This window comes from Balaenoptera musculus, chromosome 10 (genome assembly GCF_009873245.2).
Source record: "Balaenoptera musculus isolate JJ_BM4_2016_0621 chromosome 10, mBalMus1.pri.v3, whole genome shotgun sequence".
Taxonomy (NCBI): domain Eukaryota; kingdom Metazoa; phylum Chordata; class Mammalia; order Artiodactyla; family Balaenopteridae; genus Balaenoptera; species Balaenoptera musculus.
In genome coordinates, this window is record NC_045794.1 from 29152047 (window position 1) to 29728762 (window position 576716).

The 576716-nt window shown below is 35.9% G+C and overlaps 1 protein-coding gene across 3 annotated transcripts; it reads right to left on the minus strand.

Annotated features, from left to right (window-relative positions):
* Positions 1-52867: 52867 nt before the first annotated feature.
* CPNE8 (copine 8) lies at positions 52868-371829 on the minus strand. Of its 3 annotated transcripts, XM_036867580.1 has the most exons (21): positions 371367-371829; positions 308251-308291; positions 306938-306984; positions 269426-269529; positions 262401-262440; positions 248910-248986; positions 201189-201252; positions 192947-193050; positions 185507-185611; positions 184116-184157; positions 140833-140908; positions 129743-129796; positions 128662-128723; positions 113804-113850; positions 100138-100319; positions 95099-95167; positions 93910-94037; positions 67116-67218; positions 65524-65581; positions 60791-60864; positions 52868-53952 (listed from the first exon to the last, which is right to left on the minus strand). In XM_036867580.1, exons 1-21 carry the CDS (start codon positions 371501-371503, stop codon positions 53764-53766), a joined length of 1803 nt encoding a protein of 600 aa, XP_036723475.1. In that variant the 5' UTR covers positions 371504-371829; the 3' UTR covers positions 52868-53763. The 3 variants fall into 3 exon arrangements, with proteins under 3 accessions (XP_036723475.1, XP_036723476.1, XP_036723477.1); XM_036867581.1 differs by lacking the exon at positions 95099-95167; XM_036867582.1 differs by lacking the exons at positions 248910-248986; positions 308251-308291; positions 371367-371829 and having other exon boundaries at positions 306938-306966.
* Between the last annotated feature and the right edge of the window lie 204887 nt (positions 371830-576716).

Here is a 576716-nt window from a genome sequence, read left to right on the forward strand (position 1 = left end):
AAAACCATTTTAGGTTGATGTATCCCATTTGTTTAGTTTTGCTTTTGATTCTCTTTCCTGAAGAGCTATATCCAAATATATATATATATATATATATATCACAAGGACTGATGTAAAAGCATATACTGCCTATGTTTTCTTCTATAGGTTTTATGGTCTCAGGTCCTACATTTAGATCTTTTATCAATTTTGAATTTGTTTTTGTTCATAGTGTGAAAGAGTAGTCCAGTTTGATTCTTTTGCATGTAGCTGTCCAGTTTTCCCAACACCATTTATTGAAGAGGCTGTCTTTTCCCCATTGCATTCTTGTCTCCTGTGTCATAGATTAATTGCCCACATAAGTGTGGGTTCATACCTGGGATCTCTATTCTGTACCATTGAAATATATGTCTTTTTTTGTGCCAGTACCATACTGTTTTGATTACTATAGCTTTGTAGTCTAGTTTGAAATCGGGAAGTGTGATACCTCCAGTAGTGTTCTTCTTTCCCAAGATTACTTTGGTTATTTGGAGTCTTTTGTGATTCTATATAAATTATAAAATAATTTATTCTATTTCTGTGACATACACCATTGGTATTTTTTTGATGGAGATTGCATTGAATCTATAGATTGTTTTGAGTTGTATGGCCATTTTAACATATTAATCTTTCCAATCCATGAGCACATTATATTTTTCCATCTGTCTGTGTCATCTTCAATTTCTTTCATCAGTGTCATACTTTTCCAAGTGAGATATTTTACCTCCTTAGAGAGACTTATTCCTGATATTTTACTCTTTTTGATGTAATTGTAAATGGGATCTTTTACTTAATTTCTTTTTGTGATAGATCATGTTAGTGTATAGACATGCAACAGATTTCTGTATATTAAGTTGGTACCCTACAATGTTACCAAATTCATTGATGAGTTCTAGTAGTCTTTTGGTAGCATCGCTAAGATTTTCTATTTACAAAATCATGTCATCTGCAAACAATGACAGTTTTAATTCTTCTTTTCCAGTTTAGATTCCTTTTATGTCTTTTTCTTGTCTTATTGTTGTGGTTAGAACTTCAAATACTATGTTGAATGAAAATGACATCCTTGTCCTATTCCTGAACTTAGAGGAAATTCTTTCAGCTTTTCACCATTGAGTATATTAGCTGTGTGCTTGTCATATATAGTTGTTATTATGCTGAGATATGTTCCCTATATAAACATTTTGTGGAAATATTTTATCATAAATGGAGGTTGAAATTTGTCAAAAGCATTTTCTGCATCTATTGAGATGATCATATGATTTTTATTCTTCAATTTGTTAATGCAGTGTATCACATTGATTGATTTGCAGATATTGAAAAAACCTTGCATCCCTGGGATAAATCCCACTTCATCATGGTGTATGGTTATTTCAAAGTATTGTTGAGTTCAGTTTGCTAATATTTTGTTGAGGATTTTGGCATCTATGTTCATTAGTGATAATTGTCTGTAATTTTATTTTTTTGTGTGTGATATATTTGTCTTGTTTTGCTATCATGATGATGCTTGCCTTATACATTGATTTTAGAAGCATTCTTTACTCTGCAACCTTTTGGGATTGTTTAAGAAGGATAGGTGATAACTTCTCTAAATGTTTGATAGAACTCACCTGTGAAGTCCTCTGGTCTTGGACTTCTGTGTGTTGGGAGTTTTTAAATTACTGATTCAATTTCATTATTGGTAATTTGTCTGTTCATATTTTCTATTTCTTCCTGGCTCAGTATTGGGAGGTTGTCCAACTCTAGGAATTTGTGCATTTCTTCTAGGATGTACATTTTATTGGCATATAATTTTTCATAATAATCTTTTGTGATCCTTTATATTTCTGTGGTGTTGGTTGTAACTTCTCCATTTTCATTTCTGATTTTATTGATTTCAGTGCTCTCTCTCTTTTTCTTGCTAAAGATTTATCAATTTTGTTTATCTTTTCAAAGAACCCACTCAGTTTTAATGATCTTTTATACATTTTTTAGTCTCTATTTCATTTATTTCTACTCTAATCTTTATGATTTCTTTCCTTCTGCTAACTTTCGGTTTTGTTTGTTCTTCTTTTTCCTTTTGGTGTAAGGTTAGCTTGTTTATTTGAGATTTCTCTTGTTTCCCAAGGTGGGCTTGTATTGCTATAACTTCCCTCCTAGAACTGCTTTTGTTGTGTCCCATAGATTTTCAATCATACTGAGTTCATTTTCAATTGTCTCCAGGTAATTTTTTATTTCTTCAAGGATTCATTGGTTGTTTAGTAGCACATTGTTTAGCCTCCATGTGTTTGTGATTTTCACAGTTTTTTTTTTCTTCTAGTTGATTTCTAGTCTCAGCATTGTGGTCAGAAAAGATGCTTCATATTATTTCAATTTTCTTAAACTTACTGAAACTTGTGACCTAGCATGTAATCTATCTGAGAGAATGTACATGTTCACTTGAAAAGAATGTGTATTCTGCTGATTATAAATGGACTCTTCTATATGTACCTATTAAGTTCATGTGGTCTAATGTGTCATTTTAGGTCAGTGATTCTTTATTGATTTTCTCTCTTGATGACCTGTTCATTGACACATGTGTGATGTTAAAGTCCCCTACTATTATTGTGTTAGTGTCAATTTTCCCCTTTTATGTTTGTTAATATTTGCTTTTTGTATTTAGGGACTCCTGTGTTGGGTGCATGGATAGTTACAGTTATTATATATTCTTCTTGGACGGATCTGTTGATCATTATGTAATGTCCTTCTTTGTGTCTTGCTACAGTCTTTGTTTTAAAGTCTATTTTGTTTGATATAAGTATTTCTACATTAGCTTTCTTTTCATTTACATTTGCATGGAATACCTTTTTCCATCACTCCACTTTGAGTCTATGTGTCTTTAGAGCTGAAGTGAATGTATTGTAGGCAGCATACATATGGGTCTGGTTTTGTATCAATTCAGCCACTCTGGTTGGCAGGGCTTGGCCCCAGTGTGTCCTGGGGTATTTCCAGTTCACTGGTTTCTCTGGCTGTAGGGTCCTCCATGTCTCAGAGCTGGTGTGGGTGGTGCCATTTCCTGACATGGCTGGCTGCAGGATCTAGGGTGTCCCAAAGATGGTGTGAGCCTACTAGTGGTTGTGGTCAGGGTCGAGGCGGTTTATCTGGCTAGTACCAGCTCACTCATAGGAAGAGCCTGGTCCCTGAGTCTTGATTACAGTGTCTGTGTGTCCCAAAGCTGGTGTCATCCTGCTGGTGGGTGGGGGTCAGATCCAGGGATGGATGGCTGAGGGACCCAAGGTGTCCTACAGCTGGTGCTGGCTTGCTGGTGTGTGGGCTGGATCCTGACACAGTAGGCTTTGGGTGGCTATAGAGGTTCTGGGGTTGGTGTTTTTTTGCTAGTGGGTGGGGACGGGGCCATAGCTGCAGGACCCTGGAGGTCCTGGAGTTGGTGTTTGTCTGATGGTGGGTGGACACGGCCCATGAGATCTTGGGGCTGGTTACTGCCCACTGGTGGATAAGGCTGGTCCCAGGGCTAGTGCTGGCTCACTGGGAGGTGAAGCCAGTTCCTGAAGTCTCTGGCTGCAGGGTCCTGGGTGTCCTGGATTTTTGTCTGCCCAGTGGTGAGCAGGGCCAAGTCTCAAGGTCTGGTTCTGGGGCTCTGGGGTCCCAGGGCTAGTGCCAATGTCTACCTATTGCCAAGACCTAAATGTCTATTTAGGTCTTCTGCCCATTTTTGGATTGGGTTGTTTGTTTATTGGTGGGGGGGTTGGGTCCTGGGCCCTCTTGTGGATGGGGTCCATCCTCGGGCAACTGGGGGCTCAGGATGACTTAGGAAAACCATCCTGCTGGTGGGTGGGGCTGTATCCCCACCTGTCTAGTTGCTTGGCCTGAGGCGCCCCAGTACTGGTGTCTATAGGCTGATGGGCAAGGCTATGTGCCAGTACTAATAAGCTAAAAGGAAGATTCCAAAATTGCGTTTGCCAGCACCAGTGTCCTTGTGGTATAAGGAGTTCCCCAAAATGGCTGCTGCCAGTGTCTATGTCCCCAGAGTGAGCTCCAGTTACCTCCTGCCTCTCCAGAGGCTCTCTAAGATCAGCAGGTGGGTCTGACCCAAGCTTCTTTCAAATCACTGCTTCTGCCCTGCATTCTGGAGTGTGTGAGCACCATTTAAGAGGGAGTCTCTGTTTCTCACAGCCCTCTTACTCTCCCAAAACTAAGCCCCACTGGCCTTCAAAACGAAATGATCTTTCCTTTGCAAGACTACTGTGCTGGGGCGCCTGACATGGGGACCAGTCAGTTCTGGGGAAGAACCTCTGCAATTGCAATTACACCCACGTTTGTGGGTCACCCACTCAGGGGTGTGAGTTTTGAATATACTGTGTCTCTGTCCCTCCTACCTGTCTCATTATGATTCCTTCTTTATATCATTATTGTAGATCTTTTCTGCTAGTTTTTAAGTCTTTCCCTTTTATAGCTGCTCTATAAATAGTTGTAATATTGGTGTGCCCATGGGAAGAGGTGAGCTCAAAGTCTTCCTACTCTGCCATCTTGGCCACTCCATCTGTGTTCTGTCCTCTATAATCATTATTAGGTGGCTGTTGAACATCATGAATTAAACCTCCAGTCTCTTAACATTTTCTTATATTTTCTATTTATTTTTCTTATTTCTCTGTATTTTGGGAGACTTCCTTATCTTTATCTTTCTAACAGTATTAAATCTGAACAATGATAATTCTATAGGTTAGACATTTTTAATATAGGAAACCATATATTTAATAAATCTTGTAGGTCATCTGTTTGTTCACTTCATCTTGGTATTTCAAGTTTTTTCCTTCCCCTCAAGTCAGTTATGCTTGGTGTATGTTTACATTAACAAGTAGAAGACCAGTGGATGACCCTACATAGCTTGGAAAAGTTACTTATGTATTTATATAGCTCTATTTCCCAAACAAAGCTCTCTTTTAAAGGAAAACTTACTGGGACTCCATATACAAAATGAATTATGTCAAAAGGTAGGTCTCCCTCTTGTAAACATAGGAGTAAAGTGAACAAGCAAGTTGAGACATCCTCTATCTACCTCACAAGGAAAGCTTTATCATGCTAATTTCATTTTGAAAAAACTATGTTTGTATTATCATTTTTTGTATGTTTGTCCACAGGAAATCTTTATGTACCTTTTCTGAAATTATGGAAATTTTGAAATTCGTTTGGTTAATATATCTACTTTTTTTTTCTTTTTAACATTTTATTGGTGTATAATTCCTTTACAATGTTGTATTAGTTTTCCCTGTATAACAGAGTGAATCAGCTATATGTATAAATATATCCCCATATCCCCTCTCTCTTACGTCTTCCTCCCATCCTGCTTATCCCACCTCTCTAGGCGGTCACAAAGCACTGAGCTGATTGCCCTGTGCTATAGAGCTGCTTCCCACTAGCTATCTATGTTACATTTGGTAGTGTATATATGTCAATGCTACTATTTCAATTCGTTCCAGCTTACACTTCTCCCTCCCTGGGTCCTCTAGTCCATTCTCTAAGTCTGTGTCTATATTCCTGTCCTGCCCCTAAGTTCTTCAGAACCATTTTTTTTCTTTTTTTTTTTTTAGATTCCATATATAAGTGTTAGCATACGGTATTTGTTTTGCTCTTTCAGACTTACTTCACTCTGTATGACACACTCTAAGCCCATCCAATTCACTACAAATAGTTCAATTTCGTTTCCTTTTATGGCTGAGTAAAATTCCATTGTATATATGTGCCACATCTTCTTTATCCATTCATCTGTCAATGGACATTTAGGTTGCTTCCATGGCCTGGCTGCTGTAAATAATGCTGCAATGAACATTGTGGTACATGATTATTTTTGAATTATGGTTTTCTCAGGGTATAAGCCCAGCACTGGGATTGCTGGGTCGTATGGTAGTTCTATTTTTAGTTTTTTAAGGAACCTCCATACTATTCTCCACAGTGGTTGTATCAATTTACATTCCCACCAACAGTGCAAGAGAGTGCCCTTTTCTCCACACCCCCTCCAGCATTTGTTGTTTGTAGATTTTTTGATGATGGCCATTCTGACCAGTGTGAGGTGATACCTCATTGTAGCTTTCATTTGCATTTCTCTAATGATTAGTGATGTTTAGCATTCTTCCATGTGTTTGTTGGAAATCTGTATGTCTTCTTTGGAGAAATGTCTATTTAGGTCTTCTGCCCATTTTTGGATTAGGTTGTTTGTTTTTTGATATTGAGCTGCATGAGCTGCATGTAAATTTGAAAGATTAATCCTTTCTCAGTTGCTTCATTTGCAAATATTTTCTCCCATTCTGAGGGTTGTCTTTTTGCCTTGTTCATGGTTTCCTTTGCTGTGCAAAAGCTTTTAAGTTTCATTAGGTCCATTTGTTTATTTTTGGGTTTTTTTCCAATTCTCTAGGAGGTGGGTCAAAAAGGATCTTGCTGTGATTTATGTCATAGAGTATTCTGCCTATGCTTTCCTCTAAGAGTTTTATAGTACCTGGCTGTATTTTAGGTCTTTAATCCATTTTGAGTTTATTTTTGTATATGGTGTTAGGGAGTGTTCTAAATTAATTCTTTCACCTGTAGCTGTCCAGTTTTCCCAGCACCACTTATTGAAGAGGCTGTCTTTTCTCCATTGTATACTCTTGCCTCCTTTATCAAAAATAAGGTGACCATATGTGTGTGGGTTTATCTCTGGGTTTTCTATCCTGGTCTATTGATCTATATTTCTCTCTTTGTGCCAGTACCATACTGTCTTGATTACTGTAGCTTTGTAGTATAGTCTGAAGTCCAGGAGCCTGATTCCTCCAGCTCCATTTTTTTTTCTCAAGATCGCTTTGGATATTCATGGTCTTTTGTGTTTCCATACATATTGTGAATTTTTTTTTTCTAGTTCTGTGAAAAATGCCATTGGTAGTTTGATTGGGATTGCTTTGACTCTGTAGGTTGCTTTGGGTAGTTTAGTCATTTTCACAATGTTGATTCTTCCAAACCAAGAGCATGGTATATCTCTCCATCTGTCTGTATCATCCTTAATTTCTTTTATCTATATCTTATAGTTTTCTGCATACTTGTCTTTTTTCTCCTTATATAGGTTTATTCCTAGGTATTTTATTCTTTTTGTTGCAGTGGTGAATGGGAGTGTTTCCTTAATTTCTCTGATTTTTCACCATTAGTGTATAGGAATGCAAGAGATTTCTGTGCATTAATTTTGCATCCAGCTACTTTACCAAATTCATTGATTAGCTCTAGTAGTTTTCTGGTAGCATCTTTAGGATTCTCTATGTACAGTATCATGTCATCTGCAAACAGTGACAGTTTTACTTCTTTTCTGATTTGGATTCATTTTATTTCTTTTTCTTCGCTGATTGCCATGGCTAAAACTTCCAGAACTAGGTTGAATAATAGGGGTGCGAGTGAGCAACCTTCTCTTTTTCCTGATCTTAGAGGCAATGGTTTCAGATTTTCAACATTGACAATGATGGTGACTGTGGTTTTGTCATGTATGGCCGTCAGTATGTTGAGGTATGTTCCCTCTATGCCTACTTTCTGGAGAGTTTTTATTCTAAATGGATGTTGGATTTTGTCAAAAGCTTTTTCTGCATCTATTGAGATAATCATATGGTTTTTATTCCTCCATTTGTTTATATGGTGTATCACACTGATTGATTTGCATATATTGAAGAATCCTTGCATTCCTGGGATAAACCCCACTTGATCATGGTGTATGATCCGTTTAATGTGCTGTTGGATTCTGTTTTCTAGTATTTTGTTGGGGATTTTTGCATCTATGTTCATCAGTGATATTGGCCTGTAGTTTTCTTTTTTTGTGACAATTTTTTTCTGGTTTTGGTATCAGCATGATGGTGGCTTCATAGAATGAATTTGGGAACCTTCCTCCCTCTGCTATATTTTGGAAAAGTTTGAGAAGGATAGCTGTTAGCTCTTCTCTAAATGTTTGATAGAATTCGTCTGTTAAGCCATCTGTTCCTGGGTTTCTGTTTGTTGGAAGAATTTTAATCACAGCTTCAATTTCAGTTCTTGTGATTGGTCTGTTTATATTTTGTATTTCTTCCTGGTCCAGTCCTGGAAGGCTGTGTTTTTCTAAGAATTTGTCCATATCTTCCAGGTTGTCCATTTTATTGGCATAGAGTTGCTTGTAGTAATCTCTCATGATCCTTTGTATTTCTGCAGTTTCAGTTGTTACTTCTCCTTTCTCATTTCTAATTCTGTTGATTTCAGTCTTCTCCCTTTTTTTCTTGATGAGTCTGGCTAATGGTTTATCAATTTTGTTTCTCTTCTCAAAGAACCAGCCTTTAGTTTTATTTATCTTTGCTACTGTTTCCTTCATTTCTTTTTCATTTATTTCTGATCTGATTTTTATGATTTCTTTCCTTCTGCTAACTTTGGGTTTTTTTTTGTTTTTCTTTCTCAAATTGTTTTATGTGTAAGGGTAGGTTGTTTATTTGATATTTTTCTTGTTTCTTGAAATAAGGTTTTATTGCTATAAACTTCCCTCTTAGAACTTCTTTTGCTGCATCCAATAGGTTTTGCGTCATTGTGTTTTCAGTATCATTTGTTTCTAGGTATTTTTTAAATTTTTCTTTGATTTCTCCAGTGATTTCTTGGTTAGTTAGTAGTATATTTTTTATTCTCCATGTGTTTTCATTTTTTACTTTTCTTTTTCCTGTAATTGATATCTAGTCTCATAGCATTGTAGTCAGAAAAGATACTTGATATGATTTCTATTTTCTTAAATATACAAAAGCTTGATTTGTGACCCAAGATATGATCTATCCTGGAGAATGTTCCATGAGCACTTGAGAAGAAAATGTATTCTGTTGTTTTGGATGGAATGTCCTATAAATATCAATTAAGTCCATCTTGTTTAATGTGTCATTTAAAGCTTGTGTTTCCTTTTTCATTCTCATTTTGAATGATCTCTCCATTGGTGATAGTGGGGTGTTAAATTCCCCTACTATTATTGTCTTACTATCAATTTCCCCTTTCATGGCTGCTAGCATTTGTCTTATGTATTGAGGTGCTCCTATGTTGGGTGCATAAATATTTACAATCGTTATATCTTCTTCTTGGATTGATCCCTTGATCATTATGTAGTGTCTCTTGTAGTAGTCTTTATTTCAAAGTCTGTTTTGTCTGATATGAGGATTGCTACTCCAGTTTTCTTTTCTTTTTAATTAATTAATTAATTAATTAATTAATTAATTAATGGCTGTGTTGGGTCTTCGTTTCTGTGCGAGGGCTTTCTCTAGTTGTGGCAAGTGGGGGCCACTCTTCATCGCGGTGCGCGGGCCTCTCATTATCGTGGCCTCTCTTGTTGCGGAGCACAGGCTCCAGACGCGCAGGCTCAGCAATTGTGGCTCACGGGCCTAGTTGCTCCACGGCATGTGGGATCCTCCCAGACCAGGGCTCGAACCCGTGTCCCCTGCATTGGCAGGCAGATTCTCAACCACTGCGCCACCAGGGAAGCCCTCCAGTTTTCTTTTGATTTCCATTTGCATGGAATATCTTTTTCCATCCTCTCACTTTCAGTCTGTATGTGTCCCTAGATCTGAAGTGGGTTTCTTGTAGACAGTATATATACAGGTCTTGTTTTTGTATCTGTTCAGCCAATCTATATCTTTTGGTTGGAGCATTTAATCCATTTACATTTAAGGTAATTATCGATATGTATGTTCCTATTACCATTTTCTTAATTGTTTTGGGGGTTTTTTTGTAGGTCTTTTCCTTCCCTTGTGATTCCTGCCTAGAGAAGTTCCTTTAGCTTTTGTTGTAAAGCTGGTTTGGTGGTGCTAAACTCTCTTACATTTTGCTTGTCTGTAAAGGTTTTAACTTCTCCATCGAATCTGAATGTGATATTAGCTGGGTACAGTAATCTCAGTTGTAGGTTTTTCCCTTTCATCACTTTAAATATGTGCTGCCACTCCCTTCTGGCTTGCAGAGTTTGTGCTGAAAGATCAGCTGTTAACCTTATGGGGATTCCCTTGTATGTTATTTGTTGCTTTTCCCTTGCTGTTTTTAATATTTTTTATTTGTATTTAATTTTTGACAGTTTTATTAATGTGTGTCTTCTTGTGTTTCTTCTTGGATTTATCCTGTATGGGACTCTCTACAGTTCCTGTGCTTGAACGACTATTTCCTTTCCCATGTTAAGGAAGTTTTCAACTACAATCTCTTCAAATATTTTCTCAGACCCTTTCTTTTTCTCTTGGTCTTCTGGGACCCCTATAATTTGAATGTTGTTGCCTTTAGTGTTGTCCCAGTGGTCTCTGAAACTGTCCTCAATTCTTTTCATTATTTTTTCTTTATTCTGCTCTGCAGTAGTTATTTCCTCTATTTTATCTTCCAGGTCACTTATCCATTCTTCTGCCTCAGTTATTCTGCTATTGTTTCCTTCTAGAGTACTTTTTATTCTCATTTATTGTGTTGTTCATCATCCTTCGTTTGCTCTTTAGTTCTTCTAAGTACTTGTTAAACGTTCCTTGCATTTTCTCCATTTTATTTCCAAGATTTTAGATCATCTTTACTATCATTACTCTGAAATCTTTTTCAGGTAGACTGCATATTTCCCCTTCATTTGTTTGGTCTGGTGGGTTTTTACCTTGTTCCTTCATCTGTTACATATTTCTCTGTCTTCTCATTTTGTTTATCTTACTGTGTTTGGGGTCTCCTTTTCGCAGGCTGCAGGTTCATAGTTCCCGTTGCTTTTGGTGTCTACCCCCAGTGGGTGAGGTTGGTTCAGTGGCTTTTGTAGGCTTCCTGGTTGAAGAGGCTGGTGTCTGTGTTCTGGTGGGTAGGGCTGGATCTTGTCTTGCTGGCAGGCAGGGCCACGTCCAATGGTGTGTTTTTGGGTGTCTGTGAACTTAGTATGATTTTAGGTAGCCTCTCTGCTAATGGGTGGGGTTGTGTTCCTGTCTTGATAGTTGACTGTCATGGGTAACCAGCTCTGGATCTTGCTGGTCATTGGGTGGAGCTGGGTCTTAGTTTTGAGACAGAGATCTCTGGGAGAGCTCTCGTTGGTTGATATTATGTGGGACCAGAGGTCTCTGGTGGTCCAATATCCTGAACTCAGCTCTCCCGCTCATAGGCTCAGGCCTTGCCCCAGACTGGAGCACCAAGACTCTGTCATCCCCATGGCTAGGGATGCTGCTCATCCCATGAGAAAGAGAAGATACATGTTACAGACTTGAACCCAATGCTTGAGGTGAGCCGTTGAGACCTGACTCTACCTCAACAAAGCCTATTTGTATCCTTCTCAGGGATGGATAAGACTGCTGAAGAAGAGATGTTTTTCTCTCTTTCTGTGAGATCATATTATTTGAGGACCAGCTAATTCTGAAGCTTCCAGGAGCCACTGACTCCACATGGAGACAGTCATTTTTTTCCGTTTGTGTTTACTCTAGTTTCACTTGCTCACAGGATGCTGCATGCAGAGACCTCAAACCCAGCACTTCAGACCAGAGTTCCTCATGCAAATCAGGACACTACAACACCTCAACTCAAGATGGTGGCAGCCTATATCTATTTTTTATAAGAACCAATGTTTTAAATTATTTAACTTGTCCCTATAGTAACACTCTCAAAATACCTACCTTCTTGAAAGAATACATTATTACATGAACTTCAGGATATGGATAATCCAGCTTGAAAGGACAAGTAGGAAGAGAGGAGAGAGAACTACTCTAGGTTTGCAAAATCTATATTCCAACACTGACTTTGCTTTTTCTAGTATAACCAGGATAAGGTGTAAGTTATTTGAGCCTCAGTTAGCCTGAATAAAAAGGAAAGAATAAGATTTGTCCTACCCATGGCATGTGGTGTTTCTCTAGGTATCAAAAATAGAGATTTGTGTAATATCACTTTGTAAAGTGTTGTACATGTTTATTCTTTTATTCAGGAAATATTTATTGAGTGCCTTTTAATTGACAAGTGCTCTTTTGGAACAATGTCATTAGTTTCTAAAGAGTGAGAGAACACTGAGGGACTAGAGAGATATGTTTTAGGGCTAACTGGAAATGTTTATTGAAAATCAGAAAACTAGAGAAATTTGAATGAGAAGATTAATAAAGCTAGGGATTCCAGGTCAGGAAAATGGAGAGGTAATTTCCTTAGGGATTTGGGTGAAGCAAGAGTTTATTCAGTGTTCTCTTATTTTGACAAAACCCAACACCTATCTGTTTATGCAGTCATTTGTCTGATCATGTGGAAAGGTTGACAAATCCAGACCCAGATAATAGAACTGAAAATCCTTTTTATATTCTAATACATCTTGGAAATCAACAATATGAGCCTGCCAAAATAATAAAATGGTTAGCATATTTATTTTTTGAGTCAGATATTTAAAGGACAGGTTTAAAATCAAAACATTCTATATAAGTAAAAGATCAGCTTTAGCTTCTTTTGAATTATGAAAATTACCTGAAAAGAGAGAGGCAGATTGCAAGGGTTGATAGTGCATAAATATACATAAAAAGTTAAGAAAATACCTTGGCTTTGAAAACCTGTCTACATGGTAGAAACATCCCTCTGGCCCTCTGGCTACACACTCAAAATTTCACTAGTGTGAACTTTTTTTGATTCTATATCCTTATTCTGTAATCACAATCTTTTATGTACTGGGAGTTGGCAAAGCAGTTTCCTCTCTGTCCCACTCTAACTTTCTCCGTTTGTCTTAGTAATATCAGTGGCGAATATTGGAAAAAGGGGGACTAAGGTATGTAAAATGAGGAATGGTTAGTCAAACTCAAATGGAAACTGGGAAAAGTTTTAAAATATGACCATCTTTGAAAATACCTAAAATTTTCGCTTAGTAGTGGGGAGTTGAGAGAATTTTTCTCTGGATTAGTAAAGGGCTATTAGTTGTTGAGTAAGAAAGATCATTTAACTTCTTTGGTCACCTTATTGCCTATTTACAGAAGAAAATTTATTTATTCAAAATATTGGCTGTGATGAGCTTTACAACTACAAAGCCTGAAATTACAATGAACCAAAATCTATATCTGTGTTTGTCAATCCATGGGAGGTATTAATGTTGCAATTTGATTACCTGCTCTGTTTTATTATGTATATTTCTATAAGCAAGAGTCATTAGAGTTTACAAAATCTGCTATCTTTGCAGCAAAATATTTAGGTAATATACATGTTTCATTGAGCAGCTAGATCTGCAAATACTCAATTCAAGTATCCATTTTCTACCTTTTTGTTTCAGTTTCTTACATCTTCATTTCTTTCAAATAGTTTATATCCATATTTCAACAAACAGGCATCTTAAATTATAGTAATGGTAGCAATTTCCAGTGTTATAATGCATTTACTAAATAGTGAGCTGTCATTGTTTATTTTATATTTCATGTGCTTCATTTACTTTTGTATTGAACATTTTCTTTTCAAATAAAGGAAAAAACTTATTTCCAATAATCCCAGATATCAGCAGCAGTTGCTTTAAGAAATTGTACTTTAAATATTTTGAAAATAAATGACTTTTTAGTAATGTTAATAAATATGAAAGTAATGATATCTATTTGAACTCATGTGCTTGGTATGTGGGATGATCAAGTTATATGTTTTGTGTGACTTTTTAATAGATTTGTTCTGAGCAGTTATCTCCATGACTAATAATCCATTACTCATTCTCTCACCTTCTTGGCTGCTATAGCCAGTTAGTTAATCAACACATATTTATTAGCCCAGGGAAATCTTTAGCACAAATTGAGGTGCTCAGTAGCCTGCCCTATTAACTCTATTCTTCTTTAAGGTACATCTTTATGGTTGTTTTTGTGAAAAATCTGACTGTGCTTATGACTTCAATAATTAGTTTAATTTACTTATTAGTTAATTTCCCAGGAATTTGTAGTACAAGTATAGGGAAAAAGTTTGAAATCAACTCATTTTTCTAAATCTTTCTAGTCTAATCTCCCTTGCTCTTACTCATTAAGGAAATAGCAAAATAGGGAAAAAATGCACAATAATTTTTAAAACTGAAGCTAGTTTTCTAAACCTCTAAAATGTCTTAGCTATATTCAGTTAAATCAATTTGAACAAATCTTTTGTATTCTTTTAAATTTGGAATGAATTAATAATAGTTTCACTTGTCCTTCTTACAGCAGAGTACTCACTCTGTCAGGTAGAATTCACTGTGGTGAAATGCTCTGGGGTTGGTGTATCCTTTAGAATCATGTCTGGCCTGAATTGTGCTCTTTGTTCCCTTAGTTTCAGGGTAAAGTGCACTTTGGCTTCAACTATACCACTTACACATTATAATTTATTCTTTCTTTTATTCAGGATTACAAGCACTTATAACCTATGAAAGGTTTGGAAAATGGTGCATTCCATTCTTTAAAAGTTATCAGTATAGAAACACTCTATACTCCTTCTTTAATATAAATAGAAAGAAGTCTCCCCACCATCCCCGCAAAAAGACTATTTGGCTAAATTTATAAGGAAAGCATCAAAAATTAAAATAAATATATTCAAAAATTATATTGTGAAAAATGTTGTTGTAAATGAAATAATTTCTGATAGATAGCTAGATATAAGCATGTATTTTCAGAAATTTTATTTACCTCTAACTTCAAATTACCAATTTGAATTGTTGACTAGAACTAGACAGAATGTTGACTTCTTGAGAGTTAATTAGAAAGCTTTTGATAGAAAAATACCTGCAAAAGTATTTTAAAATATAAATTGAATGGAACTAGCTATAGTTTTTCCATGTTTAGAGGTATTACAGGCAGAAAGTTCAGAAACGGACTTTCTAACTCCAAGTCTTACATCTGTCATCTAGTAGTAGTGAGTAAATCACACTTAGCATATGTCTTATACATAGCAAGTATTTGATCATGCTAATATGCCTTAGGTTGTATTCCAATTAAAACATGTTTGGCATTTATAGCCATACTTATTTGAGAAAGGAGAAGGCTAATATCTTTGTAGACTGAGTAAAAGTGACCTCTTAGATTTGAGGAGTGTTGGGAAAGGATGTCTTTTTTTTTTTTTTTAAACATATTTATTGAAGTATAATTGCCTTACAATGGTGTGTTAGCTTCTGCTTTATAACAAAGTGAATCAGTTATACATATACAATATGTTCCCATTTCTCTTCCCTCATGCATCTCCCTCCCTCCCACCCTCCCCATCCCACCCCTCTAGGTGGTCACAAAGCACCAAGCTGATCTCCCTGTGCTATGCGGCTGCTTCCCACTAGTTATCTATTTTACATTTGGTAGTGTATATATGTCCATGACACTCTCTTACCCTGTCACATCTCACCCCACCCCCTCCCCATATCCTCAAGTCCATTCTCTAGTAGGTCTGTGTCTTTATTCCCGTCTTGCCACTAGGTTCTTCATGGCCTTTTTTTTTTTTTTCCCTTAGATTCCGTATATATGTGTTAGCATACTGTATTTGTTTTTCTCTTTCTGACTTACTTCACTCTGTATGACAGACTCTAACTCCATCCATCTCATTACAAATACCTCCATTTCATTTCTTTTTTATGGCTGAGTAATATTCCATTGTATATATGTGCCACATCTTCTTTATCCATTCATCTGTCAATGGACATTTAGGATGTCTTTTGAATAATAACATTCCAGCTTATTTGTCACAGAACTTGAGATCTCCATTTATAGCATTAATTATTTTACATTGACATGTCATCTATGGAAGTTTTTCATTAAAATTTAAGTATTCCTTTGAGATGAAATACATTAAGGCAAATTAATTTTTTATTAGAGAGAGCTGGCTGACAGCTATCGAAACCCTGTAGGAGTGAGAAATAAAATAGGTAAATTAGTTAAAGAAAGAGTTAGCAACTGAACTGCCAAAACTCTTCCCAGAGGAAGAAGGAGAAGCAGAGGAGAAGAAAATATTGGAAGGAAAAAGATGAAGATTAAATAAAACACAGAAACCATAACCAAGATTCATAGAAATGTATAAACAAAAGTATTTTTCTGTCATTATTCTCTTTCGGAGTCATGTGAGAGTAGCTAGATAGATTTTCAATACATTTAGAAAGCATGCGTGGCATGGTCCACCTTAAAATATAGACTACATGATGTACAGGAGAATCACTTTGGGGAGACTTGTGTGGTATGTCAAAAAGATAAGACAATCATTCATGTTCTAGAGTAGCAGAACCAAGGCTCGTGTGTGTCTATGGGCAGGAAAACAAAACACACAAACAAAACCAGTGTTGTTTCAAACATGACCCCAAATCAAAAAGCACAAGGGTGGATGAAATTACAGACATTGTTTACAGCTGAGTTGCTTCTCACACAGACAAATCTTTGAATCATTTATTTAATGATGGTTAACGATCATATAATCTCTCTAATAATCAAGAAAAAAACTAGATCAGGAATTATGTCAATAGACTATAATAGATATATAGTTTAATTATATATGTCCAATATATATCACTAAGATAATTAATACATTGCTTATTTACTTCCAACCCCATTGCAAAACTATTTAAAGTAGTTTAAAGAAATATCTAAAATGTAACAAACTGAGAATTATTAAGGCTGCATTAATATTGCATATAAGAATGTTTAATATAAAGTAAAAAAAAGAGAATGTATTTACAATTTATTAAAACAGAGATCTATGTTGAAATATTAGGCTATAATTTATAAAACTCCAAGAGATATAAGAACAGCAAATTCCCATGAAAATGAAAAATATCAAATGTAAGATTTTTATTAACCCACTTTTGGAATAAGGTTCTATGGGAAAAGAATGTGTCCCAGTCTACCTCTAAGCAAAACCTCTCTGACCTTAAAATGTCTACAAAGAAGAAAGAAATCTCTTTTGTCTGTCTCACTGAGCATGGGAATAGGGACACCCCAATTCTAAGCCATTGCAGAGTTTATACATAGAGCAAAAGACCAGGCAAAGTAGGATCTTGGGGAGGGAAAGGACTTTAGTGACAGCTGGGAGAGTCTTAATGGCAGGGTAAGGTGGGGAAGGGTGAACTTTTATAAGTGGGAGCCATGCCAGAAATAACTGACTCCCTCAGAATGATTGGTGAGAGCTGAATGAATAGACTAGTTTCAAAAGTGTGAGTGGAGTCAAGGGAAACTAATGAGAGATGATGAAATACACCAGGACTACCCACAGTGAGAGGTTGTAGCATCCCAGGATTCCTTGTGCCCCTTCCCAGTGAATAGTTATCCAAAGTAATCACTATTCTAACTTCTAATGTCATAAATTAATTTTACCTATTTTGAACTTCATTTAAGTGGAGTCACTCAGTATTTACTCTTGTATCTGGATTCCTTCATCTATGCTGTGTGTAGCAATAGTGTTTTAAATTTTTCATCAATATGTAATATTTCATTGACATAACAATACTTCATTTCTCAACTATAGGCATATTATGAATAATGCTGCTATAAATATTCTTGGGTATGATTTTGGTAAACATAAGTTTTTTTTCTGTTGACTATATGCCCATTCATGTACAGTATATCAGAGTTCCAATTTTTTTTTGAAATGTTGTTTTTGTCAATTATTTTAATTTTATCCATTCTGGTGGAATGTAGTGGTATCCCAATATGGTTGAAATATGCATTTTGCTAATGACTAATGATATAAAATTGTTTTCACATATTTTTTGGCCATTTGGATATCTTCTTTTGTGAAGTGCCAATTCAAGTGCTTTGTCTATTTTTTTTTAAATTGAGGTATAGTTGCTTTACAATGATGTGTTAGTTTCTGCTGTACAATGAAGTGAATCAGCTATATGTATACATATATCCCTTCCCTCTCGGACCTCCCTCTTGGCCACCCCATACCACCCATCTAGGTCACCACAGAGCACGGAGCTGAGCTCCCTGCATTATACTGTGTTGTTTCTCTTTTTCTTACTGATTTGAAGGAGCTCTTTATATATTCTTTATACAAATCTTTTTGTTGTATACATTAATTGTATGCATCAAGGCCATGAAGATATTCATTTTTCTGTTTCTAGAAGTCTTATGATTTACATTCATATTTATGTCTATGATCCATTTCAAATTAATTTTTTGATTTGGTGTGAGGAAAAGGTTGAGGTTTATTTTTTCCCATATGAATATTCAACAGCACCATTTTAAAATGAGACCCTCTTTGCACATTGAAGTAGAAAGTTTGTCATAATACAGGTCATCATATATGTGTAGGTTTGTTTCTAATTTCGGCATCCCAGTGCAACACCATAGCACCTTAGTTACTACAGCTTTATAATAAGTTTTGATAAAGCATCAGCTTTGTTCTTCTATGTTGTTTTACATTTCTATAAACATTTTAGAATTAGCTTGCAAATTTCCACACACAAAAAAGTTCTTTTAGGATTTTGATTGTGGTTGCATGAATCTGTAGGTCAGTTTAGATAGAAATGACATCTTAACAATATTTAAAATTCCAATCCATGAACATATTAGTGTTTCTTATTCATTTAGGTGTTCTCTAATTTCTCTCAATAATACTTTGCTTCACATCTTTTGTTAAATTTATTACTAAATATTTGATATGTTTGGTGCTGCTGTAAATGGTATTGGTTTTATAATTAAACTTCCAATTTCTGGTTACTAGAATGTAAGAATATAATTGATTTTTGTATACTGACTTTGTATGCCTTGCTAAATTAACTTAAATTATTAATTCTAATAAATTATAAACTATTTTGAATTTTCTATGTAAACAAACATGGCGTTTGAAAATGGAGTTTTATATTTTTTGGATACTCCATGATTTTATTTATTTATTTTTAACCTATAAAATTTATAGTGATGCCTACTTCATCATTTCTAATATTTGTAAATTGTGTTTTCCGCTTTTCTGTTTAATTAGCTTATTTTTTCTTGATTAGTTCTACCATAGGTTCATATATACAATGGAATGTTACTCCATCATAAAAAAAAATGAATGAAATAATGCCATTTGAAACAACATGGATGGACTTAGAGATTGTCATACTGAGTGAAGTCAGACAGAGAAAGACAAATATCATATGATATCAGTTATGTTATATGGAATATAAAAAATGGTACAAATAAACTTATTTACAAAACAGAAATAGAGTCACAGATGCAAAAAAACAAACTTATGTTTACCAAGGGGGAAAAAGCAGAGAGATAAATTGGGAGTTAAGATTGACATATACACACTGCTATATATAAAATAGATAACTAATAAGGACCTACTGTATAACACAGGGAACTCTATTCAATACTCTGTAATGATCTATATGGAAAAAGAATCTAAAAATGAATGGAGATTTTATATATAAATATATGTATATAAAACTGATTCATTTTGCTGTACAGCAGCAGAAACTAACACAACATTGTAAATCAATTATGCACCAGAAAAAAATTTTTAAATACCAACAATTTAGACTGATGATTTTAAAATAATATAAGTAACAAAAATAGGAGAGGAAGAGGGAAAGAAGGAATATGCTTGTTTATCACCTCTTGTTTAATATAGGAATCAAAAGAAATGATGTGTGCAAAATAAGTACTAGACATTGAAGCATACTTAATAGTTCAAAAATAAACATGAAGAAATGAAATACTATTAAACTAAAGTTGGGTTGTGGAGAAGAGAGATGGCAGCAGATTTTATTGTTGCTCATAGTAAAGCAACAATTACCTAAAGTATAAAAGTTATTATAGAAAAGTACATATATAAAGTTGTTATTAGAATGATTTTTTTTCTTAAATATTTTAAATATAATAAATAATGGAATATTAAAAATATCACATACCTCATGTATTATTGCTTTATTCATTCAACAAATATATGTTAAATGACTTTTGTGTGTGTCAGGCAATTTCCAGGCTCTAGGATATATCATATAAAGTTGTATACCCTCCAGCAGAGAAAGAAAGAAAATAAAGAGTAAACATAATAAGTAAGCTGCTATTTTATGTAAAAGAAAATGAGAGGTATCGTAAATAAAAGAAAAAGTGAAAAAGAACAGGTGGATAGAGTTTTCAGGGGATGGAAATTATTATAATTTAAAAGGGTATATATACCTCATTGAGTAGGGGACATATCAGTAAAGACTTAAAGAAAGTGACAGAGTTAGCCATGTGCAGACCCTGGTCCATGCAGAGGAAACCTACGTTAGGCTAGAATCAATGAAAAAGTGAGCAGTGAGGCTAGGACTGAGTGGGTGTTGGAGAGAATAGAAAGTGATGAGATAACAGAGGTTAGATCATGAAGGTTTTATAGGCCAGTTGTGGTAGACTGAAAGCTCTCATCAATAAATGAAGCCTATTTCTGCAAACCTTGAATCTAAATTGGAGTTTTGGACTTGTTTTTACAATTTATTGAAGCAAAGTGAAATCATCTGAGTTCTAAAGCCTAACCTCAAAAGGCTTTGTCACTTCCACATTGGCACTCCTAAAAGCCTTAAAGTGACCAGACCATGAAAAGAAGTCTGTTTTATCCTATTGGAGAGTCCATGTGAAAAAAGCTTAGGCAGCCTAGTCAACAATCCCAGAGAAATGCCAGATGAGTGACTCCAGGTAGCCACATGAGTGACCTCAGGCAAGTCCAGCAGAAAAACTTCCCATCTGAACCAAGCCCAAATCAGAGAATCATGAACAAATATATGGTTGTTATTTTAAACTACTAAATTTTGGGTGTAGCTTGTTAGCACAGCAACAGACAACAGGCGAACAGTATAATTACTTTAGATTTTACTCAGAGTTAAATGAGGGAACATTTTAGTTAGGTTCAGGGGCAGAGTGACATGATCTGACTTCGAATTTAAAATAATTCTTCTGATGGCTGTGAGAATTGATGATGGACAGTCAGGCACAGAAGCATGGAGACCAATGAGGAGATTATTGCGTTTAATTCAGGATAGAAATGGTGGTGGTTTGGGCCAGGGCGAAGGAGGTGACAAATGGTCATAATATTTTCATCTTGAAGTTATATTATTAAGGGAGTAGATGTTTAAAGGGTTGGATGTTGGGAGTTAGGGAGGAGTCAAGGTTGACATTAAAATGTTAGGCTTAGGCAACTGAAAGACATAATGATATTTTAAGAGAACATTTTATGCTATATTTTACGAAAAACGGTGGGAAATATATGTATGATTGTGTGTGTGCACATATATGTGCTTATATTTGCATAAGGATAAACAAGAAGTAGAAAAATGTTATGTACAGGTAATGAAGGGGGATGGGATGAATGGGAACAGAGGATACCAAGACTTCTTAGAGCATATATTTTTCATTATGATTTCTGAAACTTTTAAATGTAAAACCATTATAAAAATAGAATTAAAACAGGAAGGCAACACAAGCCTTTTTTTTTTTTTTTTTTGAGTACTTATTTTGTGCTGGGCATTATGCCTAAGTCCTTTACATGTGTAAGACATAGCCTCTTTGGCTTCTTCATTTTTTAATGGTGATGATATACCTACCTTGAAAGTCTGGTATATCTAGTTGACAGGTATTAGAAGTTAACATATCTTAGCAAATGCCTAGCACATAGCAGGTACTCAGTAATTTTTTGCTGCCATTACTATTTTTCAAGGTCATGGAACTAATAAGTGTTGGTATAGAATTCAAATTAGACTTTTCTGACAGTAAGGTCCCTGGTAAAAAGCAACATACAGCTGATGTCTCCAATTTTAATATGACAGGTGTGTGGGAGTGATGGAATGCAAATATGTGGAAAGTCAGTCTCAGAAAGACCAGGAAAAAAATTGTAACAAATGTTTGGAGCAAACATGGAAATGGTCCTGACGTGAGAAATTACAGGGGATTGGCAATACAGGTGAGGCAGTGAGTTAGAACTCAGCCAAGTGTTCATGTACCATGTACACACAAATAATGAAGTTCAAGTTCATGTAGTGAATACATAGTCTGCTACCAAGCAAGCCAGCAGAAGTTGGAGTCAATGAAATTAAACGCTCCTTTGGTCCCCACTATAAGAAAAATCTTTGCCTTCTGCTGAAGCTGGAATCAATCCCAGGATATAGTAAGTCCAGTGTCTGTTCATGTGTAACTTTATGAAGAAGATACATTGATTTCGCCAGAGTACAGCCTAGGTATAAAATGAACAGAATTCCCAAGTACTTGCCAAAAATTGGGCTTTACTAGGGTGGGGTAGGGCGTATCTGAGAAAGTCTCTTTTACACTTGGATTTTGTACAAGTTGAGGAATAAGACAAATGGCAAATGGAAAATTGAAGCATAGCCTTTGTAAAGACCAAGTCAGAGGACATAGAATTACTGTAACATCCAAATGAGCTTCCTATTATTGAACCTCAGAATTTGACAGACTTTCCCAACCAAGCCAACTCCCAAACTACCACCTCAAAGACAGAGCCTGACTCCATAAAAAGCAGAGTTCCTATTCCCTGTGAGCATTTTGCTGCTTGTGAAAAATTTACACTCAAAAGGGAAACAATTGAGGCTGAACCAAACATGCTGATAATTCTCTTGGTACTCTGCACCAGAGACCTTGGTATTTGTTGCCTCCTCTGCTTGGTAGTTCTCTATCCTTCCTTAACAACTGCTTGTTCTTTAAAAGCTCCCCAGAAGTAGTTTTATTACATCCCCAAGATTAGATAAGGTGGTCCCCCTTCTTGCTTTCACAGCACTCTACACTTATCTTTCTCATAATACTTATACTACTTCACTGTAATTGCCTCATTAATTGTTCTTATCTCTCATAAGACTATAAGCTCTCAGATGACAAGTATAGTGTCTTGTTAATCAAAACATTGTTTCTGGCACGTAAGTGTTCGTTATGACTTCAACTACTTTTACGCCTGTTGAATGCCATGCTGCACATCCAACTTGGTCTCATTTATATCATTGGTAGCTGCCTGCTTGCATACGTTGGAGAGATGAAGTCCATAGCTTTGTTTACCTTACATGATAATGAATGTAGTTTTAATTATTTTTTTTTTTAAAGTGGAATCCAGTCCCACTGCAATAAATTATCCCAGACACCTGTTTGTTTCAGAGAACTTTTCTTTGTCAGAAATTTGACCATATCGTGAATATACAGCTGTGAAATATAATAGATGTCTTTTTTCAGTGAAGGTAACTGGAAGTCCTTCTTCAAGTGTGCGTCTCTTTAAAAGACCTACTAAATAAATATGTTAGGAGAGAAAGTCCCTTACTCTCTTCTGAAGATTGCTTCTTTTAGAATACTTCTTGCCTCTCTTTGTGCCTTTACTCATGCCACTCCAGAAGACCTGGGTTAAATGAATATAGGGTATATGTAAGTGTGTGTGTGTGTGTGTGTGTGTGTGTAAATGTGGGGAAGAAATCATGAAGGATGAATCTTGATATTTATATACTTGATTATATTATATATACATATATATATAATGGACCAAGTCATGCAGACAGTTATAAGCCATGTTTGAAACTAATTTTTAGAGCAAAGGGAAAGGTGGGTATTAAGATGTGTTAAGCAGATAGATGATAGCATTATGAAACCTGTGCTTTTAAAAAGGCAGTGGCTACAATTTGGAACATGTATAAGAGAGGGATCATCTTAAAGTCAAGAGCCCTGGTAATACAGGTGGAGAGAACGATTGCACAAAACAATTATTTAGAAGTAAATTAAACCAGAATTTGAGATCATTAGAAGGAAATTAAAAAGTTTTTACAGTGTATTCATTTATAAAAATGAATCTATAGCTGTAGTTTATAGCAGAAGGTAAGTGCAACAATTAAGTGTGCAATTTATTTTCAAACATATATACTCTATTGATACTATGTATAAAATAGATAACTAATGAGAACCTATTGTATAGCACAGGGATCTCTACTCAATGCTCTGTGGTTACCTAAATGGTAAGGCAATCCAAATAAGAGGGGATATATGTATATGTATAGTTGATTCACTTTGCTGTACAGTAGAAACTAACACAACATTGTAAAGCAACTATACTTCAATAAAATTTTTTTTTAAAATACTTTGTAAGCTTACCAAAAAAAAAAAAAAAAAACAGGAATGGTTTCTTAGAAAAAATGCAAGGGGTTATCTATCCCTGGTGTTAATAACATATACTTCCAAATGTTGTATTGCTGGTATTCCAAGAATTTACATACCATTTGGTTCAATTGGCAAAGAATATCTGCTCTTTTATTGATGAAATAAAGAACATCACAAGCTACCATCATGTTTGTGTGAAGACAAAATATAGTTGTTTTATTAAGGCCATGTCTAAACTAAGCAAAGCATGCAACATGGTACTTTAGAAAGCAAAAATTCTTTTCAAGTTCCTACCATCAAATAATTTACTATCCATAAGAAAATATGGACTTAACACATTTTTGTTTAAAGCATTCAATTAACATTGACGACTGTTTTGTGATAGGTGCAAGAAATTCACCGATGAAGAGGATGCAATTTCTGGGTGATGGGGATCACTCACGCAGTTACATATCAGTCACTTCATGGTTTCGGTCCAAATCTTGAGATTATTTTATAAATTCCACCAGAGCAAATATCAAGGGCCTTTTTACAAAGTAAGAAAATAAAAATCCTTTTTAAAAAACTTCTCCATTCTCATTGCCATGCCTGAAAGACAAAAGTAACCTTAAAAATTGCCATGTTCAGAAGAAACATTTAACACAGTGTAAGTACTCTGATACAGCTGTAGAATACAATTATTGTATTGTTAGAGAAGATTTCAAAAGATTCAGAATGTGAATATGTATGTTAAAGATATTTTTCACTTCAAAAGTGCCATTGAAGCCACATCAATTAGACATATTTATTATGAACTACCAGGAAAATATAATAATTATCTAGACATATAGAACTGGTCACTATAGTGACATTCATTAAAATGGGATTTTACCTGTAATCTAGGCCTTCTTTAAATGATATAACTGAAGTATATTATATTCTATGTTGCAGGGCTAATACAAAATTTCAGATGAAGTCCACAACACTTGGGTAAGCATTCTGTTTGTGCCAATGACTTTGTTATTTTTCTCATAAATCCCTTTTGCCCTATGGCTTTCCAATATAGAATATTCATTAATATGATACTTCTGATAACGTCTGAAATAATAAGAGCCCAATTAGAGCATGACAGATTTAATGCATTGCTTCATGGACACTCTCTACTTACTAAAACATCTCAAGCATTTAGACAAAGCATCTTGTTGAATGTGTTTTGCTTATCACTGCAGGGCCACATTTATGAGAACAGCAAAATCTACAAGGTATAGAAAAGAGCCAGCCACATACTGGGGTCTGGTAAGGAGAGTAGTAGAAAAGTGTTATTTCACAATATTTATGGACTAAATACTCCAAAATATAGAACCTCACGGTAGCAAATAAAGAGTAATTCTCTGTTATTTCATTTAGCCCATCTGTCTATACTCTTAACTCCTATAAAAAAAACAATGGGCAAGTTCCAGGAGAGGTTTTTAGGAGAGAGAATGTGATACAAACTGAAACCCAAATTCTACAGGTAATAAGGGAAACCTGTGTGCTTAAGTTTTGCCAACAAAGTTACTGTAAGCATCAAAATGCATGATTTTGGCCACACCATCCATTCCTATTTTCCACATTGGAGTTTTACATTGTCTCAAGTTTCTCCCAGCTTTTTCTGGGAGTTACCATGACATTCCACTTGTGATCACCACATTACTTTCTAGTCTATTTGCCTGTATTTGTTTGACTTGCTGCTGTGTTAATCATATGCTTCTGTCTGCTTACAAAAGATGTGTCCCTCTGCCTACTATTAACTACATAGAGTCTATGGATATTTTAAAAAATAGCTCTGTGTTCCTTAACTACAAAAGCCACTGCAATAATTTCTCTTCAACATGGAAGCCATAAACATTGGCTTTTCTAGAGTAGAGGCTCCAGCGTTTCTAGATTTTAGTGGCAGCCCTTATCCCCAAACACTCTCTTTTTTTGACACTGCACTTTGTCTCAGATATCAGTAGAAACAAGTTAATCCAGGAGATGACCCATGTGAAAGACATCATGTTACCCTCAAAAACACTCTCCAGGGATACCTTCAGGATGGCGGAGGACTAAGATGTGGAGATCACCTTCCTCCCCACAAATACATCAGAAATACATCTACATGTGGAACAACTCCTACAGAACACCCACTGAAAGCTGGCAGAAGACTTCAGACTTCCCAACAAGCAAGAAACTCCCCCACGTACCTGGGTAGGGCAAAAGAAAAAAGAAAAAACAGAGAAAAAAGATTAGGAATGGGACCTGAACCTCAGGGAGGGAGCTGTGAAGGAGGAAAAGCTTCCAAACACTAGGAAGCCCGTACACTGGTGGAGAAGGGAGAGTGGGTGGGGGGAGGGGAAGCTTTGGAGCCACAGAGGAGAGCACAACAACAGGGGTACAGAGGGCAAAGTGGAGAGATTCCCGCACAGAGGATTGGTGCTGATCAGCAATCACCAGCCTGAGAGGTTTGCCTGCTCACCCATCGGGGTGGGTGGGGGCTGGGAGCTGAGGCTCAGGCTTCGGAGTTCAGATCCCAGGGAGAGGACTGGGGTTGGCTGTGTGAATACAGCCTGAAGGGGGTTAGTGCGCCACAGCCAGCTGGAAGGGAGTCCGGGAAAATGTCTGGAACTGCCTAAGGGTCAAGAGACCTTTGTTTCGGCCTGCGTAAGGAGAAGGAATTCAGAGCACCACCTAAATGAGCTCCAGAAACAGGCACGAGCTGCGGCTATCAGCACAGACACGAGAGACAGGCATGAAATGCTGGGGCTGCTGCTGCAGCCACCAAGAAGCCTGTGTGGAAGCACAGGTCACTATCCACACCTCCCTTCCCAGGAGCTTGTGCAGCCCGCCACTACCAGGGTCCCTTGATCCAGGGACAACTTCTGCAGGGGAACACACAGCACGCCTCAGGCTGCTGCAAAATCACACCAGCCTCTGCCACTGCAGGCTCACCCAGCATTCCGCATTCCATAACCTTCCCTCCCCCTGGCCTGAGTGAGTCAGAGCTCCCTAATCAGCTGCTACTTTAACCCCGTCCTATCTGAGTGAAGAACAGATGCCCTCAGGAGACCTAAATGCACAGATGGGGCCAAAACAAAAGTTGATCCCCAGGAGCTGTGCGAACAAAGAGGAGAAAGGGAAATTTCTCCCAGCAGCCTCAGGAGCAGCGGATTAAATCTCCACAATCAACTTGATGTAACCTGCATCTCTGGAATACCTGAATAGACAATGAATCATCCCAAAATTGAGGCAGTGGACTTGGGAGCAAATGTAGACTTGGGGTTTGCTTTCTGCATCTAATTTGTTTCTTGTTTTATGTTTATCTTAGTTTAGTATTTAGAGTTTACTATTAGTGGTAGATTTGTTCATTGATTTGGTTGCTCTCTTCCTTTTTCATATATATATATTTCCTTTTTCTCTTTTTGTGAGTGTGTATGTGTATGCTTCTTTGTGTGATTCTGTCTGTATAGCTTTGCTTTTACCATTTGTCCTAGGGTTCTGTCTGTCCTTTTTTTTTTTTTTTTTACTATAGTTATTAACGCTTGTTATCATTGGTGGATTTGGTTTTTGGTTTGGTTGCTCTCTTCTTTCTTTCTTTCTTTTTTTTACTACTTTTAAATTCTTTTTATTTTTAATAATTATTTTTTTTACTTTTTATTTTAATAACTTTATTTTGTTACTTTTTTCTTTCTTTCATTCTTTATGTCTCCCTTTTCTTCTGAACCGTATGGCTGACAGGGTCTTGGTGCTCTGGTCATGTGTCAGCCCTGAGCTTCGGATGTGGAAGAACCGAGTTCAGGATATTGGACCACAAGAGATATCCCTGCCACATGTAATATCAATTGGTGAGAGTTTCCCCAGAGATCTCCATCGCAATGCTAACTCCCAGCTCCACTCAATGGCCAGCAAGCTACAATGCCTGACGCCTTAGGCCAACCAACTAGCAAGACAGGAACACAACCCCACCCATTAGAACAGAGGATGCCTAAAATCATAATAAGGTCACAGAAACCCCAAAACACATGAGAGGATGCAGTCCTACCCAACAGAAAGACAAGATCCAGACTCATACACCAGAACACAGGCATCAGTCCCCTCTACCAGGAAGCCTAGATAACCCACTGGACCAAACTTACCCAATGTGGGCAGACACCAAAAACAATGGGAACTATAAACTGCAGCCTGTGAAAAGGAGACCCAAAACACAGTAAGTTAAGCAAAATGAGAAGACAGAGAAACACAGAGAAGATGAAGGAATAAGGCAAACACCCACCAGACCAAAGAAATGAAGAAGAAATAGGCAGTCTACCTGAACAAGAATTCAGAGTAATGAGAGTAAACATGATCCAAAATCTTGGAAATAGAATGGAGGAAATGCAAGAAACATTTAACAGGAACCTAGAGGAACTAAAGGGTAAACAATGATGAACAACACAACAAATTAAATTGAAAATTATCTAGAAGGAATCAATAGCAGAATAACTGAGGCAGAAGAACAGATAACTGACCTGGAAGATAAAATAGTGGAAATAGCTACCACAGAGCGGAATAAAGAAAGAAAAATGAAAAGAATTGAGAACAGTATCAGAGAGCTCTGGTGCAACATTAAATATACCAACATTCGAATTATAGGGGTCCCAGAAGAAGAAGAGAAAAAGAAACGGACTGAGAAAATATGTGAAGACATTACAGTTGAAAACTTCCCAAATATGGGAAGGGAAATAGTCAAACAAGTCCAGGAAGTGCAGAGAGACTGATACAGGATAAATCCATGGAGAAACATGTCAAGACACATATTAATCAAACTATCAAAAATTAAATACAAAGAAAAAATATTAAAAGCAGCAAGGGAACAGCAACAAATAACATACAAGGGAATCCCCAAAAGGTTAACAACTGATCTTTCAGCAGAAATTCTGCAAGCCAGAAGGGAGTGGCAGGACATATTTAAAGTGATGAAAGGGAAAAATCTACAACCAAGATTACTGTACCCAACAAGATCTCATTCAGACTCGACAGAGAAATTAAAACCTTTACAGATAAGCAAAGGCTGAGAGAATTCAGCATGACCAAACCAGCTTTACAGCAAATGCCAAAGGAACTTATCTAGGCAGGAAACACAAGAGAAGGAAAAGACCTACAATAACAATCTCAAAACAATTAAGAAAATGGTAATCAGAACACACATATTGATAACTACCTTAAATGTAAATGGATTAAATGCTCCAACCAAAAAATATAGACTGGTTGAACGGATACAAAAACAAGACCCATACATATACTGTCTACAAGGGACCCACTTCGGACCTGGCACACATACAGACTGAAAGTAAGGGGATGGAAAAAGATATTCCATGCAAATGGAAATCAAAAGAAAGCTGGAGTAGCAATTCTCATATCAGACAAAATAGACTTTAAAATAAAGACTCTTACAAGAAACAAAGAAGGACACTACATAATGATCAAGGGATCCATCCAAGAACAAGATATAAAAATTGTAAATATTTCTGCACACAACATAGGTGCACCTCAAAACATAAGGCAAATGTTAACAACCATAAAAGGAGAAATTGGCAATAACACAATCAAAGTAGGGGACTTTAACAACTCACTTGAACTAATGGAGAGATCATCCAAAATGAAAATAAATAGGGAAACACAAGCTTTAAATGATACATTAAACAAGATGGAGGTAATTGATATTTATAGGGCATTACAATCAAAAACAACAGAATACACTTTCTTCTCAAGTGCTCATGGAACATTCTCCAGGATAGACCATATTTTGGGTCACAAATCAAGCCTCGGTAAATTTAAGAAAATTGAAATCATATCAAGTATCTTTTCTGACCACAATGCTATGTGACTAGGTATCAATTATAGGAAAAAATCTGTAAAAAATACAAACACATGAGGGCTGAACAATACAGTACTAAATAACTAAGGGATCACTGAAGAAATCAAAGAGGAAATCAAAAAATACCTAGAAACAAATGACAATGAAAACATGATGACCCAACACCTATGGGATGCCACAAAAGCAGTTATAAGTGGGAAGATTATAGCAATACAATCCTACCTCAAGAAACAAAAAACATCTCAAGTAAACAACCTAACCTTACACTTAAAGCAATTAGAGAAAGAAGGACCAAAAACAACCCCCAAAGTTAGCAGAAGGAAAGAAATCATAAAGGTCCGATCAGAAATAAATGAAAAAGAAATGAAGGAAACAATAGCAAAGATCAATAAAACTAAAAGCTGGTTCTTTGAGAAGATAAACAAAATTGATAAACCATTAGCCAGACTCATCAAGAAAAAAAGGGAGAAGACTCAAATCAACAGAATTAGAAATGAAAAAGGAGAAGTAACAACTAACACTGCAGAAACACAAAGGATTGAGAGAGTACTACAAGCAACAATATGCCAATAAAATGGACAACCTGGAAGAAATGGACTAATTCTTAGAAAACCACAAACTTCCGACACTGAACCAGGAACAAATATAAAATACAAATAGACCAATCACAAGCACTGGAATTGAAACTGTGATTAAAAATCTTCCAACAAACAAAAGTTGAGGACCAATTGGCTTCACAGGAGAATTCTATCAAACATTTAGAAAAGAGCTAACTGCTATCCTTCTCAAACTCTTCTAAAATATAGCACAGCGAGGGACACACCTAAACTCATTCTATAAGGTCACCATCACCCTGATACCAAAACCAGAAAAAGGTGTCACAAAGAAAGAAAACTACAGGACAATATCACTGATGAACATAGATGAAAAAATCCTCAACAAAATCTAGCAAACAGAATCCAACAGCACATTAAAAGTATCATACACCATGATCAAGTGGGGTTTATCACAGGAATGCAAGGATTCTTCAACATACGCAAATCAACCAATGTGATTAACCATAGTGAAACATTGAAGGAGAACAATCATATGAGGATCTCAATAGATGCAGAAAAAGCTTTCAACAAAATTCAACACCCATTTGTGATAAAACCCTCCAGAATGTAAGCATAGAGGGAACTTACCTCAGCATAATAAAGGCCATATATGACAAACCTACAGCCAACATTGTTCTCAATGGTGAAAAACTGAAACCATTTCCCCTAACATCAAGAACAAGACAAGGTTGTCAACTCTTACCCTTATTATTCAACACAGTTTTGGAAGTTTTAGCCATGGCAATCAGCAAATAAAAAGAAATAAAAGGAATCCAAATCAGAAAAGAAATAAAATTCTCACTGTTTGCTGATGACATGATACTATACATAGAGAATCCTAAAGATGCTACCAGAAAACTACTAGAGCCAATCAATGAATTTGGTAAAATAGCAGGATACAAAATTAATGCACAGAAATCTCTTACATTCCTATACACTAATGATAAATACCTGAAAGGGAAATTAAAGAAACATTCCCATTTACCAAAGCAACAAAAAGAATAAAATAAGTAGGAATAAACCTACCTAAGGAGACAAAAGACCTGTATGCAGAAAACTATAAGACACTGATGAAAGAAATTAAAGATGATACAAATCAATGGAGAGATATACCATGTTCTTGGATTGGAAGGACCAACTTTGTGAAAATGACTCTACTACCCAAAGCAATCTCCAAATTCAATGCAATCCCTATCAAACCACCAAAGGCATTTTTCACCGAATTAGAACAAAAGTGTTCACAATTTGTATGGAAGCACAAAAGACCCCAAATAGCCAAAGCATTCTTGAGAAGAAAAACGGAGCTGGATGAGTCAGGCTCCCAGACTTCAGACTATACTACAAAGCTACAGTAATCAAGACAATATGATACTGGCACAAAAACAGAAATATAGATCAATGGAACAGGATAGAAAGCCCAGAGATAAACCCATGCACATATGGTCACCTTATCTTTGATAAAGGAGGCAAGAATATACAATGGAGAAAAGACAGCATCTTCAATAAGTGGTGCTGGGAAAACTGGAAAGCTATATGTAAAAGAATGAAATTAGAACACTCCCTAACACGATACACAAAAATAAACTCCAAATGGATTAAAGACCTAAATATAAGGCCAGACACTGTAAAACTCTTAGAGGAGAAAAGAGGCAGAACACTCTATGACATAAATCACAGCAAGATCCTTTTGACCCACCTCCTAGACAAATGGAAATAAAAAAAAAATAAACAAATGGGACCTAATGAAACTTAAAGTCTTTTGCACAGCAAAGGAAACCATAAACAAGATGAAAAGACAACCCTCAGAATGGGAGAAAATATTTGCAAACGAAGCAACTGACAAATGAATAATCTCCAAAATTTACAAGTAGCTCATGCAGCTCAATATCAAAAAAACGAAAAACCCAATCCAAAATGGGCAGAAGACCTAAAGAGAAATTTCTCCAAAGATATACAGATTGTCAACAAACACATGAAAGGATGCTCAACATCACTAATCATTAGAGAAATGCAAATGAAAACTACAATGAGGTATCACTTCATTTCAGTCAGAATGGCCACTATCAAAATTTCTACAAACAATAAATGCTGGGGAGGGTGTGGAGAAAAGGGAACTCTCTTGCACTGTTGGTGGAAATGTAAATTGATACAGCCACTATAGAGAATAGTATGGAGGTTCCTTAAAAAACTAAAAATAGAACTACCATATGACCCAGCAATACCACTACTGGGCATATACCCTGAGAAAACCATAATTCCAAAAAGGTCATGTATCACAATATTCATTGCAGCTCTATTTACAATAGCCAGGACATGGAAGCAACCTAAGTGTCCACCAACAGATGAATGGATAAAGAATTTGTGGCACATATATACAATGGAATATTACTCAGCCATCAAAAGAAATGAAATTGAGTTATTTGTAGTGATATGGATGAACAGAGAGTCTGTCATACCGAGTGAAGTCAGAAAGAGAAAAACAAATACTGTATGCTAACACATATATGGAACCTAAAAAAAAAAGCCAAAAAACAAAAAAACAGGTTCTGAAGAACCTAGGGGCAGGACAGGAATAAAGACGCAGACGTAGTGAATGGACTTGAGGACATGGGGATGGGGAAGGGCAAGTTGAGACGAAGTGCGAGAGTGGCATGGACTTATAAATACTACCAAATGTAAAATAGGTAGCTAGTGGGAAGCAGCCGCATAGCACAGGGAGATCAGCTCGGTGCTTTGTGACCACCTAGTGGGGTGGGATAAGAAGGGTGGTAGGGAGATGCAAGAGGGAAGAGTTATGGTGATGCATGTATATGTATAGCTGATTCACTTTGTTGTAAAGTACAAACTAACACACCAGTGTAAAGCAATTATACTCCAAAAAAAAAAAAAAAAAATAGAACCTAAGTGCAGGACAGGAATAAAGACGCAGATGTAGAGAATGGACCTGAGGACACATGGAGGGGGAACTGTAAGCTGAGACAAAGAGAGAGAGTGGCATGGACATATATACACTACCAAATGTAAAATAGATAGCTAGTAGGAAACAGCCACATAGCATAGGGAGATCAGCTCGGTGCTTTGTGACCACCTAGAGGGGTGGGATAGGGAGGGTGGGAGGGAGATGCAAGAGGGAGGAGATATGGGGATATATGTATACATATAGCTGATTCACTTTGCTATACAGCAGAAACTAACACAACATTGTAAAGCAATTATAATCCAATAAAAATGTTTTAAAAAAAGAAGTAAATGAAAAAGAAATGAAGGAAACAATAGCAAAGATCAAAAAAAAAAAAAAACCCTCCACTCTTACCTATGGCCTATTATTCATTCTTTGATCCACACTGATGCAACTCAACTCCCTCTTCAGGTTTTAGCATAAATAATATTTCTCTAGAGATGTATTCTCTCACCTACCCACCCTAAACTAAGTTACGTTACCTGGTAATGTGCTTCTACAATATTCTATAAGTCTTTGAAAGGCTTACTTCACTTGCTCATTGTCTGTCTCTTCTGGGGGCAGATATCATGGCTTTCTGTGCCTAGCACAAGCCTGGCATATTGCCACATAACACTCAATAAATACTTGTTGAATGACTGAACTCTATGACCAGAGGAACTTGCTTCCACATGTAACTAGATCCTTCCTTGCAACATTTCTCCGACAGACCTCCTTATACACCCAAACCTGCCTGAAATTCAGGGTGGACACATAAACTCAATACCTTTGCTATGTGAGTTTTGGTAAGTAGATGGTAGGTCTACATTCCATGTTTCACAGGAGACTTCCTTTCTAAAAGATCATGTCATAACCAGGAAAAGTAGGCAAAAAACCTACAAAGACATAATCTCAATAAAGCTGGAATTTTTGTTTGATTGCTTTGAATGGGGTACATGGAGAAACTTTCAGGTAAACATGGAAAACCTAGACAAAGAAGAAAGAGACAAGAAAGGAAAATCATAATAAATGACCCAATCAACTTGGGTAATTGTCAAGGGCCCAGCTGGGTGCTAGCCACTGAGAACACATGACTCATACCCTTCAGGGCAGTTTGTAATCTGTAGATCCATCATCCTATTCTAAGAAAATGCATGCTGCATGTACATCTTCTGCTGCTGCTGCTGCCAGGACACAAGCTGAAGTGAGAGGAGGATGTTTCTTTTTATCAAGTCAACAGAAATGCAGTATCACTTGTCCAATTGCTTCCATGTTGTTATTTTTCTTATTAACTCCCTAAACAAACTTCTGTTAAACATTCACTGCAGGTCACTCTCTGGGCTAAGTGAAATGCAATAACAAGATGACTTCTATTGTGTTTCTTTTCCTTAGTCTTTTTCTGTGGATGTAATGTTAATGTAAATTCATATTAGAATAATATTAAGTGTCCTGTGAATTGCATATTTTCTATTCATAGTTATCAACCAAGAAGAACTTATTGTTGAATGCCTACTCTGTCAGGTCTATCCCAGGACCAGCAGAAGAACAGAGAAGGATATTTGTGATCAGTCTCCTCCAGGAATTTCTTCACACAGTTGAAGAAACAAGATACAATCATTTAAAAAGAGAACTTTATTCCTTTTTCTACTATACATTTCTGCAAATCTAATTTTTTTTAAATCCATTTGTTTTCTAAGAAGCTGAGCAGGCAGTAAAATCTAAAATACTACCTTGCTTTAGCATTATTTTGTTCTTTCTTGGTGGCAATTTTTATTTCATTGGGAATTCTAGCAGTGTCAGGTTTTTACTCCCTACCAACATGAACAAATTGAACCTTTCACTCATCATCTCTGCATCCTTCAATTCTCTTCTTTCATTGATTGCTGGTTTTGCAAGCTTAAAGAACAATTTTTTGAGCAAGCTAACAACACTGAATCATACCAGTTCTGATCTTTAAAGAGTAACTGGGTCTTCATAAAAGTTTATGAATAATGATTTCAGTTGAAAGGGAAGGACTGCTGCCTTTTATTTCTTTTCAGTCTCAGGTTTTCTCCTTCTCATTTGGCCATAGTCAATTGAATAAACAAGGCTATTTATATTTACTACTTTTCTAAGATTAGCAGGAAGTTCAGTCATGGGGGCTGCCAGAATCCTACAGAATTACACTTTTCACTTTAAGGAACATAGCTTTGTGATGGATGGTTCCCAAGGCTCTTTCGACTCTGCTTTCTGCTGTTTCTCGTTCTCCAGCCCATTGCATACTTCTGTTCATTTTGCAAAATATCTTACATTTTGAAGCTGAGACAAAATACTTAAAGAGAGTTGGAGCTGGGGAAAGAGAAATAGTTCAAGTGGATTGCCATGTTCCTGGAGATGTGATGATTTAGTTACTGATTCGGGTGTCATTTAGTCCTCATAGTAGCTCTATGAAACAGATGTATTTTACACACGAGGAACTGAGGATTAAGGAAGTTAAATATCCTAGTCAAAAAGTCACACAATTCCTGGGTAATAGAGCCTGGATTCGATTCCAAGCGAGCTTGGAATTGTCAGTCGTCCATGTTCGTACAAGTTGCTGCACACCCAATGGAGCCCTTGTCACAGTGCACCATTGTTAATGTCTTTCCTTTTCTTTCTCTCAGCTGATCTCTGAACTACTCCAGAATGCAGATTTTTTCTATCCCAAGAACCTACAATGTTTCTGGTACATTGTGAGTGCTTAATAATACGTATGGAGAGAATAAATAAATGAATACATCTGTTTGCCTTGATTACTCCAGAGATTGTAACAATCAAATTGAATAACATCAGTTAAATAATAATATAATATAAAGGCAATTTTAATAATGAACAAAATGTAAAGGTTGATGTTGACACTGGTAGCTGTTTTAGCTTGATTAGTACATTGTATCTTTTGAAAGAAAATACTGTATTCTAAGAATTTTTACAGCTTCTATATTGTCTAGTTGGATCTTAAAAATACATATTTTTATGTATTTCATGAATTATTTCATGAATATTAGTTGATTGACTGATTTTCTAATGATTTGTAATAGTAAGACATGAAAAGGCCTATGACAAGCTTTTTATTTTTAAAAGATCACTCTGGTAAAAGGGAAATATATTTGGGAGGAGGTGGATATAAACAAAATTGGAAGACCAGAATCCATAGCAGATAAATTATGAAGTCTTGACCACAGAAGATGTCAAAAGATGGTGAATCAACAATCTTTTTATACATCTGCCTAATCCCCCAAGGTATACAACAAAAATGTATAGGAGTCAAAACAATAGCCATTAACATGTCTGGAGGCATTGAACACTTTTCACTTGATCATAAGTGAATTCAATAATATTTTTAAAATAAAATATCCTAAAAAAGACACAAGTTAAAAAAATAGGTATTTTTGTTTCAAAGCTTTTGCAAAAATAGTCTATCCTATTTAGTGTTCAATTTTGCAACAGTAAGTGGAAATGGCAGGTTGTACCTTTCCCTTTAGGGTAAAGCTCCTCTGGGGCCTTCCCATCTGCTTCTGCTTTGGTTTGAGGCAGTTTCTCCATTTCAATCTGTATATGGTTCTACTTTCATGTTTCACTTGCCTTGTGTACTAAGAAAATACTAAATCTTATAACTGAGAACTGAGATGCCATAATGATAGTTCTGCTTCTTGTTTTGTCATAGTGTTATAAATATTGAAGAAGAGGATCCAACCCAAAATCATCTTCCAGGTATTGATGTTAATATTGCAATTAAAGAAAGCACCAAAGTGCTTAAATAGCATTCCAAAGTAGGCAAATAAATCCACTATATGGCTTCAGAATATCTTCTTGACTATCAAACAACGAATACAGAAGTCTTTTTAAACACTTAAGGCCCTTAATATTTAGAACAATTTTTAAAATGGACCAGTAAAAGTGAAAAATATGCCCAAATGCTCCAATTATTGCTTATAGAAATTTTCCTTAAAGAAAAAAGTACCAGCATGATGAAAACCTTTAGGATAAATGTTAAAAAAGATTCAAATAATAAAGGTGGTGGAAAAAGAGGGGGAGGAATGATATTTGACTGTGTTCAATATATGTATACTTACATACTTTAATATAAAAATAGTCATCTGTCAGGAAAAAAACTGGCAAACGTGTGTTTGATATGAGTTGATAATTATTTTATTTCATTTTGTTTTGCTCTTGGTGTCTTGCTAGTCATCCACTAGGAAAAAAAGAGGGATCTCTAATTAGAAATCTCAATAACAAGAGTCTCAAAGTTCTAGTCCATATTGATTGGGTAAATATTCTCATTTTATTGAAAGAAAGTTGACTCCTGGAGTATTTGAGACCAAAAGTCACACACGACCAGAGCTGGCCATTAATGCACATTTTGTACCATTCTATACTTGGCTCTTTACCCAATGTATTTTGCCTTTTCAGGGAGGCAGAGTAGCATAGTAGAAAAATAACTAATATAGAAGATTTTTTAAAGTCTAGACTAGGAGATTAAAAAACACAAAAAACTTGTACCAAGGCTTGGTTCTCTCCCTGACTAAATGGAAAACCTTGAGAAAGTCTATTGAATTTTCAGGACCGCAGCTTCCTCAAATAAGTAGAATGCCTACTGTGACAAAGTACCAGATGAAATATGAGATAATTTTTAAATGGTGATTTAAATTTAAACAGAACTTTAGATTTTCAAAACTGAAAGCTGACATGACATCCTGTAATCCTCAGTGCATCACTATAATACAGATGTAGAGAATTCTACGCTGAGTGATAAAGTTCATGAGACTCCACAGGAATGAAAATCACTTTTTTTCTGTCTCATTTACACCCATTCACTCTTATTCTGAATAAAAGCCTCATTCATTTTAGTTGAAACTCCTTAATCAAAATATACTGAATATATGAGGGAGAAATCACTGGAAAATCCACAGCACCTCAAACTTAACATCTTACAAAGTAAACTTATCTTCATGCCTGTTTAAGCCTTCTCTTCCTACTATAATCTCCTAAATGTTTTTCCAATGTTCTAAGTTAGAAACCTCAGTAATCTTTTAATTCTCCCCTCTCCACTTCCCAAGTTAAACCATACTACTTCTATTTTATGAATTTAGTTTAAAATACTCTTTCTCATATAATAAGTGCATACTTCTCTTTAACCATGTCCTCAGTCATGCCTTTCCCTCCACAGCCATCGAAACTCTATTTCATCAGTGAACTTTTCAAGTGGTTCCAACCCGTCTTCTTGCCCTGAGCCAGTCTCATCATCCTATACATCCTGTTGTGCTCTATGCCTGACAAATTAAAATCCAAACTCTTTCTCATGATCTAAGATGGATTTCTCAGACATATCCTAAATATTTTTCAGACCTTTACTCTGAAACTCTAACTTCTTCTGCTCACCATTCCTTTCCATCATACACAAACAGTGAACAACTCTTGCTACTATTCTCATTATTCCTGAAAGTCATATTTTTCCATGACTCCATGCCTTTGTACATGTTACTTCTATATGCAGTGCTCTTCTTCCTTCCAATGTCCTAGGAAATTTTCCTTTTACTTTCCTGACATATCATTCCATTTTTTTAAAAACATGGGCTATCATTGTTCTTTACCTCTTCTTTTTGTATTCTACTTATTTTTTTTTTGAGATATAATTCACATACAACAAAATTCACCATTTTAATGTGTACACTTCAGTGAACTTTAGTATATTGTTAGCTTGTACAGCCATCACCACTATTTCCTTCCAGAACATTTTCATCATCCCCAAAAGAAAGTCCATATCCATTAACAGTCACCCTCTATTTCCCCCTCTACTCAACCCCTGGCAAACACTAATCTATTTCCAGCTCTCTGAATTTGCCTATTCTAAACATTTCATATAAATGTGATCATACAATATATGGCCTATTGCATCTAGCTTCTTTCACTTAGCATATTTTCAAGATTCATCCATGTTCTGGTGTGTATTGGTACTGCACTCCCTTTATGGCTGAATAACATCCATGGATATACCACATTTTATTTATACATTTGTTGATGGGCAGGGAGTTGTTTCTACTTTTGCATTATTATGAGTAATGTTTATTATACTTCCTTTGAAATAAAATTAATTTGTTTTATTAATATTGCTACAAAGCTTCTATTCTATTCTCTATTCCTGAGTCCCACTCTCCAGAGGAAACCATTTTAAATTCTTAGTTTTTTCTCTTGATAGTTGCATTAGATTTACAAAATTAGCTATTCCTTTCCATTTCAATTTTAGACACAATTTATTGATAGTCTATCATAGAAGAATTCAGCAGTGTTCCATCCTATGCATACTTTCTTTCTCTTCCCCATCTTCCAAATTGTTACTTCACAGCTTTTATTTTCAATATCCAGTGTACAAATCACTATGTCATGTAAATATTTTCCACGGCTGACCCAACTGGGTTGACACATTATTTATGACCATACAATGTTTATCTATAAAACAGATAACTATCACCTATTATAGTATATGACTGTGTGTGTGTCTTATTCACAGCTGACACAGTAGGTTTGCAATATGGTCTATTGAAAAGTCTCAGGTCATTCTAATTCTTGTTTTGTTACATATTATTTGTTTTTGTTTTTGTTTTTGTTTTGTTTTGTTTTGTTATTCTCTCAGGAGCCTTTTCAGGAGTTTCTCTATACCCACCAGAATTCTGAGTAGAAATTGTATGTGTATATTTTGTTTATTATGTTGGCCACTCTGTGATCTAGAAACTCATGGCCTTTAGTTACAGAAATTTTTCTTTGAAAAATTTTCTTGCCTTTGTTATTCTGATTTTGGATTACTTGGAATTACTCCCTAATTATCTTTTTTAAACATCTTTATTGGAGTATAATTGTTTTACAATGGTGTGTTAGTTTCTGCTTTATAACAAAGTGAATCAGTTATACATATACATATGTTCCCATATCTCTTTCCTCTTGCATCTCCCTCCCTCCCACCCTCCCTTTCCCACCCCTCTAGGTGGTCACAAAGCACCGAGCTGATCTCCCTGTGCTATGCAGTTGCTTCCCACTAGCTATCTATTTTACATTTGGTAGTGTATATATGTCTATGCCACTCTCTCACCCTGTCACATCTTACCCCTCCTCCTCCCCATGTCCTCAAGTCCATTCTCTACTAGGTCTGTGTCTTTATTCCCATCCTGCCACTAGGTTCTTCATGACCTTTATTTTCCTTTAGATTCCATATATATGTGTTAGCATACTGTATTTGTTTTTCTCTTTCTGACTTACTTCACTCGGTATGACAGACTCTAACTCCATCCACCTCACTACAAATACCTCCATTTCATTTCTTTTTATGGCTGAGTAATATTCCATTGTGTATATGTGCCACATCTTCTTTATCCATTCATCCGATGATGGACACTTAGGTTACTTCCATGTCCTGGTTATTGTAAATAGAGCTAAAACGAACAATTTGGTACATGACTCTTTCTGAAATATGGTTTTCTCAGGATATATGCCCAGTAGTGGGATTGCTGGGTCGTATGGTAGTTCTATTTTTAGTTTTTTAAGGAACCTCCATACTCTTCTCCATAGTGGCTGTATCAATTTACATTCCCACCAACAGTGCAAGAGGGTTCGCTTTTCTCCACACCCTCTCCAGCATTTATTGTTTCTAGATTTTTTGATGATGGCCATTCTGACCGGTGTGAGATGATACCTCATTGTAGTTTTGATTTGCATTTCTCTAATGATTAGTGATGTTGAGCATCCTTTCATGTGTTTGTTGACAATCTGTATATCTTCTTTGGAGAAATGTCTCTTCAGGTCTTCTGCCCATTTTTGGATTGGGTTGTTTGTTTTTTTGTTATTGAGCTGCATGAGCTACTTATAAATATTGGAGATTAATCCTTTGTCAGTTGCTTCATTTGCAAATATTTTCTCCCATTCTGAGGGTTGTCTTTTGGTCTTGTTTATGGTTTCCTTTGCTGTGCAAAAGCTTTTAAGTTTCATTAGGTCCCATTTGTTTATTTGTGTTTTTATTTCCATTTCTCTAGGAGCTGGGTCAAAAAGGATCTTGCTGTGACTTATGTCATAGAGTGTTCTGTCTATGTTTTCCTCTAAGAGTTTGATAGTGTCTGGCCTTACATTTACGTCTTTAATCCATTTTGAGTTTATTTTTGCGTATGGTGTTAGGGAGTGTTCTAATTTCATACTTTTACATGTATCTGTCCAATTTTCCCAGCACAACTTATTGAAGAGGCTGTCTTTTCTCCACTGTATATGCTTGCCTCCTTTATCAAAGATAAGGTGACCATATGTGCATGGGTTTATCTCTGGGCTTTCTATCCTGTTCCATTGATCTAGATTTCTGTTTTTGTGCCAGTACCAAACTCTCTTGATTACTGTAGCTTTGTAATATAGTCTGAAGTCAGGGAGCCTGATTCCTCCAGCTCCATTTTTCGTTCTCAAGATTGCTTTGGCTATTCGGGGTCTTTTGTGTTTCCATACAAATTCTGAAATTTGTTGTTCTACTTCTGTGAAAAATGCCAGTGGTAGTTTGATAGGGATTGCACTGAATCTGTAGATTGCATTGGGTAGTAGAGTCATTTTCACAATGTTGATTCTTCCAATCCAAGAACATGGTATACCTCTCTATCTATTTGTATCATCTGTAATTTCTTTCATCAGTGTCTTATAATTTTCTGTGTACAGGTCTTTTGTCTCCTTAGGTAGGTTTATTCCTAGATATTTTATTCTTTTTGTTGAAATGGTAAATGGGAGTGTTTTCTTAATTTCACTTTCAGATTTTTCATCATTAGTGTATAGAAATGCAAGAGATTTCTGTGCATTAATTTTGTATCCTGCTACTTCACCAAATTTATTGATTGGCTCTAGTAGTTTTCTGGTAGCATATTTAGGATTTTCTATGTATAGTATCATGTCATCTGCAAGCAGTGACAGCTTTACTTCTTCTTTTCCGATTTGGATGCCTTTTATTTCTTTTTCTTCTCTGATTACTGTGGCTAACACTTCCAAAATTATGTTGAATAATAGTGGTGAGAGTGGGCAACCTTGTCTTGTTCCTAATCTAAGTGGAAATGGTTTCAGTTTTTCACCATTGAGGACAATGTTGGCTGTGGGTTTGTCATATATGGCCTTTATTATGTTGAGGAAAGTTCCCTCTATGCTTACTTTCTGCAGGGCTTTTATCCTAAATGGGTGTTGCATTTTTTTGAAACCTTTCTCTGCATCTATTGAGATGATCATATGGTTTTTCTCCTTCAGTTTGTTAATATGGTGTATCACGTTGATTGATTTGCGTATATTGAAGAATCCTTGCATTCCTGGAATAAACCCCACTTGATCATGGTGTATTATCCTTTTAATGTGCTGTTGGACTCTGTTTGCTAGTATTTTGTTGAGGATTTTTGCATCTGTGTTCATCAGGGATAGTGGCCTGTAGTTTTCTTTCTTTGTTATATCTTTTTCTGGTTTTGGTATCAGGGTGATGGTGGCCTCGTAGAATGAGTTGGGGAGTGTTCCTCCCTCTGCAATATTTTGGAAGAGTTTGAGAAGGATAGGTGTTAGCTCTTCTCTAAATGTTTGATAGAATTTGCCTGTGAAATCATCTGGTCCTGGGTATTTGTTTGTTGGAAGATTTTTAATCACAGTTTCAATTTCAGCACTTGTGATTGGTCTGTTTATATTTTCTATTTCTTCCTGGTTCAGTCTCGGCAGGTTGTGCATTTCTAAGATTTGTCCATTTCTTCCCAGTTGTCCATTTTATTAGCATATAGTTGCTTGTAGTAATCGCTCATGATCATTTGTATTTCTGCAGTGTCAGTGGTTACTTCTCCGTTTTCATTTCTAATTCTATTGATTTGAGTCTTCTCCCTTTTTCTCTTGATGGGTCTGGCTAATGGTTTATCAATTTTGTTTATCTTCTCAAAGAACCAGCTTTTAGTTTTATTGATCTTCACTATTGTCTCCTTCATTTCTTTTTCATTTATTTCTGATCTGATCTTTATGATTTCTTTCCTTCTGCTAACTTTGGGGTTTTTTTGTTCTTCTTTGTCTAATTGCTTTAGATGAAATGTTAGGTTGTTTATTCGAGATGTTTCCTGTTTCTTGAGGTAGGCTTGTATTGCTATAAACTTCCCTCTTAGAACTGCTTTTGCTGCATCCCATAGGTTTAGGGTCATCGTGACTCCATTGTCATTTGTTTCTAGGTATTTTTTGATTTCCCCTTTGATTTCTTCAGTGATCACTTCGTTATTAAGTAGTGTATTGTGTAGCCTCCATGTGTCTGTATTTTCTACAGATCTTTTCCTGTAATTGATATCTAGTGTCATAGCGTTGTGGTCAGAAAAGATACTTGATACGATTTCAATTTTCTTAAATTTACCAAGGCTTGATTTGTGACCCAAGATATGATCTATCCTGGAGAATGTTCCATGAGCACTTGAGAAAAATATGTATTCTGTTGTTTTTGGGTGGAATGTCCTATAAATATCAATTAAGTCCATCTTGTTTAATGTATCATTTAAAGCTTGTGTTTCCTTATTTATTTTCATTTTGGAGGATCTGTCCATTGGTGAAAGGGGGGTTTTAAAGCCCCCTACTATGATTGTGTTGCTGTCGCTTTCCCCTTTTATGGCTGTTAGTATTTGCCTTATGTATTGTGGTGCTCCTAGGTTGGGTGCATACATATTTACAATTGTTATATCTTCTTCTTGGATTGATCCCTTGATCATTATGTAGTGTCTTTCTTTGTCTCTTGTAATAGTTTTTATTTTAAGGTCTACTTTGTCTAATATGAGAATTGCTACTCCAGCTTTCTTTTGATTTCCGTTTGTATGGAATATCTTTTTCCATCTCCTCACTTTCAGTCTGTATGTGCCCCTAGGTCTGAAGTGGGTCTCTTGTAGACAGCATATATACGGGTCTTGTTTTTGTATCCTTTCAGCCACTCTGTGTCTTTTGGTGGGAGCACTTAATACATTTACATTTAAGGTAATTATCGATATGTATGTTCTTATTCCCATTTTCTTAAATGTTTTGGGTTTGTTATTGTAGGTGTTTTCCTTCTCTTGTGTTTCTTGCCTAGAGAAGTTCCTTTAGCATTTGTTGTAAAGCTGGTTTGGTGGTGCTGAACTCTCTCAGCTTTTGCTTGTCTCTAAATGTTTTAATTTCTTCATCAAATCTGAATGAGATCCTTGCTGAGTAGACTAATCTTGGTTGTAGGTTTTTCTCCTTCATCACTTTAAATATGTCCTGCGACTCCCTTCTGCCTTACAGAGTTTCTGCTGATAGATCAGCTGTTAACCTTATGGAGATTCCCTTGTGTGGTATTTGTTGTTTTTCCCTTGTTGCTTTTAATATGTTTTCTTTATATTTAATTTTTGATAGTTTGACTAATATGTGTCTTGGCATGTTTCTCCTTGGATTTATCCTGTATGGGACTCTCTGTGCTTCCAGGACTTGATTAACTATTTCCTTTCCCATATTAGGGAAGTTTTCAACTATAATCTCTTCAAATATTTTCTCAGTCCCTTTCTTTTTCTCTTCTTCTTCTGGGACCCCTATAATTCGAATGTTGGTGCATTTAATGTTGTCCCAGAGGTCTCTGAGACTGTCCTCAGTTCTTTTCATTCTTTTTTCTTTATTCTTCCCTGCAGTAGTTATTTCCACTATTTTATCTTCCAGGTCACTTATCCATTCTTCTGCCTCAGTTACTCTGCTATTGATCCCTTCTAGAGTATTTTTAATTTCATTTATTGTGTTTTTCATCATTGCTTGGTTCCTCTTTAGTTCTTCTAAGTCCTTGTTAAATGTTTCTTTCATTTTGTCTATTCTATTTCCAAGATTTTGGATCATCTTTACTATCATTATTCTGAATTCTTTTTCAGGTAGACTACCTATTTCCTCTTCATTTGTTAGGTCTGGTGTGTTTTGACCCTGCTCCTTCACCTGCTGTGTGTTTTTCTGTCTTCTCATTTTGCTTATCTTACTGTGTTTGGGGTCTCCTTTTCACAGACTGCAGGTTCGTAATTCCTGTTTTTTTTGGTATCTGTCCCCAGTGGCTAAGTTTGGTTCAGTGGGTTGTGTAGGCTTCCTGGTGGAGGGGACTAGTGCCTGTGTTCTGGTGGATGAGGCTGGATCTTGTCTTTCTGGTGGGCAGGTCCACGACTGGTAGTGTGTTTTGGGGTGTCCGTGACCTTATTATGATTTTAAGCAGCCTCTCTGCTAATGGATGGGGCTGTGTTCCTGTCTTGCTAGTTGTTTGGCATAGGGTGTCCAGCAGTATAGCTTGCTGGTCGTTGAGTGAAGCTGGGTCTTGGTGTTGAGATGGTGATCTCTGGGAGATTTTCTTCGTTTGGTATTACGTGGAGCTGTGAGGTCTCTTGTGGACCAGTGTCCTGAAGTTGGCTCTCCCACCTGAGAGACACAGCCCTGATGCCTGGCTGGAGCACCAAGAGCCTTTCATCCACATGGCTCAGAATAAAAGGGAGAAATAATAGAAAAAAAAAAGAAAGAGGATAAAATAAAATAAAGATAAAATAAAATAAAGTTATTAAAATAAAAAAAAATTAAACGAATTATTAAGAAATAAAAAAAAAAAATTTAAAGTTAAAGAAAAAAAAAAAAGGACGGGCAGATCCCTAGGACAAATGGTGAAAGCAAAGCTATACAGACCAAATCTCACACAGAAGCATACACATAAACACTCACAAAAAGAGGAAAAGGGGAAAAAATAATATATCTTGCTCCCAAAGTCCACCTCCTCAATTTCGGATGATTCGTTGTCTATTCAGGTATTCCACAGATGCAGGTATATCAAGTTGTTTTTGGAGCTTTAATCTGCTGCTTCTGAGGCCGCTGGGAGAAATTTCCCTTTCTCTTCTTTGTTCGCACAGCTCCCATGGTTCAGCTTTGGATTTGGCCCCACCTCTGCATGTAGGTCGCCTGAGGGCGTCTGTTCTTCACTCAGGCAGGCCAGGGCTAAAGGAGCAGCTGCTTCGGGGGCTCTGGGTCACTCAGGCCGGGGGGAGGGAGGGGTACATTGTGCAGGGTGAGCTTGCGGCTGCAGAGGACAGCATGACGTTGCAACAGCCTGAGCAGCGCCGTGCGTTCTCCCGGGGATGTTGTCCGTGGATCACGGGACCCTGGCAGTGGCGGGCTGCACAGGCTCCCAGGAGGGGCGGTGTGGAGAGTGACCTGTGCCTGCACACAGGCTTCTTGGTGGCGGCAGCAGCAGCCTTAGCGTCTCATGCCCATCTCTGGGGTCCGCGCTGATAGCCGCGGCTCACGCCCATCTCTGGAGCTCGTTTAGGTGGCGCTCTGAATCCCCTCTCCTCATGCACCAGGAAACGAAGAGGCAAGAAAACATCTCTTGCCTGTTCGGCAGCTCCAGACCTTTTCCCGGACTCCCTCCCGGCTAGCTATGGTGCACTAGCCCCTTCAGGCTGTGTTCATGCAGCCAACCCCAGTCCTCTCCCTGGGGTCCGACCAAAGCCCGAGCCTCAGCTCCCAGCCCTCACCCGTCCCGGCACGTGAGCAGACAAGCCTCTCGGGCTGGTGAGTGCTGGTTGGCACCGACCCTCTGTACGGGAATCTCTCCACTTTGCCCTACACACCGCTGTCGCTGCACTCTCCTCTGTGGCTCTGAAGTTCCCCCCCTCTGCCACCAGCTGTCTCCGCCCATGAAGGGGCTTCCTAGTGTGTGGAAACCTTTCCTCCTTCACAGCTCCCTCCCACTGGTGCAGGTCCCATCCCTATTCTTTTGTCTCTGTTGTTTCTTTTTTCTTTTGCCCTACCCAGGTACGTGGGGAGTTTCTTGCCTTTTGGGAAGTCTGAGGTCTTCTGCCAGCGTTCAGTAGGTGTTCTATAGGAGCAGTTCCACATGTAGATGTATTTCTGATGTGTTTGTGGGGAGGAAGGTGATCTCCACGTCTTACTCTTCCGCCATCTTGAAGCTCCTCAAGTGTAACTTTTTACAAGTAGATTTCCATTCTTTTGATCTTTATTAAATGACACCATGTGCACTCAAAGGAAACTTATTTGATCCTCAGCTGTGTTTCTTTATTAGGAAGTGTATCCTACTTGTGCTAATGACATAAATTAATCTTTAGTTAATTTTTATTAAGTATCTTTTCATTTTTGTGTCAATTACATATATAAGTAACACAATGGCATAAAATAGTTAAACTAAACACAAGCTGAAAGGACAAGGCATGTTCTTCAGTAAAATCTTTGGCAGTTGCTGGTCCTCTACGAAACAACCATGTTGGCGAATTCTATCAAATATTTACAGAAGAGCTAACACCGATCCTTCTCAAACTCATCAAAAACAAATAATTGCACTCCAATTTTGGAGGAACACTCCAAAATTCATTCTACAAAGCCACCATCACCCTGATACCAAAACCAGAAAAAGATATCACAAAAAGAGAAAATTATAGACGAATATCACTGATGAACATAGATGCAAAAATCCTGAACAAAATACTAGCAAACAGAATCCAACAACATATTAAAAGTATCATACGCCATGATCAAGTGGAATTTATCCCAGGGATGCAAGGATTCTTCAATATACGCAAATCAATCAATGAGATACACCATATTAACAAATTAAGGAACTAAAGCCATATGATCATCTTAATAGATGCAGAAAATCTTTTGAGAAAATTCAACACCCATTTATGATAAAAACTCTCCAGAAAATGAGCATAGAGGGAACCTACCTCAACATAATAAAGGCCATATATGACAAACTCACAGCAAGCATCATACTCAATGGTGAAAAACTGAAAGCATTTCCACTAAGATCAGGAACAAGACAAGGATGTCTACTCTTGCCACTCTTATTCAACATAGTTTTGGAAGTCCTAGCCATGGTAATCAGAGAAGAAAAAGAAATAAAAGGAATACAAATTGGAAAAGAAGAACTAAAACTGTCACTGCAGATGACATGATACTAAACATAGAAAATCCTGAAGATGCCACCAGAAAACTACTAGAACTCATCAATGAATTTGGTAAGGTTGCAGAACACAAAATTAATTCACAGAAATCTCTTGCATTCCTATACACTAAGAATGAAAAATCAGAAAGAGAAATTAATGAAACAATCCCATTTACCATCACAACAAAAGAATAAAATACCTAGGAATAAACCTACCTAAGGAGGCGAAAGACTTGTACTCAGAAAAGTATAAAACACTGATGAAAGAAATCAAAGATGACATAAACAGGGAGAGAAATATACTATGTTCGTTGATTGGAAGAATCAATATTGTGAAAATGACTATACCACCCAAAGCAATCTACAGATTCAGTGCAATCCTTATCAAACTACCAATGGCATTCTTCACAGAATCAGAACAAAAAATTTCACAATTCGTATAGAAACACAAAAGACCCCAAACAGCCAAAGCAATCTTGAGAAAGAAAAATGGAGCTGGAGGAATTCAGGCTCCCTGACTTCAAACTAAGCTACAGTAATCAAGACAGTATGGTACTGGCACAAAAACAGAAATATAGATCAATGGAACAGGATAGAAAGCCCAGAGGTAAACCCACGCACATATAGTCACCTAACTTATGACAAAGGAGATAAGAACGTACAATGGAGAAAAGACAGCCTCTTCAATAAGTGGTGCTGGGAAAACTGGACAGCTACATGTAAAAGAATGAAATTAGAACACTACCTAACACCATACACAAAAATAAACTCCAAATGGATTAAAGACCTAAATGTAAGACCAGACACTATCAAACTCTTAGAGGAAAACATAGGAAAAACACTCATTGACATAAACCACAGCAAGATCTTTTTTGACCCACCTCCTAGAGTAATGAAGATAAAAACAAAAATAAACAAATGGGACCTAATTAAACTTAAAAGCTTTTGCCCAGCAAAGGAAACTACAAACAAGACAAAAAGACAACCATCAGAATAGGAGAAAATATTTGCAAATGAAACAACGGACAAAGGATTAATCTCCAAAATATACAAACAGCTCATGGAGCTCAATATCAAACAAACAACCCAATTAAAAAGTGGGCGGAAGACCTAAATAGACATTTCTCCAAAGAAGACATACAGGTGGCCAAGAGGCACATGCAAAGATGTTCAACATCACTAATTATTAGAGAAATTCAAATCAAAACTACAATGAGGTATCACTTTACATGGTCAGAATGGCCATTATTAAAAAATCTAGAAACAATAAATGCTGGAAAGGGTTGGTGAGAAGGGAGCCCTCCTGCATGTTGGTGGGAACGTAAATTGATATAATCACTATGGAGGACAGTATGGAGGTTCCTTAAAAAAAACTAAAACTACCATACGACCCAGCAATCCCACTACTGGGCATATACCCTGAGAAAACCATAATTCAAAAAGAGTCAGGTACCACAATGTTCTTTGCAGCACTATTTTCAATAGCCAGGACATGGAACCAACCTAAATGTCCATCGACAGATGAATGGATAAAGAAGATGTGGCACATATATACAATGGAATATTACTCAGCCATAAAAAGAAACGAAATTGAGTTATTTGTAGTGAGATGGATGGACCTAGAGCCTGTTATACAGAGTGAAGTAAGTCAGAAATAGGAAAACAAATACCATATACTAACACATATATATGGAATCTAAAAAAAAAAAAAAATTGGTTCTGATGAACCTAGGGGTAGGACAGGAATAAAGACGCAGACGTAGAGAATGGACTTGAGGACATGGGGAGGGGGAAGGGCAAGCTGGGACGAAGTGAGAGAGTGGCATGGACCCTACCAAATATAAAATAGATAGCTAGTGGGAAGCAGCAGCATAGCACAGGGAGATCAACTCGGTGCTTTGCGACAACCTAGAGGGGTGGAATAGGGAGCGTGGGAGGGAGGCTCAAGAGGGAGGGGATATGAGGATATATGTATACATATGGCTGATTCACTTTGTTGTACAAGAGAAACTAACACAGTATTGTGAAGTAATTTTACTCCAATAAAGATGTATTGAAAAAAAAAAAAAACAACACAACCACATCGATCTCATCCTTTTGAGAGAAACCTCTTTATGTTCTAAGCTGATGATAAGCCACAGTTAAAAAAAAAAAAAAAAGTACATGAGTCCCCCTCATTATCTTCACTAAGTCTAAAGAACAAAATAGCCTATGCTACATACCTACTGTCACTGCTGTCCCCCCAACACTATTCAGAGTTTTATCTACCTTTTCTTTCCTCTCCGTTTTACATGCTGGGAGAGAGAATTTTAAAAGTAGTGGTTGAATCATCTGATGTTCTTTAATTGCAACTGTTATACTCCCTAGTTACACATTACAGTAACCTGGGAAGCTTTGAAAATTTACCTATTCTAGATGCCATTAAATCATATTTTCTGGTGTTGGGGAGGCAGAATGCCCCAAACAAAGTAAAATAGTTTATATATAATATGAGGTGATTAATATGTTAAAATGCAAAGCAAAAGTGAGTTCATAGAAGGTAGTGATTATTGTTAGCTGAAGTTTTAAAATAACATAGGTGGAGTTGGGGCTTGAGTTAGAACATTCAAATAATATCCTAGGTGGAGGCCTAAGGAGAGAGCTTGATGGAAGGAAAATTTATGAACTATGCCTGAGACTCCAAATGAACTCAAATTGGTTGGGGAAGAGTGATGAGACAAGCCTGGATAGTTTTAATATTCATTTGGGAAGCAATGGAAATTGATATTATATAACCAGGTAAAACCAGATGATGTAGATGATTGAATAGAAGGCTGAGGGTTCATCCTGTAGTTAAAATGGTTTTCATCAGAGAGGAAGGGAAAGGGATTAGAGAGAGAGAACAGCATCCAAAACTCTCGGGGGTCTTGAGGGTGCCCAGTCATAGTCCTGTTGCTTTCTGCAGCAGGTTTGATGATTTGGAGCTATCACTCTTCTCTCGATACATATCTTTCTCATTGCTCATTACCTAATGCTCATATCCCTGATACCTAGATTGTATGTGCAACTATTGGAATGTGTTTGCATTTATGGAATATGTCTGTGGTATTATTCATTGTACATCTCCTAACAGCAACTCACAAAATTTAAGTAGTTTCACAATGGTAATGAGCTCTACTCTAGTTACATAATCTTGGATAAATCACCTAACCCCTTCAGTCTTGGTCTTTTCATTTATGCAACAAAGAGACAAGTCTAGGTATTTTCTAATCTTATGTATAGAACTAACATCACATACATTTCTTATGATTATTCTCAGCCATACAAAGGATAAGGTTTGTAACTGGGACTGTTTCTTAACCATTTGCCCCCACTAGGTTGGGGCACACTATTATTTAAATAAAGAAGTGTACATCTTTCATTTTTTTCTGATCAATTCAAATAAAAATAACATGTTTGACAAGAAGGAAAGAATATTGATCTTATTTATTTTCGTTCTTTAGAACTGATGAATGAAGGCAAATAATACAATTGTAGGCTCATAAACTATACTGACATAAATATTTAAGACAAGTAAAGGAAATCATCAGATTCCATGTCATTTATACATAAAGTTTACAGAGCAAATAGTTAACCTTTAAAAGATTTTAATATATACTCCAAAATGGACAATTTAGGAATACATAATTATATAACATCGATTCTGTTAGATATGTGAATGTATATATTTTTGTTTCCCGTAAAATAGTTTCATGCTTATAAAAGTCACCCTAAGTCAACATGGGACAAAGAGAACAACATACAGTAGAAATAAACCAAGTATTAAATAGGATATAAGTGAGGAAAATATTATAAAGCAGTTACATTGTTGACACAAAAGAAAAAAATAAATTCACTTTTCTATTACTTAAAGGTAATTCACAATCATTTCCAGGAATTCTGTGAGAATTTAAGGCCATTTTTTCTAAAGATATGTTTTAATTTAGACACATCTGTCATTCTTGTCATAAAACTGCAATTCTTATAAAAACTGTACATGCAAAAATTCTTTACAATTAATTGTGGATAGGCAGATCAGTCAGTATATAGGAGTGGGTTATTTCACAAATGTGTTGTGCACTAAGTCACATGGTTGTGTATATTTAACTGGGAATTTCGTGAAAAACTTCCAGCCTGTGCACCCTGCATGGCAACTTGGAAAGGAATTCAAATCAAGAGAGCCAGTATCCTTTTGACTTAAAATATCTAGACAAGGTACAATGAAATAGAAAGTTTAAAACATCTGTTACATGGTTCACAATCAAATATTCTGGATTTTAGTCTTTCTACATAGTATTGTAATATAAAGATGCTACTTTTTTTAAAATTAATAGCTACTTTATTTATTTATTTTATTTTTGGCTGTGTTGGGTCTTCATTTCGTGCGAGGGCTTTCTCTAGTTGCGGCAAGCGCGGGCCACTCTTCATCGCGGTGTGCGGGCCTTTCACTATCACGGTCCCTCCCGTTGCGGGGCACAGGCTCCAGACGCGCAGGCTCAGCAGCTGTGGCTCATGGGCCCAGTTGCTCCGCGGCATGTGGGATCTTCCCAGACCAGGGCTCAAACCCGTGTCCCCTGCATTAGCAGGCAGATTCTCAACCACTGCGCCACCAGGGAAGCCCAAAGATGCTACTTTTTACACAAAGTATTCTCTGTGCATTTACAGTTCACGATGTTTGACTTTTTTATTATTTCTACTTAGCATTACAAAACATAAACAAATTGCAGTCTAAATTTAGAACTCAAACTTCATGAAAAATGCATGTTCTTTCAGAATACACATCTGCTAAGTGTAAACTCCCATACTTGGCAAATGGCACAGAGGAACTGATTACTAAGCAGATGCAGCTTCATAAGACAATTCACTTACTGAGAAATATGAAAGTATCTTTACCTTCCCTTGCTTGCAATTGCATTTGTCCAGACAGTCATTCAAAGAGATATTGCTCTTGTGATTATAGCTATTGCAATTTAGAAGACAAAGGATTCAATATTCAAAACTTGTATTCTTAAGAACAGTTATAAAAGTATTAGAATTTAAAAAGTAGTAACATGTAAACATTGATATAGAGAGACTGCTTTCCTATATACATAGCAGTCAAGGACAATATTTGAGTTAAAAACACAGGTTGCGCTTTTCCCCAACAGTACATTGGAAATTAGCTGTTTTTGTCCAAAAAACATTTAAAGATTCAGAGAAGACATCCATATTTTGCTTCAAGCATTTAAACAATTTTTCTGTTGCTCATGCAACAACCGTATTTACAGTTTTGGTTTAGGAAGATAATAAATTTTGGATCCAAGAAAGCATACAAACCAATACTGCTGAAACCAAACTGAGAAAAGTATCTCATTCCCTGGTTCCTTATAGAGCACCAGGAGAGAAGCATAGACTCAGCAGTTCTAACTGAAGTATAGTTACATTAGCATTTCAGAGCACAGTCATATTTGAGTATGTAACACATGTGTAGGTGGGGTGTACGGGGGAGGTGCAGGTGATGGCTTGATCCCTCTGGTCCTCATGTAGGAAAGAAACTGCTCTGGGATCTCCGCTAGGACATCTTTAGCTAATCTAGCCATGCTGAGTATGTGGTTTCCGCTTCTGTCAATATAATCCCTGAATGGCACAAACTAAATCAGAGGTGAAAGAAAGTTATTTAACAGACCTTAGCATGCTATTTAAATAAATTTAAAAAATAGAAACAAAAACCAACATATGTAAACATTTGGTTGTAGGAGAATCAGAGAAGCCTGGAATAATGGTGAAATGCATGATAATAACTATGCATTTTAAAGATATTTGATTTATTACAAATAGCTCTAACAGTGACCACAACTTTCTAATATATACTTTATCTAAAAAGGGATGTAATCCTTATCTATGTTTTTCCTGGCAATAACTCTTGTCTCCGGGTCCTGATACACCCATCATGTTGCTACATGTATTCTGCAGTTTTGAGTTCGACACCTAATTGGATGGAGCATTATCCTCTTCAGGGCTCAGTTTCTTGTCAAATGGAATTAATGCGTGCTTAATTCAGCTTTCAATGTAGAAGTATTACTCAAATCAGGGTTAAAAATAATAAATATTGTTAAAGAGTCCTAAACACATGTAAAGTGTTTTTAATTATATTACTAGACCATCAAATCACATGGACAATGAATATAAAATTTACACAGTTCACATTAGTAGGTACCCGAAATATTCAGTACATTGAATCTTGCCCCAAATGTTTGTTTTTTATATCTGTTATTTGGAAAGGCAAAAAATAAACAACCAAAAACCCTCAGCATAAGATTTTGGTATACTTCTTATTGAAATATCATCAAATATCAATATTCTTATTTTTACATTACATAAAAATTATTGTTCTATCTTTATATAAACAATCATGTGAGAATCCTTATCACTGAATACTCTGGCAATAGATTGCCTGATTCCATTCTCATTTATAATGGTTACTTAATAAACACTGTGCTGTTTGAGGGCATTAGTTCAATTTCCTCTTACAGACATCAGGATTCTTGAAAGCAACTGGGAATGATTGTAACTGTTAATGTTGTGATAGTTTGGGGACACAGTAATTTTAGGTCTTGGAGAAAAGGCACAGTGAAGACATTTCAGGAGGTTGTACAATTTTCAAATATAATATTTTAAAGTTTATATTAAATCATTTTTTCCTCCAGAGAAACAGTGTTCACACTCTCATCTCATACTGTAACGTAACTGTTTTAAATTTATTTTGAAAAATTTACTTTTGATTTAAGCAGTTACTCAAGGTGTGCCTTCAGAAAATTAACTTTTATTAGGAAGCAGACTTTAAACCACTCAGGTTGCGATAAAGCAGGTTAAAATGTTAAGAAATCAAATAGCAAATGTAATACCATTTATGCAGTGAAAGCAGTCTCTTTTAAGGAAGAGCAGAAAAGTACTCCTTTCTTTTTAAAATAAGGCACCCTATAGACAGAAGAATAACCATATGACCATAATTTTACCCTGTCTTGATACCAGGTGGAAAACTCAGCACAACTTTTAGAAAAATGTGTTAGAGAGGTGACAAATCTTTCTCTTACCTTAAAGGTAGCTAAGTAAGGGTAAGAAAAAACTAACAGACTGAATATAATCTTCAGCTGAGAAGAGAAATAGGAGGGATATGAACATTTGTGAAGTCATATTATCTGACTTGGACAAGACCTGACAAAGAGGTGCAAACAAAGTTAGGTTTATTTTTCTCTCTGAAACTATAATTAGAAAGGTGAGAAAATAAGAATCAACATAGTGAAGGATTAATAGAAAAAGATCTCTAATTTCAGCTATAGCTTATTTCATTCTTATTTTAAAAGGCATAGTATTTTAAAAAAAAATTAGTAATGATATGGTTAGTATATACATAATTACTTTTGAAATTTTAATTATTTTTTAACACCTTTATTGGAGTATAATTGCCTTACAATGGTGTGTTAGTTTCTGCTTTATAACAAAGTGAATCAGCTATACATATACATAATTATCTTTTAAACTATTTGTTAGGAGATCAGTTTTTGAAGAATCTATAGCTAATACCTACATTTCAGGGAAATGGCGACACTCTAGCAGATAGCTGATACTTCTTTAGGGAAGGGGGATATTATACCTGCTGTGTTTTTCCTTTACCTCAACTTTGCTCTTATATTTACTTTTATTTTGGTCTTTTCTCTTAGACCATGGTAATTAAATTCAATTATGTTTTTACTCCCTATTCTCACAAACTCTGGAATTAGACTTCCCAGGTTCAGACGCTGGTTCTGCTGCTTATTAGCTGTGTGGTCTTGGACAATTTACTACTCTGACTCATTTTCCTCTTCTATAAAATGAGGATAATAATAATAATGCCTACTTCATTAGGTTGTTGTATTAAATAAGTCAACACATAAGTGCATAAAATAGTGTTCAACTCATAATATGTATAGTATGATAGTTATTATTATTATTCTTCATTAATTTATAGATTTATATATACAATATAAATATGAAACTTTTCTTTCTAGTCTTTTGTTTACATTCATATCAAACTTTAAATATTTTTATCAATTTTTTTATCTCTTTCAAACTTAGGTACCAGTATTATAATCTAAAACTGTAATTCCTGACCTTTTTGTTATTTTAAAACACCTGTTTTTTCACCTTTCCAGCAAATGCTATAGGATGTGCTAAATTTTTTATTGAAGTAAATATAAATTCATTTTTAAGAATGTTATGATACTCCGGAATGTCAAAACTAAGATTCATAATCACTGTTCTCATAATACATACAGTTCTACTCATCTTTAAAACATGTTCATAAACAATGGGTAAGAAAGAAATCTTAGTTTTCAGCCAAGGAAGGAAGTATATATCCCATTTAACTTACATTTGCTAAATGCAGGCACAGATTCTGATACGTCCCTTGAGTATTAAGGGACCTTGCCCCTGGGTTAAGAGTAACTGTTATAGCAAGTGATATTATCAACAGGAGCATCTCTTATCCCACATGTGTGTTGGAAGCAGAGAAAAAGATGTTGAGAATCTTCTACTCACTAACCTAAATTATCTAATCCTTTTCCAAAGAAATATTCATCTCTTCAGTAAAGTCATGAGGTACTTCCCTAAGTGAGAGATGAAATTGACAAGTGACTCTGTTTCCTTTACCTCTTATTAATGTTAAATCTTACACTTTTGAGGACAAAAATATATTCTCTTTCTTTTTGGACTCTTGCTGATATCCTTCTATAGTAACAATTTTCCACTCAACTTCTCAGACCCCTCTGTTTATTGTCCCTTTTAATCACTCATTTCTGATCACTGCACCTGGGGACCTCCTGTTCAAAATAACACTCACACATTTGTGAATGTATGTTGATCACTGACTATTACCACAAATTAACTTGGACCCTTAAACTGTTCAGGTTAGAGGAACAAATCAATTTTTACTTTGCACTAATTTATCCCATTCGTATGAAGAATACAAATAAATGCATTCTGTTCAGTTGAAATATACCATTTCCTTGGCACGCTACATCTTTCTTTTAGCATCTATCCTGTACAAGGAAAATGTTCTATGTGGTTGCTCTAACAGCTAGCTTTGCCTATTTGTGAAAAAAGTTTGAATCAGTTTGGGCAAATGAGCTTTTAGTTGTGGTTCTGCTCAATTTTATTTGATTGTTCCTATTTTGCAGAGCTCCATTAGTGATTTTCAAGTCTAAACCTTGAAGGTAATTATTCTCCTTTTAATGAAAGATATGATTTAAATATAATTTTTAAGGGAATGATAGGCTGGACAGCAGCTGAATGCAGCCAGGAGAAATGATATTGCATTATATACAATGTCCAATCCACAGCACAAGCAAGCAAACAAACAAATGGAAAGCCTTTACATATATTGATTTAAGAAAATAATTCATTTAAGTTTTAGAATAACAACCATAGAATCTCTTCCTGCATACTGTTTATATTATAGTCATATGAGAGTGAATCTTGAGGCAATGAACATAATCACACATAAGACTGACTACAGTGTCATATGTCAAGGTACAGCTACTATGAAACAGTGACATAAAAATGCCTTCCCACTGGACTATGCCAACATACTAACTAATAATAATAACTGAAACTGATATTAATGCATTTATTGAGCAACTGGTATGTGAGAGGCCTTCTGCTAAATGATTTAGTACAACATCTCATTCAGTTTCTTACAAAGTGAAAAGGTAAGAGAGCCTAAATAGACCCTATTTTCTGATATTATTTTAGCCAGCAGTGTTTATAGCATTGATTATGATGGCTTAGATATTTCCTGGTGATAGGAAGATTGACAATATTATTCTTGGTGTGTCCTTGCAACCCCAATATTATAAATATTCAAGAATATTTCTATTCTTAAAAATAACTCATTTAAAAAATGTTTTAGTGAATGGTAGGACCAGGAAACCTGTAATGGTGGAATGTTTTAAAATTTTATTCAAGGTGAGAGAAAAAATGCTAATTCTTCTTGAACACAATGTGATATATAAATGTTTACCCTGGGAACTCTTTTTAAAAGATCAATCACCATTTAGGAACTTTTCCATGAAATTAGAAAAGGGTGCATCAAATATCCTTAACTAAATATAGACATGTAAGTCAAGGTGTCACTGTCATTCAGGAGGCTACTAATTCTCTGGGAAGATTTTAGTTTCCTGTTAGTATCTGTGAGATCTCATGACTCTCTCAGTTCAACTTTACATGGTAGAATCCCTTGAGTGTTTAGCTATATCCTCAGGTGTCTTCAAAATCTTTGGTGATCTCAGTGTCACTTTATGGTGATAGACTAGTCTCAAGATTCTGACTTTCAATGAGAGGAAATATATAATATATATATATATATATATATATATATATATATGTATATATGTGTGTGTTTTTATGTATCTTATACTGATAAGTAACAAAGTATTTTCATGTCTGTTACTTCCTCTGTGACTCACAACATCATGGAAAGAGCAAAGATAAAAGAATGGAGAGTCTGGAGGTAATGAAAGAAAGGCTCAAGGGAGATTTACTGACTTGTTCAAGATCATAGATCTGAGTCCTATCTCACTATTCTTTCCAATGTAGCATATCCAATTAGAGATGAAATACTTTCATGATCAAGGGAATTTTTGTTTTATAAATAAAATAACCAACAACTGTTGGTTGTCACTAACATAACATGTTAATCCTCTTAAAGTGAATCTTAATGATGTGAGCAATCTTAACTACCTTCTAAGAGAGAGAGTAATACCAGTTTCCCTTAAGCATCATTTAAATGATACTATGAGATATGAAGCTGTCTCTTTTAACTTGGTAAAAATGTATTACAACAGCAACATAATACATTTTAAAGGACTTCAAATTCATACTTCCATGCAGTAATTTGATTTTTTGGTTACTGTGAACTAGACATTATGGAGAGATTTTTAGAAAAAGTGCAATTACTTGGACTTATAATTATGCTAATCAGCGTAAGGTGAATAATCGTGTGTCTAATTATAAAAAACAAAACATCGTGGGATTCTTAAATAGATGACCACATCACCACGTTCCCTTTCTCAGCTGCTTTTAAACGAATTATTCATGTGTGTGTGCTTTTTACGTTACCAAGAACATTAGGTTAAAATGTTAACATTTTAATGTTAATATTTAAACATTAGGTTTAAATAATATTTAATTACCTTCTTAAAAAACTGTTATACAGATGTTTCTATTTTAAAACTTAATTTTGCTGACTGATGAAGAAGAATGCTTTTTTATCTTTGTCAAGATTAATCTTTATAATATATTTACAGATTATTTTATATTATTCTCCCTCTCTAATTTTTAAAATTATTTTTGTTGTATTTTACTGAGTTCTATTTCAGTCATGTATTTTATATATATTATCTGATAAAATCTTTAAACAATGCCAGAACACTGAAATTTAGAAAGCTTATCCAAGTTAGCACAGTGGACAATCCAGGATTTGAACCAAATTCTCTTGCATTCCAAATTAGATTATCTTAATGACTGTATTATGGGTGAATATATAGATTATTATTTAGGAGATAATATTGAATTCCATTGTTTGCTCCTTTAAGTGCTCAAATTGTACTGAGAACTTTCCTTTCCTATTTAGTCTTCCCTTCACAGTCTTTTTTTGCTTCTGACATCCTAAAATATATGAAGACTCTAAAGTATGCAGAAATTTAGTTGATTTAACTCCTTTGTTTCACTTATACATATTAATTGCATTTTTTTCTTTCTATTCACTCCCAGAATAGTGGGCTTTAGTTAAGTATTTTTCTTGATTCTAATAGAATTATGAATCATATATATGTCTATATATCTATATAGAGAGATATATAATCTCTTATTATGTTATATTTTATTATAGTATTATACATATTATTATATGTTACCTTGTATTATATTAATATTATTATTTATATATTTTATATAATTTTTGTATTTATATATAATTATAAGATCTATTTTTCCACTTTTCTAACCATAAGCTATGGGGGAAATAGAAAAAAATCTACATTTTTGGTTTGTTTCTACTAAGTTTACTTACACTGAATATGCATCACCTGTCTTAAAATATATTTAATCTTTATTGAGGGCTAAGTAATAATAGATAAACATCATTAAAAGCCTGTTATGTTTCTAGCTTTTAATTTTAGTAAAGATCTCAGTGATATTTTCTGGTAATAATAAAGTAGGAAAAGACACTTATTAACAATTCTACTTCATATATGGTGAACATGAAGTATGGGGGAAAGTAATTTGGTGCTTATTCTAGGCCATTAATTAACATGCATTTTATAGAGAATCAACTGCCTCAATCAAACAGAACCTGAGACTCTTGATTTCAATTTAAGCTCTTCATTTACAAATCAGAGATGACATGGGCTCTTCACAATGAACAAAATAAATAATTTTCATTAAATTGCTTACCTGCACAATGTCCCTTTCAGCATATTTTCCTCTGGAGGAAACTCTTACATCATCTCCATCCAATTCAACCATTGCTTGAAAATAAAATAGGATCATTTATTCAGTGCATTTTAGCTAAATACTATAACAAATGTAGGCAATAATGAAATCAAGATGTATGAAGTAACAATATGTCCTATGTTAGAGGCGGAAAGCTTGTTGATCCTTTCATCTCCTCGGTGATTTCTTCCACAAAACTTAACTGAGTGCAAATTTTACAAGTGGAGAAAGCAAGCTCAGACCTCATGTGACACTTTGAAAGATGAGGAGAGCCTATGCAGTGTAGAAGTCTTTAGGTACATCTCCCCATTCTATAGATCCTTAACTCTGGATTACATGCTTACATGACTGATTCGGCAAGTGATGCTACTTCATTCAATTTTAATTTTTTCTTTCTAATTTAAGAAACTAGGCACTAATCATTATAGAACTTCCAATAACAATTTGAACTTTATTCTCTTTGAAACTACACAAAGCTATATAATCATATTGTCTGTAATCTTTTTATGAATAGATTTAAAAACAAAAAGGCATTTGCTCTGCTCTTATGGTGATTGGATAAAGCATGAAATTTCTGAAGTATGATTTTTTTGTTGATTAAAAATAATTTCAACATTACATAGATCAACTGGTATTTGGGAATACTGTGATATAACGGGACAGCTGGTATACAATAATGTTACGCTGCAATTAAGAACATTTTCCAGAGTTTAATGTTTCAGTGAGAATTCTCTAAATAACTAATTACATGAGGAATGCTAATTTATACTTAAAGTATATTCTTCTACTAATAATCCATTTTGTATGCACATGATATTCACCAGACTCCGGAGAGCCACTTGCAATTATGTTTGCTTTGTCATCTTCTAAAAAATATTAGAATACAATCCTCACCTTTTCACTATTTTCTTCAGTGCTTGGATAATGTATTTGGGTTAAAGACATTTTACTTTTTTTCCTATTTTATTTTTTTTGATTGAGGTATAATTGACAAATAACATTATATTATTTTTAGCTATATAACATAATGATTCGCTACTTGTATATATTGTGAAATGATCACCACAATGAGTCTAGTTGACCATACATAATTACAATTTTTTTTCTTCTGATGAGAACTTTTAAGATCTATTCTCTTAGCAACCTTCATATATGCAATACAGTATTAACTATACTAACCACACTGTACATTACATTCGTGTGACATACTTATTTTAAAACTGGAAGTTTGTACCTTTTGACTGCCTTCACCCATTTCACCCACCTCCAATGCTGGCAAGCCTCTGGCAACCACCAATCTGTTTTCTATATCTATAAGCTTGTTTTTTTTTTTAAAACAGGTTTTAAGTTTTACTTTTCTACACATGTTCAGGAATCAATGTCTGGGCTGAAACATTGCCAGTACACATAATTGTTAGTGAGCCATCATCCAATAATCTCCTTAGATATATAATATATGTCATAATTTAGTAACATGTAAATTACCAATAATAAGGTAATTAACTTATTCAAAATACAAAAGAACTATTTTTTTCTCTCCTAGTTATTAGGGATTTAAATAGGAAAATTCATTATACTCAAATATTTTCAATAGTTAATTCCTTTTTTTGGTCTAAGTTTGTTTTCAAAATTTTCATATTACTTTGAGACATAAATGTACATTGATAGTGACATGCCAGCAATTGGAGAATCTTCTCCTTTATTATCTATATTTGCTAATAACTCCTAACAATTACCCTATACTCACTCTAAAATGGGAAACAAAAATTAGATGATAATCTGGGCCTCACCTTCCACAATCCTCTACAATCTCCATTGGCCTTTGTAAGTGTTTTATTTCAATTAAAGACAGTGACAGTTATTCAGGCAATAGTGTATTAGAATGAGATCCTATAAAATATCTCCCACTTTTCAGTATGTCCTTTGAGTTAAAAGGCTATGGGTAGCAGAATTGGAGGCTACACTTTTGAGAGCAAGAAGAAAAGAAATAGCATATAAGTGGTGGAAGGGAAATGTTCACTCTTCAGTTTTTCAGATCATCTAGTCCTCAAGGAGCCTGAAATTGTAAGCACAGGTTCCCCATCAGTACCCGTCTCTGGAAAAAAGATATATAAGGTACAGACCTGTATTTCTTTCTAGCCTTGGGAGACAAAATCATATTAGAATCCCTTATAGTTATCTCCCTTTCCTAACTTGTATCAAAGCAGTTAACCATATGCTACTTTAATTTGACTTTTTGCCTTTTAAGGATAAAGAAGTCCTGCTTTGAGAAATTATACAGAAAGTTTTAAATTGTTCTCATTGAAATAAAGAAACAAGACATTTAAATACTCATGAATCTAGTAGTTTATTTATATTTCCTCTACCTTCAAAGAATGAATGGCAAAATGCTGCATTTCTTGCCTATGCAAACCTCCTGGTTATGTTATGTGTAGATGTTGGATTTATGTGGTTAACTGATAAAATATGCAAGTTTTATTTCAGTCTTTATGTGAATTTATGTGTGCTATTTAAACTTACTTATCGTAGATTTGGAAGTGCCTAGAAAAAGGCTCTTCTGATAGGATAGCAGCAACTTGAATATAAGTCAGAAATTTTCTTCCAGCAGGGTGAAAGCAGAAATCAGGTGTTTCAGGACCCTAATTCCCTGTTCACAGGTTTGCCAGAGGAAAATTTCACTTTAATTCCCAGGAGGGAATTCTATGGGAAGGCAACTTCCCTCTTTGTCTATAATCTTTGCTCACTTTTCCTCATGAAAAGAGGAGGGATTCACAAGATAACTAAGATTGAGAGATGGAACGACCTTGAATCTCTCTCTTCTGGAGCAGCCTATCCTCAAGTTGAAGACAATTTCTCCCTGTGGCATGCTCAATAGGCAAGGATCTGCCCCTGTACAGAGAAGGCCTGGAGATAAAGTTGAGGTCATTTAATCTTTGGGGAAAAAAGTAGCAAGAAGTCTGATTCTGTGCACAAGGCAACCCAAATTCTCCAATTCTACACTACTATTAATAAAACATATTCTGATCTCTGAGTGATTCCTGCATTTTTTTTTTTTTTTTTTTTTTTAGTTAATTCAAGAAGTCAGAGAGGGAAATGATGAATTTTCATACCTCAAAACCCTGATAAATAATTCACTGGGAACAAAAAAAATTGAAGAAAATAAATAGGTATGGCAGTTGTAAGAAGTTAGTACCCAAATAGCTGTGCCTGCTGCTTTGAATAGAAATATATGACCAGAAATATACATAGGAAGGGTCAGTGGCTCTCTATTTACACATTATGTGTGGGAGCTCTTGGGGAACAAGTGACAGGGCTTACACCTAACAACGGCCTTCCATAGGATTCTGGGAGACCTGGAATATACCCAACGAGAAGTGCATACTTGAGAGGCAAAAGCAAATTAGTAACTGAAGAAGAAATCATGAGTTATTTTAACCTAGCAATCAGTGAAGTTTGTGAACCACAGTCTATCACTGCTCAATGCAGATGATCAAGTACACAAAGTGTTAACAAGAAAGATGTGTCTTAGTTTTCCTGACTCCAGAGTGGTATCTCAGATTCATGCCTGATGGACAATGTAAACAGATGTAAATATTCAGAGACAGAGAAAATATTAGCAGGAGCTAAAATGACTTCTGCTGGAAGATTATAATGATGCAAAGTGTGACCAGCCAAGCATGGAATTAAAGGAAAGAATTTCCAGGATCAGCAATATAACTGCTTGTGTTGTTTTACCTGAGACTGAGAGATCTATACTATCCTTATGGAGGAGGCACTGGTGGTTAAACAAGAATCATCCTAGTGATGATCATACAATAATTAGCCAACTATGTGCCTAAATTAACCTGTAGCATACCAAAAGTTGTTCCAAATATTCTAAAATTATTCTCATTTCTAAAGTTCCAAGCTAAATACTGTCATCATTAATGTAAAAACACCTGAACCAGGTGAATGTTATGTGGTTATGCAGTTGATGTCTAGCAGAGTTCTCTTAAAGGAATTCATCAGGTGACGAGGAATAGACTATCCTTAGAGAAGTTTACCCAGATCACTAGTCACACAAACACCCGTCACACTAATTGACATTTGAAGATGGCTTGAGCCCAAACAGAAAACTACCCAGTAAGTGAATTTAGCATAATTATATAAAGTCTCATTAAATTTCAGATGGTCAATTCCATTTTCATTTTACTTTACTCTTTCATATGACAGAACTTAAATATATATAAAAATAATGTCTATCAACTAGCCAAGGTCTGAAAATCCATTATTAGGCTTGTGTTAATATTTCTATTTCACAACCTAGTGGTTTATTAATTTAGTGCTCATCCTTAAAAGTTTTTAGGGAATCCAAAGTGTATTTCGCCTTGGGAACAAAAACTCAATTTATCACTTGGTCTTAAGAAATATTTTGAGGTACAAACCATCTCTAATAAAACAGAAAGCTACATGTTGAATTAACCTATACTAGAGAGATAATGTCCTACTCAGAAGACATCCTTTTAATTTGCTCACCTTAATAGACTCCATCATGTAATATCTATATTTATGTCTATATGTACATGGACACTGTATACAAATCCATACGCACACTCACATCCTTATATGCAAAAAAAGAGTGATAGAAACCTAAGTGCATAATGAGTCAGATTAAATAAATTCCCAAGGAATACTACTGAAATTTTATTACTCACCATCAAATTCTGCTGGCCCAACACCTACTATAATTATTGACATTGGAAGTTTTGAAGCCTTCAAAGAGAACACACAGTTAGTTCACAATTAAGAAACTGAATTGAGGAAACAACTAAGAATTAAGAAGAAAAAAATATCCTGAGTTTTGATATTTTTCACAGATGTTCTTTAAAATAGTTTTGAACATATTTAAAATTAACACAGAATAATATACTTGATTCCACTCTCATCCTTTCTGAACTCTGTACATACGCTAATTCAGTGGGATGTTCTTCAGGAATGACCAGTCTTGGATAATATTTTTTTTAAAAAAGTACTGAGCATCTGCTTTCACTCGCTATTCTCAGACAAAATATTCCTAAGCTGATTCTGGGTACCTTTGGTCTCTTTTTCCATGTTCTCTCTCCATTCAAAAATCTTTCAGTTGCTAAAAGGGAAAAAAAGGTACCATATTTGTGAAAAAGTAGTACTCTATTTCATTTATAGCTATGGTTAGGAAAAGCAATTTTCATAGTAAATGAGTGAATACAAATAATTATAGAAAGTTATTATTAGTATGATAAAATAATTTTATGGTAAGAATATAAGATCCACCAGCAGATAGGTGGAACAGTATAGCAACCACATCTTCAGCTGTGAAGGTCACTGAATTATGAATAACTGTTCCTCAGTGCATGTCCTGTTAGTTTAAACCTAGATTACTAAGTCCATATTTTAAAGAGCATGATAATGCCACTGATCAGAACATAAAGGAAATCAAGACAAATCCAACCCAGTGTATCTAGTCAAAACCATATAAACAAATAAGTAAATGTACAAGATTCTGCCTCTCTTCCTTTTTGTGTTTGGTTTTGCTAAGTGTATGTCTATAAACATTTGATTTTTTCCCACATGTAACTAGTTTTTTCTCACACAAACAGCTAATTATATTTTCCCTATGCTATTAATAATTATGAAGTATGATAAACAATTTTTTCACACAGCCCATTTTTACTAATGTCTATTTTGTGTCAAACATTGCTAAACCTGAGTATAGAAAGGTAAGTAAAAACAGATATAATTTTAGAGGTTGCAGTCTAGTAAATATAGATATTATAAATTATAGTCTAATAAAGAAGACAATGAATCATAAATATAACACATAATTAGGAATAATGAGAAAAATGGATTTTGAATCAATGCTAGTCCTTATCCAGTTCTATAAATATAGAAATTAGCACAGTTCTCCTGTAACTATTACTGTAAATGTAAATGTTAAAGAAATATTCTGTACAAATTGTACAAACTGTATACAAGCACATCAAACTAATCAAGATAAACACAGTCATGCACATGAAGGTGATGCTATTATTTATTTTTATTTTAATTTTTTGGAAATAATTTTGTTACAACCCAATTATTCACACCTCTTAGTTTGGTCCTTATGGATGAATGCTACTAATGTGTGTGAGTTTTCTGGATAATGCAATTGGCTGCAAAGGCATGGGCATTTTGTTTCACTCTTAAGTCAGCTAAGTAGACTCTAGTTAGTCAACCTAAGTAGCACCAGGCATTCAGTTAGCCAGCCCAAGACTGAATGACTCTTACTTACATTAACTATGGACTCCTTAGTTTGAGCCATATCTGAGATAACACCGTCTGTCACAATCAGTAGCACAAAATACTGGGAGCCATCCTTTACAGAAGAAGCATATCTGAAAGGCAAAGAAAAGGTAAAGAATACCACAAAATAAAACATTTCCTCTCGACATGATAGTTGCTAAATATAATTTGGAAGAGCCAACAAACATTTTAATCTCAAGAAAATATTTAAACATATCTTAGGAGCCTATATATGAAAACTCTCAAATATGCATTTTTTTCTGAAATAGCACACTAGAATAACAGCAACATTACTGCATGCTGGCACAAAGAAATGCCTGGCTGCCTTAGAAATTCATTCACTAATAAAAGGTGAGCTGGATGGTATGTTAACACACAGGAATGGCTACAGCTTTTGGAAATAGACATCCTGGCTAAGCAACATATTATGTGTATATCTTCAGTATAACATCACATAAGCTATCTGAACTTTATTTTCTCATCTGTAAAATCAAGATAATGCAACTTTGTATTGTTAATAAAGAAATTTCACATATGGTAGTAAATATTTATACAGTTATATAACTGGTAGATTTTATATATGGTAAATTATATAAGTGATTATGATTTTTGTTTTGGAACTAGATAGCAGTGATGATTGCCCAACATTGTGAATATGCTGAATGTCACTGAACTGTAAACTTTAAAATGGTTGGTTTTATGTCATGTGAATTTCACCTTAATAAAAAAATGCAACAGAAGAAACACTTCTTGACATAGCTATAGTTCCAATTCTTAATACGTGTTAAATTGGTGAAAGATGGGAAGGAGAATTATAGCAAACAAAGACAAAAATTAGGTATGTAATAAGAACATATTCTAGTATTTGTTTTTTGTATTCCAGTGCAGAATTCTCACCAAATAATACTCAGCCATTTAGAGGAGAATTTTATGACAATATTTTATCTTTTTTTTTTCCCGTTGTGTTCTACCATTATGGGTATCTAGAGTATATTCTCAATAGAATGACTTTTATGATTTTTAGTACATAACTAGTATGCCGGTCATATCTAGTAATGAGCAAGCACTGTGGTGCTTGTAGGAGATAAATAGTTAACAAGAAGACTTTGGTCTACTTTCGTAAAAAATCATCAAGTAAATCACAGAAAAATTGGTTTCAAGAAACTTCTATTGATTACCAATGAAAATCTTTCACTACCTGATGGAGTCTAAATAATAAATTTTGAATAGTTTGGGGAAAAACCAATAGCATAATATGACAGGGAAAAACTTATATCTTGTAAAGCAGAATTTATAACTATATGAACAAGAAAATATTTACAACTTTGCCATAGACAAGAGAAACTAATAATTGTTCATGATGTTAATAAAATGACTGGTAATTTTATAGATTGATGAAGAGAATACAGCAAGTGATATGTTCATACACTGAGGAGCCAGCTAAAAATAGCATTGAACTTGTTCTACAACATATAGTCAAAAATGCTCTCACCATGTTGAACAATTGATCTTCGACACTAAGGAATTTGTATTAATTTGATGGTAACACAGCAATGAAAAAATCCAAAACAGGTATGAACCTACTCTCCTATTTTATGCTTAAATTTTTTTTCTTAAGAAAAGAAGTAGGATAATCTCCCTCAGGAATTCATTTTTTAATTTTTAAATACCCATTATTTTTAAAAAGCATTTTTTACTGACTATGCTTCAAAAACGTAAGGATTATATTTCATGTGATTAACAGGAGGTTATAAATAGTGAGAAAAACTTCTATGAGTACAACTCTATGGCTTTTATGTTTTCCATACCAAATGATGTGTTGAAAATGGTGAGAAGATGGAAAATTGAGTGTTATGCAATCTTATGAATATCACTTCAAGTGGCTTAACTGATCCTTTTTCGGGGGGAGGTGTTTACTTTTTTTAAATTAATTTTTATTGGAGTAGAGTTGATTTACAATGCTTTGTTAGTTTCTGCTGTACAGCAAAGTGAATCAATTATACATATACATATATCCATTCTTTTTTAGATTCTTTTCCCATGTAGGCCATTACACAGTATTGTGTCGAGTTCCCTGTGCTAAACAGTAGGTTCTTTTTATTATTTTTTTTAATTAATTAATTTTTATTTTTGGCTGCCTTGGGTCTCTGTTGCTGCGCTTGGGCTTTTCTCTAGTTGCGGCGAGCGGGGGCTACTCTTCATTGCGGTGCACGGGCTTCTCATTGGGTGGCTTCTCTTGTTGCACAGCACGGGCTCTAGGTGTGCAGGCTTCAGTAGTTGTGGCACATGGGCTTAGCTGCTCCACGGCATGTGGGATCTTCCCGGACCAGGGATCGAACCTGTGTCCCCTGCACTGACAGGTGGATTCTTAACCACTGTGCCACCAGGGAAGTCCCTACAGTAGCTTCTTATTAGTTATATATTTCATATATAGTAGTGTGTATGTGTCAATCCCAATCTCACAATTTTATCTCTCCCTCACCTTTCCCCCTTGGTAACCATAAGTTTATTTTCTACATCTGTGACTGTATTTCTGTTTTGTAAATAAGTCCATTTGTACTATGTTTTTTTAGATGCAACATATAAGAAATATCATATGATATTTGTCTTTCTCTGCCTGACTTACTTCACTCAGAATGACAATCTCTAGGTCCATCCATGTTGCTGCCAATGGCATTATTTCATTCTTTTTTATGGCTGAGTAATATTCCATTGTATATATGTGCCACATCTTCTTTCTCCATTCTTCCATCAATGGACATTGAGGTTGCTTCCACGTCCTGGTTATTGTAAATAGCGCTGCAATATACATTGGGTTGCATGTATCTTTTTGAATTATGGTTTTCTTGGGATATATGCCCAGGAGTGGGATTGCCGGATCATATGGTAACTCTATTTTTTGTTTTTTAAGGAATCTCTATAGTGTTCTCCATAGTGGCTGTACCAATTTACATTCTCATCAACAATGTAGGAGGGTTCCCTTTTCTCCACACCTTCTCCAGCATTTATTGTTTGTAGATTTTTTCGATGACGGCCATTCTGAATGGTGTCAGGTGATACCTCATTGCAGTCTGATTTGCATTTCTCTAATAATTAGTGATGTTGAGCATCTTTACATGTGCTTTTTGGTCATCTGTATGTCTTCTTTACAGAAATGTCTTTTTAGATCTTGTGCCCATTTTTTGATTGGGTTGTTTGTTTTTTTGATATTGAGGTGTATGAGCTGTTTATATATTTTGGAGATTAATCCCTGGTTGGTCGCTTCATTTGCAAATGTTGTGCTGGCCAAAAAGTTCATTTGGGTTTTTCCATAAGATATTTTCTCCCTATCTGTGGGTTGTCTTTTCATTTTGGTTATGGTTTCCTTTGCTGTGCAAAAGCTTTTAAGTTTAATTAGGTCCCATTTGTTTATTTTTGTTTTTCTTTTCATTACTCTAGGAGGTGGGTCAAAAAAGATCTTGCTGCGATTTATTTCAAAGTGTGTTCTACCTATGTTTTCCTCTAAGAATTATAATATCTGGTCTTACATTCAGGTCTTTAATCCATCTTGAGTTTCTTTTTCTGTATAGTGTTTGAGAATATTCTAATTTCATTGGTTTACATGTAGCTGTCCTGTTTTCCCAGCACCACTTACTGAAGAGACTGTCTTTCTCCATTGTATATTCTTGCCTCCTTTGTCACAGATTAGGTGACCATAGGTACGTGGGTTTATCTCTGGACTTTCTATCCTGTTCCATTGATCTATATTTCTGTTTTGTGGCAGAACCACACTGTTTTGATTACTGTAGCTTTTAGTATAGTCTGAAGTCAGGGAGCCTGATTCTTCCAGCTCCGTTTTTCTTTCTCAAGATTGCTTTGGCTATTTGGGGTCTTTTGTGTTTCCATACAAATTGTAAAATTTTTGGTTCTATTTCTGTGAAAAATGCTATTGGTAATTTGGTAGGGATTGCAATGAATCTGTAGACTGCCTTGGATAGTATAGTCTTGTTGACAATATTGATTCTTCCCATCCAAGAACATGGTATATCTCTCCATCTGTTTGTGTGATCTTTGATTTCTTTCATCAGTATCTTATAGTTTTCTGAGTACAGGTCTTTTGCCTCCTTAGGTAGGTTTATTCCCAAGTGTTTTATTCTTTTTGATGCAATGATAAATGGGAGTGTTTCCTTAATTTCTCTTTCTAATCATTCATTGTTAGTGTATAGGAATGCAAGAGATTTCTATGTATTAATTTTGTATCCTGTAACTTTACCAAACTCATTGATAAGCTCTAGTAGTGTTCTGGTAGCATCTTTAGGATTTTCTATGTATAGTATCATGTCAGCTGCAAACAGTGACGGTTTTACTTCTTCTCCTCCAATTTGGATTTCTTTTATTTCTTTTTCTTCTCTGGTTGCCTTGGCTAGGACCTCCTAAACTAAGTTGAATAAAAGTGGCAAGATGGACATCCTTATCTTGTTCCTTATCTTAGAGGAAATGCTTTCAGTTTTTTACCATTGAGAATAATGTTTGCTGTGGGTTTGTCATATATGGACTAAATTATCTTGAGTTAGGTTCCCTCTATGCCCACTTTCTGGAGTGTTTTCATCATAAATGGGAGTTAAATTTTGTTGAAAGCTTTTTCTACATCTACTGAGATGATCATATGAATTTTATTCTTCAGTTTGTTAATGTGGTGTATCACATTATTTGTGTTTATTGCAGAATCTTTGCATCTCTGGATAAATCCCACCTGATCATAGTGCATGACTCTTTTACTGTGTTGTTCGATTTGGCTTGCTAGTATTTTGTTGAGGATTTTTATGTCTATGTTCATCAGTGATATTTGGGCCTGTAATTTTCTTTTTTGTGATACCTTTGGTTTTGTATCAGGTTGATGGTGGCCGTGTATAATGAGCTTGTGAGTGTTCCTTCCTCTGCAATTTTTTAGAATAGTTTCAGAAGGATAGGTGTTAACTCTTTTCTACATGTGTGACAGAATTCGCCTGTGAAGCCATCTGGTCCTAGACTTTTGTTTGTTGGAAGTTTTTAAAGCACAATTTCAATTTCAATATTTGTGATTGGTGTGTTTATATTTTCTATTTCTTCCAGGTTCAGTCTTAGAAGGTTGTACCTTTCTAAGAATTCATCCATTTCTCCTAGGTTGTCCATTTTATTGGCATAGAGTTACTTGTAGCAGTTTCTTACGATCCTTTGTATTTCTGTGGTGTCCATTGCAACTTCTCCTTTTTCATTTCTAATTTTATTGATTTGAGTCCTTTCCCTTTTTCTTGATGCGTATGGCTAAAGTTTTATCAATTTTGTTTATCTTCTCAAAGAACCAGCTTTTAGTTTCATTTATCTTTGCTATTGTTTTCTCCATCTCTACTTATTTCTGTTCTTTATAATTTCTTTTCTTCTACTAACTTTAGGTTTTGTTCGTTCCTGTTTCTCTAGTTGCTTTATGTGTAAGGATAGGTTGTTAATTTGAGATTTTTCTTGTTTCCTGAGGTAAGATTGTATTGCTATAAACTTCCAAGAACTGCTTTTGCCACGTCCCATACATTTTGTATCGTCATGTTTTCATCGTCAATTTTCCCTAGGTATTTTATGATTTCCTCTTTGATTTTTTCAGTGATCCATTGGTTGTTTAGTAACATATTGTTTAGCCTCCATGTGTTTGTGTTTTTTTACCTTTTTTTCCCTGTAGTTGATTTCTACTCTCATAGCATTGTGGTCAGAAAAATGTTTTATGATTCCGATTTTTTAAATATGCCAAGGCTTGATTTGTGGCCCAAGATGTAATCTTTCTTGGAGAATGTTCCATGTGCACTTGAGAAGAAAGTATATTCTGCTGCTTTTGGATGGAATGTCATATAGATATCAATTAAGTCTATCTGGTCTAATGTGTCATTTAAGGCTTAGGTTTCCTTATTAATTTTCTGTGTGGATAATCTGTCAATTGGTGTAAGTGGGGTGTTAAAGTCCCCCACTATTATTGTGTTACTGTTGATTTCCCTGTTTATGGATGTTAGCATTTGCCCTATATATTGAGGTGCTCCTATGTTGGGTGCGTATATATTTACAATTGCTATATCTTCCTCTTGGATTGATCCCTTGATCATTATGTAGTGTCCTTCCTTGTCTCTTTTAACAGTATTTTAAAGTCTATTTTGTCTGATATGAGTTTTGCTACTCCAGCTTTGATTTCCATTTTCATGGAAAATCTTTTTCCATCCTCTCACTTTCAGTCTTTATGTGTCCCTAGGTCTGAAGTGGGTCTCTTGTAGACAGCATAATATGGGTCTTTTTTGTATATCTATTCATCCAACCTATGTCTTTTGGTTAGAGCATTTAATCCATTTACATGTAAGGTATTTATTGATATGTATGTTCCTATTGCCATTTTCTTACTTGTTTCGGATTTGTTTTTGTAGGTCTTTTTTCTTCCCTTCCTCTTTTGTTCTCTTCTCTTGTGGTTTTATGACCATCTTTAGTGTTGTGTTTGGGATGCTTTTTCTTTTTTGTGTGTGTATCTCTTGTAGTTTTTTGGTTTACTGTTCTCATGAAGTCTGGATATAGCAATCTGTATAGGTACAAGGTTGTTTTAAGATGCTGGTGTCTTTCCCACCTAGAGAAGTTCATTTAGCATTTGTTGTAAGGCTGGTTTGGTGGTTCTGAATTCTCTTAGCTTTTGCTTGTCTGTAAAGCTTTTGATTTCTCCATCAAATCTAAATGAGAGACTTTTTGTGTAGAGCATTCTTGGTTGTAGGTTTTTCCTTTTCATCACTTGAAGTATATTGTGCCACTCCTTTCTGGCCTGCAGAATTTCTGCTGAAAAATCTGTTGATAACCTCATGGGGATTCCCTTGTATGTTATTTGTTGCTTTTCCCTTGTTGTTTTTAATATTTTTTCTTTGTCTTTAATTTTTGTTAGTTTGATTAATATGTGTCTCAGCATGTTCTTCCTTGGGTTCATCCTCTATGGGACTCTCTATGCTTCCTGGACTTGAGTGAGTGTTTCTCATGTTAGGGAATTTTTCGGCCATAATATCTTCAAATATTTTCTCAGGCCCTTTCTCTTTCTTTTCTCCATCTGGAACCCCTATAATGTGAATGTTGGCATGTTTAATATTGTCCCAGAAGTGTCTGAGACTGTCCTCATTTCATTCTTTGTTTCTTTAAAAAAATTTTTTTTAGATTGAAGTATATTTGATTTACAATTTGTGCCAATCTCTGCTGTATAGCAAAGTGACTCAGTTATACACATATATACATTCCTTTTTTATATTCTTTTCCATTATGGTTTATCACAGGATATTGAATATAGTTGCCTGTGCTATACATTAGGACCTTGTTGTTTATACGTTCTTTTTTCTTTATTCTGTTCTGTGGCAGTGATTTCCATCACTCTGTCTTCCAGCTCACTTATTCGTTGTTCTCCTACATTTATTCTTATATTGATTCCTTCTAGTGTATTTCAGTTATTGTATTGTTCATCTCTTTTTGTCCTTTAAATCGCACTGCTTCTTAAACATTTCTTGCATTATCTCGATCTGTGCCTCCATTCTTTTTCTGAGATCTTGGATCATCTTTACTATCATTACTATTAATTCTTTTTCAGGTAGATTGCCTATCTCCTCTTCATTTAGTTGTTCTTGTGGGTTTCTATCTTTTTCTTTCATTTGCACCAATTTCTCTGTCATCTCATTTCATCTAACTTACTGTGTTTGTGGTCTCCTTTCCACAGGCTGCAGGATAATAGTTCCTCTTGCTTCTGGTGTCTGCCCCCTGGTGGGTGAAGTTGGTCCAGGGCCTTTTGCAGGCTTCTTGGTGGGATGGGCTGGTGCCTGCCCTCTGGTGGGTGGAGCTGGGGCCATGTCAAAGGGTGTGTTTTGGGAGATTAACCAAGATGGCGGAGTAGAAGGACGTGCTCTCACTCCCTCTTGCGAGAGCACCAGAATCACCACTGGCTGCTGGACAATCATTGACAGGAAGACCCTGGACTTCACCAAGGAGGATACCCCGCGTCCAAGGACAGAGGAGAAGCCACAGTGAGACGGTAGGAGGGGCGCAATCAGAGTAAAATCAAATCCCATAACTGCTGGGTGGGTGACTCACAGACTGGCGAACACTTATACCACAGAATTCCACCCACTGGAGTGAAGGTTCTGAGCCCCTCGTCAGGCTTCCCAACCTGGGGGTCCGGCAACGGGAGGAGGAATTCCTAGAGAATCAGACTTTGAAGCCTAGAGGGAATTGATTGCAGGACTTTGACAGGACTGGGGGAAACAGAGACCCCACTCTTGGAGGGCACACACAAAGTAATGTGTGCATCGGGACCCAGGGGAAGGAGCAGTGACCCTGGGGGAGACTGAACCGGACCTACCTGCTGGTGTTGGGGGGTCTCCTGCAGAGGCGACTGGTGTCTCTGTTTCACCGTGGGGATAAGGACACTGGCAGCAGAGGCTCTGGGAAGTTCTCCTTGGCGTGAGCCCTCCCAGAGTCTGCCATTGACCCCACCAAAGAGCACCGGTAGGCTCCAGTGTTGGGTTGCCTCAGGCAAAACAACCAACAGGGAGGGAACCCAGCCCCACCCATCAACAGTCAAGTGGATTAAGGTTTTACTGAGCTCTGACCGCCACAGCAACAGGGAGGGAACCCAGCCCCACCCATCAACAGTCAAGTGGATTAAGGTTTTACTGAGCTCTGACCTCCACAGCAACAGTCAGCTCTACCCACCACCAGAGCCTCCCATCAAGCCTCTTAGATAGCCTCAACCACCAGAGGGCAGACAACAGAAGCAAGAAAAACTACGATCCTGCAGCCTGTGGACCAAAAACCACAGTTACAGAAAGATAGAGAAGATGAAAAGGCAGAGGGCTATGCACCAGATGAAGGAACAAGAAAAAACCCCAGAAAAACAACTAAATGAAGTGGAGATAGGCAACCTTCCAGAAAAAGAATTCAGAATAATGATAGTGAAGATGATCCAGGACCTCGGAATAAGAATGGAGGCAAAGATTGAGAAGATGCAAGAAATGATTAACAAAGACCTAGAAGAATTAAAGAACAAACAAACAGAGATCACCAATACAATAACTGAAATGAAAACTACACTAGAAGGAATCAATAGCAGAATAATTGAGGCAGAAGAACGGATAAGTGACCTGGAAGACAGAATGGTGGAATTCACTGCTGCAGAACAGACTAAAGAAAAAAGAATGAAAAGAAATGAAGACAGCCTAAGAGACCTCTGGGACAACATTAAACGCAACAACATTCACATTATAGGGGTCCCAGAAGGAGAAGAGAGAGAGAAAGGACCAGAGAAAATATTTGAAGAGATTATAGTCGAAAACTTCCCTAACATGGGAAAGGAAATAGCCACCCAAGTCCAGGAAGCGCAGAGAGTCCCATACAGAATAAACCCAAGGAGAAACACGCCGAGACACATAGTAATCAAAGTGGCAAAAATTAAAGACAAAGAAAAATTATTGAAAGCAGCAAGGGAAAAACGACAAATAACATACAAAGGAACTCCCATAAGGTTAACAGCTGATTTCTCAGCAGAAACTCTGCAAGCCAGAAGGGAGTGGCATGATATACTTAAAGTGATGAAAGGGAAGAACCTACAACCAAGATTACTCTACCCGGCAAGGATCTCATTTAGATTTGATGGAGAAATCAAAAGCTTTGCAGACAAGCAAAAGCTAAGAGAATTCAGCACCACCAAACCAGCTCTACAACAAATGCTAAAGGAACTTCTCTAAGTGGGAAACACAAGAGAAGAAAAGGACCTACAAAGACAAACCCAAAACAATTAAGAAAATGGTCATAGGAACATACATATCGATAATTACCTTAAACGTGAATGGATTAAATGCCCCAACCAAAAGACATAGACTGGCTGAATGGATACAAAAACAAGACCCATATATATGCTGTCTACAAGAGACCCACTTTAGACCTAGGGACACATACAGACTGAAAGTGAGGGGATGGAAAAAGATATTCCATGCAAATGGAAATCAAAAGAAAGCTGGAGTAGCTATACTCATATCAGATAAAATAGACTTTAAAATAAAGAATGTTACAAGAGACAAGGAAGGACACTACATAATGATCCAGGGATCAATCCAAGAAGAAGATATAACAATTATAAATATATATGCACCCAACATAGGAGCACCTCAATACATAAGGCAACTGCTAACAGCTATAAAAGAGGAAATCGACAGTAACACAATAATAGTGGGGGACTTTAACACCTCACTTACACCAATGGACAGATCATCCAAAATGAAAATAAATAAGGAAACAGAAGCTTTAAATGACACAATAGACCAGATAGATTTAATTGATATATATAGGACATTCCATCCAAAAACAGCAGATTACACGTTCTTCTCAAGTGCGCACGGAACATTCTCCAGGATAGATCACATCTTGGGTCACAAATCAAGCCTCAGTAAATTTAAGAAAATTGAAATCATATCAAGCATCTTTTCTGACCACAACGCTATGAGATTAGAAATGAATTACAGGGAAAAAAACGTAAAAAGGACAAACACATGGAGGCTAAACAATACGTTACTAAATAACCAAGAGATCACTGAAGAAATCAAAGAGGAAATCAAAAAATACCTAGAGACAAATGACAATGAAAACACGACGACCCAAAACCTATGGGATGCAGCAAAAGCGGTTCTAAGAGGGAAGTTTATAGCTATACAAGCCTACCTAAAGAAACAAGAAAAATCTCAAGTAAACAATCTAACCTTACACCTAAAGAAACTAGAGAAAGAAGAACAAACAAAACCCAAAGTTAGCAGAAGGAAAGAAATCATAAAGATCAGAGCAGAAATAAATGAAATAGAAACAAAGAAAACAATAGCAAAGATCAATAAAACTAAAAGTTGGTTCTTTGAGAAGATAAACAAAATTGATAAGCCATTAGCCAGACTCATCAAGAAAAAGAGGGAGAGGACTCAAATCAATAAAATCAGAAATGAAAAAGGAGAAGTTACAACAGACACCACAGAAATACAAAGCATCCTAAGAGACTACTACAAGCAACTTTATGCCAATAAAATGGACAACCTGGAAGAAATGGACAAATTCTTAGAAAGGTATAACCTTCCCAGACTGAATCAGGAAGAAACAGAAAATATGAACAGACCAATCACAAGTAATGAAATTGAAACTGTGATTAAAAATCTTCCAACAAACAAAAGTCCAGGACCAGATGGCTTCACAGGTGAATTCTATCAAACATTTAGAGAAGAGCTAACACCCATCCTTCTCAAACTCTTCCAAAAAATTGCAGAGGAAGGAACACTCCCAAACTCATTCTATGAGGCCACCATCACCCTGATACCAAAACCAGACAAAGACACTACAAAAAAAGAAAATTACAGACCAATATCACTGATGAATATAGATGCAAAAATCCTCAACAAAATACTAGCAAACAGAATCCAGCAACACATTAAAAGGATCATACACCACGATCAAGTGGGATTTATCCCAGGGATGCAAGGATTCTTCAATATACGCAAATCAATCAATGTGATACACCATATTAACAAATTGAAGAATAAAAACCATATGATCATCTCAATAGATGCAGAAAAAGCTTTTGACAAAATTCAACACCCATTTATGATAAAAACTCTCCAGAAAGTGGGCATAGAGGGAACCTACCTCAACATAATAAAGGCCATATATGACAAACCCACAGCAAACATCATTCTCAATGGTGAAAAACTGAAAGCATTTCCTCTAAGATCAGGAACGAGACAAGGATGTCCACTCTCACCACTATTATTCAACATAGTTCTGGAAGTCCTAGCCACGGCAATCAGAGAAGAAAAAGAAATAAAAGGAATACAAATTGGAAAAGAAGAAGTAAAACTGTCACTGTTTGCGGATGACATGATACTATACATAGAGAATCCTAAAACTGCCACCAGAAAACTGCTAGAGCTGATTAATGAATATGGTAAAGTTGCAGGATACAAAATTAATGCACAGAAATCTCTTGCATTCCTATACACTAATGATGAAAAATCTGAAAGAGAAATTATGGAAACACTCCCATTTACCATTGCAACAAAAAGAATAAAATACCTAGGAATAAACCTACCTAGGGAGACGAAAGACCTGTATGCAGAAAACTATAAGACACTGATGAAAGAAATTAAAGATGATACCAACAGATGGAGAGATATACCATGTTCTTGGATTGGAAGAATCAACATTGTGAAAATGAGTATACTACCCAAAGCAATCTACAGATTCAATGCAATCCCTATCAAATTACCAATGGCATTTTTTACGGAGCTAGAACAAATCATCTTAAAATTTGTATGGAGACACAAAAGACCCCGAATAGCCAAAGCAGTCTTGAGGGAAAAAAATGGAGCTGGAGGAATCAGACTCCCTGACTTCAGACTATACTACAAAGCTACAGTAATCAAGACAGTATGGTACTGGCACAAAGGGTGTGTTTTGAGATGGCTGTGAGATCAGTACAACTTTAGGTAGCCTGTGTTCTGTTGGATGAGGCTGGTTTCCTATCTTGTTGGTTGTTTGGCCTGAGGCTTTCCAGCGTTGGAGCTTGCAGGTTGTTGGGAGGGGTTGTGTCTTGGTGCTGAAATGTTGGCCTCCGGGAGAGCTCACTCTGATCAGTATTCCCTGGGGCTTCTGCTACCAGTGTCCTTGCCCTCATAGTGAGCTATAGTCAATGCTTTGCACCCCAGGATACCCTCCAAGACCCCTAAGTAGGTGTAGCCCAGGTTCCTATGGAGGTACTTTGTGCTGGGTCCCAGTGCACGTGAGACCTTTGTACACCCTCAAGATTGGAGTCTGTTTCCCCCATCCCTGTAGAGCTCTTGCACTCAAGCCCCACTGGCCTTCAAGGCTGTATGCTCTGGGGGTTCTTCCTCTCGATTCAAGACCCTCAGACTGTCTTGGGAGGGTTATTTTTATGTGGGAACATCCCTGTGTAGCCTGTGTGGGTTTAATATTTTTTGGTGCAAGCATTGTTTTTAGTATAGACGACTGCCACCTTTTCCCTCAGTGTATGCTGGCCATTATCCCCTTGATAGGAGATGTGACTGATGTTGTGGTGACCAGAGCCTGCACTGGATATTAAGTGGGGCCTCCCCTTTGCTCTGTGGTTGTCACTGCCCTGTTAGAGGTGGGGTTTGCTCCATAGTTGTTGGAGTAGAGGCCCCAAGATCTGTTTCTTAGCTGTGTTTCTGATCTGCAGTGTGAGCTAGGCAGGATTGGATCACTCCCACTGGGAGGAAAGCCAATGAGTATTCCTCCTCTGGAGTTATTCACCTGTGGGTGTGCTCTGTCGTGTCACTTTTCACCCATTGTGCAAGTTTTCAGATTACACTGTTGTTGGCACTGCTCTCGGCCTTACCTTAACTGTGGGTATGCCTGCTATTGGCCCTGGTGTCTTTCAGATGTTTTCACCAGGCCACCAGCGTAGGTCCACTGAAGTCAGGTCCCCAGACTGCAGTAATCATGAGTCTGGACCCCCTGTGGTCAGCTCAGACTCTAGCTTGGCACAACCCTGGCATGTATGTTCCCACAAAGCCTACAGCTGCTAAAGCTAGAACCGTCTTTTCTGTGGGAGCCTTGTGGTCCATTCAGATGTTCTGTAGGCACTGAGTTTACAAAGCCAGTTGCAGGGGTGTCAATTCACAGTTTGCACAGCTGCGAGGAGAGAGTGCAGCTTTTCTTCCATAGTTGCATGGCCCCTGGGGCTTAGCTGTGTTTTCAGTCCCACCTATTTGTGTGGGCCACCCACAGGCGTCTGCTCCTGAGGCTGCCCGGAGCACATGAGTCCACCCGGTGAGGAGGGGGTGCAGAGGAGGAGGCAGCAGATGGGGTTGTGGGAGCCCATGTGGGAATGGGTCATGCAGGGGAGCTGGCAGCCATGGGAGTGAGAGAGCTAGCTGGTGGCCTCGGGTATGAGAGAGCTGGCCCTGGTGGGGACAGGGTATGCTGGAGAGCCGGTGGCCAACGGTGCAAGAGAGTCAACCCTGGCAGGAGCCCTTCCTAGTGCCTGGGGAGGCAGGGGCCGGCATGTGGGGAGAGAGGCTGCAATGGTAGCCCCACCCCTTTTGTGTCACTCAACAATGGCACTTCATTTATATGGTCTGGGTTTCCTCTACAAGCATTCCCAGTTGTGGATTTCCTCACTCCCATCCCCTCAGGCTGTCTCCTTGCAGCCAACAGCACTCTTCTCCCCAGGTTTGCTCTCCAAATCCCAAGTTCCAGTACCCAGCCCCATTCTGCACTGGTGGATGCACGTCTCAGGCTGGGGCATGCAGGGCTGTGGCACAGACTATCTGTGTAGGTCTCACTGTGTCCTGCTTGTCACAGACTGGTTGCTGCACTTTCCTCCGATAGCCCCCAAAGCTTCCCTTCTGTCCCAACTTATCTTCCCACCAGTGAGGGGGCTTCCCTGGATGCAGGAACCTCTCCTCTCCTTCAGCTCCCTGCCCAGGGGCGCAGGTCCCTTTCCACTTCCTCTCCTCTTACTTTTCTCTTCTTTTGTTCTACCCAGTTACATGGGGATCTTTCTTGTCCTTTTAGGTGTCTGAGGTCCACTGCTAGTGTTCATGTGGTGCTCTGTGAGAACTGTTCCATTTTTAGATGTATTCTTGATGCATTTGTGAGGAGAGATGAACTCCATGTCCTCCTACTTCTCCACCATCTTGGCAGAGTCAGATTGGGGTCCCAGGTTCAGCTCCAGAAGCCCACTTTGATGCAAGTAAGGCTTCAGCCTCTTGGCTGGCCTCTGGGGCAAGGCACTGTTCCACTGTGCGAGCGGGGAGAGAAGTGAGTCTTCCATCTGGGGGCATTTACTTTTTTTTTTTTTTTTTAAATATAGTGTCTGGACTGGGTCCTATCTGTAGACATTCAGATTTAATTGCTGTGGGGTGCGGCTCAGTCATTGGTACGGTTTCTTTTTTTTTTTTTAATTAATTAATTTATTTATTTATTTTTGGCTGCGTTGGGTCTTCGTTTCTGTGCCAGGGCTTTCTCTAGTTGCGGCGAGCGGGGGCCACTCTTCATCGCGGTGCATGGGCCTCTCACTATCGTGGCCTCTTTTGTTGCGGGGCACAGGCTCCAGATGCGCAGGCTCAGTAGTTGTGGCTCACGGGCCCAGTTGCTCTGCGGCATGTGGGATCTTCCCAGACCAGGGCTCGAACCTGTGTCCCCTGCATTGGTAGGTGGATTCTCAACCACTGCACCACCAGGTAAGTCCGGCATTTACTTTTTATTTCTCTTTCAACACTTCTTGTTACCTCTGGAGAAAGTCTCAGTTGTTATTACTATGTCTTTTTCCTGCAGCTTTATTGAGGTATAATTGGTATATAAAAAACTGCACATAATTAATATAAGCAATTTGCTGTGTTTCAACATATGTATATACTCATTTTACCATCAAAACAATCAAGGTAATAAACATATCCATTAGCCCCATTTCCCTGTGTCCCTTTCTCTCTCTCTCTGTGTGTGAGTGTGTGTGTGTGTGTATGTCTGTGTGTGTGTGTGTGTATGATTCAATCACCTTATTTGTTATTGTTCTGTGCAGGCTTTCTATTTCTTCTTGATTCATTCTTGGTAGGTTGTAACTTTCTAGGAGTTTATTCATTTATTCTAAGTTGTCCAATTTGTTGGAGTCCAATTGTTTATAATAGTCCCTTATAATATTTTTTTATTTCTGTGACTTCAGTTGTAATATCTGCTCTTTCATTTCTGATTTTACTTACTTGAGTCATTTTTCTGCTTAGTCTAGCTAAAGGTTTGTAGATTTTATTTATCTTTAAAAAAAAATCAACTCTTAGTTTAGCCAGTTTCTTTCTATTGTTTTCCTAGTCTCTAGTCCATTTAATTCTGCTCTAATTTTTATTTAATTTTAATTATTATTTCCTTCCTTCCATTAACTTGTGCTGAGCTTGTTGTTCTTTTCCTAGTTCCTTGAGGTATAAACCTAGGTCGTTTGAGATTTTTCTTCTTTTTAAAAATGTTGTCTTATCATTATAAATTTCCCTCTTAGTACTGATCACACCCAAAAAAATAGTACAGTATTTTACAGTATCCCATAACTTTGGGTATATTGTGTTTTCATTTTTCTCAAGATATTTTCTAATTTCCTTTTTGATTTCTTTGACCCAATGATCATTCAAGAGTGTGTTAATTTCCATTTATTTGTGAGTTTTGTGATTTGTTTTTGTTATTGATTTCTGTTTTTTTTTTTCCATTGTGTTCAGAAAAGATACTTAGAATGATGTCAATCTTCTTACATTTAATGAGACTTGTTTTGTGACTCAGCAGGTGATCTATCCTAGAGAATGTTCCATGTATGCTTGAAAAGAATATGTATTCTGTTGCTGTTGAATGGAATGTTCTGTATATGTCAGTTAGGTTCCATTTGGTCTAGAGCATTACTCAAATTTGCTGTTTCCTTATTTATTTTCAGCCTGGGTGATCTATTCATTATTGAAAGTGGGTAGTGAAGCCTTCTAATACTATTGTATTGATGTCTATATCTCCCTTCAGATATGTCAATTTAAAAAATACGCTTAGATTCTTTGATGTTTGGTCTATACATATTTATAATTATTATGTCATCCTGTTGTATTGACCCTTTAAAATTTTTGTTCTTTTTAATAAAAATTGTACTTAAGGTGTACAACATGATGATTTGATATACATATACACAGTGAAATAATTACTACAGTCAAGCATGATAACATATCATGATGTCACATAGTTACCATATTTTTGGGGGTGTGATCAGTGCACTTGAAATTTACCCTTTTAGCAAACTTCCAGCATTCAGTGCAGTATTTACTATAGTCATCATACAATATATGAGATCTCTAGACATATTCATCCTATGTAATGCAACTTTGTACCCTGTGACTAATATCTCCCCATTTCCTTTACCTCTCCAACTCTGTTAACCACTGTTCTAACACTCTGCTTCTATGTATTCAGCATTAAAAATTCTACATATAAGTGAGACGATGTAGTTTTTTTTTTTCTTTCTGTGTCTGGCTTATTTCACCTAGCATAACATCCTTCAGGTTCATCAATGTTGTTGCAAATGGCAAGCTAAAAAATATATATATAATTATATAAAATGATATATATCACATAAATTGATGCTTTTATTATGTAATGACCTTTGTCTGTTTGGATATTTTTGACTTAAAGTTTGTTTTTTCTAGGTATAGCTGCCCTTGCCTGCTCTCTTTTGGTTACCATTTGCATGGAGTATCTTTCTATCCATTCCTTCATTTTCATCCTATGTATGTTCTTAATTCGAAGTTGAGCCTCTCATAGGATACAATTGGGTCTTTTTTTTCTTTTTTAATCTATTCACCTACTTTATGTCTTTTGATTGATTAATTTTATCCACTTATATTTTGGTTTTCTTTTGATTCACCATAAAATATACCTAAGAGAAGGGGAGATATATTCAACCATCAAGAGAGTTACAGATAGAGCTTGAAGCAGATACAGTAAACTTGGAATTTCTTTGAAGTTTGTTGTTTTATCTTAAAAATTCATAGAAATTTTGCATTTTACTTTATAATAAATTTGTGCTTGTATTAATGCTTTATGTCTTAACTTTGAGGAAAATTAATGGTGTAGAAAAAATCATAAGTGTATTGTGTGGTTCTCACTCCTGCTAGATACACTAATTTGAAAATACAATGTACTTTATATAAGAACTATTCAATCCATTTTAGTCTTGTCACCATCAGTAGCATAGAATAATCCTTTAAAACTATTATCTCAGAGACCTTCAAGATGGCGGAGGATTAAGACGTGGAGATCACCTTCCCCCCCACAAATACATCAGAAATACATCTACATGTGGAACAACTCCTACACAGCACCTACTGAACGCTGGCAGAAGACCTAAGACTTCCCAAAAGGCAAGAAACTCCCCACGTACCTGGGTAGGGCAAAAGAAAAGGAAAAGACAGAGACAAAAGAATAGGGAGAGGACCAGCACCTCTGCGAGGGAGCTGTGAAGGAGGAAAAGTTTCCACACATTAAGAAGCCCCTTAACTGGTGGAGATGGGGGTGGCAGGGGGGAAGCTTTGGAGCCACAGAGGAGAGCACAGCAACAGGGGTGCAGAGGGCAAAGCAGAGAGATTCCCACACAGAGGATCAGTGCCGGCCAGCACTCAACAGCCTGAGAGGCTCGTCTGCTCACCTGCCAGTGCGGGTGAGGGCTGACAGCTGAGGTTCGGGCTTCGGAGGTCAGACCTCAGGGAGATGACAGGGGTTGGCTGTGTGAACAGTGCCTGAAGGGGGCTACTGCACCACAGCTAGCTGGGAGGGAGTCTGAGAAAAAGTCTGGAACTGCCTAAGAGGCAAGAGACCATTGTTTTGGGGTGTGTGAAGAGGGGATTTGGAGCACTGCCTAAATGAGCTCCAGAGACGGGCGCGAGCCGTGGCTATCAGCGTGGACACCAGAGACTGGCATGAAATGCTAAGGCTGCTGCTGCAGCCACCAAGAAGCCTGTGCTCAAGCACAGGTCACTATCCACACCTCCCCTCCTAGTAGCCTCTGCAGCCCACCACTGCCAGGGCCCCATGATCCAGGGACAACTTCCCTGGGAGAACACACAGCGTGCCTTAGGCTGTTGCAATGTTATGTTGACCCCTGCAGCCTCAGACTTGCCCCGCATTCTGTACCCCTCCCTCCCCCCGGCATGAGTGAGCCAGAGTTCCCTAATCAGCTGCTACTTTAACCCTGTCCTGTCTGAGCAAAGAACAGGTGCACTCAGGGGACCTACATGCAGAGGCAGGGTCAAATCCAAAGCTGAACCCCAGGAGATGTGTGAACAAAGCAGCAAAAAGGAAATTTCTCCCAGCAGCCTCAGGAGCAGGGAATAAAAACTCCACAATCAACTTGATGTACCCTGCATCTCTGGAATAACAGAATAGACAACAAATCATCCCAAAATTGAAGCAGTGGACTTTGGGAGGAACTGTAGACTTGGGGTTTACTTTCTGCATCTAATTTGTTTCTGGTTTTATGTTTATCTTAGTTTAGTACTCAGAATTTATTATCATTGGTAGATTTGCTTATTGCTTTGGTTGCACTCTTCCTTTTTCTTTATATATATAGACATACATATTTTTTCCTTATCATCTTTTTTGAGTGTCTATGTGTATGCCTCTTTGTGTGATTTTGTCTGTATAGCTTTGCTTTTACCATTTGAACTAGGGTTTTGTCTATCAATTTTTTTTTCTTTTATTACTTTATAAATTTTTTTTAATAATTAAATTTTTTTTTGTTTTAACAATATTTTATGTTTTATTCTATTCTATTCTATTCTATTCTATTTTTTCTTTCTTTCTTTCTCCCTTTTCATCTAAGCCATGTGACTGACAGGGTCTTGGTGCTCCAGCTGGTAGTCAGGCCTGTGCCTCTAAGGTGGGAAAGCCGAGTTCAGGACATTGGTCCACCAGAGACCTACCGGCTCCACATAATATCAAATGGTGAAAGCTCTCCCAGAGATCTCCATCTCAATGCTAAGACCCAGCTCCACTCAACGAACAGCAAGCTACAGTGCTAAATACCCTATGCCAAAAAACTATCAAGACAGGAACACAACCCCACCCATTAGCAGAGAGGCCACCCATTAGCAGATAGGCTGCCTAAAATCATAATAAGGTCACAGACACACCAAAACACACCACCAGACGTGGACATTCCCACCAGAAAGACAAGATCCAGCCTCATCCACTAGAACACAGGCACTAGGCCCCTCCACCAGGAAGCCTACACAACCCCCTGAACCAACCTTAGCCACTGGGGGCAGACACCAAAAACAACAGGAACTACAAACTTGCAGCCAGCGAAAAGGAGACCCCAAACGTAGTAAGTTAAGCATAATGAGAAGACAAAGAAACACACAGCAGATGTAGGAGCAAGGTAAAATCCCACCAGGCCAAACAAGTGAAGAGGAAAGAGGCAGTCTACCTGAAAAAGAATTCAGAGTAATGATAGAAAAGATGATCCAAAATCTTGGAAATAGAAGGGAGAAAATACAAGAAACGTTTAACAGGACCTAGAAGAACTAAAAAGGAAACAATGATGAACAACACAATAAATGAAATTTAAAATTCTCTAGAAGGAAACAATAGCAGAATAACTGAGGCAGAAGAACGGATAAGTGACCTGGAAGATAAAATAGTGGAAATAACTTTTACAGAGCAGATAACGAAAAAGAATGAAAAGAATTGAGGAGAGTCTTAGAGACCTCTGGGACAACATTAAACACACCAACATTCAAATTATAGGGGTCCCAGAAGCAGAAGAGAAAAAGAAAGGGACTGAGAACATATTTGAAGAGATTATAGTTGAAAACTTCCTTAATATGGGAAACAAAAGAGTCAATCAAGTACAGGAAGCACAGAGAACCACATACAGGATAAATCCAAGGAGAAACAAACCAAGACACATGCTAACCAAACTATCAAAAACTAAATACAAAGAAAAAATATTAAAAGTGGCAAGGAGAAAGCAACAAATAACATATAAGGGAATCCCCATAAGGTTAACAGCTGATCTTTCAGCAGGAACTCTGCAAGCCAGAAGGGAGTGACAGGACATATTTAAAGTGATGAAAGGGAAAAACCTATAAAAAAGATTACTCTACCCAGCAAGGATCTCATTCAGATTTGACGGAGAAATATAAATTTTACAGACAAGCAAAAGCTAAGAGAATTCAGCACCACCAAACCAGCTTTACAGGCAAATGCTAAAGGAACTTCTCTAGGCAGGAAGCACAAGAGAGGGAAAAGACCTACATAACAAACCTAAACAATTAAGAAAAGTGTAATAGGAACACACATATCAATAAGAACCTTAATGTAAATGGATTAAATGCCCCAAGTAAAAGATATAGACTGGTTGAATGGATAAAAAAAAAAAAAACAAGATCCGTATATATGCTGTCTACAAGAGTCCCATTTCAGACCTAGGGACTCAGACAGACTAAAAGTGAGGGAATGGAAAACGATATTCCATGCAAATGGAAATCAAAAGAAAGCTGGAGTAGCAATTCTCATATCAGACAAAATAGACTTTAAAACAAAGTCTATTACAAGAGACAAAGAAGGACACTAGATAATGATCAAGGGATCAATCCAAGAAGAAGATATCACAATTGTAAATATTTAGGCACCCAAACATAGGAGCACCTCAATAAATAAGGCAAATGCTAACAGCCATAAAAGGGGAAATCAACAGTAACACAATCAGAGTAGGGGATTTTAACACCCCACTTTCACAAATAGTCAGATCATCCAAAATGAAAATAAATAAGGAAACACAAGCTTTAAATGATACATTAAACAACATGGACTTAATTGATATTTATAGGACACTCCATCCAAAAACAACAGAGTGCACTTTCTTCTCAAGGGCTCATGGAACATTTTCCTGGATAGATCATATCTTGGGTCACAAATCAAGACTTGGTAAATTTAAGAAAATTGAATATGTATCAAGTATTTTTTTTGGGCCACAATGCTATGACACTAGATATCAATTACAGAAAAAAATCTGTGACAAATACAAACACATGGAGGCTAAACTAAATAACCAAGAGATCGCTGAAGAAATCAAAGAGGAAATCACAAAATACCTAGAAAGAAATGACAATGAAAACACGACAACCCAAAACCTATGGGATGCAGCAAAAGCAGTTCGAAGAAGGAAGTTTATAGCAATACAATCCTACCTCAAGAAACAAGAAACATCTCAAATAAACAACCTAACCTTACACCTAAAGCAATTAGTAAAAGAAGAAGAACAACAACAACAAAAACCAAAGTTAGAAGAAGGAAAGAAATAATAAAGATCAGATCAGAAATAAATGAAAAAGAAGTGAAGGAAACAATAGCAAAGATCAATAAAGCTAAAAGCTGGTTCTTTGAGAAGATAAACAAAATTGATAAATCATTAGCCAAACTCATCAAGAAAAAAGGGAGAAGTCTCAAATCAATAGAATTAGAAATGACAATGGAGAAGTAACAACTGACACTGCAGCAATACAAAGGTTCATGAGAGATTACTACAAGCAACTATATGCCCAAAAAATGGACAACATGGAAGAAATGGACAAATTCTTAGAAAAGCACAACCTTCCAAGACTGAAGCAGGAAGAAATAGAAAATATAAACAGACCAATCACAAGCACTGAAATTGAGACTGTGATTAAAAATCTTCCAGCAAACAAAAGCCCATGACCAGATGGCTTCACATGCGAATTCTATCAAACATTCAGAGAAGAGCTAACACCTATCCTTCTCAAACTCTTCCAAATAGAGCAGAGGGAGGAACACTCCCAGACTCATTCCACAAGGCCACCACCACCCTTATATCAAAACCAGACAAAGATGTCACGAAGAAAGAAAACTTCAGGCCAATATCACTGATTAGCATAGATGCAAAAATCCTCAAGAAAATACTAGCAAACAGAATCCAACAGCACATTAAAAGGTTCAGACACCATGATCAAGTGGGGCTTATCCCAGGAATGCAAGGATTCTTCCATATACACAAATCAATCAATGTGATAAACCATATGAACAAATTGAAGGAGAAAAAGCATATGAGCATCTCAATAGATGCAGAAAGAGCTTTTGACAAAACTCTGCACCCCTATATGATAAAAACCTTCCAGAAAGTAGGCATAGAGGGAACTTACCTCAACATAATAAAGGCCATATATGACAAACCCACAGCCAACATCATTCTCAATGGTGAAAAACTGAAACCATTTCCTGTAAGATCAGGAACAAGACAAGGTTGCCCACTCTCACCACTATTATTCAACATAGTTTTGGGAGTTTTGGCCACAGCAATCAGAGGAGAAAAAGAAATAAAAAGAAATCCAAATTGGAAAAGAAGAAGTAAAGCTGTCACTGTTTGCAGATTACATGATACTATACATAGAGAATCCTAAAGATGCTACCAGAAGACTGCTAGAGTTAATCAATGAATTTGGTAAAGTAGCAGGGTAAAAAACTAATGCACAGTAATCTCTCGCATTCCTATACACTAATGATGAAAAATCTGAAAAAGAAATTAAGGAAACACTCCCATTTACCATTGCAACAAAAAGAATAAAATGCTTACGAATAAACCTACCTAAGGAGACAAAAGACCTGTATGCTGAAAACTATAAGACACTGATGCAAGAAATTAAAGATGATACAAACAGATGGAGAGATATATCATGTTCTTGGATTGGAAGACTCAACATTGTGAAAATGATTATACTACACAAAGCAATCTATAGATTCAATGTAATCCCTGTCAAACTACCACTGGCATTTTTCACAGAACTAGAACAAGAAATTTCACAATTTGTATGGAAACACAAAAGAACCTGAATAGCCAAAGCAATCTTGAGAAAGAAAAATGGAGCTGGAGGAGTCAGGCTCCTGGACTTCAGACTATACTATAAAGCTACAGTAATCAGGACAGTTTGGTACTGGCACAAAAACAGAAATATAGATCAACGGAACAGGACAGAAAGTCCAGAGATAATCCCACGCACATATGGTCAACTTATTTTTGATAAAGGAGGCAAGAATATACAGTGGATAAAAGACAGTCTCTTCAATAAGTGGTGCTGGGAAAATTGGACAGGTACATGTAAAAGTATGAAATTAGAACACTCCCTGGCACCATACACAAAAATAAACTCAAAATGGATTAAAGACCTAAGTGTAAAGCCAGACACTATCAAACTCTTAGAGGAAAACATAGGCAGAACACTCTATGACATAAATCACAGCAAGATCCTTTTTGACCCACCTCCTAGAAAAATGGAAATAAAAACACAAATAAACAAATGGGACCTAATGAAACTTAAAAGCTTTTGCACAGCAAAGGAAACCATAAACAAGACCAAAAGACAACCCTCAGAATGGGAAAAAATATTTGCAAAGGAAGCAACTGACAAAGGATTAATCTCTAAAATGTACAAGAGCTCATGCAGCTCAACAACAAAAAAACAAACAATCCAATCCAGAAATGGGCAGAAGACCTAAATAGACATTTCTCCAAAGAAGATATGCAGATTGCGAACAAACACGTGAAAGGATGCTCAACATCACTAATCATTAGAGAAATGCAAATCAAAACTACAATGAGGTATCACCTTACAGCATTCAGAATGGTCATCATTTAAAAATCTACAAAAAATAAATTCTGGAGAGGGTGTGGAGAAAAGGGAACCTTCTTGCACTGTGGTGGGAATGTAAATTGATACAGTCACTACGGAGAACAGTATAGAGGTTTCTTAAAAAACTAAAAATAGAACTACCATACTACCCAGCAAACCCACTACTGGGCATATACCCTGAGAAAATCATAATTCAAAAAGATTCATGTACCACAACGTTCATTGTAGCACTATTTACAATAGCCAGGACATGGAAGCAACCTTAATGCCCATTGACAGGTGAATGGATAAAGAAGATGTGGCTCATATATACAATGGAATATTACTCAGCTATAAAAAGAAACAAAATTGGGTTATTTGTAGTGAGGTGGATGGACCTAGAGTCTGTCATACAGAGTGAAGTAAGTCAGAAAGAGAAAAACAAATACCATATGCTAACACATATATATGGAATCTAAGGAAAAAAAAAAAAAAAAGGTCATGAAGAACCTAGTGGCAAGATGGGAATAAAGACATAGACCTACTAGGGAATGGACTTGAGGATATGGGGAGGGGGAAGGATAAGATGTGACAAAGTGAGAGAGTGGCATGGGCATATATACACTACAAAACGTAAAATAGATAGCTAGTGGGAAGCAACTGCATAGCACAGGGACATCAGCTCTGTGCTTTGTGACCACCTAGAGGGGTGGGATAGGGAGGATGGGAGGGAGGGAGATGCAAGAGGGAAGAGATATGGGAACATATGTATATGTATAACTGATTCACTTTGTTATAAAGCAGAAACTAACACACCATTGTAAAGCAATTATACTCCAATAAAGATGTTTAAAAAAATAAAGAATTATTAGATCACAGATTTTCAAGTAGTCTGAAAGTGTTAACTGGCAACTACCCCTATATTTGAGAATTTTTAAAGTGCTGGACAAAACATAAAAAACTGCAATATAACAGTGTGGAGCCTGTAGTTTTAGGTGGTATATAGAAATGCACCTAGGGATTTTATATCTAAAAGTTTAACTTTTATAGTAGAGATATATCAGTACAAAATCTACAAAATTAATTGGTAAACACCGATAAGAACATTTATAATAACTATCATGAGTTAACACAAAATAAGTTCTATCATTTTTTCTTCTCTTTTTATAAAAAACAGTGGTGGGTATGATACTGTGTAAGAGAGAGTAAGAGTCGACTATAATTTATTTTGCATTAATATAATTTTTGATTCTGCTTTATTTGAGAGCCATCAAAAACTAGGAAAAGAAAGTATAGTTAACACTACTTATATAGGCTAACACAATGAGCTAGGATCTGATTTTCAAATTACAGATAATGACCCACTAGTGAATTCTGAAATCAATTTTGTGGGTCAAGACCTGCATTTAAAAAAAAGTAATAGAGAAGAATAGGATACCATAGTAATAAAGAGAAAATATGAGATAAGGATAAGTATTATTTCATAATCTTTTATTTTAGTTGTGTGTGTCCAGAGATGAGATATAAAATTCATAACTTAGTACAGATTGTGGATGAAAATGCTTGAAAAACCTGAGCTAAAGGGTCACACTCAGAAAATGGTCATCAATGTATCTGTCAACCTGAGGTGGAGTTCCACAGGAGAGTCCACTGGGGTCAGCCCTGAGTGCAGGGGTATTTTAGCATCTTGTCTATGTCTCAGATAATGAAAAGTAGAACACATTTTGCTAACAATGTCTAGTAGGGAGATGGTAAAGTACCAGAACCTTCGAATAGAGAACTGAGGTTTCATACTGACTTTGAACATTGATAAACTGATCTAAGTGCAGTTCTTTTTCAAGTTTTGGCTACATATTGGGAAATATATGAGAGCTATACTTTTCTGATTATCTAAAAATAAGGCAGGGTTTCATAGGATTTGCAACTGAGTCAAGACAAACTTTTTAGTGATTTTAAAAGTGATGTCTAATTTACTTATGCATTAGTAAAAAATGATAAGCAAGTTTACATTAAACATTTTTTTCTAGAACATGCATTTAGAATCATCAGCAATTATATTCTACTCTCAATACCATGTATTATATACAGGTAGAACTCTGGGAATTTATAAAATTAGCTAATATATTAATTTCAGAGAGGTTAAAATAATGTGCCCTATATATCACTGAAAGGCTTCAGTTGTCTTCATAGAATTCAGTCTCTTATTACTTCCCAGCTACTATAGAATATACATTAGATATGAATGATTTACACAATTGAGATTATGATTGATATTGCTCTCATGGATGCCTTTTCAATGAAAAAAAAGTTTTCCTCAGTCGAACAAATATAGGTCCTAACATAAACCAGTGTATGTTTCTTCATTTGAGACTTTGATGTAAAGTTCTTATTGAAATATCATGATAGCTCAATGGAGATTCTTTTTACTGTATATCTTTTCCCTCACTTTCTTGGAGGTAAATTAGAAGAAAACAACTTTCATTTGTGGAGTCAGGACAACAATAATGTTATGATTTCACTCTGGTCCAGTACACTAGAATAAATAACTTATCTACTCCCACTTACCTTGCTACATGATTAATTACAGGAGCAAAGTTGGTTGGCCCATACAGTTGTACAGATTTCAGACTCCTATAATAAGCTTCCATGACACCCTCAATGCCATCACAGTAAGGGTTTTGAGGGTTCCCATTCTGTAGAAAGTTACAGGCAAAAAAAGAGTAAAGAATGTATAGTGTCTGTAAAGCTCAATTAAAAAAGAGAATGATACAGGTTCATACTCATAAAGATTTTTTGGATGAAAACTCAGTTATAGATTTATAATAGCAAAAAAATAATAAATTAAGTGATCAACATAGATTACATTTACATAGATTGTGATATGAGATAATGTGCAATCATTAAAAATGGATACTTTTCAATTAAAGGGCAGGAGAAAATTCTAAATAATCTTGAGAAGCTGAATATCATGACATTTTACAATTAATAGTGTCTTATTTATACACAGGTCTGTGTACATACAGAGATAAACATATAAAAATCTAAAAAGAAGGAAACAAAATGTTAATATTTGCTACCTCTGAGTAGTTATAAATTGTTGATTTTTATTTCATTGTTTAGACTATTCTATATTTTCCAAGTTTTCTGCAGTGACATGTATTCAAATCAGAAAAAAAAATTCTATCAATTTAAACAGTTTTACTTTATAGAAGCAAAAATGTAAAATATCTGCCATATGCATATTTTCAGGCCACAATTAATAACCCCAACTAAAGAAACGATCAGAGGGACTCTAATTTGGTGTGAGTAGCATCAAGACAAGGGAAAGGGAAAATAATCAAAGAAACATATCCATATTGTTCAAGGGAATTGGAGCTTACCACCGGAGTTCTTATTCTGCAGATAGTAACCCAGAAGGACAACTTTAAACCTGGAGATCTAGTCTAGCTTTCTCATACTTTGAATGCTCTGTTATTAGGTTTAATTCTCGTAGTCCAGCTTCCACAAATAACACAAATAAGGCAGTGTTATCTATTGCTATGTAGCAAATTATCCCAAAAGTCAGTGTCTTAAAACAGTAGGCATTTATAATCCCATACATTCTTTTTAGGTGTCAGGAATCCAGAGGCAGCTTAGCCAGGTGATTCTTGCTCTGGATCTCTTAAGAGCTTGCAATCAAGAAGCCAACCTGTGTTGCAGTCATCTGAAAGCCTGACCAGAGTTGGAGGATCTGCTTCTAAGAAGGCTCACTTACATGGTTTGCTGGCAGTAGGTCAACACGAGCTCTGCATAGGGCTGCTTTAGTGTTCCAACAACATGGCAGCTAACTTCCCCAAAATGAGTGATCCGAGAGAGAGAGAGAGAGAGCAAGGAGGAAGCTCCAATAAGCTCCTAGTCTTATAAGTTGCATAGCATTACTTCTACTTTCATCTATTTGTTAGAAATGAGTCACTAAATGTAGCCCATACTCAAGGGAAGAGGAATTAGGCTCCACCTCTGGAAGGGGGTAATATAAAAAAATTTGTAGCTCTATTTTAAAACACTAGGGACAGTAACCATGCTTAAACAGAGTAGGCCGTAATTTTAGCATGTATGTTTTTACCTGAACAATCAAAAGTGATTAGTAATTTATAACTTAAATTTGTTGAATTCTATATACTAAGCTTTATATTAAAATATTTACATACATTATATAATTTTTATAGTATAACAACCTAAAAAAGTAGATAAAATGCTATTATTATTCTCACTTTACAGATGAGGCATTGAGAGCTTAGATATTGTGCCCAAAGTCACACAACACCAGTAACAGAGCCAACATTTCCAGAGCCCCATCTCTTAACCACCACTATACCACCATATTACAAAATCCTAAGCATTTTGAAAGACTGAGGATCTTAGGGAACTAAGTCAGATGTTACCAATCATTACAATTTTGTCATTTGTGAAAGAAGGACTTATAACCATTGTCCTTTTAATTTTGTCTGTTTATTCAAACTTTTTATTTTTACCTCATGTAAATTTTTTTAAAACATAAAAATAATAAAAGAACTCTTTATATTATAAAATTGCCTACAGGAATTGATTGAAATTAAAACGTGAAAGTTTAATATTTAGCACAAAGCAGTGACTGGTTTGTTTTGATGTTAATCTGCGCTGACCTGTAATTAACCTTCCTTTAAATAAAATTTTATGGTGTTCTATCTCTTGATAAGGTATAAAGCTAATTAAAATTGAAACTCATTACTGATTTTGTGCATATAAAAATGTATTATATATCTGCCTTAAGGGAACAATTACGAACCAGGATAGTTCTGAGTTACTTTTTGATCAGCATTTTAACATTTTGACTGGAGGGATTTATATTTCTATAAAATTATGAATTTCCTTTATTCCTTTGGAAATAATAAAGTCACCATTTTCCCCACCATTTCATTTATCTTGATTAGAAAGATTTTATAAATCTTTAAAAAAATATTTCTTAAAATAATTATGTGGAGAATTAGTTTTTGCTTGTTATGACAAATAAAAATAAGCTTATGTGTGGCTCTAACACAGAAGTAAAACAGAATGTTTTTGAAAATAAGTACATTCAATTTTGTTGTTTATTAATGAAGAGGGCAGTGGATGCCCTATTTTTTATTTCCTTTTTAATTAACAAACTTTTCCACTTCTGAAATAATGAATGTTAATTTGTAGAACACATAGAAAGTATAAAGAACAAACTTCAAAATGAGCAATAATCCCACACACAGACTTAAGTGAGGAGTGTCCAGCTCTCACCAGTTTTTTCCCTTCATTTGGCTCCCTGAGGGATTGTACTGGAGATTTAGGTTCAGTTCTGGAAGTGAGGCTCATAGTCTCTGTTGCTACCTATAGCCTGTAACAATTTTCAGTGGGGCTAACATGCTGCAAAATGCTGAAGAGAGCTGTTAGGAGCTGTTGTTTTACTCTTTGAAATGTATCTGTAGCTGCCCAGAGACTGACTGCTTACTACAGGGGAAAGTTGAGAGAATTCTCCCTTTTATTCAGTAAACAAATATCTATTGAGCTTCTATTTTCTGCATGCAGTGTTAAAGACCTTTGGTGATTATACTGTTGAGTTTAGTTGGAAGAAAATGTGTACACATAAATATTAAATTGCTAGATTTCTATAAATGCCAAAATAAGTGAAAAGTATGCCAGTGATTTTAGATATTTGGTAGGAGAAATCACTTGGACAGATATAGCATTTCTCTCTATTGATCAACACAGAAGACCTTCTTTTAAGGGTCACTGGCTACATGCCCATTAGAAATACTTCCTCTAAAGCCTTACTCTATAAGGAGTCACCAAGAATCATCATGAGACATGACATTCTTTCCACAACCAAAAGTGCTAATGTGGTGATATTAGTATATTTTTCCTTTCTTTTTCCATTCCCTTTTCTTTTTCCACTATATCTATTCTTACACATATTTCAAATGAAAAGCTGGGGTTTACCGTAAATCCTTTTGATTGAGTAAAGCTCAATTTCAACATCTGTGCTAGCCTCAAACTCACAATTAGGGATTTAAAAATTGTTTTAAAGGCCTCCCTTGCTATCTGAAAGATTATTTGAATTTGGTGTGATAAACAGATTAATGATTGTGAATACATATCACAAATACTTACCATGGAAATATGAGGGTTTGGTAATATTAGGTAGTACACTAATTGCCAGATTGACATGGACTGAAGTTTTTCTATTTGCCATTTTCAGCACCTACAGATATACACTGCAGTTATTTAGGCTGAAGTTAACACAAAAATCAAATGGAGCACTATCTCTCTGAAGACCTACTTAACCTTTGCCTTTCTTACTTATTCAAGAAAACAAAAGTGCTTTGAAAAAAATTAAAGTCATAGAATTATTAGGTAACATTAAAGGTGAGGCATTATCATCATCATCGACATCATCATTGTTGCTTCATCAATTTTAGAAACTATTTTTCATGAATTTAAAGGGGTATGATCTCTATCCTATAAATATTTGAGTTGGGTTCAAAGAATCATTTAAGATGCAAATAATAAAAAAGTCCCTCCTTTGCATAGGTTTGGTTACAAGGAATGAATGTGGAGGTAGGAAAAGCAGAAAATTGGAGGGAGAGAAAAAGGAAAAAGAAAAATCATACACAAAGGTGAGAAGAAACTTATGGAAGGAAAATTAATCAATATCATTTAGTTTAACATAATTATTCCTTTTCTTAAGCCTTAAAATAGTTCATGACCTTTTTCCTGAGGCACTTAAGACTCAGGATCACATGGGTGATTTTCATGGTCTTATAAGTTTCTGGGAGAATTTAATCCTCTAAGACACAACAAAATCCCAACAGATATTCATTTTTATATGATATTGGTGGTTGTGGCAAGTGGGCTATTTCACAGAGGAAAAATTAAAACCTCCAGCAACCTTCCCCGAAATTGTGTGGGCTCTGGAATAGAAAAAGCAAGAATAAGTATAGGAGAAAAAGTTAAAATATAGCTCTTAAAATATATTTAAGGAAGATGAAGTCTAATCATATGAAAGCTTCTGGGGGGGTATGTGTGTGTATGTATATATACATATATATATGTATATATATAAATACATAATGGTGTTCATAAAGGACATATCTGAGACATGGGATTATTACAGATGCTTTTATAAAAAGTGGTATAGTAGTGGTTAAGAATGTGGATTCTAAAATAAGATGGACCTGGGTTCAAGTCCTGTCCTCTGTAAACCTGATTAACTTCTGTGACTCTGAGATAAATTATACAACTCCTGGGGGTGCTCTTTTCACTTTATTTAATATGAGTGGCTCTTGATAGACTAGTGTGATGTGACAGTTGTTATATACCTATCCGATAAGAATTTTATGAAGATTATATAAGAAATGAGTATAAAGTACCTGGCTTGATACTCAGTAATTACTTAATAAATGATTGCATTATTGTTTATTTCTATTTTTCTTGTAGAACTTAAATATATATATATATATTACTTTTGTAACAAGAATAAAAACAACAAAAAAAGACCTACAAAAATATTGGGCATGGAAGAGTTTACTTTTACAATATATAGGGTAAGGTAGGGAGGCATTTCTATTAGGAAAATCTAATTTTTTTCCAAAATGATATCTAACCATTCCTCCAATGAGTTTCCCATTATTTCATTAGAAAGTGCAAGTAAGAATAAGACTGATTAGGCATATAAGCACCATCTGTGTGAAATTTATTTTAAAGGTAGAATGCAGTACATTGCTTATTTGTAATCATATAGCAGGAGTAGATTTATGTAAATTAAACATTAAATAGAAAAATATTTATTCCAGTCATATTTACTCCATTATATTGAAACCATAATTAATTATAGCTATAATTATTGCTTCACACTTGAAAAGAAAATTCCAGCCATAACTAATCCTTTATATTTGAAAAGAAATGACATTTTAGAAGATGGAAGATTAAGGATAGCTACACATTCTTTGATACCCCTCCCATTGAGATGTGTTTCCCCTATCTTGAAACTGGGCTGAACTTAGTGACTTGCTTGACCAAGAGAATGTAGGAGAAATAACTTTCTGGGACTTCCAAGGCCCTGCAGTTTCTGCCCCAGCCTTTTAGAATACTCACTCTGGGAAAGCTGGTTGCTGTGTAAGAAATATGACTACCTTGAGACCACTACACTATGATGAAGTCTGTGATAACCATATGGACAAGTTGTATGTAGAATGAAGGAAAGATGCCTAGACAACCCAGCTATTTCAGCCATCCTAGCTTAGGCATCAGACATAAGCTAATGAGCCATCTTAGGGGACATACTAACTCCAGGAGATATGACATGGAGAACTGAGGAATCTAACCAACAGCCAGAATAAAACCCAGATATATGTCTCTAGTAGAATAATTCCAGCCATCTCTAGCCAATCAAGGTATCCCAGGTGAGGCCCCAGACATCCTGAAGAATATACCATCCCCCATTGTATTCTGCTCAAATTCCTGACCCACAAATCACGAATATAACAGAACGTGTTATGCAGCAATAGTTAACCAGAATAGAACTCCTATTTATAGATCAGATGCACTTTAGGTAGATTTACTGCTAATCTACTTAACTGTCTTTTTTCCCATTAATAGCACACTCCTAAATCAATCATTCACCAAAATTAAGCTGAGTGTATAGTCATAAGAAGTTGCTACATGAGTAATTAAAGCATAAGCAGCAAGCCAATGAAAAGATCCAACACATTATTTTTTTTCAAAATATCAATTCTTTCAATGTATTCTTACCAAAGCAAACTCATGAGATATCCTTCCATCTGGAGGCAGTTTTGCACCAAAACCTAAAGCTGGGAACATTTTATCACTGTCATAATCTTGAACGATTTCTCCCACTGCTTTCAGTGCCATACCATAGGCATTCAGTTGATAAGGATTCATGTAGTGGAGAGAAGTCGGCTGGGTAGGGTTGCCTGATGACAGAAAAAAATATTTCAAACATGAGTGATCAGGCTAAAGATATAATTTTTGGGACATTTTTCTTGATATCTATTTCAGATTCAAATATTAAAAATCATGTTTTCTGCCTACATTCATAGTATGTTAAATATCTTCTTTTGGATAAATATTGACAGAGATATTTATTAAATTAGATCAGATATGTAGAAAGTTTCCCAAAGGTATGCTAAAGCATATGCAGATTTTTTCAAAAATTATTTCTCATTGTCAATGTCATAGGCTATTCTTTTTTTTTTTTAAATAAATTTATTTATTTATTTATTTATTTATTTATTTATTTATTTATTTATTTATGGCTGTGTTGGGTCTTCGTTTCTGTGCAAGGGCTTTCTCTAGTCGTGGCAAGCGGGGGCCACTCTTCATCGCGGTCCGTGGGCCTCTCATTATGGTGGCCTCTCTTGTTGCAGAGCACAGTCTCCAGACGCGCAGGCTCAGTAGTTGTGGCTCACGGGCCTAGCCGCTCTGCGGCATGTGGGATCCTCCCGGACCGGGACACGAACTCGTGTCCCCTGCATTGGCAGGTGGATTCCCAACCACTGCACCACCAGGGAAGCCCCTCATAGGCTATTTTTGACAGAAGAAGCATAAAAGTATTTTTGTTAATCATATTTTATTGTAATCTTTATTTTTAAAAATTGTGTGCCTTTAGTTTGAATCCTTATGCTATAATCAGAGGACCCAACTGATGTAATAGGCTTCAATAATTATGAGGCCTTCCTAAAGTTGTATCACAAACATAAACTGAATATTTGAGACATATCTCAATTTAATCACTTGAAAAGAGAAGAGTATAGAGATTTTCAAAATCATGCAAATTAAATCTCTAGAGCTGAAAAATTATTCAGAGTTTCTAACTAGACATTTAGCTAGGAGTCAAAAGGCTCAAAGTCAGGTCTTGCCATTTGCAGGACAACTATATAATTTCTATTATAAATCCTACCACAGTATTTACTGGGAAGACAAAATAAGATTACATGTGTGGAAGTGATTAAAAATTATAAAGTACCATAGAAATGTAAAGTTTAACTACTACTGTTATTATTGTCTGGGTCATCCACAAATGTAGGATGTTTCATTTGAATAAGATGAATATGAGAGAGAAAGTAATATATGCGCTACCACTCAAACACATATAGATTCACATTCAGTTGCCCTAATTATCAGCACAAAGGCAGCCTGAAAGTCCCTTTAGTTTCTTTTTTTTTTTTTAACATCTTTATTGAAGTATAATTGCTTTACAATGGTGTGTTAGTTTCTGCTTTAAAACACAGTGAATCAGTTATACATATACATATGTTCCCATATCTCTTCCCTCTTGAATCTCCCTCCCTCCCACCCTCCCTATCCCACCCCTATAGGTGGTCACAAAGCAGAGAGCTGATGTCCCTGTGCTATGCGGCTGCTTCCCACTAGCTATCTATTTTACATTTGGTAGTGTATATATGTCCATGACACTCTCTCACACTGTCACATCTCACCCCTACCCCTCCCCATATCCTCAAGTCCATTCTTTAGTAGGTCTGTGTCTTTATTCCCATCTTGCCACTAGGATCTTCATGACCTTTTTTTTTTCTTTCCTTAGATTCCATATATATGTGTTAGCATACTGTATTTGTTTTTCTCTTTCTGACTTACTTCACTCTGTATGACAGACTCTAACTCCATCCACCTCATTACAAATACCTCCATTTCATTTCTTTTTATGGCTGAGTAATATTCCATTGTATATATGTGCCACTTCTTCTTTATCCATTCATCCGATGATGGACACTTTGGTTGCTTCCATGTCCTGGCTATTGTAAATAGAGCTGCAATGAACATTTTGGTACATGACTCTTTTTGAATTATGGTTTTCTCAGGGTATATGCCCAGTAGTGGAATTGCTGGGTTGTATGGTAGTTCTACTTTTAGTTTTTTAAGGAACCTCCATACTGTTCTCCATAGTGGCTGTATCAATTTACATTCCCACCAACAGTGCAAGAGTGTTCCCTTTTCTCCACACCCTCTCCAGCATTTATTGTTTCTAGATTTTTTGATGATGGCCATTCTGACTGGTATGAGATGATACCTCATTGTAGTTTTGATTTGCATTTCTCTAATGATTAAGGATGTTGAGCATTCTTTCATGTGTCTGTTGGCCATCTTCTTTGGAGAAATGTCTATTTAGGTCTTCTGCCCATTTTTGGATTGGGTTGTTTGTTTTTTTGTTATTGAGCTGCATGAGCTGCTTGTAAATCTTGGAGATTAATCCTTTGTCAGTTGCTTCATTTGCAAATATTTTCTACCATTCTGAGGGTTGTCTTTTGGTCTTGTTTATGGTTTCCTTTGCTGTGCAAAAGCTTTTAACTTTCATTAGGTCCCATTGGTTTATTTGTGTTTTTATTCCCATTTCTCTAGGACTGGGTCAAAAAGGATCTTGCTGCGATTTATGTCATAGAGTGCTCTGCCTATGTTTTTCTCTAAGAGTTTGATAGTGTCTGGCTTTATACTTAGGTCTTTAATCCATTTTGAGTTTATTTTTGTGTATGGTGCCAGGGAGTGTTCTAATTTCATACTTTTACATGTACCTGTCCAATTTTCCCAGCACCACTTATTGAAGAGACTGTCTTTTCTCCACTGTATATGCTTGCCTCCTTTATCAAAGATAAGGTGACCATATGTGCGTGGGTTTATCTCTGGGCTTTCTATCCTGTTCCATTGATCTATATTTCTGTTTTTGTGCCAGTACCAAACTGCCTTGATTACTGTAGCTTTGTAATATAGTCTGAAGTCAGGGAGCCTGATTCCTCCAGCTCCATTTTTCGTTCTCAAGATGGCTTTGGCTATTCGGGGTCTTTTGTGTCTCCATACAAATTGTGAAATTTTTTGTTCTAGTTCTGTGAAAAATGCCAGTGGTAGTTTGATAGGGATTGCATTGAATATGTAGATTGCTTTGGGTAGTATAATCATTTTCACAATGTTGATTCTTCCAATCCAAGAACATGGTATATCTCTCCATCTATTTGTATCATCTTTAATCTCTTTCATCAGTGTCCTATAATTTTCTGCATACAGGTCTTTTGTCTCCTTAGGTAGGTTTATTCCTAGATATTTTATTCTTTTTGTTTCAATGGTAAACGGGAGTGTTTTCTTAATTTCACTTTTAGATTTTTCATCATTAGTATATAGGAATGCAAGAGATTTCTGTGCATTAATTTTGTATCCTGCTACTTTACCAAATTCATTGATTAGCTCTAGGAGTTTTCTGGTAGCATCTTTAGGATTCTCTATGTATAGTATAATGTCATCTGCAAACAGTGACAGCTTTACTTCTTCTTTTCCTATTTGGATTCCTTTTATTTCTTTGTCTTCTCTGATTGCTGTGGCTAACACTTCCAAAACTATGTTGAATAATAGAGGTGAGAGTGGGCAACCTTGTCTTGTTCCTGATCTTAGTGGAAATGGTTTCAGTTTTTCACCATTGAGGACAATGTTGGCTGTGGGTTTGTCATATATGGCCTTTATTATGTTGAGGAAACTTCCCTCTATGCCTACTTTCTGCAGGGCTTTTATCATAAATGGGTGTTGAATTTTGTCGAAAGCTTTCTCTGCATCTATTGAGATGATCATATGGTTTTTCTCCTTCAATTTGTTAATATGATATATCACGTTGATTGATTTGTGTATATTGGAGAATCATTGCATTCCTGGAATAAACCCCACTTGATCATGGTGTATGATCCTTTTAATGTGCTGTTGGATTCTGTTTGCTCATATTTTGTTGAGGATTTTTGCATCTATGTTCATCAGTGATATTGGCCTGTAGTTTACTTTCTTTGTGACGTCTTTGTTTGGTTTTGGTATCAGGGTGATGGTGGCCTCGTAGAATGAGTTTGGGAGTGTTCTTCCCTCTGCAATATTTTGGAAGAGTTTGAGAAGGATAGGTGTTAGCTCTTCTCTAAATGTTTGATAGAATTCACCGGCGAAGCCATCTGGTCCTGGGCTTTTGTTTGTTGGAAGATTTTTAATCACAGTTTCAATTTCAGTGCTTCTGATTGGTCTGTTCATATTTTCTATTTCTTCCTGGTTCAGTCTCGGCAGGTTGTGCATTTCTAAGAATTTGTCCATTTCTTCCAGTTTGTCCATTTTATTGGCATAGATTTGCTTGTAGTAATCTCTCATGATCTTTTGTATTTCTGCAGTGTCAGTGGTTACTTCTCCTTTTTCATTTCTAATTCTATTGATTTGAGTCTTCTCCCTTTTTCTCTTGATAAGTCTGGCTAATGGTTCATCAATTTTGTTTATCTTCTCGAAGAACCAGCTTTTAGTTTCATTGATTTTTGCTATTGTTTCCTTCATTTCTTTTTCATTTATTTCTGATCTGATCTTTATGATTTCTTTCTTTCTGCTAGCTTTGGGATTTTTTTGCTCTTCTTTCTCTAATTGCTTTAGGTGCAAGGTTAGGTTGTTTATTCGAGATGTTTCCTGTTTCTTGATGTAGGCTTATATTGCTATAAACTTCCCTCTTAGAACTGCTTTTGCTGCATCCCATAGGTTTTGGGTTGCCGTGTCTCCATTGTCATTTATTTCTAGGTATTTTTTGATTTCCCCTTTGATTTCTTCAGTGATCACTTCGTTATTAAGTAGTGTATTGTGTAGCCTCCATGTGTTTGTATTTTTTACAGATCTTTTCCTGTAATTGATATCTAGTCTCATAGCGTTGTGGTCGGAAAAGATACTTGATACGATTTCAATTTTCTTAAATTTACCAAGGCTTGATTTGTGACCCAAGATATGATCTATCCTGGAGAATGTTCCATGAGCACTTGAGAAAAATGCGTATTCTGTTGTTTTTGGGTCAAATGTCCTATAAATATCAATTAAGTCCATCTTGTTTAATGTATCATTTAAAGCTTGTGTTTCCTTATTTATTTTCATTTTGGAGGATCTGTCCATTGGTGAAAGTGGGGTGTTAAAGTCCCCTACTATGATTGTGTTGCTGCCAATTTCCCCTTTTATGGCTGTTAGTATTTGCCTTATGTATTGAGGTGCTCCTATATTGGGTGTATAAATATTTACAATTGTTATACCTTCCTCTAGGATCAGTCCCTTGATCATTATATAGTGTCCTTCTTTGTCTCTTGTAATATTCTTTATTTTAAAGTCCATTTTTTCTGATATGAGAATTGCTACTCCAGCTTTCTTTTGATTTCCATTTGCATGGAATATCTTTTTACATCCCCTCACTTTCAGTCTGTATGTGTCTCTAGGTCTAAAGTGGGTCTCTTGTAGACCACATATATATGGGTCTTGTTTTTGTATCCATTCAGCCAGTCTGTGTCTTTTGGTGGGAGTATTTCGTCCATTTACATTTAATGTAATTAACGATATGTATGTTCCTATTCCCATTTTCTTAAATGTTTTGGGTTTGTTATTGTAGGTGTTTTCCTTCTCTTGTGTTTCTTGCCTAGAGAAGTTCCTTTAGCATTTGTTGTAAAGCTGGTTTGGTGGTGTTGAACTCTCTCAGCTTTTGCTTGTCTCTAAATGTTTTAATTTCTCCATCAAATCTGAATGAGATCTTTGCTGGGTAGAGTAACCTTGGATGTAGGTATTTCTCCTTCATGACTTTAAGTATATCCTGCCACTCCTTTCTGGCTTGCAGAGTTTCTGCTGAAAGATCAGCTGTTAACCTTATGGGGATTCCCTTGTGCGTTATTTGTTGTTTTTCTCTTGCTGCTTTTAATATGTTTTCTTTATATTTAATTTTTGATAGTTTGATTAATATGTGTCTTGGCGTGTTTCTCCTTGGATTTTTCCTGTATGGGACTCTCTGTGCTTCCAGGACTTGATTAACTATTTTCTTTCCCATATTAGGGAAGTTTTCAACTATAATCTCTTCAAATATTTTCTCAGTCCCTTTCTTTTTCTCTTCTTCTTCTGGGACCCCTATAATTCGAATGTTGGTGTGTTTAATGTTGTCCCAGAGGTCTCTGAGACTGTCCTCAGTTCTTTTCATTCTTTTTTCTTTATTCTGCTCTGCAGTAGTTATTTCCACTATTTTATCTTCCAGGTCACTTATCCGTTCTTCTGCCTCAGTTATTCTGCTATTGATCCCGTCTAGAGTATTTTTAATTTCATTTATTGTGTTTTTCATCATTGCTTGGTTCCTCTTTAGTTCTTCTACGTCCTTGTTAAATGTTTCTTGCATTTTGTCTATTCTATTTCCAAGATTTTGGATCATCTTTACTATCATTATTCTGAATTCTTTTTCAGGTAGACTGCCTATTTCCTCTTCATTTGTTAGGTCTGGTGTGTTTTGACCCTGCTTTTTCACCTGCTGTGTGGTTTTTTTTCTTCTCATTTTGCTCATCTTACTGTGTTTGGGGTCTCCTTTTCACAGGCTGCAGGTTCGTAGTTCCCGTTGTTTTTTGTATCTGTCCCCAGTGGCTAAGGTTGGTTCATTGGGTTGTGTAGGCTTGCTGGTGGAGGGGACTAGTGCCTGTGTTCTGGTGGATGAGGTTGGATCTTGTCTTTCTGGTGGGCAGGTTCACGTCTGGTGGTGTGTTTTGGGGTGTCTGTGGCCTTATTATGATTTTAGGCAGCCTCTCTGCTAATGAATGGGGCTGTGTTCCTGTCTTGCTAGTTGTTTGGCATAGGGTGTCCAGCACTGTAGCTTGCTGGTCGTTGAGTGAAGTTGGGTCTTGATGTTGAGATGGAGATCTCTGAGAGATTTTCGCCATTTGGTATTACGTGGAGCTGGGAGGTCTCTTGTGGACCAGTGTCCTGAAGTTGGCTCTCCCACCTCAGAGGCACAGCCCTGATGCCTGGCTGGAGCACCAAGAGCCTTTCATCCACACAGACTGGAGGCTTGTCTCTGGCGGCCGCAAAACGAGCAATCTCCGCACCCGACCGCCAGAATCTTAAAAGTTTATACAGAGGCTTTAACTGGGTTCGGTCACGTTTTCAGTCCAGATGGTTTCAACACCACATTGCTTTCTCAAAGCTGCATCCTGGAAAACAGCTCCTTGTGTGTGTCCCTTTAGTTTCTTAAGTGAAAATGGAAATTAAATGCGACTTGTAACAGCTCATAAAGCTCAATTCTACATTAAAACATTGTCCAAAGAAGAAATGCTTCAACGCATAGTTCTTTTTTGATAGGGAAAAAATAATAATAAACACTTGAGATCCAGAGAGAAACAAAATAAAGGAAAGATCTCCCTTTGGTTTATAATGCATATAATAATACCCAGACCAATTTTGGTTTCAAGATAATTCATTGTGTAAATGCATTTATATTTCCAAAGTGTTATCAGCATTCAAGAGCCAAATGACAAAATTTCTAAAAAAGTGTCTTCTGACCAAGATGGGCCCTAATGTTCCCCTCAGCTTGCCTAAACTTAAGAAAGGTTTCTCCTGACTAAGTCCCTGACCTCCTGTTTCTTAGAACATTTACTTTAGAAAACTTGGAATTGTGAATTCCTTCTCTGTTCCTTTGAGATATAAATCTTCTACAATCCAGGAATGTCTTCCTCAGGGACCTGGGAGCCATCCCTTTGAAATGTAATCATCAAGAAAAAATCACCTCTGTTGCCTAGTCTCTATGGGAGAGCGGGAGCCTACCTTCAGTAAGTGCTAATTAGTAAACACAGATGGCCTAATCACACAGACCAATTTCCCCTCCAATCTCTCAGTACTTTTCCACTAGTTCACCACAGCACTTAAAAACCCTCTCACCTTTTGCTTTGGAGGAATTGAGTTCAATTTCTTTCATTGCAATAGCTTCGATTTCTATTGCAAAAATCCTGAAAAAATTCTTCCTTGCCTGTCTAACTTATCTGGTGCAATTTTTCTGTGACAGTTCTTTCTAAAGCAGGGATTTTGCCTCTTGTTCAAAAGCGTACAGGAGCCACAGATAAACGATACCACTACTAAGTTGTTATTTAACGCAACTCTCAAATGTAAGAAGAATTGTTACCCATCGGTTGCAATATGCAACTAATTCTATTTCTCTAAGAAAACCACAACTTAAAGCTAAAATAAAAAAGCTACTAATACCGCAGCATATCTAAACATCTTAGCCTGTCATGCACAGCAGAGCCCAATCCTACCCATTCAAAGATGTTCCCTCTATCTCTTTGTAGCATCTTCATCCAGACCAATCTCTTCACTATACCACTAATGATGTTTTCTTTTCCATCCCTACCTCTCACTTTGCCACTTTCTCCTCCTCCAGCTTATGTCTCACATACATCAGACAACCTTCATTATTTATTCCAGCCCTTATTGTCTTTCCTCTCCTACTCTTATGCTCTTGTGTTCTGTACCACAAAATTTGGCAATTCCTTGAATCTGGGACCATATTTGTACCACCTCTATAACAGCAGCAATGCATATGGAAAAGTGAACTTGTAGTAGGTTGGTAACATTGAGTTATCAGCTAATAACAATAATAATTATAATAGCATGGAATGTAACATGAACTTACTTCATATCTCACTTAATCCCTTTTCAACAAACCTATGACATGGGTACTTTTATTACACTTATTTTTCAGATCAAATAACTTTCAGATTAAATAACTTGACCAAATCACACAGTAATAATTGGTCAAACTAGAATATGAATCTAGGCAGATTCCATTGCCCTTACTCTTAGTTATAACTCTTTGCCTAAGGATTTTGAAATATTTTAAACCCTGAATATTTTCAAACATATCTGATTTTGTTTTAAAGGTACACTAAGTCTTTGTAAAAAAAAAAAAAAATAACACTTGAATAGGCTCTTTTAAAAAGCTTCATTGAGATATAATTCATATAACTTATATTTAACCCATTTAAAATGTACAATTCAATTATTTTAGGTATATTTACAAATAAGCAGAACCATCAATACAGTCAATTTTAGAACATTTTCATCACCTCAAAAAATGTACTTATTTACAATCATTCTCTTATTACTCCATCCAGCCCAGCACTAAACAATGACTAATCTACTTTCTGTCTCTTTAATTTGCCTATTCTGGACATTTCATGTAAATAGAATTACATAGTATGTGGTCATTTATGACTAGGTTTCACTTGGTGAAGTGATTTCAAGGTCCTTCTGTGTTGTAGCATGTTTTGGTACTTCATATTTCATTCCTGTTTATTGCTGAATAATATTCCATTGTATGAACATACCACATTTTAAAATCAGTTTGTCAGTTGATGGACATTTGGGTTGTTTCTACATTTTGGCTATTATGCTGCTATAAACATTCATGTACAAATTTCTGTGTGGATATAGGTTTCCATGTCTCTTGCATATATATCAAGGGTGGAACTGCTGGGTCATATGGTAACTCTATGTTTAACAACTTGAAGAACTGCCAAAGAGTCTTCCAAAGTGGCTGCACCATTTTACATTCTCATCAGCAGTATATGAGGGTTCCAACTTCTTCACATGCTCCAAACACGTATTGTTTTCTGACTTTTGGATTATAGTCAACCTAGTGGGTGTGAAATAGTATCTCAATATGATTTTGATTTGCGTTTCCTGATACGTAAGTATGTCAAGTACCTTTTCATGTGCTTACTGGTCATTTGTATAGCTTTTCTGAATAACTGGAATACCACTTTTAATTGGGTTGTCTTTTTTCGAATTATAAGAGTTCTTTATACATTCTAGATACAAGTCCTCTATGAGGTATTTGATTTGCTAATATTTTATCCCATTCTGGGGTTTGTCTTTTCACTTTGTTAATTATGTTCTATGGAGCATAAAGAAGTTTTAATTTTGATGGAGTTCAATTTATTTATTTTTTACTCTTGTTGCTCATGTGTTTGGTGTCATATCTAAGAACCAATTGTCAAATCCAAGGTCATGAAGATATATCCCTATGTTTTCTTCTAATAGCTTTATAATTTTAACCCTTACATTTAGATTTTTGATCTATTAAGAGTCCAACCTCATTCTTTGGCCTGTGGCTATCCAGTTGTCCCAGTACCATTTGTTGAAGAGACTATTCTTCCCCCATTGAATTATCTTGGTACCCTTCTCAAAATCAGTTAACCTTAGATGCATGGGTTTATTTCTGGAATCTCAATTCTATTTCATTGATCAATATATCTATCTTTATGCCAGACCTACACTGCCTTGATTACTGTTGCTTTGTACTAAGTTTCAAAAAAGAGTATGAATCCTCCTACTTTGTTCTATTTTTTTCAAATCTGCTTTGGTTCTTCTGGGCCCCTTTAAATTCCAAATGAATTTTTGGGTCAGTTATCCATTTCTTCAAAAAAGACCTTTCAGATTTTGATAGAGATTACAGTGAACCTGTCAATCTCTTTGGAAAATATTGCCATCTTAACAATGTTGAATTTCCTAATCAATGAATGTGGCATATTTTTCAACTTATTTAGATCTTTAATTTCTTTCAAAATTTTTTCAGAATATAATTTTAGGATATAAGTTTTGCACTCACTTTGTTAAATTTATTCCTAAGTACTGTATGCCTTTTGATACTATTGTAAATGGAACTGTTTTCTTAATTTCATTTTCATATTATTCATTGGAAGTGTATAGAGAAAGAATTGATTTTTTAATATGGCTCTTCAATCCTTCAATCTTGCTGAACTCATTTAATAGTTCTAATAGATTTTTAGTGGATTCCTTAGGGTTGTCTACATAAAAGATTATGTCATCTGCAAATAAAAATAGTTTTACCTCTTCCTTTCCAATCTGGATGTCTTTTATTTTTTTTTCTTGCCTAATTGCCCTGGCCTCCAGTACAATGTAAAATAGAAGTAGCAAGAGCAGACATCCTTGTCTTTTTCCTCATCTTAAGGTGAAAGCATTCAGCTTTTCACCCTTAAGTATGATGTTGGCTATAGGTTTTTATATTTTCCCTTCATAAGGTTAGTAAGTCATTTTCTATTCCTAGTTTACGTGGTTTTATTATAAAAGTATGTTGGACTTTGTCAAATTCTTTTTCTATATCAATTGAGGTGACCATGTGGTTTTTACATTTTCTTCTATTGGTACAGTGTATGACATTATTTGATTTTTGAATATTAAGTCAAGCTTGCATTCCTGGGATAAATTTTAATTGGTCAGGGTATATAATTCTCTACATATGCTGCTGGATTCAGTTTGCTAGTATTTTGTTAAGGGTTTTTATATCCATAAAATATATTGTTCTTTAGTTTTTCTTACGATGCTTTTGTCTGGTTTTGGTATCAAGGTAATACCTCTTAAAATGAGTTGGAAAGTGTTCCTTCCTCTTCCACTTTTGGAAAGTGTTCCTTCCTCTTCCTCTTCCAATTTGTGAAAACTTGGCATTAATTCCTCTTTAAATAGAGTTCATCAGTGAAGCTATCTATACCTGGACCCATATAAACTTTGTGGATAGTTTTTAAGTTACTAATTCAATCTCTATTATGGGTCTATTCAGATTGTCTATTTTCTTAAGTCAGTTTCAGTAGTTTGTATCATTGTATTGAATAAATTCTCGCCCTTATAGTGGTGCTAATGTTTATCAATAAATGAAAGCTAGCATTTTAATCCAGTTGGATTTTGGTGTATATGTTTCCTATATTACTGAATAAAACACATGTGTAAAAATCATTAACTTGAAGCCACAATATTGGAGAATAAATTTATCATGTAGTCAAAGAAAAGCTAAATTAGAATTTGGTCCCCTCATCTCTATTTGTAACTCTACTGCTAACAAGTCAAAATGTGTTGATTAGTAAAAGGATTTTTCTAGATCTGAGTTTTCTTGTTTGTATAAGAGGATGATGGTTGGAGTAAGTGATCTCTTACCTAAAATTCTATTATTTTGTGAAAAGTGAGTGAATGTGAGAGAAATGTGAAGTGAATTTAATGTGAGAGTTACAGCACAATAAATAATTTGAAAAGAAAACTAGATAAATATATAAAGTAATGGCAACTTCTGGTAAAAGTTAAAAAATGAGAATCAAGGTTGTGGCGAAAAGGGAACTCTCCTGCACTGTTGGCGGGAATGTAAATGGAAACAGCCACTATGGAAAACACTATGGAGGTTCCTTAAAAATCTAAAAATAGAACTACCATATGACACAGCAATCCCACTACTGGGTATATACCCTGAGAAAACCATAATTCAAAGAGACATGTACCACAATGTTCACTGCAGCACTATTTACAATAGTCGGGACATAGAACCAACTTAAATGTCCATAGACAGATGAATGGATAAAGAAGATGTGGCACATATATACAATGGAATATTACTCAGCCATAAAAAGAAATGAAATTGAGTTATTTGTAGTGAAGTGGATGGACCTAGAGTCTGTCATACAGAGTTAGGTAAGTCAGAAAGAGAAAAACAAATACCATATGCTAACACATATATATGGAATCTAAAAAAAAAAAAAAATGGTACTGATGAACCTAGTTACTGATGAACCTAGTTGCAGGGCAGGAATAAAGATGTAGACATAGAGAATGGACTGGTGGACACGGGGTGGGAGGGGGAAGCTGGGGCGAAGTGAGAGTAGCATCGACATATATACACTACCAAATGTAAAATAGTTAGCTAGTGGGAAGCAGCAGCATAGCACAGGGAGATCAGCTCGGTGTTTTGCAATGACCTAGAGGGGTGGGATAGGGAGGATGGGAGGGAGGCTCAAGAGGGAGGGGATATGGGGACATATGTATGCATATGGCTGATTCACTTTTGTGTACAACAGAAACGAACATAGTATTGTGAAGCAATTATACGCCACTAGAGATCTAGTAAAAAAAAAAAAAAATAATGAGACTCATGTTCTTATGACACATAATAACTGATTTTAAATGATTATTCTGTTTGAAACAAAGTCACTTCAAAATAAAGTTAAAAGTCCACTCTCTTTCCTTTCTTAAAATGTTTGATATACAAATTAGGAATATCCATACATGGGGTGTTATATGATGGTCCATCTGAATTAATTAAATATAAATGTGTTAACATAACTAATTCTTAAAAATAATTGAATAAAAGTAAAGTAAGCTGCTACTGTACATGTACTTGAATTCATTTATATAAATTAATACACAGAAAAGTACTATAAAAATGAGGATTATAGTTAGACACACTTCAGAATTGTAGTTATGCATGGAGAAGAAGGGAGCATAGAAAAAATGGAGCAGGGTACACAATGAGCTTAACTAGATCTAAAATTTTCCTTTTAAAAATATGTAAAACAAAAAAGGCAATATTTCAATATTTAATAAATTTGAATGGGACTATTATGCACTTTTGTTGTATTTCTTATAGTCTTTTGTATACCTGAACTATTTCATAATACTGAAAAAAGAAAAGTTATCCGAATTTTATAGGAAACACTTCAGAAGTATGTATTCGTGGAAAGAAAACATCTAAACCTCATGAAAATAAATATTTATTTTTTAATGTAATTGCTGATAATTTTTATTATGGGATAGTTGTAATACTCACCATTTGATGCAGTAAAATCAATAGCCACTGTGAAATTGATTTGTGTTCTAAAATATAAGTAAAATAGAATCATTAATAACTGAATAACCTCATAAAAAGAAGTTTGATTTCCATTTTTGTTACATTTTTTTTGTTACATTTTTAACATCACTAATTTTCTTAAATGTTATTACTAGCAACTATGTTACAGCACACACTGAATAGTATCAGTTAGGCAGTTTTACAAGCTAAGAACCTGGCAAAATACCTTTACGATCATGCAACTGTAAAATACAAAACAAAGCATCAGGAATAAAAATAGCTTCTAGCTGAAAGCACAATAACAAAGTGAGGAGCTCATAATGAAGTCAAACTGTAAATAATTATTTTCCAGTCTCCAATGTCAACATTTATTATTAATTTGTTTTCAAAACTATTTTGTAGTCGATGTGAAATTATTATGCCCTTAAAAGTATGGCATTGCTAAAATAATGTCTAATAATATCGTTCCTTAATCTAATTCTTTCCAACAATCCTGAAAACACAGGATTTTCTTTTGCTTTCTTCAGAACTCAAGTATTTCAAATACTGATCAGTGCTCAGTGCTCAGTGCTCACAGCACTCCTGTGTACTTGCATGTATTTATAGATATGGATAAATATTTATATAGATGAAATTGTTATATATACTTTAAAATTTCAGCACATGGTAGTTACCCAAAATTATCTTACTGTATTAGTGTTTTGTGGTTTTTTTTTCTGGTAGAAACCAAGGAGGTGGCATTCGTATTAAAAATTCACTCTTTTGGATAAACCCCTAAGTCTTTCTATATGTAATTCCACTTTCTCACTAAAGAAGGCATAAAAACACAAATAAGTGACAATGATATAATTACTGGGATAACCTGTTGTCACATCTAATTTACAAAATAATTTTTAATTTAAAAAGTAAATAATTTGAAAACATGGTTACTTAGACTATTTTAAATAACAAATTAATTTTGATACACTGTACAATTGATATAACACTTCAAAGTTTGATCTGTTATTTAAATGGTGGTGTGATGATGATGAGGATGGCGATGATGATGGGTATGGCACTATAGGGTCCCTTGTAGTTCTCTTAGTATAAAGTATAGTAACATTTCCTTTTTTCTATAAAAATTCAGCTGAAAACCCTTAATACTACTCAGGTGTTGAAACAAATTCACGTTTTTTCCCTAAGGAATAAACAACCTTTTGTGCTTTACATTAATAAAAACTAATATAGATTCTCTTTATAGCCATATGGTAACTTTTTTCTCAGAGTAGAAATTAGGTTTAGAGGCTAAGAATATAGGCTAATTTGGAGCATAACACTTTTAACACATAAAACTTTTAAAAAAAGAATCAGTGAAACATTTGGGAGAATATTTTGAGATAATAAATCCCTTTGAGGAATTGAAAAGAACAGTCACCATCAGCACATTGCATTGTCATTCTGCTGCTAGAGAGAAAGTGACTATAATATAGGGTATAGTATGGTATATTAGAAAGGGTTTATTAGCTTTTGAGTCTGAAAGGACTGGGTTTGAATTTCAGCAACCCAGTTGCTGACATTTACCACGTTTTAGAACTCTCAGAAGGCAGGTACCTGGCACATAACAATTAAGCATGGACGGACAGAAAAACTACATGAAACATTATCTTTGTGTGTGTGTGTGTGTGTGTGTGTGTGTGTGTGTGTGTATCTACATATACATATAGAATGTGTTTTTATATAGCTTTTATCAATTAACCTCATAATAACTTTTAAAGGAAGGTACTAGTATTCTCCTTTTATAGATGAGGAAATCTATGCTCATAAAACTTAACTTTCCACATAAGTAATAAATGTCAGTACTGGAATTCAAATTCACAGGTAACCTCCAAGACCATATTTATAAAATCTATGCTACTTTAATTGTACAATTAAATATTTGTGAACTGTCTGGTTATAATAAAAACACAATAAAAGATAGTGATATTATATTACAAACTGAAAAATGATACTATACATATATCCTTAATGATAAAGATGCCAGGACATAGTCTCATGCTTGGGAAAGTCTGTCCTTCTTCTATCACTTATGTTACATACATAAATCACAAGATAATTGGTATAAATGCCTTTTTATGTTCTTTTACTCAAATGACACTTCCTTAGGAATGAAAAATAACTCTAAGCTTCAAGAACATGGGTTTTAGCACATTATAAAAGTCAATATAGCAGTTGTGTCTTTGGTTCAATCTTCCTTAGGTTTTAGGGATAGACACCTTGTTTTGGCTCAACTCTCTCATATAGCAGTGTCTGCTTTCTACATATTGGAACATCACTGTGTTTATTGGATGAATGAATGCGTTCACTTTATGACTGTTTCTAATATATTTTCCAAGGTAGCCCAGGATGAGTAGCATAAATACCAACTCCTTAGAAGTATTAGTTGTAGATTAAAAAAACTTCAATAATCAGAGATACAAAGGTCATTTCAAAGCCAGTTTTACCTAGCAAAGCTGCAAAAAAAAGATATGGCTACTAACTGAAGAAGTATACTGTATATAAGAATAAAAAATGAGAGAAAAGTATTTATTTACTGAAACCTTTAGCTAGCTAAAGAAACCAAATTATAAAACCAAGTAGATTAGGTACAACAAAAAGTGTAAAAAAAAAAGAAGAAGAAGAAGAAGAGAAAATTTAAAAAGAAATGAAAGGAAGAGGAAGGAAAAAGGAGGGAAAAAAGGAAAGAAGGGACAGAGGAGTGAGGGAGGAAGGGAGGGAGAAAGGGAGGGAGGAAGGAAGGAAGGCAGGAAGGGAGGAAGGAAGGAAGGGAGGAAGGAAGGAAGGGAGGGAGAAGGAAAGAAGGAAAAAAGAAATAAAGAAAGAAAGGAGGGAAGAAGGTGGGGAGCCAGGCTGTACCAAGAGTACCTATGAAGCTTGAAGCTTGGGACATTCCAAGACAATATAAAAGACAGATGCATTTAGCACTAAATGATAACTAAGACCATTTGATAATCATGGTGCAACAGAAAATCTCGACAAGTAAAACAATCATTGATGCATATTTGGTGGTTAATTGATGTCAAGATTTGATCACTTCCTTGCTTCATTCTGCATATCAGAAAGAATCTCACTCCTTTACTGTTTTGAATCAACAGTATTCTAATCAGAAGGGAAATATGATGGCTCACAGATCATTTCATGGTTGTGATAGTCCCTTAACCTTAACACCATTTGGATTTTTGCAACTAAAAAACTACAATTCAACAATTATTTATTGAGCATCTTCTGATTGTCAAGTACTGTGTTAAGTGATCAACAGAAAATGGGAGCAAAGCAAACACTATCCTTGAACTCATAGAGCTCAATTTCAACTTTCCACAATTAAAAACAATGACAAAACAGCACAGAAGTTTATCATGTAATTAATGATCAATAGCCTAACTTAAAACACAACTGTGCATTTACTGTGGATAACAGCTTGTTCATTCCCACAATTCTTAAATGTTCTCATTCATATAATAATGTATACTTATTATGGCAAGGGCCACATTTTTTGTATCTTGAAAATATTAGCTAATAAAAGTTTTAAAGAAAGTTGCTAGCAATACTACAACCTTAGGCTAAAACAGATTTCTTGAAGATTTTGATAAATGGTTTGTCATAAAAGTAAAATAAATCTTTATCAGTAATTGTTACCTTTTTATTTTTTTTAATTTATTTACTTTACCTTTAATATTTTTTGAAGCCTAATGTTAGAGAAAAAAGAAGCAACCATAAGTCAAAGTTAAAAAACAACAACAACAACAACAACACAACTGAATTCACATGAAATTTCTCTTGACAGAGTATTCCTAAAGCTATCACATATAAATCCTTGAAACATTTTGCTTAGGAAGTGTTAGTGTAGCTCTCATTTTATGTTTTAGAAGTAGACAAAAAAGAACAGGATTTCAAGAAACCCAGATAGTATAAAAAAGGCACGGCTGCAAATTTTCATGAGTTAGTAGTAACATCTCATGACACTTCCCAATGCATATGTCCTAGTACTATTGAAATATACTATTGGAAACTGTCCTTATTTCATTCTGCCACCTTTCTGAAAGTTGTGAATGACAGATAAATCAGATGTTAATGTGGAAAATTTAACTAGCACATCAAAGATACATAGAAAACATATATGTGCATGTCAAAGAAAGCTACACATACACACATGTATGCACACACACAGAGTGATACCATCTTAGATAACTTTTCTACAGCTGTTATGTATTAATAATCAAGAACTAACTGTGATGGGGATGTGCAGAAGGATTGTTTCACTTTCTTCCCAAATTCAAATTCTGTTCAGTTAAACAAACTGAACGTTATCCAACATGAAAGATGAACTTTCTCCACCTTTCTTTAAATTAATCTTGACAAAGGCAGATTCAGACCAACTAGCTATTGGAATCTAGAACCCTAAATGAAGTTGAGATGCCCACCCAACTCTAATATTCTTTTCATTCTTGCCTTGCCAATACCAAGACTATGCTTCTGCCTTGATTTACTGAGATGCACTCTAGTTCACCCTTGGGTTCTGGAACCTGCCCTGAACTCAGGTTCACTTCCTCAAGCACTATTATCCAGCCTAATCCTTCTTTTTTTTTAAACACACAATTCTTTTTTTTTTTTTTTAAGATTTTATTGATTGATTGATTGATTGCTATGTTGGGTCTTCTTTCTGTGCTAGGGCTTTCTCTAGTTGTGGCAAGCGGGGGCCACTCTTCATCGCGGTGCGCTGGCCTCTCACTATCGTGGCCTCTCTTGCTGTGGAGCACAGGCTCCAGACGCGCAGGCTCAGTAGTTGTGGCTCACGGGCCTAGTTGCTCCGCGGCATGTGGGATCTTCCCAGACCAGGGCTCAAACCCGTGTCCCCTGCATTAGCAGGCAGATTCTCAACCACAGCACCACCAGGGAAGCCGCAGCCTAATCCTTCTTGACCCTAGCTCACCATGGACTAAACCTTGAACTTTTCTGCCTTACCTTTCCCCTCTTTCTTAAAAGCAGTTCAACTACCTGAATGACAACACAGACAGCTGCCTGACTCTAAATTTTGCTACATCTTCAAAATTCCGGATTCCTGTGCCCATAAACTACTGACAGGATTATTTGCCCTTGACAAGTGAGGTCTGCTAGAACGAGGGCAGGCTTTGAGATACACAAATACAAATTAAAATATAAATACTTCCACCTACTTGCAATATGATCTTTGAAAGGCTATTTAACCTCTCTGCACCTCATTTGTATTAAGCTAGGGTTAACAAAATCTTTCTTGGATTGTTGCTGTAAGGACAAGAAAAGCACCTGTCCTTTATAGCAGGCACTCAAGAAGTAGTTGTTATGATTATTATCACCATATTGAAGCTAGTTTTTTAGCATATTTCTTTGAAAACTGGAGTGTGTAATATTTATCAAATTTCTAGATCTATCAGAGTTTCAGGTTTTTTCTACAACCTGATCCTCCCATGTCAGATTTCCTTTCCTTCACACTGGCTTCTAAGGTCCCAGTCTACCCAAACCAAAACACCACCATAAATGATCTAATTTTGTTAGAAGGTGTCATCTGGGTACTTCCTCAAACAAAATCCCCCTGCAGGAAGTAATTATAAGCTCTGACCCTAGCTTTATTTTCCTTCCTATCCTTCCTCAAATTTTGGATTTCTGTGAGATCAATGAAATGTCAAAAGTAAGAATAAAAAGAAACTGGAGACAAGTGATATGATTCCTAAACTTTTTATGCTAATAGTTTTGGTCCTTATTAAATCTAGTTTTCATAAATTAACAAACCTTTGTACATTCTCCAGGTTTTGAAGATTAATTTCAGTATTTTTTTAAACACAATTAAAGTGTTCCAAAATACAACTTTGCAAGTAGGTAAGCTGATCATCCTGTAGTTCAAGGACTCCTTATCAAGGTAGGTATGCAAGATGGCCAACATTTTTACAAATCATTAGTTTAGAAAATATCACATAAGTGACATAAAGAAAACAAAATAAAACATATCAACCTCTAACCAAAAAGAGAAGCACTATCCAATAGAATCCCCCCCCTTTTTTTTTTTGGCCACGCTGCAGCTTGCGGAATCTTAGTTCCCCAATGAGGGATTGAACCTGGGCCTACAGCAATGAAAGCATTGAGTCTTAAGCACTGGGCCACCAGGGGATTCCCTAGAATCCCATTTTAAATGAGGTAGTTGCTGAAGAGGCATGATACCTAGCAGGAAAGCTATGAACTTTTAAATTATAGATTGGAGTTTGAATTTCAGAATTACAACTAGCTAGCTAGTTGTGACTCATTTGCAAAATTAACATGTCCCAGAATCTCAATTTTCTCATATGATAAAAAGGTACCAGCTAATTTGAAGAAGCCCTCTACTTATCAGAAATAAAATCCTGAAGTACCTGCATATAATAAATATTCTGCATGCTGGAGGACCAATCTCTTGAGCAACCATGTCATCCTTTCCTTATTCATATTAATCCTTTCCTCTGTTGAGTCAGATGAAACACTTCTCTCTTTACATTAACATATATGTATATTTCTTTTTTCATTAATTCTTCCCATAGTGAAGGTAAGTGGTGTATCATGGCTGGGGTAATGAACCTCCAAGGGTGTAGGCAGTAGGAGGTACATTGTCTGCAGATAACTTAAAAACAATAATGTAATCTACTAATACACAGTCTACATTTTAATATCACCATACACTACCAGTTCTAAGCAATGTCAGTGATAAATTTTCCCACCCTTCCACAACCTGCCCTTGGTAAACCACCCTTATTTGCTTAACTCTGTTTCCCTTTCCCCTGGCTGCCAAGCTTTCAGTTCCCACCAGAAAGAAACTATTTTAGACATAGTGTGGCTAAAAGTACACACTCTGATAATGAAATATAACTAAGAAACTGCCTGGTACAAAATAGATTGTCAATATTTTGGCTAAATTAACACTGGTTCTGATGATGAAACGTACATGCAATTTCCTTTGACTTTGAAATATATAGTTCTGAAAAAATCATTTGAAAAATAACATAAGCTGGCAATTAAATCACAATCTTAAAGGCTATAACTGGACATCTTTAGAATTCTCAAGCATGCATTTTGTATATATAAAAATTAGAATCAAGCATTAACCAAAACAGTGTTTATGAGTCTTCTTAATACTTCCAAAAGTTTCTTTTCTAAATCACATTTTAGATGAGTTTAGTTTAGATATAATAATGTTTTAGGTGAATGTATTTCTAGAAGGCAGAATGGCTTTACTTTTATTATATTTATCCCCATTCAGCACTGCAGGGTTTAGCTCTCGACTTATTTGATGAATGCAAAACACTTGCATGTCACAACAAGAAGCACTATAAAAAAATCCTAGTTATGTATATTCAGTTTTCAAAAAGAAACTGGACTAGAAAATAAACTTGTGTTGCATGTTCTGGCAAGATGTGCTCCCTGAGACGACATATCTAATATAATGCCACCAACTGTATAAAACTAAGGCAAATATTTTATAGCATCATTGCACTTGCTTCAATTAAAAATCCTTATGGAGCTCGTTAATAATGGCACTTACTTATATTCAACTCACCTTTAAAATAAGCATATTAAAAAGTCCACTTTTAGCCTCTACAATGAGCCAATAATAGGTAGATAGCTTTAATTTTTCTCCTAAGACTTTTTACTTGGAGTGGAATATAAACCTTTTGCATATAATTTCAGACAAGTTTTAGATTCAGTGTCAAGAGTTTGGGTTGTGATTGACTACAATGGAAGGAATAACCTTGCATGATCCTCCAAAGAGAATTGAACTAAAGAAAAAGAAAAAAATAAGACTTATTGACTTTATAAAGTTGAATATGTCTTTTTCTCTCCATGTCTCTGTTAATTAGGACATTTAACACCAACAATGAGAAAAGACATATTAGAACTTTAAACAAATTCAGATTATTCAGAAAAATGATAGCTAGCATTTATCGAGGGTATATGCCATTTAATCCACAGTCACTCTGTGAGATAGGTATTATTATTTTTATTTCTATTTCATAGAAACGGAAACAGGTTATGCTAGCAAAAGACAAATCTAGGATTTGAACCAGGCAGTTAGTGCCAGAACCCAAATTCTTGGCCACTATTATGCATTGCCTTCAGCAACCACTTATTTAACCGACTTGATTTTTTGCCAAATATTTACCCCTTATTTTGATTCTTTCCCAGAACTTGCCCACTTAGGGGCTCCCCTATTACCTTCTCTCATGCTCCCTTTCAGTTAATATGTGAGGAAAATAAGCAGTTCATGCTTCTCATCTTGATCTTGCCTTCTTCCAAGTCACTAAAACCCAGATACAGAGTTGAGATGATTTCTGGCAGAGGCAACACAAAAGCATTTTTTCTAATCCCGGAAAGCCTGGTCCATCTGTTTTGTTTGGTGATTATGATATGAGGCATGGAAAGAGGAAGGTCACAAGATAATAAAAAATAAGCTAGACAGATATAGGGGTTTGTAATCCAGTTAACTAAATTGTCACACTCTTCGCTTAAAATTCCTATTTGTTTTTAATGTTTCATTATGCTAAGAGATTTGGGAAAAAAGAGTGGAAAGTCAGGCTTAAAGAGGCTTTCTAATTAATCTATATTTATTCAGTGGCTACTCTATGTTCAGCTCTATAAAAATATTTTGAGAACGAACAATTAAAATGGTAACCAGGGAAACTAGCAACCACTGTATATAAGTGGTTGTGAAGCTCATTTGGGATGAGGTGGATGACATTTTGGGCTTTCTTCACAGGAAGTAAATGACAGTCTGTAGGTCTGCAAGTTTCTAATACCTTCAATTTTCTGATAAAAGTGTAGATTAGGGTTTCAGGTTGACATGACATTCTGGTTGCTTAGGGGTACTCAGTGTGCATGAGAATTTGAGATCTGTTTTCCCCATTCATCTGCCAGTCAAAGAAATGTGAAAAACTTTATATATATTTGTTCCTTGGTCATGTTAGTGGTGGAGTTTCATGAAGACCTGAGAGAAACAGAGGACTGAAAGGCAGACAAAACCAAATTGAAACTTATGATTTTGTCCTCAGATACTCATAATGTGAGCTGTTGTCTGTAGAGGTCAATAAACCCATTTCACAAATTATAATTATTATAAAAGTGATGATGTTACCTTAAAGGAGTATTTAGATTTCAGAACTGTCTCTGATTTTCAATGAATTTGGCATTGTCCTTATCAATGATAATTGGGATATTCAATGTCATACATTAAGGATTACTGAGTAAACATATTTGGTTGCCAATTATATCAGAATTTTAGTATTAAAATCATTTTTAGTAAGTAAAGAGAAATAAAATAACCACAGGAAAAACATACAGAGTATGATTAAAAATAATAACCCCAATGTCAACAGCCCAGAAGAGGCAATCCATTTTTTTTTACTCTACAGTAAGACCTCCTTTGTGGATATTATTGTATTTAGAAAATAAAACTCTTTACTACCTCAAGTCATAAATTGTATCTTATGCTCCAGGGAAAGCATGGTTCTGCTTAGCAAAAAAAAAAAAAAAAAAAAAGGAAAAAAAGAAGGTCTAAAAATTAAATTTTTATTTCACAGAATATTTCCATAAAAATTGGACCTTGTCTGATTGAGAATGCATCTGTCTCATCTGCTCACTGTGTACCTCAATCCATAAACCTGTCTACTGCAGCTAAACACAGTGTGTTAGGAACTGAGACAATGAATGAAAAGTAACACACTAACAACATGGTTTCACAAACAATCAATCAGGTAAATATCTACATCAATAATGATGTAGATATTTAGAGGTCAGTAACCATTTTAATTGTTCATTCTCAAAATATTTTTATAGAGCTGAACATAGAGTAGCCACTGAATAAATATAGATTAATTAGAAAGCCACTTTAAGCCTGATTTTCCACTCTTTTTTCCCAAATCTCTTAGCATAATGAAACATTAAAAACAAATAGGAAATTTAAGCGAAGAGTGTGACAATTTAGTTAACTGGATTACAAATCCCCATGTCTGTCTCTACAGTAATGGAAGCCTAGAATATCCAATACTAAGAATTAGACATATAAAGAAGTTTCTTTGAAGGGGAAGATATTAAAGGACTATGGAGAACAATTTTATTTAATACTTAAATGTGTTCATTCTTAACTATACATAATTTCTACTTGGATTCATGAGAAAACAATATTTTCAAAATTTTCTATTCAATCATTTTTTGTGAGATGAAACAAGAAGAGAGATTACATTTTAAAGTGTGATTCAAGAATTTCCTTCTAAGAGTTTAATCACAATCTGTTAGTCCTACATGTTCCACACCAGTCACCTGTTTTGCCCTCTTTGTCTATTCTCATGCTCCCACAATGTTGTCCAGTATAAGGAAAATAGTTTATACAATTAATGTAGAGAACAAAATGAATACAGGAAAACCTAAACTAATGTTATTTTGGATAACCCACAGCTAGCCAGAGTACCAATGTAATTGCTGTTACTCATGTTTTATATGATGATCTTCCACCTTGTTTGAAAACATCTAGTTTTACTTGTCAATTAAGATTCAGCATAAGCAAAACTCAACAATAGTTTCTGCTAGACTAGAATATGGTGAGTAGGTTCCTGAATTGATGCCACCCAAATTAGCAATAATGATACTCACCCAAGTTAACAACAAAACAATACACAAATACCAGTAACAAATGCTGATATCTTGGTATTTTAAGTTAAAAGTGAGTAGTTACTATAACTTTTATAAAAACAAAACTGAATTCAACACTTGGTTCCAATCACTTCTGAAATATCGTACTTATTCAGAAATATGGTGGGACATCTCTTCAAAAGAACTAACCTTGATAACTCCACAAATCTGCAAATAGTTATGACCTCCAAAATACTATTTTGGATTGCTTCATTGATTGCAGCCCAAAGTGTTAGTTAATTTTATTGTTTTTCTTCAATGTAATCACAGGGCAAAAGGCAAGGCTAGATTAAAAAGAGTCTCCTTAGATGTGTGCAGAAGAGAAGTGGTGTTAAAGACCAAGATGTGAATATTGGGGAAGTTTATCTGAAGTGTTTACTGTACTGAAGGATGTAGCTCCCTGCTACCTTTGGTCTGGTGTTCTCAGTTGAAAATACTCAATCTTTTTTGGTGGGACTAGGGAAGAGGGAGCAGGGGAAAAGCAAAAATAAAAGGTTCTGAAACCTGTGTTTCCAAAGATACGGCTGGTTAAATATGGACTTTCACAAAGGACATCACAATGGCTAATAAATAGGTTTCACAGATAAAAACTGACAATGAGTTATAATATTTATCTATTAAATTAGCAAAGTTGAAAAAGTAGTGATGCTATTCAGTAAGGGTAAGTATATGGTAAACTTGCATACGCAGATGTTAGAAGTATAACTTATTATTATTACCCTTTTGTCAACACAATAAATTAGAAATACCTGACAAATTGTAAAATATGCATACCATTTAAACCAACAATACTATTTCTAGGATGTGACCTTGCAGATATGCTTAATGAAGTGTACAAAAAAGCTATGTTACAGGGTTTACATTGCAGCCTTGTTTATAATAGGAAAATAAAATGGATACAACTAAAGTGTGTATCAACAGGAGATTTTTAAACTAAATTATGTACATCCATATGATGGAAAACTATTAAAATATGGTAGATCTATAAGTACTGACACAGAAACATATATATACAATATATTTAATGAAGAAAATATACATTAGAATATTGTGCACAGTGCTATCCCACTCATTAAAAATAATGATGTGTGTTTGGGAATAAATAAATTTCTAACAGTGATTATCTCTAGAGAGTATGACTACCGGGAATTCTAGTTTCATAATAAATTATTTTCATTTTACATTACTTTCTTTGTACCATTTCACATTTCATGTTTACAATGTGGAACACAAATATAGATATTTATGTTTAAAATTTGGGAGATATAATACTTCTTTTCCTCAAAACTGAAAATAAAACACTAAAAAAAAAAAGTTTCTGTAGTTTCAGAAAAAAGTTACTCTGAAGAGTACCAAATATTACTGAGTTGTTTAACAGTTTACAGAATTTTTTTAGTTGCAAGAGACTAGAAATTCTGACTGATATTATTCACAAGAGAGTCAATAGCCATTATTGAAACTATAATAATTAACTGTCAATTATTATAATTAGTTCTAATTTGAAATGAATGTAGTTCATTATATTCTATTTTGCTATTATTCAGAAAGTTTGTGTAATTATGTGTCTGCTCAACATAATTTTCCATCATGGCGGTGCATTTATCTACTTGGAGGTTGAGATTTCTTAATAGCAAGGGAAGAAAGCTTACACTGTCTATCTTTTTTTTTTTTTTTCTTTTTTTGGCCACACTGCACAGCAGGTGGGATCTTAGTTCCCCGACCAGGAATCGAACCCGTGCTCCCTGCAGGAAGCACAGAGTCTTGACTGCTGGACTGTCAGGGAAGTCCCTTACAATGTCTAAAAAAAATCAGTAGGAAATCTGTTAAGAAAAATAAAAGTAATTTGCTGCAATATTTGGAATAGATGTAGCTACATTTCCACACTGGCTTTCATGATCTTCATTTCAAATTGCTACAATTTGTTATTTTCATACCAAAAGAGATTTTTAAGAAAGATGAGAACATAAAACTCTATTCCTCATTTCCTATAATTAGAGTCAGGAATTCTATGAAGTAGCCATCATAATAAATACCCATAACTCACAGTTAAATAAGTTTAAATCTTCACAAATATCTGATGGGAAAATTCTTAGATATCCTGCATGCCAAAGCATCATTTTCCCTTAGGCTATGTAAATTAAACTGTATTTTTGACTAGCAGCAATGAGATAGAAAATATTAGTTATACAAAGACTGAAAGTTAACAGTACATCAAGTAAATAAACTTCTTTATTTTTTTTAGAAAAACAGAGAATTGTCAATGTGAATATTACTCATGAGAGAAAGAGGGAGAAGGAAAAAGGAGGTGAGCAGAAAAGGAAAGGGACCAACAGAGAGATAGGTAGAGTTAATAACCTTGAGGCACTTAGCTGTCAGCAGATGTTAGCTATTATTATACGCAAATTACACTGTATAGTAAGTTGATAGGTGAGAGTAAGTTTTTTGTAGGAATATAAGCAATAACTTCAGAGTGAAGGAATATAAATATCATTAAGGTCATGAAAGAAACTAAGGCGGCTCATGTAAACTACAGGAAATTGAAGTGATAAGGAGTGTCATGATAAAGCCAGATCTCCTCACCATATTATTAATAAAAGTCAGAATTTAAATTTTGTGGTCAATTGCTTATAACAAGTCCTTAAGAGCAAAGACACATAAAGACACAGAATACAATAATTATATTGCTTCTCAATTCAGATTCCATTATCAGAGGGACAATATCTGTATAAGTATTAGAAATAGTGATGAATAATAGGTAAACATGTAATTGTAGTATATTTTAAAAATATATAAATTTGTTATATACATCTTCATATAGAAATGATTTATATGCAGATATTCCTCATGTCCTTTTTAGATAATATTATATAAAAATTAATATAAGTCCAGTTAGATTAACTATGCAGTAAATTTCAAACTCTATTTCTCCATATCCCATTTGTAAATTAAAAGATGGGTTCTTATAAAACCCTTGGGAAGCCAGGATTGGAACAAAGTGTACTTCATAGGTTGGGGCTCCATTTATACACTGATTTCTGTCAGAAAAAGGTCACTACCATTTCTTCCAGCACAGGCAGTGTTATATAAGTAGGATGTGTGTAAACCAAAAATCTTGGAGGTGATAAGAAGCATAAAAATGACAGTTGTCAATACTGTTATTGCTTAAGTATTGTAGAAACCCATTTGCTCTAATTAGCCCTAAGAATCCTCAAAAGGAGAATGTGAACAACCAATAAAAGTGATTTATTGGTAATAGATTCTGAAAATTTCTTTTACTGATAGATTCACATCAAAATATTACTTGATTTGTCCTGCTGACAATACTTATTGGGTATTTCTTTCACACACACATACACTACCCACTTCACATGATCACAAAGCAAAGCCAAAAGACAAACAAAACAAAAACTAAAAGGAATTTTTAGTATTTTAAAACTTCAAATCATCATTTCAACATGCAAATTATAGCCAGATCTATCAAGCACTTTTTTTAAGTTTATAAAGAGCATGCTAAGAGATGTCCATCTTTTTAATCAACTATTATCTACAACTACCAAGGAGTTTATTTATACAGGAATCTATTTTTTATGACAAATTCAACTTTCTATTTTCTCATCTTCTAAAGACAAAAATATGCACAAACATCAGAATACTAAGGAGAGTTGGCAAACATTTTTTCCTAATTAGTACGTTTTCTTTTAACTTTATTGAAACAATCACCCTGTAGCTTCTTAGTCTTATGTATCCAGGTGGCAGGTTTCAAGATGCCCATATATAGCAGAGATTCCCCATTTGGGCAAGTATAGCTTTTGTTTGTTTTGTTTTCTTAACAAAGAGCAAAAGGGGGTAAGCTCTCTGTTTTGTGGGAAACTGCCTTTGTTCCTTTGGCCCTCCTCATCCTCTCAATCCTTCTTTGGCTTGACAACACTCTAGCAATAAATCAGTATTGGCAAAACAAAACAAAACAAAAAACCCAAAAAAACCCTGCTTAATTATAATTAGGAAGAGGCTTACATAAGTGATATTTCTGACTGCTGTTGTCATGAAGTTTCTAAACACATTCAAACTTGCCTCTCACCATTGCCTAAGCAATGAAACAATTTCAGAGAATGACTTACCCTCCCTTAATATAGTCAAGGAATGAAACTTCTGTTTTTACCGAGAAAGAAAGTAACGTGACCTGAAAAAAGAAAAAAACAAGGCAGAATTACCTGCTGGTACTAATTGCATCCCTAAATGGACTTTTTTTCTGTTAGAGAGAAAATCATGTTTCCTAGCATTTTGAACATCAATAAAGATATTATTCTTTATTAAAATTTACTAGGACTGATTTTTCTTACATTTAAAATTATCAGAAGAAAAGGGGCCAAAAAATTAAATGACTCCTTTCTATGACCAGTTTACTTCCTTTGAAGAACAACGTGCAAATTATCTACAAGGACACTGTGTTACTTCTCATTTTAGATATAAAGGAAAGATGAAAGGAAGCTAGAAAATGGTTAAAACTAAAAAATCAAAATCAGTGAGCTAAACCACATAAAAAGAAAGGGGTGTTTTTGTCAGAGACCTGTAATGAGGCCATCTAATATCTTAAATGTCTTGCTTTATAAAAATCTTTTAAAAGAAAACTTGGAGGGAACTTATATTTGCTTCTCCCAAGGACAGTTAATCATAGGATAAAATTTTCAGTATATTTTTTATCAAAATAGGATGCTTTTGATTTTTCACAATTTTAACTTACTTTCATCTTTGCACCTTCCTGTACTGATTTAGTCCAGCATTTCCACAGAGTTGTCAATTTTAATGAACTATAAACAAATACTTTCACATCTTATAAAACAAGTCTTAAGTATAGCCTATAAAGAGTATAATATTTCTTATTACAACTTACACTTTTTCAGGTCTACTTGATTTTCTCTAGTGTGATTTCATTGAATGAAGAATTCATAATAAAATTTCACCTTCTCTCAGAGGCCATTCAACCCCTAGGACAACTTGCAGGAAGCTGGGTCGCTACCTCCTATAAGGTGTTCTCCATTACAATTCCCATAGGAAGTTAATTTTTTATTATATACATTCACATTAAAACCCTAAGTGAAACAGTGCAGTGTTTAGTAGCTTTTATTCAATACAAAATGTTATATGTATTTTTTATTCATTTATTTGAATCCTTAATGAATAACATAAAATTTGACTTACTGTTCCTGAGTTAGTATATTTCTTCTTTTTTCCTTTCTTTTTGGGATTTATCACCTTAAAGAGCAGATTAAACAATTACAATGTCAGGTTTTATACTGAAATATTTTTAAAAATGTGTAGTCCAACCTGGGCCTTTCACTTCTTATGTATTTATTCACTTACAAATGCCTTTAGTATGACTCCTAGATAGTCTATCAGCCAAAACTTCTCTGCAAAAGTTACTAGTGATCATCTTCTTTAAAAAATATATTTTCAGTAATATCCTTCTCAGTAACTTATGCATTGATTACCCTACCCATTTACATCTTCTTGATGTGAGAGAGATTTTTAATATTCAAGGTCCCAAATAATAGTGATTGCTTTGTAGAAAAACTATGGGTTTCTCTAATAAATAAAATATATCCAAGAGACATAATACTTTTTATTTGATTAAATGCACTAACATGACAAGTCACCCAAATATGTGAATATTTATGGGCTCTACTTATTGCTTTATAATGGTAATAATTTCCATCAGACACATAATAATGTGTAAAAGTTTGGAGTCCTTGTGGGAGTCCTGGTGAGAGTCACACCAGTTCACAAACCTAGAAATAGGCTGACTGACTGAGGACCCAACTGTACACCCTGAAAAGGAACCATGGCCCAGGACCACCCTACTGAACAAAAGTACTGGAGCCAGTCTCATCCACCCAGCACTGGACATAATCCACACTCACCTGAGCCCCTAGTAACAAGCACACTGACTACAGATCCCACTGTAGACCTAGCAACAGCCTTAAAACTAGCTCCAAACCAGCACAACTGCAATTCTGAAGGTAGTCCCATAAGCCTGGGGAACCACCAGGAGAAGGTCTTTACCTGCCAAAATGAATCTGTAAAGCAGTATGAGGCGTTTATTTATTTACTTATTTGTTTTCATTTTAGGATTTTATTTAATTTTAAGTTGGGTCTTAAATGTTATTATCCATGGGTTTTTCATCATCCCATTTAATTCTGCCTGGCTGAGAATCATACCCTACAAGGTAATGAAGCTAAGAAACCATCCATAGGGACCACCTCCTCTTTGTCTCATCTTCTTATCGGTAGTTATAAAGACTCTTTAGAAGAATATAAAAGTAACTTGTGTGTTTTCTTTTTTGCACACAGCCTTTAAAAGAATAAATGTAGAAAAAGATTTTAGCCATTATTGGAGTCAAAAACAGCAAGAACCCAAGCCTGATTACATCCCAGCTCCCAGTTGCTAACTGTTTCCGTTTCTTAGATGCTCCTGCTGCTTGGGTTGTTTCTGGTTTTGTTTTTAACATTTCGTTTTGTTTTATTTTATAATTTTTTTCAATTTTGTCTTTTTTATTTTTTAAATTTATTTTTTATTGAAGTATAGTTGATTTACAATGTTATGCTGATCTCTGCTGAACAGCAAAGTGACTCAGTTTTACATATATATACATTCTTTGTTTAATATTCTTCTCCATTATGGTTTATCTCAGGAGATTGGATATAGTTCCCTGTGCTATATGTACTCTAAATGTAATAGTTTGCATCTACGAACCCCAAATTCCCAGTCCATCCCTCTCCCCCCCCCCCTTGGCAACCACAAGTCTGATCTCTATGTCTGTGAGTCTGTTTCTGTTTTGTAGAAATGTTCATTTGTGACATATTTTAGATTCTACATATAAGTGATATCATATAGTATTTGTCTTTCTCTTTCTAGTATGATAATCTCTAAGTTGCATCCATGTTGCTGCAAATGGCATTATTTTGTTCTTTTTTATGACTGAGTAGTATTCCATTGTATATATGTACCACATCTTCTTTATCCATTCATCTGTCAATGGACATTTAGGTTGTTTCCATGTTTTGGCTATTGTGAATAGTGCTGCTATGAATATAGGGTTGCATGTATCTTTTTGAATTATAGTTTTGTCTGGGTATACACCCAGGAGTGGGATTGCTGGATCATATGGTAATTCTATTTTTAGTTTTCTGAGGAACCTCCGTACTGTTTTCCATAGTGGCTGCACCAACTTACATTGCCACCAACAGTGTAGGAGGGTTCCCTTTTCTCCACACCCTCTCCAACATTTGTTCTTTGTAGATTTTTTTAATGATAGCCATTTTGACTGGTGTGAGGTGATGCCTCATTGTAGTTTTGATTTGCATTTCTCTAATAATTAGTGATTTTGAGCATCTTTTCATGTGCTTTTTGGCCATCTGTATGTCTTCTTTGGATAAATGTCTATTAAGGTCTTCTGCCCATTTTTTGATTCGGTTGTTTGTTTTTTGTTGTTGTTGAGTTGTGTGAGCTGTTTGTATATTTTGGAGATTAAGCCCTTGTTGGTTGCATCATTTGCAAATATTTTTCTCCCCTTCCATAGGTTGTCTTTTTGCTTATTTTATGGCTTCCTTTGCTATGCAAAAGCTTGTAAATTTGATTAGGTACCATTTGTTTATTTTTGTTTTTATTTCTATTGCCTTGGGAGACCAACCTAAGAAAACATTGGTATGATTTATGTCAGAGAATGTTTTGCCTGTGCTCTCATCTAGGAGTTTTATGGTGTCATATCTTATGTTTAAGTCATTAAGCCATTTTGAGTTTATTTTTGTGCATGGTGTGAGGGTGTGGTCTAACTTCATTGATTTACATGCAGCTGTCCAACTTTCACAGCACCACTTGCTGAAGAGACTGTCTGTTTCCTATTTTATATTCTTGCCTCCTTTGTCAAAGATTAATTTACCATAGGCGTGTAGATTTATTTCTGGGCTCTCTATTCTGTTCCATTGATCTGTATGTCTGTTTTTGTACCAATACCACTTTATTTATTGTAGCTTCGTAGTACTGTCTGAAGTCTGGAAGAGTTATACCTCCTGCTTTGTTTTTTTTTCCTCAGGGTTGGCAATTCTGGGTCTTTTATGGTTCCATATAAATTTGTGGATTATTTGTTCTAGTTCTGTGAAAATGTCATGGGCGATTTGATAGGGATTGCATTAAATCTGTAGATTGCTTTGGGTAGTATTGCCATTTTAACAATACCAATTCTTCCAATCCAAGAGCATGTGATATATTTCCATGTCTTTGAATCCTCTTTAATTACCTTTATTAATGTTTTAGAGTGTTTTATAGTTCTCAGCATGTAAGTCTTTCACCTCCTTGGTCAGGTTTATTCCTAGGCATTTTATTTTTTTTGGTGCAATTTTGAAAGGTATTGTTTTGTTTTACATTCCCTTTCTGATATTTCATTGTTAGTGTAAAGAAATGAAACCAATTTCTGACTGTTAATCTTGTATCCTGCTACTTTGCTATATTCATTTATTAGATCTAGTAGTTTTTGCGTGGAGTCCTTAGGGTTTTCTATATATAGCATCATGCCATCTGCATATAGTGACAATTTTACCTCTTCCCTTCCAATTTGGATACGTTTCTTTTTCTTGTCTGATTCCTGTGGCTGGACTTCCAATTCTACGTTGAATACACATGGTGAGAGTGGGAATCCTTGTCTTGTTCCAGATTTTAGTGGGAAGGCTTTTACCATTGAGTATTTCACCATTTAGTACTCACTGTTGAGTATTATATTGGCTGTGGGTCCGTCATAAGTGGCTTTTATTATGTTGAGATATATTCCTTCTATTCCCACTTTGGTAAGAGTATTTTTTATCATGAATGGATGTTGAATTTTGTCAAATGCTTTTTCTGCATCTGTTGAGATGATCATGTAGTTTTTGACTTTCTTTGTTAATGTGGTGTATTGCATTGATTGATTTGTGTATGTTGAGCCATCCTTGTGAGCTTGGAATGAATACCACTTGGTCATGGTGTATGATATTTTTATGTGCTGTTGGATTCAGTTTGCTAATATTTTATTGAGAATTTTTGCATCTATATTCACCAAAGATATTGGCCTGTAATTTTCTTTGTTGGTGGTATCTTTGTCTGGTTTTGGTACAGGGTGATGGTGGCTTCATAGATGTCTTTGGGAGTGTTCCCTCCTCTTCAGTCTTTTGGAAGAGTTTGAGAAAAATAGGTATAAGTTCTTCTTTGTATGTTTGGTAGAATTCACCTGTGAAGCCATCTGGTCCTTTTGTTTGTAGGGAGATTTTTTTTTTTTTTAACTACAGATTTTATTTCACTTCTAGTGATCAGTCTGTTCAATTATCTCTTTCTTCTTGATTCAATTTTGGTGGGCTGTATGTTTCTAGAAAGTTGTCCATTTCTTCTAGGTTGTCAAATTTGTTGGTATATAATTGTTCATGGTACGTTTTCATGTTGTTTCTGTATTTCTGTGGTATAAGTTGAGATTTCTCCTTTTTCATTTCTTATTTTGTTTTTTTGGGTTCTCTTTCTTTTCTTTTTGGTGAGCCTGGCCAGAGGTATGTCAACTTTGTTTATCCTTTCAAAGAACCAGCTCTTGGTTTTATTAATTTTTTTTTTACTGTTTTTATAATCTCTATTTTATTTATTTTCTCCCTGATCTTTATTATTTCCTTCCTTCTACTGACTTTAGGTTTTGTTGGTTCTTCTCTTTATAATTATTTTAAGTGGTAGGTTAGGTTGTTTATTTGAGATTTTTCTTGCTTTTTGAGGAAGGCCTGTATTGCTATGAACTTCCCTCTAAGAACTGCTTTTGCTGCATCTCACAGATATTGTATGGTTGTGTTTTTATTGTCATTTGTCTCAAGGTATTTGTTAATTTCCTTTTTGATTTCCTCTTTGACCCATTGGTTTTTTAGTAGCATGTTGTTTAGTCTCCATGTAATCATTTTTTCTCAATTCTTTTCCTGTGGCTGATTTCTAGTTTCATGCTGTTGTAGTCAGAGAAGATGTTTGAAATAATCTCTGTACTCTTAAATTTGTTGAGGTTAGTTTTGTGCCCTAGTATGTGGTCAATCCTAGAAAATGTTTGATATGCACTTGAAAATAATGTGTATTCTGTTTTGTTTTTTTTTTTTTTGATGTAATATCCTGAAAATATCATTTAAGTCTAACTGGTCTATTGTATAATTTAGGATCTCTATTGCCTTATTGATTTTCTGTCTAGAAGATCTGTCCATTGATGTGAGTGGGGTGTTAAAGTCTCCTACTGTTAATGTATTCCCATCAATTTCTCCCTTTATGTCTGTTAGTATTTATTTTATGTATTTGGGTGCTTTTATATTAGGTGCATATATGTTGATGAGTGTGAAATCCTCTCTTGTATTTATCTTTTTTTCATTATATCGTGTCCTTCTTTATCACCTTTGCTTTAAAGTCTATTTTGTCTGATATGAGTATTGCAACACCCTCTTTCTTTTCATTTCCCTTTGCATGAAATATCTTTTCCTTCCCTTTGCTTTCAATCTATGTGTGTCCTTTGCCCTAAGGGGGGGTTTCTTTCTCTTGTAGGCAGCATATTGTAAGCTCTTGTTTTTTATCCAGGCTACCACTCTATGCTTTTTTTTTTTTTTTTTAGTGATTTTTTTTGTTGTTAAATTTTTATTTATTTATTTATTTTTGGCTGTGTTGGGTCTTCATTTCTGTGCGAGGGCTTTCTCCAGTTGCGGCGAGCGGGGGCCACTCTTCATCGCCGTGCGCAGGCCTTTCACTGTCACAGCCTCTCTTGTTGCAGAGCACAGGCTCCAGACGCGCAGGCTCAGTAATTGTGGCTCACGGGCCTAGTTGCTCCGTGGCATGTGGGATCTTCCCAGACCAGGGCTCGAACCCGTGTCCCCTGCGTTGGCAGGCAGATTCTCAACCACTGCGCCACCAGGGAAGCCCTATGCTTTTTGATTGGAGCATTCTGTCCCTTGACATTTAAGGTAATTATTGATACATATGTATTTATTGCCATATTAGACCTTGTTTTCCAGTTGATTATTTGTTTCTTCTTTGTTCCTTTCTTTTTGTTTTTCTTTTGTGGTTTGATCATTTCCTTTTATTTTATGCTTGCATTCTCATCTTTTTGGTTTTTGTGAATCTCGTATGTTTTTGATTTGTGGTTGACCTGTTTTTCAAGTACGTTAACCTCTTCCTATATCTGCTTGCTTTAGACTGATAGTCATATCGATGGAAACACATTCTAAAAAAAAAAAAAAGAATCTGCATTTTCTTACTCTCCTTCCCCACATTTTATGATTTTGATGTCCTTTTTTACATCTTCATGTTTATCCTTTTGCTGTTCCTTGTGTTTATCATCACTTTCACAAATAGGTTTTTTTTTTTATATTTTTGATCTGCGTACTGGCTAATTTAAGTGATTTACTTTCAAATTATGATTTCCTCCTTCCTATATCTTCTTGCTCTTTTTCTGTTCAGAAAAGATATTTCAATATTTCTTTTAGGATAGGTTTAGTATTGTTGTATTCTTTTAGTTTTTCCTTGTCTGAGAAATTCTTTATTTCTCCTCTTATTATAAATGATAATCTTGCTGGGTAGAATATTCTAGGTTGCAGATTTTTCCCTTTCAAGACTTTGAATATATTTTGCCACTCCCTTCTAGCCTGCAGTGTTTCTGTAGAGAAGTCAGCTGACAGCCTTATGGTGGTTCCCTTGTAAAGAACTCTTTTTCTTTTGATCCTTTAGAATCCTCTCTTTATCTTTAATTTTTGTCATTTTTATTACAATATGTCTTGATGTAGGTCTGTTTGGATTCATCTTGTTTGGGACCCTCTGTGCTTCCTGTAACTGGATATCTGTTTCCTTCTTTAGGTTTGGGAAGTTTTCAGCCATGATTTCTTCAAATACATTTTCAATCCCCTTTTCTCTATCTTCTTCTTCTGGAATCCCTATTATGCATAGATTGGTACACTTTATATTATCCCATTGGTCTCTTATATTGCTTTCATTTTTTTTTTTTTTGCATTTGACATTCTATCTGCTGTTCTGATTGGTTAATTTCCATTATTCTGTCTTCCAGATCACTTATTCTTTCTTCTGCATTATTCATTCTGCTACTCACTGTCTTTAGCTCAGCTTTCATCACAGCAACTTAATTTTCTAAATTTTCTTGGCTCCTCCTTATAGTTTCTAGTCCTTTTTACAGTAATCTGCATTTTTGTCCATAGCCTTTCTTAATTCCTTCAGTATTTTCATTACCTCCTTTTTGAACTTGGTGTCTATTAGACTGAAGAGATCTGTTTCATTGTTTGTTCCTTCAGGGGAATTCTCTTGGGCTTTTAATGGGAGTGGTTCCTCTGCTTCTTCATTTTTCTTATATTTCTCTTCCTCTGTGAGTTTAAGGGAAACAGCTATCTACTGTAGTATTGGAGGGCTATTTATATACAGGAGCCTCCCTGCATAGCTTGTATGGGTTTAATATTTTTTTGTTATGAGGGCTGTTTTTGGTTTGGATGCTTGCCATCTCTTTCCTCAGTGTGCGCTGGCCATTTTCCCCTTGATAAGGGGTGTGCAGGCACGTGGCTCATGTAGGCTCCCAGGAAGGTGGAGGCAGAGGTTGGCTCTGGGTTGTGGGACCCTTGGCAGCCATGGTGGGTCATGCACCTTCCCAGGGAATCTGGGGCAGCAGTTGGTGCCCAGTCACAGGACCCTCTGTGGCAGTGGTGGGCTGTGCATGCTCCCAGGAAAGCAGAAGCAGTGGTTGGCTCCCTGTTACAGGACCCTTGGCAGTGGTCTGCACCTGCCTCTGGAGTCCGAGATGGCAGTGGAGGCTTGTACCTACCCCTGCAGCTCATGTACGTGGTGCCCTGCCACCTGAGAGTGTGTGTGGAGAAAGAAGCTCCTATGGTGGGCCCACCCCTCTCCTTGCATGACCCCCAACAATAGCACCCTCCCTCTCTGGTGGGCCCAGGCCTCCTCTCACACCACACTCTACCCCCCTCAGGCTGTCTCCATGCAGCCAACCCCAGTCTTCTCCCCCGGGTCTGACCACCAAAGCCCAAGCCTCAGCACACAGCCCCCACCTTCCCCAGCGATGAGTGTTTCAGGCTGGGGAGTGCTGGGTGGGTGGCACTGACCATGTGTGCAGGTCTCTTTGCACTTTGCCCTCTGTAAACCGGTTGCTGTGCTCTCCTCTGAGGCTCCAAGGCTCTCCCTCTGTCCCTGCTGATCTCCTGGCCAGTAAGGGGACTTCCCAGTGTGTGGAAAACTTTACCCTTTCACAGATCCTTCCCAGGAGCACAGGTTCTGTCCTGATTCCTTTCTCTCTCTCTTTTTTTTTTTTTTTTCTCTTTTTTCTTTTGCCTTATCCAGAGATTTTCTTGCCTTTTTGGAAGTCTGAGGTCTTCTGCCAGAATTCAGTAGATGTTCTATGAGAATTGCTCCACATGTAGATGTATTTTTGATGTAATTTGTGAGAGAATGTAAGCTCCATGTCCTACTCCTCCACCTTCTTGATCTGATCTCAAGTAGGAAGTTTTTTAAAGCTCCGGCATATTGCTGGGGATCTAGAAGACCAAATGCTTATGCAGGACTGTATGCATGGCCAGGGAAGACCTTGAGGAAGCCCTAATCTTTCAACTCTGGCTGACTTTGAGTATCTGTTTAAACAGCAAGTAAAAGCCAAGGCAGAATTTTATACTTGGAGCATATAAGAAGTGCACCAACATACACAAATCTCTGTCAAATCATGTGTTGACCACTAGCTAACCAGGCACAGACTGAAATGACCCACACAGCAAAGAAGAAAGACTTTACAGAATTACTCCAGGAAAGTAACTAAACAAACAAACAGCAACAACAACAAATCCCGGAAAAGCAGGGGATCTGATCTCCAGTGTTACTATATTATATTTTTTAAAACTTTCCAACATTCAACAACAACCAAAAATACAGGACATGCATAGAAACAAGAAAGTATGACCCATATATAGGAAAAAAGCAATCAATAGAAACTGCCCCTGGGAACTTGTAGATATGGGATTTATTTAATAAATTCTTTAAATCAGCTACTATAAATATGTTTAAAAAACTAAAGAAGCTATATATAAAGAAATAAAGTATGAAACAATGTCTCACCAAATAGAAAAATCAATAAGTAGGTCAAAATTATTAAAAAGAACCAAATAGAAATTCTCAACTTAAAAAGCACAGTAACAAATGAAAAATTTGCTAGAGGAGCTAAATAGAACATTTGAGCTGGCAGAAGAAATAATGAGTGATCTTGAAGATGGGTCAGTTGAGATTTTCTAGTTTAATAAAGAAAAAGAAAAAATATGAATCTGTGAGATATGATCAAGCATAACAACATATATATATATATATATATATATATATATATATATATATATATACTGGGAGTATCAAAAGGAGAAGGGAGAGTGAAAGGGGAAGAAAGAATATTTGAAGGAATAATGGTTGAAAATTTCCATGGTTGCCTCAACAAAACTGAATCCCTTACATGTGTGCAGAAAATGAAGTTTCAATGTATTGGACCAAGAGCTAGCTGTTCATCGAAATTCTAAATCTACTTAGACATAACACAGAATGTTCCTCCAGATTTTCTTCAGACTGATCTCTTCTACTGATAATATGAATAATAAGAACACATTTTTATTTGAAGTTGTGGCACAAATATCCATGCAGGTATTTAATAAGGAATAATTGTTACTAAGCTTCTTTGTCATAACATCAGATGCAACACCAATCTCGTTAAGCAAGCTTTGTCAGATAAGAGAGATCCAAAGAGAAGGAGACATTTTAAAGCTAAGGAAACTCAAAATAATTGATCTCTGGAGCATTATGTGACTGTCAGTAAATGAGTTCTAAGTACAAGGAGGACTAGTATGCATGTGTTGTTTCTCCTCAGCCTTGAGGGTTTGGAGAAAAAACAGGCATCCATATAAGTCAACCTGTCTTATGTTACTTCTACTGTCTATTTAGAGCATTAATATTCTGTCCCCGAAAGACCCAGACAGAAAAATTGATCCATTACTCCAACTTTGTCTTTGCCTGGGTAGCTTTCTTGGGATAAGTTTGCTGCACCCCTCTCTAGATATCTCGTAGTCAACTAGGTATATATAGCACCTATCAAGATAATCTAAATGCATTTTGCGTGTTTGTCTCTCCCATTAGACAGTGAAATTTTCATTCATTGCTGCATCCTTGGGGCCTAATATAGAGTGTGGAATATAGAAGTCATGTCATAAATATTTTATTCATAAACTAATAAATGCATGGAATACAACTGCTTTAGCCTAGTAAAAAGGTGATAGGAGAAGGAGATTCCTCCACTCTTAACTTAAAGGAGGTCAATTTTAGTGTCAAATAGTGTCAGTCTGGCAGGAAACAGTTATCATTATTGACTAAGTACTGAGATATTCTCCTTTGCTAATGATGTATATTAAATTTAAAAAATCACAGAGGGAACTTCCTGGCGGTCCAGTGGTTAAGAGTTCACCTTCCAATGCAAGGGGTGCGGGTTTGATCCCTGGTTGGGGAGATAAGATCTTACATGCCTCAGGGTCAAAAATCCAAAACATAAAACGGAAGCAATATTGTAACAAATTCAGTAAAGATTTTAAAAATGGTCCACATCAAAAAAGTCTTAAAAAAAAATCACAGAGAATGTACAGATAACAAAGCTCAAGGATTAACAGTGCTAGAACATACCTTATGCTCAACACGTATCTGGCAGTTAACTGGCAAGATAGGTTTAAGGCAGAAATAACTAGTGTGTTTGCTTTAATAACTTGGATTTCTTTAATGACTGAATCATACTTTCTCATTTCCTTCAGTCTTCATCTAAATAACAGTTAAGATGCTCAAACATACTAAGCAAAAAAATGACTTGTTATATAACACCATGCCGACACAGCAAATTTTTCTATTTTTATTAAAAAAGGATTGAGGAAGAGCTTAGGAAGGCAAAATATAAAGGCTGAAGCTCAAGGAAGAATAAACTTGTATCTATATTGAATGTTTTTAAAATAAGAAAACGTTTCATAAGCAAGAATTTTTAAATCACTCAAAGTAGATTCGAAAGACCACATGATTTGAAGAGAAATACTATTATTTAATCTCAAAAACCAATCTGCTCAATAAGTTTAAAGATTCTTACACATATTGGTAACCTTTGGCAATTATCTTTTGTAAAAACCTATTCCTTAAAAGAATAAATATACTTATTCCAGAGAAAATAATAAAATAAAACTCCTCTTACCTCATATATATTGAACTGTGATTGCCCTCTAGAAAGTTCCCTATAGCTTGTTGTAAATTCTCCAATGAAATCATGACTAAAATTAAGGGGAAAAATATACATAGTATTAGTTTTCATATAATTGTTAATTATGTTTTAAAGCTTTAAAAAATATAGTTTAATCATGAAAAATGTTTGATATTATTATGAACATAACTTAACATGATAATTTAAAACACACTGATACATAATTTCATTGTTCTTTAATTGTTATGTATACCCAAGATTACATTTTGTTAGTATTCAAAAAATATTTAATTTATCCCACCAATGCTAATATTTCAAATAGGTATATTAGGTTTAATAACTCATATCTCAAAAGCATTTCATCATCTATGCTATCCAAATGATTAACTATTAATTAGGATGAAAGTTTAAGACACTCAAAAATTTATTATATTATTATATATATAATATATATATTGTATATTATGTATACATATATATGTATATTATGTATAATATACATTATGTATAAATCTTCAAACTTTTCTATGACCAGGATGTAATAGGACACTCTTTTTAAAAGGGACACTATTTTTAAACATTAACATAGAGAATATTCACCAAGCCTTATACTAATAATTTTAAAGTACATTGTTAATACCAAACATGGTTATTCTAAACTTCTTTACATTAAAGCAATCATCACTGCCTTCTCAGAAAGCAGAACTTCTACAGGTGCCTTCTTAGTTTAGGTGTGGAAGGGTAAGGATTGAGAAAGCATATGTTAATTCTCACTATAAAATCCTTACCAATGTGATTACTGAGGCTGGCTTATGCAACTGTAAAACAGATGTTATGCATTCACCAGTTTAGAAGGGATTTGTATTCTACTACTCTGCACTAATTTAATGGTCAGCACTAGGTTGAACACACACTGCTGAGAAATAAACATAAAATGCTGGTATTTGGTGCAGTGATGAAATGTAATGCATCAGAGGAAAAAGATAAAGACTGTGGGAGCTGAAGTAATAAAACAAACATAGGGGGTGTTGTCACTGCTATTTGTATCATAAGAGTTTAAGCTTGGCCCACTTGCTTGCAAATGTGAGGTGTTTATTACCATAAAAATGGATATTTTCCCCAAACTCCAGGCAGGTTTATGCTTAACTGTGATTCACTAAAATCCATAAACCTTCCATAGACCTGATGACCAGTAACAAGCTACAAGCAAATTGTGGCTAGCCAATAAATACTGATTGCTAAAGCTGGAATTTCAAAGAAAAACTTGCTGCTATTAATTTAAGCGTTTTTGCAATAAAAAAAATATATTTTTAAAATTAAGACAAAACTCAGATATCCAGCCTTCCAGTTCTCCCTTATTTTAAGATCTTGTACATTTATGACAATAATCTATACAGGGCATTCCTCTTTACCCCAGTATCACCTTGACCTCTTTTATATTTAACTTTCAAAAGCAGATCTACACACATGAAAATGATAAAAGGAAAGAGCATTGAAGACTGTAACCAAATATATTTGCATTTTTGCATTTGTGAATCCAAACCCCAGTATTCACTCTTTCAATTTACACAGGGAAAATTACAAAACAGTACTTTTGTGCTACACATTTCTTATAAATAAAATAATTCTCTTTGACTTTTAGAAGTGCAAGCTTATAACTGTGATATCTTTCACAGAAATCTTAAAAATTCTGAGTTATGGAAATTCTGCTTAGAACCTATCCTCTTCCATTGTTATGCGTGTTTTATATAACTTAAGTAATAGTCACCGAGAAAATGTTCTATTAAAGCACTTCAAACACAACACTTTGATATTGGTAAGTGTGGACAAGGCTTGTATAACCAGAGCTCACCACACTTGTGGTAGGAACCTAATATTGAAGGCTTAGAAAATGGCTGGATCATTTACGCCCTCATGGTAGTTTTCTGACTGTGTAAATTCTGTTTGGTTTCATTGTTTAAATTCAATGTTTAGGCCTCCTGCCACTCAATACTAATCAAGAACTTGGTTGAGAGAAGCAATAGTTACTGGTTTCCATTACTCAATTGAGATTAATTATGCAATTACTCAACCACATCTCAAGAACATGTAATACATCCATCTGGATAAAGTCTGTCCAACACAGTGGCAAATCTGGACCCAAGTGCAATGGTCAGGTTTCCTCAACTGCACACTGACATGCCATGCTGAAGTCATGGTGAAACTTTCTAAGAAGCAGTTTTTGAACATTTAGTTCTGTTTTGTTCTTGTTAAATTTGTTACTCTGCAGAGTTGAGTGATTAACAAAGGGGTACAATTCTCTTTGGTCTCAGTGCTAGGAATCTGTGCTGCTCATGTTTCCTATTCTGAAAAGACCCTGTTTATCATGAAACGGATATTTTTGTCTCTGAAGTTGGTTGTTAAAAGAGCTTAAGCCAAATTTGTGGCACATCTCTAGCAGGATATGTTCTCATCATGTGCTAGGAATCCTAAGCAACCTTTTCGGATATCTTACTCTTATTTTCCCTTTGCTTCAATTTCCTCACACAGTTTAGTTCACTATGTCTAATTATAAGCTTCCTTGGATCTTTTCAGAATAAGACAGAACATAAATAAATGAAAGAATGAATAAAATACTTGTTCCCCCTTCTGAATCTTGTTCAAGATGATTATTTTGCATAAAACACTTAATTTGCATGTCATACAAATGCAATGCCATCCTTGTGCTGTAGAGGAGAAAATGTACTGAGTCACAAATTACATTTCATGCTCCAAGATTTCTGTGACATACAGAAAACACATCATTGCATTTATTCAGATACAGATAAATGGATGATCAAGAAGTGATGATTTGTCATAAGGTCATAAACATAAGTGGCAATAGCAATGAAATAGCCAAGCCTAGACATAAGGTGCTTTGTCTCAAGAATACATCTGAAGAACCTGGGTGGATAAGTGAATAATTCTCAGGTCAATTTTGTCATAGATCTCTTGAAATGCATGGGAATTTTTAGTTTCCCTTGTCAACTGCCGTTCTTCAAATATTATATATTAAATCATAGGTAAGTACTTTAAAGTAAGTATTGAAGGTGGTTTTCACTGATTTATTCTTATAATTATTTTTTTCCCTATCATCAACCATTAGTAGATTCTACTGAGATTAAAAGAAAGAATAGTAATTTAATATTTTTATCTGTTCACAACTGTCAATACTGTAATGTTGAAACAATTCTCACTATACAGAGAAATATGATGAATAGCACTTTGATAATAAATTACAACCAACAATTTCCTTGAGATTCAATAATACTGCTTTGCTATTTCCTGTTAATTTAATTGTAACTAAAATAATTATTCTATGTTATAAGTCTCAAGCTCTCTGACTGCATTTACAAAATAAAGTTTACTGCAGGGTGGTTGATCTGATTTGTGTCCATTTACATCTCTAATTTTTTTCCAAAAATTTTTTATAATTGATATATGTTATTTAAAATCTGAGGAAATAAACCAATATTGAGAGCAAATTGATTAATATTATAGGTAGTAACTTGGCTCTAAAATGCCTTGTTTGAGTAAAGTGATTAAATTTTTGAATAAAATCTGAATATTATAATCATTTCTATGCTCTATTAATAGTGGAAAATGGGTATTATGTATATTCATATTTATACCTGAAACATGTAGGACAGTCCCTACTTAACAAAGTGTCCATCTTCCCCTACTTTTGGCATCTTGTTTCACTTATCTTTTACTCTACTGCTTAGCTATTATCTCCTCTAAGAAATCTTTCCTGCTTTATGCTCTTCCTCTTTGTTTAAAAAAAACCCAATTCTCTCTATCATCATATTTCCTATATTGTATAACAGCTGTTTATATATCTCCCCTCTTAGTTTTTATAACATACTTGAAGGTAAGAAAGATGGTAATTTCATCTCAGTATTCTCAGCATCTACTTCAGTGCCTGGTAACCAATGGGAATTTTTGAATGTTGCAAATATACTCAAGTTAATATCATAGTCATGCTGTAATCTTACCTTGCCAGTAATATTAACAATTTTGCCTCTCATGAATTTTATTTAGCCCTAAAGAATGGCACAAGTGCAAAACATATTAGCCATTGGTACTCTATTTCTTTGAAACAACTCTGAGGGTAATGCTGATAACTGTTATTTTCTCATAGAAATGCACTCACATAATCACACCAAAGACATAGAAAAAAGAGACGAGAATATTGCCTTTGCTTGGCGTTTCCAATGATCTTCCTAAAGATCAACCTGCTTTGGGCAGAATAGATGATGCTTATTTTCCTCTCAGTCATTAAACTAATTTTTGCACGTAGGTACAAATGACAAATACATACTGAATCCATCTCATCCCTCTCTCTATCATCATGTTGTCTTGAGTAAATCAGTCACTTTGAGGTCTTTACATCTTCACCTAAAAATTGGAGGCAATGTCTATTTACTGTTTTGAAAATAATCCTAGATAATTCATTTGAATTCTTTCTGTGAAAGGTGTTTAATTCCTTATAAAAGACATTACTAAAATACATTTTTCTGATTAGTAAGGAATATGACTCTAGATACTTATATGTATAGTTTTAAAGAAGTTTTAATCAAAATAACCCTTTGAAGATGTAACAGGCTTATGAATTGACATTTGGGAGTTACACATATACCTGTGGCTTGTACTGGTCTGATGTAAGAATGCTTAATTCATTAAGCATACCTCTTTTTTGGAGTGTGACATGTTTCAGGTGTGCATTAAAGAATGTCTCAAATGAGGATTTGTAAACAAACTGTATATTAAAGATAATTTCTCTAATTGGAATACTGAAAAGATTTCAGCACAAAAACTGGCAGGATCTTTCCTATTTGAAACCAAGTTATTAATTCCATAATTACAAGTAAAATGTACCATGGGATTTGTGATTTCCCATGATCACCACAAAAAGTCTTTATAAGTCCAGATAACAATAGCATATCAGCTGTCCCTGATTTTGCTTTTTTTTTTTGCTTTCCTTCTAGTCAAAGCTTTTGACTTTGACCCAACTTTTCAGCATTTAGGAATGTTTTTATTAATGAGATGACACTGGCCCTCACTGATTCTTAAAATTTCAACAAAATCAAGTCTTTTTTTTCTTGTAACTTCCTCAAATCCTGACAGAGAATTTAGTTTACTTTAAAAAGTCAGAAATATTTATTTAACTATTCCTCAGTTATGAGTTGGTCTATATTTAAATCTACAGAACTATCATGATTCTTAATTAATTGCCCCAGTAAACACAGATTATCAGCACATTCTGACAAAAGTAATATTTTTCTTTGTAATGTCCTGGTTTATTTTTACTGGTAGAAATTATTATATATAAGATATATATGAATGTATTCAATGTAGAAGTTTTCATTTATCTCCAGTTTTGTTGAAATTTTAAGTAATTTCAAAAGGTTTACATTTTCTTTGCTCCGTCTGTAGATTACAACAACACTTCTGAGCCTCCAAGAAGGAAATAGATATCACCCTCAAATATTAACAATTCCCAGGAGGAATAGGCTAATTTTATCAGTCTTATTAACACCTGCTCCTTGATCCATTTCTAATACAGGCAGAAATTTTAAAAGATATAAATACCATGTATATATAAAATAAGTCTTCATTTCCTTTTGGGTGTAAATATATATAAAATTTTATATAATCATATATAATGTTACATCTACATAATCATACATTTTAGTAAGTTTATATTTCACTTATTATTACTTAATATTTTGCTTATTAACTTTATTTTCACTTATTTTTTATCTACACAAAGAGTTAGACAAACCACATTTTCTAAGATAAAGACAATATTTTTAATGTGGTTTAGATATAGCAAATGATATATGCCATAATAAAGGAACTGTTCTTTATGATGATTTATCAGATTGAAACCAAAATTGTATGCTTAAGTACTCCAATTTTTAAAAAAATATATGCTATATACATATTTTTAAAGTGTATTTTATATTATATACACTATTTACAATGTTAGATTATCTAAACTGCATGTGTATCTGTAAATTTTAACTACACATAAAGTCTAACTTCTGAAAGATAATTACCTTCAATTTTTTTCTATTGCCTTTAATAAGTTTAATGCACCAAAATATTGTCAAGCAAAAACTCCTCATTCAAATTCAAATTTGCCTAATCAAATAAAAGTGTGTCATATCTAAAGCCAAAAATTCTTAATGTAAAATAACTTTTACCTAGCAACAGTTTCACAAATGCAATTTAATTCATTATAAGGCAGGATGGAGTTTCTTTAGCTCTACAGCACCTTTGGATATTTTTCTACAATTATATGAATTAGGAAGTTAACTGAGATAACATCTGAAGTAAAAATCTTCTCCAATTTTATGGATTTTTATTTTTAATTTAATTAATTTATTTATTTTAAAAATATATTTTTTATTTATTTAGTTTTGGTTGGGTTGGGTCTGTTGCTGCGTGCAGGCTTTCTCTAGTTGCAGCGAATGGAGGTTACTCTTTGTTGCAGTGCGTGGGCTTCTCATTGCGGTGGCTTCTCTTTTTGCGGAGCACGGGCTCTAGGCACGTGGGCTTCAGTAGTTGCACCACTCAGGCTCAGTAGTTGTGGTGCACAGGCTTAGTTGCTCCGCAGCATGTGAGATCTTCCCAGACCAGGGCTCGAACCCTTGTCCCTTGCATTAGCAGGCGGATTCTTTACCACTGTGCCACCAGGGAAGTCCCCAATTTTGTGGATTTTTAAATACTTATGTTATGCATCTCACATACTTTTCTCTGTAATTTCAAAGTGATTGAATTCTAATCTTTAGCTTGAGCGTTAATCTCTGGAAAGAAATGTCTGTGTGATTCAGTATCCCGTTTCTAAAATATACACTATCAGTCAGTGAATGTTATTTTTTTCAGACTAATGAGAATTAATAAAAATAATCAGTATTACTATAATAAGCAAAGCAAAACCAAACCAAACAAATGGAACAGAAGCAGTATTAACATAAAATAATAATAAATTTGATGTTGGCCAAAGGATCAAAGTTTTAAAAAAAATGAGATTCCATGCTTTTGTAGCTTCTTAGTCTTTCTTTGTCATTGGTTTATGCCCAAATAAATGCAATTCAAAGTAATCACTTCCTCTCCAGCATATTAATACAGTAAGTCCCCTACATATGAACCTTCAAGTTGCAAACTTTCAAAGATGCAAACGTGAATGAAATTGAAGCTTGCCCTCCATCTCCTATTGCTGAAGATCCCTCAGCTCTATCATCTCCCAACTCTTCTCCCTCCTCCCCTCAGTAACTCTTCTTGCCTGTTCACTTGATGCCAGCCCCTGTATGCCAGCTGTTGTATTGTATTACTGTATTTTTCAAGTTACTGTACTGTAAGATTAAAAATGTTTTCTTTATTTCTTTGTGTTTGTTTGTTCTTTATGTATTATTTGTGTGAAAAGTATTATAAACCTATTACAATACAGTACTATATAGCCGATTGTGTTAGTTGGGTACCTAGGCTAAATTTGTTGGACTTATTAACAAATTGGACTTACGAACGTGGTCTTGGAATGGAACTCATTTGTACTTAGGAAACTTACTGTAACCTTTATTCAAGACTAAAAAAAAAAAAGCATACAAACATTAGTCATAAGAAGATAGGCTCAATTCATAGTTTAAAAAATGTTATTTTAGCTATGTAGCATATGCTTTTATAAATTGTTTGCTAACACACTGGTATATTTCTGGGTTAGTGCTCATAGATTAGTACTTAATTTATGTATTACTTTTTTCACTCAAACTTGCCTGAGTTCATAGATAAATCTATTTGCTCATCTATCTAGATTTGCTATAATATTGCTAGCTTTGTTTATTCTCTGTAAGCATTGACTACTACTGTAATGTCTTTAAGAGATAATTATATCATCTTAACTTGTCTTGCTTTCCCACAATGTTTAAGACTGGAACACAGGGATTCTATCATTTCTCTAACCAAGGCTCGTACTGATAGGAAAGTGCAAGCGAAAAAACCTGACAGGAGTAATAAACACACACAACACACAAATCCCAGCCTGAAGTAGCAAAAGCTGGCAAGTTGCACACTACAATCCACTGCTACCTATGGTTAAGGTCTTTGCAGTGGCGAACAATCCCTTCTTCGCCTCTGGCATATCTTCTCTATTCTATGTGTAGGGACACTTTTTCCTACAGTGGTGCCAGAGTTGCCAACAAACATCATAAGTGTTCTAGCTCCCTTGCCATCCTTACTTGTGGAAGGATGCTCTCTCTGGCCACCAGTCTCCATACTGTCCATTACCTTCCTGACAGGCTGAGGTACTCCAAAAGAGACAAGAGAGATCAACTGCAAATGGTAAGTCACAAAGATGAGGAAATTAAAGTAAATTTGCTATTGAAGTTCTTTCAAACCTATGGGGAAAATGCATTTTGGAGAGCTTTCTTTGATCAGTGTCAAGGTTTTAGATTTAACAGGCTTACAAACTAAAAAAAAAGTGTGTTTATGCAGTAGAAAAGTATGAATTATTGCTGTTGTAGTTTCTAATTAACATGTATAAATAATTCAGATAATTCAAGCCTGAAAGCAGTCATCCAAATTGCCTAGAATATTTATCTCAAATAAAACGAAGTAATTCTCAAATATTTATCTCAAATAAATAAAATATTTATCTCAAATAAAACCAAGTAATTAACAAAATTTACTTTTATTTTGTGCTGTGTAGATCAGGCATTGGTAGTAAAAAATGTACATGTTATAAATTTAAAAAATGATTATCTCACTTTGGTGAAATTTCACATTTAAAGCTGACAGAGTTTACTGTAATCCTTGGCATAGATCTCACGTGGCAGCTCAGAACTTGCAGACTTGAAAGAGTTTCAGCTACAGGAAGTTGTGTGCTTATTTTTATATTAATATACTTCACATTAATACAAAAATAATAACTACTTATCACCATTCAAGATTTATAAGGTCTTTTTGAATACCTATATAACTATTCTTTCCACTTCTCTAAATGAATATTATTTTTTTATACTACTTATGGAGAAACAAACTTTTTAGGTATTTTGGGTGGCTCTGATAATTCTTTATATGTTTTTGAGCAGTGTAATTTTTATGATAATGGTTTTAACAGTGTAAATATCTTCAAAGTATTAGAATATGGAAATAAGATAATATACCTCATAAAAGTTTTTTTTTTGGTTAGAAGCTTGAATAAATTAATATATTTTAAACTATATGAGGCTCCAGAAGGCTATGAAGCAAAATTTCAGAATACTTGAGTTTCCGAGAGATACAGATCTAAGACATTAATCCACATTAAAAGTACTGAGTGAGTATTTTTAGATGGATAATCCGTATTTGTAGAAGCTCTTCTTCTTTAATACTAAGCATAGTAGGAACCTTGTGCTTAAAACCCAACCTAAAAACCTGTGAATTTTCTAGTGGAAATCAAAGAACTATCCATGCAACTCAATAAAAATAATGTTTTCCTATTGGTTCTACCTTTGGGTTCTACTGACTCTGGTTAAGTCATTAGGCTTCTTAGTAAAATTTTTCACCCCTCAAAATCATAAAATATACTTTCTCATACACTTCAGAAAAAAAGTTTAATTGATTAACTTGAGTTGTTCTGAACAAAATACCAGAAAAACGTTTTGGGTTCTTGGAAGAAAGGTACTATACTAGAAAATGGCCATAAGTGCATAATCTCAATATATGTTAAAATTAATTTGAGAGGTTAAAGTATAAATTTACAATACATACATTCCATTGGCTTGCTTGTTTAAACTATGCTCTATATATACAAATATATTAGCATGTAATATAAAGTGCATATATGCTCAACTCTTTTTACATATTAAATATCTTATTCTATACAGTTAGTAAAATAACAATCAAGAACTATTTAGAGAGCAATGGCTTCAAATGGGCATTGTGAATGTGTGAAGATTTAAATATAAGAATATTTTTATATAGATCTAAATAAATATTCCAATTTTGAATTCACTTTAAATATAAACCATAGGGAAAACTGCACATCAAAAAATTCTTCTCTAGTTTGTATGTTTATTCTGTTCTACAGATAAAACCACAAATTAAGGCCAAAAAATATGAGTTAACAAGTATTGTATCTCTATTCCAGAGCCATAATCATAGAATGATTCTAGTAAATCAAGCAACTTAAGTAGCATGATCATTAAATATACATATATTTTCATATGTTTATAAAATTTTATTTCAAGTATGTATCAATCTCAAGATTTAGAAGACTTGCTTCTGAAAAAGTTTGCAAATAATTCTGCAACACCCCTTAGTGTTGCATATATGATTGTAATTAATACATGCCATATATATAATTAATCTGAAATTCGAAAGTTAATAATCCAGATTATTTTCACTTCCTTAGAAACATTACATAATACATATTATACATAGGAGAAATTGTGATACCAAATTTAGTTCTTTTTAAGGACCTTATTTACTACTCACAATATAGTTACTGAGTATTCCCTCTAACTGAATCTTAATGCCAAACAATTACATTTAATCTGTTTAAATATACACACGGAATAAAAAAGAAAAATGCAAGAGAATGGCTTATTTTCAGATATTCTTTGATCGTGTCAAATTGAGTGAAATGCCAAAGATGGAAATTTTATGTGGTGCTAGCATAATATTAAAATGTCGCTAATTTTTAGTAACATAAATCTTAATGTGGACTATAATACATGGCTTAAACTATAACGCAGAAATGATTCAAAACATTATAAAATGTGCATACAAAAGAAAGTTGTGTCTTCCATTTCTAATGAAGTGGATAACTGAAGCAATTACTTAGATAATATAAATACACAATTATCTGTATACTTTAAATAAAACCTATTTTGCCGTTTTTGTTTTCCCATTTTCAACTTGCATGTATAGGCACAAATTAGAAATTATGAGTACCAAAACTATGCACCCAAGCAGGTTGGAACTAAGAATATCATAACTGAACATCAGAGTTTAAATATCAAAAACAGAGTAGAAATGCTTGATGTAGGAGAGCAGTGAATCAAACTCCAGGACATTAAGTATCTTTTAGGAAGCTCAGCTCAGTCATTTGGTTAAAAACTTTTAAAAATAAATAAATAACACCAAGTTCTCAAATATATCTGAACATTTACCAAAGCTAAGTTTTCACTGGTAGTGACAATATTCTGTGTCTTAGTTTTCCTTCAGATCAATACAATTTGCCTTTTAAGTGTGATTTGACTGTAACATGAATAAATGGCTAAAATATTATTTTTGTCTTGTTTTAATTCTTTCAGGTTATGCCTGTTATAGTTACCATCAAATGCTAAAAGGAAGAACCTGTGCTTCAAGGGAAAGATTCTGGACTTCTGAATATCATGTTCCATTTTTTCTACACTAAGATGATGGGAGATAAAAGCAGCACTTAGAAAGGCAGTTATGTCAGAGGAATAAACAGTAATTTGCTTTGAAAGCTATGACTACCTAATAGTCATATAAAATAGACAAGTCATTTCCACATTCTGAGCCTTAATTTTCATATCTAAAAAAGAAAAAGAACAATAATAATGTTCCTTTTGGGGATTTCTTTTTATAATTGAGAGGGAATATGTACAATTGCTTAGACTATTAAATTAAAATTAAAACTCTTATAAATAATAATCATGAAATTGAATTATCAAAGTATTCTATAAGAGAAATTTATAGAACAAAAAGACCACACCACAATATTCTTTCTTTCCCATTCATATTCTCTCTTGTCTATCTCTTTTATCTCTCTCTTTCTGACTAGCCAATTTCAATGGAATATTAAAATTATTACAAAATAAATGTATTTGGCAAGTTCATGTCTGTAGTGAACTTCTCCGTTGTCAAATTTTAATAAATTGTTTTTTACAGGATTTACTTATTGCTAAATTTAGTTTCATGTGTATTTGGAACACTAATAGGTGATTGAGAAACATAGAGCTACACAACACATGTTAACACAAAATCTCAAATTGTCTTCGTGCTTAGAATCAGAGAAAACAGTGGGTGAACATTACATACCAATAATCATTCTATTGTATAAAGGACAAGCATCATTACTAACAAAAAGTCTTCATACTCACAACCAGAAATTTCGTTTAACTGTAAGACCTTTATGGCCAGCTCTGCAGAATTTTCTCTCAAAACTCTCATGAAGCAATCACATATACTTAAATTGTTCCAAATAAATTTTTAAAGTAGAGGGTTCTCCAATTTGTACCTTTAATTTATATTCAAACATCTCTCCAATTCCCTAGTCTCATAGTTCTAATAGCCTGATACACATCTCCACTGTGATATATAATTTTGAAAACAGGAATTGAGGGTGGGAAAGAGAAAAGGAAATACTGTAAATGGCAAAATCTTTATCAGCACATTCTTGGGAGCGATAAAGAGAAACTGGATAAAACCTAGTCAGGACTTGGAAATATCTGAATCTGTTAGGAAGAGAGAGCTGAGCCATGTGTAAGAAAGCACAACAGAAATAGGTTGATGTCATCTGAAATGTTTTCATTCCTCTGGCATGAGATCATCAGGAGAGTTTTAGTATTATCTGATTGAGACTATAAAATAGGTTTACATTTGGAGTATCATCAAGACTAAGCAAAAGCTAATATTAGAATTTTAAATTCACCAAGTCCAAAACCAAGTCCATTATATCCATAAACATGGTTTAATTGTATTGATCTTCTGTTCCAAATCTCAGAAAAAAATAACAGTTTCACCATCTGAGGTTTTTTATTATCCTATTCCAGAATGATTTTCTAAAATCGTTCTCAACCCAAATGTGCATCAGCATGACCTGGGGAGTTTTTTCAAAAAACAAACCTTTAGACTGCACCCCAAGCCTTCTGAAGTAGAATCTGCAAAGATCCTATTTTGAGAAAAGCTCTCCAGGGGATTCTCATGCAAGCCTTCAGTTGAGACCACTGCTGTAAATGGTCCACAATGTTTCTGGCAATAAGAAAATTTCAATATATTTTGATCCTGATTACAGAAAAAGATCAAGGTTTTCTAGAGAATGGTGATGTCACTTAAGGTCATCACAGAGATGTGGAAAATATTCTTCAGTGTAAGCAAAGGTAAAACCTTTTGAATATGGATCAAAAATCTTTGTGGATGTAGATGGTAAAGTTACCTGAAGCCACGAATATATAAATCAATGCAATATTTTATCCAGTAAATTGGAGGTCAAAAATGATTGCCATGACTTAGGAAAAGAGATAATGCTTTTTTTGCCTTTTCTTCCTTGGAAACCTCAACACATTTCTCATGCATACTATAATATAAATAAGCTGTATTTTTTCACACTAATTTTTTACAAAATTGCAAACTGGAAGATAGGTCAAAGTATACTATGAAATAACAAAAATGATGAAAATAATGCTGAGCTGCTTCAGAGTTGAATGATTGAATATCTTATGTACACAAATGTCAGTCTCTCAAAATGCTTTTGAAAACTCTGCTTTCTTTCATCAGGAGACTGTTCCTTGGCCAAAAGCCTCATTAAAGAAATTATTCTTCAATGTTTTGAATATAACAGAAACATAAAATTTTTCATTTTAAGGACAAACACTGAGGATCCACAGAGATCCTAAGATTCAGAGGAACTTAAAATGATCAGCAGTAAAACAGCTGTTACCTTATGTTTTAAGGGGAATAAAGTGCTATTAAAAGTTTCCTCTTTGTTATTGCTCAACTTTAAAATAAGATCTAGAATCCTATGTAGGGAAAATACAGATTGACTTTAAATATGCTTTTGATGTTTTTGTCACTAGAACTAGTAAAATGAGCGTACAATATATACTAATTAAACGAGTAAGAAAAAAACTTAATATATATTTTCTATAAAGATGAATTTGAAATTTGGAACAAATGAGTGATCTAGGAGCCAGTTTAACTTCTGCCAGCTCACTCACACTTAATTAAGCATCTATACTTGGAATATAGAATTCCACTCATCCGCTCTTCCCAAGCTCATCTGAAGCAACCAGATTTTTCTGGATTTAATTGAAAGAAAATAATAGATACTAACTCAATAAAAAGACACCACATTTTCTATTAACAGCTAATCAAACTATTATTACCAATATTTGTATTTATTGCCAAAGATTTTCTAGATAGAATCCTTTGTTACATATCCTCCATTGCGTATCTGTCCCAGAGGTAAAATCTCTGCTTGTTGACTTAATCATCTATCTCTCAACCCCAGAGATAAAAAGGTATGAATTGGATTAGGAATATCTAGTCACACTGTAGAAGTGGCAAGTTGGTATGTCAAATTGATTTATTTATAATGTTGGTATTTCTATACGTTTGGTTGACATCTTTTCTTAAGAGCTCATGGTAAAATTCTTGAGGATAAGGTAACGCATAAAAAAGTAAATAAAAGGGTATTTAATCACACTATCCATAGATAACCTTGCTAATGGTTAGTATATGTTTTCTATTTACATATTTTAAGAATATATTCCAGATACAGTGTATAAAGCTGCACTGTCCAATAAGGGAGACATTAGTGAAATGTAGCCATTGATTACTTGAAAACGTGGCTACCAATATGCTGGAGTAGCCTACTAGTAGACTGGCACCAGCTTTGGGCTCCCTGGGCCTTGCAGGCAGCTGCCTCAAATTCAGCCCTGCCCCCTAGTGGGCAGACAGGAGCCCTCCACTGCAACGACCCCTCCCCCTGCCAGTGTCCTGCAATTAGACACTCTGGGACTTGCCTCTCCAATAAGTGAGCCCAAACCTGCCTGGATTTGAACTGAGCCTTCCCAGGTCCATCAGCCAGTGGACCAGGACATCCACCCACCACCAGCAGCTAGCACCAACCCTGAGAACTCCCAGGCCACACAGTCACCAGCATTGGAACCCAACTGCACCCACCAGCAGGCCACCAGTCATGACATAAGGCAGGATCTGGCAGCCAACCATGGCAAGAGTCAGCCACGTTTACCAGCATCCCACAGTAGCTGACACTGACACAAGAGAAGGGCCTACACTGCCCATATAGGGGGCTCCATTAGAGTGATATGTCTGGTGACCAGAGGGAAGTATGCTGCTGGGCTCAATAGGATGTCTCCAACATAAAGCCACTTCTCCAAGACTGAGAAACATAAGCAACCTACCTAAACATAGAAATTCACATAGAGAATTAGACAAAATGAAGAGATAGAAGAATATATTCCAAATGAAGGAATAAAATAAAACCTCAGAAAAAGAAATAAATGAACTGGAAATAAGGAATATTACCAAGGAGAGTTCAAGGTAATGATCGTAAAGATGCTCAACAAATTTGGGAGAAGAATGTATGAACACAGTGAGAAGGTTATAAAGAATTGGAAAATATAAAGAACCAAACAAAGCTGAAGAATATAACTGAAATTAAAAAATCACTAGAAGGATTCAATGGTAGATTAGATGGTAAAGAGGAAAAAATCAGGAAACTAGAAGAAATAGTGAAAATCATCCAAGCTGAAAAGAAAAAAAGAAAAAAAAAAGATTTAAAAAAAAATGAGGACAATTTAAGAGATTTCTGGGACAGCACCAAGTGTACTAACATTTACACTAGAGGGGTTCTAGAAGAAAAGGAGAGAGATAAACAGGCAGATAAATTCATTGAAGAAATAATAGCCTCAAACTTCCCTAACGTGGAAAGGAAACAGACATCCAGGACCTAAAAGCACAGAGAGTCTGAAACAAGATGAACCCAAAGGGGTCCACAACAAGACACACTGTAATTAAAATGGCAAAAAATAGCTCAATATGGTGGTGTAGAAGGACGTGAGCTCACCTCTTCTTACAAAAACACCAAAATCAAAACTAATTGCTGAACAATCACTGACAAAAAATTCTGGAACCTACCAAACAGGATACATTACATCCAAAGAATAAGAAGAAGCCACAATGAGACAGTAGGAGGGGCACAATTGCGATAAAATCAAATCCCACACCCGCCGGGTGGGCGACCCACAAACTGGAAAATAATTATACCACAGAAGTTCTCCCACAGCAGTGAACGTCCTGAGCCCCACATCAGGCTTCCCAGCCTGGGGGTCTGGCAATGGGAGGAGGAACCCCCAGAGAATCTGGCTTTGAAGAACAGAAGGGTTTAATTGCAGGAATTCCACAGGACTGGGGGAAACAGAAACTCCACTCTTGGAGGACACACACAAGGTCTTGTGCACAACAGGGTCCAGAAAAAAAGCAGTGACCTCATAAGAGATTAGGCCAAACTAACCTTCTAGGATTGGAGGGTCTCCTGCAGAGGTGGGGGGTGGCTGCAGCTCACTCCAGGGCCACTAACAGGGGTACTTCTGGGGAGTACTCATTGGCATGAGCCCTCCTGGAGGCTGCCATTTCTTCCCCAAGACCTAGTCACACCCAACAATCTGTAGGATCCAGTGCTGGGATACCTCAGGCCAAACAACAAACAGGGAGGGAGCACAGCTGCACTCATCAGCAGACAGGCTTCTTAAATTTTTCCTGAGCTCAGCCATGACCATCAGAGGGACAAGACTCAGCTCCATACATCAGTGGGCAGGAACCAGTCCCTCCCACCAGGAAGCCTGCACAAGCCTCTTGGAAAGCCTCATCCACCAGGAGGCAGACAGCAGAAGCAAGAAGAACTACAATCCTGCAGACTGTGGAAGTGAGATAGCAGAGGAATATGTCTCAGATGAAGGAACAACATAAGTAATGATAGTGAAGATAATCCAAGATCTCAGAAAAGGAATGGAGACACAAAATTGAGAAGACAGAAGAAATGTTTAACAAATACCCAGAAGAAGTAAAAAACAAACAGAGATGAACAATACAATAACTGAAATGAAAAATACACTAGAAGGAATCAATAGCAGAATGACTGAGGCAGAGGAATGGATAAGTGAGCTGGATGACAGAATAGTGGAAAACATGGTTGTGGAACATAATAAAGAAAAAAGAATGAAAAGAAATGAAGACAGTATATGACTCCCCTGAAACGACATTAAATGCACCAACATTCACATTATATGGGTCCCAGAATGAGAAGAGACAGAGAAAGGACTTGAGAAAATAATTTGAAGACATAATAGCTGAAAACGTCCCTAACAAGGGAAAGGAAACAGTCACCCAAGTCCAGGAAGTGCAGAGAGTCTCAGGCAGGATAAACCCAAGGAATAACGTGCTGAGACATGGAGTAATCAAGTTGACAAAAATTAAAGGAAAGAAAAAATATTAAAAGCAACAAGGAAAAAGCAACAAATAACGTACAAGGGAACTCCAATAAGGTTATCAGCTGATTTCTCAGCAGATACTCTGCAGACCAGAAAAGAGTGGCATGATATATTTAAAGTGATGAAAGGGAAGAACCTACAACCAAAAATACTCTACCCAGCCAGGCTCTCATTCAGATTCAACAGAGAAATGAAAAGCTTTACAGACAAGCAAAAGCTAATAGAATTCAACACCAAGGGACCAGCTTTGCAATAAATGCTAAAGGAACTTCTCTAAGTGGAAAAGAAAAGTCCACTAATACAAAAAAGTAAATTACAAACGGAAAAGCTCACTGGTAAAGGCAAATATACAGTAAAGGTAGGAAATCATCTACACACAAATATGATACCAAAAGCAGCAACTGGGGGAGAGCACAAATGGACAATCTTGGGAATGCATTTGAAATTAAAAGCAGCAACATAAAACAATCTTGTTTGTATATAGACTGCTATATCAAAACCTTATGGTAAGCACAAACTGAAAATCAGCAATAGAAACACACACAAAGAAGAAGAAGGAATCCAAACACAATGCTGAAGTTAGTCAACAAATCACAAGAGAACAGAACAAAAGAGGAAGGTAAGAAAAAAAGACCTATAAAAAATCTGAAACAATTAACAAAATGGCAATAAGAACACACATACAATAATTACCTTAAACATAAACTGATTAAATGCTCCAACCAAAAGATACAAACTGGCTGAATGGATAAAAAAACAAAACCTGCATATATATTGTCCACAAGAGACCCACTTTAGATATAGGGACACATACAGACTGAAAGTGAGGGGATGGAAAAAGATTTTCATGCAAATGGAAATCAAAAGAAAGCTGGATTAGCAATACACATATCAGAGAAAATAGACTTTAAAATAAAGACTCTTAGAAGAGACAAGAAAGGACACTACATAATGATCAAGGAATCAATCCAAAAAGATATAACAATTATAAATATATATGCATCCAACACAGGAGCACCTCAATATAAAGGCAAATACTAACAGCCAAAAAGGGAGAAATTGACAGTAACACAATAGTGTGGGACATTAACATGCCACTTTCATCAATGGATAGATCATCCAGACAGAAAATCGATAAGGAAACACAAGCTTTAAATGACACATTAGACCAGATGGCCTTGATTGATATTTATAGAGCATTCCATCCAAAAGCAGCAGCATACACATTCTTCTCAAGTGGATATGGAACATTCTCCAGGATTGATCACATGCTGGACCACAAACTGAGCCTCAGTAAATTTAAGAAAATTGAAAACACATCAAGCATTTTTTTCCCACCACAACGGTATGAGATTAGAAATCAACTACAAGAAAAAAACTGTAAGAAACACAAACACATGGAAGCTAAATATTATGCTAAAGATACAATGTATTGCTGAAGAAATCAAAGAGGAAATCTAACAATACCTATAGAGAAATGAAAATAAAAGCATTACAATCCAAAACCTATGGGACAGAGCAAAAGCAGTTCTAAGACGGAAGTTCATATCAATACAATCTTACATCAGGAAACAAGAAAAATCACAAATTACTTAACCTTACACCTAAAGCAACTAGAGAAAGAAAAACAAACAAAACCCAAAGTTAGTAGATGGAAAGAAATCATAAAGATCAGAGCAGAAATAAGTGAAATAGACATGAAGACAACAATAGCAGAGAACAATGAAACTAAAAGTTGGTTCTTTGAAAAAGATAAACAAAATTGATAAACCTTTAGCCAGATTCGTCAAGAAAAAAAGGGAAGGAGCTTAAATCAATAAAATTACAAATGAATAAGGAGAAGTTACAACAAGCACCACAGAAATGCAAAGGTCAAAGAGACTACCACAGACAACTATATGCCAATAAAATGGACAACATGGAAGAAATGTACAAATTCTTAGAAAGGTATTGTACAATCTCCCAAGACTGAACCATGAAGAAATAGAAAATGCGAACAGGCCAAGAACAAGTATTGCTGTTGAAACTGTGATTAAAAAACGCCCAACAAAGAAAAAATCCAGGACCGGATGGCTTCACAGGTGAATTCTATCAAACATTTAGAGAAGAGTTAACACCTATCCTTCTGAAACTACTCCAAAAAAAATGCAGAGGAAGAAACAGTCCCATACTCATTCTATGAGACCACCATCACCCTGATACCAAAACCAGACAGATACCACACACAAAAAAAATTACAGGCCAATATCACTGATGAACATAGGTGCAAAAATCCTCAACAAAATACTAGCAATCTGAATCCAACAATACAATTAAAAGGATCATTCACCATGATTTAGTTGGATTGATCCCAGGAATGCAAGGACTTTTCATTTTCCACAAATCTATCAGTGTGATACACCACATTAATAAATTAAAGAATAAAAACCAAATAATCATCTAAATAAATGCAGAAAAACCTTCTGACAAAATTCAACACCCAATTATGATAAAAAATCTCCAGAAAGTGTGCAGAGAGGGAACAGACCTCAACATAATAAAGGCCATACATGACAAACCTACAACTAACATCACACTCAATGGTGAAAGGCTGAACGCATTTCCTCTAAGATCAAGAACCAGACAGGATGTCCAGTTTCGCCACTTTTATTCAACATAGTTTTGGAAGTGCTAGCCATGGCATTCAGACAAGAAAAACAAATAAAATGGATCCAAATTGGAAAGGAAGATGTAAAACTGTAATTGTTTACAGATGACATGATATTATACATAGAAAACCATAAAGATTCTTCCAGAAATATACTAGAGCTCATAAATGAATTTGGTAAAGATGCAGGATACAAAATTAATATACAGAAATATCTTGTCTTAGAGGGCAGACAGCAGAAGCAAAAACAACTACAATCCTGCAGCCTGTGGAACAAAAACCACATTCACAGAAAGATAGGCAAGATGAAAAGGCAGAGGGCTATGTACCAGATGAAGGAACAAGATAAAACCCCAGAAAAACAACTAAATGAAGTGGAGATAGGCAACCTTCCAGAAAATGAATTCAGAATAATGATAGTGTAGATGATCCAGGACCTCGGAAAAAGAATGGAGCCAAAGATCGAGAAGATGTAAGGAATGTTTAACAAAGACCTAGAAGAATTAAAGAACAAACAAACAGAGATGAACAATACAATAACTGAAATGAAAAATACACTAGAAGGAATCAATAGCAGAATAACTGAGGCAGAAGAACAGATAAGTGACCTGAAAGACAGGATGGTGGAATTCACTGCAGTGGAACAGAATAAAGGAAAAAGAATGAAAAGAAATGAAGACAGCCTAAGAGGCCTCTGGGACAACATTAAATGCAACAACATTCGCATTATAGGGGTACAAGAAGGAGAAGAGAGAGAGAAACGACCCGAGAAAATGTTTGAAGAGATTATAGTCGAAAACTCCCCTAACATGGGAAAGGAAATAGCCATCTAAGTCCAGGAAGTGCAAAGAATCCCAGGCAGGAGAAACCCAAGGAGAAACATGCCAAAACACATAGTCATCAAATTGACAAAAATTAAAGACAAAGAAAAATTATTAAAAGCAAAAAGGGAAAAACAACAAATAACATACAAGGGAACTCCCATAAGGTTAACAGCTGATCTCTCAGCAGAAATTCTAGAAGCCAGAAGGGAGTGGCATGACATATTTAAAGTGATGAAAAGGAAGAACCTACAACCAAGATTACACTACCTGGCAAGGATCTTACTCAGATTCTATGGAGAAATCAAAAGCTTTACAGACAAGCAAAAGCTAAGAGAATTCAGCACCACCAAACCAGCTGTAGAACAAATGCTAAAGGAACTTCTCTAAGTGGGAAACACAAGAGAAGAAAAGGACCTACAAAAACAAACCCAAAACAATTGAGAAATGGTCATAGGAACATACATATCGATAATTACCTTAAACGTGAATGGATTAAATGCTCCAACCAAAAGACATAGGTTCGTTGAATGGATACAAAAACAAGACCCATATATATGCTGTCTACAAGACACCCACTTTAGACCTAGGGACACATACAGACTGAAAGTGAGGGATGGAAAAAGATATTCCATGCAAATGGAAATCAAAAGAAAGCCAGAGTAGCAATACTCATATCAGATAAAATAGACTTTAAAATAAACCATGTTGCAAGAGACAAGGAAGGACACTAAATAATGATCAAGGGATGAATCCAAGAATAAGATATAACAATTATAAATATATATGCACCCAATATAGGAGGACCTCAATACATAAGGCAACTGCTAACAGCTATAAAAGAGGAAATCGACAGTAACACAATAATAGTGGGGGACTTTAACACCTCACTTACACCAATGGACAGATCATCCAAAATGAAAATTAATAAGGAAACACAAGCTTTAAATGACACAATAGACCACATAGATTTAATTGACATTTATAGGGCATTCCATCCAAAAACAGCAGATTACACTTCTCAAGTGCGTACGGAACATTCTACAGGATAGATCACAACTTGGGTCACAAATCAAGCTTCAGTAAATTTAAGAAAATTGAAATCATATCAAGCATCTTTTCTGATCACAACACTATGAGATTAGAAATCAATTACAGGGAAAAAACCGTAAAAAACACAAAAACATGGAGGCTAAACAATACATTACTAAATATCCAAGAGATCCCTGAAGAAATCAAAGAGGAAATCAGAAAATACCTAGGGACAAATTACAACGATAACATGACAATCCAAAACCTGTGGGATGCAGTAAAAGCAGTTCTAAGAGGGAAGTTTATAGCAATACAAGCCTACCTAGAGAAACAAAAAAAAATCTCAAATAAACAATCTAACCTTTCACCTAAAGGAATTAGAAAAAGAAGAACAAACAAAACCCAAAGTTAGCAGAAGGAAAGAAATCATAAAGATCAGAGCAGAAATAAATGAAACAGAAACACAGAAAACAATAGCAAAGATCAATAAAACTAAAAGCTGGTTCTTTGAGAAGATAAACAAAACTGATAAACCATTAGCCAGACTCATCAAGAAAAAGAGGGAGAGGACTCAAATCAATAAAGTTAGAAATGAAAAAGGAGAAGTTACAACAGACACCACAGAAATACAAAGTATCCTAAGAGACTACAACAAGCAACTCTATGCCAATAAAATGGACAACCTGGAAGAAATGGACAGATTCTTAGAAAGGTATAATCTTCCAAGACTGAACCAGGAAGAAATAGAAAATATGAACAGACAAATCACAAGCACTGAAATTGAAACTGTGATTAAAAATCTTCCAACAAACAAAAGTCCAGGGCCGGATGGCTTCACAGGTGAATTCTATCAAACATTTAGAGAAGAGCTAACACCCATCCTTCTCAAACTCTTCCAAAAAATTGCAGAGGAAGAAACACTCCCAAACTCATTCTATGAGGCCACCATCAACCTGATACCAAAACCAGACAAAGATACTACAAAAAAAGAAAATTACACACCAATATCACTGATAAATATAGATGCAAAAATCCTCAACACAATACTAGCAAACAGAATCCAACAACACATTAAAAGGATCATACACCATGATCAAGTGGGATTTATCCCAGGGATGCAAGGATTCTTCAGTATACTCAAATCAATAAATGTCATACACCATATTAACAAATTGAAGAATAAAAACCATATGATCATCTCAATAGATGCAGAAAAATCTTTCAACAAAATTCAACATCCACTTATGATAAAAACTCTCCAGGGCCTCCCTGGTGGCGCAGTGGTTGAGAATCTGCCTGCCAATGCAGGGGACACAGGTTCGAGCCCTGGTCTGGGAAGATCCCACATGCCACTGAGCAACTGGGCCCGTGAGCCACAATTACTGAGCCTGCGCGTCTGGAGCCTGTGCTCCGCAACAAGAGAGGCCGCGATGGTAAGAGGCCCGCGCACCGCGATGAAGAGTGGTCCCCACTTGCCGCAACTAGAGAAAGCCCTCGCACAGAAACGAAGACTCAACACAGTCATAAATAAATAAATAAATAAATAAATAAATAAATAAATAAAAGAACGTGAAAAAAAAAAAAAAAACTCTCCAGAAAGTGGGCATAGAGGGAACCTACCTCTACATAGTAAAGGCCATAAAAAAAAAAAAAAAAGAAATCTCTTGCCTTTCTATACAGTAACAATGAACCAACAGAAAGAGGAATTAGAGAAACAGTACCATTTACCATCACATCAAAAATAATAAAATACCTAGGCATAAACCTACCTAAGGAGACAAAAGACCTGTACACCAAAAACTATAAGATGCTGATGAAAGAAATCGAAGATGACACAAACAGATGGAAATACAATACATACTATGTTCTTGTATTGGAAGAAACAACATTGTTAAAAGGACTATATTACCCAAGTCAATCTACAGATTCAATGCAATCCCTATCAAATTACCAATGGCATTTTTCACAGAACTAGAACAAAAAATCTTAAAATTTTTATGGAGACACAAAAGACACTGAATAGCCAAAGCAATCTTGAGAAAGAAAAACAGAACTGAAGGAATCAAGCTCCCTGACTTCAGTCTATACTATAAAGCTATGTTCATCAAAACACTATGGTAATGGCACAAAAACAGAAATATAGATCAATGGAACAGGATAGAAAGCCCAGAAATACACTCACACATCTATGGTCTATTAATCTACAACAAAGTAGGTAAGACTATACAACAGAGGAAAGACTGTCTCTTCAATAAGTGGTGCTGGGAAAACTGGACAGCTACATGTAAAAAAATGAAAATAGAACTCTTTTAACACCATACTCAAAAATAACCCAAAATGGGTTAAAGACCTAAATGTAAGACTGGACACTATAAAACTCTTAGAGGAAAACATAGGTAGAACACTCTTTGACATAAATCACAGCAATATCTTTTTTGATCCATCTCCTAGAGTAATGAAAATAAAAACAAAAATAAACAAATGGGACCTAATTAAACTCAAAACCTTTTGCACAGCAAAGGAAACCATAAACAAAATGAAAAGACAACCACAGAATGGGAAAAAATATTTGCAAACAAAGTGACCGACAAGGGATTAGTCTCCAAAGTTTACAAACAGCTCATGCAGCTCAATATCAAAAAAACAAACAAGGCAATAAAAAATGAGCAGAAGACCTAAATAGACATTTTTCCAAAAAAGACATACAGATGTCCAAGAGGCACATGAAAGAATGCTCAAAATCACTAATTATTAGAGAAATGCAAATCAAACCTACAATAAGATATCACCTCACATGAGTCAGAATGGCCATCATCAAAAAATTCTACAAAAATAAATGCTGGAGAGGGTATGGAGAAAAGGGAACCCTCTGGGTTCCCTGGTGGGAATGTAAATTGGTACAGCCACTATGGAGAACAGTATGGAGGTTCCTCAAAAAAATAACAACAGACCTACCATATGCTTCAGCAATCCCACTCTTGGGCATATATCTGGAGAAAAACATGGTTTGAAAGGTACATGCACCCCAATGTTCATCACAGCACCGTTTACGATAGCCACGACATGGAAGCAACCCAAATGTCCATCGACAGAAGAATGAATAAAGAAGATGTGGTACATATATACAATGAAATATTACTCAGCCATTCAAAAGAATGAAATAATGCCATTTGCAACAACATAAATGGACCTTGAGATTATCATACTAAGTGAAGTAAGTCCAATTGAGAAAGACAAATATTATATGATATCACTTATATGTGGGATCTAAAAAAATGATAAAATTGAACTTATTTACAAAACAGAAATACAGACTTAGAGAAAGAAGGTATGGTTCCTGGGGGGAAGGGTATAAGGGAGAGATAGATTGGGAGTTTGGAATTGACATGTATACACTGCTATATATAAAATAGTTAACCAACAGGGACCTACTGTATAGCACAGGGAAATCTGTGGGATATTCTGTAATAACCTAAAAGGGAAACGAGTTTGAAAAAGAATACATACATGTATATGTATAATAATAGATACATGCAGTGTATATAAATCACTTTGCTGTACATCTGAAACTAACACAACATTGTTAATCTATGCTACTCCAATATAAAATAAAAATGGCAAAAATGGCAAAAATTAAAGATAAGGAGAGAATCTTAAAAGCAGCAAGAGGAAAGCAACTAGTTGCATACCAGGGAACTCCAGAAGACCATCAACTGACTTTTCAGCAGAAACTTGGCAGACCAGGAGGGAGTTGAATGATGTATATAAAGTGATGAAAGGAAGAAAATTATAACCAAGTATACTCTATCTGGCAAGGTTATCATTCAGATTTCAAGGAGAGATAAAGAGCTTTACAGGCAAGCAAAGATAAAAAAGAGTTCAGCACAACTAAAACGTTTTTACAAAAAATGTTAAAGGAAACTTGCTAAGTGGAAAAGAAAAGACCACAACTAGAAATATGAAAATTATGAAAGGAAAATTCTCATTGGTAAAGGCATACATATGGTAAAGGTAGTTAGATAAAGCACTTATAAAATTAGTAGGAAGTTTAAAGGACAAAAGTAGTGAAATCAACTATACCCACAACAAGCACTTAAGAGACACACAAAACAAAAAGATGTAAAGTATGATGTCAAAAATATTAAACGTGGGCTTATAACGTGGCAGGGGGAGGAGTAAAATGAATGTGGTTGTTAGAAAGCATTTGAACTTGAGACTATCAATTTAAAATAATCATATATATATATATACACACACACACACACACATATATATATAAAATCACGAACAAAAAACATAATAAATCTGCACACAAAAAAGAGAAAGGAATCCAAATACAACGCTAAAGACAGTCATGAAATCACAAGAAAAGAGAGTTAAAGAAAAAGGAGCAAAAAAGAAAAACAAAAACAACCAGAAAACAATTAACAAAACGGCAATAAGTACATACCTACAAATAATTACTTTAAATGTAAATGAACTAAATGCTCCCATCAAAAGATATAGAGTATGTTGCCTCTATGCCTACTTTGTGGAGAGCTTGTATCATAAATGGAGGTTGAAGTAATCAAAAGCTTTTTACTGCATCTATTGAGATGAGCATATGGCTTTTATTCTTCAATTTGTTAATGTGGTGTATCACATTGATTGCTTTGCTGATATTGAAAAATCCTTGCATCCCTGGGATAAATTCCATTGATCATGGTGTATGATCCTTTTTATGTACTGTTGGATTTTGTTTGCTAATATTTTGTTGAGGATTTGTGCATCTATGTTCATCCCTGATATTGGTGTATAGCTTTCTTTTATTGTGATATCTTTCTTTGTCTAGTTTTGGTATCAGGGTGAAATTGGTCTCATAGATGAGTTTGGAAGCATTCCTTCCTCTGAAGTATTTTGAAATAGTTTGAGAAGGATAGGTGTTAACTTTTCTCTAAATGTTTTGTAGACTTCAGCTGTAAAGCCTTCTGGTCCTGGACTTTTGTTTGTTGGGATTTTTTTGATTACTGATCCAATTTCATACTGATCAGTGGTCTGTTCATATTTTTTACTTCTTCCTGGTTTAATGATGGGAGAAAGTAATTTCTAAGAAGTTTTCAATTTGTTCTAGGTTGTCCATTTTATTGGCATACAGTTGTTCGCAGTAAATGCCATATATTGCAAACCCACAGCTAACATCATACTCAACAGTGAAAAGCTGAAAGCATTTTCTCTAAGATCAGAAGAGCAGGATGCCCACTCTCACAACTTTTATTCAATATAGTTTTGGAAGTCCTGGCCACAGCAATCAGATAAGAAAAGGTAAATAAAGGAATCCAAATTGCAAAGTAAAAAGTAAATGTGACACTGTTTGCAGATAATATAAATACATAGAAATACACATAGATAATATAATACATAGAAAAATACTAAATACACCACCAGAAAACTGTTAAGAGCTCAGCAATGAATCTGGTAAAGTTGAAGGATACAAAATTAATATACAGAAATTTGTTGTATTTCTATACACTAACAATGAACTATCAGAAAGAGAAATTAAGGAACCATCTCATTTCCCATGGCATCAAAAAAGAATAAAATACCTAGGAATAGATTTACCTAAGGAGGCAAGAGACCTGTACTTGGAAAACTATCAGGCACTGATGAAAGTAACTGAAGATGACACCAACAGGTGGAAAGTTTTATCACATTCATGAATTGGAAGAATTTAATATTGTTTAAATGACAATACTGCCCATGGCAATCTATAGATTCAATGCAACCCCTATCAAAATACCAGTGGTACTTTTACAGAACGAGAACAAATAATTTTAAAATTTGTGTGGAGACAGAAAAGACCCTGAATAACAAAAACAATATTGTGAAAGAAGAAGAGAGCTGGAGGAATCACACTCCCTGACTTCAGACTATACTACGAAGCTACAGTAATCAAAGTAGTATGGTGTTGTCACAAAAACAGACACATAGATCAATAGAACAGAATAGAGAGCCCAGAAGTAAACCCACACACTTATGATCAATTAATCTACAACAAAGGATGCAAGAATATACAGTGGAGAAAAGACAGTATCTTCAATAAGTGATGCTGGTAAAACTGGAAAGTTACATGTAAAACAATGAGACTAGAACATTTCCTCACTCCATATACAAAATAAACCCCAAATGAAATAAAGACCTAAATGTAAGACCAGAAACCATAAATATTCTAGAAGAAAACATGGGCAGAATACTCTTTGACAAAAATCATAGCAATTTTTTTTTTTTGGATTTGTCTCCTAAAGCAAAGGAAATAAAAGCAAAAATAAACAAATAAGACCTAGTTAGACTTAAAAAACTTCTTCACAGCAAAGAAATCATTGACAAAATGAAAAGACAACCTACCAAATGGGAGAAAATATTTGTTAATAGTATGACTGATTAGGGCTTAATATCCAAAATATATAAACAGCTCATACAACTCAATATCAAAAAAACCCCAAACAATCCAATTAAAAAATGGACAGAAGAACTGAATAGACCTCTTTTCCAAAGAAGACAGACAGATGGCCAACAGGCACATGAAAAATGCTCAACATTGCTACTCTTCAGAGAAATACAAATTAAAACCACAGTGAGATACCACCTCACACCTGTCAGAATTGGGTATCATCAAAAAAGAACACAAATAACAAATGTTGGCAAGGATGTGGAGAAAAAAGAACCCTTGTATACTGTTGGTGAGAATGTAAATTGGTGCAGCCATGGTGGAAAACAGTATGGAGTTTTCTCAAAAAACTAAAAATAGAATTACTATATGTTCCAGCAATTCCACTCCTGGGTATATACCCTAAGGAAAAACAAAATCACTAATTTGAAAAGATACATGTGCCCCAATGTTCACAGCAGCATTATTTACAATTGTGAAGATATAGAAGCAACATAAGTGTTCATCAACAGATGAATGGATAAAGAAAATGTGGTTCTGTCTATAATGGAATACTACCCAGCCATAAAAAGCAGTGAAAATTTGCCATTTGCAACAACATGGATGGAGTTGGAGTATATTATGCTAAGTGAAATAAGTCAGACAGAGAAAGACAAATACTGTATGATATCACATACATAAGGAATCCTAAAAAACAAAATAAGTAGGGAATTCAACAAAAAGGAAACAGACTCACAGACATAGAGAACAAATTAGTAGGGGGGGCAGTATAGGGGTAGGAAATTATGAGGTACAACAATCATGTATAAAATAAATAAGCTAAAAGGATATATTGTGCAATACATGTAGTATAGCCAATATTTTATAATAACTATAAATGGAGTATAACCTTTAAAACTTGTGAATCACTATGTTGTACAACTGTAACTTATATTGTACATCAACTATATCTCAAAAAAAAGATGTAAGCTGATACCACCCCCCAATAAAAAGATATAGAATAGATTAAGAGATTAAATAACAAGACCTATACATATGTTGCCTGCAAGAGACTCACTTCAGATCTAAAGACACACATAGACTGAAAGTTGATGGGACAGAAAATGGTACTCCATGTGAATGGAAACAAAAAAATAGCTAGGGTGTCAATCAGACAAAAGAGACTTTAAAACAAAATTATAACAAGAGACAAAGAAGAACACTACATAATTATAGGGATTGATCCAACAAGAATATATAACAATTGTAAATACATATGCACCCAATCTAGGAGCACATAATAGATAAAGCACATATTAACAAAAATAATGGGAGAAATTGACAGTAACACAATAATAGTAGGAGACTTTATACTCCATTTACATCAATGGGCAGATTATCCAGGGAGAAAATCAATGAGAAAACACCGGCCATAGGACACACTAGAGCAGATGGATTAATAGATACATATAGAACGTTCCATCCAAAAGCAGTAGAATGCATACTCTTTTCAAGTGTTTGTGGAACATCCTTTAGGATAGATCACATGGTACACCATAAAACAAGTCTCAAAAAATTGAAGACAATAGTAATCATATCAAGCATCTTTTCCAGCCACAAAACTGAGATTAGAAATCAACTGTGAAAGAGAGAAAGAAAAAAAGAAAGAAAGAAGGAGGGACAGAGGGAGGGAGGGAAGGAGAGGGGGAGGGAAGGGTGGAGGGGGGAAGGAAGGGAGGGAGGGAGGGAGGCAGATGGAAAAAATGCAAACACCTGGCATCTAAAAAACGTGCTAGAAACACTGTGGACCATTACAGCAGTGGTCTCAACTGGAGGCATGTGTGTACAAATCTCACAAATAATGCTGAAGAAGGCCAGACACAAAACCACTATGTGATTTTGTTTATATAAAATTCAAAACTAGGCAACACTAAACTATGGTAATAGATGTCAGAAAAGTGATTACTTTGCAGGAGGGTGAATAGTGAATGGGAAAGGGAAGAGAATGGCTTCTGCAGTGCTGGTAAACCTGTTTCTTGATGCAGGAGCTTGTTATAGAGTATATTCAATTTGTGAAAATCAATTGCACTGTATATATAAGATCTGTACACTTTGACTTACAAAGTTTATTTTTAAAATGGACTCTTTAGTTCCATCTCTTATGTTTAGAAAGCCCTTCCAAACTGAGAGATTATTTCATAGTCATCTATTTTCTTTTCTTTATGTTTTTTTTCTTTCTACTTATGTGGAAATTATTTTGGTCAATGGTATGAATTTTAAGTTAGTTTGAATCTCATATATAAATTATTTCAAGTCATATGAAAGTATCTGTTATATTTCAATTTATCATTCTTCTTATTCTCATTCAAAAGTAGAAACTTGGCTGTTCTTGAATAAACAGCTACCACTTTAGTGGGTGCCAACCTGAGTTAATGTATAATGTTGGGTTTGGGAGATAGATTTTAATATTAAATATTGTCTACAAACCAAATTAAAAAGTAACATTTGCAGATAACTTGAGTTTTTTCCTATGACAAGAAGTTAATCCTAATTCAGCAATGGTGACACTAGAGATATAAAATTTTGGAAAGGTGGACTTATAACCCACATCTTTTCTAACACACATTTATAAAACCTCAGCTCCATTCCTTTGCCCTCATTCCTGAGCTTACTAGAATGTTTTGTCCTATTCTCAACAGTTCTTCCCCATAAATTCCCTTTCTTCTGTTTCTATAAATATATAAATTCTATGACTCTATAAATTCTCTTTCTTCCATTTCTATGATTCAGGCTTTCTTTAGTTCTGATTTCTTTTCTCTTTTCCTAAGCTACATTGTATAAAATATTTTCTACTGCTCTGTTGCTCTCTTTACTATTCTTTCAGTATCAGTTTACTTTTAAAAAACGTATTCCCACTACATTATTGTACAAATTATGATACTGTTGTAAAAAAACACCAATTTCAGCCTAGTGACAAATATTTATAAATTTTTACATAAATACCCATATTTGTTCCATCTTTTAACCTAGTGAAAACTGCAAATAATTACAGAATTAACTTTAGAAAATTCATTCTAATGACAATAATGGCATCCATTCATTGTTTATTGCTTACAGATGCAGGAGTTGGCAATTAAAGTGGTGGATGAGAGCAAGGGAGGCATCAATATGATTATGTTATTTCAAGTGTGCAAGCCTGGGATTATTATAATGCCTAGAGATGATATTCAAGGGGTGTAAATCAATAGAGTCAAAGTAAATATAAGAATACAAAAACATTTGTCTACTCACCTATTAATAATTAGCCATTGTTCAGAGTCTCTTGTGTCCCTTCCTAATAACCCCAGCTTCTGGGAAACTTCCCCTAGGCTCTCAAGGCCACCTCACAATCCAGCAATTAAAAGATTGACCTTGGAAAAGAAAAGAACTTCCAGGACCCTACTCCCATTGCTCTCATCTATTTTGACAGGTGACAAACCTTTGGAATCTTACCCCTGGTAATCTTACAATGGAATAAAACTCATGAGAGGAATGGCAGATTTAAGGGTAAAATTGATGATTAATTCAAACTTGAACATAAGCAAATATTAGGGCTCAGTCTCCTATTTGTAAAATAGAGTTAACTCTAAAGGTCCCTTCAGCTCTAAGGACTCTAATATTACTTTATTACAAAAATTAGAAATTAACTTATTTTCCAAACTTGATTGATGACACTGTAATGTAAGCAAATGAATAGTAAGGTGATCAAAAATAAAAATTTACACTATAAATATATTTTTTAATTTGAATTTGATAATTCTACATTAAGTTGGTAAAACTCATCAGAATTTGAACATGGAATAAAGCATAAAGTTAATTAAGCTGTATGACAAGAAGATCATAGATATGTGAATATAAAATCTAAGATGTCTATAAATTAAAAAAATGAGTAAGGGGCTTCCCTGGTGGCGCAGCGGTTGAGAATCTGCCTGCCAATGCAGGGAACACGGGTTCGAGCCCTGGTCCAGGAAGATCCCACATGCCACGGAGCAACTAGGCCCGTGAGCCACAATTACTGAGCCTCGGCGTCTGGAGCCTGTGCTCTGCAACACGAGAGGCCGCGACGGTGAGAGGCCCACGCACCGTGATGAAGAGTGGTCTCCGCTTGCCGCAACTGAAGAAAGCCCTCGCACAGAAACGAAGACCCAACACAACCATAAGTAAATAAATAAATAAATAAAATTAAAAAAAAAAAAAGAGTAAGCAAATGACAGCTGAATTAATTACTAAATGCCCGAAGTTTCACTAGAGAAATAAAAGCTCTAATAGTATTCAAGATAATTTAACAATTTCAAGTAAAGGGTGGAAATGAGGAGATAAATAACAAACACTGATGGAGAACTGAGAGTCCATTACATAGACAACATGGTTATTTTAAATACTATCTTCTATAACAATGAAATAACACAGCAAGAATCTACTATTGGGTTGGCCAAAAAGTTAGTTCGGGTTTTTTCCATAACATCAAATGAACTTTTTGGCCAACCCAATACATTAAAGGCATTATAATCTGTAGTGTGAGGAATAATAAGACAAAACACAGTACTTAACCTCAAGAAGTTTACAATTTAATATGAGAGATAAAGCAGAAAGAAATAATTTCAATATAAGACATACTATGTTAGATATGCTAAATAAATATTCCTAAATGGCAAGTGCAACACACAAGAGAGAAGGATTAAATGAATTTAGACATATAAAGAAATCTTTCAGACAATTCACAGCACTTAAATTGATCTGGAATAGAAAACCAACAGGCAAAAATAAACACAGAAGAAGTTTTCCATGTGTTGAGGCTATCTAAGCAAATATATGGTGATAGAAGAGAGCAGGGCAAACTCTGAAACTGCATAGTTGATAGTGGCTTAGAATAGCACTTCCCAAAATCTATCCTGCATATATCTTTTAGTTACACACCAGTTTGAAATGTTTATATAATTCAAAATCTTATTGAAAATAAGAAAAATCTTTTTTCCTTGAAATACAGATCTGAGAGAATCCAAAATCATTCAAAGTGAGTAAAAGAATATAAAAATATTAAGAAAAATTAAAATATTGTTGTATAAAGATTGGAGTTTTTCATTAAGTCATATCACCTGGCAAGCTGTCTGGCACATAGTACATGTTCAATAACAATTTCTTCCAAAATTAATTAACAGAATTTCTATTGGATGATAAATAAATAAAAACATACAGAAGTAAAAAATTGATTGCCACTTCAGTTTTCAAATATATACTAATTAAATCATTCTTTCATGAGAGCAAGAGTAATAGATTGAAGGGGAAAAGAGGACAACACAAGCTAAATGTGAGAAAAAATCATTACTTAAACTTTTAGTAGGTGGAAGAAAAAATAGTATGTAAGTAAAATGTAGATTATGAAATTCTGTTTATTAACATTTTTTTTAAAGTTTCAAAGAAGTAATAGGTAATGGAATAAGGAAAGATGCTGACTCTTATCTATTGAATGCGTGTTTAAGACATTGAAGGTTAATTGCAAGTAAACAGAGGGCTATTGTTAGAGAAAGATTAATTAGAATAAGTGAGGAAATTAAAATAATCAGAAAAATATAAAGGTTTATATAAAAGCCTCCTTGTAAATAAGTTATAATGTCTCAGACAATGTTAAGTTCTTGAGCGAAGCACTGAACCAGGAATCAGTTATTTCATACCATGATGACACATAATCATGCAAATAAAACATCAAATGCATTTATCAAATATTATTTTCAAAGGTGACATACTAGAAAATGATAGCATTTGTACAGCATTTCACAGATACATTTATTTACTTATAATGAGTATCACTATTTTAAATGACTACATTTGAAAAATTCAGAGTGATGAAATGAAATTTCATCAAAATTTCAAAATGAAAGTTTTACTCTATGTTCAGAGGACACCACAAGCCAGAATTTTATGACTGGCAGTTCACTAGCTCAGCCATTTCATCAAATCATCATTTTCTGGGAGGCACAAATTTACTCAGTGGCCCTTTTACAATCAGTCCCACATTAGAACCACTTGGTTTTAATGCAGAGCTGTTCCATTAATGCTCCTTTAATTTTAAATTAAGCTACTAAGTCAGCTGAAGGAACCTGAAGAATTTGAAGCTTTTCAAGGTTACTACCACTGATTGTTTTGTAACCCAGACAAGTCAGTTTCTTAGCACTTCAGCTTTTCAATTGTTAAAATGAGGTTTAAATATTCTTCCTTCACATCACTTGATGAAATGGTAGGAATTATGGGAATGATTTTAGAAAAGTGGTGTAACTTGTTGAAATTAAGTACATAAGTACATTTAAACCAATTATTCATACCAAGGTGAAGTGATGTCTCTGCACTCTCAAATCACTCTTAATGTGTTAAAATTTTTAAAAAGTACATATGACTATATTTCTTTTATTTTAAAGTAGCTCAGGATACCCATTTTAATGTCAGCTGGTTGCTTGCTCAACAACATTACCACATTTTTTTATACCTCACTGATGCACAAGATGTTTGCTAGAGAATTAATTTCAAGTTGATGAATTGAGTCAGACATACCATCAGATTTCTAACCTAAGATCACACCAATTCCTGAAGTTCCTAATCTGTAAATACCATTATCAGCTCAATTATCTGATGTACCCTAGCAAGTAAAACACAATATAAGCATGTAACACTGTCAACCATTTTTCATTTGAATTTTTGACTGAAATACTCTCTAGATTGAAACATCAGATTACTCTATTGGTTTCCTATGGTTAAATTTATAGACTAAATAATATAGATGACTGACCAGCTTTTCTCCACTTTATAAGGGGACAACTCTAAACTTGTATTGAATGCAGACAAATAAAACTGATCTAAAAATAAAACAATTGATATAAAGTTACTTATATGCATATTATATGGTCTTTGTTAAAAACATAATAAACAGAAACCTCAATTAAATACAGCCAGGAGATCATCAGAGGAAGCTCTCTCACCCTGCAACAATAGCAGAGTCCAAAGGAGAAGAAAGACTCATCTTCCTGGCAAGGACTCAGACAATGAAAAGCCACAGAGTCTTTCTTTCTCTCTCTCTTTCTTTCTCTCTTTCTCTTTCTTTCTTTCTTTCTCTTTCTTTCTCTCTTTCTCTTTCTTTCTTTCTCTTTCTTTCTTTCTTTCTTTCTTTTTCTTTCTTTCTTTCTTTCTTTCTTTTGTTCTTCCTTCCTTTCTTCCTTCCTTCCTTCCTTTTTCTTTCTTCCTTCTTTCCTTTCTTTCTTTTTCTTCCTTTCCTTCTTTCTTTCTTTCTTCCTTCCTTTCTTTCTTTATTCCTTCCTTTCCTTCTTTCTTTCTTTCTTCCTTTCTTTCTTCCTTCCTTCCTTCCTTCTTTCTTTCTTTCTTTCTTTCTTTCTTTCTTTCTTTCTTTCTTTCTGTCATCTTTATTGCAGTATAATTGCTTTGCAATGGTGTGTTAGTTTCTGCTTTATAACAAAGTGAATCAGCTATACATATACATATACATATAACCCCATTTCTCTTCCCTCTTGCATCTCCCTCCCACCCTCCCTATACCACCCCTCTAGGTGGTCACAAAGCACCAAGCTGACCTCCCTGTGCTATGCGGCTGCTTCCCACTAGCTATCGGTTTTACATTTGGTAGTGTATATATGTCCATGCCAGTCTCTTACTTTGTCCCAGCTTACCTTTCCCCCTCCCTGTGTCCTCAAGTCCATTCTCTAGTAAGTCTGTGTCTTTATTCCCATCCTGCCCCTAGGTTCTGTAAATTGATACAGCCACTATGGAGAACAGTATGGAGGTTCCTTAAAAAACTAAAAATAGAACTACCATATGACCCAGCAATTCCACTACTGGGCATATACCCTGAGGAAACCATAATTCAAAAAGAATCATGTACCACGATGTTCATTGCAGCTCTATTTACAATAGCCAGGACATGGAAGCAACCTAAGTGTCCATCAACAGATGAATGTATAAAGAAGATGTGGCACATATATACAATGGAATATTACTCAGCCATAAAAAAGAAGTGAAATTGAGTTATTTGTAGTGAAGTGGATGGACCTAGAGTCTGTCATACAGAGTGAAGTAAATCAGAAAGAGAAAAACAAATACAGATTCTTTCTTTACTGTAGCTCTCCCAACTTCTTTTTCTTCTTTATAAAAGCAGCCCCTTCCCTTGCCCTGCAGGGACTTGCATGTGTCTTCCCCTGGTTACAGACTCTGAACTGAGATTCTCCACTGATCCCAAATAAAGCCATCTTTGCTGGAGAAATATCTGGCAGTTTATTTGTTTCAGGTCAACAATTTCATTAAACTTTACACAGTGCTGTCCAATATGATAACTGCCAACCAGATGTTGCTACAGGGTACTTGAATTGTAGCCAGTCTCAATTGAGATGTGCCGTAAGCATGAAATACATACCAGACTTCAAAGACATAGTATAAAAAATTTAAAATTTTCTCCTTAATAATTTTATATTGATTCCATAATAAAATAACATTTTGCATGCATAAGATTAAATTTAAAAAAATATTATTACATCAATTTCACTGGCTTAGTTTTACTTGTTAATGTTGCCACTAGAAAATTTGAAATACACATATGACTCACATTATATTTCTACTGAACAAAGCTAGTCTAGCTGTCAAAAAGGAAAAAAAGGATGGAAGCCACCAAGCAGATACTCTTTTCTAAAAAGAAGAATCAAAAGCATTAAGATATACATTTAGATATACAATTTAAATAATGATACACATATAGAATTTATGACAAATATTAAAGATGGCAGGAAGACAAAGAACAGAAAACAGTCTCTGTTGATAATTACATTGTATCATAAAACACGAGTATCATGTCATGTTCACTCTGATTTAAGAAAAGAACATCTACATTGAAAAATTATGCCAAATATATAAAAATGAATGCAAAAATGTAATAGCAATATGTTAATATGCCACATGTAACCATAAGGTGGAATATCAACTTGTATCAAAGTCTACACAGTGACTATTTTATTGTATTATAAAACTTATATCTGCATTATTTTATAACTTTTAAGCATCATTTTTATCGGAGACTAAATTGCCTTTCAAATTTCATATATTATTTAGTTGAAAGGATTATCAAACTCATTTAATGATGATTTTAATTTTGCTTTTTATAAGTCATTCACAAAATGATAATTTTGCTTACATTAAAAAAAAAAACCTGCTTTAGTGTACACGGATTATACAGAATTCCACATTAAAATATTTTATATTCAAATATAGAGATATATTTCACATTAAAGAAAGCATTTTTATCCCAACATTAAAAAGTTATTAGGCCACTTATATAATTAAAATGCCTTCCTCTCATTATTCTACTAATTGTAAAATTCATTTTGAAGAAATATTTAAAGTTTCCCTAACAATCTTTTCCCTCCCAACTTCACCCTTTTATTGTCAGAGAGTCTTGAACTCCTCAGGCTTCCTTTGAATGTGCTGTTCATGATGGCATATCTACCACCTGCCAATCTTTCTCCCAAATAATTGATGATCCAATCACAACACAAACTTATAAAATCATGTATCCAAATATTTTCTTTGCTGCTAAATTCATGTCTCCAAGAATCATTTTTCATTGAAAAAAGTTCCTAAAGCTAATGAATCAAATGCTTCACTTCTTTGAACTACATTTCATAAATGATGTCTTTCTCTAACTCTACTTTTCAATCTATCCCTACTGTCTTTCACTTGCCTTTGCTCTCACTCTAATTCACATAATATGAGACAGCTCTTTTATACATTTCACTAGCCTGTTTGATGTCTCTTAGGATTCTTTCAAAATATACACTCATTCATCTCTACCAAATTACCAAAATTGTTGTTACATAAGACTTTTACCTAAGAATGATTCATCCATTTTTTACATCATATTGAAAGCAAGGTACAGGAATACCTTGGAGGTATTGTTAGTTTGGTGCCAGACCACCACAGGAAAGTAAATATCACAATAAAGTGAGTCACATGAATTTTGGGGGTTTGCAGTGCATATAAAAGTTATGTTCATTCTCCAAATAGATCACATGCTGGCCGCAAAACAAGTATCTATAAATTTAAGAAGATTGCAATCATATCAAGCATCTTCTATGACCACAACAGTATGAAACTAGAAATAAACACGGAAATCACTGCAAAATCACAAAATGTTAAGGCTAAACAATATGCTAAAAATCAATCAATGGGTCACTGAGAAAACCAAAGAGGACATTAGAAAAGACCTGAAGACAAATAAAAATGGAAACACAGTGATCCAAAAGTTATGGGATGCAGTAAAAGCAGTTCTAAGAGGGCAGTTTATAGTGATACAAGCCTACCTCAGGAAACAAGAAACTCTCAAATAAAGAATCAAACCTTACACATAAAGGAACTAAAAAAAGAAGAACAAATAAAACCCAAAGATAGTAGAAGGAGAAAAATAATAAGTATCAGAGCAGAAATATATGAAAGAGAGCAAAAACAGAAAAGACTAATGAATCAGAAGCTAGTTCTCTGAAATAATAAACATATTGATAAACATTTAGCCATGCTCATCAATAAAAAAAGAGGGCCCAAATAAATAAAATCAGAAATGAAAGGGACAAGTTACAACTGATACCACAGAAATACAAAAGATCATAAGGGAATACTAAAACAATTACACACCAATACAATGAACAACCTAACATAAAATAGACAACTAAGAAGAAATAGATAAATTCCTAGAAATGTACACTCTCCCAAGACTAAATCAAGAGGACATTTTAAATAAAGACCAATTCCAGTAATGACATTGAATTGGTAATCAAAAAACTCCCAACAAACAAAAGTTCAGTACCAGATGGATTCACAGGTCAATTCTACCATCATTTAAATCACTTAAGCATTTAACCATAATTTAATCATTTAACATTTAACACAATCATTTAACACCTATCCTTCTCAAACCTATTCCAAAAAGTTGAAGAGGAAGGTATGTCAGAATCACTATGATATCAAAACCAGACAAGATGCCACAAAAAAGAAAATTACAGGCAAATATCACTGATGAGCAGACATGCAAAAATCCTCAACAAAATATTAGCAGACGGAATTCAAAATACATTTAAAGGATCATAGACCATGATCACGTAGTATTTATGCCAAGGATGCAAAAATGGTTCAATATCTGCAAATCAATAAATGTAGTACACCACATTAACAAACCAAAGGATAAAAAGTATGTGATCATCTCAATAGATGCAGAAAAATCTACTGACAAATTCAATATCCATTTATGATAAAAACTCTCAACAAAGTGGATATATAGGAAACATACCTCAACATAATAAAGGCTATACATGACAAGCCCACAGCCAACATCATACTCAATGCAGAAAGGCTCAAAGCATTTCCTCTAAGATCAGGAACAAGAAGAAGATGCCCACTCCTGCCACTTTCATTCAACAAAGTATTAAAGGTCCCAACCACAGAAATCAGATGAGAAAAAAAATTAAAATATATATATATATATATATATATATATATATATATATATATATATGAAATTCTAAAAATGCTATCAGAAAACTATTAGAACTAACAAATACATTCAGTGTCAGGATACAAAATTAACATACAGAAATCTGTTGCATTCCTATACACTAACAACAAACTATCAGAAGGAGAAATTAAGAAAACAATCCAAGTTACAACTGCATCAAAAAAATAAAATGCCTAGGAATAAATTTAACCAAGGAGGTAAAAGATTTATACTCAGAATACTCTAATACATTGTTGAAAGAAATTGAAGATGAATCAAAAAAAAAATGGAATGACATACTACGCTCATGTATTGGAAGGATTTATATTGTTAAAGTGACCACACTACCGAAGGCAATCTACAGATTCAAAATCATCCCTATCAAAATACCAATGGCATTTTTCACAGAACTAGGATCAATAACTCCCAAATTTGTATGGAAATCTCTGATAGACAAAGCAATCTTGAGAGAGAAGAAGAAAGCTTCAGGTATCACTCTGCCTGATTTCAAAGTGTACTACAAAGCTACTGTAATCAAAATATTATGGTACTAGAACAAAAACAGAACCATGTATCAGTGGAACAGAATAGAGAACCCAGAAATAAACCCACAATTACACGGTCAATTAATCTACAACAAAGGAGGGAAGAATATAAAATGGAGAAAAGAGAGATTGTTCAATAAATAATGTTGGGAAAACTGGACAGCTATATTCACAAGAATCAACCTGGGCTACTTATTCACACCATATACAAAAAGAAACTCAAAATGGATTAAGACTTAAGTGTAAGAACTGAAACTATAAAATGCCTAAAAGAAAAAGTAGGCAGTATACTCTCTTACATTCATCTTAGCAATAATTTTTTGGATCTGTCTCCACAGGCATAGGAAACAAAAGAAAAAGTGAACAAACGGGACTATATCAAACCAAAAAGCTTTTGTACATCAGAAGAAACTATCAAGAAATAAAAACACAGCTTACTGAATGAAAGAAGATATTAGCAAACAATATATCTGAAAAGGGGTTAATATCAAAAATATGGAAGGAACTCATACAACTCAACAACAATAAAAACAAACAAACAGAATAAGAAATGGGAGAGGACCTAAATAGACACTTTTCCAAAGAAGACATACAGATGGCACATACACCAGGCACATGAAAAGATGCTCAGTATCACTAATCATCAGGCAAATTTCAAATCAAAACCTCAATGAGCTATCACTTTACACATGTTCAGAATGACTATCATCAAAAAGACAACAAATAACAAGTGTTGGTGAGAATATGGAGCAAAGGGAATCCTCATGTATTGTTGGTGGGATTGTAAATTGGTGAAGCTACTATGGAACACAGTAAGACAAATTCTCAGAAAATTAAAGAACCACCACATGATCCAGCAATTTCACTTCTGGGTATTTTCCCAAAGAAAACAAAAATACTAATTTGAAAAGATATATGCACACCAATGTTCATTGCAGCATTATTTACAATAGCCAATATATGGAAGCAACCCAAGTTTCATTTGATAGATGAGGAAGATGATACACACACACACACACAATGGAATATTACTTAGAAATTTAAAAAAATTGAAATCTTACCATTTGCGACATGGATGAATCTAGAAGGTATTATAATAAGTGAAGTAAGTCAGACAGAAAAAGACAAACACCTCATGATCTCACTTATATGCATAATGTAAAACAAACAAACAAACAAAACTAACAAACAAAATGAAAACAGACTCGTAGATACAGAGAACAATTGGGTGGGTGCCAGAATGTAGGCAGGTAGTGGGTATGTGAAATAGGTGTAGGTGGTTAAGAGGTACAAACCTGCAATTATGTAATAACTAAGTCATGGCGTACTACACAACATAAGCAATATGTTCAATAACATTGTAATAACTTTCTATGATGATAGATGGTTATAAGACTTATCCTGGTGATAATTTCATAATCTATGCAAATGTTAAAATACTTTGTGGGCTTCCCTGGTGACGCAGTGGTTAAGAATCTGCCTGCCAATGCAGGGGACACGGGTTCGAGCCCTGGTCTGGGAAAATCCCACATGCTGCGGAGCAACTGGGCCCGTGAGCCACAACTGCTGAGCCTGCACGTCTGGAGCCTGTGCTCCGCAACGGGAGAGGCCACGACAGTGAGAGGCCCGCGCACCACGATGAAGAGTGGCCCCCACTCGCCGCAACTGGAGAAAGCCCTCACACATAAACGAAGACCCAACACACCCCAAAATAAATAAATAAATAAATTTATTAAAAAAAAAAAATACTTTGTAGTACACCTGAAACTAACAATATTGTATGCCAACTCTATTTCATTTTAAAATGTTATGTTCACACTGTACTGTTGTCTATGAAGTTTGCAATAGCATTATGTCTAAAAGAAGCAATGTGCATACCTTAATTAGAAAATACTTAATCACTAAAAATGCTAATCATCATCTGAGCCTTTGGCGAGTCACAATCTTTCTGCTGGTGGAGGGCCTTGCCTTGATGAATTTTTCTACCCATGTAAGCAGAAGAAATAAGGGGAGGTGCTTCCTCAGGACAGGCCACTTTTTCAATCAAATTTGTTCCTGTATTAACAGTAGTGCTTGGGTATCTAGACATTCTCATCTTTAGGGGCTTGGCTGCTGGCTTATATAAAACACAGAGAGAATGACCTTGCTTAGATCTTGAGCTTTAACCTAATGCTTCAGCTCCGTTTACCAGTGAGCTCTAGGCTGGAATGGACAACACTAGCCAAGTAAAATTAAGTGCCTTTGATTTCCCACTTATTCTCCTTTGGTATCTGTATATTCAGTCCCTTCAGGAACCACCTAAAGAAACAGTTATCTAGAGCAAGGTGAGATTTGAGCATGTCTGGGTCCCTTGGCTTAACATCATTTAAAAACACCTCAATATCAATCCTACTTAAAACAGTAGAAACAGTGGAAAAATACTTATAAAAGAAAGAGAAAAAGTAGTGTGTTCCATTCTTTTACTCATTAACATGCTGTGGTATGCAGAGGGAGACCATGATTTTGGAGTTCTGCTTAACTATTTTTATTGGCAATCACCAGACATAATTTCAGAGTTTTGTTTTGCTGTTTGTTTGTGAGGTGTGTGTCTTTTTTTTTCTTTTTGGAGGGGGAGCTCAGGTGTGTTCCCATGGATGATAGGTGTGGAAAGGTTATAGGAATCTTCAGAGAGATTATGAGATACAGAAATTTGAGAATCACTACTCTAGATATAAAACTAGAAATCTGTAAATGTGCATAATGAGAACTCATCAAGTCCAAGTTGAAAATCTTTACTATATTAATAGAAAGAAGGACGACCTCTATTTTATTTCACAAGTTTAATACAATCATTCTTAAAATCTCATGTGAACACCTCAGTAATGCTTAGAAAAACAAGACAAAAAATATTCAATCTAAAATTAAAATTTGAAAATGTGGTCATTTCAGTATATTTGCTTCTTAAAGCATTATAAGTTTTAAGAGCAAAAACAAAAGAAAAGACAATGCCTTACCTTCCATCTCGATCCCAGTCATACACCTCTACTTTGACTGTTCTGTCCATGGGGAAAACATACACACAGAGTGAAGTTACTTAGTAAGATCAAATTAACATATGATTGAATGTTAAAAAATAAGTTATAGATTTTCTTAGATAAAATAGTGTATGCTTTCAATTTTTACAAAATAGTTTAAAGTTGATTTTGCTAATTTTAATACTATTCTTCAATTTATATCTTAAAATAGGTTTCTAAAATCATACAGATTTTTAATTCTTTAAACAGAGTAGGAAAGTATATGGGAAAAGCATTTATAGTTTGACATAGCTTCTCGATGGAGAGGAATAGAGCTACTCCTCCACTCTTCAAAACCATTATCTTAGAGAAGTATTTCTCAATCTCAGCATGGATCAGAATCACATGGAGGGCTTGTCAAAACGTGAATTGTTGGACCTCATGCCCAGTGTTCCCAGTTCAGTAGCCTTGGGTTCGGCCCAAGAATTTAATTTATACAAGTTTCATCAGGTGCTGCTGATGCTCTAACTAGGAACCATATTATAAGAATCACTTTCTTAGAATGAGTCCAATTAAATAAAGTTATGATACTACTAAATGAATAAAGTGACAGTCAAGCAGCATAATAAATTTTAAAGTAAATTTAATGACATATACCAATATACCAATCAATAGTTCTTTCTATGATATTTGTTAATATAATAAATCTTCATTTTTCTAATATACGAGTAATAAGATAAACAAAATATCTTTTGGGGTGAATAGGGGTTTTTGTATTATAATCTTACAATCAACTTTCATAAGAAAAAGAAAAGTTCTTTGATACTAAGAAATCTTCAGGAATATTGTGGGAAGATCTTCAGGGCCACTTCACCCACCTATTTGTAAAACACCAGAATCTCCCTGTTCTACATCTCTAGAACTTTTATAATTCAGCCACCATGGGAGCAATGATGTCAAATAGGATTCTCAGGAGGAAATCAGGGTTTATAACATATGTAGTCATAATCTTATGTATCTTGTATATTTACTTATTCCTCTCTAGAAAGATAATAAATACCAAATGAAAATCTTGAGGCAATGAAAATTCTGGGATGACTTTTGAATATGTTAAACAAATATTCAATATATTTTTAGCACTTTGCACATTTTTTTCTTGAAAAATTAGTTAAACCAAATTTTAATTTCTCATATTATCCCTCCTCCCCAAATCACTGTGGATTAAAAAAAAAGTTATTTAAAAAATTCTGAATAAATCAACTATGCTTTTGTAAATACACACTTACATTGGTAAAGAAGCCAACTTAATTTTTAAAATTCAACTTAGATTATTGGATACAAAATCTATAGTGAATATTCAAAACTCTCAGAAAAGTTGTCATTTATTTTACCTGTCATAATCGCCATTACATAAAGCTCTGACTGAGATCTTGAATGCTTGCCATATAGGATTTAGAGTGTTTTTGACAACTTCTGTTTTATGACAAATTGTAAAACTGTAAAAAAAAGTTTTCAGTTATTTTCATGATTCAGTTATAATATATTGTTTTAGTAGTCATTCTTCTGTTTCTTTTTGTGCAGAATACATGTTACCAGTCCCTCTATTGCTGCTATATCAGTCAATAAAAAGAGATTTGCAGTTTTAAAACTTTAAAGATTAGCTCAACATAACATAAAGCAATGAGATTTTGCAATGAGTTTACTAAAAATGATCTGCAAATTCAATAAATCCTAAAGCTGCTTTGTAAATACTCTCTATAAAAATTGTGGTGACATACTGATACAGTGAAAAGTATCCATGGGTCACTAAGAATATGAAGGTCATCAGTAACCCTGAGAAGGGCAGTTTTGTTGGAGTGCTGGAGACAAAAATCTGGTTGGAATGGGTTTAAGAAAGAGAAGAGAAACTGAGGCAGAGTGTATAAACAACACTTTTGAGTAGTTTAGCTGTAAAGAGAAAAAGAGAAATTGGGGATAGCTTAAAGGGGAAAGATTAGTCAAGAGAAACGTTTGTTTTTTGTTACTTTTTAATTTTTTTCAAGATGAAAGAAATAACAGCAAGGTTGCATGCTTAAGGAAAAAGTACATTAGAGAGAAAACAATTTGTGATTCATGAAAGAAAGGGGATAAAAGATAGAGCAATGTCCTTAAGTAGATGGAAATGGATGGGATAGAGGGAATCAATGGAGGGGTTGGCCTTGGGAGCACAGATAGTCATTTTGCAGAGCATTCAGGAAGGTCGAGCACAGGGGTAGATGCTGTGATGGGATCTTGCAGAAGTTCTCCTCTTGCTTCTGGTTTCTTATTAAATAGAAAGCAAGATAACCAGCAGAGAAGGAAGAAGGCAAAAGTGCTAAACTGTCTGGGAGGGAGGGAACACTGATGGATTAAGGAAAGGGAGTAAGATTCCTAGGGAGGGCTAAGGGCCTATTTAAGATTAATGTAATAAATTTATATTCAGACCACTCAGTATGTGGTTCTTTCTTTCTTTAAACTGTTGACTCTATGTACCTAAAGAATCCCTAAAGGGAAGAAAGATAGCAATTCAAGAATATATAATAAGGGGTAGAATCCAGGGAGCCTTAAACTAGGTTTTCTGATTCAAATTCCAGTATTGTTTCCACCGAATCATTCAATCTCCAGACATCAATCAGGTCCTGGAAAAGTTCTTGCCTAAATGCAAATTTATGCAGCAGTTACTGAGCTATAAAATGTTTTAAATAAGCTTGGTTAGAACAATACCTAAACTCAACCTTCACTAAAACCTTAGTCATGAAGTGTTCTAAATTCAAGGGATCCCTCTAATAGGCATGAACATGAGAATATTACATAACTACCATAGTGAACATTCTGTAATTAAGCCCCACAAGGAAATAATCTCATTTTGAAAGGGCCTTGAGTCCATTTTCCTCTTCTCAGGCAAGAAAGGGTCTCTCTGCATTAAGAGATCAAATAGAAACATAATATAAATGGATCATGTATTCAATTTAATATTTATGGCATTAGTGCCATACTCTTCCTGGTAGTATCCTCACCTATCTAAAGAAAATCATGTTACTAAATTGACAGAGCTCAAGAGAATATGTGTATATAATGTGGCCAAAGGCTCTCTAAGTTGAATCACCCAAAGCAATGTAGGAGTCACTGGGGGCAAAAGACATTAAAGAAAGAGAGAGGATAGAGAAGACTCTAAAAGGTTAATCAACAGCCAACATCGTCCTCAATGGTGAAAAACCGAAACCATTTCCACTAAGATCAGTAACAAGACAAGGTTGCCCACTCTCACCACTATTATTCAACATAGTTTTGGAAGTTTTAGCCACAGCAGTCAGAGAAGAAAAAGAAATAAAAGGAATCCAAATCGGAAAAGAAGAAGTAAAGCTGTCACTGTCTGCAGATGACATGATACTATACATAGAGAATCCTAAAGATGCTACCAGAAAACTACAAGAGCTAATCAATGAATTTGGTAAAGTAGCAGGATACAAAATTAATGCACAGAATACTCTGGCATTCCTATAAATTAATTATGAAAAATCTGAAAGTGAAATTAAGAAAACACTCCCATTTACCACTGCAAAAAAAGAATAAAATATCTAGGAATAAACCTACCTAAGGAGACAAAAGATCTGTACACAGAAAATTATAAGACACTGATGAAAGAAATTAAAGATGATACAAATAGATGGAGAGATATGCCATGTTCTTGGATTGGAAGAATCAACATTGTGAAAATGACTCTACTACCCAAAGCAATCTACAGATTCAATGCAATCCCTATCAAACTACCACTGGCATTTTTCACAGAACTAGAACAAAAAATTTCACAATTTGTATGGAAACACAAAAGACCCCGAATAGCCAAAGCCATCTTGAGAACGAAAAATGGAGCTGGAGGAATCAGGCTCCCTGACTTCAGATTATACTACAAAGCTACAGTAATCAAGACAGTATGGTACTGGCACAAAAACAGAAATATAGATCAATGGAACAGGATAGAAAGCCCAGAGATAAACCCACGCACATATGGTCACCTTATCTTTGATAAAGGAGGCAAGTATATACAGTGGAGAAAAGACAGCCTCTTCAATAAGTGGTGCTGGGAAAACTGGACAGATATATGTAAAAGTATGAAATTAGAAGACTCCCTAACACCATACACAAAAATAAACTCAAAATGGATTAAAGATCTAAATGTAAGGCCAGACACTATCAAACTCTTAGAGGAAAACATAGGCAGAACACTCTATGACATAAATCACAGCAAGATCCTTTTTGACCCACCTCCTAGAGAAATGGAAATACAAACAAAAATAAACAAATGCGACCTAATGAAACTTAAAGTCTTTTGCACAGCAAAGGAAACCATAAAAAAGACAACCCTAGAATGGGAGAAAATATTTGCAAATGAAGCAACTGACAAAGGATTAATCTCCAAAATTTACAAGCAGCACATGCAGTTCAATATCAGAAAAACAAACAACCCAATCCAAAAATGGGCAGAAGACCTAAATAGACATTTCTCCAAAGAAGATATACAGATTGCCAACAAACACATGAAAGAATGCTCAACATCATTAATCATTAGAGAAATGCAAATCAAAACTACAATGTGATATCATCTCATAGCAGTCAGAATGGCCATCATCAAAAAATCTAGAAACAATAAATGCCGGAGAGGGTGTGGAGAAAAGGGAACCCTCTTGCACTGTTGGTGGGAATGTAAATTGATATAGTCACTATGGAGAAGAGTATGGAGGTTCCTTAAAAAACTAAAAATAGAACTACCATATGATCCAGCAATCCCACTACTGGGTATATGCCCTGAGAAAACCATAATTCAAACAGAGTCATGTACCAAAATGTTCATTGCAGTTCTATTTACAATAGCCAGGACATGGAAGCAACCTAAGTGTCCATCAACAGATGAATGGATAAAGAAGATCTGGCACATATATACAATGGAATATTACTCAGCCATAAAAATAAACGAAATTGAGTTATTTGTAGTGAGTTGGATGGACCTAGAGTCTGTCATACAGAGTGAAGTAAGTCAGAAAGAGAAAAACAAATACCGTATGCTAACACATATATATGGAATCTAAGAAAAAAAAAAAAAAGGTCATGAAGAACCTAGTGGCAAGACGGGAATAAAGACACAGACCTACTAGAGAATGGACTTGAGGATATGGGCAGGGGGAAGGGTAAGCTGTGACAAAGTGAGAGAGTGGCATGGACATATATACACTACCAAATGTAAAATAGATAGCTAGTGGGAAGCAGCCGCATAGCACAGGGAGATCAGCTCGGTGGTTTGTGACCACCTAGAGGGGTGGGATAGGGAGGGTGGGAGGGAGGGAGACGCAAGAGGGAAGAGATATGGGAACATATGTATATGTATAACTGATTCACTTTGTTATAAAGCAGAAACTAACACACCATTGTAAAGCAATTATACCCCAATAAAGATGTTAAAAAAATAAATAAATAAAAGGTTAATCAAAATATCTAAAGCAGAGGGAAGAAAATTAAAGGAGATAAGGGAGAAGTAGGCAGGAGAAAAACAGAGGGAATCAAATGAGAAAAAGCAAAAGTACACAAAAATAGTTAAGAAAAATTCATAGGGACAAAAGTATGTATATTGTTTTCATAAACAGGCATCTGCCTATCTTCATAACACTACATATTCTTAAAGATTTACAAAGGGACTTTCTCTTCTTCTCTTATATCATATTCTAATATATACCAATCTTTGGTATGGTGATAGATACAGATACCTAGCTATATAGGTATCTAGATAGGTAGGTAGAAAATAGATAGATGAAAGATGGATCATAGATAGATAATAGATTAAATGGATAGATAGAGAGCTAGATAGAGATAGAGCAACCAATGAACCATCTTCAAACGAACATGCTCAACAATCTACTGACTTCTAGGCCTTTTTGCTTACAGTTAAATCAAAATTTCTGTCATATTCCTAGTATTATCAGCCATAGTAATTAAATACTTTGAAACTTCTTCTCTTAATAAAGTGACTCACTTTCTTAGTGAGCTACTTTAAGGGAGGTAGTCATCTGTCTTCTATTCATCATTCTCATTTGTAAAGTATTAGATGTTATATAGACAGCAAAATCTCTCCAGTAATTCCAGCACTAGTGTAATTAGTGAAAATTCTAACAGGAGTCTGAGGTAGCTCTTTCTACTATTCAGGAGTATTGCTATATAAATATAAATGTGTATGTATATATGTATTACCCATAGCATTATTAAGAAAAATATTTTTATTAAATAACCTGTGTTAAAATACTTTAAATGAAGCCAATTACCAAAAAACAGTTATTCCAAAGGAAAATTATTACCTAATTATGAATACAGGTCAAATTACTAAATAATGTGAAAGCAAGAAAATAAGAATTTATAATCATATATTATTATGGATTTTCATTAATGCTTACAGTTGAAATTAAGTTTTACTCTTTCTTATAATATGAGCCTCAAACACTAGGCAACAATCAATTTGTGAAGTAGCTCCATGTTCAAATACATGTTAAAAATGAAGATAAAGTCTTTGCAGTTACAAAGACACACATAAAAAGTGAGGAGTAAAAGCATTTTTATTCATTCAAAACTCATCAGAACAAAACATATGTATATTAATACATTAATACATATGCCCTAATATATATATTTGGATCTAGCTGGCGAACTATTTTTTGTGTGTAATGCAAGTGGAAAGTTTTCTGAATTGAGATTCATAAAATTTTAGCAATAGTTATTTTTAAATGATTTGAGATTTTTGGATTAGTTGCACTCAATATTTATATTTTATTTAATCAAGTTAATACCATCTTTATAAGCATAATAAATTTTGTAATATATCTCTTACCAGTAGCATTAAATGTATGATAGACTGAAATTCTATAATTGTACAACAAATATTTCTAAGAAAACTAATAAGAATAAAATAGAAAATTCAGGAAATAAGTCATTCAAACAGGAGGAAACATAAGAACTTTTTAATTCAAGAAAATTTGAACAATTCTCTAGTTTTTTTCCTAACTGTGAAATGACTGGAAAGTATGCTTATTTTCTCCACTGTCCAATATTTTTCACATGGGTAAATTAGTGTTCAGATACAAATGCTACTCTAACATTTTTACCACCAAAATAGAAAAGAAGCATGCAAAATCCAACGATATGATACCATAACAAAAATAACCAACAGTTGCCCAGTAGCTGCATCAGCAAAAATCGTACACTATGTAAAGCTTCATTTTATATTGCTCAGTATAATCACTTTAAATAGCAAACTTTCTATTTTTATGTACCATTTTATACTTATTACATAACATTAACATGTTGTATAATTTCATTTATAAGTGTAGCAGGTTACATTTTTTTTTTACATTCTATTCCCCTCATTTTAATCTCCAAATGACATTTTCTCTTTAGCTAATATTTTATTATGCACAGTTGAGGAAAACAGAGGAGGAAACATTATACCATAAGATAAAAATAATAATAATAACAGCTAACATAATTCTTATGTTAGGGAAGCTTCTAAATGATTTTTGTGTAGTAACTCATTTAATACTCTCAACAGCCCTGGGAGATAACTATGATCATAGCCCATTTTACAGATGAGGAAACTGAGTGTCATATGAGTTTAAAAACTTGCCTATGGTCCCATAGCTATTAAGTAGTGGGATCACGGTTTACACCTATGCAGCAGGACCTTATTTAGCTCATAAATTTAACCACTAAACTTTTTCATTACTACTGACAATACAATAAGAATCATAGAAGATAACAATAAAATGTATTTCATGGTAGAGTCATATGTATTAAATTATACTCTGTACAATGGAATACTACTCAGCCATAAAAAAATAATGAAAACTTTGTCATTTGCAGTAACATGGATGGACTTAGAGGATACTATGCTAAGTGAAATAAGTCAGACAGAGAAAGACATATACTGTATGATATTACTTATATGTGGAATCTAAAAAATACAACAAGCTAGTGAATATAACAAAAAAGAAGCAGACTCATGGATATAGAGAACAAACTAGTGGTTACCAGTGATGAAAGGGGAGAGAGGAGGAGCAATGTTGGGGTAGGGGAATAAGAGGTACAAACTATTTTGTATAAAATAAGCTACAAGGATATAGTACAATGCAGGGAATATAGCCAATATTGTAAAATAATTATAAATGAAATGCAATCTTTAAAAATTGTGAATCACTATATTGTACACCTGTAACTCATATAATATTGTATATCAACTATACTTCAATAAAAAATTAAAATAAACTATAACTCTATAATACATTTTCAAATCACATAGAAACCAGTCTAATCGTAACTAGTAAAATATTCAAATTACTAGAGGGTAATGAAAAATTTTCCTGAATGTTAGATATCATTGAAAAAACCCTGTAGTATAAAAAGCAGCCCCTAAACTCCATATCCTTCTCCAAGAAATTGGCTTAAGGGTTCAATTCTATAACAAAATACTTTAGTTTCATAATTTTAGATTTCCACAAACATATAAATCTTCCATTCTATTAAGGCAATAATATAATTTTAGGAAAAGTAAAGAGGAAATGTTTCTATGAAGCTGAAAATCATTCATTATAAATATCAAACAAAACATATAAAATGCCTATAAAGTTACACATTATTATTGAGAATAAAAAACCAAATCAATTTTTTGAATACCAAAATATTTTACTGTTTATCTATTTAATATGAATATCTGAGAAAAAGTGATAATTTGAAGTCATACTTATAATAGCCTTAAAATTCATAAAAGATAAATCTACCTGCCATCTTCATTACTTCGATAAAATACAAGAAAAGGATCTGATTTTCCAAATAAGTCCTTCTTGTCCAGTTTGTTCGCACAAAATTGCATCAGAACAGCATCCTACAAACAAAATTAATAAAACAGCTCAAAACCTGGGTTAAAAATAACTAGAAACTGCAGATCACAAGCAAGACTTGACAAGAAAACAAATTTTTCCATTTTAATACAAATGGCCAAATGTGGGAGAATTCCAAACAACATAAAATTGTTTTTAAAGGACTATAAGACTAAAAAATTGACTCCTGGAAGTTTTTGTTCTAGTCACAGAACTATTACTTATTAAAACACTTCAACATTTCCTGCCCCAGAAAAGTGATATTAAACTGGATAATTCTATGTACCCAATATTATAATACAAGATCTCTATTTGTATCTTCAGTTATTCAGGTGTACATTTTTAGAAATTTTTTTTTAATTTCCTAAGGAAATATTTACTAAGCATCTACTACGTATCTACAATGTATTAGATGTTGAGATTCATTAGATGATTAGATGAAGCAAAAGACAGATCCAGACTGACAACACAGTTTGCTATCTAAAGGGGAAAAAAGGTTCCTTCTTAATTATATAAAAGTGGACCACAATTTCTAAATAGCTACATTTCAAAATAACATATTATATAGGGCTTGAAGTAAAGTAAAGCACTTTCATTTTCACCTGTAACTTAAATCACTTATTTGTATATTAATTATTTTGTCAAACCAATCATTTTTATCAATTTATAGACTCAAGCACTCATAACTTACATGATTTAGCTTAAAGGTAAACAAGATGAGGTATCATAAATCAAGGAAGTTAAACATTATTCAATGATGATAAGCAATATTTAAAGGGTATAAATTATATAGTAATTTAAAAATTAAAATCAGTATTTTAGATTTGTTTGGTTTTTTAACTGAAAGGAGATGCTAACAATTTTTGAAGCGGGTGGAGGGTCAAAGTAATTCACATTAAATCAAGAAGTCACAGTTTTAAATACTACTTGGTGAAAACGTTAATTCACCACTGCATTTTGCAGAGATACTTATTAAGTATCTTCACATATATTAAAATACCCTTAGGAGAAAGTGGTTTTCCAAGAACATGGGACAAAGACATTGTTCTTTTTTTTTTTTTTAAGTACAAATTTTTTTTTATTGTTCTTGCCACAGAAATAAATCACTCCTTTAAGACATTTTTCCAAAGCACCTAAAACAAAACACAAATTACCAAAAAACATTCTGATGTACTTAAAATACTTAGTAGAATCCTGAAATGTGTATATTTCAAATAAATGCTGACTAAAACTTCAAAGAGACTAAATATTATTAAAACATGATTTTTCATATGATCACTGGTAAATGTAATACCAAATTGTAGTTTTTCAAATTATATTTCATAAGGCTTGCAAAATGAATAACTGACTCAACAGAAAAAATTTCTTTCAATGCACCAAATGATATAAACTTGGGGAAAATATTTTTTGTAATTACTCAAGTTAATAACTTAGGAGAGATTCCACCCATATCAAGCACAAAACAAGTCTAATTTCTGGCGAAAAAACAAGCATTTACTACTTCTAGAAATATACAAGCATCATTACAGTCTTTTTTTTTAACTCTTATGCTTAATGCCACCCTGAGAGAATTTTAAGACCTTTCTTTAATACTCCACACCAGAGTAACAAACTTCCTATTGAAGAAATCCACTTAAATGTTCAAAGGCATTTCTAACAAGTTCAAATCAAACTTGCTTCTCCAGTAATTTTTCCCAACTCATGAGTGACTCATCATCCACCCAAAGTGCTCAAGGAAGTTGTCCTTGACTCTTCCCTTTCCTGACCTTTTATTCAATCCATCATCAAGTTGCATAATTCTATCTCTAAAAAAATTTTCAAATCTTCAATCCAGCTACACAGGCACCACCTTAGTCCAAGCCAACCTCTTCTCTCACCTGGACATGCACATTGGCATTTATTCCTTTCTCCCTCTTCCACTTATCCAATCCATAGATCCACCTTCATGGACCTATCCAATTGATTCTCCATTCAGCAGAGAGAGTAATGGACTTAAAACATCAAAGAAATTAATTTTGTTCATAACTTAAAATTATTCAAGGCTTTCCCTTGCATTTAGAATAAACACAGAATCTTTAACATTGTCTACAAAAGCCCAACAGCAAACAAACTCTGAGCAGCCTTTTCCACCTTTATCTGGCAAAGTTTTATCTCAATCATTCCCCAACTCCCATCCCCTTGCTAACTAACACACACCAGACACACTCTTTCCCTCTTTGGGCCCTATACAAGCTGTGTACTCCAAATCTTACCCTTTGGCTGACAAACCATTACCTGGGTCTAAGCTAAAATGTAATTTTCTCAAAGAGTCCCGAAGTTACCTCCACCCAGTATAAATTATGATTCTCCATGGTACTCTCTCATATTTATCACTTAGAACACATCATGAAATATTTACCTATACAGTCATCTGATTAATGTCCATCGTTTCCACAAACTACATGTTTATTAGGGAAAAGGACAAGGGTTGCTTGTTGTTGTATTTTCTTGCCATTGTATTCCAAGCTTCCTTTCCAGGGACTAGCACGTTATACATTTTGTGAATATTTTTGAATCAATCAATCAGAATGAAAAATATTATTTGTGGACAATTTCAAGCTACCTTAAAAATACTGAGTGAAGAAACATTTCCAATATGACTTCAAAATTACTTTAATTCTTACTCTAGAATTTGACAAGATATATCACAAAAGTTGCATTTGAAATAAACTATGGTTGAGATAATTAGGATTACCACACTGAAAATAAACATTTGTGTAAATTTATAATTTACACATTTCTCAAATATGGCCCATTTTTAATTCTGCAAAGTAACCATCTGGAGGAGGTAATACTGTTGTCTATGAAGTGTGCAATAGCATTATGTCTAAGAAAGCAATGTACATACCTTAATTTAAGAATGCTCAATTGCTAAAAATGCTATCATTTGAGCCTTCAGTGAGTCACAATCTTTTTATTGGTGGAGAGTCTTGCCTCGATGTTGATGACTGCTGACTGATCAGGGTGGTGGTTGTTGAAGTTTGGGGTGGCTGTAGCGATTTCTTAAAATAAGACAACAATGAAACTTGGCCCATCAATTGACTTGTCCTTTCAGGATTGATTTCTCTGTAGCATGCAATGCTGTTTGATAGGATTTTACCCGTAGTTAGAACTTCTTTCAAAATCAGAGTCGACCCACTCAAACCCTGTTGTGGCTTTGTCAACTAAGCTTATGTAATACTCTAAATCCTTTGTTGTCCTTTCAACAATCTTCACAACATCTTCACCAGTAGATTCCATCTCAAGAAACCACTTTCATTGCTCATCCATAAGATGCAACCTGTCATCCGTTTAAGTCTTATCATGAGATTGCAGCAATTCAGTCAAATCTTCAGGCTCCACTTCCTATTCTAATTCTCTTGCCATTTCCACAACATCAGCAGTTACTTCCTCCACTGGAGTCTTAAACCCCTCAAAGTCATTCATCTGTGAGGGTTGGAATCAACTTCTTCCAAACTCCTGTTAATGTCGATATTTGGGCTTCTCCCCACGAATGTTTTTAATGTCATCTAGAATGATGAATCCTTTCCAGAAGGTTTTCAATTCATTGCCCAGATCCATCAGAGGAATCACTATCTGTGGCAGCTGTGGCTTTAGGAAATGTATTCTTTCTTAAGTAACAAGACTTGAAAGTCGAATTTACTCCTTGAGCCTCGGGTTGCAGAATGAGTGTTGTGTTAGCAAGCATGAAAGCAACATCAATCTCGTACATCTCCATCAGAGCTCTTGTGTGACCAGGTGCATTGTCAATGAGCAATAATATTTTGGTTTTTGTTTTGTTTTGTTTTTTTAACTTATTTTTGTATTGGAGTATAATTGCTTTGCAATGTGGTGTTAGTTTCTGCTGTACAATAAAGTGAATCAACTATATGTATACCTATATCCCGTCCCTCTTGGACCTCCCTCCCACCCCCCACCCCCATCCCACCCATCTAGGTCGTCACAGAACACCGAGCTGAGCTTCCTGTGCTTTACAGCATGTTCTCACTAGCTATCTATTTTACACATGGTAGTCCATGTATGTCAATCCTAGTCTCCCAATTCGTCCCATCCTCCCCTTCCCCCCATGTCCACATGTCTGTTTTCTACATCTATGTCTCTGTTCCTGCCCTGCAAATAGGTTCATCTGTACCATTTTTCTAGTTTCCACATATATGTATTAATATACGATATTTGGGTTTTTTTCTGGCTTACTTCACTCTGTATGACAGACTCTAGTTCCATCTATGTCTCTACAAATGACCTGATTTCGTTCTTTTTTATGGCTGAGTAATATTCCATTGTATATATGTGCCACATCTTCTTTACCCATTCATCTGTTGTTGGACATTTAGGTTGTTTCCATGACCTGGCTATTGTAAATAGTGTTGCAGTGAACACTGGGGTAGATGTCTCTATTTGAATTATGGTTTTCTCAGAGTATATGCCCAGTAGTGGGATTGCTGGGTCATATGGTAGTTCTATTTTTAGTTTTTTTAAGGAACCTCCATACTGTTCTCCATAGTGGCTGTATCAATTTACATTCTCACCAACAGTGTAAGAGGGTTCGCTTTTCTCCACACCCTCTCCAGCATTTATTGCTTCTAGATTTTTTGATGATGGCCATTCTGACCGGTGTGAGGTAATACCTCATTGTAGTTTTGATTTGCATTTCTCTAATAATTAGTGATGAGCATCTTTTCATGTTCCTCTTGGCCATCTGTATGTCTTCTTTGGTGAAATGTCTATTTAGGTCTTCCACCTAATTTTTAATTGGGTTGTTTGTTTTTTTTGATATTGAGCTCCACAATCTGTTTGTATATTTTGGAGATTAATCCTTTGTCTGTTGCTTTGTTTGCAAATATTTTCTCCCACTCTGAGGGTTGCCTTTTCGTCTAGTTTATGGTTTACTTTTCTGTGCAAAAGCTTTTAAGTTTAATTAGGTCCCCTTTGTTTTTTATTTTTATTTTCATTACTCTAGGAGGTGGGTCAAAAAAGATCTCGCTGTGGTTTATGTCAAAGAGTGATTTTCCTCTAAGTGTTTTATAGTGTCCGGTCCTACATTTAGGTCTTTAATCCATTTCGAGTTTATTTTTGTGTATACTGTTAGGTAGTGTTCTAATTTCATTCTTTTACATGTAGCTGTCCACTTTTCCCAGCACTGCTTATTAAAGAGGCTGTCTTTTCTCCATTGTATGTTCTTGCCTCCTTTGTCATAAATTAGGTGACCATATGTGCGTGGGTTTATCTCTGGGTTTTCTATCCTGTACCATTGATCTATATTTCTGTTATTGTGCCAGTACCATACAGTCTTGATTACTGTAGATTTGTAGTAATATTTTGAAAGGAATCATTTTTTTCTGAGCAGTAGGTCTCACCAGTGGGCTTAAAATATTCAGCAAACCATGTTGTAAACATGTGATGTCATCCAGGCTTTGTCGTTCCATTTATACAGCACAGGCAGAGCAAATTTAGCATAATTCTTAGCGGCCCAAGGATCTTCTAAATGGTAAATCAACATTGGCTTCACCTTAAAGTCACTAGGTGCAAGACAAGAGAGTCTGCCTGCCCTTTGAAACTTTGAAGCAAGGCTCTGATTTCTCCTCTCTAGCTATGAAAGTCCTAGATTGCATCTCCTTCCAATATAAGGCTATTTCATCTACATTGAAAACCTGTTATTTAGTGCAGTGACCTTCACTAATTATCTTAGTTAGCACATCTGTATAACTTGCTGCAACTTCTCTCTATATAAGCACGTGCTGATTCACTTGTACTACTTTTATGTTATGGACAGAGTTTCTTTCCTTAAACCTCATGAACCAACCTCTGCTAGCTTTGAACTTTTCTTCTGCAGCTTCCTCACCTCTCTTAGCCTTCATAGGATTTAAGAGAGCTAGGGCCCTCCTCTGGATTAGGCTTTGGCTTAAGGGAATGTTGTGGCTGGTTTGTTCTTCTATCCAGACCACTACATCTTTCTTCATATCAGCAATAAGGATGTTTTGCTTTCTTATCATATGTGTGCCCACTGGAGTAGAATGTGAAATTTTCTTCAAGAACTTTTCTTTTGCCTTCACAACCTTGACTAACTGTTTGGCCCAAGAGGCCTAGCTTTCAGCCTATCTCAGCTTGGCTTTCAACATGCCTTTCTCAGTAAGTTTAATCGTTTCTAGCTTTTGATTTAAAGTGAGAGATGTGTGAATCTTCCTTTCACTTAAATGCTTAGAGGGCATTATAGAGATATTAATTGGCCTAATTTCTATATTGTTGCGTTTCAGAGAATAAGGAAGCCTGAGCAGAGGGAAAGAGACAGGGGAATGGCCAGTTGGTGGAACAGTCAGCACACACATATTTATTAATTTTGTGGTGCCCAAAAACAACTGCAATAGTAACATCAGAGATCACTGATCACAGATCACCATAACAAATGTAATAATAATGAAAAAATTTGATAGTGTACAAAAATTAGCAAAATGTGACACAGAGACTAGAAGTGAGCAATGCTGTTGGAAAAATGGTGCTGATAGGCTTGTTCACCAGAGGGCTGCCACAGGCCTTCAATTTGTAAAAAATGCAATATATGTGAAGCACAATAAAATGAGGTATGTCTGTATAAAGACTTTTAGCTGTTGACAAATGTAGAAATTAAAGCTCCAAAAAATTTCACTCAGCTGAATAGTGGAAGAGATAATACTGAAATTTAGGCGTCCTGATTCCAAAGTTTATGCTCAAGCTAACAAATGGTAATGTGTTTTCAAGAAAATAAGTGTCAATTTGTATAATGTCAAATTGAAATAAAATTACTTCATTCCAAATTCTAAGTGATAATGCCTGATATTTTTAAAGTACCATAAAATGCACATTTAAAAGGCATTGTATGAAGTTAACTATGGTCATTGCTTTGAACACACTTGTTTCTTCTACTATACTAGCATAATAATATTATTTCAATGATTATTTTAATGATGCTGATTATCAGTGTCCGTAGCTAAGAATCAGAACGTAGGATACATAAGAGAAGTTAGATCAAGATTCTAAACAATTTAAAAATATTAGATCTATAATTTCTAAGTGTGGGAAATATGTAAATAATATTAATATTATTAATAAGTAATATTAAAAGATAATTCCAGATGTTTTTAAAGCTTTATTAGTATAAAGAATGGTGAAAATGCCTCTGAATCACTAAGTAACATATTCTACTTCATTTGCATGGAGGCTTTATAATTTTCTTGTTCCTCCAGGCAAAACAACAGAATTGAAAGCAGAAGATGTTTAAGATGCAGCCTGGCAATACTCAATCTATGACCTTGATATCTTGGTTCTATTTTGAATTAGAACTCATAATAATTTCTTCATTAGCATATTCATACAAAATATTCTTAATATCAAGACTTTGACAAAATAGCATGTTAATGTCACAATAAAGAACATGCATCTTATTGACCTTGAATTTCTTTTTCTCTTTCCTCCCTCATTATACAAACACAGATTACCATATACATATACAAATTCAGAGACGAGAAGTATGAAAGAAGACTAGATCAGCAAATCACAACTAAAAATAGCAGTTTTCTAAGATTAATGAATATGCACTCTATGTCATTATACTCTTAGTTGGAGTGGTAGCTGGTTATTTCTACAAATGTGGGCTTCCCAAGCTAAGAAAACATGAGACCATATATGAATATTGAATTAATTCAATTATAAATACAGAAAAACAAGTATGTTATGCAAAATGGTTACAGTCAAATGACTAGACATATTCCTTCAGTATCACACATAAAATCTTCAAATTTTTGCAAGAACTGAATTGGTTGATACAATTGACAATTCCTTATATTAATGCCCCCCCAAATGATATTACCATTAGGTTTTATTTTAATAATTTCTATTCATTAAAAAGACTTAAAATAACTGATTATCCTATTTGGACTATAGAATGTAGTCTCTCTGGTTAAAGTACTAAGTATCTAAAATGATATTTTATGAATTTAGAATTATATAATGTAGTTTTAATTATTTTTTGCTAAAACTACTCAAGAAAAATCATTTAAGTATAGTTTGAGAAATATCATTTCAAGGAAGTATTGGAAATACTTTTTCATCCAAAGAAATATTTACTTACTCTGCAACAGTTTAATTCCTCTGCTGTAAGGATGATTGTACCACATTTCTTCCCTGGAATTCCTCTAAAACAACAAAAAGCATACTTAAATACAATGATATTTTATATTAATAGTATATAATATAAATGAATATTAAATATATATTTTATTTTTATATAACCAAACAAAAAGCATACTACTAATAGGTGGGCTCTAACAAAATATATTCCTAGTTTCAAATTTGAGTTTATCCTATAGATCCACATTTATTGATAAAGCTAAACTTTGAGCACTTTCAACATGTCAGTCCTTTGCCCAAGAATCTTCAATAGCTTCACACTATCATATATAATTAATATAATATAATGTAGTATCTATAATATGAAATAGTCTCCCATGACTTCTAAGATTTCTATTATGTGATTAAAACGTATTCCTAATCTTGGTTTTCAATATTTCTTTCTTCTTTCATCAACATGGTTATTTATTTGCCCTTATTTTTGCTCTGTGCCAATTCCCACACCCTGGCATACCATAGTGTGTTAAACTTTTCCCTATTCTGCCTCAAAATTTCTACATCCCCAGAGGAAGTTTTACTTGTTCCAGGAAACCTTATCCCAGTCAACCTCACACAAAACTTGGCCTTCTCTGTGCTCCTATTGCACTTAAAGTCAGTACCACAGGTTTAGCATTTAATTATTGCTAAATTGTTACAAGCACATATTTTTTACCCTTCTTTCCCCAAGTCGATTATAAACTCTATAAGAGAAAAATTCATATTATAAACCTCTTGTAAACCGACAGATTTAAATATCTATACATAACAGGCACTCAATATATCAGGAAAACATATAATACATAAGCAAAATTAAGCAAAGCAAAACTTCCACCCAATTTTCTTTCTAAACGTCTATGGAATATTTATGCTCATATAGCTTCCAGCTGACACCAAGAGCAAAGTGCACTAGGATAATGCAAGGTACGTGCATGGTTTCCTGCTTTACCTGAGGGAATACAGAGACAAGTCCAGGAGAATCTTCCAAAGAGTAATCCTAATGCTCTAAAGGTATACTTCATGCTTCTTTTGTCCTATCACTAATCATAACTCAGACTCTTCTGTTTTTCCTAGGAACTACAAATTGTGGAATTAGAGCCAAACAAGTGTTTTGATCCTCAAGAATATGATTCAACTCCAATAATCTATGCCAGTTTGTATGTGACATTTTCTCCAGGTCTTTATGACTAAGAGATCAATTAATTTATCTTTGCATGTCTTTTCATAGAATATTAAACACATCTTTTTTTTTTTATGCAAGACAAAATTTAATAAGTGGATAAGCATTTAGTAGACTGGTCACAATAAAAATGAAGATTCTTACTGAAATAACAGTGGGGTGCAATTTTACATGTATTAAGTTATCAGTCATTGAAAGAGATGATGCTCTCCAGTACTGGTTGTGTTGGGAGAACTTGCACATGCATCAACTGCAGGTGGCAATGCAGATAATAACTGTCATTTGAAGAAAATACACACATCATTTTTAGCACCCCTCCATTGTCAGTAATCAGTTAATTTTTCTAATCCAGCTGTACTTTTTTCTTCTTTTTTCCTATTTGTGAATCACAAGATTTCCACTCTCAGCATTATGGCAATCTAAAACACCCTGACTGAGCATCCAACTGAAAATAATTTAAAATGCTGAAAATTTGCAAAAAGTATTTATAAATGCTCTGATAACCTGGAAAGAAAAGTAAGGACCAATTAGAAACTGAAGATGGAAAGCCAGAAAGACAGAGGTAAACCCTGGAGAGTTTAATCTTGGGCTTTTTTTTTTTTAAGAGGTCTTTATTGGAGTATAATTGCTTCACAATACTGTGTTAGTTTCTGTTGTACAACAAAGTGAATCAGCCATATGGATACATATATCCTCATAACCCCTTCCTCTTAAGCCTCTCCCTCCCACCATCCTTATCCCACATCTCTAGGTCATTGCAAAGCACCAAGCTGATCTCCCTGTGCTATGCTGCTGCTTCCCACTAGCTAACCATTTTACATTCAGTAGTGTATATATGTCAATGCTACTCTCGGTAGTGTATATATGTCGATGCTACTCTCACTTCACTGCAGCTTCCCCCTCCACCTACCATGTTCCCAAGTTCTTTCTCTATGTCTACGTCTTTATTCCTGCCCTGCCACTAGGTTCATCAGTACTATGTTTTTGTTTTTGTTTTTGTTTTTTTTAGAATCTATACATATATGTGTTAGCATACGGTACTTGTTTTTCTCTTTCTGACTTCACTCTGTATGACAGACTCTAGGTCCATCCACCTCACTACAAATAACTCAATTTCATTTCTTTTTATGGCTGAGTAATATTCCATTGTATATATGTGCCACTTCTTCCTTATCCATTCATCCGATGATGGACACTTTGGTTGCTTCCATGTCCTGGCTATTGTAAATAGAGCTGCAGTGAACATTGTGTTACATGTCCCTCTTTGAATTATGGTTTTCTCATGGTATAGGCCAAGTAGTGGGATTGCTGGATCATATGGTAGTTCTATTTTTAGTTTTTTAAGGAACTTCCATACTGTTCTCCATAATGGTTGCATTAATTTATGGATCCTTAGAGCATAAAGATGAGAGACCAAAAAGAAAGGTGAGGGAGTACTCACAAGGTGGAGAATTCAATAAATAAACAACTCATAGCATAAAGCTTAGATCACAATGACTATATTGCCTGACTGTAGCATAAATTAGATAAAAACATTTACTTTGGAGGGACCTACAAAATAAATCCATGCCTTAAAATGTGGTGATTAATGAAAGAGAAAAAATGTCTCCTAATAATTCAGACCTTAACCAGGCTTGCTGCCTTAATTTTAACTACCTGGGTAATTACAAACTTCAAACCAAGAATTCAGCTTAATTCAAGTGATCACAGTTAGTTGGTAAGTATAAAATCTGTCTGGAAGAATTTGCCTTCAAACTACATCTCAAAATACTATCACATTAAAAGTTTTAAAATATGTATGAGCTCATTCTAAAATATCTCAAAACCCTAAAGAAAAAATGTACCATGTTTTAAACTCTCCAGGAAAAACAGGCTGCAGAATCTAACACAGACTTAGAACCCTAAAAATATTATGTATAATATACACAATGTAAGTATGTATAATATACATAATATATAGAGAAGAATGGAAATATGAGGAACTAGCAAAGAACTATAAAATAATCAAGAATATATGGAGAAAAAATAGGACTTCTAGAAATAATATAGAGACTGTAGATGGATTTAACAGCAGATTATACACAGCAGAAGAATTAGTGAACTGAAAGATGTATATAAAGAATTTATCACTAATGCAGCATGGAGGGGCTGATATGGGAAAAATTGCAAAGAGGTTTAGTGACATGGAGGGAAAAGGTAAGTTTTAATGTACATCTAAGCAGAGGTCCAGAAGGAGAAGAAAAAATGAATAGAGGAGATGCAATATTTGAAGAGAGAATGGCCAGGAAACTGCTAGAACTGTTGAGAAACATCAATTTCCAGATTCAAAAAGTCCAATGAATTTCAAGCAACATAAATAAAAGTACATTTATACCTATACACATATTAAGGACATGTCAAAACACCAGAGCTAAAATGTCATATCTTCAAACGAGCCAAAGAGAAAAGACAGATGACCTACAAAGATAAGAATGTTAAATTAAGAGCTGACTACTCAGAAGAAACATTGGAAGCTACAATACAATTGAAAAAATATCTTGAATGGTTTTGAAAGAAAATAGCTATCACTCTAGGATTTTATACAGTATATCTCTTTTAAGAACAAGTATGAACTACAGGTATTTTTAAACAAAATAGAATTGAGTGAATTTACAGCCAAGCACATTGTCTTGAGGAATTTCTAAAGGATGGACTTCAAGCTGAAGGAGAATGATCAACCATGAGATGAATGAAGAAACAATAAGGGAAGTGGTAAATATGAAAAACCTTAATAAATATTGACTTAAAATCTTAATGAATATTATTGATAAGAAAATCAATAATAGTAATGTTAAAAACTAAAATAACAAATACAAATGATAATGATAGCATTTATCAGGAGGGTGAGAATTTAAGTTAAAATCTTCTGATATTCTTGTATTATTCAGGAAGAAAGTAAACAATTCTTTAAAGTAAATAGAATTTGATAAATTAAGTAAATATATTGGAAATTCCTAGGAAACTACAATTTTTAAGGACTTTGTAATCTAAAGGTTAGAAAAGAAAGATTGTGAAATGGTGTTTTAAAAATATAACCAATTCAAAAGAAACTAAAGAAAAAAAAGTGTGAAGCACATGAGAAACACTAAATAAGTGATCGAAATAAATCCAGAGCAACAGTTACAAAAGTACATGTTAATGAACTGAATGCTACAGATTAGAAACCAAGACTGACATTCTGTATAAAAAATAAAATCCATACATAGCTATTTATAACAGACATTAGAATTTAAGAATTTAGAAAATTCAAAAGAAAAGAATGGAAAGATACACTAAAGGAAAAACAAAAACAAAAACAAAAAACTAACCCTAATGAAAACCAGTGTACCTACATTAATAGCAAATATGTAAATTTTAAATTTAAAAAAGATTGCTGGAAATTGTTACTGTGTAATAATAAAAGGTTCAATTAATTAAGAAGATGAAATAATCTCAATACTGTATGCATCTAACATTATAGTTCCAAAATATATAAAGAACTGACCATACAACAAAAGGACAGATATATCATTATGTTGAGCATTTTTAACCTGGTAAGTACCACATTGGTCAGTGATCAATGTTAACAATCACCAGTGATAAGTCAGGTTGATATCATGTACCACTGATATGATGTAATAAGAAGGGCATTTCACCACTGTAACCCACCCCTCCAAACCTGTAACACCAATATAAGCATGAGAAAAATATCAAACAACCCCAATTTGGAGAACATTCTACAAAATATCTGACTAGTACTTCTCAAAACTGCCAAAGTCATCCAAATCATGGAAGGACTTAAAAATTGTCACATAACAGAGAATACTAGGAGACAGGATGACTGAATGCAAAGAGGTATCCTGAAGTGAATTCTGATATAGAAAAATGACATTAGTGGAAAAACAAGTGAAATTCAAGTAAAGTCTGTAGTTTAGTAGTTGTATTAACATTGTTATAGTAGTTGTTTCAAATATACCATGTTAACGTAATACATTAATGTTCGAGGAAACTGGGTGAGGGATATACAAAATTCTCTGTAGTATTTTCACAATTTTTCTGTAAATCTAAAGTTCTTATTAAAAACAAGGCAAGGCAAAAAAAGACAAAGACAAGCTGAGTAACTATTCTAGGTTAAAAGAGACTAAAAATTAGGACAACTAAATTCAATGTACAATTTTTGATTAAGTTTTAGACTGGGCATATAGAGCTATAAAAATTGGGACAACTGTTGAAATTTGAATATGGAGTGTGGATTAGATAAATTCATTGTTTCATTGTAAAGTTTCCTGATTTTGATTATCATATTGTGATTCTGTAAGAGAACATCCTTATTAAGAAATACACACTCATTTTGTTTATGGTTTCCGTTGCTGTTCAAAAGCTTTAAAGTTTAATTAGGTCCCATTTGTTTACTTTTATTTTCATTACTCTAGGACAGGGGTCTCCAACCCCCAGGCTGCGGGCTGGTACAGGTCCATGGCCTGTTAGGAACCAGGCTCCACAGCAAGGGGTGAGCAGTGGGCGAGAGAGTGAAGCTTCATCTGCCCTACCCATCGCTCCCCATTGCTTGCATTAGAACCTGAACCATCCCCCCCACCGTCCATGGAAAAACTGTCTTCCAGGAAACCGGCACCTGGTGCCAAAAAGGTTGGGGACGGCTGCTCTAAGAGGTGGATCAAAGAAAGAAAACGAAGTGACTGACAAGAGATTAATCTCCAAATACACAAACAGTTCATGCAGCTCAATATCAAATAAACAAACAGCCCAATCAAAATTGGGTGGAAGATCTAGACATTTCTCCAAAGAAGACATACAGATGGCCAAAAAGCACATGAAAAGATGCTCTACATCACTAATTATTAGAGAAATGCAAATCAAAATTACAGTGAGGTATCACCTCACACCAGTTAGAATGGCCACCACCAAAAAATCTATAAACAATAAATGCTAGAGAGGGTGTGGAGAAAAAGGAACCCTCTTACACTGTTGGTAGGGATGCAAATTGGTAGAGTCACTATGGAGAACAGTATGGAGGTTCCTTAAAAAAGTAAAAATAGAGCTACCATATTATCCAACAATCCCAGTCCTTGGGCATATATCTGGAGAAGACCATAATTTGAAAAGATACATGCACCCCAATGTTCATTGCAGCACTATTTACAATAGCCAAGACATGGAAGCAACCTAAATGTCCATCAATGGATGAGTGGATAAAGAAGATGTGGTACATATATACAGTGGAATATTAGCCATAAAAAAGAATGAAATAATGCCATTTGCAGCACCATGGATGGACCTAGAGGTTGTCATACTGAGTGAAGTAGGTCAGACAAAGACAAATATCATAATATCACTTATATGTGGAATATAAAAAAATAGTACAAATGGACTTATTTATAAAACAGAAATAGAGTCACAGATGTAGAAAAAAGCATATGGTTACCAAGGGGGAAAAAAAAGGGAGGGATAAATTGGTAGATTGGGATTGACATATACACACTACTGTATATATAACACAACAATTAAGAACCTACTGTATAGCACAGGGAACTCTACTCAATACTCTGTAATGGAAATGTATATGGGAAAAGAATCTAAAAAAGAGTGGACATATATATATATATATATATATATATAACTGATTCACTTTGCTGTACAGCAGAAACTAACACAACATTGTAAATCAACTATACTCCAATAAAAATTAATGTTAAAAAAAGAAATACACACTCAAGTATTTAGAGGAAATGGAGCACAATGTCTCTGACAACGTTTCCAAATTACTCTCAGATGGTTCTGAAAAAATATATAAAATTGGAATATGAGAGTGGTGGATGAGAGAGAGGGAAGTGGGAAAGAAAATGATAAAGCAATATGACAAAGTTAACGTCTGTCGAAAGTAAACATTCTGGGTAAAGGGCATACAAGAGTTTCTGGTAATAATCTAGTAAGTTTTCTGTACAGTTGAAATTATATCAAAATAGAAATTTACCCCCCAAACCAATTTTGAAAATAGTTTCCTATACTTGTATTCTCCTATTTTTGTGGCACAGAGAAAGAATAATAGAACTCATCCCCCAAACAAAGATATTATTCGAGTATTATTAGAAATGAGTAATCCTTTCCAGAACTGAGCACATGAAGAATAAATGGCCTCTGAGAGACTTAGTGGTTTGTTTTGGTTTGATCTGGTTTGTTTTGTCTTTTTTTGATTGTTACAGTTGAGTTTTTTTCCTAACTGTAATATTTTTACATATCTCTTACTACTTCTCCATTACCACTTCTCCACTGCCTTTAGTAACTTCATATTTTTACACTGTTGCTTGGCTTACTGCAGTTTTCTTGTTCCTAACTGATCTCAGGCTGCTATGTCCTTAATTTATCCTCTCCATTAATAGAAATTGATCTGATTATGAATTCCAATCATGAAGCCTTCCATTTTCTAGTGGTTCTATATAGGTCCTACAATAATTTCAAACATTAATTATGACACAATAATCGTCATAAAATGCAGCCACTGTAAAGTCTCTAATTTCATCGTTCCTGCCACTTTTCAATAGAGCCACCCTTTTAGATCCTGAATCCATAACAGATGTTTTATTTCACTCAGACTTCACCTGTAAAACTCACTCTACCAACAAGTCAAGGACCATCTTTCGTCTCAGTGATTTCTACTTATTATATTTTTTGCAGGGGTGGGGGGAGTGCCACACAGCTTGTGGGATCTTACTTCCCTCACCACAGATTAAACCCACACCCTCAGCAGTGAAAGAGTATAGTCTTAACCACTAGACCACCATGGAATTTCCTCAAAATTTGTTTTAACTTAGGGAACATTTACTAAGATTGACCACATACTATGTCATAGAACATTTAGTAAAATACATCACATTTATCAACAAAAATATTTGAGTCTGAGATTAATGACAAAAGGCAATTTTTACAACATTTCTGAAACCTCAATTATCAAAAAAAAAAAAAAGAAAGAATAGGAAAAAGAGGATATTTAGAATTGCACAATAATAAAGACAACACCTTTACTATTTGGATTCTAGTAGTTTAGTATTTTGTATGAAAAAATATGAACAAAATGGTATTAAACAAAAATCCAGCAGTGTATTAAAAAAGATAATATATCAATACAATAATGGTAGGAAACGTCAATACTCTACTTTCACAATATGGAACTGAACAGAAGATCAATAAGGAAATAGAGGACTTGAACAATACTACAGACCAACTGCACCTAACAGACATATACAGCACACTCCACCCAACAATCACAGAACATACATTCTTCTCAAATGTACACAGAACATTCTCCAGGAGAGGCCACATGTTAAACCACAAAACAAATCTTAACAAATTTAAGAAGCTTGAAATTCTATAAAGTATATTTTCCAATAACACTGGAAAAACTTAGAAATAACTAGTGGAAAGAAAATTAGAAAATACACAAATATGTAGAAATTAAACAGCACACTCTTAAACAACCAATGGGTCAAAGAAAAAGTCACAAGGGAAATTAGAAAATACCTTGAAACAAATGAAAATGAAAACACAACATACCAAAACATATGGGATGCAGTGAAAGCAGTGCTAAGAGGGAAGTTTATAGTTGCAAATGCATGTATAAAAAAAAGAAAAAAAGACTATAAATCAACAACCTAACTTTATACCTCAAAGAACTAAAAACACAAAAACAAAAAAACCCAAAAAAGCACAAGAACAATGTAAACTCAAAGCTAGCAGAAGGAAATAAATAATAAAGATTGGAGCAGAAATAAAGGGAACAGAGAATATAAAAATACCAAAAATTCAATAAAAGAGTTGACTTTTTAAAAAGATCAACAAAATTGAAAAACCCTTCATGAGACTAAGAAAAAACGAGAAAACTCAAATAAATAAAATCAGAAACAAAAGAAGGGCCATTACAATGAATGCCACAGATATAAAAAAAAGATTTTAAGAGAATACTATGAATAATTTTAGGCCAACAAACTGGATAGCCTAGAATAAATGTATAAATTCCTAGAAACACATGATTTGCCAAGACTGAATCATGAAGAAATGTAAAACCTGAATAGACCAATAACTAGTAAGGAGACTAAATCAATAACCTGTCAGCAAAAAAAGGTCTAGGACCAAATGGCTTCACTGAAGAATTCTGTCAAACATTTAAAGATGAATTAACATTAATTTTCCTAAAACTCTTCCAATAAATTGAAAAGGGTGGGGGAGGACATTTCAAAGTTTATTCTATAAAGCCAGCATTATCCTGGTACCAAAATCAGACAAAGACAACACAAGAAAACTACAGACCAATATCCCTGATGAATATTAATGCAAAAATCCTAAGCAAAACACAAGCAAACTGAATTCAACAGCACATCAATAGGATTATACACCATTACCAAGTGCGATTTATTCCTGGAATGCCAGGATGGCTCAGGCATTAAAATAAATTTAATATACCACAGTAACAGAATAAAAACAAAATCATGTGATTATCTCAATTGATGTGGAAAAAGCATTTGACAAGATTCAACACCGTTTCAAGATAAAAACACTCAGCAAACTAGGAATAAAAGGTAATTACATCAACATAATAATAACCATTTATGAAAAGCACACAAGTATCTCCATACTCAATGATAAAAGATTGAAGGTTTTTCCTCTAAGATCATGAAAAGGAAAGATACCCACCCTGGCTACCTCTATTCAACACCATAATGGAAGTTCTAGCCAGAGCAATTAGGGGAAAAAAAAAAAAAAAAGAAGTAAAAGGTATCCAAATTGAAAAGGAAGAAGTAAAACTACTTCTGTTTGCAAATGACATAATCTTATATGCACAAAGCCCTAAAGAGTACACATTAAAAAAAATCTGTTAGAACTAATAAACAACTACAGCAAAGTTGCAGGATAAAAAATCAACATAAAAATATGTTGTGTTTAAAAAAACAAAAGAAAAAATAAGTTGTGTTTCTATATACTAATAATGAACAAACCAAAAAACAAATTAAGAAAAATTCAATTTACAATAGCATTAAAATAATTTAAAAATTAAGAATAAAAGTTACCAAGGAGGTGAAAGACTTTTACACTGAAAACTATAAAACATTGCTGGAAGAAATTAAGGAAGACATACATAAGCAGAAATATATTCTGTGTTCATGGCTTGCAAGAGACATATTGTTAAGATTTTCATACAACCAAAGCAATCTACAGATTCAACATAATCTCTATCAAAATCTCACTGGAAATTTTTTAAAGAAATAAACTGTAAAATGCATCCAAAAATTCATGAAATCTCAAGGGACCTCAAATAGCCAAAACAATTTTGAAAAAGAACTAAGTTAGAGGACTCACATTTCCTGATTCCAAAACATATTACAAAACTATAGTAATCAAAACAATATGGTACTGGTATAACAACAGACAAATAGGCATATAAAATACAACAGAAATCTGAGAAGTAAACCCTAACATATATGGTCAAGTGATCTTCAACAAGTATCCCAACCAACGACATTCAATGAGGGAAGTACACTTTCTACAACAAATAGTGTGGGGAAAACTGTATATCCTCATAGAAAAGAATGAAGTTGGACCTTTATTTTACACCATGCATAAAAGTCAATTCAAAATAGATTAAAGATTTAAACAAAAGGCCTAAAATTATAAAACATATAGAAAAACATAGGGGAAAAACTTCATGACATTGGTCTTGACTGATTTCTTGGACATGACACAAAAGTACACCAAAAATAGACAAATGGGGTTACATCAAACCTAAGAAGCTTTGTAACTCATAGAACATAATAAATAGAGTGAAAATGGCAACCTATGGGATGGAATGATGTATTTGCAGATCATACATCTAATAAAGGATTACTATCCAGGGTATGTGATAAAGGTTAATATAAACAATTCTACAACCCAATGGAAAAAATTAACATACCCTGATTCAAAAGGGGGGAAATGGAGAAGTGTGGCCAAGATGGCAGAGTAGGAAGACCCTGAGCTCACCTCCTCCCATGGGCACACCAAAATTACAACTATTTACAAAGCAACTATCTATGAGAATAACCTGGTACTAGCAAAAATGATTTTCCACAACTAAAGATATAAAGAAAGAACCACAATAAGATGGATATGAAGGGCAAAGACACAGCATAGTCAAGACACATACCACTGTGCATGTGACCCACAAATGGGAAAATAATCACAATTGCAGAGGTTCTTCCCAAGGAGTGAGTGGTCTAACCCCTACATAAGGCTCCCAACCCAGGGGTCGTAAACTGGGAAGACAAGCTCCCAGGATGTCTGGCTTTGAAGGTCAACAGGGCTAGAATATGGGAGAGTCAGAGGGCTGTAAGAAACAGAGAATCTTAAAGGGTAAGTGCAAAATCTCACAAGGTCCAAGTCCCAGCACAAAGGCAATAATCTGAAAGGAACCTAGGTCAGATCCATTTGCTGATCTTGGAGACCTTCCCAGAGAGGCAGCAGGCAAATACAACTCACCCTGGGGACACAGACACTAGTAAGGAGATCAAGCATTTATAAAGTTAGTAGGAAGGTTAAAAAACAAAAGAAGTATAATCATCTATATCCACAGGAAGTAGTTAAAGGATACACAAAACAAAGTGATGTAAAATATGACTCCAAAAACATTAAACATGGGGGTGTGTATGAAGGAGTAAATATGCAGGGTTATTAGGACATGTTCAAACTTAAGAGGTTATCAACTTAAAATATCATATAGAGAGAGGGAGAAGGAGAGAGAGAGAGTTATACATGAACTTCATGGTAACTAAAAACCGAAAGCTTATGATAAATACATACACAAGAAACAGAAATGAATCCAAATATAGCCTTAAGCATAGTCATCAAATCAGAAGAGAAGTGAGCAAAAGAAGAAGGAAGGAACAAAAAAAGTACAGAAACAACCAGAAAGCAATAAACAAAATGGCAAGAGTTTCATACCTATCAGTAAATAACTTATTTATTTTAAATAAATAATTATTTAAAGTAATTATTTAAATAATTACTTTAAATGTGGGAGTGGCCAAGATGGCTAAGTATAAAGATGCTGAGCTCAAATCTTCCCACGGGTACACCAAGGTTGCAACAATTTGCAGAGTGGCTATTGATGAGAATGGCCAGAAGACTGGCAGAGGAGACCTTCTAAAACTAGAGATGTTGGGAGGGTACCACAGAGAAATGGGTGGGATGGTAAAGATGTGGTATTGTCAGGATCCATAGCCTCAGGTTGGCAAACCACAAAAGGGAGGATAACTGTAATCACAGAGTTTCTCCCCAAGGAGCTAGTGAACCCCACGTTGGGCTCTAGAGCCCAGGGTCCTGCATGGAAAGATGAGTCCCCAAAATGCTTTGATTTGAAGGCCAGTGGGGCTTGCTTTCAGGAGAGCTGGAGGGCTGGGGGAAACAGAGAATCCACTCTTGAGGGACACATATAAGATCTCACATGCTCTGGGACCCTAGGCAGAAGCAGTAATTTCAAAGAAGTGTGGGTCAGACCCACCTGCTGATGTTGGAGAGCCTCCCAGAGAGGCAGGAGGCAGTTGGAGATCAACTTGAGGATATGAACACTAGTGACAGCCATTTTGGGGAGCTCTTTCTACCGTGTAGACACTAGTGCTGGCAAGGACCATTTTCGAATCCTCCCTCAAGCTTCTTAGTGCTGGCACCTGGCTGGGCTACCAGCCTTTAGGCACCAGTACTGGGATGCCTCGGGGCAAGTAACTGCCCAGGCAGACACTCAGCCCCACCCAGCAGCAGGCAGGCTGCATTAAGACCCTCCTGAGTCCACAGTCACCTTGGGATATGGCTCTGTCCATCAGAGGGTCTAAGGCCCAGCCACAAACATCAGTGCACTGACCCTAGCCCTGGGAACCCTAGGGCCCTGTAAGCCAGAGACACTGGGAGCCAACTCTGCCCACCAGCAGGCCAGCACTAGTCCTGGGACCAGCCTCACCCACCAGTGAGTAGGCACCAGACTCAGGATGCCCTGTGCCTCAGCCCCACCAACCAGTGTACTGAAATAACAATACTAGATCTCTCCAGGGCCCTGCAGCCAAAGATCCTGTGACTCAGTTCTGCCCACCAGTGGAGTAGCACTAGCTGCAGGACCTGACCTCACCCACCAGTGGGCAGGCACCAGCCCTGGGATTCTTGGCTCTCAGACCCCACCAGGAGCAGGAAGAAACCAGACCTAGGACTACCAGAGCCATGTAATCTCCAGTACCAGGACACAGCCTACACACCAACGGGTGGGCACCAGCCCCGGGACACTGTGGGCTCCAGCCTTGTTCACCAGCAGGACAACACCAGCTCTGAGACCCCCAGACACCTGCAGTGAGAGAACAGAGAACCCGGCCCCACACACCTGTGAGTTGGAACTAGTCCTGGGAACCCCTGGGCCCCAGCACCACCCAAAACCAGATCCAGCAGGCCAAAACCAGCTCTGAGACACCTTGGACCCCTCAGCCAGTTGTCCCAGGATCAAGCCCCACTCACCAGCAGGACAACACCAGCTTGAGGGACCCCGGGCCCCACATGCAGCCATATCAGGAAATGGCCACACCCACCAGTGGGCCAACAATAGCCCAGGGACCCTCCAGGGCCCAGCCACCTGCAGTCTTGTGACCCAGCAATACCAACCAGTGGCTGGCAGCCTCCACACAAGGCAGGGCCTGGCAATCAACCAGACCAGGGACCACCAACACCTACCAGACCACCCACAGTAATCAGCCTTCTACACCAGAAGGACTCACACAGACCAAATAATGGGCATCCCTAAAGCATATAGCTCTGGTAACCAGAGGGGAGAGAGTGATGCTGGGACACAAAGGACATCTTCTATAAAAGGCCACATCTCCAAGGTTGGGAAAGGTAACCAACTTACTAGATACAAAAAAATAAAACCACCAAATTAGACAAAACGAGGAATAGAGGAATATCTTCCAAATGAAGGAACAAGATAAAAACTCCAAAAGAAGAACTTAGTGAAGTACAGATAGGCAATCTACCTTATAGAGTATTCAAGGTAATAATTGTAAAGATATTCAAAGAACTAGGGAGATGATTTGATGAACAGAGTGAGAATTTAGAAGTTTTAAACAAAGAGAAAATATAAAGAAGAGTCAAACAGAGATGAAGAAAACAATAACTGAAATAAAAAATACACTAGAAGTAATCAACAGTAGATTACATGATACAGAGGAATGGATCAGCAAACTGGAAGATGGAGTAGTGTGAATAACAGATTAAAATAAAAAAGAATTTAAAAATGAGAAAATGAGGATAGTTTAAGATACCTCTGAGACAACACTAAGCATACTAACATTCACATTATAGGAGTCCCAGAAGGAGAAGAGAGAAAGAAAGGGGCAGAGAACATATTTGAAGACATACTAGCTGAAAACTTCTCTAACCTGGAAAAGGAAACAGGTGTCCAGGAATAGGAAGTACAGAGTCTCAAACAGGATTAACACAAAAAGGACCACACCAAGACACACTGTAAATAAAATGGCAAAAATTAAAGATAAAGAGAGAATCTTAGGAGAAGCAAGGGAAAAGCAACAAGTTACTTACAAGGGAACTCCCATAAGGCTATCAGCTAACTTTTTAGCAGAAACTCTGCAGGCCACAAGGGAGTGGCACACTACATTTAAAGTGATGAAAGGGGAAAACCTACAACCAAGAATACTCTACCTGGTAAGGCTTTCATTCAGATTTGATGGAGAGATCAAAAGTCTTACGGAGAAGCAAAAGCTAAAAGATTTCAGCACCACCACACCAGATTTACAAGAAACGTTCAGGGACTTCTCTAAGCAAAAAAGAAAAGGCCACAACTGGAAACATGAAAATTATGAAAGGAAAAAATCTCATTGGCAAAGGGAAACATATAATAAAGGTTGTAATTCAGCTACGTACAAAGCTAGTAGAAAGGTTTAAAGACAAACGTAGTAAAATCATCTTAACTGCAGTAAGTAGTTAAGAGATAAAACAAAAAGATGTAAACTATGATGTCCAAAACAGTAAACTTTTGGCAGGGAGTAAAAATGCAGCCTTGTTAAAATGTGTTTGAACTTAAGAGATCAGCAACTTAAAATTATCACATAAATATATAAATTACTGTGTACAGTGTAGTGAATATAGTAAATAGCTATGTAATATCCTTGTATAGTGATATAACTAGACTTTTCAAGGGGATCATTTTGAAATGTATAGAAATACCAAAAAACTATGTTGTATAACAGGAACTAACATAATGTTGTAAGTCAGTTATACTTCAAAAACAAACAAATAAACTCATAGAAAAAGAGATCAGAATTGTGGTTACCAGAGGTGAGTAATGAGGGAATGGGGACTTGAATGAAAGCAATCAAAACTTCCAGGTACAGGATAAATAACTACTAGTGATTTAATGTACAATGTGATGAATATAATTAACATTGCTCTATGTTATATATGAAACTTGTTAAGAGAGAAACTCCTAAGAGTTCTTATTACAATAAAAACATTATTTTTCCATTTCTTTAATTTTATATCTATAATGATGTTGGATATTCATGAAACTTATTGTGATAAGCATTTCATGATGTATATAAGTCAAATCATTATGCTGTACACCTTAAACTTATATAGTGCTGTATGTCAATTATATCTCAATAAAACTGGAAGAAAAAAATAATTAAATTAAATTAAATGGACTGAATGCTCCCATCAAAAGACAGAGTGGCTGAATGGATTAAAAAAAAAAAAACCCTATATATATATATGCTACCTACAAGAGACTCACTTCAGATCTAAACACATAGAGACTGAAAGTGATGGAATGGAAATAGGTATTCCATGTGAATGGACATGAAAAAAAGGCTAGAGTTAAATACTTATATCAGATAAAATAGAATTTAAAACAAAACAGTAACAAGAGACAAAGAAAGATATTACATAATGATAAATAAATAAATCCATCAAGAAGATATAATAATTGGAAATATATATGCACCAAACATAGGAGCACCTACATACAATAAACAAATATTAACAGACATAAAGGGAAAAACTGCAAGTAACACAATAATGGTAGGGGACTTTAACACCCCACTTACAATAATGGAAAGAAAATCCAGATAGAAAATCAAAAAGGAAATAAAGGAAATATTATCCTTAAATGACACACTAGACCCAATTGACTAAATAGATATATATATAGATCATTACATCCAAAGTAACAGAATATATGTTCTTTTTAGGTGCACATTAACCAGGATGGAACTCAAATTTAAGAAGACTGAAATTATATCAAGCATCTTCTCCAATCACCAGGTCATGAAACTATAAATCAACTACAAAAAAAAAAAACAAACACAAAATAATGGAAAAAACATAAAAACGTGGAGTCTAAACATCATGCTACTAAACAACCAATGGTTCACTGAAGACACAAAAGAGTTAATCAAAAAGCACCTGGAGATAAATAAAAATGGGAACACAACATTCCAAAATCTATGGGACCCAGTAAAAGCAGTTGTAAGAAGGAAGCTTACAGTGATACAAGCCTACCTCATAAAACAAGAAAAATCTCAAATAAACAATCTAACTTTACATGTAAGCAACTATAAAACAAAGAGCAAACAAAACCCAGAGTTCATAGAAGGAAAAAAATAATAAAGATCAGAGAAAAACTACATGAAATAGAGATTAAGAAAAATAATGGAAAGGTCAATGAAGCTAAAGGCTGGATCTATGAAAAGATAAAATTGATAAACTTTTTTTTTTTAAATTTTATCTATTTATTTATTTATTTTTTTAGCTGTGTTGGGTCTTCGTTTCTGTGCTAGGGCTTTCTCTAGTTGTGGCAAGTGGGGGCCACTCTTCATCGCAGTGCACGGGCCTCTCACTATCGCGGCCTCTCTCTCTCGTTGCGGAGCACAGGCTCCAGACGCGCAGGCTCAGTAGTTGTGGCTCATGGGCCTAGTTGCTCCGCGGCATGTGGGATCTTCCCAGACCAGGGCTCGAACCCGTGTCCCCTGCATTGGCAGGCAGATTCTCAACCACTGAGCCACCAGGGAAGCCCAAAATTGATAAACTTTTAACCACACTCATCAAGAAAAAAAAGAGAGACAGCTTAAATACATAAGTTGAGAAATGAAAGAAGACAAGTTACAACCAACAGCACAGAAATACAAAGGATCATAAGGGAATATTACCAAAAAAACTTATATACCAATAACATGGCCAACCTAGAAGAGATAGATAAATTTCTAGAAATGTAAAATCTCCCAAGACTAAATCAGGAAAAATAGAAAAAATGCACAGACTGATTACCAGTAATGAAATTGAATCAGTAATCAAAAAAATTCCCAACAAACAAATGTCTAAGATGAGATGGTTTCACAGGTGAATTCTACCAAACATTTAGAGAAGTTAACACCTATCCTTCTCAATCTACTCCAAAAATTGAACAGGAAAGCATACTTCAAAATCCGTCTTTGAGGCTGGCATCACCCTGATTCCAAAGCCAGACAAAGACACTACAAAAAAAGAAAATCACATGCCAATATCACTGATGAACAAAAATCCTCAACAAAGTATTAGGAAAGCAAATTCGAAAATACATTAAAAGGATCATACCCCTTGATCAGGATTTACCCCAAGGATGCAAGGATGGTTCAATATCTGCAAATCAACCAATGTGGTACACCACATTAACAAATTGAAGAATAAAAATCATGTGATCATCTCAATAGATAAAGAAAAAGCATCTGACCAGAGAAAACCATCCGTTTATGATAAAAACTCTCAACAAGTGTGTATAGAGGCAATATAACTCAAAATAATAAAGGCCATATATGACAAACACACAGCCAACATAATACTTAGTGGTAAAAGCTAAAGCAATTTCTTCAATATTAGGAACAAGACGAGGATGCTCACTTTGCCACTTTTATTCAACACAGTATTGGAAGTTCTTAGCCACAGCAACCAGACAAGAAAACAAATAAAGTAATCCAAACTGGAAAGGAAGATGTAAAACTATCTCTGTTTGTAGATGACATGATACTGTATATAGAAAATCCTAAAGATGCCATCAGAAATCTGCTAGAATAATAATAATGAATAAATAATTCAGAATAAATAAATAAATAAATAATTCATGAATAAATAATAATGAATAAATGAATTCAGTAAAACTGCAAGATATAAAATTAATATGCAGAACAATCTATCAGAAAAGGAAATTAAGAAAACAATCATACTGACAATTGCATCAAAAACAAAAATATGAGGAATTTGGAGAAGATGGCGGAAGAGTAAGATGTGGAGATCACCTTCCCTCCCACAGATACAGTAGAAATACATCTACACGTGGAACTGCTGCTACAGAACACCCACTGAATGCTGGCAGAAAACGTCCGACCTCCAAAAAGGCAAGAAACTCCCCCCGTACTTGGGTAGGGCAAAAGAAAAAAGAAATAACAGAGACAAAAGAATAGGGACGGGACCTGCACCAGTTGGAGGGAGCCGTGAAGGAGGAAAGATTTCCACGCACTAGGAAGCCCCTTCGCGGGCAGAGACTGAGGGTAGCAGAGGGGGGAAGCTTCGGAGCCACGGAGGAGAGCGCAGCCACAGGGGTGCGGAGGGAAAAGCAGAGAGATTCCCGCATGGAGGCTCGGCGCCGAGCAGCACCCACCAGCCCGAGAGGCTTGTCTGCTCACCCGCCAGGGCGGGCGGGGCTGGGAGCTGAGGCTCGGGCTTCGGGCTTCGGTTGGCAGCGTGAACACAGCCTGAAGGGGTTAGTGCACCACAGCTAGCCGGGAGGGAGTCCGGGGAAAAAGTCTGCAGCTGCTGAAGAGACAAGAGACTTTTTCTTCCCTCTTTGTTTCCTGGTGCGCAAGGAGAGGGGATTCAGAACGCCGCCTAAACGAACTCCAGAGACGGGCGCGAGCCACGGCTATTAGCGAGGACCCCAGAGACGGGCGTGAGACGCTGAGGCTGCTGCTGCCGCCTCCAAAAATCCTGTGTGCGAGCACAGGTCACTCTCCACACCGCCCCTCCCGGGAGCCTGTGCAGCCTGCCACTGCCAGGGTCCCGTGATCTGGGGACAACTTCCCCAGGAGAACGCACTGCATGCCTCAGGCTGGTGCAACGTCATGCCAGCCTCTGCTGCCGCAGGCTCGCCCCGCCTCCTCTGTACCCCTCCCTCTCCCCGACCTGGGTGAGCCAGAGCCCCCGAAGCAGCTGCTCCTTTAACCCCGTCCTGTCTGGGCGGGGAATAGACGCCCTCAGGCGACCTACACGCAGAGGCAGGTCCAAATCCAAAGCTGAACCCCAGGAGCTGTGCGAACAGAGAAGAGAAGGGGAGATCTCTCCCAGCAGCCTCAGAAGCAGCGGATTAAAACTCCACAAACAACTTGATGTGCTTGCATCTGTTGAATACCTGAATAGACAACGAATCATCCCAAATTCAGAAGGTGGACTTTTGGAGCAGGATATATTAATTTTTCCTCTTTTCCTTTTTTTTGTGAGTGTATATGTATATGCTTCTGGGTGAGATTTTGTCTGTATAGCTTTGGTTTATAATAGCTTTACTTCACTATATTATAGCCTCTTTCTTTCTTTCTTTCTTTCTATTTTTTCTCCCTTTTACTCTGAGCCGGGTGGACGAAAGGCTCTTGGTGCTCCAGCCAGGCATCAGGGCCATGCCTCTGAGGTGGGAGAGCCAAATTCAGGACACTGGTCCACAAGAGACCTCCCAGCTCCACGTAATACCAAATGGCAAACACCTCTCAGAGATCTCCATTTCAACATCAAGACCCAGCTTCACTCAACGACCAGCAAGCTACAGTGCTGGACACCCTATGCCAAACAACTAGCAAGACAGAAACACAGCCCCATCCATTAGCAGAGAGGCTGCTTAAAATCATAATAAGGCCACAGACACCCCAAAATACACCACCAGACGTGGACGTGCCCACCAGAAAGACAAGATCCAGCCTCATCCACCAGAGCTCAGGCACTAGTTCCCTCCACCAGGAAGCCTACACAACCCACTGAACCAACCTGAGCCACTGGGGACAGATACCAAAAACAACGGGAACTACGAACCTGCAGCCTGTGAAAAGGAGACCCCAAACACAGTAAGATAAGCAAAATGAGACGACAGAAAAACACACAGCAGATGAAGGAGCAGGGTCAAAACACACCAGACCTAACAAATGAAGAGGAAATAGGTAGTCTACCTGAAAAAGAATTCAGAATAGTGATAGTAAGGATGATAAAAAATCTTGGAAATAGAATAGACAAAATGCAAGAAACATTTAACAAGGACGTAGAAGAACTAAAGAGGAACCAAGAAACGATGAAAAACACAATTAATGAAATTAAAAATACTCTAGATGGGATCAATAGCAGAATAACTGAGGCAGAAGAAAGGATAAGTGACCTGGAAGATAAAATGGTGGAAATAACTACTGCAGAGCAGGATAAAGAAAAAAGAATGAAAAGAACTGAGGACAGTCTCAGAGACCTCTGGGACAACATTAAACGCACCAACATTCGAATTATAGGGGTCCCAGAAGAAGAAGGGAAAAAGAAAGGGACTGAGAAAATATTTGAAGAGATTATAGTTGAAAACTTCCCTAATATGAGAAAGGAAATAGTTAATCAAGTCATGGAAGCACAGAGAGTCCCATACAGGATAAACCCAAGGAGAAACACGCCAAGACACATATTAATCAAACTGTCAAAAATTAAATATAAGGAAAACATATTAAAGGCAGCAAGGGAAAAACAACAAATAACACACAAGGGAATCCCCATAAGGTTAACATCTGATCTTTCAGCAGAAACTCTGCAAGCCAGAAGGGAGTGGCAGGATATACTTAAAGTGATGAAGGAGAAAAACCTACAACCAACATTACTCTACCCAGCAAGGATCTCATTCAGATGTGATGGAGAAATTAAAACCTTTACAGACAAGCAAAAGCTGAGAGAGTTCAGCACCACCAAACCAGCTTTACAACGAATGTTGAAGGAACTTCTCTAGGCAAGAAACACAAGAGAAGGAAAACACCTACAATAACAGTCCCAAAAGATTTAAGAAAATGGGAATAGGAACATACATATCGACAATTACCTTGAATGTAAATGGATTAAATGCTCCCAACAAAAGACACAGGCTGGCTGAATGGATAAAAAAAAGACCCATATATATGCTGTCTACAAGAGACCCACTTCAGACCTAGAGACACATACAGACGGAAAGTGAGGGGATGGAAAAAGATATTCCATGCAAATGGAAATCAAAAGAAAGCTGGAGTAGCAATTCTCATATCAGACAAAATAGACTTTAAAATAAAGACTATTAAAAGAGACAAAGAAGGACACTATATAATGATCAAGGGATCGATCCAAGAGGAAGGTATAACAATTGTAAATATTTATGCACCCAACATAGGAGCACCTCAATACATAAGGCAAATACTAACAGCCATAAAAGGGGAAATCGACAGCAACACAATCATAGTAGGGGGCTTTAACACCCCACTTTCACCAATGGACAGATCCTCCAAAATGAAAATAAATAAGGAAACACAAGCTTTAAATGATACATTAAACAGGATGGACTTAATTGATATTTATAGGACATTCCACCTAAAAACAACAGAATACACATTTTTCTCAAGTGCTCATGGAACATTCTCCAGGATAGATCATATCTTGGGTCACAAATCAAGCCTTGGTAAATTTAAGAAAATTGAAATCATATCAAGTATCTTTTCCGACCACAACGCTATGAGACTAGATATCAATTACAGGAAAAGATTTGTAAACATACAAACACATGGAGGCTACACAATACACTACTTAATAACGAAGTGATCACTGAAGAAATCAAAGGGGAAATCAAAAAATACCTAGAAACAAATGACAATGGAGTCACGATGACCCAAAACCTATGGGATGCAGCAAAAGCAGTTCTAAGAGGGAAGTTTATACCAATACAAGCCTACCTCAAGAAACAGGAAACATCTCGAATAAACAACCTAACATTTCATCTAAAGCAATTAGACAAAGAAGAACAAAAAAACCCCAAAGTTAGCAGAAGGAAAGAAATCATAAAGATCAGATCAGAAATAAATGAAAAAGAAAAGAAGGAGACAATAGCGAAGATCAATAAAACTAAAAGCTGGTTCTTTGAGAAGATAAACAAAATTGATAAACCATTAGCCAGACTCATCAAGAGAAAAAGGGGAGAAGACTCAAATCAATAGAATTAGAAATGAAAACGGAGAAGTAACCACTGACACTGCAGAAATACAAACGATCATGAGAGATTACTACAAGCAACTCTATGCCAATAAAATGGACAACCGGGAAGAAATGGACAAATCTTATAAATGCACAAACTGCCGAGACTGAACCAGGAAGAAATAGAAAATATAAACAGACCAATCACAAGTGCTGAAATTGAAACTGTGATTAAAAATCTTCCAACAAACAAATACCCAGGACCAGATGATTTCACAGGCGAATTCTATCAAACATTTAGAGAAGAGCTAACACCTATCCTTCTCAAACTCTTCCAAAATATTGCAGAGGGAGGAACACTCCCAAACTCATTCTACGAGGCCACCATCACCCTGATACCAAAACCAGACAAAGATGTCACAAAGAAAGAAAACTACAGGCCAATATCACTGATGAACATAGATGCAAAAATCCTCAACAAAATACTAGCAAACAGAATCCAACAGCACATTAAAAGGATCATACACCATAATCAAGTGGGGTTTATCCCAGGAATGCAAGGATTCTTCAATATACGCAAATCAATCAATGTGATACACCATATTAACAAATTGAAGGAGAAAACCATATGATCATCTCAATAGATGCAGTGAAAGCTTTTGACAAAATTCAACACCCATTTATGATAAAAGCCCTGCAGAAAGTAGGCATAGAGGGAACTTTCCTCAACATAATAAAGGCCATATATGACAAACCCACAGCCAACATTGTCCTCAATGGTGAAAAACTGAAACCATTTCCACTAAGATCAGGAACAAGACAAGGTTGCCCACTCTCATCTCTATTATTCAACATAGTTTTGGAAGTGTTAGCCACAGCAATCAGAGAAGACAAAGAAATAAAAGGAATCCAAATCAGAAAAGAAGAAATAAAGCCGTCACTATTTGCAGATGACATGATACTATACATAGAGAATCCTAAAGATGCTATCAGAAAACTACGAGAGCTAATCAATGAATTTGGTAAAGTAGCAGGATACAAAATTAATGCACAGAAATCTCTTGCGTTTCTATACACTAATGACGAAAAATCTGAAAGTGAAATTAAGAAAACACTCCCGTTTACCATTGCAACAAAAAGAATAAAATATCTAGGAATAAACCTACCTAAGGAGACAAAAGACCTGTATGCAGAAAATTATAAGACACTGATGAAAGAAATTAAAGATGATACAAATAGATGGAGAGATATACCATGTTCCTGGATTGGAAGAATCAACATTGTGAAGATGACTCTACTACCTAAAGCAATCTACAGATTCAATGCAATCCCTATCAAACTACCACTGGCATTTTTCACAGAAGTAGAACAAAAAATTTCACAATTTGTATGCAAACACAAAAGACCCCGAATAGCCAAAGCAATCTTGAGAACGAAAAATGGAGCTGGGGGAATCAGGCTCCCTGACTTCAGACTATATTACAAAGCTACAGTAATCAAGACAGTTTGGTACTGGCACAAAAACAGAAATATAGGTCAATGGAACAGGATAGAAAGCCCAGAGATAAACCCACACACATATGGTCACCTTATCTTTGATAAAGGAGGCAAGCATATACAGTGGAGAAAAGACAGCCTCTTCAATAAGTGGTGCTGGGAAAATTGGACAGATACATGTAAAAGTATGAAATTAGAAGACTCCTTGACACCATGCACAAAAATAAACTCAAAATGGATTAAAGACCTAAGTGTTAGGCCAGACACTATCAAACTCTTAGAGGAAAACATAGGCAGAACACTCTATGACATACATCACAGCAAGATTCTTTTTGACCCAGCTCCCAGAGAAATGGAAATAAGAACACAGATAAACAAATGGGACCTAATGAAACTTAAAAGCTTTTGCACAGCAAAGGAAACCATAAACAAGACCAAAAGACAACCCTCAGAATGGGAGAAAATATTTGCAAATGAAGCAACTGACAAAAGATTAATCTCCAAGATTTACAAGCAGCTCATGCAGCTCAATAACAAAAAAACAAACAACCCAATCCAAAAATGGGCAGTAGACCTAAATAGACATTTCTCCAAAGAAGATATATAGATTGCCATCAGACACATGAAAGCATGCTCAACATCATTAATCATTAGAGAAATGCAAATCAAAACTACAATGAGATATCATCTCACACCGATCAGAATGGCCATCATCAAAAAATCTAGAAACAATAAATGCTGGAGAGGGTGTGGAGGAAAGGGAACACTCTTGCACTGTTGGTGCGAATGTAAATTGATACAGCCACTATGGAGAACAGTATGGAGGTTCCTTAAAAAACTACAAATAGAACTACCATACGACCCAGCAATCCCACTACTGGGCATATACCCTGAGAAAACCATAGTTCAAAAAGAGTCATGTACCAAAATGTTCATTGCAGCTCTATTTACAATAGCCAGGACATGGAAGCAACCTAAATGTCCACCGACAGATGAATGGATAAAGAAGATGTGGCACATTTATACAATGGAATATTACTCAGCCATAAAAAGAAATGAAATGGAGGTATTTGTAATGAGGTGGATGGAGTTAGAGTCTGTCATACAGAGTGAAGTTAAGTCAGAAAGAGAAAAACAAATACAGTATGCTAACACATATATACGGAATCTAAGGAAAAAAAAAAAAGGCAATGAAGAACCTAGTGGCAAGACGGGAATAAAGACACAGACCTACTAGAGAATGGACTTGAGGATATGGGGAGGGGGTGGGGTGAGATGTGACAGGGTAAGAGAGTGTCATGGACATATATACACTACCAAATGTAAAATAGCTAGTGGGAAGCAGCCACATAGCACAGGGAGATCAGCTCGGTGCTATGTGACCACCTAGAGGGGTGGGATGGGGAGGGTGGGAGGGAGGGAGATGCAAGAGGGAAGAGATATGGGAACATATTGTATGTGTATAACTGATTCACTTTGTTATAAAGCAGAAGCTAACACACCATTGTAAGGCAATTATACTTCAATAAAGATGTTTAAAAATAACAAAAAACAAAAAACAAAAACAAAACCAAAAATACCTAGGGATAAAACTAACCAAGGAGGTAAAAGACTTGTACTCTGAAAACTATAAGACACTGAGGAAAGAAATCAAAGATGATGCAAACAAATGGAAAGATATACTGTGCTCATGGTTTGGAAGAATTTATATTGCTAAAGTGACTGACCATACTTCCCAAGGCAATCTACAGATTCATTGCAATCCCTATCAAAATACCAATGGCATTTTTCAGAGAACTAAAATAAATAATGCCAAAATTTATATGGGAAAACAAAAGATCCCAAATCGCCAAAACAACCTTGAGAAGTAAGAACAAAGTGGAGGTATCATGCTCCCTGATTTCAAATACACTACAAAGCTACAGTAAATAAAACAGTAGTGCTGGCACAAAAACAGATCAATGGAACAGAACATACATCAATGGAACTAAATAGCAAGCCCAGAAATAAACCCATATTTATATGCTCAATTAAACTATGACAAAAGAGGCAAGAATACACAATGGGGAAAATACAGATTCTTTAATAAAGGTGTTGAGAAAACTAGACAGCAAAAGAATAAATCTGGACTACTTAGTCACACCATTAACAAAAATACATTCAAATGGAATAAAGACTGAAATTTAAAACCTGAAACCATAAACCTTATAAGAAAACATAGGCAGTACAATCTTTGACATCCATCTTAACAATATTTTTTTTTTTGGATCTGTCTCCTCAGGCAAGGGAGACAAAAGCAAAAATAAACAGGTGGGACTACATGAAACTGAAAAGCTTTTGCATAGCAACATAAACTGTCATCAAATAAAAAGACAGACTACTGAATGGGAGAAAATATTAGCACACAATGTATCTCATAAGAGCTTAATATACAAAATATATAAAGAAGTCATACAACTCAACATCAATAAAAGCAAACAGCCTGGTCAAAAAATGGGTGGAGGACATGAACAGACATTTTTCTAAAGAAGACATACAGATGGCCAATAAGCACATGAAAACATGCTCAACATCATTAATCATTAGGGAAATGTAAATCTAAAACTCAATGAGATACCACCTCACACCTGTCAGAATGGCTATCTTTAAAAAGACAACAAATAAGAATTGTTGATGGGGATGTGAGAAAAGGGAACTCTCCTGCACTGTTGCTGGGATTGTAATTTGGTGAAGCCACTATGCAAACTGTGCAGAGGTTCCTTAAAAATTAAAAATAGAATTACCAAATGATCCAGAAATTTCACTTGTGGTTTTATCTAAAGAATACAAAATCACTAATTTGAAAAGATATATGCACAAATTGTAGAATTATTTACAAAATCCAAGATATGGAAGCAACCTAACTGTCCTGTAGATAGACATGTGGATAAAGAAGATGTGGTATATATAGAATACTTATAAGCTCAGCTTTTATAACATACTTGAAGGTAAGAAAGATGATAAATTCATCTAAGTACTCTCAGCATCTACTTCAGTGCCTAGTAACCAATGTATTATATTTAAGTATATCTAAATCTTATCAACTCCAAAGTTCCAATTCTCATCACCTAAATCAGGTGTGATTAAGGCTCAGGATGTAATCTACCATGGATCACAGTTCTTCCTATCAGGGACGTCTGTAAAAAAAACCAAATTATCTGTCCTAGCCATACAACACTGGGTCAGACATAGTTATAGACATTCTGGATCAAAAAGGGGGAAAATGTAAGGTAAAATGGAGTCACCAGGCCAAAGAAATTTTGTAGTCCATCTGTGTAAACTTTATTAGTTTTCCATGATTTGCAGCTCTAACCTCTGGATCATTTCCCTCCTTTTATGAAATGTAGCAAGAGACTGTAGTTGGGTATTTTATCAGCCTGTTTCCTGCCAGTAGAATTGAGGAGGTGGTCCAACAGCCTTCTTTTAGTTCATTCACACTCTCTCTTTCAGTCTAAGTTAGCAGCGTTTCTGCTGGCATAAAATGCTCAAGAGCTTTGTGGGTCTCCTGTGTATGTCATGGGGATTCACTTCATGAGACAAGAAGCTCCTCTGCAGATCATTGTTAGAGCACCCTATCTCTATTTCTGACTTCTGCTAAGATAACTGAGGCGACCTAGGGGCCACACACTTAATATCTTCAAAGAGCCTTTCCTACAACTGAATATTTTGATTTTTACATCACTCTGAAGCTTTAGCACAAATTGCAGAGTCACATCCTCAATCTTTTCTCTAGAGTACACTGACCTTCTTCATTTGAGAGTATTTTGCCATTTGAGTAAGTGAATGGTTTTCAGCTCATCAAGATTGTATAAAGCAATCTAAGTTCTTCCTATATGTTCTTCAAAATTCTCCCATCTCTACCCATTCCATGATTTTAAAGCCACCCTACACTTTTAGGAGTTTATTATGACTGCACCCCACTTCTAGCTACCAAAATAAGTACAGATGACCTTGAACAACACAGATTTGAACTGTGCAGGTCCACGTCTACGAGGATATTTTTTTCAATAAATACATACTACAGTACTACATGATCCATGGTTGGTTGAATCCGAGGATGCAGAAACTTGGAAATGAAGGAGTGACTGCAAAGTTACATGTGGATTTTCAACTCTTCAGAGGGTTGGTGCCCCTAATACCTGTATTATTTAAGGGTCAATTGTATTAGTTAACTATTCCTTCCATAGCAAATTACCATAAACTCAGTGGCTTAAAACAACACCCATTCACTGTCTGACAGTTCTGTAAGTCAAAATCGCAACAGGCTCAGCTGGTTACTGTGCTTAGGGTTGCACAAGGCTGACATAAAAGTGTCAACTAGCCTGGGTCCTACTTTCTACAGGATCTGGGAGAAAATTAACTTCCAATCTCCTTCAGGTTGTTGGCAGAATTCATTTCCATTCATGATTTCCATGTGGTCCCCTACATCTTCAAGCCAGTAAAGGTGAGTCAGGTCCTTCTCATGCTTTAAAGCTCTGTGACTTCCCCGTATGTTGCATCTTCCTCACTTTCTATTCTGCCTTTCTCTTCTGTTTTTAAGGGCTCATGTGATTATACTGAAACCTCCTAAATAATTCATGATAACCTCCCTATCATTAAAAAAAAAATTTATTGGAGTATAGCTGATTTACAATGTTGTGTTAGTTTCAGGTGTACAGCAAAGTGAACCAGTTATGCATGTACATATATCAACTCTTTTTTTAGTCTCTTTTCCCATATAGGCCATTACAGAGTATTGAGCACGTGCTTATTAGTTATCTATTTTCTGTATAGGAGTATTTATGTCAATCCTAATCTCCCAATTTATCCTTCTCCACAACCCTCTGGTAACCATAAGGTTGGTTTCTACATCTGTAAGCTTATTTCAGTTTTGTAGATAAGTTCATTGGACCCTTTCTTAGATTCCAAGTATAAGCGATATCATGTGATATTTGTCTTTCTCTGTCTGACTTACTTCAGTCAGTATGACAACATCTACGTCCATCTATGTAGCTGCAAGTAGCATTATTTCATTTTTTTTATGGCTGAGTGATATTCCATTGTGTATATTTACCCAGTCTTCTTTATCCATTCCTCTGTCAATGGACATTTAGGTTGATTCCATGTCCTGGATACTGTAAATAGTGCTGCAATGAACACTGGGGTGCATGTATCTTTTAAAATTATGGTTTTCTCTGGATACATGCCCAGGATTGGGATTCTTGGATCACATGTTAGCTCTATTTTCAGTTTTTTTAAGGAACATCCATAATGTTCTCCATAGTGATTTTACCGATTTACATTCCCACCAACAGTCTAGGAGGGTACCCTTTTCTCCACACCCTCTCCAGCATTTATTGTTTGCAGATTGTTAGATGATGGCCATTCTGACCAGTGTGAGTTGATACTTCATTGTAGTTTTGATTTGCATTTTTTTAATAATTAGTGATGTTGAGCAACTTTTAATGTGCTTTCTGGCCATCTGTATGTCTTCTTTGGAGAAATGTCTATTTAGGTCTTCTGCCCATTTTTGGAATGGGTTGTTTGTTTTTTTAGATACTGAGTGGCATGAACTGTTTGTATATTTTGGAGATTATCCCTTGTCAGTTGCTTTATTTACAAATATTTTCTCCCATTCTGAGGGGTGTCTTTTCATTTTGTTTATGGTTTCCTTTGCTCTGCAAAAGGTTTTAAGTTTAATTAGGTCCCATTTGTTTATATTTGTTTTTATTTTCAGTACTCTAGGACGTGGATCAAAAAAGACCTTGCTGTGATTTATCGAAAAGAGTATTCTGCCTATGTTTTCCCCTAAGAGTTTTATAGTATCCAGTCTTACAATTAGGTCTTCAATCCATTTCAAGTTTACTATGTATATGGTGTTAGGGAGTAATATAATTTCATTTGTTTACAGGTAGCTGTCTAGTTTTCCCAGCACTATGTATTGAAGACTGTCTTTTCTCCATTGTATATTCTTGCCTCCTTTGTCATAGGTTAGGTGACCATAGGAGCATGGTTTTACCTCTGGATTTTCTATCCTATTCCATTGAACTATATTTCTGTTTTTGTGCCAGTACCATACTATCTTGATTGTTGTAGCTTTGTAGTATAGTCTGATCCAACAACCTGGAGGAAACAGGGAGCCTGATTCCTCCAGCTCTGTTTTTCTTTCTCAAGATTGCTTTGGATATTCAGGGTCTTTTGTGTTTCCATACAAACTGTAAAAATTTTTTTTTCTAATTCTGTGAAAAATGCCATTGGTACTTGGATAGGGATTGCATTGAATCTGTAGATTGCTTTGGGTAGTAGAATCATTTTCAAAATATTAATTCTTCCAATCCAGGAATATGCTATATCTCTCCATCTGATTGTGTCATATTTAGACTACTATAAGCAACTATATGCCAATAAAATGGGCAACCTGGAAGAAATGGACAAATTCTTAGAAAAGTACAACCTTCCAAGACTGAACCAGGAAGAAACAGAAAATATGAACAGACCAATGACAACTAATGAAATTTAAACTGTGATTAAAAATCGTGCACAAAAAAAAGCCCAGGATCAGATGGCTTCAGAGGAGAATTCTATGACACATTTACAGAAGAGCTAACACCTATCCTTCTCAAACTCTTCCAAAATATAGAAGAGGGAGGGCCACTCCCAAACTCATTCTATGAGGCCACCATCACCCTGATACCAAAACCAGTAAAAGATGTAACAAAAAAGAAAATCACAGGTCAATATCACTGAGGAACATATTTTAATATAAAAATCCTCAACCAAACACTAGCAAACAGAATCCAACAGCACATTAAAAGGATCATACACCATGATCAAGTGGGGTTTAGCCCAAGAATGCAAAGATTCTTCAATATACACAAATCAATACCATATTAACAAATTGAAGGAAAAAACAACATATGATAATCACAATAGATGCAGAAAAAGCTTGTGACAAAATTCAACACCCATTTATGATAAAAACTCTCCAGAAAGTGGGCATAGAGGGAACCTACCTCAACATAATAAAGGCCATATATGACAAACTCACAGCCAACGTCATTCTCAAAAGTGAAAAGCTGAAAGCATTTCCTCTAAGATCAGGAACAAGACAAGGTTGCCCAATCTCACCACTATTATTCAACATAGTTTTGGAAGTGTTAGCCACAGCAATCAGAGAAGAAAAAGAAATAAAAGGAATCCAAATTGGAAAAGAAGAACTAAACCTGTCACTGTTTGCAGATGACATGATACTATACATAGAGAATCGTAAAGATTCTACCAGAAAACTAATACAACTAATCAATGAATTTGGTAAAGTAGCAGGATACAAAATTAATGTACAGAAATCTCTTGCATTCCCACACACTAACAACAAAAAATCTGAAAGAGTAACTAAGGAAATCCTCCTATTCACCATTACAACAAAAAGAATAAAATACCTAAGAATAAAGTTACCTAAGGAGACAAAAGACCTGTATGCAGAAAACTATAAGACACTGATGAAAAAAATCAAAGACAATACAAACAGATGGAGAAATATACCATGTTCTTGGACTGGAAGAATCAACATTGTGTAAATAACTATACTACGCAAAGCAATCTACAGATTCAATGCAATCCCTATAAAGCTACCAATGGCATTTTTCACAGAACTAGAATAAAAAATTTTACGATTTCTATGGAAACACAAAAGACACTGAATAGGCAAAGCAATTGTGAGAAAGAAAAACAGAGCTGGAGGAATCAGCCTCCTGGACTTCAGACTATATTACAAAGCTATGGTAATCAAGAAGGTATGGTACTGGCACAAAAATAGAAATATAGATCAATGGAACAGGGTAGGAAGCCCAGAGATAAACCCAGGCACATATGGTCCCTTATCTTTGATAAAGCAGGCAAGACTATACAATGGAGAAAAGACAGCCTCTTCATTAAGTGGTGCTGGGAAAACTGGACAGCTACATGTAAAAGAACGAATTAGAATACTTCCTAACACCATACACAAAAATAAACTGAAAATGGATTAAAGACCTAAATGTAAGGCCAGACACTACAAAACACTTAGAGGAAAACGTAGGCAGAACACTCTATGACATAAATCACAGCAAGATCCTTTTTGACCCAGCTCCTAAAATAATGGAAAAAAAAACAAAAATAAACAAATGGGAGACTAATGAAACTTAAAAGCTTTTGCACAGCAAAGGAAACCATAAACAAGATGAAAAGACAGCCCTCTGAACGGGAGAAAATATTTGCAAATGAAGCAACTGACAAAGGATTAATCTCCAAAACATACAAGCAGCTCATGCAACTAAATATCAAAAACACAAACATCCCAATCCAAAAGTGGGTAGAAGACCTAAACAGACATTTCTGCAAAGAAGATATACAGATTGCCAACAAACACATGAAAGGATGCTCAACATCCCTAATCATTAGAGAAATTCAAATCAAAACCACAATGAGGTATCACCTCACACCAGTTAGAATGGCCATCATCAAAAAATCTACAAACAATAAATGCTGGAGAGGGTGTAGAGAAAAGGGAACCCTCTTGCACTGTTGGTGGGAATGTAAATGGAAACAGCCACTATGGAGAACAGTATGGAGGTTCCTTAAAAAACTAAAAATAGAACTACCATAGGTCCCAGCATTCCCACTACTGGGCATATACCTTGAGAAAACCATAATTCAAAAACAGACATGTGGGCTTCCCTAGTGGCACAGTGGTTGAGAATCTGCCTGCCAATGCAGGGGACATGGGTTCGAGTCCTGGTCTGGGAATATCCCACATGCCATGGAGCAACTGGGCCCGTGAGCCACAATTACTGAGCCTGCGCATCTGGAGCCTGTGCTCTGCAACAAGAGAGGCTGTGATAGTGAGAGGCCTGCGCACCGTGATGAAGAGTGGCCCCCACTTGCCGCAACTGGAGAGAGCCCTCGCACAGAAACGAAGACCCAACACAGCCATAAGTAAATAAACAAATAAATAAAAACAAAAATTAAAAAAAAATCAATTGACCATAATTAAAAAAAAAAAACAAAAAAAACAGACATGTACCACAATGTTCACTGCAGCACTATTTACAATAGCCAGGACATGGAAGCAACCTAAATGTCCATTGACAGATGAATGGATAAAGAAAATGTGGCACATATATACAATGGAATATTACTCAGCCATAAAAAGAAACAAAATTGAGTTATTTGTAGTGAGGTGGATGGACCTAGAGTCTGTCATACAGAGTGAAGTAAGTCAGAAAGAGAAAAACAAATACCATATGCTAACACATATATATGGATTCTAAAAAAAAATAATAATAATGGTTCTGATGAACTTAGTTGCAGGACAGGAATAAAGATGCAGACATAGAGAATGGACTTGAGGATATGGCGACCAGGAGAGGGTGAAGCTGGGACGAAGTGAGAGAGTAGCATTGACATATATACACTATCAAATGTAAAATAGACAGCTAGTGGGAAGCAGCTGCATAGCACAGGGAGGTCAGCTCAGTGCTTCGTGACAACCTAGAGGGGTGGGATAGAGATGCTGGGAGGGAGGCTCAAGAAGGAGGGGATATGGGGATATATGAATACATATAGCTGATTCACTTTGTTATACAGCAGAAACTAAACAACATTGTAAAGCAATTATACGCCAATAAAGATGTAAAAAAATTTAAAAAAATATGTAAGCAATAATATATTAGGTTATTATACTAGTCCTCCAAAAGTTTTCACCACCAAAGTAAAATTTTAATATTTGTTATTTCTTTCATATCATTTTGTTATGCTGTTTCATTAAGATTTCATTTTCAATACGAGCTAGGCAAATGTTTTCTTGACTTTAGCAATCCTCTTCATTTCAGTACATTTCTGAAAAATTAATACTTTCTTCATCCCTAACAATTCTACTGTTAGGAGTTTATCATAAAGATAAGTTCACCCACATCTACAAACATGACAAGGATACACAAAGATAGGTATAGAGTGTTCATTGTAATCATGTTTCTAAGAGCCAACAAAAATCAAACAGATAACAACAGAAAAATAAAACAAATTAAACTGAATACATAACTCCATCAAAGGCAAATTATTTAAAATTATGGAAAATGATAGTTTCTATGTAGCTATATTAAAAGGAATTATTTCTACATATATCTATAGTATGGAAAAATGGAAAACAAATTTAAGTGACAAAAGCAGCTTATAAACTGGTATATCTTATGTGTTTTAAATAATATTATGTATACATCTTTTATATTAAAACTATATGATACAAAACTTTTAAAAAATCAACCTTCAAAATATTTTTTTAATCTGTTCACTTCTCCTCATCTTTTTAGTCTGAACTACTTGTGTTCTCCAAACTAGAATATCTCATCAATAATTAAACTGCTGATAATTCTGTTAACAACCCACAACCATTTTCCCCACAGCAGTGAATGAATTTTGTCTTTGAACAAATATCATGAATTTTCCCACTGCATTTATGATAAAATTCAAATTACAAAAATGGCCTATTTCCTAGTCTAAGTCTGTACTCTAATTTTCATAGCTTATATCAGTATGTAAGTATATTTATTTGTGATTATTCATTAAATGAATAGATGGTAAACATTCATTATTCATTTAATTAATAGATGGTAAACTCCATGAGGGAATGGGGGAGGGAGATATTGGATGATTTGATTTAAGAGGTCTTTCCTAAAAGATATTGACTATATTTAATAACAACAAAAATATTAATAATAACCACCACTGAATGTTTATTAAATTCCAGTGTTCTCTATGACAAATGTATTATATTAAGTACTGCTACTTCTTACAACAATCCTTTTGAAAGTGTATTATTCATATGTTTCAGATGAGGAAACTGGAGCTCAGGAATTTTAAGTAATTTGCTCAAATTATACACCTAACAAATTATGAAACCCAGGTCTGACTGCCCCCAAAGTCCATGTATTATCAACTTCATTACGGTGGCTATTTACTTATCTGCAGACTAAATTCTTCATATTAAAAATGTGACATATATATATATATATATATATATATATATATAAAATATAGATGTACAAATTTTTAATATTACATAGCAAGTTACTAGCAAAGTTGGGACTTTAAACATCATCTGATTCCCTGCCCAATATTCTTTCTAACAAAATAAACCAGACAAAATAACTGTATCAGTCTAATTTTCAGGGAATTTAAAGAAGTAAAAATTTCCTCCAAAGTTGACTATATTTTCACACGCAAAAGTTGCACAATAAAGACATGCACTGCTTTATTGTAAATTTGTATGTTCCTCACCTTTAAGACTAACCATTCTCCTATCCTTCTTTCTGCTTCTCTTCATCCTCATGCTGACTTTTTATCTTCACATGCGCTCACAGCCACAGCATAGATTTCAAGACAAGGCCACATTTGAGTCAGAACTCTAAGCCAACCCCTTAAGGTTCTGCCTCAGGTCTCTCTTAAGCCCTATTCTTCTACTTGGTTCTTCTGCCTTATTCCCAAGCTCCCTTTCTACTTTATTCCTCCCCCCACATTTCTCGTGTTGAACTTCAGCATCCATTGGGCTCTACCCTTGGGCCCTATGTCAGAGATGAGATTCCCATATCCATCAGACAACTACAAGCTGCTCTTCCAATTATCACCTGCCTCCAAGTTCCTGTCCTTGTACTCTTCACACCTGTCAGGACACTCACTAATCCCTCTTGAATCCCTCCCTTTATTTTCTACCCATTTTTTATTGCCTAGATCACAAGCTGCTATACTCAGCCTACAAAGAACATAACCTTTTCCCCTAGCTAAAACAGCTTTTGGGTCAATTACCCTTGGAGTTTCCAGTACTCCCCAGAGTAAGAATCTTCTTTCTAATCACAACCAATCCCTACCTCCTTGCCCAATCCTCTTATTTGGAATCAGTCAAGCCTGGATGAGACTAACAGGAACAAAGAGGTATGTTACATTATGAATATAATAAATGCATTCCTCCCAGAGGAGAGAATGGCAATCTTTATTAAACTGGTGTTGATTCTAGCATTTTGGAAGGCTTTGCTGAATCCATCACTGAGATCTCTAAAGATAGAAGATTCTCTGAGAGCATCATGAAGAAAATTGGATATAAGCTTACAGCATGAGAATACACACTGCTGAGAGGGTATAATGCTAAATAATAATGAGATGACCTAAAGAGAGAAGCTGATGAGTCATAGGAAGACACAGTAAGTGTTGCAGACAAATTAAGTAGCACAAGACTCACTTTAGGAGTTCAGGGAAAAGATCAAAATGTAGGATGGCATTAAATATGACAGATGTGTTTCCTCAAAACTTGAATCCAACAGAAAACACTGTTGGAAACTGAAAATCTTGAGCTGCTATTAAAAAGTAAATTAAAAATTCTTGAACAACAGTTTCAAAAAATTCCACATAAAATTTCCTACAAAATGTTAAAAAATAATTTTATTCTCATAAAAATGAGACAATCTATTTTTTAAAGTGACAGCAATAACTAAAGTCCAGAAAATAAAAAGATGAGTTGAAATTCAAATTCTGATTATTTAATAGGGTATGAGGCTATGTACAAGAAACCACTTTACCTTTGTAAAAAATATAACTTAATTTTCAAAGGCTTGATTAATAATAAATAATTTAAAGCTCTAGTATATCTGCTTTAAATCTCCAGGTTTTATATTTAACATCATTTTAACAAGACCACCTCTGAGAATATATTATAATACAATTGCAACTAAGAAGCTAGCAGACATTCTTCTAAATACCTTAACCAAAAATAATTCAAACTAGGCCATTTAAAGAGAAGAAAACAAGGGAATATTTTGAATAACTTAGAATATAAATAGGACACTAATTGGAAAACAAATCTCTAATCTAAAACACTAAATCATTTGGATAATGTTATTTAAGATAAATAATATTTGGGACACAGGAAGACAAAATTCACAACGAGTTAATTTTGTTAATTACGTGTGGATTATCTGCCTCCGGAGGTGGTGTCCTGTGCTACAATTCTTAAACCTATACCTACCCAGATAGAAAAAAAACCCCTAACTCTTTAACAAAATTGCCAAAGGTAATGGCTTCAGGAGAGTGTACAAATTCTATTTCTATCTCCAGCCATGAGGAACATACCATGAAAAACATGTTTAGTGACCATCCTACAATATTATCTTTGCCCTAGATAGCTAAGCCCTGGCCAGGGCAGGTTTACAAGGGAGGAGATGGGTGGGAGAAAGCAAAAGGGACTATGAGAAATAGATGTGAGATCTGCATGTTTAAATATATACTATTTGCCCAGTATGAACATCTTCATTTCTGCCAGGCTTTCATATATTCCACTATTTTTATATATTATGTGATAAAACAAGAAATCTTTAGAAGTTGTGTTTGTCATCAAGCTTCCTGTCAGAGAGGAAAACATTTCCCTGACCTTGCATCACCTCCAGTACCCAACGTGGCTCCATCCTTCCTTCCAAACCCATTCCCTCCTCCACTGAAATATCATATCTTCCAAACTTCCCATCTCTCTCCACCATCTCTCCATCAGATTGGTTCAAAATAATCAAGTTCACAGAAAAAGATACCACTGAGCAGGGGTTAGCAGGAATAAGTATGGAATCTGAAAGCATCCATGGAGTGGGCCAGCTATGAAGGGCTACTTCGACACTATGGGCACACACAGCTTCCATGCAAGCAATATTTCACTCTCTTCCTCAACCAAACCATGCTTTTTCAAACAAAACAGTATGAACAGTTTAGATTGCTTTTCATTTGAAGTTGAGGTAACGAGGTGAAATGCCATTTGAATAGAAGCTGCATCTTCTATTAAAGCACTTGAACTTCCAAGAGCCCAAGAGAGAATGCTTAGCCCAGTGGACCCAGTTTTTTAATTCACATGTTCCCCTTTCTCTAGACACATGCCTGTCTCATAGCTAGAGTTTTTTTGTTTTTGTTTTTGTTTTTAAACATCTTTATTGGAGTACATTTCCTTTACAATGGTGTGTTAGTTTCTGCTTTATAACAAAGTGAATCAGTTATACATATACATAGATTCCCATATCTCTTCCCCCTTGCATCTCCTGCCCTCCCACCTTCCTTATTCCACCCCTCTAGGTGGTCACAAAGCACCGAGCTGATCTCCCTGTACTATGCGGTTGCTTCCCAACTAGCTATCTATTTTACGTTTGGTAGTGTATATATGTCCATGCCACTCTCTCACTTTGTCCCAGCTTATGTTTCCCCCTCCCCGTATCCTCAAATATATTCTCTAGTAGGTCTGTGTCTTTATTCCCGTCTTCCCCTAGGTTCTTCATGACCATTATTATTATTTTTTTTAGATTCCATATATATGTGTTAGCATATGGTATTTGTTTTTCTCTTTCTGATTTACTTCACTCTGTATGACAGACTCTAGGTCCATCCACCTCACTACAAATAACTCAATTTTGTTTCTTTTTATGGCTGAGTAATATTCCATTGTATATATGTGCCAGATCTTCTTTATCCATTCATCTGTTGATGGAAACTTAAGTTGCTTCCATGTCCTGGCTATTGTAAATACAACTACAATGAACATTTTGGTACATGACTCTTTTTGAATTATGGTTTCTCAGGGTATATGCCCAGGAGTGGAATTGTTGGGTTCTATGGTAGTTCTATTTTTAGTTTTTTAAGGAACCTCCATACTGTTCTCCATAGTGGCTGTATCAACTTACATTCCCACCAACAGTGCAAGATGGTTCCCTATTCTCCACACCCTCTCCAGCAATTACTGCTTATAGATTTTTTGATGATGGCCATTCTGACCAATGAGAGATGATACCTCATTGTAATTTCGATTTGCATTTCTCTAATGATTAATGATGTTGAGCATTCTTTCATGTGTTTGCTGGCAATCTGTATATCTTCTTTGGAGAAATGTCTATTTAGGTCTTCTGCCCATTTTTGGATTGGGTTGTTTGTTTTTTTGATATTGAGCTGCATGAGCTGCTTGTAAATTTTGGAGATTAATCCTTTGTCAGTTGCTTCATTTGCAAATATTTTCTCCCATTCGGAGGGTTGTCTTTTCCTCTGGTTTACGGTTTCCTTTGCTGTGCAAAAGCTTTTAAGTTTCATTAGGTCCCATTTGTTTATTTTTGTTTTTATTTCCATTTCCCTAGGAGGTAGGTCAAAAAGGATCTTGCTGTGATTTATGTCATAGGGTGTTCTGCCTATGTTTTCTGCTAAGAGTTTGATAGTGTCTGCCCTTACATTTAGGTCTTTAATCCATTTTGAGTTTACTTTTGTGTATGGTATTAGGGAGTGTTCTAATTCCATTCTTTTACATGTAGTTGTCCAGTTTTCCCAGTACAACTTACTGAAGAGGCTGTCTTCTCTCCACTGTATATTCTTGCCTCCTTTATCAAAGATAAGGTGACCATATGTGCATGGATTTATCTCTGGGATTTCTATCCTGTTCCATTGATCTATGTTTCTGTTTTTGTGCCAGTACCATACTGTCTTGATTACTGTAGCTTTGTAGTATAGTCTTAAGTCAGGGAGCCTGATTCCTGCAGCTCTTTTTTACTTTCCCAAGATTGCTTTGGCTATTGGGGTCTTTTGTGTTTCCATACAAACTGTGAAATTTGTTGTTCTAGTTCTGTGAAAATTGCCATTGGTAGTATGATAGGGATTGCACTGAATCTGTAGATTGCTTTGGGTAGTATAGTCATTTTCACAATGTTGATTCTTCCAGTCCAAGAACATTATATATCTCTCCATCTCTTTGTATCATCTTTAATTTCTTTCATCAGTGTCTTATAGTTTTCTGCATACAGGTCTTTGGTCTCTTTAGGTAGGTTTACTCCTAGGTATTTTATTCTTTTTTGTTGTGATGGTAAATGGGATTATTTCCTTAATTTCTCTTTCAGATTTTTCATCATTAGTGTATAGGAATGCAAGAGATTTCTGTACATTAATTTTGTATCTTGATACTTTAGCAAATCCACTGATTGGCTCTAGTAGTTTTCTGGGAGCATCTTTAGAATGCTCTCTGTTTAATATCATGTCATCTGCCAACAGTGACAGTTTTACTTCTTCTTTTCCAATTCGATTTTTTTTCTCTTTGACTGCTATGGCTAAAACTTCCAAACTATGTTGAATAATAGTGGAGACAGTGGGCAACCTCGTTTTGTTCCTGATCTTGGAGGAAATGGTTTCAGTTTTTCATCATTGATAATGAGGTTGGCTGCGGGTTAGTCATATATGGCCTTTATTATGTTGGGGAAAGTTCCCTCTATAATTACTTTCTGGAGGGTTTTTATCATAAATGGGTGTTGAATTTTGTTGAAAGCTTTTTCTGCATCTATTTACATGATCATATGGTTTTTCTCCTTCAATTTGTTCATCTGGTGTATCACATTGATTGATTAGCATATATTGAAGAATCCTTGTATTCCTGGGATAAACCCCACTTGATCATGGTGTATGATCCTTTTAATGTGCTGTTGGATTCTGTTTGCTAGTATTTTGTTGAGGATTTTTGCATCTTTGTTCATCAGTGATATTGGCCTGTTGTTTTCTTTCTTTGTGAAATCTTTGTCTGGTTTTGGTAACAGGGTGATGGTAGCCTCATAGAATGAGTTTGGGAGTGTTCCTCTCCCTGCTATATTTTGGAAGAGTTTGAGAAGGATAGGTGTTAGCTCTTCTCTAAATGTTTGACAGAATTCGCCTGTGAAGCCATCTGGTCCTGGACTTTTGTTTGTTGGACGATTTTTAATCACAGTTTCAATGTCAATGCTTGTGATTGGTCTGTTCATATTTTCTATTTCTTCCTGGTTCAGTCTCGGAAGGTTGTGCATTTCTAAGAATTTGTCCATTTCTTCCAGGTTGTCCATCTTATTGGCACATAGTTCCTTGTAGCAATCTCTCATGATCCTTTGTATTTCTGCCATGTGAGTTGTCACTTCTCCGTTTTCATTTCTAATTCTATTGATTTGCGTCTTCTCCCTTTTTTTCTTGATGAGTCTGGCGAATGTTTTATCAGTTTTGTTATCTTCTCAAAGAACTAGATTTTAGTTTTATTGATCTTTGTTATTGTTTCCTTCATTTTTTTTTCATTTATTTCTGATCTGATCTTTATGATTTCTTTCCTTCTGCTAGCTTTGGGGTTTTTTGTTCTTCTTTCTCTAATTGCTTTAGCTGTAAGGTTAGGTTGTTTATTTGAGATGTTTCTTGTTTCTTAAGATGAGATTGTATTGCTATAAACTTCCCTCTTAGAAATGCTTTTACTTCATCCCATAGGTTTTGAGTCATCATGTTTTCATTGTCATTTGTTTCTTGGTATTTTTGATTTCCTCTTTCTTCAGTGATCTCTTGGTTATTAAGTAGTGTATAATGTAGTCTCCATATGTTTGTATTTTTTTACAGATTTTTTCCTGTAATTGATATCTAGTCTCATAGCATTGTAGTCAGAAAAGATACTTGATATGATTTCAATTTTTAAAAATTTACCAAGCCTTGATTTGTGACCCAAGATATGATCTATCCTGGAGAATGTTCCATGAGCACTTAAGAAGAAAGTGTATTCTGTTGTGTTTGGATGCAATGTCCTATAAATATCAATTAAGTCCATCTTCTTTTATGTATCATTTAAAACTTGTGTTTCCTTATTTATTTTCATTTTGGATGATCTGTCTGTTGGTGAAAGTGGGGTGTTAAAGCCCCTACTATGATTGTGTTACTGTTGATGTCCCCTTTTATGGCTGTTAGTATTTGCCTTATGTATTGAGGTGCTCCTATGTTAGGTACATAAACATTCACAATTGTTGTATCTTCTTGGATTGATCCCTTGATCATTATGCAGTGTCCTTCTTTGTCTCTTGTAATAGTCTTTATTTTAAAGTCTATTTTGTCTGATATGAGAATTGCTACTCCAGCTTTCTTTTGATTTCCATTTGCATGGAATATCTTTTTCCATCCCCTCACTTTCAGTCTGTATGTGTCTCTAGGTCTGAAGTGGGTCTCTTGTAGACAGCATATATACAGGTCTTGCTTTTGTATCCATTCAGGCAGTCTATGTCTTTTGGTTGGAGCATTTAATCCATTTACATTTAAAGTAATTATCAATATGTATGTTCCTATTACCATTTTCATAATTGTTTTGGGTTTGTTATTGTAGGTCTTTTCCTTCTCTTGTGTTTCCTGTGTAGAGACGTTCCTTTAGCATTTGTTGTAAAGCTGGTTTGGTGGTGCTGTACTCTCTCAGCTTTTGCTTGTCTGTAAAGGTTTTAATTTCTCCATCAAATGTGAAAGAGATCCTTGCTGGGTAGAGTAATCTTGTTTGTAGGTTTTTCTCCTTCATCACTTTAAATATGTCCTGCCACTCCCTTCTGGCTTGCAGAGTTTCTGCTGAAAGATCAGCTGTTAACCTTATGGGGATACCCTTGTGTGTTATTTGTTGTTTTTCCCTTGCTGCTTTTAATATTTTTTCTTTGTATTTAATTTTTGATAGTTTGATTAATATGTGTCTTACCGTGTTTCTGCTTGGATTTATCGTGTATGGGACTCTTTGTGCTTCCTGGACTTGATTAACTATTTCCTTTCCCATATTAGGGAAGTTTTCAACTATAATCTCTTATTTCCTTTCACATATTAGGGAAGTTTTCAACTATAATCTCTTCAAATATTTTCTCAGTCCCTTTCTTTTTCTCTTCTTCTTCTTCTGGGACCTCTATAATTCGAATGTTGGTGTGTTTACAGTTGTCCCAGAGGTCTCTGAGATCATCCTCAATTCTTTTCATTCTTTTTCCTTTATTCTGCTCTGCAGTAGTTATTTCCACTATTTTATCTTCCAGGTCACTTATCTGTTCTTCTGCCTCTGTTATTCTGCTATTGATCCGTTCTAGAGAATTTTTAATTTCATTTATTGTGTTGTTCATCACTCTTTGCTTGCTCTCTATTTCTTCTAGGTCCTTGTTAAACGTTTCTTGTATTTTCGCCATTCTATTTCCAAGATTTTGGATCATCTTTACTATCATTATTCTGAACTCCTTTTCAGGTAGACTGCCTATTTCCTCTTCATTTGTTAGATCTGGTGGGTTTTTGCCTTGCTCCTTCATCTGCTGTGTGTTTTTCTGTCTTCTCATTTTGCTTAACTTACTGTGTTTGGGGTCTCCTTTTTGCAGGCTGCAGGTTTGTAGTTCCCGTTGTTTTTGGTGCCAGTCCCCAGTGGCTTAGATTGATCAGTGGGTTGTGTAGGCTTCCTGGTGGAGGGGACTAGTGCCTGTGTTCTGGTGGGTGAGGCTGGATCTTGTCTTTCTGGTGGGCAGGTCCACATCTGGTGGTGTGTTTTTGGGTGTCTGTGGCCTTATTATGATTTTAGGCAGCCTCTCTGCTAATGGATGGGGTTGTGTTCCTGTCTTGCTAGTTGTTTGGCATAGGGTGTCCAGCACTGTAGCTTGCTGATCGTTGAGTGGAGCTGGGTCTTGGCATTGAGATGGAGATCTCTGGGAGATTTTTGCCATTTGATATTACATGGAGTTTGGAGGTCTCTTGTGGACCAGTGTCCTGAACTTGGCTCTTCCACCTCAGAGGCACAGCCCTGATGCCTGACTGGAGCACCAAGAGCATGTCCTCCACACGGCCCAGAATAAAAGGGAGAAATAAGAGAAAGAAAGAAAGAAGGAAGAAGATAATAAAATAAAATAAAAAGTTATTAAAATAAAAATAATTATTAAAAAAATTTTTTTAAGTAATAAAAAAAAGAAAGAAAGAAAGAAGAGAGCAACCAAAGCAAAAAACATATCCACCAATGGTAACAAGTGCTAAAAACTATACATTAAAAAAAAAAAAAAAAGGACAGACAGAACCCTAGGACCAATGGTAAAAGCAAAGCTATACAGACAGAATCACGCACAGAAGCATACAGATACACACTCACAAAAAGAGAAAAAGGGGGGAAAATTTTATATCATTGCTCTGAAAGTCCACCTCCTCAATTTGGGATGATTTGTTGTCTATTCAGGTATTCCTCAGATGAAGGGCAAATCAAGTTGACTGTGGAGATTTAATCCACTGCTCTTGAGGCTGCTGGGAGAAATTTCCCTTTCTCTTCTTTGTCTGCACAGCTCCTGGGGTTCAGCTTTGGATTTGGACCCGCCTCTGTGTGTAGGTCTCCTGAGGGGGTCTGCTCTTCGCTCAGACAGGATGGGTTTAAAGGAACAGCTTATTCGGGGACTCTGGCTCCCTCAGGCCATGAGGACGGAGGGGGACAGAGTGCGGGGCGAGCCTGCAGTGGCAGAGCCCTGCATGACCTTGCAACAGCCTGAGGTGCACCTTGTGTTCTCCCGGGGAAGTTTTCCCTGGATCACAGGACCCTGGCAGTGGCGGGCTGCACAGGCTCCCGGGAAGGGAGGTGTGGATAGTGACCTGTGCTTGCACACAGGCTTCTTGGTTGCTGCAGCAGCAGCGTTACAGTTTCATGCCCGTGTCTGGTGTCTGCGCTGATAGCCACGGCTCGTGCCCATTTCTGGAGCTCCTTTAAGCAGCGCTCTTAATCCCCTCTCCTCACGCACCAGGAAGCAAAGAGGCAAGAAAAAGTCTCTTGCCTCTTCACCAGTTCCAGACTTTTTCCCGGACTCCCTCCCTGCTAGCTGTGGTGCACTAACCCCTTCAAGCTGTGTTCACACAGCCAACCTCAGTCATCTCCCTGGGGTCTGACCTCCGAAGCCCAAGCCTCAGCTCCCAGCCCCCACCCATCCCGGCGCGTGAGCAGACAAGCCTCTCGGGCTGGTGAGTGCTTGTCGGCACCGCTCCTCTGTGCGGGAATCTCTCCACTTTGCCCTCCGCACCCCTATTGCTGCGCTCTCCTCCGTGGCTCTGAAGCTTCCCCCCTCCGCCACCCGCAGTCTCCAATGAAGAAGGGGCTTCCTAGTGTGTGGAAACCTTTCTTCCTTCACATCTCCTCCCCCTGGTGCAGGTCCCTTCCCTATTCTTTTGTCTCTGTTTTTTCTTTTTTCTTTTGCCCTACCCAGGTACGTGGGGAGTTTCTTGCCTTTTGGGAGGTCTGAGGTCTTCTGCCAGCGTTCAGTAGGTGTTCTGTAGGAGTTGTTCCACATGTAGATGTATTTCTGATGTATTTGTGGGGAGGAAGATGATCTCCACGTCTTACTCTTCTGCCATCTTGAAGGCCCCCCCCTCATAGCTAGAGTTTTAACAAAAGCCAATATTTTCTCAAACAAGAGGGTGGGTGAGTACAAAATATTTGTGTATTTGTTTGATCGAATCCAGTGTCCACCTGGGTTGTAGTAACTGCTCAGGTGAGAGAATATTATTATTATCACCTGATTCTTTGATTAATAAATCCAAAATATCCTTCCACTAGCAAGCTAAATCTATTCAATTTTACTGTCCTATTTTTGATTAATCTCCTAAGAACCCTCTCAACTCTTTCCTCTGTTCTCTTTATCTCAAGTATCTAATTTAATTCCCTCATGTAATAGGCCACCATTCTGCAATTCTTAGTTTCTTTGCTTCTTTCTTTTGTAGCCAATCTCTTTGCTACACTCAAACTGTACACTTCATTACCCATTTAGTACTAACACTTGCCTAGCTAAACTTACTTTGAAAATCAAAAATTTCCCACTGCTCAAATAATAAGCCCACCTTTAAGCCCTTTTCTTAATGTTTATTTACCTGGTAAGGTTGCCCAATAAAGTCAGAGAGAGACTTTGAATATAAGATTAGTTACATATACCTTAAAAAATTGAATAAATTATATCTTTTTCAATAAGATAGATATAATATCAACTCTTATAATAAACTTGCCTAAATTACAAAATACCCTATAGATGAAGTAAAGCATGTAGTTATAATAGTTCCATGTTGTCTGAAAAGGTTTCCAAGGTTTTGCCTCATTTGTGCTACCCTAACCTCAGCAGAAGCTTAGAAAAATCTATAGAGCATTTCACCCTTTCTGATTATGTAAAATGATTATTACTCAACTGCTGGCAGATACCCCCTACATTGGCGTATTCTGCCAATCATTACTGTAGGAATCTTCACCCTGTAGCTTGAATTTGCTTCTGTTGGTCTTGTCCAGCAGGACTTGTTGAATTAACTGAACAAGGACTACATCTTACACTACATTCTATTTACCACATAACCGAGCCAATATAATATCAACTTTTTAACGTGTTTCAAGACTAATATAATGCTGATTTTCCACTGAGAAAAATTCTATGGAATTTAAGAGCTTTCTGAAATGAGTTATGATTTCCTTTTATGGAGAAAATAACATCAGGTAAAATTGTTTAATAAAATTATCAATTTAAAACTGAGTGCAAGTTCTATAAAAATCTCTATTCTATTGCTCTAAAATAAAAATTCTACATTTTAACTGCTTTTTTCTCTCGAAGAATATTAAAAGCATATTTATGGTAGCATTGTATAGATAATATTGATTATTTTTTCAGCAAAAGAAAGGGTGTTTTAGTAATCTAAGAATGCTTATGGGCCTGCGTCACTAGACTAGACAATGCAATAAGAATTATGTATACTTAATAAGAATATCTATATTTGCTTTATAGATTACTTATCATTGACTTATTAAAGTGAGCATAAATATAGTTGAACCATAATCTTCCAAATCCTACAATGATGTAAAAACAAATTACATGTCAAAAGAATGTTAAAAAGATCATTGGTATGTAAAAGTTTTCAGACTGACATTCAGCAATGATTTTCTAAGATAATCAAAGTTAAATAAAAGAAGTTAGAATTCATAGACTTCTTATTAGCCTAAGAAGAAGATACTAAGTATAAAGTTCCATTTTATACAGGGAAGGTGAAAATGATGCTTTAACCATTTCAAGTGTTTGATGTCAAAGGTGAATAGATTTGTAAAGTTTTGACATAATTATTTTGTGAGTTTGAGATTCTTAAAAAATTGGTGAAGATAGAGACTTCAGAACTCCCCAAATCTTTAGACATTGTGGTTTGCTCTGCAATAGCCTTAGACCTTCCTAGACCTTTTGATTTAAAAACAGTTAAGTGAATCCAAAAAATCAAAATTAGGGATGGGGGAAGAAGGAGGACAAGGAGAGGAAAGGATTAGAGAAAATGTCTAGAGTTTGTTTTCTGCCTTGTTTGGAACTAGAGAAAATAGGATCATCTCATGCAATTGATCTGAAAATTAAGCATGATAGCCATAACTGAAGGTGAATATGGAAAATATAATTCTTAGTGACCACCTTCTATTAACATTTTCATACTTATTGCCTTCTTTTCAGACCAATTTTTTAGTAAAAAATATTATTAAATCTCAATCACTAAAAATGCATTATTAAACATAAAAGGTGGTACTACATATAGTCCCTGGTCCAAAGAAGTAAAATCTCTTCTTCAAAAAGTACTACATCTAAGAATTAATAGTACAACCAAAAGGAAAACAACAAATTTTCTGGCTTAAATCTGCTCATTTCATTTTGTGAAGATTTTGTAGCATGGCATATGACAGCTGAAATATATATTATCCTTTACAAAAATGTCAAAATGATTTCTTGGAAGAAAAAAACTCAAGATTTTAAAACACACTTTTGGTCTACAACCACATATTCATCAATTCAAACCTGCCAAAACAGAAAATAAAGAGTTAACATTTCATTGTCTAAATTTAAAAATACTTACATTATGGACTTTTCCAGGTGACTTCCCTGTGAACCAACAATCTCCCCCAATGTACAAAACACTTGTCCCAGAAAGTCCTAAAATAGATAAAAGGATTAAAGCTCTTAAGTTCCCAAACTGTCTTTACACTATGTATTTTGTACATCATATCTGCACTGTTTTCATTGTTAAAATATTGAATTCTCTAACTTCCAAGAATAAACAAAATAAGCTGAAAATGCACTAATTTTAGCATGTGATTGTCCCCTAAGTTTGCACAGCCTTTCGTCCTTTAATCACTAAGCTGGTTTGTTATTAAGAGTGTTTAGACATTGTGTTTATTTTCTTTCTCTTTTTTAAATTAAAATGAAAATGGAAAAAAGTTCCATGATTTGAATCCACAATTGGGTTGACTTGAGATGTCTCTGAAACTTCTAAACTTTTGGCTGAGAAGGCAAATCATGAAAGAACAGAGCAGTGGTGGCCAGCACTAACGGTGATACTTACAGAGAAGCAGTGTGACATCATGGCTACAACTAGGATCCAGAGCCACACTGCCAGATGTCTGTTCCAGTACCACCACTGACCATTTGTGACTGTGGCAGTTATTAAACTCTCCAGTTTCCTCTAACATGTAGTCGTCCCCTTACAGAGCTATTTTGAGGTTTCAATGAGTTATTGCATGAAATAATATTAGCATATATTAAGTGCCTAAAAATGGGTTAAGTATAATACATTATAAAGTTATTAATGTACCACTAGATGATTCTTATTTTCAAGACTCAGAATAACCTTGCAAAATGAGAGGTCTTTTACTAATACTAAATTTCATGTATAAAGAAACTAATCATCTAGGAGGTTATTTCTTTCATGTTTTAAGCAGTCAGTAAATAGCAGAGTCAGAACTAACCCAGATATTCTGATTCAAGATTGAAATACTGCCTAAGGATTTACATATCATAAATACAATGCAACTTCCCATGTCAATAAAATAAGGGCTCCAACACCATCTGGATATGTGGGTCAAGAAAATATAGAGGTGGTTCAGGGTGAGGCACTCTCTCTAGCATAACCTGTGTAAGAATCCAAGCTGTCCTAAAGGAGAAAGTGGGAGATCTCCCTAAATTGTACTGTGAACTGGCCCAGGAAAAGCCCTAAGAAGGATGGGCAGAGGAATGACAGCAAACAAAATGTTCTTTTAAGTTTCACTAAATAAAAATTTTAAATGCATAACAAGTCATAAAAGTAAAAACTGTGTTATTCAGGGTAAGTTGCTATAAGTCTCATGAGAGGAAAAAAAACACTGTAGACTAGGATGGTCAAGGGAATATTTTCCCAAAGTAAGTAAGCCTTGAGAACCAGGTAGGAATCAGATCATGGATAGAAGACAGTTGGAACATTTGGGTCCTAGAGAACAAATCAGAGTATCAGGCAAGAATGTAATGAGAAAAGAGCAGACCTCAAATAAAGGGCAGAAACAGAGATAAAGAATCAAGACTGTGGAGGGCCCTCTTGGCCAAGCAACAACAAAAACAAAGTTGCCTTAGATTAATGAGAAGAAACTGGCAACGTTTCAGCAATTCAGGGACACCATTAGAACGGTGCATTTAGAAGATTACTCAGATACCAATTTGCAGAATGGACAGAGGAGTGAAGAAAAATCTGGAAGCCAGATCAATCAGAAGGCCACAGTAGTTAATAAGAAGCAAAGTGTTAAGGCCCAAGCTAAAGTTGTAGCAAATGCTTGGGAACAGTGCACAGAAAAATGGCAGGATTTGGTGTAAGCTGTACCTACACATGGTGGGGGGTACGGCAATGGAGAGAGGGAGAGAGAAACAGAAAATAAATCTGGATTTGGAACTTGATGGCTGACAGAATGGCAATAACTTCATAAAATTGCAAATCATTTAAAAGTTTGCTTTCGAGTAAGCAAAAAGTACTTAAGGTAAAGCCTTGACATATTTAAATTAAATATCCTTAAAAATAACATGTCTTTCCCAATTTCATAAAAGACTTTACAAACATGTTTATGGGTTTTTTAAAACAAACGTAAATTTTTCTAAGTCTCATGGCACATGGAGCTTAATACTAAAGATTTGGAATATGTCATTGGTCTTGTAAGTCAGCAGCAAAAAATACATGGGGATTCTGGAACTCTTTCCTAAGGATACTGATATTGATGGACAGATGCTCATACTACATATTAAATGGATTTGGCCAATGGAGTAACAAGTCTCAGTAAAAACTCTTCATTGCTGTAATGACTCAAGAAAACAGAACAGATATATTGAGCAGTCCATATTAGAGTAGACACATATTAGCAAATAGAGAACACACACATATCATCATTGCTGAACAAAAGAGGAAATAAAAATTATAAAGTCAATAAAATGTGCTCCAAAAAGATATAGTATGCATCTGCACACATTATAGTTATTGCACTCTTTGCCCCTAAATATTTATGGTATTTATGTAATTATTTTACATCTGCCTATGTTTGTGTATTCCCAATTAAGCAACACATTTACTACTCACAATGCAAAAATTAGCACATAATATTTAATATTTGTCTACTTCTCCTTGTGTTGGAAAACTCTAGTGAATCCATTTTTTCTCGTCTTAATGGTCCACATTTCCTATGCATTTTACACAATACTAGTAATATAATTAGTGCCCCTTAATGGATATTTTTAGATATGTGTTCTGTAGTTAGATAAAGATAGAAATAAAAACTAGCTATAATAGAAACTGCTTTACTATTTCTTATTATAGTGTTGTATTCCAGTTGATTAGCCACCATAGTTAGGTCAAAATAGAATTTCCAGTATAAATCCAAGCACTTTTCTACAATTCTAATACACACATAGACCAAATCCACTTTACAGTGGCTGGCAATTGAGAAATGTTTCAATTTATTCAATCATATTAACTACTGGGCTTTCCAAAAACTGACCATGATACTTGTTAAATGTATTCACTATTATTTTATAATCTAAGTAATACACAGATAGAACTTAGTTTTGAAATCTGTTTAAATGACTATAAACCATATTGTTAGCATATAACAATATAACAATATAAGATGCATCCTGTCACTCTTTAAAAGTATCCAAATATTACCCTAAATCCAATATGCTAGTAATAAAACTGGACGGTTTATCACTGAGCAGTAGAGGAGACAAGAAAAAACCAAAAACAAAAAACAAAAAACAAAAAAACAGAGTATAGTAATACAAAGCATCATAATAATAATATGTTTCACATTGCATAGGTAGTTTTTAAAAAACGTAGCAAATCAGAGGAAGTGTTTGGATTATTTCCATAACAATCTAAATCTAGTTTTATTACTAGCATAACACAACTCAAAATCCAAGCGAACATCGCTGTACTATCAGATTCCAGCTGATTACTCTACATTTATGTTTCTCTTCTCTTTCTTGTAAATATTCAGAGGAATGTCTACTTTAATTGTATGCATGAGCATAATATCCTAATTTCTTCAGAATTTTTTTTTTATTATACCCACATTTACATTCATTACAGGGAAAGGATACATTAAAGTTAGCCATGGAAAGACACATAGGGAAGAATCCAGGAGGGTTCCAAATGGAAGTTTTCATTGTCCTCAAGATGCATTACTCTCCTGGCATTATTACTTTATTATTTCATTTGTACCAATCTTTACTAATGATTTCCATCCATCTATATTTTATATTATATTATAGCAAGAAATTTATCTATACTCATGAAAATTACACTGATGCTATGTGCTCTAATAATTCCACACAAATAAAAAGGTAATTTACTTTGCATTAAATTAACTGGTTTTGTGTTGGTTTGTATGCTTGCTTGCTAGGTATTACTATTAATGATTACTATATATTCTTTATAAAAGATTTTTTACATACATACATTTATTTATTTATTTAGGAAAGCAGAATGACATACTCCTCAGGAGTGAGAATTATAAGAGGTTAGACTGCCTGTGTTTGTATTTTGGCTGAAACATTTACTAATGCCTCTACACCTCAGTATCCTAATCTATAAAATACACTTTGTAAATAATACTTGCCAATTAAATTGTTGGGAGGTCTAAGTAAGATAACGTATGCAAAACACTTAAAATAAATGCTTGGAACATAGTAAGTGTCTAATAAATATATGCCTCCTCTCTCCTCCCTACTTTCCTGGGTTAAAGAATATTACTACATACACAAAACTTTCCACTTGACACTAGATTCCAGTACTGGAGATACTATAATTATCTGAATAAAATAATACATTTTCTTTTCCAAAACCACTTTACACTCATGGTCAATAAATATGCTCATTTTGAGTGTCATTATAAAACCCAAAAGTGTCTTATCTTAAATGTTAACAAGTATACATACAAATATATCTATGTAAAGAATGACATTTTTAAAACAATAGTATAATGAACCAGGAGGTGTGGTTTCATATTAACTGGTAAATAAAATTTCTCATTCCTATACTATTACAAAGCTAATCAATGAATATAGATTATCATCAGCATCATCATAAACAATTTTATAAGCATTCGATAGTGTGGCATCTTTTTCCTAAAAGAACTACAAAGATAATCTTTAAACGGCTTTCCTGTTTTATAAAATGACCAATGAGCATAGAAAATATTTCTAATTAATAGATAATTCAAATTAAAAGACAAATGGGTTATTGATAGCTAAGTTTTAACACAGCACAGTAATTGAGTACAGTCAACTGTTCAGGAGTTAATCATTCATTCTTGATAAGATAGAGTCATGATTTGCCTCCACTTATTGCTTTTACCCATTTTGTGATCATTTAGCTTTTTTAAGCACATGCACACTAAGCCAGTAAAAGCAAGAGAAAATAAATGATACAAAATTTCTCGCTTTTATAAAATTTTAACCATTGTGGAAAAAAATTGGTGAGGAAAGTTTGTATAACTTGTGAAATTTTATTGTCGGCATTATTTACTAATATTTTACTGTTGGTACTCCCTGCTAATATTGCTGACTTCCTCTATATTTAATTAATTCATACTAATCACAGCAACTATAGAGATTGAGGAGTGACTTAGTTATATTATGTACTGTATACTAATATGACAATCATTTATAATAATCAAGAATGGTGCTTCTTTGTTCAGTAATCTTTCCTACTTTCTTTTTTTTTTTAAATAAATTTATTTATTTATTTATTTTTGGTTGTGTTGGGTCTTTGTTGCTGTGAGTGGGCTTTCTCTAGTTGTGGCGGGGGGGCCACTCTTTGTCGCAATGTGCAGGCCTCTCATTGCTGTGGCCTCTCCTGTTGCAGAGCACGGGCTCTAGGCACGTGGGCTTCAGTAGTTGTGGCACTTGGGCTCAGTAGTTGTGGTTTGTGGGCTCTAGAGCTCAGGCTCAGTAGTTATACCACACGGGCTTAGTTGCTCTGCGGCACGTGGAATTTTCCCAGACCAGGGCTCGAACCCGTGTACCCTGCATTGGCAGGCGGATTCCCAACCACTGTGCCACCAGGGAAGCCCCTACTTTCTTAATGGTTGTGCTGTTTGGGGTATAAAGCAAACTCAACATGAAGCAATTCGATTTAATATTTTAATAAAAATAATTGGTCCCATTTTAACATTATAATAATACACCTTTTTTTCAATCAAGCATTTGTCTTTTTAATGAATGGATCCATCTACAAAGCAAAAATGCTAATCCTACCTCCAAGAAATCAACACAAAGTTCTTTTTTTCCCCACCCACTCCTGAAATTTATTTTTAAAATGCACAGAAATAATATAAACAGTAAAAAGTATATACAAAGAAAAATAATTCCTCCACCTATTTCAGGACTAATTCTTACTACACACATATTACCAGTATCATCAAAGTATCATACAAAGTTCCATATAATTTTCAAGAATATGCATACATATATATGTGTGTGTGTGTCCATGTGCAGTGTGTTTCTTCATATAATGTTTTCCACAAATGAGAGAATTTCTCACACATTATTATTAATAGTTCTAAACTTAGACATAAGTAGCTAAATTGCAAATATAATTTCAAAATTATACTCTAAAGTTGAATTTATTTTCCCTCAGCACAGTTGTTGATTTTCAAAATATTTCTTGCTTGATAAGAGTCCAAATGAAGGCAGTTAAATAAGACACTGAATGAAAATTAATCTTTCAATGAATGAGTAGTTATTGATCAAAATTAACCAATTTTCTAAAATTATCAACAACATACATATTTAAATTGTGAACCATACTATTTATAGATTAAGAATAAAGCTACTCTATTCACAAATACTATAACAAATCTATGGAAAATATTTACCTTCTAGAGGCACATCACTTTTTGTCTAGACGTTAGTTCTCATAAGTAAAGATGTGAGAAATGTAATATGCTAACAAAAAATGTTAAGTAAATATTCTCACTGCTGTTAAACATGATGATACAGTCAACAGGCTAAATAACTAGAAAGCTTACTATATAGTACTATTAAATAATATGATATATATTATAGCATTATTAAATAATAAATATAATACTATCACACAATGTCATTAAATACTAAGCCCTGAGTAAGTGCCAGTCTTACATGCAAACAATCTCACCTAATATAACGTAATGAGTGCCAAAGATACTGTCATCAAACCTACCTCAAGCACTGCCCCTAATTCTGTCTCAAAGTCTAAGATTCTACAAAACCATGTTGAAAATGCAAATAGAAACATAATCCATTTATTGAGCATCAGTCATAAATTCTTTAATTTGAATATGCTTATAAGGCTAGCTCTCATTAGCTGATAAAGACAAGAAAGCTTGCTACATAAAAAAAAGAAGGTTATTATTGAAAAGGCATCAGAGGATAGCATGGAGAGCTCTTTTACACAGGACAGTCAGGCAAGGCCTCTAAGTAGACTAACTAATTTCCAACTAAGTGGAAATTTCAATAATAAAACAGAAAGAACCCTGTGAACATTTGAGACAATAGGTAGGTAGGAGAAAAAGCAAGAACAATGTCCCTGAGACAAGAAGGTACTTGGGGTGTTTAAGGAAAAGCAAGAGGGCCAGTGGAGTTAGAGTAGAATGAGCAAGGAAGAGAATGGAAGGAGAGGACGTAGCCAAGGGTCCATGATGGATTGTGAATTCTGTCTTAAGTGTGGAGGGAAGCCACTGAAAAATTAATTTGAGCTAGAAAGTGATATGTCCTGACTAGCCTTTTTAAATGATAATTCTGGCTAATCATTTCCCACCAAATTTGTAAATGCTAAAGTTCCTCCAAAGTTCTATCCTATTCTCTTCTCCATTTATACTTTTTTATATAATTTTATTGAGCTGACAGTTCTCAAGTCTCCAGAAATGGCCTAGTCAATATCTCCAGTTGGATGTTTACTGGGGTCTCAAACAACATAAACCTGCCCTGACCACTGATTTCTCTATTCTCATCCCCACCACCTCAGTCTCTTCCTCCCCAATGTACCCCATGGCAATAAACTGTACCTTCATTTATCCAGTTTCCAATAACCTAGGAATCATTCTATCTTCATCTCTTATTTTCATACCTGATATCCACGTCATCAGCAACCATATCATCAAAATATATTCCAAATCTGCCACTTCTTACCACTTCAAGGTTTATACTTACCAAATATTGTTTACCTAGCTAAATTAACAGCAGTTTTATAACTGGTCTCTGTTGGTTCACAATAGCAGGAGTTCCCTGGGTAAAACCCTGAAACTGGCTCCTGTACACTGGGGCTTCCCAACCCCATTATCCACTTCAGCTGCCAGTTGTTATTTAAACGTATAAATCAGATCACATCATCTTCCAGTGAAATCCATAAAAAAAAAAACTAAATTCTTTAAACTTCGGCCTACAAATCTCCACATCATCTGAATTCTATCTACCTTTCCAAATTATTCCATTCTTCTTTCCTCACCATTCAGTCTATATAGGGTAGCTATCTTTCAGTCACACTAACATACTAAATTACTTCCTGACTCAAGGTCTTTGCACTACTGTTCCTTTTGCCTGAAATGCTCTTCCCCTAGATTTTCAATAGTTCCCTCCTTCTCTTTAATAAGTATACCCAGGATAAGAACTGGTACAGAATCATGCTGCCTGGCTGAGGGAAATATAAGCTTCTAGCTAACTAGCTTCATGAGTCACTCTCTCTCAGTATCAAAATCTTATTAATATAAATGTTATAAAGAAGTAAGCTATCTTAGCCATTTATTTCCATTTGTTTTTATTGAATAAATCTATATAATCCACTTCCCCAACTCTAAACTGTAAGCTGTTTTAGGACAAGGATCTTATTCATTGCTATATTTCTCTGCATTAGAAGAGTGCCTGGAATATATTTATTGCTTACCTGGTTGTGTGAATATACATTAGAATTCAGTTCAGTTATATATGGGTTAAACTGACATATTCTAATGAAAAACTCTTTCCCCACTTATAAATATATTCCTATGAAAAATGCATTTCATGATCTGAACAATTAATTAACTTTCAAATAAAATTTTCAAATACAACTGATCTATATGTGGAAGTTTATATATATAATATTTAGAAAATATATCGAAGAACACACACATCTTCACTGAAGTTTGGTATTTTGTGGCTGAAATAATCCAGTGAGCAATTAACTATCTAAAACAAAAACTGTAGTGGGTACCTTCCAAGACCAACCAAATGGATAAATGCATTTTGGATTGCCTGGTAGTTATGAAAACTTAGTACACAAAGTACAGTTTCGATGTTATCTGCTCCAGAACGCCAAACAGAATCCTAGATACACCAATTATGGGCCTGTTAATAATCTTTTCATTAATGATGCAATTAAATTATGCAAATGGAAATATGTAAAGCAATTTCCTTAGAGAATCATAAAATGGATAAATCATCTAAAGGAATACATCCCTGGATTCCATAAGTCAGCTGTGAACATAATGTTTCTTCACTAAAATCTTGTCCACCACCAATAAAATCAATTAAAGTTATACTGATTCTTCATCTATTCACCTTGTATTCATTTGCAATGTTAGAAATCTAAGGTACAGTTCTATATTATATCTCCATTTTCCTTATTAGTACCAAAAATTTAAGACTGGTACTTAAGACCCCTAAGTACTAGAAACCAATAAAATCATACTGAAAGTGGGATCTTTCAAAATTATCAGAAATGAGAAAGAGAAGAAATTTATTATTGTTAACTCAAGGAGTCTCTCTTGCTACCAAATCCCTTTTGTAAAAGATAGGTGCCTGTACTCCACATGCAAACACAGACACTTAGCAGTATTTCCTAAAAGGTTTCAGTTTTTATTTCGCTTTGCAAAATTGGCAGGTAGACAACCACACTTTTAAAGAACTGCATCTTCAGGGAATAAACCTAGTTTGTTTATTGGTTTCTCTGGTCTTTCAAATGCCTCTTGAATTCCTTTTGGGTTGAATGAGTTATATGCTCTTTTACCTAAAATCTGTACTTGGATGCTTTCAAATAAAGAAGGGCTTTTGTTGTTGTTAATATCTAGCAGAAATTCAAAGCAGTTATCTCTAACAATTCTTGTAACAATTCAAAAACACATTTCCTCCTTTTGACACGCTTCATCCACTCATAGCTCAGGCACTTATTAAGTAATTTGTGTTGCTTACTATATACATTTGAGAAATATAACAAAGAATAATGTGAAAATACATTAAAATGTGAGATAATATAAACTACAGGAACTATGAAAAGCTATGCAATACTCCAGGAGAAAAGTGATGAAAATGTGAACTAAGGCAGTAGCGGTAAGGAAAGAAGACAGAAGAGAAACAATTCTTTGTTAGAATGAGCAGGATTTGTTGACTCACTAGATGTGAGACAGGAAGAGGTTAAGGAAGACTGACCCTGAAATATAAGGGGAAGGAGATGTTAAGCAATTCTACTTGGGAGAGTTAGCGCTCAGTTTCCATTCAGGAAAGGAAATGGGGTAAGATTCATAAAGAAGTGAAAACTGAAAAAGAAACATTAGTTCTAAAGGGGTGACTTTCTGTGATTGACTCGGGGCTGTCAGACCTTTCTAAGACCTCCTCTGGGTAGGGGTTATCACTGCTCTCTAAAGGTATCACTAGAGTTTTGAGTGCAATAGGCCAGGTGGAATATCTCAGAGGCCCTGGCTTTGATGGAAGTAGATTTAATGTGTTTAAAGTTAAACACAATTTGTTTCTTAGTTCCTTTTAAAAGAGTCTCTAAAGCACTGTGTTATGGTATTAAATGAGCCAGTATTATGTGTGCTGTTAATTATTTATTTTTATTCTCAGTCATTCAAGAACTAAGTGTATCTTTTTTTAAAGAATCATTTCAGAAACTTGAAATGTTTTTGTCATAACAAGGACCAGGAAAATTATATGAAAGTTTTCTAAGTAAGTACACTCTGTTGATAATTATTCTCATGAAGATAATACAGGCAGAAGAGCAAAATTGGGATGGAAAAGGTCATCAAAAATACATTTTTGATATATTTCAATTTTAGGCTTCTGCAGAATATCTACCACGGAATATCTGACAAGCATTTGGAAACTTAGATTTTCTGGGGGTGTACAGAGGGTACATGAATCATCAAGATAAGACAGGTAAATGATTGAACTCTCCCAAAGAGAGTTTATACAGTGAGATGAGATGAAAATTGAAAATAAAGCCATAAGAAGCACTAATATTAAGGAATAGGAGGAGAAAGAGAAACTAAAAAATAATAGGTACTGAATAAACAGAGAGGTAGGAAAAGAAGCAAGGGAGAAATTTCCATGGAAGTCAAGGGAGGTAAGTATTTCGAGAATACAGTAGTCAATCGTGTCCAAAATAATGGGGAGATCAAGTAAAGTAAAGAATGAAGAGAGGCCACTACATTTTAATCTAACCGATGTCAGAATAGTTTAAGCAGAAATGAAAATGAGAATACAGTAAAGAAATTGAAGGGAGAATGAAAAGAAAGTTATGATAGAAACCCAGGCTGCTTGGTAAAGAAGTATGGTGATGAGAAGATAGTAAAAGAGATATCATGACGGTAAAACAGAGTCAGGATAAGGATTTTTTACCATGAGAGAGTCATGAAACTTTACTTATGAAAAAAAAGCTATTCTATAAAAGAAAAATATTTGAAAAGATATGTACATTGATGGCTTCTATAAGACATATCTCTTACATAAAAATATTTAGTCATTACTGATTATTGAAGGAAGACATAGTTAATCATGTTTGAGGTACCTTCCTATCCCATATTCCATATACGATGCCCTGAATATCGACGGTAAGGACCACATGTTACCATCCTCACACTCACCCTCAATATATACAACCCCATGAAAATGTCCTTAGCTTCTCAGTTATTATGCCCTCTGAAGACTAGTCTAAACTGAGAAACACTGAGAAATTATATTCAGAGGGAGTGGGCACTTGAAAGTTTATGCCCAGTCAGTGTTAAGGAGGTCATTTTCCCTATGTACACAGGATGAATAAACAGAGAAACTTGTCTTCAGAGAGAAACAGAAGCTCAGAGAAAAGCCATAGTGAAAAGAATATGTGGCTTTATTGAGTGAGAGACAGAGAGAAATAGAGAAAATAGCTGTCTCAGTCCAACCTACCATGCCTGTTTCTAGCTGCAATTCCCATACAGCAAGTTACATGTCACATTTATGAGATGCTCCTAAATCCCTTCAATAAACCCCCTCCATGTGAGATAAGTGAATGCATTTTTGTTCCCTGAAACTAGATAATTTTGACTAGAAAATGTGGTTCCTTTTCTGATTCTTCCAAGGAAATTTCGAAAACTTCCAATACAAAGATATGCAAATAAGTTTTAAATGTTTAACTACATGCTATAAATCTTATCTTAAGGAGTAGAAGGGTATCATGGCAACTGCAATGAACTTTACTTATGGGAAGTAATGAGCTTGTTACAGCATTTTTTTCAAATTGTACAAAGACTAACCTTTGAATCTTTCTTCAAATGATTCTGCTCTATGCTTCATAACAGATATAAATATCATACCTCCTTTAATGAAGGAAAAGATCAGTAAATTGTGATTTTTTTACCACCATGACCAGGCTTCCAGTTTTCCCAAATCACCTTGGGATCACCCTCTACATCCCCTCTCTCTTCTCTGAACTATGACATTCCCTGTTTACATATACATATCTAGATAGATAGATAGATAGATAGATAGATAGATAGATAGATAGATAGATAGATAGATAGATAGATAGATTGATATATCTCCACCTATTCTAGCTAATAGCCTACAAAAATGGAAAAATCTCACCTTCTGAGCCTCTGGGCATGAACATTAGTCTGGCTGACCTCGCAACCCTGGCACAGCTACCATTTTACATTTGTATACTCAGATTTCACTTAAAACCTAGTTAAACCCCTTTCAGAATACTCTTTTCACCCCCATCCAGCCCTTCCTATTAGATATGGCCTAATTCCAAACTGGTCAATATTCCATTGATAAAACCACCGGTGCTTAGCCAAAGAATATCACTCTCATCCCTCACTTCCCACCACCTCCTCTTTTTCTGCCTAGCTCTGACACTCTTGCTGCTCCTGAACCTGGAAACTCCCCAGGTAATGGTTGTTGCCTGGTGAGTAAATCTCTTAAGGAAAAGGAATGGGAAGATCAGAGCCCAGAAAGGAAAGAAAGATAGTAAGTGACTTGTGGATGGACTCCATGTCTGTGTTACTCATCTTGTACACTCAGAAACTGCCATGGTACCTGGCATGAGGAGGTACTTAGAAAATACTGTTGAACAAATGAACTACAGGGACAGCAGAATAGCAAATCACTCTGCCTACACCTTAGTACTTTCCATTCTCTCAAAAGTGAAGACTCCCAAAAAGACGTAATCTCACTATTTCATCTTCTTAACCTGATCCAACTTTGAACATTATAGGGAACTGACATTATTTCTTTAAAAAAAAATATATATATATAACAAATAAGTAAGATTAATCCATTTCACATACTGAAGATATCTTTCTTTCAATAAGCTTCTCCAAATGTTATTCTAGGGTTCTTTAAAAATGCTATTTATGGGCTTCCCTGGTGGCGCAGTGGTTGAGAATCTGCCTGCTAATGCAGGAGACATGGGTTCGAGCCCTGGTCTGGGAAGATCCCACATGCCACGGAGCAACTAGGCCCGTGAGCCACAACTACTGAGCCTGCGCGTCTGGAGCCTGTGCTCCACAACAAGAGAGGCTACAACAGTGAAAGGCCTGCGCACCGCAATGAGGAGTGGCCCCCACTTGCCACAACTAGAGAAAGCCCTCGCACAGAAATGAAGACCCAACACAGCCATAAATAAATAAATTAAAAATAAAAAATGCTATTTATTTTCAATGCATTTATTACATAAGTTGTGGACATATAACCTTAATATTAATCAATCAACATAAATATCAATCAAATCATGATATTATAATTTATATTTGTAATCATCATAAAGAACATAAAAATATGAACTTACATGTTTTGACAAGTTGGGACTCTTCGAATCAACATCATACCTAAAAGATTAAAATATAAAATTTAAATTATTTGCACAAAATAAAGTTAGAGAAAAATGTCAGTATTTCCCCCAAAACATAAATAAAAAATGAATCAAAATTATATGAATTGGGAGAAAAACTTAGCAAATTTAGAAATTTCTCATAATCTGTGGCCTACATACCAAAGGTAGAATTCACAATCCCTGGGTCCTTTTATTTCTACAACTTAAGTAGAAGTCCTAATATTTTCACAGTCATGAATTCTTCCGCTCGATAAGACAAGTTTAAAATTTCCCTTTTCTGTGAATCAATAGATTCCTAATACTCCGTAAAAACTGAAATTCTCCTTGTGAAACAAGTGCGGATAACAGGGTATCATTTGTTATAATTATAATTGCATTATATAATTATATATAAATACAAGTATAATTATATTATAATTCTTATTTAATATCATAAATGTTCTTATTAATTTCGAAATTTGGCCAAAGTAATGACATATTATTTTTCCCCAATCACAGAACTTGGGGAAACCATGTATTTTATGGAGAAAGAAATGTATTTATATAGGATTATTATATGTCCTATTTTTGATCACTTAGTACTGGAAATAAATGATTTCTTAAGGAGATCCTGGGAAAACATCACCTACTGTCACTTTAGCCCCTTGTTTTAAAATTTTTTTAGAAACAGAAAGGCTGCTAATAACCAAAACAATCTCAATTTACTGAATTCTTAAATAGGAAAATATTTGTACTGGTTCCAGTCTTTCTCCCAAATCATATTCCTTTCACATTCTTTGTGCATAGCTTCCTACCAAAAAGTAACTGCCTTTTTTTTAAGGTTTAAGTCTTCCCTCTCACATAACAAGAATGTTTCACAGAGAAATGAAGCATCTAGTCAAAAAAAAGGCAAAGAAAAAGAGTTCACTGGGTGTACTGATTCTGGGCAGAGGTGCACTTACTCCATAGCAAAGAATGTTTACCACAAACTGGTTTTAAAATTGTGTGATGCAAATACCTGCCTCAGAAGAATTACAAATTACTCTTCTTCACATCAGGGCATTTTGATCACTCTCAACAGCTGTAAACTAGAATTTTGAATCAACAAATTGCCAACATCTACTGAAGACCTACAAGTATTGGTTAAAAAAATATATTTCTTATTCAAGAAATTTTTCTTGTTCAAAACAATTTCTAAGGGTAAAATTAAAATTAGCAACTGTAGCAATATCAAAGGTAAAACATAACTCTGCTGGCTCCTTCTCAAGTATCATCCCTGGAAACCATTTTCTATAAAGGGTTTAGTGTGGACTAGGGAGAAATAACATGGTATATTCAGCTCAGTTAAAAAAGCAGAAAGAAAAGTATTTATGTTTTCATCACAAAGAGTTTAAGTATCCTCACATACAATCCTCCTTCATTGTCTTTAACAAAGCTTTTAATGCTATTACCTCAAAAATAGGTAATTTACAGCATACCTCTGAAGGCTTTAGATAATATGCTGGATTACAGTGCACTCGAAATTACCATGATTTTTCTTCTAAGGGAATTTTCCTTCTAATTTTTCTAAAAGTATCACTGGTTTTAATCCTCACAAGTCAGAACATAAACATGACATCCTAAATAGTTAAAAATATATCTGTGTGCATGGGGGTGGGGCTTTGTGAATGTGGGTGTCTGCCTATGTTTATAAGTGCCATAATCTCCTTAAGTAAAAGAGAATACACTGCAAAGCAGAAGTTCAGTAGTTTACTCCCAGGATGGTACACTTGTGCCTAAATGTACTAACAGCAATTTTGTAAAATATTTCATCCTGTTGTTGAAATCTTATTAGTAGAGTACTGAATTGGCAGTAACTGATTTGAATGGCTCCGAAGGATTATGTTTTCTAATGGAGGGTAACACATGTTGACTGGAATTTTTCCTGTATTTCTGAAATTCCAACTAAGGCCCAAAGCTGTAAACAAAAGATGCTGAGTTTCTCCTCACGCTTAGCTCAGAGATCCCGTTGAGTCACTCTCATTAGGGTCAGACCCTTCTCCACAAGGCTTACTCATGAAGTGACAGGCTATTCCTTACTTCTGGGGGGATATCAGGAGGTTCTTTCCACTCCCTAAAGCAAGGTGAAGGGGAGCTCCAAAACCTAGGGTGATTGTGTGAAGAGGAGGACAGCATCTGGTTTCCCTGCCACTTAAAGAACCTGCCTATGGGTCCATCCTAGGATGCCAATGGAAGAGAATGTTAGCTGACAGTGTTAGGAAGTGCCTTCTAAGAGCTGAAGAACAAGGAACAATGTCCTTTTGAAAGCAAGAAGGACCCTCTGGGGCTCCTGGGTACGGAAGCCTTTCCATGTCCCCTGTTTCTCATTTGTAGGGAACAGACTCCAGCCTCCATAAGCGTCCCTGAGTTCCAAAGGGCAGTTTACAACAGTTGCTAATCAAGGAAGGGAGGTGATGCAGAGACAAGGGAGGAGCAGCAGAGAAACAATAGTGCAGCCTTGGGGCAGGGTCCTGGTTCGCCCTCAAGGAGTACATACACATAACAATATCTTTAAGCTCTTTATAGAACTAAAACCTCCAACAAATGGAAGATGTTGGCATTATTCATTCCAGAGAAGACCACCTGAGGCCAGATTAAAGGAACCAGAGAAGCACATCAAGAGATTACCTGAGACCAGATTAGAGGAATGCAGGCCCTGAACACACCCTAATCTTATCAGGAACCCCACCCTTGAATCCTTGCTATAAAACTCATCAACAAATCTTCCCAGGTTGGGACACAAGTTTTCAAGGGCAGCAGCATGCTGTGTCTCCCTTTGTCTGGTAAAGCAATAAAGCTATTCTTTTCTACTTCACCCAAAACTCTGTCTCCGAGATTTGATTCAGCACAACTGCACAGCTTTTTAGTCCCCTTGATATGTGTCCCTTGTGGCCAGTATCCTCTAAGGTCTAGATTTTGCAGAACCCACATATCTGCCTCCCAACTCCCCTAGCTTTCTGCTCTTCCACTCCCCTTCTCTCCTGCAAGCAGCTATGATAGTAGCTCCAAATGAGGGGAGAGAAAGTGAAGAGTTTTGGATTAAGTTTGAGATTAAAGTTTTAAAATGAATAGTACATAACTATTAACAAAATGAGATGGTTCTAATAAACAAAAGTGATTGAAAAGTCATGCAATTAGACCTTGGCATTGTTAAGGTAGCCCTTAACCAATGGGAAAAACTGGAATTGGCAGTGTTGGGACAATTATTGGAAAAAATAAAGCAACATATTTTCCCCCAAAGTGTTGAGAATCTTCAAAAATAGATTATAATAACATAATACATTCCATAATTATCACCATCTGATTTATCAAGGAGGAAAATCATCTACTAGGTAAGTCAAACCTACACTTGTAACTCCCTTGTTGGTGTTCTAGGCTAAATGGAAAAACAAGAGCAAAAAGAATTATATCTGATTTCTCATATTCTCCTCACATACTACATAGTGATACAGCTACCCACCCTTCTTGCTCAAAGACATTTTTGTACAGCTGTTCTGCCAATAATAAATTTTTCAACTATGACAACAAAGTAATTTATAAAGTACCTATACTATTATAGGTGTAACAATTATATAACAAAATAAATAAATGAAAAGCTTATGACTTTATCTGTGATATATACATAGCATGATGACAGAAACCATGTCTCTTTAATGAGTAAGTACATATCAAATCAAAAAGGCAGGAGAATTTTATGACTCATAGCTGATAAACTAATCTTAAAAATATCTCAGGGGCTTCCCTGGTGGCACAGTGGTTGAGAATCTGCCTGCCAATGCAGGGGACACGGGTTCGAGCCCTGGTCTGGGAAGATCCCACATGTCGCAGAGCAACTAGGCCTGTGAGCCACAACTACTGAGCCTGCGCATCTGGAGCCTGTGCTCCCAACAAGAGAGGCCGCGACAGAGAGAGGCCCGCGCACCGCGATGAAGAGTGGCCCCCACTTGCCGCAACTAGAGAAAGCCCTCGCACAGAAATGAAGACCCGACACAGCCAAAAATAAATGAATTAATTAATTAATTAAAAAAATAAAAATAAAAAAATATCTCAGGCAAATCACCATAACAATAATTGTGGATTAATCAGAACTTACAGGAATTCGGGCCACTGCTGCCAGGAATCAGGAATACATATTCATTCATTTTCTTTCTCTCTCTCTCTGATTACAATTTTCTATCAGCATTGAAAGTTAACTAAAAATACCTCCCAAAAGCCATTTCTCAAACCTTCCATAATATGCAATTGTTTAGATGTTGTACTTCCAAAGCTTCTTTTTTATTGTTTTTTAGAATTTTGTAAAGTCAATACACAGGTTAACTAAATACAACACAATTCTGAAAACCATTTACACCTATCTGTTGGCCAATGTAGACTACCGCACTATTCAGCACTGCTGTTTCTTCAAAGGGACATGTTACTGTAAACATGTTGGAGTATTTGTGGTAGTGCTCTGAGTGATGTACACTGGGATTACAGGTGATTTTATTGACTACTTTATCCTTTTCTCATTTCCTAAATTTTCTACAATGAATATTTTCTCCTAGGACTAATACATTGCTAAGACAAAATTTAAAAACTAATCATAGTTAGGTACAATGGATAAATAGGTACTCATAACTAGAGAACAATTACACTGTTCTTCACATTTATTTAGATAGATATGGTGGAAAAATCATAATGTTTAAAAAGGAAAAAAGAAAGCCTGCTCTCCCAAGTTATATGAGATACTTGCAAAAGTGGGAAATCAGAAGAAATTATTTAAAGTGATATCAAAAATAGTACATAAACTAAGAGAATATACTTGTTACTTTTCTTGATAATCTTCTCCAGGTATCCCTTTCTCTGGTCCTAACTGTCTGAATTTTTTAGAGATCATATAAAATTGAAATAATATTATTTGACTCAAATTTCTGAAATTAACCAAATACATTCAAAAGTTTAAATGATACTTATTTAACGCAATTTTGCAATATGCTTTCATATTTCAAACATTATACAATTTCTATGAGAAATTCTGTAATTTTTAGAAAAAAAGAAAAAACTGAAGAAGTTAAAATATATCCTTTACCTACACTAATTTGGTACTTTATTTATTCTTGTTACACTATGATAAAATAATACAACATGCTCCCATTCTAATCAAACATACTAATTTCCTACATATTCTTACTTTTGCTTGCTTAGATTAAATATATTCCATTACTACATTCACTGTGCAGTAGAACACTTCAAACATATACTTTCATCAGTATTAGATAACCAAGACAAAAATAAAAATTCCTCAGTCCAGGCATTATTTATTCTCTTCATAAAATTTTAGACATTCAGGTTTTGTACCATTAAATTATAAACTATTTTATGCAAAATTTGATTCTATATTGGAAAGGACAGATCCCATGAACATGTTAATTAAACTATCCAGGCCTCGGTTTTCTCATTTATAAAAATGAGATAACTCTGCCTCAGAAACTTACTGGTTGGTTAAATCTGTTTACATATAGCAATGATTCTATTACAAACTGTGAATAATAACAGTAGTATTACTATCACAAACCACATCTTTTTGTCTGTACTTACAAAACTTACTCTCAAACGGTATGAGCTTCTATAGTTATTTTACTTAGTTTATAAATAACTGGAAGATATTAGTAACAAACATATTAAACCATCTAATCATTCTTTTCCATATTTCCACCAGTAAGCGTGCTAAAGCTTTGTTTTCTTTTTTTTAATTCCCTGAATCACATACAGTACAATATTACTGATTTATCACAAAATATTAGAGAAATATGTTAAGTTCTATCAATGCCCTAACTTCCTTCCTACCTTTAAGTCTTCCTTGTCCATGCTAAGCATACCTGGTGAGCTTGACAAACACAGTATAAGTATCAGGTGTTTCCCTAACCTAATATATTCTCATTTGAGTCATTAGTTTGTCAAAGTAACTCTTGAAATGGCATTTGGTAAAATAGACATAATATTTAAATGACTAACCAACACCAAGTTCAGTGGAATTATATTTTCTTACCTGGACACTCCTTAAAATCCATTAGCTTCCTTAGTCTCATGTTCAGTAGAGATGAGCACGTGACCACCACTGTGTGTACAGGTAAATCATTCTTTACCTACTTCTCTCCAGAATGACCTGACCAGCTCTTAATTTTTGCTCTCTGGTCTACTGACTAACATTTGATGGCTATCATCCTTTTTAGAGTACCATTTTCCTTCCTTTCATTCTACTAATGCAATTCTATAATAGCCACAGTTATGAATGTGAAATGACGTGGACTTAAGAAACCAATACAAGGAGGGCTAAAATTAGACAACAGTGGGTGAGTACCACAGTTCACCTCTGTGGAACAAATACTCAATAAACTAATAATAACTAATAATATCTAGTAAACTGACTGACTCCAGATTCTCTGTGGATAGGGAGTTGAACTTAAAGATAATATTTTAATATGCCTGATTCAGCATCAAAATAAAAAGAATATTAAAAATTCTAGCTTTATCATCCTGAGTCTTGGAAATATGAGTCCACAAAGGGATAAAGGGAGCCATAGTTAGGCAGAGATCCATGTACTATACAAAGAAGCAGCTGAGAGAAACCAAGATCTGGGGAATGTCAGCCATGGGAATATATGAGGATCACCTTGGGGTATAAGTAGAACCTGTAAGAAACCTACTGAGGCATAGGATGGTTTGAAAGAATGTCCATATATACCACCCAGCATTTCTACATGGTTAAATTAATCACTTATATTTTCAATAAACAGGTAGCAGAAAATCTATAAAATGCAAAGCAAGGCTGGGGACGGTGCTCAGGCCACACTCTAAATAGAATTAATCTGATTTTCTGCTAATATAATCTAGTATTTAGAACATCCATAGGACCCAACCTTATGTTATGGCTGTAGTCTTTAAAAATCATTTTTTAAAATGCAAGTTTTACTGGAACTTACAAGTCAAAACGAAGATTCTCTCTTTCTTCAAAAAAGTAGTCCAGAATAAACTTTCTTACAAAATCAGGATTTAAAGTATTATCAATTACTTCAGTCCTTCCAAACTGTTGAGGAAAAGAGAGAGAGGTTAAAATCAAGCCTTGCATGGTTACTTACTGCAGTATAGTGCTTATTATTAATATATTTCCTTGAAAACATAATCAATGAATATCCAAATGACTTGATAAAATAAAAGCTTTTAGAGATCAAATCATCCCTCTTATTCACTCAGGGAATTCAGAAAATGAGCCCTGAGTTCATTCACATTTACTGGAAAAGCAGCTTCTGAAAATTAATGTAACAACAATAACACTTCCTCCACTTTTCTCCCCACTTGAAAGCCAAATCCCTTTCCAATCAAAAGAAGTTATTTCCACCTTAAATTTAAATCTATCACAAATATTCTTCCTAACCTAGTGTATAACTAGGCCAACCAATACATATTCTTACAACTGGAGGGCTTGGTTATGAGAATATGTGTTCATATTCAGCTCATAATCAAGCAGTCCTCTACACAGAATAGTTTATTAGCCATGTTCAGGGAAACACTTTCTTATAATCTATTATACAATTCAATCATTTTTTTGTTTGTTTTGTTCTGCTTTAATTCTTATAGTATCTAGATAGCCAAAATGAGACCTACGATTCTTGCATGCTTTTAAGCTACTGTATTACACTTTTGCTTAGAAAAAATGTTTCTCCATCTTAGGGGAAGTGGAAACCAATAAACAGAACTCCTTCCTCTCAATGTGAAGGAAGGCCATCAGGCACTGCTTCCAAAGGTAGAGCAAAAATATAAACTTTATATCTCTTTTTTTGTATTCGGCTTACATTCTTCCCCTCCTACTAACATGGTATTCTAAAGAGGGAATTTTAACCTTTAGGTCTGAACAGCATTATGCATGCTGTCTTACCAGAGAACTCTTATTAAAGTTCAAGGCAAAACTATCTTTTTATTAGGAATAAGAAAACTACTAATCCACCATAAAGTAAAGGTCATGAGCTTATCACATAAATTGTGATAATAAAGCTATGATACAAAATCTTGATGACAGGGACTTCCCTGGTGGTGCAGTAGTTAAGAATCCGCCTGCCAATGCAGGGGAAATGGGTTCAAGCCCTGGTCCAGGAAGATCCCATATATTGTGGAGCAACTAAACCCGTGAGCCACAACGACTGAGCCTGCACTCTAGAGCCCACGAGCCACAACTACGGAGCCTGCGCTCTAGAGCCCACGAGGCACAACTACTGAGCATGTGTGCCACAACTACTGAAGGCCACGTGCCTAGAGCCCGCACTCCGCAACAAGAGAAGCCACCACAATGAGAAGCCCACGCACCACAACGAAAAGTAGCCCCGACTCGCCACAACTAGAGAAAGCTCATGCGCAGTAACGAAGGACCCAATGCAGCGAAAAATAAATACATACATACATAAATTTTTTTAACATCTTTATTGGAGTATAATTGCTTTACAATGGTGTGTTAGTTTCTGCTGTATAACGAAGTGAATCAGCTATACATATACATATATCCCCACATCCCCTCCCTTTTGCATCTCCCTCCCACCCTCCCTATCCCACCACTCTAGGTGGTCACAAAGCACCGAGCTGATCTCCCTGTGCTATGCAGCTGCTTCTCACTAGCTACCTATTTTACATTTGGTGGTGTATATATGTCCGTGCCACTCTCACTTTGTCCCAGCTTACCCTTCCCCTTCCCCGTGTCCTCAAGTCCATTCTCTATATCTGCGTCTTTATTACATAAATTTATAAAAAAAAATATTGATGACAAAAGATTGATTATGGCTATTACTAACTATCTGAAAAAGAACTAGTTTGCAGAGGCTTATGCATTAGGCAATGTTTCATATCTTGGACCAAAATCATAAAGGCAAATCATAACTCAGGTAACTAATTCAACATTTCAAAAATATTGAACATTTATTTGAACAATAATAATAATTACAACCACCATTGAGTACTTTACTTTGTTCTAAGCACTTTTCACACATTACTTTAAATCTTTACCATAACCCCACAAGGTAGGTGTTAGTAGTTCTACTTTAAGATGCGAAAATTGAGGTAGAGGGTCCCAACCTAAGTCACTTTGGATACAAAATCTACATTCATTCTTTCTAGGACTCTCCCTTATTTCAGCATAGAATATATTAGGCCTTGGGAAGATTCAACAATGAGCCTATCCACGGTTTCTAATTTTAAGGGAATGGGAATAAGAGCATGTACCAAAAAACACAGGCTGACAGTACACATGCACCCCAAAAAAGCAATGTAGAGGTCAAGGAGTACAAATCTGAACCAGAGACAGCCTGGGTCCTCCCAGCCTTTCTACTGCCTGGGGGCAAAATGGTTTCCAGACCAGAGCAGAGAATATCAAACTAACAAACGTACAACACTCTCAAAGAAAAACTCAGGCAGCACCCATATTCCCCAGCACCCCAATCCCTCTTGTGGATTTTAACCCAAACCCTCACTCAGAGGGAAGAAGTTAGAGTGGAATTCTCAGGGTAAGGTTCACGGAGTTTCAAAGCCAGCAACTTGGGCCTAGAAGCCATTAAAACAAGCTTGTTTTAGGGAACAATGGCTTGTCAGCAATATGGGTGGCTGAGTATACTCTGCCATCTCAAGTGAAGATTAATATGTAGCCATTAAAATTTCAGCTAATCACCTATAAATTATGAACATCTACTATAATATGCCTTCTGACACATAGCCCTGAAATTGCTTTCGATGAGGTCACCAGTGACCTTCATATTGCTAAATCAAGTGGTCACTTCTTGGCTGTCATCACATCAGACTACTCAGCAGCATTTGACAAAACTGCCCATTCCTTCCATTCTGAAGCAGGCTTTTCTGGTTTTTTGACACCACATTGCCCTGTTTTTCTCTTCTTCTTAGATTCTCAGACATGCAATCTCTCACTGTCAGAGCACAATTCCAGGTCCTCTTCATCTGTCAATCTTCACTTTTCTATTAGGTTATTTAATCTATTCTTTGGCTTTAAATCCCATTTACATGATGATAACTTTCAAATGTACATCATCAGCCCAGATTTGCCTCTAAGTAAAGACTCATGCATACAATTATCTTCTAGACTTATACGTGTGGTTGTCTTATGGGACCCCGAGAATTAACATTTAAATTTTAAATATTTATTTTATACAACAAGCACCACCCCAATCCTGGTCCTTACCTAGTCTACCCCTTGTCAATAAATGATATCACCATCTACTTGATTCCTTAGGCCATAAATGAGAGTCATCCTTTTCAACTCCTTTTTAACCAACCAACCCTACTCATCACCACCTCATAAATTGTCAATTTCAACTCCAAAACATATCTCACAGCTGTCCACTTCTCTCCCTATCTCCTGTCATCAGTTTAATTCAAGATTTTCTTCCTTCTCATGGACCACCTCAAGAGCATCCTATCTCTCTTGTTCCCCCTCCAATTCATCCTCCATATAACATCCAGAGTAAACATTTGAAAAATGTAAACATAGTCATGCAATTTCACTACCCTAAAAATCTTTAATAGCTTCCCACAGTATTTCAAATAAAACCTCTTTTCTTTGGTCTATAAGACTTGCCCTTGTCTACCTCTTAAACTTCATTATGGGCCAGTATCCCCTCTTTCTCTTTGCTCCAGACAGCTGGCCTTCTTTTACATCATTTTACACGCCAAAACCTTCCCATCCGATGGCCCTTGTACTTGCTATTTCTTCTTCCTGGAATGTTCTTAACACCACGCTTGCATGGCTGACTTTTTTTATCCTTTCAGCCTCTGGCTTTAAACACCCAGTCTGAAGTAGGTCCCCCAGCCCTACTATCATTCTCCTTCATAGTACCTGTTTGTTTTCCCTCATAAAACTTATACTTTGGAATTATATTAATACTTTTATTTGTTTTATATTTCCCTTACTAGACAATAAGCTCCATTTAGGCACAGAATATACATATCTGTTTGGTTCATATAATTACAAAATTAAACAAATGGTTAACTAAGGTGATCTTCAATATATTGTTCAGAGAAAAAATATCAAGGAAAATTTATAGTATAATACCAATTTTGATTAAAATATGTTTGTGTGTGTGTGTGTGTGTGTATATATATATATATATATATATATATATATATAAATACAAAGAAAAATAGAAGAAAGTATACCAGAATGTATCAACTATATTCTAATTGCTTTTTTTCACTATGTATTTGTGGGTTTTCCTAATTTCTTGCAGTATATTTTACTTTTAAAATAAGAAGCATAAAACTTTTAAGCAGTGTTCCAGTTTTTTAAGTCATTCTATTATGAAAAGTGAAAACTGGCAATAATAAGAAATCCACAGATAAATTATGATTAGTTCAGCTCATGGGAAATATGCTGGTTCTTTCCCAGAGGATGGAATATACTAGCTATCAACCAAGTGATTAATCTTCTTGACTTGAAATAAAATTTAAGTCTTAGCTAATGCTACCACTAAATAAAGATTTTCTAATTCTTTGGAAAATGTACAGCTGCATATAATTCTGTTCAGATCAGAGAGGGTTAAAATTTTGAGGCAAGACAATTATTAATAATATTTGTTAACCATATACACCAGAAACAGCTACTTTTGAAAGAATTGTAATTTGTATCCTAAAACATCTTTTTCTGAATATCAACAATACTGGGTTGTCAGAAGTACCTACAAACCTGATTACAATAACATCTGGCACAATGAACATATCTAAATATGTGGACAGCAGAGCAGTTTAACATAATTATACAGTATTGTTTCCTCATTTCATAAATTGAAAACTGTTAGAAAAAAAAATTTTTACTAACCAAGTGTGAAAGTTCCCAGTCATTTGAAAAAGTATGTAAACTGTTAATTTTGTTAGAAAACAAAACACCATTTCTTGTAAAGCTTTAAGCAAAAAATAAAAAACAATTCACAATCGAGTCATTGAAAAATTTCCTTTGTTTTATGCTTGAGCTAATCGGATAAATACCTGCTTTTCCAATTTAGGAACAAATCTTACAGAAAATAACAGAATGGAAATACTTCTGATTTTTAAATCAACTAACTGTTAAACCCCTTTAGAAGAACAGTACTGGAAAGAACATTCAACTGTTTATTGCACCACGCAAATGAACTCTGTTATGAGAAAAATGTTCAAGAAGGTTTAATATATGGTGAAGGCCCAGAACAATCACCCAATCTCACATTAATTTGTCAACTAAAATGAAAGTGATGAAGAAAAAAGTTCATGTGAACTAGTGCACATCTTTATTTCAGTTATTAAATTAGAATTAAATCTTAGTAGCAGTGATATATAGAGGACAGTCTCCAGAGATTAGACAAGAAGACTAGATAAACTGAATAGTGCAGAGAGAATATTAAGACAAAGTAAAAAAAAAAAAACACTCAGTTTAGGGCTATACAAATCTAACCTGCATAAAGGATGCCAAGTGTAAGCATGCACAAGTGCACACGCATGCACGTACATACACACACGCTCACATACACGTACACACACAACCAAAATTGAAGATTTACATTATTAAACAGTTCCTCCTGGGAGTTAAACACTGGGATTACCAGAGAATCCATGGACCTTTTCCTCTGAGGGAAAAAGATACGAGTTTTGTCATGTAACTCATTATCCAAGACGTTATTTTTTCTTATTTTTTTACACAAATCAGTGATGTGAAATTCACTTAATTAAAAGAAGACAAGTAGAAAATCTGAAGGTTTTGTCTAGATCTTACATTATTATAGATGAATGAGATGTAGTTATAGATGTACACACACACACAGAGAAAGAGAAGTAAATTGACTTACTTCTAATATTCTTGGTTAAGACAATATTTTATATAAGGAAATTTCATTCACTTTTTGGGATGTTTTATTTTTAGGAATGAACCTAAATCAATTACCATCAAAAAAAGAACACCTTGATTATATCTCTGTAATTGTCACACATAAAATATAGACAAAACTCCATCAATTAAAAAAATTAGATTATAGTATTTTCAAACTTAAAACATTTAATATTAAATCATGTTTTAAAAAATAACAATAATGTAAGGAACTGCTTTTACTATGTCATTCATGGCTATTAATTCTGTGATTAGTGACATGTTTTACCATGTGAAGAGACAAAAAATGGACTCAATTTATCCAGGAGGTCCTTACTGGGGAATATGGGTTAATTTTGTCACATACCAGTGAGATTTTCATTTATGTGAGACAAATATTTTTAAACAAATTGGACAGAGTATTATTTTAATCTGCTCAATTATTTTAAATTAGATTATTTTATTTAGATGATTACCTAAATTTAATTGAAATAAACTTGAAAAATGTATTCACACCAACTCTGAAATTTTTGAATATTTAAAAGCAGTTCTATAGACACGTGCAATAAATGTTGTTGACTGGCATTCACTAAAAAGTAGGCAATAATTAATTTCATATACTCAAAACTAATCTTTATTCAATTATCTTAAAATTCCTCCAAATCAATAATTCCTAGATTTTTTTTTGAATTATTAAATTCTCTTACTGCCTTTCTTTATGATGCAACACTCTTCCTCCCCTTCCTGAAATTACTGTATATAAGACAGATCTTTAGGATAGTTTCAACATGGAGATTCTTAAATTCTCAATGCTTATTTTTGTGAGTTTTATTCATTTTAATTTTTTGTTCAGAACTTTATAGTAAAATAGAAACACTGCAAAGCTAAGTCTACAAATTATTTTCATTCAAAAGCAATCAGAATAAACTTTTAATTCTGCCTATGGCAAATTAGGTTGTTTCAGACCAACTTTTCCCCTGAGAACAACTAGAAAAGTTGAATGAAATATTAAAACAATTTTTTTGCATGCACAAGAGAGCTAACAAAAATTTATAAATTGTGGAAACAAAAATCTGGAAAAAAGAGGAGCAAAAAGAGGAGCCTGGTAGGATCCTGTATTTGAAAAAGAGAAGCCAAGTTGAGCAGAAATTTCCACAGCCTCATCCACCTAGGAGAGACAATGGAGTTTAAAAAAATACATGCATGTTCATTCTATATTTCCTTCCACATTTCTATATGTTTTTAACTTTTTAAAATAGGGATTAAAAATAAAGTAACAAATATTCAGGGTTAGGATCTCAAAAGGCTACACCAAGGAGTAAAGATGAATCACAAAATTAATCCTCAGGAGGAATAAAGCTCAACTTAGAGTCAGTCAAATCTTTAACTGAATTACAGTGTATTTTTCTAGCCTAGCTGTCTCCCAGAAGCAAAAGTAAACCCACTCTGAAGAAATATAAATTCATTCAAAGCCTCAAGTTATCCCTAACTGTTCCTATACAATATCCAGCAATTATTATCAGGCATGAGAACTGCTTCCAGCTCAAATGGAGTCACTTATAACAGGCAAACACTTCTGAGAACCAGAAAGGGTAAATAAAATACAAAAATGTATTGTTTGATATTATTGTAGAGATGCAAAGACAGCCAAGTGCTGAAAAGCCTAATGCTGAGAGAAGGGAAATTAATGTGAGCCCAACTTTTGCTTGGAACAAACAGTGACAAAGAAAAGAGAAAGTCCAGATAAAAATGGAGAGAGAAGCAAAGCCAGAAGTCTCAGCAACAATTTGCCATACTTTTGAGGACTGTATAACTAAACAGAGGTAGGAGTTTTGTGAAGCTAGAAAAGCTATCTGAAACCAAATTCCTTTCAAATTTCAGGAAAACTAAAGGTATCAAGGTCCAATTACATACAAAGTTGCCATTAAAAAAGGAGATTAGAGGGCAGAATAATACCCCTACTGGAAATGAAAGCATGACAAAATATAGACTAAAAACCAGATCAAAACTGTAATGTAGTATTTCAAATGGAGATAAACACATAAAGAAAATTATAGAAAACATGAATGAACAGCATAAATCAGAATAAGAAACACTGAGAAATGAGGTGATAGAAATCAAGGAAGAAATATACGTAAAATAAAACATTTTAGAAATGAAAGAAACTAGTAAGGACACAAGAATAAATAAGTGCAATACATAATGCCTTAATACAAGTTGGAAGGAAATTTCTGTTTTTAAGAATCAAAAAAGATGAAGAGTTGAGAGAAGGTAGAAAATTACATGAATAAAATCAAAGCAAAGAAAAAATATTAAAAACAAAATTCATTAGCGCATGACTTAGAGAAAAATAAAATTAGATTTTCACCAGACTTTTTGACGGAAATGCTTTATGACAAAAGAAAATGGAATCCATACTTAATATACCTAAGGAAAGTGTGATCAAAAGATTTTCTATTCTTCATATTTAAAGGACACAGATTGTTATCAACATAGAAGAACCAGGGGAATATTGTTCCCATGAACTTTTCTTAAGAATCTACACTAGAGATCATGCTTTCAATAACCACAATGACTAGAGAGATATAGATTTTCCTTGACTTACGATGGGGTTACATCCTGATGAACCCATCATAAATTGAAAATGTCCTAAGTCAAAAATGCATTTAATATACCTAACCTACTGAACATCCCAGCTTAGCCTTAGCCTACCTTAAAAGTGCTTACTTTTAAGAACACTTTTAAGAACATTTAACACTAGTCTACAGTTGGGCAAAATAATCTAACACAAAACCTATTTTATAATAAATATATTATAAACATTTTATACTAAAGTGTTAAATATCTCATGTAATTTATTAAATACTGTACTGAAAGTGAAAACCAGAATGGTCCTGTAGGTACAGAATGGTTGTAAGTGTACCAGTTGTTTACCCTCATGATCGTGTGGCTGACTGGGAGCTGTGGCTTGCTGCTGCTGCCCAGAATCAATAGAGAGTATTTCTAGCTCTGGAAGAGATCAAAATTCAAAGTTCAAAGTACGGTTTCTACTGAATGCTGATTCACACTATCGTAAAGTCACAAAATCATAAGTCGAACACATGGAGTAGCGGTGAGAATTACTCATAGAACTAAGACTAAATTAGAGCTAAATGAGAGTATTTAGTGGCAATATGATTTGATAATGTTGATACAGGGTAATATTATTCCAACTAACAAGTGAAAATTCCCAGTGATCTAGGCACTAAACATCAATGGATACTAACACCAAAAAAGAGTGCCTCCTAATGAAAGTTCACACCACCAACAATAGCTTTGTTAAAATAACTAAACCTGTGTCTGATCACACTTTTGAGTCAGCGTGTCAAATTGAAGATATACAAAGAACAGAAAAACATGATGAACTGAACCATAAGCATATAGTCAGTAAGATCCTGACTATGGAACTATAGATCAAATGGTCCAGATTCTTTAAGAGACAAGTTGAAAGAAAACCAGAGGGATGGAGGGAAAGCTGTAGGTGAAAACAGAAAGAAAATGTATGCCAGTTCTTTTTTTTTTTTTAAGTGTTTAAGACTAAACTATAATGTCGAGAGGTATACACTTGGATGAAAAAACCATAAATGCACAGGCACACACACACACACACTCACACAAATGCACACAAACACATCATTACTCCATGAAAACAGAGAGCTCTGATTAAGAGGGGCATGTGGCAGGAAACTTTGGGTGGCTGGCAAAGTTCTATTTCTTGACCTTGCTAATGGTTACAAAGATGTTTGCCTTATAATAATTCACTATGTTTTCCACTTTTTGTATTGTTTTCTCTATATTTACAATACAAAAGAGAAAAACTTCAAAATAAAGATTTCCCCATTAAAAACAATTAAGATAATTCACTCTGGCAGTATAAATGCAAAATTGCACAAACAGAAATTTTAAAGGGATTTATTCATTCGGAATAAAAATGATCCTTGAAGGAAACATACAAATGCAACAAGAAATAAAGAGGACGTGATAGGAAATATACGAAAATATATGGAAAATAAAAAAGACTATTGACAATATAAAACATAATAAAATGTCTTGTGTGTTTAAATTATATGCAAAATTAACACTCATAATAATGACACCAAAGACAGGAGTGGAGGTAATGAGTTACAAATTTTTTTAACGTCTTTATTAGAGTATAATTGCTTTACAGTGTTGTGTTAGTTTCTGTTATATAACAAAGTGGATCAGCTATATGTATACATATAACACCATATCCCCTCATGCTTGCATCTCCTTCTCACACTCCCTATCCCACGAGTCTAGGTTGTCACAAAGCACTGAGCTGATCTCCCTGTGCAATGAAGCTGCTTCCCACTAGCTTTCTATTTTACATTTGGTAGTGTATATATGTCAATGCTGCTCTCGAACTTCGTCAGAGCTTACCCTTCCCCCGCCCCCTCCCCGTGTCCTCAAGTTCATTTGCTATATCTGCATCTTTATTCCTGTCTTGCCCCGAGGTTCATCAGAACTAATTTCTTCTTTTTCTTTAGATTCCATATATATGTGTTAGCATACGGTATTTGTTTTTCTTTTTCTGATTTACTTCACTCTGTATGACAGACTCTAGGTCCATCCACCTCTCTACAGATAACTCAATTTCATTTCTTTTTATGGCTGAGTAATATTCCATTGTAATTATGTGCCACATCTTCTTTATCCATGTATCTGTCGATGGACACTTAGGTTGCTTCCATGTCCTGGCTATTGTAAATAGTGCTACAGTGAACATTTTGATACATGACTCTTAGAATTATGGTTTTCTCAGGGTATATACCCAGTAGTGGGATTGCTGGGTCATATGGTAGCTCTATTTTTAGTTTTTTTAAGGAACCTCCATACTGTTCTCCATAGCGGCTGTATCGATATACATTCCCACCAACAGTGCAAGAGGGTTCCCTGTTCTCCACACCCTCTCCAGCATTAATTGTTTCCAGATTTTTTGATGATGGCCATTCTGACCGGTCTGAGGTGATACCTCATTGTAGTTTTGATTTGCATTTCTCTAATGATTAGTGATGTTGAGCATCCTTTCATGTGTTTCTTGGCAATCTGTGTATCTTCTTTGGAGAAATGTCTATTTAGGTCTTCTGCCCATTTTTGGATTGGGTAGTTTGTTTTTTTGATATTGAGCTACATGAGCTACTTGTGTATTTTGGAGATTAATCCTTTGTCTGTTGCTTCATTTGCAAATTCTTTCTCCCATTCGGAAGACTGTCTTCTTGTCTCCTTTATGGTTTCCTTTGTTATGCAAAAGCTTTTAAGTTTCATTAGGTCCCATTTGTTTATTTTTCTTTTTATTTCCATTTCTCTAGGAGGTGGGTCAAAAAGGACCTTGCTGTGATTTATGTCATAGACTGTTCTCTCTATGTTTTCCTCTAAGAGTTTTACAGTGTCTGGCCTTACATTTAGATCTTTAATCCATTTTGAGTTTACTTTTGTATATGGTGTTAGGGAGTGTTATAATTTCATTCTTTTACATGTAGCTGTCCAGTTTTCCCAGCATCACTTATTGAAGAGGCTTTCTCTTCCCCACTGTATATTCTTGCTTCATTTATCAAAGATATGGTAACCATATGTGCATGGCATGGGTTTATCACTGGGATTTCTACCCTGCTCCATTGATCTATATTTCTATTTTTGTCCCCATACCATACTGTCTTGATTATTGTAGCTTTGTAGTATAGTTTGAGGTCAGAGAGCCTGATTCCTCCAGCTCTGGTTTTCTTTCTCTAGACTGCTTTGGCTATTCCGGGTCTTTCATGTTTCCATACAAATAGTGACTTTTTTTGTTCTAGGTCTTTTAAAAATGCCATTGGTAGTATGATAGGGATTGCACTGAAACTGTAGATTGCTTTGGGTAGTATAGTCATTTTTACAATGTTGATTCTTCCAGTCCAAGAACATGATATATCTCTCCATCAGTTTATATAATCTTTAATTTCTTTCATCGGAATCTTATAGTTTTCTGCATACAGGTCTTTGGTCTCCTTAGGTAGGTTTATTCCTAAGTATTTTATTCTCTTTTGTTGTGATGGTAAATGGGATTATTTCCTTAATTTCTCTTTCAGATTTTTCATCATTAGTGTACAGGAATGCAAGAGATTTCTGTACATTAATTTTGTATCCTGCTACTTTACCAAATCCACTGATTGGCTCTAGTAGTTTTCTGGGAGCATTTTTAGAATGCTCTCTGTATAGTATCATGTCATCTGCCAACAGTGACAGTTTTACTTTTTCTTTTCCAATTTGGATTCCTTTTATTTCTTTTTCCTCTTTGATTGCTGTGGCTAAAACTTCCAAACTATGCTGAATAATAGCGGAGAGAGTGAGAAACCTCGTCTTCTTCTGGATCTTAGAGGAATGGTTTCAGTTTTTCATCATTGATAATGATGTTGGCTGTGGGTTAGTCACATATGGCCTTTATTATGTTGATGCAGGTTCCCTCTATGCCTACTTTCTGGAGAGTTTTTCTCATAAATGGGTGCTAAATTGTGTAAAAAGCTTTTTCTGCATCATTGTGAGTATAATATGCATTTTATCCTTCTATTTGTTAATATGATGTATCACATTGATTGATTTGTGCATATTGAAGAATCCTTGCACTCCTGGGATAAACCTCACTTGATCATGGTGTATGATCCTTTTAATGTGCTGTTGGATTCTGTTTGCTAGTATTTTGTTGAGGATTTTTGCATCTATGTTCATCAGTGATATTGGCCTGTAGTTATCTTTCTTTGTGCCATCTTTATCTGGTTTGGTATCAGGGTGATGGTGGCATCGTACAATGAGTTTGGGAGTGTTCCTCCCTCTGCTATATTCTGAGAGTTTGAGAAGGAAAGGTGTTAGCACTTCTGTAAATGTTGGATAGAAGTCGCCTATGAAGCCATCTGGTACTGGGTTTTTGTTTTTTGGAAGATTTTTCATCTCAGTTTCAATTTCACTGCTTGTGATTGGTCTGTATATATTTTCTATTTCTTCCTGGTAGAGTCATGGAAGGCTGTGCTTTTCTAAGAATTTGTCCATTTCTTCCAGGTTGTCCATTTCATTGGCATGCAGTTGCTTGTAGTAACCTCTCAAGATCCTTTGTATTTCTACAGTGTCAGTTGTTACTTCTCTTTTTTCTTTTCTAATTCTGTTGATTTGAGTCATCTCCCTTTTTTTCTTGATGAGTCTGGTTAATGATTTATCAATTTTGTTTATCTTCTCAAAGAACCAGCTTTTAGTTTTATTGATCTTAGCTATTGTGTCTTTCACTTCTTTTTCATTTATTTCTGATCTAATATTTATGATTCCTTTCCTTCTGCTAACTTTGGGGTTTTTTGTTCTTTCTCTAATTGCTTTAGGCGTATGGTTAGGTTGTTTATTTGAGATGTTTCTGTTTCTTGAGATAGGATTGTATTGCTATAAACTTACCTCCTAGAACTGCTTTTACTGCATCCCATAGGTTTTGGGTAGTCGTGTTTTCATTGTCAGTTGTTTCTAGGTATTTTTTGATTTCCCCTTTGATTTCTTCAGTGATCTCTTAGTTATTAGGTAGCATATTGTTTAGCCTCCATGAGTTTGTATTTTTTACAGGTTTTTCCCTGTATTCGATATCTATCTCATAGCACTGTGCTCGGAAAAGATACTTGATACAGTTTCAAATTTCTCAAATTTACAAAGGCTTGATTTGTGACCCAAGATATGATCTATCCCGGAGAATGTTCCATGAGTACTTGAGAAGAAAGTGTATTCTGCTGTTTTTGGATGGAATGTCCTAAAAATATCAATTAAGACCATCTTGTTTAATGTATCATTTAAAGCTTGTGTTTCCTTACTTATTTTCATTTTGGATGATCTGTCCATTGGTGAAAGTGGGTTTTGAACATCCTCTACTATTATTCTGCACTGTCGATTTCCCCTTTTATGGCTGTTAGCATTTGCTTTATGTATTGGGGTGCTCCTATGTTGGGTGCATAAAAATTAACAATTGTTATAGCCTCTTCTTGGACTGATCCCTTGATCATTATTCAGTGTCCTTTTTTGTTACTTGTAATCGTCTTTATTTTAAAGTCTATTTTGTCTGATATGAGAATTGCTATTCCAGCTTTCTTTTGATTTCCATTTGCATAGAATATGTTTTTTCATCCCCTCACTTTTAGTCTGTATGTGTCCCTAGATCTGAAGTGGGTGACTTGTAGAGAGCATATATACGGGTCTTGTTTTTGTATCCACTCAGCCAGTCTATGTCTTTTGGTTGGAGCATTTAATCCATTTACATTTAAGGTATTTATTGAGAAACATGTTCCCATTACCATTTTCTTAATTGTTTTGGGGTTTTTATTAACATCTTTATTGGAGTATAATTGCTTTACAACGCTGTGTTAGTTTCTGCTTTATAAAAAAGTGAATCAGTTATACATATACATATGTTCCCATATCTCTTCCCTCATGCATCTCCCTCCTGACCAACCTCCCTATCCCACCCCTCTAGGTGGTCACAAAGCAGAGAGCTGATGTCCCTGTGCTATGCGGTTGCTTCCCACTAGCTATCAATTTTACGCTTGGCAGTGTATATATGTCCATGCCACTCTCTCACTTTGTCACATCTTACCCTTCCCCCTCCCCATATCCTCAAGTCCATTCTCTAGTAGGTCTGTGTCTTTATTCCCATCCTGCCACTAGGTTCTTCATGATCTTTTTTTTTTTTCCCTTAGATTCCATATATATGTGTTAGCATACTGTATTTGTTTTTTTCTTTCTGACTTACTTCACTCTGTATGACACACTCTAACTCCATCCACCTCACTACAAATAACTCCAATTCGTTTCTTTTTCTGGCTGAGTAATATTCCATTGTATATATGTGCCACATCTTCTTTATCCTTTCATCCGATGATGGACATTTAGGTTGCTTCCATGTCCTGGCTATTGTAAATAGTGCTACAGTGAACATTTTGGTGCATGACGCTTTTTGAATTATGGTTTTCTCAGGGTATATGCCCATTAGTGGGATTGCTGGGTCATATGGTAGTTCTATTTTTAGTTTTTTAAGGAACCTCCATACTGTTCTCCATAGTGGCTGTATCAATTTACATTCCTATCAAAAGTTCACGAGTGTTCCCTTTTCTCCACACCCTCTCCAGCATTTATTCTTTCTAGATTTTTTAATGATGGCCATTCTGACCGGTGTGAGATGATATCTCATTATAGTTTTGATTTGTATTTCTCTAATGATTAATGATGTTGAGCATTCTTTTATGTGTGTTTGTTGGCAATCTGTATATCATCTTTGGAGAAATGTCTATTTAGGTCTTCTGCCCATTTTTGGATTGGGTTGTTTGTTTTTTTGTTATTGAGCTGCAGGAGCTGCTTGTAAATTTTGGAGATTAATCCTTTGTCAGTTGCTTCATTTGCAAATATTTTCTCCCATTCTGAGGGTTGTCTTTTGGTCTTGTTTATGGTTTCCTTTGCTGTGCAAAACTTTCAAGTTTCATAAGGTCCCATTTTTTTATTTTTGTTTTATTTCCATTTCTCTAGCAGCTGGGTCAAAAAGGATCTTGCTGTGATTTATGTCATAGAGTGTTCTGCCTATGTTTTCCTCTAAGAGTTTAATAGTGTCCAGCCTTACACTTAGGTCTTTAATCCATTTTGAGTTTATTTTTGTGTATGGTGTTAGGGAGTGTTCTAATTTCATACTGTTACACGTACCTGTCCAGTTTTCCCAGCACCACTTATTGAAGAGGCTGTCTTTTCTCCACTGTATATGCTTGCCTCCCTTATCAAAGATAAGGTGACCATATGTGCATGGGTTTATCTCTCTGCTTTCTATCCTGTTCCATTGATCTATGTTTCTGTTTTTGTGCCAGTACCATACTGTCTTGATTACTGTAGCTTTGTAGTATAGTCTGAAGTCAGGAGCCTGATTCCTCCAGCTCCATTTATCGTTCTCAAGATTGCTTTGGCTATTCGGGGTCTTTTGTGTTTCCATATAAATTGTGAAATATTTTTGTTCTAGTTCTGTGAAAAATGCCAGTGGTAGTTTGATAGGGATTGCATTGAATCTATAGATTGCTTTGGATAGTAGAGTCATTTTCACAATGTTGATTCTTCCAATCCAAGAACATGGTATATCTCTCCAACTATTTGTATCATCTTTAATTTCTTTCATCAGTGTCTTATAATTTTCTGCATACAGGTCTTTTGTCTCCTTAGGTAGGTTTATTCCTAGATATTTTATTATTTTTGTTGCAATGGTAAATGGGAGTGTTTTCTTAATTTTACTTTCAGATTTTTCATCATTAGTGTATGGGAATGTAAGAGATTTCTGTGCATTAATTTTGTATCCTGCTACTTTACCAAATTCATTCATTAGCTCTCGTAGTTTTCTGGTAGCATCTTTAGGATTCTCTATGTATAGTATCATGTTATCTGCAAACAATGACAGCTTTACTTCTTCTTGTCCGATTTGGATTCCTTTTATTTCTTTTTCTTCTCTGATCGCTGTGGCTAACACTTCCAAAACTATGTTGAATAACAGTGGTGAGAGTGGGCACCTTTGTTTTGTTCCTGATCTTAGTGGAAATGGTTTCAGTTTTTCACCGTTGAGAATGATGTTGGCTATGGGTTTGTCATATATGGCCTTTATTATGTTGAGGAAAGTTCCCTCTATGCCTACTTTCTGCAGGGCTTTTATCATAAATCGGTGTTGAATTTTGTCAAAAGCTTTCTCTGCATCTATTGAGATGATCATATGGTTTTTCTCCTTCAGTTTATTAATACGGTGTATCACGTTGATTGATTTGCATATATTGAAGAATTCTTGCATTCCTGGAATAAACTCCACTTGATCATGGTGTAAGATCCTTTTAATGTGCTGTTGGATTCTGTTTGCTAGTATTTTGTTGAGGAATTTTGCATCTATGTTCATCAGTGATATTGGCCTGTAGTTTTCTTTCTTTGTGACATCTTTGTCTGGTTTTGGTATCAGAGTGATGGTGGCCTCGTAGAATGAGTTTGGGAGTGTTCCTCCCTCTGCAATATTTTGGAAAAGTTAGAGAAGGATAGGTGTTAGCTCTTCTCTAAATGTTTGATAGAATTCACCTGTGAAGCCATCTGGTCCTGGGCTTTTGTTTGTTGGAAGATTTTTAATCACAGTTTCAATTTCAGTGCTTCTGATTGGTCTGTTCATATTTTCTATTTCTTCCTGGTTCAGTCTCGGCAGGCTGTGCATTTCTCAGTATTTGTCCATTTCTTCCCGGTTGTCCATTTTATTGGCATAGAGTTGCTTGTAGTAATCTCTCATGATCTTTTGTATTTCTGTAGTGTCAGTTGTTACTTCTCCTTTTTCATTTCTAATTCTATTGATTTGAGTCTTCTCCCTTTTTTTCTTTTTGAGTCTGGCTAATGGTTTATCAATTTTGTTTATCTTCTCAAAGAACCAGCTTTTAGTTTTATTGATCTTTGCTATTGTTTCCTTCATTTCTTTTTCATTTACTTCTGATCTGATCTTTATGATTTCTTTCCTTCTGCTAACTTTGGGGTTTTTTTGTTCTTCTTTCTCTAATTGCTTTAGGTACAAGGTTAGGTGGTTTATTTGAGATGTTTCCTGTTTCTTGAGGTAGGTTTGTATTGCTATAAACTTCCCTCTTAGAACTGCTTTTTCTGCGTCCCATAGGTTTTGGGTCATTGTGTCTCCATTGTCATTTGTTTCTAGGTATTTTTTGATTTCCCCTTTGATTTCTTCAGTGATCACTTCGTTTTTAAGTAGTGTATTGTGTAGCCTCCATGTGTTTGTATTTTTTACAGATCTTTTCCTGTAATTGATATCTAGTTTCATAGCGTTGTGGTCGGAAAAGATACTTGATATGATTTCAATTTTCTTAAATTTACTAAGGCTTGATTTGTGACCCAAGATATGATCTATCCTGGAGAATGTTCCATGAGCACTTGAGAAAAATGTGTATTCTGTTGTTTTTGGGTGGAATGTCCTATAAATATCAATTAAGTCCATCCTGTTTAATGTATCATTTAAAGCTTGTGTTTCCTTATTTATTTTCATTTTGGATGATCTGTCCATTGGTGAAAGTGGGGTGTTAAAGTCCCCTACTATGATTGTGTTACTGTCGATTTCCCCTTTTATGGCTGTTGGTATTTGCCTTATGTATTGAGGTGCTCCTATGTTGGGTGCATAAATATTTACAATTTTTATACCTTCTTCTTGAATCGATCCCTTGATCATTATATGGTGTCCTTCTTTGTCTCTTGTAATAGTCTTTATTTTAAAGTCTGTTTTTTATGATATGAGAATTTCTACTCCAGCTTTCTTTTGATTTCCATTTGCATGGAATATCTTTTTCCATCCCCTCACTTTCAGTCTGTATGTGCCCCAAGGTCTGAAGTGGGTCTCTTGTAGACAACATATATATGGGTCTTGTTTTTGTATCCATTCAGCCATTCTGTGTCTTTTGGTGGGAGCATTTAATCCATTTACATTTAAGGTAATTTTCAATAAGTATGTACCTATTCCCATTTTCTTAATTGTTTTGGGTTTGTTTTTGTAGGTCTTTTCCTTCTCTTGTGTTTCCTGCCTAGAGAAGTTCCTTCACATTTGTTGTAAAGCTGGTTTGGTGGTGCTGAATTCTCTTAACTTTTGCATGTCTATAAAGGTTTTAATTTCTCCATCAAATCTGAATGAGATCCTTGCTGGGTAATCTTGGTTGTATGCTTTACCCTTTCATCACTTTAAATATGTCCTGCCACTCCCTTCTGGCTTGCAGAATTTCTGCTGAAATATCAGCTGCTAACCTTATCGTGATTCCCTTGTATATTATTTGTTGTTTTTCCCTTGCTGCTTTTAATATTTTTCTTTGTATTTAATTTTTGATAGTTTGATTAATATGTGTCTTGGCGTGTTTCTCCTTAGATTTATTCTGTATGGGACTCTCTGCATTTCCTGGACTTGATTGACAATTTCCTTTCCCATATTAGGGAAGTTTTCTACTAAAATCTCTTCAAATATTTTCTTAGACCCTTTCTCTTTCTCTTCTTCTTCTGAGACCCCTATAATTCGAATGTTGTTGTGTTTAATGCTGTCCCAGAGGTTTCTGAGACCATCCTCAATTCTTTTCATTCTTTTTTCTTTATTCTGCTCTGCAGTAGTTATTTCCACTATTTTATCTTTCAGGTCACTTATCCATTCTTCTGCTTAAGTTATTCTGCTATTGATTCTTTCTAGAGTATTTTTCATTTCATTTATTGTGTTGTTCAGCATTGTTTGTTTGCTCTTTAGTTCTTCTAGTTCCTTTTAAAAAGTTTCTTGTATTTTCTCCATTCTAGTTTCAAGATTTGGGATCATCTTTACTATCATTACTCTGAATTCTTTTTCAGGTAGACTGCCTATTTCCTCTTCATTTGTTTGGTCTGGTGGGTTTTTACCTTGCTCCTTCATCTGCTGCATATTTTTCTGTCTTCTCGTTTTGTTTAACTTACTGTGTTTGGGGTCTCCTTTTCATAGGCTGCAGATTCATTGTTCCCATTGTTTTTGTTGTCTACCCCCAGTGGGTAAGGTTGGTTCAGTGGGTTGTGTAGGCTTCCTGGTGGAGGGGACTTGTGCCTATGTTCTGGTGGGTGAGGCTGGATCTTTTCTTTCTGGTGGGTAGGGCCGTGTCTGGTGGTGTGGTTTGGGGTGTCTGTGAAGTTAGTATGATTTTAGGCAGCCTCTTTTGTAATGGATGGGCCTGTGTTCCTGTCTTGCTAGTTCCTTGGCATGGGTCATCCAGCTCTGTAGTTTCCTGGCCGTTGGGTGGAGGTGGGTCTCAGCATTGAGATGGAGATCACGGAGAGAGCTCTCGCCAATTGATATTACTTGGGACTGGGAGGTCTCAGGTGGTCCAGTGTCCTGAACTGAGCTCTCCCCCCTCAGAGGGTCAGACCTGAGAACAGGCTGGAGCACCAAGACCCTGTCAGCCACGTGGCTCAGAAGAAAGTGAGAAAAAAAAAGAAAGGAGAAAATAATTTTTTAATCATAAAAGAATTATTAAAATAAAAATAATTATTAAAAAAGAAGACAGCAACCAAACCTATAAACAAATCCACCAATGATAACAAGCGCTAAAAACTATACTAAAGTAAACATAAAAACCAGAAACAAATCAGATGCAGAAAGCAAACCCCACGTCTTCAGTTGCTCCCAAAGTCCACCACCTCAATTTTGGGATAATTCGTTGTCTATTCAGGTATTCCACAGATGCATGGTTTATCAAGTTGACTGTGGGAATTTAATCTGCTCTTCCTGAGGCTGCATGGAGAAATTTCCTTTGGTCTTCTTTCTCATAGCTCCTGCAGTTCAACTTTGGTTTTGGCCCCACCTCTGCACATAGGTCACCCTCAGGCTTCTGTTCCCACCTAGACAGAATGGGGTTAAAGCAGCGGCTGATTAGGTGGCTCTTGCTCATTCAGGCTGGGGGTGGGAGAGGTACAGCAGTTATAATTGGAATGCCTGGCAAGCCTGCAGCAGCAGAGGCTGGCATGATGTTGCAACAGCCTGAGGCATACCATGTGTTCTCCCAGGGAAGTTGTCCCTGTACCACAGGACCCTGGCAGTGGCATGCTGCACAGGCTCCCTGGGGGGTGTGGATAGTGACCTGTGCTTGCACACAGGATTCTTGGTGGCTGCAGCAGCAACGTTAGCATTTCATGCCCGTCTTTGGGGTCTGAGCTGATAGCCATGGCTCATGCCTGTCTCTGGAGCTCATGTAGGGAGTGCTCTGCCTTCTGTGGGCAGATGGGGAAGGAATCTCCTCTCCTCATGTACCCTGAAACAATGGTCTCTTGCCTCTTAAGTAGGTCCAGAGTTTTTCCCAGACTCCCTCCCAGCTATCTGTGGTACACTAGCCCCCTTCAGGCTATGTTCATGCAGTCAACCCCTGTCCTCTTCCTGGGATCTGACTTCAGAAGCCGGAGCCTCAGCTCCCAGCCCCCACCCACCCTGGCGGGTGAGCAGACAAGCCTCTGTGCAGGAATCTCTGCACTTTGCCCTCTGCACCCCTGTTGCTGTGCTCTCTTCTGTGGCTCCAAAGATTCCCCCCCAACCCACGCCCTGTCTCCACCAGTGAAGGGGCTTCTTAGTGTGTGGAAACTTTTCCTCCTTCACAGCTCCCTCCCTGAGGTGCAGGTCCTGTCCCTATTCTTTTGTCTCTGTTTTTTCTTTTTTCTTTTTCCTTACGCAGGTAGATGGGGATTTTGTTGCCTTTTGGGAAGTCTGAGGTCTTCTACCAGCGTTCAGTAGGTGTTCTGTAGGAGTTGCTCCACACGTAGATGCATTTTTGATATATTTGTGGAGAGGAAGGTGATCTCCATGTCTTACTCCTCCGCCATCTTGAAGGTCCCTCTTGAGTTAAATGTTTTAAGGACCAAGCATTTTCGGAGAAGTTGTTACAAAACTAGTTTATAACAGATTCTAAAATATCCAGACTGTATGTTGAAATCTTTAGGGTAACTATTAAAATAATGGTAAAAGAAAGTAAAACTAACAAGCTAATATTGGGGAAAATATACAGTGATATAGATAGATAGATTATAGATAGATAGATAGATAGATAGATAGATAGATAGATAGATAGATAGATAGATAGATAGGAAGAAAGAAAGATAGATGATAGACAAATATCCAAATCCAAGGAAGGAAAGAAAGGAAAGATAAAGGATTTAAAATAAGTGAATAAAATAAAAAGAAATGGTAAAATGGTAAGTTTTACCCAAACATATTGATAATTAAGTTAATTGTAAATGATCTAAACACTCCATATAAATGACAAAGATTATGAATGTAAGTTTATTTTTAAGCCCAATTATCTGCTGTTTATAAGAGATACACTTCAAATATAAATACACAGGAAAGTCAAAAGCAAATCCATGAGATAAGATAAACCATTTAAACATTAAACAAATGAGAACTAGTCTAACTATTCACTCTCTAAGCAAAGTAGAATTTAAGACAAGAAACATTTCCAGAAAAGAATAAACACCCTGAACATCTTGTCCTAGGAAATAAGGACATGCTAAAAGAATGACAGGGGTAACTTTTAACAGACACAAGCCAGCTTCAAGGTGCTCCCATTGGACAAATCTGGGACAATTTGAGCACCAAAATAAATGATAGTATAATATGAAAATCCATTGAAAAACAGAGGAAACTATAAGTCCACACTTACAAAATAAATTAATTAATTAAAAAACGTTTAATGAGGAAGGAGATATTTATATACTCTCAAAGTATCTTCCCAAATACTCATCAACTACCTTCCCATCATAACTCCCAGCTTCCCCTCCCAAAATTAATATTAACTACAAAATGGAAAAAGTAACTGTTTGATAGAGAAGGCTAGCAGACACCACTTTGATCAAGTGATCAAAATTAACCTAACCAGAAATGGGATGAATCAAAATCTTATGCCAGGCATAAGAAGAGCACAACACCACTTCTGTGATATTCCACCCAAAGATGCATCATGAAGAAAAAAAAAAAAAATCACACAAAGTCAAAATAAGAGAAATTCTGCAAAGTAGCTGGCATTCCATCCACAGAAAGTGTCAAGGACATCAAGTTAAGAAAAGACAGAGAAACTATTTAAGATCAAAGAAACAACAACAGAAAAAAAAAAAAAACAGTAAAAGAAAAGACAGCTATATGCAATAGGTAATTCTGAATGGGATCCAGTTGCTAAAAGATATTATTGGGACAATAAGTGATATTGAAAGGGGTCTTAAGATTAAATGGTAAAAATATGTCAGTGCTAATTTCCTGATTCTGACTATTATATTATGGCTTTCTAGGAGAATGTGCTTCATGCAATAGAGTATTCAAGCTCCATGGGGCATCATGATGGCAACTTATTCTCAAGTAGCTCAAAGGAAAAAAATCTTTACACTATATTCACAACTATTCAGTAAATTTGAGATCAATTAAAAAAAATTTTTTAAACTCTTTGAATCTGAATGTAAATAAAAGTATAACATAACAATATTTGTTGAATATACTTAAAGCTTCTTTAAAGAGAAATTTATGGCCTAAAATGCATATGTAGAAAAGAAAAATGATTGAAAATAAATATTAAGTTATCTATCTCAAGAACTTAGAAACAGAACAGCAAATTAAAACCAAAAAAAGTAGGAAAAAATAAAGATAATTGCACTAATCAATGAAATTCTTAAAAAACTAAATAGAGGTAGCCAACATAGGCAAAAGTGCCTTCTTAGAAAGGACTAATAAAATTGTCAGTGCAATAAATATCATGATTAGAGAGGAAAAAATAAAACACTATGCACAGATAAACCTCTGCTGAGATGGATAAAGGGAAATAATAGAGAAAAATACAAATTATCAACATCAGAAAGTAAAAAGTGGGGTATCATTATAGATCTTAGAGAAATATATATCTTAACAGTATATTATGAGCAACTTTATGCCAATAAATTTGAGAATTTGGTGAAATGAACAAATTCCTGGAAAAACATAGCATGCAAAACTGTCAGGACAGGAAACTGAAATCGTGAGTAGACAGATAGTTAAGAAAGAAAGTGGGGCTTCCCTGGTGGTGCAGTGGTTGAGAATCTGCCTGCCAATGCAGGGGACACGGGTTCGAGCCCTGGTCTGGGAAGATCCCACATGCCGCAGAGCAACTAGGCCCGTAAGCCACAACTACTGAGCCTGCGCGTGTGGAGCCTGTGCTCAGTAACAAGAGAGGCCGCAATAGTGAGAGATCTGTGCACCACGATGAAGAGTGGCCCCCGCTTGCCACAACTAGAGAAAGCCCTCACACAGAAACGAAGACCCAACACAGCCAAAAATAAATAAATTAATAAAAAAAAAAGAAAGAAAGAAAGTGAATTTGAAATTCAAACTTCCCACAAAGAAATAGTCAGGCTCAGAATTCTTTAGCAGGAAATTCTTCCAAACATTTAACTCAGACATAACGTTAATCTTTCACATATTCTTTCAGAGAACAGAAAAAGAGGAAATATTTTCAAACACATTTAATGAGTCCTATTTAACCTTAAGAACAAAACCCAACAAATGTATGCCAAGGAAGGAAATTTATAGATCAATATCACTCATAAATAACATAATGAAAAATTCTAATAAATATTAGGAAAGCATTGTAAGCAATATATTTAAAAGATAATATATCATGAATCAGTTGGATCATTCCAGAAATATATTTGTTTTAAAACTGAAAATCAAGTAATTTACCACATTTACAAAATAAAGAAAAATCAAACAAACATAGTTGCAAATATATGAAAACTTTAACCTTAATATCAGGAACAAGACAAGGATGCCTCCTATCACCACTTTTATTCAACACTGTGCAGAGGTAGTTGTCAGTACAATAAACATCATGATTAGAAAGGGAAAAATAAAACATTATGTGCAGATTACCATAGTGTATGAAGAAAATTTTTAAAAATCCAAACTATTATTAGTAAGTTAAGCAAGGTCAATTCAATTATCCAAAAAATAAAATGACATTTTATATACTACAATAATAAATAAAAATGAGACATGACAAGTTATATTGGCATCAAAAAATATCTAATCACTAGGGACAAATACAATTAAAGATGTACAAGACCCTTACACAAAAACTATAAAATATTATTCAGAGAAACTAAAGAAAATTTAAATAAATAGAGGAGTATCCGTATTCATGGATTATATCCATATTCATGGATTTTACATACTTCAATTCTCAGAAATTAATCTACAGCTTCAAACCAAATTCAAATCTCACAGTGTGTGTGTGTGTGTGTGTGTGTGCACTCACACACATGCATGTATGCATGTGTATATGTATAAACTGACAAATTCTAAAATTTTGTGGTGATGTAAAAAGCTACAAATATCCTAGAACAGTCCATAAACCAAATCTGGCCTGCCACTTGTTTTGTAAATTAAGGTTCTTTGGGGCATAGCCCTAATTAACCATTCATGTATTGTCTATGGCTGCTTTTATGCTACAATAGCCCCAGAGAACATAGGGACCACCTAGTCTAAAATATTTACCCCTCGCCCCTATTTGTATCTTGTCCTTTATAGAAAAAGATTGCTGACCCCTGACCTAGAAAACCTTGAAGTAAAAGAAAATGACTACAAAGTACATACAACTAGTTATTAAGATAGCATAGTATAACACAATAGAATCCTCAACAAGGATTTAATCATTAATCATTAAGTCCTCACATATTTAATCATTTCATTTATGTCAAAGGTCATACGATTTACAATAAAGAAAGAAAATCTCTTCAACAAATGTTCCTGGGTCAATCTGATACCATATGGAATCAAAGTAAATTTTACCTCAAATCATACACAGAAGTTAATCCCAGAGGAATTGTAGGTCTAAATATGAAAGTTAAAACAATAAAACTTCTAGAATATAACATCATCGTGGCCTTCAAATAGAAAAATTCCTTAAACAGAACAAAAGCACAGATCAGAAAGGAATAAATTGATACTACAACCTAAATTAAAATTATGAACTTCTGTTCAACAAAATGTATGGTTCAAAGAGTTAAAAGCCATGCTACAACAGGAGAGAAGATATTTGCAAGACATATAAGCAACAAAAATTCCTATCCTGAAGGCATAAATAACTCCTAAAAATCAGTAAGAAAATAGGCAAAACACCTGAACGTGCACTTCATAGGAGGATAGCCAAATGGCCATTAGGCCTATCAAAGGGTGCTCAGCCATATTAATCATCAGGAAGTTAAAGTCCAAACAAGATATCTTTATACTAACCAGAATGGAAATATGTTTTTTTAATTAACAATACAAAGCACTGGCAAAGATGTACTGCAATGATAATGGCACGTGGAAAATTCTAGAAAACAGTTCATCAGTATTTACTGAATATGAAAATATGCATACCCTGTGGCTCAGAAATTTTACTCCTACATGTGCAGACAATAATAATTTACAAATATAAGATCTAAAAGACATGTACTGGAATGTTCTAACCAGTTAATCATAATATTCAACAACTGCGAACAATCCAAAAATCTACCCAGAGTAGAATGGATAAATAAATTGGGGTAAAATAGAAAACCATACAGCAACAAATATGAACAAACTATTGCCACATGCATGGATAGATTCCACACACGTAATTCTGAGTGAAACAAACTAGACACAAATACATATATTTGATTTTACTTATATGAGGCTTAAAAATAGGCAAAATTATTTTATAGTGCTAGAATTCAGGATGCAGTTTAATTTGGGAGGAAGAAAAGGCACAAACAGAGTTCCTGGATGCTAGCAATATTCTATTTGTAGATGTGGGGTGGTCACATGGATGTATTTGCATCTAACAAATTCATTGTGCTATATGATGTGTACCCTTCATCTGGGTATGTCTTATTTCAAAAAAAAGGTATACTAAAATTAGAACAGGAACACAACCATTAAAAAGTAGGAAATTATGCCATTTGCAATAACATGGATAAATCTTGAGGGCATTAGGCTAGTGAAATACGACAAAGAAAGACAAATACTGTATGATCTCATTTATGTGTGGAATCTAAGAAAACCAGTCATAGAAACAGAACAGATTGGTGGTTGCCAAGGGTGGGAGGTGGGAGAAATATGTGAAATTGGTCAAAGGGTAAAAACCTTCAGTTATAATTTAAAGATAAGTAAGTTCTGGGGATGTAATGTACAGCATACTGACTATAGTTAACAATACTATATTGCACATTTTAAAAGTTCTCATCACACAAAGAAAGAATATATATACACATATATCAAATTATTATGTTGTACACCTTAAACTTACACAATGTTCTATATCAACTACCTCTCAGTAAAGCTGCAAAAATAAAAAATAAATAAAAGCCAAACAGGAAAAAATAGTTCGAGAAGAAAATTATTCTGGATTTGTTTTTCAGCTAACAATCAGAAAAGTTCTGTTGAAGTATAATTCTTGGACTTCCCTAGTGGCACAGTGGTTAAGAATCCACCTGACAATGCAGGGGACACGGGTTCAATCCCTGGTCCAGGAAGATCCCACATGCCGCAGAGCAACTAAGCCTGTGTGTCACAACTACTGAGCCTGTGCTCTAGAGCCCGCGAGCCACAACTACTGAGGCCACGTGTCACAACTACTGAAGCCCATGTGCCTAGAGCTTGTGCTCCACAACAAGAGAAGCCACCGCAATGAGAAGCCCGCATACTGCAACAAAGCATAGCCCCCACTCGCAGCAACTATAGAAAGCCTGCACGCAGCAACGAAGACCCGACACAGCCAAAAATAAATAAATAAAATATAAATCAATTTATTTTAAAAAAAAATGACATGATACTGAAATTTAAAAAAAAAAAAGAAAGTATAATTCTTGTTCAGTTGGACATAAAATATCAATAGAGCTAAGACTTCAAATTAGCCTTATAAACATAGGCAACTACATTAAGCCTAAACGTCTAATTCTCTATGACCAGAAATATCTGTTAAACTGTTTTATGTCCTTTTCTAAACAGAAAAATTTCAAAGCCAATCTACAGTTGTTTCCAAAACTGGTATGGCTGATGTTAGGAATCCAAATGAGTGTAATATGGTATTTTCCTGAGGGACACTCAACAAATTTTTGCTAAAACAGTAATGCCTTAAGTATGACTATACCTTCCGTAGAAAATATTGGTTTTACAAAGTTCTTTCAACCAGATGCCACAGAACTTCTCCTCAGCTCTCTTCTGTTATGATCCCCTCAATCACAGTGGATACATATAGTAAGAATCCTTCAAATGTCTACTAGAGGAATATAATCTCTACAGACTGAATTCTCAGCAGTATACTGTAATTAAAATCTCTTTTATAAATCAGAAAATAAAACCAAACCAAACAAAAACTTGCAGCTGCTCTGCAGCATGAACCCAATAGTGCAGATGGTGTCAATAACCAAGGAGGACCCTCAATGATTTAGCAACAGTGACTGCCTAAAGACCATGAGGAGTTTCCTCTTTCCTATATCAATAACTTTATAGATGCTTCACTCTATTATTTCCACAGAACAAAAAAGATAGTATGAAATGAGTATACCCTAAGCTTTAAGAGGTAAAAAGCAAGTTTTTCAATGAATGCTATAATTCAAATTCCTAAATATGTAGTTAAACTTAGGATAAAAAGCAGCAGAATAAGCACTGAGCTCTCATAAGTACTTCGCATGCCACGTGAATGTTCTCATATGAAAACTGTGACCTTTGTACCAAATTATCTACAAGGAGGCTTGCAACTCATAAATTCTGAAACCACGATCATTAAGTGTGTGCCCATATTTGAGGGTATCCTCAAATTCCTCCTTTTAACAAATATTAACTGAGCATCTTCTAAGCACAAAAGCCCTATCCTAAATGCTGTAGGGAGGAGCTTGACCTTTAAGGAGCACTGAATTAAGAAGTGAAGTTAAGACATAGAAGAAAATAGGTTTACAAAAAAGTCTTTAATGTTTGTTGAATGATATAAAGTAGAAGGTGAGAAAGACCATAAGAAAGATATTTAAGTTATGGGATTTCAAAAAGATGAAAGGAGGAAATTCTAGTTGTGAGGGTTAGAAAAGGCCAACAGGTAAAGTAACATTTAAGCTGAGCTATGAAAAATGTTCTTATCCTTTCTGAATATGTGTGTGTTTACGTATTATACATATATTATTCAGCATGGACATGAATAAATATTAAAACAGCTCAATGTCAATGGAATAGTGCAGAACAGAGACAATGTCAAACCATAGAAATCAGCATTTGGCAGTAGATTTGCCTCCAAAGTATACTCACTGTGGGTTATAAACAACTTCAGCTTGCTTCTTTTCATTATATAACTAACATACGGAATAGGGAACCAACTCTGTAATTTTAAATGTTTAAAAGTAATTCACAAAATAGATGACCTATGGATAACTAAAATTTAACTCAAAGAAGTTAATTGCAACATTTTCAGAACCTCTCAAAGCCAAGTATGTGTGTGTCCTTAGGGACATGACTTTGCTATTTCCATTCACCTCTAAGAGGTTTTCATATTTTCATAATTCATGGCACTTTATCATTTCTAGCTCCAAATTATTATGCACTGAAATATCATTTTAGTTTTAAAAGATAAATTACTTTGATAATTCGCAATCATTAGATAGAATTTTTTGAAGATATGCAGGTAATTGTAATAGTGTCAGATATAATTTTTAAACTGCAGATTACCACTACAGTTTTAAATAATTTTTTATCACGTTATTTGGAGCATTTGTTTCCACATATTTTAAGCTTTTTTTTCTTTTTTAAATTTCTCCTTACTGTATAAAAGTAATTCATCCCAGAACATAAAATCATGTGGCTAGTGAATACATACTTTTCCAGAATACATCTAAATTCAAATACAAACATGACCACTATATTACTGACACAGTATTGATACCTAAATCAGTAAATGGATTGTATAGTCACACTGAAGTTGCTGGTAAAACTCTTCAACTATATTTTATGCTCCTTGAGGTAAAAATACTGTCTATTTAAAATTTTTTTCCACCACTGCAGCTACATGATAGGCACCCAATAAATACAGGTCAAATTGATAAATGGATGAATATATTTTAAATTTTTACTAAAGTATCTATAATGTTGTTTTACTTGTCTAATTACAAATACACTGAGGGTAATTATTAGAGGGGTTCTTGTTATTATTTTGTAAAACATGCTCAATACTTTAAAGATAATGGGAAGAATTGATAATATGAGTGCAAAACTCTTTATGACTTCTATATCATCATAAAATCAGAGTTGCAAGTAATTAGAACTAATCAAGTCCAGTTTTTTTCCTGATGAATTAGTCCAACCCCTGTTTGAATATAGGACAGGACATCCACTATAGTTCTAGCTTAAGGATACTGTTCTAGAAAAACCCATTCTACGGTGGAATACTCTAAATGTTACAAAGGTCTTACCCACAGTGAACAAAATATGCCTTTGTCTCTTCATCCTTTGAGCCAAATTTTTTATTTCCTCCTTTCTTGTTTCAACTTCAAGTAACTGTACCCCCATGTCTAAATCAAAATACTTTTAAGAATTTGAAGACAATTATCATGACTACTCAGAGTCTTTGCATTTTTCAGGTTAAACATTCCTTCGTTAATATGACATAGTGTCTACCCCTTTCTTCAAGATGGTAGCCCTCCTCATATATGGCATTTCAATGATCTCAAATGGAGAACTGAAAACAAACATTCCGGATTTGCTCCTACGAGAGCAAAATACAAGGGTATTTAATTGAATCACATGAAATTGCCAACACTCAACCATTTTGAGCTACAAAAATGACAATTTAATATAGCTCAACATAATAGCATTATCTTCTTTAATGTAAGCATTGCACATCCATCAATGCATCCTCAGATTGCATTAGCTTTTCAGCAGCTATGCAACACCACACCATCATATTAGGTTTGAGGCCAAGTAAATCCCACAGGTCATTTTCCCATCAACTGTTGGGCTTGTACAATGAATTTTACAGAATATTATAATGCAAGAATTTACTTACCTGCCACTTACTAGTTTTGTTATTCTTAAAAATGTATTCTGATCTCTTAGAGAACCAAGGTAGCCTTAATCATATAGTGTTCACTATGTGCCAGTCATGGTCCAGTGGTTAAAGTTTAATCCTCATAACTACTGTGTGAGCTAGAATCATTAGCATAATTCCCCACATTTCAGATGAGGAAACAGTCACTAAGAGGTCAAGTGTACTCCCTTAACCACTGTATACCATACTGGCTCTCAATATAAAGAAACTGACTTTCTCAAATGATTTGGTGGGTATTTAATAATATATACAGTGTATTTCATTTTTTTCACCCCTTTCCTTGATCCAACTAGTTCAATTAGATGCTATATACAATGGATTTTACCTACAAAATGCTGTCTCCGCATCTGACACTTCCTTTTCTATTCTTCCAGACTATTCTCTAGTTCTTAACACTTTTAATTTTTTTGAAATGCTATCTATTGAAATTGTCTCTTAACTGGTATCTCCCCATCTTCGTCCATCTTTTCCCTACCCACTCTATATAATTCTGGGTCCTATTTCTCATCATATTCTCAATTTCTACTTTGTTTTTATACCAATTTTGCATATTATTCCCTCTTATACATTCTACCCCTTCGAAGAGAAAAAAATAAATAAGTAAAATATTCTCTTTTCTGATTTATTTTAATATTATGCCACTTTACCTAAATAGGAGGCCTCTTCTCTTACTTGTTTTTCATTCAAAATCAAGCTGAAGAAAATATGAATAAAGACCCAAAGATCAATTTATAGAATTTCTTTCTGTTAATAAAACCAGAATGTGAAGTTGGGGTCAGATAAGGATTCTGCAAATTAGGAACTATGGAGCCAAATGGCCTGGGTTGAAATCCCCATTCTATTATTTACAACTGGCTAACTTTGGTCAAGTCACTTAAGCTTTCTGTTCTTTAATTTCCTCATGTGTAAAATAAGGATGCTAATGGCGTCTACCTCTTAAGGTTGTTGTGCAAACTAAATTAGTTAGTATTCTAAAGGGTTTAGAACAATAGTCATTATTATTATGAAAAACACTGTAAATTAAATAAGAAACTTCCATCTTATTGCTTAGGCAATAAGAAAGCCTCATCTTTAAGGATTTTCATTGGCCAAGATGCCTGGTCCTATACATATGGATATTTATCTCAGTTCCTTTAACAGTCCCTCAAGCAATGTTGTTTTCTAGACACTCCTGGTAAATGCTCATCTCCATCAGGCCTTTTGCCTATGGTCAGTCAACAGTTCCACTAGATTGTCCCAGGCCTCTGAGAAAGGTAATCTAAAGTGAATGACAAGAGTCAGCATGTCTCTTAGGAAAATAATCAAAGGAATAATTGGACAGAGTAACATGAGAGAGAGTGGCATGGACTCAGGAGAATGTTGTAACAAAGGAGACAAAGAATAACATGTGTCTGAATAAAGGAGGTGGCTCATCTGAGTTTATGAATGAAAATTTATATCACTGGATAACTAATTAAATAAGAAAGGTGTAGGAGAGAAAGTCAAGGATAGCTGCAAAACTTTGATATTTTGGCTGATGATGCCACTAGCTACAAGTGGAGCAAAGAAGAAGCAGGCATAGGGTAAGGATGATGAATTTACATTTGGATATGTAGAGTTTAAGATAAATATTGAATAACCATATGGAAATGTACATAAGCAATTAGATATGAGAAACTGGTGTTCAGTGTCCCACTGACCCATTATCAGTACAGACTACTGTTGAATTGGTTTAGTCTCCCATGTTTGAGAATAAATTATAATGATCTAATTCTCACCTTCCATCTCACAGTTGACATACCTTGGTAAAATGGCTGGCTGCGAAGCAATCTGTGACAACAAATAGCACAAGTATCACTAGGGAAATCTCGCCAGAAACTGTAACCTCATTAAAACAATGCACTAACTTCCTGGGATAACCAGCAACCACAAGCAGATGGAAATACCTTTTATTTTAATATGCTCCCCTCCCCTCCAATGATCACCTTTGCATTTGAATGCAGAGATACTCTAGAAAATAAGTTAACTAAAGTAATAATTCTAACAATGATAGGCCAAGATAGCAGAGTAGAAAGGCCCTGAGCTCACCTCCTCTCACAAGCACACTAAAATCACAACTATTTGCAGAATGATCAATGAAAAACACTGGAACCTATCAGAAAAGATTTTCTACAACTAAAGACATAAGAAGGAACCACAAGAGATGGGTAGGAGGCGCAGATTCATGAAATAGTCAAGTTCCATACCTCCAGTTGGCAATTCACAAACTGGAGAATAATTACACTGCAAAGCTTCTCCCATAGGAATGAGAGTTCTGAGCCCCATATCGGGCTCATAAGCCCAGGGTTCCTATATCAGAAAGATGAGTCCCCAGAGCATTTGGTTTTGAAGGCCAGTGGGGCTTAATTTTGGGAGCCCCACAGGAATGGGGGAATAGAGATTTCACTATTAAAGGGTGAACATGAAATCTCACATGGTCTGGAACCCAGGGCAAAAGCAGTACTTTGATAGGAGCCTTTGCCAGAACTACCTGCTGGTGTTCTCCAGAGAGGAAGGAGGCAACTGCAGCTCACCCCGGGGACAAAGACTCTGATGGCAGCCATTCCTGTAAGCTCCTTCTACCATATGGACAGTGGTGCTGGTGGGTGCCATTCTGGAAGCCTCCTTCTAGCTCACTGACACCAAGACCTGGCCCCACCCAACAGCCTGTAGACACCAGTGCTAGGATGTCTAAGGCCAAGCAACTACCTGGGCAGGAACAAAGCCCCACAAATCCACAGACAGACTGCCTAAAAACCTCCTGAGCACACAGCAGCCTCTAAGACATGCTCCTGCTCACCAGAGGACCCAGGATCCAGCTCCACCCACCAGTGGGCAGAATCCACTGAGCCCTGGCTCTGCCCTCCAGGAAGGCTTCTCTAGCCTCTGGACCAGCCTCACCCACCAGGAGGCAGACATCAGATGCAAGAAAACCATAATGCCACAGCCTGAAAACCCAGCCTGCCCACAGCAGAACAGACACTGCCCTGACACCCTGTGGGCTCTGGCCCTGGCCACTAGCAGGCCAACACGAGCTTCAGAACACTCCAGACCCTGTACCCAACTGTGTCAGGAACCAGCCCCTGCAACATGACATCAGCTCTGGGATCCCTGGGCCCTGCAACTAGATTCCAGGATTTGTCTGGCACTAACCCTAGGACCTGGCATCACCAACCACTGTACTGGCAACAGCCCCAGAGTCTTCTGGATCCTGACTCCACGCACCAGTGAGCCAGCACTTATCCCACAGCCCCCTTGGGTCCTCCAGCCCTACCAACCAGCAGCTGTCAGCCTCTGCACAATGCAAGGCATTGCAACCAACTGAACTAAGAGCCAAACAAACCTACCAGACTACCACATACAGCCCACTAAAAAAGAAGGACCCACACAGCCCTCTTAGGGGAAACCCTTAGAGCAAACATGTTGGGTGACAAAAAAAGGAATGTGCTGCTGGGACACATAGGACATCTGTTACAGAAGGCCACTTCTCCAAGGTCAGGAAACATAACTAAACTTCAAGTACATGAAAATACAAACAGCACCTCATGAAAAATGAGGCAATAGAGGTACATGTAGCAGATGAGGAAACAAGATAAAACCCCAGAAGAAGAACTAAATGAGGTAGAGATAGGCAATCTATCCAAGGAAGAGTTCAGGTAATGATGTTAAAGATGATCAAAGACCCCAGAAGAAAGACATTCCATCTGAAAGCAACAGAATACAAGTTGCACATGGAACATTCTTTTCAAGTGCACATGGAACATTCTCCAGGACAGATCACATGCTAGGCCACAAAACAAATTTAAGGAAATTTAAGAAATTGAAATAATATCAAACATCTTTCCAACCACAATGCTATGAGACTAGAAATCAGCTACAAGAGAAAAACTGCAAAAAACACAAACACGTGGACACTAAACAATATACTATTAAACAACCAATGGATCACTGAAGAAATCAAAGAGGAAATCAAAAAATACCTAGAGACAAATGAACACAAAAACATTTTGATCCAAAATCTATGGGACACAGCAAAAGCAGTTCTTAGAGGGAAGTCTACAGCAATACAAGCTCATGTCAGGATATAAGAAAAAGTTCAAACAATTTAATCTTATCCCTAAAGAAACTGGAGAAAGAAGAACAAATAAAACTCAAAATTATTAGAAGGAAAGAAATTATAAAAATCAGAGCAAAAATAAATGACACAGAGACTAAAAAAAAAAAAAAAAAGAAAAAAATCAGTTAAACTAAAAGCTGGTTCTTTGAAAAGATGAACAAAATTGATAAACCTTTAGTCTAACATAATAAGAAAAAAAAAGGGAGAAGGCCCAAATCATTAAAATCAGAAATGAAAAAGAAGAAGTTACAGCTGATACCATAGAAATAAGAAAGATCATAAGAAGACTACTACAAACAACTATATGCCAATAAAATGGAAACCTAGAATAAGTGGACAAATACTTAAAAACATACAATCTCCTAATACTGAACCAGGGAGAAATAGAATATATGAACAGACCAAATACCAGTACTGAAATTGAATCAGTAATTAAAATACTCCCAAAGAACAAAAGTCCAGGACGAGATGACTTCACAGGTTAATACTACCAAACATTTACAGAAGAGTTAACACCTATTCTTCTAAAACTATTTCAAAAAAATAGCAAAGACAGGAAGATTTCCGAAATCATTCTATGAGGCCAGCATCATCCTGATACCAATACCAGACAAAAATACCACAAAAAAAGAAAATTACAAGCCAATATCACTGATGAACATAGATGCAAAAATCCTCAAAAGAATACTAGCAAAATAACTCCAACAATACATCAAAGGATCACACAACATGATCAATGGGATTTATCCCAGGGATGCGAGGATTTTTCATTATCTGCAAATCAATCAGTCTGATACACCACATTAATAAACTAAAGAATAAAAACCATATGATCATGTCAATAAATGCAGAAAAGGCTTTTGACAAAATTCAACATCCATTTATTATAACTCTCTAGAATGTGAGCAGAAAGGAGACATACCTCAACATAATAAAGGCCACATATGAAAAACCCACAGCTAATATCATACTCAACAGTATAAATCTGTAAGAATTTCCTCTATGACAAGGCTGCCCACTCTCACCAGTTTTATTCAGCATTGTATTGGAAGTCCTATACATAGCAATTACACAAGAAAAATAATAATAAAAGAAATCCAAATTGGTAAGGAAGAAGTAAAACTGTCACTGTTTGCAGTTGAAATGATACTATCCACAGGAAAACCTAAAACAGCCACCATAAAACTAGTAGAGCTCATCAATGAATTTGGTAACTTTGCAGGATACAAAAATAATATACAGAAATCTGTTGCATTTCTGTATACTATCAATGAAATATCAGGAAGATAAGTTAAGGAAACAATCCCATTTATCATTGCATCAATAAGAATAAAATAACTAGGAATAAACCTACCTGAGGAGGCAAAAGACCTGTATCCTGAAAACTGTAAGATGCTGATGAAAGAAACTGAAGATGACACAAACAGATGGAAAGGTATACCATGTTCTTGGACTGGAAGATGTGAGATATAAATATATATATACACACACACACATATATATACAAAATGGCATATTAGCCATAAAAAGAATGAAATTTTACATTTGCAACAACATGAATGGACTTGAGGTGTATTGTGCTAAGTGAAATAAGACAGAGAACGACAAATACTGGATGATATCATTTATATATGGAATCTAAAAAATACAACAAACTAGTGAGTATAACAAAAAGGAAACAGACTCACAGATATAACGAACAAAACTAGTGGTTCCCAATGGGGAGAGGAAAGGGGGTAGGGGCAATACAGGTGTAGGGGACTAAGAGGTGAAAACTATTATGTATAAAGTAAGCTACAAAGATATACTATACAACACAGGGGATATAGCCAATACTTTATAATAACTATAAATGGAGTACAACCCTTAAAATTTGTGAATCAGTATATTGTACACCTGAAACATAATATTACACATCAACTATACTGCAACAAAAATAAATAAATAAATAAAATTATTAATGGTGAAAAAATGTAATTCTTCCTCCTTGCTCTTACTCCATTACACAAAGTATGTGTATTAGGAAACTGAGTTTCTACTTTATTTTCAAATAACAAGTTATTAACTGTCAAAAAGCAGGTGATAATTGATATCACTTTTAAAACGCTTTAAAGCAATATTTTATAAAATCAGCAGTTGACCTAAAAAAGTGAGAATAAACCCACAAACTTCAATTATGTAAGAATTGGATCACATTAAATTTATGTAAGACTGAGGAAAATAAAAATTCAAGGCTAGATTATTCCACAGAAAGATCATAAATGAGCTAAACATTAAGGATTATTAAGAACAAAACACAAAGATTGCTTTCATCAAATTAAAATGAAATAAAATAAAAAAGAAATTCAATCTTTGGGTTGAAGGACTTCCCTGGTGATGCAGAGGTTGAGAATCTTCCTGCCAATGCAGGGGACACGGGTTCGAGCCCTGGTCCGGGAAGATCCCACAAACCACGAAGCAACTAAGCCCGTGCCCCACAACTACTGAGCCTGAGCTCTAGAGCCTGCAAGCCACAACTACTGAGCCCACGTGCCACAACTACGGAAGCCTGCATGCCTAGAGCCCATGCTCCACAACAAGAGAAGCCACCACAATGAGAAGCCCATGCACCACAACGAAGAGTAGCCCCTGCTCGCCACAACTAGAGAAAGTCTGCGAGCAGAAACAAAGACCCAATGCAGCCAAAAATAAATAAATAAAAATAAATAAATCTATAAGAAAATTACTAAAATAACTAAAAACAGTAAAGTATCATCTTGATCACATTATAACTTATACCATGTCTTCCAGCACAATTTATTTAAATTCAAATTCTTACCTCTCTCCATTCTTTATTTCCAACTCCTTGTACATACAAGACACAAACTACAAAAGATGAAAAAATAAATATATCTAAACGTTTTTTATAAATATCAGATATAAATGTATCCAAGTTATTTTTCAGCTGTACAAAAGCTATATTAAAATTAGTTCCTAGTTCCTAGGCTTACTCTGGTATGAAAATTGCTAATAAATCATCACATGATGAAAATTTTTTATAAAAAAGCAAGAAACAATATCAGGTCTTTAGAACTTAGCATGTATAGAGCTAGGCATAAAAAAAAAACAATTATTTGCTAATGTCTTCAATTGCATTATGCTACAGATATAGATAAAAAAAAATTTAAACTAAGGTTAAACAGTTTGAAATATTTCAGTATGTTACCAGTCACAAGTCAAGCTCTTCCTAGGATACTTACAATGCTCAAAACCATCATAGGAAGGATATCGAGCAAATCATATGCCACATTTAATATTTGCAACTCCTATACTCAATGTTTGTAAACAAGTAAGAAATCCAATGAACCACAAAAGGAAGTCGCAAAAAAGGGAGATTAAGAGTTTGGGGTAAAGATTAACGGACAAAAATATCCCACCCACTTGTCAGTGGGTCCCAGGAATTTTTAATACCCACAAATTTTAATGCCTTTTCTCCAGTGACTACCTCAAGAATTCTTCTGTCAACTGACAAAACCTCTCTCCTGTAATTAAACCACACAGGTTCACACATTTGTAGAGATGGAGAGCTGCTGGATATCAGCTTCTAAATATTACAAGACTTGGAATCAATACTTAATTTATACATTATTTCTGTTGTTTTCTAATTTAAACTGTCTTTTATTTTACAATTTATCTCCAATTTTCAATATATATAATTAGGAATCAAAAACTTCAGCTCATTCAAGATATTATATAATTCACTTGGTTGTACATGCCTTTATATACTGCATTTATTCACAAAAAAAGGAAAATGATTACTCTGACTTGATCATAAAATTATGGCCCATTACAGTTCTCTTTCAAAGATAATTTCTACCATATAGCCATACAATGAGGTTTACTTTCAAAGTGAACTGTCCTACATTGCAGTCATCTGCATTGTCATCTTATTCTCAAAACGCTAAGGAATTCCCTCTCTTTAGCCAGAGTACTGCCCAGGTAGATGAGAATGCAGGGCCTGAGACTATACTCCATCTTGCTTTCTAGGCTTTAAAACAAATATTTAAATAAGAACTATGATTTTCATATAACTTTTTGCAAAATCAAGTAAAATAAGTAGACTATTTCAAAAAGCAAGTAATAGATACTTACTTGGATCAGATTTAGAAAATGTGTCTCTGTCAAGAAGATTTCTGTTGAATAAAAGAGAAAATGTTATATGAATATAATACCAAAATATTTATATAAATATAAATGTATATATACATGAATGATGACTTGAAAGTTCCAAAAGTTAAATTTGTGCTTCATAGTCATCCTCCATTAATTGGTAATAATTTATAATAACTAAATTACATTTTTATGTTTAATACTTGTAATAAAAATCTCATGTTTACACTGTTGTATTGTTCCACCAGGACTACCACTCATGTGCATTTATCTGTACCATGCTTGTTATTTGAAAGGGCTTTTTTCATATCAACCTGATACCCTTTCATATTTCAGGTTCTTAAAAGTTACTCCTTCTATGGAATCACTATACACTGAGAAAATAAAAACACAGTCAACAGAACAGCACAGACAAAAAAAAAAAATGGGACTATGCCTTCAAATATTCCCAGAAAGAAACTATCAGACATGTTTATATTTAGAATTAAGTCAAAGACCAGTAGTCAGAAATCATATTAAAATAATCCTTCTGTCCCCTAAGCAGACACTATGACTCCAGCAATGACTGGCAAACAGTAAATTTAAAACATTTCCATTTGAGAATATACTATGTTATATATTTATAAAGGTAGCTCTCCAGTCACATGGAAATTCTCCAGCCTTTCCTATGTGTCTAGTTTTGCTCACTAAGTGTCCTAAAAAATGTAATTCAGCTCTTTCTTTCAGAGTTCATAAAAGTCAAGGAAAGATGACAGTGCAAATATTGCAGTGTGCTTGGGACTCAAAAACTATGTTATACACATTTAAAAACAAATAATGTGATTTTGGTGTCTTATTTATCTAAAAAAATAAATAAAAACCCTACAGTCTTTAACCACAAATACAAAATAATGGATTTCTATCAACAATAAAGATAAATATTCTTAATCACAGACTTTACTTGCCACATTATTTCTTCTAGCCATTATGATCCATAACATACAGTAGGTAAGGTCAAAAACAAACAAACAAACAAAAAACCTTAGATCCTTTATAATATGAGGGGGAAAAAACTCCATAAACTCTTCATAACTTAGTCCCTGAACTTTGCAATTTAGCTTTCCCATTGCTATTTGACAATAAATTTCAGCTATAATTTGATCACATGAATAAAATAGAATAAACTATCTCTGACTAGCTTTAATTCCCCAAAGACTACTATACTCAAAGTTATATGATTTTAAAAGTTTGTAAAAGGCAAATATTCTTACATGATAAGGATCACTGCAAAAGACCAGTGATTATCAAAATGCATCATAAAGTTAGGACTGATGACAGGAATGCAAGATTTTTTCCTCCCTAATATCCCATTAGAAACAAAGCACTTTCACATTAAGTTAAAAGAGAGGTATTAAAAAAAAAAAAAAAAAAAAAAGAGAGGTATTATTGTGAAGGCTATTGTATAAAAAAAAGAAAATAAGCTGAGGCTCAGAGAAACTGAGTAAATGAATAAGAGCACACAGCCCAGTACAGAATATTCCAATGAAGTCAACCTTTTGAATCTGATTTCCCTGTTCTTTACAAAATGCTACATTGTCTGGAGAAGTCAGGGAGAAACAACTTGTTTTCCTGACTGTTGGAAATGTAGAAGGCCTCCCATTATACCTATTTGTTGAGCCACTAGAGTATGACATAAAATAAATTCTTGTTTATAGACTAATGTGAAGAGACATGCTGCCTATGTTATGAACAAAGAGAACTAGGATAGGAGGCCAAACATAACTGTACTTAGTCACAGAAAAATATCTTTGTTTTCTACATAAAGCACTTAAAAAACACACACACACACCATCCCTCACCAGCTTTTATATAGGAAGGTTACTCTTCCCTCCATGAGGTTGTCTTTTGCTTGAGTTAGGATGCCTTTAACATTATGCCTACAATTTTATAATGGAATATTGAACTTGAACATTATAAAAATCCTGAACAGATCTTTCTATTCTATAAACCTTGATGTAGCTAAAACAAGGAAGAGAGCAAACTCCTGAAAAGAAATTATGGAGAAATACAGTGCATTAGTCAGAAAACTTACCTGAAGAAATAACCTAATCAAAAATTTAATCTGTGAATTGCATGAGTTGTTCTAGTAACCACTCATCTCAAATTCCAATTAAAATGTCTGGACTTAAGAGTATGATTGAAATATCATAACTAAAACTAAAGCACAATCAGTTAAACTCTAACCTGTATGAAGAAGTACTAGGTTAATGGAAGAGACGTATTTTGCATGAAGCCTGAAATAGGAGTAGATAAGCAAGAAGTTAGTAACACCTTTCCAGGACCATCCAGGAGAAAAGGTTCCCTGACTTCCCCCTTTATAATTCAGTCGTCATTGATATTAGTCTCTTAAAACAGACAGATGCATCAAGCTACCTTCCCTTGATGACAATAGTCAATTAGCTCATCCGACAACGCTTCTTACTCTGATTTTATGCTCAACAAGCCACCTTCCAATTTTAAGATGGCTTCTCATATAGTTATTAACACAGAACTGTGCTGAGTGGCCAAGATGAATATTGCAGTTTTCTTGACCATTATAGTTTTTATTCTCAACTGGCATTCCAAGACCCATACTGAACAGCCAGTTAACCTCTTAAAATGACATCTCAGACTTGTCTTTCTCTAACAGGAAAATAGCAATTCCATTTAAACTTCAGAGCAATTCTGCAAGTATTTTTCAAGCAAATATTCTATGCCCAAGACCTAACTAAGCACTAAGCACTAACTAATTAAACATGTTCTCAAATCTCAAGATGCCTGAATTTTACTAAGAGGACAAACTCAGAAACGAATAGCAATATTGGATGGTATATAAAATAACAGTTTATTATGGGGAGAAGGAACAGTAAAATACAGTAAAATTAATTCAACTACAAATAAAAAACATCAGGTACAATAGTTAGCTCTTAACCAAAGTTTTTTTTAAATATACTAGAAAAAAAACAATTTATAGGTATGTCTATATAATAAAAATAGTCTAAACAAATGTATATCTTGAAATAATTGCCTTATTTTTTTAAGGTTAAGTATGCTTTTCTGTTACAGTTATATAATGAGACTTTATTAGTGGAAAACTAAAACTTCTAATTATTCACATGTAAAATGAGCATAACAACACCATCTATTAAGGTAAAGGAGATTTGTAAGTGAGTTAACCTACAAGTTGTAGGCCTGCTCCTAATTCTTTCCAACTCAGTAAATGAAAACAGCTAATAAATATTGTTCTTTGATAGTGTAGTAAATATTGAATTTTTAATTCCTTTAAAAGGGAAGCAAATATTATTATCCTAACACAGATGCATTTTGAAAAAGAAAAACTACTTGGTATATATTATGAATTCTAAAGTTAATAGTTTCACAGTAAAGACAATTTTACTATTTGTGACTTTTTAAAGTGCTAATTTTAAAAAAGCACACAATATATTTGTTTTAAGGAATAAATCTTCAAACTGAAGGTTTGAAGTGAGTTCCAAAAAGCTACTTGTGGCCAGCAGAACTTAGACAACATGTAATGAGGCTCCACTGCTGTACCTGAGTGGAATTGTTCTATTAAATTTGTAATAAGAACAAAAATATAGCTTATAAATAGAGCCAAATAAAAAATTGTTCTATTTAATTTTCCATATGAACAAAAATATAGCCTATGAATAGAGCCAAACAATGCTTTATCATTTTACAAACACAGTCCAGCATAAATTTTCCACATGTGGACAGAGAACCACGTCTCTGCATAAATATAACTGCCCCTGAGAATTGTTCTGTATCTATAAACAGAATGACTCTGGGTTTAATTAAAATTTAGGAAATTATTAGAGGACTTTTATTTACCTGTTATTCAACTTAGTCTCAGGATCAACTGACCGCCTGCAAGGTCTTTACTAAATATTGCTTAGGCAACCACAGAACCTAGTTGGCACATAAGCAAATGTCTGTACGAATGAACGCTTTTAGTATCCAATCAAAAGCATCAGCTTTTTCACTTTAGGTATGATGAGGTGTCTTATTATGGAAAAAAGAGTAGAAGAGGAAGGTGGCATGTTTGACCTTAGACCTTTGCCCTAATAAGTAACCCGTTAACTGAAAAAAACCTGAGTGAGGAAATTATAAACATGCCCCATGTCACTGGGCCATGTCTAGGGCCCTTACCTTGGGCATTATATTGTCTTAAGGACTGGAATTAAGAAGTTCTTGGCATGCATATATATATATATATATATATATATATATATATATATATATATATATATATATATATTATATATGTATTTTTTTAATGCATATAACACACAAAATGGTTTTCCAAGTTTTTTTAAGTAATGACAGGGAAATCAAAACTTGTTTTGAGCAACTGAAAGGAAATTTATCTAATCTTTGGAAGTGACTTGAATGCAATATTTAATTCTCTATGACTCATTTATGCATTATTTTTATTCTTTGAACAAATATTATAGCTGGAAATTTAGCATGCAAATTTAAGGAAAAAAATATCTTCCTGAACCTAAAATTTCTACGGCAAAGGGGAAACACTGTACTGAAAAAGTAAAACTTTAGAAATGAAAAAATTCAATTATTTTGAAACTGAAGCTTACTAAAAAGCCAGAATTAGCTAGAATCTAAGACACCAAGTAATTCTAAAGGGTAGGATCATTGGAAAGTACTAAACAAGTTTATCAGTTTTCAAGAAAGTAAGAATAGACATTCAGGTTTGAAGTTGTACAAATAGACTAAAATTTCAGCTCAGCAGCAGCCACCTTTCATAGCCTAAGCATACCAGTAGAACTTTATCGTGTATGATATATATTACTCAATGAAAACTAGTAATAAAATAAACTTTCAGTTATTTTTCAGTTTTTGCTGAAAATGGTTGTTTTGAAGTATTTATTTATTAGTACTGTTGAGCTGAAAAGGTCAGTAATAAAATATACAGTTTCAACCTTTGCCTGGGTTGAATTTGGTATATATACTAAAAGAATTTGAGGGGAAGATAATTAATGGTGAAAATTTTTCTGTATTCATCTATGATTGATATTCTTGAAATTTACTTAAAGGAAACTCAGGGCTTTTCACAATTTGACATGTCAGAGCTCTGTTTGCCTGAGCTAAGGTAAACAGAAGAACACTTTGGTTTGAAGTAATATGTAGGGTTAACTCAAGGTGATACAAGCTTTTAGAAAAAAGATGGGTTTTACAAAACCCAATCCCTGATTTCAGCCAAAGAAGAGAAACATCATTTATATTAAAAATGGGAAGGATAAAAGAAACTGAGAACAGAATATGAGTCTTCTTAAAAACCTAAAACCTATGTACAAAACTAATTTCATTATATTTTCCACAGTCTTGTAGCCTCTCTATTTCCTATCTCAGTAAGTGGCAACAATGGAAGGCAGAATTATGGCCCCCCAAACATATCAGGTCTTAATCTCTGGGTCCTATTAATGTGACCCTTATTTAGGGGAAAAAAGGTCTGCGCAGATGTGATTACATTATTGATTCTGTGATGAGGCATTTATCCTGGATTATCTGGGTGGGCCCTAAATGCAATCAATCACATATCCTAATAAGAAGAAGGCAGAGGGAGATTTGACACAGAGGAGACAATGATGTGAACAGAACAGAGAGAGATGTGTGGGCTCTAGCCTTGAAGACCCAAATGATGCAGCCACAAGCCAAGGCATGCCAGCAGCCACAAGAAGCTGGAAAAGAGCAAGGAATGGCTTCTTCACCAGAACCCCCAGAGGGAAAGCAGCCCTACCTACATCTTGGTTTCAGCCAAGTGACACTCTATTTACACTTCTGGCCTCCAGAACTGTAAGAATAAATTTCTGTGGTTTTAAGTCAACAAGTTTGTGATAATTTGTTACAACAGTTACAGGAAACTAACACAGCAACAGGGTTCAACCCATCTCTCTTCCAAGCAAGAGTCCAATCATCCTTCCCCTCCATCTCCTTCCGCTAATGCCTCCCCCACCTTGGCTTCTGCTTCCAAGTCCCAACTACATCCCAGGCCTTAGAGCTAGCTCTTAACTGGTCTTCCTTCCTCCTGTCTCCCAGTTCATTCACCAAGATGTCTTCAAGAGGAAGTTCTCTACAGTAAAACCTGACCAAATGGCTCGCCTGCATAAAACCCATTACCAACAGAAACTCCAAACTCGTTAACATAACACTACATACTTGCCACATTCTGATCCCGGCTTTATCTCTAGCTGCACTTCTATCCATATTTCATATCATAGACTCTGTTCCAGATATTTCAGATTTTTTACAGTCCCTTAATCTAATATTGCCTCATATTTCTGTACTATTATTTTACCCTGTCCCTAAAATTTCCTCAGCAACCTCATTTCTGCTGGGAAATGTGAATTCCTCTTTCAGCCTTTCCTCATTGTTGTCCTCCGAGAAGGTAGAACTGATTATTCCCTCTGTCTGCTCCATCATACCCAACATGAACCTATGTCACAAATTCCTCACTTACTATTTATTTACTAAGCTGGGTGCCAGACACTGTGCTAAGCACTTTATTTATTTTTTTGATATTTAGTATTTAAAATTTTATTCAAAATTTTGCAATCTTCATACTCAAAAACTGGCAGGCCTTACCTCTTATAGTGGCATGGCTAATGCCACCACTTGCTTTTTTTTTTCTGCTGAGCACTTTATTTATTTATTTTAACAACTTTATTGGAGTATAGTTGCTTTATAATGGTGTGTTAATTTCTGTTTTATAACAAAGTGAATCAGTTATACATACATATATATCCCCATATCTCTTCCCTCTTGCATCTCCCTCCCTCACACCCTCCCTATCCCACCACTGTAGGTGGTAACAAAACACCGAGCTGATTGCCCTGTGCTATGCAGCTGCATCCCACTAGCTATCTATTTTACATTTGGTACTGTATATATGTCCATGCCACTCTCTCACTTTGTCCCAGCTTACCCTTCCCCCTCCCCATATCCTCAAGTCCATTCTCTAGTGGATCTGCGTCTTTATTCCCGTCTTGCCCCTAGGTTCTTCATGACCACTTTTTTTGTTGTTTTTTTAGATTCCATATATGTGTGTTAGCATACGGTATTTGTTTTTCTCTTTCTGACTTAACTTCACTCTGTATGACAGACTCTAGGTCCATCCATCTCACTACAAATAACTCAATTTCGTTTCTTTTTATGGCTGAGTAATATTCCATTGTATATATGTGCCACATCTTCTTTATCCATTCATCTGTCGATGGACACTTAGGTTGCTTCCATGTCCTGGGTATTGTAAGTAGAGCTGCAATGAACATTGTGGTACATGACTCTTTTGAATTATGGTTTTCTCAGGGTATATGCCCAGTAGTGGGATTGCTGGGTCGTATGGTAGTTCTATTTTTAGTTTTTTAAGGAACCTCCATATGTTCTCCATAGTAGCTGTATCAATTTACAATCCCACCAACAGTGTAAGAGGATTCCCTTTTCTCCACACCCTCTCCAGCATTTATTCTATGTAGATTTTTTGATGATGGCCATTCTGAGTGGTGTGAGATGATATCACATTGTACTTTTGATTTGCATTTCTCTGATGATTAGTGATGTTGAGCATTCTTTCATGTGTTTGTTGGCAATCTATATATCTTCTTTGGAGAAATGTCTATTTAGGTCTTCTGCTCATTTTTGGATTGGGTTGTTTATTATTTTGATATTGAGCTTCATGAGCTGCTTGTAAATTTTGGAGATTAATCCTTTGTCCATTGCTTCATTTGCAAATATTTGCTCCCATTCTGAGGGTTGTCTTTTCATCTTGTTTATGGTTTCCTTTGCTGTGCAAAAGTTTTTAAGTTTCATTAGGTCCCATTTGTTTATTTTTGTTTTTATTTCCATTTCTCTAGGAGGTGGGTCAAAAAAGATCTTGCTGTGATTTATGTCACAGAGTGTTCTGCCTATGTTTTCCTCTAAGAGTTTGATAGTGTCTGGCCTTACATTTAGGTCTTTAATCCATTTTAAGTTTATTTTTGTGTATGGTATTAGGGAGTGTTCTAATTTCATTCTTTTACATGTAGCTGTCCAGTTTTCCAAGCACCACTTATTGAAGAGGCTCTCTTTTCTCCACTGTATATTCTTGTCTCCTTTATCAAAGATAAGGTGACCATATGTGCATGGGTTTATATCTGGGCTTTTTATCCTGTTCCATTGATCTAGATTTCTGTTTTTGTGCCAGTACCATACTGTCTTGATTACTGTAGCTTTGTAGTATAGTCTGAAATCCAGGAGCCTGATTCCTCCAGCTCCATTTTTCTTTCTCAAGATTGCTTTGGTTATTCGGGGTCTTTTGTATTTCTATACAAATTGTGAAATTTTTTGCTCTAGTTCTGTGAAAAATGCCAGTGGTAGTTTGATAGGGATTGCATTGAATCTGTAGATTGCTTTGGGTAGTAGATTCATTTTCACAATGTTGATTCTTCCAATCCAAGAACATGGTATGAGCACTTCAAATAAATCATTTTATTTAATCTTCACCATAATCCTAATAAGTAGCAATTATTATCCAAATCCATTAACCAGGTGAGACAGTAAAATTCAGAGAGGTTAAATAATGTGGACAAAGTCACAAGAATAATAAATGCTTAAGGTGCATTTTTGTAAATTTTTGACTGATTTATAATTTTGATTTTGACTTTCAATTTTTGTATTGGTTATATTGACTATTTGTCCATATTATTGAGTATAAAATGAAATGAACTGCAAACAGTGTTATCATACCACTCATCATTGTTTTCCAAGCTCTAGCAAATAAATTATAAAATGAAAATAAGACACAGTACAGGAAAGAGGAAAATTATCATTATGTGCAAAAGATTTAATTTTGTACCCAGAAAAAGTAAGATAATTAATTAATAAAATCTTTCAAAATTAATAGGATAATTCAGTAAAGTGGTTAGAGGCATGATGAATACATAAAGGTCAGTAATGTTCCTGAGTACCAATTGTTAACAATTGTCCTATCCAATTTGGACTTTTTGGTAGCTATCTGTTGCCTTCAATTACTGAAATATGTGAGGGCTGTGTGATTCTTTTTCACTATCACTTCACTCCCAAATGCTGTTGCCATGAAAGCAAGTCTCAGACCAAATTCTGCCAAAGGCACATTCATTAGCAAGTGGGACTCAAAACAGTCACACAATATGCTCTATGTTTAATCAAGTTCCAGCTCTCTGTGCTTTCAGGCATTCAGAACAGCACCTTAAGGCAGATGTGACAATCTTCTGTTGACAAGATTCATCTAACCTTCTGGGCAAATCATGGTAGAGAATCCTCTAAACATTCTGTGCCCATGACCCAAGGAGTCCCTAGGTTTAGGGCACCACTCCAAAAGGCATAATCACAGGATTCTCTAGGTTCATATGCCCTGTTCACTTGTGCAATATTTCTAGCCAATCTGCGTATATATATATTTAATAACAGCTTTACTCAGATATAATTCCCAGACCATACAATTCACCCTTTAAAAGTGTACAATTCAGTGGTTTATAGTATATTCAAAGAGTTATGCAATCATCACCACTGTCTAATTTTAGAACATTTTCACCACCACCACCACCACCACCCCTAAAAAAACTCTACCCATTAGTAGTCACTCCCAATTCCACCTCCTCCAACCCTTTGTAACCACCAATATGCTTTCTGTCTCTATGCATTTGCCTATTCTGTATATTTCATATAAATGGAATTATACAATATATGGCCTTTTGTGACTAGTTTATTTTACTTAGCATAATGTTTTTAAGGTTCATCCATGTTATGGCAAGTATCAGTATCTTTACTTTTTATAGCCAAATAATATTCCATTGTATGGATATATCTCATTTTGTTCATTAAATGATACACATTTGGGTTGTTTCCACTTTTGGCTATCATCCACAATGCTGCCTTAAACATGTGCATATAGGTTTTTGTGTAAACATAGAATTTCAGTTCTCTTGGCTATATACTTAGAAGTGGAATTTCTGGCTCATATAGTAACACTATTTTTAACATTTTGAGAATCTGCCAAACTATTTTTCAAAGTAGTTGCACCATGTTACATTCCTACCAACAATGTATGAGGGTTCCAATTTCTCCATATCCTCTCTAGTACTTATTACTGTCTTTTTTATTATAATCACCTAGTGGTGTAAAGTGGTCAATTCACATATCTGATCACCATACACATCACTAAAAAAAAAAAAAAAAAGTCATTTCTAACATACACAGTAATTACAAAACCCTCTGGTGCTGATCAAGGATAAAAATCATAGAATAGTTTCAGAGTAGGCATTTCTTAAGTGTGAGCTCCCAGTTAGACTTCAAATACTAACACAGCACATCTTAAATATGTAAGATACTGATTAAGATATTTCAGATTTAACACTACAATCTAACACAAACATCTAAATCACACTGCCTCTGTTGAAATATTTTAAAGTAAATTATAGAAAATATAACACCAAACAGAAACAATTAGGGAAAAATGGAAGAAAATGCAAGATACTATTTTTAAAATCTTGGCATGAAGAATACTTTCTACACTTTACACAAAGCTCAGAGAAAATATTAACTTACTTGATAATGAACTCATTTTAAACATCTATTCAAAAATGGTATAATAATAAAAGTTAAAATATATTGTTACATATATAATAGATGATAGATAAAATGTTAAAGCTATAAATATACAAAACATTCTCTAAATTAATGAGAAAAATATAAATACTTCAAAAGAAAAATGGGCTACATAAGTGAATAGACATTTTACAAGAGAAGCAATACAGTTAGTCATTGAACATATTACATGAAGTTCATCCTCAACAGTAAGCAGTGACATGAAAATTAAATAAATAAGAATGTCCTATGACAGATAAATATTAGCTGCATGAATTAAGACTTATTTTGTTGTAAGTGACACAAAACAGGGAAATTTATAATGAAAGTATGGAGATGTTTTATGAAGGTAAGTTAAGAATATAACTGACCCAATGGAAAGAACTAAAACAAGGATAGACCCCCAAAGACCTGGTAAATCAGCAGAGACCAGCACCACAAGGCAATAAGCAAGGCTACAGGGACAACAGGAAGCAAGACCACATGCCAGGCCCTGCAGCAAAAGGGCATTACTGGGCAGATAAAGATGGCAGAATAGGAGGACTGAGACTCACCACCTCCCACAAACACATCAAAAATACATTTACATGTGGAACAATTCACATGGAAAACTAACTGGAAACTGGCAGATGAACTCCTATACAACCAAAGCTATAAGAAAGATTTCCACATAACAAGGTAGGAAGAAAAAAAAGGATAAAGTTGGGACCTCTGGCCCTGAGAGGAATGTGAAAGGAAGAGAAGGTCCACATGGTGGACTCTTACCTGGGGAGCAAGCAGGTCGAGCCACAAATTGGCTATCCCAGTCCTGGGGTCCTTCAGGGAGGAGACAAGCCCCCCTGGCTGCTGGAAGAACCACTGGGACAGATAGAAGAGCTAGAAAAGCCTAGACTCTACTCACAAAGAGTGTACCTGTGCTGACTGCCCAATGATCAGGGCAGAGAGGGCTTTACAGTGGTGGCTACCACCTTGCCATACTCCCCAATCCAAGTGAGGAGAATACTCCAGCTCTGCTCACTCCACACCACAGCTTGGCATGAGATCTGAGCCAGCCCTGGAAAAAGACTCAGTCTAGCTATGCATAAAGAACCCAGAGGCCTAGGTGTAGTGTGGTGTGGTCCTGGTGGGGTGGCAGCAGCCACTGTGGGCCTAGGGTGTGGTCCTGGTGGGGTGGCAATAGCCATTGTCAGCACTTGCTGAGACACCACAACCCTCACACTGTGGTCCTTCTTCAAGCCAGGAGAGTGCTCTGGCCCTACCCATTCCAAGCCACAGCTTCATGCTGGATCTTTGGCATAAAAGTCCTGGGAGAAGACTGACACAGAGGCAGCCCAGATCTCTGGCAGCAGCATGGCCACCTCAATTCCTGCAGCCACAATGCCCTGACGCCCAACCCCAGCCCAGCAAATGCTCTAGACCCACCCACTCCATGCTATAGACTTGTACTAGATCAAGGAAAAACACAATAAGGGAAGTGACATGAATTTGGGTTCCATCTGAGCAGAGCTACAGATGCCTATGTAGCACATCAGACCTTGGTGAGGGTGAGTGCATGGGCCTCACTTGCTTCAGCAATCCCTTCCTTTGTTACAGGACAGGCACTCAAGGTTAATAAAGCCTGATCAGCCTGACCCTCAGGGCTTCTACTCCAACAACTGAAGAGCACACCCCAACTCTGATAGGGCAGTGACAGGAAGCAGAGAGAAAGTCCCACCTCACATGCTACATAGGCTCTAGATCCTCCAACACCAGCCACACACTCTATAGAGTTGACAGTGGCCAGCACACCCTGAGGAAGGACATGGCTGGCATCCATATCAAAACCAGGCATCACACCAAAGGCACTGAACACACACAGTCTACACAGGGATGCTCCTACATAAAAACACCCTTTCAAGACCACGATAGATAACTGTTTCTCCTAAATTCACAGAGACAGAGAAAGTTAAGTAAAATCAAAAGGCAGATAAACTACTCTCAATTGAAACAGCAAAAGAAAACCCCTGAAAAAACAATGAAACAGAGATAATCAGTCTACCAGATAATGAGTTCAGATACTTGGTAATAAAAATGCTAACTGAATTAAGAAAGATTATTGATGTAAAGGAAGATCATTTTAACAAGGAACTAGAAACTATAAAGATGACCCAACCAAAAATAGATACTTCAATTTCTGAGATAAGAAGCAATGAATAGCCAACTAAATGACACAGAAGAGTTCAAAAGCAATTTGGAAGACAGAATAATGGAAATCACCCAATGAGAACAGCAAATAGAAAGACAAATGAAGAAAATCAAGAGCAACATACAAGATCTATGGAATAATATAAAACATGCCAAACTACACATAATAGGGGTTCCAGAAGGAGAAGAGAGAGCAAAAACAATCAAAAATGTATGTGAATTAATTATGGCTGAAAACTTCCCAAACCTAAAGAAGGAAACAGATATCCAGGTCCAGGAACCAAAGAGTGTCCCAAACCAGAAGGTCCCAAACCAGAAGAACCCAAACAGACCCACACCAAGACATATAATTAAAATTGCAAGTTAAAATAGAGAATTCTAAAGGAATCAAGAGAAAACCACTCATATACAAGGGAACCCCCAAAAGGCTATCAACTGATTTCTCTACAGAAACATGGCAGGCCAGGAGGGAGTGGCACAATATAGTCAAAGTCCTGAAAAGGAAAAGCCTGCAACCTAGGATACTCTACCCAACAAGATTATCATTTAGAAAAGAAGGAGAGATAAAGAATTCTCAGACAAGCAAAAACTAAGAGAATTCAGCCTTACTAAACCTACCCTAAAAGAAATGTTGAACGGTCTTCTCTAAATGGAAAGAACTAAGAATCTATAAGAAAGGGAAAATCCCAACAGGAAGGGGCAAGTACATAATAGGAATTGGAGGGCACAGGGAGGGAAGGGAAGCTGGGACTAAGTGAGAGAGTAGCATTGACATATATACATTACAAAATGTAAAATGGATGGCTAGTGAGAAGCTGCTGCATAGCACAAGGAGATCAACTCAATGCTTTGTGATAACCCAGAGGGATGGGATAGGGAGGGTAGGAGGGATGCTCAAGAGGGAGGGGATATGGGGATATATGTATACATATAGCTGATTCACTTTGTTGTACAGCAGAAACTAACACAGTATTGTAAAGCATTTGTACTCCAATAAAGATGTGAAAAAAAAAATAAACCAGTACATAGATTATAAAAAAAAAACAGCTCAGGGCAAGATGGCGGAAGAGTAAGACGCGGAGATCACCTTCCTTCCCACAGATACATTAGAAATACATCTACACGTGGAACTGCTCCTACAGAACACCCACTGAACGCTGGCAGAAGACGTCAGACCTCCCAAAAGGCAAGAAACTCCCCACGTACTTCGGTAGGGCAAAAGAAAAAAGAAATAACAGAGACAAAAGAATACGGACTGAACTTGCACCAGTGGGAGGGAGCCGTGAAGGAGGAAAGGTTTCCACACACTAGGAAGCCCCTTCGCAGGTGGAGACTGCAGGTGGCAGAGGGGGGAAGCTTCGGAGCCACGGAGGAGAGCGCAGCCACAGGGGTGCGGAAGGCAAAGCGGAGAGAATCCCACACAGAGGATTGGTGCCGAGCAGCACTCATCAGCCTGAGAGGCTTGTCTGCTCACCCGCCAGGGCGGGCGGGGGCTGGGAGCTGAGGCTCGGGCTTCGGTCGGATCGCAAGGAGAGGACTGGGGTTGGCGGCATAAACACAGCCTGAAGGGGTTAGTGCACCACAGCTAGCCAGGAGGGACTCCGGGAAAAAGTCTGCAGCTGCCGAAGACGCAAGAGACTTTTTCTTGTGTCTTTGTTTCACGGCGCGCAAGGAGAGGGGGTTCAGAGTGCCGGCTAAACGAACTCCAGGGACGGGCGCGAGCCGTGGCTATCAGTGCGGCCCCCAGAGACGGGCATGAGAAGCTAAGGCTGCTGCTGCCACCACCAAAAAGCCTGTGTGCGAGCACAGGTCACTCTCCACACCGCCCCTCCCGGGAGCCGGTGCAACCCGCCATGGCCAGGCTCCCGTGATCCAGGAACAACTTCCCCAGGAGAGGGCACGGCACGCCTTGGGCTGGTGCAACGTCACGCCGGCCTCTGCTGACGCAGGCCCACCCCGCATCTGTATCCTTCCCTCCTCCCCGTCCCAGTAAGCCAGAGCCCCCAAAGCAGCTGCTCCTTTAACCCCATCCTGTCTGGGCGGGGAACAGACACCCTCAGGCGACCTACACGCAGAGGTGGGTCCAAATCCAAAGCTAAACCCTGGGAGCTGTGCAAACAGAGAAGAGAAAGGGAAATCTCTCCCAGCAGCCTCAGAAGTAGTGGATTAAAACTCCACAAACAACTTGATGTGCCTGCATCTGTTGAGTACCTGAATAGACAACGAATCATCCCAAATTCAGGAGGTGGACTTTGGGAGCAGGATATATTAATTTTTCCCCTTTTCCTTTTTTTGTGAGTGTATATGTGTATGCTTCTGGGAGAGATTTTGTCTGTATAGCTTTGCTTTATAATAGCTTTATTTTACTTCACTATATTATATCCTCTTTCTTTCTTTCTTTCTTTCTATTTTTTCTCCCTTTTACTCTGAGTCATGTGGATGAAAGGCTCTTGGTGCTCCAGCCAGGCATCAGGGCTGTGCCTCTGAGGTGGGAGAGCCAACTTCAAGACACTGGTCCACAAGAGACCTCCCAGCTCCACATAGTACCAACTGGTGAATATCTCTCTGAGATCTCCATCTCAACATCAAGACTCAGCTTCACTCAACGACCAGCAAGCTACAGTGCTGGACACCCTATGCCAAACAACTAGCAAGACAGGAACACAGCCACAACCATTAGCAGAGAGGCTGCCTAAAATCATAATGAGGCCACAGACACCCCAAAACACACCACCAGACGTGGACGTGCCCACCAGAAAAACAAGATCCAGCCTCATCCACCAGAACACAGGCACTAGTCGCCTCCACCAGGAAGCCTACACAACCCACTGAACCAACCTTAGCCACTGGGAACAGATACCAAAAACAATGGGAACTACGAACCTTCAGCCTGTGAAAAAGGAGACCTCAAACACAGTAAGATAAGCAAAATGAGAAGACAGAAAAACACACAGCAGATGAAGGAGCAGGGTCAAAACACACCAGACCTAACAAATGAAGAGGAAATAAGTAGTCTACCTGAAAAAGAATTCAGAATAATGAGAGTAAGGATGATCCAAAATCTTGGAAATAGAATAGACAAAATGCAAGAAACATTTAACAAGGATGTAGAAGAACTAAAGAGGAACCAAGCAACGAAGAAAAACACAATAAATGAAATTAAAAATACTCTAGACGGGATCAATAGCAGAATAACTGAGGCAGAAGAAAGGATAAGTGACCTGGAAGATAAAATAGTAGAAATAACTACTGCAGAGCAAAATAAAGAAAAAAGAATGAAAAGAACTGAGGACAGTCTCAGAGACCTCTGGGACAATATTAAATGCACCAACATTCGAATTATAGGGGTCCCAGAAGAAGAAGAGAAAAAGAAATGGACTGAGAAAATATTTGAAGAGATCATAGTTGAAAACTTCCTTAATATGGGAAAGGAAATATTTAATCAAGTCCTGGAAGCACAGAGAGTCCCATACAGGATAAATCCAAGGAGAAACATGCCAAGACACATATTAATCAAACTGTCAAAAATTAAATATAAAGAAAACATATTAAAAGCAGCAAGGGAAAAACAACAAATAACACACAAGGGAATCCCCATAAGGTTAACAGCTGATCTTTCAGCAGAAACTCTGCAAGCCAGAAGGGAGTGGCAGGATATACTTAAAGTGATGAAGGAGAAAAACCTACAACCAACATTACTCTACCCAGCAAGGATCTCATTCAGATGTGATGGAGAAATTAAAACCTTTACAGACAAGCAAAAGCTGAGAGAGTTCAGCACCACCAAACCAGCTTTACAACAAATGCTAAAGGAACTTATCTAGGCAAGAAACACAAGAGAAGGAAAACACCTACAATAACAACCCAAAACATTTAAGAAAATGGGAATACGAACATACATATCGATAATTACCTTAAATGTAAATGGACTAAATGCTCCCACCAAAAGACACAGACTGGCTGAATGGATACAAAAACAAGACCCATATATATGCTGTCTACAAGAGACTCACTTCAGACCTAGAGACACATACAGACTGAAAGTGAGGGGATGGAAAAAGATATTCCATGCAACTGGAAATCAAAAGAAAGCTGGAGTAGCAATTCTCATATCAGACAAAATAGACTTTAAAATAAAGACTATTATAAGAGACAAAGAAGGACACTATATAATGATCAACGGTTTGATCCAAGAAGAAGGTATAACAATTGTAAATATTTATGCACCCAACATAGGAGCACCTCAATACATAAGGCAAATACTAACAGCCATGAAAGGGGAAATTGAGAGTAACACAGTCATAGTAGGGGACTTTAACACCCCACTTTCACCAATGGACAGATCATCCAAAATGAAAATAAATAAGGAAGCACAAGCTTTAAATGATACATTAAACAAGATGGACTTAATTGATATTTATAGAACATTCCACCCAAAAACAACAGAATACACATTTTTCTCAAGTGCTCATGGAACATTCTCCAGGATAGATCATATCTTGGGTCACAAATCAAGCCTTGGTAAATTTAAGAAAATTGAAATCGTATCAAGTATCTTTTCCGACCACAACGCTATGAGACTAGATATCAATTACAGGAAAAGATCTGTAAAAAATACAAACACATGGAGGCTACACAATACACTACTTAATAACGAAGGGATCACTGAAGAAATCAAAGGGGAAATCAAAAAATACCTAGAAACAAATGACAATGGAGACATGACGACCCAAACTCTATGGGATGCAGCAAAAGCAGTGCTAAAAGGGAAGTTTATAGCAATACAAGCCTACCTCAAGAAACAGGAAACATCTCGAATAAACAACCTAACCTTGCACCTAAAGCAATTAGAGAAAGAAGAACAAAAAAACCCCAAAGCTAGCAGAAGGAAAGAAATCATAAAGATCAGGTGAGAAATAAATGAAAAAGAAATGAAGGAGACAATAGTGAAGATCAATAAAACTAAAAGCTGGTTCTTTGAGAAGATAAACAAAATTCATAAACCATTAGCCAGATTCATCAAGATAGAAAGGGAGAAGACTCAAATCAATAGAATTAGAAATGAAAAAGGAGAAGTAACCACTGAGACTGCAGAAATACAAAAGATCATGAGAGATTACTACAAGCAACTCTATGCCAATAAAACGGACAACCTGGAAGAAATGGACAGATGCTTAGAAATGCACAACCTGCCGATACTGAACCAGGAAGAAATAGAAAATATGAACAGACCATTCAGAAGCACTGAAATTGAAACTGTGATTAAAAATCTTCCAACAAACAAAAGCCAAGGACCAGATGGCTTCACAGGCGAATTCTATCAAACATTTAGAGAAGAGCTAACACCTATCCTTCTCAAACTCTTCCAAAATATTGCAGAGGGAGGAACACTCCCAAACTCATTCTACGAGGCCACCATCACCCTGATACCAAAACCAGACAAAGATGTCACAAAGAAAGAAAACTACAGGCCAGTATCATTGATGAACATAGATGCAATAATCCTCAACAAAATACTAGCAAACAGAATCCAACAACACATTAAAAGGATCATACACCATGAGCAAGTGGGGTTTATTCCAGGAATGCAAGGATTCTTCAATATACGCAAGTCAATCAACGTGATACATCGTATTAACAAATTGAAGGAGAAAAACCATGTGATCATCTCAATAGATGCAAAGAAAGCTTTCAACAAAATTCAACACCCATTTTTGATAAAAGCCCTGCAGAAAGTAGGCATAGAGGGAACTTTCCTCAACATAATAAAGGCCATATATGACAAACCCACAGCCAACATTGTCCTCAATGGTGAAAAACTGAAACCATTTCCACTAAAATCAGGAACAAGACAAGGTTGCCCACTCTCACCACTATTATTCAACATAGTTTTGGAAGTGTTAGCCACAGCAATCAGAGAAGACAAAGAAATAAAAGGAATCCAAATCGGAAAAGAAGAAGTAAAGCTGTCACTCTTTGCAGATGACATGATACTATACATAGAGAATCCTAAAGGTGCTACCAGAAAACTACGAGAGCTAATCACTGAATTTGGTAAAGTAGCAGGATACAAAATTAACGCACAGAAATCTCTTGCATTTTTATACACTAATGATGAAAAATCTGAAACTGAAATTAAGAAAACACTCCCATTTACCATTGCAACAAAAAGAATAATATATCTAGGAATAAACCTACCTAAGGATACAAAAGACCCGTATGCAGAAAATTATAAGACACTGATGAAAAAATTAAAGATGATACAAAGAGATGGAGAGATATACCATGTTCTTGGATTGGAAGAATCAACATTGTGAAAATGACTCTACTACCCAAAGCAATCTACAGATTCAATGCAATCCCTATCAAACTACCACTGGCATTTTTCACAGAACTAGAACAAAAAGTTTCACAATTTGTATGGAAACACAAAAGACCCCGAATAGCCAAAGCAATCTTGAGAACGAAAAATGGAGCTGGAGGAATCAGGCTCCCTGACTTCAGACTATATTACAAAGCTACAGTAATCAAGACAGTTTGGTACTGGCATAAAAACAGAAATATAGATCAATGGAACAGGATAGAAAGCCCAGAGATAAACCCACGCACATATGGTCACATTATCTTTGATAAAGGAGGCAAGCATATACAGTGGAGAAAAGACAGCCTCTTCAGTAAGTGGTGCTGAGAAAATTGGACAGGAACATGTAAAAGTATGAAATTAGAACACTCCCTGACACCATACACAAAAATAAACTCAAAATGGATTAAAGACCTAAGTGTAAAGCCAGACACTATCAAACTCTTAGAGGAAAACATAGGCAGAACACTCTATGACATAAATCACAGCAAGATCCTTTTTGACCCACCTCCTAGAGAAATGGAAATAAAAACACAAATAAACAAATGGGACCTAATGAAACTTAAAAGCTTTTGCACAGCAAAGGAAACCATAAACAAGACCAAAAGACAACCCTCAGAATGGGAGAAAATATTTGCAAAGGAAGCAACTGACAAAGGATTAATCTCTAAGATGTACAAGAGCTCATGCAGCTCAACAACAAAAAAACAAACAATCCAATCCAGAAATGGGCAGAAGACCTAAATAGACATTTCTCCAAAGAAGATATACAGATGGCCAACAGACACATGAAAGAATGCTCAACATCCTTAATCATTAGAGAAATGCAAATCAAAACTACAATGAGGTATCATCTCACACCGGTCAGAATGGCCATCATCAAAAAATCTAGAAACAATAAATGCTGGAGAGGGTGTGGAGAAAAGGGAACACTCTTGCACTGTGGGTGGGAATGTAAATTGATACAGCCACTATGGAGAACAGTATGGAGGTTCCTTAAAAAACTAAAAATAGAACTACCATATGACCCAGCAATCCCACTACTGGGCATATACCCTGAGAAAAGCATAATTCAAAAAGAGTAATGCACCAAAATGTTCATTGCAGTTCTGTTTACAATAGCCAGAACATGGAAGCAACCAAAGTGTCCATCATCGGATGAATGGATAAAGAAGATGTGGCACATATATACAATGGAATATTACTCAGCCATAAAAAGAAATGAAATGGAGGTGTTTGTAATGAGGTGTATGGAGTTAGAGTCTGTCATACAGAGTGAAGTAAGTCAGAAAGAGAAAAACAAGTACAGTATGCTAACACATATATATGGAATCTAAGGGAAAATAAAGGTCATGAAGAACCTAGTGGCAAGACGGGAATAAAGACACAGATCTACTAGAGAATGGACTTGAGGATATGGGGTGGGGGTGGGGTGAGATGTGACAGGGTGAGAGAGTGTCATGGACATATATACACTACCAAATGTAAAATAGCTAGCTAGTGGGAAGCAGCCGCATAGCACAGGGAGATCAGCTCGGTTTTTTGTGACCACCTAGAGGGGTGGGATAGGGAGGGTGGGAGGGAGGGAGATGCAAGAGGGAAGAGATATGGGAACATATGTATATGTATAACTGATTCACTTTGTTATAAAGCAGAAACTAACACACCATTGTAAAGCAATTATACTGCAATAAAGATGTTTAAAAAAAAATTGTAAAAGCAACTATAGCTACAATAAACAGTAAAGGGATAAACGAAGATGTAAAATATGACATCAAAAACACGAAATATGGAGAAGTGGAGTAAAAAATGTAGATCTTTTAGAATGTGTTTGAACTTAAATGATTATCAGTTTAAAGCAAGTACATATAATTATAGGTCAAGATACCTGAACCCCATGGTAACCACAAATCAAAAACCTACAACAGATTCACAGAAACCAAAAAGAAAGGAACTCAATCATACTACAAAAGAAAATCATGAAACCACAATGGGAAAAAGAAAAAGAAGAGGAAATGAACAAAGAACCAAAAACAACTGGAAAACAAAAAAATAAAAATGGCAATAAGTACATACCTATCAATAATTACTTTAACTGTCAATGGACTAAATGCTCCAAACAAAACAGTGTCTTATTAGATAAAAAATTAAATAAATAAAAAAGAACCTGCAATATGCTACCTACAAGAAATTCACTTCAGCGCAAAAGACACACACAGAATGAAAGTGAGGTGATAGAAAAAGTTATTTAATGAAATGGAAATGAAAGAAAGCAGAAATAGCAATACTTATATCAAACAAAGAAGATTTTGAAATAAATACCCTAAAGAGAGACATTATTATAATTATATTATATTATATTGTATTATATTATAAAGAGCATTATATTATGATAAAACGATTGATAGAAGAAGAGAAAATGACACTCATTAACATATATGCACCCAGTACAGGAGCACCTAAATATATAAAGCAAATACTAACAGACATGAAGGAGAAATCAACAATAATACAATAAGAGTAGGAGATTTTAACACCCCATTGACATCAGTGGACAGATCATCAAGACAAAAAATCAGTCAGGCAACAGAGGTCCTAAATCATGCAATAGACCAGTTGGACTTAATGATATCTATAGGATATTACATCCAAAAACAGCAGAACACACATTCTTGTCAAGCGCGTATGGAACATTCTTCAAGACAGACCACATACTAGGTCACAAAACAAGCCTCATCAAATTTAAGAGAATAGAAATATCAAGGCTCACTTCTGACCACAATGGTATGAAACTAGATATCAACTATAGAAAGAAAAATGGGAAAAGAACAAACACGCGCAGACTAAACAACATGTTACTAAAAAAAATCAATGGGTCAATAATGAAATCAAAAAAGAAATTAGAAAATGCCTAGAGAGAAATGAAACGAAAACATTACTTTACAAAATCTATGGAATGTAGCAAAAGCAGTTCTAAGAGGGAAGTTCATAGTGATACAGGCCTTCTTCAAGAAACAAGAAAAATCTCAAATAAACAACCTAACCTACCACCTAAACGAATTAGAAAAAGAACAAGCACAAAGTCAGCAGAAGAAAAGAAATAATAAAGATCAGAAAGGAAATAAATGAAATAGAGATTTTAAAAAAAATAGAAAAGATCAATAAAACCAAGAGCTGGTTTTTTGAAAAAAAAAAAAAAAAAAAAAAAAAACTGACAGATCTCTAGCCAGGCTCACCAAGAAGAAAGGGAGGATGCAAATTTAAAAAAATAAGAAATGAAAGAGGAAAAATAGTAACCAATACCACAAAAATACAAAAAAAAAGAGATGAGAACACTATGAATAGCTATATGCCAACAAAATGAACAACCTAGAAGAAATGCACAAATTTCTAGAAACATACAGCCTGCCAAGACTGAGTCAAGAAGAAAGAAACAATTTGAACAGACCAATCACTAGAAGTGAAATAGAATCTTTAATTTAAAAAATAAAACAAAACAAAACAAAACAAAACAAACAAAACTCCCTGCACACAAAAATTCAGGACCAGATAGCTTCACTGGGGAGTTATACCAAACATATAAGGAAGCATTATACCTATCTTTCTCAAACCATCCCAAAAAATTGAAGAGGAAAGAATACTCCCAAGTTCATTCTACAAGGCCACCATTACCATGACACCAAAACAAGACAAAGCCACTACAAAAAAGAAAATTACAGGCCTATATTTTTGATGAATATAGATGCAAAAATCCTCAAAATATTAGCAAACCGAATACAACAATATGTAAAAAGGATCATACACCATGATCAAGTTGGATTCATTCCAGGATCACAAGGATGGTTGTACATTTGCAGATCAATCAACGTGATACACCACATTAACCAAAGGAAAGACAAATACCACATGATCATCACAACAGATGCAGAAAAAGCATTTGACAAAATTCAAAATCCAATCATGATAAAACTTCTCATCAAAGTGATTATAGTGCGAACATATCTCAACATGGTAAATGCCACTTATGACAAACCCACAGTCAACATCATACTCAAGAGTGAAGAGATGAAAGCCTTCCCACTAAATTCAGGAACAAAACAAGGATGCCCACTCTATCACTTCTATTTAAAATAGGATTGAAAGTCCTAGCCACATCAATCAGACAGGAAAAAGAAATAAAAGTGTATCAAAAAAGGAAGGGAAGAGGTAAAACTGTCATTATTTACATGACATGATACTCTATATAGAAAACCCTAGTGTCCACACAAAAACAATTAGAACTAAGAAATTACTTCAGCAAGGTGCCAAGATCCAAAATTAATACACAGAAATATCATAAAGAGAAAGTTAAAAAATCCCATTTAAAACTGCATCAAAAAATATTTATGAATAAATTTAACCAAGGAACTGAAAGACCTAACTTGAAAAACTATAAAACATTGATAAAGGAAATTAGAGATGATTCAAAAAATGGAAAGATACACCATGCTCTTAGATTGGAAGAATTAATATTGTTGAAATAGCCATACTACAAATTTAAAGCAATCTACAAATTAATGCAGTCCCTATCTAAATACTCATGACATTTTTCACAGAACTAGAACAAATAATCCTAAAATTTCTATGGAACTACAAAAGGTCCCAAATTGCCAAAATAATCCTGAGAAAAAAGAACAAAGCTGGAGATATAACCTTTCCAGACTTCACACTGTACTACAAAGCTACAGTAATCCAAACAACATGGTACTGGCACAAAAACAGACATATAGATCAAGGGAAGAGAATGCAGAGTCCAGAAATAAATCCACGCACCTATAATCAATTAATCTAAGACAAAGGAGGTAAGAATATACAGAGAAAAGACAGTCTCTTCAACAAGTGGTGTAGGGAAAGTTGGACATCTACATTTAAAACAATGAAATTAGAATATTCCCTCATACCATATACAAAAGTACACTCAAAATGGTTTAAAGACCTAAATTTAAGACATGACACCACATAACATCTAGAAGAGAACACAGGCAAAATATTATCTAACATAAATCACAGCATTATTTTCTTAGCTCTGTTTCTTAAGGCAAAAGAAACAAAAGCAAAAATTAAAAAATGGGACCTAATCAAACTTAAAAGCTTTTGCACAGTAAAGGAAGCCATCAACAAAACATAAAGACAACCTATGCAATGGGATAAAATATTTGCAAATGTGTAAACGACAAGGGATTTATATTCAAAATATACAAGCAGCTCATACAACTCAATATCAAAGAAAATCATCAACTCATTAAAAATGGGCAGAATACTTAAATATAAATTTTTCCAAAGAAGACATACAGATGGCTAACAGGTACATGAAAAGATGCTTAATATGGCAAATTATTAGAGAAATGCAAATCAAACCCTAATGAGGTATCACCTCACACCTGTCAGAATGGCTATCATCAAAAAGTCTATAAATAAAAAATGCTGGAGAGGATGTGGAGGAGAATCCTCATACACTGTTGGGTGGCAATGTAAATTTGTACAGCCACTATGGAGAACAGTATGGAAGTTCCTTAAAAAAACTAAAAATAGAACTACCATATGATAGAGCAATTCCACTCCTGGGTATATATCCAGAAAAAATGAAAACTCTAATTCAAAAAGATACATGCACCCCAGGGTTCACAGCAGCATTATTTCCAAGTCCAAGTGCCCATCAACAGACAATTAACTTAAGAAGATGTGAATATATATATATATGTATACTCAGACATAAAAAAGAATGAAATATTGCCATTTGCAGCAACATAGATGGACCTAGAGAATATTATGCTTAGTGAAATAAGTCAGACAGAGAAAGACAAATACTATATGATATCATTTTATGTGGAATCTAAAAAATAATACAAATGAATCTCTATACAATAGAGAAATCCACTCACAGACATAGAAAATAAACTTATGGTTACCAAAAAGGACAAGGAGTGGGGGAGGGACAAATTAGGAGTATGGGATTAACAGAAACAAAGTACTATACATAAAATAGATAAGCAACAAGAATTTGTTGTATAGCACGGGAACTGTACCTAATATCTTGTAATGACCTATAATGGAATATTACCTGCAAAAAATAAAGAGAAAAGAAAACTGAATGACTATGCTTTATACCTGAAACTAACACAAGACTGTAAATCAACTATACTTCAGTATTTTAAAAAATGATATTACTGCACCTTCCCAGGGGTATGTCAACAGCAACTTTTTAACAGTATTGGTCAGGGCTCTGTGTAGACAGCAGTGAAAGATTTACTGGGATGGCAACTGAGGTCATTCACTCGGAGAGGTGCACTTGAGTTCCTCCTCTCCAGGCAGGGGGCACCACGCTTGCAGAGAGAAAGCAAGTTTCAAGAATTAATATTTTGAGTGGAAAAACCGAGGAAAATACTGGACTTCCATCTCGTCTAAATGATCATAACATGGATATTAATGGATACATGGCATACATATGTATGTATATATTTAAACAAATGCACAGAGATATCTGGTTGGTATGAACTATCACTGGGTAAAATATGGGGTGATGAGTACATTCTCTTTTGTTGTTTTCAATGCTATTCAGTTTTTTTGTGTGTGTTTTTACAATGAGCATGAGCACTTTTTCAAAAATTATAGATGTTTTTATAGCCTTCACTATCTTCATGATGTGCTCCACTGTTTTCCAACTATTTCTGTTGAATGCCACTATAAAAATGAGAGTTCTTGCTAAGAGATGGGGAATGTCTATCCTCATTTATAATGCAAAGTACAGAGAGATTAACTAATTTATCTGAACTCTCATGGTTGTTAATATATGGACCTGCAGTTTAAATCCAGATCTTTCCATCTCTAAACTTGTGCTGTGCTCAATACATTACACCATTTCCCTAATTATGTTACAACACTTGAGATTGTGTATCATCATTTTCCTCAGTCTCTCCTGCTGCCTACTCTAAAAGCAGTAACCACTTTCAGCTCACTTACCAACAGCTAGGTGGGCAATGAGCTTCACTTATTTTAAACAATTAGCTAGATTAGCAGTCTTTCAGGGTTTATCACTTTTCCCAGAGTCAATGCACGAGGCATGCTTGTAGGTAACAATCACCTGTCCAAAAACTAAGAGCTGATGACTGTGATAGATCCACAAATCACCACCAAGTAGAAAGCTGTAGACTAACATTACTCTGTCCAATATCAGCTCAGACGTTTCTGCCTTCCAAAAACCACTCCCGAATTATGTTGGTCACATCCCTAGGTTTTCCAACTCTTTGCTTCTTTGTTTATTAGCTGTTAAGAAATATATTGTTTCTACGTGGGGAAAAAGTAATGTGTCTTCAGGCTCAACACTTCAAAAGAAAATCTTTATCTATATGCAAAGTTGTTTTTGGCAGCTCTCTTTAAGATTTATCAATCAATACGTAGGCTAATTCCAACGTGAAAAATAATATTCCTATAAACGTAAGACTAGGTTGGCAGTATTTTGTTTGGTTTTGTCCTCCAGATTTTAAGTAATATCTTCTGTAATTTCTTTGGATCATTGATCATTGAACAAATCAAATGTCTTTAAGAGCAATCTGAGCTTTGCAGAATCAACATCAGAATTGAAACAGAAGAAGGAATTAATCTGGAAAGGAAATTTATTTGTAAGCATAAATGGCCAGCTGAGATAGGGAGACTGAAAATCATTTTCTAATATGCATTTGTTACCCTTGTCACAGATAATTAGACCAGAAATTTGCCCCAACTCAAAAATACTCTTCTAGAAAAGAAAAAAGAAAAGAAAAGCTCGATAGTAACTATGAACCCATGCTACCATTCCTAAAAATAACTGAGTGAAACAGGCACAAATCTCCTTATTCAGCCATGTCTTCTTCATCTAGACTTTATACAATTGATTTTTTTAAATCAAATGCTGTTACATTCTTTCCTGCATTGGTGCCTACCAATCATGGTTCCCATTCATCTGGGATTCTCGACTTTCCTTTCTTCAACTTTACATTGAATAAATAATTATCAAGCACTTTCTATATACAATACACTGTACTAGATACTAAGAAAAAGGTGAATAAGACACATTCCTATCCTATAGGAATTTCTAATTAATAATCATCTGATATTCTTTCAAATGTTTATTCAACAAATACCAAATTACTAAGTGACAGAAAAAGGATTTGTTGTTGGAGATTGTGATGTGAACACGTGAGCTCAAGGCCCTTGTTATTTATATTCCATCGAGGGGACAGATTTGAAAACAAGTATGTGCAATAAAATGTGGAATGTGTATAATATATTCATTACAGATTATAGAAAAGGAGGAATGGTCAATTATCTCTGAAAGATCAGGAAAAGTCTTCATAGTGAGAGTGATGCTTGAACTATCAGTAGAGTCTATAGAGTGAGATAACAAAGTGAGGCAGAACTATTCCCAAAAGAACTAAGGTGTGAGCATCATGGTTCCCTCAGGAAATGCAAGTGGTCTGAAATGGCTTAGAGTTTAGCAGAAAATTTAGACAGGAAAGTGGGGAGAAAGAACGGGGTAGGACATGGAGTGAAAGAAATGAAGCAGAAAAGCTAGGTCAGTGTTTGGAAGATCCAGATGTACTTATTACCCAGGCAATTAAAGTGTTGTAAGCAAAAGAGTAAGAGTATGATGATATCTGCCCATTTTGAACAGGGCTCTAGCAGCCCAATGTAAAGGATTCACGGCAGGGAGGTTGGCCAAAGCAAGATGTGAGGTTGGAAGAGTCAAGGAACTTGTGCCATGGTGTCTGCAGGAGTCAGGCCTGAAACTGCTCAGAAGTAGAGTTGTCAGCCGTGTAAAAGGGATAATGTAGAAGCACAAGAGGCAGGAAGTGAGGGCTGGAGGCTCAACTGACAGGAATTCTTCTAGGGTAGTGGGGCATAGAGAAAATGGTGGGGAGGACTTATTCCCTTGTAGGGAAGGAAACTGACATTCTCAGGAGTGCCCATATGTAATTTGGAAAATCTCTGAAGCACTTCTGATTATTATAACCCTCGTATAGAATAGCGGGTTTAGACCATGCCCCCCAAAATGAAAGTGATACAACAACATAATAATTTTATTTTTTAAATCACAGCATTTTATATGTGTGCTGAAAATGTTCATCAATCATCGTCATCATCATCACCATGTGTTAAAACTATTTCATCCATTTATTATCCTCATTGAAATAAAGTAGCTTTATAATTTTTTTTTTTAATTTATACTTAGGACCACTACTGAGTCAGTGTCTCTGAAAAAAAAGCAGGGCCTAAACATTTTAGATTAAATATACTCAACTGAGCTCTTAGATACTTCAGCTGTGTTACAAGCACTTAGGAAATCCAACAAAACTTTATAACCAGACAAGTGTAAGAAACGATGTGATTGATGTATAGCAACTTGACTTAAGTAAACATGCTCATTTCTTTTTTACTTGTGCACATGAAAACAAGTTCTGGTTTTAGTTTTTTTTTTTTTTTTCCTTTTCCCATAGAAAACATTGTTTCCTCTTCCATCTCTCCATTTTCGACCTTTTTAAGTTGAATTTAGACTTTTCTAAAATTTGGTTTTACCACTTTCTGACACAAAATTAAAATTGGTGGAAATCTACTGCTTCTTGAAGAGGTCAGGCCACCAAAAAGCTGTTCTTACCCTGGATTACACCCAAGTGAAACCATTATGTCCTACTGCACTTTATCGGTTCACCAAGTAACTTATTAGAAACATCTTCCCCCAGGACAAAATCTTCCTTGGTCAAAGATATGCTCATTTATTTTCCTATTTAGATATGTTACACAGAATATCATACGTATGAATTCTACTACTTCTCTGGGTTTTTTAAATTATTATTATTTTATCCCAATTTAAATAAGCAAATCATCTGTCCACATTTAGAAAGTACTAAGTGCCCAGTTCTAAAACTATATAGCTTTGCTCCGCTTGGAGACAAGGTAAGTTCATTTGAAATTATTTGTTTCTTTTTTCTTTAAAACGTTATAGGATGTTTCATATAAACTAAGAAAGATTGATTGATTATGCTTTTTCTAAATTGTACTGCTAAAATGAATCATTTTAATGCTCATATATACATATACATATATATATATGTGTGTATATATATATATATATATATATATATATATAAACTAATATTTTTAAGAGTGTAGGTATACAAAAATTCCTGGTGTCCAAATTCATTCCTCCAGTCTGTCCATCAGGCAGCAGATATTTATTGAAAAGCTTCCATGTGCAAAGCACACAGGTTTTATGAAAAATCACTAATAAAATAAATATGCACTCTTAAAATTGGTAGGTGAGATGGAACATCCAAAAATCTAAGCAATCATAAGTCAGAATAAAATAAAAGTGTAAGAAACATGGTGTGGGAACTCAAAAGAAGGAACAATTAATTCCAGTTGTGGGAGTCTAGTAAAACATCATGAGTTACTGTGAGTTATACCTTCACAAACAATGATAGGCACAGAAATTGTTGGGGAGAAGGGGAGATTTCAGCCCAAAGGAAAGTACCAACAATGGTGGAAAGTGAAAGTTACACACAAGAGTTTTGGCAATTAGCAAGTACTCCACTTTGACTAGAGTCCATGTCTGAGACATGACTGGAAGGGGATATGTGGCCAGGATGAGGAAAGATCCTGAACACCATGTTAAGGTGCTTGGACCCATTCTGTAAGCAAAGGGGAAACACTGAAAGTTTCTGCAAAGGAAAATCACACAATTCAACATTCATTTGGGAAATTAACTGCACAACATGGGAAGAATAGACCAAAGTCATGAATTCTGGAGTCACAGAGAATAATTCAGAGAATACTTTAATAGTCTGGGGTAAAGTGACAGCTTCCTGAACAAGAATGGTGGCAGCAGGAATAGAAAGGGAAGTGACCAATACTCTGAACTGCTGAATAGATAAGTTTCAGTGACTGATCAGTCAGTAAGTCAAAGATTAACACAATAAAAAAGTAACAGTTTACATGCTACATTTACTAGATTTCAAAAGTCAACTATTGCACTCTTTCCCACAAAGCCCAGATATTCCCTAAAAATCTTTCTAGGTACTATTTCAGGCAGCCAACATTTACTAACAACTAACCAGGTAACACAAGATTGAACCCATTTGCCCTCTCCAACATAAGCCCTATATTTGCCATAGAGATATAAATGGTGGTGGGGGGGGGAGGGGTAACATATTACAAAAGTAAATTGCAAGAAAGGTACAGATATCTATCAATATCAAATGTTCATTTTCAGGATGAAGAAAACTAGCTATAGATCCCTATTGAGAGGAAAAACTAGAACAGCAACAACAGAACTTGACATCCCTTTGGGGGAATATTAAGCGAAATGAGGACTTTGAAGTAGGAAGTAGTTGGCATTATTCTAAGTCTACGTTAATATTCCTCTAAAAACTCAGACACTAGAATTAGAGCCTAAGTTTTCAAATGTGCATTGACGATCACAACACTCCCTTAAATCAGAGCATGTTTACATTTTATTTCAAGGTCCTGCTTCTAGCATCATAGAATTACCAAGTTCCAAGTGACATCCCAGGTCAACTAGAAAAAGGATTCAACCTGCCATAGGAACTAATGCCCAGAGAAGTGGTGAGGTTGTCAAAGGTCACAGAGCCAGTGTCAGAAACAGAATGAAAGCTCAGGGATTTCCACTATACTTGCTGACATATTCCATGAGGAAAGAAGAAGTCATATAAATGACATTCATGACTTAATTTATGACTTATTAAATGACAAAATGACTTAATTTAAATTATGAGACAAATATTGAGTTGAAAATCAATCTTTTAGCTAGTATATTTCAAGCTTCACTCCAAATATATTTTTAAATTTACTAACTTAATTTAGCAACTAAGAGAAGCATTCACTAATAACTTAATATTGATTGTGCCTCCTTTTCCCAATGCCTACCAAAAGCCTTTGGATGAAACCACCAGCATAAAAATCAATTGCAATCAACTTTCTTAATAGTTCTGCTTTCACAATTAATTTGAAAGTTGAGATATCAAGGTAAATCAGAAAATAAGCTATGTCCAAAATAGTAGGTAATTTAGAAATGCTTAGCAAATGAAGTTATTATTCTGATACAGTTCTCAAGTATCGCTTAGTCTCCATAGTGCTCGCTCTACTAGCTCTCTCTCTCTCTCTTATATTCTTTGCTCTATATCTGGGAAACATGAAAACCTATTGAAGACATTAAAGAAGAATGATTGATATTTCAACTACCTAGAAAACCACAGATAATACGATACTCCCTTTATGGGAGTTCATTTACATAAAAAAAAAGGTTTGAAAGAATGCCCACAGAATTATACACATTGAGAAACAAACTTCTCAAAATGATTCTAAAACCACTATTATGCTAAGGCTGAGAAGTGTGTTGGTTTTAACCAGTTATGACAAATATAAATGTATCTGGTTCATTACACTCTTTAACATTTAAGATCATTCTCTTTTTTTTAATTAATTTATTTTATTTTATTTATTTTATTTTTGGCTGTGTTGGGTCTTCGTTGTTGCACAGGGGCTTTTCTCTACTTGAGGAGAGCAGGGGCTACTCTTCATTGCAGTGCACGGGCTACTCATTGCGGTGGCCTCTCTTGTTGTGGAGCATGGGCTCTAGGTATGCAGGCTTCAGTAGTTGTGGCATGCTGGCTCAGTAGTTGTGGCTTGCAGGCTCCAGAGCACAGGCTCAGTAGTCGTGGCACACAGGCTCAGTAGCTCTGCAGCATGTGGAGATTCCCAGCCACTGCGTCACCAGGGAAGCCCTAAGATCATTCTTAATAAATCTAATGCATCACTTGTTACTTATTATATACGTATTTATATGTATATATATATACACACATATATGTACACAGAGAGAAAGAGAGCAGCTAATTAGCAAAGTAGAAAATATTGACTTTATAAATTCATGTCACAACTCAGAATACTATGTGACATTTTCAATATCTAAGTAATTATTTTATTTACATAGAATTCTGAAGAACAATTCAATTAATTTTCCTGCACCTTTCATTTGCCAAGTCCATCATCCTTTCTCCAGCATTTAGCTTTCATATCACCTTGTCTTTTGGTTTCTAGTTAAATAGTCCTCTCCTTACTCAATTTCCCATATCTTCATTAGGTAACTCAGCAGTGAAAAAAGGTAAGAATCAATACTTGGAAAATAAACATTAAATTGTCAAAGTTTAAGTCACACATTTGAATTGTTCTCCCCACAGTCTCACCAACTGGTGACAGAAAAAATACAAAACAATTCCATATACCCCTTTGTGATAGTATTGATAATCATATATTATAATGATCTCTCCCAGCTTTGTAATTTGTCTTCAGTCACCAACACCTAGATTCTGATAGGAAAGACCTCCACCCTTATATCCTAAAATAAGGAAATTATGGACACAACTTTTTAAATGAAAAATCAAGCAAGAGTCATGGGGAGAGTGGCCAAAGTAGCGGAGTAGAAAGAACCTGACTCACCTCCTCTCACAAGCACACCAAAATCACAACTACCTGCAGAACAAACATTGATAAAAAAGACTAGAACCTAGCAGAAAAGATCTTCTAGAACTAAAGATGTAAAGAAGGAAACAAAATGAAATGGGTTTGAGGGGCAGACTCATGATATAATCAAATCCCATACCCCATGGGTGGGCAACCCACAAACCGGAGAATAATTATATTACAGAGGGTCTCCCACAGGAGTGAGAGCTCTGAGCACCACATTATGTTTCCTGGCCTGGGGGTCCAGCACCAGGAAGACAAGGCCCCAGAACATTTGGCTTTAAGGCTAGTGGGGTTTTAATTTCAGAAGCCCCACAGGACTGGGGGAATAGAAACTTCACACTTAAAGGGCACACACAAAATCTCACTTGCACTGGGACCCAGAGCATAAGCAATATCTTGATAAGAGACTGGGCCAGACCTGCCTGCTGGTCTTGCAGAGTCTCCCAGAGAGGCAGTGGGTGGCTGTGGCTCACTGGGGGACACAGACACCGGTGACACACATATTGTGGAATATTCAACAAGGTGAACACTCCTGGAGGCTGACATTGCATCATTAGCACCAAGTCCTGGCCCCACACAATAGCCAGTAGGCTCCAGTACTGAGACACCTCAGGCCAAACAACTCATTGGGCAGGAACACAGACCCACCCATCAGCAGACAGGATGCCTAAAGTCTTCCTGAGCCCACAGCTGCCTACAGACATGTCCCTAGACAACACCCTGCCTACATGAGGGCCAAGCCCCAGCTCCACCCACCAGTAGGCAGGCACTAGTCTCTCCTGCAAGGAAGCCTGAACAAACCTCTAGACCAGCCCAAAGGACAGACACCAGAAGCAAGAAAACTATGATCCCATAACACAAGACAGACCCTAGCCTAGGACCAACTGGGCCCTGGTCCTGCCCACTAGCAGGCCAACACCACCTTTGGTATACCCAAGACCACATACCCAACTGTGTCAGAAACTGGCCTTCCCGTACCAACGATCTGAAATGAGCTCTAGGATCCCTGGGCCCTGAAGCCAGACTCCAGAAACTGGCCCTGCCTGCCAGTAGACTGACACTAACCCCATGATCTGGCTTCAACTGTCAGTGGATGGGCAACAGCCCCAGAGTCTGTGGGACCCTAACTCCACCCATCAGTGAGGTAGCACTACCCCTGAGGCTTCCTAGGGTTCCACAACCAGCCACCTCATGACCACGCTGTGCTAAACATCAGCCAACAACATCCACACATGGCAGGACCTGGCAACCAACCACACTAGGGGACAACCAAGCCTACAAGACCACCAACATAGTCATTCTGCCACAACAGAAGGACCCACACAGCATTCTCAGGGAGAACTCCTAGAGCATATAGCTTGGGTGACAAGAGAGAAGTGCATCCTGGAACACACTGGACATCTCCTAGAGGGCCACTTCTCCAAGGTCAAGAAACATATAACATACCACAGACTTAAAAATAAAAATAGCAATTTAGACAAAATAGGTAGCAGAGGAATACATTCCAGCCAAAGGAACAAGATACAATTTCAGAAGAAGAGCTAAATGAAGTGGAAATAGTCAGTCTACCTGAGAAAGAGTTCAGAGTAATGATCCTAAAAATGCTCAAAGAACTTGGGAGAAGAGTAGATGCACAGAGCTAGAAGTTAGAAATTTTCAACAAAGAGTTAGAAAATATAAAGGACAAACAGAGATAAAGCACACAATAACTGAAATGAAAAATACACTAGAAGGAAATAATAGTAGACTAAATGATAGACAAGTAGACAAGAACGGATCAGTGAGCTGGAAGACAAACCAGTGGTAATCACTGCCACTGAATAGAAAAAATAAAAAAGAATGAAAAGAAATAAGGAAAGTTTAAGAGACCTCTGGAACAACATCAAGAACACTAATATTTGCATTATAGGGGACCCAGAAAGAGAGAAATGGCCCAAGAAAATATTTGAAGCGATAATAGCTGAAAAATTCCCTAACTGGGGAAAAGAAACAGGACCCCAGTCCAAGAAGCACAGAGTCCCATAAAGGATTAACCTGAACAGGAATACAACAAGACACATTGTAATCAAAATGACAAAAATTAAAGATAAAGAGAGAATACTAAAAGCAGCAAGGGAAAAGCAACAAATCACATACAGGTGAACTACCATAAGACTACCAACTGATGTTTAAGCAGAGACTCTGCAAGCCATTCATTAGACAAGACATGGAAGCAACCTAAGTGTCCATCAATGGATAAATGGTTAAAAAAGATGTGGTATATATACACAATGGAATATTACTCAGCCATAAAAAAGAACGAAATGCCATTTGAGCAACATGGATGGACCTAGAGATTATCATACTAACTGAAGTCAGACAGAGAAAGACAAATATCATATTATGTCACATATATATTGTATACATATATCATATATATAAAGCTGAATCACTTTGCTGTACATCTGAAACTAACACATTAAAAATCAACTATATTTCAATAAAAAATTTTAAAAATAAAGTGAAGAAAGAAAAAAACCTACAACAAAGAATGCTGTACCCAAAAATGCTCTCATCCAAATTTGATGCAGAAGTCAAAAGCGTTACAGATAAGCTAAAGTTAAAAGAATTCAGTACCACCAAACCAGCTTTACAAGAAATGTTACAGGAAATTCTACAGGTGAAAAAGAAAAGGCTACAACTAGAAACAAGAAAACAATGAAATAAAAAAGCTCACTGGTAAAACCAAACATACAAGAAAGGTAGGAAATCACCCACACACTAAACTAGTAGGGAGGTTAAAGACAAAAGTCGTAAAAACACCAGTATCCACAATAAGCAGTTAAGGGATACACAAAAAAATTAGATGTAAAATATGATATCAAAAACAGTAATCATGAGGGGCAGAAAGTACAAAGGCAGGGTATTTAAAATGCATTTGAAGCAATAGAAATTAAGGAAATAATCCCATTAACTGTTGCAACAGAAAGAATAAAATACCTAGGAATAAACCTACCTAAGGAGGTAAAAGGCCTGTACTCAGAAAACTATAAGACACTGATGAAAGAAAGTAAAGATAGTACAAACAGATGGAGAGATATACCATGTTCTTGGACTGGAAGAATCAATACCATGAAAATGACTATACTACCCAAAGCAATCTACAGATTCAATGCAAGCCCTATCAAATTATCAATGGCATTTTTTACAGAAGTAGAGCAAAAATATCTTAAAATTTGTATGGAGACACAAAACACCCCAAATACCCAAAGCAATCTTGAGGGAAAAAAATGGAGCTAGAGGAATCAGACTCCCTGACTTCAGACTATACTACAAAGCTACAGTAATCAAGACAGTATGGTACTGGCACAAAAACAGAAACATAGATCAATGGAACAAGATAGAAAGCCCAGATATAAACCCATGCACCTATGGTCAACTAATCTATGACAAAGGAGGCAAGGATATACAACTGAGAAAAGACAGGCTCTTCAATAAGCAGTGCTGGGAAAACTAGACAGCTACATGTAAAAGAATGAAATTACAACACTCCTTAACACCATACACAAAAATAAACTCAAAATGGATTAAAGACCTAAATGTAAGACAAGACACTATAAAACCCTTAGAGGAAAACATAGGAAGAACACTCTTTGATATAAATCACAGCAAGATCTTTTTTGACCCACCTCCTAGAGAAATGGAAATAAAAACAAAAATAAACAAATGGGACCTAATGAAACTTAAAAGCTTTTGCACAGCAAAGGAAACTATAAGCAAGACACAAAGACAACCCTCAGAATGGGAGAAAATATTTGCAAATGAATCAACAGACAAAGGATTAATCTCCAAAATATATAAACAGCTCATGTAGCTCAATATTAAAAAAAAAAAAAACAATCAAAAAATGGGCAGAAGACCTAAATAGACACTACTCCAAAGAAGACATATAGATGGCCAAGAGGCATATGAAAAGCTGCTCAACATCACTAATTATTAGAGAAATTCAAATCAAACCTACAATGAGGTATCACCTCATACCAGTCAGAATGGCCATCATCAAAAAAATCTACAAGCAACAAATGGTCGAGAGGGTGTGGAGAAAAGGGAACCCTCCTGCACTGTTGGTGGGAATGTAAATTGATACAGTTACTATGGAGAACAGTATGGAGGTTCCTTAAAAAACTAAAAATAGAATTACCATATGACACAGCAATCCAAAACTACTGGGCATGTACCCAGAGAAAACCATAAATCAAAAAGACACATGCACCCCAATGTTCATTGCAGCACTATATACAATAGCAAGGTCATGGAAGCAAGCTAAATGCCCATCAACAGACAAATGGATAAAGAAGATGTGGTAGAGGGCATTGGAACCCAAGGGAGTATACTTGGTGGAGTAGCAACGATCTGGTGATGATAGAGCCTGGAAAATGCATCTGGAGGAATTAAGTTTTGTGACAGAACACTTAAGCTGTTGGGTAATCAACTAGAGCGAACTCCCCGACCAAAGGTTAAGCTGGAAGAAGATGGCGGAAGAGTAAGACACAGAGATCACCTTCCTCCCCACAGATACATCAGAAATACATCTACACGTGGAACTGCTCCTATAGAACACCCACTGAACACTGGCAGAAGATGTCAGACCTCCCAAAAGGCAAGAAACTCCCCATGTACCTGGGTAGGGTAAAAGAAAAAATAAACAACAGAGACAAAAGAATAGGGATGGGACCTGCACCAGCGGGAGGGAGCTGTGAAGGAGGAAAGGTTTCCACACACTAGGAAGCCCCTTCACTGGTGGACACTGTGAGTGGCAGAGGGGGGAAGCTTTGGAGCCAAGGAGGAGAGCACAGCAACAGGGGTGTGGAGGGCAAAGCAGAGAGATTCCCGCACAGAGGAGCGGTGCCGATCAGCACCCACCAGCCTGAGAAGCTTGTCTGCTCACTGGCTGGGGCGGGCTGGGGCTGGGAGCTGAGGCTCCGGCTTCGGTCGGATTGCAGGGAGAGGACTAGGGTTTGCAGTGTGAACACAGCCTGAAGGGGCTAGTGCGCCACAGCTAGCGGGGAGGGAGTCTGGGAAAAGGTCTGGAGCTGCCGAACAGACAAGAGACTTTTTCTTGCCTCTTTGTTTCCTGGTGCATGAGAAGAGGGGATTCAGAGCACCGCCTAAATGAGCTCCAGAGACCGGCGCGAACCGCGGCTATCAGCGTGGACCCCAGAGACGGGCATGAAATGCTAAGGCTGCTGCTGCCACCACCAAGAAGCATGTGTGAGAGCACAGGTCACTATCCACACCACCCATCCCAGGAGCCTGTGCAGCCCGCCACTGCCAGGGTCCCGTGACCCAGGGACAACTTTCCCGGGAGAACGCACGGCGCACCTCAGGCTGCGGCAACATCACACAGGCCTCTGCCGCCGCAGGTTAGCCCCGCATACGTGCCCTTCCCTCCCCACGGCGTGAGTGAGCCAGAGCCCCTGAAGCAGCTGCTCCTTTAACCCCGTCCAGTCTGAGTGAAGAACAGACACCCTCAGGTGACCTACACGCAGAGGTGGTTCCAAATCCAAAGCTGAAACCAGGGAGCTGTGCGAACAAAGAAGAGAAAGGGAAATTTCTCCCAGCAGCCTCAAAAGCAGCAGATTAAAGCTCCATAAACAACTTGATGTACCTGCAACTGTGGAATACCTGAAAAGACAACAAATCATTCCAAATTGAGGAGATGGACTTTGGGAGCAAGATATATTATTTTTTCCCCTTTTCCTATTTTTGTGAGTGGGTATGTGCATGCTTCTGTGTGAGATTTTGTCTGTATAGCTTTGCTTTCACCATTAGTCCTAGGGTTCTGTCCATCCATTTTTTATTTATTTTTTTTACTTAAATTTTTTTTTCTTTTTTTCGTAATAATTATTTTTTATTTTTATATTTTAATAACTTTATTTTATTTTATCTTACTTTATTTTATTTTATCCTCTTTCTTTTTTTTCTTTCTATTTTTTCTCCCTTTTATTCTGAGCCGTGTGTAAGAAAGGGTCTTGGTGCTCCAGCAAGGCATCAGGGCTGTGCCTCTAAGGTGGGAAAGCCAACTTCAGGACATTGGTCCACAAGAGACCTCCCAGCTCCACATAATACCAAATGACGAAAATCTCCCAGAGATCTCCATCTCAACACCAAGACCCAGCTTCACTCAACGACCAGCAAGCTATAGTGCTCGACACCCTATGCCAAACAACTACCAAGACAGGAACACAGCCACATCCATTAGCAGAGAGGCTGCCTAAAATAATAGTAAGCTCACAGACAACCCAAAACACACCACCAGATGTGGACTTGCCCACCAGAAAGACAAGATCCAACCTCATCCACCAGAACACAGGCACTAGTCCCCTCCACGAGGAAGCCTACACAACCAACTGAACCAACCTTAGCCACTGGGGACGGATACCAAAAACAACAGGAACTACGAAACTACAGCCTGCAAAAAGGAGACCCCAAACACAGTAAGATAAGCAAAATGAGAAGACGGAAAAACACACAGCAGATGAAGGAGCAGGGTCAAAACACACCAGACCTAACAAATGAAGAGGAAATAGGCAGTCTACCTGAAAAAGAATTCAGAATAATGATAGTAAAGATGATCCAAAATCTTGGAAATAGAATAGACAAAATGCAAGAAACATTTAACAAGGCCGTAGAAGAACTAAAGAGGAACCAAGCAACGAAGAAAAACACAATAAATGATATTAAAAATATTCTAGAAGTGATAATAGCAGAATAACTGAAGCAGAAGAAAGGATAACTGACCTGGAAGATAAAATAATGGAAATAACTACTGTAGAGCAGAATAAAGAAAAAAGAATGAAAAGAACTGAGGACAGTCTCAGAGACCTCTGGGACAACATTAAATGCACCAACATTCGAATTATAGGGGTCCCAGAAGAAGAAGAGAAAAAGAAAGGGACTGAGAAAATATTTGAAGAGATTATAGTTGAAAACTTCCCTAATATGGGAAAGGAAATACTTAATCAAGTCCTGGAAGCACAGAGAGTCCCATACAGGATAAATCCAAGGAGAAACATGCCAAGACACATATTAGTCAAACTATCAAAAATTAAATATAAAGAAAATATATTAAAAGCAGCAAGGGAAAAACAACAAATACCACACAAGGGAATCTCCATAAGGTTAACAGCTGATCTATCAGCAGAAACTCTGTAAGCCAGAAGGGAGGGGCAGAACATATTTAAAGTGATGAAGGAGAAAAACCTACAACCAACATTACTCTACCCAGCAAGGATCTCATTCAGATTTGATGGAGAAATTAAAAACTTTACAGACAAGCAAAAGCTGAGAGAGTTCAGCACCACTAAACCAGCTTTACAACAAATGCTAAAGGAACTTCTCTAGGCAAGAAACACAAGAGAAGGAAAACACCTACAATAACAACCCAAAACATTTAAGAAAATGGGAATACGAACATACATATCGATAATTACCTTAAATGTAAATGGATTAAGTGCTCCCACCAAAAGACACAGAATGGCTGAATGGATAAAAAACAAGACGCATATATATGCTGTCTACAAGAGACCCACTTCAGACCTAGGGACACATACAGACTGAAAGTGAGGGGATGGAAAAAGATATTCCATGCAAATGGAAATCAAAAGAAAGCTGAAGTAGCAATTCTCATATCAGACAAAATAGACTTTAAAATAAAGACTATTACAAGAGACAAAGAAGGACACTATATAATGATCAAGGCATCGATTCAAGAAGAAGATATAACAATTGTAAATATTTTTGCACCCAACATAGGAGCACCTCAATACATAAGGCAAATACTAACAGCCATAAAAGGGGAAATCGACAGTAACACAATCATAGTAGGGGATTTTAAAACCCCACTTTCACTAAAGGACAGATCATCCAAAATGAAACTAAATAAGGAAACACAAGCTTTAAATGATACATTAAACAAGATAGACTTAGTTGATATTTATAGGAAATTCCACCCAAAAACAACAGAATACATATTTTTCTCAAGTGCTCATGGAATATTCTCCAGGATAGATCATATCTTGGGTCACAAATCAAGCCTTGGTAAATTTAAGAAAATTGAAATCGTATCAAGTATTTTTTCAGACCACAATACTATGAGACTAGATGTCAATTACCGGAAAAGATCTGTAAAAAATACAAACACCTGGAGGCTACACAATACACTACTTAATAACGATGTGATCACTGAAGAAATCAAAGGGGAAGTCAAAATATACATAGAAACAAATGACAATGGGGTGACAATGACCCAAAATCTATGGGATGCAGCAAAAGCAGTTCTAAGAGGGAAGTTTATAGCAATACAAGCCTACCTCAAGAAACAGGAAACATCTTGAATAAACAACCTAACTTTGCACCTAAAGCAATTAGAGAAAGAAGAACAAAAAAACCCCAAAGTTAGCAGAAGGAAAGAAATCATAAAGATCAGATCAGAAATAAATGAAAAAGAAATGAAGGAAACAATAGCAAAGATCAACAAAACTAAAAGATGGTTCTTTGAGAAGATAAACAAAATTGATAAATCATTAGCCAGACCCATCAAGAAAAAAAGGGAGAAGACTCAAATCAATAGAATTAGAAATGAAAAAGGAGAAGTAACAACTGACACTGCAGAAATACAAAAGATCATGATAGATTACTACCAGCAACTCTATGCCAATAAAATGGACAACCTGGAAGAAATGGACAAATTCTTAGCCATGCACAACCTGCCGAGACAGAACCAGGAAGAAATAGAAAATATGAACAGACCAATCAGAAGCACTGAAATTGAAACTGGGGTTAAAAATCTTCCAACAAACAAAAGCCCAAGACCAGATGGCTTCACAGGCGAATTCTATCAAACATTTAGAGAAGAGCTAAAACCCATCCTTCTCAAACTCTTTCCAAATATTGCAGAGGGAGGAACACTCCCTAACTCATTCTACGAGGCCACCATCACCCTGATACCAAAATCAGACAAAGATGTCACAAAGAGAGAAAACTACAGGCCAATATCACTGATGAACTTAGATGTAAAAATTCTCAACAAAATACTAGCAAACAGAATCCAACAGCACATTAAAAGGATCATACACCATGATCAAGTGGGGTTTATTCCCAGAATGCAAGGATTCTTCAATATATGCAAATCAATCAACGTGATACACCATATTAACAAACTGAAGGAGAAAAACCATATGATCATCTCAATAGACACAGAGAAAGCTTTTGACAAAATTCAACACCCATTTATGACAAAAGCCCTGCAGAAAGTAGGCATACAGGGAACTTTCCTCAACATAATAAAGGCCATATATGACAAACCCACAGCCAACATCGTCCTCAACGGTGAAAAACTGAAACCATTTCCACTAAGATCAGGAACAAGACAAGGGTGCCCACTCTCACCACTATTATTCAACATAGTTTTGGAAGTGTTAGCTACAGCAATCAGAGAAGAAAAAGAAATAAAAGGAATCCAAATCGAAAAAGAAGAAGTAAAGCTGTCACTGTTTGCAGATGATATGATACTATACATAGAGAATCCTGAAGATGCTACCAGAAAACTATTAGAGCTAATCAATGAATTTGGTAAAGTAGCAGGATCCAAAATTAATTCACAGAAATCTCTTGCATTCCTATACACTAATGATGAAAAATCTGTAAGTGAAATTAAGAAAACACTCCCATTTACCATTGCAACAAAAAGAATAAAATATCTAGGAATAAACCTACCTAAGGAGACAAAAGACCTGTATGCAGAAAATTATAAGACACTGATGAAAGAAATTAAAGATGATACAAATAGATGGAGAGATATACCATGTTCTTGGATTGGAAGAATCAACATTGTGAAAATGACCCTACTACCCAAAGCAATCTACAGATTCAATGCAATCCCTATCAAACTACCACTGGCATTTTTCACAGAACTAGAACAAAAAAATTCACAATTTGTATGGAAACACAAAAGACCCCAAATAGCCAAAGCAATCTTGAGAACGAAAAATGGAGCTGGAGGAATCAGGCTCCCTGAATTCAGACTATATCACAAAGCTACAGTAATCAAGACAGTATGGTACTGGCACAAAAACAGAAATATAGATCAATGGAACAGGATAGAAAGCCCAGAGATAAACCCACGCACATATGGTCACCTTATCTTTGATAAAGGAGGCAAGCATATACAGTGGAGAAAAGACAGCCTCTTCAATAAGTGGTGCTAGAAAACTGGACAGTTACATGTAAAAGTATGAAATTAGAACACTCCCTAACACCATACACAAAAATAAACTCAGAATGGATTAAATACCTACATGTAAGGCCAGACACTATCAAACTCTTAAAGAAAAACATAGGCAGAACACTCTATGACATAAATTACAACAAGGTCCTTTTTGACCCAGCTCTTAGAGAAATGGAAATAAAAACACAAATAAACAAATGGGACCTAATGAGTCTTAAAAGCTTTTGCACAGCAAAGGAAACCATAAACAAGACCAAAAGCCATCCCTCAGAATGGGAGAAAGTATTTGCAAATGAAGCAACTGACAAAGGATTAATCTCCAAGATTTACAAGCAGCTCATGCAGCTCAATAACAATAAAACAAACAACCCAATCCAAAAATGGGCAGAAGACCTAAATAGACATTTCTTCAAAGAAGATATACAGATTGCCAACAAACACATGAAAGAATGCTCAACATCATTAATCATTAGAGAAATGCAGATCAAAACTACAATGAGATATCATCTCACACCAGTCAGAATGGCCATCATCAAAAAATCTAGAAACAATAAATGCTGGAGAGGGTGTGTAGAAAAGGGCACGCTCTTGCACTGTTGGTGGGAATGTAAATTGATACAGCCGCTATGGAGAACAGTATGGAGGTTCCTTAAAAAACTAAAAATAGAACTACCATACGACCCAGCAATCCCACTACTGGGCATATACCCTGAGAAAACCATAATTCAAAAAGAGTCATGTACCAAAATGTTTATTTCAGCTCTATTTACAATAGCCAGGACATGGAAGCAACCTAAATGTCCATCATCGGATGAATGGATAAAGAAGATACGGCACATTTATACAATGGAATATTACTCAGCCATAAAAGGAAATGAAAATGAGTTATTTGTAGTGAGTGGATGGAGTTAGAGTCTGCCATACAGAGTGAAGTAAGTCAGAAAGAGAAAAACAAATACAGCATGCTAACACATGTATATGGAATCTAAGGGGAAAAAAAAAGTCATGAAGAACCTAGTGGCAAGACGGGAATAAAGACACAGACCTACTAGAGAATGGACTTGAGGATACGGGGAGGGGGAAGGAGAAGATGTGACAAAGTGAGAGAGTGGCATGGACATATATACACTACCAAACGTAAACTAGATAGCTAGTGGGAAGCAACCACATAGCACAGGGAGATCAGCTCTGTGCTTTGTGACCACCTAGAGGGGTGGGATAGGGAGGGTGGGAGGGAGGGAGATGCAAGAGTGAAGAGATATGGAGACATATGTATATGTGTAACTGATTCACTTTGTTATAAAGCAGAAACTAACACACCATTGTAAAGCAATTATACCCCAATAAAATATTAAAAAAAAAAATGTGGTACACATATACAATGGAATATTCCTCAGCCATAAAAAGGAACGAAATTGTGTCATCTGTAGAGATTTGGATGGACCTAGAGACTGTCATACAGAGTGAAGTAAGTCAGAAAGAGAAAAACAAATATCATATATTAACACATATATGTGGAATATAGAAAAATGGTACAGATGAACCAGTTTGCAAGGCAGAAGTAGAGACACAGATGTAGAGAATAAACGTATGGACACCAAGGGGGTAAGTGGTGGGGGGAATGAGATGAATTGGGAGATTGGGATTGATATATATACACTAATATGTACAAAATAGGTAACTAATAAAAACCTGCTGTATAAAATAAATAAATAAATAAAATACGTATATGCAAAAATAAATAAATAAAATGCATTTGAAATTAAGAGATCAGCAACTTAAAACAGTCTCTTTTATATATAGACTGCTATATGAAAACCTCATGGTAATGTCAAATCAAATATCTATAATAAACATACACAGAAAAAAGAAAAAGGAGTCTAAACATAACACTGAATATAGTCATCAAATCACAAGACAAGAAAACAAAAGAAAAATGACCAACAAAGACAAATCCAAAACAATTAACAAAATGGCAATAAGAACATACATATCGATAATTGCCTTAAATGTAAATGGACTAAATGCTCCAACCAAATGACATAGACTGGCTGAACTGACACAAAAGCAAGACCCATATATTTGCTGCCTCCAAGAAATTCACTTCAGATCTAGAAACACATACAGACTAAAAGTGAGGAGATGGCAAAAGATATTCCATACAAATTGAAATTAAAAGAAAGCCAGAGTAGCAATACTTGTATCAGACAAAATAAAATGAAGATTGTTACAAGAGACAAAGAAGGACACTACATAATGATCAAGGATTCAATCCAAGAAGAAGATATAACAATTGTAAATATATATGCACCCAACATAGGAACACTTCAATATATAAGGAAAATGTTAACAGACATAAAAGGAGAAATTGACAGTAACACAGTAACAGTAGGGGACTTTAGCAGCCCACTTACATCAATGGACAAATCATCCAGACAGAAAAATCAATAAGGAAACAGGCCTTAAATGACATATTAGACCAAATGGACTTAATTGATATTTATAGACTATTACCTCTGAAAGCAGCAAAATATACATTCTTTTCAAGTGCACATGGAACATTCTCCAGCATAGATCATATGCTAGGCCACAAAACAAGCCATGGTAAATTTAAATTGAAATCATGTGAAGCATATTTTCCGACCATTATAGTATGAGACTAGAAATCAGGTGCAAGAAAAAAAATGCAAAAAAACACAAACACTTGGACGATAAACATTATGCTACTAAACAACGAATGGATTGCTAAGTAAATCAAAGATGAAATCAAAAAATACCTAGAGACAAATGACAACAAAAACACGACAATACAAAACACATGGGACGTAGCAAAAGCAATTCTAAGAGGAAAGTTTACAGCAATACAATCTTACCTCAGGAAGCAAGAAAAATCTCAAATAAACAACCTAACCTTACACCTAAAGCAACTAGAGAAAAAAAAAAAAAAAACATAGTAGACGGAAAGAGATCATAAACCTCAGAGCAGAAATAAATCAAGTAGAGATTTTAAAAAAATAGAGAAGATCAATGAAACTAAAAGCTGGTTTTCTGAAAAGATAAACAAAATCAATAAACTTTCAGCCAGACTCATCAAGAAAAAAAAAGGGAGAGTATCCAAATCTTTAAAATCAGAAATGAAAAAGGAGAAGTTACAACCAACACCAGAGAAATACAAAAAATCATAAGAGACTACTATTAGCAACTATAACAATAAAATGGACAACCTAGAAGATATGGACAAATTCTTAGAAATGTACAATCTCCCAAGACTGAAGCAGGAAGAAATAGAAAATATGAGCAGACCAATTACCAGTACTGAAATTGAATCAGTAATTAAAATACTCCCAACAAACAGTAGTCCAGGACCAGATGACTTCACAGATGAATTCTACCAAACATTTAGAAAAGACTTACGACCTATCTTTCTCAAACAATTCCCAAAAAATGCAGAGAAAGGAATACTTGAGAACTCACTCAATAAGGCCACCATCACACTGATGCAAAATCCAGACAAAGATATCACAAAAGAAGAAATTTACAGACTAATATCACTGATGAACATTGATGCAAAAATCCTCAGCAAAATGTTAGCAAACCAACTCCAACAATACATTAAAAGGATTATACACCATTATCAATGGGATTTATCCCAGAGATGCAAGGATTTTACAATACCCACAAATCAATCAATGTGATACACCCCGTTAACAAACTGAAGAATAAAAACCATATGATCATCTCAACAGACACAGAAAAAGGTTTTCATAAAATTGAATATCAATTTATGATAAAAAACTCTCCAGAATGTGGGAATAGAAACAACACATGTCAACATAATAAAGTCCATATATGAAAAACCCACAGCTAACATCATACTCAATGGTGAAAAGCTGAAAGCATTCCCTCTAAGATCAGGAACAAGACAAGAAAACTTTTATTCACCTCATTTACTCAACATAGTTGTGGAAGTCCTAGCCACAGCAATCAGACAAGAAAAACAAATAAAATGAATCCAAATTGGAAAGGAAGAAGTAAAACTGTCACTGTTTGCAGATGACCTGATACTATACATAGAAAATACTAAAGATGCCACCAGAAAACTAATAGAGTTCATCAACAAATTCAGTAAAGTTGCAGGATACAAAATTAATATATAGAAATCTGTTGCATTTCTATATACTAACAACAAAATACCAGAAAGAGAAATTAAGGAAACAATCCCATTTACCATTGCATCAAAAAGAATAAAATACCTAGGAAAAACCTATCTAAGGAGGCAAATGACCTGTACTCCAAAAACTATAAGATGCTGATGAAAGAAACTGAATATAAGAAAACAAATGGATAGATAAACCATGTTCTTGGATTGGAAGCATCAATATTGTTAAAATGACCATACTACCCAAGGCAATCTACAAACTCAATGCAGTCCCTATCAAAATATCAATGGCATTTTTCACAGAATTAGAACAAAACAATTTAAGATTTGTATGGAAACAGAAAGGACTCTGAGTAGTCAAAACAATCTTGAGAAAACAAAACGGAGCTGGAGGAATCAGGCTCCCTGACTTCAGACTCTACTACAAAGCTGTAGTAATCAAAACAGTATGGTACTGACACAAAAACGGAAATATAGATCAATGGAACAGGATAGAGAGCTCAGAAATAAACCCACAAACCTATGGTCAATTAATCAGTGACAAAGGAGGCAAGAATGTACAATGGAGAGAAGACAGTCTCTTCAATAAGTGGTGCTGGGAAAATTCAACACCTACATGTAAAAGAAATAAATTAGCACATTTTCTAACACCATATACAAAAATAAACTCAAAATGGATTAAAGATCTAAATGTAAGACCGGATACTATAAAACTCCAAGGGGAAAACAGGCAGAACACTTTTTGACATAAATGGTAGCAATATTTTTTTAAAAACCATCTCCTACAGTAATGGAAACAAAGCAAAATGAATAAATCGAACCTAATTAAATTTAAAAGCTTTTGCACAGCAAAGGAAAACATAAACAAAATGAAAAGAACATATGGAATGGGAGAAAATATTTGCAAACAATGCTACGGACAAGGGCGTAATTTCTAAAATATACAAACAGTTCATACAGCTCAATATTTTTTTTTTCTTAAAAAGGAACAATCAAGAAAGGGGCAGAAACCCTTAATAGACATTTCTCCAAAGTAGACATACAGATGGCCAACAGCTACACGAAAAGATGCTCAACATCGCTAATTATTAGAGAAATGCAAATCAAAACCACAATGAGGTATCACCTCACACTGGTCAGAACGGCCATCAAAAAGTCTACAAATAATAAATCCTGGAGAGGGTGCGGAGTAAAAGGGAACTCTTCTGCACTGTTGATGGGAATGTAAATTGGTACAGCCAGTATGGAGTAGAATATGAAAGTTCCTCAAAAAACTAAAAATAGAGTTACCATATAATCCAGCACTCCCACTCCTGAGCATATATCAGGAAAAGACGAAAACTCTAATTCAAAAAGATACATGCACCCAAATGTTCATAGCAGCACTATCTATTGATACAATAGCCTAGACATGGAAGCAACTTAAATGCCTCTCAACAACTGAATGGATAAAGAAGATGTGGTATATATATATATATATATATATATATATATATATATATATATATATATATATATATATATATATATATATATATACATACATACATACACACACAGTGGAATATTACTCAGCCATAAGAATGTATGAAATATTGCCATTTGCAGCAACATGGATGGACCAACAGACTATCATACTAAGTGAAGTAACTCAAAGACAAATATTATATGATATCACTTATATGTGGAATATAAAAAATATGATACAAATGAACTTACTTAAAAAACAGAAATAGAGTCTCAGACATAGAAAGCAAACTTATGGGTACCAAAGGGGAAGGGGGGAGATAAATTAGGAGTTTGGGATTAACACATACACACTACTATATATAAAACAGATAAACAACAAGGACCTAGTGTACAGCACAGGGAACTATACCTAATTTCTTATAATAACCTATCACAGAAAATAATCTGAAAAAGAATAGATATATATATATGTATAACTGAATCACTTTGCTGTATACCTGAAACTAACAAAACATTGTAAATCAACTGTACTTCAATTTTTTAAAAATAGTATAAAATTCTAAAAAAAACCAAGAACTGACGGGATAGTGACGGAATATGGCTAGTGGTCAGAAGCATACGCTTAAGAATTAAATATGTATAGAGCAGGATCTCCATACATACCTTGCTGCCCCACCCCCACCACCCCAGATGTGCAACTTAGGCCAAATTACTTGAACGCTCTCTGAACTTCAATCTCTTCACCTGTAAAATAGGACATAATATTACCTGTTTTACATAACTGTTGTAAGCATTGAACAAATTAGCATATGTTAAGTGCTCTACACATTGTCTCACATAGATTTAGATTTGGACACTGATGTAAATGTCCAAAGCTTTCATGTTTCTTGGACTCATTAGTACAGCTTATATTTGAATAGCTTTACTGTCTAATAAATAGAAATATTACCCAGGGACTATTCAATGGTATTTTGTATCTTCAGAGTTTCAGGAAATTATCTGATAATTCCCTCAGAATGTTTGGAGTATTATTCTTTACAGAATAAACTTGACAAAATGTCTCACAACTTGAAAAAGAATGCCTGATAGTTAATGACCCTGGCTGAAGAGGTATTAACATTAACAGTTGTCACAAGTTTGAAAGTATTAAGGTATTGTATGTCAGGCAGTGAACATTAGCCATTGAGGCAAGGCAGCTTTTAAATATACCTCTTTTATCACTGGCAATAAGTGCTTACCCATTTTCAGCCTGTGTTGTCATCTACTTGGATATCTGTTTTATCACATGTCTGACACAAAAGACCTGTCTAAATAAACATCAGCCCATTGATCTTACTGGTCAGATGCAAGAATGTGCTAGAATGTGCTTTAATTCTGAAACTTTGTTGTTAAACACTACCTCCTATTTGTCAAATCCTATTAGGTCCACATGTCTGATTATGTGTGTTCCAGTGGAGGAGCTGTGGGCTAAAATCTGTAGAACATGAGTATGCATTTCCAAATCTACAATCTTATGATCATTACTTTATTCTATATCTCCTCCAGGTATTTGCCTGGACTACAATGTATGGTCTTTAACATTCCCCTTTGTAACTGCAACTTTGCATTTCATGTTTCTATGACTTCCTAAATTGATTGTAATTATCCCAAAGTATTAGAATACAAACACCCTTCTCTTCTATATTGCTTCTGTGCCACACGGCAATATACTGATAATAAACTGAGATAAGACTAACAGTTATTAACTCCTTTTTTGTAACAGGCATGGTGCTGGGTATTTTATAGCCTTTACTTCATTTACTTCCCCAATAATCCTATAAATTTGGTTTTTAAGTCATTTCCATTTTACTGATTAGGAAATGAGATTCCAAAAGTTGAAATAAGTTACCAAAAATAACATTACAAAAAGGGATAAAAATGGGATTTAAAGACATCTGACTCAATTCCGTTTTCTTGCTGGTATACTCTGCTGCCCCAAATTCTCATTAATCTTTAAATGCAACTTACTCATGGGAATGAAAGTATTTAGAAAGGTGCAGCCAGAAGTTTATACTTGACTCTGCTTATTTAAAGAGGAATAGGGGGAAATAACCAAAACAAGCTATTAAAATCTCCTTGAGAAGATAGCTTATCAATAACTTCAGCTCTAGAAAACTATTCCCAGGAAAAAAAGAATCACAGGTGTACTCAATTGTTTGCAAATAAGAATGCTCACATGAAGCAGATGAACAGTAACTTATTGAAATAAATTTTGGAAAATAAGAGATAAGTTAAATAAATATAGTATACCCAAATAATGGACTACAGCAGAGACATGGAAGGTTATATTTGCAAAAACTAATGACATCTTCATGATATAATATTACTAGAAAAGTGCAGAAGATAAATTGTATAGAACATATAGTATGATCCCATTATACAATGTGTGTGAACTTACACACACACACACACAAGAACACACACAGAGGGACAGAGAGAGTATAAATGTGATGTTATACATGAGAGTATGTGGCTGAACCACACTGGCTCCATTTTGTCAGCTCCTTCTTAAGCTCCCAGGCCTACTCCCTTCCCTTCCATACACTGCACTTTATGGAGTTGCCTACTTTGTTTTTTGGCCTCAAAGTTCCTTCTCATTTTGGAGGATATTATTCAATACCTCTGCCTCCCAACAATTGGCAAGCCAGCCAGAAGACAGAAAATGAAACAGGCATGGGTAAAGGAACTATGTTAGGGGAAAGCCCATTGTCAGTGGTGGAAATCCCAGGATGGCCAGCTTTCTCCACGTGGGGAGATCTAGCCAAGTTTGGAATGCTTCAGGCAGGCACGTGAGTTTGGGGACACCCCAAAAACACCAAAAGGGTTGCTGGACATTCTAACCGAAACAATAGGGAAAAAGAAACTAAGGAGGGAAATAGGTATGCTATGGCCTCTGCATTGGGCCCTGAGACTGATACAGAAAATGAGCTCCAACTCAGGTAGGAACTAGAAAAATCTAAAGAGGTCCCGGCATTAGAATAAGATCTACAAGTGGCTTGTTCCTCTAGTTAGGATCTACTAGCCAAAAAGTTACAACAACAAGAACACCTGGAGGTCAAGCTAAAATGACTAAAGTGGCTAAAATGCAAAGGCGGCACCTGTATTCACCAACAAAGTGAATACCATCATCTCACGGGAAGACTGAAATCCCAAATGGTAGGATCCAAGGTGTAATGATTCCTCTGAGTAGGAAGATATAATTGCTGAAGAGAAAGATGAGCCAAGGACTCATCCACTCATTCAAACAAAGACTCAGGCAACCCGTGAAGAAATATTTACTGCAGGTATGAAGGATTGCTTCTTACAGTCTTGTTCCTGGAGCTTGGTATGGCACCTTAATATCGGTTCTGGCACAGTAAAGCAATAGCTCTGGTAGTTGCAATTATAGCAGATCTCAGTGAAACAGAAAGAGTCCACCACCAAGGAAACAGAAAGGCAAACAAAAATAAAGAAATAAAGGTGAAACAAAGAAAGGATGGAGAAAAAACAGAGAAAGGACCAACCCAGTTGACATGCAAACAACTTTGGCAGTATATAGGAGTAGCAAGGACTCCAAAGGAAGACATTGATAAGCAACCTAATTAAGTCCTGTTATCTTTGTGGAAAGCCCTAACAAGACAGTTCATTCCTCTGCCTACTGACCATAAACATGTGGCAATGGGTCCCAGTGTCCCACCACTAGAAGTAGAACGCCAGGGTGGATCCCCTACAGGCAGAGAACTAGGGGTTGGGACAACGTTGCCCTCTACTTTGTGTTGTGGGAGGTGACTGGAAGCCCCAAGTGGAATTGATGACTTATTGGACCTGCACGAACAGTCTTAGCACTGGTAGATACCACAGCTGAGTATACCTTACTGCATGACAACCCTTTTAAATTTGGGGGAGAATACGGGCTATAGACAGATACGGGGGCCAAACTATTCGAGTAAGACAAACCAGCTTTTATCTCCAAATTGGCTGTTTGCCCCCTGCCTGTTCCTCATATACATTGACCACATACCAGAATATATACTAGGCGTTGATGTTTCATAAGACCTAGATTTGACCACCACTACTGGAGAGTTCTGCCTTCACATCAGAGTGGTGAAACCCATGTTGGTGGGTCTTGTAAAGTGAACCCTTGTCCATTTACCCTGCCAGATTGTTAATGTCAAAGAGTTTAGGCTGCCTGGGGGCTATGAAGAAATTACTACTACAGTTAAAGAACTAGAAAATGTGGGAGTCGTTAGATCCATGCATAGCCCCTAAAATAACCCATTGCAGCCAGTAAAATGGCCTAACGGGACTGTTGACTAAAGAGAATTAAATAAGGTGGTTCCTCCCATCCATGTGGAGGTCTCCAATATTGCTACTATTTTAGAACATCTTTCCTCTGCGCTGAAAACTTTCTATTGTGTGCCTGACCTCTGTAACCCCTTTTACAACATTCTTTTGTGTGCTAGCTCTCAAGATCAATTTGCCTTCAACTGGGATGGGAGGCAATGGACCTTTCAGGTCTTGCCTCAAGGTTATTTACAGTCCTGCCATTTGTCATAGTTTGGTCGCTCAGGACCTAGAAATCTGGTGAAAGCCCTACCCTGAGCTAGAATTATTTCATTAGATTGATGACATTATGTTGACGTCTGATGCCTTGTCACTCCTGCCCCGAACTTCTGCCTCTTTACAGACACATTTACAGAACTGAGGATAGGAAGTAATAAACACTGACAAGATCCAGGGACCTGGGCAGTCAGTAAAGTTTTGGGGTATTGTCTGGTCAGGTAAGACAAAAGTTACTCCGGCCTCGGTTATCGATGAAATCCAAGCCTTGGCTATGCCAGTCAATCAAGGAATTACAATCTTTCCTGGGGTCACTAGATTATTGATATCCTTTCATACCGCATTCAGCACAAATAATACGGCCCCTATAGTACTCTCTGGTTAGAAAGGACAAAAATGGGACTAGGACATCCACCTTCAGGAAGCTTTTGAAAAGGCTGAAATTGTAGTAAAACCAGTTTAGGCTCTGGGAGTACTTATGTGGGATGCTGCCTGTGAACTAGATGTTGACTCACACCTGAAAGGTTCTGGCTAGGGCCTGTGGCAAAGGCAGGAAAGGAAATGCATCCCACTAGGATTTTAGTCTCAGTTGTAGAAGGGACTGCAAGTGAGGTACAGTCTTACTGAAAAACAGCTCCTTGTAGTCTACCTGGACCTGTAGCAAAAATAGAAGGCCTCACCATGGACTTACCAGTGTCTGTTCAAACTTCCCTCCCAGTAAGTGAATGGGTTAAGAACATGTTCCTTAAACCAAAAAGTGCCTGTGCCCAAGTAAGCACACTGCAAAAGTGGCACCCATACCTTCAACAAGGTAATGTGTACAATTCAAGCCTGTTGTCCGAGAAATTACATGCTCTCCTTGGGCCAGTGTCTTATGTGGATCTAGACATGGCCCCTCAGATACCACCCATCGCTCTCCCTCTCAGCCAAGTCAAAGAGAGAATCGGGACCACTCCTCCTGAGACATGGTTCACCAATGGCAGCAGTCAAGGCAATACCCCTACTTGGCCCACTTCAGCAGTTCGCCTGGATTTCAGTGTCATTTGGTTTGAAGAAGGCACAAAGCACAGCAGTCAGTGGGCTGAACTGGGGGCAGTATAGCTTGAGATCACTCATCAATCTACGCCACTCTATACAGCCACAGACAAGTGGGCTGTGTGAAAAGGACTGACCATGTGGATGCCACAATGTCATCAGGAAAGCTGGACTATCTTGGGACGGCACCTGTGGAGAGCTGACCTACAGAGGGACATCTGGATGTGTGCACACAACCCAGTGCTGCCATCAAGGTAAGGCATGTCTCTGCACATTCTCCAACTACACTGCCTGGGAACCACAAAGCAGACACCCTAGCCAAGGAGGGAGCTGTCCTCCTGGAAGAGTTACAGACTCCCTCGGACGTGGCAAAGTGGCTTCACTGAAAACCGGGACAGACACTGAGGCCCCAACCACCTGGGAGATAGCCAAGATGTTATACCTCTCCATCAAATACACTGACTGGCAGGCAGTTGATAGGGACTGCCCCCACTGTAGCCTGTGGCGATGACCCCTGAGACATACTCCTGGTCACATCGGATGAGCACTAGCCCAGTGACCAGGTGGTAAGTGGACTATATCAGCCCCCTGCCCTTATCAGAAGGACACAAGTATACATTGACCTGTGTGGACACAGGTACCTGACTGATACAAGCCTTTCCCAGTAAGAGGGCAAATCGAACAGCCACTATTAGGGGCTTGACCAAGTTGGAAAATATGTACTGGGTCCCCATTCACACAGACAGCAACCAAGGGACCCATATCACTGGACGTGATGTAAAAGAATGGGCTGAAGCCCAGGAGATTTAATGGACCTTCCATCTGCCATATAACCCAACAGCCACAGGGCTGGTAGAAAGAATGAACAGGTTACTGAAAGAGACATTGAAGAAGCTTTCTCCAGACGGGTCTTTAAGAGGATGTTCTCCACCACTATTAGAAGCCATCTGGCTGTTAAACACTGAACCCACAGCAGGTCACATGTCTGCTTATGAGAGACTGACTGTGCCTGCTCTGCCAACTAGGGCCTTAAAGGTACAAGTGTTAGAAGGAGGACTGAGACCCATCTGATGGGATGTGGGTCTTATCCTAAGAATGCCACAGAACCTCCTACCTGGGGAGACTATCTTAGATTGGAGACAAATGGTATACCCCTCCCAGGTGGCTTGGCATCCTTATACCTTGGAGGTAAGGGCTAGGCCCTGGCATAGTATTTCCTCAATCTTTCTATCTAAGTGAAGGCCCAGCCATAACCAAGGTGATATCCCTCATAGAAATCAAATGGGGGACTGAAGTAGGGCTTCTTTTATGAGCCCCTACTGAAGCCCCCACATATAATATCTCCCTGCCCAGTTCCGATGTAAAGGCACAAAATGTCTGGTATTGTCCTATGGGAAAAGTGTCAAATCCCAGGGTGATCCTGGCACATGGAGACCAAACTGCTACAGTGTTGTTTCTGAATGAAGATTTGTCTTTCTTGGTACCTTTAAAACACTTATCATCCTTAGCCTTTTCCTTCTAAGATTAGTGCCACCTACCTCCACTAATGCATTCTTGTCCTGGGCTACCACCTATGCTGACATCCACAACCACTCTGACTTCTGGGTATGCAGATTGCTGCCAATGTCTAGCTCTGAAGTAATGCCAGGGGTATTCTGTCTTTCAACCTTACATCACGGGGACAATGGGTGGGGACAGCATGTAAACTCCCGATATCTGGCTCTAGGGTATTCTCGGAAGAATGGTGGATAAGATCGTGCGGGCCATATAGATGTCAGGGGTGGAGCATGGAGCTGAACCATACTGGCTCCATCTTGTCAGCTCTATCGTAGGCCCGCAGTCCTTTCCACGTGACTAAGCTTTAGCCTAGCTCACAAAGGAATGTGCCCAAGCCAGATGAGTTCCCTATCAACTTTTACCCTTGCCTTCATCTAAAATGAAAGTTGGAGGAAGGCCTTTTGCTGAGGTAGATGGTTAATGGTCATGAGACCCAGAAGTGGGGTGGGTGCCCCTGGTTCCAGTCTGTGTGGATGTGCTTCTCACTTGGTAGTCAGATTCTGTTTTTAACTTTGGTACCTTTAAATCCCCCGTACCCATTTTGGCAGTACAAAGCACAGCTGTGAATGCCTCTGGATCTTCTTTTCGCCTGATCTTTCCTACCTGTATGTAAGTTACCCACAATAGACTTTATAATTGCACTTTATGGAGTTGTCTGCTTCATTTTTCAGTCTCAAAGTTCTTTCTCAGTTCGGAGGATATGATTCAATATCTCAGTCTCCCAACAGAAAGAAATGAACTAAATGCATATAGTTTGATGAAATAGTGGGTGATTTTTATTTTTTGCTTATATCTATTTGTAATTACTGAGTGCTTAATTAATGTGACAAGCAGTGGTTTAACTCATGTAAATGTACTAGCTTATGTAACCCTCAAAACAAAATAAGAGGTGGGGCTATTGTTATCCCCACTCTACAAATGAAGAAATTGAGGAACAGAGAGATTAAGTAACTTTCCAAGGTTTCATAGCTAGCAAGTGTTAGAGCTGGTCTACTTCCACACTCATGCTCCTCAAGGCTAAGCAAACTGGCTCAAATAAGCAAGTGTTATTATTATAAAACAGGCTAACAAATGAATAAAACCCCTTTGAGATGGATTGTTTTTCTTCTCTGCCTTGAGTAAACTCAAATAGGGAATTCAGGCTTCTGACTATTATGCCACAAACAGCATACCTAAAAGAGCACAGCTTTAGCATCCTCTCCTATGGGGCCCTGCTTTGTGAATTGCTTCTAGATTCACATTCTCCACATTACAAGGCTGTTTTAAACACCCCAAATGCTAAAAAAAATGCAGTGCATACCAAACTATTGATAGAACAACAACATGAGTAAAGCTTTTCTCTGCTAAGACATACCTGGGCAACTCCCACATTGAGACTTCAAAAGCACTGTCCAAAAATGCCCCTAGGACAAATTTCTCTGAAACTCTGGGGTTAAGACAAACCCAAAAAAGCACTATTGGGTGAATACAATTCTGAACCACAGGACCTCAGGAACTGCAGAGCCAGAGTATAGGCTGTTGTGGCCATGCCTGTCACATGCCTCATTAACAGGATAACAGGTATTCTAATTTCCCTAGCTTATAGTAACTTTATAATTCATCAGTATCACTTGAAAACCTATTTACAGGCTAATGTCCAACATTTTGTCTGACAAAAGAAGGGTAAAGTGTGTCTAAGAGATAACCAATGTGGATTGGAGTGGAGCCACCAATTGTGTTTGAACACTTGGATTCTCTTTCACCATAGATATTCAGAACATCATCAGTATCTGTTTCAAACTGGATCACTTCCCACTGGACCAATCAGATTCTGTCTCTTGGAATTGAATTTGCTTTCCCCAGTGCTCAATTAATCACTAAATGAGTTGGAACGGTAACACATAAATTTGCAAAGTACATCCCACTAGTGGATGGAAAAACGAAAAAAATCTTCAAAGTAAAAGAAGAATAAAGATGTGGAAAGGACTACATGAAAAGAAGAGAAGAAAAAGTATACAAAATTTCATTCATCTTCTTGTTTCATTCACAATACACTTGCAGGCTGCCAAAACCTTTCATGGATTATAAAAGATTACATAACCCCACTTATTATAGTAAGAAAGTAAAACCAGAGACCGAGAAGAACTTGACACTACCATTTCTAATAGTGACAACCTGACAGCAGCAGTAATTTTCCTTTGTACATGCTTTATCTTTTACAAAAGGCCTATAAACAGTGATGTGCAAGTATGTTAACAACAGACTTCCCCCCAAAAAGCTGAATGTATGTGTGTGTTGTATGTACATAATTTATTATAAATTTAACTGATATAAAGTATGTGTAGCTGAGCAATTACAAATAATAAAATATATACAAATAATACTTTTATTGTAAATTCTATAGAGCCAATTGATTCCCACAGAATGTCTTAAGCATAGACAACAACTAAACAATATATCAAACCCTGATTTGTAGTGTTTGCCACTTTCCATGATATAAATATTCCCACCACAGTCAATTTCAAGCTACCAAATGTGATGTCACTGAACATGGATTGAGATAAGATGGGCAGTAGCACATAACTGCATAATATTTTCAACCCACAGATTTAAGAAACAGAGCATAGATGATAGTAAAGAATCTAGATAATAATAAAATGTAGTTACTAAAATAATTAGAAATAATTTTTGAGTATGTCTTAACTTTGTCTTTAATATAATTTAATTATAGACTTACATAACTTAAATTTTTAAAAATCTCTGTATTTAACCACTGGCACACGAATTCCTATTTCAATCCCATTTAAGCCAGTTCCAGCATGCCATTGAAACGTATACTCCTAGCACCTTACTGAGGCAGGTACTGTTAATCCAAACCAAGTAACTACAGTCAGAGTCATTAGCTCATCAAACAAGTAAATTAAAATGTTTAGTGTATACGGAAATGGTAAAAAAAAGCCTGGTACAAAATGTTCAAAAGACAATTCATAAGCCTTGTGTAATATGAGGTGTCTGAGAAGTCAGCAGTGCCAGGAGAGCCTAACAACATCTTGTCAGCAAGTTGAGAATGAATCACCAATGGCCCTATCCAAAGCAAAGAGAAATTTCTGACTACCACTCACATACTAGGTTCAGAGTTGATTTATTCATAGATTTGTTCATTCCATCAATATTTTTCTTTTAATTTAATGTATATAACCAGCACATGGAAAACTTGTTATAAGTACAGACTCCTGGACCTTAGTCCCAGAGATTTTCATTCAGTAGATCTGGTGTGGGGCCTAGGGGTTTGTATTTTAACAGGCAAACCCCTCTCCCCATGACAGATGATTCATTCAGAGGATTACAGCAACCAGCATTTACTGACTATTTATTCTATGCCAAGTTCAGAATGTGTAGATACGAAAGAGACAAAACTTGTCCTCAAGGAGACTACAGAGACCAAGAATTATAACTATAATATTGGTACATACCAGCTGCTTTGAGAATACAGCAAAATCCAGCTTGGAAGAGGGGTCATGAGAGAAAATGATGTTTGATCTGAGCCTTGAAGAAGGAGAACAAGCTAATCAAGAAAAGAAGGGGAAGAGAGGAAGGGACGTTCAGGGCAGAGAACAGCATGTGCACAGCCACATAGGCAAAGAGAGTTTGGCCCAATAAGACAACAGCACATGCTTTGGGACTGTACCTCTTATTAGTGTTCTGTAGCCACATTTACCTGGCCCCAGTTTTCGCACATAGTAAGCACGTATTTGTTAGACTATGTTCAGTCACAGAGTTAATGCAAGGAGTGGTGGGAGATTAGGCAAGACAGTTATGGCCAGGTCAGGAAGTGCTTTTTAGAATTCCTAGTACAAAGTAGGAATTACTTTTCCACTTTGTATTCTTCCTTCCACACTAGATTTTAAAATTAGTTTTATCACCATTACAAGATTATTGCTTTGAAAGGATTTACATGTGATACCTAACCTACAAAATCTAGAAATATAGACTGCCCTCCCTGCTTTTATACTTGATAAGCTAATTTCTCAATCAGAGAAAATGACAAAAATCATCAAAACCGTGTGTGAGAAATAGTGCAACAAACCAAGGTCCCAGGGAAAACAGTTAATTACTGCATATTATTTTTCCCATTGGTTTTAACATTATTCTATGTTAATCTGTTTTCAGAATAAAACAGGAATGTTATAAATGTTACTTTATGTTTCTAAGGTTGTATCATTTCAGCTATAGACACTTTAATTAGGTAACCCAATAACTTAAAAATCTTAAATGTTAAAAAATTAACATAATTTTAAAAATGAATGCAAGAAGACCTAAATAATGAGTAGAAGGTTAGGTCAAAGAGTAGGAACTTATCTCTACATAAATATAGCTAGAAAAGTGTACTTGTCACTCTAACACACCAACTTTGTAGCTACTATGGAAACACCACATATACTGCCCTTTCTCTCATACCAACCATGCCAATCTGTCTTGTCTCCACTCGAGCCCCATCTCCTCTTTGCAGCATATTCCAAGTATTCTGTTCCACAATGATCTCCTCCCTACCTGTGAATGAACCTCATCTTTGGATTTAGTCCTATGTTATCGTGTGTTATATAATCTAATATTATATTTATCTCCCAACCAGATTTTACGTTTTCAGCGAACTTCTCTTGCATTTCTCATGGAGCATGGCATAGGGCTAAACATATAAGACACTCAAACACTTCCATAAGTTAATAGACAAAATGATTTCCATTAATTGTGTTTAGCTTCAAGCTTCAATTGCTGATTTTCTCACCTCCCTCAAAATGAAGATGCAAACATCATAAAACTTTTACAAAGTCTTAGATTGGACACAGTGAAAGGAGGTTATCAAAAGGGTTGTCAGCAAATCATGAGAAGTCTTCAATATGAAAAGGCAAGGTAATTCCTTGCTCTGCTTGCCCATAGTAAGGCTAAGGGGTCTACAGCTGCGCCTTGTTGCTAAGTAAAATCCCCACAAACAACCAGGAAATACGCTTTTTATACATATCAAAGAAGAAAGAGAAAGAGGGAACAGGTATCTCAAGGCCACCTCTATCCTTGTATCCTTTACCCAATTTACTGAAGTTCAAAAGAGAAGGACTATTTACAGAATTCCATAGCTGAATCATATATAATGCATTTATTCAATATATACTATTTCCAATATCATAATAATAACTAACATTTTTTAACACTTTCTTTTGTGTCATACATCACGTTAGTATTTTTCAGATATCATTTTATTAAACTCTGGTAACACCCTATATAACATAAATACCATAATTATCTTTATTTTAGACATTAGAAAGCTTAAAGACTTGCTCCAAGGCAACAACACGAGTAAGTCACAAAGCCATAATATATAACCAGGTCTCTTATGCCAAAGCCCAAAAGACACCACCATCTATCATTACAAGATCCAATTATCAACAGTATAAGTATTATAAGTACTTGGGTTCTCTTTCAGAACTTTTTTTTCTATTTGAACATTTAAAAATTAAAAACAATACATAAATCAGTGGTATTTAAAAAGGCTGAAACAAGGGGATCTCCAGGTTCTGAGGTAGCAAGCTGAAAAAAACTGGCTTAAAGCCAATTGACTTCAGGATTCCCAGTACTACATCCATAGCAAACAAGCATCAAAGGGAGGAAAAAAAACAAAAAAAAAGCAGTTAAATACGGACCTTATTGGCAGAAAGACCAGCTAAGGTAAAATTTCCCCATCACCCCTAAAGAGCTTATGGGGAATTCAGATTTAATTTACATTTGCATTCATTCCATGTACAGGCCACATGCCATTCAGACTTGCAGGATGTTCAGCAGAGAATAAGGACTCTAGAAAATGCTGTTATTGTAGGACTTTAGGCTATGCATTAGCTGCATACATTAATAACCTCCCTCTAGCATGCAAAGCTAGCTTCAGAGAAAAGAAAAAGGCCTAGAAATTAAGGTCTAAAACGAATTTTCCATACAGTTTCACTTGTTCAATTGACAGAAATCTCAGGCAGCATTTAAAGCAGTGACCACAATAAGGCAAAAGCTTAATGTTAGCAACCACTTTCAGAATTACTATTATGGTCTGAGGTCACTTAAGAGGAAGCAAGCAATCATGGGATATAGTTTCAGGGATAGCTACTAAGGCTATCTATCACCTATCCCCTAATACCTCGGGGGAGGGGAGTGTTGATGCTTGAGTTTCCACCAAAAAAAATAAATAAATAAATCATTCCTTTGGCTTTTAAGCTTAGTCTTGTGACAATGCAAAATTAAATACCACTGGGTTGATAGCAGTTTATGCCTCGGGGCTTATTTACATCGAAGATTACCCATGTTTATTAGATTTCTTCAAGATTTTTTCCTTTTTTTGCTAAAAAAAGGAAAGGGAGGATTTGAGGGCATTAAAAACAAGCGAAAAGTGGACAGGTGAGAAGAGCTTTCCACTGAGAAAGATCAAAGTATGCAAACAAGGGAGTGGGCTCCAGTCAGTAGTATAATTTGCAAGTTCTCTCTCTCCTTCTGTTGCCATTACAAATTTAGTGTAGTCTGTCCATCTCTTTCTCAAAATCTTCTGCAATATAGCAATTATGCTGCTTTATTTACAAGGAAACTGACCCAAAGAACATCACGCAAAGGAGTTTGAAATGTACAGCAGAGTGTAGGTTGTTACACACACTCAAATGTATCCACTTGCAGGCAAAAAGTCTTGACTTCCCACATTTTAGGTAAGGCTGCAGCCGAAATCTCCACCTAGAAGGCCAAAGGCAAAGAGCCCGGGGGGCGGGAAGCCAGCTGGATGGCTCCAGGAAGTGGGTGGGGAGGAAGCTCCGGGGTTTGGAGCCAACCATGCCGACAGCAGGTTTGCACACGCCTACCAGAGGGAGTCCTGGGCCACTGCGCGCATTGCTCACAAGCGCTTTTGGCAATGCTGTCCCATTCGATTCCTGTCATCACCCAACCCCACAGCTCGGGTGTGCGACGTGAAAAAGGGCTTGTAAAGTGGGCGGCGGCCAGGGGTTCCCGCCGCTGAGTCACAGCCCAGCCAACTTTTACAGCATTTCCCAGAAAGAAAATGAAGTCTCAGTCCCGTAGCCCACATTCGCTCCTAGTTGCGGCTCTCCGCTCTGTCACTCGACCCGGCGGTGACTCGAGACCCACAACTGGGCTATTTCCCACTCACTGCGCAACTTCACACCCGCGCAAAGCCTCGGGGTACCCTGAGCGCTTGCCAAGCGCTACCGACCGGGTAGATGGGAGGGCAGGAGGGAGGGGAAGGGCTGCGTCCTCACCTGCAGGACACGGACACCTCCACTCGTGTGGCCGGGATGGCCGCGCTCAGCTGGTTTAAATCCCCGAGGCCCGCGGTGCTGGTGTAGCGGCTGTCCATCTTGGAGGTAGGCGCCGTGGGCTTGTCTGGAGCCCACATCCAGAGCTCCGGCCGACTGAGGGCTCCTAGCCCAGCTCCCGACAGTCGGGGTTGGGGGTTGAGGGTGGAGGCAGAGGAAGAAGGCGGAGGCAGCTCGCGGGAAGTGGGAGGGAGGGGAGAGGCGGACCTCAGTGCAAAGCCGCGAGGCAGCAGCAGGCCAGGCCTGCACAAGCTGAAGCTGCCGGGGAAGTGGCGCACCGTGCTCTCAGCTTCCCTGTCCCCTCCTTGCCGGCAGCAGCCCCGGCTGAGGACTCTCCGCGATCCTTTCTCGGCTCTGAGCGTCAGGCTCTGCGGAGCCACCGGGCAGCCTGGCGGGATAGGTAGCAGCAAACCCAGAACCCAACCGTCTAGTAGAGCAAGCCCAGCCCGGTTTGGAGTGCGGTTAGGGTTATGTCTCCGCCTCTTCACACCCACGCCAGTTCCTAAATCCCGCATCATAAGCCCACCCCTTCCCATCCAGCGGTGATCCTCACCTCGCCCTCGGAGTCCACGGAGGTCCCCCCCACTACGCCATAGGACAGACGAGCCGAGTCACCGCTTCTGGACTGTCCACCCTCGTCCGCTTAAGGATTGGGGAGGATGAGACGGACTTGGGGACGATCTCACGGACTTGGGGACGATCTCCAACCTTATGTATGCGGTGGTAAAGTAACAGATCAATATATGGAACAAGACGAGAGCAGGGTGGACCTAAGGTGGAGGGGAAAAAAACTATATGGGATTTAAAGGAGCCATCTGGTTTCCCTCTTCCCTCAGTTCTTCGGAACATGGGGGTCTAAAGGTGACAATCCTTCTACCTTCGGGGCTCTTCTGCGCCCCCTCGTTTCCAAATGCATGGAAGTTACGTTCTAAAACCTGAATCACGACCACAAAACACACCTCCCTCACTCCGACTCCCACCCGGCAAGACCTGAATGAACCTGGGCGGATAAAAGCAGAACTGAGCCGGAATGAGCGCCGTGTTTGGAAACTGGATTCTGGGGCCGCCAGACTTGTGCCAGGATGCAGAAGCTGCAAAGCCACAGGAGGTACCCACCGCTCCCCTCCATTACAGCGACCTTTATTACAGGCACCTTCCCTCCAGCGTCACCCGAGCGCCTGAGGGTTCCCCAGACGCTCACCACCAGGGGGAGACAGAGATCAGGACGCGGAGTACCGCGAAGCAGGAGAGGGGGTACTGGGGGGACGGAGGGTTATGGGTATCCACCTTCCTTTAAAGCGCCAAAGCACTGAGTTGCCCGCTGGCAAGACTAACTCAGGGAGGAACTGTTTTCGTGATTTGAGGACCTACCCTACGTTGGTTTTAACATTTTAATACAATTGGAGCCACCTGCGTAGAGAATCTATCGAGTTGCAGGTGAGGATGTGTGGATGCAGTCTTGAGGCTTTGCGCTGCCAAAAATCCTTCCCACGTTTCATTCTTGGTTTCCTTTCCTGATCTCCCCACCCACCACTTGTCACACTTTAGAGTTTTCTGTTTCCCTTTCCCTATTGGAAAATGCCCTAAAACTCCAGACATTTCTGTTATGCTGCCCAAAATTAGCTTGGGGGAAGAGACCTAAGTATATTTTTTAAGCTAACCGTAATTTTATTTTATAGAAGCCTACTGAAGAAATAAAAGTAAGACCTGCTCTGTGTCTAGTAATCATGAAAATATGTGTTAGGTGAGCCGACGCGGATTGTGAAAGAATTCACAGAAATATTAGCAAGAGAAGAAAAGAAAGTTTTTATTCACTTTCCAAGGGAGGAAAGGGGCCAGACTCATAGAGTAGCATCGGCACCGAAGGGTGGAGGTTTGAGCCTTTTACTGGGCTTCACAAGGCAAGGTGCAGGAAAAGGGGGTGGGTTTATGTCTATCCTGGTCCACAGCAGTACCCGGGCCGGCTGTGTCTCTGTAGGATGTGGTTTTTCAGAGAATAGACTTGCAGTCTTCAGTAATTTCCAGTTCTTGGGTGTCTGAAAGGGACTTAATAGGGGCCCTTGACAGGTGTTACTCCATTTTGAATCAAGTTAGATGGGTTTACAATATGTTCTTGTAAAATTCTTAAGAAAGGCACCTTTTAAAGACTTTTTAAAACATCTTTATTGGAGTATACTTGCTTTACAATGTTGTGTTAGTTTCTGCTGTATTACAAAGTAAATCAGCTATATGTATACATATATCCCCATATCCCCTCCCTCTTGCATCTCCCTCCCACACTCCCTATCCCACCCCTCTAGGTGGACACACAGCACCGAGCTGATCTCCCTGTGTGATGCAGCTGCTTCCCACTAGCTATCTATTTTACATTTGGTAGTGTATATATGTCAATGCTACTCTCTCACTTCGTCCCAGCTTACCCTTCCCCCTCCCCGTTTCCTCAAGTGCATTCTCTACGTCTGTGTCTTTATTCCTGTCCTGCCGCTAAGGTTGGTCAGAACAATATTTTTTTTTTTTAGATTCCATATATATGTGTTAGCATACAGTATTTGTTTTTCTCTTTCTGACTTACTTCACTCTGTACGACAGACTCTAGGTCCATCCACCTCACTACAAATAACTCAATTTTGTTTCTTTTTATGGCTGAGTAATATTCCATTGTATATATGTGCCACATCTTCTTTATCCATTCATCTGTCAATGGACACTTAGGTTGCTTCCATGTCCTGGCTATTGTAAATAGTGCTGCAATGAACATTGTGGTACATGGCTCTTTTTGAATTATGCTTTTCTCAGAGTATATGCCCAGTAGTGGAATTGCTGGGTCATATGGTAGTTCTATTTTTAATCTTTTAAGGAACCTCCATACTGTTCTCCATAATGGCTGTACCAATTTACATTCCCACCAACAGTGCAAGAGAGTTCCCTTTTCTCCACACCCTCTCCGGCATTTACTGTTTGTAGGTTTTTTGATTATGGCCATTCTGACGGGTGTGAGGTGATACCTCATTGTAGTTTTGATTTGCATTTCTCCTAAAGACATTTAAAGGATTTCAAGGAATGTAGGGTTTATTCTATGAAAGTTCTTAATGTTAACTAGTTATCATTGGATAATCATATTCAGATAAACATCTAACTGTAGAAGAGTTGTAAACTGCCATTTTCCCTGTTAGATAAAAGAATTTTAGAATTTCATCTTTTTTTTTTTGTAATGTCTGAAACATTTATATTAACATATTTCCATACATATTTCCATACAAATACAAATATAAGATTTTTAGAAATTTCATGTAATGTCTGAAACATTTATATTAACATATTTCCATACAAATAACCCAATGAAAGTTTAGTATTAGTTGTTTTGTTTGTCTGTTTTTTTATACTGCAGGTTCTTATTAGGCATCAACTTTATACACATCAGTGTATACATGTCAATCCCAATCGCCCAATTCAGCACACCACCATCCCCACCCCACCGCAGTTTTCCTCCCTTGGTGTCCATATGTCCATTCTCTACATCTGTGTCTCAACTTCTGCCCTGCAAACCGGCTCATCTGTACCATTTTTCTAGGTTCCACATACATGCGGTAATATACGATATTTGTTTTTCTCTTTCTGACTTACTTCACTCTGTATGACAGTCTCTAGATCCATCCACTTCTCAACAAATGACTCAATTTCCTTCCTTTTTATGGCTGAGTAATATTCCATTGTATATATGTACCACAACTTCTTTATCCATTCGTCTGTTGATGGGCATTTAGGTTGCTTCCATGACCTGGCTATTGTAAATAGTGCTGCAATGAACATTCGGGTGCATGTGTCTTTTTGAATTACGGTTTTCTCTGGGTATATGCCCAGTAGTGGGATTGCTGGGTCATATGGTAATTCTATTTTTAGTTTTTTAAGGAACCTCCATATTGTTCTCCATAGTGGCTGTATCAATTTACATTCCCACCAACAGTGCAAGAGGGTCACCTTTTCGCCACACCCTCTCCAGCATTTATTGTTTGTAGATTTTCTGATGATGCCCATTCTAACAGGAGTGAGGTGATAACTCATTGTAGTTTTGATTTGCATTTCTCTAATAATTAGTGATGTTGAGCATCTTTTCATGTGCTTTGTGGCCGTCTGTATGTCTTCTTTGGAGAAATGTCTATTTAGGTCTTCTGCCCATTTTTGGATTGGGGTGTTTGTTTCTTTGATATTGAGCTGAATGAGCTGTTTATATATTTTGGAGATTAATCCTTTGTCCGTTGATTCGTTTGCAAATATTTTCTCCCATTCTGAGGGTTGTCTTTTCATCTTGTTTATGGTTTCCTTTGCTGTGCAAAAGCTTTGAAGTTTCATTAGGTCCCATTTGTTTATTTTTGTTTTTATTTCCATTATTCTAGGAGGTGGATCAAAAAAGATCTTGCTGTGATTTATGTCAAAGAGTGTTCTTCCTATGTTTTCCTCTAAGAGTTTTATAGTGTCCAGTCTTATATTTAGGTCTCTAATCCATTTTGAGTTTATTTTTGTGTATGGTGTTAGGGAGTATTCTAATTTCATTCTTTTACATATAGCTGTCCAGTTTTCCCAGCACCACTTATTGAAGAGACTGTCTTTTCTCCATTGAATATCTTTGCCTCCTTTGTCATAGATTAGTTGACCATAGGTGCGTGGGTTAATCTCTGGGCTCTCTATCTTGTTCCATTGATCTATGTTTCTGTTTTGGTGCCAGTACCATATTGTCTTGATTACTATAGCTTTGTAGTATAGTCTGAAGTCAGGGAGTCTGATTCCTCCAATTCCGTTTTTTTCCCTCAAGACTGCTTTGGCTATTCGGGGTCTTTTGTGTCTCCATACAAATTTTAAGATGATTTGTTCTAGCTCCGTAAAAAATGCCATTGGTAACTTGATAGGGATTGCATTGAATCTGTAGATTGCTTTGGGTAGTATAGTCATTTTCACAATGTTGATTCTTCCAATCCAAGAACATGGTATATCTCTCCATCTGTTGGTATCATCTTTAATTTCTTTCATCAGTGTCTTATAGTTTTCTGCATACAAGTCCTTTGTCTCCCTAGGTAGGTTTATTCCTAGGTATTTTATTCTTTTTGTTGCAATGGTAAATGGGAGTGTTTCCATAATTTCTCTTTCAGATTTTTCATCATTAGTGTATAGGAATGCAAGAGATATCTGTGCATTAATTTTGTATCCTGCAACTTTACTATATTCATTAATTAGCTCTAGCAGTTTTCTGGTGGCAGTTTTAGGATTCTCTATGTATAGTATCATGTCATCCGCAAACAGTGACAGTTTTACTTCTTCTTTTCCAATTTGTATTCCTTTTATTTCTTTTTCTTCTCTGATTGCTGTAGCTAGGACTTCCAGAACTATGTTGAATAATAGTGGTGAGAGTGGACATCCTTGTCTCGTTCCTGATCTTAGAGGAAATGCTTTCAGTTTTTCCCGTTGAGAATGATGTTTGCTGTGGGTTTGTCGTATATGGCCTTTATTATGTTGAGGTAGGTTCCCTCTATGCCCACTTTCTGGAGAGTTTTTATCATAAATGGGTGTTGAATTTTGTCAAAAGCTTTTTCTGCATCTATTGAGATGATCATATGGTTTTTATTCTTCAATTTGTTAATATGGTGTATCACATTGATTGATTTGCATATATTGAAGAATCCTTGCATCCCTGGGATAAATCCCACTTGATCGTGGTGTATGATCCTTTTAATGTGTTGCTGGATTCTGTTTGCTAGGATTTTGTTGAGGATTTTTGCATCTATATTCATCAGTGATATTGGTCTGTAATTTTCTTCTTTTGTAGTGTCTTTGTCTGGTTTTGGTATCAGGGTGATGGTGGCCTCATAGAATGAGTTTGGGAGTGTTCCTTCCTCTGCAATTTTTTGGAAGAGTTTGAGAAGGATAGGTGTTAGCTCTTCTCTAAATGTTTGATAGAATTCACCTGTGAAGCCATCTGGTCCTGGAATTTTGTTTGTTGGAAGATTTTTAATCACAGTTTCAATTTCATTACTTGTGATTGGTCTGTTCATATTTTCTGTTTCTTCCTGGTTCAGTCTTGGAAGGTTATACCTTTCTAAAAATTTGTCCATTTCTTCCAGGTTGTCCATTTTATTGGCATAAAGTTGCTTGTAGTAGTCTCTTAGGATGCTTTGTATTTCTGCGGTGTCTGTTGTAACTTCTCCTTTTTCATTTCTGATTTTATTGATTTGAGTCCTCTCCCTCTTTTTCTTGATGAGTCTGGCTAATGGTTTATCAATTTTGTTTATCTTCTCAAAGAACCAACTTTTAGTTTTATTAATTTTTGCTATTGTTTTCTTTGGTTCTATTTCATTTATTTCTGCTCTGATCTTTATGATTTCTTTCCATCTGCTAACTTTGGGTTTTGTTTGTTCTTCTTTCGCTAGTTTCTTTAAGTGTAAGGTTAGATCGTTTACTTGAGATTTTTCTTGTTTCTTTAGGTAGGCTTGTATAGCTATAAACTTCCCTCTTAGAACTGCTTTTGCTGCATCCCATAGGTTTTGGGTCGTCGTGTTTTCATTGTCATTTGTCTCTAGGTATTTTTTGATTTCCTCTTTGATTTCTTCAGTGATCTCTTGGTTATTTAGTAACATATTGTTTAGCCTCCATGTGTTTGTGTTTTTTATGTTTTTTTCCCTGTAATTCATTTCTAATCTCATAGCGTTGTGGTCAGAAAAGATGCTTGATATGATTTCAATTTTCTTAAATTTACTGAGCCTTGATTTGTGACCCAAGATGTGATCTATCCTGGAGAAGGTTCCATGCGCACTTGAGAAGAACGTGTAATCTGCTGTTTTTGGATGGAATGTCCTATATATATCAATTAAATCTATCTGGTCTATTGTGTCATTTAAAGCTTCTGTTTCCTTATTTATTTTCATTTTGGATGATCTGTCCATTGGTGTAAGTGAGGTGTTAAAGTCCCTCACTATTATTGTGTTACTGTCGATTTCCTCTTTTATAGCTGTTAGCAGTTGCCTTATGTATTGAGGTGCTCCTATGTCGGGTGCATATATATTTATAATTGTTATATCTTCTTCTTGGATTGATCCCTTGATCATTATGTAGTGTCCTTCCTTGTCTCTTGTAACATTCTTTATTTTAAAGTCTATTTTATCTGATATGAGTATAGCTACTCCAGCTTTCTTTTGATTTCCATTTGCATGGAATATCTTTTTCCATCCCCTCACTTTCCGTCTGTATGTGTCCCTAGGTCTAAAGTGGGTCTCTTGTAGACAGCATATATATGAGTCTTGTTTTTGTATCCATTCAGCCAGTCTATGTCTTTTGGTTGGGGCATTTAATCCATTCATGTTTAAGGTAATTATCGATATGTATGTTCCTATTACCATTTTCTTAATTGTTATGGGTTTGTTTTTGTAGGTCCTTTTCTTCTCTTGTGTTTCCCACTTAGAGAAGTTCCTTTAGCATTTGTTGTAGAGCTGGTTTGGTGGTGTTGAATTCTCTTAGCTTTTGCTTGTCTGTAAAGCTTTTGATTTCTCCATCAAATCTAAATGAGATCCTTGCTGGGTAGAGTAATCTTGGTTGTAGGTTCTTCCCTTTCATCACTTTAAGTATATCATGCCACTCCCTTCTGGCTTGTAGAGTTTCTGCTGAGAAATCAGCTGTTAACCTTATGGGAGTTCCCTTGTATGTTATTTGTCGTTTTTCCCTTGCTGCTTTCAATAATTTTTCTTTGTCTTTAGTTTTTGCCACTTTGATTACTATGTGTCTCGGCGTGTTTCTCCTTGGGTTTATCCTGTATGGGACTCTCTGTGCTTCCTGGACTTGGGTGGCTATTTCCTTTCCCATGTTAGGGAAGTTTTCCACTATAATCTCTTCAAATATTTTCTCTGGTCCTTTCTCTCTCGCTTCTCCTTCTGGGACCCCTATAATGCGAATGTTGTTGTGTTTAATGTTGTCCCAGAGGTCTCTTAGGCTGTCTTTATTTCTTTTCATTCTTTTTTCTTTAGTCTGTTCCACAGCAGTGAATTCCACCATTCTGTCTTCCAGGTCACTTATCCGTTCTTCTGCCTCAGTTATTCTGCTCTTGATTCCTTCTAGTGTAGTTTTCATTTCAGTTATTGTATTGGTCATCTCTGTTTGTTTGTTCTTTAATTCTTCTAGGTCTTTGTTAATCATTTCTTGCATCTTCTCAATCTTTGCCTCCATTCTTATTCTGAGGTCCTGGATCATCTTCACTATCATTATTCTGAATTCTTTTTCTGGAAGGTTGCCTATCTCCACTTCATTTAGTTTTTTTTCTGGGGTTTCTTCTTGTTCCTTCATCTGGTACATAGCCCTCTGCCTTTTCCTCTTGTCTATCTTTCTGTAACTGTGGTTTTTGGTCCACAGGCTGCAGGATTGTAGTGTTTTTGCTTCTGCTGTCTGCCCTCTGGTGGTTGAGGCTATCTAAGAGGCTTGATGGGAGGCTCTGGTGGTTGGTAGAGCTGACTGTTGCTGTGGCGGTCAGAGCTCAGTAAAACTTTAATCCACTTGACTGTTGATGGGTGGGGCTGGGTTCCCTCCCTGTTGGTTGTTTTGCCTGAGGCAACCCAACACTGAAGCCTACCTGGGCTCTTTGGTGGGGTTAATGGCAGACTCTGGGAGGGCTCACGCCAAGGAGCACTTCCCAGAACCTCCGCTGCCAGTGTCCTTGTCCCCACGGTGAAACAGAACCACCCCCCGCCTCTGCAGGAGACCCCCCAACACCAGCAGGTGGGTCTGGTTCAGTCTCCCCTAGGGTCACTGCTCCTTCCCCTGGGTCCCGATGCGCACACTACTTTGTGTGTGTCCTCCAAGAGTGGGGTCTCTGTTTCCCCCAGTCCTGTCAAAGTCCTGCAATCAATTCCCACTAGGCTTCAAAGTCTGATTCTCTAGGAATTCCTCCTCCCGTTGCCAGACCCCCAGGTTGGGAAGCCTGACGTGGGGCTCAGAACCTTCACTCCAGTGGGTGGACTTCTGTGGTATAAGTGTTTGCCAGTCTGTGAGTCACCCACCCAGCAGTTATGGGATTTGATTTTATTCTGATTGCACTCCTCCTACCGTCTCACTGTGGCTTCTCCTCTGTCCTTGGACGTGGGGTACCCTCCTTGGTGAAGTCCAGGGTCTCCCTGTCAATGACTGTCCAGCAGCCAGTTGTGATTCTGGTGTTCTCGCAAGAGGGAGTGAGAGTACGTCCTTTTACTCCGCCATCTTCAGAATTTCATCTTTGACTCTTCTTTGTGCGTAAAGTAAGTTGCCCTGTTAGATTAGTTATTTGAAACCAATGCAAAGTATTTATTGGACATTTCCATGAGGAAGTGACATTTTAGATAGACCATAAGGGATGAATAGGAGTTTGACTAAATAATGTTGGAATAAAGAAGATGTGTATATATATCGATATATATATATATATATATATATATATTTTCAAGCTTCAAGGAGGCGAGGTGCATAGTAAGGTAGAATGGTTCAGGAAAGGCCATGTGATTGAATTATAGTGAATGTGGATCCCCTTTAGTAATATGAGCTATATAAGTAATTTAAAATTATTACTTGACAGATAAGTGGCACTCCTTGGAATGCTACTTTGGGTAGCTTACATGAGAAAATGGAGCTAGAGAGTTTAAACCATCATCACCAAATTATTATTATCACCCTAAGCATTATTACTTTTTATAAATGTTTTCAGTTGCCAAATTTACCTGAAGTTTCTTCAAGTAGCTTTTCACTAAATCTGCTAATTCAGAGAGTTTGATTTTTCAAAGCTGCTGTAAGAAATCCATTTTTAAGAATGAATCAGAAAGGACAGGCCTAAAGAATTCTCCAACTTATTGAAAGAATATAGGAAAGTAAACATTCTTATAAAAGGATTATAAAGTCTAAAATATTTTGCTTGTACAGGAGCCTTCCTAAATGCCCAAAATAGACTAGATTGTAGTACAATACCTTTTACCATTAACTATCATAATTAGAATAATGATTGTGTGAAAACTTGCTTAATACCTATTGCCCCTGCTAGACTTTGGATTTCAAGAGCATAAGGAGCATATCTTCTTCATTGATTATCTCCTCTGCCCAGCATACTGACTGATGTGAGTCAGGTGTTGTGTGGCCAGCAACTGTTGAAAGTATCAAAATTTGCTTTGATATATTGAGTTCAAGTGAGAGCTGAGCACTCAGGTGGAATGTACAACAGGCATTAGGAGCTATGGTGAGGAAACAGGATTGTTCAGGTTGGAGTCAATAGCTTAGAGTTAGAGTTGGAGCCAAGCATATGGATGACACTCCAGGGAAAAAGGAAAAAGGAATAAAAATAAGAATCAAGTAGGATGAGCATCCACTCTGGAGAAAAGAAGACAAGGAAGGGTCCCACCAAGGGAATGGGTGGGGAAGAAGCACTTGAACAAATAGGAGAGAAAAAACCCAAGATAAAGATACTAAGGAAAAGGAAGAAGAGGCTTTCAAGGAGAAAGAGACCAACAGAATCATTGCATCAGGTGCTGCCGAGGCCACATTACTGCCCTGTTTTTTTTTCTGGCTTTGGGCTTGCCTCATTCTCTTTCTTGGACAATTACCAGTATTACAGAATACTCTAAAGATTTTCAGTTATTATTCCAGGTCTGTTTTTCAGACTCTTCTGCTGCAATGCTCCTGGAAGCTCACCTTTAGCCCTACTTTACTTCATTGAGCCTGAAGCCTACCCTATTCCAGAAGTCATCAGTGCAAAAAATAGGTATCTAGTAAGCAATTGCATTCCTGAGGACCTCATACAGAAACAATGGCATTTTATGGCCATAATGTGTAAGGAACTAATGCCTAATTTTCAAACCTGATTTAGACCTTTCCTAGAGCAGGGCAAATAAACATTAATTAGTATGTGGTCAGAGCCTACTCTGGTTTCTTTCCTGCTTGGACAATTAGAATGTGCAACCATGGAAAAAAAATGAAAGTTTTGTTGGAAACTGGAGGGACACACACAGAGAAAAGTATATAAATCTTAAGTATTTAATAACTTAGTGAAATTAACATTTGGGGGGATAACCCAGCCTTTTGATATATTTTAAAATAGTTATTTCAAAGAGACAATGCTAAAATTTTGCTGAAACTTTCCCTAACTGCCCAAGAGATTTGGTAAGAATTTTGTAATTCACAAAACTCGTTTTCATACCTTAATAATTGCTGTTAAATTTACCATGATTTGTCACAGTAGATGGAGTATTTTCTATTCAAGTTCAAATAATTAAAACATCGTGTTTCTCAAGTGAGTCTCTTAGAATGTTGTAAGGTTAATAGAAATAAACATGGGGTTTTAGTTGTTAGATGTTCAGGAAAAGTTCCCACAGACATTGAATGTGATAATTTTGTTTTAAAAAGAAGGACTTTAGTTATTTATTCTATGAAACTGTGTTGCAGTTCAGTTTTTGCTTTAATGAAAGATAATTTATGGCATTTATTAAGCTCCTCCTTAGTTAAAATTCATCTACCAAGAGTAGTCCAAGGAACAATTATCTTTAAGTTTCAACATCATAACATGTCCCTGTTTTTACCTATTGACGTTGAGGGACCAAACCCCCATAGATACTTTTGCCAAATAGCATTGATGCTGCTAAAGAGATTCATAGTAGGAAAGCATTCTGTTGAGACACACATCTTAATGACTGGCGTCAAGTTTTTGTATTTTGTGGTCTTGTTTTGCAAATATAGACAGTAAAATAAAGTAAAGCATTAGCCCACTTAAGTCACTGTGTCTCTGGACTTTTCAAATGCTATTCTGATCAGTCCATGTCATTGAAAATTATCTTGGTGAATTAGGAGATTTGAATTTTAGAGTCCTACATTTAACTCAGCAATAGTTTACTAATGAAGTAATTTGAGACTTCCTTTAAAAACACTATTTTAGGGTGTTAAAAGTTCAAATATTGAGGAGTCAGGATGGCGTATTAGGAGGACATGGAATTCATGTCTCCTCACAACTGGGGCACCTACCTGTCAGCGGTGGGGGACCACAGACACCTAAGGGGATGGAAGGAACCCCCAGCGACCAGGTAGGATGTGGGACTTGGGGGGAGTGAAGGGGGAGGAGAAGTAGAGGCAGGACAGGACTGGCGCCCCTGAGGGGCAGCTGGAGGAGGGGAAGGGATGCCACCCCCGAAGGGGGAAATTGGGGAACCATTGGGAGGGCAGAGGATCAAAAGGGAGCATGGCCAGGTTTCCCCTGCACACTTGGACCCCCAGGAGCCTGCTGAGATCCCAGGCCTGGTGCTCTGCCCACCAAGGCCTCCTCCACCACCTGGGTCCTGAGGGAGTGGGAGGGAGGGAAGGGGGAGCAAAAGTAAAGGTCGGACCTATGGGACCGGCACCCATGAGGGGCGGCTGGGGGAGGGGAGGAGTTCATACACCCAGCGGGACCCACCCACAGTTAGGGGTCCAGCGGCAATGGGGGAGATCCTGGGGGAGACGGTGAAGGAGGGGTGTGAAGGAATAGAAGGGAATGGGGCCAGTGCTTTACCTGTCCACTTAGGCACTAGGAAGCCTGTTGGGCTCCCGGGCCTAATCCTGTGCCCTCAGAGCCTCCCTCCTGCCACGCAGAGCCCAAGCCCCACTCCTACACCACCACTCAGGACCCCACCTCTACACTTGGAGATCCCCTCCAATGTGCTGGGCCTAAACACCACCCACACAACCTCACCCAGGGCCCTACCTCCAAACTCGGGAACTCCGCACCCCACAGGCCCTCCTTTCCACCTGCTGCCCCTCCCTTACTGCACAGATCGTAAGCAGAGACCCTGCCCCATGCTTGAACTTCGCCCTGCCTAGACCCCACCTCATTCTCAAACGTCACCACACCCACCCGCCTAAGTTCCACCCCACCTGAAACCCCGCCCCTGCCTAAGTTCCACACCTGCCTAAACTACACCCCAAGAGCAAAGGCTTTTTTTTCTTTTCTTTTCTTTCTTTCTCTTTTAGACTAGGGTTTTGTTTTACCTTGTTGATTCATTGTTGCTGATTCTATTTTTATTTTTCCTAAAAAATCATTTATTTTTATATTTTTTTTATTCTTTATACTTTGTTAGTGATCTCTCCTTTTCACTTGTTCCCCCTCCCCCTCTTTTTTTCTTTTTCTTTTTTCTGTTGTGGCTTTATTTTACATTGTTGCAGTTGTTTCAATTATATTTTATTTTTCCTAATATATTTTTTATCTTTCTAATTTTATTTTGTTTTTTATTCTTTGATATTATACTCCTCCTTTTTTTCTTTCTTCTTTTTTTCTTTTTTAACCACACCATGATACTTGCAGCATCTTGGTTCCCAGACCAGAGGTTGGGCCCAAGCACCTGTGGTAGGAGCTCCAAGTTCAAACTGCTGGACTAACAGAGAACCTCAGACCCCAGGGAATACCAGTCAGAGTGAGGCCTCGCAGATGTCCTCATCTCAGCACCAAGACCCAGCTCTATCCAACTGCCTGCAAACTCCAGTGCTGGATGTCTCAGGTCAAAAAACCAGTAGGACAGAAATACAGCACCACCCATCAAAAAAAAAAATGACAAAAAAATGTGTGACAGATGAAGAAGCAAGGTAAAAACCTACAAACTAAATAAATGAAGACAAAATAGGCAACCTACCTGAAAAAGAATTCAGAGTAATGATAGTAAAGATGATCAAAATTCTGAGAAACAGAATGGAGAAAATAAAAGAAACAATTAACAAGGATCTAGACAAACTAATGAGCAAACAAACAGTGATGAACACCACAATTACTGGAATTAAAAATACTCTAGAAGGAATCAATAACAGAATAACTGAGGCAGAAGAACGGAGAAGTGAGCTGGAAGATAAAATGGTGGAAATAACTACTAAAGAGCAGAATAAAGAAAAAAGAATGAAAATAATTGAGCACAGTCTCAGAGACCTCTGGGACAACATTAAACACATGAACATTAGAATAATAGGGGTCCCAGAAGAAGGAAAAAAGAAAGGGTCTGAGAAAATATTTGAAGAGATTATAGTGGAAAAGTTCCCTAACATGGGAAAGGAAATAGTCAATAAAGTCCAGGAACCACAGAGAGTACCATTCAGGATAAACCCAAAGAGAAACACGCCAAGACACATATTAACCAAACTATCAAAAATTAAATGCAAAGAAAAAACATTGAAAGCAGCATGGGAAAAACAACAAATAATATACAAGGGAATCCCCATAACATTAGCAGCTGATTTTTCAGCACAACCTCTATAAGCCAGAAGAGAGTGGCAAGACATATTTAAAGTGATGAAAGGGAAAGACCTACACCAAGATTACTCTACCCAGGAAGGATCTCATTCAGATTTGAGAGAGAAATTAAAACCTTTACACACAAGCAAAAGTTAAGAGAATTCAGCACCACCAAACCACCTTTAAAACAACTGCTAACGGAACTTCTCTAGGCAGGAAACACAAGAGATGGAAAAGACCTACAATAACAAACCCAAAACAATTAAGAAAATGGTATTAGGAACATACATATTGATAGTTACCTTAATCGTGAATGGATTAAATGCTCCAACCAAAAGACATAGACTGGCTGAATGGACAGAAAAACAAGACCCGTACATATGCTGTCTACAAGAGACCCATTTCAGACCTAGGGACACAGACAGACTGAAAGTGAGAGGATGGGAAAAGATATTCCATGCAAATGGAAATCAAAAGAAAGCTGGAGTAGCAAATCTCATCAGACAAAATAGACTTTAAAATAAAGACTATTACAAGAGACAAAGAAAGACATTACATAATGATCAAGGGATCGATCCAAGAAGAGTATATAACAATTGTAAATATTTATGTACCCAACATAGGAACACCTTAATATATAAGTCAATAATTAACAGCCATAAAAGGGGAAATCTACAGTAACACAATAATAGTAGGGGAATTTAACACCCCACTTTCACCAATGGACAGATAATCCAAAATGAAAATAAATAAGGAAACACAAGCTTTAAATGATACATTAAACAAGATGGACTTAATTAATACTTATAGGACATTCCATCCATAAAAAAACAGAATACACTTTCTTCTCAAGTGCTCATGGAATATTCTCCAGGATAGACCATATCTTGGGTCACAAATCAAGCTTTCGAAAATATAAGAAAATTAAACTTGTATCAATTATCTTTTCCAACAGCAATGCTATGAGATTAGATATCAATTACAAGAAAAAGACTGTAGAAAATACAAACAAATGGAGGCTAAACAATACATTACTAGATAACCAAGAGATCCCTGAAGAAATCAAAGAGGAAATAAAAAAATACCTAGAAACAAATGACAATGAAAACACGATGACCCAAAACATATGGGATGCAGCTAAAGCAGTTCTAAGAGGGAAGTTTATAGCAATACAATCCTACCTCAGTAAACAAGAAAAATCTCAAATAAACAACGTAACCTTACACCTAAAGCAATTAGAGAAAGAAGAACAAAAAACCCCAAGAGTTACCAGAAGGAAAGAAATCATAAAGATCAGATCAGAAATAAATGAAAAAGAAATTAAGGATACAATAGCAAAGGTCAATAAAACTAAAAGCTGTTTCTTTGAGAAGATAAACAAAATTGATAAACCATTAGCCAGACTCATCAAGAAAAAAAGGGAGATGACGCAAATCAACAGAATTAGAACTGAAAATGGAGAAGTAACAACTGACACTGCAGAAATACAAAGGATCATGAGAGATTACTACAAGCAACTATATGCCAATAAAATGGACAACCTGGAAGAAATGGACAAATTCTTAGAAAACTACAACCTTCTGAGACTGAACCAGGAACAAATATAAAATAAAAACAGACCAATCACAAGCACTGAAATTGAAACTGTGATTAAAAATCATCCAACAAACAAAAGCCCAGGACCAGATGGCTTCACAGGCAAATTCTATCCAACATTTAGAAAAGAGCAAACAACTATCCTTCTCAAACTCTTCCAAAATATAGCAGAGGGAGGAACACTCCCAAACTCATTCTATGAGGCCACCATCACCCTGATACAAAAACCAAACAAAGATGTCACAAATAAAGAAAACTAGAGGTCAATATCTCTGATGAACACCGATGCAAAAATCCTCAACAAAACACTAGCAAACAGAATCCAACAGCACATTAAAAGGATCATACACCATGATCAAGTGGGGTTTATCCCAGGAATGCAAGGATTCTTCAATAAGCAAATCAATCCATGTGATACACCATATTAACAAGTTGAAGAATAAAAACCATATGATCATCTCAAGAGATGCAGAAAAAGCTTTTGACAAAATTCAACACCCATTTATGATAAAAACTCCCCAGAAAGTAGGCACAGAAGGAACCTACCTGAACATAATAAAAGCCATATATGACAAACCCACAGCCAATATTGTTCTCAAGGGTGAAAAACTGACACCGTTTCCTCTAAGATCAGCAACAAGACAAGGTTGTCCACTCTCACCACTTTTATTCAACATAGTTTTGTACGTTTTAGCCACCACAATCAGAGATGAAAAATAAATAAAAAGAATCCAAGTTGGAAAAGAAGTAAAGCTGTCACTGTTTGCAGATGACATGATACTATATATAGAAAGCCCTAAAGATGCTACCAGAAAACTACTAGAGCTAATCAATGAATTTGTTAAAGTAGCAGGATACAAAATTAATGCACAGAAATGTCTTGCATTCCTATACGCTAATGATGAAAAATCTGAAAGAGAAATTAAGGAAACACTCCCATTTACCATTGCAAAAAAAAGAATAAAATACATAGGATTAACCTACCTAAGGGAACAAAAGACCTGTATACAGAAAACTATACAACACTGATGAAAGAAATTAAATATGATACAAACAGATGGAGAGATATGCCATGTTCTTGGATTGGAAGAATAAACATTGTGAAAATGACTCTACTACCCAAAGCAATCTACAGATTCAATGTAATCCCTATCTAACTACCAATGACATTTTTCACAGAACTAAAACAAAAAAAAAATCACAATTTGTATGGAAACACAAAAGACGCGAAATAGCCAAAACAATCTTTAGAAAGAAAAATGGAGCTGGAGGAAGCAGGCTCCCAGACTTCAAAATTTATTACAAAGCTACAGTAATCAGGACAGTATGGTACTGGCACAAAAACAGAAACATAGATCATGGAACAGGATAGAAAGCCCAGAGATAAACCCACACACATAAGGTCACCTTATCTTTGATAAAGAAGGCAAGAGTATACAATGGAGAAAAGACAGCCTCTTCAATAGGTGGTGCTGGGAAAACTGGACAGCTACATGTAAAAGAATGAAATTAGAACACTCCCTAACACCATACACAAAAATAAACTCAAAATGGATTGAAGACCTAAATTTAAGACCAGACACTATAAAGTATTAGAGGAAAACATAGGCAGAACACTCTATGACATAAATCACAGCAAGATCCTTTTTGACCCATCTCCTAAAGAAATGGAAATAAAAACAAAAATAAACAAATCAGACCTAATGAAACTTAAAAGCTTTTGCACAACAAAGGAAACCATAAACAAGACGAAAAGACAACCCTCAGAATGGGAGAAAATATTTGCAAATGAAGCAACTGACAAAGGATTAATCTCCAAAATATACAAGCAGCTCATGAAGCTCAATATCAAAAAAACAAACAACCCAATCCAAAAATGGGCAGAAGACCTAAACAGACGTTTTGTCAAAGAAGATATACAGATTGCCAACAAACACATGAAAAGATGCTCAACATAACTAATCATTAGAGACATGCAAATCAAAACTACAGTGAGGTAACACTTCACACCAATCAGAATGGCCATCATCAAAAAATCTACAAACAATAAATCCTGGAGAGGGTGTGGAGAAAAAGGAACCCTCTTGCACTGTTGGTGGGAATGTAAATTGCTACAGCCACTATGGAGAACAGTTTGGAGGTTCCTTAAAAGACTAAAAATAGAACTACCATATGACCCAGCAATCCCACTACTGGGCATATACCCTGAGAAAACCATAATTGAAAAAGGGTCATGTACCACAATGTTCATTGCAGCACTATTTACAATAGCCAGGACATGGAAGCAACCTAAGTGTCCATTGACAGATGAATAGATAAAGAAGATGTGGCACATATATACAATGGAATATTACTCAGCCATATAATAAACGAAATTGAGTTATTTGCAGTGAGGTGGATGGACCTAGAGTCTGTCATACAGAGTGAAGTAAGTCAGAAAGAGAAAAGCAAATACCGTATGCTAACACATATCTATGGAATCTAAAAGAAAAATGGTTCTGACTAATCTAGGGGTAGGACAGGAGTAAAGACACAGACGTAGAGAATAGACTTGAGGACACAGGGCGGTAGAAAGGTATGCCGGGATGAAGTAAGAGATTAGCATTGACCTATATACACTACCAAATGTAAAAGAGATAGCTAGTGAGAATCAGCTGCATGGCACAGGGAGATCAGCTTGGTGCTTGCGACCAACTAGAGGGGTGGGATAAGCAGGGTGGGAGGGAGATGCAAGAGGGAGGGCATATGGGGATATACGTATGCAGATAGCTGATTCACTTTGTTATACAGCAAAAACTAACACTATAGTGTAAAGCAATCATACTCCAATAAAGGTGTTAAAAAAAGACACTAATTAATTAATTAAAAATTTTTTTCAAATAGTTTTTAGAAATTCAGTGTTCATGTGTTACACTCTGAAAGTTATTTTATTTTTGCAAAAGCAATCAGATAGATTTCAGCACTTTTAAAAAAATATATATATTGGCTATATTCTCTGGGTTGTGTAATACATCTTTGAGGCTCTTTTTTAAAAATTTTATTTATTTTATTTATTTATTTTTGGCTGCATTGGGTCTTCGTTGCTGCACGTGGCCTTTTTCTCTAGTTACAATGAGTGGGGGCTACTCTTCCGTTGTGGTGTGCAGGCTTCTCATTGTCGTGGCTTCTCTGGTTGATGAGCACGAGCTCTAGGCATGTGGGCTCAGTAGTTGTGGCACACGGGTTTTGCTGCTCCGTGACATGTGGGATCTTCCTGGACCAGGGCTAGAACCTGTGTCTCCTGCATTGGCAGGTGTATTCTTAACCACTGCACCACCAGGAAAGGCTGAGAATTCAGCATTTTAAATTAATTTCCTAAACAAAAAGAAAAATGACCAACATCCCAGTAGAAAATAATGAACAGAGGGCAGAAATAAACAGTACACAGAAAGGAAATGACATAGCTCTAAAATATATAAAATGATGCTCAACCTCACTTACAATTTAAAAAAGCAATTTAGCAATAGATGAAGATACTACTTTTTTCCTAGTATTCAAGTATTGTGAGTCTGTGAGAGACATCCTCATATATTTCTGTCAGAAATGTAAAATGGTGTGACTTTTATAGAGGACAACCTGGTAATAGTTACCCAAGTTAAAAATGGTTCAATTGGATATCTATTTGAAAAACAAATAAACTTTAATCCATACCTTATACCATATAAAACATTATCCAAAATGTATCATAGATGGCAACATAAAGCCTAATATTATTAAACTTCTAGAAGAAAACATAGGAGAAAATTTTTATGAGCTTGGGTTAGGCAAAGATTTCATAGACATGACACCAAAATCATGATCTATGAAAGAACAAACTGAGGGCTTCCCTGGTGCTGCAGTGGTTAAGAGACTGCCTGCCAATGCAGGGAATATATGTTCGAGCCCTTGTCTGGGAAGATCCCACATGCTGCAGAGCAACTAAGCCAGTGTGCTGCGACTACTGAGCCTGCACTCTAGAGCCCTCGAGCCACAACAACTGAGCCCACATGCTGCATCTACTGAAGCCCATGTGCCTGGAGCCCATGCTCCACAACAAGAGAAGCCACTGCAATGAGAAGCCTGCATACCACAATGAAGAGTAACCCTTGCTTGCCACAACTAGCGAAAGCCCACACGCAGCAACGAAGACCCAGTGCAGCCAAAAATAAATAAATAAATTTATTAAAAAAAAGAAAAAACTGATACAAGGGACTTCATCAAAATTAAAATTTCCTATTCTTTGAAAGATTATGAAGAAAATAAGAAGACAAAGCACCCACTGAAGGGAATATTTTATAAAATATTTATATAATGAACAACTTGCATACAGAATACATAAAAAACACTCAAAATTCTGTAAGAACTAACAACCTCACCAAAGAAGATTACAAATAGCAAATAAGTACATAAAAAAATGCTCAACATCATTAATTATTAGAAAAGTATAAATTAAAACCACAGTGAGATACCACTACACCTTTATTAAGATGGCTGAAATTAAAGAGATTTACCATACATAATATTGACAATGGTCTGGAACACCTGGAACTCCCATATACTGCTGCTGGGAATATAAAATGATACAGATAACTTTGGGAAACAGTTTGGCAGTGTCTTAAAAGTTAAACATACATTGGTCAATCAAGATGGTGGAGTAGGCATACCTAGAACTCAACTACCCCTGTGAACTCATCAAAAATATGTCTAGGTGTGGAATAATTCTCACTGAAACTAACTGGAAACTGGCAGAAAGACTCCTGTATAACTAAGGCTGTAAGAAATACCCACACAGGATTGGATAATAAGGGAAGAAAAGTGGTCAGGTTGGGACCTGTGTCCTTCAGAGAGGACTCAGAGTAAAAGGGAGAATGCATTCATGGAGATCTGCCCTGAGGAGTGAGCTACTTAAGCCACATGTTGGGTGCCCCACTTCTGGAGTCAGACACAGGGAAGACCAGCCCCATTGGCTGGTTGGAGGGCAACTTGGACTAACAGGAGGGCTGTGGGAAGCCTGAACTCTGCTCATGAGGAGCATACAAGCACTTGCTTGCTACTAAGGCTGAGAAAAGAGGGAAGACTGAGGACTGCTCCAGTGGCTACCTGGTTTCCCATGACTTCCCTGTGTGTGCCCAAACCTGAGCAGCGTGAGAGAGAGTTCAACTATGGGACACAGAAGTGAATTGGACCTGGTGCAGTATCTGAGCACAGTGGGGGTTGCCATTGCAGATGCTTGCATGGACAGAGTTTCATGGGTGATCCCAATTTGACAGCATCCAGACAGACAGAGCCCATGCTACATATATGATGAGAGTCCACACAGGCCATGCCTGCCCTGGAGAGCAGCTCCACGAAGGGGTGGGGGCAGTGAAGGCTAAGGGGTCATCAACTGTGGGGGACAAAGGACACTCAGACACAGTGGGTCTGGCATTGCTGGTGGTTGCACAGGCTGCACAACAGAGGCAGACTAGACCTCTGTCTAAGGCTAGCCCATGACAGCTCATGCCCTGTCACAAGCCAAGAGCCCACATGGACCTCTCTTACTGCAGCATTGCTACCCTCTAGTGTAAGGGTACTGGTGCTATGATATGGAAGAGCACATACTTAAAAGGAACAGAGCCAACCCAGACTTGACAATGAGGGCTTTTGTTCCATCAACTTGGGATCCAAACCTGCCCCCGAGAGGGTGGTAATGGCTGCTGAACAGAGTGGAAACCCCACATCACATCTGACTGGACCTAGGCTGCCAATTTCTAGCCCCACCCTCTACCAAGGTGATAGCTGCCAGCATGCCCTGAAGAAAGATGCGACTTTTGTTCATGTCAAATCCAGCTCTCCCAACAAAGCCACTGAGCACCTGCAGACTGTATAGTGATGCTGCCACACATGAAAATCCCTTCAATAGTGATAAAGGTAATTGTTTCACTTATATTCATAGAGACAGAAAAAGTTAAGCAAAACGAAAAGAGAGAGAGGAACTGGCCTCAACTGAAAGAGCAAGAGAAAATCCCTGAAAAAAAAAAAACTAATGAAACAAATAAACAATATTTGAATTAAAGAATTCAAAGCATTAGTAACAAGAATGCTAACTGAATTAGGGAAAAGAATAGATAAACACAGTGAGAATTTTAACAAGGAACGAAAAACAAACAAAAAAAGAATGACTCAGAACTGAAGAATACAGTAACTTAAATGAAAAACACAGTAAAAGGAATGAACAGCAGAGTAGGTGATACAGAAGAACACACAAATGATCTGGAAGTTCGAATAATGGAAATCACCCAAACAGAACAGCAAAAAAGAAAAGCAAATTTAAAAAATGATAACAGTTTAAAGGATATTTGGGATAACAGGAAGTGAACCAACATTTGCATTATAGGGCTTCTAGAAGGAAAGAGAGAGAGAAGGGAATCAAAAATGTATATAATGAAATTATGGCTGAAAACTTTCCAAACCTGATGAAGGAAACAGGTATCCAGGTACAGGAAGCACAGAGGGTCCCAAACAAGGTGAACACAAACAGACCCACACTAATACATATCATAATTAAAATGGCAAATGATAAATATAGAGATTTCTACAGGCAGCAAGAGAAAAACAAAGAGTCATATACAAGGGAATCCCCATAAGGCTATCAGTTGATTTTTCCACAGAAAATCTGCAGGCCAGAAAGGAGTGGTATAATATATTTAAAGTGCTGACAGGGGAAACCCTGCAACTAAGGATATTCTACCAAGCAAGACTATCATTTAGAATTGAAGGAGAGCTAAAGGACATCTCAGACAAGCAAAAACTAAGAGGTCATAAATACTACACTAACCCTAAAAGAAATGTTAAATGGTCTTCTCTAAGTGGAAGAAAAAAGGCTATAACAAGAAGTAAATATCTATAGGAAAAGAAAAATTTCACTATGAAAGGCAAACATATAGCAAAGGCTGATGATTGATCACTTAAGCTAGTATGAAGTTTAAAGACAAGAAATGTAGAATCAAGTATAACTGCAATAATCAGTAAAGGGATAAACATGGCAATGTAAAATCAGAAACACAAAATGTGGGGAAGGGAGTAAATATATAGATCTTTTGGAATGTGTTTGAACCTAAAGGACTAGGATGTTTTAAAGGATGTTTTAGAAATCAATCACAGGAAGGAAAATGGGAAAATCACAAATGCGTGGAGACTAAACACCATGCTACTAGAAAACCAAAGGGCAAATGAAGACACAAAGAGGAAATCAGAAAATACCTCGAAGCAAATGAAAATGGGATGCAACAAAAGCAGTTCAAAGAGGGAAGTTTATAGTAACTACAAGCCTGCATCAAACAAGAAAAAAATCAAATATACAACCTAACCTTCCAACTAAAGGAATTAGGAAAAGAAGAACAATCAAAGCCCAAAGTCAGCAGAAGGAAGGAAAAAATAAAGATCAGAGAGGAATAAATAAAACAGAGATTAAATACAACAGAAAAGATCAATGAAACCCAGAGCTGGTTATTAGAAAAGATAAACAATTTTGATAAACCTTAACCAGGCTCATCAAGAAAAAAAGAGAAGGGACCTGAACAAATAAAACAAGAAATAAAAGAGGAGAAATACCAGAGAGATACAAAATATCATGAAGGGAAACTATGAACAGTTATTTATTTGTTATGCCAATAAATTGCACAACCAAGGAGAAACTGACAATTTCTAGAAACATACAACCTTCCGAGACTGAATCAGGAGGAAATAGACAATCTGAACAGACTGATCACTAGTAGTGGAATTGAATTTGTAACAAAAAACTCCCAGCAAACAAAATTTCAACACCAGATGGCTTCACATGGGAATACAACCAGACATATAAAGAAGAGCTAATACCTATCATCAAACAATTCAAAAAAATAAAGAGGATGAAACACTCTCAAATTCTTTCTATAAGTCCACCATTACAATATTTTCTTGGATCTGTCTCCTAAGGCAAAATAAATAAAAGCAAAAATAGGGACTTCTCTGGTGGCACAGTGGTTAAGAATCTACCTGCCAATGCAGGGGACATGGGTTCAAGCCCTGGTCCAGGAAGATCTCACATGCTGTGGAGCAACTAATCCCATGCACCAAAACTACTGAGGCTGCGTGCCACAACTATTGAAGCCTGTGCACCTAGAGCCTGTGCACCACAACAAGAGAAGCCACTGCAATGAGAAACCCGTGCACCACAACAAAGAGTAGCCCCCGCTCGCTGCAACTAAAGAGAGCCCATGCACAGCAACAAAGACACAACACAACCATAAATAAATAAATAAATAAATAAATAAATAAATAAATAATTTATTTTAAAAAATAATAAAAGCAAAAATGAACAAATGGGACCAATTTAAACTTAAAAGATTTTGCACATCAAAGGAATGCACTGACAAAATGAAAAGGCAACCAACTGAATGGGAGAAAATATTTGCAAGTCATATAACCAACAAGTGGTTAATAGTCAACATATATTAACAGCTTGTACAACTTTATATCAAAAAAACCCCCAAAGAACCCAATTAAGTAATGAGCAGAAGACCTGAGTAGACATTTCTTCAAAGAAGATATACAGATGGCTAACAGGCACATGAAAAATTGTAAAACATCACTAATCATCAGAGACATGCAAATCAAAACAACCATAAGGTATCACTTCACACCCGTGAATATGGCTAGCACCAAAAAGTCTACAAATAACTTATGTTGGGGAGAATATGGACAAAAGCATTCCCTAGTACACTGTTGGTGAGATTGTAAATTAGTGCAGCCAGTACGGAAAACATGGGAAGGTAAGCTAAAAATAGAACTACCATATGATCCAGCATTTCCACTGCTGGGAATATAGTGGAAGAAAATGAAAACACTATTTCAAAGACATAACATGCACCCCAGTGTTCATAGTAACACTAGTTATAATATCCAAGATATGTAAGCAACCTAAGTACCCATCAACAGGTAAAGAAAATGTCACACACACACACACACACACACACACACACACACATTGGAATATTACTTGGCCATGAAAAAAACGGAATTCTGCCATTTGCAACAATGTGGTTGGACCTAGAGAGTATCATGCTTAGTGAGATAACTCAGAGAAAGAGAATACTGTATGTTATCACTTGTATGTGGAATCTACAAAATAAAACAAACAAATGCATATAACAAAACAGAAACAGACTCACAGATATAGAAAACAAACAAGTAGATACAAGTGGGGATGGGGTGGGGGTGGGCTGGGGAGGAGCAAGATAGGGGTATGGGATTAAGGGATACAAACTATTGTGTATAAAATAGATAAGCAACAAGGATGTATTGTATAGCAAAGGGAAATATAGCCATTATCTTCTAAAATTTTAAGGGGAGTATAATCTATATACCATTGAATCAGTATGCTGTACACCTGAAACTAATATAATTATGTGAATCAATTATATTTCAATTTAAAAATATTAATAAGATAGTAAAATACAGAAAAAACAATTTGACCAACAATTTTTTAAAAAGTTAAACATACTCTTACCATATACCATTCTACTACAAGGTATATTCCCAAGATATAAACAGCAAATATCCATACAAAGATGTATATGTGACATTCATAGCGACTTTATTTGTAATAGCCAAAAACCAGAAATAAAAGATGAATGAATAAACAAATTATCGTATATCCATACAGTGGTATACTTCCTAGCCAATAACATCAACAAAAAATATGAACAAACCCACCTTGTCTTCCATTTTAGATGTCACTGACGAGTTCCTCTGTACCCACAAGACTTATTTACACTCTAGGAAGGATAATTTTCAGTGGTTCCATTAAACATGCGATTCTGACACAAGTATTTCTTTAATTTTCCTGGTTCACTTATAATACTGTTTTCTGAACAACAGGACTTGTATTGCCATATCAGTTATAATAGAAGTTTTATTACAGAAAATTATGGTAAAGTAACTATTATGATTCTGAAGTTTTTATTTCAAATTGCTTATAGGAAGGAAATTCTTTCTTCCCAGTAGTTTTTACTTTATATTGCTTTGGATTTGGGTGTTTGTTTGTTTTTTTTTTAAACTTTGGTCTATTTAAGATTTTGTCCAATGACAGAATGTTTTCTTTTGCTCTAGTTCATATTGTGACTGAGAAGTTACCAAAGGTATTTGTTTGTTTGTTAGCCTGTGGCGCACACAATACAATGAATTATTGATACAGGCAACAACTCGAATAAGTCTCAAAATAATTATGCTTAGTGAAAGAAGCCAGAACAAAAGATTACATACTGCATGATTCTATTTATATATAATTTTAGAAAAAGTAAACTAGCCCACAGTGAAATACAGCAAATCACTGGTTGCCTAGGAACCTGGAGATGGGTTGGGAATAAGGACAGACAAGGAGAGAATTCAAAGGGGCACAAAAATATTTTGACAGGAGATGGGTATGTTCATAATCTTGATTGTGGTCATGGCTTCATGGTTGTATATAAATGTCAAAACATATCAAATTGAACACTTTAATTATGTGTAGTTTATTGTATGTCAAAAATACCTCAGTAAAGCTGCTTTAAAAATGCACATACCATTTGCCCTGGCAGTTCCAATTCAGAAATCTATTCTATTCTACAGCAATATTTGCAAGTGTGTGAAATTATATTTTCCCAAGGTAATTTATTGCACCATAGTTAATAATACCAAAAGACTGAAAACAAAGTAAATGTTCATCAGTAAGGAACTTGATAAATAAATCATGTTTCACAATTGAATATTAGGCAGGCATAATAAAGAATAAGTTCATTTTCTGCTAGTATGGAATAATCTGTAATATATCAAGTAATAAAAAACAGATGCCGAACGGTGTATATCATGCTAACTTTTGTATTTAAAAATTAAAAATATATTTGCATGTACATATACACATATTTTTTTTTTTTTTTTTTTTATGACTGTGTTGGGTCTTCGTTTCTGTGCGAGGGCTTTCTCTAGTTGCGGCAAGCGGGGGCCACTCTTCATCGCGGTGCGCTGGCCTCTCACTGTCGCGGCCTCTCTTGTTGCAGAGCACAGGCTCCAGACGCGCAGGCTCAGTAATTTGTGGCTCACGGGCCTAGTTACTCCTTGGCATGTGGGATCTTCCCAGACCAGGGCTCGAACCCATGTCCCCTACAGTAGCAGGCAGATTCTCAACCACTGTGCCACCAAGGAAGCCCTACACATATTTTTATATTTAAAAAAAATCTATGGAAGGGTCCACATAAAATTGATACTAGTCATTTGTCTCTAGCACAGAAAGTAGATGATTTGGAAACAAAAGCATGAGAGAGACTTTTCACCATATACTCTCTGGGCTTTCCTTGAATTCTGTTCATTACTTTTTCAGATCCACCTTTATATAATGCCCAGTCTAGCCATTACATTTTATTCCCTTTAAAATTATTTTACTTCTTGTTATATTGCATACCACTACTAAAATGCAAAGGGCTGAAGATTAGCAGAACTTTGATTAACATTGCTTTAAAAAATATTTGCAATACTTTTCCTGTGCACTTTCACCTAGTTAAGCAAATCTTTTGATGTAAATAGCCTCTAGCTAAATAAAATAGTAGCAGACCCAAGAGGATAAATGACATCATCATTAACAGAGAGACAACAAGAAGATTTAGGCCTCTTAAAAACTCAGTAAAGTGGAGGAAGATTTCATGGTACCAGAAAATTACATCCTCCAAAACTTAGATATAATGACTATTATTGGACCTTGTCACTCAATTAAAGGAAGACAGCTTTTAGCCCCAAATCTTTCTTATGATATACACATTTAGCTGAAACTTTTAATTCTTTATTTAAATATTTAATAAATGTTTCTTAGATCTTTGGGGAAATATTCAAGCAATTTGATTGTACCAACTATTATACATTTTCCACTCTTGGCTGGCATCCTTTCCAACTCCACTGACCACAAAATCAAGTTGCTTGGAGGTGTGTGTTCACTAACTTCGCTTCTAGCAATTCCTTTCTTTCTGCTTCCTTCTGTTTCTTGTTCATAAATTATTAGTGTCACTCTATGCCACAGGAATTTAAAAAGCCCATATGAAACTCTGTTATTTGGGGTGTAGTAGTAGCTCTCCGTAGGAGACTCGATTATTCCTACTTATTCTATCTTGTATGTATAGGATTGCAAAGACTTATGTATCTCTATTAGGACATTTTAAAATTAGTATAAGTAAACTCATGCTTATCTCAACAATGTCAATAGACATAAAACAAAAATTAACATTTAATTTGTATAGTAATTTATTCCATGTATATTTAAAATGGCTTACCTTTAACAGGGGCCATTAAAAACACTTTCCATTAAATCTTAGTTTTCTGTTTATGGTGGCAGTAGTGGTAGTGTTGGTGTACTTGTTTTGAGAAGCATTTCTAGTACAATTCATTATATTAGCTGGGCAGTTAATTGTTCTAATTACTAAGATTGACAGCTACATGGGTTTATAAAATTTTTAACAATTCTTGTATATTTTCCTTCTTGAGAAAAGTACTAACATTTAAAGAATTATAGGTTAGAAGGACACGATTTTCTTTTTCTCTTCAAAGGACTTCATACTGCCACTTTGTTTTTATAATAGCTATAGCCCCAAATAGTAAGATATTAGGTAATCGCAATAGTGGGAATGTTAGATACTTCTCCATTGTGAATTCCTTTTCAAAACCTGCTTTTTTTTTCACTCAAGTGGTGTCTCCATGACTCCAGCATCTGCAAGTAAATGCTTAATTTCCAGATGGTTAACAACCATGTAAAATCCCACATAGATAGATTCATTTAAGGAAGCAAACAGTTGTATGTTTTCCAATGCACATAGTCAAACCAGTGGGGGAAAATTTTGTTTTTAAGCATTTAGAAGTTCAAATGAGCCTTCTTCCTATTCTTTCAAACTGAACTGTATCCTGTCCTTCAATAATTGCAAAAATGAGACATGTCTTCACCCAAAACAAAATGGATGACAAAAAAAATAATGAAGCCAGTTTTCAAGAGACTGTGCCTGTCTATCAGTCAGCTGAAAGTGACCCAAAGCATCTGACTGCTAAGCCCAGGACTTGGCACACAATTATTTATGGTAAATATATTGAATGAATTACAAATGAGAGGTCATTTTTTGTTGTGGAAAAAAACTAGGAAGCAATATATTTTAATCCAGAGAGTTTTCAAAATCTGGAATTTTAATCATAAAGGTGTGTTTCCCTTCGTACATGTGTATTATAGGCTACTGAATGGCATTTTATTTTATTTTTTTATAAATTTATTTATTTATTTATTTTTGTCTGCGTTGGGTCTTTGTTGCTGCACGTGGGCTTTCTCTAGTTGCGGCGAGTTGGGGCTACATTTCATTGTGGTGCACAGGCTTCTCACTGCAGTGGCTTCTCTTGTTACCTAGAGCACAGGCTCTAGGCACGTGGACTTCAGTAGTTGTGGCACGTGGGCTCAGTGGTTGTGGATTGCAGGCTCTAGAGCGCAGGCTCAGTAGTTGTGGTGCAGTGGCTTTGTTGCTCAGCAGCATGTGGGATCGTCCCTGACCAGGGCTCGAACCCATGTCCCCTGCATTGGCGGGAGGATTCTTAACCACTGTGCCACCAGGGAAGTCCCTGAATGGCATCTTAGAATGTACACATTAAGCAGTTCAGAGTCTTGAGTGATATTTACTATATCAAAACACTCCTTAGGCGATGAAAGCCAAAGTTGAAGTACACTAAATAATGTTAATAATTAACATCATTTAATCTTCACCAAAACCTTGTGAAGTAGGTATTATTTAAAATAAGTATTACTTATTCCTTTTTTCAGGTAAGAAAGTTGAGACTTAGAGAGGCTCAGTAACTTACCTAGATCATATATCTAGAGTAAGTAGCAGATGACATCAATCAAATAACTCCAAAGTTTGGATTCTTCTCACTGTAGCACATTATATTCCCTTCCCCCATAGTTAATCTGTTCCTCCTCTGAACTCCCATAGCATTTACTGTTGCTCATAATCACTTAGCTCTGCTGATGCTGCATGTTTTGTGTGTCATGTTATCTGTTTCCCATTCTGTTAATTTCCATGCTCATTTTTATTGTGCTTTGTCATATTCTTTTGCCTTTACTGTTTACATTTTTCTGACTTTAATGCTTAGTTTATTATTTATCTTTTTTTGTATTATAATAAATTATTTAAAACTATAAATTTCCCTTTAGCACTGCTTTAGCTGCATCCCACAAGTTTGGGTATATAGTACTTTTATAAATTATATAAATATTTTATAAACTTCATTTTCAATTCATCTATAATCAGTTGATTATTTAACCTTTTTAGTATTGATTAATAATTTAATTGCCATGTTGTCAGGTGACATGGATTATATGATAACAGTTTAGAATTTATGAAGACTTCTTTTATGAAGGGGTTTATCATTTCAAGGGGTTGTCCATAACTCTTTGAACATTGTCATAAGAGCCCTTGATAGAACACTTAGTCTGTATCCCACCTTGGACCATAAGGATAAATAGATGAGTCTTCTCCCAAGGATTATTTCTATAACTCAGTTGAAAATTCTTTAATATATCTGCCTTGGTGGAAAGGGAGATTCAGTAAATAGGAAAAACAACAACATCAAAGCTAGAGGTTACGTCTGTGCAGAATGTAGATTTCCGTTCAAATATGTAACATGTTATTGCTTTATAAATTAAATCAACAGGTATTGAAAGTCTGATTTGAGGTTTATGATGCAATATAATACCTCCTTTTAGAACAGAAAAAAAGGCAGTAAAACCAACAAATGAACAAACGAGAACTGGCCACTCCCAAGAGGTTTTGCTTTGTCAAGATATATTCCCACTTTTCAGGCTCTGACTCATGCTTGTTGCATAATGGGAATATTCCCAGCTCAAACTGTCTGATCAGCAGGTGGCACATGCCTACCTGCTAGTGAACACAAATAATCAGTAACCACATTATCTGCCAATGCCTTTTCTTCCTGTTATTGTGAACAGCTGTGACTGATCTGATCCAGCTTTTTAAATTACTTTTGTTTTCCTAAAGCTATTTTCCCCTTTCTTCTACTTAAAATCTACTTAAGTCAAATAGAAATAAGATTTTTTTTAAAAATAATTAATACTTATTCTTCTTTTATGTTTCCCTAAACTCGATAGTAAAACGATTCCATATGATAAGATTAAGCTAATTGGATCAAGTTAATTTTAAATTCTAAAGAAGCAGTTAAGCTAATTGGATCAAGTTAATTTTAAATTCTAAAGAAGCAGTTAAATCTCTAATGTGATCATGTAAATTGACAAATTAATTGCAGAAAAATTGACTGAATTTCTTTTTGTAGGTTATTTAGAATAGAGCAGAAATTTGATAGCCAAGAACCCTAAGAAAGGATGGACTTCAAAGGGCCAGTGAACTCAATAAAATTATGTACAAAATATTGTTTTGGGCAGTGATTTTTCTAAGGAGAGGTATACTTTTATTATTAAATTCTCTAGGACAAAGAGAACATAAACTAAAAAATAATTGATATAGCAATAGATATATTTTCTTTAAATTACTGTAAATCCTTATATCAACATAAATAACTTGGACACTTTCTCTTCCACACTTCTAGTATTTCTTTAAAATATTACTTTTTATTAACTTTCACTAAGTGATTTTATTTTAGAACCAAGTAAATTTCAAGAAACATGAAGTATTTAGCATTTTCCAACTTTGGGTAATTCTTACTGATGTCTCCTGTAACAAATACACAGTAGTTTAACCTTTTTAAATTGGTGTTAAATTTAGCTATCTCTAAATTTCCAAGCACACAACATTTAATTAAATGTTTTATTTTCCAGTTTTATTTAAATAGTTTTCTTGTTTTTTGCTCTCTCACAGTGAGCCAAAATCTTGATTAAAAGTAAGTTTTTATAAACCACACTTAGGACAAAAAATAAAAAACAAAAAACTGAGAAGACCTCCAACAGGAAATCCCAAAAAATAGCATACAAGAAAATTTATATTTAAGGTAGAAAAAAAGCCAATAACATTTTAAGGAAGTAACTTTGAGTACCCCTAAATGATAATTTTCTTAATGTTATTGAAGATATGTTCCTTGTAGGTTTAATCTAGATATGGGAGGGAAATTTCAAAGCTCATACTCAAAGGAAGAATGCAATCAGGAAAAAATGAAGAAATCCTTGCTGTCAGAACAATTGACATAACCTCTCCCTGGCCTCACATAACTTTCTCTCTCAGAGAAGGCTTTAAATTGACAGATCTTATGTCACATTATTTAATTCGAAGCAACCAAAGCCACCTTTGGTTGATTCCAGCAGGAAATTAATTAACTTGTTGGATATTGAGTAATTTCCAGAATCACTAAGAACACAAGAGAACCAGTCTCAAAGGCAATGAAGTTAGAAACAATGTCCATAAACCACTTCTACCAATAAATATTAGATGTTGCCCTTGTAGTGTTGCTATTACTAAGGCAGGCTAATCAATACCGCCCCTGGTACTACTCGATTATTGTTCCTGGAAAATTGACCTGCATGCAGCACCATAGTCAAACTTGCCACCTTTGCTAACATTATCAGCAGTTCTTCCACCTCTATTGCTACCTCTTCACCATTGCTACCACCACCTATACCACTTACACCATTGCCACCACTAGCAAGGAGAGAATATTTGTCTTTTTCTTGGAGAAACTGGGTCAAGAGAAAGACCTCATTTTCTAGATGAAAGGGAGGCTGGGAAAATGAGTATTCATTATTCAGAAATGAGCTATGTCTCCCACCAAAACTCACAAAATGAGAATAATACAAATATAGAAAGGAATAATAGCACTGAGCAGTCAAAAAATATTCAATGAGGTTCTTCTCCTACTAAAACTTCTAAATATATATTTGGACACATACACCTATATGTATAATTACAGATAATACAAAACAACTATGCCTTGCACATCAAATACACACTCATTACCACCACAAAGACTTATTAGTTATCACATCCTGTTTCAAGATCTCTAGAGGATGCCCATGCCTTTTCTTATTCCAACATAATTCTGTCTCAATAATCTTTAAAGTACAGACTAACATATAATAATATGAGAGATACAGAGAGAGAGAGAAAAAGAAAGAAAAATGGTAATTAGTTTGTAGTGTGTGTGTGTGTACATGTAATCCTGCAAGAAGAACAATATGAGTATACCCTTCTTGGTATCTACAACTGGTTATAAGGCTATAGTTGGTATTTATGACCTCCATATCTCATTAACCATCCCATTTATTGATTCCCTATCCTTCAGCTAATACCTAATCTGGCCTGGGTTCTTTGCCTAAGTTTTTTACCTTAACCACACCCTGGAAGTCCTTCCTCTATGGTATTGCTTTTTATTCCATTTAATGAACATGGATGTATCAGAGACCTTCTGGCATCTATCTAATACTCCTTTCTGTCTCCTTTGTGTAGTAGCAAATCTGTTTCCTTTTGAGAGGCTAAATTATACAAGCCAGTTGAGTATTTTTAACTCTCATTAAATGGCAATATGAGCCTAAAATTGCCAGGCAGAAATCTCAGTTCAATGGAACTGTTATAGTATCTCCATGAAAGAATTTCCCTGGATATATTCAAACCTGTGAACAAGAATGCAGTGTTGTACACATAAGAAGCAAATACCATGAATATGAAAGCAAATGCATCATTCAATGAATTCAGAGCATTAAAGCCATCCTATAAGAGAGCACTACAACCTCATAAGAATTTGACTCCCAGCCGTAACTGAGTTTTCTCAGTTTTATAAGACAAACAGCTTCTCAGTGTTAAAGTGTATGGTAAACCCAGGAAATCCCATGCAAATCAGCTGATTGCACCACAAATATGTATCTTATGAATACTGATTGACTGAATAGCCTCAAAAAGCAAGATAATAATCATCCATCCTGCTGGTAGACACAGCTCCTAATTCAACAGAACAATTACTGTGTTGACTAGCAGTTTAGAATGATACCTTCTTAACAAACCTCCTCCAATCATGCTCTTGTATATTTAGTCAGTTGCAAATGCCAAATTTAAATGATCAACAATTAAAACTCCCCCCGTATATGCAAGGGCAATATTAAACTCTCACTAGACTGTATTAATTTCTGGAGGCCAGGGACCATGTCTTATTCACTTCTCTATTTCCTCTCAGCACCTTTGATAGTAATCTTAGCTCAGAAATAAATACTAAAAAGTGCTTAATGAATGAATAAATAAATTAAGGAAGAAACACATTAGCAGATTGAGTCTGTTAGTTGTGCAATGTCAACAGTAATGAACTGTTCCATTTCCCCCGTTATTTTACACACACACCCTTACTCAGAAAAAATTAAGCTGACTACAATTAAGAACATTTCTAAAATTAAACTAGAAGTCAGTAGACTCCCTTTCTCCTCAGTTTCTAAATTACTCATTGTTCTAAGTCAGGAATTTAGACCAGAAAATGTAACCCTATGGGCCACTTGGCAGAAAAAGCTAATATCACAAGACAAGTGTTCTGAAATGGTACCCAAGTGACCCATAAATACTGAAGCCAGGGACCACTCTCTTCACGTCTTCCTTACTTCCTACTTTGATTTTTGGTATTAAGTATCACTGTGTAACTATGCTTAAAATTAGATAGAAAGAGCCTTGTTCCAAGACTTGCTTTTCTTGCAATATGGTGACTTGAAAAGTTTTATTCACTGTGCCCTTTTACACAGTTTCTACCAAGTAATTGTAGGAAATAACACAGGACATTTTCTCTAGCTGAAAAGCAGGAAATGTTAACACAGAGGGTTTGCATGGAGAATATGTCTTTAGAAAAATATATTTCCTATTATATTTCATGTTATGACACTTGCTCTAGAGGACCCCATGCACTTGATTCAAGGAATCTAACAAATAAGGAGGAAATTGAGCCAAAATTAATTTTTAAGTCAAAACATGAACATGTGTTTCTATCACAACGCACTAAACAGGAGTTAGAGAAGTATTGTGTAAGTGCCATGGTGGTAGCTGTTGATGATGAGGTATCATAAAAAATAATAGACTCAAAATACTGAGTCCTCACCTACCTTAAGACACAAAGGTCTTTTCCCCCCAGAGCCCATAAGCAACTACAACTCTCCAGAATAAGTAGACACAGAACATTTAAGAATACAAGAAGTTGGTCTTTAAAGCATTGCATTTTTCTAGGTTTCAATGGTATAAATGAACTCAAGTACCACAGGATGTAAATATCAATCACTCCTCCACAACCTCTCTCTTTGTTTCCATTGGAAGTCATTAATTAACACATCTTGGAGATCTTTCATGACTCAGAATCTAAGGAGAGTCCCCAAAACTATTATTTGGTGGAAGGGCTAGGAAAATCGAACAATTGTCATAGCAAGAAGAATTAGTAATCCATCCATTTATGGGAAAAAAATCTAAACAAGTAATAAATTTGTCTTGCCATTACAGCATTATAAATTTATGACAAAAATCAGCCTATAATATTAGCAGAAAAAGTATTACTTCTTTAATCATGAAATTACCAATTTCAAAAAGTATTTCTAAGGTATTATAGATAAGTTCAAGTATGGGAGTATCTACATGAAACCAAAAACCCTAACATTTGTCTTTGTAACAGGATCTTGAGGAAAAGATCAAAGCTGGAAACTTATATTTAGGAAACTTCTGCCTAAAACTTGTAGGAAATTTACAAATATTAGCTATTAGATTACCTTCAGTGCAAGTTCAATATCTATTTCTACTCTACTTTGGTTTATTTCCTTCACCTGAATTGCCTATGTCCATCTATCAAAATCCTATCATCGTTTTATCTCCCATCTCAAATGCAACTCCCTCCATATCTTCCCCAGTGTCTAATATAGAACTAGACACAAACACATCTTATAAATGTACTCTCAGCTCTTCTAACACTATATTTTTACATGTTACATAATAATTATCATGCATTCTTTCTTCTAGTTATTTGAATTATGTCTAAAAGCCTTCTTCCAGATTAGGGGCTATCAAAGTTTACAGTATGGATGAAGTATCATCTGGATCACTTGTGAAATGTGAAATGTGAAAGATTCAGTTGTCACTTCCACAAATTCTGAATCAGAAGGTCTGTGCTGGTGCCTTGGAATCTTCCCTTTCAACATGTTTACTATGTTCTAAGCTTTGTTCACCTTGGTGCTCCCCAAATTTCCCTCTTTACCCACAGCCAAGCCACAAGCTCTCTCTTAAAAACATTTTGGCTATATTCCACTACTTTAGAAAATTTTCCTAGGTTCCCCACTCTACCATTTATAATTTGGTCATATTTTACTATTAGTAAGACATTATTCAAATAACTAGAAGAAAGAATGCATGATAATTATTATGTAAGATGTAAAATAGGTTGCAGTAACAATAAGCCTTCAAATCTCAGTGACTTAACAAAACAAAGATTTATTTCTCCCTCATATCACATACCTGTGCAAATCATATCTCACCTCTATATTTTAGCCATGCCATATGAAACATGCAACCTATAAGTTCTTTATGGTATGGACATATATCACATCTCAGATTTCAGTAGCTAGAACTAATTACATGGCCCCAAATTTACTGCAAGGGAGGCAAGGAAACATAGAATACTTTGCTTGCACTAAGAATCTCTGCCCAAATTAAAATGTCAGTTGCTTGATTTTTAACATAGTAAGTCCCCTACATATGAACGAGTTCTGTTCCAAGAGTGCGTTCATAAGCCCAATTTGCTCGTAAGTCCAACAAAGTTAGCCTAGGTACCCAACAAATACAATCGGCTATATAGTACTGTACTGTAATAGGTATATAATACTTTTCACACAAATAATACATAAAAAACAAACAAACACAAAAAATAAAGAAAACATTTTTAATCTTACAGTTCAGTACCTTGAAAAGTACAGTAGTACAGTACAACAGCGGGCATACAGGAACTGGCGTTGCGTGAACAGGCAAGAGTTACTGACTGAAGGAGGGAGCGGAGGTGGGAGATGGTAGAGATGAAGGATCGTCAGCAATAGGAGACGAAGGGCAAGCTGCAATTTCACTCATGCCTGACGTTGATGGCACAGGTTCTGATTCCTTGCTGCATTCAATTCTATCTACCCTTTTGAAAAAAATGATCCAGTGATGTCTGGCTAGTAGTTCTCTTTTTCTCATCAGGATGAGACGGTAACACTGGATTGCATTCTCAACGGCTGCTGCAACCTTCGTGTACCATTCTACGTTCAGGTCCTGTGCCTCAAAACCTAACAGTGCCTCCTCAAATAAAGAAAATCCCCTTGCAATTTCCTCATCATGAATCTCTTCGGTTCTTCAGATACTTCTTTTTCCTCTTGTCTCTCTTCATCCTTTCTCTGTGCCTCCAATTCCATTAGGTCTTCATTAGTAAGCTCCTCGTGTTGCACAGCAAGGAGTTCAATGAAGTTGTCCTTGCAGATCTAGCTCCAGCTTCTAGCTGAGGGTCACTAAGTTGCTGAAGACCTCTTTGTACTCTTTCTTCATCCACCTTCTCAAATCCATGAAAATTGTGAACAAACTGCAAGCAAAAATTCTTCCAAACCCCATTCATGGTGATGGCCGTAACCTCATGCCAAGAAAAATCAATGATTTTATGGCATTATAGATGTTATAGTCCTTCCAAAATTGTTGCAAGGCTGTTCCTGACTCATCACTCACCTTTACTGCCTGACGAAAAGTGTGATGTAAATAATATTTCTTGAAAGTTGCTATAACTCCCTGGCTCATAGGTTGGATGAGTGACTTAGTATTCGGTGGCATTGAGATGAAAGTCGTCCATGAATGGAGGGTGACCTGGAACATTGCCAAGCAGCAAAAGAATGTTGAATGGGATGTCCTTCTTGGAGCAATATTTCTTTACCTCCGGGATAGAGTAGTGGAAAAACCAGTCCTAGAAAATGGCCTGTGTAACCCATGCTTTGGGGTTACTGTTCCACACAAAGGAAGAGAGCTCTTGGCTATGGGCTCTCAACTTAAGGGCTCTTGGGTTCTCTGAATGAAAAACTAAGAGAAGCTTCAGCTTCATATGGGCAGATGCATTGCCACCAAACAACAGACTTAGCCCATCCTTTGCTGCTTTATAGCCTAGCATCAACGTTTCCTCCTTACTGATGTAACTTCGGTCTGGCATCCTCTTCCAGTACAGTCCTGTCTCATCCACATTAAAAAACCTTGTTGGGTAAATACGTGTCTTCATCAGTAATTTCTCGAAGCATTTCAGGAAATTTCTGGGCAGCTACCATATCTGCACTTGCTGCCTCGCCACTTACTATTACATTGTGAAGGTTGGCTCTACCTTGAACCAATGAAACCAGCCATGGCTGGCATTAAAATATGTACCCTCTGATTCTTCACCATGTTTCTTCTTCAAGTCTTCATAAAGCCTTTTAACTTTCTCTTGAATCAGCATTATGCTGAGGGGGACTCGATGCTGATGCTGATCCTGCATCCACACACTGAGAAGTTTCTCCATTTCCTCCATCACTTTTCCACACTTCTTCGATATTATTGTCAACCTTATTTGCACAGCAGACTTCACATGTTCCACAATCTTGTCCTTATTCTTTAGAATCATGCTGATGGTTGAACGATGTATGTTATAAGAATGAGCAACGTCTACTGTCTTTTCACCTCGCTCCACTCTTTCAATTATTTTCATTTTTGTTTCCATTGTTATTGCTTGGCACTTCTCAGCAGTACCAGCTACATCACCACTGCTTTTACACCTGTTCCGGACATCTTAGGCTTGAAATAAAGATACTGTACTAATGTACTCTATACAGTACTCTATAGTAAAGTACACAAAAGCACAACCACTTGTAGAGGATGCACACACATGACAATGTATGCCAGACACATGAACTAACTTACATAATTGAGTATACGAACGCATGTTCCCATCTTTGAAAGTTCACAACTTGAAGATTCGAAAGCAGGGGACTTACTGTAATAACCTATAGCAATTCCAACTCAAGATGTATAAAGGAAGATTTACCAGCATGATAAAAATCATAATTCCTTGAGCATTTACTACATTATTGAGTAAGTGCAATGTAAGATTAACTTAATTCATACACAACACATGAGGTGGGTATTATTAGCTGCAATTTCTGAAAGGCACTGAAATTTAGCAAGGCTTGATAATATAACTTGCCTTACTGTGTGAAGTTTGTAAGTTGTGAAGCCAGCTATCAAACCAAGCCTATATCTTTGAATCTCATTCTCTTAAAGGAATACATTACATTTTCTTGAAAACCACTTACTCAAAGTAATTTTTGTAAGCCACAGTTATTACTCCCCATTGATTGTAGAATACAGTCCAAAATGTCTTAGCATTACATATAAAGCATTTATTTTTTTAACTCTCTGTCCTACTGTATCATAATCACACCCCTTTAACAATTTTATTTCAGCCATACTAAACAATGTACATTTTCATACTAGTCCTGAGTTTTTCTCATTTAATCACTCTTTCTGCTATAGTCCTTGTCTTATCTAGGTAATTCTCACCTGTATGTCAGATTTCACCTTAGAAATCACACTTATTTAAAAATATGAAGATATTAAAAAAAAGAGTTGTAAAAATTTCGGGAAAATCAACATTGTGAAATCACTGAATTCAGTCAACAATCGAAATAACATCTCGGGGGTGGGGAAGAATGAGCAGAATACTACATTAAAACAAATTAAGCTAAAAATAATGTACTGAAAGAAAATTTAAAACTATTATATCCATAACACATTAATGGAATTTCAGGAAAATGAGCTTGTGGAAATGTAAAAAGTGATTGTTAAAATATTTAAAATTTAGCAAATGGACATAATAGCAGTATAAATGTAGCTAAAGATTACATTATTAACTACATGGTAAAGGTATTCCCTCAGAGTGAAGTTTAAAACATAACTTCAGTTTTGTTATACCATTTAAAAAGTAACAAATATCTTGTATTATTTTATATACAGTTAGTTTACATTTAACCATTGTCTTTTAGTGTTTTCTTTAGTTTCTTTAGTGGATCAGGCAACAAAACAGGCATATATTTTAATTATTTGATAAACCTCTTAGGTCTGTTTTATTCTCAAGTTTTCCCTTCCACATTTTTCCTTGTGATTTTTTTTTTCTGGAGAGGTGTTATTGTGTTTTGAAGAACTGTGTTGTTTGTCTTGCAGAGTTTATTACAGTCATTATTTTGCTGAGTACATCTCTGCTTTGCTTATTAACATAATCTTTTATCCCCTGTATTTCTTAGAAATTGGTAGTTAGATTAGTGGCTCATTCCCTCGTTAAATATTTGGTTACTCTGAGGTACAGTTTGTATAAGAAAGGCATGATAACTGATTTTTTCCCTTTGTTTGTCAGCTTCTAAACAACGATTTCTTTAGCAATCTCAAAGTTAACAAATGATTTTTTGGTACTATTATGAACATATAGATTTAAACATATTCTTGCTTAAAGCCATTTGAATATACTACTTTTGTTGGTAACCACTTTTTCTCATCTTTGATCTATGAGACTATTCAACATGGCTCCTGAGTGCTTTATTGACATGACTCTTTGAGAGCTTCTTGCTTTGTGGTATGAAAAGATGTTTTAGGTTCATCTTATACATTTCCTTGTTCCAGAACTAGAATAAACATGATAAAAACTATCTAAAAGCTCTGGGAATAAAACTATAGAATTTGACTGAAAAGTACAGAAGAAGCCTCAACTAAATAGATATATTTTACTTTTGCCAATAAATTAAAACCAAATTTATGAAATTACTGTATAAATTCAAAGCAATTATGTAATATACCAGCAGGAACTTGGAATTCTAAAGTTTAAAAGAACAGGAAATGTGCATTAATAGTCAAATCTTTCGAAAATTGTTCAAAAAATGTATATTATTCATATGATTGTATCATATATTACAAATTATATATACTTGATATGTACCAATAATATATGTTAAAATATATGAAAGGCTTTTCTAATTAAAGCAAACAAAAATACCACTGTTTTGCCAGAAGAATTAGTAAAAAGGAAAAAAATGTTTTAATGGAAATACAGCTTTATGATAAAATTGAAAATTCAAATCAATGGGAAAAGCATAGTTTATCTAATTTATCTATTAAGTGCTCCTAAGGGAATTAACAATCAAGTTTTTTTTTTTTTTTATTAGATCAAGTATTAGTATGTATTTATGCACAATAATAAAAACAGATTTACAAGTTGAACTGGAAATTTAAACATAAGAAGTTTAACAGCTTTTGTTTATTATATTAAAAAAATATAAATCCCTAAAAAAAATATAATCCCTAAAAAAAATAATCCCTACCTCACACCCTATTCAAAAAAATTTCAAATGGATTATAAGTCAAAATGTATAAAACAAGTCTATAACACTACTAGAAGAAAACATTTTAAAAATCAAAGTATAAAAACAAAATCAAAGTATACATATACATTTTTTTAATGTTGATGTTCGGGGGCTTTCCTAGCAAGAAACAATATTATATACACTAGAAAATTACACAAAAATCAAAACTTCTCTATGTCAGTGGATTTTATAATCAAAATTAAAGACAAGCAAAGGACTGAAAGATAGTATCTGAAATTAATATAATAGAAAAAATAATATCAGTTGTATATTGTCTACAAAAAAATTTATTTTAAATATAAAAGAATAGAGAGAAAAAATTACAAAATAAATAGATATGGTCCATAAATCTGTAAATGACATTTAGACTATCTAGGAAGTAGAAAAATAAATGAGTTACTACCTTTTATACATAAAATTGAATTAAATTCTTTGGGTTGATAATAACTATTATTACCATGAATATGGGGAAATGGGCCCTGAAATTCACTGCCAGTGAGACAGTAATTTGTATAGACTTTTTGAGGGAAATATAGTAGTACTGAATACAACTTTAGAGAAGATCATTGACTGAATAATTCCACGTTTGGGAATTTATCCTATAGATATAGTCATGTAACCTACATGCAACAAAGTTACATGTACAGCATATGTACCATAATACTGTTTGTCATACAAACACTGGAAACAACTTAAATATCTGACAGTAAGGGAATAACTAAATTATAGTGCATCCATACTATTTACTAAAATATGTGGTTAAATAGAGCAAGGAAATCTATAGCAGCTTGCAGAGAATTATATGCTAATCATTATTGTTAAGGAGAAAAAGCAAGCCACTGGAAAAATATATAGAATGCTCCCAGTTAAGTATATTTTTTAAATGTATATATGTGCGAATACTCATATAGATATAAACCCATAGAAAAATCTGAATGGATACACACTAAGCTGTATACAGTGGATATTTCCAAGAAGAATAGTTTATGGAGAAGTAGGATTTCCTTTTTAGCTCTTTATACTTACTGAGTTTTTTTTTTTCACAAGTAGTATGCATCTTGAGTAATTAGAAAAAAAAATATTTCCTCATGATAAAACTGCTTTGAGATGAAGTTTTCAATTATTTTACAGCTTCAGTTTGGCTAGGACTGAAGGAAGAAGAAGATGTATGCTTTATGCTTTATAGTAATCAAGCATTATCTGGATGCCCAAAAGTAATTATTTACTGAAAATAAGAAAATAAAAGAAACAGAGTATGTTATATTGCCTCATAAGATTCTGCACTCTGAGCCCATATTTACTCTCAAAGAGATCTGCATCCACATCAGATTCTTTTGAGAGTCCAAGGAAAAGAAAATATCTTTTTTCCAAGGAGAAAAATACAAAAGGACACACACACACACACACACATAGATATTTCTTGCTGAGATATGAGTTTAATGATCTCCATTCTAGAAACTGCTAGTATGGAAATTACTGTGCCTTGGACAAGTCACTTAATTTCTCCTAGCTTCCATTTTCTCAATAGTAAGATAAACAAAGAGAGGCAGAGAGAGAGACAAAAGAAGGAGAAGGAGGAGGAGAAGGAGGAGGAAAAAGAAGAGGAAGAAGAGGAGGAAGAAAAAGAATTGCTTCTTTCCCTTATTTTTTTTTAATTTGGAGTTTATTATAAAATTTTAAATATAAAAATACCTGAAGAATATTATAATAAGAACACCATGTACCCATCACCTATCTTATGTATTTACCTACTCAAAGCCAATTTTGTTTCATTTATATCTAATTCCCTTCCACTCTTCCTCTAGATTATTTTGAAGCAGATCCCAGACATCATACCATTGCATCTATAAATACTTCAGCATGTAGGTTTAAATGATGAATCAAGTATAAAATCATAATCACAAAACCAACATCTCACCTAAAAAGTTAATCACATCTCTCATTATTATTAAATATCCAATCAGAGTTCACATTTCCCTGACAGTTTTGTTTTTCACATATTTTTATGTTTATTTGATTGAATCAGATCAAAATAAAGACCACACATTGTAATTTTTGTATATCTCTTAAATTTATTTTAACGTAGATTCCCTTCCCTCAATCATCCTCCTCCAACACTTGCAATTTATTTATGGTAGAAACTATGCTGTTTGCCTTATAAGTTTACCACAGTCTGAATTTTATTGAATACATGTCTGTTGTGTCAATTACTAAGCTTCTCTGTTCCTTATGTTTCCTGTAAATTGATGGTTAGACCCAAAGCCTTGATCAGATTCAGATTCAGTTGTTTGGAAAAATTACTATGTACATGGTATTATTTGCTACTATCAGGAGCTACATAGTTTCTTGTTGTCTACCTTGTGATCTGAGTCTCCATTCAGGTTCACTGCCTAAACTCTTAGACATGTACAGTCCTGAAAAAATTTAAGGTTTATGTTGTAAAATTTGTTTTCACAAGTTGACGGCTTAGTACTAGTCTCTCCATTTTACTGTGGAAACATCTATGACTCAGATGTGTGAATAGTAGAGCCAAGATGAACCTAAACAACTCCATCTATCTCACTAAAATGCCAAAAATATTGTTACCCTACTCTCACTTTATTCCTCCATATACACAGTTATTTTTCTTTTAGAAAAAAAAAAATTTTTGCACTTATTTAGGTATAAGGAATTTTATGCTCATCCCCAAACTAATTTGCTGGTGGAGTGGTGGTAGGAGCAGGGAGGACAGGTATATTCTGTCCTATATGGAAGAAAAGATGCATAGGTAATTTCTTATTACCTGTGGTAATATGTGGTAAGCACAAGTATGTGCTTATTCTTACATCCCTTTAAACCATGTGTATCATTCACAACAATTAATGTAAGTAATAGATAAAACAAAAGGAAGAAAAATATCCTACAACTGTGTCTATCTCAGTGTGTCTTCAATGAAGGACAGGGCAAAGTTATAGATCCTCTAAAGACCAATAACAAATATTTGGGGTATACTAGTAAAAAAATAAATAATATTTTTTCCAATTAAATTATGTTGGAATTAACACATAGAGTATCAGATCTACCATTCATCAGAAGAGAGTGACAAGTATGATTACTCTCTTTTCATCTTTGCTTTAAATTTTCATTTATTTATTCAGTGATTTACCTAACAAACAGGTATCGGTGTCTACTATTGTGGTAGATATTTTGCCAGGAGATTTACATAAATAATAAACAAAATTAATAATCTAGAAAGTAAAACAGCCAAACAACAACATAGATAAACCTTAAATTATAAGGAGAGGCAAATAACGTTATAAGAGAATACACTGGAGGACTTGACCTAGACTGGAGGATCAGAGACTGTTTTCCTGGATAAGAGGAAAGCCAAATTGGCACAGGTTGTGCAGTGAATGGAAAATAAGGAAAAATAAACATCTCTTTTCAAAAGTTTCCTGTAAATGGGAAGAGAGAGTAAAAGCTTAGTTGAGGGATGAAAGATGTGTTGAACAGATAATATGGTGAGGGAACAGAAAGAAGTGCATTCCAGTGAGCATAAAAACACTGGGCAAAAGCCCTAGATCCACAAAGAGGAATCATGTGATGGTGGCTGGAGTATTTTAAAATTATGGGATGGAATATGAGATGAGACTGGAGAGTTAGAGAGTGACAGGATCAATCAGGCATTATGTTGTCTGACTATATATCACAGTTTTCACTGATTATTCCAGGTTTATGTAAGTTGTTCTAACATATCTATTAATAGTTACCCCTTTCACTTTAAAAAGTGTCCCATTTTGGACACTTATTAGCTATATAATACCCCTATTTATAGACTATCCTACAAAAGTTATCCTAAGAACAACTGATTGAAAATGTTTAACCAAAGAAGTAGCATGATCAAACTTGATTGTAAAAAAAAAAAATCTTTCAGGCTTCAACAATTGGATTGTGTTGTATGGGGTACAAGATTTTGGAGGACTAGTTAGTGGTTCCTGAAGAAGTTCAGGCAAGAGTTGAAAATGACTTTGACAAAAGTGATGCCTTACACATAGAGAGCTGGATTGATTTGAGGGATATTTAGGATACTAGATAGAGAGAATTGGTGATATATTGAAAATGGGTATCAGAGATAAGGAGGAAGCATTATTAAGGATTGATATCCAGGTTTTCTTTTTCTGTGTGTTGGGTGATGCTACAAAGTTGTACAAAAATAGGTAAAGAAGGAGTGTGACCAAGATGGAGGAATAGGAAGAGGCTGAGCTCATCTCCTCCCACAGGCACACCAAAATTACAACTATTTACAGAGCAACTATTTAATAGAATTTCCTGAAGACTAGCTGAAAATATTTTCCACAAGTAAAGATACAAAGAAGGAACCACAATAAGATGGGTAGGAGGAGCAGAGATATGGTATAATCAAAACCCATGCCACTGGGTAGAAAACCTATAAATAGGAGGATTATCACAATTGCATAGGTTCTCACCAAGAAGCAAGGGATTCAAGCTCCACATTGGGCTCCCCAGCTGTGCGTTCCTGCACCAGGAAGTTGAGTTCCCTGGAGGTCTGGCTTTGAAAGTCAGCAGGGCTTGCATACCAGAAAAATGGATGGCTATAAGAAACAGAGACTCTGCTTTTAAAGGATGTTCACAAAACCTCACACACTCCTAGTCCTAGTGCAGGGGCAGTGATTTGACAAGAGCCTGAGTCAGACCCATTTGCTGATCTTAGAGAGCTTCCCAGAGAGTCAGAAGGCAACTGGGACTCTCCCTTGGGGCATAGATGCTGGCAACATTCATTTTTGGGAATTCATTTTACCAGGAGAACACTAAAGCTGGCAAATGCCATTTAGGAGTCCACCCTGTAGCCACTTCGACCAGGTCCTTACCTGCCCACCAGCAGGCTGGTACCAGCCCTGGGAACAACTGGGTTCCATGGTTAGCCACATTGTCATCCAAACTCTCCACCTGCAGGTGGGCACCAGCCCCATGTCCCCCAGACTGTGCAGCCAGCCATGCTGGAACCTGGCCCCCAAGCACCAGTGGACTGGCAGCTACCACACAAGGCAGGGCCTGGTAGCCAACTGGGCTAGGGCTCAGCCCCACCTACCAGTAGGCAGCCCCACCACAACAGAAAGGCCCATGCAACCCATGTAGGGACACCTCTAGAGCATATAGCTCTGGTACTAGTGGGGAGTATGCTGCTGGCTCCATAGGACACCTCCTACATTAGGCCACTTCTCCAAGATTAGGAAACATAACTGACCTAACAATTATATAGAAATAAACACAGAGAATTAGGGAAAATGAGGAGACAGAAGAATATGTTCCAAATGAAGGAACAAGACAAAACTTCAGAAGAACTAAGCAATGCAAATATAAGCAATCTACTTGATAAAGAGTTCAAGGTAATGATCACAAAGATACTCAACAAATTTGGAAGAAGAATGATGAACACAGTGAGAAGTTTAACAAAGAGTTAGAAAATATAAAGAAGAACCAAACAGACCTGAAGAACACAATAAATTAAAATTTAAAAAATACATTAGAAGGAATCAACAGTAGATTAGATGATGCAGAGAACTGTATCAATGAATTGGAAGATAGAGTAGTGGAAATCACACAAGCGGAATAAAAAAGAGAAAAAAAATTTAAAAAGATAATTTAAGAGACTTCTGGGAAAACATCAAGTGTACTAACTTGCATTATAGGGGTCCCAGGTGGAGAAGAGAAAGAGAAAGGGGCAGAGAACTTATTTGAAGAAATAATAGCTAGAAACTTCCCTAACCTGGACAAGGAAGAAGAAATCCAGGTCCAAGAAGCACAGAGATTCCCAAACAATATGAATCCAAAGAGGTCCAAACAAGACACATTAAAATTAAAATGGCAAAAATTAAAGATAAAGAGAGAATCTTAAATACAGCAAGAGAAAAGTAACTAGTTACATATGAGGAAACTCCCATATGTAAGTAGGCCAGAAGGAAGTGTCACAATATATTCAAACTGATGAAAGGAAAACTTTCAACCAAGAATACTCTATCTTAAAAGGCTATCATTCAGATTTGAGGGAGAGAGAAAGTGTTTTACAGACAAGCAAAAACTAAGAGTTCAGCACCATTAAGGCAGACTTACAAGAAATGTTAAAGGGACTTCTCTAAGTGAAAAATAAAAGACCACAAGTAGAAATATGAAAATTATTAAAGGAAAAATCTCATTGGTAAAGGCAAACATACAGTAAGGGTAGTAGATTAACCATTTATAAAGCTATTAGTAATGTTAAAAGACAAAAGTAGTAAAATCATCTATATCCACAGCAAGGAAACTATCAGGAAAACTAAAAGACACGCTATTAAATGGGAGAAGATATTTATAAACAATATATCTGATAAAGGGGTTTATATCTAAATATGCCAAGAAGTCATACAAATCAACATTCAAAAAACAAACAACCCATGGGCTTCCCTGGTGGCGCGGTGGTTGAGAGTCTGCCTGCCAATGCAGGGGACACAGGTTCGAGCCCTGGTCTGGGAAGATCCCACATGCCGTGGAGCAACTAGGCCCGTGAGCCACAACTACTGAGCCTGCGCGTCTGGAGCCTGTGCTCCGCAACGGGAGAGGCCGCGACGGTGAGAGGCCCGCGCACCGCGATGAAGAGTGGCCCCCGCTTGCCACAACTAGAGAAGGCCCTCGCACAGAGACGAAGACCCAACACAGCCAAAAATAAATAAATAAATAAATAAATAATAAAAATAAAGGAATTCCTTTAAAAAAAAAAAAAAACCTAACAGTTCTTTAAAAAAAAAAAAAACAAAAAAACAAACAACCCAATTAAAACATGGGCAGAGGACCTGCATAGACATTTTTCCAAAAAAGATACACAGATGGCCAAAAGACATATGAAAAGTTGCTCAACTTTACTAATCATCAGGGAAATGCAAATCGAAATCACAATGAGATTTCATCTCACATCTGTTAGAATGGCTATCATCAAAAAGACAACAAGTAATGGCACGGATGTGGAGAAAAGGGAACATTTGTGCATTGTTGGTGGGAATGTAAATTGGTACAACCACTATAGAAAAAAAAAGTATGAAAGTTTCTCAAAAAATTAAAAATAGAACTACCATATGATCCAGGAATTCTATTTCTGGATATTTTTCTTAAGAAAAAAAAATACTAATTCAAAAAGACATATGTACCTCTCTGTTCATTGCAGCATTATTTATAATAGCCGAGATATGGAAACAACCTAAGTGCCCACAGATAGATGAATGGATAAAAAGATGTGATACACACACACACACACACAGAATATTATTCAGCCATACAAAAAGAATGAAATCTTTCCACTTGCAACAACATGGATGGACCTAGAGAATTTTATGCTATGTGAAATAAGTCAGACAGAGAAAGACAAATACCATATGATTTCACTTATATATAAAATCTAGAAAACAAAAAAAAAATTATAACAAAACAGAAATAGATACAGAGAACAAGCTAGTTATTGCCAGAAGGGAGGGGGTGGGGGATGAGTGAAATAGTTGAGGGAGATTAACAGGTGTAAATGTCCTGTTATATAGTAAAAAACTAATGGGGATGTAATGTACAGCATAGGGAATATAATCAATAATATTTTAATAAGTTTTTTGTATTATGACAGATGGAATCTAGACTTATCACAATGACCATTTTTAATGTATAAAATATCAAATCACTGTATTATACATCTGAAACTAATGTAATGTTGTAAGTAAATTATACTTCAATAAAAACATAAAGAAAGCAGATAATGGGCTCAATTAGATTTGCATTTTTGCCAGATTGGTGAGTTGAACAAGCTAAAGAACAAGGATGTTACAGATATTAGCATGACTCTTACTTAATTAGGAACCATGGAATGTAAGCTGGATAAGGAGGACAAAAAAGAAGGGAGAAAGCTAATGGATTAGGAATGAGCTCAGGACTCAATGGCCTGTAGGCCCTTGTGATACCAAAGAAATATCATAACTGGACAAATTGATCAAGCAAGCTGGAATGCTATGAACTTTCTTTGAAGAGCCAAAGTCTTAATGATGACAAGATAGTGAGTATGACTTCAGGAATGTGTGACCAAGAGGACCAACTCCTCCGATCCTCTCACATCTCATCTAAAACTTCACCTTTTCTCTCCTGGATTAATGAAGCACTCTAGCTGTTCTCCTTACTTCTACACATATAATACTTTATTCCTCTTATCATAGAATAATCTATTTTCTGTACTTCAACCAGAGTAATCCTTTTAAAATGTAAATCATCTTATATGTCTCTTGATAAAAACTCTCCAAAGACTTCTTAGAATAAGTTCAAAATTGCTTCCACCTGTTAGGCCATATGTATCTGTCTTCTGGCTACCTCTCCAATTTCATTCTGTCACTCTTTCCCTCTGTTCCAAGAGTAGGCTTCTTGCTCTCTCTACAACATAAGCAAGTACTGCTTCAGGTACGATACTCTTGCTGTTCCGTTGGTTCCCTCCCAAGTTGTTGATCACCCCTTAGATCACTGAAATCTTTGCTTAAATGTCACTCCTCAGAGTCCTTTCCTGACCACTCTATCTAAAGTAGCATTCTTTGTGTCTTTGTAATATTTCATTTCACATCATTTAAATACCTGACATTATATTACATAGTTATTTATTATATTTCAAGTCTTTTCCAGTGAAATGTAAACTCTTTAAGGGTGGAAGATTTTTAGTTCACTGCATGTGAAGATCAGGAGCTTGATGAATATTTATTGTCTATAATACCGAGTAGGAAATAAGGAGATCAAGAACTGAACACCCAGGTTTTGAAAGGGTAACCACAGGCATGTTGAGGTTCCCCAAACTGGACAAAAGATATCAGGTATGTGAAGAGTGGCAGGGAACTAAATAAAAGACAGTAATAAAGAAGGGAAGAAGATTTTTATATCTCAGTGTGTTATTGTTTCAGTAGTTTAGTAGTCAAGCTAAATTTTGTTGGCTCTCATACACTTTGTATTTTCCTCCTACAAATGATTCAGGCTTTTGTTCAGAATTAATAAGTATGAGTACATATTTACCTTGTGTATGATTTATTACACATCTTCATATGGAGTTCTTCAGAGGGCGTTCTTTAAGCATTAATCATTAAGGACATTTTCATACAAGAGCAAGTGACTCTCAAAAGGACTGCTTGAGAGACCTTCAAGGTGGCGGAGGAGTAAGACGTGGAGATCACCTTCCTCCCCACAAATACATCATAAATACATCTACATGTGGAACACCTACTACAGAACACCTACTGAACGTTGGTAGAAGACCTCAGACTTCCCAAAAGGCAAGAAACTCCCCACGTACATGGCTAGGGCAAAAGAAAACAGAAAAAAACAGAGACAAAAGAATAGGGACAGGACCTGCACCTGGGAGGGAACTGTGAAGGAGGAAAAGTTTCCACACCCTTGGAAGTCCCTTCACTGGTGGAGATGGTGGGTGCAGGGGGGAAGCTTCGGAGCCATGGAGGAGAGTGCAGCAATAGGGGTGCAGAGGGTAAAGCGGAGAGATTCCCACACAGAGGATTGGTATCGACCAACACTCACCAGCCTGAGAGGCTTGTCTGCTCACCCACTGGGGCAGGTGGGGGCTGGGAGCTGAGGCTCTGGCTTCGGAGGTCAGATCTCAGGGACAGGACTGGGGTTAGCTGCATGAACACAGCCTGAAGGGCACTAGTGCACCACAGCTAGCCAGGAGGGAGTTTGGGAAAAAGTCTGGAACTGCCTAAGAGGCAAAAGATGATTACTTAGTGGTGTGTGAGGAGAGGGGATACAGAGCACCGACTAAATGAGCTCCAGAGATGGGCGTGAGCCATGGCTATCAGCACGGACACCAGAGAAGGGTATGAAATGCTAAGGCTGCTGCTGCAGCAAGCAAGAATCCTGTGTGCAAGCAGAGGTCACTACCCACACCTCCCTTCCTGGGAGCCTGTGCAGCCCGCCACTGCCAGGGTCCCGTGACCCAGGGACAACTTCCCCAGGAGAACACACAGCATGCCTCAGGCTGTTGCAACGTCATGCTAGTTTCTGCGGCCACAGGATTTCCCTGCATTCTGTACCCCTCCTTCCCACTGGCCTGAGTGAGCCAGAGCCCCCTAATCAGCCGCTACTTTAACCCCATCCTGTCTGAGCAAAGAATGGATGCCCTCAGGCAACCTACATGCAGAGGAGGGGCCAAATCAAAAGCTGAACCCCAGGAGCTCTGCAAACAAAGAAGAGAGAGGGAAATTTCTCCCAGAAGCCTCAGGAGCAGCAGATTAAATCTCCACAATCAACTTGATGTACCCTGCGTATGTGGAATACCTGAATAGACAATGAATCATCCCAAAATTGAGGTGGTGGACTTTGGGAGCAACTGTAGACTTGGGGTTTGCTTTCTGCATCTAATTTGTTTCTGGTTTTACGTTTATCATAGTATAGTATTTAAATTTTTTTATCATTGGTAGATTTGTTTATTGATTTGGTTGCCCTCTTCCTTTTTGTTATATATAGATATATATTTTTTCTTTTTTTCTTTTTGTGAGTGTGTATGTGTATTCTTCTTTGTGTGATCTTCTCTGTATAGCATTGCTTTTACCATTTGTCCTAGGGTTCTGTCTGTCTATTATTGTTTTTGTTTTTTTGTATAGTTTTTAGGGCTTTTTACCACGGGTGGATTTGTTTTTTAGTTTGGTTGCTCTTTTCTTTCTTTCTTTCATTTTTTTCTTACTTTAAAACTTTTTATTTTTAATAACTATTTTTAATTTTTTATTTTAATGACTTTATTTTATTTTACTCTATTTTATTTTAACTTATTTTTTCTTTCTTTTTTCTCCCTTTTCTTCTGAGCCATGTGGCTGACAGGGTCTTGGAGCTCTGGCTGGGTGTCAGGCCTGTGCTTCTGAGGTGGGAGAGCAGAGTTCAGGACATTGGTCCAACAGAGACACCCCGGCTCCATGTACTATCAAATGGTGAAAGTTCCCCAGGGATCTCCATCTCAACAAAAAGACCCAGCTCCACTCAACAACCAGCAAGCTACAGTGCTGGACATCCTATGCTAAACAAGTAGCAAGAGAGGAACAGAACCCCAGCCATTAGCAGAGAGTCTGCCTAAAATCATAATAAGGTCACAGACACCTCAAAACACACCACCAGACGTGGTCCTACCCACCAGAAAGGCAAGATCCAGTCTCATCCACAAGAACACAGGCAACAGTCCCCTCCACCAGGAAGCGTACACAACCCACTGAACCAAATTACCCACTGGGGGCAGACACCAAGAACAATCGGAACTACAAACCTTCAGCCTGCACAAAGGGGACCCCAAACATAGTAAGTTAAGCAAAATGAGAAGACAGAGTAATACACAGCAGATAAAAGAGCAAGGTAAAAACCCAACAGATCAAACAAATGAAGAGGAAATAGGTAGTCTACCTGAAAAAGAATTCAGAGTAATGATAGTAAAGATGATCCAAAATCTTGGAAATACAATGCAGAAAATACAAGAAACATTTAACAAGGACCTAGAAGAACTAAGAGCAAACAAACAATGATGAACAAAAAAATAAATGAAATTAAAAATTCTCTAGAATGAAACAATAGTAGAATGACTGAGACAGAAGAATGGATAAGTGATCTGGAAGATAAAAGAGTGAAAATAACTATCACAGAGCATACTAAAGAAAAAAGAATGAAAAGAATTGAGGACAGTCTCAGAGACCTCTGGGAAAATATTAAACGCACCAACATTCAACTTACAGGGATCCCAGAAGGAGAAGAGAAAAAGAAAGGAACAAGGGAGAGAGAGAAGATGGCGGAAGAGTAAGACACGGAGATCACCTTCCTTCCCACAGATACATTAGAAATACATCTACACGTGGAACTGCTCCTACAGAATACACACTGAACGCTGGCAGAAAACGTCAGACCTTCCAAAAGGCAAGAAACTCCCCACGTACTTGGGTAGGGCAAAAGAAAAAAGAAATAACAGAGACAAAAGAATAGGGATGGGACCTGCACCAGTGGGAGGGAGCCATGAAGGAGGAAAGGTTTCCACGCACTAGGAAGCCCCTTCACGGGCGGAGACTGCGGGTAGCAGAGGGGGGAAGCTTTGGAGCCACGGAGGAGAGCACAGCCACAGGGGTGCGGAAGGCAAAGCGGAGAGACTCCCGCACAGAGGCTCGGTGCTGAGCAGCACTCACCAGCCCGAGAGGTTTGTCTGCTACCCCGCCAGGTTGGGCGGGGCTGGGAGCTGAGGCTCGGGCTTCGGTCGGATAGCAGGGAGAGGACTGGGGTTGGCGGCATGAACACAGCCTGAAGGGGTTAGCGCACCACAGCTGGCTGGGAGGGAGACCGGGAAAAAGTCTGCAGCTGCCGAAGAGGCAAGAGACTTTTTCTTGCCTCTTTGTTTCACGGTGCCCAAGGAGAGGGGATTCAGAGCGCCACCTAAACGAACTCCAGAGACGGGCACGAGCCACGACGATTAGCACGGGCCCCAGAGATGGGCGTGAGATGCTAAGGCTGCTGCTGCTGCCACCAAAAAGCCTGTGTGTGAGCACAGGTCACTCTCGACATCGTCCCTCCCAGGAGCTGGTGCAGCCCGCCACTGCCAGGGTCCCGTGATCCGGGGACACCTTTCCCGGGAGAACGCACGGCGTGCCTCAGGCTGCTGCAACGTCACGCAGGCGTCTGCCATTGCAGGCTTGCCCCGCCTCCTCTGTACCCCTCCCTTCCCCCGGCCTGAGTGAGCCAGAGCCCCCGAAGTAGTTGCTCCTTTAACCCCGTTTGGTCTGGGCAGGGAACAGACGCCCTCAGGCGACCTACACTCAGAGGGGGATCCAAATCCAAAGCTGAACCCCGAGAGCTGTGGGAACATAGAAGAGAAAGGGAAATCTCTCCCAGCAGTCTCAGAAGCAGCGAATTAAAACTCCACAAACAACTTGATGTGCCTGCCTCTGTTGAATACCTGAATAGACAATGAATCATCCCAAATTCAGGAGGTGGACTTTGGGAGCAGGATATATTAATTTTTCCCCTTTTCCTTTTTTTGTGAGTGTATATGTATATGCTTCTGGGTGAGATTTTGTCTGTATAGATTTGCTTTATAATAGCTTTATTTTACTTCAATATATTATATCCTCTTTCTTTCTTTCTTTCTATTTTTTCTCCCTTTTACTCTGAGCCGTGTGGATGAAAGGCTCTTGGTGCTCCAGGCAGGCATCAGGACCATGCCTCTGAGGTGGAAGAGCCAACTTCAGGACACTGGTCCACAAGAGACCTCCCAGCTCCACGTAATACCAAACGGCAAAAATCTCTCAGTGATCTCCATCTCAAAATCAAGACCCAGCTTCACTCAATGACCAGCAAGCTACAGTGCTGGACACCCTATGCCAAACAACTAGCAAGACAGGAACAAAGCCCCATACATTAGCAGAGAGGCTGCCTAAAATCATAATAAGGCCACAGACACCCCAAAATACACCACCAGACGTGGACGTGCCCACCAGAAAGACAAGATCCAGCCTCATCCACCAGAACTCAGGCACTAGTTCCCTCCACCAGGAAGCTTACACAACCCACTGAACAAACCTTAGCCACTGGGAACAGATACCAAAAACAACAAGAACTACAAACCTGCAGCCTGTGAAAAGGAGACCACAAACACAGTAAGATAAGCAAAATAAGATGACAGAAAAACACACAGCAAATGAAGGAGCAGGGTCAAAACACACCAGACCTAACAAATGAAGAGGAAATAGGTAGTCTACCTGAAAAAGAATTCAGAATAATGATAGTAAGGATGATCCAAAATCTTGGAAATAGAATAGACAAAATGCAAGAAACATTTAACAAGGACATAGAAGAACTAAAGAGGAACCAAGCAATGATGAAAAACACAATAAATGAAATTAAAAATACTCTAGATGGGATCAATAGTAGAATAACTGAGGCAGAAGAACGGATAAGTGACCTGGAAGATAAAATGGTGGAAATAACTACTGCAGAGCTGGATAAAGAAAAAAAGAATGAAAAGAACTGAGGACAGTCTCAGAGACCTCTGGGACACATTAAATGCACCAACATTCTAATAATAGGGGTCCCAGGAGAAGAAGAGAAAAAGAAAGGGACTGAGAAAATATTTGAAGAGATTATAGTTGTAAACTTCCCTAATATGGGAAAGGAAATAGTTAACCAAGTCCTGGAAACACAGAGAGTCCCATACAGGATAAATCCAAGGAGAAACATGCCAAGACACATATTAATCAAACTGTCAAAACTTAAATATAAAGAAAACATATTAAAAGCAGCAAGGGAAAAACAACAAATAACACACAAGGGAATCCCCATAAGGTTAACAGCTGATCTTTCAGCAGAAACTCTGCAAGCCAGAAGGGAGTGGCAGGATATACTTAAAGTGATGAAGGAGAAAAACCTACAATCAAGATTACTCTACCCAGCAAGGATCTCTTTCAGATTTGATGGAGAAATTAAAACCTTTACAGACAAGCAAAAGCTGAGAGAGTTCAGCACCACCAAACCAGCTTTACAACAAATGCTAAAGGAACTTCTCTAGGCAAGAAACACAAGAGAAGGAAAACACCTACAATAACAAACCCAAAACATTTAAGAAAATGGGAATAGGAGCATACATATCGATAATTACCTTAAATTTAAATGGATTAAATGCTCCACCAAAAGACACAGACTGGCTGAATGGATACAAAAACAAGACCCATATATATGCTGTCTACAAGAGACCCACTTCAGACCTAGAGACACATACAGACTGAAAGTGAGGGGATGGAAAAAGATATTCCATGCAAATGGAAATCAAAAGAAAGCTGGAGTAGAAATTCTCATATCAGACAAAATAGACTTTAAAATAAAGACTATTACAAGAGACAAAGAAGGACAGTATATAATGATCAAGGGATCGATCCAAGAGGAAGGTATAACAATTGTAAATATTTATGCACCCAACATAGGAGCACCTCAATACATAAGGCAAATACTAACAGCCATAAAAGGGGAAATCGACAGCAACACAATCATAGTAGGTGACTTTAACACCCCACTTTCACCAATGGACAGATCCTCCAAAATGAAAATAAATAAGGAAACACAAGCTTTAAATGATACATTAAACAAGATAGACTTAATTTATATTTATAGGACATTCCACCCAAAAACAACAGAATACACATTTTTCTCAAGTGCTCATGGAACATTCTCCAGGATAGATCATATCTTGGGTCACAAATCAAGCCTTGGTAAATTTAAGAAAATTGAAATCGTATCAAGTATCTTTTCCGACCACGATGCTATGAGACTAGATATCAATTACAGGAAAAGATCTGTAAAAAATACAGACACCTGGAGGCTACACAATACACTACTCAATAACGAAGTGATCACTGAAGAAATCAAAGGGGAAATCAAAAAATACCTAGAAACAAATGACAATGGAGATACAACGACCCAAAACCTATGGGACACAGCAAAAGCAGTGCTAAGACGGAAGTTTATAGCAATACAAGCCTACCTCAAGAAACAGGAAACATCTCGAATAAACAACCTAACCTTGCACCTAAAGCAATTAGAGAAAGAAGAACAAAAAAACCCCAAAGCTAGCAGAAGGAAAGAAATCATAAAGATCAGGTCAGAAATAAATGAAAAAGAAATGAAGGAAACAATAGCAAACATCAATGAAACTAAAAGCTGGTTCTTTGAGAAGATAAACAAAATTGATAAACCATTAGCCAGACTCCTCAAGAGAAAAAAGGAGAAGACTCAAATCAATAGAGATGGAAATGAAAAAGGAGAAGTAACCACTGACACTGCAGAAATACAAAAGATCATGAGAGATTACTACAAGCAACTCTATGCCAATAAAATATACAACCTGGAAGAAATGGACAGATTCCTAGAAATGCACAAACTGCCGAGACTGAACCAGGAAGAAATAGAAAATATGAACAGACCAATCACAAGCACTGAAATTGAAACTGTGATTAAAAACCTTCCAACAAACAAAAGCCCAGGACCAGATGGCTTCACAGGTGAATTCTATCAAACATTTAGAGAAGAGCTAACACCTATCCTTCTCAAACTCTTCCAAAATATTGCAGAGGGAGGAACACTCCCCAACTCATTCTACGAGGCCGCCATCACCCTGATACCAAAACCAGACAAAGATGTCACAAAGAAAGAAAACTACAGGCCAATATCACTGATGAACATAGATGCAAAAATCCTCAACAAAATACTAGCAAACAGAATCCAACAGCACATTAAAAGGATCATACAGCATGACCAAGTGGGGTTTATCCCAGGAATGCAAGGATTCTTCAGTATACGCAAATCAATCAATGTGATACACCATATTAACAAATTGAAGGAGAAAAACCATATGATCATCTCAATAGATACAGAGAAAGGTTTTGACAAAATTCAACACCGATTTATGATAAAAGCCCTGCAGATAGTAGGCATAGAGGGAACTTTCCTCAACATAATAAAGGCCATATATGACAAACCCACAGCCAACATTGTCTTCAATGGTGAAAAACTGAAACCATTTCCACTAAGACCAGGAGCAAGACAAGGTTACCCACTCTCACCACTATTATTCAACATAATTTTGGAAGTGTTAGCCACAGCAATCAGAGAAGACAAAGAAATAAAAGGAATCCAAATCGGAAAAGAAGAAGTAAAGCTGTCACTATTTGCAGATGACATGATACTATACATAGAGAAGCCTAAAGATGCTACCAGAAAACTACGAGAGCTAATCAGTGAATTTGGTAAAGTAGCAGGATACAAAATTAATGCACAGAAATCTCTTGCATTTCTATACACTAATGACGAAAAATCTGAAAGTGAAATTAAGAAAACACTCCCGTTTACCATTGCAACAAAAAGAATAAAATATCTAGGACTAAACCTACCTAAGGAGACAAAAGACCTGTATGCAGAAAATTATAAGACACTGATGACAGAAATTAAAGATGATACAAATAGATGGAGAGATATACCATGTTCTTGGATTGGAAGAATCAACATTGTGAAAATGACTCTACTACCCAAAGCAATCTACAGATTCAATGCAATCCCTATCAAACTACCACTGGCATTTTTCACAGAAGTAGAACAAAAAATTTCACAATTTGTATGCAAACACAAAAGACCCCGAATAGCCAAAGCAATCTTGAGAACGAAAAATGGAGCTGGGGGAATCAGGCTCCCTGACTTCAGACTATATTACAAAGCTACAGTAATCAAGACAGTTTGGTACTGGCACAAAAACAGAAATATGTATCAATGGAACAGGATAGAAAGCCCAGAGATAAACCCACGCACATATGGTTACCTTATCTTTGATAAAGGAGGAAAGCATATACAGTGGCGAAAAGACAGCCTCTTCAATAAGTGCTGCTGGGAAAATTGGACAGATACATGTAAAAGTATGAAATTAGAAGACTCCTTGACACCATGCACAAAAATAAACTCAAAATGGATTAAAGACCTAAGTGTAAGGGCAGACACTATCAAACTCTTAGAGGAAAACATAGGCAGAACACTCTATGACATACATCACAGCAAGATTCTTTTTGACCCAGCTCCCAGAGAAATGGAAATAAGAACACAAATAAACAAATGGGTCCTAATGAAACTTTAAAGCTTTTGCACAGCAAAGGAAACCATAAACAAGACCAAAAGACAACCCTCAGATTGGGAGAAAATATTTGCAAATGAAGCAACTGACAAAGCATTAATCTCCAAGGTTTACAAGCAGCTCATGCAGCTCAATAACAAAAAAAGGAACAACCCAATCCAAAAATGGGCAGAAGACCTAAACAGACATTTCTCCAAAGAAGATATACAGATTGCCAACAGACACATGAAAGAATGCTCAACATCATTAATCATTAGAGAAATGCAAATCAGAACTACAATGAGATATCATCTCACACCGGTCAGAATGCCATCCTCAAAAAATCTAGAAACAATAAATGCTGGAGAGTGTGTGGAGAAAAGGGAACACTCTTGCACTGTTGGTGGGAATGTAAATTGATACAGCCACTATGGAGAACAGTATGGAGGTTCCTTAAAAAACTACAAATAGAACTACCATATGACCTAGCAATCCCACTATTGGGCATATACCCTGAGAAAACCATAATTCAGAAAGAGTCATGTACCAAAATGTTCATTGCAGCTCTATTTACAATAGCCAGAACATGGAAGCAACCTAAGTGTCCATCATTGGATGAATGGATAAGGAAGATGTGGCACATATATACAATGGAATATTACTCAGCCATAAAAAGAAATGAAATGGAGGTATTTGTAGTGAGGTGGATGGAGTTAGAGTCTGTCATACAGAGTGAAGTAAGTCAGAAAGAGAAAAACAAATACAATATGCTAACACATATATATGGAATCTAAGAAAAAAAAAGGCCATGAAGAACCTAGTGGCAAGACAGGAATAAAGACACAGACCTACTAGAGAATGGACTTGCGGATATGGGGAGGGGGAGGGGTGAGACGTGAGAGGGTGAGAGAGTGTCATGGACATATATACACTACCAAATGTAGAATGGGTAGCTAGTGGGAAGCAGCCGCATAGCACAGGGAGATCAGCTCGGTGCTTTGTGGCCACCTAGAGTGGTGGGATGGGGAGTGTGGGAGGGAGGGAGATGCAGGAGGGAGGAGATATGGGAACATATGTATATGTGTAACTGATTCACTTTTTATAAAGCAGAAACTAACACACCATTGTAAAGCAATTATACTTCATTAAAGGTGTTTAAAAAAAAAAAAGAAAGGAACAGAGAAAATATTTGAAGAGATTATAGTTGAAATCTTCCCTAATATGGGAGAGGAAATAGTCAATCAAGTCCAGGAATGCAGAGAGTCCCATACAGGATAAATCCAAGGAGAAACATGCCAAGACACATATTAATCAAACTATCAAAAATTAAATACAGGGTAAAAATATTAAAAGCACCAAGGGAAAAACAGCAAAAAACATACAAGGGAAGCCACATAAGGTTAACAGCTGATCTTTCAGCTGAAACTCTGCAAGCAAGAAGCGAGTGGCAGGACATATTTAAAGTGATGAAAGGGAAAAATGTACAACAAGATTACTCTACCCAGAAAGGATCTCATTCAGATTCGACAGAGAATTTAAAACTTTACAGACAAGCAAAAGCTAAGAGAATTCAGCACCACCAAACCAGCTTTACAGCAAATGCTAAGGGAAATTCTCTAGGCAGAGAACACAAAAGAAGGAAAAGACCTACCATAACAATCCCTGCAAAGTTTTAAAAATGGTTATAGTAACATACATGTTGATAACTACCTTAAATATATATGGATTAAATGCTCCAACCAAAAGACATAGACTGGCTGAATGGATACAAAAACAAGACCCATATATATGCTGTCTACAAGAGACCAAAATCAGGCCTAGGGACACATACAGACTGAAAGTGAGGGGATGGAAAAAGATATTCCAGGCAAATGGAAACCAAAGAAAGCTGGAGTAGCAATTCTCATATTAGAGAAAATAGACTTTAAAATAAAGACTATTACAAGAGACAAAGAAGGACACTACTTAATGATCAAGGGATCAATCCAAGAAGAAGATATCACAATTGTAAATATTTATGCACCCAACATAGGAGCACCTCAATACATAAGGCAAATGCTAACAGCCTTAAAAGGGGAAATCAACAGTAACAACATCATAGTAGGGGACGTTAACACCCCACTTTCACCAATGGCCAGATCAACCAAAATGAAAATATATAAGGAAACTCAAGCTTCAAATGATACATTAAACAAGATGGACTTAATTGATATTTATAGGACATTCCATCCAAAACAACAGAATACACTTTCTTCTCAAGTGCTCATGGAACAGTCCCCAGGATAGACCATTACTTGGGTCACAAATCAAGCTTTGGTAAATATAAGAAAATTGAAATCATATCAAGTATCTTTTCTTACCACAATGCTATGAGACTAGATATCAATTACAGGAAATAATCTGTAAAAAATACAAACACATGGAGGCTACACAATACACTAGTAAATATTCAAGAGATCACTGAGGAAATCAAAGAGGATATCAAAAAATACATAGAAACAAATGACAATGAAAACACAATGTTCCAAAGCCTATGGGATTTAGTGAAAGCAGTTCTAAGAGGGAAGTTTATAGCAATAAAATCCTACCTCAAGAAAGAAGAAACATCTCAAATTAACAACCTAACCTTACACCTAAAGCAATTAGAGAAAGAAGAACCAAAATACCACAAAGTTAGAAGAAGGAAAGAAATCATAAAGATCAGATCAGAAATAAATGAAAAAGAAATGAAGGAAAAGATAGCATGGATCATTAAAACTAACAGCTGGTTCTTTGAGAAGATAAACAAAATTGATAAACAATTAGCCAGACTCATCAAGAAAAAAGGGAGAAGACTCAAATCAATAGAATTAGAAATGAAAAAGGAGAAGTAACAACTGACACTGCAGAAATACAAACAATCGTGAGAGATTACTACAAGCAACCTTATGCCAATAAAATGGACAACCTGGAACAAATGGACAAATTCTTAAAAAAGAAGAATCTTCCAAGACTGAACCAGGAAGAAATAGAAAATATAAACAGACCAATCACAAGCACTGAAATTGAGACAGTGATTAAAAATCTTCCAACAAACAAAAGTCCAGGACCAGATGGCTTCACAGGCAAATTCTATCAAACATTTAGAAAAGATCTAACACCTACCCTTCTCAAACTCTTCCAAAATATTACAGAGGGAGGAACACTCCCAAATTCATTCTATGAGGCCACCATCACCCTGATACCAAACCAGACAAAGTTGTCACAAAGAAAGAAAACTACAGGCCTATATCACTGATGAACATAGATGCAAATATCCTCAACAAAATACTAGCAAACAGAATTCAACAGCATATTAAAAGGATCGTACACCATGATCAAGTGGAGTGTATCCCAGGAATGCCAGGATTCTTCAATATTTGCAAATCAATCAATATGATACACCATATTAACAAATTGAAGGAGAAAAACCATGTGATCATCTCATTATATGCAGAAAAGCTTTCGACAAAATTCGGCACCCATTTATGACAAAAACTCTCCAGAAAGTAGGCATAGAGGGAACTTACCTCAATATAATGAAGGCTACGTATGACAAACCCATAGCCAACATCATTCTCAATGGTGAAAAACTGAAACCATTTCCTCTAAGATAAGGAACAAGAAAAGGTTGTCCACTCTCAGCACTATTATTCAACATCGTTTTGGAAGTATTAGTCACAGCAATCAGAGAAGAAAAAGAAATAAAAAGAATCCAAATTGGAAAAGAAGAAGTAAAGCTGTCACTGTTTGCAGTTGACATGATACTATACATAGAGAAGCCAAAAGATGCTACCAGAAAACTATTAGAGCTAATCAATGAATTTGGTAAAGTAGCAGGATCCAAAATTAATGCACAGAAATCTCTTGCATTCCTGTACACTAATGATGAAAAATCTGAAAGAGAAATTAAGAAAACACTCCCATTTACCATTGCAACAAAATGAATAAAATACCCAGGAATAAACTTACCTAAGGAGACAAAAGACCTGTATGCAGAAAACTATAAGACACTGATGCAAGAAATTAAAGATGATACCAACAGATGGAGAGATATACCATGTTCTTGGATTGGAAGAATCAATATTGTGAAAATGACTGTACTACCCAAAGCAATCTACAAATTCAATGCATTCCCTACCAAACTACCAATGGCATTTTTCACAGAACTAGAACAAAAAATTTCACAATTGGTATGGAAACACAAAAGACCCCGAATAGCCAAAGCAGTCTTGAGAAAGAACAATGGAGCTGGAGGAATCAGGCTCCCTGACTTCAGACTAGACTACAAAGCTGTGGTAGTCAAGACAGTATGGTAATGGCACAAAAACAGAAATATAGATCAATGGAACAGGATATTAAGCCCAGAGATAATCCCATGAACATATGGTCACCTTATCTTTGATAAAGGAGGCAAGAGTATACAATGGAGAAAAGACAGCCTCTTCAATAAGTGGTGCTGGAAAAACTGGACAGCTACATGTAAAAGAATGAAATTAGAAGACTCACTAACACCATACACAAAAATAAACTCAAAATGAATTAAAGACTGGAATGTAAGGTCAGACACTATAAAACTCTGAGTAAAACAGAAGCAGAATGGTCTATGACATAAATCACAGCAAGATCCTTTTTGACTCACCTCCTAGAGAAATGGAAATAAAAACAAAAATAAACACATGGAACCTACTGTGACTTAAAAGCTTTTGCACAGCAAAGGAAACCATAAAGAAGACGAAAAGACAACCCTCAGAATGGGAGAAAATATTTGCAAATGAAGCAACTGACAAAGGATTCATTTCCAAAATATATAAACAGCACATGCAGCTCAATATTAAAAAAACAAACAACCCAATGCAAAAATGGGCAGAAGAGCTAAATAGACATTTCTCCAAAGAAGACATACAGATGGACCACAGGCACATGAAAAGCTGCTCAACATCACTAATCATTAGAGAAATGCAAATCAAAACTACAATGAGGTATCACCTCACACCATTCAGAATGGCCATCATCAAAAAATCTACAAACAATAAATGTTGGAGAGGGTGTGAAGAAAAGGGAACTCTCTTACACTGTTGGTGGGAATGTAAATTGGTATAGCCACTATGGAGAACAGTATGGAGATTCCTTAAAAACCTAAAAATAGAACTACCATATGACCCAGCAATCCCACTACTGGGCATATACCCTGAGAAAACCATAATTCAAAAGAGTCATGTATCACAATGTTCATTGAAGCACTATTTACAATAACCAGGTCATCGAAGCAACCTATGTGTCCATCGACATATCAATGGGTAGAGAAGATGTGGCACATATATACAACGGAATATTACTCAGCCATAAAGAAATGACATTGAGTTATTTGTAGTGAGGTGGATGGACCTAGAGTCTGTCATACAGAGTGAAGTAAGTCAGAAAGAGAAAAACAAACACCGTATGCTAACACATATATATGCAATCTAAAAAAACAAGAAAATGGTTCTGACGAACCTAGTGGAAAGACAGGAATAAAGATGCAGACGTAGAGAATGGACTTGAGGACACGGGGAGGGGGAAGGGTAAATTGGGACGAAGTGAGAGAGTGGCAGGGACATATATACACTACCAAATGTAAAATAGATAGCTAGTGGGAAGCAGCCAGATAGCACAGTGAGATCAGCTCGATGCTTTGTGACCACCTAGAGGGGTGGGATAAGGAGGGTGGGAGGGAGACGCAAGAGGGAGGAGATATGGGGATATATGTATATGTATAGCTGATTCACTTTGTTATAAACCAGAAACTAACACACAATTGTAAAGCAATTATACTCCAATAAAGGTGTTAAAAAAAAAAAAGACTGTTTGTCTCTGTACAGAAGCTATAGGTATTTTATGAATTGAATTTAAAAGCTTTTAAACATAACTCTCACTGAAGTTGTTTTGTATTACATTCATATTTTGTATGTTATAGCAACGTGTAAAATCCTTCTCTTTCCTTTACAAAAAAATGTATTGACCTTTTTCACTTTTAAATACTTGGTTGAATCCATTATGACTCTTTAACTGCCAGTAAGAGGACACTCAGTCAAGTGATTTGAATAGAAAGATAATTTATGGAATCAAAAACTGAAAAATCTCAGTAATCATATTTTAAATAATATTTTAAAATATGGTCTTGACCCAGGATTTCACATGGTTCTGTCCTTACCCTCTGTTTGCTGCATTCATACTCCTTGTCAGTTGCAGTCTCACATAATTTTGAATAACAAAAGTTATGCTGGAGAAGAAAACTTGACTTTTTCAGTGATCCTGGTAAATATCTTTCACATTATATTCCATTAGGTTGGATTGGGACCCGTGCAGAACCTTGATTCAATCACATTGGCCAGGGGATGTGAGGCTCTTACTGGTTAGCCATGCCCCACTACCCAGTCCCCACTCCCCATTTCATGCACACTCTTGAACACGAGAAGAGTCAATGCATCAAAACACATGGAATGATAATGGAGTAGAGGTCTGTCCCCAAAGGAAAATAACAGTACTATTACCAAAAATGGGGGAGTGTGAGAGGGAAGGAGTGGGTGCTGAATGACAAAAACCACAGCCCATTAGAAATTCTTCCAAACATGATTTTAAGCTGGTAATATCATATTCATATATAATAAAAAGAACATTTAATACTCTGCCTTTAAATTCCTTACATTAAAATACAGGGATTAAATTGAAAAAAATCTGTTTATCTGAGAAAAATGTATTCATTAACCTGCTTTGTGATAGAAATGTACACAAAATTTAAACTTTTATTATGCTAGAATAAATGGACTTTGAATGAAAGAACTAAACCCACTTTGAATTATGGGATTTTTGTTGTTGTTGTTCTAATGCCTCTTTAACCCACCCAGACCTGGGTTTCCTCTCTTCTTAGATGATTTAATGATTTATTCCTCAGCTCTAGTTTCACATTTCATTTTTATGAGACTTTGTTCTTGCTTTGGAATTTTGACAAATGCTGTATTAAAGCTTTAATTTAGAAAGAACTTAAATATTTGTATCATTAAGTTATACCACCCAAGAGTTCCATATTTCTCTTCATTTATTAAATCCTTCTTCCATATCAAGTAATAAGAATGTTTGTTTTTTTATACAATTCTCTTTCTTAATTTAAATTAATTTCTAGATGTTTTGTGATTAACTTATCCTTAGTTTTGAGTTGTTTATAAGTAGGTGTTTTCACTGGTTATTACGATACATAGAATAATTGGTAACTTTTGCATATTTATATACAACATACTTTTCTAGTCATGCTAATGGATTTCTAGTAAGCCTAATGTTTTCAGAGAATTCTCTAGGGTAATCATGGAATATAATTATGTGATATGAAAATAATGAGGAGGAGTTTATAGTTCCAGAAAGATGGCATTGGGTCTTTTGCAGAGGGGCTACAACATTGGACCACACTTTCTTTTCCTTCTTTTCATTTGGGAATACTACCAAAGAACGCTGATAATAGACAGTTCCTACATGGTGAATCCTGGACACCCTAGCAGCTCTTTTCTCCTGTCTCTATTTAGTTCCAGTAGTGCCTTTATTGACCTCCTTTCCTCCCGAAGTTTCCGTGACTTCTCCCAGTACAGATATGAACCTTTACATAAGGTCTAGGACATGCACTGTTCACTGCTATAGGTAAGCAGATTTTCTCCATTTATGTGCATCTTTGCATCCTCCATTTGACAAATCCTATTTCTGTCATGTTACTAATTTTGTCTAAGAAGATGTAAATAAATTACCTTTATTATTTCTGCAATAAGATACTGCTCATGCAGTTCATCCAAACTTAAAGGTGGGAGCAAAAGTTGTTTGTATGTTTGTTGCTAAGAAAAAAATCAAGGCTTTGAAGAGAAACAGTTTTTACTTATAGATTATTCTGATCCCATGAGAGTCTTTGGCTGGTATCATTTAAATCAAAGAATTTAAATATGAATGTGGTCACATATTTCTTTTTTAATATTTTTTTTCCTCAAGAAATTCCGATTAAGTTGTCATCAATTATAACACTTACCTTAAAATTTATGCTTCAAAAATTGCAATCAAGGAATTTTACTCAGAACTTGGCAGCTAGAGTATATGAATATGCAATTATCTCATTTGATTATCCATCTTTTCAATAGAGATTAACAAATTTTCATAAGTTATCATCATATCAATAATTCTATCTGCTCAGTATCACCTTTGTACTTTTCAGCTAGCATTGGTTATGAGAGCTATTTGAAAGTTCACTATTTACTAACAAAATCTGTGTGGGAAGAATCTTAGCATCTTTGTGTATATGTCTGTGGAATCTGATTAATATAAATGACCTGTTATTCAAGAAAAAATATGACCTTGAAATGTTGTTGCAGCTTATACATTTGTTTCCTTCAAATAAATTCAATATTTTTAGGCTTTGACAGATAATTGTCCAAAAATTCCTTCCAGCAATTTGTTTTTCCCAAAGGAAGACTCGGAATACGTGAATTAAGTTAATTGTTTGGCCCAGCATTCAATCTTAAATATAATGAACTGCAAATTCAGCATGGGTCTTTCTGCTGAATACCCCAAATTCAGTTATTTTGATCTTAAGATACCCCACTGAAGAGGTTGTTTAATTCTATGCAAAAAAAAAAAAAAAAAAAAAGGATGAGAAATATCTATGACAGTTTATCTTTCTAGGAGAGGGAGAGGACTTATTCACCTGCAGATGTTTCCTGCCCTCTCTCTCCTCTACCAATACTGCTCAGGTCTATCTTAGCCCACTCAGCTTCCCCTCCATTAAAGGAGAGTTTTAGGAGATAACCAGCTGCTGGGCTTTGGTAATGTAGAATATGAAGAATGGGTAGGGAAAATCTAGATGGCTGGGTGATGGCAGAGGAGAGGAAGGGAGCAGTAGAGCAAAAGCCAGGACAACTCCTGTCTCTTGCTGGGGTTTGAAGAGTTGAAGAAGGGAGTGAAGAATTCAACAAATTATAACCCCAGTTCAGCTTCAGGGTGTGACAGAATTGGATTTTAGGAAAAACTATTGTGGATTAGAAATTGTACCTTTTAATAGTACAGGGAGTATTTTAGAATTTGATTAGAACTCATTAGTGTATTAGATTTATAGATTAGTAAGTTAGAACTCAATTTTAAAAATGATAGTTGATTTCTTTGACAATTTTAGACTCCTTTCATAGAAGTATAAGGCTCTCTGGTTCTCAGCCTTACAAATTCTACCTGCTTGGCCTCTAGGTTCCAAGCTCTGTCTCCTGAGTTGGGCAGTCATCTGGGCTCTGCCTGAGTTCCTTCTATGAGCCATGGCCTGGAAGCTCTGTCCTGGCAGGAAGCTGGAGTCCTCCTAAAGGTTACTTCCTTTGTTTTCTGTCTCTCAAGGATCACCATCCTGAACTGTCTGTGGTCCACTGCCTGAAAACTGTTGTTTCATATATTTTGTCTGTTTTTTTCAGTTATTAAAGGTGGGAGAGTAAATCCAGTAACCCCTCATGTCCAAAAGTATGCAGTCTTCTTTTTCATTAACTTTCAGTAGAGAGGAATGCCTTCAGTGCAATTGTAATCTGATTTAAAATAACCTCCTCAGAGGCAACATTTATCAGGATCAAATGACTATGTTACTACATTACTACATTCACAGGCTTATTCTGTGCTATAGTTCTTCACCAAAATGCTGCTTTGAGCATAACAAGAGGGCACCTTTTGTTATCTCCCTAATTTCTATATTCCATAATACTTTTTTTGTGCTGTATTTATTTGTTCATACCTTCATTTTCTTTTTTAGAGAATTCACAAATTAAAAGTACACAATATTTATTTAGTCCCAGATGTGTCTATGTGGGAGGGGAAGTGAATTGTTTTCTGTGTATCTCAACACCCCTACATACACACAAAGACAAACATAGTTATTCATCCTGGGACCATGAACAATGACATGCAATACATAGTGATGTTTATCCACCTAAAATGATTTTTTTTGCTTATTAACTATCTACATTATGAGGTGTTGGTTCTGTCTGTACCTCTGTTCTCCATGATCCTTCATCTTGCTCAGCATCACAGTGTTTTGTAACCAAGAAATGTAACTCATCCACACTTGTCAGTTTAGAATTTTTCCCATTTTCTTGTAAGTGGTGTATAACTTTTTCTTCATCTGATTTAAAGCCATTTCCAAGATATCCTAGACTCACTCATGTCCTTTTTCTTCCCTGTGTTAAGCTACTTTCCCTCTGTTTAGAAAGCTTTGAAACATCTTCTACTTTGAAAGTGCTTTCTGTCTTCTACTTTGTGTTCCCTCCAAATTCCTTCCTCAGGTTTAATAAGATCACTTTCTTTCTTCATTTGAAACCTGAATTCTTTCTCATGTACAAAATCTTTTACCAACCAGAGGAGCCACTTTATCTTAATAGGGGCTCCTACAAATGCCATTATGTTTACTCAAAAACCTAGTTTATACTATACTTCTATGCAATATGAGCATTTAATTATATATATATGTATATATATATATATATGTGTGTGTGTGTATATGTATATATATATATTTTTCAGTGTTTGGGATCTTTTCTGCTTGTATGTCTGTAAATTGCCCACAAATCCATCTACAAACTATCTGAGAATGTAGGATGTGCTACTGACATTATTGTGTCTGCCTAGCTCTGAATACTTTACCGCCACATATAAGAAAACACTTAAAAAGTAAAACTATAAAGCCCTTGATGATGACAATACATTCACTGTTGGGTCTTCTCTTGTACAAAATTAACACCTCAATAAGTGATCTATTTTAACATGTACAGAATTCTCTGAGGGAAAAAATAACAGATGGAATGGGGAATGTAAGTGGAAATATGTGACAGTACAATGAACACTCCAGCATACATTTTAAATAATTTACACAAATCTGTTCCAATTTGTGAGCCAGAATAAAAATAGTACCGTTTGTCAAATAAAAGTTAAAACTTTGTTGGAAATTATAAGCCTGATTTATATATCATACTGTTAGATTTGCCATTATTAATCATACCATGATGGCAATAATCTAAGTATAAACATGCCCTCTTTTATAGCTGCACAATTGTCTTAATTGGTACTAATTTCCCTCCAATTGCAGTATCATTTGTTTTCCTTGGTGTGGAAAAGCAGAATGAGTTTGCTTTCTGTATAAATTCACTGAGGAAAATAAGCAGAAGGCCCTGTTTTGCTAGCAAATAAATTTCTTGCTCACCACATGTGATGACAAGTTCTGGGATTGGAGGTGGACCTAGGTAATACTATTACATGTGCTTTGTTGGAATTCACATTTTCTGTGGGTTTGGAATAGGCAGTAATTAGTCTTGAGAATATGTTTGAAAATAAAGTAATTCCATGTTACCTGGTGTGGTTAGGCTTGACAACCATAATATTTTCATTGAATTTTGTTTTTGTTTAATGTCGTTTGTTTCTAGTAAAATAAATACACTAAGCTTATATACCATGTAGAAACAAGAAACCACAAAAACCTTTATTAATGGATGGTGCATAAAGGATTTTGTGACTTAGTTCTAAGTGACCTCAGGTTTTTAAAAGTTCAGGGAGATTGGTTTAAAAAAATGACAGAGGACAGTTCAAGGAACATTTTAAAGGTAATAATCAATTGATTCATTTCAATATGTTTTAAAATTATTCTCTTTGTAAAATCACATTTGTTTTGAAAAGTGTAGCATTAGAGAACTCTGATGTTCTCAAACTGCTAAGAATTCAGTGGAGTTACTTGAAGGATTCTTACAGCAGAAGAGGCTTGTTCAGATAGGCAGTCATGATGTGACATTTTGATGGGAAGTTACATGCTGCCAGGTGGTGTGGTCTGTCTCTCCTGAAAATAAGTATTTGTTTTATGTAGTTCTTTAAAAGTTCTTCTTGAAAGTTTCAAATATCTCTGGGGGTAAGTTTATAGGGTAAAATGTTCCTCAACAATGATAAATATTTGAGGGTTTTCTCCTTGTTCACCAAAGACAGAATAGTTTTTAAAAATCCCCAACTGTTTTTCCTGACATGCAGGAGTCCCTGCAAGGGGCTTTGGGAAATTTTATTCTGTCCTAAGGCCTTTGGACCTGGGGATCTGGACTCAGTACCAGCATCTGAGACTTTTAAAGGATTTGGCAAGATGCTTGGTCTTTGTGCTCTCTTTTCTAGTAGGCCCTGACATGGTTTCTTAAAGAGGATATAAATGTCATAGACTAGAGGTCTGAGACGATGTCTTTCCCCCTTGTATCCCTAGCAGTTAGCAAAATGCTTGTCACACAGGAGGCCCGTGACACAGACCTCACAAATAAGTGAGTTGATTTAGCCCATGCTGGCAATACTAGGAGACAGAAACTGAGTATCATTAAGTATATCCACACTGTATTTATTACATCTTTGTAATCCTGGGCAAAACATAAATTTAATACTAGAACAATCTGGATTTCAATAAAGTTTTATTAAAATAGTGTAAATAGCTGGAAGCTTCTGAACTTAAAAAGATAATTATATTTTCATAATTGTTTTACACCGTGCACAAACTTAAGGTAACCAGCTACTTTGTTACGAATGCCATATTGATGTCACAGCAGCATTGGAGGAAGTCATAATGAATGGGAAGCTGAAATGGTTATAACCTGAAGAGATAATTTAATAGTGACTACAGTGACTCCTACTGGGAAGGTGACATCAAATTTCGAGCAAATATGTGAACTCCTGTGAAACTTAATATGTTTTCTTTTTCATAAACTTTTTAATTTCAGAATAATTTTATAGAAAAGTCTTACAGAAAAGTCTTAATGATAGTACAGACAGTTTCCATGTATTCTGCACCCAGTTTCTCCTATTGGTAGCGTATTATATCACTATGGTACACTTGTCATAATTAATCTATGTTGATACATTGTTATTAACTAGACTCGATACTTTATCAGATTTCATTGTTTTTACCAACCGTCTTTTTCTCTTCCAGGAGCCTATCCAACATATCACATGGCATTTGTCATCATTTTTTTCTCTGGACTGGGTCAGTTTCTAAGACTTTTCTTAATTTTAATGATCTTAACAGTTTTTGAAGAGTTCTGGTCAGGTATTTTGTAGAATATCCCTCAAGTTGGGTTTTTCTCATAGTTAGACTGGGATTAAAGGTTTGGGGAAGGAAGGTAACAGAGAGTAGAGTGTCATTTTCAACACAAGATATCTAGAGAACATACTGTCAACATCAGTTATCACTGATGATATTAACCTTGATCACTGGGCTGAGGTAGTGTTTGTCAGGTTTCTTCTTGGATGGTTACCTTTTCATTTTCCCCCTTTTCCTTAATATACTCTTTGTAAGCAAGTCACTAAGCATAGCCCACAATTGAGGGGCAGTTTCCTCATAAGTTATCTGGAATCTTTCTCTCTGAGAGATACGTTTCTTCTTCAACATTTATTTATTCATTTAGTTATATCACTATGGACCTATGGGTGTTTATTTTAAGGGTTAATATCCAATACTATGTTATTAATTTTTTTGCTCAAATTGTTCCAGCTTCATCCTTTGGTAACTCTTTAAGGTGACTCCATGTCATTCTGAAATACTCTAATCATGTTGCCTTTTTCAGAACTTCTTTACGTTTTGACATTATATTATACTTCAGATTATCTTGTATATTTTCTGTCCCAGCCCTAGAAACAACTATTTTTCCAAGGATACTTTGTTCCTTTTATTTAAGAAGGTTATTAGAAACCAAGATCTGAGTCTTGGATATGCCCATTGCTACTGGCTGTTATTGTTATATATAGTCACCTACTAAAGAATATCTTGGTTGCTTCCAGTTTGGTGATTATGAATAAAACTGTTATAAATATTTTCATGCAGGTTTTTAATGTGGACAGAAATTTTCAAATCAGTTGAGTAAATACCTGGGAGCATAAGTGTTGGGTCACATGGTAAGTCTACGTTTAGTTTTATAAGAAAATGCTAAACTGTCTTCCAAAGTGGCTTTACCCCTTTGCAGTCCTGAATAAGGGTTCTTGTTGCTCTGTATCCTCACCAGCAATTGGTATTAGCAGTTTTTAGAAGATTTTAGCCATTCTAATAAGTATGTAGTGGGTTTTGTTGTTTGGATTTGTTTTTGACTCAGTCTTAAGTTCAAACAGAGAATACATCTAAACACAGATTTTTAGACATCACCAAATTATTGTCTACAATTTATTTTTAAATCACACAAAAAAATGCAACATACACATACAGAGCACATTTGTGACCAGTATTCATCTAACAGACACTGCTCACATAAAGTTAAATTCGAGAATCCACTCTCCCACTGGCAACTTCCCAACCCCCTCTCTCTCCGACAATTCCTCCAGCTCACTGGGACTTCTGATCTATTGACCCTACTCATTTTTTTATACCTCACATTCTGCATGTCCTCATTGCTTTTCTTACCATACTGGACTCCATGATCCATCATTATAATCATTCTCTTGTATCCTTCAGCTTCTTTGCCCCTCTCTCCCTCATTTTTATTCCCCTGGCAAAGTCCCCACCTAGGTTAAATTCTACTCTCTTGCTAGTTCCCACCTGCATCCAAGAAGCTGAATTTGGCTGGAGGAATCACCAACTATGCTGACTAGTCTAACTTTAAGTGGGATCTTAGTGATAAGCAGAAATCCAATTATACCTCCATCAATTTATTGTTTCTCTCTCTCCCACCTTCTTTCCTCTCCTCAAATTTCTAATGCTTCTTTTCCTATCATTCTCAGCTGATGGCATTGCTTCTTATTTAACTGAGAAAACAGAAACTATTAAAAAAGAACTTCCATATTTTTTCATCACCAAATCCACAAATCAACCTATATCTCCACCAACACACATGCTGTCTTCCATCCCATTGGGATGAATGAACTCTCTGTGCTCCTATCTAATTCCAAATTCTCCACTTGACTGTTAGATTTCATCTACTCACACTTATTTAAGGACTTCACTCCCCAAGTTTTTCTTCTTTTATTTTTGTTATTAATTTTTGTCTATTTTATCTATCATATAATTTTTCTTATCAGTTATGCTGGAAAAGCTCCCATCTTAAAAACTAAGCAAGAAAACAACCCTGTACCCACATTTCCTCTAACTGCTGCCTGATCTTGGCTGCCCATTACAACTGAGTTTCTCTAAATATTTGTCTATACTCAATCCTCTTTCACATACTCTCTTGGACCTACTCTAGTCCACCTGATTCCCTCTTGTCATGTTAACCAACAACATCCACCTTGACCAACACAATGGTCACTTTTCAGTGTCCAATTACTTGATTTATCCCCACATTTTACCTAGACGAATACTTTCTTTATGAGAGTCATGAAAGACTTTCTTCACTTGACTCTTGGGACTTTAAACTCTCTCTTGGTTTACTCTTACATCAATACCCTAGTCACCACTGAATAATTAACTTGATTAAATAAATTATTATGCCAGTGCTTTGAAAAGTTAGTTTCTTGAAATACCTGACTCCCACTAGTAAATTTGTGCACAGAGATTTCTTCAAGTCACAAAAACTAAAAATTTTATTTTATTATTTTGCTCCTAAGAAAAAAATTAGGTAATCTAAAATGGAAATCAAACATATGTTCCTAATTAAAAAAAAAAAACAACAACATTTTTCTGCTGAAAGTTAGGATTTACAAAAAGTTACCTTTTGCTAGAAACTGAGTTTCATTCGTCCCCACAAACCTTCTACTCAACTAGAGACTTCAAAATGGGTTTTTCAAAGGCTTGTTTTGAGGAGCAGCAAATGTAATCTTATTTATCTGCTCATCATTTCAACATACATCAGTCCTTATAAGGTGGAGGAAGTTTTATGTAGTATGTTGTCCAGCTTTTGTAAGAGACACGGTCAGAAAATTTGAGTAATATTACACAGACAACACACAAGATTGAATATTTAAATTGTATTACTATTCAAATTAAACTACAATTTCCATATTGTTAAAAAAAATTTAACTATTGTAAATAACTTTTCACTACTGTCGTTTTGGTTGTTATTTTAAAAATATTTTTCAGTACTCAAATAGAATAGTCAGATCCTGGGAAAGAGTTGCAGATATCCATAAAGTGATTTTCTGTAACACATGAGAGAGGAAATAAATTAGCATAAATAAATCAGTGTAAAGAAATTTAGCTAAAATTGAAGTCATTGCAATTAACTTATGATACTAGAAAGATAATGAGATGTTATCAAGTGTTAAGGGGTAACTTTTACATATTTACATGTAATAATATATATTATATGTATAAGACATATCATATATATAAGCATATATATGTACATAAGTTGGAGTAAATTACAATTACTAAGTGATTCACAGGCTAACAATATATCTCTGTAGAACCCTCCAATTAAACATATTTTATTCAAAAGAGATCTTTGTATCCTACAGAACTTTATCAAGTTCTTCTGGGGTCTTTCTCCTCTTGTTCAAGATCAGCCACACATATACATGAAACCAAAATTTGTGAAACTAATTTCTCAAAGAAGGTGGTTTTGCTTTCTTGACCTAATTATCACTTTTTGTTTATCCAGGTACTTAGCAAAAAGAAAGAGCAGACAAGGAAAAGTAATGGCAGATTGGGTGTTCTACCACTTCCTTACTAACTAAGATTATTCAAAGAGATTGCTTCTTCCGCTCTAAAGTCCAGACGATAATATTGACTATATCGATCTGTTCCCAGGAGAATTATGAGAATTAAGTAGAATCATGTTGTTAAAAGTGCTTTGTAAATGATAAAACTTCAAGTAAAGAATCACTATTATAATTAAGATATCAAACAATGTACTCAACAAAATTCCCCAGAGAGAAAATTCATTCAATTAGAAAGGGGTAAGGTTTGATTGGATATTATTCAAATGACCTTGTTGTCAATTATTTATCAATTTTTAAAAAAGGAAATGAAGGTTCAATATCTTGAGCTCTGTGTCACTGCTTCGTATTTGTATTAAAGATCATTATGTTGTGGGACTCAATTCACGATGGGAAAATAGGAGGATGTGGAACTCACCTCCTCGCCATGAACTCAACAAAAATGCATCTACATGTGGAAAATTTCTCACCAAAAACTAACTGGAGACTAGGAGAAAGACTCCTGTACAACTAAGAGTATAAGGAAGATTCACATGGAATCGGGTATAAAGGGAAGAGAAGCAATCAGGTCAGGACCTGTGCCTCTGGGAAGTGACACAGAAGAAAAGAATTACACTGGCAGAGACCCTTCCTCAGGAGTGAATGATTTGAGCAACATATTGGGTGCCCCAGCACTGGGGTCTGACAAAAGGAAGATGAGACCACTCGATTGGAAGGCTGGTGGGACTGAGGTCTGTGGAAAGCCTGGACTCCACTCATGTGGCATACACAAATGCTTCCTTGCTCCAGAAGTATGGAAGAGAGGGTGGATTAAAACTGCATGGGTGGCTAACTGGCTTCCCATGACTGCCCTGTGTGTGCCCCAGCCTGAGCCAAGCAAATGCTCTAGCCACATAGGAGCAAGGACTGCTGACCAAGAAAAAAGCTTGGCCATGAAACACCGAGGTAGCTCAAACACTAAGCTGCATCTTAGCAGGGAGGATGGAGACATTACTGGCTATTGCACAGGTGGCACACCAGAAGCTGCCCAGATCTTTGTTGGCAACCAGACTGCCACAGCCTGTGCCTGAAACATTGCCAAATAGCCACAAAGGCTTTCCTGCTCCACCATTGCTCCCCTCAGAGCAAAGGTGCTGGTGCTTGGAGGGTGAATAACACACCTTAAAGGGAAATGAGCCAACTCCAAACTGAACTTCAGGGCTTCTGCCCCAAAACTTTGGGACTCGAAACCACCCCTAATAGGGCAATGATGGTCACTGTTCTGAGAAGAAGCACCATCCCACACCTGACTCAGATTTAGCAACTCAATCTCCAGTCCTACCTCCTACCAAGGTAATAGCTGCCAGCATACCCTGAGGAAAGATGTGACTTCTGTTCATGTCAAATCCAGCTCTCCCAACAAAACCACTGAGCACCTGCAGACTGTATAGTGATGCTGCCACATATGAAAATCCCTTCAATAGTGATAAAGGTAACTGTTTTACTTATATTCACAGAGACAGAAAAAGTTAAGCAAAATGAAAAGAGAAAGAGAAACTGCTCTCAACTGAAAGAGCAAGAGAAAATCCCTGAAAAAAAAAAAAAAACTAATGAAACAGAAATAAACAATACTTAAATTAAAGAATTCAAAGCATTAGTAAGAAGAATGCTAACTGAATTAGGGAAAAGAATAGATAAACACAGTGAGAATTTTAACAAGGAATGAAAAACAAACAAACAAAAAATGACTCAGAACTGAAGAATACAGTAACTTAAATGAAAAACACAGTAAAAGGAATGAACAGCAGAGTAGGTGATACAGAAGAACACAAAAATGATCTGGAAGTTCGAATAATGGAAATCACCCAAACAGAACAGCAAAAAAGAAAAGCAAATTTAAAAAATGATAACAGTTTAAAGGATATTTGGGATAACAGGAAGTGAACCAACATTTGCATTATAGGGCTTCTAGAAGGAAAGAGAGAGAGAGAAGGGAATCAAAAATGTATTTAATGAAATTATGGCTGAAAACTTCCCAAACCTGATGAAGGAAACAGATATCCAGGTACAGAAAGCACAGAGAGTCCCAAACAAGGTGAACTCAAACAGACCCACACTAATACATACCATAATTAAAATGGCAAATGATAAATATAGAGATTTCTACAGGCAGCAAGAGAAAAACAAAGAGTCATATACAAGGGAATCCCCATAAGGCTATCAGTTGATTTTTCCACAGAAAATCTGCAAGCCAGAAGGGAGTGGCATAATACATTTAAAGTGCTGACGGGGGAAACCTGCGACTAAGGATACTCTACCAAGCAAGATTATCATTTAGAATTGAAGGAGAGCTAAGGAACATCTCAGACAAGCAAAAACTAAGAGGTCATAAATACTAAACTAACCTTAAAAGAAATGTTAAATGGTCTTCTCTAAGTGGAAAAGAAAAGGCTATAATGAGTAAATATCTACAAGAAAAGAAAAATTTCACTATGAAAGGCAAATATATGCAAAGGTTGAGTATTAGTTTCATACTTAAGCTAGTATGAAGTTTAAAGACAAGAAATGTAAAATCAAGTATAACTGCAATAATCAGTAAAGGGATAAACATGACAACGTAAAAGCAAAAACATAACATGTGGGAGAAGGGAGTAAAAATGTAGATCTTTTGGAATGCGTTTGAACCTAAAGGACTACGTGTTTAAAACAAATAGATCTAGTTATAGGTCAATATAATGAACCCCATGGTAATCACAAATCAAAAACCTACACTAGATATGCAAAAATTCGAAAGAAAGGAACACAAGCATACTACCAAAGAAAATTATCAAACCACAGGGAAGAAACATAATGAAGAAGAAATGAACAGAGAAGAACTACAAAACAAACAGAAAACAAGTAATAAAATGGCAATGAGTACATACCTATCAATAATTACTTTAAATGTCAATGGACTAAAATCTCCAAGCAAAAGATATAGGATGGCTGATTGGGTGAAAAACAAGATCCATCTATATGTTGCTTACAAGAGATTCACCTGAGAACTAAAGACCCACAGAGACTGAAAGTGAGAGAATGGAAAAAGCCATTATGTGCAAATGGAAATGACAAGAAACTGGGATTAGCAATACTCATATCAGACAATGTAGACTTTAAAATAAAGTCTTTAACAAAAGACAAAAAGGGGTATTATATAATGATGAAGGGATCAATACCAGAAGAGGATATTATACCGGTTAAAATATATGGACCCAGAAAGGAGCACCCAAATATATAAAGCAAATATTAACAAACATAAAGGGAGAAATTGAAAACAATACAATAATAGAAGGGGACTTTAACACCCCACTTACATCAATCTACAGATCATCCAGACAGAAAATCAATAAGGCAAGAAATAAAAGAGGAGAAATACCAGAGAGATACAAAAAATCATGCAGGGAAAACTGAACAGTTATTTATTGGTTATGCCAATAAATTGCACAACCAAGAAGAAACTGACAATTTCTAGAAACATACAACCTTCCGAGACTGAATCAGGAGGAAATAGACAATCTGAACAGACTGATCACTAGTAGTGGAATTGAATTTGTAACAAAAAACTCCCAGCAAACAAAAGTTCAACACCGGTTGGCTTCACATGGGAGTTCAACCAAACATATAAAAAGAGTTAATACTTATCATCAAGCTATTCGAAAAAAATAGAAGAGGATGAAACACTCTCAGATTCTTTCCCAATGCTGCCATTACCCTGATACCGAAACCAGACAAAGACATTACCAAAAAAAATTACCAATATTTCTGATGAATACAGATGCAAAAATCCTCAATGAAATATTAGTAAATTGAATTCAATTATATATGAAAAAGATCATACACCATGATCAGGCTGGATTTATTTGAAGGATACAATGATAGTCCAACATTTGCAAATCAACTAATGTGATACAACACTTTGAAAAAAAGAAGGATAAAAATCATATAATCATCTCAATAGACTCTGAAACAACTGGGGAGCAGACCCTGCCCCTAACAGGGCTGTGACTACGACAGAGTAAAGAGGAGACCCTGCTCAATATCTAGCTCAGGCACTGGTCACCACAACACCAATCACACCCCCTATCAAGGGCATAACAACCATCACACACTGAGGAAAGATGTGGCAGGTATCCATATTAAAAACAGCCCTCACACCAAAAAATTAGGCTCACACAGAAGACACGGTGATGCTCTTACATAAAAACAACACTTCGAGACCACAACAGATAACTGTCTAAACTCATAGAGTCAGAGAAATATAAGTAAAATGAAGAAGAGGAACCATTCCCAATTAAAGATCAAGAGAATTCCCCTGAAAGAACAAACAATGAAACAGACCACTCCAGTCTACTAGACACTGAGTTCAAAAAGGAAGTAATAAAACTACTGAAGGAATTAAGAAAGGCTATTTATACAAATGCAGATTACTGTAAAAATGAACTAGACACTATAAAGCATAGCCAAATAAAATTAGAAAACTCATTTGCCAAGAAGAAAGCTGAGCTAAAGGCAATAAATAGAAAACTGAATAATGTAGAATAACAAATAAGTGATCTGGAAGACAGACTAATGGAAATCACCCAATCAGAACAGCAGACAGAAATATAAATGAAAGCAATATACAAGACCTATAGGATAATATCAAGGGCACCAATCTATGCATAATAGGGATTCCAGAAGGAGAAGAAAGAGAAAAGAGGATTGAAAGTATATATGAAGAAATTATGGCTGAAAACTTTCTAAACCTAAAGAAGGAAACAGATATCCCGGCACAAGAAGAACAGATGGTCCCAAACATGATGAACTCAAACAGAGCTACAGCAAGACATATTAGTATTTAAAATGGCAAAGGTTAAAGACAAAGAGAGGATTCTAAAGGCAGCAAAAGAAAAACAAAGAGCTATTTACAAGGGAACCTCAACAAGGCTATCAGCTAATTTCTCTACAGAAATGTTACAGGCCAGAAGGGAGTGACAAGATATATTCAAAGTCCTGAAAGGGAAAAGCCTGCAATCTAGGATACTCTATCCAGCAAGATTATAATTTAGAATAGAAGGAGAGATAAAGAATTTCTCAGGCAAGCAAATACTAAAAAAATACAGCAATACTAAACCTATCCTAAAAGAAATATTGTAAGGTCTTCTTTAAATAGAAAAGAAGTAAGAATCTGTAGGAAAGAGTAAATTTTCTCTTTGGAAAGTAAATCACTTAAATAAGCCAGTACACAGATTAAGAAAAATTTTTTTTTTAATTTTATGGTAGTGATGATAACTACAATGAACAGCAAAAGAATAAGCATTAAGATGTAAAAGAGGATATCAAAACCATAAAGGGGGGAGGGAAGTAAGAAAATGTAGATTTTCTTAGAATGTGTTTGATCCTATATGACTACCAGTCTAAGGAAAGTAGATATAGCAATGGGTTAACATACTTGACAAATAGGGTAACCACAAATCAAAAACGTATAGTAGATCCACAAAAACAAAGAGGAGAACACAAACAAAATACAAAAGAAAACCATCAAACCTCAAAAGGAAAAACAAAAAGAAAAAGAAAGGAACAAAAAAGAAATACAAAATCAACTGGAAAACAAGGTCTAAAAAGGCAATAAATACATATCTATTAATAATTACCTTAAATGTCAATTGGCTAAATGCTCCAATAAAAAGACATACAGTGGCAGATTGGATAATAAACAAGAGCCTAAAATATGATGCATACAAGAGACTTACTTTAGGACAAAGGCACACATAGATTGAAAGTGAGGGGATGAAAAACGATATTTCATGCAAAAGGAAATGATAAGAAAGTGGGGGAAGTAATACTCATATTAGATAAAACAAACTTTAAAACAAAGGTAATAAAGAAAGATAAAGAAGGACACTATATAATGATAAAAGGATCAATACAAGAACAGGATATTACCCTCATTGATATATATGCACCAGTGTAGGAGCACCTAACTACACAAAACAAATACTAACAGATATAAAGGGAAAAACTGATGGGAATACAAACTAGTAAGATATTTTAATATCCCTCTGATATCAATGGACAGATCTTCCAGACAGAAAATCAAGAAGGCAAAAGAGATTCTAAGTGACATAATAGAATAGTTAGACTTAATTGATATTTTCAGGACATTACATTCAAAATAACCAGAATACATATTCTTTTCAAGTGCACATGGACATTCTCTAGGATAGATGATATACTAGGACAAAAACAAGCCTCAAAAAATTTAAGAGGATAGAAATTATTTCAAGCACTTTTTCTGACCACAACGTCATGAAACTAACAATCAAGAACAGAAGGAGAAATGAGAAAAAAAAGATTACATGGAGACTAAACAACATGTTACTGCAAAACCAATGGGTCACTAATGAAATCAAAGAGGAAATTTTAAAAATACCTGAGACAAATGACAATGAAAACACAGCCATATAAAATCTATGGGATGCCCAGAAAAGCAGTTCTAAGATGGAAGTTGATAGCCATAAAGCCCTTCCTCAAAAAAGAAAGAAAGAAAGAAAGAAATCTCAAATAAACAACCTAACCTACCACATAAGTAAATTAGAAAAAGAATAAATAAAACCTAAACTCAGTGGAAGGAAGGAAATAATAAAGATTAGAGAAGAAATACATAAAATAGAGGTTAAAAAAAAACAATAGAACAAATTAATAAAACCAAGATCTGGTTCTTTGAAAGGGTAAACAAAATTGACAAACCTCTGGCCAGGCTCACCAAGAGGAAAAGAAAGGATGCAAATAAACAAGAAATAAAGGGGGAAATAACAATGGATACCACAAAAGTACAAGAAACCATAAGAAAAGCCTAAAAACAATTATATGGCAACAAATTGGACTACCTAGAAGAAATGGACAAGATCTTAGAAACATACAGCCTACCAAAACTGAATCAAGACAGAATAGATAATTTGAACAGACCAATCACTAGAAGTGAAATAGAATCTGTAATGATAATTTAAAAAATTCTCTGCAAACAAATGCCCAGGATCAAATGGCTTCACTGGGGAAATCTACCAAACATACAAAGAAGAACTTATACTAATCCTTTTCAAACTCTTCCAAGATACTGAAAGGATTGAACACTTCCAAATTCATTCTATGAAGTCACCATCACCCTGATACCAAAACCAGACAAAGACACTACCAAAAAAATTACAGGCCAATATCTTTCATGAATATAGATGTAAATTCTGAACAAAATATTAGCAAACTGAATCCAACAACACATAAAAAAGATCATGCATCATGATCAGGTTTGATTTATCTCAGTGCCACAAGGAGAGTTCACCATATACAAATCAATCAATGTGATACACCACATCAACAAAAGAAAAGACAAAAACCACATGATCATCTCAATAGAAGCAGAAAAAGCATTTGATAAAATTCAACATTCATTCGTGATAAAAACTCTTACCAAATTGTGGATACAGGGTTCATATCTCAACATAATGAAAGCTATTTATGACAAATGCACAGTCAGTGTAATACTCAATGGTGAAAAGCTGAAAGCCTTCCCACTAAAATAAGGAAGAAGAAAAGGATGCCCACTCTCACCATTTCTTTTCAACATGGTATGTGAAGTCTCATCCACAGCAATCAGACAAGAAAAAGAATAAAAGTTATCCAGATTGGAAGGGAAGAGGTAAAATCATCATTACATGTAGATGACATGATACTATATGTAGAAAACCCTAAAGAGTCCAAATATAAACCACTTAGAACTGATAAATGAATTCAGCAAGGGAGCAGGATGCAAGACTGACATACAGAAGTCTGTTGCATTTCTTTACAGTAACAATGAAATATCAAAAAGGAGAGTAAAAAAATCATTTTTTAAGTCACTTTAAAAAAATAAAATATTTAGGAATATTTAGGAATAAATCTGACCAAGGAGGTGAAAGAGTTATATGCTGAGAACTATAAAACACTGATAAAGGAAACTGAAGATGACTTAAAGAAATGGAAATAAATTCCATGCTCTTGTATTGGAAGAATTAATACTGTTAAAATGGCCATACTACCAAAGCAATCTATAGATTTAATGCATTCCCTTTCAAATTACTCATGACATTTTTCATAGAACAAGAAAAAATAATCCTAAAACTTATATGGAATCTTAAAGACCCAGAATTGCTAAAGCAATCCTGAGGAAAAAGAACAAAGATGGAGACAAAACATTCCCAGACTTCAGACAATACTACAAAACTACAGTATCAAAACAGCATTGTATTGGCACAAAAACAGACAAATGGCTGAATGGAACAATATAGTGAGCCCAGAAATAAACCCACATACCTAAGATCAATTAAATTTTGTCAAAAAGATAAGAATATACAATGGAGAAAAAAATAGTCTCTTCAGCAAGTGGTGTTGGGGAAGCTGGACAGCTGCATGTAAATCAATGAAGTTAGAAGACTCCCTCACACCACACACATCAAAAAACTCAAAATAGCTTAAAGATTTAAATATAAGACAAGACACCATAAAACTCCGAGAAGAGAACATAGGCAAAACATTCTCTGACATAAATAATAGCAGTATTTTCTTAGGTCAGTCTCCCAAGGAAATAGACACAAAAGCAAAAGTAAACAAATGAGATCTAATAAAACATATAAGCCTTTGCACAGCAAAGGAAATCATAAACAAAAATACTACCTAAGGACTGGGAGAAAATATTTGTAATCTCTGTGACTGACAAGGGTTTAATTTCCAAAATATACAAACAGCTCATACAACTCAATAACAAACACCCAAAAGAAAACAATAAGAAAATAGAGAGAAGGCCTAAATAGACATTTCTCCAAAGAAGAGGTGCAAATGGCCAAGAGGCACAAGAAAAGATGCTCAACATCACCAATTATTAGAGAAATGCAAATCAAAATTACAATGAAGTATCATCTGACACCAGTCAGAATGACCATCATCAAAAAGTCTACAAATAATAAATGCTGGAAAGGGTGTGGAGAAAATGAAACCATTGTGTGCTGTTGATAGGAATGTAATCGGTGCAGCTACTATGGAAAACAATATAGAATTTCCTTAAGAAACTAAAATCAGAGCTACCATAGGATCCAGCAATCTCACTCCAAGGAATATATCTAGAAAAGATGAAAAATATAATTAGAAAAGATACATGCAGCCCAATGTTCATAGCAGCACTATTTACAATAGCAAGGACATGGAAGCAACCTAAGTGCTCATCAACAGATAAATGGATAAAGATGTGGTATATATACAATGTAATATTACTCAGCCATAAAAAGAATGAAACATTGCCATTTGCAGCAACATGGATGGACCCAGAGAACATCATACTAAGTGAAGTATGTCCAACAGAGAAAGACAAATACTGTATGATATCACGTATATGTGGAATACACAGATTAATACAAATGAATTTAATTAGAAAACAGAAACAGATTCACAGACATAGAAAATAAACTTATAGTTACAAAAGGGGAAAGGGAGGGAAGAATACATTAGGAGTATGGGGTTAACAGAAACACAGTACCATATATAAAATTCCTAAACAACCAGAATTTATTGTATAGCACGTGAAACTATAGTCATATCTTGTAGTAATCTGTAATGGAAAATAAACTGAAAAATATATATATATAACTCAATTACTGCTGTCACCTGAAACTAACATAATATTGTAAATCAACTATATTTCAATTAAAAAAAACCAAAAAATTAAACATGGGCAGAAGACCTGATAGATGTTTTTTCCCCGAAAAAATAAAAACATACAGAATGCTAACAGGAATGTGGAAAAATGTAAGACATGGTGAATCATCACATAAATGCAAATCAAAACAACAATGAGGCATCACCTCACACCTGTCAAATGGGCATCATCAAAAAGTCTACATATAACACAAAAAGTCTACATATAAAATTCTTGTGGAGTATGTAGACAAAAGGGATCCCTAGTACATTTTTGGTTGGATTGTAAATTGATGCAGCCACTATACAAAACATTGGGACCTTCCTCAAAAAGTAAAAATAGAACTACAGTATGATCCAGCATTTCCACTGCTGGGTATATATTGGAAGAAAGTGAAAACATTATTGTAAAAAAATACACACACCTCAATGTTCACAGCAGCACTATTTACAATTGCCAAGATATGCACATTTGAAAGGAACCTAAGTGCATATTGACAAAGAAAATGTGCCATATATATATAAAATATATATTATCACAATATATTTTATATATTAATAATTATATATAAAATAAATATTCATAACATATAATTATATTTCATATATAATAAAATTATTATAATTTTATATTATAATATATTTAATATATTATATTTTATATGTATTATATTAATATATTATGTGAAATATATGTAATATTTATACTACATTAATATATTATGTATAATATAATATATGTAATATTTACATTATATATTAATATATATAATATTACATGATACATATATTATATATAATATAAAATAGTGATATAATACATATAATATATCATATAGTATATATTATATACTTTATATATAATATGTAATAATAGTGTATATAATATGTTATATAAACATTTATATATAATATACATATCATATATAATATTATATATTATATTGTAAGATATAATATACATTATAATATATAATATAGTATATATTGATATTGATATATAATTTATATAATATATTTATGTAATATGTAATGTGTTATATATTGCATATTATTATAAAATATGTAATATAATTATTTTATATTATATATATATAATAATGATATGTTATACATCAATCATGTTATAATATATATGATATATAATATATAATATGTTTATATATTATATATATTATTATACATATATTATAAATATTTTCTATAATATAGTATATAGAATGGAATATATAATATATATTCTATATAATATTATATATTACAAACAATATATTGTCTATTGTTTATTTTATATACTATATTATGATATATACCATATTATATAATTTTGTGTATATTATATTGTATTATGTATATTATATATTATGTTTTTCCCATTAATATAATATATAATATATACATAATACATTATATATAATACATATATTAATTCATATATATTATTAAACAAATATAATACATATATATAATATATAGTATATATTATATATTATGATGTACATGGTATTATATATAACATATTATTAGTATAATTATAGCATACTGTAATTATATATTATAATGTATATAATATATATTTGTATAATATATATGAATATTTATTCCATTATATATATTTATATATAATTATACATATTATATATATTAATATATTTATATAATACAAATAACATAATAAATACATTATATATTATATCTCATAATATATATTATTTTTGTATATTATATACAATATATATTTATTTAATATATATTATATATATTTTTATATTTATATAATATAAATAATATATACATTATATGTATTATATAATGTATTATAATTGTATAATAATAATATATAAATTATATAATATTATATAGTTTATATAATATATTTTTAATATAATATATTATTATTATACTATTATAATGTTTTATATAATATATAATATACATAATATAGTAATCATAATATATAGTAATATGTGATATACTTAATACATATAATATGAAATATCATATATATAATTTAACATATGAATATCTTATTATTATATTATATATAATTAAGTACTCATATAATTATATAATTATGTTAAGTGTATATGTTACATATAATTATTATATTATTATATAATGTAATTAATTATTATAATTTTATATTATTAAAATATATTTATTATAAACCATTATAATTAATATAATATATATTATATGCAGTTATATATTATAATGTATATTATATACAATATATGAAATGTGTATCATAATATAAAATATATGTAATTGTACATATATATGCAACAATGATATATTCTATAACACTGTGGAATATAGCCTTTATTTTTTAATTTTGCAATTACTTTTAATTTATAATCTATTAATATATTGAATCACTCTTTCATATCTGAGTCTAGCAAAATATTGTAAATTTTGTAAATCAATAAAAAATAAAATAAAGTCCATTATGTTGCATTTTGTGATAAGTTATTAAAAATGAGGTGAGGGCTTCAGTGACTCTGAAGTCTCTAGAACCTTCCTTCTATTGTAGTGCTTTGTTGTCTACCCCAACTGCTTTAAATTCTTCAGGTGTGGATCATGTCTTGTATCCATAACCATGTTTTTATAGCAAATACACACTTTTAAGCTGTTATGAGGAGTTTAATAAATGAAGGTTTTAATTTTAAATGGAACACAGTAGAAGGAGGGATTTGTCAAATAGGTGTTTCAAGGTCAAGACTTGGTTTTGTCAATTATTAAAGTACATTACTTTGATAAGCAACTTCACCTCCTTTGACACCCAATTTTCTCATGTTAAATAGAAGAAAAGTAATAGAATACCACCAGAACCTTCCACTTCCATTTTCCTATAATCTTTATTCTCACTTTTTTAGCCACCCAATTATTCTTCCTTTATGTTACTTTTGCCCAGGAAAACAATATCAGTAGATGATATGATCTGTGACATGTAATCCAACAAAGTTCTCAGCAATGACATGGGCATGTTTTTATGTAGAAATATAACTGTATGCTAATTTTTCTTCCTCATGCTTCCAAAACAAGCAAGCTGTTATTTTAGAAATATTATCCGTGATTTTTCCAAGGAAGCAACATTCAAGGAAAATTCAATTAATTGCACTTGAGGTATAACAAGGGAAAATTTGCCTTTTAAGTCAATAGTACTTAAACCTTGCCCTAGTGTAATTATACTGTATTCTGTTGCTTGGGATGGCTTCTCCATTCATAAAAATAACATTTGGGTTTTAAGTGAAATCAAGGATCTGTATAGCGCCATATCTCACAGTAGCAATTCCATGGTAGCCGTTTTTAATCACAGTTGCTTTCAGAACACTCTGTTGTTATGGAGGAGAGAAAAAAAAATTAAACAATGATAGCAGTACACAGAAGTTTGTGGTTTGCAGAATTGCCAATACTTTGAAATACTTCTTATTTTTAAAAAATCCTTTGGGACACATTTACTTCATAAAAATGAACTATCATGACATAAGAAATACTAGATGTTTAAACTTACATTACTGAGGTGGATTGGCCAAGATGGCGGAGTAGAAAGGCCCTGAGCTCACCTATTCTCACAGGCCACCAAAATTACAACTATTTGCAGAACAACCATCAATGAAAAAGACCAGAACCTACCAGAAAAGATCTTCTACAACCAAAGGTATAAAGAAGGTACTTAACAAGATGTGTAGGAGTGGTGGAGTCACTATATAGTCAAATCCTATACCCCTGGGTGGACCACCTACAAGTGGGAGAACAATTACGATTGCAGAGGTTCACCCAAAGGAGTGAGAGGACTGAGCCCCATGTCAGGCTCCCCAGCCTGAGGGTTCTGCACCAAGAAAATGAGCCCCCAGAGCATTTGGCTTTGAAGGCCAGTAGGGCTTACTTTTGAGAGTCCTAGAGAGTTGGAGGAAATAGAGACTTCACTCTTAAAGGGTGCACACAAAATCTCACACACTCTAGGATACCAGGACCAAGCAGTAATTTCATAGGCGCCTGGGTCAGATCTACCTGCTGATCTTGAAGACTCTTCCAGAGAGGTAGGAAGCAACTGTAGCTCACCTTGGGGACATAGACAATGGTGGCAGACATTTTCGGGAGCTCCTTCTACCACATGGGCACTGGTGCTGGCAGCTCCATTTTGCAATCCTTTCTCTAGGTTATTAGTCCCAGGACCCATTCCTACCCTGGTCCAACAGTCTGTAAGTGCCAGTGCTGGGATGCATCAGGTCAGGCAAGTAACTAGGCAGGGACACAATCCCACTCACCAGCAGACAGGCTGCCATTAGAATTCCTGAGCACATAGCTGCGTCTGACCATTAGAGAGCTAAGACCCAGCCCCACACATGAGTATGTAGGCCTTAGACCTGAGACCCCCAGAGCCATCCAGTTGGAAACCCTTGAACCCAGCTGCACCCACCAGTTTGTAGCCACCAGACCCAGAATCCCCTGGGCCCTTGCTCTCCCATCCAGGGAGACTGCTCTAACATCTGGCCCAGCCCCACCTACCAGGGGGAGAAAACCAACAGCAAGAAAACTGCAGACCCATATTCTGCAGATCCAGTCCATTGACCAGCAGGCCAGATGGTGCACTGGGACTGACTGGGCCCTAGTCTCACTCACCAGCAAGACTACTCTAACCTCAGACCCAGCTTCACCCACGAGCAGATAGAATCCAGTTGCAAAAAAACTGCAGTCCCACAGCCTGAGGAACTGGCCTGCCTACCAGCAGATCAGATTCTGGGACACTTGAGTCCCAACCACATCCATCAGTGAGGCTGCTCTAGCTTCTGGAGGAGCCTCACCCACCAGGGGGCAGATACAAGCCACAAGAAAACCACAGCCCCATGGCCTGTGATACTGGCCCACCCACAAGCAGGCTAGATCCTGCCCTAGGACTAGCTGAGCCTTGGGCCCACCCATTAATATCTCACCACAAGCTTCAAAACAACTTGGCCCCAAAGCCAACTGGGTCAGTAACCAGCTCCACCCATAAGCAATCTGACACCAACTCTGGGATCCCTGGGCCTTGCAACCAGATCCCAGGACCCAGCTCTGCCCAACTGTAGGTTGGCACCAGCCCCAGGACCTGGCTTCACCTGTGAGTGGGTAAGAGCTCTGGGGTCTCCTGGACTTGATGTCACCAACCAGTAATCCAGAACTAGCCTGAGGGACTCCCAGGGTCCCATAATCAGCTGTCTCATGACCCAGTCCCCCTAACCAGCAGTTGACAGTCTCCACACAAAGCATGACATGGCAACCAACTGAACTGGGGGTCAACAAAGCCAAAAAAAGAAAAAAACACCCACATAGTCAGCACACCACAACAGAAAGACCCAAGCAGCCCTTGTAGGAGCAATTTATAGAGCATATAGCTCTGATGACAAGAAGGGAGTGCACTGCTGGGACATATAGAATGTCTCCTACAAAAGGTCACTTCTCCAAGGTGCATAAGTATAACCAACCTACTAGATACATAAAAATAGAAACAGCAAGTTTGGCAAAATAAGTCAATAGAGAAACATGTTCCAAATGAAGGCAAAAGATAAAGTAACAGAAGAACTTAGTGAAGTAGATATAGACAATCTACGTGATAAATAGTTCAGGATAGTGATTGTAAAGATGATAAAAGAACTCAGGAGAAGAATCGATGCCCAGAGCAAGAAATTAGAAGTTTTTCACAAAGCATTAGAAAATATAAAGAAGAACAAATATAGATGAAGAATACAATAACAGAAATGCAAAATACACTAGAAGGAATCAACACTGCACTAAATGATACAGAAGAACAGATCAGTGAGCTGGAACAGAGTAGTGGAAATTACTGATGCTGAACAGAAAAAAAGGGGAAAAAAAGAAATGAGGATAGTTTAAGAGACATTGGGGACACCATCAAGGACACTATAAGGGTTTCAGAAGGAGGCGAGAGAAAGGGGCTGAGAACATAATTGAAGCTATAATACCTGAAAACTTCCCTAACCTGGTAAAGGAAATGGACAGCGAAGTCCAGGGAGTGCAGAGAATCCCATACAAGAATAACCCTAAAGGGAACACAACAGACACCTTGTAATTGAAATGGCAAACTGAAGAAATCAAACAGGAAATAAAAAAACACTTGGAGGCAAGGAAAACAAAAACACAATGAAGCAAAAATCTATGTGATGCATCAAAAATAGTTCTAAGAGAGACGTTTAGAGTGATACAGCTTACCTCAGGAAACAAGAAAAATCTCAAATAAACAACCTAAATTTACACTTGAAAGAACCAGAAAAAGAAGAACAAACTAAACTGAGAGTTAGAACAAGGAAAGAATTTATGAAGATCAAAGCAGGAAAAAAAAAAAAAAGAAATGGAGACTGAAAAAGTAATTGAAAAGATCAATGAAACTAAGAGCTGGTTCTTTGAAAATATAAACAAAATTAATAAACTTGTATCCAAAATTATCAGCAAAAGAAGGGTGAGGACCCAAATCAATAAAATCAGAAATGACAAAGGAAAAGTTGCAACCAACACCACAAAAATACAAGGATCATAAAAGACTACTACAAACAATTATATGCCAATAATAGACAAACTAGAAGAAATGGTCAATTTCCTAGAAATGTACAATCTCCCAATACTGAACCATGAAGAAATAGAAAATATGAACAGACCAACTACCAGTAATGAAATTGAATCAGTAATAGAAAAACTCTCAATAAACAAAAGTCCAAGACCAGATGGCTCCACAGGTGAGTTCTACTAAACATTTAGAGAAGAGTTAACCCATATCCTCCTCAAACTCTTCCAAGAAATTGCAGAGGAAGGAACACTTCCAAACTCATTCTACAAGGCCAGCATCACCCTGATACCAAAATCAGACAAAGTTATCACAAAAAAAGAAAATTACATGTCAATATCACTGATGAACAGAGATGCAAAAATCCTTAACAAAATATTAGCAAACCAAACCTAACAATGCATCAGAAGGGTCATACACCATGATCAAGTGTGATAAAGTGAGATTTATTACAGGGGGAGGCAAGAATATTTCAATATCTGCAAATCAATCAAAGTATAATTGAAGAATAACAAATTGAAGTGATAAATTGAAGAATAAAAATCATATGATCATCTTAATAGATGGAGAAAAAGCTTTTGATAAAATTCAACACCTGTTTATAGTGAAAACTCTCCAAAATGTGCACATAGAGAGAATATAACTTAACATAATAAAGGCCAGTTGTGACAAACCCACAGGTAACATCATATTCAATGGTGAAAAGCTGAAAGCATTTCCTCTAAGATCAAGAACAACATGAGGATGTTCACTCACCACTTTTATTTAACACAGTATTGGAGGTCCTAGCTACAGCAATCAGACAAGAAAAAGAAATAAAAGGAATCCAAAGACAAAAGGAAGAAGTAAAATTGTTACTGTGTGCAGATGACATAATACCATACATAGAAAATCCTAAAGAAACGACCAAAAAACTACTTAGAGCTCTTCAGTGAATTTGGTAGAGTTGCAGGATACAAAATTAATATATAGAAGTCAGTTGCATTTCTATACACTAACAACAAACTATCAGAAAGAGTATTAAGAAAGTAATCTTATTTACAATCACAGCAAAAAGAATAAAATACCCAGGAATAAACCTACCTAAAGGAAGTTAAAGACCTGTACTGGGAAAACTATAAGACACATGAAATAAACTGAAGACAACACAAATAGATGGAAATGTATACCATGTTCATGGGTTGGAAGAATTAAATATTGTTAAAATGACCATACTACCAAAGGCAATTTACAGATTCAATGCAGTTCCTTTCAAAATACCAATGGCATTTTTCATTGAACTAGAACAAATAATTTAAAAATTTGTATGGAGACATAAAAGACCCTGAATAGCCAAAATAATCTTTAGAAATAAGAACAGAGGTGGAGGAATTACACTACCTGACTTCAGACTATAATGCAAAGCTGGTCATCAAAACAGTACAGTACTGACACAATAAAGTCACATAGATCAATGAACAGAGAGAATTCAGAAATAAACCCACGCACTTATGATCAATTAACCTACAACAAAGGAGGCAAGAATATACAGTGGAGAAAAGACAATCTCTTCAATAAATGGTGCTGGGAAAACTGTACAGCTACACATAAAGAAATGAAATTCTCTACAAAAATAAACACAAAATGGATTAAAGATCTAAATTTAAAACTGCAAACCAAAAAACTCTTAGAAGAAAACATAGGCAGAACAACCTTTGACATAAATTGTGCAACACTTTTTTTGTATCTGTCTCCCAAGGGAAAGGAAACAAAAGCAAAAATAAACAAATGAGACCTAATTAAACTTACAACCTTTTTCACAGCAAAGGAAACCATCAACAAAACAAAAGGACAAACTATGGAATGGGAGGAATATTTGCAAATGATATGATCAATAAAGGGTTAATATCCAAAATATAAGAAGAACTCCTACAACTCAATGCCAAAGAAACAAACAAAAAACCAATTAAAATTGAGCAGAAGATTTGAATAGACATTTTTCCAAAGAAGACATACAGGTGTCCCATAGGCACATGAAAATATGGTCAACATTGTTAATCATCAAAGAACTGCAAATCAAAACCTCAATGAGATATTACTGCACACCTGTCAGAATGGTTATCATCATAAAGACTGCAAATAACAACTATGGGTGAAGATGTGGAGAAAAGGAAACCCTTGTACACTGTCGGTGGGAATTTAAATTGGTGAAGCCACCATGGAAAACTGTGGAGATTCCTCAGAAAATGAAAAACAGAATCACCATATGATCCTTCCATTCCACTCCTGGGTATATATCTGAAAAGAACAAAAACATTATTCAAAAAGTTACATGCACCCCAGTGTTCACAGTAGCATTATTTACAGTAGCCAAGATATGGAAGCAACTTAATTGTCCATCAACAAATTGAAGGATATAGAAGTGGTATGTGCAGTTTTGCCATTTGCAACAATGTGGATGAACTTGGCAAGTATTATGCTAAGTCAAATAAGACAGAGAAAGAAATGCTGTATGATATTACTTATATGTGAAATCTAAAAAATGAAATTAGTGAATACAAGAGAAAAGAGACTCACAGATATAGAGCACAAACTACTGGTTACCAATGGGTAGACAGAAGAGGGGAGGTGAAAGATAGGGTAGATTAAGAGGTACAAACTACTATGTAAAAAATAAATAAACTACAAGGATATATTATACAACACAGGGAATATAGCCATTATTTCATAATGACTGTAAATAGAATATAATTTTTTTAAAAGAAATAATATAAAAATATTCATGAGATTATGTAAAAGCAATATTTTAGAAAATTTGTTATTCACTACATATAATTGAAGTATTTAATATTATTAAGTAAAAATTGATACCATATATATAAATTACATATATTTACCTCACATTTTCCTTAATGATTTATTAGATACTTAGATTACTCCAATTTTATTTATTATAAAAACAAAACTATGACAGTATTACTCTCACTTCAAAATAGAAATGTCTTGGGAATTTCCTGGCAGTCCAGTGGTTAGGACTCAGCGCTTTCACTGAGAGGGCCAGGTTCGACCCCTGGTAGGGGAGCTAAAATTCCACATGCTATGCAGTGTGGCAAAAAATAAAAAAAAAAGTCATATATTTTCTATAATGATTACAAATAACTAAAATTTTAAACAATTTGAGTCATTTATTATGACTACTATTGACATAATTGCTAAAAGTTTGAGCCATAAAATCAACCATCTGTCAAAAAAGGAGAAAAGTAAATCAGATATTTATAAATATGAACTAATTTGAATTACTGGGTTGGAATGAGAATATTAACATACTTTAATTTACTGTTATCTGAATGAATCTTTTCTAAAATAAAACATCATAACTTTGTTTATACTTCCTGTGGCACTGAAAATACTTTTCAGTTTTACTTTTTTTTTCTAGCTAATTTAATAAGTGTTGCAAAGTAAGAAAATTTCTCAATTGTCAGAGAGGAACTTACATTATCATTATTGATAACAAGTCAGTAAAATTGTGTTAACTTTAAAAATATTTTTAAAGTAATTTAAATAAATATTTTTAAAAATTTTACTGAATTTTAATTTGACATAGAGTACTCTTCCCTTTCAACAGAATCTGCAAAATAAGCGTTAACATATGCTTCAGTTTCATCTTTTACTTTTTAAAAAAAATTTTTAATTAATTTTTATTGGAGTATAGTTATTTACAATGTTGTGTTAGCTTCTGTTCTATAGGAAGGTGAATCTGTCATATATATATATATGTATATACATGTATATACATATATATATATGTATGTATATATATATATACATACATATATACATATATATATATATATATATATATATATATATATATATATATATATATATATCCACTCTTTTTTAGATTCTTTTCCCATATAGGTCATTACAGAGTATTGAGTAGAGTTCCCTGTGCTATACAGTAGGTTCTTATTAGTTATCTATTTTATATATAGTAGTGTGTATATGTCAATCCCAATCTCCCAATTTATCCCTTCTCCCTTTTCCCTCTTGGTAACCATAAGTTTGTTTTCTACATCTGTGACTCTATTTCTGTTTTGTAGATAAGTTCATTTGTTAATTTAAGTTCTGACCAACTAAGCTCCAAGTCCACAAGTTCTTGGCCTAAGCCTTGTACTTGGAATCCTCTAAATTACCTAGCAATTACTGGGCAAAAAATAATTGAATAATCATTGGCCTCAACTTACATTTTTCATGATGCTATTTGGAAAATAAAAAAAAACAGGTAACTTGATGAAGAATTTCTCATCTTCTTCCCATGCTTCCCACTTTTCCCTCGTTTTCCATTCTTACCTTATATGGAAAAATAGAGAGGAAGGATCTTTGTTTTAGACATGTTTTCAAGAATTTAATTAAGTAAAGAGGGATATAGCATAATAACTTTGTAGACAATCATTTCCCACATCTGTCTTTATTATCTATATACACAAACACACAATCACAGATGGACATTATTTATCTTTTTCCCTGATTCCCAATATTGTATTGATTTCAATCCATGGTCTTTAAAATTTAAAACAAATTTCTTTCAAGTGTGAGATATTTAATTAGTGTCTCCTGAGTTAATTCACTGAAAAAAAAAAAACTGAAAAAGGACAGAAAAGAATTCTGGTTATTATGAAAATATAGGCATTCGAAACCTCTGTATCTTCTCTTAAGATCTACCACAAAAGCAACGAGCCCTATTGTCCATATGTGAGATTAGAAGTGTATCTCCCTATACATTCTCTTTTTCACATTCTCTTTTTCTATCTCTTCATCTTCCTTATGAAAATGATTCACCCTCTTTCTTAACTCTCTTCTTTATGAAAGAGGGTCAAGGAGTGAAAATGTAAAGTCAACTGATATGGGGACAGAAGAAATGTTCTTAGCAGTAACCTCACAGGCATCTATGTTATAGTGTTTGTTTCTTGAATACCTATTTTTGATTTTTAAAATGTGGTTGCTTTGAATATATTTATCAGTGCATATAGTAAATATTTATCTTCTTAACATAGAAGTCATTTCTGTTGTTCTAAGGAAAGATTTTTCTATAGTTTGCTGATTTATGAGATCTGACTGAAGGATAAAATGGGTATAATAAGAGAAAAATGAATGAACAAAGACATTCATATTGTACCTTAGCCAGCTAAGTCTTGACCTGTTTTCTTAGTTCAAGCTATACCTCCTCCTCTGCTATATATCATTCTTCAAGCTATGATCTATATCTCTTCACAAGAGAATCTCAGTGGTTTTTCCTTCCTCTAGCCTACAAATATTCCATACAGCCAGCTTCTTACAAATTTCCTTTGAAAGTTTGATTCCTTAAAACTGGAATCTATATTCCTTCTAAAGTGGGAATAAATTAATAAGAAAAAAATCTTTTAACATATTAATAAAATAAATGTCCTCCTCCCTCAGTTAACCATAGTGTGTTCTATTAACACCCTCCTGAAGATAATATATAAATATAGTGTATTTTGTTAACACCTTTCTGGAGATAATGATCTAATCTCTGTTTCTTAACCCAGTAGAGTATCCATATATAGGGAAAATTTCAGATTCCTGGACAGTAATGTTGGGGAAAGCAGAATCTTGCCATGGTGTCTATTATATCATACTTAGTTTGTTGGTCTATGTCTCCAGTCTTTAATTTTAAGTAAAGTCATATTGAAATCTAGAACATTTCAACTGTCGTTAGTCTACTTACCAATAGTGTCACCATCACTCCAGAAAAAGGAGCCCTGTTCATCTAGAGCAATTATGAGGCCAAAAGGATTCAGATAGCTATAGAAAAAATGTAAAATTGTATTTTCAGAGTTAGAAGGATCTAACTCTGACCATCTCATAGAACTATCTAGAAAAATGTTAAATCCTTTCTTAATCATCTTTGCCAAATGTCCACTTTGTTTATCCTTGAATACCTCCAATATCAGGAAATTTTAAACATCCTTAAGCAAACTATTTCTACTCTGAACAGCTCAATTTAGGGGGGAAAATGATAGCAATAGCACAGACCTCTCAAATGCCTTCCACTGGAGAAAAATGGGAAGGTGTTTATAATTAATAACGTTATAAAATAATTATACCTTTCTAATTGAAGATGCACCTCTCAGTTTCTTTGGCTTATCTACAACCAAGAGAATGTTATGACAAAATTGCCAAAGTCATTGGATCTGTAAACCTGGAAGCTGATGTCAAAGTATGACCAACGGGATTCCAGGGAAATGAAGCTTGAACAGTAATTTGGAGTCTGCTCTACACTAGAAATTGTATTAATATCTCAGGAGCAAGGATGACAGAATCCATGTGCTCAATTTTTATGATTCCACTGGGGAGACAGGACTCAAGGATTTGATTCTAATCACTTGACAAGAGAAAATTGCTTAAAGAAAAAAGAACTACACAATGTAAGTGATAAACTTACTTTTCGAGTTGAATTAGTGAGAATTTCTTTAAGGGAAAAATTTTGGCTTCATGTGAAATACACATTTCATTAAATTTTTCTATTTGAAATGAAAAGTTAGGCATGAGATCCTCTCTTCATTCATGGCAATGAACAATACACTAACTAGAAATTCGAATAGAGCTATTATTCAACTTAGTGTTTGGAAAGTATGGATCTAGTATCTAGGTTGATGGGGTCCTTGGGGACTTTTCAATGTTTCAGAAATGTCCAGTCAAAACTTCTCTCTAATAATGATGTATATTTTAGCTGATTTTACTTTATATTTTAGCTGATTTTAATTCTTTGTTTTAGATTTTGATTTCACTATAGTGGATTTACAATGTTGTTTTCATTTTTGCCATACAGCAAAGTGAATCAGTTATACATATACATATACCCACCCTTTTTAGATTCTTTTCCATATAGGTCATTACAGAGTTTTCAGAAGAGTTCACTGTGCTATAAAGTAGGTTCTTATTAGTTATCTATTTTATATATAGTATTGTGTATATGTCAATCCCAATCTCCCAATTTATCCCCCCACCCCCCCACCCCCCACCACTTTCCCCCCTGGTAACTATAAGTTGTTTTCTACATCTGTGACTCTATTTCTGTTTTGTAAATGAATTCATTTGTACCATTTAAAAAAATCTACATATAAGTGATATTATATGATATTTGTCTTTCTCTGTCTGACTTACTCAGTATGACAATTTCTAGGTCCATCCATGTTGCTGCAAAATGTAATTATTTCATTATTTTTTATGGCTGAGTAATATTCCATTGTATATATTTACCACATCTTCTTTATTCATTCCTCTGTTGGTGGACATTTAGGATGCTTCCATGTCCTGGTTATTGTAAATAGTGCTGCAATGAATATGTGGGTGCATGTATTGTTTTGAATTATGGTTTTCTCTGGATATATGACCAGAAGTAAAATTGCAGGATCATATGGTAGCTCTAATTTTAGTTTTTGAAGGAACCTCCATAGTGTTCTCCAAAGGACCTGTGCCAACTTATATTCCCACCAACAGTTTTAGGAGGGTTCCTTTTTCTCCACACCCTCTCCAGCATTATACTGTTTGTAGATTTTTTGATGCTGGCCATTCTGACTGGTGTGAGGTGATACCTCATGGAAGTTTTGATTTGCATTTCTCTAATAATTAATGATGTTGAGCATCTTTTCATGTGCTTTTTGGCCATCTGTATGTCTTCTTCGCAGAGATGTCTGTTTGGGTCTTCTGCCCATTTTTTGATTGGTTTCAATTTTTTTTGATATTGAGCTGCATGAGCTGATTGTATATTTTGGAGATTAACCCCTTGTCAGTCACTTCATTTACAAATGTTTTCTCCCATTCTGTGGGTTGTCTTTTCATTTTGTTTTTGGTTTCCTTTGCTGTGCAAAAGCTTTTCAATTTCATTAGGTTCCACTTGTTTATTTTGTTTTTATTTTCACTACTCCAGGAGGCAGATCATAATAGGTCTTGCTGCGAGGTGGATGGAACTAGAGTCTGTCATACAGAGTGAAGTAAGTCAGAAAGAGAAAATCAAATACTGTATGCTAACACATATATATGGACTCTAAAAAAAAAAAAAGGTTCTGAAGAACCTAGGGACAGGACAGGAATAAAGATGCAGACGTAGAGAATGGACTTGAGGACACAGACAGGGGGAAAGGTAAGCTGGGACAAAGGGAGAGAGTGGCATGGACTTATATATACTGCCAAATGTAAAATATATAGCTAGTGGGAAGAAGCCACATAGAACAGGGAGATCAGCTCGGTGCTTTGTGACCACCTAGAGGGGTGGGATAGGGAGGGTGGGAGGGAGATGCAAGAGAGAAGAGATATGGTGGTAAATGTATATGTATAGCTGATTCACTTTGTTATAAAGCAGAAACAAATACACCATTGTAAAGCAATTATACTCCAATAAAGATGTTTAAAAAAAAAAAAAGGTCTTGCTGCAATTTATGTCAGAGCATGTTCTGCCTATGTTTTCCTCTAAGAGTTTTACAGTGTCCAGACTTACATTTCAGTCTTTAATCCATTTTGAGTTTATTTTTGTGTATGGTGTTAGGGAGTGTTCTAATTTCATTCCTTTACATGTAGCTGTCCAGTTTTCCCAGCACCACTTATTGAAGAGACAGTCTTTTCTCCATTGTAAATTCTTGCCTCCTTTGTCATAGATTAGGTGACCATAGGTGCATGGCTTTATCTCTGGACTTTCTATCCTGTTCCATTGATCTATATTTCTGTTTCTGTGCCAGTACCATATTGTCTCGATTACTGTAGCTTTGTAGTATAGTCTGAAGTCAGGGAGCCTGATTACTCCAGCTCTGTTTTTCTCTCTCAAGATTGCTTTGGCTCTTCATGGTCTTTTGTATTTCCATACAAATTGTAAAATTTTTTGTTCTAATTCTGTGAAAAATGCCATTGCTAATTGGATAGGGACTGCATTGAATCTGTAGATTGCTTTCTGTAGTATAGACATTTTCACAATATTGATTCTTCCAACCCAAGAACATGGTATATCTCTCCATCTGTTTGTGTCATCTTTGATTTCTTTCATCAGTATCTTATAGATTTCTGAGTACAAGTCTTTTGCCTCTTTAGGTATGTTTATTCCTAGATATTTTATTATTTTTTGATGCAATGGTATATGGCATTGTTTCCTTAATTTCTCTTAGTGATTTTTCATTGTTAGCATATAGGAATGCAAGAGATTTCTGTGTATTAATTTTGTATCCAGCAATTTTACCAAATTCATTGATGAGCTCTAGTAGTTTTCTTGCAGCATCTTTAGAATTTTCTATGGATAGTATCATATCATCTGCAAACTGAAGTTTTACTTCTTATTTTCCAATTTGGATTCCTTTTTTAAAAATTTCTTCTCTGATTGCTGTGGCTAGGACTTCCAAAACTATGTTGAATAAAAGTGAAGCAAGTGGACATCCTAGTTTTGTTCCTGATCTTAGAGGATACTTTCACTTTTTCACCATTGAGAATGATGTTTGCTGTGGCTTTGTTGTATATAGCCTTTATTATGTTGAGGTAGGTTCCCTATATGCCCACTTTCTGGAGAGTTTTTATCATAAATGGGTGTTGGATTTTGTCTAAAGCTTTTTCTGCATCGATTGAGATGATCATATGGTTTTTATTCTTCAGTTTGTTAATGTGGTGTATCACATTGATTTGCATGTATTGAAGAAACCTTGCATCCCTGGGATAAATCTACTAGATAATGGCGTATGATCCTTTTACTGTGTTGTTGGATTCAGTTTGCTATTACTTTGTTGAGGATTTTTGCATTTATGTTCGTCAGTCATATTGGCCTGTAATTTTCTTTTTTGTGATATCTTTGTCTGGTTTTGGTATTAAGATGATGGTGACCTTGTAGAATGAGCTTGGGAGTGTTCCTTTTTATGCAATTTTTTGGAAGCGTTTCAGAAAGACAAGTGTTAACTCTTCTCTAAATGTTTGATAGAATTTGATAGAATTTGCCTGTGATGCCAACTTGCCCTAGACTTTTGTTTGTTGAAAGTTTTAAATCACAGTTTCAATTTCAGTATTTGTGATTAGTCTTTTCATATTTTCTATTCCTTTCTGGTTCAGTCTTGGAAGATTGTACCTTTCTAACAATAACCATTCCTTCTAGGTTATCCATTTTATTGTCATATAGTTGCCGGTAGTAGTCTCTTATGCTCCTTTGAATTTGTGCGATGTCAGTGGTAACTTCTCCTTTTTCATTTCTAATTTTATTGATGTGAGTCCTCTCCCTTTTTTTTCTTGATGAGTCTGGCTAAGGGTTTATCAATTTTGTTTATCTTCTCAAGAACCAGCTTTTAGTTTCATTGATCTTTGCTAATGTTTTCATCATCTCTATTTCATTTATTTCTGCTTTGATCATTATAATTTCTTTCCATCTGCTAACTTTCGCTTTTGTTTGTTCTTCTTTCTCTAGTTGCTTTAGGTGTAATTTTATGTTGTTTATATGAGATTTTTCTTGTTTCCTGAGGTAAGATTGTATTGCTATAAACTTCCCTCTTAGAACTGCCTTTACTCTGTCCCATAGGTTTTGGATTGTTGTGTTTTCATTGTCATTTGTGTCTAGGAATTTTGTAATTTCCCCTTTGATTTCTTCAGTGATCCATTGGTTGTTTAATATCATATTGTTTACCCTTCATGTGTTTGTGTTTTTTTCCCATAATTGATTTCTAATCTCATACCATTGTGGTTGGAAAAGGTGCTTGATATGATTTCAATTTTCTTAAATTTACCAAGGCTTGATTTGTGACCTAAGATGTGATCTATTCTGGAGAAACTTCTGTGTGCACTTGAGAAGAAAGTGTATTCTGCTGCTTTCAGATGGAATGTCCTATAACTATCAATTAAGTATATCTGGTATAATGTGTCATTTAAGGCTTCTTTTTCCTTATTTATTTTCTGTCTGGATGATCTGTCAATTAATGTAAGTGGGTTGTTAAAGTCCCCCACTATTATTGTGTTACTGTCAATTTCTCCTTGTACGGATGTTAGCATTTGACTTATATATTGAGGTGTTCTTATGTTGGGTGCATAAATATTTACAATTGTTATAACTTCTTCATGGATTGATCCCTTGATCATTATGTAATGTTCTTCCTTGTCTCTTGTAATAGTCTTTATTTTAAAGTCTATTTTGTCTGATATGAATATTGCTACTCCAGATTTCTTTTGCCTAGAATATCTTTTTACATCCCATCACTTTCAGTTTGTATGTGTCCTTAGGTCTGAAGTGGGTCTCTTGTAGACCGCATATATATGCGTCTTGTTTTTGTATCCATTCAGCCAGTCTGTGTCTTTTGGTTGGAGCATTCAATCCATTTACATTTCAGGTAATTATTTTTTAATTTATTTATTTATTTATTTTTGGCTGCATTGGGTCTTTGTTGCTGTGTGCAAGCTTTCTCTAGTTGTGGCGAGCGTGGGCTACTCTTCATTGCAGTGCATGGGTTTCTCATTGCAGTGGCTTCTCTTGTTGCAGAGCATGGGCTCTAGGTGCGTGGGCTTCAGTAGTTGTGGCACACAGGTTTAGTAGTTGTGGCCCATGGGTTTAGTTGCTCTGCGGCATGTGGGATCTTCCAAGACCAGGGCTCGAACCCATGTCCCCTGCATTGGTAGGCAGATTCTTAACCACTGGACTATGAGGGAAATTCCTAAGGTAATTATTGATATGTATGTTCTTATTCCCATTTTCTTAATTGTTTTGGGTCTGTTTTGTAGGGCTTTTTTCTTCCCTTCCTCTTTTCTTCTCTTCTCTTGTGGTTTGATGACCATATTTAGTGTTGTATTTGGCTTGTTTTTTCTTTTGTGTGTGTGTATCTATCCTAGTTCTTTGGTTTGCATTTCCCGTGATGTTTTGATATAGCAGTCCATATACATACAGGTTATTTTAAGTTTCTGGTCTCTTAATTTTAAATGTGATTCTCAGTTCCTGTATTTGTACTCTTCTCTTTTCATGGTTGCTAGTTTTGATATTATATTTTTGTGTGGATGATTTCCTGCTTTTACTGTAGCTTTGCCTTTAGCAGTGAGGTTTCCCATTTCTGATCTTCTTGTTTCTAGTTTTGGCCTAATTTGTTTCCCCTGCCTAGAGAATTTCCTTTAGTATTTGTTGTAAAGCTGGTTTGGTGGTGCTGCATTCTCTTAGCTTTTGCTTGTCTCTAAAGTTTTTGATTTCTCCATTGAACTTGAATGAGAGCCTTGCTGGGTAGAGCATTCTTGGTTGTAGGTTCTTCCCTTTCCTCACTTTAAATATATTGTGCCACTCCCTTCTGGCCTGCAGTGTTTCCACTGATAAATCAACTGATAACTTTATGAGAGTTCCCTTGTATGTTATTTTCCCTTGTTGCTTTTAATATTTTTCTTTATCTTTAATTTTTCTCAGTTTGATTACTACGTGTCTTGGTGTGTTCCTCCTTGTGTTTATCCTGCCTGGGAATCTCTGCACTTCTTGTACTTGGGTGACTGGTTCCTTTCCCATGATAGGGAAGTTTTCAGCTATTATCTCTTCAAATATTTTCTGCAGTCCTTTCTCTTTCTATTCTCCTTCTAGGACTCCTATAATGTGAATGTTGTTGCATTTAATACTGTCCCAGCAGTCTCTGAGACTGCCTGATTTATTTTCATTCTTTTTCTTTATTCTGTTCTGTGGTAGTGATTCCCACCATTCCATCTTCCAGATCACTTATCAGTTCTTCTGACACAGTTATTCTGCTATTGATTCCTTCTAGGGTATTTTTCATTTCAGTTATTGTATCGTTCTTCTCTGTTTGTTCTTTAGTTCTTCTAGGTCTTTGTTAAACATGTCTTGTATCTTCTCAATGTGTGCCTCCATTCTTTTTCCAAGATTTTGGATCTTCTTTACTATCATTACTATGAATTCTTTTTTCACATATATTGCTTATATCCTCTTCATTTAGTTGTTTTTGTAGGATTTTATCTTCCTCCTTCAACTGCAACATATTTCTCTGTCATCTCATTTTGTCTAAATTACTGTGTTTGTGGTCTCCTTTCCACAGACTGCAGGCTCGTAGTTCCTCCTGCTTCTGTTGTCTGCCCCATGTTTGATGAGGTTGGCCCAGGGGCTTATGCAGGCTTTCTGGTGGGAAGGATTGGTGTCTGCCCTCTGGCAGGTGGAGTTGGGTCTTGTTCCTCTGGTTGGCAAAGCCATGTCAGGGGGTCTGTTTTGGTGTGGATGTGATCTTAGTATGACTTTAGGCAGCTTATCTGCTGATGGGTCAGGCAATGTTCCTGTCTTGCTGGTTGTTTGACCTGAGGCATTCCAGCACCGGAGCCTGCAAGCTGTTGGGTGGGGCCAGGTCTTGGTGCCAAAATGGGGACCTTTGGGAGAGCTCACCCAATTAATATTCCCTGGGGTCTCTGCTACCAGAGTCCTTGACCCCATGGTGAGCTACAGCCAACCTGCATCTTTCCAGGAGATCCTCCAATACCCCTAGATAATTCTAGCCCAGATTTCTATGGAGGTACTGTATTTGCAGGGTCCCAGTGCATGTGAGACCTTGGGTGTACCCTCCAAGAGTGGATACTCTGTTTCCTCCAGCTCTTTGGAGCTCCTACACTCAAGCCCCGTTCACCTACAAGGTCAGATGCTCTGGGGGCTCTTCCTCCTGATGCCAGACACTTAGACTGTCTTGGAGGACTATTTTTATGTTGGAACATCCCTGTGTAGCCTGCATAGATTTTATACTATTATTATTATTGTGTTGTGACAGCTGTTTTTAGTATGGATGTCTGCCACCTCTTTCCTCAGTGTCTGTTGGTCTGTTATCACCTTGATAGGGGGTTAGACTAGTGTTGTGGTGACCAGAGTATGCCCTGGATATTGAGCTTGACCTCCCCTTTGTTCTGTGGTTGTCTCTGCCATGTCAGGGGTGGGGTCTTCTCCCTAGTTATTGGAGTAGACACCCCCAGATCTGTTTCTTAGCTGTGTTTCTGATCTGCCGTGTGAGGTAGGCAGGATTGGAGTGCTCCCCCTGGGAGAGAAGCCACTGAGTATTCCTCCTCTGGAGTTTTCACCTGTGAGCATGCTCTGTTGTGTCACCTTTTACCTGTTGTGTGAGCTCACAAGTTACTCTCTTGTTGGCATTGCTCTTGGCCCCACCTTAACCATGGGAATGCTGGCAGTTGTCCCTGGTGTCTCTCAGGCATTGTTTTCACCAGGCCACCAGTGTAGATCCACTGAAGTCAGGTCCCAGGATTGCAGTAATCATGGATCTGGACCCACTGTGGGTGCTATGGGGGCAGCTCAGACTCTGTCCTGGCCCAACCCCCATATGTGTGTGCCACAAAGTCCGTAGCTGCCAAAGCTAGACCCATCTCAGTTGTAGGAGCACTTGTTATCCATTCAGATGTTCTGCAGGAGCTGAGATAACCAAGCCAATCGTGGGTGTTTAATCTGGTGTTCACACAGTAGCTGATTTTAATTTTTATTAGAAATTTTGATTTGCTATTATGAATCTTTGATGTAAAATAGAAATATAAACTAATTATTACTGCGTAAAAACCTCTTTCTCTGCTAAACAAGATCTTTGATTACATGATGTCTGTGAGGGAAAATGACTAATTAAATATAACCTAAATCGATAAAAGCTTGAGGGCCCTGACCTAACCTTCATCTAAAACCTAGGAGGAAATTTGTGAATCAGAAACCACTAGCTGTCTTAAAAACAATAATAGGAAAATATTTACGGCAGGATATCTTTGAACTGGATCAAATGCTCAAGCATATCATCTACTAATCTCTTTCACTCCTTTTTTCTTCCTTTCCTTCTCTTTTTTCCCTTCCTCCCTCTCTCTGCTACCTCCCTCTGTCATACACACACACACACACACACTCACACATGCAAATATACAAATATACATGTATACCAGTAACTGCACACTGACTGAGTTACTCTCCTATCACACGTCACCATCCTACTCAAAAACAGTATTGGTGGTATAGTGGTGAGAATTAGCTGCCTTCCTACTCACAAACAACCCTCCTCAGATACTCCCCAAGCAGGAAACTTGACCATAACAGGAAGACCGAGTCCTTAGCTCAGTCTCCTGAGAGGAAGTGCCTGTTACCTCAACACTGTTTTTCTGTCTGTAAACTCTGTTGGCAGAATATATCCTCCACCAATGAAAAGAGTAATTATATCCAGTGGAGCAGTAATTTCAACAAACTTCTGCCAGGAAGGTGGTACTTGACTCCTCTAGCACAGAAAAAGCCAGAGTTAATCACTCCAATTATGTAACTGGGAACAAGTAACATTCAGGAGACACAGGAAGTTGAAATCCAAACTTCTATTTAAATTCAACAAAACGTCTGTTGAATTCAGTAATAAGAAGGGTGACTTAAATGCCTAATTCAGTGTTAAGAAAAAGAAAAAAGTGCACAAGCATCAATATGTAAAATGCATAAAAGCAGAATTCTTTAGTATATATTTATTTCAGAAGTTCAATTTTGTAACCACATTTGCTTACTAAAATGTCAAACAAAATAATACAAGTTAAGATGATGACGTTGCATTCTGAAGTCTTAAAATTTGATATAATAACACTTTTTGTGAGCATTTTTATTATACTCTTTTTAAAAGTTTGATTTTATTAAGAAATGAAATTTAAGACAAATATTTATGGAAATTTATGAAGTACCTCTGCAGAATATAGCTTGAAAATCATTGATTTAATTGTTTAAGACCGTATAATAATCTGACCACAAGAATGGAGAATTTTTAATAACACTTCCCCAGTCAGAGCTAACTGATAATTTAAAAATAGATTGCATATTCCTTTTTCTAGTTGGGAATTAGTCAAAATTTATTCCCATAAGGATTTCTTGAAAATGGGGCAAGATTAGCCAATGCTCATCAAAACATACTGGAAGAATGGGAGAAGTGAATTCAGCTCTAGTAGAGCTGTCACATTGGTTCCCCTCATATTTTACCAATCTCCCCCACCATTGAAACCAACGCTCTCACTGCCTAGGAGACTAGATGTGGCTGGGTGGAAAACATGAGTTAGATCAATGATATTATATTTATTGGGAAACTGAACTATAAAACATGAAAAGAGGTCGCCACTGGTCACAGAAACACAAAGGATGTATAAAAAATATGTCTCTTGCTGAGGCCAAAGAGTCTATTACAAGCTGAGGCCCTTTGGAAGACAGCTGTTAGAAAAACAAAAATGATCCCATGGAATGCGGAGCCCTGATAATGGCACACTGTGCTGAAATTTCACAAACTTTTGCAACTGAATCCTGAATTTCTCCACGAAATTCAGAGCTATTAAAGTTGCTGTGCTCAGATTTCCATTAGATTTCCTTTGTCAGTTCATGTGCATCCCTATAATAAACCCCATACTTGAGCTTGCTTGACTGGATTTCTTGCAAGAAAAAGTACCTGATTCAGGTATTATAATCTCTTTGACACTCTGCTATATAGAAACATCACCGTTGAGAATCGTTTGCTTTAAAGAATTTAAATGTCTGCATAAAATAAGTCTATTCTGCTTCTAAAAATAAAAATTTATCTCACCTTAAATATTTACCAATGTATGTATGACCCAATTCTACTATTTTGAGAAGAGCAAACAATTCTAAACAAAATCTTTCACAAGGAATCAAGCCAGAATAATATTGTCCAAGACTCTAGAAGTCATATAGAAACAGTGAAAAAAATACCATATAAATCTTTGAGTTATGGATTTATGTTATCTGTTCTACACATTTTACTGTATAAAATTGAACCAGGATGCTTCAGGAAAATACACATACAAGATCTTGTTCCTTTTGGAAAAAGAAAATATTTGACTTTTCAAAATATTTTGTTTAATTAACTTATTCCAGTTAAAGAAGATTTGACTCTCTGGATATTGAATCCCATATTATTTATCATTAATACCAAGTGCTAGTCAGCTTATACATGACTATGCTGTAGAGCTAGAGAATCTCCATGAAACATGCATGACCTATTAGAAAATATATTTCACATCTACATTATGGAATTTCAGTTTTCACTGTTCATGTTTTCTAAATAGCCTAACTGGGTTTGCTGTATTTTAAAATATTAATGTCTCACTGAAAGGTACATATATTCTATTATTAACTATGCAATTACTTTGTATCATTTTAGCTCAATAGCCATTGTCATATAGTTATGAAAAATGTAATATATGAAACATTTATTTTTTATTTAAAAAAAATATTGAGTTCTTACTAAGTGCAGGTCATTTATGTGTATGTGTATATATGTTAATCCTGTGGCGAGGTCAATAGCAGTCCAGAAATATAGAAAATATTTGCTTTGAAGAATCCATATAGGCCCAATTTCAGTTCATGTGTAGCTGTGAGAAGTTCACCAAAGCAAGGGAAATTTGACATAATAAACCGGAAACTTTGAAAGTTTTTTTCCTACCTCTGGGAATTGTAATATTTTGTCCTGGAAGTAAATACAAATTTGTTGGTAAATCATCCTCATGACATCCATCATGCCCACTTGCCTGCATGAGTAGCTTTCACCCCCAGTTCTCCCAGATTATATTCATATTATCCTTTCCACTTGTGAATAAAATATGGGTAAGACTGCTATCTGGAATCTTGAGGTAAAGGAAAATATATTTGAATAAGGAATTTGGTTTTTTTTTTTTTCTTTTACAAAAAGCTAATGAAGCAACTGATGTTCTCAGAATACAGTTCCTTTCTATTACATTGGCATATGTGAAAAAGGAACTTTATTCTTTTTATTATAGTATATATTGGGGGGATCTATAGCATACATATGCAAATTATTTTGAGACTGATTTCAGAATCTCTGAGTAGCAGAAATATATTTTAGTTTTGTTCTGATTTACTTAGCATGAGTTATATTTTATGTAAGGTAAAATTAACATATAAATACACTGTTTTCAAATATAAGAATGAAAATGATGTAAGAAAAATAGGAGATTATGTCAAGCCCGGATTGGTTGCAAGTATCAAATTGCACCAATTTAAACTGGTGTAAACAACTGTATTGTACTGATATAAAAATCTAGTACTTACCTCTTCAAGAAATGGAGCAATCATGAAAGCTGACCCCAAAAGAATGCTCTATCAGTTTCATGAGCCTGAGGATCTAATGTAAATCTAGATTTTTAGGATGGAAAACCATTAATTTAATCAAGTGAACATCTTTGTATAAATAATTAGTCTTACTCAACCACCTCAGGTTCATGGTGATCAACACCAAGAAGACCAAAAAGATAAAAACGGAGTACAGTTTAGGGTATAATATGCTTATGTGTTTAGGAATAAAAATTTAACCCTCAAATGAAGCAATTGGATCAGTTTTCTTTCCTGATGAAAAGATAAATGAATATTAAAGCTAAGGTCAAAATAGTGCCAAGTAATTAAATTGTCTTGAGTTTTTGTTGTTTTTCCTTTTTGCATTCTAAACAGCCTTCAAGGATCCAGCATCAAACCAACCTAATTCACAAAGCTGTTTCCATTTCATTTCACAATGACTTGCCTTTCTTGGAATTTTTACAGAACTTTATAGCCTATGCCACACAATCAGGATACAAATATATCATGTTCTATATTACACTTTCAAATCTGTTAGTTGTGATCTTCCCAGTACTGTGTGGGCAGGGACCATGCTTCATCCCTTTTCTATACTCCATACTATTTAGACAGAAATACTCAGCCTTTGCTCTTTGTTAATTGATTGAAAGTGTTTTCTTAACTCAATTCTTCAAATTTGTAAATTATTTCTAATCACAGTCAGAGGGGGAAAAAAGTTTTCTTCTTTTTTAATCTCCCAAATAATTTCCTTACTAGGAGAACCCAGGCTTCCAGGATCTCTGTGGTAGAAAATGAAGACTAGAATCATTATTAAAAGTTATTTACTCATGTATAAATCCTTAGAATACTGTATTTCCAGTGACCTGAGAATAGTAGAAGAGGGTATATAAGTAAGGCAGAAATAAATATCCATTCCTTAAGGCAGAACAGAAAATTGCAGCAAACTCTTCTCCAAATGCTCCAGGGTCTTATTCCTATAAAACACAAACATTTCAATAGATCTGAGTTGGGAGTGTTATATTTTTTTCTCTTGCGGGGGTTAGAGAGAAGCAGAACATTTAAAAATATTATTTCTTTATACCTGAAAGCCTTTCGCCAGATTATTGCAGAGTTGTTTCTCAATTAAATACACTCTATAAAGTTTACATATTATACTGTGTAGTATACAGTTTGTATACCCAACTAAGAGCAAAGTTTCAAATCATCTAGATGAAAGATCATTACCAGACCTTTTCCTTAAGAGAGAGGGAAAATTCACAGCCATTTCACTGAGGAATGATTTTGCCTTCCGACTGAAGAGAGAATCTTATATCAAATCATAATATAATATCTGCCTAACATCAAAACAAAAACTTGACGTTTGGTAATTACTGAGTTACTAAGGAAAAATAACTAAATATATCATAGGTTTGTCTGCTGCTAACTTTTTAAAGGCAAAACTTTTTACAGGTTATTTTAAATGATGCAATGTGCTCTTTATCTTTTAGAATTATAAGTAATGCATTTTCCTTTTTTAAATTATATTTATTTATTTTTTATTAAAGTATAATTGACTTACAATATTATATTAGTTTCAGGTGTACAACAGTGTGACTTTATATTTTTTATGAAGTCTAGTTGGTTTACAATATTATGTTAGTTTCAGGTATACAGCATAATGATTCAGTATTTTTACAGGTTATACTTCATTAAAAGATATTACAAGAAAATGGCTATAATTCCCTGTGATATTCAATATAGCCTTGCTGCTTATCTATTGTTTACATAGAAGTTTATGTCTCTCAACTCCATACTCGTAATTTGTCCCCTCCCCTTTTTTCTCCCTTTCAGTAAACACTAGTTTGTTTTCTATATCTGTGAGTATGTTTCTGTTTGCATATATACTTATTTGTATTATTTTTCAAAATACACATATAAGTGATATCATATAGCATTTGTCTTTCTCTGTTATTTAACTAAGCATAATATTCTCTAGGTCCATCCAGATTGCTGCAAATGGAAGAATTCCTTCTTTTTTTATAGCTGAGTAATATTCCACTGTGTGTGTGTGTATGTGTGTGTGTATATATATATATATATATATATATATGACACATCTTCTTTATCCATTCACCTGTTGATGGGAATGTGGGTTGCTTCCATATCTTGGGTATTGTAAATAGTACTGCTATGAACACTGGGGAGCATGTATCTTTTCAAATTAGTGTTTTCATTTTTTTCCAGATAAATACCCAGGAGTGGAAATGATGGATCATATGGTAGTTCTATTTTTAGTTTTCTTAGGAACCTCCATAGTGGCTGCACAAATTTATATTTCCACCAACAGAGTACAATTGCTCCCTTTTCTCCACATTCTCTCCAAAAATTGTTATTTGTAGATGTTTTGATAATAGCTGTTCTTGGCAGGTGTGAGGCGATACTTCATTGGTGCTTTAGTTTGCATTTCTCTAGTAATTAGTGATGTTGAGCATCTTTTCATGCACCTGTTAGCCATCTGTATGTTTTCTTTGGAAAAATGTCTATTCAGGTCTTCTGCACATTTTTGATTGGGCTGTTTTTATTTTTTATTTTTTTGATATTGAGCTCTGTGAGCTGTTTATATATTTTGGCTATTAACCCCTTAGGGTTAGGGTTAGGGTCATATTATTTGCAAATATTTTCTCCCATTCCATAGGTTGTCTTTTCATTTTCTAGATGGTTTCCTTTACTGTGCAAAATCTTTTAAGTTTAAATAAGTCCCATTTGCTTATTTTTGCCTTTTTTTTTTCGCATTATGAGACAGATCTCCAAAAAAAAAAAATTGCTGCAATTTATGTCAAAGAGCGTTCTGCCTATGTTCTCTTCTAGGAGTTTTATGGTTTCAGGTCTTACATTTAAGTGTTTAATTCATTTTGAGTATATTTTTGTATATTGTGTGAGGGAATGTTCTAATGTCATTGTTTCACACGTGGCTGTCCACTTATTGAAGGGACTGTCTTTTCTCCATTGCATATCCTTGCTTCCTCTTTCATAGATTAATTGACCACAGGTGCATGCGTTTTCTTCTGGGCTCTCTATTCTGTTCCATTGATCTATGTATTTGTGATTGTGTCAGTACTATGTTGTTTTGATTACTCTAGCTTTGCAGTATAGTCTGAAGACTGGGCACTTTATACCTCCAGCTTTGTTCTTCGTTTTCAAGATTGCTTTGGTGATTCAGGGTCTTTTGTGGTTCATATGAATTTTAGGATTATATGTTCAAGTTCTGTGAAAAATGTCATGGTTATTATGATAGGGATCACATTAAATCTGTTGATTGCTTTGGGCAGTATGGTCACTTTAACAATATTAATTCTTCCAATCCAAGAGCATGGGATATCATTACATTTCTTTGTATCATCTTTGATTTCCTTCAGCAATATTTTATAGTTTTCATTATATAGGTCTTTCACCTCCTCATTTATATTTATTCCTAGATAGTTTATTCTTTTTGATGTGATGTTAAATGGGATTGTTTTCTATTTTCTCCTTCTGAGAGTTCATTATTATTGTATAGAAATGCAACAGATTTCTGTATATTGCTCTTGGATCCTACAACTTTGCTAAGTTCATTTATTAGTTCTAATAATTTTGGGGTGGAGAGTTTAGGGTTTTCTACATAAAATATCATGTCATCTGCAAATAATAATAGTTTTACCTCTTCCATTCCAATTAGGATTCCTTTAATTTATTTTTCTTATCTGATTGCTGTGGCTAGGACTTCCAAAACTATGTTGATGAAAGTCATGAGAGTGGGCATCCTTGTCCTGTTTCTGGTCTTAGAGGGAATAATTTAAGTTTTTCAGAATTAAGTATGATGTTAGCTGTGGGTTTGTCACATCTGGCCTTTATTATGTTGAGGTATGCTTTCTCTATGTCCACTTTTAGGAGAGTTTTTAGCATAAACCGATGTTGAATTTGGTCAAAAGCTTTATCTATTGAGATGACCATATAGTTTTTATTCTTCAGTTTGTTACTTCAATTTGTTATTCTTCAATTTCACACTGAGTGATTTGCAGATATTGAAAAGTTCTTGCATCCCTGTAATAAATCCCACTTGATCATGGTTTATGATTCTTTTGATGTATTGTTGGGTTTGGTTTGCTAATATTTGTTAAAAATTTTTGCATCTGTTCATCAGTGATATTGACATGTAAATTTCTTTTTTTGTGATTTCTTTGTCTGCTTTTGGTATGAGGGTGATGCTGGCCTTGTAGAATGAGTTTGGAAGTGTTTCTTCTTCTGCAATTTCTTGGAAGAGTTTGAGGAGGATGGGTGTTAAATATTTGGTAGAATTTGCCTGTGAAGCCATCTGATCTTGGACTTTTGTTTACTGAGAGTTTTTCTATTACTGATTCAATTTCATTACTGGTAGTTGGTCTGCTCATGTTTTCTCTTTCTTCCTGGTTCAGCATTCAGAGATTGTACATTTCTTCTAGGAATTTGACCATTTCTTCTAGTGTGTCCATTTTATTGGCATATAGTTGTTTGTGGTCGTCTTTTATGATTCTTTGTGTATTTGTGGTGTCAATTGTAACTTCTCTTTCATTTCTGTTTTTATGTATGTGGGCCCTCTCCATTTTTCTCTTGGTGAGTCTGGCTAAAAGTTTATCAATTTTTAAAATCTTTTCAAAGAACCAGATTTTAGTTTCTTTGATCTTTTCTTTTTCTAGTCTTTATTTCATTTACTTCTACTCAGACTTTTTTTTAGTTTTTTCCTTCTCATAACTTTGGGTTTTGTTTGTTTCTCATTCTTTGGTTCTTTTAGGTGTAATGTTAGGTTGTTTGAGACCCTTCTTGTTTCCTGAGGTAAGCCTGTATCAATATAAGCTTCCCTTTTAGAAGAGCTTTTGCTTATTCCCATATGTTTTGTATTGTATTTTTGTATTGATTTGTCTTTAGGTTTTTTTAAATTTTCATTTCCTCAGTGATTCATTGGTTGTTTAGTAGCATATCATTTAGCCTCCACGTGTATGTGTTTTGCAATATTTTTCTTGTAAAAAACTAGAAAATTTCTAGTCTCATAGTGTTGTGGTCAAAAAAGATACTTGATATGATTTCAATCTTACTAAATTTACTGAGGTTTGTTTTGTGACCTAGCCTGTGATGTATCCTTGGGGATGTTCCACGTGCACCTCAAAAGAATGTGTGTTCTCCTGCTTTCAGACGGAATGCCCCATATATATATCAATTAAGTCCATTAGATCTAATTTTCATTTGAGGCGAATGTTTCCTTGTTGATTTTCTGTCTGGATGATCTGTCCACTGATGTAAGTTCAGGGTTAAAGTCCCCAAATATTATTGTGTTACTAATTTCTCCTTTTATGTTCGTTAATATTTCCCTTATATATTTCGGTTTGCCAATGTTAGGTGCATATATATTTAAAATTGTTATATCTTCTCCAGTTGTTCCCCTGATCATTATGTAGTGTCTTTCTTTGTCTCCTATAACAGTCTATTTAAAAGTTTATTGTGTCTGATATAAATATTGCTAATTTGGGATTCTTTTGATTTCCATTTGCATGGAATAACTCTTCCCATTTCCTCATTTTTAGTCTTTGTGTGTCTCCAGACCTGAAGTGAGTCTCTTGTAGGCAACATATATACAGGTCTTGTTTTTTTAGCTATTCAGCTATTCTATGCTTTTTAATTTGAACCTCAAATGCATTTACATTTAAGGCAATCATTGATATATATGTTCTTGTTTCCATTTAGTTAATTATTTGGGGCATTGTTTTTGTAGGTCTTTTCCTTCCTTTTCTTTTTTTTCACTCTTTTCTTCTGATTTGATGAATATTTTTACTGTTATGTTTGAATTCCTTTCTCTTTTTTTGTGTGTATCTGTTATAAATTTTTTGTTTTTGTTTACTATGACTTTTTATATGGGAATTTATCTATGTACATTATTGTATTAAGTTGCTGTTGTCTTAATTTCAAATGCATTTAAAAGCCTTGCCTTTGTACTCTCCTCCCCTCATAATGACTGTTTTTGATGTCATATTTTACACCTAATATTTTTTATATACCATAATTGCTTATGATATAGAGAATTTTACTACTTTTTTCTTTTAACCTTCCTACTAGCTTTGTTTGTGGATGATATCATACGTTTATTGTATGTTTGCCTTTACTGATAAGATTTTTTTATTTCATAATTTTCTTGTTTTTATTCATGGCCTTTTCTTTTTCACCTAGAGAAGTTCCTTTAACATTTGTTGTAAAGCTGGTTTCATGGTGCTGATCTCTTTTAGCTTTTGCGTGGCCATAAAGCTTTTGATGTCTCCATCAAATCCGAACAAGAGTTTTGATGTAGAGTATTATTGATCATAGGCTTTTCTCTTTCATCACCTAAAATACATCATGTCACTCCCTTCTGGCCTGAGTAATCAGCTGATAGCCTTATGGGAGTTCCTTTGTATGTTATTTGTTTCTTTTCCCTTGTTGATTTTAATATTCATTTTAATTACAGTGTATCTTGTTGTATTCCTCTTTGGGTTCATCCTGTATGGGACTCTCTGAGCTTCCTGGATTTGGGTAACTCTTTCCTTTCCCAGGTTAGGGAAGTTTTCAGCTATTATGTCTTCATATATGTTCTCAGCCTCTTTCTCTCTCTCTTCTCCTTCTGGGAGATCTGTAATGCAAATATTAGTGTGCTTAATGTTGTCCCAGAGGTCTCTTAAGCTGTCCTCATTTCTTTTCATTCTTTTTTCTTTTTCTCTTCTACATCGGAGATATTCACTACCCATCTTTCAGTTTGTTGATTCACTCCTGTACATTATTTGGTCTACTCTTTTTTCCTTCTAGTATATTTTTCATTTTAGTTATTGTATACTTCACCTCTCTTTGGTTATTCTTTCATACACTTTTTAACACTTTGTTAAAAACTTTTAACTTCTCACTCTTTTCATCCTTTCTTCTCCCAAGTTCTTTGATCATCTTTAGGATCATACCCTGAACTTTTTCTCAGGTAGATTTCCTATCTCCATTTTACTTAGTTCTTCTTCTGAGGTTTTATCTTGTTACTTCATCTTGAACATGTTCCTCTGTTGCCTCATTTTGCCCAAGTTGCGGTTTGTATTTTTATGTATCTAGTAGCTTAGTAACATTTCCTGACCTTGGTGAAGTGACCTATTGTAGGAGATGGCCTATGCATCTCAGCAGCACACTCCTCTTTTGTCACCCAAGCTGTGTGCTCTAGGGGTTCCCCCAAGAGGGTTGCATAGGTCTTTCTGTTGGGCAAGCTGACTATGTGGGCAGTCTGATAGGCTTGTTTTGTTCCTGTTTCAGTTGACTGCCAGGCCCTGCCTTGTGTGGAGACTGTTGGCTGCTGGTTGGCAGGGCCTGGTCATGAGGTGGCTGACTGCAGAGCCCCAGCAGGCATTGTGGTTAGTGCTGACTCACTTGTAGGTGGAGTCAGGGTTCAGAAGATTCTGGGTCTTTTGCCCACCCACTGTTGGATGACACCAGTTTCTGGGATTAGTGCTGGACTACTGGCCAGCATAACCATGTCCTGAAGTCTGGCTGCAGGGCTCTGGGATCCCATAGCTGGTGTCAGATCACTGGTGCTTGGAAGCAGTTTCCTACTTAGTTAGATTTAGGATCTAGGATGTCCTGAAGCTTGTGTTTGCCTGCTAGTGGTAAGGCTAGAGCCCAGCTGTCCCAGGGAAGTTTCTGGCCTGCTGTGAGCAAGCCATGTTGGCAGGCTATGGGACTTTAATTTTCTAACCTATGGTGTCTGCCTGCTGGGGCATAAGCCTTGTCCAGGGGCTAGAGTAGGCTTACTGGAGTGTGGAGTCAGTGAATCCCTACAGGTGGGTGAAGAGGGGTCCTGTGCCCTTTGGTGGGCAAGACCACTTCTAGAGGAATGTCTAGAGGCAGCTATATGCTCAGGAAGTCTTTAGCCAGGCTCTCTGCTGATGTGTGGGTCTGTGTCCCCACCCAGTTAATTGCTTGGCCTGAGGATTCCCAGCACTGGTGCCCACAGGCTATTGGGTGGGTCCAGGTCTTGGTGTTAATGAGCTAGAGGGAGGATTTCACAATGGTGCTCCCCACAACCAGTGTATATACAGTAGAAGGAACTCCCAAGAATGCTTGCCAACTTTCTATTTCCCCAGGGTGAGTCACAGCCACCACCACCACCACCCACACACACACACACCCTGCTCTTCCTGGAAACACCAAGACTAGCAAGTAGGTCTGGCCCAGGGCTCCTATCAAATTATTGATTTTGCCCTGGATCCTGGTGCCTGTGAGATTTTGTGTACAACCTTTAAGAGGGAAGTCTCTATTTCCCCTAGTCCTTTGGGACTTGTAAAATTATGCCCTTCTGAACTTCAAGGCCAAATGCTCTGGGAGATCATCTTCCCTGTGCAGGACCCCTAGGCTGGGGAGCCTGACATTGAGCTCAGAACTCTCACTCCTGTAGGAAAACCTCTGCAATATAATTGTTGTTCAGTTTGTGGATTGCTCACCACAGGGGTATGTGACATGATTATATTGAGAATTCTCCACCCCTCCTACCCATCTTACCTTGGTTCCTTATTTATATCTTTGGTTATAGAAGATCTTTTCTGGTAAGTTCCAGTCTTTTTCATTAATGGTTGTTCTGCATATAGTTTTGATTTTGGTGTGCTCCTGAGAGAAGGTAAGGTCAGGGTCTTTCTACTCAGCCATCTTGGCCGATCACCACCAGTGTTGCAATTTAATTTTTTGGATTATTTTATAGTAGTTTATTGTTTCTTCCTTCTTTTGTTCTCTTCTCTTGTGATTTGAAAACTATCCTTAGTGTTATATTTGTATTCCATTCTCCTTTTTTGTGTGTGTATCTGTTATAGAATTTTGGTTCTTAAATAAAGTTCATATATAAGAACACACACACACACACACACACACGCACACACACACACATGATTATTTTAAGTAGATAATCTCTTAAGTTTGAACACATTCTAACAAACTTGCATATTTACTCCCCCGTATCCCATGTTTATTGTTTCTTATATCATATGTTACATCTTTCTGTTTTTGTGTCCATTAGCTACTTATTGTGGATAAAGATACTTTTACTACTTTTGTTTAAACTCCTTACTAGCTTTATAAATGGTTGATCTACTATCTTTACTGTATGTTCACCATTACCAATGGGATTTTTTCTTTCATAATTTTCATATTTCTGGTTGTGGTATTTTCTTTTCCACTTAGAGAAATCCCTTTAACATTTCTCATAAAGATTGTTTAGTGGTGCTGAACACCTTCAACATTTTCTTGTCTGTAAAATTATTTATCTGACCTTTAAATCTGAATGATAGCCTTTTGAGTAGAGTATTCTTAGTTGGAGTTTTTTTCCTTTCATCACTTTGAATGTTCATGCCACTCCCTTCTGACTTGCAATATTTCTGCTGAAAACTCAGCTTATAGTCTTATGACAGTTGCCTCGTACATAACTAGCTGATTTTCCTTTAGTACATTTAAGATTCTCTCTCTGTCTTTGTTTTTTGCCATTTTAATTATAGTGTGTCTTGTTGTGGTCTTCTTTGAGTTTATCTTGCTTGACATCCCTTTGCTTTCTAGACCTGAATGTCTGTTTTCTCTCCCTAGTTAGGGAATTTTTTAGCTTTTATTTCTTCAAATAAGTTATCTGCCCTTTATCTCCCTTTTCTCCTTCTTAGACCCCTATACTGCAAATTTTAGTACACTTGATGTTATCCCAGAGGCCTCTTAAACTATTCCCATTAAAATTTTTTTTTCATTTTATCTTGTGTGACTCCCACTACTCTATCTTGTAGTTCACTGCTCCATTCATCTGTATCATCTAATCTACTGTTGATACCTTCTAGTGTATTTTTAAATTTCAGTTATTGTGTTCTCAAAGTCTGTTTGGTTCTTCTCTATGTTTTTAACTCTCTGTTAAATTTCTCATGTGTTTGTTCTTTCTTTTTTGAGTTCATTGAGCATGTTTATGATTATTACATTGAACTCCTTATTGGGTAGATTGCTTATCTCCACTTTGTTTAGTTCTTTTTCTGAGGTTTTGTCTTGTTCCTCCCTCTCCTCATTTTGCCTAATTATCTGTGTTTATTTTTATGTGTTAGATAGGTCAGTTATGTTTCCCAATCTTGGATAAGTGACCTTATGTAGAAGACATACTATGGAGCCCAGAAACACCCTTCACTCTGGTCACCAGAACTATATGCTCTAGAGGTGCCCCTATGTGGTCTGTGTGGGCTCTTCTGCTGTGTTTTGACAACTACTGTGGGTACACTAGTAGGTGAACTTGTCTCTGGCCCAGTTGGTTACCAGGTCTTGACTTGTGGGTTGCAGCCAGCCCAGTGGTACATGGTCTTGGGTCCTGGCATGGTTGACAGCATGGCTTAGGTGGTCCCTGGTGGGAGGGGTTGGGTTTCAGGCTGACTGCCTGTGGGTCCCTGTGTTTCCCAGGACTGGTGCCAGCCTGCTGGTGAGTGAGTAAGCGCCTGGTGCTAATAAGCTATAGGGAAGACTCCAAAATGGTGTCTGCCAGTTCCAGTGTTCTTGTGGTGGAATTAATACTCAAAAATAAATTCTACCAATATCTATGATGTCCCAAAGGGGAGTCCCAGTTGCCTCCTGCCTCTCCAGGAGGCTCTCCAAGCTCAGCAAGTGTGTCTGACTCAGGTTCCTTTTAAATTACTGCCTCTGCAATGAGACATGTACTGTGTGACGTTTTGTGCATGCCCTTTAAGAGTAGAGTCTTTCTTTACTACAGCCCTCCAGTTCTGCAGTACACAAGCCCCACTAACCATTAAAGACAGGTCTCATCTTCCTTGTGAAGGATCCCCAGGCTGGGGAGTCCAATGTGGCATTCATACCCCTTGCTCCTTGGGGAAAATCTCTGCAGTTTAGATTATTTTCCCACTTGTGGGTCTCCTACACAGAGCTGTTGATCTTGACTTTACCATGTCTCTGTCCCTCCTACTTGTCTTATTGTAGTTCCTTCTTTATATCTTCAGTTGTGGAAAATCTTCTGCTAGTTTTCAGATCATTCTTATAGAGAGTTGCTCTGTAAATATTTGTAATTTTAGTATGCCCTTGGAAGGAGGTAAATTCAGGTCTTCCGACTTCAACATCTTGGCCGCAGCTCATGAACAATGTATTTTCAAGAGCAATTTTAGAAAAGCTATTTCTCCAACATTTATTTCTGGTAATTCCCTCACAGTTCTCAATAAAATTTATATCATGTAATTTTTTCAAAGACCCAGTCACATATTTCCACCACTATTTTTAAAAACAGTTTGATTTTTGATTTATGTATTTACCTATATATATATATATATAATATATGTAGTTCCTATGTACAGGTTAATATTGAATATTGCAGTTATCATTTTTAGTTAACTCTCATGCACCTTATTACTGATTGAATTGTGGTTTCTGCAAAAGGGATTAGATACCCCAACTTGCATCCAATGCCATCACAGTTCCTAAGTTGTCTCTTCATTAAACCCATATATATCAACTGCAGTCTGGGAAAGATTTTCATGATTTCAAAATATTTCACATTGTTTTTGCCATAAAATCTTCACAGAAAAATTTCAGATTACATTATTTTTAATGTCAAACATGTTTAAGACCACAAAGATAATATTTGCATACTGAGGAATCTGGAAGTATAAAAATGCTATTTGAAGAGAGCATGTGAAATAAAATAGTGACCAGTCTCTCATATACAGTCTTGATTAAATGAAAACTATGAGTTACCATAGTGTAAGCAAGGGGTCTTTTGGGTAATCCAATATATTTTAGATTTTTTTTTTTTCAAGTGCAGTCTGTAAATTTTCTGCTACAATATGAGAAGTTAATGACACAAAACATTTAGCTAATCCAAGAGCCTTAGTGGCTAACCACTCAGGCTTGAAAAAAGGCCCCAAGATTATTGCACCTGACTATACTCTCCTTTTTTATCATATAAAATTAGGTACTTTGATTCCTGACATCTAATGAAGGATTTGCTCAGTCTTCAAATTTTTTTATTCCAGGGTCCCTCTCATTCTCTCAGAAATATAATCTTTAACCCCCAAACTTCAATTAATTTCAAAGTTTGTAGGCCAAAATGTCATGAAGAATTAAAGCATGGGGTCATAAAATGTGACAGTTGTAATAAAACTGTTAGTTCCCCAAACCATGGAGGTTGTGGTCTATACTCTCCTAAAATTATAAAATCTTTGGTGGAGAGAGACCAAGTTATGCTCCCTTCCTCTCTGAGCCTGCTTATGTTATAAATTTTGACTCAGTTTCTGGTGCAGACAAAACTTGAAGCTACACTTCCTTTTCAATATTTTTTTAGCAATTCTTCTTTGAAAGTACCTAATCCATCACTGAACAACAAATGCAATTCTCACTACATTTGAGAGTTTACAGCAATTTTATGTTCAGCTTTACAAAATAAGACAAATAATGCTCTCTATTTTTTTCTCATAAAAAGTCCTTGGGATATGGGGAATTTACTACAATAAAACTTTAGAATTTGTTAACACAGCAGCACATTCTTTAATAGCATATTTTTTTCTTTATAACCAGGGCTCAGATAAGAGGAAATATTTTGCTTCTGTTTGAAGTATTTTACTGTTTTTATTTCACTTCCTCCCTCCACAGATGATACAGACACCTCTCTGAGTGAACTTTCTATCCCTCATTCCAAATTGTCTGTCCTTTCTTTTTTCCCCCTTATCTGTAAAGCTCATAATAATAGGTTGTAGAGGAGTTGTGGATGGAATAAGTGTAGAGGTAAATGACAGAGGCAATAAACTTCTCCAGCTTTACCATGACCAAGTATGTTAGAGACATAAAACAAACAGAAAAAAATAATAATTAAGAAATATGTGGTTCTCTTGAGATCTGCATAGGTTGAAGACAACTCTACAGTGGCTAAGTGTATTATTTTTAATGTTCTGAAAACAAGTCAACTGTGTTTTATCTACATAGAACTAGGTTTTGCACTCTCAGATAATAGTGATTGACATATAGGCTTTAATATAATTAATTGTTCAATTTTAAAAGTTACATATGGAATTCCCAAGGTTAAATTTAGCATTCCAATGATTGACATATGCATATCTCTCCAATGTGAAAAGTTGTCACCCAGCCAATCGCCAGTGTATTTCCTGCTTCCAAAAACTGTTGAAGGACTCAAAACAAATGTTTACTTTCTTGTAGCATTCTGAGAAACATTAGGGTAAACAAAAATAAAAACAACTTTCTTTAGTATTATTCTAAAAAGATTCATCCCCCCCAAAAAATTCCACATGATATTAAAGTATATGAACAATTCCCAATTCACATAACTCAAGTATTTTGTCAAAGGTATAAACTTATGTGAACATGAAATGGAAAGAATGAAGAAAAAATAGAAATTATTGTATATAAAACTATTTTACACATTTCATGAAAAACTGTTAAATCCAATGCTAAACATACAAGCCAAATTTTCTTAAACCAAACTCTTCTCATGAATTATACTACAGTTGATCATTGAACAACATGGGTTTGAACTGTACTTGTCCACTTACAAGCAGATTTTTTTCAATAAATATGTACTTCTGTACTACACGATGTGGTTGCTTGAATCTGCAGATTTGGAACTAGGGATCCAGAGCACTAACAGTAAAGTTATATGCGATTTTCCACTGCACAGGAAGTCAGTGTCCCTAACCTCCCCCTTGTTCAAGGGTCCACAAAATAGTGAAGATAGTGCAGCGTTTCTCATGGCTGTACATTTGAAAATTCTGAGAGCTTTAAATAGATTCTAATATATGGCCATGGTAGCTTTTATATTAATGTTGAAAATGCCAGTATTTTTTTTTGAAAAATTGATTATATTTCCTTAATAAAACCTTACATGTATATGAAAAAGAATATTTGTGTAGATTTTTAGCAGCATTATTATAAGATTTTGCTTTGGTTATTCTTTTGTTTAAATTTAACTTGCATTTTTAACCATCTTTAAATCAAACCTATAAATTAAGAATTAACTGAAATAGGTATTGCAATCAAACAGATCTAGTTCAAACTCTGACATTCATCCCTCAGTATCCTCAGGGGATGGATTCCACCACCTGAAGTGGATACCAAAATCTGCAGATGCTCAATTTCCATAGACGGCCTTCTGTATCAGTTAATTTCACATCCACAGATTCAACCAAACATAGATCGTAAACACAGTATATGATCTGGGTTTGATTGAATCTGCAGATGTGGAACCCACTGATAAAGAGGGCTAACTGTATATTTACTGAAAAAATCCCAGTGTGAGTGAACCCGGACATTTCAAACCCGTGTTGTTCAAGGGCCAAGTGTATATGTAACTTTGAGTATGTAACTTAACTACTATAAAATGGGGCTACTAATGCTTAACCCCACAGTGCTGTAACATTTCAGTAAAAAAAAAAAAAATTTTTTTTTTAAATATATAGTATCTCTCACAACAGCTAGCACATAAATGTTTGGTAAGACTCATTTCCTTCCTGCACTTTGTAAACTGTGCCTAGTAGTTACCTCCCCAGATCTGCTTCACCTTAGTTAGACAGCTTGAATCTCAGTTTTAGCCATTATTCACCTAGAACTTCAGGACTAATCATTTTGTCTCTCAGGGGTAAGTAAAATAATGAGGGGAAAGAAAATTGAATTGATAGATTAACTTGAATGACAGAAGCTCTAATAATATATTCAGTAAACACTCTTTATGCCTTATTGAGGTGAATCTTGTTAATGCTACCACTTAAAACTACTTTTATGCCTTCTGGGAAGTAATTTTCATTGTTTGAATTTCATTAAGTTCAGAATTTGGAAGTCATGTTCATTTTATTCCTGAGATATGAAAAGTTTTCAGAAATATAATTTTTAACACCTAAGAGGAATATAAGTTTAATTTTTATTTTCCTTCTCTTCCTCCTCCTTCTTCTTAATTATTTTCTTGCCTAAATTCTTTTCTGAGTTAAACACAATTAGCAGTTTCTTTGATAACCTAGGTGTGAGTGGTACATTCTAAAATCTAAAGAACTGATTCCTTGCCTTTTCAATAGAAATTTGAAATGGCTTATTAAAATAGGATAAATAAATCTTAAATAGTTGTAAGCCACTTAGCTTATTCCTGTTTTATATCAGTGACATATGCTTCTTTTTTTTTTAAGTATTGCTGCTTAAAGGTAACTTCTTTCTTATTAGTCAAGAATAATTTATTGGCATATATACTTAATTAGCCATATTTTAAAAATACATATTCAGAACATTGTCTATCAAGTTTACTATATGTTTATTCATTACATTTTCAGTCAAATCAAGACCTAAATATTTTTCAAGAGTAGGCAAGAGAGACCCTGGTTAAATTACATGTATGATCTTCTTCAGCTCTATAATTCTCTATCATGTTCACCAAACAAATTTCATTAAGTTCTTTGAACTCATAGCTCTAGGAAAATGGCTGTGTTTCAAAGCATAAAAATAGAATTTGTTTACATATGACCAAAATAATCAGTTCTATCTTGATCCTCATACCTTAAAAACAGTATTTCTGAGACTTCACTTTATACTGATAAATCAAAGAAGCTGACTCTATAAGAGTCATATATATTTTTCCCATATTTATGAAAAAAATTGTGAAAGTACTCTAATAAACCCAAATTAAAGTGAAAACCTGCTTTAGACAGATAGTGATGCAGTAAATGGTAATGCAGTGTTCTATACCTGAATCCATGAACCTAATTCTACGAATGCAGGCTAGGAGAGTCTTCCAGTAGACACACACAGGAAAAAAGGAAATGGTGTAACACAGCAAACCCTCATCTAGAGGAGAAACATGAATCAGATGGTCACTGAGAAGGTGCTTCAACCTGGGATTGTTAACTCCAGGAGAGAATTGTCTGCCAAATTTTCAGTGTATTGTACTTAGTGTAATAGCATGCACAAATCTTGACTTATGCCTCTAGAAAAAAAATGGTGAGAGGGACTTCCCTTGTGGTCCAGTGATTAAGACTTCACCCTTCTATTGCAGGGGGCAGAGGTTCTATCCCTGGACAGGGAACTAAGATACTGTGTGCCATGAGGTGCAGCCAAAACAAAAACAAAAACAAAAACAAAAAACATAGTAAGGACTTTACTCACTCATATTTAACCAGGCTTAAAATGGCTCTATTTACAGGTGATAGTAAAGTAAAGGTGGTATTAGTACACATGTCCCCTAAAAACAGTAGAGTTTATTAAAAACTACTTCCTGCATTGTAAAATTATCCCCAAATAGTTGACATTTATCTGACATAAAAGATTTTAGCTGTAGTTGTCTTAGACAAGTTTTTATGCCTCTGCTAAGGCCATTCTGATCTGCTTTTGTGTTATTGCAACAGGTTGTTAAAAATACTTTTAAAATTAATGAGAACATTTAATAAAAATAATAAATCAGCAAGATAAAACCTTAAAGAAGAATATTACTTACTAGTCCTTAAAAATATTAGCATGTAACATCTAGCTTAAACAGATTTTTTCCTATTTCTTAATGTATACTTCAGTAATAATTTCTGTATATTAAAAAACATTTCAAGAGTTTACAAATTATTCAAGAGAAAGTAGGTTTTGCTAGGGATCAGTCAAACAGGGAATGTGTATCATAATGATATCTCAGATAAATCTTGCAATTGGGGCATAATGTTTTCTCAGTCAAAGTTTCACCTGTGATATTTAAGGATGAAATAGAATAAATATACATTCTTAGCATAATTTAAATATCCTTATTGTAATTTGTTTGCCTTGTTTACATAAAAGCCACCCCTGTTAGTCTATGAGCTTCTTGAGAACATTAAAGTTCTTTTCATTAGTGACAACAGTGTTACAATTACATAACAAATATTTAATAGTATTTTGAATTTATGAGACACAGTTGGGTATTAATATCAAGACTAAATTGGATTTGTCTCAGAGTACAAAGTTAACTGAACATTAAAAAATCAATCAATATAATTCACATATTAATACATTTAAAAAGAAACAAATCATAATCTCAACAGATGTTTTAAAAGTGTTTGATAAAATTCAACTTTATTCATGACAAAATTTCTCAGGGAAATAGTAATAAAATGAAACTTCCTTAACCTTATTAAGATAGTCTACAAAAATACTTATAGTCAAACTCATACATAATTCTGAAATATTAAAAACATTTCATTGATCCTTAAAAAACTAAAAACAGAGCTACAATATGACCCAGCAATCCCACTCCTAGGCATATAGCCAGAGAAAGCCACAATTTGAAAGGATACATATACCGCAATGTTCATTGCAACACTATTTACAATAGCCCGGACATGGAAGCAACACAAGTGTCCATCGACAGAGGAATGGATAAAGAAGATGTAGTAGGGGATCTGGGCAAGATGGCAGAAGAGTAAGACACAGAGATCACCTTCCTCCCCACAGATACATCAGAAATACATCTACACGTGGAACTGCTCCTACAGAACACCCACTGAACGCTGGCAGAAGAGATCAGGTTTCCCAAAAGGCAAGAAACTCCCCACGTACCTGGGTAGGGCAAAAGAAAAAAGAAATAACAGGGACAAAAGAATAGGGATGCGACCTGCACCAGTGGGAGGGAACTGTGAAGGAGGAAAGGTTTCCACACACTAGGAAGCCCCTTCGCAGGCGGAGACTGCGGGTGGCAGAGGGGGGAAACTTCGGAGCCACAGAGGAGAGCGCAGCCACAGGAGTGCGGAGGGCAAAGCAGAGAGATTCCCACATGGATGATCAGTGCCGAGCAGCACTCACCAGCCCGAGAGGATTGTCTGCTCTCCCGCCAGGCGGGTTGGGGCTGGGAGCTGAGGCTCGGGCTTCGGTCGGATTGCAGGGAGAGGACTGGGTTTGGTGGCGTGAAGACAGCCTGAAGGGGCTAGCGCACCACGGCTAGCTGGGAGGGAGTCCGGGAAAAGGTCTGGAGCTGCTGAACAAGCAAGAGACTTTTTCTTGCCTCTTTGTTTCCTGGTGCGTGAGGAGAGGGGATTCAGAGCACCGCCTAAACGAGCTCCAGAGACGGGCGCGAGCCGCGGCTATCAGCGTGGACCACAGAGACGGGCATGAGACGTTAAGGCTGCTGCTGCCGCCACCAAGAAGCCTGTGTGCGAGCACAGGTCACTCTCCCCACCTTCCCTCCTGAGAGACTGTGCAGCCCACCACTGCCACGGTCCCGTGATCCAGGGACAACTTCCCCAGGAGAAAACATGGCACGCCTCAGGCTGCGGCAAAGTCTTGCCGGCCTCTGCCGCCACAGGCTTGCCCCGCATCCGTACATCTCCCTCCCCTCGGCCTGAGTGAGCCAGAGCCCCTGAAGTAGCTGCTCCTTTAACCCTGTACTGTCTGAGCAAAGAACAGATGCCCTCAAGATACCTACATGCAGAGGCGGGTCCAAATACAAAGCTAAACCCCAGGAGCTGTACGAACAAAGAAGAGAAAGGGAAATTTCTCCCAGCAGCCTCAGAAGCAGCGGATTAAAGCTCCACAAACAACTTGATGTACCTGCATCTGTTGAATACCTGAATAGACAACGAATCATCCCAAATTGAGGAGGTGGACTTTGGCAGAAGGATATACTATTTTTTCCCCTTTTCCTCTTTTTGTGAGAGTATAAGTGTATGCTTCTGGGTGAGATTTTGTCTGTGTAGCTTTGCTTTCACCATTTATCCTAGGGTTCGGCACGCCGGGTTTTTTTTTGATTTTTTTTTACTTAAAAAATTTTTGTTCTTAATAATTTTTTTCTTAATAATTTTTCCCTTATGTTTTATTTAAAAAAATTTTTTTCGTAATAATATTTTTCTTATTTTTTATTTTAAAAAATTAAAAAAATTTTTCTTAATAAATTTTTTCTTAATAATTTTTTATTTTTATTATAAAAAATTAATAAATTTATTTTTAAAATTTTTTTAAAAAATTTTCTTATTAAATTTTTTCTTAATAATTTTTTCCTTATTTTTTATTATAATAGCTGTATTTTATTTTCTCATCTTTCTTACTTTCTTTCTTTCTTTCTTTCTATTTTTTCTCCCTTTTATTCTGAGCCATGCAGAGGACAGGCTCTTGGTGCTCCAGCCAGGCATCAGGTCTGTGCGACTGAAGTGGGAGAGCCAACTTCAGGACATTGGACCACAAGAGACCTCTCAACTCCACGTAATATCAAATGGTGAAAATCTCCCAGAGATCTCCATCTCAACACCAAGGCCCAGCTGCACTCAACGACCAGCAAGCTACAGTGTTGGACACCCTATGCCAAACAACTAGCAAGACAGGAACACAGCCCCATCCATTAGCAGAGAGGCTGCCTAAAATCATAATAAGGCCACAGACACCCCAGAACACACCACCAGACGTGTACCTGTCCACCAGAAAGACAACATCCAGCCTCATCCACCAGAACACAGGCACTAGTCCCCTCCACGAGGAAGCCTACACAACCCACTGAACCAACCTTAGCCACTGGGGACAGATACCAAAAACAACGGGAACTACCAACCTGCAGCCTCTGAAAAGGAGACCCCAAACACAGTAAGATAAACAAAATGAGAAGACAGTAAAACACACAGCAGATGAAGGAGCAGGGTCAAAACACACCAGACTTAACAAACGAAGAGGAAATAGGCAGTCTACCTGAAAAAGAATTCAGAATAATGATAGTAAAGATGATCCAAAATCTTGGAAATAGAATAGACAAAATGCAAGAAACATTTAACAAGGACGTAGAAGAACTAAAGAGGAACCAAGCAGTGATGAAAAACAAAATAAATGAAATTAAAAATACTCTAGAAGGGATCAATAGCAGAATAACTGAGGCAGAAGAACGGGTAAGTGACCTGGAAGATAAAATAGTAGAAATAACTACTGCAGAGCAGAATAAAGAAAAAAGAATGAAAAGAACTGAGGACAGTCTCAGAGACCTCTGGGACAACATTAAATGCACCAACATTTGAATTGTAGGGGTCCCAGAAGAAGAACAGAAAAAGAAAGGGACTGAGAAAATATTTGAAGAGATTATAGTTGAAAACTTGCCTAATATGGGAAAGGAAATGGTTAATCAAGTCCTGGAAGCACAGTGAGTCTCATACAGGATAAATCCAAGGACAAACAAACACGCCAAGACACATATTAATCAAACTATCAAAAATTAAATATAAAGAAAATATATTAAAAGCAGAAAGGGAAAAACAACAAATAAAACACAAGGGAATCCCCATAAGGTTAACAGCTGATCTTTCAGCAGAAACTCTGCAAGCCAGAAGGGAGTGGCAAGATATAATTAAAGTGATGAAGGAGAAAAACCTACAACCAATATTACTCTACCCAGCAAGGACCTCATTCAGATTTGATGGAGAAATTAAAACCTTTACAGACAAGCAAAAGCTGAGAGAGTTCAGCACCACCCAACCAGCTTTACAAAAAATGCTAAAGGAACTCCTCTAGGCAAGAAAAAAAGAGAAGGAAAAGACCTACAATAAGAAACCCAAAACATTTTACAAAATGGGAATAGGAACATACATATTGATAATTAACTTAAATGTAAATGGATTAAATGCTCCCACCAAGAGACATAGGCTGGCTGAATGGATACAAAAACAAGACCCGTATATATGCTGTCTACAAGAGACCCACTTCAGACCTAGGGACACATACAGACTGAAAGTGAGAGGATGGAAAAAGATATTTCATGCAAATGAAAATCAAAAGAAAGCTGGAGTAGCAATTTTCATATCAGACAAAATAGATGTTAAAATAAAGACTATTACAGGAGACAAAGAAGGACACTACATAATGATCAAGGGATCAATCCAAGAAGAAGATATCACAATTGTAAATATTTATGCACCCAACATAGGAGCACCTCAATATATAAGGAAAATACTAACAGCCATAAAAGGGGAAATTGACAGTAACACAATCATAGTAGGGAAATTTAACACCGCACTTTCACCAATGGACAGATCATCCAAAATTAAAATAAATAAGGAAACACAAGCTTTAAATGATACATTAAACAAAATGGACTTAATTGATATTTATAGGACATTCCACCCAAAAACAACAGAATACACATTTTTCTCAAGTGCTCATGGAACATTCTCCAGGATAGATCATATCTTGGGTCACAAATCAAGCCTTGGTAAATTTAAGAAAATTGAAATCGTATCAAGTATCTTTTCCGACCACAATGCTATGAGACTAGATATCAATTACAGGAAAAGATCTGTAAAAAATACAAACACATGGAGCTTACACAATACACTACTTAATAATGAAGTGATCAATGAAGAAATCAAGGGGGAAATCAAAAAATACCTAGAAACAAATGACAATGTAGACACGACAATCCAAAACCTATGGGATACAGCAAAAGCAGTTCTAAGAGGGAAGTTTATAGCAATACAAGCCTACCTCAAGAAACAGGAAACATCTCGAATAAACAACCTAACCTTGCATCTAAAGCAATTAGAGAAAGAAGAACAAAAACACCCAAAAGCTAGCAGAAGGAAAGAAATCATAAAGATCAGATCAGAAATAAATGAAAAAGAAATGAAGGAGACAATAGCAAACATCAATAAAACTAAAAGCTGGTTCTTCAAGAAGATAAACAAAATTGATAGACCATTAACCAGACTCATCAAGAAAAAAAGGGAGAAGACTCAAATCAATAGAATTAGAAATGAAAAAGGAGAAGTAACCACTGACACTGCAGAAATACAAAAGGTCATGAGAGATTACTACCAGCAACTCTATGCCAAAAAAATGGACAACCTGGAAGAAATGGACAAATTCTTAGAAATGCACAACCTGCCGAGACTGACCCAGGACAAAATAGAAAATATGAACAGACCAATCAGAAGCACTGAAATTGAAACTGTGATTAAAAATCTTCCAACAAACAAAAGCCCAGGACCAGATGGCTTCACAGGTGAATTCTATCAAACACTTAGAGAAGAGCTAACACCTATCCTTCTCAAACTCTTCCAAAATATTGCAGAGGGAGGAACACTCCCAAACTCATTCTATGAGGCCACCATCACCCTGATACCAAAACCAGAGAAAGATGTCACAAAGAAAGAAAACTACAGGCCAATATCACTGAAGAACCTAGATGCAAGAATCCTCAACAAAATACTAGCAAACAGAACCCAACAGCACATTGAAAGGATCATACACCATGATCAAGTGGGGTTTATTCCAGGAATGCAAGGATTCTTCAATATACGCAAATCAATCAACGTGATACACCATATTAACAAACTGAAGGAGAAAAACCATATGATCATCTCAGTAGATGCAGAGAAAGCTTTCAACAAAATTCAACACCCATTTATGATAAAAGCCCTGCAGAAAGTAGGCATAGAGGGAACTTTCCTCAACATAATAAAGGCCATATATGACAAACCCACAGCCAACATTGTCCTCAATGTTGAAAAACTGAAACCATTTCCACTAAGATCAGGAACAAGACAAGGTTGCCCACTCTCACCACTATTATTCAACATAGTTTTGGAAGTGTTAGCCACAGCAATCAGAGAAGACAAAGAAATAAAAGGAATCCAAATCGGAAAAGAAGAAGTAAAGCTGTCAGTGTTTGCAGATGACATGATACAATACATAGAGAATCCTAAAGATGCTACCAGAAAACTACTAGAGCTAATCAAGGAATTTGGTAAAAGAGCGGGATACAACATTAATGCACAGAAATCTCTTGCATTCCTACACACTAATGATGAAAAATCTGAAAGTGAAATAAAGAAAACACTCCCGTTTACCATTGCAACAAAAAGAATAAAATATCTAGGAATAAACCTACCTAAGGAGACAAAAGACCTGTATGCAGAAAATTATAAGACACTGATGAAAGAAATTAAAGATGATACAAATAGATGGAGAGATATACCATGTTCTTGAATTGGAAGAATCAAATTGTGAAAATGACTCTACTACCCAAAGAAATCTACAGATTCAATACAATCCCTATCAAACTACCACTGGAATTTTTCACAGAACTAGAACAAAAAATTTCACAATTTGTATGGAAACACAAAAGACCCCAATTAGCTAAAGCAATCTTGAGAACGAAAAATGGAGCTGGAGGAATCAGGCTCCCTGACTTCAGACTATACTACAAAGCTACAGTAATCCAAACAGTATGGTACTGGCAAAAAACCAGAAACATAGATCAATGGGACAGGATAGAAATCCCAGAGATAAACCCATGCACGTATGGTTACCTTATCTTTGATAAAGGAGGCAAGCATATACAGTGGAGAAAAGACAGCCTCTTCAATAAGTGGTGCTGGGAAAACTGGACAGGTACATGTAAAAGTATGAAATTAGAACACTCCTTGACACCATACACAAAAATAAACTCAAAGTGGATTAAAGACCTAAATGTAAGGCCAGACACTATCAAACTCTTAGAGGAAAACATAGGCAGAACACTCTATGACATAAATCACAGCAAGATCTTTTTTGACCCAGCTCCTAGAGAAATGGAAATAAAAACAAAAATAAACAAATGGGACCTAATGAAACTTAAAAGCTTTTGCACAGCAAAGGAAACCATAAACAAGACCAAAAGACAACCCTCAGAATGGGAGAAAATATTTGCAAATGAAGCAACTGACAAAGGATTAATCTCCAAGATTTACAAGCAGCTCATGCAGCTCAATAACAAAAAAACAAACAACCCAATCCTAAAATGGGCAGAAGACCTAAATAGACATTTCTCCAAAGAAGGTATACAGATTGGCAACAAACACATGAAAGAATGCTCAACATCATTAATCATTAGAGAAGTACAAATCAAAACTACAATGAGATATCATCTCATACCAGTAAGAATGGTCATCCTCAAAAAATCTACAAACAATAAATGCTAGAGAGGGTGTGGAGAAAATGGAACCCTCTTGCACTGTTGATGGGAATGTAAATCGATACAAACACTATGGAGATCAGTATGGAGGTTCCTTATAAAACTAAAAATAAAACTACTATACTACCCAGCAATCCCACTACTGGGCATATACCCTGAGAAAACCGTAATTCAAAAAGAGTCATGTACCAAAATGTTCATTGCAGCTCTATTTACAATAGCCAGGACATGGAAGCAACCTAAATGCCCATCATCAGATGAATGGATAAAGAAGATGTGGCACATATATACAATGGAATATTACTCTGACATAAAAAGAAACGAAATGGAGTTATTTGTAGTGAGGTGGATGGAGTTAGAGTCTGTCATACAGAGTGAAGTAAGTCAGAAAGAGAAAAATAAATACAGTATGCTAACACATATATATGGAATCTAAGGAAAAAAAAAAAGGTCATGAAGAACCTAGTGGCAAGACGGGAATAAAGGCACAGATCTACTAGAGAATGGACTTGAGGATATGGGGAGGGGGAAGGGTAAGATGTGACAAAGAGAGTGGCATGGACATATATACACTACCAAACGTAAAATAGATAGCTAGTGGGAAGCAACCATACAGCACAGGGAGATCAGCTCTGTGCTTTGTGACCACCTAGAGGTGTGGGATAGGGAGGGCAGGAGGGAGGGAGATGCAAGAGGGAAGAGATATGGGAACATATGTATATGTATAACTGATTCACTTTTTTATAGAGCAGAAACTAACACACCATTGTAATGCAATTATACTCCAATAAAGATGTTTAAAAAAAAGAGAAGATGTGGTACATATATACAATAGAATATTACTCAGCCATAAAAAAAGGAACAAAATAGTGCCATTTGCATAGACTTGGATGGAGCTAGATATTGCCATACAGAGTGAAGTAAGTTAGAAAGAGAAAAACAGATATTGTAAATATTGCTTATATGTGGAATTTAGGAAAATGGTGGAGATGAACCTATTTGAAAGGCAGAAATAGAGACACAGATGTAGAGAAAAAACATATGGACACCAAGGGGGGAAGGTGGGGTTGGGGGTGGGATCAGCTGGGAAAAAGTAAAAAACATTTCATTGAGATTGGGAATAAGAAGGGTCTCGACTATTACCAATTCTGTTCAGTTCTGTCCTGGAATTCTTACCCAGTGTAATAAGGCAAGAAAACTAAAACAAAGGTAAAAAGATTAGAACCAATGCTATGCATAATTCATACATGATGTGAATGTCTACATAGAAAATCCTAAAGAATCAAAGGATAAATTATAAGAATTAATATGACAGTATAGCAAGTTTTCTGGATAAAATATCAAGATACAAAACTTGACGAGTTACATTCTATGAATCAGCAACAAATACAAAGGAAATGTTTAAAAAGAAGAGTTTAAAATAGTAAGAAAAATGCAGACAAACTAGAAATAAGATTAACCAAATCATTGAAGAGATCAATAAAACCTGAAAATACAATGGAGATGAAAATTGCATAACCTCAGAGATATGTAAAGTAAATACATAATGAATTGACATTTTACACTGACCAGATTGGCAAAAATTTTGATGACTGAGAAACTGATTGTATTTTCTTGTGAAGCTCTGTTCAAATACCGCCTTGCATTTACGTTCTTTCTTTCCCTGACTCATTTCCCTTTTTTTTCTTACCCTTCCTGCCTCAGTATTGCTTCCCCTTCCCACCCCCCAAAAAAGTATTTTTACCAGATAAATTTTGCCTCAGTCTCTGTTTTCTAGGAACTCTAAGCTAGCACATCCTCTGTCAACTTTGAAGTTAACGGCCTAAGACTGAATTTTCTTTCCTTCTTTGTTTGCTACTGACAACATTTTGGTTTTTACAATTTTCCGCCATTTTATTAATTACTGGAGATGGGTAATTCTGGATGTAGAAAGCTACATAATTTTGTTATAATTACCTGGAAGTGTCTGATTGTACTTGACTTTATGCTTACATGTTTGTCACCTTCAGCAGAACTATGAGCTTTGTAGGGACCCCATGGACAAATGGAGAAGATGGTGGTTGTCTAGTATCTTGTACTGTGCATAATAGCTAGAAATAGATCCTTAATCAAGACTATAAAGGATTTTCATACAGAGCATAACTAGGAAATTATATCCCATTTTTACAAAACAATTGAACAAGAAGACATAGGTTTAAAGTATAAAAAGTTTATGTTAAATATAAGGAAAAATTACCAAACCAAATAATGACATTCTTCCTGAAGATTTTTAGAAAACAGAAAAGACTTTACAATTATGTAAGAAACTTTAGGCGTTGTCATAGCTAAGTAGGAAAAAATACTAGGTACCGCTAACATTCTCCACCTGCTTTAAAAGTCTTTGCCTCTGCGTGTAGGCAGAAGGAAATATTTCACAAACTGATGTAGAAAGTCAAGCTTTCTGGAAAGGGGAGATCAGGACAGAAAGGGACTCTTCCCTCCAAGTTCATTAAACTGTTGAAACAAATATGATAGAGTCAGAGTTGAGTTTTTGTAGAGCAGGAACTGGAGATTAAGCCTTGTTTTCTAAAAGTTGTTCACAGGAAGTATTATGCCACCATATTCTGTTTTTTCATTTCTTTTTTTAAAATAACTTTATTGAGGTACAATTGATAAATAAAAAACTGCAATATCTAAAGCATACAATTTGATGACTTTGGACATATGCATGCGAAATCATCACCACAATCAAATATATCCACCACCTCCGAAAGTTTCCTCATGTCCTTTTTTGGTAAGAACAGTTAACATGAGATTTATCTTCTTAAAAAATTTCTTGGGACTTCCCTGGTTGTCCAGTGGTTAAGAATCTGCCTTCCAATGCAGGGGACACGGGTTTGACCTCTGGTCAGGGAATTAAGATCCCACATGATACGGGGAAACTAAGCCCATGTGCTGCAACTACTGAGCACAAGTGCCACAACTAGGGAACTCAGGCACCACAACTACAGAGCCCATGCGTTCTGGAGCCTGCACATCACAACTAGAGAGAAACCCGTGGGCTGCAACAAAGAGCCCACATGCTGCAACGAAAGATCCTGCATGCCACAACTAAGACCCGACACAGCCAAAAATAAATAAAAAGTATTAAAAAATTTCTTAAGGGCACAATATAGTATTGTTAACTACAGGCACTATGTTGTAGAGCAGATCTTATACATTTTATATAACTGAAACTTTATCCATTTCTTTCAGAGCTGAAAGGGATGTACGTAATCAGTAATAGTACCCTGCACCCTGTAGGCACCCGCCAAATACATATTTTTGTCATAGTATATCAACTGACAAAAAATACTTATCTCTGAAGTATATTTGGATTACATAACTGAAGTAAGATCAATAAAGAAAAATTTGCTGCATAAAATCTGAAATTTAAAAAGTAGGAGAGAGGCTTCCCTGGTGGTGCAGTGATTAAGAATCCACCTGCCAATGCAAGGGGACACGGGTTCGAGCCTTGGTCCAGGAAGATCCCCTATGTCATGGAGCAACTCTGCTCATGTGCCACAACTACTGAGCCTGCACTCTAGAGCCCACGAGCCACAACTACTGAAGCCTGTGTGCCCTGTAGTCTGCAACAAGAGAAGCCACCACAATGAGAAGCCCAGCACCACAACAAAGAGTAGCCCCCACTCACTGCAAATAGATAAAGCCTGCATGCAGCAGTGAAAACCCAACACAGCCCTAAATAAATAAATAAATAAATAAATAAATTCTTTCTAAAAAAGTAGGAGAATAACTCAGAAAGGTTATTAAAAAATATACTCTGTAAGGAGAGACTCTCAAAGCACTTGTAAAAAGGTTTTATTTTTTAAATCTAGCAATTTTTATTATTTTATCTAAGTTTGAAGGAAAATATTTCTTCAAAATTTAAAAATTTAAATATTTTAAATTTAAAAATTTTAAATATTTCTTCAAAATTTAAAAATTTAAAATTTTTTCTATGCCTTGGGCTATATGGAATATTAATTCAATAATAGTTATTATAACACAAAGGAAGGTATGTAAAGGATTTGTCTTTTTGTCCTGTTTTCTAATCTTCTGTATTATTTGAGTAAAATGACAATGAATTTAAGAGGTTTTTAAACTGACAAGAGATTATAGAAATGAGCAAGACTGACATAGTTATGTGTACCTGTCTGCCTGCTTGGATTGAATTCTGTCAAACAAACTCCAATCAGAGATGAAAGCTCAGTTTCTAGGGCCAGCTTCAAACCTAAACTCTTCCTGCTATGTGACAGTCCTGCTCAGCTTGGACCTATGGAAAGAAATTTTCTGGTGTGTGCATTTTCACTACAAGCAGCATAGCATGGTGGTAAAAGAGCTCAGAGCTGGAATCAGATAGACCTGGACTCAAATCCTGGCGCTGTCGTTTTCTAACCCTGTGACTTTGAGCAAGGAGCTTCAGTTTCTTCATCTGAAAGATGGGAATAGCAATTTTTTATAAGCTTTGTGAGAGCAAAATGTTTTCCTTATTTCATTGTTCTAAGATCATTACCAAACCTTAGAACACTGTGTGACACAATAGAAATGTTTAACAGATTTTAAAATTAATAGTAATTGTTATTTCATTGGTATGTTGTGAGAATTAAATGATTATATATTATTATTATTATTATAAATTATAGGTCTTTTATATTATTCTTACTTAATATTTTAATTATGTATTGTTAATAATAAACATTACTACTATTTATATTAATAATAAATACTACTAATTGATATTACTTCATATGAAATAAAAATATTTTCTATTTTACATGTTCTCCTTGTATAATTTAGACATTTTAAGTATAGTTTCAACATTCCTAGTATGACCTTATGTTTATTTGTTTAGCCTAAAATTTTGGTGATAATTTCAAGGCGTTTATGTGCACATCTAGCTAAAGAACTAATAAGATCAGCCCTGGAATGACAGAGATTTATAATAGCAAGTAAAGTATAGCATGGAGGAATCAAGTTACTTACTTGTGTTTCATTCTAGCAATATTTTTCTCTCTGTTGTTTCAGGATGTTTCAAGATGTCTCTAATATATAAACAGATGTTTATGAAGGCTTTCTGAAAAGCAGTAGTCTTCAGCAGACAAATTTATTTCCAAGTTTTGCCTCCAGACATCTATTTCCTTTCTTTTTAAGGAAATTATGTGAAAGGGTAAGAGAAAGAGGTGTTTGCATACTAGGAGGTACTAATTTTAAAAGCACTGGGAAAGGGACAGAGATTTGGTGCTCTGCTTTTGAACCATGCTCTAACAGTACCCTAGAGAGGAGAAAGGACTTTTGAAGGGAAATAGGTATATGGAGCACCTCAGTAGGCTATCTGGATTTGTAGAATCCATGTTTCCCAAGCTCTGCAAAGATCACCTACATGCATGCAAAGAAAAAACCTAAGACCAGAGTTCAGGCAGACGTTGGACTTGAACAATTGGGCTTGCATTGCAGCAGAAACCAAAGATTAGAAGGTCTTCCTCAAATAACCCTTCTCTGCCTAAGACTATTAAGATTTTTCTATCACACAATAAGTAAAGAGTATTCTAGTAATGATTGAGAAAGATTTTCCACCTGGGACTGTTGAGATGGGGACTAAGAAACATAATTGATATGTTTGAAAGGAAATAAAGTAATGCAATACTTCCTATACAGCCATAGGTTACATTAGGATGGAATCTTATGAAATCCAGAGACCTTGATGTGTAAGAAAGTTAGTCTTAGTAGGAAAAGACTGAGGAGGGGTTTTATGAAAATGATCAAGTCCAAAATGTAATAATTTGGGTGAGAATAGATTTGTGCACAATTTGGTACTAAAGTAAGGCGGAAGTCAACTGAATCTAAATATTAGCAAAAAAAAAAAAAAAAAAAAGATGAGATAGTAATAAAAATTGGGGTCATGAAGAGGTAGAAAGAATAACAGTCCCCCAAATTGTCCATATCCTAATCCTTGGGACCTGTGATTATGTCAAAAGGGACTTTGCAGATGTGATTAAAATTAAGGACCTTGTGATAGGAAGATTGTCCTGAATTATCCAGGTGAGTCCAATGTAACGATATGTTCCTTAAAAGGGGTGAACATTTCCCAGCTGTACTCAGAAAGATGTGAAAATGCAAGAAGAGTCAGAGACAGATGCAACATCACTGTTTTTGAAGATGGACAAAAGGGACCATGAGCCATGAAATGTGGGTATTTGGAAGCTAGAAAGGAAAAATAAAGGCATTCTCTCTTAGAGCTTCCAGAAAGGAACACAGTTCTGCCAAAACCTTGGTTTTTAATCCCAGTGAGCCCCATGTCGTGTGAGATTTCTAACATACAGAAAACTGTAAGATAAATTTGTGTTGTTTTTCAGCCACTAAGTTTGTGGTAATTTTTTATGCCAGCAATAGAGGACTAATCCATGTAGCAAGAGTTCTAAGTATTCCTACTATTAGGATAGTAGCAATTATAGGGCAATTGAAAAGAGCTTATGGTTGCCATCTCTCTGAGTTGGGAAATACCCATCTCAAGTGAAAAGAAATATCTTTACATTCAGCAAAGCTTCTTTCAAAATCGTTTGCTAAACATACAAAGATTTACTATTCCCTCTGGTACTTAATCCTATTGCCTGTAGTTTAGTATTTTATTTTCTTAATATATGTTCAGTCTCCCCAACTGTTGTACTTTTCTGAAGTTGCCATTCAGCTAGTCTTCATATTAACTCCTCACTCTCTATCACTGTGTTAAATAGCTGGAATAAATGAATTAGGTGTGGATTTGATTATACATAACTAAATCATAGTTTCTGTGATCTTAATGACATTAATAGCATCCTACTGAAACACAAGGTCCTAAAATATGAAGATCTTTCTTGTCATATATTCTTAATAGTGCTCTGAAGCAGTATAGGTATAAAACCCTGCAAAATGGGAAAAGAGAGACTGGCAAAAGACCACAGTGAAAATGGTATGTTATATGCTCTAAGCCATGCAGCATTTAGCCCTCATGCAGTACTGAGGCAAAAGTTGCAACAACTGGTCAAACATACCCATTTTGACCCTTGCAGTGAAATGGGTTAAGGGGAATGTTTGGTTACAAGTGATACACCTCCAATAATTCTGCTGCTGGGAAAGCATGAGTCATGGCGATGTTCCTAATATTTGAACAAGAGGGCCAGCATTCCGAAATCATCGAATCTGCATATCTCCTTTGTATATAGATTCAGAGACTCTCAAAGTTAAATCATATCTCTCAAGACTTATCCAGTATATATTACAGAGGCTTGACTTAAAACAAGTCTACTCAAAGACAGCTCTTTGTACAGCAGCTTTAGTGGGCTTCCTTTGTAGGAATTCACTCCGTGAGTTGTCCTATCCTTATTTTTCTGTAATCTCTTAGCTTTTTCCTTTGGAATCATTAATTTCAGCTTTTATGAATTCTAAAATGCAATTTGTTCAGCATGACAGCAAGGATGAAAGAAATCAATACACAAGGAAATCTAATCTAATCTGAATTCTGCTGCCTCGAAATGTCTGCCTCTTTTTTCTTATCTCTTCCTCTTTCTCTTCTTATCTCTTCTCTTTCTCTGCCTCTTATCTCTTCAAAATTGAGATATTAATATCATTTTAAAGCTGTGCTTATGATATATTGAAGATATATAATATCATAAATACTAAAAGACTTTGGTCTCCCTGGAAAGGGGTTTGTGGTGGCGGTGAGTGGTTAAGGGTGAACAGGAGAGAATCATGACCATTTGAAGCATTTTTGTTTCTACCATAAACTTTTTTCCCAATCTGTAATTATTTTCAAAATAATGTGTTTATAAAGAGATGTAGAACCTCTTGACACTTAATTCTCAAATCTACACACTTGAGAATACATCTAATGAAAGTTTTAATGATTTTTTGATATATAAAGTGCAGCTGAATTACCTTAACTTGGTCATCAGCTTAAATTTAACTATATACTTAGCTCATGTTAAAGTCATTTGTAGTACATGTAAAACAACGATACAGGAATCTAGACATTGTGTCATAATTTTCTTATCCCCTGTAGATGAAGGCAGCATCCTTATATTCTTACACTCTTGAGAGAACATTTTAAGCACTAGCTATGTCATATTAGAGCCAGCCTGCTCAACCACACACACACAAAAAATGTAACAAATGTAGATAATTACTCACTGGAATGCAGTGGGTAATTACAGGGTTCCTGTACTTTAACCGGAATATAACTCCTAATCATCTCAAAAGCCTAACTTTATACAGAAACACTTATCAATCAAAGAGGTATACAAAATGGTAAAACCTTAGATCATTGAATTGTAAAAGAGATAAAAGAAATTTAATATTTGTTAAAAATAGCACAGGGAATAAGAATATTCATCAGATGACACATCCGTTCTTTACTCTTTAGGCTCAGTATTGTGGTAACACTTGCCTTGACTGCAAAGAGATTTCTTCAATACTTTTTACAATAATCTAACTTAGAAAGAATGCTCTGAGAGTTTAACTGGCCTTGTTTCTTTCATGTCCCAAGTTGGTATTAACAGTCTCTTTCTTCTATGATTCATAATCTTTCCTTTCTTTAAGTTCCACATAGTGATAGACTTGTTCTTTAAAAGAATACAACCAGGAATAAGGTAGTTAAGCATTAGGTCATTGTTCATGAAAAAATGACCCCAGTCAGGGTACAAATGAGGGCTCTCTAAGTTAATTCTGTCTTCATACCCTGAAGCAATGAATATGGTAGAAAATCATTATAATAATTATCACCTATATTAATTGCTTATTTGTAGTATTTGGCAAAGCATTGGAGTTAAATATAAATCCTCCCAAATTGTTCAAAATAGATACAATAGTAGTTAGTTTTGTATACCTAATGTATGTCATTCACCTACTTTACATAGAGTGTTTTGAATTCTTGACTTGCAAATTAGTATTTTTATCTCCACTTTACAGTAAAAAAAAAAAAAAAGTTCACAGGCCTAGAAAATAATTGAGCAGGATTTTAAACCAGTGTGACACTATAGCCAATGCTCATTCCTTGTGTGGTGTTGCCTGTCCTCCAGAGAGCTGTCATCCTGGGCAAGTGCTTTCAAACCACTACACATGATGGGATGTAGGCATCTTGTTGCCGGAGTTATTGTGTGTGATTCCTTTAACTCCCTGATCTTTTCCTTCTCTCTATTCTTCCTTATCCTTTGCTTCAGGAATGCAAATCACAAATGAATTCTTAACACTACCTGGGAATCCATTAGGCTTCTGTCATAAATTCACTATGCCACTCTCTGATATGACTGTGGAATACCTTCTCCTCTCTTTTCAAACTCCCCACTCCCCAAATTTAATCCCATTTCCCCTATCACTCCTACTGATTAACAATCTTTAAAACAGAAACTTTCTAATGGGAAGATCTTCAGCCCCCACCAGCTAAGCCATAATTTATGTGTGGATTCTTCTTCCTCCAGTAACAAAAACTGTTCCTGTTCTTTAAGTTCCATGCCTTCACCATCAATGCTCATTTTAGCCTCTCTTTTCAGTGACTTTAGTCCTTAGATTACTTCTTCCTCCTTCTGCACTAGTCATGTTGCCCAGTCTACCAGCTCATTTTTAAACAGCAAATAAACACACTCTATTATCTCTCATTTCTTAAAAAAACAAAGACAATACAACAACATCCTCCACTACCCACATTCTTCTCAGCTACAGCCCCGTTTTTACACATGTAATTCCCAGTTTTTTATCTCAAGCCCAGATCACTTCTGTTCAGATTTATCTGTCTTGCTGCCTACTTGATATTTTCATTTAGATATTTCACAAAACAATGAGATAAGGGAATAATTTTGCCCACCATTTCTTCTGCCTAGCAAAAAACATGTGGAGGGAGGTCAGAATCTTGAGGATACAAAGAAGATGAGTGTGACTTTAGGGTTTACCAAGTCTCAGAAGTGGGTTTTATTTCAGTTTTGATTTTCTTTTTTGCTCTAATTTCACTGGGAATTGAATCACCCACATTCAAATAGCTGTAATTTCGAAAGAAATATAAATAAAGCACTATAACCATTCAAGCTAGAAGTCTACACTCAAGGATAAGCCTCTCTTTGACTGCAAAACTCTATTTCTCAATTAAATCTTCACAGCTTCCATTTCATAACATTATCAGCTGTACATGATTCGGTATGTTAATAGAAAAAACCTGTGGAAATTATAGGTTGAACAGAACTTTTAGTCAAAGGAAAGAACTCAGTCATCTAAGATGACTCTCTGCAACACCACACCAACAAATCTAGCTCCCTACCTCCTTATAAAGATAGACAAGGAAGGGAATCTTTGGATCCTCCCTAGACAAGTGAGGACACAGCTTGCAAACATTCCATGGCTAAACCACTGAAGGAGTGCAGTAGGTACAGATACATGTTCTGAGTTTCCTGGGTTATTCCTAGATTGGTGAGCTATGAAATGAAATGTATATTTTCCTAAGACAAATTGATGGTATTAAAGATACTTTTCCCCATGGGATGTAAAAATATTTCAAAATCATTTGGCACTTTCAAAATACTTACCAGGCACATGTGGTGCCTGGTTTAGATTATCCTCTTCACATTCTGGCTGCTGGTCTTTTCCAAAATTGACTGGTTAACTCATATCCAAATATAAAAACAGGAACTCAGTGAGTAATAATGGGCATAGTTTTCCTACTTTCCATCGGGGGAAGAGAGCACATGAAGATCATTCATACATTCAACAGATATGTTTTGAATATCAAAATGTGCACGATGGTAAGCAAGGAGCTCTGTGAGGCATAGTGATAAACCAGATAATGCCTCTGGTCTCAAAAAATATATACTGGAAAGTTAGCAACAGTTTCACAAATATATAAGTGTTATAGTACCTAAATAGATACCACCCATTTTTGTTTTGTGAATGGCAATTCCAATATTTCAATGGATGGATACAAATCATTCTTTATTTTTTTCCACGTGAAGGATGTCAGAAAGTGTGAATATATTTCAAAAAGATCCAAGAACTAAAATGACAAGTCATAAAGATTTGGGTTACATGACTTGGCAAAGCCTAGCTGTTTATAGTAAGCATATGATGGTGTTAGTAAATAAATAACTTAGTCCATAGTATTTTAAATGTAGTTGAAGCAACTCAGCAAAACAGAGAAAGAAAGAACATCATTTAGAGATCTTGGACTTAATTTTAATTTTTTTGTTTTCTTAAATTTTTTTCTTGTAGTTCATATCTATCAACCAGTCCTGTCAACTCTATCTTCAAAATATGTGTATAATCTGACCATGTCTCATTCAGTACATTGCCACCATCCCAAGCTACACTACCAATGTCTCTTGTCTGGATTGTCACAATAGCTTCTTCTTTTTTTTTTTTTTTTAACATCTTTATTGGAATATAATTGCTTTACAATGGTGTGTTAGTTTCTGCTTTATAACAAAGTGAATCAGTTATACATATACATATGTCCCCATATCTCTTCCCTCTTACATCTCCTTCCCTCCCACCCTCCCTATCCCACCCCTCTAGGTGGTCACAAAACACCGAGCTGATCTCCCTGTGCTATGCGGTTGCTTCCCACTAGTTATCTGTTTTACGTTTGGTAGTGTATATATGTCCATGCCACTCTCTCACTTTGTCACAGCTTACCCTTCCCCCTCCCCATATCCTCAAGTCCATTCTCTAGTAGGTCTGGCTTCTTAACTGGTCTTTCTCTTCCACATGGGCCCAGAGGCAGATTTATCTGAAAGCTAAAGAAACTTAAATTTCCTGGTCCCGTTTGCATGACCCTTCATACTTTTATGCCTAAAATTCTATTTGGAATTTTAAATAATTTTTTTAAAGAGAGCTGTACTAATTTTTTAAAGTTTGTAAAACTTGGATTTATCTGTGCTTTCACACTGCTTTTTCCCTTCCTATTTTCAATGTAACAACTAAAGCAATCCTTTTAAAACCTCTGCTTAAAACCCTCCAGTGGTTTCCTATCTCACTAAGGGTGAAAGACAAAGACTTTACAATTGGTCCATGATGCCTTTATGTTACTGTCTCAATACCCCTCTCATCTTTTTCTTCATGATTGTCCCCCTGCTCTAGGCTCATTTTCCTCCTTGCTGTTTCTGGAAGATACCAGGCATGTTCTGCTTCAGGGCTTTTGGTTTGCTATTTCCTTGCCTGAATGTTCTTCTCTTAGATGTCTCCAGGGCTCAGCTTCTCACATTTGTTATCATTTATTACCTTCCCTGGCTACCATACTTTAACTCCAACTTTTTTAAGTTCCTAGATTTCCTACCCCGCTGCACTGGTCTGAACGTTTGTGTCCTCCTAATATTCATACGTTGAAATTCAAATCCCCAAAAGTGAAAATAGTATGAGATGGGGCCTCTGGGAGGTCATTAATTCATAAAGGTGAAACCCTCCTGGATAAAATTAGCACTCTTATAGAGACCTCATAGAACTCTTTTGTCTCTTCCACCATGTAGGGATACAAGGAGAAGTCTGTAACCTGGAAGAGAGCCCTCACCTGACCATGTGGGCACCTTGATCTTGGATCTCTGGACTCCAGAATTGTGAGAAATAAATTTCTGTTTCCTATAACCTACCCAGTCTGTGGTATTTTGTTATAGTAACCCAAATGGACCAAGACACCCATTTTCCAGATTAAGTTTTCTTTTTAAAATAGTTACTATTACCCAATATCCTATATATTTCACTTATTTATCTCATTTATTGTTTGTATCTCCCACTAAAATGTCAGTCGCAGGGAAGAAAGTATTTTTCTAATTGTATCTCCAATGCCTCCTGATACAGAGTAAGTTCTCAATAAATAGGTGTTTGTTAAAATAAGAGCAAGGAAGAATTACTTCTAAGAAGAGTACCAGTGAAGGATTCGTGAAGTTGGTATGGAGGCTGCATGTTGAAATGAGATGAAGAAAAATGAGAAGGAGAGCAAAGGCACAGAAACAACAAATTATGCTGCATATAGAGAAAAATACCTCTCTGTTGAGTTGCAGGAATTGACTGACTAGTCTTCAATCCTCTGACCACTTTATTCTGTTTGCAAATGTCTTTCTGGCAGTGTGGGGCCTGTTAGGCACACAGCTTGCTATTGTCCCAATGGTACTAGATCAGCACCACTTTAGGGTCTCTCTCCTATGTACTTAACTTCTCACTGTGTGCATCCATTTTTCTCCCAAGTTATTTGATCATCTTTATGATCATTACCCTGAATTCTTTCTGGGGTAGATTGCCTATCTCCACTTCACTTAGTTCTTCTGGGATTTTATCTTGTTTCTTCGTTTGGAACATGTTTCTCTGTAGTCTCATTTTGCCTAAGTTGCTGTTTGTGTTTTTATATATCTGGTAGATAAGTTGCATTTCCAAAACTTGGTGAAATGGCTTTTTGTAGGAGACAGCCTATGTGTCCCAGCAGCACACTCCCCTCTTGTCAATCAACCTATAGGCTCTAGGGGTTCCCCCTAAGATGGCTGCATGTGTCCTTCTATTATAGCTGTCTAACTATGTGGATGGTCTGGTAGGCTTCATTGGTCCCTAGTCCAATTGGTTACCAGGCCTTGACTTGTATGGAGGCTGCTGGCTGCTAGTTGGTAGGTCAGGGTCACAAGGTGGCTGACTGAACCCCAGGGGGTCTCTTGGCTAGTGCTGGCTCAATGGTGAGCAGAATCAGGGTTCAGAAGACTCTGGGGCTATTGCCTACCCACTGGTGGGTGAGGCCATGTCCTGGAATTAATGCCAGACTACTAGCAGGCAGAGCTACGTCCTAGAGTCTGGTTGCAGGGCCCAGGGATCCCAGAGCTGGGGGTGGTGAGGGGGAAAGTGTCAGTTCCTGACACAGTTGAGTACAGTGTCTGGGGCGTCCTGAAGCTTGTTTTGGTCTGCTAGTGGGTAGGGCCTGGGACCCAGCTATTCCTAGGGCAGGGACTAACCTCTTGGTGGGTCTGTGGGATTGTGGTTTTCTTGTGTTTGGTGTCTGTCCCCTAAAGCTGGTACAGAGGCTTGAGCAGGATTCCTCGAGGGCAGAGTTGGGGCCTACTCACTGGTGGGTGGAAATGAGTCCTGGGCCCTCTTGTGGGCAAGGCCATGTCAGAGGTGGCTGTGGGCTCAGGGGTTCTTAAGGCAGCCTGTCTGCTGATGGTGGAGCTGTGTCCCCATTTAGTTGTTTAGCTTGAGGTGTCCTAGCACTGGTGCCTACAGGATGTAGGGCCAGGATAAAGCTAGGTCCTGGGGTTAATAAGCTAGAGGGAGGATTCCACAATGGTGCCTGCCAGCAGCAGTGTTCACATGGTAGAAGGTGCTCCCAAGAATCACTGCCACCAGTACCTATGTCCCCAGCATGAGCTGCAGCCACCCCCTGCCTCTCCAGGAGACTCTCCAAGGCCAGCAAGTAGGCCTGACCAAGGATCCTATTAAATTACTGCTTTTTCCCTGGGTCCCAGATGTTGTGAGATTTTGTGTTCCCCCTTTGGGAATAAAGTCTTAAAGTTCCCCAGTCCTTGGAACTCCCAAAATTAGCCTTCAAAGCCAAATGCTCTGGGGGCTTGTCTTCCCAGTGCAGGACTCCTGGCCTGGGGAGCCTGATGTGGGGATCAGACCTCTCACTCCTGTGGGAGAACCTCTGCAATATAATTATTCTCCACTTTATGGGTTACTGCCCCAGGGGTATGGGACTTACTATCTCGTGAGTCTGCCCCCTCCCCCATCTCACTGTGGTTCCTTCTTTATGGCTTTAGTTGTAGAAGATCTTTTCTGGTAGGTTCCAAAGTTTTTCATCAATAGTTCTGCAAATAGTTGTGATTTTGGTGTGCTCATGTTAGGAGGTGAGAACAGGATCTTTCTAACCTACCATATTGGCCAATCTCTTCTGTACTCTTGAACATGCTATTTCCACTACCAGAAACACTTCCATCCACACCTATACCCTGCTTTACTTGGCTAAGTCCCATTCATTGACCAGTCCTCCTCTTAAATCACCTATGTTGGTGAGCTTTCCAGGACTTCCCCAGTCTCAAGTTCAACTGACCTGAGTTCAGTGCCCTTCATCAATGTACACATTGTATCCAATACTTGCTCTTTCATGACCACACTACTGCTTGCTTGTCAGCCTATCTATCTCCCCAAATATTGCCTCCCCACTGCCCCGCACAGAGTATGCATAAACAACAATGGAAGCATAAACGATCCTCATCCAGAGTAAGAGAAAGCAAGTATTCAAATGGCAGACAAGATGTTTCCAGTTTTAGAGGAATTAGTTCTCCTCTCCAGTGGTGCATTAAAGGAGTTGAAGCAAAGACTATAAAGAAACAGGGGAGGAAATTATTTTTAACTTTCTTTGGCTTATTGGAAAGCTGAAAAAAGACAAGTGGATGAACATTTCACTTTTCACCAAAAAAAATTTCAAATAATGATCCCATAATAGTCAAGAATGTTTTTAAATTACATACAAATCTACCTCCATCATTCTGCTGTTTGATCATTGGTATAGTCTGGAAACACTGAATTTCCACTGAGGCCAGGCCTACAATGGTTAAGTATGTCAAACTAAATAATGCAACTTATCTGGTATGATATACAAATCTGTATATTTAGGCCTTATTATGTATTTTGAGTCATGTAGATAAAAATTAAAAATCAGACCAGTCCCTCCCATCAGGAAACTTGCACAAGCCTCTTAGATAGCCTCATCCACCAGAAGGCAGACAGCAGAAGCAAGAAGAACTACAATCCTACAGCCTGTGGAACAAAAACCACATTCACAGAAAGATAGACAAGATGAAAAGGCAGAGGGTTATGTACCAGATGAAGGAACAATATAAAACCCCAGAAAAACAACTAAATGAAGTGGAGATAGGAAACCTTCCAGAAAAAGAATTCAGAATAATGATAGGGAAGATGATCCAGTACTTCAGAAAAAGAATGGAGTCAAAGATTGAGAAGATGCAAGAAATCTTTAATTAAGACCTAGAAGAATTAAAGAACAAACAAACAGAGATGAACAATACAATAACTGAAATGAAAACTACACTAGAAGGAATCAATAGCAGAATAACTGAGGCAGAAGAACAGATAAGTGACCTGGAAGACAGAATGGAGGTTCACTGTTGCGGAGCAGAATGAAGAGAAAAGAATGAAAAGAAATGAAGACAGCCTGACAGACTTCTGGGACAACATTAAATGCAACAACATTCACATTATAGGGGTCCCAGAAGGAGAAGAGAGAGAAAAAGAACTCGAGAAAATATTTGAAGAGATTATAGTCAAAAACTTCCCTAACATGGGAAAGGATATAGCCACCCAAGTCCAGGAAGTGCAGAGAGTCCCAGGTAGGATAAACCCAAGGAGAATCACGCCAAGGCACATTGTAATCAAATTGACAAAAATTAAAAACAAAGAAAAATTATTGAAAGAAACAAGGGAAAAACGACAAATAACATACGAGAACTCCCATAAGGTTAACAGCTGATTTCTCAGCAGAAACTCTACAAGCCAGAAGGGAGTGGCATGATATATTTAAAGTGATGAAAGGGAAGAACTTACAACCAAGATTACTCTACCTAATAAGGATCTCATTGAGATTCGATGGAGAAATCAAAAGCTTTACAGACAAGCAAAAGATAAGAGAATTCAGCACCACCAAACCAGCTCTACAACAAATGCTAAAGGAAATTCTCTAAGTGGGAAACACAAGAGAAGAAAAGGACCTACAAAAACAAACCCATAACAATTAAGAAAATGGTAATAGGAACACACATATTGATAATTACCTTAAACATGAATGGATTAAATGCTCCAACCAAAAGACACAGGCTTGCTGAATGGATACAAAAACAAGACCCATATATATGTTTTCTATAAGAGACCCACTTCAGACCTAGGGACACATAAAGACTGAAAGTGAGGGGATGGAAAAAGATATTCCATGCAAATGGAAATCAAAAGAAATCTGGAGTAGCAATACTCATATCAGATAAAATAGACTTTAAAATAAAGAATGTTACAAGAGACAAGGAAGGACACTCACTACATAATGATCAAGGGATCAACTCAAAAAGAAGATATAACGTTTATAAATATATATACACCCAACATAGGAGCACCTCAATACATAAACCAACTGCTAACAGCTATAAGAGGAAATCGACAGTAACACAATAATAGTGGGGGACTTTAAAACCTCCCTTACACCAATGGACAGACCATCCAACAGAAAATTTATAAGGAAACACAAGCTTTAAATGACACAATAGACCAGATAGATTTAATGGATATTTATAGGACATTCCACCAAAACCAGCAGATTACACTTTCTTCTCAAAGGCACATGGAACATTCTCCAGGATAGATCACATCTTGGGTCACAAATCAAGTCTCAGTAAATTTAAGAAAATTGAAATCATATCAAGCACCTTTTCTGACCACAACGCTGTGAGATTAGAAATCAATTACAGGGAAAAAAACGTAAAAAGCACAAACACATGGAGACTAAACAATACATTACTAAATAACCAAGAGATTACTGAGGAAATCAAAGAGGAAATCAAAAAATACTTAGAGACAAATTACAATGAAAACACGATGATCCAAAACCTATGGGATGCATCAAGAGCAGTTCTAAGAGGAAAGTTTATAGCAATACAAGCCTACCTCAAGAAACAAGCAAAATCTCAAATAAACAATCTAACCCTACACCTAAAGGAACTAGAGAAAGAAGAACAAACAAAACCCAAAGTTAGTAGAAGGAAAGAAATCATAAAGATCAGAGCAGAAGTAAGTGAAACAGAAACACAGAAAACAATAGCAAAGATCAATAAAACTAAAAGCTAGTTCTTTGAGAAGATACACAAAATTGATAAACCATTAACCAGACTCATCAAGAAAAGGAGGGAGAGGAATCAAAACAATAAAATTAGAAATGAAAAAGAAGTTACAACAGACATTGTAGAAATACAAAGCATCCTAAGAGACTGCTACAAGCAATTATTATTACTTTTTCTATGCCAATAAAATGGACAACCTGGGAGAAATGGACAAATTCTTAGAAAAGTATAATCTTCCAAGACTGAACCAGGACGAATTAGAAAATATGAACAGACCAATCACAAGTAATGAAATTGAAACTGTGATTCAACTCTTCCCTCAAACAAAAGTCCAGGACCAAATGGCTTCACAGGTGAATTCTATCAAACATTTAGAGAAGAGCTAACACGCATCTAACACCCATCTTTCTCAAACTCTTCCAAAAAATTGCAGATGAAGGAGCACTGCCAAACTTATTCTATGAGACCACCATCACCATGATACCAAAACCAGACAAAGATATTATAAAAAAATAAAATTACAGACCAATATCACTGATGAATATAGTTGCAAAAATCCTCAACAAAATACCAGCAAACAGAATCCAACAACACATTAAAAGGATCATACACCATGATCAAGTGGGTTTTATCCCAGGGATGCAAGGAATCTTCAATATACCAGATCAATCTATGTGATACACCATATTAACAAATTGAAGAATAAAAACCATATGATCATCTCAATAGATGCAGAAAAAGCTTCTGACAAAATTCAACACGATTTATGATAAAAACTCTCCAGAAAGTGGGCATAGAGGGAAACTAACTCAACACAGTAAAGGCCATATAAGAGAAACCCATAGCAAACATCATTCTCAGTTGTGAAAACTGAAAGCATTTCCTGTAAGATCAGGAATAAGACAAGGATGTCCACTCTCACCACTATTATTCAACATAGTTTTGGAAGTCCTAGCCATAGCAATAAGAGAATAAAAAGAAATAAATGGAATACAAATTGTTAAAGAAGAAGTAAAACTGTCACTGTTTGCAGATGACATGATACTATACATAGAGAATCCTAAAGATGCTACCAGAAAATTACTAGAGCTCATCAATGAATCTGGTAAAGTTCCAGGATAAAAAATTAATGCACACAAATCTCTTGCATTCCTATACACTAACAATGAAAAATCAGAAAGAGAAATCAAGGAAACAATCCCATTTAGCACTGCAACAAAAACAATAAAATACCTAGGAATAAACCTACCTAGGGAGACAAAAGACTTGTATGCAGAAAACTATAAGACACTGAAGAAAGAGATTAAAGATGATACCAACAGATGGAGAGATATACCATGTTCTTGGATTGGAAGAATCAATATTTTGAAAATGACTATACTACCCAAAGCAATCTACAGATTCAATGCAATCCCTATCAAATTACCATTGGCAGTTTTTACAGAATTAGAACAAATCAACTTAAAATTTGTATGGAGACACAAAAGACCCCGAATAGCCAAAGCAGTCTTGAGGGAAAAAAACGGAGCTGGAGGAATCAGACTCCCTGACTTCAGACTATACTACAAAGCTACAGTAATCAAGACAATATGGTACTGGCACAAAAACAGAAATATAGATCAATGGAACAGGATAGAAAGCCCAGAGATAAACCCACGAACCTATGGTCAACTAATCTATGACAAAGGAGGCAAAGATATACAATGGAGAGAGGACAGTCTCTTCAATAAGTGGTGCTGGGAAAACTGGACAGCTACATGTAAAAGAATGAAACCAGAACAGTCCCTAACACCATACACAAAAATAAACTCCAAATGAATTAGAGGCTTAAATATAAGACTGGACACTATAAAACTCTTAGAGGAAAACATAGGAAGAACACTCTCTGACATAAATCACAGCACGATCTTTTTTAATACACTTCCTAGAGTAATGGAAATCAAAACAAAAATAAACAAATGGGACCAAATGAAACTTAAAAACTTTTGCCAAGCAAAGGAAACTACAAACAAGATGAAAAGACAACCCTCAGAATAGGAGAAATATTTGCAAATGAATTAACAGACAAAGGGTTAATCTCCAAAATATATAAACAGCTCATGCAGTTCAATATTAAAAAAACAAACAACCCAATCAGAAATAGGCGGAAGCCCTAAATAGATATTTCTTCAAAGAAGACATACAGATGGCCAAGAAGCACATGAAAAGCTGCTCAACATCACTAATTATTAGAGAAATGCAAATCAAAACTACAGTGAAGTATCACCTCACAGCAGTTAGAATGGGCATCATCAGAAAAGCTACAAACAACAAATGCTGGAGAGGGTGGGGAGAAGAGGGAACCCTCTTGCACTGTTAGTGGGAATGTAAATTGATACAGCCACTATGGAGACAGTATGGAGGTTTCTTAAAAAACTAAAAATAGAATTACCATATGACCCAGCAGTCCTACTACTGGGCATATACTCAGAGAAAACCATAATTCAAAAAGACACATGCACCCCAATGTTCATTGCAGCCCTATTTACAATAGCCATGTCATGGAAGCAACCCAAATGCCCATCGACAGATGAATGGATAAAGAAGATGTGGTACATATATACAATGCAATATTACTCAGCCATAAAAGGGAACGAAATTGGGTCATTTGTAGAGACGTGGATGGATCTAGAGACTGTCATACAGAGTGAACTAAGTCAGAAAGGGAGAAACAAATATCGTATATTAACGCATATATGTGGAACCTAGAAAAAGTACAGATGAACCTGTTTGCAGGGCAGAAATAGAGACACACGTGTAGAGAACAAGCTTATGGACACCAAAGTGGGAAAGTGGTGGGGTGTGGTGGTGTGATGAATTGAGAGATTGGGATTGACATATATACACTAATATGTATAAAATTGATAACTAATAAAATCCTGCTGTATAAAAGAATAAATAAAATTCAAAAATTAAAAAAATATATAAGAACTATTAAAGATCTTCTTAAGGCTATTAAAAATCCAGGTGCACTAAGGAATGTAATAAACACATTGTCTTTGTTAGAAAAAAAAATTAAAAATCAAAGAAATTAAGTAACTTAATCAAGTACATAGTAAAAGGACATAAATTTGTAGTAAGATCAGAATAAAAACCCACATCCCTGTCCAATCATGAAATTTTGCATGAAATCATATTTTTAATTATTCTTTTATAATGTTAGCCATTCTTCTCCATACATAAATCTATATCAATACAAATGTAGGGATTAAAAATGTAAAAATTCCTTTTATAATAGCAACAAAATTATAATATTTCTATTGTATCAATAAGAGCCATAAAAATAATATAATATAGGCTGTAGAATATACATGAAGTATACAGAAGAAGACATAAATTGAGAGATCTAGAATGTTTGAAGACTCAGTGTTGTACAGATATCAACTTGCTCCAAATTCACACATAAATTTAAAACAATTCCAACCCAAATTCCAATGAGATGTTTTGAAACTTGACTCTGTATTTCATCTGGAAGTACAAGTGAATGGTACTGGCTACAATTTTTTCCCCCAAAACCTAAATAAACATATACAAAATTCATATTAAGTAAGACGACACCAGATACAGGAATGAAAAACAGAGCAATGCAACAAAACTGAGAAATAAGAAACAGATAGATATCTACATGGCAATTCCCTATATGATAAAGATGCATTTCAAAGAAGTACAGAAATACTGAATTTTTCAATAGCTGGTATTTGGTCTATTATCCATCCATTTGGAAAAAAATAAATTATACTTGTTCTATGGACTGAATTTTATCTATCTAAAATTCATATGTTGAAATTCTAACACCCAACGTGATGGTATTTGGAAATGGGGCCTTTGGGATGTAAAGTTTAGATAAGGTCATGAGGGTGGGGTCATCATTCTGGGATTAGTGTCCTTATAAGCAGAGATCAGAAGGCTTGCTCTCACTCTCTCTCTGCCATGTAAGGACACAAGAGAAAGTGGCTATCTGCAGGCCAGGAAGAGAGCTCTCATGAGGAACTAAATTAGCCAGCACCTTGATCCTGGACTTAGCTTCCTGAATTGTGAGAAATAAAATTTTGTTGTTTAAGCCACCAGTCTACGGTATTTCATTACTACAGCCTGAGAAGTCTAATGCAGTAATTGGTACCAAGAAGCGGGGTGCTGTTATAACAAATACCAAAAATATGAAAGTGGCTTTAGGACTGGGCAATGGGTAGAGGCTGGAAGAGTCTTGAGGTGTATGCTAGAAAAAGCCAAGATTGCCATTGAAGAACTGCTAGAGGTGATTCTGGTTAGAGCTCAGAAATAAAAGAGGAGAGCTAAAGAGAAAGTCTCCATTTTCTTAGAGAATACATAAATAATGGTGAACAGAATGTTGGTAGAAATATGGACAGTAAAGGCCATTCTGATAAGATCTCTAATTGAAATGAGGAACAAAAGGCAATCCTTGTTATAAAGTGGCAAATAACTTGACTGAACTGTGTTCTAGTGTTCTGTGGATGGTAGAACTTGTGAGCAATGAAATTGGATATTCAGCTGAAGAGATTTCCAAGCAATGTGATGAAGGAGTGGCTTAGTTCCTCCCGACTACTTATGGTAAAATGTGAGAAGAGTGAGACAATTAAAGAAGGAATTGCTAAGCAAAAAGGAACCAGAACTTGGATATTTGGAAAATTTGCAGCCTGATCATATTGCAAAAAATGAGAAAACCTGTTCTGAAGAGAACACTAAAGATGTGGCTAAGCAACCATTTGATAAAGAGATGATGGATGTGACTCATGGATTTAATCAGCCATTTCAGCAGAGGCTAGGAATAGAGATGGAATTATATCAGCAAAGATGCAGTATTGCTAATTTGAATGAAAGCAGAGAGAAAGCAGGATGGAATGAAGAAAGGCTGTCAGACTTCTTGGATACTATATGACAGGATCATAAAAATATTTATCTGATAACTGTGTTATCCTTCAAGAAGAGGGAGGAAGGACTGCAAAGGCAATTTAGAGATCTCAGAGATCATCACAGCTGTCACTGTCACCACAAGCCCAAAATGCACAGGCCTAGGGTACAAGGCTGCCCTCACCTTGGTTTCAAAGAGTAGAACCTCTACCTAGCAGAACCCTGTGGTTAAAGCCCCTGCAGAGAGTGGCAATGTGGGTGGGGCCCTGGAAGAGTGGTGGTGAAGGAAGCAACCACAGACAGCCATATAGGCAGTGCCAAACTGAAGCAAAAGGACAGAGCCACCCACCAAGCAGTGGAGGTGACGTTGCCAGTGGGCCTGGAGGGCAGAGCATCTAACCTAAGAGTATTATTCTCCTGCTTTAAGATCTAATAAGATTTGTCTTTGTAGGTTTTGGGCTTACTTGGGACCTATCACCTCTTCCTTCCTATTTCTCCCTTTTGGAATGGGACCATCTATCCCATGCCTGGCCCACCATTGTATTTTGAAAGCATCTATCTTATCTGTTTTCACAGGTTCATAGATGGAAAATTTTGCCTCATGATGAATTATTCCTTGAGCCTCATCTGTACCTGATTTGGATGATATTTAGATGAGACTTGGACTTTAGACTTCAAAGTTGATGCTGGAATGAGTTAAAACTTTTTGAGCTATTGGGATGGACTATATGTATTTTGCATGTGAGAAGAACATGAATTTTGCAGGCTCTGGAATGGAATCCCTATCTGGAATCATATACATAACTAAAGCTGTCAGATTCATGATTAAATGTTTTCTAAGAATATAGAAATCTATTTTAAGAATTTGAGTTAAGAAAGGCCTTTTGAAACATAACATCAAATGCAGAAAGCACAAAGGAATAAAAAACAGATTTGGCTACAAAAATTTTTTAAAAACTGTCTAGCAAGACACAATAAATGGGTTAAAAGACAGAGTCTAGGAAACATATTTGGAATCACACACAGAAAAGAATTAATATTTTACAAATCAATAATAAAAAGAAAAGCATTCTAGTAGAAAAATGGCAACATTATATACTTATTTTTCACAAAGAAATAGAAGCAGCAGAGGAAGCTATTAAAAAAGATGCTTTGCCTCACTCACAGTGAAAGACCTGATGTTACTACAAGAAAATACCTTTCAGCTTTTTGGTTGCCATTTGTTGGTGCATGCATAGAGAAGCCTATTTGGTAAGAGTATAAATTGGTACAAACACTTTGAGGTCATTGGGATAGTATGTATAAAAATTTGAAATGTGCATTTTTGATGTAATAATTTCATTTAAAAAAGACATGGTAATAATGAGACAAGTATATATAACACTATGTTCTATCATGTTTACTGCAGTATTGTTTATAATAATAAGATACTAGAAACAAGAAAATGCTTTTCATTAGGGATTGGTTAAACTGATTTCTTCATATGGGAACAGTGAATATCACATAACAATTTTTAAAAATGAGATTGTTTTATATGAATTAACAAAGAAAGATATATATATTATTGCAATTATTTTTAAAACACTTTAAATGACATATTTTTCATTGATGTAAATATGGTCACATATATTTAAAACTCTGGAGGATCATAGACTGAAATGATAAAATTTATATTTAGGGGATAAAGGAGGACTGTCACTTTCTACTTATTATTTTTTACAATGTTGTACTATTTTGATAATCAATAAAAGCATTATAGATATTTCTATTGTTAAAGAAAAAAATTGAGGAATTTCCTTTCACTTAAGGAATATATGTGTCATTCTTCAATTTATATAAATTTAATTTCTAATATAATCTTAATCAACGGCATCTATAATTTTGCCATAATTCTTAAAATGTGCCTTTTCAGAATCTGTTACACTGTGTATTAATATATCCTTTGAATTTATCACCAATTCTATGGGACTTTAATGATTTCTTATAAAGTCATATTACCCAGGCCAGTGTTCCAAATACTCAGAAGTACACATAGCTGGAGAAACTGCACACAATTTTTTTGAACTGAACTCAGATGATACCAGTTCACTGATGCCGTATGAATTATGCTTGTTTAACAAATACTCAGCACAATACAGAGGAGGTTTTCATCTATTCTTCTACAAGGTACTTACCTTGCCAATAGCTGGCATGACTCTGTTAGAGTTTTTGACCCAAATTTCCATTTCCCTTCCAAACTCTTAGGGCTTAACAGTACCTTGTGGTTCATCTTTTGTCAAAAAGGCATCCTGACAAATTCCCAAGAACATTGTAATTGGTAATAGTCTGATAATTAATGTTTAAGTGTAAACTTCCCAAAGTTTTTGAAGTAAGAATCTCTAATATTCATATAAACAGTATGTTTTATATTGCATACATTAAGATGTTCCCACTTAATTATAGTATTAAGTGTAGTTACAAATATATGACCTATTTCCATTAATGTTTAGTGCTGCAAATTGTAGACCCAAGAAATGTCAATTTAAAAATGTAATCAGTTTCTTCCAATTAAAATCTCTAACTTTCTTTATTTGAAAATGTACATAAATAGATAAATCTAATACACATTCTACCTTGTCAAACAACCTCTCCTATTTATTTATTTGTTGCTTTTTATTGTGGACAAAGAATGTCACCTGCCATTTCAGTAAACAAAAGATGTTGTGGCCATAAAACCATCAGCCACTGCAGCTGCCCCCAGAGGTGCACCCTGAGGGGAATTCAAGATGGAGAAAAACAGGATACTGGCCCCAGGTAGTTAAGATACATATCAAAGGTTGATTTCAATAAACCCAGACTCCTGTATTTTCCCATGCATAGAGAAGCACTTAGCATAATGCCCTCCAAGTCCATCCATATTGCTGCAAATGGCAAAATTTCATTCTTTTTTATGGCTGAGTAGTATTTCATTGTGTATATATATATACCACATCTTCTTTATCCATTCATCTGTTGATGGACACTTAGACGTTATGCTAAGTGAAATAAGTCAGACAGAGAAAGACAAATACTGTATGATATCACTTATATGTGGAATCTAAAAAATACAACAAACTGGTGAATATAACAAATATAACAAAGCAGACTCACAGATATAGAGAGAAAACTAGTAGTTACCAGTGGTGGGGGGGGGGGCAATATAATGGTGGGAGAGTAGAAGGTACAAACTATTGGGGACAAATATTCTACAACATGTGTTATACAACAAAGGGAATATAGCCAATATTTTGTAATAACTGTAAATGAAGTGTAACCTTTAAAAATTGTATTAAAAATAAAATTTTTTTAAAACCCTGAAAAAAGAAAAGAAAGAAGTCAGTTTGAAAAGGCTACAGGATGATTCCAACTATATGACATCTGGAAAAGGCAAATCTGTAAAAACAGTAAAAAGATCAGTGGATGCCAGAGGTTCATGAAGAAAGGAGAGAGGGATAAATAGGTGAAACACAGGGGATTTTGGGGGCAGTGAAACTATTCAGTATGAGATTGTGATGATGGAAACATGGCATTATGCATTTTCAAACTCATAGATGTACAACACAAAGAGTAAAACCCTAATGAAAACTATACACATTAGTTAATAATAATGTATCAATATTGGTATATCAATTGTAACAAATATACCAACAAATGCAAGGGGATAATAATAGGGAAGATGCGGGGGGGATATATGGGAACTCTATACTTTCTGCTTAATTTTTCCATACACTTAAAACTGCACTAAAAATAAAATTTACTAATTTAAAAAAAGCACTATAATTATATATGAGATGTCTGTTTTTGTGATTATCAGCAATATTTTGATGTTCAACTACATTTTTTTTTTTAGCAAAAACTCCTATATATCTTGTCTCTTCCCTTACTTCTCTGGAAAAGTCCCTCAGAGCTATCTGAGTGGCTGTATCCTGGGCTATAGTGCTCAGTAAGTCTGCCGAATAAAACATAATGCTCAAACTTTATGTTGTGCATTTTTTCATGGCAGGAAAACCCCTGGATGGGGAAATTAAGAAATTTGGGTTCTACTCTCATAGTGCTACAAAAAGCCTGGATAAGCCACTTAATTTCATGGGGGCCCAAGTTTCTCTAACATGAAATGAAGCAATGTAAATTCTTTAAGTCACTGTTCCTCTTAACAGTCAAGTCTTAAAATGATTCAAAGGGAAAAATATTCTGTATTCTTTTATTTCCACAAATATTTATTAACACAACAATAAATCTGTTTCCCTTGCTAAACTTTTTACTAATATACTTATATTTAAATATTTTTCTTCATACATTCCTTTTAAATTATCTCAGGAAATATATAAATATTTCTTGATTTATAAGCCATTCTTTGAAAATAAAAAAAAAAAAACTCTTTGCCCATAAACCTCCATCATCATTAAGTCATATAGGGATTATACATAATGACATTTTCTAGCATTTCATTAAGATAATAGAAAGAACAATTATTTTTTAAAAAATTAAATCTATCCTATATGCTATAAGAAAAATATTTCATTGTGAACCAACATTTAGTAACATTCATGCTGCTAGAAGTAGTTATGGAGATGACTTTTCTTTTTATATTATAAATGTATTAAGTGAAAAATAATGTTGTACCCTAGCAGAGAAAAAATTATTTCAACCTAAGAATCATTGCATTTATTTAATAAATATTTTGGTTTTTGTTTAGGATATTTATGGCCAAATCTTCAGATCTTGACAGACAAGGCAATCTATGCAAAAATATTTTTTCTTCTGTCTATAAGTAAATTTTCTTTTAGAAAGAATTTTTTTTTTAATGTTTCTGAGTTCTTTCATCACTTGATGGCATTTCTGTATCATTGAATGTGACTTGCTTATAATTTCTTTTTATAAAATATAACATTTTCATTAAATATTACATAAAATATGTTCCTCAAAGTATGATAGTGTTGAGAATTCTTTTTGCTAAAATAATTGTGATATATAATTTCAGAAACACTTAGAAAATATGAACAAGTATTTTTTGTTTGATCTTCAAAAAAATTTACGAAAATAATGACATAGTGCATTCCATCATTATTCTGTTCCTTAATGTACTCAGGCAGACCAGCAAAGTTGGCTTTATCATATGTGAAGTCCAACTGATGTTCCGTGTAGTCAATATCACCATACTGAACATCCTGTGCAAAAAAGCAACATAGACATAGTCTTCAAAAATAAGAAAAATAGACAAATATTGTCAAAGAATAATAGGTAGCTAATAAGTGACTGTGTATAGAAATTTAAATATTGGTGTAAGTTTCAGATTATCCTAAAAGAAAAGATACTGAAAATGATTCTTTTATTGGACACTGAGAAAATAGTACACAAAAAAGATGCCAGTTTCATCCATGACCTATATACCTATGCGTGTATGTGTGTGTACATATATATGTATATATATGTTATATATAAATAAATAAGTACATATATATGTTACAGGATAATCGTTGCACTTTCTAATTTTCTTATTCCTCTCTATTCTCACCATACTGTTTGGGGTACACCTACATGAGGAATATAATACTGCCTTAAATATTCAACCATTTTTTATAGCACATCTATGCTATTATAGCCCACTGACACAGCTGAAATCCCACAGACCAGTATGAAGGCATATAGGGATGTCCAAAATCCTGTTTTAAAAAAGTATTAAATCCAAAAAAAAAAAAAAAACCACCCAATCCAAAAATGAGCAGAAGACCTAAATAGATATTTCTCCAAAGAAGATATACATATTGCCAACAAACACATGAAAGGATGCTCAACATCATTAATCATTAGAGAAACGCAAATCAAAACTACAATGAGGTATCACCTCACACCGGTCAGAATGGCCATCATCAAAAACCCTACAAACAATAAATGCTGGAGAGGGTGTGGAGAAAAGGGAACCCTCCTGCACTGTTGGTGGGAATGTAAATTGATACAGCCACTATGGAAAACAGTACGGAGATTTCTTAAAAAACTAAAAATAGAACTACCATACGACCCAGAAATCTCCCTGCTGGGCATATACCTTGAGAAAACCATAATTCAACAAGAGTCATGTACCACAATATTCATTGTAGCTCTATTTGCAATAACCAGGACATGGAAACAACCTAAGTGTCCATCGACAGATGAATGGATAAAGACGATGTTAACCATATATACAATGGAATATTACTCAGCCATAAAAAGAAACGAAACTGAGTTATTTGTAGTGAGGTGGATGGACCTAGAGACTGTCATACAGAGTGAAGTAAGTCACAAAGAGAAAAACAAATACTGTATGCTAACACATATATATGGAATCTAAATAATAATAATAATAATAATGGTTCTGAAGAACCTAGGGGCAGGACAGGAATAAAGATGCAGATGTAGAGAATGGACTTGAGGACATGGGGAGGGGGAAGGGTAAGCTGGGACGAAGTGAGAGATTGGCATGACCATATGTACACTACCAAATGTAAAATAGATAGCTAGTGGGAAGCAGCTGCATAGCACAGGGAGATCAGCTCAGTGCTTTATGTCCACCTAGAGGGGTGGGATAGGGAGGGTGGGAGGGAGATGCAAGAGGGAGGAGTTTTGGGGATATATGTATATGTATAGCTGATTCACTTTGTTATACAGCAGAAACTAACACACCATTGTAAAGCATTTATACTCCAATAAAGATGTTTTAAAAAACTAGTTAACTGTTCACAAGTATGGGTCTTCAGTACTAGACAACATAATGCTTTAGTTAACAATCAGTTTAAAATTCCCATATTGTGTTATGCATATAAAATTGTAAGTTTGCTCCTGGTAGCATGATGCCTCATATTTTTTTCTTCTTCTTTAAGATTGTTCTGGCTATTCAGAGTTTTTTTTTTGAAATTTTTGTTTCCATACAAATTTTAGAATTATTTGTTCTAGTCTGTGAAAATGCCATTAGTATTTTAAAAGGAATTGCATTGAATAGGTAGATTGTCTTGAGTAGTAGAGTCATTTTAAAATATTAATTCTTCCAATTAATGAGCAGGGTTTATATTTCCATCTGTTTGTGTCATCTTCAGTTTCCTTCATTGATGTTTTATGGTTTTCAAGGTAAATACAAATCTTTTAACTCCTTAGTTAGATTTATTCCTAGGTGTTTTACTCTCTGTGATACAATTGTAAATGGCATTGTTTTCTTAATTTCTCTTTCTCATACTTTGTTGTTAGTGTACAGAAATGAAACAGATACCTATTGGATATATTATTTTTGTATCCTACAAATTTACCAAATTCATCAATGTGTTCTAGCAGTTTCTTGTGGTATCTTTAGGATTTTCTGTGTATATTACCATGTCATCTGCAAACAGTGACAATTTTACTTCCTCCTTTCCAATTTGGACCCTGTTTATTTCTTTTTCTTGTCTAATTGCTGTGACTAGGACTTCCAATACTATGTTGAATAAAATGATGAGAGTGGGCATCCTTGTCTTGTTCCTGACCTTAGAGGAAATACTTTCAGGTTTTCACTGTTGAGTATGATGTTAGCTGTGGGCTTGTCATATTTGGTCTTTCTTATATTGATACATATTCACTCTATACCCACTTTGTTGAGAGTTTTTATCGTAAATCTATGTTCAATTTTGTCAAAAGATTTTTCTACATCTATTGAGATGATCATATGATTTTTATTCTTCAATTTGTTAATGTGGTCACATTGATTGTTTTGTGAATATTGAACCATTCTTGCATCCTTGGAATAAATCCCACTTAATCATGGTGTATGATCCTTTTAATGTATTGTTGAATTCGGTTTGCTAATATTTTGTTGAGGATTTTTCATTTATGTTCATGTTTGATATTTCCTTTAATTTCATTTTGTGATACCTTTGTGTAGTTTTGGTATCAGGGTGTGCTCGTCTCATTTAATGAGTTCAGAAGTGTTCCTTTCTCTGTAATTTTTGGGAATAGTTTGAGAAGGATAGGTGTAAACTCTTCCTTAAAAGTTTCATAGTATTTACCTGTGAAGCCATCTGATCCTGGACTTTGTTAGGATTTTTGATGAATACTTAAATCTCATTTTGTAATTGGTCTGTTTATATTTTCTATTTCTTCTTGGCCCAGTCTTGGGAGATTGACCATTTCTAGGAATTTGTCCATTTTTCTAGATTGCCCATTTTATTGTCATATAATTGTTTATAGTAATCTCTTATAATCCTTTGTATGTGTCTTTTGTAACTTCTCATTTTTCATTTCTGATTTTATTGATTTGGACTCACTCTCTTTTTCTTGATGAGTCTGGCTAAAGTTTTATCAATTTTATTTATCTTTTCAAAAAACCAGCTCTTAGTTTCATTGATCTTGTCTATTTAAAAAAATTTCTGTTTCATTTATTTCTGCTCTGATATTTGTAATTTCTATCCTGCTAACTTTCAGTTTTGTTTGTTCTTTTTCTAGTGCCCTTTGATGTGAGGCTCAATTCTTTTTTTTTTAACATCTTTATTGGACTATAATTGCTTTACAATGGTGTGTTAGTTTCTGCTTTATAACAAAATGAATCAGCTGTACATATACATATATCCTCATATCTCGTCCCTCTTGTGTCTCCCTCCCATCCTCCCTATCCCACTCCTCTAGGTGGTCAAAAAGCACCAAGCTGATCTCCCTGTGCTATGCGGCTGCTTCCCACTAGCTATCTATTTTACATTTGGTAGTGTATATATGTCCATGCCACTCTCTCACTTTGTCCCTTTATGTGAGATTTAAATTTTTTCCTGAGGTATGCTTGCATAGCTATAAACTTCTCTCTTAGAACTGCTTTGCTGCATCCCATAGAATCTGGATCATTGTGTTATTGTTTTCATTTGTCTCTAGGTATTTTTTAATTTCTTCTTTGATTATTCAGTGATCCTTTGGTTGTTTAGTATCATATTGTTTAGCTTCTGTATGTTTGTGCTTCTTGCAGTTTTTTTCATGTAGTTTATTTCTAGTCTTACTCATTATCATCAAAAATATGCTTGATATGATTTCAATTTTCTTGTGATATGATGACTATCTTTAGCATTATGTTTGGATTACTTTCTCTTTGTGTGTGTGTGTATCTATTATAGATTTGTGGTTACCATGAGGTTTATATATAGCAATGTATCTATTTATATCTATATATCTCTATCTATATCTATCTATACAATTATTTTAAATTGCTGATCTCTTAAGTTCAAATGCATTTTAACAACTTTGCCTTTTTTACTATCCCCCCCCACATTTACGTTTTTTGACATTATACTTTACACTTTTTGTTTTGTGTATCTTTTAACTACTTATTGTGGATATAGATTATTTTAATACTTTTTTCTTTTAACCTTAGTACTAGCTTTAAACTTCATTCATTTACTAACTTTACTGTATATTTGCCTTTACCACTGAGATTTTTCCTTTCATAATTTTATATTTTTAGTTATGACCTTTTAACATTTCTTGTAAAGATGATTTGGTGGTGTTGAACTCTTTTAGCTTCTGCTTGTCTATAAAACTTTTGATATCTCCATTGAATCTGAATGAAAGCCTTGCCAAATAGAATATTTTTGGTTGTAAGTTTTTCATTTTCTTCACTTTAAATATATAATGTCACTCCCTTCTGTCTTGCAGAGTTTCTGCTGAAAATTCAGCTGATAACTTTATGGGAGTTCCCTTGTATGTCACTTGTTGCTTTCCCCTTGCTGCTTTTAATATCCTCTCTTTTCCTTAATTTTTGCCATTTTAATTACAATGTGTGTGTTTGTGTGTGTGTGTGTGTGTTCGCTTGTGTGTATGGTCTTCTATGGGTTGATTCTGTTAAGGACTCTCTGTGTTTCCTGGACCTGGATGTCTGTTTCATTTCTAAGGTTTGGGAAGTTTCAGTTATTATGTCTTCAAATATGTTCTCTACCCTTTTATCTCTCTCTTCTCCTCTGGGATCCCTACAACGTGAATGTTAGTATGCTTGATGTTGTCCATAATTTCTCAAACTGTCTTCATTTCTTTTTTTCTCTTTTTTTTTTTTAATCATTTTTCTGTTCAGCTTCTGTAATTTCCACTACTCTGTCTTCCAGCTTACTGACCCATTCCTTGGTATCATCTAATGTACTGTTGACTTCTTCTAATGTATTTTGTAACTTCAGTTACTGTATTTTTCATCTCTGTTTGGTTCTTCTTTATATTTTCTAACTTCTTGTTAAAGACTTCTAACCTTCTCTCAGCCTCAAAGCCAAACTTTCTGGGGGTTCATCTTACCAGTGAAAGACCCACAGACCAGGGAGCCCAATGTTGGATTTGGACTCCTTGCTCCTTGGGGAGAACCTCTGCAATTGTAATTACCCTCTATTTTGTGGGTTGCCCACCCAGGGGTATGGGTTTTGACTATACTGTGTCTCTGCCTTTCCTAGTCATCTCATTGTGGTTCCTTATTTATATCTTTAGTTGTGAAAAATCTTTTCTGCTAGTCTTTAAGTTATCTCATAGATAGTTGCTCTGTAAATAGTTGTAATTTTGGTATGCCCATGGGAGGAGGTGAGCTCAGGATCATCACTGTGACATTTGGTCATCATCAGTTTTAAAATGGGGTAAATAGTAATATCCAGTTCTCTTATTTACAAGTATTTATTAAATATCTACTATACAGTGTTTTAGATCCAATGTGTCTGCATCTTGAAGTTTAAGTTTTAGTAGAAGAAAACAAACAATAAATGTGTAAACAAACTAGGTAACATAATTTTTAAAAAATAGAACATGTGTGGGTGGACATGCAGGAGATGTTAGGGAAATTCTCTTTGGCAGTAATACACAAATAAGTCAGCTCTGTAAAGTGCAGAGGTAGCAAAGGGTACACAGGCTTGAAGTGTTTGGAATGAGAAAGAAGGCTAGTGCAACTGAACTATAGCAAACAAAAGGGAGACACAAGAGAACACAAGGGAACACAAGAGAAATAGACACAAGAGACACAAGAGACACAAGGGAACACAAGAGAAAGAGATATATTCAATCATATGGGTTCATAACAAACAACATGAAACTTTTTAGTTGTCTTTTGTCCCAACTTTATATTATGAAAATTATCAAGCATATATAAAAGTGGAGAGGACAGAAAAATAACCTCCACATAACCAGAATAAACAGGTATTATTTTGCCACACATCTTTATCTTTTTTCTTCGTTCTTTCTTTTTTTTGGGGGGATGGGTGCTATAGCATTTTAAAGAAAATTTCTAAAATCATGTCATGTCACTCCTAAATGTGTTCCCCGTGAAAGTAAGGTTCTTGTCTCATTGAAGACAGAATTCAGAAATGAGACAGGAAGATCAAGAAAGTAAAGTGAGGATTTATTCAAGCAAGGATAAGCTCTCACAGGGAGAGCAGGCAGACAGGTGAGTAGCTGCCCTTAGTTTCCTTGGCATGCTGCTTATGAGGGACAGGATGGGGTGAGATATTCACTGGGGAAGGAGGGGTATGGGGGTCATATTCCCTAATTTTCAACCCAGCTCCACTTTCCCGAGGGGAGGGATGGTTTTTATCCTTATTTAGTTTTGATTGGAAGTGTCATGGCATCAGTGCATGATAGGTACTTCTTATCTCCAAGGTTAATTTTATCATAATGAGAGCATAATGAGCAAAAGGTTACATTCAGATGCTGGCGATTCCTACCTTTTCCCACCTTTCTTTTTCTGCCTCCAGGACACTTATCACCCCCAAATGTGTGGTTTCCTGTCATTCTGGAGGTTCTTGCTGGGGTTGGCTGTGTGGACACAGACTGAAGGGGGCTAGTGAGCCACAGCTAGCCAAGAGGGAGTCCAGGAAAAAGTCTGGACCTGCCTAAGACATAAGAGACCATTGTTTCGGTGTGCCGGAGGAGAGAGGGGATTCAGAGCACTGCCTAAACGAGCTCCAGAGATGGGTGCAAGCCGCAGATATCAGCGTGGACACCAGAGATGAGCATGAAATGCTAAGGCTGCTGCTGCAGCCACCAAGAAGCCTGTGTGCAAGCACAGGTCACTATCCACACCTCCCCTCCCAGGAGCCTGTGCAGCCCACCACGGCCAGGGTCCTGTGATCCAGGGACAATTTCCCCAGGAGAACACATGGCGCACTTCAGGCTGTTGCAACGTCACTCCAGCCTCTGCAGCGGCAGGCTCACCCCACATTCCGTACCCCTCCCTCCCCACCGACCTGAGTGAGCCAGACCTCCCTAATCAGCTGCTACTTTAACCCCGGCCTGTCTGGGTAGGGAACAGATGCCCTCAGGCAACCTACACGCAGAGATAGGGTCAAACCCAAACCTGAAGCCCAGAAGCTGTGTGAACAAAGAAGAGAAAGGGAAATATCTCCCAGCAGCCTCAGGAGCAGTGGATTAAATCTCCACAATCAACTTGATGTACACAGCACCACTGGAATACCTGAATAGACAACGAATCATCCCAAAATTGAGGCGGTAGACTTTAGGAGCAACTGTACACTTGGGGTTTCGTTTCTGCACCTAATTTGTTTCTGGTCTTATGTTTATGTTACTTTAGTATCTAGAGTTTATTATCATTGGTAGATTTACTTATTGATTTGGTTGCTATCTCCCTTTATTTTTTTAATGTATAAATATATATATAGTTTTTCATTTTTCTCTTTTGGTGAGTCTGTAAGTGTATACTTCTTTTTGTGATTTTGATCTATAGCTTTGTTTTTACTATTTGTCCTAGGTTTCTGTCTGTCAGTTTTTTTTTCTTTTTTTTATTACTTTATAAAATTTTCTTATTTTTAATAATTTAAAAAAATTTTTACTTTTACTTTTTTTTTCTTTACTTCTTTTTTTCTCCCTTTTCTTCTGAGCCATGTGGCTGACTGGGTCTTCGTGCTCTGGCCAGGTGTCAGGCCTGTCTCTCTGATGGGGGAGAGCCAAGTTCAGGACATTGGGCCACAAGTGACCACCAAACTCCACATAATGTCAAAAGGTGAAAGCTCTCCTAGAGAAATCCATCTCAATGCAAAGACCCAGCTCCACTCAACAACCAGCAAACAACAGTGCTGGACACCGTATGCCAACCAACTAGCAAGACAGGAACACAAAACCACCCATTAGCAGAGAGGCTGCCTAAAATCATTCTAAGGTCACAGACACCACAAAACACACCACTGGACTCGGTCCTGCCCACCAGAAACACAAGATCCAGTCTCATCCACCAGAACACAGGCACCAGTCCCCTCCACCAGGAAGCCTACACAACCCACTGAACCAACCTTAGCCACTGGGGGCAGACACCAAAAACAATGGGAACTACAAACATGCAGCCTGTGAAAAGGAGACCCCAAACACAGTAAGTTAAGCAAAATGAGAAGACAAAGAAATACACAGTAGATGAAGGAACAAGGTAAAAACCCACCAGGCCAAACAAATGAAGAGGAAATAGAAAAATAATGCAGAGTAATGATAGTAAATATGATCCAAAATCTTCGATATAGAATGGAAAAAATACAAAAACCTTTAACAAGGACCTAGAAGAACTAAAGGGCAAACAAACAATGATGAACAACACAATAAATGAAATTAAATATTCTCTAGAAAGAATCAATAGCAGAATAACTGACGCAGAAGAACGGATAAGTGACCTGGAAATTAAATAGTGGAAATAAATACCACAGAGCAGAATACAGAAAAAAGAATGAAAAGAATTGATGACAGTATCAGAGAACTCTGGGACAACATTAAATACACCAACATTCTAATTATAGGGGTCCCAGAAGAAGAAGATAAAAAGAAAGGGACTCAGAAAATATTTGAAGAGATTATAGTTGAAAACTTCCCTAATATGGTAAAGGAAATGGTTAATGCAGTCCAGGAAGTGCAGAGAGTCCCATACAGGATAATCCAAGAAAAAACATGCCAAGACACATATTAATCAAACTATCAAAAATTATACACAAAGAAAAAGTATTAAAAGCAGCAAGGGAAAAACAACAAATAACATACAAGGGAATCCCCATAAGGTTAACAGCTGATCTTTCAATAGAAACTCTGCAAGCCAACAGAGTGGCAGGACATATTTAAAGTGATGAAAGGGAAAAACCTACAACCAAGATTACTCTACCCAGCAAGAATCTCATCCAGATTCGACAGAGAAATTAAAACCATTACAGACAAGCAAAAGCTAAGAGAATTCAGCACCACCAAACCAGCTTTACAACAAATGCTAAAGGAACTACTCTAGGCAGGAAACACAAGAGAAGGAAAAGACCTATAATAACAAACCCCTCAAAATTAAGAAAATGGTAATAAGAACATGCATATCGATAACTATCTTAAATGTAAATGGCTTAATTGACCCCACCAAAAGACATAGACTGGCTGAATGGATACAAACACAAGACCCTGTATATATGTTGTCTACAACAGACCCACTTCAGACCTAGGGACACATACAGACTGAAAGTGAGGGGATGGAAATAGATATTCCATGCAAATAGAAATCAAAAGAAAGCTGGGGTAACAATTGTCATATCAGACAAAATAGACTAAAATAAAGTCTATTACAAGATATAAAGAAGGACACTACATAGTGATCAAGGGATCAATCCAAGAAGAATATATAACAATTGTAAATATTTATGCACCCAACATACGAGCACCTCAACACATAAGGCAAATGCTAACAGCCATAAAAGGGGAAATCAACAGTTACACAATCATAGTAGGTGACATTAACACCCCACTTTCACCAATGGACAGATCATCCAAAATGAAATGAAATAAGGAAACACAAGCTTTAAATGATACATTAACCAAGTTGGACTTAAATTGATATTTATAGGACATTCCACCAAAAAAAACCCAGAATATACTTTCTTCTTAAGTGCTCATGGAATATTCTCCTGGTTAGATCATAACTTGGGTCACAAATCAAGCCTTGGTAAATTTAAGAAAACTGAAATCATATCAAGTATCTTTTCTGACCACAACACTATGAGACTAGAAATCAATTACAGGAAAAAATGTGTAAAAAATACAAATACATGGAAGCTAAACAGTAAACTACTAAATAACCAAGAGATCACTGAAGAAATCAAAGAGGAAATCAAAAAATACCTAGAAACAAATTACAATGAAAACACAACTACCCAAAGTCTATGGCATGCAGCAAAAGCAGTTCTAAGAGGGAAGTTTATAGCAATACAATCCTACCTCAAGAAACAAGAAGCATCTCAAATGAACAACCTAAGCTTACACTTAAAGCAATTAGAGAAAGAAGAACAAAAAAAAACCCAAAGTTAGCAAAGGAAAGAAATCATAAAAATCAGACCAGAAATAATGAAAAAGAAACGAAAGAAACAATAGCAAAGATCAACAAAACTAAAAGATGATTCTTTGAGAAGATGAATAAAATTGATAAACCATCAGCCAGACTCATCAAGAAAAAGAGGGAGAAGATTCAAATCAATAGAATTAGAAATGCAAAAGGAGAATTAACAACTGACACTGCAGAAATACAAAGGATCATGAGAGATTACTAGAAGAAACTATATGCCAATAAATTGGACAAACTGGAAGAAATGGACAAATTCTTAGAAAAGCACAACTTTTCAGACTGAACCAGGAAGAGATAAAAAATATAAACAGACCAATCACAAGCACTGAAATTGAGACTGTGATGAAAAATCTTCCAACAACAACAACAAAAAACCCAAACAAATCTTCCAACAAAAAAAAACCCAGGTGACTTCACAGACGAATTCTATCAAACATTTACAGAAGAGCTAACACCATCCTTCTCAAACTCTTCCAAACATAGCAAAGGGGGGAACACTCCCAAACTCATTCTACGAGGACAGCATCACCTTGATACGAAAACCAGACAAAGGTATCACAAAGAAAGAAAATTACAGGCCAATATCGCTGATGAACATAGATGCGAATATCCTTAACAAAATACTAGCAAACAGAATCCAACAGCACATTAAAAGGATCATACACCATGATCAAGTGGGGTTTATTGCAAGAATGCAAGGATACTTCAATATATGGAAATCAATCAATGCGATAAACCATATTAACAAATTGAAGGAGAAAAACCATATGATCGTCTCAATAGATGCAGAAAAAGCTTTCAACACAATTCAACACACATTTATGATAAAAATCCTCCAGAAAGTAGGCATTACCTCAACATAATGAAGGCCATATATGACAAACCCACAGCCAACATCATTCTCAATGGTGAAAACCTGAAACTATTTCCTGTAAGATCAGGAACAAGACAAGGTTTTTCACGCTCACCACTATTATTTAACATAGTTTTGGAAGTTTTAACCACAGCAATCAGAGAAAAAAGAAATAAAAGGAATCCAAATCAGAAAAGAAGAAGTAAAACATCTCTGTTGGCAGATGGCATGATACTATACGTAAAGAATCCTAAACATGCTACCAGAAAACTACTCGAGCTAATCAATTAATCTGGTAAAGTAGCAGGATACAAAATTAATGCACAGAAATCTCTTGCATTCCTGTACACTAATGATGAAAAATCTGAAAGAAAAATTAAGGAAACACTCACATTTACTATTGCAACAAAAAGAATAAAATAACTAGGAATAAACCTACCTAAGGAGACAAAAGACCTGTATGCAGAAAACTGTAAGATACTGATGAAAGAAATTAAAGATGATACAAACAGATGGAGAGATAATCCATGTTCCTGTATTGGAAGAATCAACATTGTGAAAATGACTATACTACGCAAGGCAATCTACAGATTCAATGCAATCCATATCAAACTACCAATGTAATTTTTCACAGAAGTAGAACAAACAATTCCACAACTTGTAAGAAACACAAAAGACCCTGAAGAGCCAAAGCAATCTTGAGAAAGAAAAACGGAGCTGGAGGAATCAGGCTCCTGAAATTCAGACAACACTACAAAGCTACAGTAATCAAGACAGTAGGGTACTGGCACAAAAACATAAATATAGATCAATGGCACAGGATAGAAAGCTCGGAGATAAACCCACACACATATGGTCACCTTATTTTTGATAAAGGAGGCAAGAATATACAATGGAGAAAAGACAGCCTCTTTAATAAGTGGTGCTGGGAAAACTGGACAGCTACATGTAAGGAATGAAATTAGAACACTCCCTAACATGATACACAAAAATAAACTCAAAATGGATTAAAGACCTAAATGTAAGGCAGGACACTATCAAACTCTTAGAGGAAAACATAGGCAGAACACTCTATGACATAAATCACAACAAGATCCTTTTTAACCCACCTCTTAGAGAAATGGAAATAAAAACAAAAATAAACAAATGGGACCTAATGAAACTTAAAAGCTTTTGCACAGCAAAGGAAACCATAAACAAGATGAAAAGACAACCCTCAGAATGGGAGAAACTATTTGCAAATGAAGCCACTGACAAAGGATTAATCTCCAAAATTTGCAAGCAGCTCATGCAGCTCAATATCAAAAATCAAACACCTGAATCCAAAAATGGGCAGAAGCCCTAAATAGACATTTCTCCAAAGAAGATATACAGATTGCCAACAAACACATGAAAGCGTGCTCAACATCACTAATCATTAGAGTAATGCAAATCAAAACTACAGTGAAGTATCACCTCACACCAGTCAGAATGGCCATCATCAAAAAATCTACAAACAATAAATGCTGGGGAGGGTGTGGAGAAAAGGACACTCTCTTGCACTGTTGGTGGGAATGTACATTGATACAGCCACTATGGAGAAGGTATGGAGGTTCCTTAAAAAACGAAAATTAGAACTACTATAGCACCCAGCAATCCCAATACTGGGCATATACCCTGAGAAAACCATAATTCAAAAAGAGTCATGTACCACAATGTCCATTGCAGCTTTGTTTACAATAGCCAGGACATGGAAGCAACCTAAGTGTCCATCAACAGATGAATGGATAAAGAAGATGTGGCACGTATATACAGTGGAATATTACTGAGCCATAAAAAGAAACGAATTTGAGTCATTTGTAGTGAGGTGGATGGACCTAGAGACTGTCATACCGAGTGAAGTAAGTCAGAAAGAGAAAAACAAATACCGTATGCTAACACACATATATGGAATCTAAAAAAAAAAAAGGTTCTGAAGAACCTAGGGGCAGGACATGTATAAAGATGTAGACATAGAGAATGGACTTCAGGACACGGGGAGGGGGAAGCATAAGCTGGGATGAAGTGAGAGACTGGCATGGACATATGCACACTACCAAATGTAAAATAGATAGCTAGTGGGAAGAAGTTGCATAGCGTGGCAAGATCAGCTTGATGCTTTGTGACCACCTAGAGGGGTGGGATAGGGAGGATGGGAGGGAGACACAAGAGGGAGGAGCTTTGGGGATATATGTATATGTATAGCTGATTCACTTTGTTATAAAGCTGAAACTAACACACCATTGTAAAACAATTATACTCCAATAAAGATGTTAATAAATAAATAAATAAATAAATAAATAAAATCACATAAAAAATAATAAAATATTATACCTAGGAATAAATTTAACCGAAGAGGTTGAAAAAAAGAGAAAAGTTAATAGCTATAAGAGAATGTGGGTTCCTAAGACATTGTTTAGATTTGCTAAATTTGGTGTTATTAATGCAGGTTTTTTGATGGGAAGGACCTAGTAGAGAAGGATAAATTGACAATGCAGTTGAGCCTGGAAACAACTGATGTGTTCCCATCGCTGAGAGAGCAGGTGGATTTAGAGCACATGAAGAGTTGTTATAGTTAAATGTGAGCAGAAAAAAATTCTTAACAAAAGAAATGCAAAACATATGGGCATGTATGCAGGTAAATTGACAGACTTGGTATTTGGGAAACAATGGATTTTTTTTATATTGCTTCTACTTTTTATTTTATTTTTCTCTTTTCTCTGTAAAATAGTAAGACACAAAACTGCTGAAATTTTGGTGGGGTGGTGTTGGTGATATTAGAAAGGAAAGTGTGAAGTAATAGTCTCTATGAGGGGAATTGTAAATACACCAGTTTAGGATATTTAGTGGGATTACCAGATAGGGTAGTGTGTTTGGAGATTAAATTGAAGGGAGACTTGTCAGCACAACCACGTAATTTTTTGCCAGAAGTTTTCAACTGTTCAGGTGCAAGTACTTATTTCGTCACTCAATTATCACAAAGTTCCTGTATGCTGTGTATAATAAGTTGGTGTCAAAAGTTATTCAGGTCTGCACTTTTAAATTTTTCTTCCTCTGAACTACTTTACAGTGGATACTGTGACTCATGTCTCCCTTTGACCCTATTATAATGTCTAACACACAATATGAATTTCATATATGCTTATTTATGACATGAATGAATGAAGAGCTCATGATATCTATGTTTTACAGATGGGAACACAGAGTCAAAAAGGAGAGTTTGTGACTTTTCTGATTTTGTTGCACATAAAAGACTAAAACCAGAACTGATTAGAATCATGATTCTCAAATCTGACTGAACATTAAAATCATGTGGGGAGATTTTAAAACTAGGTGTTCTCTTCACCCTAGATTTATTCATTCAGAATAGTTCAATCAGAATTTCTGAGTGTGGAACCCAGGCATCTGGATTTTAAAGGGTCTCTGGATGATTGGTGCAGAATTAGGTTTGAGAATTACTACACTACACTATGAGCTCTTGGGGAGCAGGGACTAGGTCTATCCACTGTAACTCAATCTCCAGATGTAAAGTTTGTCTCATCTTTGGTGCACACCAAATACCTTATTAGCTAAATCTTCTGGCCCTTAGCCAAGTGATTCTTGTACAACCACATTTAATGTTAGTCTCTGCTGTTACCCTTTAAATCCATTTTTGTTCATTCTCACCTTGTAATAAGTGGTGAATTTGTTATTTCCACCTTCTGAATAGCACAGCAAATACCTTCTCTAAAAGTCAGTGAAGAAAACGGAGAAGGGAGCAACCAGGATACAAGCGCTGAGAAGAAGATATGCTTGAAGATCTACAAACCAGAGCCATGGAGAGCATGGAGTTCAGACTGGTGGTAAGGCTAAAACAAAAATGAAAAAGTGAAATCACACTGAACAATAGGAAGCAGTATAGAATACATAAGAAATATGTTTTTTATTGTTCCACAGTAGTTGAAATTATGTGTACCAGCACCCCTGTACCATAAGTTGAAATATATGTCAAGAAACATTCTTCATGCATCAGAACAGCCAATCTATCATATAATGTTTCAGAATTCTCTAGGCATCTAAGCCCTGAAATATGAAGCAATATCACTATAAGCAACATATTATTATAAGTAACATTATATACATAGTATATAATACATATAAATAATATTAAATAAAGAACATTAAATCCATTAGCTGTAAGAAATTAATGCTGATGTAACAAAAAATATTCCGTGAAGTAAATTCAAATATTAACTTTGAGGAACGTTCCTGCTCCTTAGTTCTATTTTTTTTCCTTAATCGTTAGTTTAGTGGTAGAGACTAAACTATTGTTAATTTAGTAGTAGGGTATGTACTGTTGCTACTGTCTCTATATACATGGCAGTACATACCAGTGTAACATTTGATTATAATATTTAATATTCCCAATGACATTATGTGATAACAGAATAAATATTATCATCCTTATTTTATAGTGAAGGAATCCGTAGTCCAAGATTGTAAACAATTAGTAACAGGTTGAAAAATAGCAGGGGGCAGAACTGTAGCTCAAACTTTGATCCTCTGATTCCAAGTTTAATAAATTCCACTACCTCTTAAAAACCATTGAAGTCATCCTATATTTTTAAATAGTTTTTAGAAATGCTTGATGAGAGTTGCTGAGTAGTAAGGGATAAAATTCTCTCCTCATCACTATCTCCTTTATGTGGTACAAGCCCATGCTTTTAGAATGCCTTAATGTAAGAATAAGTTTTATTAAATTTATTTTCATCCAAATCAAATTTTAGATTTGTTTTCCCAGAATAGAATGGCTTTCCTAAAATAGATACTGTTGGCAGAAAGGAGAGAAATTTAAGTTCATCCTTATGGCTTAAAAGCTCCATGTTTCTTCACCAGGCAGATGAAACAAACCCAATGTGGATTACAAATTGCCTCTTTCACTCATTTTACAGTGTAGAGTCAGAATAATTTTCCTTGCTTTTATTAAAGTCATCCCTTGGTATCCTGGATTGGTTCCAGGACACCCTCAAGGATACCAAAACCTGGGAATGTCCAAGTCCCTTATATCTGCATCTATGGATACAGAGGACCAGTTATATTTCCCACTACAAACAATTACCATATCTGCAGCCTGGAGAATGAAAAAAGAGTCAGTCCTACCTAAGGAAATTTCATCCATCTTCCCTAATTGAATTTGCTTATTATTTGGCTTCATGCTCTTGGTCATCGTCAAATAAGGTGGCTTTGCACAGGAATAACAAGGACAAGAAAAGTGTGTGTTGGGAAATAGCCATCTGAGTTCCACCTGCTTCTCCACTTACCAGTTGCTTTCTTCTGCTGCCCATTGGCTTCAAAATAAATCAGCCCTGTGTGACAGCAGAAAGCTTATTTTAGCACTGGGAATTCAAAATTCATAGATTTGAAAAATCAGTGAAATATCAAAAATGCATCTTAGCATCTCAGTGTTCACCTTTTGGCAGAGTGCTGTTAGAAATTTCATTTGAACAAAATAAGGCAAAACTATCAATTTCTTTTTTCCAAATAAAAGCATAAAAAATGTTTACAAAGTAATGGTTAATGATAATTATGGTTATAATTTATTAAACAATTACTGTGTCCCAGGCACTATGCTAAGAGCATCACATAAATTATCTCAACTAACCTCCTAGTAATCCTAGGAGATAATTATGATTGTCTCATTTTGTATAGAAGGAAAAAGAGGTTAGGTTCACTCAATTAGCAGCTTAGAGAGCCAGCATTTAAACTCCTTCAACTATCATATCTCAAAGATCTTAAATCATTATATTACATTTCCTAATAATAGCAAGGCATATACATGTGATTTATATTAATATATGGCTTATTGACCAATATTTTTGAAAGGCAATATTTTGTTTGGCAAAGGTTATATCATTTCCCAATTTGTATTATTGATAATTAATTCTAAAAACCACATTAAAAAATAAATTTCAAGAAGCTTGTGGTAGATTGAGGTATTTCACATATTTTTAAAATTCCGAATGGTTTAAAGGGAGGATTTAAATCTCAAACCACACATGGTGGCTTTGTCATGTGTCAACTTGGCTAGGTTGAACTAAATTTGCTAGAATTACTTTCTTGTACATTTCCAGTTAGGGTGACCCTTACAGAGATTCTTATAGGATATTTGGAGGGCTAACTAGTTCACACATATGCATAAGATCAAATCACTATAACAAATATATGCCTAATGGTTCTGCTTTTCTGATTGAACCCTGACTGATACAGTAACATTGTCAACACAATGGATTGAATTCCTTAAGCTATATAGAAGAGCTAGAGCTCTATTACCAGGTTCCATTTTGTTTCAATGAAGATGACTGAGTTGGACTAAAATTTAGATGAATAAATCCAAATGGTCAATATCAGAGAGAAATAATACAAGCCTTTGTTCATTATGTTAATTTTCTCATATGCTAATAAGTAACATCAAAGATTTTGATTATGTTTTTGACAAAATTTAAAGTATTTTTCCCTAAAAAAAGAAAAATTTACTAATTTATTAGCTTACTGAAGTTTTAAACCAATAAATCATTATCTATAAATATGTAAACATCTGAAATGTTTTATTTTATTAAAATATATTCTATTTCACATACTAATGTAATTACAAGTGACTGTAGAAACAAATCTAGCAATTGAAGAAAGATGTTTATTTTCTAGAATGATCAGATTACCTATCATTTACGTACTACAGTTACATTAACTGCCAACTGTAATAATCTTTGCTTTTCAAGACTTTGAAATCATTTAAAATAAAATAATTTTACGTTCCTATTTTCACCTTAAGGTATAATCAGAAAAAAGAGATTCAAGAGACAATAAAGTGTGCATGGAGGGGGCAGAGTACAGATATTCTGAATCTGTCTTTTGGTGTAAAGTTACAAAAAAGTGTTTTGAATATTATTCTATGTATTTCTTAATCTGGACTCCCAATGGTTGCTCTTAAAATAGGATATGCACAGTTGGGAAGAGGGACATAGTGGAGGAGAGGTCTCTACTAATCATAGTCACAAGACCATGGACCCTCAGTAAGTTTATAGATATTCTCATATGTACATGTAACATCTCTATAATAATATCTGACATCTATTTTCAAGGGACTTCATTTGTAAAATTGAGCTGCTTTGTGCTAAATTAATTCAGAAGGGCATGAAGGAACACACGATGCATTAAGGAACCGCTATTGCTATAGCAATTGAAAGGAGAATTATAATTAATTATTTTTAACCCATATGTATATTTTATAGGGACTTTTGAAAGAAAGGAAGTAGAACTCAGGAAACAAGCAACAGATGGGAAACTACATATGATTTGAAAGTTTTCTTTCTGTGTTACTAATCTGACACTCTATCATCTCTACATTAAGTTCTTCTTTGACCAACAGGGAGGAAAAGTTCTGGACTAATTTGTGTGATTTCTCTGGGGAATTACTAATGGACTGCAATAGAAAGCTCTCTACAAACCAAGATCTTTCACAAAATGCTTCACGGTAAAAATGTGTCTCCACATACACTCTAAATTCATCAAGTTCTTGAACTTGATGGCCAAATCATCCTATGACATATTTTAAGACATTCTCTAAGGGAAAAGTAAAAAAAGATCCTACAGACACTGAATCCTAAATAAACTGAGGACACACAACTGGAGACTCTAACTGCTTTCTTCTTCCCCTATCAGATACCATCACTCTTTCTCAGTTCTGAGTCCAATCAAAATTGAATAAAAATTTTATTTCATCCACTAATGACCAAAAAAAAAAAAAAAGAGGAAAAAGGAAAGACCTTATAAATATGCATCCAAGCTAGTAGAAAATAAGTCTTGAATTAATGTATTATGACTGTCTGGGAACTCTCTGAACAAAATTGTGTTGTCTTTTCCAGCCTCATTCTGCATATGTTAGCCTATTTCTCATAAACTATTTGAATTTCAATCATTTGTTCACATCCTCCGATCGGGATCTCATTAAAAATTCACTCACAAGCAACTGGTAATACTGGCAATCCCAATGTGTATCTCCAACTTTTTTTTTTTAATTTATTTATTTATGGCTGTGTTGGGTCTTCATTTCTGTGCGAGGACTTTCTCTAGTTGCGGCAAGTGGGGGTCACTCTTCATCGCGGTGCGCCGGCCTCTCATTATCGTGGCCTCTCTTGTTGCAGAGCACAGGCTCCAGACGCGCAGGCTCAGTAATTGTGGCTCACAGGCCTAGTTGCTCCGCGGCATGTGGGATCTTCCCAGACCAGGGCTCGAACCTGTGTCCCCTGCATTGGCAGGCAGATTCTCAACCACTGTGCCACCAGGGAAAGCCATCCAACTTTTAACCATATACTAAAAACCAATGAAGATTCACGCTTGCAGAGTACCATGTAGGTCTGTGGGTGAAAAGACAAACTTGCTTTCCATAACTTTTGTACAATGTACAAATTCAAGTAAGTATCATTCTCTGGCATACAAATGTAAACCAATTACTGAGAAAGAAACTGTCATTGTATCTTACATACCCTGAGCAAGCCAATTTTTGCCACTGCACTATATAAGTAAAACTTACAGCCATTTGGGTGGAGGTAGCATTGTTAGTATGCGCAGTAAACATATCTAGGACCAAGATATTAGAAATATAAAAGCTGAGCTTTTATAGCATGATGTTACTTGCTCTCACTGTGGGTACATGTTATCTCTTTGCTCTCCCAACACTTGAAGGTTGAATCTCTGCTCCAAATTTTTCTCTGGTGAGGCCCCACCTACTGGATCCAATCCACAATAATGGCCTACACAACCTTTGGAGAGTGAGAAAGCATCTATATCTGCAAGACAACTAATGGACCACCACAGACCTTCACTTAGAGTTTCTTCTGTCCCTACTTCCAAAATGTGGGTATTTATATTAATAAAGCAGTTTAATTTTGATTATATAGTTATATGTTGGGTATTTTTTTGCTATGTTGAATAATTATATAAGAAATAATTAATATGAAAAGATCATTTTCACTTATTAATGGAGAAAATGTAAGTTGACTTACTGTAGTCTTAAGACCTTACCTTCACCTCACTTCATAGATTGGTGTCCTATTTCCCAAATTCATCTCTTAATTATTCCCTTCATAAAAGGTGTAGTTATATAGGTAAAAAATAACAAAGTGAGGAATTTCCCTGGTGGTCCAGTGGTTAAGACTCCATGCTCCCAAAGCGGGAGGCCTGGTTTTGATTCCTGGTCAGGGGACTAGATCCCGCATGGTGCAACTAAGAGCCTGTATGCTACGATTAAAAGATCCCGCATGCGGCAACTGAAGAACATGCATGCCGCAACTAAATATCCCGCATGCTGCAACTAAGACCCAGCACAGCCAAAGAAATAAATAAATAATAAATATTTTTAAAAATAACAAAGTGAAAGATATATATGACAGTCACCATACCTTAACCAACAATTCAATGACACTAAATGATTTGCCTCCCTAGACTTCATAGTTTACTTTTTTCATGCTAAAGCAAATGGCCTAATTTGTGAGGCAAAGCCAGTGGTGAACCTTTGAGGGAATAACTGTATTTCATATTTATACCGTACGGCAATATTGAAGGAGAAAAGAACTGTGTATCTTTAGTTCCACAATTGTGAAATGTCCACAGCCAAACTAGAACTTTTCTAATCTTATCTCAACCCTAAGTAATGAGGTCTAGGACAAGCCAGCATTCAACTTGAGAGACCATTAGTCTCATCCTCTTTATCCTTTTAAGGATCTACAGGTGTTTCTTTTGAACTACCTTTCCTTTAGTTTTCTCTTACTGTTGAGTAAATATCTGAAATGAGGGCAATAGCTCTGTATTTTCTTGAGAGGAAATGGTTGTCTGGGTTGTTGCCAAAGAAGCTATGAATAGAATGTCCATGTGGGTGAACTACGGTGACATAAAGTCATTAAGACACCCAAAGGAAACTATATGGAAAATCTTCAAGAAGGAGTAAAAAGCTCCTTACCTTAAGAGATTTTCTGCCTATGGTCTTGAGAACCTTCATTACTTTCAGCTGTTTCCTTTGTATATCCTGTGTCACAGGTACCATACTCCATATATATCACAAATATATCCTGTCTCAATATTTCTAAATACAATGGTTTCTTTTCCGGAAAGGCCCTTTTACCCAATATCAACATATGCAAATACTTTGTATCTTTCAAAAGCCAGTTTGTGTGTGGGTTCCTGTACAGAATCCTTTCTGTCTATCCTCTTAAGTTTTCTCTTCCCACTCTTTTTTTCCACCTGTTTCATTGAGGTATAATTGACAAATAAGACTGTGTATATTTAAAGTGTACAATGTGAATATTTGATATACATTGTGAAATGATTACTACAATCAAGTTAATTAACATATCCATAACCTCACATAATTATCTTTTTTTTTCAGTGTAGTGAGAACACTAAAGATCTACTCTCATAGGAAATTTCTACAGTACTATTAACTATAGTCACCATGCTGTACATTAGATCTCCAGAACTTATTCATATAATAACTGAAATTTTGTAACCTTTGACCAATACCTCCCACATTCTATTCCTATTCTTAAAACCTCAACCCCACTGACAATGTAGGTAGTAATTTTTTCTTCCTCTCTATGCCTATGTTAATCTATGATTTTCTATGACACTTACCACTTTACACACTGATTTCAATTTATTTGTGTAAATATTTCATCTCATTTAGACTCTTCTCTTTTTTAAGACAGAAGACATTTGATAATATGTATGTGATAAATACATATTTAGCATAGACCTCCCAGAACAGATTTTTAAGGATCATTTCTACAGAAATATAAATAAATAAATAAATAAATAAATAAATAAATAAATAAATAAATAAATAAATAAATATATATATATATATATATATTTTAAACATCTTTATTGGAGTATAATTGCTTTATAATGGTGTGTTACTTTCTGCTTTATAACAAAGTGAATCAGCTATACATATACATATATCCCTATATATCCTCCCTCCTGTGTCTCCCTCCCACCCTCTGTCTCTCACCCCTCTAGGTGGTCACAAAGCACCCAGCTAATCTCCCTCTGCTATGCGGCTACTTCCCACTAGCTATCTATTTTACATTTGGTAGTGTATATAAGTCCATGCCACTCTCACTTCGTCCCAGCTTACCCTTCCCAATCCCTATATCCTCAAGTCCATTCTCTACATCTGCATCTTTATTCCTGTCCTGCCCCTAGGTTCTTCATAACCATTTTTTTTTTCTTAGATTCCATATATATGTGTTAGCATACGGTATTTGTTTTTCTCTTTCTGACCTACTTCACTCTGTGGTCCATCCACCTCACTACAAATGACTCAATTTTGGTTTTTTTATGGATGAGTATTATTCCATTGTATATATGTGTCACATCTTCTTTATACATTCATCTGTCGATGGATGCTTAGGTTGCTTCCATGTCCTGGCTATTGTAAATAGAGCTGCAATGAACATTGTGGTACATGACTCTTTTTGAATTATGGTTTTCTCAGGGTATATGCTCAGTAGTGGGATTGCTGGGTCATATGGTAGTTCTATTTTTAGTTTTTTAAGGAACCTCCATACTGTTCTCCATAGTGGCTGTATCAATTTACATTCCCACCAACAGTGCAAGAGAATGTCCTTTTCTCCACACCCTCCCCAGCATTTATTGTTTGTAGATTTTTTGATGATGGCCATTCTGACTGGTGTGAGGTGATACCTCATTGTAGTTTTGATTTCCATTCTTTAATGATTAGTGATGTTGATTAGCATTCTTTCATGTGTTTGTTGGCAATCTGTATATCTTCTTTGGAGAAATGTCTATTTAGCTCTTCTGCCCATTTATGGATTGGGTTGATTGTTTTTTTGATATTGAGTTGCATGAGCTGCTTATAAATTTTGGAGATTCATCCTTTGTCAGTTGCTTCCTTTGCAAATATTTTCTCCCATACTGAGGGTTGTCTTTTGGTCTTGTTTATGGTTTGCTTTGCTGTGCAAAACCTTTTAAGTTTCATTAGGTCCCATTCGTTAATTTTTATTTCCATTCCTCTAGGAGGTGGGCCAAAAAGGACGTTGCTGCAATTTGTGTCATAGTGTTCTGCCTATGTTTTCCTCTAAGAGTGTTAAAGTGCCTGGCCTTGCATTTAGGTCCCTAATCCATTTTGAGTTTATTTTTGTGTATTGTGTTAGGGAGTGTTCTAATTTCATTATTTTACATTTAGCTGTCCAGTTTTCCCAGCATCAGTTATTGAAGAGACTGTCTTTTCTCCATTGTATATTCTTGCCTCCTTTATCAAAAATAAGCTGACCATATGTGCGTGGGTTTATCTCTGGGCTTTCTATCCTGTTCCATTGATCTATATTTGTGTTTTTGTGCCAGTACCATGCTGTATTGATTACTGTAGCTTTGTAGTATAGTCTGAATTCCAGAAGCCTAATTCCTCCAGCTCTGTTTTTCTTTCTCAAGATTGCTTTGGCTATTCGAGGTCTTTTGTGTTTCCATACAAATTGTGACATTTTTTGTTCTAGTTCTGTGAAAAAATGACATTGGTAGGTTAGTAGGGAGTGCATTGAATCTGTAGATTGCTTTGGGTGGTATAGTCATTTTCGCAATGGTGATTCTTCCAATCCAAGAACATGGTATATCTCTCCATCTGTTTGTATCCTCTTTAATTTCTTGTATCAGTGTCTTATAGTTTTCTGCATACAGGTCTTTTGTCTCTTTAGGTAGGTTTATTCCTAGGTATTGTATTCTTTTTGTTGCAGTGGTAAACGGGAGTGTTTCCTTAATTTCGCTTTCAGGTTTTTCATCATTAGTGTATAGGAATGCAAGAGATTTCTGTGCATTAATTTTGGATCCTGCAACTTTACCAAATTCATTAATTAGCTCTAGTAGTTTTCTGGTAGAGTCTTTAGGATTCTTTATGTAGAGTATCATGTCATCTGCAAACAGTGACAGCTTTACTTCTTCTTTCAGATTTGGATTCCCTTTATTTCCTTTTTTTCTCTGATTGCTGTGGCTAAAAATTCCAAAGCTATGTTGAATAATAGTGGTGAGAATGGGCAAACTTGTCTTGTTCCTGATCTTAGTGGAAATGGTTTCAGTTTTTCACCATTGAGAATGATGTTGGCTGTGGGTTTGTCATACATGGCCTTTACTATATTGAGGTAAGTTCCCTCTATGCCTACTTTCTGGAGCATTTTTATCATAATTGGGTGTTGAATTTTGCCAAAAGCTTTTTCTGCATGTATTGAGATGATCATATTGTTTTTATTCTTCAATTTGTTAATATGGTGTATCACATTGATTGATTTGCATATATTGAAGAATCCTTGCATTCCTGGGATAAACCCCACTTGATCATGGTGTATGAGCATTTTAATGTGCTGTTGGATTCTGTTTGCTAGTATTTTGTTGAGGATTTTTGCATCTATGTTCATCAGTGATATTGGCCTGTAGTTTTCTTTCTTTGTGACATCTTTGTCTGGTTTTGGTATCCGGTTGATGGTGGTCTTGAACAATGAGTTTGGGAGTGTTCCATCCTCTGCTATATTTTGGAAGAGTTTGAGAAGATTAGGTGTTAGCTCTCTTGTAAATATTTGAGGGAATTCGCCTGTGAAGCCACCTGGTCCTGGGCTTTTGTTTGTTGGAATATTTTTAATCACAGTTTCAATTTCAGTGCTTGTGATTGGTCTGTTTATATTTTCTATTTCTTCCTGGTTCAGTCTTGAAAGGTTGTGCTTTTCTAAGAATTTGTTCATTTCTTCCAGGCTGTTCATTTTAGTGGCATATAGTTGCTTGTAGTAATCGCTCATGATCCTTTGTACTTCTTCAGTGTCAGTTGTTAGTTCTCCTTTTGCATTTCTAAGTCTATTGATTTAAGTCTTCTCCCTTTTTCTCTTGATGAGTCTGGCTAATGGTTTATCAATTTTGTTTATCTTCTCAAAGAACCAGCTTTTAGTTCTATTTATCTTTGCTATTGTTTCCTTCATTTTTTTTCATTTATTTCTGATCTGATCTTTATGATCTCTTTCCTTCTGCTAGCTTTTGAGTTTTTTTGTTCTTTTTTCTCTAATTGCTTTAGTTGTAATGTTAGGTTTTTTATTTGAGATGTTTCTTGTTTCTTGCAGTAGGATTGTATTGCTATAAACTTCCCTCTTAGAACTGCTTTTGCTGCACACCATAGCTTTTGGGCCATTGTGTTTTCATTGTAATTTACTTCTAGGTATTTCTTGATTGCCTCTTTGATTTCTTCAGCTATGTCTTAGTTATTAAGTAGTCTATTGTTTGGCCTCCATGTGTTTGAAATTTTTACAGATTTTTTCCTGTAATTAATATCTAGTCTCATAGTGTTGTGGTCAGAAAAGATACTTGATATGATTTCAAATTTAAATTTACCAAGGCTTGATTTGTGAACCAAGATATGAGCTACCATAGAGAATGTTCCATGAGCACTTGAGAAGAAAATGTATTCTGTTGTTTTTGGATGCAATGTCCTATAAGTATCAATTAAGTCCAACTTGTTTAATGTATCATTTAAAGCTTGTGTTTCCTTATTTATTTTCATTTTGGATGATCTGTCCATTGGTGAAAGTGGGGTGTTAAAGTCCCCACTATGATTGTGTTACTGTTGATTTCCCCTTTTATGGCTGTTAATTTTTGCGCTACGTATTGAGATGCTCTTATGTAGCGTGCATAAATATTTACAATTGTTATATCTTCTTCTTGGATTGATCCCTTGATCATTATGTAGTGTCCTTCTTTTTCTCTTGTAATAGTCTTTATTTTAAAGTCTATTTTTTCTGATATGAGAATTGCTACTCCAGCTTTCTTTTGATTTCCACTTGCATTGAGTATCTTTTTCCATCCTCTCACTTTCAGTCTGTATGTTTCCCTAGGTCTGAAATGGGTCTCTTGTAGACAATATATATATGGGTCTTGTTTTTGTATCCATTCAGGCAGTCTATATCTTTTCGTGGGAGCATTTAATCCATTTACTTTTAAGGTAATTATTGATACGTATGTTCCTATTACCATTTTCTTAATTGTTTTGGGTTTGTTATTGTAGATCTTTTCCTTCTGTTATGTTTTCTGCCTAGAGAAGTTCCTTTAACATTTGTTGTAAAGCTGGTTTGGTAGTGCTGTATTCTCTTAACTTTTGCTTGTTTGTAAATATTTTAATTTCTCCATCAAATCTGAATGAGATCCTTGCTGGATAGAGTACTCTTGGTTGTAGTTTTTTCCCTTTTATCACTTTAAATATGTCCTGCTACTCCCTTCTCGCTTGTAGAATTTCCGCTGAAAGATCAGCTGTTAACCTTATGGGGATTCCCTTGTATGTTACTTGTTTTTCCTTTGCTGCTTTTAATATTTTTTCTTTGTATTGAATTTTTGTTAGTTTAAGTAATATGTGTCTTGACGTGTTTCTCTGTGGATTTATCCTATTTGGGACTCTCTGCACTTCCTGGACTTGATTAACTATTTCCTTTTCCATATTAGGGAAGTTTTCAACTATAATCTCTTCAAATATTTTCTCAACCCTTTCTTTTTCTCTTCTTCTTCTGGGACTCCTATAATTCAAATGTTGGTGTATTTAGTGTTGTTCCCGAGGTCTCTGAGACTGTCCTCAATTCTTTTCTTTCTTTTTTCTTTATTCTACTCTGCAGAAGTTATTTACACTATTTTATCTTCCAGGTCACTTATCTGTTTCTGCCTCAGTTATTCTGATATTGATTCCTTCTAGAGAATTTTTAATTTCATTTATTGTGTTGTTCATCTTTGTTTGTTTGCTCTTTAGTTCTTCTTGGTCATTGTTCATCATTTCTTATATTCTCTCCATTCTATTTCCAAGATTTTTGATCATCTTTACTATCATTACTCTGAATTCTTTTTCAGGTAGACTGCCTATTTCCTCTTCATTTGTTTGGTCTCGTAGGATTTTACCTTGTTCCTTCATCTGCTGTGTGTTTCTCTGTCTTCTCATTTTGCTTAACTTAATGTGTTTTGGGTCTCCTTTTGCAGGCTCCAGGTTCATAGCTCCCGTTGCTTTTGGTGTCTGCCCCCAATGGCTAAGGATGGTTCAGTGGGTTGTGTAGGCTTCTTGTTGGAGTGGACAGGTACATGTCTTCTGGTGGATGAGGCTTGATCTTGTCTTTTTTTGACTAGGACCATACTTGGTGGTGTGCTTTGGGGTGCCTATGACCTTACTATGATTTTTAGGCAGCCTCTCTGTTAATGGGTGAGGTTGTATTCCTCTCTTGCTAGTTGTTTGGCATAGGGTGTCCAGCACTATAGCTTGCTGGTCGTTGAGTGGAGCTTGGTCTTAGAATTGAGATGGAGATCTCTGGGAGAGCTTTCGCCATTTGATATTACATGGAGCCGGGAGGTCTCTGGTGGGCCAGTGTCCTGAACTTGGCTCTCCCACCTCAGAGGCACAGGCCTGACACCCGGTCGGAGCACCTAGATCCTTCAGCCACAGGGCTCAGAAAAAAAAAATAGAGAAATAAATAAATTAATTAATTAATTAATTAAAGTTATTGAAATAAAACAGTAAAAAATAATTGTTAATAATTTTTAAAATTAAAAAGTAATAAAAAAAGAAAAGAAAGAAAGAAGAGAGCAACGAAAGTAAAAAAATCAAATCCACTAATGATAACAAGAGCTAAAAGTATACTAAAAAAAAACAAACAAAATAAACTGAACAGACAGGACCCTAGGAAAAGTGGTAAAAGTGAAGCTATACAGACAAAAATCGCAAAAAAAAAAGCATACATATACACACTCACACAAAAGAGAAAAAGGAAAAAAAAAATTCATATATCATTGCTCCCGAAGTCTACTGCCTCAATTTTGGCATGATTCGTTTTCTATTCAGGTGTTCCACAGATGCAGGGTACATCAAGTTGATTGTGGGGGTTTAATCTGCCGCTTCTGAGGCTGCTGGGAGAGATTTCTGTTTCTCTTCTTTGTTCACACAGCTCCTGGGGTTCAGCTTTGGATTTGACCCTACTTCTGTGTGTAGGACACCTGAGGGCGTCTGTTCTTTACTCAGACAGGACAGGGTTAAAGGAGCAGCTGAATAGCAAGCTCTGGCTCACTCAGGCTGGGGGGAAGGAGGGGTACGGAATTCTGGGCGAGCCTGTGGTGGCAGTCTGGCAAGATGTTACAACAGCCTGAGGCACACCGTGTGTTCTCCTGGGAAAGTTGTCTCTGGATCATGGGACCCTGGCCGTGGTGGGCTGCACAGTCTCTTGGGAGGGGAGGTGTGGATAGTGACCTGTGCTTGCACACAGGCTTCTTGATGGCTGCAGCAGCAGCCTTCGCGTTTCATGCCCATCTCTGGGTCTGTGCTGATAGCCGCAGCTCACGCCCGTCTCTGGAGCTCATTTAGGCAGTGCTCTGAAACCCCTCTCCTCCGGCACCCCAAAACAAGGTCCTCTCACCTCTTAGGCAGGTCCAGACATTTTCCCGGACTCCCTCCTGTCTAGCTGTGGTGCACTAGATCCCTACAGGTTGTGTTCACGCAGCCAACCCCAGTCTTCTCCCTGGGATCTGACCTCAGAAGCCTGTCTCAGCTCCCAGCCCCAACCCACCCCAGTGGGCGAGCAGAGAACCCTCTCATGCTAGTGAATTCTGGTTGGCACTGATTCTCTGTGTGGGAATCTCTCTGCTTTGCCCTCTGCACCCCTGTTGCTGTGCTCTCCTCCATGGCTCTGAAGCTGGCCCCCCAGCCACCCCCTGTCTCCTCCAGTGAAGGAGCTTCCTAGTGTGTGGAAACTTTTCCTCCTTCACAGGTCCCTCCCCGAGGGTCAAGTCCCATCCCTATTCTTTTTTCTCTGTTTTTTCTTTTTTCTTTTGCCCTACCCAGGTACGTGGGGGAGTTTCTTGCCTTTTGAGAAGTCTGAAATCTTCTGTCAGTGTTCAGTAGGTGTTCTGTAGGAGTTGTTCCACATGTAGATGTATTTCTGAGGTATTTGTGGGGAGGCAGGTGATCTCCACATCTTACTCCTCTGCCATCTTGAAGGTCCCCTTCAGAAGTATGTATTTTAATATAGATTTTTCAGAAGCCAGCCTTCTTAATAAAAGAATAAATCTCCCATGATAATATTTTAGGCAAAATAAGGGAGTTTAACAATGAAAAAGACCAGCCTCTTTTTCAAACTTATGACAGACTTTGGAATCCTTTCCCAGTTTTGCAGAAGTGTTCTGTTCCTGATCATTAATTTTGTGGTCAGCTGTAGGTCTACCTTCTGTGTTAACTTGCTCACTCTCCACTCAGTACAAAACATCTCCTTATATTTAATATTAAAACATCTCTGAGGAATAATGTTACCAATATCCATGTTCTGGAAAATTACAACTCTGTGTTCCTTCAATTATTTTATAATAGTTTCGTTAAACTTAGTATTTTGACTGACACTTTCTGAAGTTCCTAGGCAATCTATAACTTTGAAAACCTAAGGAAATAGTATTTTTAACAACATTTGGCTCATAGATCCTTTGATTGTCTGATAAAAATCATGGATCCTGCCTCTCAGAAAATGTAAAGTAAATATAAGGGTGAGGAGGTTCACAAAGGGTCTAAAACTCATCCACGGATACAACGTTACAAATCTTTGGTCAAAGTCATTGTGTAAGTTGAATGAGACTTAAATTAGAACTGACTCTCACAGAAACTGATAAATTTTGTCTCCAGAACACTATATTGCCATACTCAAGAATAGAAAAGCAAAGTTCTCAATGTCTTAACATTCCTTTGGCTTATATTTTTCTGGGCAGAGATTGAAAATAAGATAGATCCAAATATCATTATTTTTGGACAACCATTACTGTTGACACTAGCAAAATATAAATATTATAGGAGCTTTTCAAATCATCCATTTTAACATGAGACATTTTAGTGAAACCCAAATTCAATTGGAAGGCACAACTGAATCCTTACAACGTATCTTTCCAGTTTTATTAAAGACAAAACTGAAGCTCAGAGAGGAGAAGTAACCTGCCCCCACCACACATGTAAAATGTAGGGACAGAGACAGGAAACAAAAACACTGGATTTTCAGTTCACGTTCTTTCCCTAAATCATGAAGTTAGTAATTTTTTGTTCTGAAATATGACAGTTTTTCTTTTCATTTATCAACGTTATGAAATTTTGACAATAATAACAATTTGAGACTGTTTACAAAATCAAATGTCTGTTGCTTATAAAAAAATAAGAAAAATCCTGTATTTGTGCAGCAGCCTGGACTCTTACAGTGCTCTTGGGAATTTGACTCAAATAGAACTGCAATAAGGGCATTACCAATCACTCTTCTAAGAGGTAAAGATCTTCTTTTCAAGTGTTAAACACAGGGATGACTCCACCTGAGTCTGCTGTGATTGTGAAATTGGTGGAAAATCTAAAAGCCAAAAGTCTCTTATGCCCTCAGATTCAAACCCTTCATAAGAACTGTATTTAAAAAATCAATATAATATTTTAAAATGCAAGAGAAAAAAGTGGATTCTAGATTTTTATTTTAAATTCCCTTTGACCTACCTATGTTCTTATGGAATCTCAAAATACAAAGATAAGCACGCCACTTCTGCAGGGTGTATCCTTAGTATAGGCTTAAGTGTATCTTCACTCTTGGCATGCAGCATTTAATTTTGCAAAATGACATTGCTGTGTCTCTGTATGCAAAATACTAAATCCTTATAATAGTTAGTTGACATAAGTTAAAAATTACATTTAGAAATCTTTCTGGAATTTTGAAATAACAAAGAGAAAGGTTTCAATAACTAGGTGCCTGCAGTTTTATGGCATCTTTGATTTGTCCTTCAAGTAAAAGATCTTATAAGCAAGGAAGACTATAATAAGTTAGATGATGGTACTTTATAGATTGAGTGCAAGGAGTGACATGATCTCATGTAATCCTTGCATAACTTTGCAAGATATTATGGTTTCCATTTTACAGGTGGAACAATCAAGGTTCAGAGAATGTTAGAGACTTATTGATGTTATGTGGAAAATGGAGAAAACAAGGGAGATACACATATAAATTGCCTAGCATAGTGCCTGCTACAAGTAAGTGGATAATAAATATCACATGACAGATGGAATAGAAAGAGGATAGAAGAGAGGGAAGCAAAAAGAAAAGAAGAAACAGAGCCAGTATTAAATCTTTATTTTCTAATGGTACAGTTACTTCCAATAAGAGGTGAGAAGATTCTCATTTCCAATTTCTGAGAGAAAACTTATTTATTACTTAATGTTGACTCATTTTTCAAATATTAGAAATTTGGGGAATAAATAAGAGGTAGAAATACAATAATAAATATCCAGGGGACTTCCCTGGTGGTCCAATGGATAAGACTCCGTGCTCTCAATGCAGGGAACCCCACAGGTTCCATTCCTGTTTGGGGAACTAAATCCCGCATGCATCCCCCAACTAAGAAGTCCATATGCCACAAAAAAAAAAAAAAAAAAAGGATCCCCGCATGCCATAACAAAGACCGCACATACCGCAACAAAAAGACCCGGAGCAGCCTAAATAAATAAATTAATAATAATAATAATAATAAATATCCAACCTTTTGAGACACAACTGTTTATTCAGTTCAATAAAAATAATTTAGTAAGTATTGGTAAAATATATGAAATGAATTCCTGCCCTCAATGTATTTGATGGTGAGTAAAGATATATATATATATATACACATACACAAATATTAAATCCTTTGGTCAGAAGATAATCATGTACCAAAATGTCTGTTACAGATAGAAAGTGCTATAGGACTGGGGCTAAAAGAGAAGATTAGAAAAGTAGAAAAGCCTGGAGTAAGCCAAAAAGTGTCATAGAAGAGCTGGAAAGTATAACTTTTCTTAGGTAGACAGGTAGCAAAGAGAATTGTGCAAAGAGGAACAGGGAGGAATGAGTGAGATTCATGCCAGAAGACAGTCTTGACAGGAGTAAAGAATTTATGCTGGAAATAATAAAAGGTAAATTTGTATTGGAGGTGTGGCATTTAAGCATACATGTTTAGAATTGATCTATTAAGGAAAGAGGCCATTACAAATTCTATTGCTGGAGCATATGCAACACATATGGGGTCAGCTATCTGGTTCACTGCATTCAACATGCTTTTGTTGCAAAGGAACTCTGCCAAAAAAGCACCCTGGATAATGGCAGATCAGTTTTTGATGTTAGCTGAGTTGTACCAATGTTGGTTTTATGAGCTTAATTTTCTTTTAAAGTTCTCTTAATTTTCTGAGCTTTAATTTTCATATTTTTTAAAGAAGAATTTTTTGACATTTTATTTCTAGATAACTATTTTAGGTTTCTTTTGAAGAAAGATTTTAGACATTTGATCATTGTTACCAATTATGTATACCTGAACATGACATAGGTTAAATGACCTTCATTTCTTACTTCAGCTCTCAATCTTTTCCTTTTGATCTGCTTGAGTCAGCACTCTTATAGCACTCCTACAGGCTAGGACATTAATTAAAGACAAAATTTAATAGACACTAACTTGGTTAATGAAAAATAATCACATTATTAGTTTTAACCTTAGTAGAACTTCATTAAAACAGAATGTTAAAATATTCTGAGGAATAAAAAATAAGGTTGAATGTTTGTCATCACTACCTACTTTATCTTAACCCTTGATCTTTCCTTACTTTATCTTACATTTGGTTAATTTTTTATATTAGAATAATTTTTCTTTTATTGATTGCCTATGCACTAGGCCCTGTTATTTCTTTTCATAAAAAAAATCTCTCATGCAATTGTCTGAACAGCTCTGCAGATAAGAATTTTTACCTCAGTTTGAACAAATGAGAACCTTATATAACTTTCCCTTGATCTCTCAATCAATGAGAGGTTGAATCAGTTGCTTTGATTCCAAATTCATTACTCTTTCCACTGTACTATGATGTTTTCATCACATGAGATTATTCTGTGATTTCAAATTTATTGCAGTTAGCTTCAAGTAACCTCTTAATATTAATCTTTAAACTAGAAAAGCATTCCCACGTTATTAATCTATCCTTTCTAGAGAAGTAGAAGTAAAAATTACCTTCCAAATAATCCTTCAATATATTTAGAAAAGTTCTTATGCCCAAATTTCTGTGGGCTTGATCCATAACTAAATGGTAAATAAAAAGCTGAGGACTATTAAAGACTTCACTGCTCAGGAGTTATTCACCACTTTCCATTGACTGAGGTCTATTTTGCTCTCATAATTGTAGATATATTAATTAGAAAGGAAAAAAGTCCTTGTTAACCAAAAACTCATTAGTTCTAAGCAAGAACTTATGTACTAAGCAAGGTCATGGGTAATTCTCCTTACTCTTAAACAAATCATCAGATTCTTTATTCTACCCAGCAATAAGAGACACTTAACACAGAGGTTAAAGAAGTCAGTTCTGAGAAGCAGGAAAAATTAATTTGCTTTTCATAAATTAACAAATTTATTTTCAAGTTGACACTTCCACATAGCTGTTCATTGAGGTGAAAAAGTTTTCTTTTCCTATAATTCAATTTGGTAACAGTTAGAAAGGTTTGATTATGTTTTTCCATTTGTGTTTGGACTTCAAAGAAAGCCTAAATTTTACAGCAGGAAGCATATTTTGTTACATCTCCAGTGATCAACATTTCCATAGTAGACTTTTTCAGGAAATGAAGTACTCAAACAGGCAAAAGTCTCGCATTTTCTGAGCTTTCTTATAGTGAGGCACATGAAGCAGTAAAGAATTTAGGTAGGCTCCATGAAGTAGTGGAAAAGGCATTTCTCTGTACTGAAGACCTGCATTCTAACCCCAGTTCTGCACCCAAGGGCCAGCTGTGTAACTTTAAGAAAGCCAGTTTATCTCTCCAGAGCTCCATCTTCTCATTAAATCAGCAAAGAGGCTGGACAGGAGTCTCACTGAATTCCTCTTTCCTCTATGATTTCTACAGTTAACCTCACACCAATTGTGTTTAGACTGTGGAAATGGAAATGCAAAGCTCAAAAGCTGAGTAAGTGGTTTTTACTTTTTCAGCGTGATAAGCTTCAGGAAGAATTGTATGTATGGATTTACCCTGAAGTTTCCTTTGAAATTCAAGAACTTCTAATGAGACATATACCTCATGACTCGAGATGTTGTGATAGTTGCCTAAATTTTTTTCTTAGTAACAAATGTAGGAGGGAGCTATAAAAAGCTAATTGGGAGAAATGTTTTAAAGTTAGTCGCAGTAGTGGTATTGGTTAGTCACAGGAAACCTAAATTACCTAGAAGCTTGATGCAACACTACACATTTGTCAGAACTGGACACAGCAGATAACTCGAGGCCAATTGCTTTCTCACCATATGATGTAAACTATAGTTTCACAAGTTCAAAGTGTAGGATTCAAACTAAAAGAGGACCAGAATGTTGGTAGAAGACAGAAAATTAGTTTGTAATTTCCTTTGAGGCAGAAAACCATCTATAAGAAAAAAAAAATCACATGCAAGTAAAAAAATCAAGACTTTTCAGACTAAAATATGATATAACCAAAGAACTCAACTCCTACCAATATCAGAATTCTATTATTAAATATTTCCCAGCTCTGCTAATCTTATGCAATCCAACTGATCAGTTATAGAAGAAATTTGGATTAGATAATCAATTTCTTACAGACATCTGTGTTCAGTTTCAACTGAGATAACTAACAGATCAACCAGCTTAAATTGCAAAGGAAAACACCTATATGTTAACAGCTTATCTGACACAGGATTAACACACTTTTTAGCTGTCAAGTTTTAAGACAAAACGTATAAAATTATTAATACTACTCTCTCATATTCAATGGTACCTCAGTGATTTCCAGAGGATTTTAAGATTTATTTTCTTATGAGTTGCTCACAGGAAGTCTGTGACTTGGCAGGGCTGGTATCACCATCCCTGTCTGCAGATGGGAAGTCTAAACCCCACAAGGGTTGACAGAGCCAAGTTTGTGCTATCAGTAAAAGGCAGAGGTAGAACTCCAACTGATTCCCTCTGAGTAAATTCCCAAAAATGATTTGGTGAGAATATGTCTTTTAATATCCACTCATATGTGTGCCTTGCTTTATGTCTTTGAATAATGTGTTATATCCAGGGTTCAATCATCTTTCTTAATTTTAAAAAATTATTAAATAGTAACCAAAAATACAAAGTCCTACTGGACATCTTCCTCCCCTTTGGGTGGCATCACTTTCCATCCATTCACAGAAGACACAATTATATATAGTGTGTGATGCTGCAGTGTTAAACCCAGTGATAATTTTGATTCAAGGAAGGAACAATAAAAATATATCTTTCAACAGCTGAGCAAGAAGACGCTTAAAATCACCTCCATAGTAACTGGCCTCTAAAAATTGAAACAAAATGTACTCTTCCTGCTTTACCCCCTGAATTTTCCCTAAGTCTGACTTTCCCCTGGCCATGCACTTGGTTGTTCTGCAGTGTCTGTAGGTGATTAATGATATGGTCTTTTAAAGGATTTAGTTTAGTTTCACAGGGTAAAGTCCCCAATCTAGATAACAAAATTAAATTATTGACTAGTATCACAGGTTTGTGTGCTGCCTGTTCACTGAAGCAGGAGGCAAAAAGATAAAGCCACTGATGTTGCCCCAACTGCGTCACAGGCAGCTTATTTCCTTGGAAACTCTCAGGCAAGAAAGGAAGCAGCTTATTAGAGATGAGCAAAGGCTTGTTGCTTAAATTAGAGTTTTCTAAGCCTTTCCTCTTGTCTCACTCCTAATTTCAAAAACACTGGCAAGCACTGATTATAACATGTCACTGACACTTTGCTGCTAATCTATTCAATAATGTCTATTTGGGGCTCCCACTTTAAAGCATTTCAGGGTAGGGGCACTATTAACTTTTAAAAATAGTCTCATAATTGATATAGAGTTCTTAATATTTTGTTCTGCCATATATACTTTAATATTCTTCCATTTTTGTTGTTTTTGAGATTACTTTATAAGGCAATAAATTCCTTATATAAGTTTCATAAAAAATAAAAAAAAATTTTACTTAAAATCTACCTTGAAAGGCAAATAAAAAGAGCAAACTAATTAATAGATCCAGTTGGTACTCTAAACCAAACTCGGGTTTGCTCGCCCGCTCACAGTAAAGCCAAACTACTGACACCATGTTGTGGTGAAGGGGAAAGCACAGCATTTATTGTAAGGTGCCAGACAAGGAGTCTCGGGCAGCTAATACTCAAAAGACCCATACTCCCCGGTGGGTTTCAGGGAGGTATTTTTAAAGGCCAGGTGAGGGAGAGAAGATGCGGGGTGTGTGATCAGCTCGTGCAAAAGTCTCTGATTGGTTGATAGTGAGGTAACAGAGTGGTGTCACAGGTGTTAACATTATCAGTCCTCAGGGTCCAGTATGTCTGGAGGCTGTGTGCTCGTGGTCATCAAGTAGTTAACTTCTATTAGGTGGGGGTTTTAGCATCTATAAAACAACTTAGGAAATGTGTATTATATACTGTTATCTTGGTACTTCAGAGAGGAGCTAAAGCAGAGGACATGAGGGAAAGAGTCTGCCCCAGGAAGGCTCCATAGGGTCCTACTCAGTTACACAGTCTCAAAATTATCTCTGGCCAGGATTCAAGGAGAGAACTGACATTAAACAGCATAGAAGTTACATTACACAGATGATAGATATGTGACTTCTGCTGTTATCTTAATTTATCTGGATAGCCTGGCAACTCCTGGGGTCTGACTGGAAGGATAACTTCTCTGCCACATGACAAGATCAGACGAGATCTCTGACTGCATTGGAACATAATCTTGATAAAGCTTGGTTCAATTTCAAACAGATAACAACCATACAGTCAGAAGTTCTGTCCTTATTAAACATGCAAAATCATACCAAAAGAATAAGGCAGAAAAGAGAATGCAGGGACTATTTTTCCAATTTCAATTGGGTCAATAAGAAAGAGTAGTAAAAGCTTTAGGATCAAGATGTTGAATTGAGCATCCACATTTCTCTTCCCTCCATACTCAAATTCCATTAAAGTTACAGTAAAAAATTCAAGAAGAAATCTATTCACTATAGGTGCTGAGACATGAGTGACACATCGGCAAGCTCATGATTTAAAACATTTATATGATAGAGAAAGCAGATGGGATTTTATTTGTGAATGATCAGAGTTAAGGAAGGTATCACCCAGAAAGTACACAGAAAAATGATGCAGTAGGGTTGAGAGATTTTCTTATGGCTGAGCTCTTAGCAATTTAATCTCAGGGTAGGCAGTTATGGAAATGGAGAAGTGTGGTGGAACAGAAGTCAAAGTATTTAATTAAGAACAGTTCATGAAAAAGTCACTCAATTTTAGCTGTGCCTTCCCCATTTTCCTTTCATGTTCAGCAACAGAGTTTACACAAAGCCAACATAGAATTTCTCTCTAAAGAAATGGAACTAGCCCCCAGGAAACAAACTCTCAGGATTCCCCAACCATTGTGTGCCTTGATTAGGTTATGGGTAGGGTAACAATATGACTATCATTCAAAACAGATCACTGGGACAACAGGTATAAACTGAGACTATTGAGGACAAACCCATGAATACAGTCACTCTAGCTATGTGTGTCTTGAGATACTGATCCTCTCAGCTCTTGGGGAAGCTGAGTGGGGCCAAAGGCCCCAGGCCAGGCTGAGTAGTCTCAGTCTGTTTACCACAATGTGCCAGCAAGTATTGTTATTTTCTACATGTGTTATGCCAATGTATATGGGGCACTGTGTTAAAGCAGAAGTCACATACTCATGGCCCTAAAGCATGTTTCATTTCACTATGAAGAATTTTAAAAAGATTGACTCACTGTTTAGCAATCAGGAAATTATATATAAATATCTGAATTTTGCATAGTTCTTGGAATAAAAAAGAATATCTGTTCATATTATAACCACATTCTGTTTTAGAAACAATCCAATGGAGCTGATTAGAGGCAATTACCAGGAAGCTTTACCTATTCATCTTACCTGCAAGTCTCATATAGCCCCTTAAGTGTGTTTCTACTTTTGGCAGTCACCTCAGAGAAAATCCCTCCCCATTTTGGCCTGATGGTGTGGAGAGGACACCTGACTCTGCTTGGCAACAGCAAACCCTAAAGTGAAACAGGCCTACCTGCCTGTTGACCTGTCCTACCAATATTCCCAAAACCCAGGTCTGATCCTCTCACAGAGAAATAGTGGAAGACATCTCTAATAATACAGCTGATCCTTCATTCATAAATAAGTCATGCAAAGGTCACAAGATATTTGAGAGAACCTAACAATAAGAAAGAGGAGGATTGGAGAGAAGATGGCAGAAGAGTAAGACGTGGAGATCACCTTCCTTCCCACAGATACAGTAGAAATACAGCTACACGTTGAACTGCTCCTACAGAACACCCACTGAACGCTGGCAGAAAACGTCAGACCTCCCAAAAAGCAAGAAACTCCCCACGTACTTGGGTAGGGCAAAAGAAAAAAGAAATAACAGAGACAAAAGAATAGGGACGGAACCTGCACCAGTGGGAGGGAGCCGTGAAGGAGGAAAGGTTTCCACGCACTAGGAAGACCCTTTGCGGGCAGAGACTGCGGGTGGCAGAGGGGGGAAGCTTTGGAGCCACGGAGGAGAGCACAGCCACAGGGCTGCAGAGGGCAAAGCGGAGAGATTCCCGCACAGAGGCTCGGCGCCGAGCAGCACTCAGCAGCCCGAGAGGCTTGTCTGCTCACCCGCCAGGGCGGGCGGGGCTGGGAGCTGAGGCTCAGGCTGCGGTCGGATCGCAGGGAGAGGACGGGGTTGGCGGCATGAACACAGCCTGAAGGTGTTAGTGCACCACAGCTAGCCGGGAGGGAGTCCAGGAAACACTCTGCAGCTGCCGAAGAGGCAAGAGACTTTTTCTAGCCTCTTTGTTTCGTGGCGCGCAAGGAGAGGGGATTCAGAGCGATGCCTAAACGAACTCCAGAGACAGACGCGGGCCGCGGCGATCAGCGCAGACCCCAGAGACGGGCGTGAGACGCTAAGGCTGCTGCTGCCACCACCAAAAAGCCTGTGTGCGAACACAGGTCACTCTCCATACCGCCCCTCCTGGGAGCCTGTGCAGCTCGCCACTGCCAGGGTCCCGTGATCCGGGGACAACTTTCCTGGGAGAACGCACAGCGCGACTCAGGCTGGTGAAACGTCACGCCGGCCTCTGCTGCTGCAGGCTCACCCCGCCTCCTCTGTACCCCGCCCTCCCCCCGGCCTGAGTGAGCCAGAGCCCCCGAAGCAGCTGCTCCTTTAACCCCATTCTCTCTGGGCGGGGAACAGACGCCCTCAGGCGACCTACATGCAGAGGCGGGGCTGAATCCAAAGCTGAACGCCAGGAGCTGTGCGAACAAAGAAGAGAAAGGGAAATCTCTCCCAGCAGCCTCAGAAGCAGCGAATTAAAACTCCACAAACAACTTGATGTGCCTGCATCTGTTGAATAACTGAATAGACAACGAATCATCCTAAATTCAGGAGGTGGACTTTGGGAGCAGGATATATTAATTTTTCCCCTTTTCCTTTTTTTGTGAGTGTATATGTATATGCTTCTGGGTGAGATTTTGTCTGTATAGCTTTGCTTTATAATAGCTTTATTTTACTTCACTATATTATATCCTCCTTCTTTCCTTCTTTCTTTCTATTTTTTCTCCCTTTTACTCTGAGTCGTGTGGATTAAAGGCTCTTGGTGCTCCAGGCAGGCATCAGGGCCGTGCCTCTGAGGTGGGAGAGCCAACTTCAGGACACTGGTCCACAAGAGACCTCCCAGCTCCACGTAATACCAAATGGTGAAAATCTCTCAGAGATCTCCATCTCAACATCAAGACCCAGCTTCACTCAACGACCAGGAAGCTACAGCGCTGGACACCCTTTTCCAAACAACTAGCAAGATGGGAACACAGCCCCATCCATTAGCAGAGAGGCTGCCTAAAATCATAATAAGGCCACAGACACCCCAAAATACACCACCAGACGTGGACGTGCCCACCAGAAAGACAAGATCCAGCCTCATCCACCAGAACTCAGGCACTAGTTCCCTCCACCAGGAAGCCTACACAACCCACTGAACCAACCTTAGCCACTGGTGACAGATACCAAAAACAACAGGAACTACCAACCTGCAGCCTCTGAAAAGGAGACCCCAAACACAGTAAGATAAGCAAAATGAGACGACAGAAAAACACACAGCAGATGAAGGAGCAGGGTCAAAACACACCAGACCTAACAAATGAAGAGGAAATAGGTAGTCTACCTGAAAAAGAATTCAGAATAATGATAGTAAGGATGATCCAAAATCTTGGAAATAGAATAGACAAAATGCAAGAAACATTTAACAAGGACGTAGAAGAACTAAAGAGGAACCAAGCAATGATGAAAAACACAATAAATGAAATTAAAAATACTCTAGATGGGATCAATAGCAGAATAACTGAGGCAGAAGAAAGGATAAGTGACCTGAAAGATAAAATGGTGGAAATAACTACTGCAGAGCAGGATAAAGAAAAAAGAATAAAAAGAACTGAGGACAGTCTCAGAGACCTCTGGGACAACATTAAACGCACCAACATTCGAATTATAGGGGTCCCAGAAGAAGAAGAGAAAAAGAAAGGGACTGAGAAAATATTTGAAGAGATTATAGTTGAAAACTTCCCTAATATGGGAAGGGAAGTAGTTTATCAAGTCCTGGAAGCACAGAGAGTCCCATACAGGATAAATCCAAGGAGAAACACACCAAGACACATATTAATCAAACTGTCAAAACTTAAATATAAAGAAAACATATTAAAAGCAGCAAGGGAAAAACAACAAATAACACACAAGGGAATCCCCATAAGGTTAACAGCTGATCTTTCAGCAGAAACTCTGCACGCCAGAAGGGAGTGGCAGGATATACCTAAAGTAATGAAGGAGAAAATCCTACAGCCAAGATTACTCTATCCAGCAAGGATCTCATTCAGATGTGATGGAGAAATTAAAACCTTTACAGACAAGCAAAAGCTGAGAGAGTTCAGCACCACCAAACCAGCTTTACAACAAATGCTAAAGGAACTTCTCTAGGCAAGAAACACAAGAGAAGAAAACACCTACAATAACAAACCCAAAACATTTAAGAAAATGGCAATAGGAACATACATATCGATAATTACCTTGAATGTAAATGGATTAAATGCTCCCACCAAAAGACACAGACTGGCTGAATGGATACAAAAACAAGACCCATATATATGCTGTCTACAAGAGACCCACTTCAGACCTAGAGACACATACAGACTGAAAGTGAGAGGATGGAAAAAGATATTCCATGCAAATGGAAATCAAAAGAAAGCTGGAGTAGAAATTCTCATATCAGACAAAATAGACTTTCAAATAAAGACTATTACAAGAGACAAAGAAGGACACTATATAATAATCAAGGGATCGATCCAAGAGGAAGGTATAACAATTGTAAATATTTATGCACCCAACATAGGAGCACCTCAATACATAAGGCAAATAGTAACAGCCATAAAAGGGGAAATCGACAGCAACACAATCATAGTAGGGGACTTTAACACCCCACTTTCACCAATGGACAGATCCTCCAAAATGAAAATAAATAAGGAAACACAAGCTTTAAATGATACATTAAACAAGATGGACTTAATTTATATTTATAGGACATTCCACCCCAAAACTACAGAATACACATTTTTCTCAAGTGCTCATGGAACATTCTCCAGGATAGATTATATCTTGGGTCACAAATCAAGCCTTGGTAAATTTAAGAAAATTGAAATCGTATCAAGTATCTTTTCTGACCACATCGTTATGAGACTAGATATCAATTACAGGAAAAGATCTGTAAAAAATACAAACACATGGAGGCTACACACTACACTACTTAATAACGAAGTGATCACTGAAGAAATCAAAGGGGAAATCAAAAAATACCTAGAAACAAATGACAATGGAGACACGACGACCCAAAACCTATGGGACGCAGCAAAAGCAGTGCTAAGAGGGAAGTTTATAGCAATACAAGCCTACCTCAAGAAACAGGAAACATCTCGAATAAACAACCTAACCTTGCACCTAAAGCAATTAGAGAAAGAAGAACAAAAAAACCCCAAAGCTAGCAGAAGGAAAGAAATCATAAATATCAGGTCAAAAATAAATGAAAAAGAAATGATGGAAACAATAGCAAACATCAATGAAACTAAAAGCTGGTTCTTTGAGAAGATAAACAAAATTGATAAACCATTAGCCAGGCTCATCAAGAGAAAAAGAGAGAAGACTCAAATCAATAGAATTAGAAATGAAAAAGGAGAAGTAACCACTGACACTGCAGAAATACAAAAGATCATGAGAGATTACTACAAACAACTCTATGCCAATAAATGGACAACCTGGAAGAAATGGACAGATGCTTAGAAATGCACAACCTGCCGAGACTGAACCAGGAAGAAATAGAAAATATGAACAGACCAATCACAAGCACTGAAATTGAAACTGTGATTAAAAACCTTCCAATAAACAAAAGCCCAGGACCAGATGGCTTCACAGGTGAATTTTACAAACATTTAGAGAAGAGCTAACGCCTATCCTTCTCAAACTCTTCCAAAATATTGCAGAGGGAGGAACACTCCCAAACTCACTCTACAAGGCCACCATCACCCTGATACCAAAACCAGACAAAGATGTCACAAAGAAAGAAAACTATAGGCCAATATCACTGATGAACATAGATGCAAAAATCCTCAACAAAATACTAGCAAAGAGAATCCAACAGCACATTAAAAGGATCATACACCATGATCAAGTGGGGTTTATTCCAGGAATGCAAGGATTCTTCAGTATATGCAAATCAATCAATGTGATACACCATATTAACAAATTGAATGAGAAAAACCATATGATCATCTCAATAGATGCAGAGAAAGCTTTCGACAAAATTCAACACCGATTTATGATAAAAGCCCTGCCGAAAGTAGGCATAGAGGGAACTTTCCTCAACATAATAAAGGCCATATATGACAAACCCACAGCCAACATTGTCCTCAATGGTGAAAAACTGAAACCATTTCCACTAAGATCAGGAACAAGACAAGGTTGCCCACTCTCACCACTACTATTCAACATAGTTTTGGAAGTGTTAGCCACAGCAATCAGAGAAGAAAAAGAAATAAAAGGAATCGAAATCGGAAAAGAAGAAGTAAAGCTGTCACTCTTTGCAGATGACATGATACTATACATAGAGAATCCTAAAGATGCTACCAGAAAACTACGAGAGCTAATCAATGAATTTGGTAAAGTAGCAGGATACAAAATTAATGCACAGAAATCTCTTGCATTTCTATACACTAATAACGAAAAATCTGAAAGTGAAATTAAGAAAACACTCCCGTTTACCATTGCAACAAAAAGAATAAAATATCTAGGACTAAACCTACCTAAGGA

What these genes read in the sequence shown, in the direction of transcription:
- CPNE8 (XM_036867580.1), bottom strand. Translation starts at nt 371,503, where the DNA reads ATGTGGGCTCCAGACAAGCCCACGGCGCCTACCTCCAAGATGGACAGC. An exon ending in CACCTGGAAAAGTCCATAAT is followed by an intron (nt 201,253 to 248,909) that starts GTAAGTATTTTT and finishes TTGTTGTTTTAG; the next exon opens with AGGAATTCCAGGGAAGAAAT. An exon ending in GACTGGGATCGAGATGGAAG is followed by an intron (nt 140,909 to 184,115) that starts GTAAGGCATTGT and finishes CCTTAATTTTAG; the next exon opens with TCATGATTTCATTGGAGAAT.